This window comes from Manacus candei, unplaced genomic scaffold (assembly GCF_025592945.1).
Source record: "Manacus candei isolate 608988 ecotype Guabito, Panama unplaced genomic scaffold, ASM2559294v1 h1tg000060l, whole genome shotgun sequence".
Taxonomy (NCBI): Eukaryota; Metazoa; Chordata; class Aves; order Passeriformes; family Pipridae; genus Manacus; species Manacus candei.
In genome coordinates, this window is record NW_026138108.1 from 3750750 (window position 1) to 4209370 (window position 458621).

At 40.3% G+C, this 458621-nt stretch overlaps 4 protein-coding genes and 1 long non-coding RNA gene across 21 annotated transcripts; 4 read left to right on the plus strand and 1 right to left on the minus strand.

The window, feature by feature from the left end:
- Nucleotides 1-8765: 8765 nt before the first annotated feature.
- LOC127478535 (mucin-5AC-like) lies at nucleotides 8766-15469 on the plus strand. The gene is made up of 5 exons (XM_051804402.1): nucleotides 8766-8769; nucleotides 13016-13081; nucleotides 13490-13751; nucleotides 14144-14258; nucleotides 14882-15469. Exons 1-5 carry the CDS (start codon nucleotides 8766-8768, stop codon nucleotides 15119-15121), a joined length of 687 nt encoding a protein of 228 aa, XP_051660362.1. The 3' UTR covers nucleotides 15122-15469.
- Nucleotides 15470-15867: 398 nt separating this feature from the next.
- LOC127478536 (mucin-2-like) lies at nucleotides 15868-52773 on the plus strand. The gene is made up of 27 exons (XM_051804403.1): nucleotides 15868-15936; nucleotides 16149-16365; nucleotides 17302-17427; nucleotides 17907-18024; nucleotides 18853-18991; nucleotides 21321-21390; nucleotides 22069-22206; nucleotides 22289-22453; nucleotides 22885-22979; nucleotides 23781-23907; nucleotides 24646-24896; nucleotides 25513-25605; nucleotides 27726-27877; nucleotides 28307-28445; nucleotides 29148-29327; nucleotides 30261-30500; nucleotides 31156-31312; nucleotides 31498-31626; nucleotides 31998-32124; nucleotides 32825-32868; nucleotides 32960-33154; nucleotides 34445-44704; nucleotides 47504-47547; nucleotides 48398-48520; nucleotides 48627-48725; nucleotides 49106-49228; nucleotides 52732-52773. Exons 1-27 carry the CDS (start codon nucleotides 15868-15870, stop codon nucleotides 52771-52773), a joined length of 13662 nt encoding a protein of 4553 aa, XP_051660363.1.
- A 6310-nt stretch (nucleotides 52774-59083) lies between these two features.
- Nucleotides 59084-86365, minus strand: TOLLIP (toll interacting protein). 2 transcript variants are annotated; one of them, XM_051804323.1, is made up of 7 exons: nucleotides 86199-86365; nucleotides 78414-78563; nucleotides 74339-74521; nucleotides 73109-73261; nucleotides 71715-71805; nucleotides 68268-68288; nucleotides 59084-62548 (listed from the first exon to the last, which is right to left on the minus strand). In XM_051804323.1, the coding sequence occupies exons 1-7, from the start codon at nucleotides 86229-86231 to the stop codon at nucleotides 62334-62336; spliced, it is 846 nt and encodes a 281-aa protein (XP_051660283.1). In that variant the 5' UTR covers nucleotides 86232-86365; the 3' UTR covers nucleotides 59084-62333. The 2 variants fall into 2 exon arrangements, with proteins under 2 accessions (XP_051660283.1, XP_051660285.1); XM_051804325.1 differs by lacking the exon at nucleotides 68268-68288.
- A 13168-nt stretch (nucleotides 86366-99533) lies between these two features.
- On the plus strand, nucleotides 99534-101740 carry LOC127478403 (uncharacterized). Its single transcript, XR_007907218.1, has 3 exons — nucleotides 99534-99627; nucleotides 100575-100743; nucleotides 101464-101740. It is a non-coding gene; the product is annotated as an uncharacterized LOC127478403 (long non-coding RNA).
- Nucleotides 101741-130262: 28522 nt separating this feature from the next.
- On the plus strand, nucleotides 130263-446577 carry BRSK2 (BR serine/threonine kinase 2). Of its 16 annotated transcripts, none has more exons than XM_051804054.1 (23): nucleotides 130263-130749; nucleotides 286270-286364; nucleotides 338521-338606; nucleotides 351754-351894; nucleotides 362055-362171; nucleotides 373508-373541; nucleotides 374426-374494; nucleotides 377417-377563; nucleotides 384920-384951; nucleotides 390338-390502; nucleotides 391236-391333; nucleotides 396387-396537; nucleotides 400366-400431; nucleotides 404357-404380; nucleotides 410083-410143; nucleotides 414453-414660; nucleotides 415725-415773; nucleotides 420460-420583; nucleotides 422922-423102; nucleotides 423744-423833; nucleotides 432188-432235; nucleotides 443251-443315; nucleotides 443995-446577. In XM_051804054.1, the coding sequence occupies exons 1-23, from the start codon at nucleotides 130656-130658 to the stop codon at nucleotides 444445-444447; spliced, it is 2598 nt and encodes an 865-aa protein (XP_051660014.1). In that variant the 5' UTR covers nucleotides 130263-130655; the 3' UTR covers nucleotides 444448-446577. The 16 variants fall into 16 exon arrangements, with proteins under 16 accessions (XP_051660014.1, XP_051660019.1, XP_051660022.1 ...); XM_051804059.1 differs by having other exon boundaries at nucleotides 443299-443315; XM_051804062.1 differs by having other exon boundaries at nucleotides 443251-446577.
- The last annotated feature ends 12044 nt before the right edge of the window (nucleotides 446578-458621 follow it).

Here is a 458621-nt window from a genome sequence, read left to right on the forward strand (position 1 = left end):
TGTTTATGTAAGTAAAAACAGCTTGGAGTTGCAGAGAACGCTGTTTACTGTCTGTGGGTAACTGAGTTTGAAGATTTAGGCACAGGACCGGGGGCTGCTGTAGAGTATGATGCATGGAAATGCATCAGTGAGGAAAAAGTAGAGCAGTTGGAGAAAATTCACAGCAGTGTGTAGACCTTCACACCCTTGTCTGCTATTTCCTGACAGAGAACTAACAAACTCAGCAATGATATGGTAGCAAGATTTTTATTCCCAGCTATTGGTTTTCACGTTAAAGTCTACTCTATCCTATATAGGATCTAAACAGTTTATACATTAATCCAAAAATGTGAGGAGATCCTTTTTATGCTGACATGAGTTTCATAAAGAACCTATGACAGGCAGGTATTTAGATGATGACCTTCAGGATCTCAGACCACCTCTTCAGCATTGTATAACTTCCTGTTTTCGCTGAGTCACTTTAATACCATACAATCTGCATTTAATCTGATTCCCAAGCTTCTTATCTGTAAGCAGAATACCTCAGTACTTTTGGCCATGACATGCAAGAATCTAAATGAGATCAGAATCCTGCTCATTATGTTCAGAAAGCTGCAAAAATAGTTTTTACTGTTCTTTGCAAATTTTCTACAAATTCAGTAATTTCATCCTTTATTGAATGTGTTCATATAGTACAGTTGTGTTTGGGTGAAATAAAATTGTTAAACTCCCTTCATTGCAGATGTATGTCACAAAAATGAGAAGAAAAGAAGCCTGATTCATTTAAAATTCTCTTTGGAATTTGAAATTAGAAGTGAAGAAACTAACCCCATTACAGCTATCGGGATCATCTCCTTTGACAGTTCCAATATATTCATTATGGTAAACTAGCAGAGCAGCATGCATATGTCTGCATACACCAAAAGTTATGATCGGCAAATAATAAACAAAATGGGTGACTTGTAGCCTCTCCCAGAGAAAAGCCTGAGTGCCTGAGATCCATCAACATTCTGCTTTGACTGGCTCTTAAATACCATACGCAGAATGACAATTAATTTAAACCAAGTGTGAGTTGCTTTGCTTGTTCTTTCTATTTGTAAAGAACATTACTTAAAACTCACCTCAGCAGTAAAATAATAACAGCAATCAATACAGATCTATTACTCTGAAACCTTTTGCTGCAACTAGAATTAGTCAAGCAGTGCAGTCAAGAAACACAAAGATTCTTACTGTGAATTATGTCCTATCCATGTTTATACTCAAACGTAGCCAGAAACAATCAGCTTTTGTTTCTTAAGTACTTTAAATAAATTGCAGGTGGTTTGAAACTCAGTTTGACTGCTTTATCTGCCCCAGCAGTGGCAGGCGGCACTTTGCTGAACAGTAATTCTTGCTTGGTCTGAAAATACAGGATGATGCTGTGATCTGTGGGAAGCAGAAGCTTGATTACCCCTATTCCTGCCTAGCTTCTTTGTCTCATTAGACTGGGGCAAGAGAAATAGCACCAAATTCACATCCATTCTTTGGTGGCTGAAGAACGTACTCAGAGAGCAGGTGGTGTACCCATCACCAGGCTGGACTGTGTTTTCAACATCTAGAAGTTACCAGTGTTTTGACAGATAACATAAGGCGAGCAATGTAACAGAGAAATGTAGTCACAGCTACAAGGCTCTCAGCCCTTCTCCCTCACAGATATGGCAGCTCTTGTGATGTCTTATGTACAGGACAATGCCTAGGGATTTGGAAAATCCTACTTTTAAGAAGCATTTGATGAAAGCTGACTATATATAAGAAAAGGAATTAAACTAGAACACTGTTTCCCTGTCCCTGAACAGACAGAAGCACATTTAAGAATTTTATGGTGATTTTTAACTATTAAAGAAGAGCTCTGAAATTGAAATAGGATGAGTAAGGAAAAGAAAGATGGAAACAGAATCAGTAGGAAGGAGAAATGGCTTACAGGTGGTCCTACAGTATTCAGATGTCTTACAAGAAGACGAGGAGGGTTTGTATGAAGACCTAGAAGCTCCCTCCAAAAAATTTCAAGCCACAAATATGTTATCCCTAAAAAGTATGTTTTCAGTTCATGTACCCAAGAATTTGGAGAAACAACAAACCATAAGCCACCAAAAAATTATTGATTCCTATATTTTTTAAAATTATGGAAAATAATTAAACTCATAATGGATAATCTTGCACAAAAGGGTGATGAAATTTTGGAGCCGGGACATTAACTGACCTGGTTCACTGTGGGGTTATAAGACTGCCAAGGTTGGAGAAAGGGAGGGAATGGACATGTGTAGTCAGTGCAGGGAAAAAGGAGACAGCAACAACTCTGCTTTAGGTGGGCTTTAAATTCTTGGGAACCACATCTTAACTAATGGGGTAGAACAGAATATCACAGAGGAGAGCAGCAGGAGGAACCACAGTGGTCATTCTCACTGACAGCATTAGCTGTCCCAAAACACTTGGACTCTGCTTCACACTTGGTAGCCCACAACAAAATTGTCTGTGTTGAGCTTTTATTTGCAAATTGGGCTGTTCCAGAGTTAACTTGTCTTGAGACTTCTCAACTTGTAGATGTATCTCATATTCTGTACTGATGATAGAGAGAGGAAGGAGAAGCAGAAGAGCCATGAACTGGAAACTGAATTGTTCAGTTGTTGTTTGTCTGCTCAGGGTGGTAACTTCCATTGATCTGAGGAACAAGGAGACAAGGAGATACGGAATAATAAGCTTGATTCCTTAGGCAGAAGTTTAGCTGAGCCTCTTAACTCAGTCAGCACTGTAGACAGGAATTAAACTTAGAGCCTGGATCCCTCATACAATATTCAAACTGAACTAAAAGTCACCTACTAATATGGACATAAACTTAGTGTGTCAAGCTTTGGGGATATGTGCAGCACTAATGAGCATACTCAAATCTGAACAGTTTTTCAAGGAACATATGCAGAAATTCATTGAGAAAGCCTCACAAGGAAAAATACACCAAAATGTGTTCAACAGCAGATTCTGAGGTAGGCAAAGAAATGCAAATAAAAATTCGAGAGTGATTTGGGGGAAAAAAAATAATTAAAAAGAAGGGCTATGTGCAATTATTTGGACAGAAGAAATAGTTATGTCAAGCTTGTGGAGCAGAAAAACAAAAGAAAAAATTAACTATATCTAAATCTCCCATCAAGGGTTCAAAAGGTCAGATTTGGCTAATGTTTGTTATTAGTATCTCACAGAATAAGCAATTTATGAAATAAAGAAAAGATACACAGACAAGGGAAATGCACAATAGTGTCAAACAGATAATAAAGTGCCAAACAGATAACAAAGCATTGGCCCAGAAAGATATACTCCACACTATGCAGTAGAAGAAAACAGAACTAAAATCCAGGCAGACAAAACAAATGAGAGCTATAAACACCATCCTAACGCTGTGAGAGCCAAGCAAGTACTGCAGGTGAAAAATCTACCAGGTGAGTTTTCAGACAGCATATGCAATGGAAAAGTTATGCTATCAGCTGAATTAAGTGCATGATTATGCTGGATTGATTGTGGGTGAATGCCAGGTCCCCATTTCTCCCCCAAAGCAGGCTCCTCTCTACATGGTTCCACAGGTCCTCCTAGGACCCAGCACAGGCTTCTTGTGGGGTCACAACCTCTTTCAGGCACCCACCTGCTCCAGCATGGGGTCCTCTGTGGGGTGCAGGTGGATCTCTGCTCCACATGGACCTCCATGGGCTGCAGGGGCACAGCTGCCTCACCATTGTCTGCATCACAGGCTGCAGGGGAACCTCAGCTCCAGCGTCTGGAGCACTTCTACCCCTGCTTCTTCACTAACCTTGGTGCCTTCAGAATTGTTTCACATACTCTCACTCCTCTAGCTGCAATTGCTTCTGTGCAGTAACTTCTTTCTCCTTTTTAAATACGTTATCCCAGAAGCACTACCAACCATCACTGATGGGCTTAGCCTTGGCCAGTGGTGGGTCTGTCTTGGAGCCAGCTGGCTCTGGGTCTGGATCTATCAGACATGAGGAAAGCTTCTGTCAGCTTCTCACAGAAGTCACCCTCCTATAAAAACCTTGCAACACAAACCCAATACAACAACGAACTTAAGTACATTAAGCAAGGTAAAAATGATTCAGTACATACATATATGAATTTTCCCAACCTAAAAAATGGCATCCAAACATACTGAGATAAGACAATGTATGGCAACTTTTCTAGTAGCCTGTTGCAGTGACCATGAAATGGTGGAACTCAAGATCCTTAGGGCAGTGAGGAGGGTGCACAGCAAGCTTGGATTTCAAGAGAGCGGATTTTGGCTGATTCAGGAACCTGCTTGGTAGAGTGCCGTGGGATAAAGCCCCAGAGTGCCCAAGAACGCTGGTTGATATTCAAGGATTACCTCATCCAAGCTCAGGGGCCATGTATCCCAACAAAGAGGAAGTCAGGCAAAAGCAGTTGGAGGTCTGCATAGATGAACAAGCAGCTCCTGGATTAACTCAAACACAAAAAGGAAGTCTACAGAGGGTCGAAGCAAGGACAGGTAGCCTGGGAAGAATGCAAAGAGATTGTCAGAGCAATCAGGTATCAGGTTAGGAAAGCTAAAGCCCTGATAGAATTAAACCTGGCCAGGGATTTCAACAGCATTTCAATTGAGGCTATCAGAGAAAGGTGACAAGAGCTTGAGCAGGACAAGCCAAGAACAGCAACTAAACCTCTACAGAGCTAGGTGGAGAGGGTGTGCCGGATGCCCTGCTTAAGTTAATACCAACTTAGTTTACGTTAATTGTACGCTGTCATTACTTTATGTCACTTTCCACACGACAATAGTCTCTTCTCTGACCAATCCAACTATTTCATTTTGCCAGCTGACATGGCAAGCAAGCAATTCACAGATCTGAGGCACAATGCACAGGCACAAACCCAACTCGGGCGCAAAACGCAGGTCCCAGCAATCTCTGGTTTTTCACACTTGTGAAGAGGCAGAAGTTCTTAACACTAGTGGAGTTGTAGTTTGAACAGAGAAGGTCAATGAATTTGGCTTTCATTAAGAGCCTTAATACTACCACTACCTAAATTTTGAATGCTTACCTTTGCTACTCTCATATTATATGAACTGCTTTCAGATTGTAATTGTAGTATTTATAGTATATATAATATTTACATTTTATCTGGCATTTGAAATTTTACATTAAACTAGTATAATCAATGTCTCAAGTTTTGTTCCTACTTTTATGCAAGAAAACAGGAAAAGGTAAAATTGGAGATATTATATCCATGCTCAGAATTATTTAATTTACTGTTGCAAGAGGTACTTTTAGTGATCAATCTGTTAGTATATATTTTTGATACAAGATCAAAATAAAAGTAGAATGTTTGTCAGCTGGATCCTTGGTTGTTGCAATTAAATTCCAATAACTTCCAATAACTTTCCAGTAATTGATGTCTGTCAACTCTACAGATCTATCCTGAATTAATTTCCATGTCAGTTGGTGCTGAGATGTCAAGATAAGCTTCTGGGTTTCACACATATTAAAACTGAGAAAACCAGCAAAAAATGGAGAAAAGAATCAATAATCTTTTCAACATCTCCCTGAACGTTCCCTCTTGGAACAAAAGTCCTTTGTGTTAGTGCTAGGCGATGTCAAAAACAGTGGTCCCTTAGTGTATTCCTGGTGTACATTAACAAGAAAAACAGCCAGTTAAGTTTCTGTTTTTAAAGTACTTCAAAACTTGCTTATGAGATTTCTTTCCCCTCATACAACTGAAGAGGAGAGCTTTATCCTCTCTACCTATTTAGTAGGTAGGAAGCATAACTCTCTGGGAAACACAAAAGTACTTGAATTACTTTCTTTTAATCTACAATAACCTTTTGGAGCAACCATCCATGTGACCAATGAACATGTTTACTTAAACCTTTCTGGGTTTTGTGATATTGTTATCTACAGATGTGATTCCCCCAGCAATCAGTACAATGCCATAACCTGATTGTTTTCAAAATTTCATGAGCCAACTAACTTTAGCGACCTGAATTTCTTCTGTACCTGTTACATTATTAACAATTTCACCCTCTCCTTGTGGTGGAGAGGGAAGGAGAGAGAGAGGTTGTATGGTTGGATAAGCTTAATATTAGAACATCATTTGACTGTCACTGTTCCCTGGAGATCAAAAATTTCAGTCTAAGCGGTAGCAATCATAACAACTCGAGAACACGTAAAGGTTTGAGAGAACTATCTGGACAACATCTTTTGAAGAACACCTTTGAATACAACTGGGACAGCCTTCACAACAACCACTGTGCACTGATAAATACTTTGTGAAATAGCATATTCAAGTCTGACATGCATTGCTTTAGACACAAAGAGTTATAATGAGTGAAAACAAAAAATTGTTTTAGAAGAAAAAGAGCATTTGATATAAACACTCTGCTTAGCAACAACTCCAGTAGAAGAAACAGGACAAAGGAAAAAGCAGCCTTGACCCCAGTGACACACCTAGTCATCCTAGGTATAGATACCTTCCTCACCTTTACCAGATGAGTAGAAAAAGCACTAACTGCCCCCTCAGAAAGTTTATCAGTATTCCCTTTCCCTAATATACCCAATGGAAAATCAAGAAACTCTCTCTGTTTCAAAGTAACACAAGAAGATCCTGACTCTCTGTTATGCCTTTCATGCAGAGGTGGGTGTACCTGAGATGGGAAGCAAGCTCTGCTACTTCTAACCATCACAAGTAGCCTATTGCTAAAGGTATATGCACATTAGTTGTTCAAAGCCTAGTTTGTTGGGTGGTTTATTTAATTGTTTAAGTGAGACTAGAGTATATTTATTTAATTCTGATAACTGGTAACGTCAACAAGAAATCATTTGCCTTCTCTATGTACAGATGAATTTATATTCATTAGGAGTACTGGCACAGAATAAAACAATGTTCTATGGGCAGGAAATGCAGTATTTTCTTTTCTCCTCGTTTGTTGAAGCATAAAGATACAGATCTAGGGTGTGTAAACAGCTTACTACTCATTATGAAGATGTAACTTCATTAAACATCCTGGACATTTTAACAGAGAACATGTTTCATGCTATAGAAGGCCAAAATGTTCACTTAAGTACCTCAACATTGCCATAGCAAGCTACCACTGATTTCAGTCCAGAAATCAAATCCAATCAGACTTCATAAAGAAACTATTTTTTTTATTTTATAATAATATATTTAGAGCTAAACAAAAATGGAAATAGGGGCTGAACTGAAATAAATTGGAAGAAAATTACACCATTCTCTTCAGTAACACCTGAAAGGAATATTGTATTATAACCTCCTATTCTTTTACGGAAATATTTTAAAATGTGTAATTGTGGGAGGGGATTTTGATAAGAAGCCAAGGGAGTTAGGCCTTTGGCTGGGATCACATTTTATAATTGGAACACCTTCCAGACTTAGTCTCCTTCCCCTGCAGAAACAATAAACATCAGCAGAGACTGCTGAACTGAATCTTACCAGACATGTAGAAGGTAAAACTGTCCTATTTTACCCAACGAAAGTCTTTTCTACACATCTCAGTATACTTTTTTTTTGGCTCCTTACTCGTGTGGCTCCCCCATCCCAATTATATCTCCCAGGTCCCTCTTTGCAAATTTCTCACTGAGCAGCAGTTTTTCTTCCATTTCTTATGATGAAGATTTTTTAATCCATCAGCTACCTTCATCCCCACAAACTGGAAGGAGGTCTAAGCTGAAGATGAACTGAGGGAAAATGTTTTGTGTATATCAAGTGCTGGACTGTGCATTGTTTTTGCCAAACCTAGCAGTTCTAAAAGAATGGTTTCATTAACTTTGAATACCTTTGTCCATCTTTTACTATACTAAAGGAAGGTCTATTGACCTTGGAAAGAGATAGAAATCTGCCCAGAGCAACTCATCCTACCTGTCTCCAATGCCAAGCTAAAAAGCATAAAGTGACATGAAGTAGCAATACTGTCCGTGTTAATCGTAGTATGCACTCGTTCCTGCCTTTGAAATGATAATCCAGTCAAACTGCAAAAAGTCAATATTCAGCAAAAAAAAGTCTGTTAAACCTTTACTGGCAAGCCTTATAGGCTTGATTCATTGCCTATTTCTCTAATTTGTAATTCTCCTAACTCTATGGATGTGAGTGGAATTAAACAGGAATGATACTGAAACAATGCGATCATAATCACAGGCCATAATCAATCTTTTTAGACCCATGAAGCTGGTATAAGGCTGGCTGGCTGGCTGAAATTACTCCTGATATTTTCTGTGAGAAGGCGACATCAGATGACACAGAGAATTGAGACACAGATTCCAAGGTTAAGCCCATCTCTAACAAATGTAGGATACAGCGCAGGTGAAGCTGGCTCAGCCTTACTCAGATGGATGTCCAGTGCCTGTCAGTGCCACTCAAAGGGGTTTCCATGGCATACACTGAGTGACCATGTGAGAGTGCAGGACCCTTCAAGGTTATTATTCTGTTCTTTTTACAAGATTAGTTGCCCCAATAAGCACAGAGTGACTTCTTAATGCTGCGTCCCCACATATGAAATACTACACACCTCCTCAGACTTCAGAAACTGGTGGGGGTTTTTGCCAACGATCCCTGGCATCCCTTATAGTGCTGAAAAACTTAGAACAGTTACTTGCATGCCATCTGCGTAACTGTAGAGCAACACCAAATTAAATTTGTTCCAGGACCTGCTATGTGTGGAGGAGGAGGAGTTGTGTTTTATTTGCGATCATGTTATGTTTCTTTATTAGAACGAACCTTAACAAAGTATGCGTACGTAAATGTATTTACTCCTCCCAAAATGCAAATACCATTGGTCAGTTTCTGAGGAAGGAAGAGCATCCTCTGTTTACCTGTTCATTTGCTAAAATCCCCCAAACCCCACCTTTCTACACTCTCTGAATCAATCTGGGACCGAAGCCAAAGTCACCTACTATATAAGAATGACAAAGCACAGGTGAACTACTGGTCCTGATCAACTTTAGACCCAACATCCTTGTGCCAAACTCCACTCAAGATGGGGTTTGGCAGGGGGATGTCGTTACCAGAATGGGCTTTCCTATTAGCACTGTGCTTTGTCCATCAGATAGGTAAGAAGTTGTCTTTTTTACTGGGAAAAGAAAAAATACTCTGTTTAGATCTAGTAATATATTTTAAACAACTATACGCATTGATTCATTTAACAGATGGTGGCATTTAAACAAGATTTCTTTATATGTTTTCATTGAACATTTAATGTCTGTCTATTAACTGGACTGAGTTAATTTATTATTGCCTCAAACTTCTGTATTTAACTACGTTTTGAAAGTAGCCTCGAAGATCAAATCCAAAAGAACCATTATTCATGTCTTAAAATATCGGGTTTTCAGTATCGCTTATGCCTTACAAAAGCATTTTATTCCTGTTGCATTTTTTATTAGGATTCATTATGAATGTTATGGGGTTTTTTAAATCTAAAACACTGCATTTTTCAGTTGCTAGATCAGACCACTGGTCAGTCTTTTCCAGTATTTTATCACCTACCAGGGGGTAATATCAGATTCCTCAAGGTTTCTTGTAACTTCTTTTGCAAAAGAGACTAGGAATAAATATTCATATGGCAAGGATTTTTAGTAACTAATCGTGCCTTCATATTTATATATAAATTACAGATATTGAGTATGAGCAGGACGGGGAGATTTATCTGACACATACAGTCCATCATTTTGTATGGTTTTGTTTTCTCCTGTCAATATTATATCCATCAGGGCTGGTCTTGGCAGTTTTTACTAACATGGGTAATCCTGTTAAGTCAATGGAATCATTCAAATTGAAACTACTTGCATGAGTACAAGCTTGACAAGTCAGTCCCATTCATGTACAGTAATTTCTGCCCTGTCAGCTAACATTTTTAAATCTGCGGAGTGCCTGTGTAAATTTATCTTGCATATAATTTTCAAAACATTGAGAAGTGCAAGTATAATTTTAGGTTGCTTTATAGTTTGTGCAATAAATGCTAAAATAGTGGCAAGTTGATTTGTATTGTACTTGAAAATACAAGTCATGTAGAGTATAAACTTATATTTAGAGTTATGCAATGTCAGTCAAAAGCATCTTCAGCCATTCATTGAACAAGAAAGTTATTTCTCCTGTGCAGTGCTAATCTGCTAAGCTGCTTTGAAAAATGAGTGATGGTTAGACAGTGTCCAGCAAACACCTCTTTATTTGAATCACACCCATTGAAAATATTGTCCAGTGTCCTGACTAAAGAACAAAAGAACACTGGTCCTATCCCATGCCATCTCCTCAAACATTTTGTGCCTGCCTTTATATTAACTTCTATAAATTGATCATAACAATAATTGCACATGTGGATTGGCAGCTGAATATAGGCTTAGCAAGATGCATCCAAATATTCTTAATAATTACATTAGTTTCTAAATTATCAAATAGTAAATTATCTTAACTATTCTTACAACTGAGAGACACTTATTTTTATAATAGTCAACAACGTGACATTGTGTAATTGCTGAATAAACCAATGCAGCTAGAATTTCCTTGGGAATTACGTATTTGCTAAGTAAACAAAAGCCTTTCCTTGAGAAAAATTAACAGACCAAAATACATATATATATTGTTTTGTTCTGTTACAAAGGTTCCCACGCTAGAATAAACAAACCCTCTATGATTCTATACCTGCTGAGATTCTTAGAGATGTGTTGTGTGAGAGCAAACTTTGTCCTATTATTGAGACTTAAAAAGGTATTTCTCTCACCTGATAAGTATCAATTATAATGCTATGAATGCCTTTACTTACTGTTATTATCTATGATACACAAAACTGAGCAAGAAATGGCAAATGGTTAAGCTCTGTTCTGCATTACTTCTCTGTACATCACAAGCGGTCACACATAAAGTTAAACAGAAAAGAATTAAAAGCCTAGAGCTGAAAGAAACTGCAGACACTGCAGCAACTTCAGCTATGGTGGGGCTGCCCAGAACCCTCTCTTCCAAAGCCAGAAGTCTCTTGGAGTCCTCTTTTGGAGTGGGGGCTTGAATTCCTTCAAGCAGGCATTCTTCCCCAGCTCTGGGATCAAACACTAAATCTGCTTACATTGTTGATGAAGTTATATTAGAAAAACAATTTTTTTAAAAAAGGTGCTCCTGATCCAGTTCTTTTAAAGGCAAAGATAATTGTTCAGCTTTCATAGAGGTACATGGGCTGAGGTTCTTCAGTGGAGAAAATGCTCAGAAAGGAACGTAAGCACCAAAGGCAACTGAGGTTTATGGCACTTCCCCCTCTTCCACAGATTTGACTTCCAGTTCAGTGATATGGTTCTTATGGATCCAGTTCTAAGTCAGGCAACTCTTCTCGCCCATTGTATAAGGAGAAAAAAGGCTTAATTTAGGGCTAAATTACACAAGCAGTCCTGCTTTGACTGAGAAATTCTCTATAGACACCTACAGTGCTCATTCACATAATTCAGATAAGGATTCAGATATTAGTCATTTCATCGCTTAAATCCTGTGAGGATTTAGAGTTGGCAGGTTGTAGGTACATGTTAGTCAGTATGTTCCAAGCACAGTTATCGCATGCTGACTGTATTCAATCCTTCACAAAATGAAGTTGTAGCCCTTCAACTTTTACAGAAAATGCCTGCCATATTTACTCATAAAATACAAGAGCTTAGAGCACCAATCCAGGAGGTCAGAGTCAGTCTTTTTCTAGACTTCAAGGCATTCAGGTCAGAGTTTGTCATCTCTCAAAAGTCTTTGCCTCAGGTGGGGTAGCAAGAACCCTTGGTCAAATAGACTTACAGCATGATGCTGTAAGGTTTTCTGCAGAGAAAAGTGAGTTTGAACCATCTTCTTTGAGCCTGTTTCATTTTTTCTGATGTGATAATTGACTCTCCCCTTCATTTTACAGAGATGTATTTGGGTCTAAATGATTTGCTTTAGAAGTTCAGATACAGGACAGATACAGGACATTACTCTTAATATGCTTTTTACAATTTTTTCACAGGAGGTCAGATTGGAATCCAAATAGGAGGCAAATTCTCTGGGGGTCTTCTACAAAACCAAAATGGTACATTTATTTATACTGTATATTTGTACTTATTTACTACATCTATACTAAATACTAAAAATACCTAAAAAAAACTTCTTAGCATATTGTCAGTAGTGTCAAATAAAGAGAAATATGTATTAACAAGCCCCTCTCTCTCTCTCTCTCTCTAAGAATAGTAGTAGATTTATTATACACCAACTACTACACACACATGGAGTATGGTTATATTTGTATAATCACAGTTAACTAAGAAAACAGATGTGTGTTTGTAGAGGCTGTATGCCTATGTGCATGAACATGTATATATAAAAATCAAAGTGGAATATATATGCAGGATGTTTGGTTCCTTATAAACAAGGAAATGAGACCACTTTAGTCTGCTAAAATCAGTGGTTGATGTTGGGAAATCAAAAAGTCTATCATCATTGATTTTCACCATGTAATGATTTGTGACCATCCTGTACAACCAATTTCTGGTCATTTCAAAAGGTTTTCAGCCCCCTAACAGAAAAATATAAAACAAAGAGCAAATGTGATAATTAAGGTTTTTATTCCCTCCTTAGAAAGAGGAGGTGTAATAAGAAGGCAACTACACTTTTTGTACCAATAAGATGCTAATTTTGTACAGCTTAGCCCTTTGTATTGTTCAGTGTGTCTGAAGCACTCCAATATGCAGAGCTGTGAATTTCTGCCTTCCTAATGCAACAGAGATTTTTGTAAAAGAGTCAAAATTAAAATGTAGAAAATGCAGATCATCACAGCTGAAAGCAATATCTTATGATTTAACTATTCTGAGTTTGAATTTTAGTATGTACTTTTAACCTGACCCATAGCCTGTGGAACATAAACCAGGCATAACATTGTTTCATTGGATCTGGCATATTAACTGTCTAGTCCTTTCTAGGTCTATCCTAGTTGCAAATTTTGGTATTATTGTACTAGTTTTTGTTTTCTTTCTTTTTTTTTTCCTAGCTTCTCTCACAGTTTCAGCCAAGTTGAACATCATCCCATCAATGCTGACAAATCTAATAGTAACACGTAAGTAAAGAAAAGGAATGTATTCAGCTAATGTTCAGTTTTAGGGGATATAGACAGAGAATCTAATACAAAGGGGGAAAGACACTGGTAAAGCAAGTCATTGATAGTTAAGAGAAACAGGATGATTAAGAAATATAATACTAAACTGTCATCTTAGTTGAAATGTGGGTAACTAATTAAGATCTAACTGAACATAACAATAACCATTTATGGGGCATAGGAGTAACAGATATAAGGTGATGGATGAAGGAATACAAAGTATTATAATGGATAGGTAGAAAATTACAAATGGAGGTAAGCAGGCAAAAACTGTTCAATATACAAATGAAGCCTCGGAGAAGCTGATATTTCACTATGCTAATGCTGGGAATTTTAAGCCATTCTTTAACATCTAGTTTTAATTCACAGCCTCAAATCCTGCTCACAATGGCCGTGTATGCAGCACTTGGGGCAACTTCCACTTCAAGACCTTTGATGGAGACATATTCTACTTCCCTGGGCTCTGTAATTATGTTTTTGCCTCCCATTGCAACGCTGCCTATGAGGACTTCAACATCCAGATTAGGCGTGAAGTGGTGGCAAATGCTCCAACAATCAACCAGATCACCATGAAGCTTGAAGGTGTAGTTGCTGAACTAACGAAGGGTGCTGTCATGATCAACAGCAATAGGTAAGTTTATTCTTAACACTTGTTTGGTAACCACAGACTTTTTTTCAAACTTACCAAGTACTTTGGTGTATCTGGGAAGAAACAATTATGTGTTCTTCAATAAATCTGACAATTTTACCAACATAAATAACAAATAAAATGCTATAAATTCCTACCACAGAAAATGAATTTTTCCTTGAAATATTACCTCAAAAATAAAATTTGGATGAAAAATCCTGAGAAGTTGATCCAAATTTAGATCTATATTTGATAGTGTTGGACCATCTTATTTTTCAATTGCTTTTTTTAAAAAAAAAAAGACATTATTTTAGAATCCTACAGATGCTGGATACCACAAGCTTATTAAACATCTGGATCAGAAATTAACTAGCATTTTTTCTGCCTTTTCCCAGAGTTCAGCTGCCATATAGTCAATCTGGCATTACGATAGAGAAAAGCAGCATTTACGTGAAAGTTGGCAGCAAAATCGGTGTTGTGTTATTATGGAATGAAGATGACAGCATCCTGGTAAGAACTATTCCTGAACCTCTCTACACCTTCAGAGATTAGAGCTAATCTTTGATTAGGCCAGTCCTTATCTCTTTAGGGGGTTACTACTGCCTTCTTCTCTCATACTGTTGAGCAATTATTTCCTAGTAAAGATAGGCTTGCATCCAAGTAGTCCTAAAGAAAATTACATGGATTTATACCTAGTGGATAGCAGATGTCTGAGTAAAATAGGATGAAAAATCACTTTCTATATAGTTAGCTATTGGTGTTGTTATAGGGCCTAATTACCCCTTCAAATATATATATTTCTAGCAGAATTTCACTCTTCTAGGACTTCATTTTTGCTGAGGATTTGATTTTCTTCCTGAAGAATCAATAGAAAGAGGCTGAGAGCAGTATAGATACTACAGTGAAAACTGAAGTCTGTGTCAATAGCATCAATAGCTTAGACTCCACCTCGAAGGTCAAATCCAGGCCAGCTCTTTATTCTATCCTCCAGGTTTGAATTAAGTTGCTAAATAAAATACCACAGATCTGACAAAAAATACTTAGAGGCAGCAGGTGCAAGTCTTTTCTGCGGTCTTGAATATATTTTAGAATGTTTATACTAACTTCTATGAACTTACTATCCGTCATTTTAGCTGGAATTGAATGAGAAATATGCCAATCAGACTTGTGGACTTTGCGGGGACTTCAATGGCCTTCCAATTTACAATGAGTTCTTTTCAAACAGTAAGTTTTTTAAACAAAAAAAATTGGCTTGCAGGGTCTCCAACATGCTTTTTTTGTTTTGTATTATTTTATCTCTGACATCATCAGCATTCCTCTTTCCTATCCTGTTAAATTGTTTACTCAGAACATATGATTCAATCTCTGTTTAAAGATATGTAGTACAGAGATCAGATCATGTGATTTAATACTTTAAGTGTAAATATAGTACTGGTGCTAACAACTGATTGCATATTTCTTGCATGCCATTGTTGTACACCATTTTGGTATATCTAATTAGCTAACTCCATAAAAATGATCGAGATTTTCACCAATAAGATAAATAATACAGAAATATATTCAATAAAACAAAAGGCAATTGAATTTTGTAAACAGTACATTTCTTGTTTCAGTTCTGTCTTAAAATTGGTATATCCACATTTCCCTGCTGAAATGCATAATCTTTGTAAGATCTTATCTTTATCTTTTTAAACAATCCCCAGTTTGAGCGTTTTCCTAAACCTTGTCTTACACCAGTCTCTGTTTTTCAAATCCCTATTTAGATTTTTTTTTTCTCTTCCCTACATGGACTCAATATAATCTGGAAAGAGTTTGTTATTTTTCTAGTAAAAATCTTGGTGTGCATCTAGACATAGTAGGCTGAGAATTGTTTTCTAATGTTTACTTTTTCCAGGGTGCTGTGCAAGGTAAATTGAGTCAGTGCTTCCTTTGGAAGAGGTGATGATCACATTAAAAGACTTAAGGGAACTAACTGCCTTGTCCAGTCTTGAGCTGAATTCCTTAGAGAAGAAAAAAATAACAGGCAGTTGCACTGAACAAAACCCCCCAACCTCCATTATTAAACTTCTTTTCTACAGATATTAGGATGTCTGCCTTGCAATTTGGAAATATGCACAAAATGGATGGGCCAACAGAACACTGTGAAGACCCCACTTCTGCCCTGCCATCTAATTGCTCTGATAATCTTGTAAGGATCTTTTTACTATTCTTGTATTTTTCTTTCAAATTTATCTATTCCCTTCTACAGCTTCAGACAGGTCAACAGGAAAAGCCCTCAGGCGACCGTAATTTAAAGAGGGCTATAAGATTCTATTAAATAATAATTACATAAAGTAAAAATACAAAAAAAAAAAGCTTCTTGGCATTTACTGGATGTTCTTTACTTTTTTTTCTCCAAAGGATGACATATGCCAGAAAACATTGACCAGCTCTGCATTTGCAGAATGTAATGACCTTGTTGATGTTAGAGAGTACATTACAGCTTGCCAAGATGACTTGTGCCGCTCTGAAGAATCTAAAAACGCCTCATGTATTTGTGACACCTTTGCTGAATACTCCCGGCAGTGTGCTCATGCTGGTGGGCAGCCCCTGAACTGGAGAACCTCAAAACTGTGCTGTAAGTATCACTGGAGACAGCCTTATTTTATACTCAAACCACTGCAGTAACTAACAAACAACAAGCTCTCAAATGATGCTGAGGATGCCTGAAAAGTTACAGGCCATTCAAGATTGTATTCTTCAGAGGATTCTGATGTACAGGTTCCAGCATGAAGACTTAAAAAAGCTAAGGATTTTAATGCATACTGGATTAAACACTATAAACACTTACATGGATACCAATAGAAGTTGAAGTGTAATTAAATTAAATGGGACAGTAAATGAAACAAATAAAGGAGAAACAAGAATCAAAAATGGGACAAGCTTGCTTGCTTGCTTGTATTCATGTTTCTCTCCTTTTCTCATGGTGGCTACAGCATTTCTTGTTCTCAGTTATTAACTGATTGGGTCTTCACAGGTGTTTAGCTGGTTAAGCACTTATTTATCTCCTCTTGCTTGGTAGTGAGGAGTTTGCACTGATTTAAAGGCATACTTGATTATTGCAGGGTAGCTGTTTATACTGTCACCTGCATTTGCTCCAAAACAAAAGCCCATAAGGTACTACTTGCCCAGAGGATGGTATCAGAAAATGAAAATATGCTAAAGTTTTAGGAATTAAATCTTACATTTTGCTAGCAATACAGGTGTTTTTGGGAAGGGAGCCTTCAGTAGAAAGACAGACCTTGCTGACTTTCTGGGGTCATTACCTTGCTGTCCCTAGAAATCCAGTCACTGAGCCAGTTCTGCACTACTCATGGAATGCACATCTCAACAGTAAAATATGGATCTAGGTGATTAAACTTGCAAATTTTGAGAGCTGGTAGTCAATCTGCAGTTTGGTGCACTTTTTTATCTAGCTGGAAACCTTAAATGGATATATATATTTACATATATAGTGAACTAGAAATACTTTTGACTGAAAAAACATCAATCTTTCTTCCTTTTTAAATTTCAGCCAAGAAGTGTCCTTACAACATGCAGTACGAGGAGTGCAACTCCCCCTGTGCTGATACATGCACGAATCCTGAACGATCTCAGTTTTGTGAAGAACACTGTATTGATGGTTGTTTCTGCCCCCCAGGCAAGTTCTAAAATACATCTCTGATCTCAAAGAACAATAGCTTACCTGTAGGATTTGGGCAGGTTCCATGTGGGCTTTAAATCTCATGTATTTGCATTTTTCACAGCTGCAAGTGAAAAGCATTTGTCATGTCTCAGCTGAGAAAAGATACCTGAATTAATTGCCAATACATGTGCAATATTTAGAAAGCAGGAAAAAAGAACAGCAAACAGATCAAGACAAGTCTTTCAACCAGCCACCTGTGCTACAATAAGTCCCCCTTTCAGAGCAGATGGAATTTAAGAATACAAAAGCCAAATCCTTCACTGAGCAAACTGACATAGTCATGCTGTCCTCAGCATTGGTATATCCATTCACAACAGCTGCAGATCTGCCTCTAAGATGATATTAAGGATTTGTAATAAACAAACTGGTGTATAGGAAATGCCTCTTTAATTCATCAAGGTTTTGTCTTTTCTTTTTTTTTTTTTTTAATCTAGGGACTGTATTTGATGACATCAACAATTCTGGCTGCATTCCCCAGCAGCAGTGCTCCTGTGTTTACAATGGCAACACCTACGCTACAGGAGCTTCTTTTTCAGAGCCGTGCCAGACCTGGTAACCTTTGTTGCTTTTCTAACTCACTATTTCCTCTCATAAATTTAATGAGTTTAATAGTTTATTATATGCCATTGCCTCATTGGTAATTGACATATGTATTTAACTGACCACTACAGTTCCAAAATACCCCTAAAGAACATTGTTTTATTTAGCAACAGCCATAACTTGCTTTGCACTCTAACTCATGGTGATTGAAGCAAGGATTTACAATGTTTAGATTTCTCATCAGTCAATTAAAATGCTTCCTCTTTGTTTATTTTGTTCAAACATTTGGATTTCTCTAAGAGGAATGAAGTTGCAGTCATTAATGTATTTGCAAATATTTATTTTCTCTGGAGAAAGCAAGGGATGACATAATATAACCGCCATTTCACAATTATTAATCTTGTACCTGTGCACTATCACATCACCTTAGAAGACAGACACAACCTGCATCAGGAGTAAATGTGAAATTACATTTCCTTATTTATCAGTTTATGATACAATTATATAAAAAAAAAAGAAAAGAAAACAAAAAACCCCACAAAAGATATTTCAATTTGTCATTGTGCTTTATGTTAGCTGAAAAAACCCAAACAATTATTTATCCAATACCTGTTTTGGAGAGTTCACCTGTCCAAAGATAGAAAACAATTAAATAAGCAAGGTGAATGGTTACCAGAGTTATTCCATTACAAGTTCACAATGTTTTGGAAAGTCTTAAGTCTAGATTCACTATGTGTCAAACTACAGCCTGAAGGGAAAAGCAATAGCAAACCAGCTGAACCTAACACCACTGTTACTCTGGGCCACTGTTACTGATTTCAGCTAACTTTATTCTTCCAGTACCTGCAATGGAGGCCAGTGGAGCTGCCAAGACATGTCATGCCCAGGAACATGTTCAGTAGAGGGAGGTTCACACATTTCCACATATGATAAAAAACGTTATGATCACCACGGAGACTGCACCTACGTCCTTTCTAAGGTGGGACTCAGACATTAGTAGGTCATAAAGCCTCATACATTTATAGAAAGAAAACCTGATCTCAACACTTCTGCATCTTAGCACTTTTGACATGCAGACATTAAATTACCTGCCACTTAGCCAGATGTTTACTATGCTGCCATTCAAATGACAATCATCATTTAACTAGTAGGATGTCATGCAACTATATACAGTGTTCACTGGAAAATTTCCAGTTCTGTGATAGAGTAATTGAACAACATTGTCTTTTTAAAGAATTTGCTTAGTATACATTCTTCAGTATGATTAATCCAGCTTTCTTACTGAGTTGCATAATTTTTGTCATGTTACTCTATTATATGGCATTTGGCCAGATGGTATCACTCTGAAAAATTACACCAACGGTTCTTAAAAAAATTAAATTTAAGATTTTAAACCAAAATTTGTTTCATTTCTGTGAAGTTCAACTAGAGAAAATCAGTTCAAGTTACCTGATACATTTAATTTTGGTTTTGAACATTTTTAAAGGAAGTAGAAAAATTAGAAGTTAATGATAATTAGAATATTTAATTACTGGCATGTGTAAGTGAAATATTTTGATCTTTTAGGGGCTTTTTCCATTTTTTTTGCTTTCCTTTTTCCTCACCTGCACAATTCAGTAAAATGAAAAAAAATGTTGTATGTTACTGTTCACCTGAGACATGTTTTATCTGAAATTTTTGTCTAGTATAGATAGCGGCCACAGAAAGATGAGAGTTACAGTAGAATTGAATCAAACATCAGAAGTTGGCATGAATAAAAACACCAAATATGAATACAGATAACCATCTTGATATCCATATGGGTATAATCAATAAAATACAGATTCTAGTTTTCTTGGTTTTAGTCATTACAACAGGGCAAAATTGAATCTTCAGCCAAAGAGGGTCAGGGATTTGTGAGAGTGTGTATCTTCTTCAGAAACAGAAATATTTTCTCAGAGCTGAGAGAAGTTTTTACAGGGAAAGCTACTGTAATTCGACTTTCGTGAAATAACTGCTGGCATTTTTTTTCAGGACTGCAAAGATGAAACATTCACCATCCTGGTAGACCTACGCAAATGTGGCCTAACAGACACTGAGACATGCTTAAAGACTGTGACCCTCAACATGAACAAAGGACAAACTGTAAGAGTGAAAAATAAGCATATTAAAAATATGGAGAGAAAAGTAACTAGGTCTTAATCAGTCAGGGAGCTGCATTTCTTTGTCAAATGTTCAACATATACAATGACTACATATTAATTTTAATCAAGTGAAAAGAAACTGATTTTGTTATGAAAATCAGATCAGCCATAAATTTGGCTTTGCAGAATTTCATTAAGAAACACATTGTACTCACAAAGCAGAAAAAAGCTATTTTCTCTCCTAATTAGATAGAAAAAACCCACAAGTTTTAAGGTTAGTAACTACAATTACAACAGTAAGGGATGTAATTCATAACTAAGATGTGTTCAAAGAAAACAAGATGATGCAATCCCCTAAAAAACTGAGAAAGTCACTTTAAAAGTTATTCTTTTGCAGCAGGGAAAATTAGTAAAGGGTACAAGGTAGAAACAGGGAGGAGGTTAAATCACAAAGTCCTACCCTTTTTATTGAATATCTGTTTAATTAATATCACCATTATTACTCTTTGGATTATAGTTATTCTTCACAGATGGTTGGCAGCCCAGAAAGCCAGCCTGGGCTGCATTAAAAGCAGTGTGGCCACTAGGTCAAGGAAGGTGATCTGCCCCTTGACTCCACTATGATGAGACCCCATCTGGGGTGGTACATCCAGCTCTGGGGCTCCCAGCCTAAGGAGAACATGGACGTGTTGTAACGGGCCCAGAGGAGGGCCACAAAGACAATCAGAGGGCTGGAGACCATCTCCTATGAGGACAAGCTGAGAGAGCTGGAGTTGTTCAGCCTGGGGAGGAGAAGGCTCTGGGGAGATCTTAGAGCACCTTCCAGTCCCTAAAGGGGGCCTACAAGAAAGCTGGAGAGGGACTTCTTACTAGGGCACATAGAACAATCACTTTGTGATTTTTTGGGAGTGGCTTCAAACTGAAAGAGGGCAGGTTTAATTAGATATAAGGAAGAAATTCCTCACGGGGATGGTGAAAAACTGGAACAGGTTTCCCAGAGAAGTTGTGGATGTCCCATCCATGGAAGTATTCAAGACCAGGTTGGATGGGGCTTTGAGCAACCTGGTCTAATGGAAGGTGTCCCTGCCCATAGCAGGGAGGTTAGAACTAGAAGATCTTTAAAGGTCCTTCCCAACCCAGACCAGTCTGATTCACACAGTTGTCTTTTTTCCCCTTCCTTAATAGGTCATTGAGGTCAGACCTGATCGTAGTGTGTTTGTGAACTCAATCTACACCCAGCTGCCCATGTCAGCAGGTATTTTTTTTCTCTACAACAATGAATGATACAAGTGCTTTTGAAATAAAGTGAAATGTTTGGTGTCATAAAGAAATGAGAGACAGTACAAGCATAGGCAAGAGTTTAAATAGTAGTAAACAGCATTTACAATCTCCTGATTTGATCACTCTCAGGTTTACTTCTTTCTTACTGCCCAAAATTGAATGCAGAAGACATCTTTTTACCTCTCTTACCTCTTTTTTTTAACTACTACCCCTGTGCTCACACTTGCTTAGAAAGAAATCTGAATTTTGCTTCGTTTCAGTAACTAATGCTTCCATGCGATATCTCTGACCCCCAGATCTCCTTATTGTCCTGCTCCAGCAGAGTAAGGGCTCCAATGTATTCTGTACAAGCTTAGAAACAGAAATATTCTTTTTAACTCTCAGTGCCATACAGTTTTTCCTACTTATTCTCTTTGAAGTAGTAATCTCTAATGGCTTATGTTCTGGAAGGAAATAAAGCTAATAACTTGGTAGCTGCAAGTAGATTTTGAACAATAAATTTTGATTTATATTTCTGATTAATTTTCACAAAGATTGGCTTTATTTCACCTCAGAATTTGCAACAATTGTGATAGACATTCAAGAAGAACAGTGTCAGGTTTTCAGCATTTGACCTCATCCTGAGAGTGATCATTTTGTTTTTCATGTGTAGCTAATGTCACCATGTTCAGACCTTCATCATTCTTCATGATCATGCAGACAAACTTTGGGGTCCACCTTGAAATCCAGTTCATACCTATAATGCAAGTGTTTGTGCGACTGGATCCTATTTTCAAAGACCAGACTTGTGGTAAGTGAATGAAATAAGAACATCTTGATTAATGCCTTTTGTGTAATATGAGCAGTATAAACTTCTCACTGCTTTTCAACAGGTCTCTGTGGAAACTTCAATAATATCCAAACTGATGACTTCAAGGTCATAAGTGGAATAATTGAAGGAACAGCAACAGCATTTGCTAATACATGGAAAACTCAGGCTTCATGCCCCAATATCCAGCAGAGTTTTGAGAACCCTTGTGCACTCAGCATTGATAATGGTGCGTGCTTCTTAGAATTTTTTCTAGTTTGCTTTTTTCTTCTGTTTGCTCATCCCTAAGGAAAACACATCAGTTGGAAAGCAAAGATAAAAAATAAAGATTTACATATTTGGTAAAAACATGCATCTGAAATCAGAAACAAATATTCAGAAATGAAAGCACTGAAGATAAGTAACAAAATAAAAGAAGATCCAGAGAAACACAGCTGAAGAAAACTGTAAGGTCAAACCTTTTATTCATCCCCTTCAGCAAGTCCTCTTCTTTGGTTATAGGAACCTTAGACCACAAGCTGAGTGAAAAAAAAAAAAAAGACAGAGAAGAAGAAATTTAACAAAGTGTCAGAACTGGCTTCATAGACCAGGGCAGCGTGGCTTTGTGACTAATGAAATACAAAGAGTAATGTGCATTTGTATTGTTTCTTCTTTTCACAGAAAAATACGCTCAGTATTGGTGTGGACTGCTAACTAACAGCACAGGACCTTTTGCTGATTGCCACTATGCAGTGAATCCCGCTGTTTACCACACGGTACTTTGTTAGATTGTTTTTCCCTTTAGAAACAATAGAAATGGAATCATTACAACTAGCTACCAGAAAAGGACTGTTCCAGACATGTCTTATGCAATGCCAATATCTTAATTTCTGTACTGCAGCACTTCCTTCTTTCAACATGTGTTTCTGTTTGTGTTGTAACATTACCTTATTTCAATTGTCAGTCTTGGCTTCAAGATCCTGACTTGTTTGCAAATGAAAAGGCAGGTATTTACTCCTGGAAGGTTTTAGACTTATAGCAGAAAGCCTATGTAAACGCATGTCAAATGCTTGTTTGTGTATCAGTGAATTTTCATCTCATCAGCCTGGTATCTCATTAATAGCCACTTGGCACAGAATGCCCATTACCTAATAATCATAATTCTGTTATCAATATGTTGCAAATATTTCTTCTCATTAGGAGTCATCCAGGTACAGACACCAGTGAAAGGATGTGTCTGAACTGCATGCTGTGAATAGAGCTTTGTATGCTATTGTGCAGCATATCCATTAATGTGTTTCAGAGGACCATGAAGCTGTTAAATGTATAACAGACTTGAAGATCACTATTTCCTAGTAATAACTGCAGACACGAACTGAACTTCCATTACCTGCATTCTCTCCTGCCAGGAAACTTAGACAAAGACTAGACAGTGATAAAAGCTATGTTACTGGGGTCTATGAGTAAGCGTATCTGAAGAAGAATTAGGGAGTAAGACCAGAAAGATAATGTTCATTGTTTTTTTTAGATTGATCATATTAGCAGTGCTGAGACTTTAGTTTTCTCTCCATTCTTAGAACTGCATGTTTGACACGTGTAACTGTGAAAATAGTGAGGACTGTCTGTGTGCAGCCCTGTCTTCCTATGTGAGAGCTTGTGCTGCAAAAGGAATCCAGCTGCAGGGATGGAGGACTGATGTCTGCAGTAAGTACTCTTAACTACCCCATTTCCTAAGAACACACATCAATAAAAACTGCTGATCAGAGATTATTTTCTACTCATTTCTAGACAAATTAGTAACTGTTGAGGAAGGAATTTTGTCAAGTGCACTCCCGGAAGCGATTCTCTGCTGTCCCCTTAGAATCAATCCCTGTCTAGCAAGAGTGAATAAGAACAGATGGGAGACATAGCTTGACTGGGAAAGGGATTGCTATTATGAAAGTGCCTCCACCTGTTTCTGAACTTTGAGTTGAACTACAGCTTTGTCAAAAGTTATTGTAGAGAAAATGTGACATATTAGAATAACAGTACTTATAATACCACTTGCAAATGAGAGGTCTTTGAAGCTGCATGCAAGGTTCTGCTCATCCAGCATGTCTGTTTTCAGCACACCAGAAGACATTCAGGGAGACATCTTGTCTCATACTTCAAGGAGTTTAGGAGTCTGGCAATGAATGGCAACACCAAATGGAGATTTCTGAACTTTCTGAACCTTCATTTGAAAAAGTATTTTCTTCTTTGCAGGCATCAGTTACTCCACATGTACAGTAGCTTTTCAGATCTAACTCTGGAAGTGTTCAGAAATACATTTACATGAAAGATGCAACATAAGCACACATGCACAGTATTGTTTACATGTTATTTCTACTGCCTATGCTGGTTTTTTTCTCGTGAGAATTTACCATCTAGAATTAACAAGCTATTTTATTTTCCTCTCTCAAGCAAAATACACCACCTCATGTCCCAAATCCCTAAGCTACAGCTATACCATCTCTTCCTGTCCACCCACTTGTCGGTCTCTGAGTGAGCCTGATGTCACATGCAACATTAAGTTTGTCCCAGTTGATGGCTGCACCTGCATAAATGGAACCTACATGGATGAGAGTGGCAAATGTGTGCCTGCTACTGAATGCCCCTGCTACTACAGAGGATCTCCCATACCATTTGGAGAAGTTGTCCATGAAAATGGGCAAGTATGGTAAGTGAATCTTTTGAAAAACGTTCAAGCAATGGTAGCATACCTAGTTTCTCATTAGAATCTGTTACATTTAAGATGGTCTCATCCTGTCTCCTGAATTTCAATACAGCGCTCTTCTCTTGAATTTCTTCAGCTTTAAGTTCTTTCATTTTCAACTTTTACGAATGGTACATATTCCCCTGAGCTGCAAGACAGGGACAGAAGCAGAATGAAGCCAGTACAATGAAAAGTAAAATCATTAGTAACTTTTTACATCACTTAAAAACACACAAACCTATGCTTGTGGGGTCCACCCAAGGGTACTGAGGGAGCTGGTGGAAGTGTTCGCTGAGCCACTTGCAATCATTTGTCAGCAGTCCTGGCTAACCAGTGAGGTCCCAGTTCACTGGAGGTTGGCAAATGTGCTGCCCACCTACAACAAAGGCCAGAAGGAGGATCTGGTGAACTGCAGGCCTGTCAGCCTGACCTTGGTGCTAAGGAAGATTATGGAACAGATCCCCTTGAATGCCATCATGTGACACATACGGGACAACCTGGGGATCAGGCCCAGCTAGCATAGGTTTAGGGAAGGCATGTGCTGTTTGCCCAACCTGATCTCCCTCTATGACCAGGTGACCCACTTAGTGGATGAGGGAAAGGTTGTGGATGTTGACTACCTGTACTTTGACACTAAGGCAGTGATCGTCCATCTGTACTGGGCATTGGTGAGAGTGCACCTCAAATCCTGTGTTCAGTTTTGGACCCCTCACTGCAAGAAAGACATTAAGGTGGTGGAGTAAGTCCAGAGAGGGCAACAAACCTGGTGAAGGGTCTGGAGCACAAGTCTTATGAGGCATGGCTGGGGGAGCTGGGAAGTTTAGCCTGGAGACAAGGAGACTCGGGGCACCTTATCGCTCTGCACAACTATCTGAAAGGAGGATGTAACAAGGTGGGGGTCTGCCTCTTCTCCCAAGTAACAAGTGATAGGGGACATGAGGAAATGGCCTCAAGGTACATGGGGGAGCTTGAGATTGGATGTTAAAAATTTCTGCACTGAAAGACCTGTAAAGCATTGCAACAGGCTGCCCAGGGAAGTGGTTGAGTCACCGTCCCTGGAGGTATTTAAAGACATGCAGATGTGGCACTTAGGGACATGGTTTAGTGGTGGACTTGGCAGTGCTGGTTGGACTCCATCTTAAGGGTCTTTTCCAATCCATATGTTTCTATGATATTTCTAGATGGATAGAGCAACTATATTTATGGGCATTTTTTATTTAATTCCATAATTTTTCAAGTATAAATTTATGACAATACCAGCAAGGAGAGATCTTATGAGAATGTAAATAACAAGCAGAGATGTATACTCATCACAACCTATGAATTTTCCTGTTAAGCAATAATGGATATCATATGGAAGCAGCGCATGTAGTGTTATTAAGGGAAATTTTTTTCCTGAGACTGCGAAACAGCATTTTGGAATATGTTTTTTCCTCTCTCACAGCTCTTGTGTCCAGGGAAGACTGAATTGCATTGGAGCACCGAATCCAACTCCAGGTGAAAATAATCTTCCACTTATTTTTTCTCTTTGTCAGATTTTGCAGAGGATAGTTCATAGAATTGATTCTTCTTAATGGATTTTTAATAGAAGTATTTCTCATTTAGTTATAGTGCAATAGTTATCATAAAAGGCAGGAATGTGCCTACATTAATCATAAGACCTCTTTTTACATAAAGACTTTTTTTTCTGAAATAATGTGGAGTTATTTTCCTGAGAATTCAGTGCTCTGAAGTGTATCTAATCAACAGATTGAATAGGGACAACAATCTACTAATTGAAATAAGGAATTTCCGAAGAATTTTTAGATGGTTTTAATGGCTACAACTGTGGAATAAACTCTATGCCATTTCTTTACTACTCTCACTTTCCTTCCTCTAGTCTGTAAATCTCCCATGGTCTACTTTGACTGTAGAAACATCACTGCAGGAAAAACTGGAGCAGAATGTCAAAAAAGTTGCCAGACTCTGGATATGCAGTGTGTAAGTATGTCATGGCTGAATGGTGCTTCCATGCTTTGTCTGTGCTCTTACTGCTAAAGTAATTGATCCACTGGATCTACTCAACATCTACAACACGGATACTTTATTCTCATAGCAAAAGCCTAAAACAATGTTATGAAGCATCAGCACTGGGACCCTTAGATAAAAATATAATAAAGTAACATCCAAATTAGATCTTGAGGTTAGTGTTTACCTTACTTCAGCTACTGCAGGTAACTGGAACCAGTAGTGAAAAATCTAGGGCTCTATCACACATTTGACTTCTGTAGGAGAAAATTAGTGGCTACAAACTGTCTAGGAGAAATTATTCTTTCTCATATCCTGCTGCATTTGTGAACTTCTTGCACATCTAATAATATTACTCCACCTAGGTTCTTGGTGGCCACATGGCATTTCATAAATAAGTATCATATCAGATAAACAATTTCAGTGTAGCTCAACCAAACCAGAAAAAGATTTTACTTACTTTTCTTTTTAAAAGTCCATTCAATCACAAATCACCCACTACAAAGTGCAAGACCCAATGTATTCTAAATTTCACAGATTCCACAAGAACAATGAGGATTGGCATACATAAAACATGTATCTTTAACAGATTTATATTCTATTAATTCAATGGCTAATAACTTCCTTTTTGTTCTGTTGTCCTAGAAGTACTTTATAGTTCTCTCCCATTTAACCTGGGCAGCAAAAAGAACATATAAAGACATTTTATGATAATTTAATCTTCCTCTTCTTAATGTGATTATTTCATTCTGAAATTATGTCTTTCTCTTGTCTTTTCCAGTATAGCTCACAATGTACATCTGGCTGCATGTGCCCAAATGGGCTTGTGTTAGATGGAAATGGTGGTTGTATTCCTGAAGATGAATGTCCTTGCATTCACAATGAAGCCATGTATCAGCCTGGGGAAAAGATCAACTCTGACTGTAACACCTGGTAAATACATCTGTAGAAGTAACATTCCTGGTTCCCTCATTTGTCTTTCCAAAGATCTTAAAATAGTACAGCAGTGATGAAAGATTTGGATTGCACATTTAATCAGTTGATGGATCTTCTTGTTTTGGATTACACAGCATGACCAGGTTGCCTTCTGATCTGTATCAGATGGCCAAAGCACAGAATGGGAAGAAACATTTAGGGCTACAGGCTTCATTAAGTATCTTGTTTTGCAGTTAATGTATTCAGAGTAGCAGAACAGAACTTTGTTTTAATTCTTTACATGAAAAATGTAAAAGACTACTTTAACTCCATAATCAATATAACATATACCAGGGGTGAGTTGCCAAACAAACACTGATTGCTGGGGTATGTCTACTCAAAACAGTGAGTTGTTCTATTATTAATATATTTTATTCTCTTTTCTAGTGTATGCAAGAATAGGAAGTGGGAATGTACCAAAAATCAGTGTCTGGGCACTTGTGCTGTTTATGGAGATGGTCATTATAATACCTTTGATGACAAAACGTTCAGCTTCAATGGAAATTGTGAATACACACTAGTGCAGGTACTGATAGTTAACAGTAACAAGTGTGAGGTAATCTTGATGGTGTCTGTAAAAATAATATATTTTTAAATGTTATTCTCTACCCAGGACCATTGTGGCTCAGCCAACGGGACCTTCAGGGTTGTCACTGAAAATATTCCTTGTGGCAACACTGGGACAACTTGCTCAAAATCCATCAAAGTCTTCTTAGAGGTAATAAGGTTTTGCATATAGACCAGTTTTGTTCTGTATCTATTAAGGCTTAGGAGAAGCCTAGGTATCCATTGATTCAAGGAAGTTGGAAAATATTTTAAAAAGCAATTCAACTATTAAGTTAGGTTTACATTAGATGCAAGTGAAATATTTGGTAGAGCTTCCTAGCTTTCTATATTTTCCATTTCCCACACTATCTTATACCACTCTTGGTAAAACTACGGAAAAATAGCTTTTAACAGAAAGTTAGCCTATTGTGTCAGAATATTCTTTTATTCTATGCAATGTAGTTCCTCCATGGCGGTCAAAAGACCCTTTTTAGGCCTATGCCATTTAAATTATCTTTTACCACATTTCCAGGAACCTGAGATCTGAGCAATATAATTTTGAGCTATATAATTTTGCTGATTTGTTTTCATTATATAAATTATTCGTAGTACTCTTAAAAGCAGAAAAACGTGTTTGAGAGCTACTGAGCTCATTTCTAATCACCTTTTCCTCCTGTTTCAGAGCTATGAACTGATACTTGGTGAAGAACATGTCAGTGTAGTACAGAGAGGACAAAATGATGAGGTGCCATACACAATCCGCTATATGGGTATGTACTTGGTAATTGAGACCACAAGCGGACTGATCCTCATGTGGGACAAGAAAACCAGCATCTTCATCAAGCTCAGCCCTGATTTTAAGGTGTGGAACTAGCACATTATTTCCTATTCTCATTGACACAAAAGTCAAATTGTTATATTTCAGGAACAAGGAAGTGTATTATGAGTGAATATTTTGAGTGAAAGCCTCTTGTATGCTACCACATATTTTTCAAGCTTGTAACTACACAGGTGATAAGGAAAATGCATTCTCATTGTCATACTCATTTGCCTAGCTTATGATACATAAGTACTAAAAACTGTAGTAAATAAGGAGTTTGCTATCTTATTGTATACCACAGTGACATTTAAATCAGGTATATAAATAAAACGTAATTTAGATCTAGATATACCAACTTGCTTCAGTACCATGGGTTCTTTTGCTGCCTCACCCACTAGCATTTTATAAAAATAGTAGTAATATGGAAAGTATGCACCTTAGATTCATAGAGAAAGCATAGCATCTATTGCAGCCTACCACAGTTGTACAGATCCATATATTCAGAATGAGGGATATTTCTGGATGTGCAAGGAAAATGTTATTTCTTTTTATACCTGTTAGCAGTCTGAGTAGTAAAGACACAATGAGTAGATTATGTGGCTGAACTGGTAATACTTATGACAGCTTTATAAGGCTGTTTTTTTATATGTACATCTCTTGTATAAAACAAGGCTCAAGTGTAAATCTTAATCAGCTGAGTCCTCATTTTCTTGTCAAAGCAGAAGGTTACAATGACAAAGATGGTTTTTTTGTTCAGATTTCAAAGAAGAAAAGTCAAGAGTGGTATCCTTTTAGCCTTAGTGGTCATGATCTGTTGCTGAGGAAACAGAGCATGAAGATGTTCAGGACTGATAGAAAGGAATGGCACCATTAATGGCACCATTCCAAGAGCTGGATTTCAAGTACTATTTCAGTCTCAGATGTTGTTTCAAGTTTTCTCACACCCATTATTATTTTATTTACTTCCTTTTGCAGGGCCAGATCTGTGGCCTCTGTGGAAATTATGATGGCAACAGCATCAATGACTTTACTACAAGGAGTCAGTCTGTAGTAGAGAATGTCCTAGAGTTTGGAAACAGCTGGAAAGTATCCTCTACATGTCCTGATGCTAACGACATCAAGGACCCATGTTCTACCAACCCTTACCGAAAGTCCTGGTCAGAGAAGCAGTGTAGCATCATCAACAGCAACGTCTTTGCTGCCTGTCACTCTCAGGTATTACCAGGGCAGAAGTTTATTGTGTGAAAACTAAGTCTGTGTGTCACTGAAGGTGCTATCCTCATATGTTTTAACATGCATGTCTCACTTATTAGCATGTTTCACTTCAGATAGTGTCAGAAAAACTTCAATCTGAATCCCACTGAGTGGGACAGGTTTATAGTCCCTACCTGTAAGAAATAAAAAGACTTAATAAGAATTATTCACATATTACAAAAGAATAATAATTTCATAATTACTATGTATTTCCTTATAGCCTGACTTGAATAAAAATTTCTCATATACCAGGTACAGAACACAAGCTCAACATAGTAATAACATAGTAATGAAGTATCAGCATAGCCTTTATCTGACACTAAGTACCTACCGAACACTGCCAGATAACTCTGTGCAATTGCCTAATATTTCTCAGGAAAATTAATCTAATCTTCCCCCAGGACACATCTGGGTGTCTAAAAATCTGCCAATATATGATTTGAATGTATCATTTGGCATCAGCTCTAGCATTCAACAGTGTCTTACAAAAGAAAGAGAAATTACTGGTGTAGGCCTTCCTTCTGAGATGCTACAATTTTAAGAAAATTACTCTAGCAAAGCTAAGAAAGAATTTAGAAGGCAAGATGTATGGTATCACACTTCTGTTTACTAACAGGTTGAACCAGCAAAATATTACCAAGCATGTGTGACAGATGCTTGTGCCTGTGACAGTGGAGGAGATTGTGATTGCTTCTGTACAGCAGTAGCTGCCTATGCCCAAGCGTGCAGTGAAGTTGGTGTATGCGTAGCCTGGAGAAGCCCATCAATTTGTCGTGAGTTTTATGTCATAAACATTTCTTCTAAAAGTGTAGTTAAATGTACAGTATCTTGCTGATGTCCTTGAAACATGCTGTATCTTACATATGTGGGTTAGAATCTCACTGTGTAGATTTTTCATGCTTAAGATATTTGCGCCTTTTTTTTTTCTGAACATGTCCAACTTTCTGTTTCTCCTTAGCACTGTTCTGTGATTACTACAATCAACAAGGAGAATGTGAATGGCACTATAAGCCTTGTGGAGCCTCCTGTATGAAGACTTGTAGGAATCCAAGTGGAAAATGCCTCAATGACTTGCCAGGTTTAGAAGGTAAAAAGAGCTGCAAGTACCTTTTAGAGGGTACATATTATTATATTTTTAATTGTTTTTAATGGAGTGTATTTCCCCCATTATCTGCATTTGCACAATTCAACTCTCTTCAATATCATTATATCCACATGAATGGAGGCAGAGTATGGAAACTGGAGTGAAAAAGATCTCTAAGACTACGTCCTTGTGGATGGGCTCTGCTGATGCTAGTACTCTGCATTACTTACTAGAGTTACTGGAAAAAAATAAATGAAAATGTTATGACAATTAAAAACAAGACCTGAAAATGCATTCTACACAAATAAAACTTCTGCTGACAGTATTTCATTCTTACCTTTTCTACCTGGTACATGCCCCCTTCCTTCCTCCAGGCTGCTACCCTAACTGCCCACCAGACAAGCCATATTTCCATGAGGATCAGATGAAGTGTGTTAGTCTCTGTGACTGTTACGATGATGAAGATGGAAAGATATATAAACGAGATGAATGTAATATATGGTAAGACTTAACATACCAGCCTCATCACATACAAGGAAAAACGATCAAAAGAAAGTGGGAAATTGCATGTTCCGTTTACATGACAGGATTAGGCTATGCTGCCTGCGTAAAAATAATGCCTTACTATCTAATGGTGGTTTTCTTACTACATTAGTAAGTAGGTTTTATATGATTTTATGTTCTATTGATTTTGTTCCTGATTATATTGCAAATTCTCAGTATAAAGGTACATTAAGAACAAGAAGTCCTTTATGACCAGGCTTTCTCTATTTCACTTTCCTGTGGCAGGAAAAACATTGTGCCAGGACTAAAGATATCTAATAGTGACCAACTTCCAAGTATTTTATTACATACTTATATCACTTGAGTATTTAGAGTCTCCCTTTTTAGCCTGCTATTTAGTACAAAAACATTGTAAGTGCAAGGAAAGTGATATGAAGGAAATAAGGAAAGTTTTCCTTAAGATTTCTACCTGTAGCTTTGTGTAAAATTTAACTTCACTTCTATTTATAAGTTTGGGTTTAATATAAAGAAAGATTTGGGAAAATGATGGCCAAAAAGAAGACAAAACCAACTGGACACTAAAGGAATAAGCACATATAAAGTGCCTTGCCTTTTGATGCCAGTATTTATCAGAAAGATGACTAAACAAAGTACATCACAATCAAAAAAATATGGGTTTTTATGCTTTCTATTTCAGTGAGTGCACATCAGAAGGTTTACAGTGCAAGTTTGATGATAAAGGTAAGACAGCTAAGAAAAATTATTAAGAAAATGAAATAATGGATATTACCTTTTCATAGATTCCTGACAATAAACTTCTTCTGAATTGCAGCCTGCCACTGCATTTATGAAGGAAATAGCTATAAATATGGTGAACTCATCTATAACACCACGGATGGAACTGGATGGTGTTTCAGTGCAACATGCGATGTCAATGGAACAATAAGCAGGAACATCTTTAAATGTGGCATTTTTACAACAACCCCATTTACATTTTCTACAAGTCAGCCTACAACTACTACTTCAGGTATGCATGAATAATCTTTAAAATAAGTGAAAAATTTCTGTGAGTGACTGAAAATTAGCTGAAAGGGAGGATTTTCTCATCAGTTAATGGCATATGATTTTACTTGAAAACGCTGACTTCTGCTGGAGCCACCAATTCACTTGGCAGCTTCAGTTGCCAAAGAAGACCATAATAAGGATGTAGAAATGAGTACAGCATTTCTTACAAACCCAATCTCCACTGTTTCACCATGGTTTATCCAGGGGAAAAAAATAATAGAGCTTACTAATAATTGCATCCTGGAGAATCTTCTAATTTCCTTGCTAACAAAAACCAGCAGTTCTAGACCAACTTCTGAAAACATGAAAGACAATTGCTGCCATTTCTTAAACTACAGAGCACATTACTACCAATTGAAGATAAGAAATTTAGTTTGAGGAAATCCTCAAACTATTTATAACCATTGTTTAGAACCTTTCCTAATTGTACTTAATAACCAAATCAACAGTTTCCTTCTACTCCCACAGTACACTTCTACTTTATTCCTGCAGTTAATTCATTACAGTGACCAAATTCTCAGTAATTTTGAGAAATATTCGCAAAAAATTATACTACAGGAAGAACTAAATATTCAAATTTAAGTCTTCTGTTAAGCAACATTCATGTGAAGCAAGTGGTATCTATTCCACGTGGTCATCTTCATAATGCTAAGAATATGAAAAAAATCTTATTAAAATAACTAGAAAATACTTATTAGATTATGTATTTCATATATACTATATGTGTATTCTCTATTATAATGCACTATATGCAAAATACATATATGTTAAATATATGTATTATATTTCAGGTTTATAAATGTGTTACATGTTATAATATTAAAATAAGTAGAAAAGTCATTATTCTGTAAAAATATTTTAAAGTCTGCATGGTTATGCAGTTAAGAGTAAGTAAATACAGAGATAATAGCAAGGAGAATAAAACCTCCTCTACTTATACCATAGAAATCATGAGATTATATTATCTAAGTACTAACGTACCATGCAAAGGATATCAGATTAGCTTTATTTAGCTACAATTTTTTAATAGATGTCACAGAAAGTACCACTATAATGATAATAATATAGACGAAAGGTCAAAAACTACTTTAGAAATTAAATTCAAGACTGCCTAAGCAAGTTCACTAAAATTAAAATAGTACATTATATAAAAAATTATATACAAAAAAAATATATGGAAGATGAATAATTTTTCCTGGCACTTTCTTTAATAAGAGCAGACAAGACTTATGGTTCCTCCTTTTAATTACAGAAATGACAACTGCAACACCAGTGACAACTGTATGTGTGAAAAATGTGTGTACCTGGTCAGAATGGTATGATTCTACTCAGCCTGAAAACAAAGAGGACAGTGGAGATTATGAAACATTTGAAAGTCTCAAGGAAAAAGGATACAGTGTGTGTACAAACCCTAATGGTGTTCAATGCAGAGCCAAAGAACACCCGGATACAGAAATTAACCACCTTAACCAAACAATACAGTGTAGTCAAAGCAGAGGATTAATATGCAATAACCAGGACCAAGAATCTAAGCAGTGCTATAATTATGAAATCAGAATATCATGCTGCAGATACATACCATGTTCTGAAATACAATCTACAACACCAATAACCACAAGAGAATTCACAACAACTACTGCTGTAAAATCAACACAATTCACAGTACAGACAAAGATAAAACCGACAACACAAAAACAAGAAACTGAAGGGCAAAAGAGTGAAGTAACTACAACATCACCAAATGACAGAGAAAAAACAACTACTGTGACTGAAACTTCACTTACAGCAAGAACATCTCAAATCTCAACAACAGGTTACCAAACCACATCTCCTATAGCAGAAACCTCCACTGTGACAACCCAGGCTCCAACACCACCCAATACCATCTCCACTGTCCCTGAATCAAAAACAAAAATCACTGCTGGCACCACAGCTGTCTCCAGTACTACTGCCCTGCCAACACAAGGCACAACTGTCCCAACATTCACACCAACAGTGCCCAACCCAGCCACTAGCACTGCCAGCAGATCTACAACCACCACTGGCAGCACGAAAACCCCTACAGCAGCAACCCTTCCGAATGTCGTATCCACTATTGCTATTAAAACAACAATATCACCCACTACTGCTTCCACAACTCCTGAAGCACTTCCCCAAAAAGAAAAGACAACCACTAGAAGCACAACAGGTGCGCTGAGGACAAGTGCCCAGACAAATAAAGGCACCAGCACCATCATCACACCCACACCAACAGTGCCCACACCAGCCACCAGCACAGCCAGCACCTCCAGGACCACAGTGGGAAGCACCACAACACCCTCAGCCAAAACTGCTCCAGGAGAAACCTCCACGGTGGCAACCCAGGCTCCAACTTCTGCCACAACCGCTTCCAGAATTCCTGAGGAAAAAATAAGCAGCACTGCTGGCACCACGGCTGTCCCCACCACCACACGGCCAACGAATGAAGGCACAACCGTCATCGCAACCACCACCAGGACCTCTCCCCCTCAGACTGAAGGCACAACCACCATCATCGTCACACCCACACCAACAGTTACCACGTCAGCAACCACCATTATTGCCAGCACCTCCAAGACCACAGACAACTGTGAGGAGCGCTGTGCCTGGACACAGTGGTTTGATGTGGACTCCCCTACACCTGGTAACCAAAATGGAGACTTTGAGACATTTGAAAATATCCGAGCTGCTGGTTATTCACTGTGTGACAAGCCACAAAACATCTCATGCCGTGCTAAAGATTACCCTGACAGAATTGTGCAAATAATGGAACAAAAGTTTCAGTGCAGCCTTGACACTGGGCTTGTATGCAGAAATAAGGATCAGACTGTCAAGTACCCGATGTGCTTTGACTATGAGGTCTCAGTGTACTGCTGTGACCGAAAACACTGCCAGACAACAGCAGCGATCCCGGAGACCACAGTAAAGACCTCCACCACATACTACCCTCCAGAAACCACCACAGCAGCAACCCAAACTGCACCATTAACAACTACTCGCTCAGCACTTCCCCAACGACAAACCACAACTACTGGAAGCACAACAGCTGCGCTGAGGACCAGTGCCCAGACAAATGAAGGCACCACCACTATCATCACACCCACACCAACAGTGCCCACACCAGCCACCAGCACAGCCAGCACCTCCAGGACCACAGTGGGAAGCACCACAACACCCTCAGCCAAAACTGCTCCAGGAGAAACCTCCACGGTGGTAACCCAGGCTCCAGCTTCTGCCACAACTGCTTCCAGAACTCCTGAAGAAAAAATAAGAAGCACTGCTGGCACCACGGCTGTCCCCACCACCACACGGCCAACGAATGAAGGCACGACCGTCATCGCAACCACCACCAGGACCTCTCCCCCTCAGACTGAAGGCACAACCACCATCATCGTCACACCCACACCAACAGTGCCCACACCAGCCACCAGCACAGCCAGCACCTCCGGGACCACAGTGGGAAGCACCACAACACCCTCAGCCAAAACTGCTCCAGGAGAAACCTCCACGGTGGCAACCCAGGCTCCAACTTCTGCCACAACCGCTTCCAGAACTCCTGAGGAAAAAATAAGAAGCACTGCTGGCACCACGGCTGTCCCCACCACCACACGGCCAACGAATGAAGGCACGACCGTCATCGCAACCACCACCAGGACCTCTCCCCCTCAGACTGAAGGCACAACCACCATCATCGTCACACCCACACCAACAGTGCCCACACCAGCCACCAGCACAGCCAGCACCTCCAGGACCACAGTGGGAAGCACCACAACACCCTCAGCCAAAACTGCTCCAGGAGAAACCTCCACGGTGGCAACCCAGGCTCCAACGTCTTCCACAACTGCTTCCACAACTCCTGAAGAAAAAATAAGAAGCACTGCTGGAACCACGGCTGTCCCCACCACCACACGGCCAACGAATGAAGGCACGACCGTCATCGCAACCACCACCAGGACCTCTCCCCCTCAGACTGAAGGCACAACCACCATCATCGTCACACCCACGCCAACAGTGCCCACACCAGCCACCAGCACAGCCAGCACCTCCAGGACCACAGTGGGAAGCACCACAACACCCTCAGCCAAAACTGCTCCAGGAGAAACCTCCACGGTGGCAACCCAGGCTCCAACTTCTGCCACAACCGCTTCCAGAACTCCTGAAGAAAAAATAAGAAGCACTGCTGGCACCACGGCTGTCCCCACCACCACACGGCCAACGAATGAAGGCACGACCGTCATCGCAACCACCACCAGGACCTCTCCCCCTCAGACTGAAGGCACAACCACCATCATCGTCACACCCACACCAACAGTGCCCACACCAGCCACCAGCACAGCCAGCACCTCCAGGACCACAGTGGGAAGCACCACAACACCCTCAGCCAAAACTGCTCCAGGAGAAACCTCCACGGTGGCAACCCAGGCTCCAACTTCTGCCACAACCGCTTCCACAACTCCTGAAGAAAAAATAAGAAGCACTGCTGGCACCACGGCTGTCCCCACCACCACACGGCCAACGAATGAAGGCACGACCGTCATCGCAACCACCACCAGGACCTCTCCCCCTCAGACTGAAGGCACAACCACCATCATCGTCACACCCACACCAACAGTGCCCACACCAGCCACCAGCACAGCCAGCACTTCCAGGACCACAGTGGGAAGCACCACAACACCCTCAGCCAAAACTGCTCCAGGGGAAACCTCCACGGTGGCAACCCAGGCTCCAACTTCTGCCACAACCGCTTCCAGAACTCCTGAAGAAAAAATAAGAAGCACTGCTGGCACCACGGCTGTCCCCACCACCACACGGCCAACGAATGAAGGCACGACCGTCATTGCAACCACCACCAGGACCTCTCCCCCTCAGACTGAAGGCACAACCACCATCATCGTCACACCCACACCAACAGTGCCCACACCAGCCACCAGCACAGCCAGCACCTCCAGGACCACAGTGGGAAGCACCACAACACCCTCAGCCAAAACTGCTCCAGGAGAAACCTCCACGGTGGCAACCCAGGCTCCAACGTCTTCCACAACCGCTTCCACAACTCCTGAAGAAAAAATAAGAAGCACTGCTGGCACCACGGCTGTCCCCACCACCACACGGCCAACGAATGAAGGCACGACCGTCATCGCAACCACCACCAGGACCTCTCCCCCTCAGACTGAAGGCACAACCACCATCATCGTCACACCCACACCAACAGTGCCCACACCAGACACCAGCACAGCCAGCACCTCCAGGACCACAGTGGGAAGCACCACAACACCCTCAGCCAAAACTGCTCCAGGAGAAACCTCCACGGTGGCAACCCAGGCTCCAACGTCTTCCACAACCGCTTCCACAACTCCTGAAGAAAAAATAAGAAGCACTGCTGGCACCACGGCTGTCCCCACCACCACACGGCCAACGAATGAAGGCACGACCGTCATCGCAACCACCACCAGGACCTCTCCCCCTCAGACTGAAGGCACAACCACCATCATCGTCACACCCACACCAACAGTGCCCACACCAGCCACCAGCACAGCCAGCACCTCCAGGACCACAGTGGGAAGCACCACAACACCCTCAGCCAAAACTGCTCCAGGAGAAACCTCCACGGTGGCAACCCAGGCTCCAACTTCTGCCACAACCGCTTCCAGAACTCCTGAAGAAAAAATAAGAAGCACTGCTGGCACCACGGCTGTCCCCACCACCACACGGCCAACGAATGAAGGCACGACCGTCATCGCAACCACCACCAGGACCTCTCCCCCTCAGACTGAAGGCACAACCACCATCATCGTCACACCCACACCAACAGTGCCCACACCAGCCACCAGCACAGCCAGCACCTCCAGGACCACAGTGGGAAGCACCACAACACCCTCAGCCAAAACTGCTCCAGGAGAAACCTCCACGGTGGCAACCCAGGCTCCAACGTCTTCCACAACCGCTTCCACAACTCCTGAAGAAAAAATAAGAAGCACTGCTGGCACCACGGCTGTCCCCACCACCACACGGCCAACGAATGAAGGCACGACCGTCATCGCAACCACCACCAGGACCTCTCCCCCTCAGACTGAAGGCACAACCACCATCATCGTCACACCCACACCAACAGTGCCCACACCAGCCACCAGCACAGCCAGCACCTCCAGGACCACAGTGGGAAGCACCACAACACCCTCAGCCAAAACTGCTCCAGGAGAAACCTCCACGGTGGCAACCCAGGCTCCAACTTCTGCCACAACCGCTTCCAGAACTCCTGAGGAAAAAATAAGAAGCACTGCTGGCACCACGGCTGTCCCCACCACCACACGGCCAACGAATGAAGGCACGACCGTCATCGCAACCACCACCAGGACCTCTCCCCCTCAGACTGAAGGCACAACCACCATCATCGTCACACCCACACCAACAGTGCCCACACCAGCCACCAGCACAGCCAGCACCTCCAGGACCACAGTGGGAAGCACCACAACACCCTCAGCCAAAACTGCTCCAGGAGAAACCTCCACGGTGGCAACCCAGGCTCCAACTTCTGCCACAACCGCTTCCAGAACTCCTGAAGAAAAAATAAGAAGCACTGCTGGCACCACGGCTGTCCCCACCACCACACGGCCAACGAATGAAGGCACGACCGTCATCGCAACCACCACCAGGACCTCTCCCCCTCAGACTGAAGGCACAACCACCATCATCGTCACACCCACACCAACAGTGCCCACACCAGCCACCAGCACAGCCAGCACCTCCAGGACCACAGTGGGAAGCACCACAACACCCTCAGCCAAAACTGCTCCAGGAGAAACCTCCACGGTGGCAACCCAGGCTCCAACTTCTGCCACAACCGCTTCCAGAACTCCTGAAGAAAAAATAAGAAGCACTGCTGGCACCACGGCTGTCCCCACCACCACACGGCCAACGAATGAAGGCACGACCGTCATCGCAACCACCACCAGGACCTCTCCCCCTCAGACTGAAGGCACAACCACCATCATCGTCACACCCACACCAACAGTGCCCACACCAGCCACCAGCACAGCCAGCACCTCCAGGACCACAGTGGGAAGCACCACAACACCCTCAGCCAAAACTGCTCCAGGAGAAACCTCCACGGTGGCAACCCAGGCTCCAACTTCTGCCACAACCGCTTCCACAACTCCTGAAGAAAAAATAAGAAGCACTGCTGGCACCACGGCTGTCCCCACCACCACACGGCCAACGAATGAAGGCACGACCGTCATCGCAACCACCACCAGGACCTCTCCCCCTCAGACTGAAGGCACAACCACCATCATCGTCACACCCACACCAACAGTGCCCACACCAGCCACCAGCACAGCCAGCACCTCCGGGACCACAGTGGGAAGCACCACAACACCCTCAGCCAAAACTGCTCCAGGAGAAACCTCCACGGTGGCAACCCAGGCTCCAACTTCTGCCACAACCGCTTCCAGAACTCCTGAAGAAAAAATAAGAAGCACTGCTGGCACCACGGCTGTCCCCACCACCACACGGCCAACGAATGAAGGCACGACCGTCATCGCAACCACCACCAGGACCTCTCCCCCTCAGACTGAAGGCACAACCACCATCATCGTCACACCCACACCAACAGTGCCCACACCAGCCACCAGCACAGCCAGCACCTCCGGGACCACAGTGGGAAGCACCACAACACCCTCAGCCAAAACTGCTCCAGGAGAAACCTCCACGGTGGCAACCCAGGCTCCAACGTCTGCCACAACCGCTTCCAGAACTCCTGAAGAAAAAATAAGAAGCACTGCTGGCACCACGGCTGTCCCCACCACCACACGGCCAACGAATGAAGGCACGACCGTCATCGCAACCACCACCAGGACCTCTCCCCCTCAGACTGAAGGCACAACCACCATCATCGTCACACCCACACCAACAGTGCCCACACCAGCCACCAGCACAGCCAGCACCTCCAGGACCACAGTGGGAAGCACCACAACACCCTCAGCCAAAACTGCTCCAGGAGAAACCTCCACGGTGGCAACCCAGGCTCCAACGTCTTCCACAACCGCTTCCACAACTCCTGAAGAAAAAATAAGAAGCACTGCTGGCACCACGGCTGTCCCCACCACCACACGGCCAACGAATGAAGGCACGACCGTCATCGCAACCACCACCAGGACCTCTCCCCCTCAGACTGAAGGCACAACCACCATCATCGTCACACCCACACCAACAGTGCCCACACCAGCCACCAGCACAGCCAGCACCTCCAGGACCACAGTGGGAAGCACCACAACACCCTCAGCCAAAACTGCTCCAGGAGAAACCTCCACGGTGGCAACCCAGGCTCCAACTTCTGCCACAACCGCTTCCAGAACTCCTGAAGAAAAAATAAGAAGCACTGCTGGCACCACGGCTGTCCCCACCACCACACGGCCAACGAATGAAGGCACGACCGTCATCGCAACCACCACCAGGACCTCTCCCCCTCAGACTGAAGGCACAACCACCATCATCGTCACACCCACACCAACAGTGCCCACACCAGCCACCAGCACAGCCAGCACCTCCAGGACCACAGTGGGAAGCACCACAACACCCTCAGCCAAAACTGCTCCAGGAGAAACCTCCACGGTGGCAACCCAGGCTCCAACTTCTGCCACAACCGCTTCCAGAACTCCTGAAGAAAAAATAAGAAGCACTGCTGGCACCACGGCTGTCCCCACCACCACACGGCCAACGAATGAAGGCACGACCGTCATCGCAACCACCACCAGGACCTCTCCCCCTCAGACTGAAGGCACAACCACCATCATCGTCACACCCACACCAACAGTGCCCACACCAGCCACCAGCACAGCCAGCACCTCCAGGACCACAGTGGGAAGCACCACAACACCCTCAGCCAAAACTGCTCCAGGAGAAACCTCCACGGTGGCAACCCAGGCTCCAACGTCTTCCACAACCGCTTCCACAACTCCTGAAGAAAAAATAAGAAGCACTGCTGGCACCACGGCTGTCCCCACCACCACACGGCCAACGAATGAAGGCACGACCGTCATCGCAACCACCACCAGGACCTCTCCCCCTCAGACTGAAGGCACAACCACCATCATCGTCACACCCACACCAACAGTGCCCACACCAGCCACCAGCACAGCCAGCACCTCCAGGACCACAGTGGGAAGCACCGCAACACCCTCAGCCAAAACTGCTCCAGGAGAAACCTCCACGGTGGCAACCCAGGCTCCAACTTCTGCCACAACCGCTTCCACAACTCCTGAAGAAAAAATAAGAAGCACTGCTGGCACCACGGCTGTCCCCACCACCACACGGCCAACGAATGAAGGCACGACCGTCATCGCAACCACCACCAGGACCTCTCCCCCTCAGACTGAAGGCACAACCACCATCATCGTCACACCCACACCAACAGTGCCCACACCAGCCACCAGCACAGCCAGCACCTCCAGGACCACAGTGGGAAGCACCACAACACCCTCAGCCAAAACTGCTCCAGGAGAAACCTCCACGGTGGCAACCCAGGCTCCAACGTCTTCCACAACCGCTTCCAGAACTCCTGAAGAAAAAATAAGAAGCACTGCTGGCACCACGGCTGTCCCCACCACCACACGGCCAACGAATGAAGGCACGACCGTCATCGCAACCACCACCAGGACCTCTCCCCCTCAGACTGAAGGCACAACCACCATCATCGTCACACCCACACCAACAGTGCCCACACCAGCCACCAGCACAGCCAGCACCTCCAGGACCACAGTGGGAAGCACCACAACACCCTCAGCCAAAACTGCTCCAGGAGAAACCTCCACGGTGGCAACCCAGGCTCCAACTTCTGCCACAACCGCTTCCAGAACTCCTGAAGAAAAAATAAGAAGCACTGCTGGCACCACGGCTGTCCCCACCACCACACGGCCAACGAATGAAGGCACGACTGTCATCGCAACCACCACCAGGACCTCTCCCCCTCAGACTGAAGGCACAACCACCATCATCGTCACACCCACACCAACAGTGCCCACACCAGCCACCAGCACAGCCAGCACCTCCAGGACCACAGACAACTGTGAGGAGCGCTGTGCCTGGACACAGTGGTTTGATGTGGACTCCCCTACACCTGGTAACCAAAATGGAGACTTTGAGACATTTGAAAATATCCGAGCTGCTGGTTATTCACTGTGTGACAAACCACAAAACATCTCATGCCGTGCTAAAGATTACCCTGACAGAATTGTGCAAATAATGGAACAAAAGTTTCAGTGCAGCCTTGACACTGGGCTTGTATGCAGAAATAAGGATCAGACTGTCAAGTACCCGATGTGCTTTGACTATGAGGTCTCAGTGTACTGCTGTGACCGTAAACACTGCCAGACAACATCAGCGATCCCAGAGACCACAGTAAAGACCTCCACCACATACTACCCTCCAGAAACCACCACAGCAGCAACCCAAACTGCACCATTAACAACTACTCGCTCAGCACTTCCCCAACGACAAACCACAACCACTGGAAGCACAACAGCTGCGCTGAGGACCAGTGCCCAGACAAATGAAGGCACCACCACTATCATCACACCCACACCAACAGTGCCCACACCAGCCACCAGCACAGCCAGCACCTCCAGGACCACAGTGGGAAGCACCACAACACCCTCAGCCAAAACGGCTCCAGGAGAAACCTCCACAGTGGCAACCCAGGCTCCAACGTCTTCCACAACCGCTTCCACAACTCCTGAAGAAAAAATAAGAAGCACTGCTGGCACCACGGCTGTCCCCACCACCACACGGCCAACGAATGAAGGCACGACCGTCATCGCAACCACCACCAGGACCTCTCCCCCTCAGACTGAAGGCACAACCACCATCATCGTCACACCCACACCAACAGTGCCCACACCAGCCACCAGCACAGCCAGCACCTCCAGGACCACAGTGGGAAGCACCACAACACCCTCAGCCAAAACTGCTCCAGGAGAAACCTCCACGGTGGCAACCCAGGCTCCAACTTCTGCCACAACCACTTCCACTACTCCAGAAGCAAAAGTAAGAAGCACTGCTGGCACCACGGCTGTCCCCACCACCACACGCCTGATAAAAGAAAGCACGACTGTCATCGCAACCACCACTAGGACCTCTCCCCCTCACACTGAAGGCACCACCGTCATCATCACACCCACACTCACTGTCCCCACACCAGCCACCAGCACAGCCAGCACCTCCAGGACCACAGTGGGAAGCACCACAACACCCTCAGCCAAAACTGCTCCAGGAGAAACCTCCAGTGCAGCAACCCAGGCTCCAACTTCTGCCACAACCGCTTCCAGAACTCCTGAAGAAAAAATAAGAAGCACTGCTGGCACCACAGCTGTCCCCAGTACCACTGTTCCTCAGTCTGGAACCAGAAGCACCATAGGTGTTATTGAAATTGTTTCTTCTACTGTAGAAAGTGTGTCTACCACTGTTTTTCCCAGAACTTTTAGTCCCACAGTCAGTCCAGGTATGTCATTGTCTACCTCTTTAAGGTTTATTTCCCAGTTTTTCTTTAGAACAACATTCGTGTCACTTTGGTCTTTGACTTCTGCCCCTAAGTGAATCTGTGATTCTGTGGTTCTGTCACCATATCTATTTCTTGAAACACATAAACGAATTTTTAATCAATCTGGCCCTCTGCCTCTAGTATCTGTTAGACAACTCAGCTTCGTAGTATTAATCCTTAATTCAGGGCAGAAAGTGGTGATATTGAAACTTTTGAAAACTTTAGAGCTAAATGTCCTAAGAGTTGCCAAATGCCACACAATGTTCAATGTATAACTAAAAAATTTCCACTTATGAATAGGTCAAGTATTTGAATGCAACAAAATGTTCACTCGTTTTGCTAGAATGCTGAAAAGACCTCTTGAATGTATTAAAATTCTTATATAAAAATCCTGTGCTGCAAATTAAATTATTATTTGTATTTAACAGTTGCTACAACTGGTACATCACAATCAAGTCATATTACAACAAGCACTTCTGCAATATTCAGTTCTTCCACCAGCACATCTGTGACAACAGAAGCCAGTACCCATGCTGCGTCCAGCAGAGTAACTCCATGCTTTTGTCATGTATTTGATACTTTATTTTCTCCTGGTAAGTGTCTTATTTTTTGATTATAAAAATTTTTATAAGCAATATAAACCCTTAAGACACTATTCAAGTAATGATAACCACTCAAAATAATCTAAACATAGAACTTTTTATAGATGAACACACTTTATATTTTCACAGTATTTTCCTGGTTTTTCTCCCTAAGTATTTTCATTTGTCTTGTAATTTCTCCTCCAATTTTCCTCTACAGGCGAAGTGGTATACAACAGAACAGACAGAGCTGGCTGTAATTTTTATGCACTTTGCAGCAAGGAATGCGAAATTGAGCCATTCCAGGGGCCGTGTCCTTTGACAACTCCTGTCCCTTCAGTCGCTTCAACAACTACAACACAAGGCACCTCATCCACAGATCACATATTGTCTTCTGCCTCACCAACCACAGCAACATCCCTCACAACTTCAGCAGAAAGAAACTGTACTGATGTCAATCCTCCACGAAAGGTGGTTCCCCTCCTTACTTTCTAATATATCACTGTTGCAAAACCAGCACAATTTCTGTCCTCTAAGAGCCAATTCAAATCAACCTCTAAGTATTTCAATAAGGAAGTTGGTTGTGTAACAAATGACCTGATAACACACAATTCTTTAACTTGGTATTACCAGGTTATTTTAAGTAATCTGTAGGTGGAAAAGCTCACTAAGACCATGGCAGATCATTTGTTTTTAATAAAAGACATTTAAATGTCATAGAAATAAGCAGACTATGTATGAAAAGTATATTTCTTTTTATGCAGAAGAAAATTGTTCTCAGCATTCCTGCTCTTAATAGTATGCTAAGAAAACTCTAATCTGAACTTCCCACCAATTTTGAGTCTATCTTAAGATGAAACAAAACATCTAGGGCTAGAAAGAGCATTTGAGAATAAATCATTTACATATTTTCAGCCTGGAGAGAGCTGGATAAGTGAATGCCAGAAGTGTGTCTGTGACTCCCTCACTGCTACTGTGCAATGCCAGCCGCTCCCATGCCAAACAACAAAGGAAACAACTTGTGACCTAGGATTTGTCTCCATGGTTGTACTACCACAAAAAGACCCATGTTGTCCTGAATTTAAATGCCGTAAGTATTAAAAATACATATATAAACACCACACTACACATTCCAATAAATTACATTTGCACTTCTGTTGACACCTAAGGAAGTTCTTCATGTATCACAATAACAGCAAAACCTTAAGTTGTTCTGTCTCAGTGAACACACATCAATTTTTGGCTAAATGTGCATTAGATCTTTATTTAAAAACAAAACGTTATTTTCAATTAACTTTGATGAAAGAATGGGTGGGATAGCAGGATAATACTTTGAACCTTCATGAAGTCTATATAGCTCAACTATCTCTGCATCTGTAATTATAAATGTTGTCCATGCATTTTTTTAAATGTTATTAATGTAATGTTGGAGCACATTAACATTAGTCCAGCTGCAGCTAAACTAAGATGCATAAACATAAGAATAGCACAGCAAAAAGCTTAACAATTAACTACAAGAGCAAGTAACAGGAAGCAATAATACAAAGTGAAGCGTTATCAGTAATTGAATTGCCAAGGTATGAAAAAAAATAATTATACTTACAAAGTCGTTGAATGCTCATGAAAATTTAAAAATCCTACAGCTATGCAAGTTTATTTATATACATAAATTTGTGTGCAAAAGAATAAAAAGAAAAAAGTACCCATAAATTAAGCTTGAAACAGGAAAGTCAAAACAAAGGAACAGGCAAGTTTGAAGTGGTTCTGTGAAAGACACTCTTTTTTGACTCAGAGTCAGTATTCCATCCAACCACATTCTGAGAGGTCATAAAGAATCAGTAACTAAAGCATCTTTGAATATTATTGGACTGGACTTCTAAGGTTCAAAGAGGAAACAACTAATTTAATTTGAAGTGAATCAGATATTGAAAGGGCAAAAAAGGGATTTTTCATGAATAGCTTGAGTTTGAAGCCATTCCTCAACTAACTCTTCTAGCTAATCTCAATGACGAAACTTTATTTAAACATCCACTCCCTATGAGGTCTAAGCATGTAGGAGGATTGAATTCAAGTTTTCCATACTCTCCGTGTTACTAACAAAACTTGATAACATCTTGACTTCTCAGGAAGTCTCACAGTTTGAGTTTACTCTGAAATAATTTTTTGTTTTGTTTTTCAGAACCAGTACCTAATGTCTGTGTGATTAACGGTACATTGTACACGGTGAGAATGTTATAGCATTGCATAGTATATTGCTGGAAGTGGAAAGTACATCCTTTCTACCAAAAGAAGTCTTTGAGAAAGTTCTTTTCCCAGCACATGTGGTTTTTTTATCTCTCACCCTTAACTGGGAGTTTTTCAGTTTTTTTAATGTCAAAAACAAATTGATCCCAGAAATGTTCCACAACGTGTAGCAGAAAAGAAGAGTGTACTATTTTTAGTGCTGTACTTTCTTTTTTAAGCTCCCTCCTGCTTCTGGAACTAATGAATTTCCCAAACAATCTGATGAATAGTGCAAACTCAGTGAAGTAAGCACAGAGAACCTTAAAAAACAAAGCTAGCATTTTTGCTTTAATTGATACCCTAAACCTTTTTGCTAAAATTGGTACTTAGGTCATTAACTCAAAACTGAAGCATTAGCATTGGAGCCTTTGGGGATCCATTTCAAAAGACTAAAATCCATGTGTAAAGTTATACCTCTACTTATGTATATGCTTATTTTAATCTCCATTTTCAAATTACAACCACTGAACACGACTTATAGAGAAAAAATATTCTTAAATGGAGCATTGAAAATCTGGGAAAATAATGAGACAGTATAAACTAGTCTTACCTTCATTTTATTAATTTACTCTTCTTTTTTACATTGCTTCATTTAGTTTCCTCTTACTTTCCTCTTGCTTTCCTGCAAGGCTTGAAGCCAAACAACTCTGTGTTCAAAGAGAGTTGAAGAACTCAGGAGCACTTGGATTTCAGCAATCTTAATGGTTCTCAGCAATGTGTTCAACTCTGCCTATACATTATATGGAAACTGTTGCCATTTGAATGTTGGGGGTTTTTTTCTGTCTTCCAGGTTGGAAAGTCAGTAGTAATCAATTCATGTAAGAAATGTACCTGCAGTTCCGAGAAAGATCCAGTGACTAATGCTAACACTGTGCATTGTGAAACGGTTCAGTGTGAAACATCTTGCCCACTGGTGAGTTCAGATTCTCTAGGCTGCCCAGTCAGCCCTCAGTTACAGCAAGATTAGAATTCTCCATCACCAATTCAACATACTTTCTTTTTCATCTCCTTATGAGTAGGGTTATCAATATATGACTGAGGAAGGAGAGTGCTGTGGGAAGTGCATCGAAGTAGCTTGCAAAGTCAAACTAAGTAACAACACTGTTCATGTGCTCAATGTAAGTACTCCTTTCAATTTCAGATCTCTCTGTTAGCTGATATAACAGCTAAGAGTCAATTTATGTCCCTTACTAGTAAAAATATAATACTGAAATTACTCTGAAAACAACACACCAGCTTTCTGAACTGAACACTTACTTGGAACGACAAATTCTTGATATGTGTGGTTAATGGGGCAATGATTTCTAATTTGGGGTCTGAGTGTTCAGATCCAGGATTTAAACTTTCAAGTTAAATTCTGCAGTTTGCAGAATTTCATTTTTGCCACTTGAAAGAACTTCAGAAGCATCTAAGAACCTCTGAGGTATAAGAACTTAATTAGCTCTGACATACTTGATGACAATGAAAAAAAACTTTTGCTTTTCTTATAAAATCTTAGGTTAATGAGATCCTGCCACTCGACCAATGCAGTCATTACAAATGTGAAAAAATTGAAGATCAGTTTGTTGCAGTCCAAAGTAAGAGAGTATGCCCTGACTACGAGCCCGGAGAGTGCGATCCTGTAAGTTTTAATCAATTCTTCACTGATTGAATGCAGTTCAAAAGAGCAAGGAGGGACAACGAAGAATACAACAAATTAGTTTCACTGAAGTTGCAGGAATGTCTTAAGAATGAAATTAGTCTTGCTGTAACATTAGTAATAAGAAAGGCTTAGTATTTTTTTATGAGGCTACAAGGATTCAAGATTTCTATGATGAGGACAGCAAGTCATTCATTGTTTCATTTAGGGTTCATCACAGAGGAGCTTTCTGCCCAGTATCAATACTGCTAACTCATATTCTTACTCATGATTGTCATCCATGCACTAATACAAATCCTCCTTTACTTTTACAAAGGATGAAACAGAGACTACGTCCGATGGCTGCTGCAAAATATGTAAACGTAAGTAATGCTGTGTTTATGTGTTCTACTTAAAGAGGATTGTGTTCAACTTCTAACTATCTTTGAGTGGATGGAAGGATTCTTCACTCCCCCTGTTTTTACATATTCTATATGTGAAGACCCTGTGTTTCACTATTTATTCAAAAGAAAAACACAGATTTGTTTTCCTGATACTTAATATCACAAATCAAACCAGCAATGCTCAGGCCTCTGCATTATTTTCCAAAGACACTTTTAGAGCTGAAATCAAAGAATAATCTGAAAACTCCAGATACCTTACACAGCACCCACTCCCCACCCTATCACATACTGTCGATTCTCAATAATCAAACATCGTGCACTTTGAAACTGCGTTAGCATTCCTTTAGTTCTGAACTAGAGATTTGAAATATACCTTCCCCTCTTCTTTTCATGAAGCTGCAAAATGTAAGCCTTACAGCAAGAAAACTGTGATCCGCCATGCTGGCTGTGAGTCTTCTGAACCTGTTGAGCTGTCATATTGTGAAGGAAATTGTCCTGGCTCCTCAGTGTAAGTTCTAAAGATTAATTTAACATCTCTATGGCTTCATTTATGCTTTATTGGTCTCTCACAAGGAGGCTCATGGGAGACCTTACTGCTCTCCACAACTACCTGGAAGGAGGTTGTAGTGAGATGAGGAGTTGCACCAGGGGAGCTTTAGATTGGATGTTAAGAAAAAATTCTGCATTGAAAGGGTTGTCAAGCATCAGAACAGGCTGCCCAAGGAAGTGATATTTAAAAGACATGCAGATGTGGCACTTCAGGACATGGTTTAGTGGTAGACTTGGCAGTACTGGGTTAATGGTTGGACTCAATCTGAAAGGTCTGTTCCAACCTACATGATTCTATGATCACAGAATAGCAACAAAGTTAATGTGTTTATATGATTCCATTGAATTGAATCAGATTCAATGGAAGCAAGAACAGTTTCACTATTGAAGAGACAAGTAATTAAAATCACATTCATAAGTGTGTCTGAGAGGGAGGAAAAGAGGATGTATAAAAAACCAAAAACCAAACCAAATACCCCCAAAAGAAAAGTCACTGAGCAGGTTCTGTGTGTCAGTTTTTACTGAGATGGTTTTTTTTCCTGGTGGAACACAGGTATTCTCTTGAAGCAAACCAGATGCAACATGAGTGTGGCTGCTGCCAAGAGCTCAGCACCCAAACGAGAGAGGTGACCCTGACTTGCCAAAATGGAACAAGCATAAATTACAACTATGTATATGTGGAAAAATGCCAGTGTACGAATGGTTGCTCTTCACAAACCTCTGCATCACAAGACTCCCAAACACAACAATCTGAAGAATACAGCTCCCAATTGCAACAGGCTTCAGCATTTGGTTCCCAATGGCAAATCAGCACAAGTAATAAGATGTATCGTTGAAAAAAGAAAGCAGAGAACCCTAGGGAAGCTGAAATCATGTCTTCCCTAGAGTAACTTGCGCTCCTTCTTTAACAGATCTTATGTCAACTTCTGTTATCACCTTTTCTCATTTCTTACTTGTAAAAAAAAATTAAAAAAAAAAGCAAATAATTACATTGTAGTGTTTGGATTTTTTTTTCAGTGATACAGTATTAAAGGGTAAAAACAAATGAGCGTAGAAAATACCTTGTGAAAATTAAATATGCAAACACATTTCTACTTGATCACAAAACTGTTATTTTCTGAAAAAAGAAAAGGATTAAGGGGTCTCTAAAAAATAAAACCAGAAAATGTTGCAGCTACATTGTATTTCCTGTCCCTAGTGAAAGCTTTGTTGCATAACATTTTTATAGATTTAATGGTCCTAACACATCACAGTGACAGGGACAAAGCTGTTTTCTTTTATTTGATTAATAAAACTTTCAGCATTTTTCAATTTCGGTGACTATCTGATACCCATCTTCATTATCTAAATGAGAGTCCAACGGCATTAGAAAGTTTTCTAAGTCAGATGAGTATGTTCTCTAGCAACCTTTGGGAATGAAGACACTCTCAAAGCCCTTTTCCTGGATGACGTAAAATTCACTCACTCAGGTCTAAATTGCTCTTTCCACTGGCATAAAAGGTACAAAGATGAAAAACAACCCCTCTCATGTGCTGTGTTCTAGTTGCCAAGAGGGTGGGATAGCAGGTAGGTGTAGTAATAAATGAAGAGTTCCAGAAAACAAGTATAAAGAAAGAGGAAGGGAAAACAGTATTCATCACTACATGCTTAGATCAAAAGGTATTTGACTGTAGAAATCAGCACTTGCTCCTTCAGCTGAAGAAACGAATCTATATACATACTAAAGTCAATGAACTTAGTAAAATCAGAAAATTCTTCTGCCTATAATTTTAACAATATTCAAAACCAAGTTTTTTTGAATGGGTTTATGCTAAGGAGGAAACTGGCTGTCTGTTCCCCACAGTAGTTCACCATGTTTACCTGAGCTGTTTGGAGCATTTACCTTATCAGTAGCTGTTACAATACAAAGCCTGAAATCTGCCCTGAAGGCTTGGCTGAAAAATAGAGGAGGAGCTCTTTGATCAAATAGTTGCATATTTTTCACATGCTTACTTAGAGGCAAAATTCAATCCCTGAATGAAATCAGTAGAGCCCTATCTATTGGCCTTCACGGGCATGATCTGATACCATATTAGGATTAACCAGTGGGGAGAAGTAGATAGGGTTGTAAGCTTTGCATTAAGTCTTGCAGAGCATGATCAGCCATCAGAGATCAATTAATTATATTAGCACATAAAAGTATTTTTTAATTTTAAATTTCCAAATTAGAGGATGTAGGGGCTATTTCTCAAAGCTGAACACCACATTATTTCCAGGTAGCTGATTGGTTACCTATGAGTGTAATTTGAAGATGCCATTGCAACACTCAGTGATCACTGCATTCATTAAAAATAAATAAATAAATAAAATTCAGCACCATAACTCACCATTTAGAAGAAATAATCTTGATTAGTGGAATTTGGGGGGGTTGGGTTGTTTGTTTTGGTTGGGTTCTTTTTGCTTTGAAAACCAGCCCACTGCAAAATGCTAGAAACCACTGAATTGTCTCTGCTCTAAAATACAGCTTCTAATTTTTTTTAAGAAAATCTATTTTTGTACTTTTTTTTCTCTCAGGCCTACACAGAAGAAAACACAAGGGATTTGCACTTCGAGTAAATAGGATTAGGAGAAAACAATAATTTCAATTTCTATTTTGAGCAAATGCTATACTGCAATTACAGTTTCAAGGAATCTCTGGTAATTACATGAAAGCAAAGAAATTAGCTAAAAAGGAAAACATGAAGACATACATTTGCTTGATATCAAGAAGATACCATTTATATTAAAATATGTCTACTTATTGTGTACTATATCAAGCTATTTTAACTTGAAATTATAAAATACCTGTATGTCTTAATTGTATAGGAAAATTTCCAAATACGTTAAATATACAATCATAGCATCAGAAAAATTCGTTACAGAACTACAGATTAATAGTATTTAAAACAAAAACCAATATATAACATGAATCCTGAATGCTTTATAATCAGTAAGTGCTATCTTTTTATCCTACATTTACCATAATCAAATATACTGATGCTTCACTAAAAATTACCACAGAAAAGTATTTACCTTTATCAGGAAACAGAACACTCCTTTTTCTATTCCACTAAGTAGACGATTGCAGGGACTACTGCATTAGGGAATGTTACGTAGCAATATGCATATGTATGGTGGAACTACCCACATAGTGATTTATTGATGTGTTGACATAATGTCTCTTAAACAAATCTGTTGACCGTACTAAGAATCTTATTAAATTGTTCATTATTGCTCATTGAATAAAATGTCCCATTGCAAATAAAATGATTTACAGGTTTTATCATCTGATAATCTTAAACTAGACAAATATGAAGGTTATGCTACTGCTCTGTAAAAGTCAGTGCCATTTGTGGAACTGTGGTGCTTAACCACATGAGAGATATTTGTTAAGTTTTAAACTAATATCAATAATATATAAACCCAGACTTCATTAGTTCATCAGCTGGAGGACAGAATTTAGTATCCCTGAACAAAATAAATGGGGTAACATACCTGTACAACATTCATAAGCAGGGCCCTTTACCTTCCAATCCAAATCATGACCTGTGTTTCCTCTAGCCTTTCCAAACAAAATACCAACAACACTCAATCAGGTACTGGACTGGAAATATGCTAAATAGACTAAAATTAATTTGAAAGACTAAATGAAATCAATTACTCTGTAAACTGGGCAATAATAGCTCCAAATTATTTTGGTTAAAAAGAACAGTGGGGCCCTATTTATCAGATCTTTCCCTAAGTCTTAAGCATATGAAAAATTTGCATGATATAGAAATGCTAAACAAGATAAATACTTCTCCCTTTACATTGTTTATTTTTCTTTTTCATCTTTCAGTGCAACTTCTGTTTCCTCTTCTTTTGTAACAGCACCACCAGGCAGTGATTTAAGGAGATATTTCGTTGATTTTGGCTTTTGACTTTTATTCACCTCTCTTCCTTCCCCTTTCCTCTAATGGTATTTGATAGCACTTCCCATAACTTTATGTCTAAGGAGTTTGATGTGTTCATTCATGTCACCTACTTGTCTCCCAACAAACATATGGAGTTACTGCATTGTTAATTTTACCACTACACACAGTGCAATTCCATCTCTTGAGAGCGGAGATTCTATTCTCTAATGTGCAATGCTTCCGGGCAATGAGTTATACCAGAAAGTTCTTAAGGATACTTTTAGACCTCCTGTTTTCACACTTTCATTTCCTAAGCCCCAAGATTATGTTGCCAACATGACAATAAATCATTGATTTGGTCTATTAGGCTCATCTATTAGTTACTGGTGCAGTATTTGAAGTATATAAAGTTCGCTTACCGTAATCCTGAAAACGAGGTATGTGCAAAAGGGCTTGCCTGATGGATGAGCAATAGAACTTTATCATGAGCTGTCCACAAATTAAAGAATACTTCCTTTCTACAAGATGTCAAAAGGAACCATTGAAAGCTGGTGTGCTGACCTTCTTTAAAAGACCAATCATACTCCATTTGCTTTTGTTACAAAAATCATGGATGCACCAGTTCAGGATCTGAAAATTAAGATATTGCAGACCTTCAATCTGCTTTTACTTATCCTTCTTTCTAAAGCCTCCGCCTTTTGCTTTCTAGAGAAGTAAAAGATTCTTAACTGGATGTTGCTTTCAGTAGAAAAGGACTAAGAATTTCTTTTGTATAAGCTTCATTCACCCCATCAAACCCAATTCACATAATAACACAAAAAAATCATTTTTATTTAAAACAAAGAAGTGACAATCAAAGAAAAAAAAAAGGTGTGTTCTAACATGTAATATCGCAGTAACTTTTGTGGTTGCCTTTACAGAGATAGTCACAACACAGTCCTTATGGTCATGTTTCTGACAGCTGACTATACACAACACTAATGAAGCATCTCTGCTTCTCCCAGCTGTTTTCACTGTTTTGTTCCCCTCACTGAGGGGACCACCTTCAATATAAAAATATTCAGGCTCTCTAGCCTCTCGTACCCCAGTTTGTATGTATAACCAGGATTACTCCATCCTAGATGGGCAATCCTGAAGTTGCTCATGTAAAAATTTCATACCCTTGGTGATCGCCGAGCTCTCTAGTCTATCCAGACCTCTGTAAGGCCTCTCTACCCTCAAGGGAGTCCACAGTACCTCCTAGTTTAGTATCATCAGCAAACCTACTTAATGTACTTTTTACTCCTGCATCCAGACCATTTATAAAAGCTTAAAACTGAGGCCTGAGGAGCCCCAACGGTGAATTGGTCATCAGCCTGATGTAGGCCCATTTGCAGTAACTCTTTGAGCTTGACCATCAGCCAACTGATAATCAATTGTATTGTGGATTTGTCAAGCTGTATGCCAGACTTTTTGTCCTGAAGGACGCTCTAGCACAGCTTTTGATACTGTATCAAAGTACAAAAGTACTACATCTACTGTTTTCCGTTGGCCAACTAGATGGGAGACCTTGTCATGATAGGAAAATGAGTCAGTTAAGCAGGACTTTCCCCTCATAAACTCATGTTGGCTGGGACAAAATGACTTCATGGTTTCTCAAGTGTTTTTTAATAACTCGCTGAATAACCTTCTCCATAATTTTAATCAGCACTAAAGTGAGTCTGACAGGTCTGTAATTACCAGGGTCTTCTTTCTTTCCCTTCTTGAAATCTGGGACATTTGCCAGCTTCCAGTAGACTGGGACCTCTTCCAGATTCCCAAGACCACTGAAAAATAATGCAGAGAGGTTCCATGATAACAGGAGACATTCCACTACCCTGGGATGAATCCCATCAGGTCCCATAGACTGATGCACATCTAGCTGGAGCAGCAAGTTTCGAACAAGTTCAGCTGGCTGGGAGTTTATCATGGCCCCCAGGAACAGTATTCCAGTGCAGGAATCCAGGGATGACAGAAACAGAGATGACATTAAATGTCTCCACTTTGTCAAGTGTGCTTGTGTATCTTGCCCTGTTCAAGACCAGGCGGGCATCACAACTGGTCCAGTCCAGTGCCCCCCCAGACTGAACACCAGTTAACATCTGGGAAGCTAAAACCAGCCATAAGGACAACAGCAGTTGATCTAGAGATACCCCTTAGTTCCTTGTAGAACAATTCATTAGTGTCATCATCCTGACTGGGTGGTCAACAGTAGATTCCACAACATTTGCTCTATTTGCTTTCCCTTCATGCTTACCTAGAGGCTCTCAACCCCTTGTCATTGCCAAGAGTAAGCGTTATACAACCCAACCTCCTCTACATACAGCACACTCCCCACTTCGCCTGCCTTGCGTGTCCCTCTTGAGGAGCCTGTAACTATCCATCATGGCACAGCACAGGACACATCCCACTGGATTTTGCTTAAGCCAATGATGTCATAGCTCTGGGAGTGGCCCAACACTTCTAGCTCCTTCTGTTTGTTCCCTATGCTATGTGCATTAGCATATAATTCAAATGTGCTCCAGTGCACTCACACATCATGGCACGGTGTGAAGGACCTTGCTATCACTCCATCCCTCAAACACTGGAGTATAGTCACCAGGCTTACCTCTAGCAAGCCTGGATTTATTCCTTTCTCCCTTCAATCTAGTTTAAAACTGTTTCAACAAGCTCAGCACCTCTGTGCAAAGATCCTTTTCTCCCTTTGAGACAGTTGTACCCCATCTGTTGCCAGCAGGCCTTGCATCATGTAAACCAACCTGTGATCAAAAAAACCCAAATTTTATGGTGATACCAGTCATGGAGCCAGATGATGGTTCTTGTTTCTTCCCTCATCATTCCCTGCAGTTGGAAGGATAAAGCAGAACGCTGCTCACACTCCAGATCCCATAGTAACCGGTTGTCCCAAGGCCCTGAAGTCTCTTTTGACAACTCTTGGCCTTCATACTGCAACTTCATTGCTGCCTACATAAAAAGCAATAATGCATAATAATCCAAAGGCTGTACTAGGGTTGAAAGTTTCCTCACCACATCTCTAACCCAGGCCCCAGGAAAGCTCTAAGAAGTGGGCCTGCTCCCCTCAGAAGAGGATCTCCTATGAAAATAACTCATCTTTTTTTCTTTCTGGAAGCAGTTTTGATACAGTGCATAGGGCAACTTAACCTTGTCGACTTCTCCAACATAGATGAACCATCGACCTCATCACTGTTCACTTGCAGAGCCTTGTACCTATCACACAAGGGCACCCAAGAAGGTGTGGCAGTCACAGAGTGTGCCAGCCAGGAACCTGTCACTTTTATAACTACTTTGTGAATAATTTTAAAAATAGCATTAAGCATTTCAAATCAACCTGAATACTCCACATTAAGATGATTACTATTACAGAGATTATGAATTTAAGACAGAAAAACATTGTCCTGTGACAGTGTCAAGCTCCTGAATCTAATACATAAAGAAACATGGACAGCACAGACATGGAAGATAAGGTTTTTCACTCACTATTTTGTAACTGGAGATAATTTTAAAATAAACTGAATCATCTTTCATTCTCTTTCAGTGATAAATGCATTAAACTTATAAAAGTTGTCCATTTGTATCTCGTCCACCTCACATACTAGAGTAATACACTTGGTGTTTTAAAACCATTTTCTAAGTGAACTCTTTGAATACGCCAAACAGCAGTGCTTTCATAGTTCTCCCACACATGGAAACACAGACGTAGCTAAAATCAATTTCAATCTACTTGCTTCCCATAAATTCACTTCTCCCAATTACATGCAAATTTTCCTTCAGAAGTTATGGTATAATATAAGTATAGTCTATTTGTTGTTACAAAATTAATTATGCTTTTTGGCAAAATAGTAAATACTTCTAAAATACACTGCTGTATGAAAATAGTTCAACGTGCATTTCTAACTAAGCTTCCTGAAGATGCAGAAGAGAAAGCTCAAGTCTCCAGTAGGCTACAACTTAAAACTGCAGAGAAGATTGCTAAAATGGGGTTTTATTTTTCCTGTTTATTCTAAGACAATACACATTTGCATTTCTTCCTAGGGACTATGTGCTCACTGATGTTCTGAAATGTTTTAATAATTCAAAATACTCTCATTTATCTTTACACTCACACACATCATCAGTCGTTGATTATCACTGAAATGAAAAAGCTAATAAAAATATAAAATTCTAAATAGATCCTTCAGCAGCCACAAAAACATCAACATCTGTTTAAAGTAAACTAATTCTCACTCTTCCTATCTCTCACAGTAAAATGGAGAAAAGTGAAAGCAAACTGTAAGCTTTACAAGATAAATTGGGACAGAAACTGACACTCCAGGACTAGAAGAAAGCACAATTTGAACACAATTGATAATACACTCATAGGTCACAATCACAGTTGATTAATAATCACTAAGCACAGCAATGCTGTTGAGAGTGACTCAGTTATCTTTGCAACCACAGAATTAGAAAGAGATGCTATAAAAACCAAATCTTCTAAATTCACTTATTATATATTAGCAGATAAAGACAGCTAATTTTGTAGCTGAAATAGCAAACAAGGTCTATTTCATAACTCTTCACTTGGACACCACTCTCATCCAGAGTCCTCAGTCCTTCACACTGCAGCATTTCCTCCACACTCAAACGCTGTTCTTCCCTCCTCCCTTTCCCTCCAATGTTGCCCTTCAAACAATGCAACCTCACAACTGCCTTGTTCTGTCCTCTAGACCTGAAATGGTATAATAGTTTCTTGAGAAAGTAACACCTAGAAGAGTCAGAGAGGTATCCACCTGGAGAGGAACTCTTAAAATACTTTTGAGTATTTACTGTTAGTATTCCCACCAGATGGTCACATTAAGAACCAGTGTAATTTGTCAACTAATGTGCAACACTGAATAAAAGACAGTAACCGATACTGAATTCTAGATCAGTCTATGGACAAAGACTCAAAACTGTGGTGCTTTCCAACAGAGACATAATACACTTTCATTTAGATGATACATTTATTAAATTAGAATGAAAAAGTTAATGTACTTTAGAGTGCAAGAAACATAACTGGACACTGGACCTCAATACAGAGAAACAATGTCTTCAGAATAATTACAGCATAAAACATCCTCTGTACGGTATTACATATCAACCAAACAGGCAATAATGTTTATAAGGGGGGGAGGAAACATTCAGTACCATCAGCAGATGCAAAGAGCAGTAGAGAAGTTGCAAGGATCTAGCTAGACAAAAAATGTTCCTACCTTTAGCAAGTTGAGGCTCTTGGCAGGACTCAAAACTAGTACTAAGAGCACTAACTTTTAGCAGATGCCTGTCTTACATCTTGGCTTTGGCTCCAAGCTGCTTGAAGCTGTTGAGCAGAGGAGCAGCATCAAACACAGTATTACCCCATTAGCATTTTGTCAAAGGCTACAATCATGAGTGACAATTTATTCATTTAAATAAGCAGACTTTCAATTCAAATACCTTAATTTCACAGACCTTAAAATAACTAAACACTCCCTGCATTTTTACATCTCTCTCAAATTCAAACCTGCCAACAAACAGCTTGACTGGAGGGATATGTATGCTGAATAGTTGAGTAGGTTTATGATTTTTGTTCTTTTTAACAAGAGAAAGTAGCATGCCTTGACATAAGAGTTTCAGCTCTAATGTTTAATTAAATAAAATAAAACACCTCACAGAACAATATTTAAGTATAGTGTAACATACTGAACTCCATTTACTGGCCATACTGCTCCTACATATCCCAACTTTTAACTCATACATGTACCCTGTTTTGCACAACATTTGCCTAGGAAAAAAACACAAACCAAAAGTAAATCTAAGAACAGGAGTCTCTCTCAGAGGCTCAGAGTCCAGTCTATGAATAAACCTGGCTGGCCTACCACTCACACTTACCCATCCTGGCAGTTAGGACTGAAAGGTGTTTATTCTGTGCTTGAAATGGAGCTGTAATAGGATGCAGTACAATTTACCAGCCATTAAATTGAACCATGACCACTTGCTTTTATGAAAAGCTGTATTATGAATCCCACCATTTTAATATAAAAATTTAAATATATACATTTTCCCTGAATTGTTCCATCCCTAGCAATTCATGCTATCTGTGTAAAAGTTAGAGCAAGGGACTCTTCACAGAGGTATCTAAGCATTAAATCCTTACCAACATTTACCCTTTTGGGTCAAGATGTCATAAAACACTGTGCTATGAAGACCAAATGCCTCTACACCTACTCAATCACAAAATTTACCATGATTGTAGAGAAGGGGCAAGACTAGTTTCTTGAAGAACACCCATTTTACTTTAGAAAACAAAAGTGTGGTGATTCTACAGCTACAGCACACCGAAACTATAGCTTTGAATATCAAAAGCCAATTGGAGGATGTTTAAAGACACAGGTTTTCAATGGAAAATTTAAGATGTTAAGGGATTCATAACAAAATTTAAAACCATACATTATGAAAAGACAGTTTTAAAAGGTCAGAAACTGGGATGATTTTTGGTGCTGTATTTTAAAAGTTTCAGTATTTTAATGATAAAAAAATAAATATTCATGCTCTACTGACAGTGCTACCTAAAGGCTACTTGAATGTAGGTTCGGGGAAAAAAAATAAAATCAGCTTTCCAACAGATAATAAAGAAAATACTTTAAGCATGGGACATGAAATAATGTATGGGGAAGAAAAGAATATGGGTCATTATTCCTTATTCCAAACCTGGCTTTAATGTTCTCACAAATCACTCAAGACCCTAGATTTCAACTGTACATTCATTTCAACTCTTGAAAATATAAAGGTCTATGGCTATTGTAGAAAGTATTTCAAATCAATTCTTAAAGAGATAAAACAGCAACATTGCACATCACTGGAAAAATTAATTGGTGCTTACTATATAAAGTGCATTACTTTACAGAAACAGACACCGCAGAAATTTATCCAACAGGTGTAACTGGTGCATACTGTAAGATTCTGCAGCTCCTAAATCAACTCTTATTTGAAAAAAATTACACTAACAATAAATACAAACAACCTCCTCTGAGGATCAGACTGTAACTCAGATATGTTAAATTGTCTCTCACAAAGAATTTTATTTCCATCTGCATAATAGTAAATTGACTACAGCAAATGTAGTCTAACAAGTCACTGAGCAATTTATAATGCCATTCTAAGATCCTGAAGCTACTTTTCATGCTTATTTTAATATTACAGGAAAAAAAATACAATAGTTTTCCCACTAATGTAAAGCAGTAACTTCGCTGAAATATAGGTGTAAAGAAAGAAGCCTTATAATCAGATTGTAGACTTCTTCGTTTTTTAATGTAAGACAATATCTTTAATAATTCTTTACGGCTTCAGTCACTTTCCAGATATAAAAATCCTTCCTTCTGCACTTATCCTTTGAAACAGCCATGGGAATGCAGAAGTAGTAGTTAGAGTGCAATTAACTGTGGGAGTACATTAGGGCTTAGTCCTGTTCTCTGCTACAGCAATACATACTGTACGAGTTAAAAGTCACCTATTATGATTTTACAGATACATAACAATAAATACTATGTGGGAGGACAAAGCCCCAAATGCACACCAGAAAATACATTGCTTTGGTGCCCAATGACTAGATTGAATAAAAGATGTTCATTGCAAATACCAACAGCACAACCTAAAATATTGAGCTTATTAAACTAAAAATCTTTAATCAGAAAGGGGTGAGTGTATCACAGTAATAACTAAACACCACCAGACAAAAAGGGTCTTTTTTAAAACTTCTGTCAAAAGTAGGCTGCTTGCTGAAACCTAAATACTTTTAACAAATCAGTTGTGTTTAAAGAGCAAACCTTCCATGGAAAGATTTTTTCCTCCATCTAATGTACACTAGTCAACCTTGTACTGCATAGCGTTACTTTGTAAGAGTAAATTTATGAAAAGGAGGAGAGAAAGAAACAAAGCAGCATTACTCCCCACCCCATCAGATTACAGCCACACAGGGCACAGCTGACAGCAAAGATGCTTCACTGCTCTATTGCATGACATAAGCTAAACTAAGTATGTACAGACTGAGAAAGAAAAAGATCCAAATGTCCAAGGAGAAAAGGGGTATAATCTTTCACACCAGATGCGCTAACAGAAAGCTGTTGGGAAATTCTTCCTCTAGCTAAATCCCTGGCTTGGCAAGTAAAAATAAGTGGCATCAAGGACGGGGACTATGCAGGAAGTGGGCATCTATGATTCTTCAGTCATCTGAAGTAAGGAGTTGATAGCTGCATCCTTGTTCCCCCTCTGAGCTTCTAGCACTGAGCGGATTACTTCCCTGTCCATGTTGGGAAACATGTCCTGGATAGATTTCAGGTCCTCTTCATTACACAGGTGCTGAGGGTTGACCGCAGGTGGTGGTATTGCCATTGGTACCATGCCTGGATTACAGACTGCAGGCATCCCTGCAGGTTAAAAAGAGAAGAAAAACCACAAAACACATGAGTGGGGGGAAAAAAATAAAAATCAGTGATTTTGAAGAAGAGAGCAGTTCATGGCTCCTCCCAACCCACCAACTTCAGCATTTATCTATTTCAACATGCACTCCAGAAGAGGGGGAAAACAAAAAGATTGCAGAGATTATACCTATACTGTTCTAACTGGAAAATATCTTTCTGGAACAGGTTGTCCCTCCAAAGGTGCATTCCAGAAGTTGTAAACTACAGTGTGGCAACAAGTACTGGTAAAAATTAGGTACATCTTGCATTAAGCAGGTTTACACATGGATCACTAACCAAATACTGAGCTCATCACAGAAAGGCGTGGTTTGTGTCCCCTTCATCATATTTTAGTTCCAGTGTATTTATGATGTGATGAAAAAATTGGTTTTACATCAGCAATACACATAGCCGATATTCAGAAAGTCAATGAATGCAATCTGCAGTGCATTCAAAGGAAAGCAAAGTACTTTGGTCCACTAGGAGACTGGACCACACAAATAAGCAATTAAAATTTTAGCAAATGTTTTTCTCTGGTTAAAGTTCCATCCAGCCTGAAAAGTCACTAAGTGGCAAAAGAGCAATGCCTACAGGGGTATACACACTGCTTTTCCCTGTCTCTCTGCTAGAGGACAAACTTCATCTGACCTGACATTTTTTGTTAATTGCTTGCATGTCTACATGAAATGAAAGCGCAGGTAGTTTTTTATAAAGAGTTTTACAAAAATGAGTTTTAGAAAATGAGTTTTCCAATTCCTCTTAAAAGGAATCACCAGACAGAATTCCCTTTTCATCACTTCTGAAAATGGTGTATTTCATATCTTTGCTGTGTAGTTTCAGATCCCTTATTATCTTAGTCCTACTCCTTTGTGTGTGTTAGCTTCTGTAGTTCTCCCACAGTGTCTCCAAGGTAGGGCAAGGAGAATTACCTGCATCTAGGCACAAACATGGCACTGCCTCATACTGAGAACAAACACTAAAACTTTATCATGCTGCTATTTGCTTTCAAGCATTTTATGCACTGTTTCAAAGACTATTTATCTGGTATTTTTATGGAGTAGTCTACAGTAATTCAAAGACCTTCACGTGCAGTAATAACCAATCAAGAAATCATCACCAAACGTGTTAGCAAAGATTTTTCTTTACACATACTTTAACACTAGCCTTAAGGTACAATTTTATTTCCTATTTACTATAAGAAGATCCTTCTGCAACCTGCTGCAGTCAGAGAGACTTAGAAAACTGCTAAGTGTTTTTGTTTTGACAAATTGTCTATTAGTCCCCTTCCTTCAATTAGTTTTTTAAGAAATATGACCCCATCAAAGGTCTCTTTCCATTAGGCTATGAATAATCACTTATTTTTATCTGCTCATTGGCTTTTCAAAATAGCTATTAAACCACAAGATGACCTTTATTATATCAGAATATCGTATGCTAGAAAGAATACTTAGCAAATAACACTTTCCAAATGCAGCTCACAAGATGATACCCGTGTACTACACCATTCTTTTTCACATACTCATACGTCTATAAATTTTAAGGTATAAGCTTTCCCTACTCAACCACATCACTTCTTCCTTAAGTTTACCTAGTTACATGCTTGGTTTAAAACAGTTTGTTATAGTCTTCATAGCTTTTAATCATTTTATGCAATAGAGAAAACAGTTACTTGAGAACTGTTTTTAGAAGAAATTTCACTTTGCTATCCTCCAGTCCTCTGAAAGCAAGACTAATTAAGCAATAGATTACATACTGCATTTGGTAAAAAAAAACAAACAAACCTGACATGCAAGACAGGGAATGTTATCTTACCTGCATTTTCTTATTGCTAACCTTAACAGTTCGTGTTAAATTCTGAAATTATAATCTAAGGCTCCTTCTTCATAAAAAAAGCATTCCTTCCTAAGAAGGGCAAAACCAAACACTTTCTTCCTCCCCCTGTTATTATCTCACCTTCCAACTGGTTTTTTTATTACCTTACATATGTATATCTTTTTGTAATTACATAAATGATTCTAGGTTCTCTGCTTCTTTAAAATAAAGAGCTCTCAACTTTTTACACATTTGATCTTCAAAACCTTACAACCAGTTTAGATTTAATATTTAATTAATACCCACATCCCCATATTTGGGCAGGCCTGCCAATTTTTGACAGAAACCTACTTCACTGTTTTACTTCATATTTTTATGATTCACAGCAATAACTAAACACAGGAATAGAATGTTGTTGATTTTGTGGTTTTGGTTGGGTTTTCTCAGAGCAGCTAACAACCTCCTTTACATCATTTTTAGTTCACTTGTTTAGCTTTCTATATATGACCTTTATTACTTCCCTGTAAGTTAAACAAAGCATGAACTATTTGCATCACTGCTATTATAAACCTCCAAAATATGACTCTTTTTGAACCAGGTTTCATGTATTACTCAGAAGTAGATCAGAAGCTGCTTCTCTTCTATTGAATTCTAACTGCTCAAAAATCATAACAAAGTATATGTACAACTGATAAAATTTCCAAGAGTGCCTCTGCAGCCTCATCTCTTTCAGTATAATGACTAAAGTACTTATGTGATTATTGCAACTATATTATACTACTTCTATTCAGACTTAACATCTAAAAAAAAAGAGCAAGGAGCAGTTTCAATACTTACCTTGTCTCTTCAAGATTTTCTTTAATCTAACTATGTAATTAGAAACATCTATACTCACATTAACTTGTACAAATGTTTTAGCATCTCTCTGACTCTTTTTCTATCAGCATTGAAAATGCTACATTATAAATCAGATTCAAGGTTGGATGAGCTAAGCATCAACTCTGGCTGACAAGGTACTGTAATTTTATATACTTTGACTATGTGTATTTCCACCACAATTTTACCTAATGTACTCTTTCTATTTCTTTCCTAAACTCAGACTTTTGTCCTATCTGAAGGGATACATTACTGATTTGTAAGCACCCCCATATTTATCAATGTTCCTCAATTTTGATTTTAAAACTCCCCTTTTAATCATCTCAAGTTTTATTAGAAGCAAAAAAGGAACCTAGAAGCTTTAAGTCAAATGTACAGGCTGCATCTATTCAAAAAGATTCATACTGACAACTCAGTCATGATTCATAAATTTATTACCTGCACACTGGAACCATGTCCCTGCCCCATCACCTGAGTCACAACTCTACAAAGGACAACTGCTGCCTTTTCCGCAACACCCTAAACTTTAGCTCTATTACTTTTTTATGCCATTTGGACCATGGGCCCTGTAATCTTGTCTGGCACTATGCATCTGAACACATGGCAAATCAGACCATGTGTGCACCCTAGAGGCAAACCACTGTGCGGCCCTTAGCAATACTGCAAATACACTTTCCCCAATAACTATATCCAGCAACATTTCAGACTGCCCCTTCCATAACTTCAACAAACATCAACTCATTCCTCACACCTCCTACAAACAATCTTTGTATTTAAAAGGGTTGAACAAAGATGTGTGGCCTCAAAAAAATAAAGGTGCAAAGTACCTGAAAGAACAGAGCAACAGAAGTTATGTTTTATTTTTAACACAAACTTTCCAATATTTTTAGTACGTCATCGACACCCTAAGATTATCCAACAATCAGCCTAAACTGTGTAGGAACTGCCCATAAGGAGGTCAGTTTAAAATATTAATCCAAATTAAACATGAGGCTCACTTCCCGAACACCATAGCATCCTACAGCCTACCAATAATGTTTCAGTGTCTTATCAGCCTCCAAAAACAAAAATCAAGACTAGAACACAGTTTTCCTTACTGCTTTCATAAAAAAAAAATAAAAATTATGAAGGCAGACATCTGCACAGACTTCAAAAGTATTTTCAATATAAATAATCAATTCTATACACAAGAAATTTCTTAACTGCATTGTTTCTCACTAATGATTTTTCAAAATCCCTTTTCTCAGCTCTTACAGTTTTAGAATTAGTTTATACTTTCTACAACTACACTGTATACAAATGGCAGTTAGTATCACAGTGATTTTTAATAAATACCTCCATGATAAATGCTTACTTTTCATGAAACTTAACATTCAAGCTATACAAATACCAATTTAAGAGTACTTTGGGGTGGGGTTTTTTTTTTGTTCCACACTCAGGCTAAAAGCATCCATAATTTCTGATTTACAAAATAGTAAGACTTAAGCATAGACTTGAAGAACTACACACTAGAATTTAGAAAATATCCATCTATACACAGTCATTAGAGAAAGTTATCAATGCCCAGTAAAGATCTGCTTCACATATTAAAAACCTCGTATCACTAGCAGGTGACTGGAACTGAACGACATAAGAGTCCACTATCAATGGAATTGCAGACTCCTGTGTTGCCCTCAGGTATCAGGTGTTATAAATCAGAAGAATGAAGCACTGTTTTCCAATTCAGTGAAATGGCAATGGCAAACATGCTGGCATAAGCAGTGACATTCCAATACATGAAACAATAGCAAGTCAATTGCTAGAAGCATCAATGGAAGCATCAAAGCAGAATTAACAGGGGAAACATTTTCTAACTGCATACAAGGCATTACACACTTGTAATTTTATTTTCTTTTTCAGTTAATATCTTAACTCATTATTATTCTGTCCCAAGTATAGACTCAGAGTAAACTCAGGAACCTTCTCAGCACGAAGTTTTTCATTTAAATGAAGAAATCAGTATCACCTTTTCTAAAAGACACAATAGGTCTTAATGATATTTGCTTCAGAAAAAAACTCAGTGCTAAATATGCATGACATCTCAATTTTTTTAAATGGTGCTTCTTTGCAAGCTACTAGAAAAATTAAGCGTATGGACCCACAAAAAAATGCCACTGCTCTGAATAAACCAAATATGTTGCAATAACCACAATATTTTTATTAACAGCATCTTTCTGAAATTCAGAGCATCAAGAAATTACATTATCTCTCATAAGGAGTAATTGTAGAGTTTTCTGAACATTTTTGATTGAAGACCAATGTTTTATCAAAATTAATGATGTCATAATATCGTCGCACAATTCCAAATCAAAGGTGTCACAGTAAAGTAAGTCTAAATTGAAGTAAAATTGATTTCCTGTAATATAATCTGCCTTTAAGAGTTCTAGTCTGGTGCTTAAACTTGACATGGATCTAAAACAGATGTGCATCAAAAATACACACTGATGAAAAAAAGTGTTATCTTTTAGAAAAAAAAAAAGCTTATTTGAAGATTAACAGAAGGCAACTGGCAGGTTGTCTTCTCAGTGTCATTGCAGAACTGAGTTCTTTGCTCTCAAGCTCACAAAAAGTCATGACATTACCTGGTTCTTCCCAAAACTTGCAGTAGCAGAGCAGCTGCAAGCATAATGTTTCTCTTCCACGAAACTATGACCTAGAAGAGCTCACTGACATACAACAGCTTCAGAAGAATATTATAACATCACGTTATATCCATCAACACCATTATCACCAATTAGTTTAAGCGTTATAGCATGAAGCTGAGTCTTTGAAGATTTTGCAACAGGTTAGAGAGGCTTTAGCAATTTCCAGGAGATGGATCAAATTGTACTATTGTGACAACCAAGTGGCAGTACCTTGTGATACAGTCTGCTGTAACAAATAAAGCTGTTTAGGTGAGTTCATGCAAAGACTCTTGAGTCAATGAGGATGGCAGTGAGAAAAGAGCTTGGAAACTTACCCAGTGCAAAGTACTCAAGCCCTAAAGACAGGTGAAAATGAAGGGGCAAGGGGAAAGGAATAAGACATGGGAAAGAAATATTAATCTATTTTTAAAAGGAAATTGATCATTTAGCTTCCAACACTGAAAGCTGGATAAACTGAGGCAGTTGGGTAAAACCTAAACTACCTAATACTAAAAAAACCTAAATGCTGCTAGGATTCAGTCTCTCAACTAATTTGCTTCAGCACTCTGATCAAATTTCCTAAATGTGCTGTTTATACAGAAGTCACAATTAGAGGAAATGTTTCCAAAATAAGTAAACCACCAGGTGTTTGCAGCAAGGATTATATTTTATAGCCCACAAAGGACAACACACATTCATGGTTTTCTGAACAAATACCAATAGTGTCACGAGCTAACCCAAGAAACTCAATACGGACACCAAAAGAAGTAATGTACATATACACACAAACTTGTCTCAATGAAGTGATATTCTCCACTCTGACAGGACCCTGGAACACATGGGTTTTTGAGGTACTTTTCACACAGGTGTCAATAAATTAAGTACAAATAAGTTTCCTATTTATTTAGCTGATAAGAAATATCGTTTGCTTATTGAACTAACATTTTTTAGCTTACTGTCTGACACACTACTACCAAGATACTATCAGCACCAGTATATCACAATATTCTACAGCCTAATTAAGTAATCTTTAGAAAAAGAAAAGGGAAGACATGGTAGACAAATTCAACTTCTAGAAGAGCAACAGGATTGATAAGTTTAAATTTTGGTATATTAATCTACAAATATATCATCTAGATCAACTATAGTTTGTAGCAACTAGTGTTATTGTCAAAAGTTTCCAATTTCAAAAACTTTTGAAATTAATTACCATGGTACAAGAATATTCTATGGCCATTTCTGTTCTCATCACAGCTCTGTAACATCTACTGCCAAATGTGAGGAAATGAGCAGCCTTCACCTGCTTACCACAGTGACTCACTTCTTGCTCCTACTGTTTATCCCAGAGCAATTAGCTGCTCTGAGTCTAATTAGAAAGTTAGTTACATACACCAAGGTTGGAACAGAAGGTTTCTGTTACAGAAAACCAGCTTGGCCTTTGTGACACACCTGAATTTAACTTAACATCATCTCTCTTTAAAGCGCTGCTAGTTTGGACAGTTAACAAGTAACTGTTCAACTCTCTGGATAAGCATTTTAGTCTACCCGCTGTATTTCCATCACAGATAAGACTTAGATTCTAAGAGTCCTGCCCAACAGCAGAGTCCTCTCCACTTCAGATATAATAAACTATTCAGTGATGCTCTTCCACTCTTCTGAAGGAAAACAAATAGAACTTGCTTACTTACAACACTCATTTAGCTGGGCAGGTAAAAAAACTGAACTAAAAAGATGCCAAGAAGATAAACATATTCCTCTAGAACATACTGATGTCCTACCATCATCCTTCTTGAAGCAGTTTCAAAAAAAAGAGAAAAAATGCTGAACAGTGTTACAAAGTGTGCCAACAGAGTGGGCCCAGAAGATACAAACAATTCAGTTAGTCAGGGAAGGCCAATAGTTTTCATACACCTTTCTGAAAGTGTTTACAGAATCCAGGAGGAGCATCTAGTTCAGTATACAGAAAACATTTTAAAAAAATCCATGTCTTCCAAGAGGCACTACTGGTTTCATTCGTAATTTGAAACTACTATTATTAAGCTATTAAATGTGTGACACAATTAAAGTTACTTTACAATTCCAAATCCAAATATCTGTCTAATTATTACTAGTGGGTCATTGACTAGTGAATAAGTCAAAGCTTTAAAACTCACAGTACTTTGGGAAAATTTGATGATGTCCACAGAAATTCTAGAACAGCAAATACAAAGCACAGTAATATTTAAAAAAATTTCAAAAATATTAAATATAGGGCAAAGGTGGCTTGTAAAAAGTCTGGTATTTTTAAAACCAAGGAAGTACATTCAAACTTTCCCAGAACAAAATAAAAGTTCAAATCCAAGGGTGGAACTATCACTTGAAAAATATTATTTATTTCTTCACTTGTGCAAGTAGAAAGTACTCTCAAGATAAATACAAAATAAACAACATCAATATCTAAACAGAAGATATACCATAGTACTTGAAAAACAATTTTGAGGGTCTTGTATCAGTTTTATCTGCTGAGTTCTATGTCCACTTTCAATTATACCTGAAAGTAGTCTCTGCTTTATTTCTTCTGTTAATATTCTCTCTGCACAGAAATTTTGTAATATTATATGAATAGTCTCATTTTGATCTATTCTGTAGCACCTCCTACTGTATCTTTTAACCACACACAAGATGACTATGTTTGAAGCTCACTACAGAAGGTCTGGTTTATCACAACAGGAACACCCTTCAGAACGCACATCCAAGTTAAAAGCAATTCACTGGCAAAGCAAGCAAGACTTAAAATCTTAAAAGCATTTTAGATGAAGCAAACTGGATGTTTTTATCAGGGAATAAAGTATGCCGCCAAACTTTTCCATGTTTTGCTCTAACTTCACTCCATAAAAATGAAACAGGAGGTAGGATTTCTAAGTTACATACCCAATCTTCCGTTGATGAGATTTGCTTTTACAGAGAATGGCATTTTAAATTCAATCATGCTCTAGTCTTACAAAAGAAAAATAAAATGTATATACATCACTGTTGTGTCAGCCCTTTGCACTGCAATTATGTCCCACACACTCTATCACTCATTCATACACTTGCATGCAAAGAAATGAAAAATAAGTAAATTTATGTCTTATTTTGCCTAAAAATTACACATATTACTGAATAAATATCCATACAACAAACCAGAGATTTTAAGAGCCTAAAAGTGAAACACAAACTCAAATGAACTTTACTTATCAGTTACCTAAGTAGGGCAAATTCAGGTTTATTTACATACTTTAAACTTTTCATCTTTGACAGAAAAATCACAAAACCTACGTTAATACACCTTTTCTCTAAAAGTCCAAAACTCACTTTGAACCAACCAAGAGCACTGACAATACCTGCTGCAGCTCATTCTGATGTATTTATGTAACTACCTCAGAGCTCCCTAGCATTCTTTATTCACTCAGCTACACACTTCACATGCAGTGCAGCAAGTTTCCAACACAGCATCTTCAGTGACCTGACCTAGGTCTAAAATACTCAGAAAGAGAGGCCTTCAAGGTACTTGTTCCAACTTGAAAGACATTTTAATCCATTTAATCAAACTCATGCAGCATCCTTAAACAGTATACAAGACTGAAAGCAGACCTACACCTAATTTGCTTCCTCTTCTCACAAAAATGTGTCATGGGCAAAGTGGTCAAGGACAAAATCATTTATAGCTCCCTGCATGTTCTGAAAATGGGATAAATTTGGTATTTATTTCTGAGAAACCCTTCATCTGAAAGTTTCAGAGTCTTCAAGGAGAGAAAACATACCTGCTATAGGCACATATCCAACTCCTTGCTGATATACAGTGGGCATCAGCACCACTGGCTGGGGCTGCATCATCATGGCAGCTGGCAAAGACTTGACACAAAAAGCACAGATTAGAACAACTCAAGAAACAGCAAAACCCCCAAAATTGTCAATTAAAACTGTTTGCAAACAAGTCATCACATTGCAAATCCATGTCCAATATTACAATATCATTATGCTAAGTGCTAATCTAGATCAAACAATCCCTAGCAAATTAACTGAACTACCAACTTTTAAGTGACAATTTGCCTGTAAATCAATAAAAACACATCATGTCAAAGTACCTTTTGCAAGAGTGTGATAAAATTTGTCACTAAAATCTCATTACTGAAGTGAATTATTTTAAAATACAGGTTCAATCAGCTTTCATGCCTTATTCTAGTGAAATGAATATACAACATATCATAAATGAAATATTAGAGAAAATCTGAATTTTATTCTTATTTTTTATTTTTAAAAGCAGTATATTGCTCCTAGAAGCAAAATTGAGTTTGAATCAATTATTTCTGAGGTAAACCAGTTCTTTAAAGAAAATGTCAATTTAACCCCATTACCTTTTACTACCACAATTCAGTTCAGTTTTATCCTTGAAAATATTAAAAGGTCCAATTCTATGTACAGTAGATTCATGGGGAGACAGTTTTCAAGGTTCATTACAAACTTATTTTTCTTAGGGGTAACAGAACAACTGTTCAGATCTGGGGCAGAATGTGAATTTCAAACAGCAGCAAACATCTGTTCCCAGCTGTGCATTCAACAGCAGCCTGGAACTTCTGACAATGTACAAGTGCAGTAGGAAGTGCTCAGGGCTGCACATGCTACATGTTATCCAGCAGCTACTTAATACAAAGGTGACAGATAAGAACACTCCATGAGCTGCTTAACAGACCTGTGTAAGTCAGCAGTTCATAACCAGTAGCATCAAATGAATAAGAATGGAAGTAAAAAACAATGTCATCTGAAAGATCATTCAAATTATCCAAGAAAGATGTAAGACAGAGAAGAGTTTCCATTATCTTTCTTTTAAACTGACATGAATTTCTTAAGATTGGTGGCGGGGGCAGGGGGAGGTATCGGCACTGAGTGTATTCCTAAACAACAGGAATAAGCTGAATTTTCATAATTGCAGAACAAGATAAATACTCATCTACCACCTCACTAAAAAGTATTTATTGCCTTAACTAATATGTTTGACTGCTATTCCCCGACTTAGGTATAATTATTTTAAATGCTAATAGACACAAACACCCAGTATGGTAAAACAGAACTACTTCTACTTCAGTGCAAAATACCTCCCTCCACCTACTTAAGAAGCTTCTCTCCCTTCCTCCGCCCAGCCTCAAACTTGGCTTACCGTGTATGACATAACCAGATTAATCATTCCTTCCTTATCATCACCTTGCCTTCCACTCAGGCTATACCACTCATCTTCCACATTTCCTTGTTTCAGAGACTCAGGAATTGTAATGTGTGTCCAAGCGATGCGGTCATCCATTGAAAAGGCTCGCTGGAATATAATTTAAAAAATATTATCAAGTTAATTGTCCTACAAAAACCCCCAAAACAACTTAAAATTACTCTTGACTAACACTTCAGTTTTATGCTATTTAATTTTGTTAATTTTTATTCCTTTTGAAACTACTGAAGTGCCAGTAAATATTTTGGCCATCTCCTTTCCAACAAGGATGAATGATCCTTTTAATTAATGGGATTATAGGTTGATTGCAGATATTTAATAGCAAGAAATTGAAAGCCTGAAGCAGAACACTTCTAGAAATACAACACACTAACATCAGCATAGTCTGTGTGAATCGTATGACCACATCAGAGGCCATTACATGAATGCAAACAGCTTCTCTTTACTACTATAGGCTGTGAACTCCAGTAATTCAGGAGCAGATACAAGCACTGATCTCCATCCCTGCTGCAGCAATGAAACAGGCACTTGAACCTTACCAATGAAGCCCACAAAAGAGCATCCAAAAGCCTCACTTGTGTAATGAGCACACAGTTGCTGCAGTGACATGCTTTACATGAGAGGTAGCAAAAAATAGGCCAACTGTAAGACTTTAGTCTCAGTTGTAGCCCCCTAGTTTCTTCTAGTAAGTCCTAGTGACTGCACATAGTCTATATTTGACAGTTTTATCCTCAGCATGTCCAAGCTTAGGAAAGCTTCCAAGCTCATCCTAGGTTAGAATAACACTGAAGAATTTTTGAGTAAAACAGCATTGTACAAACAGGTGATTTTTAACAGGGACAGTGTAGAATATAAGGCTGCAGGGCATTCTGATAGGCAAGAGGAGCTTAAATACCACTCAGACATCTTTTGCTTCTCTTCCTTTCCAGGCAACTCTGCTGCTGGTGCCTCTTATCAGCTACCAAAGAAAAATAATAGTTCTGACATTCTTGGGGAAGAGTAAGGCCTTATGCATTGCTGATTTTGGCATTCTGAAAAATTTTCATCATCTCCCAGAGAACACAGAAATCATCTTTGGTAACTCAATGCTTTTTTGCAAGGTTTCACCCAAACCTCAGTCCAAATAGCAGATGGAGAGAGGTAGAAAAAACATATAGCAGTTCTGACCTCATCAAATATCTCTAGATAAAAAGAGTCCACACCCGGGGGAACAGTGCACTGAATAACTTTGTTCCAGCGGGGGTTCTTGGCTCCATTATGTGCTGTAGGAGTTTCATACACAGCATAGCCCAGCCGTATTCGACAATACGGATCCATGCGCGTCATTCCATAGTTCTTTGCCAGTTTTGCCTGAAAAGAAACACAGTAAGAATATAATATTGACATAAACTTGAAAATTTAATTACTGTTAGTTCACAATAAGAATCAAATATTGAATAAAGGACTATATTCAATTATGTTGTAGACAGTAAGGAGGGGAAAAAAAAGTCCAGAAAAACAGCATTCAGATTAAAACATAAACTAATGACATCATTAAATGTCTGGGACACCTTGAAAAGGGATCATCTTTTTAACTTGTCTGTTGTAGATAATACACATTTTCACCATAGCTAAAATAAGTTACTTCACAATAAAGCAAAAGATACATGATTACAAGGAAACAGTAAAAAGTCCAGTTTTTCCCTAGATACGTGCTCTCCAACATACAGTCAAAAGCATAATGAGATAGGTATCCTGTTCTCTTTCACTGAAGTTCTTTTAAAGGACGAAATGCAAAAATCCAGTAGCTTCAAGAACATCACACAATACAAAAGCACAAACTGCAAAAGCAGTTCAATTGAGGTAAACTTCAGGAGATCATACCTTCAGCATGTGCATTGGATAATATTTAATTCAGCGGACAATTTAAATCCTAACATTACTATAAAAACAGATGGTATGCAGAATCAGAAAAGATCCAACATACTTTTGCTGTAACATCAGAAGACCAGAACAGAACAAGTTGAAGACAATCCTGAACACAACACCGAGTACCGCTGCCCAGCTGTGCCCAAGCAGAAGCTGGGCTCTTTGGACATGCTGTTTCTCTGACCTGTACTAAGCAGTCCTTTTCATAGTAAGACAAGTGACAAACCATGGTGCCTAAAGGTGCCTCCCACTTACAGGACAGTTTACAGAATTCAGCAGTTAAGAGGTGCATAACATTTATCACAAGTGCTGCGCCTCAGGCTTGGAAAGCCCTTTTCTCCTTCAGGACACATGCTGGTTCAGCAATTGGTACATTACAGCTTGTGAGAAAGGTCTCAAACTGTTTCTTGCAAATGTGAACTTAACAATTAAAGTAGGAAAGTTGGCACCTAAATTACCCACTCTCTAGACCCTGAAGTCATGAGATCAAGTAGTTTATCATAAAACTCTTTCAAAAAGAAAGGCAACAATCAACAATGCTTAGACAAACTCACCACCATTCCTAAGTATCTGCACGAAAAAAAGTGCAGTAAATTACCTTCCCAGAAACTTTTTCAGATCTTCCACCAGTTTATTAGTAACAGAACTAACGCATGCTGCTCGATATAATTTATCAACACATATTTAAATACAAAATACTTCAATCAGCTTTTCACCTTCTGTAGGTTAACTACACTGTGGCAAGTCTTCTATCCAGAATGCCATGTCTCAATATGCAGCCAAGATTCCATAGCATTCCTGCATAAACTCCCAGAGAGGGACAGAAGAATATCTCTTGGGATACCACAGGGTTGTACTGCCATTCAGAAGGACCTTGACAGGCTGGAGAAGTGTGCAGACAGGAATCTCAAAGTTCAATAAATGAAAATGCAACATTCTGCCCCTGAGGAGGAACACTCACATGTACAATGGTAGACTGTGGGCCACCTGGCTGGAAAGCAGCTTTGAGGAGAAGGACATTGAGGGTCTTGGTGGACACCAAGTCAGAAATAAGCCAGCAATGCTCCCTTGGAACAAAGATAAGCAGTATCCTGGGCTGCATTAGGAAAGCACAAATAGGAGATCAAGTAAGATCCCTTCTACTCAGCACTGGGGAGACCATGTCTGCACTACTGTTCTCTTTAGTTCTGGGCTGCCCAGTAGAAGGTATGGTCATGTCTGAATGAGTCCAGCAAAGGGCCACTAATGCAACTAAGGGTTTCACAGAATCACAGAACATCTGAGGTCAGACAGGACCCCTAGAGATTGCTTAGACCAAGCTCCCTACTAAAAGCAGGGTCAAATGCTCAGGGAAAGTTCTGAGTGTCTCCATTGATGGAAGTTGTACAAGCTTTTTGGAACTTATTCTCATGTTTGACATATTTCCCTATAAAAAGGTTTTTCATATATTCAAATAAGAGTTTGCTGTAATGTAATTGGTGCTCACTGCACCTCTTGTCCTTCCTCTAGATAGCACTGAAAAGAGCCTGTCTTCTTCATAAATATCCAATGGCAGGGACTACTTGTTGGTAAGATTCCCCTTAAGACTGTTCTATGAGTCTCTTGGCCTTTCCTTGTATTTAAAATCCTCCTTAATCCTTGATTAAGGCAGCGGCCGGGGGGGAGGCGGGGCATAAGGATGGGATGAGGTTTGGACTAAATATACTCCAGAGGTCCCCTCTAACCTCAGCTATCCCATGATTCTGTAACAAGTGGTTACTTACAGACATGGCATTAAGAACAGCCATTAAGTTTTAATTCTTAAGAAAGATAAAGATTTCTTTCTTGTCTGCACAAGCAATTAAAAATAAATAAGAATTGAACCCGATAAAAAACAGTATCAACTCCATCAGTTTACCCATGCAAACAGGAATCTGGATGTTTCTGTACATAACCACTCAAAGCAAGATTCAAAACTTCTTGAACACCATACTGTCTGCTCCCTTTATCTGCTTCAGGGATTTCCACTATCTATATCTATACTGATTGGATCAATACTCCATGACAAAAAGCACTTCAAGATGACCAAGCACATACTCAAAGATGAACAACCTACAGAGAAGCACATAACTTGCCAAAAGCTGCTAGGGAGTTAAGAGACATATGGTATGTTGTTTGATAAATGTTTTGTTTCCTTATATGCCTGAGGTTTAACCTGAATCATCTACTCCTAGCTGTGGAAAAAAATTATACCAAATATACTATACTATGCTCTAAAGTGGTAACATTTTTCTGCTGTTCAAAGTTGCAGGCTTCCAGTCTTACACTTCTCTGAACACACACTGGGAAATCCATCAGAACTAGAAAGAGGGCTGTAATGGAATGCAATGAATGAGTTCCAAGTGTCTAGGCTTCAGAATTAATAAACTTCAAAAAAGCATTGCCCCCAGTTTTCAAAGGAAAGATATCAGCTGGAAAGGAGCACTGAAAAACATAGAAAGAATCGACCAATACCTCTCTTGCTGAGAGACCTTATACAGGTTTACTCCCCGGTAAGGACCTCACCATGGAGCTGTAGCCATACGTGTACTATTCCAGCCTTGGTGCTAAATTTGAGGGTAAATCTCTCTTTGGTATGTTTTTAGAGAATAATTGAAAGACAGCACTTGTAAAGAGGTGTAGTAAGTTAGTAAGAAGGACATCAGGTATGCTAATGTAGATAATTAGAACTGTGTTATGGCAGACAAGTTTTAAAACCTGAAATCTTACACACAATGAATGCAGTAATACAGTACTGCCAAGACATGAAAGAATGTGTAAAAAGGGAAAAGAGGAAGTAGAAAATAAAGAGCTAGGACTATAAAGTTGTGATCAATTAAAAAAGCCTGGAGAAAGCACTGAGAAAAACAGCAAATGCATTAGAAGAAATGGGGATGGAACAGAGCAGACAGTTAAGGAAAAACATATAAGGCATCCACAGTTTCCTACAATATTCTCAAAATTGTTAATGTCTTCCAATAGTAAGTGTTTCTACAGGAAGCATTCTTAACAGAAGTTTTCAGAGAAATCTGTTCACCACAAAAAACCCCCATGAGTTTATTTGATTATGTGCTATAATAGCAAGGTTTACAGGAAATTGCTGCATCAGGCACCTATGAAACATGAAACTGGACAAGATGCTGATGTACAGAAAACATGAAGCTACAAAAACCTTAGGAATTACTCATTCCCTTTTACAAGTAACTTAGTAACTTGAATTCCAATACAAAGTCTTTTCATGGCCACTGATCAAAAAAGATTAATACAATTAATTACTTAAAATTACTTAATTTTCCAAAGATGGCACAATTTATACCTGTACTACAGTAATGCTGAGTCTTCCTACTGTACCCATGGGTCCTCCATACTGTAACTGCTGAGCTGCCTGGGCATCCAGCTGGATTTGCTGTTGCTGCTGGGTTGGGGTAATGCGAAGAAAATCTTGAGGAAGTTCACCAACATATACCTTAAAAAAGAAAGAGGAAGAAGGGAAAAAATAATTCAGAGGTGAGTTTTCCACATTTAGAATGAGAAAGAATATAAATCAAAGTGTACCAAATTCAGTTGGATTTAGTCTAGTTTTGACAGCATGAACTGTTGCTGGTGTATTTTGGTTCTGAAAAAATCTCCGGAGCAGTTAATTAGGGGTGAGATAAGAAAGGGTTTATTTGCCAAGGCAATAGGTGATATAGACGCGCGCACCCCCCTGCCCAAGAGGTTACATTTTATAACATTATCCATCCAATCCCAGATGTGTCCACCCTTTGGCCCTTCCTCTGGTCCGCCCCGGGCCCTCCCCCTGAAAATTGGGTCTGGGGTCTTTTTGGGACCACCTACTTCATCATCTTCAGCTTCATCAGAGTACAAAGGGTACATTGTTACCTAGTTTTTGACCGTACTCTGTGGTTTAGGCCCTGATACGCTGTTCTCCAAACAGTCTAGGCCTTTGCCTTGACAAAAGACTAAACACTGCTACTGGATTCAGGGGTAGGTTGATATAGAAGGCATAGAATGGGGTAAAAGGGTTAGGGAATGTGTAAACAAGGGAAAGGAACGAGGGACAAAGGGGTTTCTGCTTTTTAAAACCTACAATTCTTACCAGTCTTACAAATATTAGAAAAATAAAAAAACCATTAGGGGCTTAAGGCATCAAACAAAGAACCAATAAAATGACAAAACTGCCAACTCATGTAGAGAATGTTCTCATACTCACCTTCAAAAACACTAAATTCCAACATAAGCCTCCGAAAAAATATAGGACACACAGAGCCAAAGCTGCTCTGCAACTAAACATTTAAGTAGTCCATACAAATGTCAGAGCTACGAAGTTTTGCATCATATTCACAGATGACATCTGATGGTACCCAGTTCTTTAACTCACATTGAACCCAAGTATTCCTGTGTCAAGACACAGCACACTGTTTTCATTTGAAAAGGTCACTTTCACAGTCACCTTCAAGATAGATTGTAGAAATAGTATTTCCTATGAATCCAGAATAAAGATGTCCTAATGATTTTCCAATGTTAAACACAGCCAGCTTGCAACTAATCTTGGCGACACTTCCACCACACTCAAAACAATCATGGAGAAATTAAAACTCTGGTCTATCAAGAAGATAATTCATGACAAAAAGTACACTAGAGGACCTCCACCACATGAGCCAATATGAATCAGCACTCACCATGTATTTTCTGTTAGCTTTACAGTAAAAGAAGGGAAAGTTTCTACCTATTACTTGTCAGTTCAACAACTCAGATTGTTTCTAGGTTTTAAATGCTTGGTGAACGTTATCAGCAACACACTTAGAGAGAGTATCGTTTTAAACTAACACACATACTAATAAATTTTAAAAGACAAATAAAGCGTAAAGTGGCATAGAAAATTTATAATTAAGCTGTACTTATTTCTGTTGTCTATAGAGTTGTTTACATATTTAATAGAGAACTGTCTACCTCATGAAGACAAAGGACAATGCAATTTCTCATGTTGCATCCCTAAGCAATATTACTCAATTGTCTGTCTGGCAGATGCATGCCTACAGAACATAATTTAAGATGTTAACAGGCCTCGAGGACATAGCTTTTCAAGATTAGACAGCATTGGCATGTCAAGATTGCATCTTGGAGACAGAAATTGAAGCTCTTGCCAAATCACATGTTGCATGACTATTTTGTATGACTATCTGAGAGCCTCAGAATCCTGGCAACAGTGGGTGTCACATGCCAGAAAGGAAGTTTATCAAAAAAGCTCAGGAAGAAGCACTGAATGCCTGCTACCAGGCTGTTGGGAGGGAGAGAGGGCAATCAGTTTTGCTTACAAGCATCTTAAAATTTTACCATTAAAATCCTAAGCAGTTTTAGTTTTAAAAAGTGAAAAGAAAAAAACCAGGGGCAAACAGGGAGAAAACTAAGCTAAAAGTGAATAATAAAAGAAAGTTTATTTAAATTTGGCTGGAAATTACATGTGAGCTGGTAACAGCCTTCTCATTACAATACATATCATTAAAAAGGAGTTGGTTTTAAAATAAAACATAATCCATTTAGGCAAGATTTGAAATGACACCAGAATTTATCAAAGAAATTGCATTTACAACACAGCAGGTCCCCCTCCAGCCCTAGTCCTAAAGGATGTTTCAAATCTGTTATTATTAGCATCTCTAGGAACAAACATCATAAACACTTCCTGTAGTCAGAAGTTGTGGCTGCAGCCCAGAAATCTCATTTCCATATATGCAAGCTCCCTCTGTCAACTTCTCAGAAAACAGGACAGCCTCTTTTATCTCTACCACGCTAATGTGGACACTGGAAAGCTTAAGTCATTCACAACATAAGTCTAATAGTATCTTTCTCTTTTTTGGATTTTATTTTACATAAGTCAGCCAAATACTGCCCCAAAATAATATAAATAGTCTCTCTACTGAGGTTCAAAAGGGACAAAAAAGCCTGTAAGGGAGACCAAAGTTTTCTTACAGCATCTAAGCTAATTTTAGGTCATTCAGTTACCTCATACAAAGCTACATGCTTATCCTAGAATTGCAGAGCAGACTCACATAGAAACTAAAACCAGTTAGTGTTAACTAAGTTCTCAAAAGATCTGAGTGGTAAACCCTTCCAAAAGGAAGAGTGGGGAACAGGAGATGCATACACTCTCCTTTTAAATATTCAGTTCTGACTGAGATCTAGAAGACAAGTCCTGGTGATACAGTCTGTAAAATACCTAGGAGAGATGCTTATTGAGGAAAATACACTACTTTGTATGTCCTTATGCTAATTATCAGTTGATTCCATATTGATGGCAACAAATACTGCAACCTTTTTATCTGTAAGGAGATAGGCTAATTTACATCTTCCTCAAAGCATTTAAAAGCAGGCACATAAGTGCCACCTCCATCAAAAATACAAAGTTACATAACCAGCATTCAACCAGTTTTTGTTTTTAACACAAGGAGAACACATCAGACAAGCTTGGATCACTGATCCTACTCCACAACCACTTTAAAACAAATGCATTTCCCTCTACCATAATGGCATTTAAGAAAGAATGTGAAATTCAAACATGTTCTGTCACTAAATGCAAAACGAAAAATTAATTTCATTTAGCAATAGAACATGGATAGGACTACAATTCAGAAGATAAACGTTTAACAGGCATTCATAAAAAATAAGCCTGCTTATAATTACTTCCTAATAAACTTTACTGACAGCATTGCACATCAAAAATATGCATTATCTAGAAACAGAATAATATTGCTTTTCCTATGTGCTACAACCACCTGAGAGGTAGTTTTGAGGATCTTCCAAGTGAAAAGCTGCAGGTATAAAAACTGCATCTCAGCTTCTTCAAACTGAAGGCAGTGTGATGTTCTACAGCTATTTGAAGTAACTGGGGACGGGGGCGTCTCAGTTTCACCTCCCTGTTTCTTGTACAACACTAAATGGGGCAAATAGTTGCAAAGTATGTTAGTGCAGAGGGGTGATCAGAAGGAAGTGAAACAAGGTTCGGAAGTAAAGGGAATTGGAGGGAAGTCATCAGAACCCTGAACTCAGTAACTGATCACACAAGTGGTACCTAAAAACAGGAGGGAAAGGGAAGGTAGTGCCAGGGACAACCACAAATGCCCTAACTTACGGAACCATTTGCCCAGACACAATCCATTCAGGGAAACATAACTAAGGTTTCCACACCAGGAACTACCAAGGAAATCTAACATGAAAATTCTTTGAAACATCACAGAGCTTTAAACACCTAACTGCTCAAAAAAGTTCTAACCATTCTCCTTTAAATGGTTTTCTGTGTTTAAGAAAGAAAAAGTGAATGAGACAGAATTTTGAACTACTATTCTATGCTTTGCACACTAAATTGGTACCAGATAAGATGCATCCAGAGGTCCTGAAAGAGCTGATATTTGTTCAAGGCTGCTCTCTAACATCTTTGAAAGGTCACAGAGATAAGAGGAAGGGCCCTATAGCTGCAGAAAGACAAATCTCATACCCAGCTTTCAAAAGGGTAAAAAGGATGACCTGAGGAACCACAGGCAGGTCAGCTTCACTTCAGTCACTAAAAATTTTATAGAGCAAGTCCTTCTGGAAGACATTTCTTGACACACAAAGAAAAAAAAAACCACCAGGGACTAGGAATAGCCAGCCTTTAATAATGCTTTAAAACAAAAAAAGCCTAATGAGCCATCTGCCTTCTACAATAAAATTACTGAAATATGTGAATAAGGAGAGAGCAGAAAAGTATCAAAGCTGGGTCATTACAATCCAAATGGGTTGCATTGATGAAAAACTGGCTGAGGCACTGAGATCAAAGTTGAAGTTCAGTGGTGAATGACATTGGAGGTTGGTTAAAGGTGAAATTTTTCAAAGGTCTGTACTGACTCTAACTTACTTGTCTTACCAGTTTTGAGGAGGACACCAAATTTGGGGAAAAATATTTGAGAACAGGACCAACCAGAGAGAGAGGAATTCACTGGCAGGAATCCTATGAAATTCAACATGGGCAAAGTCCTGTACTTTGGACAGAAAAATCCCTGGCACCAATACAGACTGGGAAACAACTGGCAGGGCTATACCTCTACAGAGGTGAAGAGCAAGCTAAACATGGATGAGCAGAGCACTCTCGCAGCATGAAGCCTAACAGCAGACTCCACTGCATCAACAAGAGCCCAGCCAGTGGGCTGAGGAAAGCAATGGTTTCCCTTTATTTAGCACTCATTAGACCACATCTGGAATACTGCAACCAGCAGTATTGAGCTTGAGGAAGCCCAGCAAAGACCCACCACGCACCAAGACGGTCTATGAAAAGGGCTGGAGCACAAAACTTGTGAGGTCAGGCTGAAGATTTGTACAGAGCAGGAGAAACTTAAAATGCACCTTGTAGCAGCTTTCCAGTATCTACAAGGAGGTCACTGAGAAAACAGAGCCAGGCTCTCTTCTGAGATGCAACACAAGAAGAAAGGAGATCTCAGCTGTCAAACTGAAATGGAGGAGATTTTACGTGAAATAAACAGAGGTAACTATGGTATACAAACATGAGTTAAAAATTAAAGATAGAATGAGTGTCCATATGACACCTACACCTATTCCTGGAGAAGAGAAGGCTCCAGGAGGACCGCAGAGCACCTTCCAGTCCCTAAAGGGGCCTACAAGAAAGCTGGAGAGGGACTTTTGACCAGGGCCTGTAGAAAAAGATATCAAAGTTTTGAAGAGTCTCAAGACAAAACTCATCAGAGTAGTGATTATTAAGGAAATTAGGAGAAGAAATCTATGTAGTCCTAGCTTGGTATTTGATCTAATTTGGAAGGACCTGACATATTTGCCAGCACAGCGAATACTGAGTAATTCTGGATATGACAGCTAACCAAGGAATCAGAAATACAAGGTTTTTGGTGGCTCAGTCTTAACCTCAAGCCTGATCAAACTGTTTATTAATACTCCCATTTGTAAAAGGTATCACTTAGCAGCCCTTACATATTCAGCTATAGTGTGTGAAAGACAGAACTGTTCTCTCCAGCACTAAACAAAAAAATGTTTCCCAATCCTTTAGCACCATTTAGTGGCCATTCATTTGTAATGCAGTCACATATATAGACACAAGTAGAAATCTATCTTCCTCTCTAGAGAAAATTAAGAAAGGTTGGCATGTATCATATCAATATTGTTAGCTGTGAATGGCTGCTTAATATTGCATAATTTATTAATTCATTTGAAAACACTGAAACCTCTAAAGTGGGCAAAGAAGAAAAGCATGCACAACAAACGTTAGGAACACACTAAAAAAAACTCCCAAAGCCCAAAATCCAGAAAGCCAAAGCTGCACACAATAAATTATCACACACCTTTCCACTTGCCAGGCTTCAATCAAGTTTAGGAAACAAAAGATTGCAAAGAGATTACACAGGAGTACCTGGGAAACTGTAAAACAAGATATCTAGAAGAATAACATTCTATGTCTGAGATGCAGCTCCCTTAAAAAATTTAAGAAAGACTAGGTGGTTATGATATTCAAACGTGATGTTTGAGAAGTTGTGGCACTTAGTGCCATGGTCTAGTAACCACGGTGGTAGTGGATCAAGGGTTGGACTTGATGATCTCAGAGGTCCTTTCCAACCTGGCTGATTCTATGTTCAAGAAGGTTCTCACTAAGCCCAGGAAGTTTCACCAAGCCAAACCAAGCAGACATCAAAAGTACTCCACTCAATGCCAACAAGGTGTTTAGCACCACAGGCAGGCAAAACTTCTCCCACAAAGAAATGCCACTCCAATTCAGGGATAGAAATATCGGCACAATTTCACATCTCTGCAAATCAGGACTACTGTTCACCTTCAGTCAAACCATTCTGTTTGTAACCAAATCCCTCAATATCCCCAACTCCCTCTAAACATAAAACTAAAGGATAACTAAAAGTGAAGTTCCTATTAAACAGACTCTGACTATTTTTCAGGAATTTATATTATTTGGAGCTTTCTTGAGTGAAATCTGTTACATATTGACTGAATTCTATTTGGGTGGAATCACACACACGTCAAACCTTTGGGCATAGCAACTGCCTAAGTCACCACAGATTCAACAAGAACAGCAGTTGTTTTTTAATGATACTACGATGAGCAACAAAAAAAATGAATTTACTTTTTTAAGGAATTAAAACCGATGGTCATATAATATTACTGTCACAAGATAACAACAGACAGCAACGCAGTTCTTCAAGATTAGCAATTTCATAATTCACCTCGCTGGTCTTTCTACGAGGCTCTGTAGATGTACCAAAAGAGTAGCTGTTTCTACAAAATAAAACATAGCCGTTTAAACTGATTGTCTAAAAATGTCTCAGTTCATCTTCAAAGCAACATCATGCTGTCAATTACTAACAGATCCTTCTGGACAGGAAGAACAGACAGGAGCAGCACATCACTCGAGAGCTGATGTTGTACCCCACACGGCGGAACATCACGGTATGATGCATGAATATCCCTGGGCAAAACCAGACAACAACATATTCCCAATAAACTGTGAGCACCATCTCCCAGGAGGCTGTAAATTGTTTTTACGACTGCTCAGCGCCTCCCGTCCAACACGCACGCCTACATCCCACACTAGATGCGTCGTTCCAGCCCTCAGGCGGCGGTTCCAGGGACAGAGGCCCGACTGTGCTCCGCGAGCACAGGGAGCTGCGCTCCGCTTCCAGGGGAAAGAGCTTTAGGTCCGGTTTAGTTTAAGCTGATCCCTGCTCGGGAAGGCCTCTGGACAAAGAACGGGCAGAACAGCCGCCTCAAGCCCCATGCGCAGATAGGAAGGACTCTCCCCTCTCCCGAAGCCTCTTCGCCCGGCAGGGAGCCGGGAAGAGAGGCAGACTTCCCTCCCCTCGCCCCCCGGCAGAGAAGAAGAGAGGACTTTTCCTGTCTCCCCTCCGCCCCGGCCGGAGCGGGGGCAAGGCGGGACACACAGAGTCTCGCTGGCAGAGCGGCGCAGCAGAGGTCGGGCCGGGAGGGCCGGACGGCGCAGCCCATCGGGGTCGCTCCGAGCCGGGCCTCGCCTGCCCCGCGCGGGGAGCGGTACCGGGACACGGCCCCGGGCGGGCCCCGCGCCCGCAGCACTCACCGGGCCCCGCTGGGTGCTGACGGTGGTCGCCATGGCGCCTCGTCGGGGCCGAGACCCTTCCTCCTCTTCCTCCTCCCGCCCCGCCAGGCCGCCGCTCCCGATCCCGGTGCCGATCCCGATCCCGGCGCCACCCGTCAGTCAGCGCGAGCCGCGCGTCACCTGACCAGCCCGCCCCGCCCCCGGGGGCAGCGCAGCGGCGCCCTCCTGCGCACGCGCCTGTCCGCGCGCCGGGAGGGGCGGGGAGTCCTCCTGCGCATGCGCCGTTGCGCGCTGCGGCCGCCGCAGCGGAGCGCGGCGCTGCGGGGGCGTCGCGGCCGGTAGGGGGCGCTGCGGCGCCGGCGCAGCAGGTGAGACGCCTCAGGCCGCCATCTTGTGCCGGGGGCGTCGCTCCCGCCGCCCAGGGCGCCCCGCGGGCAGGGCGGCTGTGCGGCCGGGGGTGTGTGGGGCCCGTGGGGCGCTCTGTGCCCGCTCTCTGCCGGCCGTGGCAGCCATATGTGAAAGGGAACGACCCACTGCCTGGCCTGGCCTCAGTGGTTTCCCAAAGCTTGCCGAGCAAGCGCAGCCCTCTCCGGGAGAACAAAAGCAGCTTTAATATTCATTGGAGTGCCGCTTCGGGAGATAAAGTCTGATTATTCCAAAGCCTGTTTAAATAACAGAACTGTTTCCCGTTGTTAGGGCTGTTTCCTGTTGTCAGGATCTGCGGCATAATTTTAGCCCTTAATTAAAATTCTAGCACGGATTTTGGCAGCTAGAAATAGAACAGTGCAATTAGGAATGCTCCAAATATAGCACCAGCTTTTTTTTTCTTTTTTTTTTCCCCCACACTATACTTTCAGTGGGAACAGCTTCATCTTTTTACTTCATAGAATCACAGAATGTTAAGGGGTTGGAATGGACCTTACAGATCATCCAGTTCCAACCCCCCTGCCACGGGCAGGGACAGCTCCCACCACACCAGGTTGCTGAGGGCCCCATCCAGCCTGGCTTTGAACATTTCCAGGGTTGGGGCATCTGCAACCTCCTTAGGCAACCTGTTCCAGTCTTGTCACCCTCACAGTAAATAATTTCTTCATAATATCTTAGCTGATTTTCCCCCTTTTCAATTTATATCCATTATTCTGTGTCCTATCACTACAGTTCCTGATGAATAGTCTCTCCCTGGCTTCCCTGTAGGCCCTGGAAAGGTCTTCACACAACCCTCTCTTCTCCAGGCTGAACAGCCCCAACTTCCTCAGTCTGTGTCATGATACTCAGAGAAATGAGTAAGATAGGGTGTACTGGATTGGGAGCCATTGAAGGGACACAGGTGATGCCAGCTGAAAGTCACCAGCTGACGGGAACAGCTCTAAGGTTCCTCTTACTCCTGTCAGCACTTCCTCTGCTGGAAGCGGAATTCATGTCAACCTGCAAAACCATTAAAGAAGCAAATTGTCCTTCCGTTGTTCTTACCAATAAAAAAGAACCAAACCTGAAAAGGCATCAGCTTTTTTTATTTACAAAGCACTGTAAATTCCCCCCCCTTCTTTTTTTTTAGCTTGTCTCTTGACAAAGTTTGGTTTTTTTCAGGGATAAGGAGTTAAGATTCATAGAAGAAGCTAACAGGACTAAATTTTTTTCATTGGCTCTTGTATAGGTTTCTTAGCAGAGACAGCGCACGATATGAAGTGGCAATGCAAAGTAATTTTAAACAAAGTGATTAAGAACATTCAGCACTTAAAATATCCGATATGTGCCCTGTCTGTACAAAGCTTGAGTGCTGCTACAGTTTTGGTAGTTTATAACAAATGCTATCCCGATGAAGCATCTTTTGGGAAACTCAATTTCTTTATATTCTATATATGTGCAGCAGAGTTTCAATAATTAAAGGATAGAAGTTTCTTGAGCTAACATGGTTAAAGCAGTCAGTAAGCCCCATAGAGGTAATGGAAGAAAGTCAATGCTTATCTCCATTATTACACAGAATCATAGATTCATAGAACTCTGAGGGTAGGAAGGGACCTTAAAGATCATCTAGTCCCAACCCCCGGCCATGGGCTGCGACACCTCACACTAGATGAGGTTGCTCAAGGACTTATCCAGCTTGGCCTTTAACACCACTAGGGATGGGGCATCCACTACTTCTCAGGGCAACTTTTTCCAGTGCCTCACCATCCTCACAGTAAACAATGTTTTGTAATACCTAAGCTAAATTCTCTCTCTTTCAATTTGTACCCATTACTCCTTGTCCTATCATTACAGTTCCTGATGAAGAGTTCCTCTCCAGCTTTCCTGTAGGCCCCCTTCAAATACTGGAAAGTTGCTATGAGGTCTCCATGCAACCTTCTCCAGGCTGAACAACCCCAGCTTTCTCAGCCTGTCTTTGTAGGGGAGCTGCTCTAGTGCCCTTATCAACTTTGTGACTCTCATCTGGACTTGCTCCAACAGTTCCATGTCCTTCTTATGTTGGAGATACCAGAACTGTAGGCAGTACTCCAGGTGGGGTCTCACAAGAGCAGAGTAGAGGGAGAGAATCCCTTGACCTGCTGGCCACACTGCTTTTGATGCACTCCAGAACACGGTTGGCTTTCTGGGCTGTGAGTGGTCATTGCTGGCTCACGTTGACTTTTTCATCAACCATCACCTCCAGGTCCTTCTCTGAAGGAAGAAAGTCTTAACATTACTATATCATTACAGCCTTGACATTTTGAGGGCAGGTTGGAGGGGGAAGACTGTTAACAAGCTTCTGTGATATTCTTGCATCTATAACCACACGAGCAAGCATATTAGTTTTGGGTAAGTCATGAGCAGTTACAGTTTTATTCACCATAGATTTAATTCCAAGACCTCATCTAGTCACAATAATTTCAAAGAGATCAGACAGGAGAAAATGTTGTTGTCCCTATGAAATTTATATCAACAGAAAAAGAAAGTAATATTAATTCATAGATTCTTGACATTCATTGTCCTCATACAGAGATACACAGCGACTAAAGTGAGCATTGCCCCTTCCTGACAGCGCTACCACTTCCTCACTACATATTTTATTTTCTTGTTTTATTATTGTTCTCAGGAAATCCACATAGAATCCAATAACATACTTCTACTCACCATTTTAAGTCATTTGAAGCATTTTTTCAAGTTTTTGTTGTTAAACAAGGCCCCCTGCCCCCTGAAAGCCTGGAAACGGCACAGCAGTGCCGGCATCGCCACCTGGCGAACATCACGGGAACGGGAAGTGGATCCCCAGAGATTAGCACAGACGGAGTACTGGGACAAGAGCATTAGGCGAGGCATCTGATGTCAGCGTGTTAATTAAAGTGGGAATGTAAGCCATGGGAAAGGTGAGAGAACAGAAGTCATAAAACCTTCTTATTTGCAACATATGGGCATCATTAAGAAAAGGTTGAAAGGTAATCAGAGAAGCTATAATGACAATAAATTGTGTTTATCTTGTAATAAACATTTAGATGTCAATTTCTCCTGTATCATTCTTTCATTCGGATTTCCAGTCTCTTCTCTATTGTTCCCAGTTCTTCATCTATCCTTCAGATTTGTCACAAGCCCTGTATTGCCTGAAATTTCACCTGGAGCTTTCTGTTCACATTTTTTATAACCTCATCTCCTTGCTCCCAGCTATTGGCCGTGTAAGAGATAATCCATGTTTCTCAGCTCTCCATGCTGGTTCCCCAATACTGGCCCAAATGCCCTTTGCCAAAACCTTTGCCTGGTGGGGACACTTAATAGAGTTTATTTTCTGTAACCACTTGACTCTTTTTATGAAATTTCGAAGAGCTTAATATCTCCAAAGACTTTAAGTAAAAATTGATTATGACTGGACGGGTGGTTGGATGTGTGTAGAGACAAACAGATATGTGTCCACATGGTGTGGTTGCTTGAAAATTATCAAATAGGCACTGCTCCCTAGGCTGGCTCCAGAATATGAAAGTGTAGATGGCACCTAAGCTTTTCTTCATAAAATCAGAAAATAATGTCTCAGCATGGCAGAGGAAGAGAGTAATGCACATGATGTTGTCCTCACTGAAGAACAGTTACAGCAGAATTCCTGCCAAATTAATTTTGTGCTTGTACCGAAAGCCAGAAGGGACACTTGAAAGGTGGAGGAGAGTCTAATGCTATGGAAGGAGTGAGCAAACACAAAGCTCAGATGGATAACATCTAACTTCTGGTAGGTATTTATGTAGCACTCAGCACTGGGGTCTGACTCTAAAACTGAAACCTGTCAGACCAGCAAGATGTAAATGGCAGTGTGGTCAGAGGACTACACTTGTACCTCTATGAAAATAGTGCACTCCTAGGAAGGTCAAGCCTCCCAGTTTATTTAGATAAGATACATAATAGAATCCTTCAGTTAGGAAGTAAACTTTAAACTCTTTGTTAGCTCATCTGTTCCCCAGGGAAAGCTCACAAGTAGGTTGGGTGGTTACATTTTATGCCATTTTGAGTATCTCTCATGGTACTGGGCGAGTTCCTACAGTTATTTAACCCCATTTGCTTATTGTGACTTACAAAGACAGTGAAGACACAAGAATGTGTTTTAAAATGTACTCTTAGCTGATCTAAAGCCAGTCCATAAAAGCAGAGTAACAAATCATAGTTGTGGTTTTTGTAGTTCAGAGATACTCACTGGCCTTGCAGAGGATCTCACAGTGAACTAGCAAAACAGGTTTGGGGTTAAATTTTGTAGGTATTGCAAACATACAAGAATATTGTGGGATGGCTATGCATCACTTACATTACTGGCTTGGATCTCAGCCCTTTTTGTCATGTCCACGTGGGATTTTAGATACCACAAAAAAGTTACAATTCTATTGCATGGGAAAAAGCATCTTTTGCAAAATGCAGAGCCCAATTCCACCATCCTTCCTTACACAGTCTCACAAAGCTGACTTGCAGGCAAGGGTGACAGTGGAGAAGGCCAAAGGGATCTACTGCTTTGTGGATCCAACACATACCAGAGTGGAAGTGCAGAAAAAAGAGAAGGATGTTGTAGGCTTCCAGCTACAGAAAAGCCTTTGGAGCCCTAGTGTGCTAAGCGTAGCTTCTCGGGATGTATGCAGATTTACACAAGGGCTGGACACAGCACCAAACACAGAACAAGAATGCTAATCTTTTGTTCATGGTAACAGATCGAGCTTGGTAATGTACAACTGAGCTGAAATAGGAACATGGAAATCCCAGATGGCATTCAGACTGGCTGTAATAAACAATAATTTCCACTTCAATGGCATACAAGGTATTCACTGTGCATTGCAAACTTTAATTAATCCTCACAGTCCAGTTGGGATGCAGAAGAATTACATCCCCCATCATGAAGGAAATATAGCTCCAGCATAAAACGTGGCAGCTCCGTAAAAGCACACAGCAACATTACCCGGGAATTTCAGTCAGGATGGATACTGCACTAAGACTACAAGAGAATTCAGTTGAATAGATTGAAGAGAGAAAGAATTAAATACAAACTGAAGATCAAAATCAGCGATGCCTCCCTCCTGACACCAGACCATGAAACAGAGGTGTTAAACAGCAGGCAACTTACCACCGTCACAAACAGTGCAGAATTTCGTACTCCAGTGTTATAGCTGCTGATTGAGCTAGATCAGTACTGGCAAAAGTGTTGTTCGAGCAATTGTGGGGGATTCTAGCAGCAAAGCCAAGAGCACTGCCGAGCAGCTATTAAGTGGCTATTCTTCAGTCACGCTGCACTCAAAATAGCTTTCCAACAGAGGAAAAGCAAATTCTATTGCCTTCAACACCTGGTTGAGCAACTTAATAAGGACAAAATTGAAAGCTAGAGCTGAATCATTATTTATTTTATAACTACATCTTCATCAGACAGTCCACTCCAAAATGTGAGTTATTTCGTTTCAAATCAACTTGTGCAAGGTTTTTCTGTAGGTTCGTTCAGCACAGAGGTGAGGGGAAGGTTCTTTGAAAACAATTTCAGGCAGAAGCTGCTTCAGAGGAGGAGAGTCATCTACAGTCATGGGAGGATTTTTTCTGTTTTCTCCAGTTCTGCCATGCTTTTCCCAAACTGTATTTCTTAAGTGTATTTTTAATGCACCAGGAAAATTGTAGCAGTGAAAAGACTGTATTTAGTGTTATTTGGGTAACATGTCCATTTCCAGACAGCATTTCAACAGAGATGAGCAAAGTCAGGAGAGCAAAATACCTCTGTCCTGTGCACAGCAGACACAGAAAACATCTTGTTCCTCTTATTGAAATTACCTTTTGTGTACTTGAAAGTTGTTACTATTTTACCTCTTAGTTTTCTTTTCTCTGAAGTTCAGCTGTTCAGAGGAATGTCAGATTAAATTTATCCTAATTCCTTCAGCTTTTCCTTACAAGTATACTTTTAGCAAGCCTGATAATTATTGTTATCTTCCTCTGTTTTTTTCCCCAGTAGGAAAATACCTTCCTTGAAGTATCCAAAATTGGACACAGCTGGGGCAGACATCTTCAAGGAGAGCTGAAGAATTGCTAAATATTTTTTAGGTGATAACATAGGCTATAAGTTGCAATAAGGGTTTCCCTTTTTTACAGCAGCATAACATTTCTCACTTCTATTCTTCTTATGATCTATTTAACATCCAAATCTGTTTCTGACATGCAATTATTTAGCTTGTTCTTCCTCACCTTATTTTTCTGCAGTTCATTATTCTTGCCTAAGTGTGTGACCTGTTTGTTTTTACTGAGTTGCATCCTCTCAACGCCTCTTGATGTTGTTCTACAATATATACCTGTTATGTTTGATTGGTAAAAATACCTACCCACAGTAACTGTGAATAAATCAACATGTTTGTTTATTCAAAAAGAAGTTGCTCTCTTATCTAGAGAAATCTAACAAATACAATTTTCACATCTTTCCTATTGAATCAGATTATCCTTTTTTATCTAGATTATTTTTCGAAGAGGAGAATACCCTGCTGCCTCATTTAAAAAAAATAGAGAATTTAGAAGTCATTATTTGAAAATAAAGATTAAAGCAATGTAGATTTTGGCATTGTAGTCTCACAGAAGGAGGATGTGAAGCATTCTCAGTTATGATATACATATTTGTACCTAGTACCATGCCAGGCTATGAATAGATATTATAGGAATCCTGTTCATGTGCTCTGTGAATTTCCATGTATTTGTTTCATTTTTTATTTGTTGTCTTTTCAGAATATAAAATAAATATGTAGGAAAATTAGAGAATTGTTTTTGTCTGCTCACCAAATTTCTCCTCACCCAAATATAAATTAAGACATAGAAGGGAAGAAACAATGAAAAATAAGAGTGAAATGACACAGGAAGAAGCAACAAATTCCTTCAAAAAGTTAAGGGTATCATTTTAGAGTAATTTTAATGAGCCCAATTTTTTTTTTCAGATTTCTTCCAAATACTTTTTAATCAATTTAGTCATACATTTCCATTTGATCTCATATTTTGTATAGGCACAAGTAGTGCAAATGTGAATTTCTGGGCAGAAATTCTTTCTTTCCCACTCCATCCCCAGGCAAGCAACCACTGCTCTTCTTCTTACTCAGGTTCATTATGGAAAACTTTATTCATATGCAGCAAAACATAGTTTTTCTCCTTTGTAATTTAGTTAATTTGTTGATCCCCCTCAATAACAAGACATACATACAAGTCAATATCCTCTCTCCTCTCTCCAACTGCTGTTTTTTACAGAATAGGCACCATTTTTTTGTGTGTAAAAAGATTTCTGCACACTAAATAGCATACTTTCTCCCACTGGGTACTTCAGTTTTACAGATATGAATTTTTCTAATTAACAGTGAATAGTATGAGGACTCTACAATAACAGTGGCTTTCAATAGTGATATTTAGTAGGTTCTTTCTCTGGTAGGCTCTTCCTCTAAGTCTTTTTATTTGGTGCCTCAGTGCCTGCAAGGAAATCATTATTTTCTGTTAGATGTTTAATCACAAACCTTGCAAGGAAATTTGCTGTTTTCCAAACAGTGCAGAACTAACTTCATTACCACATTGACATGCTAGATACACTTGTCAGCTCTAAAGTCCCATCTTCTTAAAAGTCTGTAGCCTATATTCCCTTTGGAAAAGATTATTTTCAAATAATTCAGCAGCCTAATTTACTATTTCCATCTTTCCTCCAGAACCTTTCTTGCTGAATGTGACAGGTTATGGGAGACAGGGCAAGTTGCACAGAAATACACTTGGTGCCTGCAGTGAAATGATTTTATATGTACTGGCTCTGGTTTCTTGATGGTCAGATCCTCAGCCTCCTTTGAAGTCAGCACTGTTATACAAAGATTGTCTGGAGCTCTGCCCAGAGAGGAACAACAGTTTTGCTTCTCTGCAGAGCTGCCTCAGGGAAGTCAATAGAAGCTGCAGGAGTGCAGTACCTCTGAAAATACAGCACATTCTGCAACTTTTTAGCATGTTTTTTCCAACACCCTCAGAGTTGTTGGGATACTAGAGGCAATGTTAAGGTAAAGAAATCAGATACTGAGTCAGCTGTACGTTCAGCGTTCTCAAACATCAGGAGTGGACGAGTCTACATCTCTAGCTAAATATTACAAGCATTCTTTGACTCCTACTTCTGTTCACTGATTATTAGGTGTCACCTTATATGGTGACACCTCAGTGTTCAGTCACATAAGTATGTGAATGAAGAAACTTATTTTCTCCCTGCAAGGGAGACTTCTAATGAGGTATTGGTCTTGTGTTTAAAGCTAATTGCTTTAAACAGAAGAGCAATAGGCATCTAATTAGACTTGCTGAAGATCTAGGTTTAGTTTCTATAGGCTCTATGATCTCAATAAGTGATTTGATCTCACCACGCTGCCTCTCCACTCCCAAACAAGGTGCCATTAATGCACCTATTGAGTGCTACAATTCAAGGGAAGGATCATCTGAGAACATGGGGCGAGTGTTTAGTACAAAAGGTCCTTTTGATCAAGGTCTTCAGCACTTACTGCAATATGCAATATATATACTGTAATTTACAGGAAGAAATTAAACCCCCAATATTCAGAGAGTGTGCATCATTCCTTTCTGTCTTCTGAAAGACTGGAGAAAGAAAAAATGGAAGTGTGTTTTAAGATACAGGGCATGCAGGTGGTAATCACTGGTGCCACATGGGAGCTGCCAGCAGGCTCCTTCATGACCATGATCAGGCTGGGTTCCCCCTGCAGCCAGGGGATGTGTGCAGCGCACCAGAGGCCGCGTACCAAGCTGAATGTAGAGCACAGCACAAGCCTGCACTGTCTCAGGTTAGCTGTGCTATTGGTCACTAACTTATTAAGACACAGTGGTCTTCTGGTTAGGATAACTGCAGCAGTATGTGTGCATATGAACCCTCATGAGGCTGCATGTATGCCTCAAGCTGTCTGTAAGAATGCACTTGGAAAGAATGAATGCTAGAAAAAGTAATGAAATAAGGCAGGTAAGAAAAACTAGCTTTCATCATCTTTGCATGTAAAGTTTTCAGATTAAGAAAATTGCTGTTTAAAAGCAATGAATTGCTGCTCTTAGTGTGGTTTTAACCAAAATTCTAATAAACTGTAAAGAAAGCAAAAGTTTGTATAATGCACATATATAACAGATCCATATAACACATATGCTCGGGTACCTGTTTCAAGTCACTTCTTGCTTGGCTTCCCTTCTGCTGCTTATAATGTCATGTAGCACTTTCTGGCACATATTGGTGTCTTCAACACGAAGGTGGTGTCACCTGACTGTAATTATACAGATTTCCCCTGCAGGAATTCAGCAATACAGCTATATTCAGAACATGAAAAATGTGTGAATTAAAAATAAAACTTTGCTTTCCTTTTTTTCTTTTTTTTTTTTTTTGTGATAACCAAGCACATAATTTTCTTTCCACTTTACCCCTAAAATAAAGATGAGAAAGACAGAAACATCATAGGATTCTTTGAGCCTTTATGCATCATTCATAAAGACTGCAAATTGTAGAAAGGACAGTGCTGCATATGTGATTTCTCTTCATTTTGGTTCTTTATCCCTGGTTTAGCATAAAAAAAACCCAACTTAGTTTTGTATCACCTGTAAATATCACTATTGAAATAGTTTATCAAAACAGCAGCTGAAGCTAGTTGAGAAGATCTGTTGAAAAATGAGGGCAACAAACTATCGACCCCATTGCAGAGTTATCTTCTGTGACTCGTCTCAGGACATATTTCTGGAACCCTTTTTAACTTTGATCCCACCAAACATTTGTTTTTCTCATAGCTTTCCCTGTGGCACTGGATAACAAGAATGAGGTGACATCAGTCTGGCTTTGCACAGGTGCAGTTGCCGATGAATTTCAGGTAATACAATTCAGACTCCATTGACACAAATACCTCCTTAAAGGCAGTTCACATCTCATTATTAGTATTATCCAATAAAAATAGTACTTAAAGGTCTGTATTTAGTTTGGGTTCTAATTGTACCAGGCATTTTCTCTGATTAAAGCATTTTTAGGTGTGTATATACTGTTCTGACTGATGTCATTGATACAGAGTAAGAGATTTCTACCCTCAGCCTTTGCCACAACTCCTTTTTTACCCCCTCACATTTGCTCTTTCAACCATTTGTCTTACAATTCCCTCCCTCAGTTCTGTAAAAGTATTCTAGTTTAAAACACACAAACAAACAAACCAATGCTTTCAAGTATGAAAAGAAACATACTATTTAATATTACTGCTTCATTATTCAGCTGGGGAACAAAGATATGGAGAGATTGACTTGCCAGAGGAAAAGGAGGAAAGACGCAGGAAGAAAATTTAGTTCCTCTGAGTCACAGTTCAGCATCTTAAGTAGAATTCTTTGTTCTGACTTCATCTTACCTCCGAGCATTGCCCAATCTCTTTATGCTCAAACTTTCCTCTTCTGGATTGTATCTCTTCTGATTTCAAAGGGTGACTTGTCACACAGGAGAGGCACAGAAGAGATTAAGGGGTTGTTCTAGGCTTTTCATCTCTGGAATTTTTCTTCATTACCGCTGCTACAAGCTACAGTGAAAATGATTTCCTGGAATCACAGCTTTCCCTTCACCATCTCAGAATTTTTTTCCCTATATCATATTTGTTCAGTGCACATTTTCTTGCCAGCTTCTGCCTGGCAAGCTTCATCTACCTGCTTTGTTCATAAATGTCAGGGATAATTCTGAAGGCTCAGCATGATTACCAGTTGGCCAGCTGCCAAGTTGGACTTTAGGATTTAACTTTTCATCCACAAAAATGACATGTATTTATTTATTTGTATTTAAGAAGTTTCAGTGCCTATTGTGTCTAGGTGCACAAACAAAAGCTTTCAGCCAAATGTAAATATGCACTGTCTGAATTAACGTCCACTGATGAAAGCCCTTCCTAAACAACCTAAACTAATATACCCTCTGACATCTTTAGGTTCCTTCATGCTCTTTCTCAAAGTCTGTAGAAAACATATACTCTGCAATCTGCAATGTGACCTGTAGATGAAAAAACTTAGAAGCTGACAGTCTAGTAGGGAAGTGGATTCCAGGATCCTGGATGAAGTACTGTACATTGCCCACTTTCAGTCAGATTACCGCAAACTGCATTTTTTTTGTCTCCTTTGCCTGAGGCAGTGAGTTCTCTGTTGGGTTTTTTACTACACGCAGCTATCTACTATAAAATATATTCACAGTTAACAATCTAATTTAAAAAAAACTATGCTCAGAACCTAAAGTTTACTTGCTTTCTAAAAAAACCCCACATCAGCTCATGTATTAATGCACAGAAGGTTTCACCCTGGTAGGCAGTTGAGCAACACAGCTCAGCTTGTTCACTTTCCCTCAAGGAGGACTAGGGGTAGAATCAGAGGGGTAAAAATGGGAAAACTTTTGCATTGAGATAAAGGGAATTTAATATTTTTTTAAGAAGAGGGTGGGGGAAAGTACAAAAAAACCCCCACGATAAACAAAATCAAGTAAAAAAAGTGATGCAAAAGAAAACACTTGCTCACCACCAACCAACCAATACCCAGCCAGTGCCTGAGGAATGGCAGCTCTTGCCATTCCTCCACCACTAAGTTTTATTGCTGAGCATGGCATCATATGGTATGAAACATCCCGTAGGTCAGTTGGGGTCAGCTGTCCCAGCTGTGTCCCCTCCAAATTTCTTGCATATCCCCAGCCTCTCACTGGTGAGGCAGTGTGAGAAGCAGAAAAGGCCTTGACACTGTGTAAGCAAAGCTCAGTGAGAACGAAAACATCCCCGTTTTAATCAGAAATCTAAAACCTGTTTTAATCACAAATCTAAAATGTAACACCATGCAAGGTATTGTGAAGAAATTTAACCCTATCACAGTCAGAAACAGTCCAAGGGGAAATCACTAAATTGATGCGGACAGCTCTGCAGAGCCTTTTTAGCTATTCTTAAAATGATAAGAGTCCGTTTTTAAAACTGAAGTATGGATAAGGATTTGCACCAGCATATCAAATGTACTGCCACTGAACATAGTGGAATGTTGTTACTGATATATAGTAACTGAAAAAGTCCAAAGTGAACTGTTACTAATGGCAAGACCTTTAAGATATTCCAAATGTAACAGAAGAAATTTTGTGGTTTAAGCAAAGAAAGGCAGTTTTCCAGAAGCTTGGCTTCAGCATACTTATACAATAAGGGGGAGCATGCCAGTATTTGTTTTCATTACTACTGCCAAAAGTGCATCTTTCTCAGCTAATTCTTCTAGTTGTCCTTTCACTTGCAGAATCCAATTCCTCTGAAGTTCCCTGAGCTTGTAAAGTTCTTCTAATACATTCCTTAACTGGCAGGCTCTGAGTTTTTCTTGTTCATACAGTTTCTCCTTCAACCCCTGTGTGATTTGCAAGCATTCCAAATGTCTCATTTTCATATTTCTTACTTCTAATATATCCATTTTATGATACATTTTATCTTAGTATAGAGAAATCTGTCAGGACATTGCCATGATCTCTGCCTCCAGTTGTTCATTGATTTAATACAAATTTTTACTCTTCAGTTCTAATTGTTTGGTTTTGTTGTCTTTGTCTTCCAGTGTGTCCCTGGCATCATCTACTTCTCTGTATAGGTTTTCTACTGATGTCCTCAAACAGCTTGCACTGGCCTGCAGTCACCTGAAGGCATCCTTCAAATCTTCACTTTCTTTCAGTAAATTCTGATTTCCAATATCTAGCTCTGCTACTGTTTCTCTGAGGTGCCATCTTTGCTTTTGCAAGTTTTAATTTCTGAAAGAAAATTTATTAACCAGAGAGGTTTTCCTGTTAAACAGACAAAGCACAGTCAAGGTGGCAGAACACTGCTGTGCTCTGAGATCTTCCAGCCTGCCCAAGTGTGACATAGTGTGGATGTCACTACTCCATTGTCCCTAACTGCCTGCTCCTATCGGGCAGCCGTTGCTTGCAAGATATTGTGAAAAAAAAGTATTAGAAGGTGTTATTAAGAAAATTAAGAGCTTTAGGGTAATGTTACTTTGTTAGAAATTAGTTGAGAGTTAAACAGTGCACAGAAATATATCAATTTTCAAAACAACTAAGTATTTAACAGAGTGGCGAAAGGCACCATGGTAGGAGTGATGCTTTTTATATATTTACTGAATGAATGTTCAAAAAACTGTTATGAACAGTGAAGTGACCCTGTTTTTAGATGACATAGCATTCTGCATGTTAGAGCAATTCCAGCTGAATTGTACATGAGATTCTTAGATAACAGTAACCATTTAGGAGACAAATGTGGAAATCATGGTGCATAGATCGATAAAACAGCAATCCCCATAACACTAGCAGCAGCAAGGAGAATTCATACTGGCTTAAAAAAAATGTAGGGTGAAACTAGTGGGGTGTTCTTGCAGCAGAGCTCCTCTAGCCCTCTCTCCTTGGCTCTCCCACCCGTCTCCTGCTCCTATCCATGGCAATTCTCAGCCTTGTTTTTTCTCCACCCTGAACTTTGTATACAAAGGTTTGTATACCTTTGGTTGGCAGCATATTTTATCTATGCCTCTACTGTGGGTATTTTCAAGGTAAGGAGTAGCCTAGAATAGCTGTATACAGCACTGAGTGTCATTGCTATTCTCACACTAGTCCCATCCTCAAGTACTCCAATACCAGGACAAGCAAAGTATCCTGCATAGGGCTGTCCACCCCATTCTCCAGTGGAGATCTGTGGCACCTTTAGAGCATCCATGTGTTAGAATAACTAATGAGGTTTCCAAGCCCAGCTCATCAATCTTCAAAGTTTCTTCAGTGTGTCTGCCAGCAGTTCCTTTGCTTTGCTAACAAGTGTCCTTCCTGGGGCAGAGTCCACAGGTTTCATTATCTCGGCACACTTTCACACCAAATCCATAATGTGGTGTGTCATGGCTCTCCCAGAACTCAACTATCCTGCTTCTGTTTGTCATGACTTGTAACAGGCTGAGCACATCCCTACAGCAAATGTCTCACTCTTCATTCTCAATGGCTGAAGTACACCAATGACACCTTTCCCACAGAAGGAAAAGCAGGCATTCATGAGATGGAGCTTGGACAACTCAGGAAGATTTTATTCAGTTGCATGCCTTTTTGTGAAGTGAGTTAATTTAGGTGAGCTGTATTAACTATTAATTTCCCCCTCTCTTTTCTTCTGCTAGTTGGCAGTGGGTCTCCCCGTTGTTTGAAATCAATTAGCAGGTGTACAGCACTGCAGAACCAGCAGCTTTGCAAAGGATTTTCCCTGTCTATGCTGATTCTCCTTCACTACTGTTACGTAATCCTCTCCTTCTGGATGAGTTATTCTTCCATTTTATGCTGTTCTAGCATGAAATTACAAAGCCCCATACTGCAAATTAGATTTCAGTAGGGATATCAGGTGTATCAATAAAGGCAATTCCAAGTGGTCTCAAAAAATGCCCTCTTTAAATGTCTCTTGAATGGAAGCATCCACTAATGTTGTAGGGAAAACAAGGAGAAAAGGCAATGAGAGCAAGAAAAATTGTGATATATTTGGCATTGTAAAGCTTGAACCTGTTGGCATCATTTTCAGTGTGCAAAGTCTTTACTGTTTTAATAAGACTGGGATATGCAGCAGTTCTGCATGTGCAACAATTGACTTGTAATGAAATATCTTTGAACCATGTCCCTTTAAAACACACTTCCCTAAGAAGCAGAAAGGGTGGGGGAAGATGGAAGGATATTCAGAAATATGCCGTGAACTTCTATAGAAGGGAAACCTTGTTAGGAGACATGAGGTTATGTCCCAACTTATTTTAATCCATATGGGGTTCATTCATCATAGCTAACCTTCAGTATAACACATTCCACCAGCTACAGGAAACCCAAGGAAGACTAAGGAGAGTGATAATCACTGAAAAACCCTGCTGATGACTCCTCACATGGCTTCAGGCTGCCTCTTGAAGACTCCATGTGGTTGTTTCAGAAGTGCAGCCTCCCTGCCTGTGTTGTATATTGATGCAGGAGAGCAAGACAAACTCCTGTAGACAATAGTGAGGGAATATTACAATTTGAGGAGGATAAAGTTCAGCCTTTGAAACTAAAAGAAGCTACTCCTTGGACCGCCATGGTTTGTCATAAAACTGGAAAAGAAGCATCTACATTCAACATAATTTCATCTACTGATATTACTAGAAAATAAGTCCAAAATTGTAATTTGAAAGGAAGTTGGAAAGCCAGAGAGTTACACCAGACCTGCTGTATTTAAGGGAGTATTCAGGAGGTTTAGAGGTAGGGATAAATAAAAGGCAGCAAAGAAAAATGCCTTGTTGAATAACATGGAAATACTCTGTAACAGCAGAAATCAGAAAGTTATCATCTATTTTAAACTCATTCATGATTGAACAAAATGACTGTTTGTGTCAAAAGGAAGTTGTCGAAGGAAGGAAATGAAGATTTGGCCCTAACTTAATTTCATGCTCCCCTTGCTTTGGACTGATAAGCACCAAATTAACTTTGTGCTAATCAAGAGGTTAGGAAACATTATAGAGATGGATGATTTCTGCTGATTACGGTAAAAAAATATATTTTGTCTTCACATTTAGACAATACAGCAGTGCATTTCTCATAAAATAATTAGTTTTACAATATTTAAAACTTTTAATGCACAAAAGTAGAAAGCCTTAAGAAGCCTTTTCTTTCTCTTCTCTCTTCAGACCCCTATCTCCCTTGCCTACCCCCATCCTCAGTGCTTCACCACTTCCATTCACAGAGCAGCAGGAGGGAGAATCAAATAGAAAATCCTGTTGTTCTGCTTTCTCTTTTATTATATTCAATACTTGAGCCAAGAAATCAGGAAGAAGTTAAAAGCTTCTGTTTCAACTTCCCACCCTGTTCAAATTCTTGCTCTCATTTTGTTTGTCTGAAAGTTTGCTCTCTTAGAAGCTTACCAGTGTGTTTGAATGTGTGCATGTGTACTTACAGACATATTTATGCCCTTGTTTTTTCAGTCAAGTGATATTACAAAATGTCTTTTCATTTCTAACAGGCTTCAGTCATCTCTATAATAAACATGTCCTTTAACAAAATTCTCAACCTTAATGCTTTTGAAATGTCTCTAATTTACTGACATTTTCTCTGAGCCCCTCATCAATTTAACTATTCAAATTGCTAACACTGTTAATAATTCCTCTGTGTCCAGCAGATCCACTGCAGACCTTGAAATCTCTCTGATGCCTCTGCAGACAAGAACACATCTGGTTGTGCATCCATACCATGCTGGATCAGAGTACTTATTAGCCTGACAGTGGAGTCTCATCACTATGCAGTGTGATGATTAACAGCTTCATTTTCAGCATTGCCATCCAGAAGGGCCTCTCATGGGGTCATTTCCTCCCCTCACTTCTATCTTGCACTGTTGTAATTCCACTTATTTCAGCACTTGGAGAACAGCATGAGCACGAGGGTCTGTATTTCTAAGGGTTTGTGGGGAAGATTTTGAGAAACATTTGGAGCTGCATGCCTAATTGCCTTCCATGCCTTTGAAAAAGTCCAGATGTCTGTACTTTGGGAAAGATTTGAAGGGGAAGCAGATGCAGGCTGACCTGTCTTCAGACAAGATCCCAAATTTTCATAATGGTCCATAATAGAGTATATACTCTACTGGGACATTTGGACTGAAGATACTGAAATAAGCTACATATGACCCTGCTGCACACCAGCTGAACTGTGTGCTCTTACCCTGTACTATATAAAAAACATTTGCAAATGACTCACCTGTAGGAGGCAGTTCAGGCCTTGGAGTGTTTTGAATTCCACCTTTCTAGACAAAGCTCCCATGCAGAGGCAGCTTGTTAAGTGGCTCACCTGAAAACTTCCTGGGCAGAAGTGCTTCTATCAGTGGTGGTACATACCACTTGCTAGTCATATGTGACAGTTCCCTAAAAAAGACCCTCCTGCATGTACAAGCAGAATAAGGAGATGAACTGCTTCTGCTGACACTGCTGCAGTCAACAAAAATAACCAAACAAATTCAAACAGGAACTGGATGGTCTGCAGTAGAGAGCCAGGAGAGCAGTTGTAAACTAGCAGTGCTTCAGGGGGGAATCCTTTCAGAAGTGCAGCCCAGTAACTACAGCATGAGGAACTTGGTAAAGATTTCTAGAACCGATGTCTTAAGCACAGATTTCCTGGTAACCAAGCTACTTAAACCTTCTGGGTCTTGGTTTCCTTGTTTGTGAATTTGCAGTTGAGATAACCATCCTGGCTTATGTTTACAAAATGCCTTGTAATACTGCAAGGGATGTTACTGGCTACATGCAGGGAGTATTTTTTCTATAGGACAGCATATGTGTGCTTTTCAGTTTGCCTTGATAGCTGCCTGTTCTCTAAAACTGGGGTATTAAAAATTACTAAGCAGCTGAGTGATGGTCTCAATGCCTTTGGAATTGTGGATAACTGTGAAAAGTTGTCCACTGAAAACAGAAGCCTGCCTCTCTGAACAGTATTTGCTTCTTGAAAAACAGTTTTGCTTCCATGAAAAACAAGGTTAGAAACAAATCTAGGAAAATAATGTCAGAATAAAATGTCATTTCTCCACTCAAGTAGCATTTTGAGGAAAATAAAACATATAATTTTGTAGCTCTGATGAATTCCTATATGGATTACAAAGTTCATAGAATCATAGAATATGCTGAGTTGGAAGGAACCCATCAGGATCATTGAGTCCATGTCCTGGCCCTGCTTCGGACACCTCAAGAATCACACCACGTGCCTGAGAGCATGAACCAAACGCTCCTTGAACTCAGACAGGCTTGGTGCTATAACCACTTCCCTGGGGAGCCTGTTTCAGTGCTCAACCACTCTCTGGGTGAAAACCCTTCTCCTGATATCTAGCCAAAACTAAAGTCCCTAAATGGAACTAAATTAAATCATTCCCATGCAAGACTTCTGAATCATATTATGTAGGAGCAACTGGAGCAGAATTTGGTCCTCAATCAGATGTTTTATGAAAATATACAGACACAAATTATGAACTTCAGACCCGGATCAAAATCTAGTAAAGTCACCAAGGGAAAAAAAAGGAAGCAAAAGCAGCCACATCTTCAGCATCTGATAAGCAGGACTGTGAGCTGTGAAGGAACTGTTAGTTGTGGGATAAAGAATGTCACTGAGTATCCTGCTGTATTTAACTTCTTTTCAAGGCCAGCTCTATCAATGGGGCTAGCAAGTGCAGCAAAACATTTCGAACAGCTAATTGTCCAGTAAAGATGTGTGGGAGATTTGCTGCTTTGCCTGGCTCAGCAGAGCCCAGAAGAGCTGCCAGCCCTGCTTCCCTTCATCTTTCAGTCTCAGATGCTGCTGACGTGCTATTGCTGACAGGATCTGTTTCCCCATATGTATTCATTTGTAATATTAAAAGTAGCTCCTGTGTGCATAAAGGCTGAGTGAATAGGGAGGCATTCTTCTCTTTTGTTCCATCATCTCTGGAGAGTCTCCACAGCCATTTTCAAACAAGCTCAGAACAATGTTTGAACATTAGTTAGAAACTTATATAGAAACAATATAAGGAAGCAGTCAACATAGGAGATGAACGGGCATTAGAAAACATAAGATCAGGGTTTAAAGCTCTTGATGTTGCCATTGCATTAGCATAAAATCTTTATTTGTATCCCTTAGTCAGTCAATAGAAAGGAGAAAAGAAAAAGGCACATTCCCTGTAGCTTCATCTTGGCCACACTCAGATTATTTCTCTAAAGACATGAAGGAATAGAATCATAGAATCATTTAGGTTGGAAAAGACATTCAAGATCATCAAGTTCAAATGTAATCCTAACACTGCCAAGTCCAGCACTAAACGATGCCTCTATGCCCCACATCTACACATCTTTTAAATACCCCCAGGGATAGTGACTCCATCACTTTGCTGGTCAGCCTGTTCCAATGCCTGATCACCCTTCTTCCTTGAAGAAATTTTTCCTGATGTCCAGTCTGAACCTCCCCTGGCGCAACCTGAGGCCATTTCCTCTTGTCCTATCACTTACTACTTGTTTGTTCCTATCACTTGGGACCCACCTCACTACAGCCTCCCTTCAGGTAGTTGTAAAGAGCAATAAGATCCTCTTTGTGCCCCCCTTTCTCCAGGCTAAACAGGCCCAGCTCCCTCAGCTGGGAGTCAGTCCTCACAGGACTTGTGTTCCAGCATTGTTGTCCTTCTCTGGACTTGCTTGAGCATCTCAATGTCCTTCTTGTAGTGAGGGGCCAGAAGTAGACACAGCACTTGAGGTGTGGCCTCACCAGTGCCCTGTACAGGAGGACGATCACTGCTCTGGTCCTACTGGCCTCTTACACGCCAGGATGCCACTGGCCTTGACCACCTGGGCACACAGCTGGCTCATGTTTAGCTGGCTGTTGACCAACACCTCCAGGTCCTTTTCCACCAGACAGTTTTCCAGCCACTCTTCCCCAAGCCTGTGGCACAGCATGGGGTAGTTGTAACCCAAGTGCAGGACCAGTCACTTTGCCTTTTTGAACCTCCTGAATGGATTTAACTCCATTCACCACCACCCTTTGAGCCCAGCCATCCAACCAATTTTTTACCCAGCCATGGGAAGCCAATTTCTCCAGGAGAATGCTGTGGGAAATAGTGTCAAAGGCTTTACTAGGCTACAGGTAGACAACAGCCACAGCCTTTCCCTTGTCCACTAGGTGAGTCATCTGGTCATAGAAGGAGATCAGGTTGGTCAAACAGCACTTGTCTTTCCTAAACCCATGCTGTCTGGGCCTGATCCCCTGGTTGTCCTGTATGTGACATGTGATGGCACTCAAGGTGACCTGCTCCATGATCTTCCCTGGCACCAAGGTGAGGTTGACAGTCCTGTAGTTCACCATATCCTCATTCTGGCCTTTATTGTCGATGGGCATCACATTTGCTAACCACCAGTCAACTGGGTCGTCCCTGGTTAGCCAGGACTGCTGGTAAATGATTGAAAGTGGATTGGCAAGCACTTCTAACAGCTCCTACAGTACTATAGATTTCTGTGTCTAAGTGGTGTAACAGATCGCTAACCATTTCCACTTGAATTGTAGGGTCTTCATTCAGTTCCCTGTCTTCCAGGTCAGGGGGCTAGATACACCAAGAACAACTGGTCTTACTATTAAAAACTGAGGAAGTATTTAAGCCTTTTCCTTATCCTTTGTCACTGTGTTTCCCCCTGCATCCAATAAAGGATGGAGATTCTTCTTAGCCTGTCTTTTGTTGTTAATGTATTTACAGAAACATTTTTATAATCTTTTACTGCAGTTGCTAGATTAAGTTCTAGCTGGGCTTTGGCCCTTCTATTTTTTTCCTTATATAGCCTCATGATATCCTCGTAGTCTTCCTGAGTTGCCTACCCCTTCTTAGAAAGGACATATGCTCTCTTTTTTTCTCTGTGTTGCAGCCAAGGCTCTCTGTTCAGCCAGGCTGTTCTTCTTGACAGCCACCTCATCTTTCAGCACATGTGGACAGCCTGCTCCTATGTCTTTAGGATTTTATTCTGGAAGAATGTCAGGTCTTCCTGACTCCGTTGGCCTTCAGCCTACCAAGGGACTCTCTCAAGCAGGTTCCAGCAGAGAGATACTCAGTTGGTCAAAGGTCTGGAATATCTCTTATGAGGAAAGGCTGAGGGACTTGGACCTGTTCAGCTTTGAGAAGAGTGACCAAGAAGGGACCTCATCAATATATATAAGTATTTGGAGGGAGGGTGTCAAGAGGATGGAGCCAGGCTCTTCTTGGTGTTGCTAACCAATAGAACAAGAGGCAATGGGCAGAAACTGATGCACAGGAAGTTCCACTTGAACATGAGGAAGAACTTCTTTACTGTGTGAGTGACCAAGCACTGGAACAGGTTAGCCGGGGGGGTTACAGAGTCCCCTTCCCTGGAGATATTCAAGAACCATCTAACACAATCCTGGGCAATGTGCTATAGGATGACCCTGCTTTATCAGGGAGGTTGGACGACGTGACTTACTGGTCCCTTCCAACCTAACCTATGCTGTGATTCTGTGAACCACTGACCTCATCGTTGTTCAGTTCCACCTGCAGAGCCTCATACCTATTATGCCAGGGCACCTGAGAACGTGGGGTAGTCACAGAGGAGTCCCAACTGCTGCACTGGGAAGGAACTTGCCACTACTACCCCCTATCCCTTAAGCCCTACCACGTGAATATACAGGGAGCATATATTTCTTCCTATCAAGATCAAAAAGGCGGGGAATGGAAGGATCTGTCAAAGAAGGTTTAGCCTCCAGTGGGTAAACCACTCCACAATAGGGGCAAAGCAGCTTACTTCTCTAAGAAACAAGGAGGACATTGTGTGGTGATTCAGAAATCAGACCATGATGCATAAATGCATTCAGGTGATTGAGTTGAGTGGGTTGCCCAAATGCCTTTGTGGATCTTAGCATGTATATGTACATAAAAGTTATTAGGAAAGGCTGAAGGAAGGGCAGTTTTTAGTCTTATGAAGAGAAGGCAGAGAGGAGATCTTATGGCTATCTGCAACAACTTAATGGGAAAATGTGAAGAAGAAATGCCACCCATTCTCAAAGTTATTCCCATTCTCAGGAGACAACCACCCTGTCGTGGAGTAGTAAAAGGAGATGGGGGCATTAGGTTACTGACTCCCAGCCACTTGAGGTATCTCTGAAAGACTGGACCTTTGTCTTCCTTTTTCTGACAGCTATTCCTTGCAGATTCGGGGAAAGTACTCATTAATCTTCCTCCATTTGATTTCTGTATTTCTGAAGAATTTTAAATAGACAAATGGGGCCAGTTCACTTTCCTTAGCAGGGTATTTTCTCAATTGCTTTTTACCTTTGAGACCTTGTGCACTCAAGCTATTTGCAATGTCTGCTTTAGAGTACATTCAGCTCAGCTTATTCGGCATTTGAGGCTTCACAGCTCCTTGCTCATATCCTGACACACGAGCCCAGACCTTAAAACACAGTCCTCCGTATTATGAATGTGAGCAGGAATTACCTGTGACTTTTTAATTCTGTCTCTGGTCTATCTGTGGACTAACTTAGTTTCTTGTTCTCGGTCTCTTCATAACCCTTAAAATAACCTTGTTTTTTCTGCCTGTAAAAAAGTACTAATAAGAATGACTTTAAAAAGTGGACTCTGCCTTGACATTAACAATTAAAAGGGTCCTTGTCATGATTAGGCATCCTGAGCTATAAACATGCTGCTACCTGCACATGACAGAAAAATAACTAACAAATACAGCATAAGATTCTGTAGAATCTCTCTCCCTTAGAGATCACTTTGATGGTGTGAAACATTCTTGTGTAATTTTCTATGGAAAGGGAAAGAGAGCATCAGTTCCGTTGCATATGACAGAAAGGACAATGGGGACTTGCAGTTTAACAAGCTCAGTCTACACAAGAAATTGAAGTAATGCTAAATTAACATAACTAATTAGCAGCCTTAGATAACATAATTGCTATGCAGAACTTCCCAGTTTTAGTTAGCATTCTGTATTAACTACTATGTAATTATTAAGGCACCATACTCAGCACCAGCAACTTAATTACGATTAGTATTGCTCCAGTCTCAAGCTTGAATGCGGATGATTAATAAAACACAATTATTTACATTGTAATTGTGGCATTTTAATTAAACTGAAAATGGACTTGGTTTTCTTTTTGTCAGAGTGTTAATTTTTTAAATTAAGGTCAAATCTTTTTGTCAAGCTTTTTTTTTAATCCCTAATTGCAAGTTAGATAGACTGATCTCTTTTCATCTTAAGAAAAAATTGTGACTGTTTGTGCCAAATTAGTTGGGGTAGCAAAACAGTCTTGTTGCCCTGGAGTTATGTAATCCCAGTGCTAATAAACAATACCTTGATATGTGTTTCCCATGATCTTAAGTAACTTCAGTGTATATAAATCCTACTTAATTTTCTTTTAGAATTAGTCTTCACAAGGGTCAATTTGTTATTACTTATATTATGGCAATAGTTTGAAGGTCCTGTTGAGACCAAAGAATTGACAGACCAAGACCAAAAGTGAAAGGGGAAGTGTTGGCTTACAAAAGTAAAATGATCTGCTCATTGTTACTTAATATGTTACTGTCAGAGCCAGGAATAGAGTCAAAGCTTCCCAGCTCTTATTTCTGTGCTCTGATGCTAGATCACATTGCTTCAAGAATTCACATTGCTTCTCGTTTGAAAGTTTAGAAATGTCAAATGTGTGGCGAGGCAGAGGCTTAGTCCCTATTTTCACAACAGGTCTCCTGGCCTTAGTAATAATTAAAGATTTTTTTAAATGCATTTTTGTAACTCCTTTGATTTCAGAGGATTTCTTTCTGATTTACACTAGCATAAGATGGATGAGGCCTGGGATTAATAGCTTTCTTTGGAATGTCTAAACGCAGTAAGGTTTGCTTATATAGAGGAAGAGTGATTTCCCTGCCATTACCTGGAGAAATTTACTATGTATTTGCAGCAAGTTCTGCCCCAGCTTTTGCCCACTGAGAGACTCTCGGTGATTGCCATTAGAAACTTTATAGGTAAGATTCAGTTTCTTTTTATATAGCCAGGATTTAACTTAACTCAAAATGTCAATGTGTTTGCCTTGGGGGAGAATAGGAAGGAGAATTACCCAGTCTATTTCAGAGATTAGTCTTACTTGTGCTTGCTTTATTGCTGTATCTTCCAAGTTATAGGACTGGAAGCCCAGAGGTGAAATGGCTGAACATTGGATCAAGAGCCAGGTTTTTGGGAGCAGAGTGAGAGAGGACTTGTCAGGCAGACTGACTGAAAGCCATGATAGACAGAAAATGAAGACTGGAAAAGACCCAGAGGGGAAAAAATATATATCTGTTTGGAAAAGAAACAGGTTATGGAAAGGAGGATGCTTTGAGCTGAGCTGCTTAAAACAGAAGCAAGGAATTAGCAGACTTTGGAAGCTGAAGACCATGTAGGAAGCAAACCTGGAAGTTGAGAAAGGGAAGAGAAGAAAATGTTATAATTGCAGTGCCACTCAAATGTGATCTAATCTCTGGCCTGGGCAAATCCAAGACCTATGTGTCTGCTCAGTCCAGCACAACAGTGAAATGACTGACTGCCAAGAAAGGGGAAATCAATTGTCTCTTTATATAGTGCAGATATCTCTGGAGCTGTACATTAAACACTTGATGAAACTTAAACAGGTGAAGACACTTTCAGTCTATAAGGAAGAAAAGTCTATGTCCACTATGCAGATTTATAAATATGTCCAAAATTTCTAGTTTTTAGAGAGGCCTAGTAGAAAGGCTTCCCCAAAATATTTTTCCCATATGGGATGGGAATAGGTCACTAAGGCAAAAAAATAGAAAAACCACACAAAAACTGATGCAAAAGCAGATCAACGGGTAAAACAAAGGAGCCTTTTGTGAGAAAACTCATGCAAGACTTCTCATCCACTTCAAATTTCCCTTTTACATTGGAAAATCCTTATTTTTAAAGATGTAATTAGCAATAATTGTAGGGTTGTGTGCTCTTCTCTTTTGATTCTTCTGCTGCTGTATCTTCTGTGAATCTGCTATGTTCCTATGTATGCAAAAGAAGACACAAAGCCCCCTACTCCAGGGATCACTTGTCTATTGTTTTTGTTGCAGATCTCTTAATCTCTGGAGATTATTTTTCAGTTACTTAAGAAAATCTGGCTGAATTTCAAGACATTATAATAATGAACCAGGTGAGGACAGGGGATTTCTAGGCATTAAGAGGGGTACTTTCATTTTATCCTGAAGCAGACACATAAAGTTAGGGATGGCAGCTTAATTCCTGAAGCCACTGGAGGCTTTGGGAATTTTCACCAATTTAGTGAGAAGATAACAGAGTTGATTTACTCCAGCTAAAGAGTGAGCTACATTCTTGAGTGCTGTACAGTCATCACTGAAGTGGCCTATATGATGGCCTCATTAGCCTGGAACGATCTCAGCTGAGTTCTACTGCTTAGATAAAACAGAAGGATTCTAAAGCTTTTCTCAGTCAGATTTATTATCAACATTCTCATCTGTATCTGGTGAGAAGAGTGTGACTTTGTCTTCCAGAGGTAATCCCTGCCAGAGTAATCCCTACTTCTAACACTTCAAGATTACTTAGCTGCATTACGCTTTATCTTAACGCCCCTGGGAAACTCAAACTGAGGAACAATTCCATGACCAATTTTCAAAGCAGCATCATGACAAAATTATTATTACACCAATATTTCTGGGTCTGTAGCAGCTGGTACTAGGTTTCTAAATGGAGTTTAAAATACTAGAGTCAACCTGTAAATCCCTAAATTTATTGGATACAGTTACCAGAGGGACTGCCTCTTGATTCCTTTGCAGCTGTCCTGGCTGAGATTTCTAGGGGCACTTCAGTGGGAATTCTCTGACTATAAATCAAAGAGTTCACAGTCAGACTGCTTTTCACAGGGACGGGGGAAGGGCTGGAGACACTTGGGATGAAATTTGTATTTTATAAAAGTGAAAGGAATTCGTTAGTGCGATTTTACTACAAATTTCATATATCTGCATTTCATAGGGTAGGAATGAAGAGCAGAGCATGAGTCTCCTCTGCACAGGGGCTTTTATGAACTTACATCCATTTAATTACTGCTCTGTACTTAGTGCTTTTGGGGCAAGAGGCAGAGTAATGATCTGCTGGTGCAAAGCACTGTCCCCTGAAAAATTCCTATTTAGTTTCAGTGGCTCTAGATTAGACCTATTAAAGGAATAGCCATAGCAAAAGCCCTTACAAGAAAATCAAGCTAGTTAAATATTGACAGCTTCTGTTTAGAATAATAATATTTTCATAAAGCAGAGTTACAAAGGTATGATCTCTATACAATGAATTAGATAAATCTTGAATGCTTTGCATGATTTTTTTGATATTTTTCTATCACTTTCATTTAAGGAGCTTTTTGTTATGACTACTTGCACCTCCAAATGTAATGTCTTTCATGTTATGTTTGGGATGTAATATACTTCTGATTTTTAAAAACTAAAAAAATTAATTAAAACAAAAAAAAATTGTCCCATTACATGGTTAAGCATATTCACCTTTCACTTCCAAGAGTTTAATCAGAAGATGGAGCACTGCAAAAATCTCAAGATCTATATTTCATTAAACAAGTAAATACAAAGGCAGTCATACTAAAATTGTGTGAAATAGAAAGACACATCTTGCTTAAGTACAAACAATATTAGATTTTGATGTAAACCATGATCATTCAGAAAAGTATAGAGAGTCACATGGTTTTTATGCCCAATTTTTTTGCCATAGTTCCTTTCTTCTTCAATTTTTTTTTTGATAATTCACAGGAAAATAGAAAACAAGCACTGCCCACCCCTCCACCATTACAGTGGTTTGCTTGTGTTTTTTAAATTATGTTAAATTTATGTTTATTTTAGTTAGATCTTTCCTAGGTATGTCTAGATAGATTTTATTTTGGATAGTATATGAGGTAATTGGGGAGTTATGGAGTCTGTCTGATTTTAGAACTTAAATAAGTAATCCCTCTGGGCCCTTTACAGCTAAGTACTAATTTTCCATTCTCTTTATATATGCCAGTTTGAATTTCATCTCTGCTTCTTGGTTCCATGTGATATTCCCCCATTCTTTGCCAACACTAATAGGTAAGTAGCAAATGGAGCTGGGGATGTTTAGAGAAGGACAGGATGAGCTCATGCTAAAGGTAATCACGGGTACCCTGGGAAACTGTATTCTTTCCTTGGCACTGTGCTAATCTTCAGATAATATGCTGCAAGATAAAAAGTCACATATTTTATGTACATTCATTAATTTCTTCCTACCCATTAAGTATCTGATCAGATGAGCTAAGAATTTGCAGCTAAAATTATTGTCAGTGAGAACTATTTAATTCATAATGCCCAACACAAAGTGAAGAAACAATTTGCACTCAATCACTCTGTCTCAATTTCCATCTGGAAAATGTGAACAAAAATAATTAAATTAACAAGAATGTTGTGGGGAAAAAAGTGTGAAGTATTGGCATATTTACAGTGATGACTGCCATGGGAAAACCCATAGGGAAATTAACAATCGTCTCTTTATAAGGATTTGATCCACATTCCGTAAATAAGTAAGATCTGCTGACTAAACATTTAGCAATGATAAAGAAATTAATTTTTTTGTTAGCTAAAATTAAAACCTCTTTCCCTGGAAGAGGTATGGTCACTTAAAAAAAAAAAATCCTGACATGAGATTGTATTGCACTTCCATCAGCTTAAACTCAGGAGCTTCCCAACTTTAAAGCTGTCTGGCTAGTGTTATTCATACGAAAAATGGCAAAACCATAGCTGAATACAATTAAATTTTTTTTTAATTTTTTTTTAAATAAGGACACAGCCTCTATGCAGTATGTCAAGGCTTCATGGATCACCCCTAAACTTACAGCATATAAGCTGTGAGTGAATTTTCTGATAACTTACAACTAAATCCATTAAGTAGATCAAGTTAAATTAATTAAAAACAGTGTCCTACCAGAGATCTGTCATCTGTAGCACTTTTGATTTGGACATCAATGACCTTCCTGACAAATAACACACATATATCCAACTTTTCAGAATGCAAAAAAACTACAAAATCCCCTCTTTGAAGACATTAAATGGAGGTTAGCAATTGTTATGATTATTTAGGTTAGCGACAAGCTTGAGTCAAGTTAGCATGTGTCAGCATTTATGGAGATCAAGCACAGAATAATGAAATAGGGGTCTGAATGTCTTAGTCTGATCAGGGAAAAGCAACTCTAAAACTGTTAGCTGGCATGAAGACTCATGAGAGTAATGAACTGGCAGTTAAAATGATGATTAAGCTGAATAGTGTGCGCCGGGAGGACACAAACAGCTCTGTCACCAGGGAAGAAAACCAAAACCACAGCCTAGGAGACTGACAGCTCCTCATATCAATATCCTCATATTCTCTTTTCTATATTGCCAGAAGACTTGGGGGCAATGCAGGCTTCCTTAGGGCACGGCGAAGCAGGAATAACCTAAGTTGAACACTATGCCTGAATTGAATGTCCCAAGAGTGATGTCTAAATAGTGTCCATGTCTGAAAATTGCTCTCAGTAAGTGCTCCAACCTCTTAATTCTAAGCTTGCATTTACATGTGTGACTGAATTGTGCATGTGACTCCCTGGATCCTGAGCACTTTCTCATCCTGAAAAATTTTTTCCAACTTTGCCCTTCTCAGGTGGTTGCTCCTTAAGGTGCCTTTAGGCAAAAATACAGTGAACATGACATTCTTTCTGGAAAGACCAAGGAGCTCTAGTTTACTTTATCAAGGAGCTCTTTACTTACTGCTTTCTCTTCACTCTTTCCAGAGTGCATCTTCCAGCTGTAAATCTACGTAAAGACTCCACTTACTCTGTCTCATGCCCTTGTGGCGAAGTTGGTGTGTTGAGCAGAGAGATGGACAAGGCCTCAGTGTCCGCTGCAGGGAGACACTAGCACATTGCCAAATATCAGATGCTGTGGTAAAAGTAGTTTGTTCACAAGCTGGGGGTCCCAAATTTTGTTGTTTACAGAGGCTTTTTGCATAACGTGAACTCACGTATGGTTTCTTTTTGACATCTTGCCATGATTTAACCCCAGCCAGCAACAAAGCCCCATGCAGCCACTCGCTCACTCCCTCACCAGCAGGATTGGGCAGAAAACTGAGAGGGTAAAAACCAGAAAACTTGTGAGTTGAGATAATGACAGTTTAATAGCTATAGCAAAAGCACTGCACACAAGCAAAGCAAAACAAGGAATTCTTGGAGGCAGGTAGGTGCTCAGCCATCGCCAGGAGAGCAGAACCCCATCACGTGTAACTGTTACTTGGGAAAACAAACACCTTAACTTCCAAGTGTCCTCCCTCTTCTTCCTTCTTGCCCCCACTTTATATGCCGAGCATGCTGTCATGTGGTATGGAAAACCCCTTTGGTCAGTTGGGGTCAGTTGTCCTGGCTGTACCTCCTCCCAAACTTCCCATGCACTCCCAGCCCCCTTGCCAATGTGCCAGTATGAGAAGCAGAAAAGGCCTTGGCTCTGTGTGAGCCCAGCTCAGCAGTTACAAAACCAGCTCTTTATTATCCACACTGTTTTCAGCCCCATACTGGCCACGGTGAAGGAAAAATCAGCCCAAACCAGTACACAGCTGCAGGGAAGAAGGGCTTTCTTCCAGTTCATTGCTGACTTGTTCGTCACGGGTCTGTCCACAAGGGATGGTGGAGTATGAGAGCTTTACTGACAGGCACCTGGCACCAGCTACATTGCTGACTGACATTATTCCTGTATGTCTTGAGTTTGAACTCTCCATTGGTTCATAGAGATGTAAAGTTTAATTCCTCAATTTGTATACAAACACTAAATCAATCGGATTCCTGTGTATGCAAAACTCACTCAAGTTGATTATCTCTACTGGGTGATAGATTAGACTCTGCCTGCAAGACAAATTGCACACACGTTGACTAAAACCAAAACCAAGGCTACTGTGAAATGTACTTTGAAATCTAATGCACCACATAATCGAAGAATGAGTTTACATCAAAAAGGCAAAATGACAAAAAAAATTGTCAGTAAGCACTATATTGATAAAGATACCTCTCCCATTTGTCTGGCACCTGTCCACTTATGCTGGCATTGCTATTCTACCTATGTTCCTAAATCATGGTGAAATGTAAGATTTCCATGTTTATTCATATTTCTAAAATATGTTGTTTGAGCAACTGAGGATGAAAGAAAGATAACTACTGTCAGGCAGCTGAAGGCAACTGATTTATTAGCTACCCCAATTTGCCTCTACTTATATCCCTTTAAGTAGACCATCCTCACTGAACTTAAACTCCCATAAGGCAACACCACCACCTACAGCTCAAACATCAGACTCTTCACCACATCCTAATTGCACCTCTCTCTGTCCTGAACTAAAGCTTTACCAGATCCAATAGTAACAGATTACTTATTTTGAAAATATGCAGTATCACTTTAATTCTTGTTATCCAAAATTAGAGGTTGGTTTGGAAATAAAAAAAAAGGAAACAAAAGCAATGAAACACCTCAATGCAACTTGTTTAAACAAAAGATTCTTCCCTATGTCTTCATCCAGCAATTTGACTTCTGCAGTACAGGACTCACCATGTAATGCCTTTATGCTTTGTAAGCAGAACATTTTAGTTCCAGAGCAATCCAAGCTCCTCAGAAATTTGTGCTTCAGTATTTCTATGGAAAAAATACCTTCGTCAACAATGGTAACTCATGAGATGTATGTTACAGAGAGAGACTCCTTTTTCTACTACTGCAAATGGATACCACAGGATAAAAATCGTTTTACTCAAATCATATTTCAGTAATTATTTCTTACTTTGGTTCTTTGTCCCATGCTGCTAAACATGGCTTCAGCAGGCTGAAAGGGATACTTCCCCCTTGGTTTCGCAAAGGTGGGTGCAAGGTTGCCTTGCACAGTTGAGAGAACCATGGTCTCAATGGTGACAGTGATAGAGAAAGCTAAAATCTTTTTACTTACAGATAATAAGAGTTGAAGGGACGTGAGAGTGCCCACAGATGATATTCTGTCCCGTGGCCTTTACCTGCTCCTCCTTAAAGAAGTAAAGCCTATTTGTGAGCAGCTTTTGACTCCTTGTTTGCCCTAGAAGGTTGTTTTGGTGCTTTTTTGTACAAGCATAGTCTGGCTCTTAGAGGGAACCACAAAAGCTTCAACACAGAAAAGGCCACTGATTACCTGAATTTATTGTCTGTAACCCTGGCTGTGCCTGTTTATGCACCATGTTTTCTATTGTCACCAGATGTACAGTTATGCAGAATAATGCATACAAATTGTTCTTAAGATGCAATCCTAAGCCACTCACGTAGCTGTTTATAGCTTTCAGCACCAAGATATTGGTTTATAGCTTTGGCATTACTCCAGTCAAAAAAGCTCTGTTCAAGTCTTTTGTAGTGTGTTTTCACATGATTAACCAATTGATGTTCAAAGTAGGCTTAAATGTGCTGTTTGAGTATTTCAGGGAACTGGAGGTAGCAATCATGAAAATTTAAAAAAATGAAGAAACAAGTGTGTGTCGATTTACTGGCAGCTTTGCTCAAATAGAAAGCTAAAAGTTCATTGGACAGGGGAGTTTCTTTTAGGGAAAAGGCATAGGAAACTTAATAAAATTTTATTTCAATGATCCATGAGGTCAGTGGTACTGATACCAATTTACATTAGCTGAAGATCTGAGCTTGTCTGTTTCTGCTTCCAGACCCCTACAGTATTCATGACATGCTATATATTACATTAATACTTACAGGAGTTAGAACAGATAATAGGAAAGGACTACTGCCAATGCTGAAAAGTGATTGACAGTGATTTATGATTAGATGCAGCCATGGAGATCTGTTGTGCAAACACCTAAGCAGTCAACAGAAAAGACCCAGAAGAATTTTGAAGATGTCATTCACAGGTGCTCCATTCTCTGAGGAGCCACAGATGTAAACAAAGAGAACTCTGGAGCCTGTTTTAGCATTAGAGCTGTGACTCCATTGCACCAAATTTACCCCTGCAGGTTAGGAGAACCCATGTGTGTGTACTGGATCTGTTCACACGCTTACAGGCTTCAATTCTGTCAGGAAAATGCATTTTTTTATCCTGGATCTCAATAGCATTAGCTGCAAAACCTGTCTGCAATCTGACATCAGGACCCCCAACCCGAGGGGGGTGGACTTTTAACTTTGCGCCGTTAACTTTACACCAGAGGGCAGTAGCGCACATTTGCACTGGGTGCCTTCGGGATGGGAGTATGGAATAGGTGTGCAACATAAAAGGGGATCCGCTGTACAGGAAGGAGGGGCCAGACCCCACCAACTGCAGACTGTCGTGCCCTGCACACATCTGCCACCGTATAGAATATGTGAATCAGTGAGACTAAGAATTACTGGCCAGCTAGAACGATCTATGAAGTTCCATGTTTGAAGTTAATCATGTTTGTGTTAGTCATGCATACTTGTTTTGCCTTAGACAATAGAGAGCACAAAAGTAACATGCTACATCATTTGCCACAGTTGTATGGGTTGCTGGGAATAGCTTAAATGCATTGTACTGTCACTAATGCCGGCAGAGCTACCAGCACGATTTCTGCATGAGAGGACAAGAAGTTTTTGACTTGTAATTATCCAAATCTTTACAGGTGAGGTGGAAATTTTTTTTAAGTCATCTTGGTACTCAGACATCTGACTTAGGTTCACACAGAGCTGACTTGCTGTCAAAAAGCTAGCCAGAAGTCTGCCATTTATAAACAGGTACATTTTGCAGAAGGACCTCTCAAACAATTTGTAAATTCAGTACAGTTTGTCCACAGACCTAAATCTTCTCCTGTCTTTACATATCTTATTTTCATCTGTCTTACTCTGTGTGTGCCTGTTCCTGTCATGCCACTTGGAGCTCTATCCAGATCACCCAGGGGTAATCAACTGTTGTTACTGATAGAACAATTTTTGCTATAGTGGGAAGCATCTTGACCCTCTTGGTTTTCAACTCTTCATGATTCTATTTTACAAGTAAAACTGTTTCTACTTTCTACTACCTTTGAGATAGCTTCATTTCACATAATCGATAATCAGATGGTTCTTGTGACACATGCTAAGTAGTTAAGCTTTAGCAGAAAGCAATTTTGGTTGTGTTTTTTTCTTCGCTTTTGAGTGTCCAAAGATTTCATGGTTTTTGGAAAGAAATAGAAAAAAAAAGCTGCATTGTAGCTGCTGAATTTGGGTTCCAAATTCTGTTTCTGTTAATTGATTTTAACCCTGTTGCAGTGTACACCTCTCAAATGATGCCGAATAATGTATTTTATCTCTCTGAACCACATGTCTGTGAACAGAGGAGAGTCATCACTGAGAGAAGGATTGTCACATTCTTTTATTTGGCCAGTACTTCTTAAAGTATGGCTGTTACTCAGGTTTGGACCTCTACATCAAATTGTAAAATGAAAACTAATAATCTGTAAATGCTGATATGAACAACATATGTGCAGCATATTCCCCTTTTTTAAAAATGTGTTCTTTTTTGTAAAAATGTCTACCAGAATGTGTTAAAGCCAGGTCTTGATTTTACCACCACTGATGTTTGTTTACTAGGTACACTTTTTAAAAGTCTATTTGTACTTGCTCAGGACCTGGTCTTTGGACTTTTGAGAGACGTATGACACTATTCCAATTTAAGTTCATTGCAGGTATTTTGCCTACTTCTACAATTCTGGGTCAGGCCTGGCTCACAAGTATTTCTTCCCATGTAAGTTGTGTATTCTTAATTTTAGGTATATTTTCTTTTTCTTAATCGCAAGTGGGATTAATGGCAAACCCAATGCAATACCACTTCTATGGCCTCTCTCATCCTGTACCTGGCAAGTTCTGGGACTGCCAACGTCAGTTTCTGTGATTTATCTGCCGGGGTGAAGTTGTTGTGACCTGCAATAACAAAGTACATCATTGTTGGCTTGCATGTTATAAAAATGATGCACAATACTCACATCTAAAAGTCAGAATAAACCTTTTACGCAGCTTTGTCAGTTCTACAAATGGTTGTAGTTAATCGATGCTATAAAACTTTCCTTCAGGCACTGGTATTCAGTGTTCACGCTGGGAAATGCAGTTTGAGTCTGACATTTTAAATTCTGGTGGTATTATCTAATGAAATAACTCAAAGTTTGAAAATTCCCATCAGTAAAAAAGCACAAAACTACTGCTGAGTATTTAAAATTATCTTTTGGAGCATCGGGGGGAAAAGATACATTGTACAGATGTTATCGTTTTGAAACTCTTCTCCTGCAGACACTTTGAACTTGATCAGAAGTTTACTGTCCCATCAGTGCAACCTTGTAATTTTCATCGGCATTAATGGGATCTATGTGTATAAGCTGATAAGGGCATACATTGAATTCAAAATTCTTTTTTCCTTTATTAGCACATGTCATGTAAGTCCTGTCATGAAGAAGCCCTTGAGGCTTTTTTCTACCCTGTCATAACAAACACTGTAGATTTAGCAAGCAAGATTTCAGGATTTCTCCACTACATAATTTTTCATTTTGTATTTTACTGATTTGCCATTTCTAGCAAAGAGAGGAAAGTCATTCAGGTGATGACTAACTGGAAATTCCATAGGCTTTTATCTGACATTTTAATAATGAATCAATGGATAGACATTTTCTTAAATTTAGGTGTAAAAAGAGTAAAGATGGCATTTGAAATTTTGCTCTTATGAAGCCCTCAAAGAGACAACATTATGTTTATCAAGGCCATTTTCTTAGCATTTCTTTAAATTTGGACACTCAAAAAAGGATGACATAGAGAAAAGATGTAAAAAGATTGTGGTGGAAAAGGCAGAGAAATAAGAAACCTTCTGGGACTCTCCTCCTATAGTACATGCTGTGCTGTATTCCAGGCAAGCTCGTGCCTAGAGGCCACAATCTATCCTTAAGTGTATGTGACCTACTAACCACAGTGGAAAAAAAAAGAGCAGGTGATCTGATTTACTGCTTTTCTGAGGGAATAACTTCTGCCTTGGCAGAAGAAATTTGTAGAGGGCACTAATGTTACTCCCGTGGGGTTCACAGACCATTCCTCAGAGTAGTGGTGTCCCAGCATAACTATTGAAAAGGCCAGTGCAAACCGACCACATTAAAAAAAGATGATCCTTCAGTCATTTCATTGGAGTGTTTGTTGTTCTCATTTCTAGGCAGGTGAAAAAGAACCAATAAGCAAAGAATACATTTCCAATGCAATTTTTCAAGAATCTCAGATATTTCAAGAATACTCAAGGATCACCATAAAGAGCAGATGAGGTGAAAATATTTTCTGAAAAGGACTGAAACAAAGAAAAGGAAGCTAAGGGCAATAATGGGATTTTAGACATCTCAATTTTGGGCTGCCTACTTTTAGCTAATTTTAATAGGAACTATGTTTAGGAAGGTGGGCATCTGCCCTTTTTGGTAACTGGGCCTCTGCTGGTGAAGTGGCAAATATCTGTGACACATAAACTCACTAGCTGTTTTGGTCACTCTTGGTCGGAGTGACTTGACCAAGTTCATGCAGTAAATCAAAAGCAAAACCCATACAGCAGGACAGCGTCCTATTTTCCAAAGTTTGTTTATTCTACCAGTTTATAACACTTTCTTCCTGTTCAAGCTGAATCATTTAATCATTACAATGCTATAGTTTGTTTCAGCTTTTTATATTGCCAGTAGGTGAGGATTTTAAAAGCACTTTGCTGTTCACCTTTTAGTCATCCTCATAACTTTCATCTGCATATTGTTTTATTTTGCTAGAGGCTTTCCTAATAGACTGTCATTTTCTCTGAAAAGCTGCATCACCTATGGAGCTGGGAACTGTGACTTTCTAGTGCTTGAATGGTTTTAGGGAAACTTCAGAACATCCTTTACTTTTCCTTTAAAAAGAAGAGCCACTAAAACATAGGTTTTAGAGAGTCTGAAATCCCCTCCTACAAGTCTTTGCTCTTTGGGGAGGCAGGGAAAGTGCTTCAGCCTCCAGTATTCCGGACTGCCGTCTTCAATACCTCATGGATTTTGGAACTGTTTTTTCATTGTTTGATGAATAGTAATTGCACTTTCATCTTAGCAGCATTAGCTCAGCTCAGCTGTATGATTATTGTTCTAGTATCTAGTAACATGATTCTAATATCTAATAAATATTGCATATAGTATCCATTGCTCCCACTCAATGTGTTTTGGCCTCTGCTACTGAGCAGAAAAGCTCTGAAGAAAATCAGGAAGGTGTTACTACAGTGTATGGCTTTTGCTAGTTTTGTTGGGCTTTTTTGAACCAACAAATGATTGGTGCAGTTAAGAAATACATTTTAAGGGAAATTATATTGGATTTCCTTTGTGATATAAAATCATTATTTTGCTCATTATAAGCAACCACTTTCACCAGTGCATAGATCTCAGTATGCAAATCTTCAAACAGCCTCTCCCTTCTTGCCTGTGCAACTGGTGGTAGGAAATCCTGTAACAGCTTTTCTTTAGATGAACAATATTGTGTTGACCCCTTAAATTGTTCTTCAGTTCTTCACTTTCTTTCATCAGATGAAACTCTTCCTATTGCTTTATCCTTGATTCTGCTCTCAGGAATGTTAGCTGTTGCTAACCTACACCTACCTTGCAGCCTTCATTCCAACTCCTGTCCTATATCAGGAACTACCTCATGTGATCTGTCTTCCTTAAAAGCTTATCTTTTGCACTTGCCACTGCTATATGTAGCAATTTGATGAATAGATACAGTTCTGTTCACTGGTGCATAGTGGCCTCAGGTTCTTGGCTCCTTTGTTCTATTTGCCTACTGCTTATCTTGGCACTCTTTTTGATTGTTTTCAAGTAATGCCTTTTGTTTTCTGTGAGACTGATGTGGATGCAAAGAACAAAGTCCTACCTTTTTCACCTCATAAATCTCTTTGTTCATCTTTTACCATTTACCTGAGATAGTGTATTTTTATGGAGCAGGGGATCCTTTATCATTTTGCCATTGCCATCATTGCTGGCCTGTCTTTAACTTTTCCTTCCAGCATTTTGTGAAAACCTAGGGTTGGATCTCCTCAAATTCCCAGTGGTGCTAAATAACTATAAATCTGTGAATTTTGTTATTTCCCCCTATGCGTCAAATGCCAGATACGCCTTATCTTCCAAGAAATATGGCACACCTCTAGATGACCATTCCTGTCTGAGGGTCATTTCTATCATTCTCCCTGCGGTAGGAACGGTGGGCTATTGTAACCAAGAAATCAAGTGCTTCTTGCAGTTAGGAGACAAATTATCTAACAGCATAATATATAAAATGTTGTGTCACAAAATCCTATGAAGGAGCTCAGGGAGACACTAACAGGAGTGAGCTGCCCACTCCCAGGCCCATCACAGGGGCCATCAGCACAAGCCTCAATGAGCACAGGGGCACAGGTGCTGGCAAGAACCCAAATCAAGAACTCTCCAGACAGCTTTTGGACTAAGGGGCTCAGTGCCTAGGAGTGGGACACATTATGGGATGTAAGGGAAAAGCAGTTCCAGATTGTACAGGACTAATTATGGGATGTTTAGGGGAGGAATCCAAGGTGGAGAAAGGGAGAGGTTTTTGTGATTGGGGAGGGACAGGAGTGAGAAAATAGAGGAGTAAGCAAATAAAAAGGGTGAGTTATCATAACTGGCTAGACAGAATGCCTGTCTGGATATGCCCTATGCCTGATCAATGCAGTCTGACCTGTGTTCTTATTAAAATATTTTCTAATTCTTTCCTGGGTGAGGGGTGTCTATTCTGTGCATATATATGTATGAGGGTGCTCCCAGCACCTGTCTGTGGTGCAGTGACTGATGAAGTGTGGGTGTGTGAGTGGGTGTGATCACTAGCAAATATCAAGTCAAACCAGCTGGGGAGTAGGTGAAGTGATCTGGGAGCAAGTGGGTGAGGTGGTCTTGAAGGACCAGCTCCAGGTGTGAGAGCACAGACAAGATCATAGTGGAGGCAGCAGGGAGTGGGGGTGTTGGCCTCACTGGCTTGTAGGAGCAGGTGCCAGCAACTGTGAGTTCTGTGATCTAGGTGCCAGCTACCAGGCAAACTCACCCTGTGGTGTAGACAGTTAATATTTTTACTTGTTCATCCAGGTCAATACTTTTCAGCCTACTTGAAATCACTGCAGAGAAATGCAGGAATATTCTAGGATGTTAATTGAATGTTCCACTGAACCATCTGTGATAAAATCTAGAAAATTTGCTTTATTCAGTGTGTTTGACATCATACAACTTCACTGCATATTGTTAAAGTGCCCATAAAACATCCATGGTAGCTGCTAATACATGCCTAGCAGACACTTCTTTAGGATGTCATCATTAAGATCATCAGCCAATGATCAGGGTGCATACGCATTTTGTGGCAGAAACTGAATGGATGGAATTGCTCTAAAACCAGAAAAGCACAGCCAGAAATTGTGTTTGTTTTCGCATACCTGTTTTCTACATCTTAAACACCAAATGCTCTGAACTCTCAGCTCTACTGTTTCTAGGCTTCCTGAAAGCCTAGAAACTTTACAGCTGGAACGGTTCCATTCAGCTTCAGGATTTCAAGAATGGTGCCTCATACATAATTTTCTTTCTTTACTTTTGGGGGTTCTTGAGCATTGATCAATGGATGTTACTTGTCTCAAGGATTCACTGTCTTCTGAGAAGTATGCACATAATCTGAAGAGATGTCTGACCATCTGTCATGGTGTCAAGTTTTTAAGGGAAGACAAAAACAAGCTCACGGAAAAAGAAATCTGTTGAAGACTACAGCATGCACAGAAACAACATCTGGCTCAGAAAGTCCCTGAACTGCAAACAATTGGATCCTGAGAGAGTACTGTAGGGAAGAATCATACACACTTGTATTGGACTTATTCTTCCTTAAGTTTGTATTTACAAACACTTGAACTGACAACTGAAAACAGACATTCTTTCTCTCTCTTGTACCTCAAAGACAGGTCAGTTACCACAGATCCATCCTCATGCTGAAAGTGTCTGATTGCTTTCAAGTTTGATTTCTGTCAGGACCCAGTCAAAAGCTTCACTCATTGAACATATGAATGTGCCTGCATATTTTTATGAAATACAAAGCTCAGCATATGAAAAAAGCTTCATACAGAGATTTTCACATGATTGTATTAAGCTGGAAAGTGCATTTTGCTCCTTAATAGTTTAACAGTTCTGTGAGGCACAGGTAATGACAGCAGCAGGCTTGAGAAAATGACAGCAATATTTCCAAAGGAATAAAGAGAGACCGCAGTCCAGAGAAAATGATACTGTGAAAGCAGTTATCTATTTTGTTATTAAATATTTTACAAGCCTTTACCTCAATCCAGCTTTAAACAAAGATGATATGTAGATAACAAGCTAACAGTTCATTTTTCTAGGTGAACCTTAAAATTAGTTACAAGAATATGTAGAATACCAGGAATCCTAATAATAATAGCTAAATTATTATTAACAATAATAATAGCAACAACAACAGTAAAATCTCCAAAGCATCTGTCTAACTGCTACCACAGTATACCTCTGCTGAGCAATGTGGACCTTTTTAGGAGCTGCTGAAGTGGGAGTCTTTATGGAAGCACTGTCTTCCAGATAGCAAGGTTAACTAGCAGAAGTTCCTCAACCCTTGCTATAGTAGAAAAAGTATCTGAACTCTGAGGGTGTTCTAAGAATTTGAAACACCACCCACTTACTAAAATCCAGTACTTTCTTTTCTTATGGTCTACCTCAGCTTTTTATGAAAAAGGTAGCTATCTAATACAAAGGGGGAAAATTCTCAGTTTTAGACTGTTAGCATCTGTTTGGAGATATTGAAGATTGATACAATTATCCTCAATAAAAGTATTATCAGTTTGTCAACAGTATTGGTGACTAAATGTCTCTCAAATATCTGGCTCACTTTATTATGGAGGTTAATTCCCAAAATGTCTTAATCCCAATAGCACTTATCAAAGGGGTGTCATGTATCCATAGGTATGTGGATGGAACATGTAATTCAGGATGTGATTATGGATCCTGACATTGAAAATGCTGAATATTTTTCTCCTGTTTATCTTTAATATGTGCTTGTCATTGGCATTAGCTATCAAGTTATTCTAATTTGAGACAAAGTCCTAACTTATGTGAATTCTTCTTACCACAAAAAGTCAACTCATTTATTCTATGCTAATTATAAAAGCTTATCAGTGCCTTTTCTTGGAAGCCTTATATTTCCTTTGTTAATTTTTCATTATTAATTCCACAGAGAATTCAACTGAACAAGTGAAAAATATTGAAAAAAACTTTCTCATGGATCTGTTTTTTTCCTCTAGCTTCTTACACCATTTCATGATCCATCGTGACTCTTAATATTTTCATGGGAATAAGAGGAAAGGCAATGGCAAGCATCTAAGAAAACAAATGAACATGAGGACTTCCATCAGATACAAGCTAGTGAAAATGGGAATGGGTGAAAAATGCAAATAATTTGCTCTGCTTTTTTTCCAGAAGTGTGATAAAACTAAGCAAAATTCTAGATCATTACTTTTTTATTCACTCCATACTCAAGCAAAATTTTTGCTGGCGTCTGTGTTGAGTCCTTCCTGAGTGAAATTTAGTTGTTAAATGAGAATAATGAAAGAAAAATAATTAATGGATAAACAAGTAAAAGTACTGAAGATTATGTCAATATGCTAACTATACACTTAAGTTCACACTGCTTGTTCATTTAAACACAAGATAATACAGAATAAGGTCAGGGGAAACCATCCTGTATGCATCCCCAAAGATATCTGATACATCCAATGACAGCAGAGTCCTGTTTATTCAAAATACTCTTGGAACATCAAAACATTTGGATAAACAGGGCTTCACATAATTGAGGGAGTTATTGTATAAGTAATTCACACCAGGGGGACATAACCTAGATTCAAAGGACTGAGTTTCAGATCAAAGGGGTACAGATAAATGGGATTTGGCTCTATATGAACAAATAAAATAAACAACATTTGATTACTCAGGAATCAAGAAGTGTCCAAACACTTTCTCAAAAACAGTTTAGGACAAAAGGTCAAAATTATTGCAATAGGCCATACAGAAGAATATTCCTATGGAATCAAAATAACGTAACTAAATGAGACCAAAAAGATATGGGAGTTTGGAGGGGTGGGGGAGGGGAAGAGGAGAGAGGTAGTGTTTCTGTGCATGCATGTGTATGTTTCTTTGTTTTGCTTTGTTTTCTAATCTCACTGATCTTCTAGTCAGGATCATATGAACTTCACCAAGTTTTCTAACCTTATTCCAGCCGTGACATTCACACATATTTTGTGACAGAAGGTGGGGATTTGTAACATCTCTGTCTCTGTAACTCATTTTCTCAAATGCCCAACAGAAACAAACTTCACAGTTTGTACACAAATTTGGTCTTGGATGGACAATATTGTCTGATTGTTCATCTTTCTATTAATATCATGACCCAGATATGATTCAGCTACATACAGACATCATAATCTCCTTTTAAATGCCTTTTAAAATACAAATCTTGGAATTAAAAAAGATGGTGATCTATGCTGATATTCACTCTCTGCGTTATTAATATGGTGGTGTGGATACTTTGCTAATTTATACAAATCAACAGTATTTTCCTTTTTCCAAAACCTATGCTCACATTCCTGTACTTAAGTGTTGTCCCTTGCTGTGTGTGTAGGGACCTTTTAACAGTGAGAGTGGTCAAACACTTATGGGGAGTGAAGGATCTGAAACCATGACACATTTTGATTCCCCTCAGCCCTTGATTTCTGTAGCCAACAGCCCAGCAGGGAGAGCGCTTCTCCCACCACGGTGCCTCAGCTTGAGCAGCCCAATCCTGGCTCAGAAGCCATAGGGAAAGGAAGGCTTCTGAGTCATGGGTGCCTCAAGTTTCAGAGGCATTTTTTTCAACCATGTCACAAGACATATCAGACTGTCCTGCTGAATCCATCCCGACATGTCTGGGCCTTGTGGTTGGGCTTTTGAGCCCACGGGTCTGTCAGTGCTGCAGGGGCCGAGTCCTGCACCACACCTGGGGCAGGTTTGTTTTGTACTAAGGGCACGTGGTGCCTTATCCCTTGGCCATGGGACAGGTCTCATAGGCCTGTCAGCTGCCTGTTCAGCTACTGGTACTACTACCGTACCCTACACCTCTCCACAGGGATACTCACACAGCTTTCCTCCTGCCCTCTGGCCCCTGATTTGCCACTTTGGGTGGCAAAAGCTGCCACATCACTGTGGCTGCCAGCAGGGCCAGCCACATCCTCTCTGGTCCCCTCCTCTGGTCCTGAGGCTCTCCCAGAGGCTGCAGGACAGAGGGGAGTGGAGCATGGCATGGGGACGTGCCATCCCGGTTGCTGGCATTGTTTTCCCCAACTTCCTTCCTTCCATGGTGAGGGGCTGCAGGATCATGTGCATGAGGTGACACACCAGGGCTCTGAGGGGAGAATGTGTGGGGCAGCAAGGATGGGCTTGTGGTGAGGTGGGGGAAGAATAACGCTTAATGAAAGATACAGGGAAGGGAGCTTGGAGAAGTGGCAATTTGGAGTTGAGTTTAGTAGCAAGGGGGAAGTAAACACCTGTAGGGGCTGTAGGGGACAGAGGGTGCCATTGGAAAGTCACAGAGGCAGTCCTCAGCATGGAAGGAGTCTTGGTGCTTGGTCACACAGGGTGAAGGGAGGGAGAAGCTGAGGAATGGAGATGGTTTGGGGTGTTCTGGAGTTTGCTGGCAGGTTGCTACAGTGACACAGTCTGGAAGTGAGTAAAGGTAAACCATAAAGAGCAAAGCAGGGCTTTTCCTTTCAAAGCAAATGTTGGTGTTTTCTTTCCTGAGCAGACAGAAGGATACCTTGGAATTGGTTTAAGGTTTCAGTCTACTAGCCTGGTTTCTTCCTGCCTCCTCATCTTACTAACTCCTCTGCAACTTGGTAAGTAGAGTTGTGTTGTCTGTGGCACAGGTAAAGAGCCAATTTCTAGTTTTATTCCAAATTACAAGAGCACCTGCTGTCTGTAGATATAAGTATTAAAACAAAGTAAATTTCCATCTTCAAAAAAATAAATAAATAAACCTGAAATAGTCTTCTCTCAGTGAGCAACAGATAAGGCTTGTTCAAGTTTTGCCCTCTCTTTACTCCCCCTTTTATAGGCTTGTTAAGACTTCCTTCTCTGACTTAAGAATGCTTGCTCTCTCTGTGGCTCAGCTGGAATTTGAATAGGAATATCTTGATGAGTTTTCAGTCTGGAGTGGAACAGGGAAAAGAAGGTAAAAATGGCACTTGGTAATGGTTTCAGCTTGATAGCCCTGGAGTCTGACTGAAACTGTACTGAATCCAGAAAATACACAGGCTTGTGCTGAACTGGAAGCAAATCTGCAGAATCTTTTCTTTCATCCAGCTCCTTAAGCTCTGAAGGTTAAAGACAGGCATAAATACTTGGACAAGATCAGTAAAAGTTTTCTTACACTGCTAATATGAAGCCTGGGGATCTAGCAATCAGTCTTATTATCATCGAATCCCTGGATTTTTGGTTGCGTTTCCAATTAAGAGAGTGGCTGTGCCACTTTTAATCTGTTCATCTAAGGACCTGAAGTTTATTTGCTCCCATAAAATTCAAAAGCAGGTCTGTCACTGAGTTCACTGGTTACAGGATTGCCCCTATTATTTTTATCTTTTTTTTTCTCTTCACCCCCCTCCTTCCCCCAAGGTTCTCTATAAAGGATAAAACCCCCAAGAGATATAGGTCTTTCAGAATCAAACAGAATCAATGAATTTCCCAAGCTTATTTTCAGAAGTAGTTTTTTTCCCCCTTTCCTATTTCCTGCCACAGTCTTGCCTTTTCTTTAACAATCTGCAACTACAGCTGCATAGTGGAAAAGAATTCAGAAGTTAAAAAAAAAAAAAAGTGGATGTTTGGGTCTTAAAATAATATACACATTAAACTATATTTAATTGTGCCTTATCAATAGGCAGATGAACTTAGGTGTTTGCTGTTGCCATTGGTCCTGATGCTCTGTAGCAGGCAGAGGCAGCAACTGCTGCTGATGGAAAAGAAAAGGTAGTGGAAGGAGGAGGGGAGAAGAAGGTGGGAGACGAGGGATTGGCTGCTTTTAATGTCAGTCTCAGCTGCGGCCCCGGCTCTTCCGCTGCTCTAGCTCTGGCTCTCCCTTGAACAGCTCCCAGAGAGAACAAGGCGTGCGGAGCTCCGATCACCAGCATCATGCTCCTTGGGCTTGGATCGTAGATCCCCCTCTTTGAACATTAAAATAACTCTTTCGTCTTTCAGCGTCCCAAGCAGACCCAGAGAGAGAACACGCACGTGAGAGAGGAAAGAAAGAGGAGGAAGACGAAAATCTGCAACCAAGGGGACTAAAGCAGAGAAAAAGAGTGCTTTGCTTGCACAGCTGCAAAGTGGGAATTTAAAGAGCTGCAGAGAGAGAAATTCCAGCTCATCAGCACATACACATTGCAGAATTACAGATCCAGGTAGAAATGACATCAACAGGGAAAGAAGGCAGCGGAGCTCAACATGCACAATATGTTGGACCCTATCGTTTGGAGAAAACCCTAGGAAAAGGACAAACAGGTTGGTTCTTTTGCAGCAGCACCGGTGCTAGAGGGAAGGTGCTGTGGCAGCCAGTGAGGTGTCGGGGATGGGATATTTGAGGGTTCAGGTTTTCCCATTTGCTGTTTTAGTGCAGATAATATTCGTAAGGGATTTTTGTCTTTATTTATTTTTAGTTTTCATTTTAATTCTTTCTTTTTTCTTTTTTTTAAAAAAGAAAAGAAAAAGCCCAGGATGCTTTATGTTCATTACTCCTGCTAATGGGTGTTGTTCTAATGACAGGCAGAGTGCATGCAGAGGAAAAAATAGATGATCTGCTGGTGGTGAATTTTCACATCCATTTCTTCACTGCCCTACTTAGGAGCATTTTCTTTTTAATCAAATTATATTGAAATTAAAGGTTCGCAGCCTGTAGTACCGAGGAGGGGGTGGTGGTGGTAGTGGGGGAGTCACCAGCAGTATTTCATGACATCATGATTGAAAAGGGTGTAGTCCTTAAGGTGCAGTTGAGGGGGGGAGGTGGAAATACGTATGGTATGTCTCTGGCACTGACTGCTGTGGGTATTTAGCAAATATGGATGGATGGGCTAGTGGTTTTTGTGGGAAGAGTCTGAAATAAAGGAAAAATAGAGGATTGGTAGCAGAATTCATTCTGGTTATGCTGTGTTTTTGTAGGAGGGATTGGGAGGGGGGGAAGGGAGGTTATTTAATTATTTTTCTTAAAGCTTGTTTATGAAACTCGCCCCCAGCAGATTTTCCTGAATGGAACAATGGTAAGAAATATTAAAAAGAGGAAACGGAGTGGAGGGAATTAGCAGAGAGCAGGTGCCTCTGCTCTACATGACATAATTAGATCCCCTGAATGCGTTCAAGATCTGGACTTACTGTTGCTTGCATGGATAGCATATTCACTTCAAGGGCAGGGGAGCATTAATTGGAAGAAAAACGTGCTTAAAATGAAGCCCAAATGTCTTCCTTTTTTTATTATTTTATTTTTTTTTTTTTTTAGTAACAGGTGCAATAAGCAATGGCATCTGGCAAATTCATTGGGCTGGGAGCCCCCCAAAAGTGGATTGAGACTCGAGATTATTATTTAGGGAAGGGGTGAGATCAGCTCTAGGGGGGCTTCTTTGGGCATGTGGGTGTTAAGTGTTGTTCATTATGGTGGGACAATAAAACATGATGCATTGTGGTGTATTTTTTTTTTTTTTATAACCCAGCCGAGCTTTGCCCATCTGTTGTCTAAAGGATTTAATAGGCGTTTCCAGCCCCAGCTGCTGCCTCTACTCTGCCTGCTTCCTCACTGCCCTGCGTGGCAGCAGCTCTGCAGTCCGCAATTTTCTTAGGGACACAGTCAAAATCCAGATCTTTCTCTGTAAGAAGCAATGCTCTTCTGAGATGATTGATTATAACCTCCCCCCCATCCTTCCCCTCCTCTTCACAACCCCATAGCAACCGTTCAGAGACATGGATGAAGATGACATTGTCTTCTAGTGGAAGTGACTTTTATTTATATTTTATTTTTTTTTCAAATCTCTTCAGTGTATCAGCTGCTAAAGGTAGTTCTCTGTCACTGTTTTAGGTACCACCTTTATTCTTGGCATAGCTCAGTAAGTCTTCTGCAGCTGTATTCTTACTAAAATCTGTTCTGATGATGATAACGAAAATACAAGAAAAATTGTGGTGTATTGTTAATAAAACTGCCCTATTTCTGCTGATATCCTTTCCTGGATACTCCAGGTGATCAAAGAGCTAGCTGTAGATGACAAATTCATTTTTGCCTTCATCACCATTTCCTTTTTTCTCTCCCTGTCTCACATTCTCAGCACCCCTCCCTCCCCTTTAAATACAATTGTGCTTGGGGTTCCTGAAAATACGGCTGCATTAACCTTTTGCTCCATGTTCTTATAGCCTGACGTTGTGGTCCTAAAGGGTTATCTGCAGCTTTGGTTATTTTTTTTCCTCTCTGCTAATCTTCCTATCTTCCTCCTAAGAGATTAGAGACGTGGGGGTGGAGGAAGAAGAACAGGATGTATTTAGAGGCTTGCTGCTGTTGGCCTCTACAGTTATTCAACCAGCTGGACAAGGGTGAAAGTTTCCTTTTGCAGTTTTACCGTATAACTGATCTTTATAGATAAGTCTCTGCTCTTTGCACACATGAATGCACATGAAATGCACAATGCATGGTGTCATAGAAGCTGGAGGTGGGGGGAAGAGGAAGAGAAATTTTAAAAGTAGCTGATGTCAGTCTATGTCTCTCTTGTTATACCCGCCCTTGATTAATGGAATAATGCACTGAGGTGAAATCTAACTCAGTATTAAACATACATGGCTAAATATGGAAATATGCCTCCTGGTCTTCTCGCATTTTCTGTGCTAATCCCATTTTGGAGCCTGCAGAACAGCATGAACGGTGTGTGGCATGTAGCTCATCTTCATCCTGCTTGTTTTGGAGGGTAAGCAGGCAACCTGCAGCATTTTAGGAAGAGGACAAGCAGTGCAGTATGAGGGCCTGATTTGCCATAGTATGTTGTCATTTTTGCATTTGGGTTGCAGTGGCATACAGATGAAGAAAGTAGTGGTTGTAATCATTCCTTTGGAGCTTGACTTTGAAGCTTGAAAGATTAGGAGACAATGGCTTGGAATATTTTTTTATCCCAAGGAGATGAGAAGAGTGAGAGAGAAAATGTGGCAAAATGTAATGATGAATAGAAAGAAAGTATAAGTTGTTTTGCAAAGTACTGTCCATTTTGCAGTGATCTTCATATCCATCATTTTTATTTGGAATAAAAAATTATTGACTCTATACAGTTATTTCAGATAGGCAGATGTTTGCTCCCAGATACATTAGTATTATACAAATGTGTTAATCACTCTTACCTGCTTTTACTGAGATCAAAAGATCTCAGAGGCTTTTGGGAAGGAGTGTGGGTTCATTCATAGTTCAGAGTAGACCTAGAAAGGGTGCCATGGAGGGAGAACTTAATGGTAAGTAGAGCTTTCACTGGCTTGCTTTCTGTGAAGTTCTCTGTGATTGCCACTTTAAAATCTGAAAAAAAGTGTTTACCAACAGCAGCCTGCTGGTCCCTGCAAAGACATTGCGGTATCTGGGACTTCAGTGGAACCTGGTGACACTTGGCTATGGGTGGGCAGAACTGACAGGGAAAAGCCTTCTGTTCAAATTGGTGGGTAACAACCGAAATTGTTGGTTGATCAGATATGCAAAATTTGTCCTGAGCAGCCTTCTTGGCTGGTGCGTCACGCTTGCTGAGGGTGAGTGATGCCACAAAGAAGGGATTAGGGCCTCTTAGGCAGAGAAGTGGGAAGAGGGTTACATTGCTGCTAGTGGGAATGAAAATTATTTTTAATAATGCAGCACATAAATTTAATGTCTACTTTGAATACCATAGCGAGATGGTTTGCTTTTGTAATAGGTTGAATTCAGAGCACCTCTTGTTGGTGGCAACTGAAGGAATAGCTCATGGAATCTTTATTTGAATGATTTCACAAGAACACAAGAAGCATCATAATCTTGATTATTCTACTCAAAAATTATTTTACAGAACTGTCAGTGTAAAAAAATCACTGCTATATAAATATGGGTGTGTGGGGAAAGGTCAGTTTATCTCAGTTTCATTGATACATTCTTTTACAGTTCATTATAGGAGGTTTTCACTGTAATTAACAGTAATGAGCAAAGGATGTGTGTCACATTATGATAACACATGTGGAAATAGTGTACCTTGAGAAGCCCCAGTCACACCTGATTGTGAAGCAGTGTTTTAGTTTTAGGCAAAGTAGAGGCTTTTCTCCATTTGCCACTAATTTTATGTGAAATCAGCTTCTTGCATACTCCTTGCTTTATTTTTTGAGAATTGTACAGTCATCTCTGTTCATGTGTTTCTTTTAGCCTCATTAACCCCTATTTCACCCCTGAAACTCTCAACAGTAATTCAAATTGACTATAGTGAATACTTATTAATGAGCGCAAAGATGAGGAACTTGTGTTTCTTGTTAAGGTCTTCAGCATTTTGGAGGGCTTTCTTGTGTTTTTATTTGACAGTCACTGTATAGGCTTCAGCATCATTGTTTCCTGTAGCACCTGTTCAATGTGTAGTTGAAATTTCCAAAATGCTGCTTTGTCTACAAGCAATAAGACATTAACTCTAAGTGGGAGTTACCTTACTGACTTTGAGATAAACTTCATGAAAAATTTAATGTTGCTTATCCATTTTGTCTTGTTCCTTTCATTCTGTTTTAAGCCTGGTACAAAGAGTCCTGCCTGAAACTCACGGGGCTTTGACCTTCTCAAAAAGTGTAGGGGTTCCCTTTTCTGCATTGTATCCTGTATAGTTTGCAGCTGTTTAGGTGTATAACATGTTAATTATATGTGAGCCATAAGTGAGGTGTTCAGCAGTGTACTGTTGGGTTATGTAAGAACAGAAGTCATTAAATTTGGGGTTTAGTGAATTTAATAGCCTTTTATTTAGTGGGAGCTTAAAGAGGATGTTTCTTTACAGCCTTAACCATCTGTTTCCATGACACTGATAGAGACTGAAATTTATTAATTTTTTTATTTTTCTCTGTCAAATTTGGTTGAAAGTGAAAGCTTCAGCTCTATTCAAGGGGTGTTGGGGTGGTCAGTGTGATCTCAGAAGCCTGGTTTCCTTAGGTAAGTAGGCTAAACAAAGTATATCCTTTTCATTCATACTGCTGTAATTGTTTTTCTGACCCACTGTATTGGATCAAGAGACAATCTGAAGAGTACAGCTTTCTTCCATTTAGCTGTCTGGATGAATATATCATTGTAAGAGGTGTAAATCATTGTAGTTTTTCTCATGGCTTTTTTAAACACACAAACAAACAACAAATCAGTAGGTATACTAATAATGTTTTCATACATATACTTTACTTTCCATATGAAAGTTTCTTTCAAAACAGTGAATCCATACCCTTTATCTTGATAGTCTGTGAAGACTTAAATGTTTATTTAGTAATCATAGAAATAAATTCTACAGGCAATACTGTGGGTACTAGAGGTCTTAAGAATGAAATTTTGCCTAGAAAAGTTATATCATAGTGACTTTGACTTAATGGATTATACAGTAATGATTGTGAGTTTTGAGAGATTTGGTCTTTCTTAACTTTATGTACGTTTGATCTGATTGTTCAAAAGTACTGTTTGCCTGCCTTAGTGACTGAAGTAAACTAGTATTACTATGCTACATGTCTGAACTGCAGAGTTCTGATAATCCCTGTTAAGACTTTCACTCTTCTTTGGTTTTTTTGTTTGATTTTTTTAATCAAATTCCTATTTGCTAACTGCAGAGAAAATTATTTTTAGTTTTCATTCTTCTGCAAACTTTGTAGAGGCGTGCCATTAGTCTTTTACCCCCCATATCACTAGCACAGTTATTATGAAATTGTTGAAACAGCAGCAGGCTCTGAATTATTGTTTTTCTTTGTAAAGCACAGTAAGGTTTCTCACCCAAGAGTTGTTAAAATTCAGCTACTGTCAAATGAGTAGGACTCTACGACTATATACTTACATTTCAGACTTTAGCAGTAACTACGAAAGCAGTGATTTCACAAATAGACTTTTTGCACTGCTCGAACACTTTTCTGCTTTTCATGTCATTTTGTGCCCCTGTGGTGGGAAGGACTGCATTAGAGTGAGGAGAGAGGTCGAAAAAATGAAAAAAGCTTCTCGTAAGCATTTACTTCTAGAGAGGAATTCTTTCTCATCTCTAGAAAACCTGTGACTCTGTGAAAAGGCCAAATGTAGTGTTTTAGATAGGTTCTTAAAATTTCTTTTGTAAACTGAGTGGAGCAGCCATTGTATGTTTTGAATTTTTCAGCATTGCAATGTTTTTCCGTATACCATAAATTTACTCCATACATTGAATTTTGGAAAGTCTTTAATGTTGAATGCTTTAGAGAGCTAAACAGTAGTTGCAATGACAATAATAAATGTTGATACACACCTAAAAACTAGTAAGTAGGTAATACAGAACATATGTCGATTGTGGACAAATTCCAGCTTCCAGAAGAAATTTGAAAGGAAGTGAGTTTGGAAGTAATGTCCTCTGAAGTAGGAGACATTGCATGAGGACTGTATTGTGCACATAGGAGAACATTCATAATAAGAAGAAGTGGAAGCCTGGATGTAGATTTCCATGTAGATAGAGTAAAGGCAGAGACATAAATGAATGCTCGAGTGGTCCTCTTCAAATGCTGAGATACTGTAAATTGCCATTGTGAAGTCAGTCTATGTGTGAAGTTGAACTGACTTCAGCAGAAAGATCATCAAGTCCATGATAAATGAGTAAGGTGAAATCTTTCTGTTTGTTGTGGATTGTTCTATTAAGAAATATCCCAAAGAAATTTTCTGGTTTTGTTTTAAACAAGTCCAGGATGTTTAGCAATCCTAGTCAATAATGCTGTTCATTCTGCTTATGGAATATGAGAAGATTGTTCCATTTCCAGTTCATGCATAAACATTATGTTTTTCTACAAAACATCCATAATGATCTGTAGAATAACATGAATAATTTGTTGTAAATAGTGTTCTTAATGAACATGAACCGTCTTCATCTGCAGTCTCTGTAAACGCAGGGTGGTTTCCTTTAAATCCTTATTTGTTTCAGATTTTCTGGCAAACAACTATTTTTGTCTCCTTTTCCCAACTGTCTTAACTCACATATGGATTTGTTGCACTTAAGTAGTATTCAAAGATTTGAATTGTACTCCTGAATGTAGTCTGATGGATATAGTGCATGACAGAATTGCATTCTACTTGTATCATTGTGCAAGCATGTCCAACACAGATGTTTGCAAGTGCAAACTGAAAATTTAGTTTTCCTGGACAATTTGGACATGAGTCCTATGAGCATCCATGCCTGTAAAATGTGTTTTCCAGAAAGGCTTTTTAAAAGGCTCACAGATGTGACCAAATCAAACTTAATTAATTTTAAATTCCTACTTTTAGAGCCTATTAATATTGTTCATCCAGTTCCATTTGACTTATTTTACATTTAATTTTGAATAGAGATACAAAATTTTTATTAATTAATTCTAGTTACAGACTAGAAACATTACTGATAAAATCGTGTTAAAAACCACACAAAAAAAATCCACCCTGAAGATTTTTTTCATTGCTTCATAGCTTTTGCAAGTTGGATTTAAATGGAGGTTAGGTGGAACACTGGAAATTGTTTTGGTTCCTTTTATGAAAGTGTATTACTGGCTATCAATGTAGCTGCAAGCATTTTTTTTTGGATGTGTCATTTGTGGCAGAGATGCCTATGAGAATGCAGTTGTCCTGTGGACTGTGTAAACAGGAATATACTGTTTCTTTTGCAATGACCTTGAGATAGAGTTTTTAAAGGCTAATAAATAGAAGTGTGTTGTGAGACTGAGGATAAAAAGCAGTATGGACAAAGAAGGTAAATGACGGTGTGTGTTTAAGCAAATCGAGGTACGTTCTCTGGTGAATGGTCTGTTGCCTTCGTAGAAGGGCAGAGTCACCTTCAGGCTGGTGCAGGTGGCTGATGCACAGTTAGTGATGGAGTGGGTAGAGAAGGACACTTACCTTGAGTTAGTGCTCTTGGTTTTATTTTGTGAAAAATTATTATTTTCTGAAGGCCACAGAGACAATTGTCAACTGACATAAAGTAGCCCTAAAGCTGCCCTAAATAACTCTTTCACAGAGTGAAAGTGGCTGAGCTTACTGTTTTGCACCCCATGGATGTGCTAGGCAGTTTCTGCCTTTTAGACTTTTGTTGCACCTACTTTGGCTTTCTTGATAAAGGTTATTGCCTGCTTAAGAGGACAAGAAATATTTTTTTAATTTCTTCTTCACTTAAACATTTTTAATTTGGGATGGTGGAAGGGGTAAGGTTAGACTGGAAGGGGCCGTTCTTTGTATAGCTTACTGCCGAGAACAGGCTGCGTTTCAGTTTCTTATCTAAGATCCACCCACTAACAATCAGTGATTTGATAATTAAGGAGTTTGGAAGAAAGTAAATAACCTACCAGTTACTGAGAAAAGGAGATTATTGCTGGTAAAAACTTTGCACCAAGATTTGCAACATCAACTGACAGTAAATGGGTTAATGCAGGGTGTAAGGGGGAATTGAGGGGAGAAACCATCAAGTGGCTTAGGGTGGTGTGCAAGTACTATCTTTTTTTCTTTTTTGTTTTAGTGTTCCAACACCATATGGAAATTATAGGCATGGTAATATTTCCAGTGAAGTCCGTACCTTTAATTTTTTTTTTTTGATTTTTGCAAAAAAAGATGAAAAACTGTTTTCAGGCATCCATTTAGTAAGTGCTTTTCTGGCTGCCTGCTTCTACTTACAAAACAACATGCTGTCTTTATATGCTCTTTTTCTTAATTATTATATGTGTGGGTAGCAATGTAGACACTAGATTTCTACACAGATACTCTTACTGGGAAAGTGATTGTTTTGTTGCTTTGGTCCAGGATGAGGCACAGCAAAGCCTGGGTTCATAGTGTTGGTTCATCCACCTTATGGTAATATCATTTATGAGGAAGAGGGATCTGCTATAACATATTTGCAGCTAAATATGAGCTGGAGATGTACGATTTCCTTTTTAAAAATTTTATTTAAAAAAAAAAATCCTGCTCTGATAAAGTCTGAGCTCATCCAGCAAAGGACTTTGCTAAGACTACTATCTTGTTGCATTTGAATTAAAGCACAAGTTTAAGTAGGAAAATAAGGCTTCGTATCCCAAATCTTTGTGGTGTAAAATGCACTGTGTGGGATGTTAAAAATTTTCTAGTGTCTTTTGCTGACTGTTTGCCAGCTGAGGGTTAAGTTATTCATCATGCCAGCCATTTGCCCTGGGTGAGTTTCATTCAGTGATTGTGTGAATTCCTTTTAATAACTATGAGCTGTCCCTAAGATTAAGGGTTGGATTTGACTCTTAAGATTTTTACCATACTGGAATCTCCTGATCTCTCACAGTATTCTGTTACAAAGCTCTCATCATATTTTCAGGTTCTAAATGATGGGTAGCTTGGCTGTCATATTTGGACAACCTGCTGTCAGGAGGTACTGGTTTGGTCTATGGTTTTCTTTAGGAAGGTATTCTCAGAAAACTTTGGGGATGTTACAGTTCTAAGGCTGAGAGCCTAATTGTTTCAGCCCTATTTAAATAGGTTGATGGTTACTGCTAGAAGAGCTGGTAGAAATACTCAAGAACATTGCCTGTATCTAAATAAGCGTATATTATTGTTAGAGGTTTGGGGTTTTTTAACTGTATGGTCATGGTAGACTGAAAAATAAGGTACTTCTATGGTTTCCCCCTATTTCTTATATGATACGTTGTCTTTGGGAAATTAATACTTATGTACTGTGTGTCCATGGAGGATTATTTTCTCTTTTAGATGTATTTTTTTCTTCCACATTTCATGTGTCTTGCCTAGCTTGAGAACTGAGAGGAAAGATAATTTGTCTTACATTGTCTGCATGTAATCTCTTTCATGCTAAGGCACTAATCCTAGTAAGGCCTTTGTGTGTGTATAGGAGGTTTCATTTAAATATAGGAAGAAGCTTCTCCACTGTGAGAGTGGGTTGAACCTGGCACTGGTTGCCTAGTGATGCTGGGAAGTCTCGATCCTTGCATATATTCAAAAAGAGACTAGATACAGCCTTGAGCAGCTGCTCTAGTTGACTGTGCTTTGACCAAGGGTGTTGAACTCGCTGATCTTCGGAGATCACTTCCAACCTCAACTCTTCTGCTATTTGTTATCCTATGCAACTAAACCATAACTTGCTCAATGAACTGTGGATCTAAGGAACTTTATTTCTTCCAGTTTTGTACCCTTTTTGCTCCTGCTCTCTCTGTGTCCCTTGTCTCATGGACTAGGTGAAGACAGTGTTTGTGGCCCATTTGGAGCTATCTCTGCTGCTTGGCCATCTTTTTTATTTCTCTTGTAATACGTTAAGGATTAAATCACAATTACTCTTTCCGTTGTAGGAGTGGTAGTTTGAATCTCTTATATTTTTTCACAGACATTCAGCACTTTCCATTAAATTTATAGAATCTTAGAGACTCCCCTTGCTCTTTCAAACTTGGTTGAAACTTAATAATCAGTTTTGATTTTATAGAGGAACTGGAGCCAGCCACCCTGAACATGTAAATTTGATTTCCTTAAAAAAAAAATCAGGCTGAAGGAAAGTTGTCCTAAAGAGCACAGCTTCTCTAATCTTTGTTTGGTTTTGAAGAACATGAGATGCTGCAGTGGCAGATCAAGATGGCTGGAATATATAATCTTCAGATATAGCCATCACCTTGGTTACTCCAAAGTTAGAAGGAAAAAGTGATGCTAAAACCACATTAAGATACCCTAATGCTGGGGGAATCCCCAGACAGCTTGATAGGCTGGATTCCTGCCTACTCTCTGCTGCTGGAGCAGTGCAAAGCAAGGACGATGGAGACTTGAACTTGGTCATTTCTGTTTGCAAGCTGAGCTCAGCGTTCGGGAGTGTGGGAAGAAGGGAGCCCTCTCTGTATTTCCTCCGTGTATCCATTTTGGTACAGTGGCAGTATTTGAAGTAGTCCTTTCCTGCAGAAAGCTGAGAGGAAGACTGAGAGCTGTTTGTGTGTTTGCAATGCCTGTCTGTACAAAATCGTCACCAAAGACAAAGCCAAGTATTATATTAGAACTTGGCAATGACACAGGCACTATCGCCCTACTAAACGCGAGCATTTGTTTTTTCGTAAAGACATAGCTATGAGTGGCACAGCTTTTAAGATTCCTTACACTTTATGATCACCAGCCTTAAATAATTTTTGTTAGCTTTTGAATCTAGTTAAATCTACACTTTTTTTCCCAAACTTCATACTCCTATAAATCAGCAATGCTTGATTAAAATCAGAAATCATTGACAACAAAGAATGATCTGTCCTAGTGTTTCTGGGATTTGTCCCATGCTGCTTTTCTTCTGGGTCTGTGGTTTATTTCATTGCTCATATTTATGAAATCACATCTCTTTTACTTCTGGTTGTTTCCTGATTGTGATGAAGACATTGCTTAGGCAAATTCCTCACTCAGTTAAATCTGTGCATTCTTAGTGACTTCAAGGCCTTGCTGAAGTTTATCTGAGAGGGGAGTTTGACTCATGAGCAAGCTTCTCATTGATGGCAGCAGAGGCAGACCTCTGGCAGTGTTCTAGTTAAGAGCAGCCTAGGAATACATCTCTGCAGTGAATATTCAGTCAAATTAGAGCACTAAGTGGAACGATACTGTAAGCGAATTCAATTCAAACTGAAAATACAGGCCCAGCATTTTATAAATTGCTATGTTTCATCCTTAAAGCAGAAGTCTGTGCTCAGCTAACAGACAGATCAAGGCAAGCAAATGTTTTAATAGTTTTAGCAGTAATTCTTCTCTAGTATTCCACACATACTTGTACTGAAATTACCCAACCAGTTTGCATTAAGTTTCAGGATGCAGAAATTGTCCTTACCTTTATCATTACTGCATCTTTGCTACGGAAAGGAACAGCCAGACTACTAGTATGATTGGGACAGTTCCATCTTATTACCAGGTGGCTCATCCTGCTCAGAAAAAATGCTGCAAAAATAGGCATGGCTCCTGGATCTGTGTCATTAGTGCTGTCATCGCCATTACTCTTATCACCAGTGAATCAGATGAGTTACAGCTGAGAAACCTCTTTAGCTGCACCAATTCTTTTTTGTTCTCAGTGTTTTGGTGCCTGTGGCTCTGGAGAACCAGGTGGTCTGGTAAGAATTCGTAAGAATTCATAAAAACCTTGATTAGAATAGCAAAATTAACATCGTATTTACTGTTCAACTGTCTACTGTGAGTTTCTGAAGAGCCCACGAGAAGGGAGAAACTCTTGTGTTTTAAGTCCTTCTCAACTTCATTGAAATGGTGGAGATTGAAAACATGGCAAGGCCAAGGATCCTGGTCAAAGGGTGTGTGTAAGCTGCAATCAGAGGTGGAACTCCAGCACTGGTACGTAATGTTATTCTCTCCTGCCACAGTCAACAGTGACAACAGGGCAGTGAAGGTTGGAGAAGTGAAACAGAGAGGAACCTTACTCTGTGTAGAAGTCCTGTCTTCCCCATATTTACCTTATTATTTACTTGTAGGAGTTGTGCCTTTATTTTGCTCTGTTGATAAACCCTGCATCAGCTACAAGTTGATATAGTGTGTCAGATGTGGATATGCTGAGCATTTTTATGCATAATGCATTGTACACTTGGTATATGTGTGACTTCATTTCAAGGTTGGGTTTTTTTGTGTATGTGTCAACCTTCTGCTTGATCCTGTAGAGTTCTAATTCTCATCTGCAAGACTATTGTGTACTCTCAAGGCCCCTTGAATTAAAGGTACTACTGAACTTTTTGGAGGATTGGGTCACTACTCTTGTGGTCTTTAAAATGCTGGCCGAGCCATTTCTTGGCTTCAAGAGTGGTAGAGATGGGTACAATACAGGCTCTGTTCATGTCACTGTGCAGTTGTAAGGCAGATTATTCAGAAACAATAACTATGTAGTCTTCACTGTCCTTAACAGCCTCAGCCACTGACTTGGGGTAAAGCCTTTGGCAAGTTAATTTTTTTATTTTTTTTTTAAATGATGATCTGCTGTAAAACTAAGATAATGCTTGACTTTCCTTTTGGGACTGACAGGGTTAGCCAACTAGTATTGATAACTTTTTCAGAAATAAAAAGCATCATGAAAAGGCCTGGAATAACCCTACTATTTAGGCATAGTGATTTTTTTGTTTGTTTTAAATCTCCTGATTATGGAGTGGACCCTACAGCCTGATCTGTCCAGGTGATGATATCTTTTTATGCTATATTTGTCTTCCGTAGCTTCTCCTTTTGATTATTGTAATATTGATACATAAATGCTGAAATCTCTGTGGCTGCATTTAAAACTAAAGTTGTTCTAAGTATCTAATAAAATAGAAAAATTGCTTTGATGTTCCCATTTTGACAATCTGTGGCTATGCTGACTTTTGTCGCTTCTTTCCTTAGGGGCATTTGTCCCTGATCTCTCAAACAAAATGTCACTGAGTAAAACTATGTATGATGCTGTGTGTTCTACTTACAAAAGATTTATAACTTGGTCAGTTTTATTTATGCCTCTGTGGAGCTGGTAGAATTCTACTGCAGTGTTAAAATGCAGCAGTTTCATTTTCCTGCAGGCAGCAGCCCTCTGGTGGTGTGGGGTTTTTTTTCCTTTTTTTCTTTTTTTTTTTTTTCCTTTTAAGTCATCTTTGGAGATTCCAATAGACTGCTAGAGAAGCCTTTAAGAGTGTCTCAAATTAAGCTGTATAGTCCCATATCATCTCTTTTCCTTTCGCCACCCCAGTCTAAATTTGAAGTAAGAGACAAAGCAAGGTTAATAGATGCACCCAGTTGATAATACCGACAGTCTTATTTGGCAAAATTATATTTACCAAATACTGTTTCAGTCAGTTTCAGCTTCCAGAACTATTGCCTGGAAAGGGTATAGGTCAGTGTGAAGTGGGTGGAGAGGCTAATGGGTGGGGAGGCTAGACTGCTAGGAATGCAGGCATTTATGAGGAAGCTGCTGATGAACTTGAAAATTGAAATATCAAAGGATTTTTTTAAGGAATGACCTTACAAGTCTGTTACATGGGCGTTAAAGATAGTCATATTGTAAGCTGCTGTCTGGAAAAAATATTTTGGCCAATAGGGAGGGAGAATCTTTTTATCAGCACCCTAGGAGTGAAATTTACCCTTTTGCTAATATGAGATTTAGCTATAACTTGAATTCCACTTAAGACCTATTTTGAAGTATTAAGTTATGTTCTGGGAGGTAAAAATGGGAGTTCAGAAAATAGATAAAATTAAAATATTACTCCTTCCTATTTTTGAGATGGTAAACCAGAGTTTTGTGCAAATGATTTTTTTGAAATTATTAAAGCTGTGCCAATGTTGCATTTGGCTTGTTTCCTTTCCAGGACTCCAGTAAATGTCAAAATCATGCTGTATCTGCCACTGTGCTACTGCATAGATACTTTGTAGGAAGACATGCAGTTTTGTTAATGATATTTTTTTCTAATGAAAATCTCAAACTATGTTTGTTTCCAGCATAAAAATGAATTCAAGTAGTTTATGGCCACTGCTGGAGGTAGAGTATGGAACTTGGTAAGGCTTTTGTGTTGATCCCTGTGTAGCTGTACATGTATCGTAGGAGAAATGAAATCACCAAGAATTTATTCCCTAACCTTAACAGAAAAACAGCTGTGATTATAGTGTCAGTAGCCTGGGTGAAATGCACAATTTCTTTGATTTGCTGTTGTCTCTCAACCTGCAGAAATGCTGAAATTTGAAAGGAAAGTGTTCAAAACTCAATTTACTTTCTTATTGGTTCTGGTTTTGTTACTGAACGCGCTTGGTAATGTGACCTTTGCAATGCAATTTTTGCCATCCTCATATTTGTCCTGCTGTGAAGTTGGATAGATGTGCTATTTCTTTACATTTTGGAAGTTGTGCAAGGTGAACCAGTTCATACACAAAACAGTATCTACATGTCAGTTTTAAAACAACACTGTCCTGTAGTTTTTGGTTTCCTCTGCTTATAACAGGCTGTTATAGACTCTGTCTTTACATGAGAGTCTAAACTTGTCCCTGGTCATTACATTTGTACCATTTGTATTTTGTTCAGAGATTGTGTTTTACAAGAAAATTCTCACATAATGATGGGTCAGATTTTTGTTCCTGCTACACCCTTTTTTTTTTCCTTCTTGGTGCAACTCTGGTTTTTCATTGACATTTCTGTGGATTTACAGCCATTTGACACAGCAGAGCAGCATAATATCCTACTATGGACATTACTGTCTACCATATGTCCTTATAAGAGTCACTGTACCGAAGACAGCAAATGGGTACTACCAGGAAGTTGTTTCAAGTGAGAATATTTTGTAGTTGCTGCTCCTGAATTACATGTAAACAACTTCAGCAAAGACTAAACCATAAGCATTAAAAGTTATAGATAGAAATGTTAGTCAAATACTATTTGATTACAAGCTATAGCAAAAAAACCCCCCAAAACCCCATGATGCATTCTCTTGTCAACTGTGATGCTTATTTAAAATGACATATCCTGCTGAAGAGAAACATTTAGTAATTGAAATGTAAGTGGGTGACAAAGAAACAATACATATGCAGCAAGGTTTTTTTCCCTCCAGTTTTGTGTTTCCAAAAACCCCATCTCTGACTGTCATAGCAACTATTGACAGTATTGGAAGTAACTTTTTTGGTTTTCTTATTTCTCTGGTGCTATATTAAACCTTTATTCTTTGGCATTCAGCAAGTCAGTGGTATAGGATCATCTTAGTGCTCGCTCTTTGATTTTTCACTCTTTCCCTGTGGCAACTTTCCCTGCTGGATGCATGTGGATTTAGCTTGATTCCCAGCCTTGCCAGCAGCATTGTAAAATCGAACTGTAGCATTTGAAAATACTGCTCTATTGAAAAACAAGCTGGAGCAATCCAGACTTGGATTTCAAAGGGAAAGGAAAGATCTTGATCCATGCTGCTTTGCAAGCTCAGCATCATGGAGTGTGATTGACTGTAAGCTCACTCATATTATGAAACACTAAAGGGTATTTAATGTAATGAGAGGCTGGAAAAGTGGGATATGTGAGATCATGAAGAAGCCCAGAGTCTGCCTCTCTCCACGGGCAAATAGGTGTTTTGCTTATGCTGTTGTAAAAGTGGCATGATGGCACTGAGGCTATCGAGTCTTACTTTAGATTTACAGTGCTTCACAGAAGACACAATTTAACTGTGGATTACAACAGAAACAGCCTGAGTTACTATCTGTATAACTTTAGTTGGAGTTGATTTATTTTCTACAGTGTAACTGAAATAAAGGTCAGGTTCTGTGACTATGGGCTAGGTCCTCAAGTGGTGCTATCTGGTTAAGAGTCTTGGACTTAATGCTGCATAACTAGTTATGGATTTGACCTTCTATACAAGGGCAGAGGCTAAAATTTTTAAATTTGGCAAAGGGTCTAGATGTTGAATTTTCTTGTTTCAAACATTGCTACTTGAGAAAAATACAAAATCACACGCATTATGAAAGGGTTTTGGGTCTGAAGTTTTAGATACTACACCGTTTCTGAGAAGAGGTACATATTTGTTTCTGTCTTTGAAAAGGCCTTTCTGTATTCTTTACCTTTTTTTTTTTTTTACTTTCTTTATGTAAGTAAGTGGTCTCTGAATTTATAGCAGCTGTATTTCTGTGTTGATATAATAGCCACAACTTAGATACTGCCTCTGTTCTAAGCTATCCACAAATTCTTTCAGACAATTGACCTTTGGACCTAGAAGTCTCATGCTTGACCTCTGGTCCAGAAATTCCTTCTTTTTGTCTCAAGAGATCTTGATAAAAATTTGTATGACTAGGTTTATTTTATCTGACTGTTGACAGCAGAAAATGGTAAGGAAGGGGAAGTCGGTAGTTCAATTCCTTGCTGGAATTAAATCCGTGAGAGAATAAGGATGGTCCATCATTTGAGGTTTACTCTGTTGGTACCTTCCCAGTACTTAGCTTGCTCCATGTCAGACTTCATAATTTATGTAATTCTTTTCCTTTCCATTAGAAGGCCTAGAAGTTACTAACTTTGCATTAATGCCCAATGATGAAGAGTCACATGCTGAAATATACACAGTTAAACACCGGTACTTTTGGTTACAGGTAAGATTTTAAATCTGAGACCTAAACAGCTCTGAATTTCAGGAGAATGCATATAGGAAAAGTGGTTTTTGTTCCAGATCAGTACATACATAACCACATACATACTTTTCCTCTGAGTGAGATGTAAAACTGTAAAAGAGCCTGTCTTTTAGATCAGTCTTGGACATTGTCCAAAATCTCATGCCATTTCACACTGTTGAGCCCGAACATCAACATAGTTCAACTTCGTGTATGTCCACGCTGCAGTTACTAACCAGGCAAAAAGGAGGCTTCAGACTGCTGTGGCAAGTCAGGCTGATACCTGCATTTACTAATTTGAAGGTGTCTTGGTTATCTCTACTCTGCACTGCTATCAGTTTTAGACAGCCTAGTTCTTGATGGGCACAACAGCAATGCTATAATAAAACAGCAGGTTTTGTATCAGACTGGTGTTCTCTCTTGTTACAGTATAGTGTAGTAGGTGTTGTTCAGTGGACAGGTTTAGGAATGTTGCAGCAGCTGACTTCAGAATCACCAACAGTGGGATTACTTTTTTTTTACCTCCAGTATCTTGGTTAGTAGTTCCCTTCTATCTAGGTGTGTCAGAGCTTGTCAGTTGGTTTTTATTCTAATATAGGGATATGAATCTATTCCCAATATCCATCTGTATTTCAGATGTATGTGATTGTATATTGCCCCAAATGAATGAAAAGTAGCCTCAAAGTCCTTTTCTCCTTTTAATTCCTTCTCCATTTAAAACTATTCCATTTTACTTTGTCAAGATAATATGCATCCTGGTATTAAGAAAACGGAGCATTCTTACTATATCGTCTCTATATCTGTTATCATCCTATGTTTGTCTAATGTTATCTAGTATGTCTCTTTTTAGTCTGGTCTTCAAAACTAGAATGTCTGTATATTTTAATTCTGTCCTGGTATCCTCGTGCACTCACCGTTTTTGCTGCTGGTCTCATAATGTTACCTATTTCTACTATATATTTTTTAAGTCAGTGATTTATACATTGGCATTATCTCATTCTCAAGCATAATTTTCTTTTTGATTGTTCAACATTTTGTTGTCAGTTTTGATTACCTCTGCACATTGAGGTGATATTTTTATTATGCTGTCCAAAGTAATGATAAGTTCTTTTTTGAATTACTTCAGTTAACTTGGGAGTCAGAAATGTATATTAATAATTCACATTAGTCTCTCTGTTATGCATTTATTGACACTGAATTTCATCTACAGTCATGCTGACATGCTGACTTTCCACCAAGCTTTGATGTTTCATGTTTTAAGTGCTTAAGTAGGACTTAAGTATTGGTCTTGTGCTAGCCTACTATGCAAGGGTAAATTTCACCCTTTATGAACTGATGCATCCTGTCACATTAATCAGAGATGTACTGTGTGTTTCCTAGGGCAATATAAAGGATCAAATTTCCCAATTAACCCCTTCAGAACTGAATTAAGTGTTGATGCCATGTCTAGAATGTGTACCACAAACTTGATGTATCATGAGCTGTAGTTCTGGTGGTCTGTCTTAGTGTGACCATAGGAGAAATTCAGAAGTAGCAATCTGCTGGATACTTGAGATATCCTGAGACTGAAAAGGTCACAACTAGCGTATCCAGGTGTTGAGAGTTGTGGCATTCTTTTTCTATTTATAAAATAGCTTTTTTTTCAAAGCAAGTCCATAAAGAGTCCTCCAATGCCTAAAGCATCAAGTGAAATTTTGAAGAAGTGACTCATTTGCACCCATCTATCCTTTTGCTTTTATTAAAAGGAAACTCCATTTCTTCTTTGTATTTTCATGGAAGACTTTCTAAGTAGGTGAGAAAATGGGTGGACTCGAGCCAAGCAGGTTTGATTTCTTTAGTTATCTCTTTATTTTGAGACTTGTTTATTGACAGTTCTGTTTTTTCACCTGTAATGTTGGTACTGTGCCTTACACAAACTGTTTTGAAAGTTGAAGACTTGGTATTGTGTAGGAGCTAGGGCATGTTTTTGAAGTATAGTGTTCATAATATATAACAGGATCTGCTGATGTCTGATTTGCTTTTCTGTGGGTCACCAAAAATATCAACAAACAGACAGACCAAATAAAACTATTCTCTTCCATATCCCCCAAATGAGGGAGGAAAAGCTATGAAGATGATTCTTTTTTCTACTTCCCCAAAATATCCAAACAAAATAAAGCTGCAATGTAAAGGGTGTAGAAATGTGAATAGATGGAAGAATTTTTTATCCCTTCAAGCTTATTATTTTGATGCTTCTGGTTTGGGAAGAGAACTTGATCATTGATTGCTGTAAAATTGGCAAACTGTGCCCAGCTGTTCAGTGGATGCTTGTCTGACCATGGAAATCCTGCTGATGAAGTAGAGCAGGGAGAAAAAGAGAGGAGCACGCTCGTATCTTAGTGGATTTAGTTTTACACAGTAGCATCTGCTAAACACGCAGTGACTCTTTTACTTAGCATTTAGACTAAACCCCATAATTATTTAATGAGCAGCCTCCCTCTTTGTCTCCCATTTGTTTTGATCCCTAACCCCCAAAAGTGCTGGCTTCAGGGTCTGTGTAAGGCATGGATTAGTCTGTTTACCTGCTGACCACCCTGGGTATTGTGTACGTTGTTTTGATTTATTTATTAGTCTTTATTTTTTAATCTGAAATTTTTGTAGGAAGGGAAGAAAAAAGCAGGACCTTTAAATGACAACCCACAACTCCTATTAACTAGTGACAGATGCCTTCTGGCGTGACATTTTAGGGACTTTGAAACTCTTGATAATAATATTTGTGATTCGGGAATGACCTTGGATATCAGAAGGTCTTTGCCTATCCTGCATGTCATAATGACTTAAACACTGTAGTGAAACAGCACAAAACCAGTAAGTGCTGTGTCTGAGGTTCCTGCAGCCTCTCTATACCCTTGTTATCTTTAGGAAGAAAATAAAAATTGATGCATATTTCTAGAGAAAAAAGGAAAAAAATGTTGCTGAAAGGAAATAGCTGTTTGTATATGCTGCTTAGAACAGTCTATTGGCTATGCTGGAACTTGACTCAGTGATGGGCAGTATATTGAAGCAGAACTGCAAGAAGTCTGATAGGAGTCCAGCTCAGAACCTTGCAAACAAACTTCTGGATACCGTAAAATCACTTATATCTTAAGCTATTCTAATTAAACTAAATTTGTCTTACTTAGAGGTATCTTTTTATGTTAACTTCTGTTTATGGTGCTAGATGAGAAACCAAGTTAAAGTTGCATTTCAGTTTCCAAAATCAACTTTTCCAGCTTACTTAGAACAAGTCATGCTCATTTGTGCAACATTGCAATCAATTGCTGAAAGGGAATGGGTTGTGTCATCAGAATTGAGAATTATGATTTCAGTTCAGCAGGGGAGAAGAGCAACATCTGGATTACGTGCAAATGCTCAGAAATACTACTTTGTATCTAGAGATTTAAGGTCGGAAAAGCGAGATCTAAAGGGCCTGGTATTTCGAACGATGCATTTGCTTATAATGAGATTCTGATACAACTTACTATAGTTATTTTCCAGTGCTGCATTGTGAAGCTTTGTCCTGATCATGCTTCAGCTTTGAAATGAGCTCTCAGCAATGCAAACTCCCTGTCAGGGACTTGAAGCCAATCACTTGTGGTCTCTACATTGACTGAAATACAGTTCCATGGAAACACAAGGCCAGTGTAAGGGTTTCATATAGCAAATGAGCTCAGGAAAACAAGTAGTAAGAGGTTAATTTATTTATTTATTTTTCTGCAGACTTGCATTTTACCTGAAGCATAGCCATTATTAATGAAACCTTTCCTGTGTGTCATGTTGAATCCATAGGTTCTGCCCCTAGGGCTTGCCGAAGCCATGAATCAGGGAGACAAACAGGGTTTTGCCACTTCTTTTTCTTCCTTTTTGGAGGATAAGTGAAGGGTCTAAAGCATCATTCTCTGCTGGGTTTGTTGTGAAGTAGTCCAATTTCAGTTCTTTTTGATCAACAGGAAAATTCCCTGTGGTAGTGAGAAGCCTCTGTTTCCAGTGGTAGTGTCCACTTTCCTGGAGGTGGCTCTGGAGCAGGCCTTGCTATTCTCATTGGCCCAGTACTATATGGTGTAGAATCAAAAAATATGCCGAAGCTCTACCGTGCCTGTTGTTCACTAATACAAGGTCTCACACGTTCAGTGACGTACGTGAGAACAATGTCTTCTCTTGAACAGACTATCACAGGAAGTTGACTTCTGTGTATGGCTTATTCTCCTCTCTAAGTGGGGCTAATCCCCAACAGAGAAGTTGACCTTCAAGACAGACATTTCTGTAGTTTCGATGATGATGATCTGTTTTTCCAAGCAAAGCTGTGCTGTCTTCGTGTCTGTCTTTTTGTCTAGTACAGAAAGTTGGCTGAATCATAAATTTAATTCAAGGACTGTTTTCTCTTGAAACCAATTTGTTTATGATGATACTAAATGGGAAATATTTTTTTTCTAGAACCTTCCCTTCTCTTCTGTACTCAGTCAGGTGTTAGGAAATTATTTCCCCCCCACTTCTCACTGAAGTTGGAAGGTGGGTGAGGATTTAGTTGCACAGAAAGGTCTAACTGCTAGGAAAACCACAAACCATATATTTATCTGATGAAAATTTGGTGTAGCTCTATTGAAGTCAGGATTGATTTAAACTGACTGGTTCTCTGATCAGCTGTAACACAGTTCTTTCTTACCGTCCTGCAATGTACGTCACTATTTTGTTTAGTGTTGCAATCCGGAGAAGGATGTGACTAATATTTTACAGTGATGAAAAATACATGGAGTGTAGTTAAAAAATACTAGGTATTGCCATTTAAATATCTAACTCTTGATCTGAGAAATGCTGTCAGATTGAGAAATTATGGTTTTAGCCTCTTTGTAGATCCTATCTTAGAACTAGACCAGTGCCCATACAGAATAGAAGTCCTGTTACTTGGGTTCTTTGTGTTTGGATTTGACAATAACATAAGAGAGAGGATAAGTTTCAAAGTAAATCAAAAATTGCTGTTCATGAATGCTGACACATGAGAATCTTCTTGACTGCTTTAAACTAACCTGATTTCACTTCTGTCAGTACAGGATTCACTAACAATGCTGGAGTGGAGGCTTCTTTAACAGAGGAGAGTTACTACAGAAAGAACTCTCTTGGAAGGATAGTTCTGCTCTTTAATTTCCTTACCCCAATCTTTGAAGTCTTATAGCTGCTAAATAACTTCAGAGACTTAGGTGAAATCTCTTTTTTTTTTTGATGTTTTGTAACACAATGGAACTTTATTTACTCTTTCTAGTTAATTCTCTTTTTATTGCATAAGTACTACTCAGATTCCTGTAGTTTCCTTCTTATGTTATGGCATTGTGAGTCTTATGGAGCCATCACAATGCCCTTTCCAATCTGACACTTAAATCTCAATGAGGTTGTTGGTATGCCTTCTTTCTTTAGAAATATTGTAGGACAAAACATGTTGACTGCATTGTCTGAAGTCCATGGGAGCAACTGCAAAACTTGTACTTACATCTGCTCCTTGATTTAGACCCTTATCACTTCCTGCAGTGCCAGCATTTATTTATTATCATGGCTTGACTATTGTGGTTGACATTTACTTCAGTTTAAGTGATGGAGGAAGTCTATGAAGATTTCTAAAAATTAAGTCATACTCCCATCCAGTTTTGGATAGTCAGGGGAGAGCTGCTGCTTTTCTCTATATGTCATGGATCAGGAGTAATAGCTGCCTTGAAAACAAAGCAAATAGGTGAAGAAAAATTATGTGAGGCTGAGAAGTCCTGATTCCCATGGTAGGTGTGGACTTACTGATATTTTTGCCATTCTGGGCAACTTTAATTTTGTGCCTCTGTAGACAGGAGGAAGTCATGTTGAAATGGTAATGCTGAAGTGTATTACAGCCCTGGGGCCAGTTCTGTTTGCTGAATGCATATAAGCCTTTCTGAAGTAGGAGTTATTTGGTATTCTGGGAATATCAAAAACAGAACAATTGGACACCTGCTTTTAGCATGCCTAGAGTACAGCTCTGTAAGGTGATTATAATAAAATTCCTATCAACTTTATGCGACCTATAGAAAGGTCATAGCAAATCATATTGTAACATGGATACTTGGTTATCGTTGTAAAGGATGGTCTCTGGCACAGGCTGATAGTGTAAGTCACTGCTGCTTCATTTATCACATCATTCTTGAACACTTTCTGTTTTCTCAGCTATTCAAGCAGCAGAGATCTAGAATAAATTCATTAAGCTGAGATAAAAATGTGGTGATTATTGCTACTGTTTTCATATTACATAAACACCTTGGGAGCCATCCTCTTAGGGAGCTTCGTGCTGGCTGAGCAGTTGCTACCCAGAGAAATGTGCATTCTGAATATTAAACTTCATGGATATTAAGTATTGCCAGAAGCAAAAGAAAAAAAAAAAAGTAATTTAACAAGAAATGTATCTTTTATTCTTGCAAAATGTATATATATTAAAAAACTAACACCCTTGCATATTGATGCCCTCCTCTGCTGAATATTTTCATAATACAAATAACCGACAGGTTTAAACTAACTTTCTTCGCTGTCTCCCCTCACATAGTTTGAAACAGGAGTGTCAGTACTCTGAAAAATGCATTAAAGTTGCATGTGTATGCTAAATCCTTTTTTGTGCCTTTGTCAATCTACAGATATCATCATAAGACTTTCATTTGTAAAACACTGTTCAGTAGTAATTGTTTCTGAATAGGAACAGCTATTCTGAGTGCCCAGCAGAATACAAAAGTTGTTCACCATTTGTCACAGGTGATGTATCCTTCTGTTTGTTCGTCCATGTTGAATACATAGAGCTCACGAATCCCGGTTGTATACTTACGTTTGTTTAAATGTTGATCTAAATGTACACCATACAATTGTATGTATGGATGACAACATACATACAATTTATGGATTCTTAACACAGTGATAGGTGGCACTGCATCTGTTTCCACTCCTAGTTCTCCAGTGATGTTCTTGATCCTGAGGAATTTACCCATCTATGTAATTTTTTGCTGCAAGAAACCTGTTTGACAGTGGTTAATCATTGTTGCTGGCAAACAGAAGGAACTGTCCAGCATTTTCCAAGCTGAATGTATTAAAACATTCATAAACTTGAAGTGACTTTTAACATTGTCTTTCCATGCTTTAAAAGCCTTTCATCTATTAAATATTTTTTTATGTACATGAGATATGAGTATTTATACATCTGTATATCTGTCCCTCTTGATAGAGACTGTGGATAATCATGAAGACAAATACTGTTTGTAGCCTGATTCTAGCACTTGGCTTTCAAAAGTGGTGCAAGCTTTAATTCTAACTTTCTTTATGAAACCTCCACAAACTTCTAGATTGTGAAAGGATACAAATTGAAGAAAACTGGTTTTAACAGCAAGGGTGAACTAGGATGCATTTAGGTATTCAGACTAAATGATAAAGAACTGTGTCTAAATTATGGCACAGCTGAGTATCAGTAAGGATGAAAGGAAAGGAGAAATAGGGCATAATACTCAGATTATTGATTTGCTTGGCATTAAAAACATCTTAAAAATTTCAAAATTAATGAGACATAAAATCATCTCCCTCCTTTGCAGCTGATTCTCGTCAGCCAGTTATAAAAGAGCTATCATAGGAGAAGAGAGCATACCATTAGCTGTTAGCTTGGAATGACTCTGCAAAATAGTCCTTAAAGGTCTACTGACTTCTTTCTGACAATCTCCTAAAGGTCTCAAGGCTGCTAGTTGCTGCAGTATATCAGGCTGTAACCCAGCTTGGATCTGAGTTGTATAACAGAAATGTCCTTACTCTGCAATTTGCTTTAAAGCAACACTCTCTGAATAATGTAACTCAGGAAGATATGCTTTCACAGGGGGTCATCTGAGCTCTGTGTTGACCTGTGTATCAGTGAGGGGGATAAGTTTATCTCTAACACAGTCATGTTTTCTGCCAACAGGCTTTATGATTTGATCTCTACATTTAATGTCATTTTGTTTGTTAAAAGTGGATACAGATGTCCCTGCTGTGGAAAATATCTTTCAACAGTATCTAACTTTTAGTGTCCCAAACTACCCAACTGTCTTCCATTATGCAGACATTAATGCTTATGATATCTAAATTTTTATTGTTGTCATTTTTTTAAATAGCTGCTGTAGAGACTAAGGGATGAAAGAAAAGGGATTAAAAAAACCAGGAGCTGTGTTGCAGTGAAGTTAGTTATGGAACTGTTGTGTGTTACGTGCAAATGTTCACTTGTGATAAGTTACAGCTGGGTGAGAAAAAGGTCTTTTGAGTGCTCAAAAGCAGGTGATGAGTTGTCGTCTTGAATGGTTTAAAGCAGTTTTGGAAACTGGAATCTCTCTCCCTTCCCACTTACCTTATCTGAGCCAGGTGTCATGCAGCCAGCTGGAAAAGCAGTTTCCATTAGTGCTTTGCCAAATGCACCACATCCTCTGAAGCAAGATGAACCCATTTTTTGCTTCTCATATTTTTAGGACTGACAGGTAGCTTGGTTTACACATTTGGATTCTTGGTGTATTTTGAGAATAGCTTTCCAGTCATTCTGAATTGCACTGATGCTTAGATAATAAATTTTCATTATACGAGTTCCATTGGAAAGAAATGTGTTTTCTACCCTCTGCAGTAAATCATGGAACCATAGAATGGTTTGGCTAGGAGGGATCTTAAAGGTCATCTAGTTCCAACCCCCTGCCGTGGGCAGGGACACCTTCCACTTGACCAGGTTGTTCAAAGCCCCATCCAACTTGGCCTTAAGCACTTCCAAGGACGAGACATCCACGAGTTCTCTGGATGTGCTGTTCCAGTGCCTTTATGACCTCACAGTACAGAATTCCTTCCTGATATGTAATCTAAACCCACCCTCTTTCAGTTTAAAGCCGTTCTCTCCTGTCCTATCACATGACATCCCCTTGTCAAAAGTCTCTCCACAGCTTTCTTGTAGGGCCCCTTTAGGTATAGGAAGGCTTCAGCAGGTCCACCCGTGTCCTCCTTTATGTTGGGGACTGTAGAGCTGGATGCAGTATAGCAGGTGGCATCTCATGAGAGTGGAGTCACCTCCTTTGACCTGCTGGCCACACTTTTCTTGGTGCAGTCCAGGATATGGTTGGCTTTCTGGGCTGCAAGGGCATGTTGATGGGTGCTCTCAATCTATTCTCTGCCCATCCTTTATTTGTTCTTGGGATTGCCCTGACCCTTGTGCAGGACCTTGCACTTGGCCTTGTTGAACTTCGTGAGGTTCTTATGGGCCCATCTCTCCAGCCTTCCAAAGTCCGTATGGATTGCATCCCCCCCCTCCAGTATGTTGACTGCACCACACAGCTTGGTGTCAAAACCAAACTTTTGTGAGGGTGCACACAGTCCCACTCTCCATGTCACCGACAAAGTTGTTAAACAGCACCAGGCCCAATACTGACCCCCAATGAATGCCACGCATCACTGTTCCTCACTTAGACATCAGCCTTTTGGCTGCTACTTTTTGAGTGCGACCATCCAGCCAATTCTTTATTCACCAAGTGGACTCTGTCTTTCCAATTTAAAGACAAGGGTGTCATGCAGGGCAGTGTCAAATACTTTGCACAAGTCCAGATAGATGGTGTCAGTCACTCTTCCAGTATCCATCAACTCTGTAATCCTGACATAGACGGCCACCAGATTTGTCAGGCACGATTTGCCCTTAGTTGAACCATATTAGCTGTCTCCAGTCACCTACTTATTTTCCATGTGGCTTAGCATATTTTCCAGGAAGATCTGCTCCATGATTTTTTTGGGCACAGAGGTGAGACTGACTGGTCTGTGGTTCCCCAAGTCTTCCTTTTTTTTTTTTTTCTTTTCAAAAACAGGGTTTTATACCAAAAAATGGCTATTTATACAAAGCATTCTGAGAGGCACGGTACTCATTTGAGGACGTCTGAATGAACAGCTGCAAACGTAAATATCATGATTAGTATGATAGATTCTGTGAAGATAGCCAGCTACACTGCATTACTGTTGCCACCCACGAATTAGTCCAGTAGCCAGAATGACTGAGGGTTCTTTACTATGCGTTGCTGTTTGGTACAGGTGAGAAAGTAGGAAATCGCTGGAAGTGGAGGACAGTGCTAACCACATAAATAATTTTGGGTCACAACACCTTTTGGTAGTTCTCAGGGAATGTTCCCCTAGTAAATGACAAGGGGCGGGGGAAGGGAGAGAGAAAAAGGTGACTGGAGTAATGGTGACATTTGAAAGGGGAAGAGCCTTGTCAGAGGCTTGACTTTTTGTACAGATAAGAAATATATTTTCTGATTGTGTGGAAGGTTGGGAGAAACTGCTGCACTGGGCAGATAAGAAGTGGGGTTACATGCTGGTTATCTGTAAAGACACGGAGTGTTCCTCTCAGACTTGTGGTGTATTTAATTTATATCAAAAAATCCTAGGGGATTTACAGCTAATCATAAACCAGCATAGATGAAGAAAAACCCTCTGAAAAATATTAGAGAGATATAATACGTTGTATATAAATGGATGTAAGCAAATACACATAAATATATATTTTATGTGAATTAAAGGTCACTCTGCTGTACTAGTGAAGGACATTGTTTGTTGTAGGAAATGAAATGTAGGTGTGTTAGGGAATCTTGCTGAATATGGAGCAAGGCATGCCCTGTGGCTGTAGAGCTGGCCCCTGCATGGGCAACATGCTCGATGGCATGACTTCTTTCAGTGTCAGGCTGGTCTGCAGTAGGCACTTGCCAGAACTCTGGGCTGCTGCAAATTACACCAGACCTCGGTCAGCCCTGGGCAGTATTTGGAATTCAGAAGATAAATATTTTTGCTCTGCATGTTGTTTGTTGCGCTTAGTGAAGGAAATTATAATAGTTGATATGGTTTTTAAGTTTTCATGTTTTAACTCGTAGTGGTTGTGACAGTTCTTCAGTAAATTCACCCACATTCTAAATCAGGTACCATATGGGCAGTCACAGTATAATTGCTTTGTCTGCTGCCCTTCTGATATATTGGAGCAATCTGAAAAACCCCGAAACCAGCTGCCCCAAAAAACCCAACCAAAAAACCCCCCCAACAATTTTTACGCTTGTTTCCCTACCTGTTGGCTCCATGACCTTTTCCTTCCTGCAAATTTTAGTGCTTTTTCTGCAACGTACAGTACATCTGTCGTGCCATAGGAGCTGCGACTGGAATCTGTAGGCATCCTTAAACTGTTTTTCATCTGACTGGATCAACAACCTATGGAGTGGAGCAATGTCATGACAGGCCCGGGCTGAATAAACTTGCCCAGAATTGTAAGTACTTGGATCAGAAAACACCCAACCAGTGCTGAGACCTCTGCTGCTCTTGTAATTGTGCTCAGATAGACAGATACCTGCCACAGTATTGATGCAAAACGCAAGTCTTACGATGTCATTTGTTAAAAGTTGAACTTTGATCACATTTTGAATCCTGAAAGCTGACAAAGAACTGCTTGTGATAATACCTTTGGTTGTGTAGTTGAAGATGTGCAAGACAAAGGGCCCAAATGGTGCTGCATCTTTGGAGGGAGGCCTATTGTACCATCCAGCTGCTGTTCTGGCAAAGCTTCATGCTGTTTTTGTCTTGTGTGCTACATGAGGGAAAATAGAGTGGTTTACGTGAATATAATTTCAAATTATCTTTTTTATTGATTTCTCTATTTCCATGGGTTTTTTGATATTATAATTTTTAAAATACACATTTAGTTGTATAACTGTTAATAGACTAATGAACCTGCATGTGTTGAACCATTGGAGCGCAAGACACACTCCTACTTGAATAAAACGTGACAAGGTGAATAATTTTAGTGATATCATAGGAGAACAGCAACTTTGTTTACATAAAACCTGAATTTTTAAAAGTATGTGATTCAGAAACAGACTTTAGAAAGCTTTCATAGAACTGATCCAAAGGAGTTAATAGCAAAACAAAGCAGTCTTTCAAACTTACTACTAGGACACCAATGTGAGTTTTTAAAAGTGTATTTCTGAGCTATGCCTTCTTCCCAGTCCCAGCATAAAGATACATTTCATGCTTCCTTGTTGCAGTCCTCAGGTGCTGGGTTCTGAACCCACTGAAGAACTATCATGGAAGGATTTGAATGCCTGTTGAGAGTTTCACTGACTCCATTTTGGCAAGACAGGGTGTGCGAGCTCGTTGTTTTGCTGAGACCTTGGTGCAGTCATGCTCCATAATGCTGCCCAATGGTTCAGAGTCAGCTGCTTCCAGTATGTTTCAAGCACACAGTGTGATGAACCAACTTTGGTTCTTAAAAAAAGGCAGCATTTTAATTTTATCATCAGCATACTTCATAGACTTCTAATGCCGTTCTAGCCTAGAAATAATATTAACCACTTCCCTTTTGTAGAAATTTCTGTACTCTACAAGGTGTCACCACATTTCTTCTTTTTTTTGTTTTCATTTTTTATCTCCTTCTCACCTGTTCTACTAATTAGTACAAATTTTGAGTTACCTTTTAGAATATTGTATCTTTGTAAGATAATCCAGAAGAATTTAAGGGTTTAGATATTTACCTTTGGCTTTAGTGGGAGCTTGATTTTTATTTTTTGTTTTTAGAAGGTTGAGGAGTAAGCAGGACAGGAGGTTTGTATGCTGGTGATGAGGGCAGAAAATGTGTCTTGTAAGTTCAGTCATTGAATGTATTAATTTGCTGAGTTGCAGAATAGCCTGGCGTGGCTGGCAGGATCCCCATGAGCAAAGGTGGGGGGATTGTGCCTACTACTGAATTTTGCAAACCCTCTTTCGCTTCCTAATTACGTGGGTTGCTCTTCGGTTTTAAGAAGAGAGAAAAGGGCATCCTGATTCCCTGCAATCTGCACTGTTGCTTGTTCCTTGGGACCCCACTAGTCAAAACAACGGGATTCATATGTTGACGACAGCTGAGAGACCAGAGTATGACCAGATGGCAAGGGGGAGCTGAGCTGTCTGTTTCTGCAAGTGATAGGCACATTATGGTTATTCTCTTCTGGGGACAAGGGGGTGGAAAGGAGGGGGAAGGGGAGAGAGAAAGAGGGAGATATTAGATAAACAGACTGTAGCCTGAATACATATGACATGTGGGAGGAAAGCTTTGTTAAGCAAGAACTGAAAGCCTCTCGCAGAGCATTAAGCAGCACCGCTTGTGCACTGGACTGAGCCAAACCAGAGGAAACACGAGTACAAACCTGTAACACTGCTGTAAGGTCAGCAAGGTTCACCAGGCTCCTGCAAAGGTGCTTGAAACAGTGAGGTACTGAAAGGTTTAGCTGTTTCCTTAGATGAGCTTACTTTCTGTTAGTAGGAAGGAAGGGTCATTTAGCAGCAGGCATGCCAAAGGTGTGTTTTCCTTATCTTTATCGTGTCTAAGCTATGTTTAATGAGTCAAAGTTGATTCATAACTTTGTTCTGCTAGACTTTTTCACCAACTTCATGTTTAAGAGATGGCTTTATAGGATTCTGGTTATCTGCTGTTTGCACCACAGTCATGGGCAGTTCAGTCTAGCCAGTGATTTGCAGGTGGTGCTCAGCATGCTCTCTAGATATGGAATACATCCTTGATCTACATCACCCTGAGGCTTATCTGGAGCCAGCTGAATTCTGTAAAAATTTTCCCACTTAACTGTATTAGGGTGTGGATTATGTTTTATCAATGAAACTGAAGTATACTTTTATCAGGAATTGATAATAGAGCTACCAAATCTTTCCTTACTGCCCTCTCTGGCTCAGCAGCATGAGTTGTAATGTTTGTCCCATTTTCTTCTTACATTTTTCTTACTCGTGTCCTTGGAAAACCTAAGCAAATGAGTAACCAGAGCAATTGATAGTTGCATTACACAAAAAGGAAGGGGAAATTTTCATTATTTTGCTCATGTGAGTTTTTTAGGCAGTGACTGTCTAAAAAACTGGTGAGAGACTTGGAGTGCATCTATTTGAGAAGGGTTTGATATTCTTTCCCACATGACAGTAACTTTATTTTCTTTTTTCTCCTCTTTATTTTGTTTTGACTTTTCCCTATGTGATTTGCTGACCTTTGAGTAGTTCTTTCTGAAGTAAGGTGATAAGAAAGCAGCCTCATACTGTTGTTTTCTTGATGAACCACTCTGAAGCAGTCTGATGTACCTGGGGGGGGGGAAACATAACAGATTTTTTGGACTGTGGCACCTAACACCACAGCTCAATAACCTATTGGAGTGTTTGAACACGGTCACCAGCTTGGCTTCCCTGCTGCTCCCTAGATAGTTGCTTGTGACATTGATCTGTGGGGGATGGAGGCAGAAATCTGATTTATAGATGTAGCCTACTGCCTGGAGGAGTGGGTTAGCTAAGATTACATTCCGCCTGGTTTTGGTCACAATAACACAAAGACTTCAGGGGGTCTTTGCTACGCAGGAAGTGCAGATAGAAAATTTAAAATGTCGATACATACATAATGTAAACTTAATTAAAAAATAAAAGCCACACAATCCAAAACTCTCCACAAAAACAAACAGCGAAACACACCTCCCTTAAAAAAAAATTTAAAAACCAAACCACAAGAAACCCCACCAAGCAAACAAAATAAAACTAAACAACAACCAAAACAAAGAAACCTACCAAAAACGTTTAAACTCTTTTTGGAAAGATGCTGAGCATGGTATGCCAGTTTTCTATTCACTTCTTGGAAAACCTTTTGCAGTTCCATATGGGACACCATCCTTTAGAACACTGTTATATTAATTAGTGAACCAAAAAAAGCATTCTGCTAATTACTATTGCTTCTCTAGATATGCAGAAGCCCTTTCCACTGTTTGATAGTAGTACAACACATATAACTGGAATATATTAAAGATTGACTTTTTTTATTTTTATGCTAATTATAGTGGCTGAACTAGAGATGCCAGTAAGTTTTGTGGTCAGCCTCGCTGATCAGATAATTTATGACACTTTTTTTCTACGAAACTTCTACCCCATTGTCAGGGCTTATAAAAAACTAGGGAAAACTCCATTTTGATTAGATGAAAATTTTCAATACATGACCTTAAAAAGTTACTTCCAAATAAAGGGAAAAAATGAAATATTAAACTGTTCCAAATTTACTTTTAAAATTACTGCAGTTACATTGGGAATTTTTTTTTTAATTGTAACTATGAAAGCCTGTTAAAAACTACTATTTAATTTCTAATTTAAATAATGCAGTTATTATATATAAAAGTGAGATGTGCAATTCAGTAGTAGCTATATAATAAATGCCATTAGTATCGACATGTGCCATGTTTACATAATATAAAGGGATACAGATACTAGGGAGAAGGATGGAGATTTCCTTGTATATGTAATAATAGTAGCTAGCTCTTACACTGTGTGTAGAATCTTGGGCCCTCAAATCCATATTTAGCCATGAAAATTGGAATAGAAACTTATGCATCAAGAAATTCTAATTGTCAGCATGAACCTGTCACTTGTGGGATCTAGCATTGCTATGTCTTTTTGCAAGTCTGATGGGTTTGCTTTTTAAAAAACAAGGGATTTGTTTCTAAGGGGTATTGTAGCATACAGTTTTGGACTTAGGAGAAAAAAAAGTTGGTTTTAAACCAGAAAAGGTTAGCCAAAAATATCTAAAACAATATGGTGAACATAAATTGTGTGTAAATTATTTGGTCATTTGCTGTTCTTCTGTAGTTAAGTGGCATCTTTTGTTGTTGGCTTTGTTAAGAGCACGACTGTGTCCATTCTAACTGTTCTGTTTTGGATGATCTATTACTAGCTTCCTGTCTGTTTAGCCATTCCAGTGTTCACAGTCTAATTGGGACTTCAGCCTTCAAGTCAAGGAAGCAGTGAAGATAACAACTGCAATAAAGACCCAAAATGTTAAACTGTGCTCTTAAGTTATTTTAACATCCTAAAAACTTCAGGCACGGAAGTTCATATCATATCCTATTTATATTCAGTTTGATTATCTTTTCAGTACTTGTACATAAAATTAAGTAAATTAAAACAATAGACCTTAAAAATTGTACCTGATGTGTCTCAGCATCAATTTTCCATATGTATGAGAAAGTTGTACTCATCTATCTTACCCATATGTTGGATTACTAAAGTGGGAATTGAAAAATGCTCTGCAGTCATCAGAACAGAGGTGCCCAGTACTCATAAAAATGACAGAATACACTTTGAATCTTGTCTCTGTTTTTCCTCTATGCTTCTCTTGCTGCCAAATACATTTGAATGTCACTGTATCCATGCTGTTATAATCTGAAGCTTTTCATCCTGTGAATAAACTGGCAGCTATTAGTGGCAATGGAGATGTTTTTAATTTCAGCTCTTCAGTACAGCACTAGGAGTTCTGAGCATTGATGACTGCATTCTGTGTGCTGAAATGAAAGGAGTAACCCTGTATGACAGTGATCAATTTTCTGTATAGAAATGTCAACCATAGGTGGAACTTAAAACAGTTCTTAGTGTTGACTACTTTGATTAAAAAAACGATAGAGTGAGATGTAGTAGGTGTCTGGCAAGGTTTTTTATGAACAAAAGGCAGGTTAGTAGAGCTTTAATGTTCTGAATGTATCCTAAGTACAGTAGTTTACTGGGCTTAGTTTACTGCTATGGGCTCACACTTTAATGTACTACCATTGGATCACATATATCTGACCTGAAGTGTATATGAGATTAATGTCTTTCTATATTGTTCCTGAGTTCAGGTAAGGATTTCCTGCTCTGTGCATGACTACTTAGTCATTACATTTTCAGTTTCTTAATCACAATTAATAATACACTAGGTATGTTCCTACAGCAAGGATCTCAAAGCACTTTAGAAATATTAGTCTTAGTTTCATAATACTCAGATAAAGTGTGTATAATTATTCATATTTTGCAAGTGGGAAAACCGACTTGGACAGATTGAGTTACTGAAGTTGAGCAGAAATTGTTGATGGTATTAGGAGCATTATTTGGAGATTTGATGTAAAGCTTATTGAAAATGTTTGGATTGTGTCAGAGATTACTAGTTCTTTTGCAGTGTTGTAGCCACAAAACAGAACATCCTTCAGTGACCAGGACACCTTGAATAAATATTCAGTTCTTCCATAATGTCTCTGTTTTACCCAATCTTTAGACTACATTACAAGTTTTTTGAAACAGTCACATTTCATGGTGTTACACCTTTTTACGTTTCAAAAATCATCTGATGTTGGAGAATATCCATATGGGAAGGGGAAGAGGACGTGTAATCATCTGAACATTTCATGCATTTGTTCCAGCTGTGCAGACAAAACCAAGACCATTCTCAAGGCATCCTCTCAGTAAGCAGATAAATGCTTAAAGCTGGTGCCCTTTGTGCAATATCATCGATTGATATCTCAGTTACGGTTGTACAGGAAGTGGTAGGAAATGGAGGAAACTTGTTGGGTTTTTTTCTTCCCCTAATGCACTTATCTCTCTCTGTCATTTCATTTGAATTTTTTTTTGCAATTTAAGCTATCTTGAACATTGCACTTAAGAAAATTATAGTTGTGAACTGCAGTCACTCAGCTTTGCAGAAGCAGAGATAGATTGGGACAGGAAAAAAAGTCTCTGTTTTCAATTCCCATTCACAAAGAACTGAATTCTCCATTTTTGAACTGATATGGATTTAGTTTTGTTCTTTTTACTTGTTCCTTTGTTCCCAAGAGCTGCCCAACAAACTAAAAGTAACCATACAAAACAAAAGACTCTTTAACTTTTTAATTGAAAACAATATCTACAGCAACCAGAGAAATAATATCTAGTGCACAAGTGATATCTGTGGACTATTTGATAGAAGTGTTTCTTGCTTTTTCAAAGTTCTTTCTACTGCCCACTGCAAAATGAGGTGGGAAATGCAGCCTTTCTTTTGATTCTCTGAGATCTACAGTCAGGTTTCTCTCTCTTCCACCAGCTGTGTTTGCCTGGGCTTGTCTGTCATTCTGTGTGTCTTAGCTTCCAGTCTGTAAAATGAAAGTAAATGAAGCTTCCTTTCTCTTGCTTTTTTGTTTTTTTAGTGACTATAGGAAAGAAAACTTAATCTTGACTGAAGCTTTTATAGTATCATGACACAAATAATAATGAAATGGATGGAGGAAAATGAATCTAAGAAAAAAATTAATCCTTTCTGGCATAAGGTTTGCACCTTGCACTAGTCGTGATGCTGGAGACTTGGAAGTCACACTTTTCACTGAGCAGGCAGGGCACTGCTGCCTTTGTCTGCCGGAAGAAGGCAGGTTTTCTTCAATTTTGTATCTTTCAGAAGATTTATCTACCTGTAAAAAGCTTCTTTCCAATGTTATTGAAGATGTAAGATTATGGAGAGCCGGAGAAATGGAGGGCAGAATGCTGCAATTCTTTTTTTTATGGCAGTTAGTCTAGATGCTAGTCCAGAGTTCCCAGAACAGCTTTGAGATGTAGAGCACAACCATAGGAGTTTTTATTTCAGCTCCTGGTGGAGTGCATGGAGATCCAGTAAAAAACCCCAGCAAAACAAAACACCCAACCCAGACTCCCATCTGTTTTTACGCCTATAGGTATCTCTGGAAACAGAAGCCAATAGGAAGATACTTGAATATTTGGCAGGATGTGGAGAACCTGTGTTGGCCTTTAGTAGCTGCTAGCCAGTGGATGCTAGCTATTGGGTGCCAGATGGGGCCATCCTGTGTTTTACAGAGCCATTGCTTTTGTAAATATTTTAAAAAGTCAGGACTGCTAGCCAACTTCATGTTTTTATACAGCAGGAGGATTACTTTGCAGTGTCATTAACAAATGGAATAAATCAGTATTGGAAAGGAACAGTTCAGGCATACTTTTAGAGTTAGTGCACTCGCCCACTGCTTAATTACACACCCTATTCGGTACCACTCTGTTGATAGCTCAGCGTTCAATTTATGTTGTTTACTCTATGCACTGGTATTTGAGAGACACTATTTGTCAATGTAACATTTTGGCATGTCAGTGCTGAAGATTTGCACCTCAGTGTGAGGGCATGGATGTTACTTGCCATTGAATAGAATAGCTGCATTTTATTGTTGTCACCTTAGCATGAGCTGTGTTACAGTGTTGGATCAAATTAATCTCTTGGGCTGCTGAAACAAGGTGATCGTGCCTGTAATAAAAATTTATTTGTTGTCTCTGAGTGGTGTGTAAGCAAAAACTTGTAATGATAGTGACACTTGGGAAATGTGTATTGCTACCTAGTATAAATTGCACTTCAGCTGCTTTTTTCTAGTATATTTTCTGTGGAGTTCTAAATTTCCCTTCCTGTCATCTTGTTCCTGTCATTTGTAATCTATATGTCGGTTCGTGTAGTTGTAGTTCTTGGTCCAGGATCAATAGTTGGTCCAGAATATCTGTGACATCTCTGAAATACTTTCTCGTGATTCAGTATAAGAAATACAACTTTCTGTGTGCCTCTAAGTTATAAACATGTTGGCTATTTGCACAGAGGGCAGAGAGATAGTAGTGCCACAAATACTGAATTTCTAAAAAGCTTGTTGAAAACAGACTCTTGGTTAGAGGAGAGAAACCAGGTCAGTGCTCCATTTTCCATATCTGAGGAAAATACTATAGTGGAAGCTCAGCTTTTTCTAGGTGCCAGAGAATCTGTATATGAGAGAAATACTTCACATGACTGGACTACAGAAAAGTCCAATGTTGAGCTTGCCCCTTTTAGAATCCAAAGAATCAGGTGTGAACTGAATACCTGTGGGAGAACAGGCCTATTTAACCATGCTGCTCATATGACTACTTTTTACCCAACATCAGGTAGACACTGGCAGTTTGATATGATCCAGTATAACACCTGATCCATCTCTGCAGACATTCAGGCAGAGTTTTGCCAAGGTGGTAACAGAATAGTGTATCTGATAGCATCATGTTGGATATAAGAAGAATGAGACCCTTAAAAAAGATGTTGGGATTATTTAGGCATGCCCACTATCTGTAACACAGTAAGAAGTAGCGTATGCAAGCTTCATTCTGTTTACTGGAGGTTGGGAGTTATGCCTGTTGGACAGCATCCAAATGTAATTCATGATTTTTGATGAAGAAGATCAGCAGTTGTTCTTGGTTGTGACACTTATTGTATTCAAACGTGTAGTTATCCGCTCCCAAGGAACTACAGGGATAGCTTCCCTGTTTGAGATGACCATGGAGAGTTTGCAAAAATTATCTCCCCACTGAAGTGTTTCTGACTTATCCTTTGGGGCTCAGTGATTGCAGTTTCTGTTCTTGGCGGGTTACAGAAAGAAATTATTTTTAAAAACCCACACTACAATTCCCTATGTTAATTAGGAAAAAGAAATTCTCCATTAAGATCTTCCAGATATCAATTTCGCTATTGTAACTGGGGGTTCGTAGGAGTTTCCCACTCATGCAGGGTTTTGGTGGGCAGGTTTGCCACTGTCTTCAAGAACTGCCACAAAAAACCTGGCTTCCTGTTGAGCTTTCATATGGCAATCAAACTTTCAAGGGCCAAAGAAAACAGCTCCAAGTCAGCTGTGGAAAGCATAGCATACAAATATACTTTGGCAGAAAATATATAGAATATGAAATCTGTTTCCTGGCATCTTCACTGCAAATGCTCCCTGTGGTAGTTGGGCTTATTCGTCTTAAAAAAAAAATCTGAAGCAAAACAAAAAAAGCCAAACAAAATGAAAAAAGTCATACCAAAACAGTTACCACTTCCCTTAGTACAGAACAGTGACAACATAAGGCAGGATGGCTAAGGGATGTTTGTGATTACAAGGATGAAAGTTATCACTGGAATCAGGCAAAGCAGTCAACTTCTGTAACATTTGGGATGGTGGGGTGGAGAATTGCCTTCAGGCTGAAAGCTTGCTTTTGGCCCAAGAAATGCCCTCATTTGTTAGAGCCTTCTTGTCTTTCAGTCTGAGTTTCTGCTGTGTTTGAGGAACATGAATGTGTACTTAAATTCTTGCTGATGAAAAGCACTGTTATCTCTCCCCACCACACAGGCTACACACGTGTGTTCCAGTGTTCACTGCGTTTACAAACGTTCTGACAGTCAGTGACAGTCAGATAGGACAGATCTCTGTTGCTGTCTTGTGGGGTAAGTTTTACACAGCAGCCTGTATCTATTCTCTGGCAAATTGCAGCTGCCAAACCCCAGACTAAAATACTAAAGAAAATTTTTCAGCTGTGTATGTGGTGTGTACAGGTGTGTAAATGGCTGTGGACAGATTCAAAGAGAAGATTATACAAATCCAGGGTAACTGTTCTTAGGAAGTTTTGTGAGAACTTTCTACTTTGATAAAACTACCACCGTAGTGTTGACAGTATCACCACAGGACCCTCTGTCCTGTGTAATGAAATATGCATATGCCACTTTCATCTGTTGCATCCTTGGAGTCTGCAAGAGATTTATGTTGCTAGCACATGCAGAAGAGAGGGAACATGTTCAGATGCTGAAGTAATGCATGACAGGACAAAGCCAAATACAGGAGGATCGAGAACAGCGTTGTGGATATGTTCACTGTCTTTAGTTTGCTGAAAGCCCACAATTATAAGATCAGCTTCTGGAACCATAGCTTTGTCTGGAATGGAGATTTCATTTGGGAGTGATTTGTTTTGATCAGTGTATATGCACAGGATGCAAAAGCTTTTTCATACTGAAGGTTTTCTCTGAAGTAGAAGCCAACTGACCTCTTGATGTAATTCTTGTACGTAAATAGCCTGAATGCTTACATGTTGATTTTTAAACATGCGTACATCTTACTACAAATATTCACATTTGTTCCTACTTACCACTTAACCATGACTAGAAGATAGAATAATATTAAACATAACCATGCTTGTATGACCACAGGACAGATTAGCACCTTTTCTTCAGCAATTTTAAAATACTCAGGCATAAAAAAGGTATTACTTAACATTAGTTTGCAACTACTAATGGGGTCTTAGAGGATCTGAACAAGTGGCTGATCCTGCAGAGCTGCAAACCATTTATGTACCGGTGACAGTTCTTTTTGGACACTGATGTAACTACAGGGAAATAAAATGTCTTAATTGTCTGCATAGTGCACACATCGGGGGCTTGACATTAACTACTTCAGTCCACTGCTCTATTTCTGTTGTACTAATTTACTAATTGCAAATGTAAGTCTAGCCTAATCTGACCCACATCACACAGAGTAACTGTAGATGTGGGAATACAGCCTCCATGCCTGAATCCGTGTCCCATTCTGATGTGTGCATTCCTTCCATGAAACGTGAATACTGGAGCCCTGGCTGTGTCTTGCTATTCATATGCTAAGAAAGATTCCTGTCAGTTGAACACACTTCAGTGACTAAACTGAAAACTGATGCATTTATCCAGTACAACTGGTTTCATGTGAGTTTCTGGTAATGGCATTTCACACAAATAAAGCTAAGTTCTCTGTGACCAAGTACTCCTCTGTAGAATTTGGCTCTGTTTTGCTATTATGTCCAGGTTTTTATTCTTCTTTAGTCAAGCCTTGCCATCAAGACTAAATGTGCAGGAATTAGATATTGTCTGTAACATACCTTTGTTAGTAAAATAAACTGAAGGGTGTGGTTGGGAAACCTGATATAATCTGCACTGTCATGTTTAGGAGATTGCAGGAGGATTATTTTGACATTCTATTTCTGTAGAGGCTTTTTTATTATTATTAAATGAAAATGGAGGAAAACCTTTCATTTACTGTAGAGAAGGATTTGGAAGTTGCAGCCCTAGGTGTAAAAGCTTGCTTTCAGCAGTTATAGGTGACGGTGGAAAGCCACTGAGACTCTGTCTGTGATGTACGCAGTAGGGATGGTGATTTTGATGTCTAGAAATGAGATTTACCAGTATTTTTTAAATGATTCCCAGTATATACTGAGTTCTTTGAAAGCAAGCCTTGAAACAATGCTTGTGAATAACCACAGAAGTTGTATTTCGCTATCTTTAAAATATCCCTATTTTTAAATTCTGACTACTCAAAACAAATACAGGCTATTAAAAAACGTTGTTTTGAAAAGTGTCCCTAGAGCTGTTTATCTGATAGCAGGGAAGTATTTATGGTATTTAGGCAAGAATAATCTGCTGTATTATTTCAGATAACCCTTGCTGTATGTAATTTTGGGAATATTTTAATCCTCCTAAAAATTCTTTATCCCTTTGTGGTATATGTCATCACTATAACTATAGTCTATTAAAGATGCATTATCTAATCTGTCTGTTAGATATCTGTTAGTATCTAACAGATACATGAAGTATCCATTTATTTAAAATGTGGTTATTTGCCTTTTTCCTTAAGAAAGGAATATTACTGCAGTGTCACTGGCAAGCAGGTCAGCTGTTGTAATGTGCTGCTTTTCTCTAAAATGAGTTAAGGTAGCATATCAGATTTGAATATTTTCAGAGGTAGTAGGTTGATTCTGGCTGGATGCCAGGTGCCCACCAAAGCTGCTGTATCTCTCCCTTTCCTTGGCTGGTCAGTGGAGAGAAGATATAATGAAAGACTTAAGGGTTGAGATAAGGACAGGGAGAGATTACTTACCAGTTACTGTGATGGGCAAAATAGACTTTACTTGGGGAAAATTAATTTAATTTATTGTCAATCAAATCAGAGTAGGGTAATGGGAAAATAAAAACAAATCTTAAAAAAACACCTTTCCCTCACCCCTCCCTTCTTCCTGGACTTAACTTCTGAATTCTCTACCTCCTCCCCTCCAGGGAATAGGGGTTGTGGTCAGTTTATCACAGGTTATTTCTGCCGCTCCTTCCTCCTCAGTGGGAACACTCCTCACACTCATGCCCTGCTCCAGCATGGGGTTTCTCCCACAGCAGATAGTCCTCTATGAACTTCTCCAACATGAGTCCTTCCCATGGGCTGCAGTACTTCATGAACTGCTCCAGTGTGTCCCTTCCACAGGGTGCAGTCCTTCAGGAACAGACGCCTTCAGTGTGGCTCCCCTGTGGAGACACAAGTCCTTTCAGCAAACCTGCTCTGGCACGGGCTCTTGTCTCTCCGTGGTACCACAGGTCCTGCCACGAGCCTGCTCCAGTTACAGCTTCCCAGGGGTCACAGCCTCCTTCAGGCACCCACCTGCTCCAGCCTGGGGTCCTCCATGGTGTACAGGTGGATTTCTGCTCTGCCATGGACCTCCACAGGCTGCAGAGGCACAGCTGCCTCACCATGGTCCACAGGACGGGCTGCAGAGGAATCTCTGCTCCGGTGCCTGAAGTACCTCCTCCCAACTCCTTCTCCACTGGCCTTGGTGCTGCAGGGCTTTTGCTCTCACCTGTTCTCACTGCAGTTGTCATTGCACCCTTTTTCCCTGCTGTTCTTAGATCAGTTATGAGAGAGGCATGACCTCTGTCACTGATGGGCTCAGCCTTGGCCAGCAGTGGGTCCATCTTGGAGCCGGCTGCCACTGGCTATGTGGGACACGGGAAGCTTTTGGCAGCTCCTCACAATTGCCACCACTGTAGTCTCCCCGCTACACAAACCCAGTACAGCTGAGTAAGAACATACCAGCCCTCTCAGAAGGAGAGGGGACAAAAGGTACGACCTTGCAAGGGGACTACAGATTTATGTGAACTGCTTAAATACACATAAGAGCAACTACAAACTAGTAATTATTCAGGAAATGCTATAAAGGTGAGATGACTGTCTCAATTGAAAATTATTTTGAATTGGATTTGTGGGTTGATGGTGGCTTATGTGGAAGCTGTAGGAAGTAAATATTATGTATTTAGGGATGATATGATAGTTTGAACTGAGGATAGTACTGCATCATGTGAGGAGGCACACACTGCAATTGTTGCAATTTTTTGGGGTTACTCTAATGGTTTTTTTGCTGCATGCCTGGTTTTTATGTATAACACCTTGGAGTAGTTGGAAGGGTTTTGTGCTTCAGCCCCTCCCCTCACCAATACCTCATCTCTCGATAAACACAGACAACTGTTATTTTTAATTCAGCTTTGTATAGTACCATTACGTTTTTCTTATTTTAATTTTTTTTACTAAATAACTAAGGTAATAAGAAGTAAGGAGACATGCCTTGAACAAGAATACATCAATTCTAATATTTTATTGCCTGGTGGTGGGTGATGGGAAAACAAAGAAATTATTTATGTAAGAAATTACAGAATATGTAAAGACATAGAGGCTTGGCAATCTGATGTTGTCTTGTTTTCTTGCTATGTCAGTGAATCAATTTAAAATTTTCACACCTTTCACAGATGGCTTAACACCGTACATTATTCAGTCCGTGAAAGGCCCGGTAAATACTTTCTTTTATGAGGAATAGACGTGTTTTAACAAAATATTTTAAATTATTAATGCTAGATTTATAGTGTTTTGGTTTGCTTTGTACTGTATTTGAGAGAGAAAGATTTCAAATATTTGAAATATTTGAAAGCAAAATTAAAGCTAACGGAACTTAAAAAGTTGGTACAGACATTGGAATGAGTGAGGCCAACTAGTGAGAAAGCGGAAATTTTGATCCTGGATTTTTTCTTCTTGGTAGCCTCTGAGGCTACGTCACGTGAGAGTGGTCTTTCTTCAGAAATAAGATCATCATTTGTAGTGCTGTTCTGCAGCACTGCATGAAGGCTGTTTGATGAGGGAGCAGTTTTCTGATAGATGCAAATCTATAGGACAAGACTTATTTTTGTTGATACCAAAGTTGGCTTGTTGACAGTTCTGGCATAGCACCAGAAATACTCAGTCTGTTTGTAGTAATTCTTTTTCCCTGTACTGTTGATCAGGTGTTTTTTCTCTTTGCTTTCCTATTATTAGTAATAATAATAATAATTGATAATTAATATTGGTAATAATTGGAGAAAGACTATAAGAACATATAGTGACAGGACAAGGGGGAATGGCTTCAAACTGAGAGTAGGTTTAGGTTAGATATTAGGAAGAAATTCTTAACTGTGAGGGTGGTGAGGCACTGGAACATATTCCCCAAAGAAGTTATGGATGCCCTGGCAGTTTTCAAGACCAGGCTGGATGGGGCTCTGAGCAACCTGGTCAGGTGGAAGGTGTTCCTGTTCATGGCAGGGGGGTTGGAACTAGGTGAACTTTAAGGTCCCTTCCAACATACACCATTCTATGATTCTATTAGGATAATTCTGTGAATTAAGTTGTTTTGCTTTGCGTTGTAGTGGAGAGAAAGGATAGAAGTATAGGGACAAGTCTTTGTGTGCAGGTATATCTCCATTCTGTTCCTACTAGTCAATGCTATGGATGATGTGTTGAATTTGCTGTTTTTTACTGAGGAGGCTACCATGGTAATTTGTGCTGGAGCTATTACAAAAAATAGAAGATCTTGTGATAACCATCATCAGGCTAAGTGACATTCCCCTTGGCTCTTTTGGGAAGCCTTCTGTTTGTAAGTTTATATATGAACAGGACATTCACATTGGTTCTCAGGGCTCACAAATTGTTCAGATTTGTTCAGTAAACTGCATTCAAGTCAGGGCAAACAATTAATTTGCCCCCCAAATGTCTTATCCTTAGATAAGAGGTAAAAACATCCATGGGTCCATGGGGTTACTCAGTTCAGTCTCTTTATTTTCTAGAGTCCTGCTTGCTTCCAAAATGTTGGAGTGATAGTGTGATTAAAACAATACTTTCTGTTGTTTTGATAATAAGTGTTGGCAGGGAGGATGCCCAATCTGCATATTTTTGCTTGTGATGTTTTTGTTTATGAAGGATTTTTTTAATGACGCAGCAGAAAGATCTAAGGCTGTTTATGCTGTTCTTCTGGCATGAACTGAGTTGAATTTTGGCTTTCAGATTCTGCTGTTGGATTGCCTGCTCCATGTTGTAAATGTTGCTTCACCTCCAGCTCGGTGCGTGGGTCAGAATGATGTTGCCTCTCAGCTCGGAAATGCAGAGTCACGTAGGGAAACCTGAAGGGCATCTGTCTGGTCATGCTAATTGATCATTCTTGTTTCCACCAGTCCCATATTTTGATCACCTTGCTCTGAGAGGAAATACAAGTAGCTTTGTACTCTGTTGGGGGTGGGGGGTAAAAGCAGAATTGTCTTCAGTTTGTAAATTGATGAAGCATGTATATGCAAGACTGTGACCTTCCTCTAGTCTTAATATTCACAGGCCATTATCTCCAAGTACACTGACTATGTAAAATAAAGCTCCAGTGCTGCTTTGAAATATACACAAATGTTGGAGTTCACACCTTTTTAGATTGGTGATCATTTTAAAACCATTTTAAAACTGGAATTTTCTGAAAGGTGAAGGTTTTGACAGGAGGCACTATGTAGAGGTTGAAATGCTTGTCCTTGAGTGATTAGGTAAGCTAACCCACTGTCCTTGGGTGATTAGGTAAGTTGGGACCCAAATTGTAGACATAAAGATCACAGTTAAGGAAAGTAGGTATCTGCACCTGGTTTTGAAAGTCTTGGTTACCGTTGCTTGTAATTCTAATTGCACCTGTTTTTGAGATTTAATTAATTTATTTTTTAAAGTGATGACAAAATGTAATCCCTTGGGGTTCTCATTGTTGGTTTGTTGCCACCAGTAGGGATGTGGCTTTTCAGTAAGGAAGTCTTGCATGCATGGTAGAAAATGTAAAAGGTCTTTATCAATTCCTGTTTGTCTCTTTTTTTTAACTACCTCTGTTAAGGATTGTCTGACCCTGAAACTAAGACACTATGGTATAGGGACACACAAAATCATGGAAAATGCAGTTCTAAGGCAATTTCTTTACTTTTGAAGTACTTCTTTTCATGAAAGACAGCATCTTCTTATTCCAAAGGATTATGTACTAATGTATGTTATTATCACTGTATTTTTCAAGGTTTTTCATTTGTTCTATGTATATCTTCTTAACTTTGGCTTATGTAGCTACCTGTTTTTTGCATTTTTCCTTCTTTCCCTGTGCTTGTGCCAATGTTTATAAATGGAGATATATGTAATTTAAAGCTGGAATCCCCTTTCGAGAGTTTCTTCTGTTTCTGCGTATTACTCATGGTTGTGAAAATGTATGTGAATTCAGTCTAGCTACCTGAGGGTCCTCAATGCTACTGCACCTCATGCCAGCAATCAAGAAAGCAATGGAAGGATTGATTTGTTTGTTTCTTTTTGTGTTGGTGGTTTTTTGGGGTTTTTTTGGTTGTTTTTTTTTTTTTTTTTTTAAATAAAGGAGCTATTTGTTCTGCATCATTTGCTCCACCATATGCTATAACCTTTGTTGTCCCTTCCAGTTCTTCGCTTAGCAGAAGATTTTAAAGTGGCAAGGGGTTTGGAGGGTTCAGTGGTTAGTGATAGATGTGTGTCTGTTGTTGACAATGTCTGTATTTTTAATTAATTTCTCTTTATTGTTGTGATGTACTTTGTTAATTCATTTCAATTGGAAACCCAAGCATGGAGAAGAGGGGAGGCACTGTTGACATAGGTAATTTTCTAAAACGTGTCTGTACTTGGCAACATTTATAAAAAGAACCATGGAGAGCAACTGCTGATTCAAGAGGCTGGTAAACTAGGGCTGTTGATATCAGTGGCAAAACTCCTCAGTGAACACAAGTTCTAAGTAGAAGATATGCCCATGTTTTGGATGCTTGATGACAAAATAAGGTCACATGCTATTTGGCATGTGAAGGTCAGAAAGCAGGTATTAAAAGTTGAGATACTGGTAGTCAGTGTTTAAGAAACTCTCTTTTCTGTAAGTTGTGAAGCCCTGTTGAGAGCAATACGCTAAATTTAGTTACCAAGCAATCTGCCACATTTTGCCATTGTTTTGAAATATTCTTATGGAGTTTTGTGACCAGGATGTTACTGAGAAAAGTGTAGTGAAAAGTGGGAACGTCCGTGTGTTGTACTGCCTGCTGTTCAGGTGGAGTTGTTCTGGTCAAGTGAAGCAGGTAAGACCTTTAGGCTTCAGTTCTTCACTTGTAGATTCCCTTCATCCCCATAAATCGTTTCAGAACTCAAAACCTCTTTGAAATTTACAGGCTGAAGAACTGGGAGTCACAGTGGAAATGACTATTTAATGGAAGAGAGACCCAGTCCAGAATCCTAATTTGCCAGGAAAACATCCCTTGAGTAATAGCTAATGCACAAAGGCAGGTTAAGTCTTTAAATTTTAGTGATTCTCGTCTTAGCTGAGCCTGTGAGATTAGGTTAAATTCCAGAAGCCTGATCCAGATATTATTAAATGCAGTGGAGGGAATGGAGATCCAAAATGGTTTGGATTAAATGTCTCCCATGATGAGTAAAGCTGAATAGTATGTATTGTTCCAGAGAGGAGGTTTCTTTATTTATTCCTTAGCAGGAGAACTTTGGTTTAGACTTGCGGACAGCTGACAATAAAGAGAACTCTTAATAGGATTGTAGATTTTGTAGGGGTAAAATATTTTTGCCTGTATGTAAATGTATTCTTTAAAAATTACACACTGCTGTTCCGAGTTCTGTCCTGCACCTTTACCATATTATGTAGTAATGGCATCAACCACATCATTCTTACTGTTAATAAAACTTCAAAAGAGAGCCCAGAGTCTCAGTGAAGGCAAGTCTTTGAAAGTTATGGGTGTGGGGAAGCGTGAGTAAGGGTTTATCACACAGGCTTACTAAAGAAAATGAATAACCTTGTTCCTCTGTGAATCCCCCTTTTTCCCCCCCTTCTCGAGATAACAATGCTTAAACTTTACATAAATAGCTAGAATACTGTGCAGGGCCTGATAAGCGGATTTCTTCATCCATGCTGAGTCTCCCTTATATCATATATCCGTACCATTATCTTGTGTGAAACGCTTATTGCAATTTCTTCCATTTAGTCCCCTATATACGTTATCTATAGTGCATAATGGAGTATGTGTTTGAATGAAGGACAATATCCCATAAAGCAAGAAAATTACTTGTAAGTTGCAAGCAGTGAAGCCTTAATGGTATGATCTCATTATTAAAAATTCCCTAATAACACCCTTTATACTACAGAGCTTGATTTATTTTTCTTTTTTCAATCTTCCACATATTTAAATGAACTACACTATAAAAGAAATAATGATGTTGAACTAGGGTATAGGGTACATACCATGAATTCTTTTTGTAAATCTACCCATTTAAAGGAACATTGTAAACTTCCAGTGTGTTTCTGATGTGGGAAGCATCAAATTAGGAACTTTGAAATAATATAACGGTAGTAATAGTACATTTTTCCTCCTCAAAAGTTGTGTTCTAAACATTGAAATATGCACTGTAAGTGTATTTGCATTTCTGAGTGCTCCAGTTTACTGTATGTAGATATTTTAAGTTCTGAGATTATTCAACAGCATTATTTTAAGAGGGATTAATCTAAGGTTTTAGCAAATACTGGCGTTCAGTTGCATTTGTTTAGTCTGCAATGTGCTTATTTTCAATCAAATTGTAATCAGCAAAAAGGTGTTAAAGAAGCTGCCTTAGGATATCCAGACAACACTATGTCATTGGAGGATTGTTAGGTTTTGTACAGAATTTGAGACATTTCATTATTTAAACATTTTATTGACCTACACTTGCTTTTAAGAATTTTGAATATTGGAACATTGTTCTTTTCCTCTGGAGACTGTTCTGTAGTTTCTGTTTCTTTTCTAGATGTTACAGTTGTCTACATTGCCACAGTCTTCATTTTTTTATCCCATAACTGTCATTCATACTTGAATTTATCACACGGTTAATAATTCCTCTGCATCATTAGTGCATATATTTTCTTACATTTTTAATTTATTTATATAATTTCTTTCTTTATTCACTATTAGGCAAACTCTGAATATCCAGGTGTTTTCCCATTAAATTTTAAATATCCGCAGAATAGTCCTTCCAAGCAGATAATATTTTCCATAATCGATAACCTTCAAGTTGTACCAACTTTTGAGAATGGAGTGACTGGAATCAGGTGAGAGACTCAAGGCAGAGTCAAACTGGCTCAGCTGGACTGTGTTTGTCAGTCTCTTTGTGGGAATTGCAGCCCCAGGACGTGGCTATGTGGGAAGCACTAGGACCAGGTTGTGCTTCCTCCCCTCACAACCTGGCTCTGGGGTCTGAGGAAACAACTTCAGGGAGCAACCAGGCAGAGACACCAGCTGGTACCAGCAGCTGCAGAGGCGGCACAGCAAGTGCTGGGGGCCTTGCAGAGCAGCCTGTGCTGCTGGCCCGGGCGTTTCTAACCTGTTCTCACTGGTGATGTGCTCAAACCTTGTCTCAGTTTGTCTTCTTCAATCCTGTACATTTTCACCCTCCTCACGTTGCATCACCTTATTGCAGGCTCCTCCCTTCCCTTAGCTTTGTGATTAGGTGTCCTCTTCGAAGTAAACGCACCACACACAGCCCCACCATGTATTCCTCAAACTGCCCAGATGATTACAAGCCCTTGCTGTGCTCATTATATGGATCTTCAACCTTTCCTCTGTCGTGCTTACTTGTCTTCTGTTAGACTTTGGAGTGATCCCAACTATGTTTCTGTACTTGCAGAGTGCCTAGCACTATAAGCACCTAGTAACCATTTTTTAGTTAGCCTTTGGGAACTCCAAGAATAAATACAGTTGTTACTATTGCTGTTAGTAACATTGGTGTCCTGTGTCTGACTTGTGTTTGGCTGTCTCCCATGGATTTAGCAATGTGGCACATAAATGTCTCCCCTAGGTGAATATCTGGATTTCAGATTATCTCCTCGGTACCTATCTGCTTTTCCTTCCTTCATTCCTTCTTCTAAATTATTTCTTATTTGACAGTTTTTGATGTATTGTTTCACCTTGAAAGCCCACTGTTTATTGGTGTCAATGGACAAAAGCCTTCCATGGATTTTTTTGCTCAAACCCCTTAGTTTTGGTTTTGTAGTTGTGACCAAATTTCTGTCAAATCTATCCTTAAACAAACAAACCAAAACACATTGTTGTATAATGTCAAATGTTATTAAATAGCTGTCAGTTTCTGCTTCATATGCAACAACATTTCTGTCATGGGTGACAATCGAAAAGCTTATTGCATATGCAGCAGTGAATTTTTAAAGAGCTTTTAGACACTTGGTGAAGTGCTAACTTTTTTATTTCTACTGGAATATAACTGTCTTCAGCTGTGCCAAGTAGCACTGAAGGGGTATTATATTTTGAATCATTGCAAGGCTCTGTTCTATAGTCTTTCTTTCTAGGGTTTCTTTACTTCTTAAAATAGCCATAGTAAGTTTAATGTTCCCAAGAAGTATGATTACCTTATTGAACCTGGAACATAAGCTTCTAGAGACATGGGAATTATAAAATCTTTTTGTAAATCACTAATGGCACTGTAGGTAAAATGCCCTTGTATAAAGGAAAGTCAAGTTTTATGGTGTGTATTTTTAGTCATCTCCTCTATACCCCGTACTTTGGTGTATGCAACTTCTCCTAAAAGTAGTCCTGAATTATGTGGTCCCATTTGGTTGTGGGAGGACCCTGTTATGTCCAGAATCCCATTCAGGTTACTGGATTTCTGTGTTCTTATAAGACCACAGCAAGAAGTGCACTGCAGGGCTTGCCTTCAGCGAAATTGTTATGCCTGTGTTGCTTTGAATGATATGTTTGCTGGCTAAAATGTTCAGAAATAATTCTAGAGATCTGCAGTAGCTGTTGATTGGGATTGCATATTTTCATCTTTCTGTATACTTTCTTTGCATACAAAAAGCAACCACAGCTCTTTCCATGCTGTGGTTGCTTCTTTTGAAACACCTGAGACCGTAACTGGGTGTGAAAAAAGGAAGTTGCTATCTTTGTGTATCCGCCTGTGCCTGATTCTGGGATCCTTAGTGTGTGTGGTTCTTAGGCATGAGTTCTTCAGGATTTCATGTGTAATGAATACTGAACAGGGATAAAATTTGTAGGACTTCATTCTAGGAGATGTTCTGGGAACTCTAAAATAGAATATAAAATTAGAGGGTCCTATAATGTTCTGCATCGGTGACTCTCCTGTTTTTCTGAGTCAATATAACTGCAATACTGTGTATGTTGACACTGCTTGACATTTTAGTGCCTGCAGAAATGTTTGAGTGACTTCGTGAGTTAAAATGAGTGTATTTGTAAGTATTGAAACAGAGAGATTCAGGGAAGTGGATGTGGCATAATTTGGAAGGAGGTTAGTAGTTTTGAGGTTAAGCCAACCAGCATCTATGAAATGGAATTAGTGCTGCATGCTTGGAGTGAGAAATATGATTCTCCTTCCTCAATTCACCTTCCTAGCCACTGTTTTTATTGCTGTTTGTGTCTCCTTGCGTTTGTGGTATCATGACACAGACCACTAGAAAGACAAGCCAACAGCACTCCATTTACTTTTCTTGACATACTCCTCTATGCATCACCCCTTCTTTTTTTGGTTCAAAAATAGAAGGAGCAGGGTGGAGAAGGGGAAGATAAAACTGTTTCTGGTAGCAAAATCCTTCATGTTAACTAGAATTTGTCTTTAGATTTGTTCATTATAAAAAGATTGTGATGTGACTGCCTGTTTTGCCGAATAGTTGCTTGGTTAAGAGAAAGGTGGAAGAAATGGATGTTCTTGTTCTTCACTGTATCTGTGTCACTTCTGACCAGGAGTGTCCTCTTCATTTTTTTTCCCCTGTCTACATGGGCTGTCAAACTCTCTCAGCTCCAGTATATTATCCTCCATTATCTGCACTTCCATTGCAGTTAGCCTATTTCAGTTTGGACTTCACTAATACAGAGAAAGAAGAAAGCCATAGCCAATGACTGGTGTCAGTATAAGCTGCCTTAAGAGGAAGAAGATATCCTTTTACTCTGCAGTAATTGATTGCCTCCCCACTTGAACTTAGAAAACAACCTTAGGCTGTTAGGGAGGCACTTGACAAACCAATGTAACTACTCTCCTCTGTGGAGACAATCACGAGTTTTCCTGTGCGTATAAACCTACTTCAAGAGACTTAATATACTGAGAGCCAGCTGAAGTGCGAAGCTTTCCAGAAGGTAATAATTACTTTTGTGTAAAACAATGCCGGAAAATAAACATCATTACAAAAACTCAGGGCAGATAAATTATAAAATGTAGCCTCTCTGGCTGCTTACAGACTGAGAAATTTTTGAAGCGGGAAGCAGAGACTGTTAGTGATACATCTCTTCTTGGAAATATGAAGGTTAGGAAGTAGTAATTGGTGAAGGTGGAACAATGTATCCTTATATTTGACTAGAACTGAGTTTTTATGCTTTGCTCTGTTTGAAGTAGAGCAAGTCTCTCTTACCCTTAAAATGGGGCATTAGTTGAAAATGGATTCAAAGATGTGTTTTAAGACAGATTTCATACAGCTCCAGATTTTTGCCTGCAAAGCTCATCCAAGTATCTGGGTTCTCCCTCACTGTTTTGGTATTGTGCTGTAATGGGATTAAAAACCACCATAATATGACTCCAACCGAACTACCAAATGAGAAGAACCAGGAAAGTCTCCTCTTGCTTTTGTTCCAGAGCAGAATCCTTTGGTCAGACTGACTTGCCATGTGCAGCACCTTTCAAAAAAATGAAGGGTAAGAGTCCCCCAGAGGTTACTGGGGATTTTGGTGTCAAAAGGCAAAATATTTTTTTTGAGTTGGGAACTGGGGAGAACATGGCTCCTTTCTGGTCACAGTTCTTTTCTGCATCTGCTCTGTTGTGCAGACATCAACTTTACACTGTTATTCATCCTAGGCATATTTTAGAAGATAGTTTTCATTGCATTTGACCCTGGTGCTGGAAATGTGTAAGAAGGAAATAAGGTCGTTACCCACATACCTCTTTCCCTATTTTTCTCTCTCATGTAGATAAAAACATAAGTATATGTATACGTATTTATTTATATATTTAAATGCACACACACACAAAATCCAGAAATGTAACTAAACACATTCATCTAACAAAAAAAGCTGAAAGATTTGAGAACTGCTTGTTTATTTATTAGTGGGGAAATAATTTGGAGCTCTTGAACCGGGAGAACTACTCAAAGTTAACTGAACTGTGAAAAATAGGAATAGACAAATGCAACACCTTGTTTTTTCTTCTTTTCTAAAGTCCTCTTCTGTTCCTAAATGTTTTTAATTAAATACTGTTTTGAGGCATGTGACTTACAAAGAGTATTCAAAATTTGAGCAAAAATCATGAGTCATTTGCTATATTTACGGACCTTCAATTTATTTTGTAAATAACATGAAAATAATAAAAATGTGCTGGTTTGTCCACATTAAATTATTAATGAGCAGCACATTTAAGAATATTAAATCTGTATAGAGAGGTCTTTCAAAGCTGTTGTGTAGTTAAAGTTCCTCTTCATGATTTTGGAGTACCTTCTTTCTTAATTGGATATAGGAACAACACTTTTGTGTTGTTAATAAGCAGGAAAGTACTACTGGCTCTTACAATTAGGTGCTGTAGGAAAGAGGTGAATGATATATTTTCTCATCCTTTGAGAGTATTATAGTAAATATGGCATAAATATGGCTTCTGTTAAGAAAAGTAGAGAATGAATAATAGCATATTCAGGAGCAAGCGTCCGCAGAATAGACCCTCAGGAAGGAGTGTGTTTTGAGAGCAAACTAAATCATCATAATTTGCACTTCTTATTGGGGAGATGAGAACTGTGAGAGTGGGACTAATAGCAACTGCTAGGTTGTTCCTTGGAGAACAGAGTTCCTGAATGATTTGTGAATATGCCCAGTACAGATCCTAGGAGGTGTTCACAGAGATGCCACGCTTTGTGAGTTTCTCTAGACTTCTTTTGTTAATGCATTATATGTCATTGCCCCTCTTTAAGTGACAGAAACAAAGTCTCTTCCTGGGTACACTAGTGAATCCTTTGGAATCTTGCCCTGAATCCAGGAAAGCAGTGGGTTTTGTTCTTTATTGTTAAATATCATTATCGAAGGTTCAAGTCCTGTTTCTATGATGTAAAACTAATTCATAAACTCGTGCTTTATGAGGAGTTATACCCAAATGTCAGGATCTTGCTGAGAAATTGGAACTATTCCATTATTGTTTTCACAGTAGAAGGAAACTATTGTGTCAAATGTGTGCTATAATACCTACAATACAAGTTTATACTCTACTCTCTGTTTTTACAGGTATATGTTATATCTACTGTCTGTGCTAGGTTTAAAGCCTGACACTGAATTACAGAAGAAATTTAATGCAATGTATTAGAAACTCATATGACTGGCTCTAGTCTCAAAAAAGGTTACTCCCTTGACATGGTGAGCTTCGGAATTGATTCAGGTGCACTGAGAATTGATTGAGAAGTCTCTCTGGCCTTATGGGATAGCAGTGTAAAGAAAACTCAATAAAAGGATGTTGTAAAAGCAATCTGGAGTAATAGGCAGTATCCAAGATCAAGGAAATTGGAATAGGTGAACATTCAAAGGGCACTCTCACTTTGAATTTGCGTTTTAACTGATTAGGAAAACAATGTGATAGTAAAGGGCAGTTTAGCGATAGAACTTATCTATTTTTTTTTTACTCTTAGAATTTTTTTCTCTTTCAAGCTAGGTCTTTTAGAAAGGTACATAAGCCATAATACCAAGGCAATTCTCAGGCCTACTATTTGTTCTTTGTTTTTTTCATTATGCCTTTTCTGCTGAAAAGTCTTCTACCTCAGTTTTATACTGGTACTATTTTTTACTAAATGATCTTCTGATGTCTAGGAAAGGATACACACTTGCAAAGAAAATGGTGCAGTTGGCTACACATAAAAAAGTTGCTAAATGTACCAAACAAATGAGCTGAAGAATGGAAGAGAGGACAGAAAAACAAATTTTAAATTCACAAACAAAATATATCTTGTCTACTTTCTCCTAGTAGATAATTCTAGAATTTACAGGAATAGGTTTTTCACTTTCCTGGGGTAATATTATTTTCAAACTAATGCAGGTTTTTTTTTTTAATATCTTACCTTGCATACTGGAGGTCAGTAGAAGCTAAATCTGGAGGAGATTTTAGATAACTAGTTGAGACAGATCCTGGGCTAGAATACTAGACTTTAACATGGAAAAGCAGTGTAAAAAATTTACCTTCAAATAACAGAGAAATCCTTTTGATTAAAAAGATTGGTAATTTTGGTAAATTGAAATTCCTGTTGTACAGGGTAATGAGCAAACTATTGCTAGTGTGGCAAATCAGAATAACTGAACACCATCGTGTCAAACTCTAGGTTTTATCCCATGTACTTGAATTGTGTAATAGAACCCAAATTATTTGCATATCCTGTGTTAATGATTGGAGACTAATATGACTTTAAAACTAGATGGAGGTTTTATGAAAAATTTTCAGCTTCAGGGAGGTGCATTTCCCAAGGCAATTCTTGAGGCAGGAACTGTGATGCACTGTGCTCCGTCTCCTTACAGAGGAGGCAATCAAGACCCAAACAGGTAGTAATTTCTGCTTAACATGGATTGTTTATGTTGGGAATCAAATGGATTAGAGGGACATAAATGGATACTGGTCACTTCTGTCCACTGATTCCAGCATAACCAAAACACTCTTTGGAGGTATGGAGTTATCTAGGACTTAAAATAATGGATAGAAACATTGGCCTGTCAAGTCCAGTATATTGATGATGTGTTCTTATAGTTATCTCCTTATCCTCTGGATACATCATTCTGTTTTGTCTCCTCCTTAGACACCTTTTTAGTTTTTTAGTTCTCTCCTGGGATTGTTTTATGAAGTGATTTTCTCCACTGAGCATGCAAGCACACTTGTTAGGATTTGATATATGTAAGCCACATATTTTATTATGGTGGATGTGTTCTTGTAGGATTCTTATTGATTTTCTTGTGTTCTAGTCGATGATGAAGTGAAGCGATAATAAAGCATGTAGGTGCAGGGTTTGTTTTCTTTACCTCTGCTGTGACTTGGACAGGCCATTGTAATTTTTTTAGATACACCGAGTGCAGCAGAGAATTAATCTTTTTTTGAAGTAAAGCATTGTAGGATTACAGCAGTAACTGCTGATAGCTGTTGCATCTGTCCTTTGTAGCTAGCTCTTTTTTTGCTGAGAATCCTCCTCACTTAGTTTTTCCTTTTACATCATACAAAGCTTGTTTTGGATCTCTGTTCATAAGGGATTTATTCCTATTTCTAGCAAAGCCAGTGCTAAAATTTATATTGGTCAAAGGGAAGGTCAGACACAACCATCTAAAATAAATGCTGTGTGAGTGTAAAATAACATCAGAACACATTAGTTTTTACACGTGTGGCAAAATGTTTACCTACTTACAGATGCTTCTGAAGGAGTCTTGTCATTATAGTATTAAGATGATCACATCTTGAAAATAATTTGTTTGACATTGGAAACTTGTATACCAAACCTGTTGATTAAAAATGTTTTTTATCCATGCTGCAGAAACTAGAATACCTGCAACTTAATTGTGCAGATATGCTGACCTGTAGCATTTTATACAGGTACATTGCATATGCCCAGTAAGGCAGAATTGCCTGTAGAAGGCAGTTACCAGCTGCTGCTTGTCAAATAATGCTGTCTTGAAAGATGTTCAGAATTTTCAGTCTAGTCATTACTCATTTTCACCTGAAGACCACTAACTTCAGATTTGTGTAGTGTATGTATATTAAACAATGCTCACATTGCTGTGCATATTTTCAACCTCCTGAACTCAAAAAAGAGAAGGTGTTACCTGGTTGTGTTTAAAGGACTGGATTAAATTCCCTTCAGTGTTTGCTTAAAACTGTGTGATCATTAATCCTTCATTTTCGGCTCTTCTGATGTCTGGGGGATTTCGTATAAGTTCCCTGTTTTCCTGGAGTATATCACTTTAAAACATTATTAAAAATAGAAAATAAAGTTGGAAATTTACATGTTCCATCAGTTAAATCTCCTGGAGGTTGGTGAAGTTTCACAATGTGAATGTGGATATAAACAAGCTGGAGGTGTAACAGCCACTGTCACCGAAGACCACAAAGAATTGGGGAGAGAAAGAGAATCATGTGATTGATTAGTATTTATTTGCACTCTCTGAGAGGATACCTTACATGGTATTAATTAGAACATTTCCATTAAATAATAATTACGTAGCTGATTACCTAAAAATATTTTCAGTCCATCAAAAAAAAAAATTGTCTAAATCTTGAAGCAGAAAAATTTAATTTGACCAATGGAAGCTCATATATTGTCAAGAAAAAACAAAACACATGAGGACAATGCAAGAAGAATGGTTGTATGTTATATCCTTCTTGGGGTTTGGGTCAGTATCCTGAAATACTGGCAATGCATCTCTGCTCCAGGTGAGTCAGAATTAGTTCCATCACGCAACAGAACTTTATAGAATATTCTCCTCCGCTTGGTCAAAGCTGGGCTTTGCATTTCCTGCCTTTCTTGAACCTATCTCTTTTTTCTCTTTTTTTTTCTTTTCTCTTTTACTTCTTTATTTTGTATCTGGAAGTTAAAAAAAAAAAAAAACCAAAAAAAACCCCACAAAAAACCCAAAAAAACCCAAGACTTTATTTCCTAGTGAATAGAGATTGCATCTCTCCTCCCAGGGCTTGCTCAGAGTCAGTAACAACTTCTGTGAGAATGATTTATTGACTTCTCTGCTCTGACCAGAATTAAAACTGTCACCAAAGGGCCTGTAGTCCCCAAATACCAGCTTGGCCTTCTCAGTCAATCTGCCAGAAAGAGGGCTTTAGTTACATAGCAATTAAAAGACTTATTTCATGGTGAGTAACTAAAGGGAAGTGGAGGGCAGAGAGAGAAAGGTTAACGAGCTGAGGCAGAAATAGTGCAACGCACTAATTCTATGCTTATGTAGAAGTTTCTCCCATCACCTCTCACTGCTGTTCATTTTCCACTTGTACTTTGCATATCTCTATTTATTGAACCAGCTTTGCAAACTTTGGAGGCTTTGTGAGAAGGGTTAAGATTACTAAACCTAAAATGCTACTTTATGGCATCTTACTAGATTAGTGAGGGATCAAGGCCTATGTGATCATGAACAATTATACTATCCTTGTTTGTCATTCATCATGTTCCCATTCCAGCTATGGATTTGTTGGCCAGTTTAATCCAAATTTGACAAGAAAGGTAACAGCCTCCACAGTGCAGGAGAGAGGGTGTCCTAAGTGCTGAGGTATAAAGGTATAACCTTTATTAGGCACTAGAGCTACAAGTGAAAAAGCTCAGTTGTGGAAACAGTAACCTAATGAAAATTCTATGTTCAAGTTTGCACCTCACTGGAAACCAGCTATCACACAAACCCACATAAAAACTAACTTCATCATTTCCTTTTCTTATGGCCCTGCTGTTTTGCGATCAGCCTCTTGCTTAACATTCCTGGAAAGGTGTCCCTGTGGAAATTAGTGCGGTGTCTATGTAAATATCAAAGACGTTTCATTAATACAACTCTTGTCATTGGAACCAAGCTCATGCATAATCAAAGCATTCTCTTTGTTTTACCTTTATGGCAGTTTTGGAGAACTAACATCTTCTCTTGTCTTCTGCACTCTGATATGCAGAGAAAACAATGCTTTTAGGATGGCTGGTTGAAATTATGTGCTTTTCTTACTGCTGTTGGTTTGTGGTTTTGTCACTTGGTGACTTGTGTATTGCATGACAGACTCCAGGCCTTTAGGTCTTACAGAACTGCCATTCTAGCAGCACTTCGTGAATTACACGAGGTACATGGAGCTGGCACTGTGGATTTTACCCTGTCAGTTGGATTGTATTGGAATTCTTCAGCAGACTTGAGTATATCCCTTTCTTACTGATAGGGCAGCCAGTTTTTAATTGGATTTGTAGAAAGATACTTGCAGGCATATGTTTTAGCCACAGCCTCCTTTGCCAACTGGCTTCCCATGGCGAAGAATTGGTGTCCGAACTCAATCCTACAGTGGCACTGTGGGGATTGAAATGTGTGATTCAAGTGCTATTTTGCCAGATTCAGTAAATGCATAATGGATATTATAAAGAAAAGAACAATAAACTTCATTGAATATGTTGATCACAAAGGATTTAAATGCCATCTCAGACTTGCTGAGACAAGCTGTGACACAGCTGCAAGTTGAACGCCAGGTTTCTGCATCCCAGGACAATTGTTTTACCAGGGAAATGTTTACCACTAAAGGTGTAAATCTGTATTCGAGGCTGGCTTTAGTATCATACATGGACTAGAAAGTAGTTTTCTTTTTTTTTACTAAATCTTCCTTATCAAATAAAATTTTGGTGGAATTTCATGCCCAGAAGTATTTTTGAGATTTACAGCAAATAATGAGCTCAGTATGAGTTTCTCCTACTTTAGTCTGCCAATGCATCTTGGTTTGTTCATTGCTGGAGCAGATGGGTCTCGTGTCAGTGTTAAAAGCTGTTCTACCTGTCTGAGAGAATTTCATATGAGGTGTGCGAAGACCCCTAGGGGCAGTTTAAGAGAATGTATTTCATTTAATGTGCATACTAATAAAACTTTGAAATAACTCTCAAGCTTTTTTTTGGCATTGTAAATTAGAAGCCTCAGATAAAAAATGTTTTAAAATTTTGATTTTAAGTTCTGTCATTGAACCCAATTAGAATTTTTAATCACAAAAAATAGTTTAAAAGAACCCTTTGCTGAAGAAGATGGCAGCCAATCTTGCAGATTTTGGACACCTTCCTGGCAAGAGATAGGGGCTTCATCCTATCATGAGGCTATCACTGTAACTTACAAAGTGTGTATAGCGAGGAGACTATGTTGTCAGACTTGAAATAACATTGTATCCAGGATGTTTTCTGTTTTATTGAAGCTGTTTAATATACATTGAAGTATTTTGGAACCTAGAAATCAACAAAGCTTTTTTTTCCCCTCCAGTATTCAGTGGAAGTGCACTTCCCTGGTCTGGATTCATTCATTGCTCTGAACCCCTGTTCAGATGTGTTACGATGCAGAAGAGGAGTTCTAGAGATGGCAGGATGTTGAGTCTTGGGAATCCTGACCCAGTGACCCCACTGAACGCTGTGTATATGTAAACATGAAAGTTCATGTTAGTTTTGACATCTTTCTGTGCCATGGAGAGTCTATCAACATAGATTTAACTCTGTATATAATTATAAAGAAAGAATCAAGATCCTGGTCTCAGCTTTTATTCTGATCCTTTCAAAGACTTTATTCATGGTGCTAAAAGGGCACTCCCCCCCAATCTAGCACAAGTTTTTCATTTTCAGGCTTGGACTAAAAACTTGGTAGCTAACCTTGCTGGAGATGAGGTAGAATGATGCCATCAAAACAGTCTGTGGGATGATGCAGACAGTGGTTCTTATTCCAACTCCCAAATAGTTGGATTTGCTGGTGCAGGAAAGTAATTGGCCCAAAATTAAGCAGATTTCATGGTTTGTTAATACTTGTTTATTCATTTTCACAAAAGGTGGGCATGGGCTTCATTTACACTCAGACTAGAAAAGGCAGGGCTGGGGATGGAGTTAAGGAGAATTCTGATCAAACCAGTCTTAAAACCAAAACCAGAAAAGCTCTGCTTTGAAGCTGTGAAAAGTACTGTTTCCGTTGTTAGCACTTTTCTAGTTTCTCTAAACATAAATCTACCCAGCTTGTGATTTCTTTGTAGCTTCTGTCATTACCCTCAGGTAAGATGCAAAGCAAAATCTCTCAAAGTGACCATCCAACTTAGTAAAACTGGTCGTACCATAAAGTTTCTTTTAAAATAAAGACCTTTCAAATTAGTCTTTGAAGTGGGTTATGATCTTCTTAAGTGATCTCTTAATGAAATATGTTTCCTATTATAATTTTATGGTTTCATCCATACTCATCAGATTTTAATTCATTGGAAATACAATTTTGACTTCTTTGCACAGTGGATATGAGCTTTAGTGACTTTTTTGCATTCATGGGAGTCATGGTTCTCTGAATTAATAGATGACAGAAGAAAGCAAGGTCTTTAATTTGTTATAAATTTTACTCTGAAATGATGGCTGTCAATGATAATCCTACAATGTAAAGGAGTGTTGGCAGCAAATGATAAGAAGTGTCAAGGAAAGGGCAGAAGTGGGGAAGCAATTTTAACATACTGGTATCATGCTTTGTCCTCTTTTTGATAGGCTGTAATGACAGTGGCTGTCAAAGCTGTCAGGGTACTGAAGGGCCCTTCTTGAGACATATCTCTCTATTATCGACAGGCAGGGAAAAGTGTCTCCATGTGCCTACACACAAGGATGTGGAGGGATAGAGTTTCATTCCTTTTGTTTTGGATCAGAAGAAAAGATTAAAAAGTGATATTCTGATTCTCATTTGTAATTATTGTATTTCCGTTAAGTCTTTGGTGCTATGTGCATAGTAATTCCTTCTGCACCTGCAGTGTAATCTTAGGGAACTCATGTAATTATAGATAAGTTAATGGATATATGTTTTGTATATATTATGCAAGTATACATCTGTTATAACCCATACCTATGATATATAGAATCATAGAGTCATTTAGGTTGGAAAATACCTCTAAGATCGTTGAGTCCAAGTGTTAACCCAGCACTGTCAAGTCCACCACTAAACCTTGTCCCTAAGTGATACATCTAGACGTCTTTTGAATGTCTCCAGGGATGGTGACTCAACCAATCCCCTGGTCATCCTGCTCCAGTGCTTGATAACCCTTTCAGTGAAGAAATTTTTCCTGCTGTCAAAACTAGACCTCCCCAGCACAAGTGAGGCCATTTCCTCTTGTCCCTCTGGGCTTGCTTGTATTAGCCCAGAGGGATTTTGGTTAACTGTAGGTCTTTCTAAAAAAGGTGTGAAAAGGACATTTTGCTTTAAATGCCTTTCCAGAACTGCTGCATGAATGCAGAATGTTTCGAATTCAGATGCTATTAGGTTTCTAATGACATCTAAGAGTGTTAGATGTTTTAGCATGGAAGCATGTGCAATACTCTGTCTTCATGTTATGTCCCAGCTTCCTGAGACACTCGCTAATTAATCGAGATATTGAAGTGCAAGCAAATGCTCACAATTGGGATGAGGCTTGTAGGCAAAATGAGATAAATGAGGGATGAAATTTTTCTTGAATTTTTTGATTGAGTGGATTTACCAGTTCCCTACTATATCCACTCCCTACCTTTTAGTGGGTCTGTGTCCTTTCTCTTTTGTTTTGAGAATAATACTAAAATGTTCTCTGTTGACATAACTCCATCAAAATGAGAGAATTTGCAGACTCACTTAGGTCCTTTATTTTTCAGTTGTGTCAGTGAAATGATCTTGCTAATCTTGAACTTAAACTTGTAGTCACTATATGTGTTTAACTTAGGGTTGTGCCAATGTGAGTTTTGCCAGAGCAAACAAAGTGAATCTGAGCAGCCTAAGCAGCACACAAGTAGAGATTTGTGGAACATGAGGTGAAAGTACCTGGCCTATGGGGAGAAATACCACTTTAATTTTAAAAATTACTACAAGGAAAGAAGCAAATGGAACACAGAGCTATTCTGTTTTCCTTTTTTGGTAACTCCAGTGGTGTACAATTGTTATTTTTTTTTTAAATGTTTCATCAGAAATATATCTGATATGATAGATTATCCACTCTTCTTACAGACTGAGAACCGTATACAGATGTAAAAGAATATGTACAGTTTGACAGCATCAGTATTCAGGTTTACTGGTACAAACCCCTATGAAGCATTCTGCTTGATGGCTGATAAATCATTTAATTTCCAGCACCTTGTATGAATAGGTTCAGCTTTTTTCAGTGACTGGTCTGGCCTTTCCATTGCATTCTAGAGCCCTAACCAGAAGACTGCTGTGAAGGAAATGTAGAAACTGAAGTGTAGCATCATCATTGCTGGTTTGGGTTGCAAATGCAGCATCTTTAGCTCTCAAATTACAAAATAGTTTTTGGAGAAGCTGGAAATTTTGACTCTAATGCTTTGGAAATATCTTCCCTAAATCAACACTATTAATTTTCTGTTGTTTGATAGATACTGAAATAGCCTTCCAGAGTGTATTTTTAATGGGAATTTTTCTGTTGTCTTCCCTCCCCTCACTCCTATTTTTTTCTGGATGCTGTAACAACAGTTTTTGAGGAAGAGCCTGTGGGACTGGATATCAAGACTTATAAGCTAGAATGCATGAGAGATTATGCTGTAGCTAAAACTTGTGTGATCAAAGACGTTTGTTGTGTTTATGATGGTGCTTTGCCATGTCCTCTGGGATGTACAATTGCTGGTTTCACACCAAAGAATTACATCAGTTCTTACAATCCAGAGGAAATACAAATGCAGAGAATCACAGCAGTGAGGCTGTTAGTGTGACTTAACAGTTGTTTAATCTACCATTTATTTATTTATTAGAAACAGAATTTCATTCTGTGATGATTTCCCTGAACATTTCTTTATCTTTCTGGACTATCATTTGTCCAGCTGCCCTCCAGAGTAGAATCACTCAGGCTGTGAATTGCTGAGTGCAATCTTTAGTTGCAGTAACCTGAAGAGCACAGGGAATGAAGAGAGTTCCTCATCTCTTTTTCTGTCAGGTAAGACTGGACTGGCAAAGCAAGGATTCCTGCTGCTTATTCTGTAGCCTAGCCAGCCATCTTCTGCCTGCTGAAACACAAACAGATGCTGTATATCCAGGGTACTCATGCTCCTGCTGCTGATTAACAATGCAGCATGCAATCCAAAAGCTTGAAGAGGCGTTTAGGGCCCCTTCCCTGTGTTTACATGACCTGCATATGCAGAGGTAAAGATCCCTACATTAAAGATGCAAAGGGTTTGGGGCCTTGGTAATCATTAGGAGTGGAAGATGTGTTTAAGGACATGGTTGATGCTTTGCTGCCTAGTTCAGTATGTTGTTACATCCCAAATCTGCAGTCCAAAGGCTTGGCTGGAGTGCATTCTACTTTTCATTTAATGCAGCTGTACATATCTGATGAAACTGAATAGTACAAATATTTCTTACCACTGCAGAGTCTGGTGGAGCTTTTGTCTGTGGGTTTTGACCATTGATGTAGGCGCTGTAAAAAAGGAATAGGTACCTTTAGTCCTGCAAGCACAGTGGTCTAGAAGGAGTTTTTAAAAACAAAACTCTAAAGCAATGCTGACACAAGTACATAATTTTAGAGGGGGTAACTAAAGTGGGTTTAGCAAGAAACAGCTGTTAAAGCTGAAAGCATCAGATTAAAAAGGTGTTTGGTGAGCTAAGGAGTGGAGATGATGAGTCAGAAGGAATCACCTCTCACTTGGAGTGCAGATTCAGAGTCCTAGAGGTGACATTTTTATTTATATGCAATTTACCATTAAGTCTTGTCTCTTTTGAGACTTCATTCAAAGATCTTTGGTTTGGTTCTAAAATATTGATTTACGTTTGAGGGGACAGTGGACACCTTATTGATTACAAATTTATTTGCAAGCATTAACATGACACAGCTTTTGAGAGGTGGTATCAAAAGTGTAAGCTTTAGAAGACCAAGTGAACAGCTTTGAACCATGAACTTTTGTGTCCCTTGCTGCCAGAAACCTTCAGTTGGTATTTCTTCTGTGGTGTGTGGCAACTGTGCTGAGACCTAGAGGCTTGATCCTTAGACCTGTGAAGTCAGTGGCCTAGCTCTCAGGGGCATGATGTAGAGTGTAGTGGCCTGAAATGGCAATTCCATGCCTTAGTGGAGATGTCATCATGTCAGTCTCTGCTACAGGGCAAAACATGGGCACCCTCAATGTAGTTCTTAGTTGCTGAATAAAAGAAGCAGGACTGTCTTTCTGTTTTGCATTTGGTTTGTGTTTATTTAAATCAGTATTGTACTCTCTCAGTTCCTTTTAACAATGGAAAACATCTATCTGAAGCCATCATTTAGATTTTATTTAACAAGCATTTCCTTCTTCCTCCACCCTTGTTTTGTTGTCACACAGGGTACCAGGCTGAGGATGAAGGAGAAATGGTGAGCTATTGACTAGTCAGCCTGGGGCAGGTTAGTGTATTAAGATGAATGTGAGGGGGAAAAAAGTTACACCAACACTTTCTACAGTATTAAAATAACAGATTTTATTAGGCTGAATATGTCTACACTGGTGTTTGTGTAAATAACTGTGCTGGAGAGAGATGAGTGGCTGCTTCTGTATTCCTGTATTTTATTCATTAACTCATTACAGCTTTGTTACAATGCCGGTTGCAGTATTTTGATGCAGCTTATGAGGGAAAATGGGCAAGCACAAATGCTCAAAGCCTCCTTAACGCTCAGCTAATGCAACCATAGCAGAATGAGAGAGTGTTTGCAGCCTCTTTGCAGTTTATGACATAATTTGTTAAAGCAACAAAATTTTCTTGCTCCCTGTCTGATGGATAGGCCAGATAAATGAGAGAGATAATAGCTCATTGTTTCCTGCTCTTTGAATGGCATTTCTCTATTGTCTTAAAGCCTCAGTGGAGTGAACTTAACACAGTGGGCTTTGTTGAAACAAAAGCACTTGTGCCCGGTGTCACCAAGTAAGCTACAGTGGAAATGCTAATTTGATAGCACTGAAAGTGTTTGAGGTGCATCCTCACCATCAACTATTTACAGTCTTTGGTTTTCTGTCCTGGGTGAGCAGCCTGTTTCACCGGAACATCAATTTTTGTGCCTTGTCATTTCACCAATTGCATCATGTAGTCAGATTTCAAATGCCTTAAGAGTAACCATAGTAACTGCAGGTCATTTAAATAAGCTGAAAGAAAAGGAATTCCCTCCCTCGTAAAACCCTTCAGTCAAAGGTAAAGCAAGATTCAGATTCTCCTCTGCTGCAAACTGGCATTGCTCCACTGGATTTTATGGTTCTGTGGATTTGCACAGGTTGATCTGGTTCTAAAAGTATCTACAGAGCAAATCAGCATAAGTGGGTGTAGCTTCCACAGGAAGACGGAGCAGTGACTGCTGGCACAAGGATAGATTTGTGTCTTTGTGTTTGTGTCTGCCTGTCTGCCTGCTCATTCCCCTCTCTGCTCTTGAGAAATGTCACATTTGTATCTCACACAGAACTGCTATTGCTCTTGTGCCCTTATTAGTAGAGTGATGTTAAAGCCTCTGGTTTTAGTTTGACAGTGCTTCTGTAGCCAGTACAGGAAGGGTTATAAATATACTCTTTAGTGTTTTGAATCAGAATTTTAATACAATTGAGTAGGCCTGATTCCAAGTGCAACATACTACACTTGGCTATATCACAGTGTCATCCATGCAAGAACACAAGGAATAAGTCAGGTTTGAGCTGTCTTTTTGTTGTGACAATAAGAAAAATCCGAATTTCCCTTTCACTTCTAACCTGAATTTATGCTTACCTATAGCTCTCACTTTTTGTCTGTTCCCTTTGTTTCCTAAACTGAAAATCAGGGTGCTGTATTGTTAGGGAGGCCCTGAATGTGTTATTGAGAAGATTTATCCATCCGTTCGCTTACTGGTTCATGGAATAATTCCCCCAGATTCATGCTTACATTGATTTCAGGGATAGATGGTGCTGGTGATTCTAAATGTCAGTGATTCTTATCTCTCAGGATCTCTGCATCTTTACGTCAAGTTTATAATGCAACAGGATAAATGCATTTAATTTAGCTTAACCTTTAATTGTTAACTCTTCTGAAAAAAAATAAGGATTAAGCTGGGTAAAATTCACGTAAGCAATTGTTCCTAACCCCTAATCTGAATGTGCTAATGAAGCAGCTATGAACTGACTGGAGATTTTGGTGTCTGAGTTGGTTGTTAAGGAAACTGTTCCATCTGCAAAAAAAACACTTCAATGGTCTTGTTTGGCATATCAGTGAGAATTAAAAACTAGGCTAAATTTTCAGTCTATTTATAGATTTAATAGCAAAGAATATCTTCCAGCATCTTTCATTGAAGGCTAGCGTTTAAAATCTTGGTGATTTTAAGTTATTAGACTTCCAAAAACCAATTTGCTATTAAGGAGTGATTAAGAAACACATTTCAGTACTGGCTATTAGAAGCTTATCATTTGGCCTTATAGCATTAGCATTCTCTGCTCTTTGAAGGCATTCAGGCAATATTTGAGGGGCTCATGCTTAAAGCTTGTTACAATAACCATACTGAAATACGGGCATTCTCATCCTTGTTTGGGCTAACCTGGAGACAAGCTGGATGTTGACTGAATTATTTATTAGTCTCTTTCCTTTGAATTTGGTCACCACGAAAACAATGTGCGTTTTTGTTTTTCTTTGTTCTTTTTCAAAATTCTCCTAAGGAAAGATTCTCAAAACCCTTTCCGTAATCACACTTTCAGATATTTTTCCTGCCTATATTCCTCTAGTTGAGGAGTCTTCAACAACTGACTCTTTTCTAGAGGGCTGTCATTGACTTTAGTACAACTGCAGAGATCAATAGGCTCTGTGGCAGCATGCTGAACAGGCATGTTTTGCAGTCATCCCAGGAAGAAGGGTGTAAAGCTCCCCGACCTTGTGTAGATGGAGAAGGAAGTGAAGGTGACATTTATACCACTTGGCAATGAAATGAGAAGAAAAAGGAAATCTAATATATATTTGGGACATCACCAGTTATAGACACTCTGAATTTGGGTCTCATTTTTCATGTGTTAAATAATATTGTCATCTTTCTAGCTGTGCAGAAGTAGTGTTTTCTCTCCCCTTGTCGCTTCAAAAGTTTGTTCAGTTTGTGATCAAGTTGTCTTTTTAGGTTTGGTGTTGTCTCATTTATTAGAATTTTTGACCGTGTTAACTGTTAGTCCATAGCCTACTGGGAAAAAAAATAATTTCTACAGTTTCAAAATTTCAATTCAGAAATATTACCAGCAGCACCTATTGAAATAAATCCTTTCGCATTCTCTGTTTTATAACAAGATAGAGATTAAATAATTCATTTTAATAGGGTACTTAAGCATAATTATAGTGCTGCTACTCCTGTGCCCTCCCCCCCTTAACATCAATATTATCTAAAATGTCTCAGATTCAATGATCTGAATTAATCTAGGGAAAAAATGAAGTAAAACACCAGATTAAGAGCTTGGGTGCAGCTTCCCTGGAATCTACAAATCCTGATCCACAGCCATTGCTCTCAACAGATAGTATCTTACTGACTTCAGTGATCTTTGGAGTGGGCAAAGATAAGCTAGGAAAGTGCAGTTTGGCAGTGGTGGGAGCCTGGAGTTAGTTATAGCCGAGACTGTTGTATAAGCAGTGGAGGTTTTAGGGGTAGAGATTTCATTGTTTCGAGAAGTACAGAGAAAGTAACATTTCCTCTGCTATATTTCAGAGGGGAATATCTGATAGAATTGTGATAGCTTGAGAGCTAAGGTGATCTGATGTATGTCGTTCAACATTTAGAGACTTTGAATCCATCTCCAGTCTCTTCCTTTCTGAAATGTGGCTTATATTTCTGACTAATGTCTGCAGGCAAGTGCTACTTCTCTGGACTACTGGAGACTGACCAGTTGTTAAGCCAAAACATTAGATGTAGAGCTTCTTTAAGAAGAAAATATTATATAAGAGGTAGCAATATAGATATACCATGCACATTTTGATAGAGAAATAAATGCACACATTTACACTTCCAGTCTCTGATTTTTTTTTTATGGCAGTGATTTACAGCCCTATTATCACTTGGCAATCCAAGGTCTGGAGAATAATATCAAGCCATCTGCTTGTGCCCCTGTAGGGCTGCTTGTAGCCGTGATGCTGCGTTGCAAATTCATCATTGCAACTCACATGCTGGAAATCTTCTTGCATATCTTGGATTCTGTTGTTTTTTTCTTTTGCCTGCAGGATAGTGGCAGATGCACTGGATACACATGTGTTTTTCGTCCGATTGGCTATGCTGTAAATAGTTGAAGTTATGATCTGTGATATTTTTTGCCTTTTTTCTTGTTATACAGTCTGAGAAAATGGGGAAGGGGCCTTCGAGGAAAGGCTGGCATGCAATAGAAACAGGATAAAATCATTTTTGAGAAAATAAATGCTATTTCCCATAAATAGTTTTTGAGCTAATTGTCTTACTAATTCTTCTCTTAATAGCATATTCTTTTCTTACTGGCATTATACTTTGATACTACACGAATTAATTGAGAACTTAACTGACTTTAATCTGAATCCTTTACTATGGATACTGTGCATACTACTCCAAAACAAATCTAAGTTCAGATATGTCCTGCCACTGAAAGTCTCTCCACTTTATTTTTTTCCTCCTCTTTTTCCTGGCAAATCTGTGAGGACTGATACTGTTCTTCAGAGAGTATCTTCAGAAAAGAAGACAGTTTGCAACCAGTGTTGGTCGCATGCAGGGTTGCTGATGAAGTTTCTGTTCTTACCACACCGCCACAAACTGTGAGATCTGTTATCTCTGGGATTAAGTTTTCCCAGGCCTGGTCTGTGCTGAGGAGCACACTGTGGTGAAAACTCTGAGAAAAAGCCTTTCCAGAGTCTGTGCAGTTATTGGGGTAGGTGCAGTTCAAAAGTGGTATCGCTGCAGTTCCTAACTGGAGAACGCTGGTGGCATTGCTGATGACTTCTGTTTTAAACTATATGTCATTGCTCCTCTGAGCTCCAAGCTGTAGAAAGTAGGTTCAAGGGGAATAACACTGAGGAGGTGACCGGGGTCAGCAGTGCTATAGGTAATAAAAGTGAGAAGTGGGTAGATAATATAAATGCCTGTTTTCTGGTCATTAATGTGATATACCATGTAATCTAGCTGCTTTTAATTATTCATAGTGTTGGAAGGGTTTACAGTAACAGATAAAAAACCAACATCTTGGAGCATAGATTGTGAAGCCATTCTGAACTGCGGAGTGTGCAGGAATTTGCTCTTCATTTTGCCTGCTTGTGTTTCTCCATGTAAGGAAGATTTGGTTCATAATGTCCCAAAAGTGTCTTGTGTTACTGTCATTATTCATTCATAACCAACTGTATAAATGAATACCTGGCAAAGAGAATATTCCTTGAAGGGCTGTGGACAAAAGCAGGAAATTTCTTTGGGAATGATTCTTGTTATGCCTTATGCATGCCTAAGATTTTTTAAAAAAATATTCTGTTGGAACCAGAGAGAGAATTGCAGTGACAGTAACTGAACTGCATCTATTCAAGGTTGACCTGTGGATGATTTTTGAAAGGGCATTTTAGTTTTAGGGGTAGTTTCCAATGCATATGTGACATATTGTTTATACTTCTAAAACTGGAATGTGTTTTTCCTATTTGTCATCATATGTACAATCTGAGACCCCAAAGTGAAATTTGTTTCCCGTATTTGTGTTGGTTTTTACTTGGCAGGAAGGTTTAAATTCAGATGGCTTCTGTTTCAGATGTAGATGCTGTGCTCATGTCGGAGATGCAGTGCGCTTAGAAGGGTTACGCTGGCAGAGTTTCACTTAGATTTCTGTGATGAAGAAACTCTGGATGTTGTTGAGGTTTACCTTGGCTTTATGCAAAATTTTGGGGCTAGATATGCCAGACCAAACTGTTCGGTTTTGGATACTGAACTCAGTGGGTCACATTCTCGGTCAGAAAACTACTCTGATCTGTTCCCTCTAGATGTCTTGTTCTGTAAATGTGTCAGTATGTTGAAAGAATAAGGAAAGAATGAATTTCATGGAATCTGTCTATTTTCAGGCATGCAGATACTGAATAGGAAAATAAGGATAGTGATGAAAAGAAACCAGGCATAGACTTGGAACAGACCCTCATGAGGCCTTGAAACAAGGACAGCCAGCCCGGCTTCCCGAACTTGCTTCTCTAGAAGACTGAATGTAGAAACCATGCAGGATTTCAGCCGCCTGTGTGGAATTGGGGCTGATGGGATGGCTAGTCCTGCAGGGAGGCACTGTCTTCCCACAGAGCTGCTCGACAGCCCTATGTGCTCTGTTATTCCAGTGGTGAGCTTGAATAGAAGTAAGCATTATGGTGCAGCTCAAGATCATACCCCACATCTGTGTGCTTGCATTGGCACACATGGCCACATGCTGACCATAATCCTGTATTAGTGGTATTGCCAACCATTCCCTACAGCAGCAGACACTGATGTCACAACTAGGAGATTATGTCCTCTTAGGAAATCTGGCAGGAGAGAAAAGGCTAGATTAATGGAGCAGGTAGATGAGGAGACGGAAAATTATTTATTTAAGTCTAATCCTCTATCTAAATTGTGTTGGCTCTTTCAAAGAAAAGTTCCAACAAACTCAGACAAGATGCTCCTATAAAATTGTTTTTTATTTACTTTTGCAAGTCTGGTCATGGAATATGTCTACTGATCTCGCTTTCTGCTCCTCCCCAAACAGGCTCATTCCTCTGGGCTTTCTTCTGTATTAGAACAGGCTTTCTTCCACGGATTCATGGGACTCCTTGTTTTGTTTATTCAGTGTATAAACCAATGCTCTACTTGAGGGCCAGGTAGTGAGGAATATGTAGTAATCACAGCAGTCCGCATTTGGGTGGGGAGGAGGAGGAAGCTACAAGATTTCTTTCACATCAACTGTATAGTCCAAGTAAACGTCAGTACAGCTGCTCTGAGGTACATTGCTATTTGCTGGGGAAATGCTGTCCATTGGGAAAGAACAGTATTGTAACTGCAAAGATTATTTTTTTTTTATATAGCTTTATATTTATTTATGTATGTACACATGTATCTACTTTCAAAATGCTCTCTTATTTCCAGTCAAGTACTTTAATGTTATCAATACTTCCTCAAATGTTGCAAGTCAGGAAAGGTATATTATACATGTTGCTCTCCAGAAGTTAAATCTGAGCTCATGGCCCCTGTGACATATCTGCAGAACCCCTCTGAATAACTCTACTTTTTTACCACTTTAACTGAGAGAAGGATTTGACTACATATGGGATCTTTAAGATCCTGAAGGAGTAAGGTATCAGGTTGTTGGTTTTTTTTGAAGGGCAGTGGCCACAGGATGCTTAGTTTTCTTAAACCCATGTAAGAAATCTTAAACCAGTGTGAATATTAACATTTGAGCAGAAAATAAGGGTGAATTTGTAATCCTCAATAAGAGAGATTTGAATCAAAACTTACCAAATGGAGAAAAAATAAGAGGTAATATTGATACAAATTGGTAATGTTTTGTGGACATGAGTGGAACTGTAGAGATTTATACTATCAATCATTTGGCATAGCAAGTTTAGTTTTAAAATTAAAGTATATCTCCCCCTGAGGCTCTTACAAAATAAAGAGAATATAAAGAAGAGGAGAAGTACAAAGGGAGAAGGAGGGGAAAAATGAAAGGTTGAAGTGGTATTTTTTGGACATTAGAATCGACTTCTGTGCTTTTGGCTGGGGAAAAATAAAAAAGAAAACACAATAAAGCTTTGAAAATTTTTTCAGTGTAGGATGTGAGGTCCGAAAGACTGATCTCCAGGAGTTTTTTTTGATTTTAGAAAAAGCAGTGGTCTGGACTTGTAGCTGAAATGCAGAAATCCAATTAGTTTACTGCACACCTATTTCTCAACCTCTTTTTTTTTTTTTTTGATGTTTTTGCATGTCACTCAGTGTGATGTGGTGCTGCTGGTTTTCTACTAACAGAATTTTTACTGCTTGGGTTTGCCTCATGATTTGCTTTCTGTTTCTGACTTCTACTTTCCCCCCTATGGATTAGCACAGTGCTAGTTTGGGATTTTCATCCACTATGTAAACAGTACACCTAGACCATTTTGTCATTGTGCTTTCAGACAGGTCAAAGCCTTCTCCTCAGTCTCAGATAGTTATCAGTCACTCCTGTGCTAACACTGCTTCCAGATCAATTGCATGGAAGTAGCCAGACAGCAATGGTTATGTAGAGTGATCATTGGGATAGATATGCTTCTTAATTATAAAAGTATTAACTTACATGGCTAAATCAGCAACATGTTAATCAGTTTAACCATGAGATTTTAATAACTCAATTTTAATTTTTTTAATTTTCTGCCTGGCATTTGTTTTAGCTTTTTGCTGACAAGTTTCAAATCACAAATGTTTTCATTAATGTTTATTAGAATTTGTTTTTGCTTTTTAATGTTACATTTTTGCATGTGCTTTACAATGCACATTAGGCTATTCAATTGTATGGGAATGGGTGTTTATAGACAAAGAAAAGGCAAATTCATGTTCTCCAGCGGCTTCTAGCAGAAATAATGTTCACAAAATATATTTCCCTGCACATGGGAAGAAAAAAATAATTCCTTCTATCTGATTCACTCATGCCTGACAAAGCAAAATAGATCACATCCTAGATTTGGAATGTCAAATCACAGGAAACAAAAGTAATGAGAAAAACACTGAATAGGCAATGAGCTTGTAAAAATGCAGGCAAGAAGTATGAACTTCGTGAAAGGCCTTAGCTGTTCCGAGTTGTTCTGTCAGGTCTGTTTGCAAGAGGCTAGTGTTGCATGCCTTATGGATTAGGGGGCTTAAGAGTCTCTCTGGAGGTCCGTTATCTCACGCAGGCAGCTCTCTGCCTGCTTTGTGTACCTGCATGAAACTCGTCTGCTCTAATGGTGTGACCGCTGTAAAAAGTGTGCCAGTGGAGCAGGAGAGAAACATTGACTGTACAGCTGAAAGGAGAAAAACGGAAAACAAACCAGAAAATGGGAATTGAGGACCAAGTTAGGGTAGAGGGGATAGGTACACCCTTCTGTTTGCAGCTTGCTTGCACAGCCCTTGAAGCCGTAGTGATCTATGCTGCTTTGCATATCTCCTTGTTACACTACATCTGCAGAGCTGTGGGGGCAGCATTGGGAAGCCCTGCATTGCTCCCGTCCTGTGAGGAAATTGTGCCTTCGAACCGTTAGCATTTTGACCTATGTTTTTGGATATTTATTTCCTTGAAACCATTAAATGACTCTGAAATAAAACCATTTTGACTTCTCCAAGCTGTGAGCACCGAACAGGTTAAAAAGGGAAACAAGCTAAAAGCTCTGTTTCCTTTGCCTGAAAATCCACTGATGCAGGCTGAAATTAAAGGCTAAAAATAGCTCCTGTCCCTTCAGCTTCATCATGCAAGCTTCGGCTCTGCACAAGGATTAGAAGAAGACAGAATGGATTTCTGTGTGGCGTCAACAAGAGTCAAGGATTATGCCCACTGTGCACATTGTATTGTTCATTTCTCGTGGGCCCTTGCAGGGAAATTAAATCCCTTCTGATGCTCAAGGTGCAGGGAGCAGAGCTGGCTTTGAGCAGGACATGTGCATTGCAAAGCAATTTTACGCAGTAGCACTTGGCTTCTATGGGTCTGTAGCATCAAGCCCTGGCTTCGTTTTTTTACAGGCAGATGACCCAGCACGGATCGTAGCAGCAGGGACTGGGGCTTTCCAGGCTTAGAGCTAGACCGAGTATCAGTGAAGTTCTTTGCTACTGAACACATTTTGAAAATAGATTGGTCGTATGTTTGTTTGTCATGTTGCCCCTCCTTTACTCTGTTGCCTTCTCTTGTGCAAATCCCATGTTCTTCGAGTACTGTGCTGTAGTGCCTCATGTTGGATGCTAAGGCTTTCACTAAGTTAACTGTAAATAGACCCTTGTGATATGTGTAAACTCTTGAAGAAGGGATACCAGTTCTTTCCTTCAAGGTTGCCATGACCTTAGCAGTGTAAAAAGTTATTGCATCTTTTCTATCCTCTCCATTTCTCTTTTCTGCCTGTACATTGTGTAATTAGAAGATGTTGTTTCAAGGAGGAGTATTATAGTAAACTTCTCTTTATTTTTTACAAAAAAAATAGAAGCATTGAGCAGCACTATTTGTCCAAAAGGTGAATAAATAAGCAAACAAACAAACAACTCCTTTTTGGAGCACTTTATGAAACTTCTGCTTTTTCATAATGCTGTCCTGTGAGATGCAGAAGCCCACTTGCTGGCAACTCCTGTATGTTTAGATGAGGTTTGATAGTGCAAAGCATCTTTCAGAGTCTGATCCTCAGCTGTATATGTATTTAGAGCTGCATAATTACAAGTACTATTAATATCACTGCTTCATATATGGTAATTGCAGTGGAGAAAGGGGCAAGAGAGGAGTAACTTTGGATTGATACTTTATTGCTTTATAGCTGATGTCTTTGCTCTGAACATTTAAATAAGAAAATAGTGGTAGTATTTGTTACTAGCTGATAAAAGGATTTTATGTACATGCTGGTTTTTTCACATCATAAAGATACCTTGGGACTGCTACAATTGCAGCTTTGTTGTGGCAACACTGTAATTCTTCCACTAAAATGTCCGTGAGTCAGCATTAAGGCAGCATGAGAACTTGCCCCAATACTCAAACCTCCCCCAAATCCTTCCTGAGAAGAAAAATAGTTGAGGATGCAGAACTTGCAGTAGTCATAGACAGTAGGCAAAACCCTTTTTTTAGATTGAATAAAGCAATTTTGTTGCTAGGTCTTATGGGTACATCTAGTATTACATTGTGCATGTTTAATTTCCTGCTTCTAACAGCAAGAAAGATTGGTACTTTTTTCTGACCTTGTAGTGCTGTCGACCCCATCTGCTGATTGATGGATACCATATTTCAGTCTCCTCCTGTAGCACTGAGAAGAACATCAATCCTCTGGGAATTCAGTGGATAGAAGGAAAACTGCTATCCTTTCCTATACTTTGGAGCCTAAGCAGATGTGTACTAACCATTGGACTGTGAACCTACCACTTTTTCAGAAATGTTATTTTTTGTTGTTGTTAAAAAAAATAGCACACTGTGGTGCTGGAACTTCCTTCCGTGGGACAGTAGATGTGAGTCTGAAGAAAGGACTCACTGACTGGTACATCTCAAGGTCATGTAGTCAAATCCCAAATACTGCTTTTTTATTTTTTTAGGCACATCCGTTGTAGCTGTCCAGTTGTTAAGTGTGGTTTGCTTTTAAAACATTAAAATCAAGGACAAATAGGAAAACAACGAATGCGGAATTAAGGTTGCATATCTTAAAAGAACTGGGAAAGCTACTCATATCTGCCTTGAATTAGAAGTGATAAAAGTTAGAAGCTTTTGCTACTTTGTTCTTTGTTCATATTTAATGTCATCAGAGATCACTAAACCAAAAAAAAGCCTTGATCTGGACTCCCCACTTACTAAGAAGTTGGAAAGGCTGCTGAATGCAGTTATTCCTTACAGTAGAACTGTGTTCTCTCTCCTGTCGCTCTTGAAAAATGGAAACTTACTGGGGTCCTGCTGACCTGGTCTCCCTCATAAAGCTTCTCATGGCCATGCACAGTCTCCAAAATAGCAATTTGACTAATGGCTCCAGTGCTTTGAGCAAATGTCTGTTTACCCCATCAAGGCAAAGACACTCCAGTTGTGCAGATTTGACTCTCCTTTGGCTCTTCAAACAGCCTTTTGCCAACTAATGTAAAAAGCCTTTACTGGTGCCAACTTGCCGGCAGTTTATAATTCGGAAGTTCTAGTGATTGAACCTTTGCAAATATTTTTCTTGTAATATATTTATTGATTCCTTTTCCCTAAGGGTGAGCTAAACAACATTTTATCTCTTTGCTCCGTGGCAAAGGAAAGTTTATTTCACCTCTCCAAAAGTTACTGCAAATGTCCCAAGGGTGACATGTAATGTACTGACTGCAACAGAAAAACAAGAACTATGTTGTCACATGTAGACAGGAGGAAAGGTAGGAGTGCGAGAATGATTTATTCCATTATTTCTGAATTCTACCTGTTTCATCTTTCCAAATAATATAATGCTGTAAACCAGAAGTCCTAATGGAATAAAGCAGTAAGTGCTGTAGCCGGAGGCATGTAAGAATATCAATTAAACATACACTTGAAAACATCCACTGGGAAAGTAAGATTTAGTAGCTGTCATTGCAGCATGTTAACCTCCTTTACCCCTCCTTGCCCTCACCTCTTTTCCAGACTTCTCTTCCAAGCTCCAGCTCCTCACTCCATGAACTATATTAGAATGGCAGTTCTCCAAAAAGACCCTCAAGGACTTGCTGTTTGTGGCCTAATTCTACATCACTCTAGAAATTAGCTAGCCCATACTTCAGTTGGTGCAGTTCACTACCACCACATTGACTTCAGTGAATGGGAACAGACTCAGATCCTTTAAATTGTTTTACTACCAGCAGATGAGGCAGTGACTGTGTGACCGCTCCTCATGGGGTGGATGCCCGGTGGGGAGGACACTGTGGAGCTCAGAGCTCAGTGTGCATCATACCATTCTGCGTGTCTCTGATGTAAGGATGTGTTCCTGAACAGACAGATGGTATCACCCACCAGGGGATTATCAGGTCCTTCCCTGTCGAAGTGAAAATCTACATTCAGCACTTTCTGAGAAGAGGAAGGAGACATTACAGCCAAACTCCTGAAGGGACTAGCCAGCTGCTGCCTTGCCATTTTTGACCCTAACCTTGACGTAACTCTTCATGAAACAAATAGTGAAAAATGGCATCATTTCTCCCCAGTGAAACCTTAGAATATGTAGGATGTGGGCAAAGGAGTCAGAACCATTACTATTCCTAGACATCCATCCAGTCAGACGAGCAGATGGAAAAGCACAAACCGTTCTCAGAGAGAGTAGGAGATATGGACCAATGCCTATAGCTCAATTTCTCTGCCAAATACCAGTGTGAAATCAGCAAGAGTAGGGATCCCAGTAGACAAAACCACCAAATAATGCTCAGTATAATATCTAATAGAGGAAAAGACTTACAATATAATTATATAAAGCTTGTAATCTGAAAAATCTTCCTTGCTTCTTGAAAAACAAGAGAAAGTCTTAGTCTGATGGTTGTAGAGTTTTGACAGGTGCCCAGTTTCTAGAATCCGTAGTCAGGACACTCATGTGACCAGAAAGACTTGACAAATCCTGTAATGCACCAGACTGTACATCTTACATGTTTGTGAATTGTAAATGAGAATAAGAACAGTGCTGTTGCTTGTATGTAGTGTTATTAGCTGTGTAAAGAGGTGGCAAGTTGAATGTGAGATGACAGACTAAAGATATGAGCTGGGGTGACAGACATATTTAAGCAACCTCAGTGTTTGCAGTTACTGAAGTCAGAAGTCTTTGCTGGGCTGGTTATGTTTTGAGATGCTTATTAGGAGAACAGAAAAGGGTGAAGAACCAAGTGTGTGATAACGAGCTATACTGTTAACAAGCTGTGCTATACAAGATGTAATGAAAGAACAGAAGTAAGGAGAGGAGATAAAAGATGCAGAATAAGCAGAGGTTTGACATGAAGCCATGCATTAGCTATTGCCAGACATCAGGTATTTGACAGATAGACAGGCAGTAGTTCTTGCATGGCTTGAATAAGATATAATTGAGGAACAATAATCAATCTGGGCGACTAAAGATACAGCTAGAGGAAAAAAATATAAGGCAATTATGATCATAACTCAAGCCTCTGCTGCCTTACAAGCACTGACCACTGACTTTGCAAGGTTCTCCAATGAGTCTGAAGTGCCTGAGGAGGTTTGAAGTTCTTGTCAGATGAATCGTGCAAATACTAAAAGTTGTAATCAGGAGCTTCAGTGTGCCAACCATAAAAAGCTACATGAGCATTGCCTAAGTGCAGTCAATTAGCAGGGCAAGGAGAACATGCAGTGTGAGAAGCAAGTGGAAAGAACTCACCAAGCGTTGTGAAATAGCTTTCACCACAGCATTATTTTCTAGACATGGTATATTCCAAAACACTGTCCGCTTCCTCATACCAGATTGAAGCATCTGAGTCTGTGTCTGGCAGGTCTTCCCATGTGAATCAAACAGAAAGACAAGGCAATGTTAGAAAGGGATCATGTTAGATCATGTAATGTGGCTCTTAGTGAGACCGTTGACAGAACTGTGGAACTGTTTCCTGGAAAGTAGGGTAAAAAAACCTATCAACCATTTTTCTGAAAATTTTACGCTAACTAAAAGAAACACAAAACCTAACTTGGGTTAAAGGTGTTCCACTTTGTCTGTATAGAGCTGACATACTGATGATTCTCAATTACAAATGCTTGACCGTAGGGTTGAAAAAAATTTCAGTAAACTTGTTTACCAACGACCTAGTAAGCAAAAACAGTCAGGATATTTACATGTCAACCTGACATAAACTGATCATAACATGGCATAACTTGATCATGACATGCAGGTGTCTGAAATGAGCATTGCCAAAGCTACACCAGAAACTATATTTTGGAGTAGGGAAGGTCTGGGACATTTCCTTGAAGCAATGAGATATGCTGGCTAGCACTGAGCATCATAGCCTGGAAAACTGACCTCTAAATCAGTAGCTTTTATGTTTCAACTCTGTAATTATTTTTTAAGAATCATTTAAAAATACTTGGCAAGAGTTAAAGCTTAATAATTTCTCTTGCAGCATTCTATCAAATCAAAGCCTTTTCCAGGCTGTTTTTTAAAAAATATTAGTTTGTTTACTCAATATTTATGGTTGTTTTACAAGCTTTGAAGTGAGGAACAGGGGAAATGTTAATTAGTAGTGAGGAAGGTTACCTAGTGATTATGTTGTAGAGGATGTCCTCTGCTGTGACTCCTTAAATCAGTCATTCATAATGTATACCTGTGTTCCTGAGAGCAACAGTGCCCCACCGTGAGACTGTGTTTTCCCTCTCCGTGACAGACAGGAATACAAAGTCTCATAGCTCCCATTAGAGCTGTACTTTATTTTTCAGGCTGATGTTTGAAGGAGCTGCACCTTTTCATCTTGGAAGAAATGCTGGTCAGCACTCATAGGAGAGCAAGACCAGTGTTTTTTTCAAGTCCAGATAAGCCCAGCACACAGCTTCTTTATTCATACAAGGGATCTAGATTATTTCACAGAATTACCATTAGAGTTAAGTTCTAGACACATAGACAATGTCCAAGTGGAATAATTTATACCTCACTCTTCCTTCCTTTGTACAGATCATGTGAGGTAAAGCTACCCCGAGACCAGAGTTCATAGGATTCTTTCTTTCATTACTTGTGCTTCTGAAAAAGATTACATGCAACACAGGATTCCAGAAAGGTGTTTGAACTGACTTTTCATTTCCGTAGTGGTCATGCTTTTGCTTCTTGGATCTATGGTTATGGAGAGGGAAATACAGATTGTACTTAGTTCTCAGGCTGCACTGGATGGTAGCGAGTAGGTAAGATCTGTGCCAGCGGATGGGATGTGTGCTCCTTGGTCTCCAGCAGATCCATTTTGTGATTTCCCCCCTCCCACTTTTTCCTCTTATTCACAAAATCCGAGACCTTCAAAGACATTTAAATATCTGTCATCCATGGAAAGCAGTGAGATTCAGCTGACTAAAATACCTCATTCCTCATCTATGAAAGAGCAAGTAAATACTATTTCATGTTTGTTATGAACATAATTACACTAAAGACTGTAAGGCACTCTATTACCCTAGCAATTGCAGAGAGGAGTCCATATTTATTAGAACAGTGTAAGATCAGTATCGTACTCTCTTTTACTGTTTCAGCCAACTATTCCCTCAGTTCATAAGGTACTGGAACAAAGGACTGTCACAGGAGAGTTAATGGATCATTGACCTGCTGTGTGGTGACTTTCTACATTATTAAAAACATAATGTTTCCTGTATTTTGTGGACTTTCCTGGTTGGGTGCAGAATGCAGGTGACCTTTTGGGAAAAGCGCTTTTCTGTATATATTGAAGACATTTTTAGAAACAACCTAACAGATTCTTATGCTCTCTTTTGCTTCTTCAGACAGTGCCTATCTGCTTTATGTAGTGTCTGTCGTGGTCCTTTTGTTTCATTTTGTTGTTTTGTTTTTTCAAATAGCACATTTACCACTGAGTTTTTGCTCACCCAACTGGAGTTATTAAAGAGCCCACTGACTCATTTAATGAAAGAAAAGATTTTAGACCTAGTTTTCTGGGCAGAATTCCAGGTTGGGAAATCACTTTTTTTCTCTCTGTCTTAAGCAGTTTTGTGCTATTGCCCCATTTTAGTAAAGAGCTATCACATTTTGCTATAAAAGACACTACATTTCAATACTCACCTTTTGAAAAGTGCTTTGGGATTTGCTCAGATAGTTCCTGTATAAATATATGTTTTATCTCTTAAGTGGTTTGCTTCACTGCTTCTCCTTCCAATTAGAAAATTTGTCCTGTTTCCAGGAAGAGGTGCCAGGTATGACTTCAGGCTTACACATCCTACTGGATGTGAGATCTTTGTTCACTCACTAAGAATATATTTATGTAGGTTTAAATATTGCCGTGTCTGTGCTCTGGGATTATAGATATTTCTGTTAATGAGTTGCCAGTGGGCAGCCAAACAGTATTCAGTATGAATTTTCTCGTTGTGTTTGCATGTTAAGAATCATTGCTTTGTCTGTGGATTGTGAGCAATTTGGTGCAAGGGTTCAGTATTCAAAATCTAATCAGGTTGTGGAATTTTTTGCTTAGATTCTTAAATCACCTTATTCATTCCAGGTTTTATCTTGCCTAACTAAACATCTTAATGGAACTCCAGTTTAAGGTACTTGTGTGGCTCCCATGAATAAAGAGAAATGAGAATACACACTACCAGGAGAACTTATAGGACCCTCTAACAGTAAAGGGAAACTAACTCAGGAAAAAATGTTTTCTTTCACCCTCACATTTGTCTTATATCTTTTGGTTATAGGAGGCTGGGGTATTACTTCAAGAAATACTGGGTAAGGTATTTTTAAACAGCAGTGAGATTTTTTTATGAGATTGTGTTCCTTTAAAAAACATTTATTTCCCTTCAGTTCCCCCCTTTAGATTTCTGCAAATAAAATCATTACTATACTCTTTCAAGTGACTGAACACAAAAGGATGAGGAACATGGACAGGCAGAAATCAATTTCTTTCATTTGTGTGAATGTAAAGGCCGTAGGTCCATTTAGGTGTACAGTTGAAGACATGTTTCTTTTGCAAATAAACTCTATGCAACTTGATGTCATCCTATTTTCCCACTTTGCCTGTAATTGTTTTGAATTAAAGGGTGGTTGCACCCCTGAAGAGTGGGAGAAAGCAGCCTGCAGGTAGGGATATCCAGAGGATGGGTCTGTGTTGTATCCCATAACAGGAGTGGATGATGAGAGAATAGCATTCTGTTGTAGCAGTTTTATTTACTGGTTTCTGTGCTGCACGTCCGCAGATGTCTGAAATGCCTAAATCTTAATAGTTCAAGGCTTTCCTTTCTGCTTCCTGTCTCCCTAATCCAGTCTGATCTTTTAGCTGGGGCAAAGACAGCAACGCTCCTGTATTAAACTTATTTTAGAAGGAGCATTTAGCAGTTGCTGTCCCCTCTAAACTCATTAATTCAGGTGAATAGCAAGCAGAGGGAGAAGGTGGCTTTGCCTGTGTTGCCATACTGCAGTCTTTCTGTGCTGTGGAGCCTGAATGAGGAAACAAGGGAAAGAGGCAGCTGTGTTAGCCTGTTGTCACTGCCATCACTAATAGAACACGATGATTTCCATCTTTTCCCATCTGCCTATGGGGGAGAGGCGCTGATAAAGCCTTGGGATTGGTTACAATCTCCTGAAATCACAAAGCAGATGGATATTGAGCAGATAAGCGTTAATCTGTCCTGGGAGAGGATTAATCGGGTGAAAGATGGCAATCTATGTGTGTGTGTGCGTGCGGGTGGTGTGGGAGGGGGCGGGGGTGAGAGTGGTGGGCAGCTGGTGCTGCTGTCATCTCTTTTGGTCCTGCTTTTGTCTTGTTTGTGTGCCATGATGGCAAATAAGGTTCTGTTTCCTACACAAGCCTTATTCCTCTAATTTTCACTGAACTTTGACTTCAAAAGCTGGGAAGAATGTCTTAAGTTTTTAAACAAGCTAAGTCTTTTTTTGATTGTCCACTTTTCCTCTGTACTTTTAGCCAACCTACTGTTTCTTTGTTCTTTTCCCCAGAACACATTCAATGATTACGTGACATTTGATTTAAATTATTTTTCTGACGTCTACAGTATTTTATCTGAGACTCTCTAAACGTTTTACAGGCATTAGTTAATTAATCCTCACAACATCTCAGAGAGGTTAGGTAAGCATTAAAGGCCTGTATTTTTTTTATTTGCTTGTTTTGCCCCAGAGCATTTGAATACCTGTAGCACCTGTTGCCTGAATTTTGAGTTATGGTGCTAAGTGCTTCTGAAATTCAGGCCTTATATCCATTATTGGTGGGTATGCTGTAACACAGGGAAGTGGGATCAGAAGTAGAGAGAAAAGTGTCTCAGTGCCAAAGATGGGAATAAACATGTGAATCCAACCTTTTCCTCTTCCTCCTTTTTTCACCACACAACACAGTGCTTTTCTGACACAGAGCACTGAATGCTAGTTTCTGGTTTCTCTCTGAATACAGCTGTTTCCTTTTTTTTGCCTCCCAGTTGTGGTTCACATGGTTCCATCTTCATATCTCTCTCTGTCTCTCTCCTAATTTTCTTTCCAGTGTAGAAGAATATGCAGTGATGCCAGTGTCCTCTTACAGCTATCTTCTGATGTACCTGTTCTTTTCATTGGATTAGTTGCCTGTATCTATGAAAGATCTTGCAGCCTTATATAAAACTGGAAGATTATAAAACTACTGGGGTTATGTGGAGTGCATAAAGGCAAATTCTGTCCTGCTGTTCTGCCTTGGGGTTAGCTCTTAGTGTCTACACTTACTTTACCAGTGAGTGGTTGAACAGCATGACGTATTTTATGTATGAGAGGTGTAATTGCACGCCACAGCCAGATTTTCAGGGGGGCCCTAACTCAGTGTCTTATTTTTCTGTGCTCAGAACATTTATTTCCATATGGAAATGTGCTTGATCACAAATGCATCTAAAAAGAACCTTTTGTAGATTTAAAACTCAACTACTGTCTATTTCTATAGCAGTAGTATGATAAAAGAACACTAACTTTGGTAAATTGTGTAGGCATTTAGGTGCTTATTACATTCATCAGGTCTGCACAGTAAAAATCCCTGAGGAACCGGAACCAGGTATCTCTGTAAACAGTTTGCTTTGGGTGAACTGGAGCTGACCAAAGAGTGTGCAGTATCTTTGATCAGTCTTGGGTTTTCCTCCTTTCTCCCTTGATGACAAATATTCAAAACAGTTTTTTCAAAGTGCAGTGCATAGATTTTACTGTCATAAGCCTGGGAATGATGGCTGTTGTTACTAGCTGTGTGGTTAGGTGAGTGCTGAGGTCTCATTTAGTATTAATCACCAATATCTAGAGGAGTATGTGTGGAAGTTTTCATTTTGCCACATTTTTATAATAAACCTGTTGCTGTGGCTAGGACAGGTGTGTTAGTGATTTTTGTTCCATCTTACTGGAGAACTTGCCAAAGGCATCAGAATAGAGTCAGACAATCATGAAACAAAAATAACATGCAGTTTTTATTTGTATTTCTTTTTACAGTTACATTATCACAAATTGATAGGAGGAGTTTCCTTCTTGTAAATAAAAACTAGATATCTTCTAAATTACCTAGCGTGTAGTCTCAGAACAGTTTGCTGGCCTGTTATGCAGGAGATTGGATGAGGTAATTAGAATGGTTCCTTCTGGCCTCAAATCTCTTACCTGAATAGCAAGAGGTCAGGGGTCTACAGTTTGGAGATACTGTTTTGAATCACCTGATGGCCTTTTTTCCCCATATTGGGGTGAGGAATGCATTTTTTTCGTGTTTACTCTTCCTATAATTTGTAATTCTTGACTGAGTTTCTTAAAGTTGTTTTCTCCACCTTCTGTCGTGCTTTGAACGTCCTGACGTTGTTTTACAAGTTTCTTGTGGTCAGACAGTTTGCCTGAGTTTGACACGTGGGGTATAAAAAGAAAACCTTTTGAGACATCAAGTTATTAAAAGATAAGGGGACACACTGAGAAAATAAATTGCCAGCAGCATGAACTGAAATAGAAATACTTGTTAACTTGCTGTCAGACACAGATTTTTTCTTTCCTGAGAAAAATTACGGACGTTTTAATTTTTCTTTCATACCTGTCATTTTTTATGATGATTTTCTTCACTTTCCTTACCATTTTGTTCTTCATCCTTTCAGTCACCTTTAGGAGGAGCTTTCTCCATCTTATTGTAATAATTCCTTGGTTTGGAGTGCTTAAATTATTGTTTTGTACAAACCTATGTTTCTGACAGGTAAGAGGAGAGAAAGAGACTGGATTCTAGTAACAAGATTAGATATATAATGTTCATCAAAAATCCATCTCATAAAGAACTGGATCTAGGGCTGCACTGGTCAAAGAAGAGAATTCTGTTGATTCCTGTGGCTTAGGATGAAATGCTATTATTGTTGTACTAATATTCCTTTTAAATAATTCTCCACCCTTTTTTCATAGCCAAAGTGAGGGCTCTCTTCTTTTAGCAAGGCAAGACTTGGCACAGTCTGTTCCACACAAACTGTAATGGATTTTGCTTTTATAATTTGTCCAAAAAGTTTGACAGACAAAATTTCTGATCTAGGTGAAAATGCTTGTGTATATTCAGTGGTCTGAAATAAAATTTAAAACTTTCTTCATATAGCTTTAATGGCACTCATGCAAGAGTCAAAGCAAGAAGAAATAGAATCAAAATTTAAAATTTAGATTTGCTTGGAGCCCCCCCTTCATTTTTCCAGAGAGATTCAACTCTGAATGCTTTAGTTTAACCACTTCAGTCTGCTGCAGAGCAGCTGACTGGTGGAAATCGAGGTACCAGCCGTACTGCCTTTCGTGATGTTGCAGTTCCTTTCCCATAGTGGAATTTACTCTTAAATATCAGGCAGGTGGAAATGAGCTCTGTAGAGGAAAGTGTTATATTTGGTTATGTTGTACAGATTTAGTCTGGACTCTTGGTTCTATAATCTGCGGTGTCTTAGACAATAGGAAGAAGGCTGCTTAATTAGATGGCTTTACATGGCTTTATAAAAATAGACAGAGTTATGAATTATGTCAGTACTTCCCATTGTATTTTGAGGGGGTATATGTAGTGTACAAAAGTACATCAAGGCACCCTGCCCATCAAGACACCATGGATATGGCATTAAAACTTTCAGTGTACAAATAAATGTTCCAATTCATCTCATTTAGAGAAAATTGGAGCCTTTTTGGCAGTGCTGGGATCAGTCAAGAATCTGAAATATAGATTCTCTCCCTACTTGCATGAAATGTTTTAATTACTTAACTTAGAGAGATGATCACACTGGGAAATACTTAATGTGATGTGCCAAATCCTTAGCAAATACAAATTGACATAGCTCCATTGAATTCTCCAGCCAAGGATTAGAGTTGATTGAAAAATAGGAAATAGCAATGAAAAAATCAACCATCTGAAAATATCTACTTTAGGTTAGTTCCATTTGTTCTCAAAGTTTTTATTTTGTTTTTGTTTATGTTTCTGTTTTACTTTTGATATTTTTTCTTATGCTCTGTGTCAGACTTGTCACTTTTTCTTTTCTTCTTCAGGTTTGCTTTTCTATTTTTGGTGATATAAAAGAAAATATGAAGGAACACAGAATATCTGTGACCAAAAAGATGAGGAGAACTCAACCTGGAATTTTCTGTTCCATGAAAGTGTCAGATTCCTTTTGTTCCAGTTTTTTTTCAGTATGAATTCATTTTTTCTTGCAAACTGGCAATCAAATCGGTTGAGTGAGGATGTTGCTGCAGTATCTTAAATGAGTACCTTTATAATTTTCTCTGCTTTATGCTAATTTTTCGGGCCTTTCAGGTGGTGATATGCCAGTTCACACTTCAGTCCTGTTCTGTGTTATCAGGGTGGTGTCATGAAGAGCAGAACAGGAAGCCACTGTTTAGGAATACACCTGGTGCCAGTAGCTGGGTGTGCAGTGCAGTGAGAACTGCAGGCTGTGCCCTGGGTGGGGGGAAATGGAGGGAGCCCCAGGAAAGGAGCTGTGAGCTGGTGCTGACCCTTTGCATCACAAAGGGCACTGGACCTGTGGCACTGGCCAGGTGACTGGGCACTCAGGGACAACAGGAGCTGATGACTCGGCGGGAAGACCCCAGACTATGGTGGAGGAACAGACTGTGAGGGCATAAAAGCCCAGGGATTCTTTTGTTCAGAGTCTCTCCCTGGAGGCACCAGCTCGAACTGTTTCTGTTATTGCACCATGATTAAACTGCTTTAAGGGTCCAGACATCTGGGACTCTGCTATGGGAAATTCAGACCTAAGTGGAGTAGGGAAACCATGTCTGATTGTGTGAATGTGGGGTGTGCAGGGAGTCAAGTGGGGCACCCACTGAGTTGCTGTAGCTGCCTGATAAGAAGGGGCTTCAGTCCCAGCAGTGAAAGTCTGGGGTGGTGGGATTGTGACTGCCAGAGTGGCTTCTCGGTGGTCAGACAGGAACATTTCCTTAACATTTGAAACATGGCCACTCTTAGGCTTAGGAGTCGTCTGTTTCCCCCAGAAGAGTGCAAAATCCTAACTTAATGAGATTTTACTTGCAGCAAGATACTTCCAGCCTGCTTTCCCCCTTCATTTCTTAAAGTAATTGTTTCTGGTTTTCTGCCTTCTCACTGTTAGAAATGTCATGTTGTTCAGTTATCAGCATGCTCATTTGGAGAAGTTTATTAAAGGTGACATAGACTTTCTGACATACTAGTGGCAGAAAAGTAAAATGAATTTCATGGCTCGTTTGGTAAAATGCTCCTTTTTAAACTGGTAGATTTAATGTGACTGTTATCTGTTTAAGAAAATTTTTGCCCAAAAGAGACAGTGTTTTGCGTTTTTTGTGGTTTTTTCCCACAGTGGAGTGGGAAAGATGGTTCAACTGCATAACGTTGCGTGAAATGATTTCAAGTAAATGGAAATTTTTGTGTGTCACTAGAACCACACTGCACTTTGATTTGTATTTTGCGTAGTTGAACAGCATTCAGGGGCGTGGTCCATCTTCAGTTTCACTGTCATACCTTAAACAGTTGGAAGTGACAGACCTTTTCTACATATGTGACTTCTGCTTTGTCCCTGTTCTCCATTTCCCATGTGGAGCTGCAGTGAGAGATCCAGGTACATACTGAAATGCGTTATTTAAGGGTGCTCTCTGTCAATGCTTTCTAGGATGCTCATCTCAGTCAAGCAGGAAATCTAGTTGACTGTAGCCAGCTTTTCTTTCAAAACAGAAATTCTCATTCAGAAGTTGGTCCAAATCCATTATTGCTTTACACAAGTGAAAATTGAGCCTTAGAGCCTCAATTTATTTGCTTGAGGGCACCTACTCAAAAATATTGTTGCAAGGCAGATGAGGGAGGCTTGAATACATAATGGGAAGAAGAAAAAGAAAAAAGAATTGGAGATATCTTTTTTAAAAATGCATTCTTGTTTGAGGTCAGCCTGTTTTCCAATATTTTGCCCTAAATCCTGTTGTAGTGAATGAATTTCACACTTGTAGGTGCAGGAAGGTTTGCTGTTGCTTGGTACAATTCCACGTGACACTTCCATAATATTTCTCAAGCAGACGTTTCTAATCTTTATCAGAAACTACTTTACAAAGTAATGTTAAGCAGTGGTTGTTAAATTCCCATTAGCTCTATCCAGAGTTTTTGGAGAAAGGAAGAACTAAGCTAAATACCACAAGAGACATTTTTAAAGATAGTTTGAATTTCCCATGCTAACATTAGGCCGCCATGCTTGAGAGAAACTCAAATGAACAAAACCCAGTTAAGATTCCAGCTTTATATTTTATCAGAATCCAAGTCTGTAATCTGAATAGTGATGTCTGTTGTACAGAATGCTGCTACTCTATGCAAGCCTTAGATTTCAGGTCCCTTTGCTTGAAGTACTATCCAGGTATTTACTGTCTGTTCTTAAAAGGGAGTCGGTTTTGGTGGAAACTCAGAAAAGATGTTCTTTACAGCAGATCCTGCCCCAAGGCAGTGATTAGGGAGGAAGTAGTGATTGGCAAGGAGGTAGAGGAGAAGAATTCTGTTGCTCTTAAGCTGTAGAGAGCAGCCTGTTTTCACTGGATTGCAAAGCAGCATGGCTTTAGAGGAGTAGTGCATGAGGCTGGCGTATGTGCACGTCTGAACTCTTCAGTTGAGACTCCTTCCTCTGAAGACAGAGCACAATGAACTGTGGGGAGCAGGAATTCAGACCTCCGGGGTTGTCTGGAGCTGCCATGGCTGACTCAGTAGCTGCTGTTCTGGACTGCCCTGTTCCCAGCTGCCACACAAGCAGAGGAGTGATACTTAGTTCAGGGACAATTTGGAACGTGTTTGCACGTTTTGGGGAATAAATGGCTACTAAATAGCAAAACACTTTGATATTTTTCTGACAGTATTTTATAGTTCAGTGTGAATTTTTTCTTTTGATCTTTTATTAGATTTGATGCAGTCCCAAATGTATTGGATCACAGGCCCCTGTTATCAGGACTGGGAGAATGGTCCATGATGGTTTGAAAGGTGCCTTTCAGTCCATGAAATGACAGGTTGAAACCTCTTGGTTTTGCACTGGCAGATATTCAGGGTTTGTAAAAATACAAGTAATAATGGAGGAGGGAAAGAGCAGGTTGCAAAAACTTACTATGAGTGTTTTGGAAATTTGTTTCCTTTAAATAAATGCTAAAAGATAAATTAAAGCAAATACTTTGTTTCCACATTTTGTATTTTGAAGACAGTTACTTTTTTGTGTGTATCCAGACTTGGAAAGTGATAAATAATAATGGTTTTCTATAACTAATGGCCACAGTTTTAGACTTTTCTTTTAGGCTGAGTTGAAGGGAGACGTAGTGATAGAACAGAGAAGTACAGATGAAAACAAACAAAAAAAGTTGCGAATTTCTAATCTTCGTTGGTTTGGATGAGGAATGGTGAGAACATTATGTTTTATATACAGAGTGTGAATCATACCTTAACACTCATTCTACTGCACAAAAAAAAGGAGATTAAAAATTTAAAAGCTGTCGTAAGGAAAGTACTTTCTTATTGCTGGTTTTGGTCTTTGTGTTATGTGCTGGCAGTTAAAAGACAAAAGAAAGGCAAAAGAAAATGTGTTAAATATGTTGAGCTGAATAATAATAACTTCCTGGACCTTCCCATCTTGGGAGACCAGAGATGTTTTGAGGAACTACTGTGGGGCTTGATCTAAGTCATATGTAATAACTTGTTTTTAAGACATAATGGAGACTGTGTGTGCAAGATCCCTGTCATTGCTCTGCCCAAGCAGTGATGCATGAATGGAGGTGTTTGTATAGGCAGCCTTCTGCATTTATAATTGACTGGTTTGGTTGAAAAGTTAGTATTTCTTTTAGAAATTATCGTTTCTAATGTGCATAATTCCAAGGGAATATATGCTGCACATCAGTACTGCTTTATCAGCTCTTTCTTCCTTCAAGTCACACAACTTTTTCTTTTACTGCAACTGTTTACTGTTTTTTTAAGAAAAAGGGCCAGCAAAGCTAATTTTCTTGAGAGTGAAGTCAGCTCAAGTGGAACCAAGCTGAAGGGAAGTGCTCATCTGTGTTACAGTCAGATTGTATTATAGATGTAGAAAAAGCTGAATGTCAGGGTTTATCATGGGGTTCAAATAGTTTTTCTTTGTTTATTCCTGCCTGCAAGACAAAGTACTTTAAATATTGCTTTGCTTTTGGTGGGATGATGATCTGAGGAAAATACAGGTACAAAAGATTGGTGACTTGCTAAAGTCACCTAGATCCATAACAGCAGAATCACAAGAGGAATAAAGATCCCATGAGACCCAATCTGTGCTTCATATAATTTATTTTCATTGCTCAGAGTAGGCTCTACCTGAAATAGCAACTAGAGGAGGAAATGCACTCTCTCATTTAGTCTTAGTTTGTAGTCTGACATGTAGCATACCACAGCTAGCAATGGCTGCCATTATTTACTGTTTGATCCTTTATTGGTATATATGTGATCTTTCAAAATATTTCAGGATGGTAATAGATTTGGACTTGATCCTCATTTCATCTTCATCAAAACAAATCTGAAGAATTCCAGCTTGCATCTTGCCTTTCCCAAAAGACACTTTCTGGAATTTGGAGAGATATTTGCAGAAGAAGAAACTCTGAGGAATGCAAAGCATGCTCGTAGCAGTTGTTGGGTGTGCAGACATTGCATACCCAGTGCATTGTTTCTGGAAAAGTTATTTGGCAATTTCAGTAGTCTTTGCCATAACAAAAGTGACAATAATTAGTAGTGTCCATGGTGTCTGATTGACTCTGAATCATTGAATCATTAGATTTTACACTCACTACCCTGTGTGATGGGAAGCAGTTATCTACATTACACAAAGAAGAAGCTAAAAGGTGTAATAAATTAAGCAACTTGTTCAAAGTCACACAGAGAATCATTAACTGAAGAGGGCTTGAACTCAGGTGTCCTGAATCCTACACCCCGTATCTCATTTACTAAGCCATCCTTCATAGCCGTTCTTCGTCTCCCGTCGTGGAGGAGTTTGCCTTGGGGGCTTATGAGCGCCAGCCTTTCTGTAACAAAGCTATTCAAAAAAAAGATTATTTTGTCTTGGGTGAATCTGCACTTTTGGTAATTAACTTTTCGCTTTGGACACGTGAAATATTTTTGAATTAGAGTGATATGTATGTGCAGGAGGAGTATGAGAGGAATGCATGAACACATGTAAACCCATAGGAAATGAGTAAGTGCTCCACACCTTACTGAGAGTAATTTAAATTAACATTGCCCTCACTATAATTCATCTCATTGTTCCAATGAAGCAGAGTAGCATGGGGTCAGATTAATAATTTAAACTGTTTTACCCCTCAGCCTTCTTCCTCTTCAAAAGAAGGGTTAGAATTTAGTGGAACACCATTGTTTGAGCTTTTGAAGACTTTAATTGGTGTTTCAAAGAGTACGACCTCATTCACTCACAGAGCATTTTTCATTCTTTTTCTCTTCTCTTTGTAAGTTGCACAGAGTTTAGGTTTGGTTATTTTTCAGAATTTTTTACTCCCCCAAAATATTTGTAAATAGTTTGGTGTATAAAGGAATTAGAAAAATTCCATGCTGTCATCTCGCTCATTATCCATTAAGGTCCAAAGCCAGTTGAAATATCTTAGAGCACTCCTTTAGTTTTTTGCAGAACTTCTCAACACTTAAAGAAGCAGTGATTAGAGTCACATAATCTTATCTTTGATTCAGCCCTTTCTGGCAGCCCCATTTCACTCCTGCTTGTCACCTTTCTGTGGTTTCATAGCAATATCTGAATGGGACCTTTGTTGTTTGCCTTATTCCAAGCATCTCTTCAGCAGGAAAAAAAAAAAGTTAAGATAATTCCATACAATATTGTGATAAAAATAAAATATATTGAAATCACTTAATGTAATGGCCAAATAAAACTTGGACAAAGACCCACAAGTTTGAAAACCCAGAACCAAATTCAGTTATGTGAGTTACTTTTTATCGAATCCAGGCATGTCATCACTGGACTTACATCATTAACTGTCTTACACTTTAATGTTGAATTAATTTTATAGGGTAGAACATCCTTATAGTATCCTGGAATCTAGTATCATATGAAAATTCAGTGATGCTAGTGGATGTCTTTTTTCTGATGTTTGCAAAGTAAAGCAACACTTCACACACTCTGACCACTACAGTCCTCCTACACAACTCTAACCTTAGTCTTCAATTTGTAGGAAAAAAATTCTGATGCCTAAAAACTGGGGTTAAAAAGTGTAAAGTGTTTTACACTAGTCCTCAGCTCATTGGAAAAACTTAACAACAACATACAGGTTTTGGGGAAATTTTCATCTGTTTGCATCCTGGTATCATAACCTATTCCTAGGTTTAGTTGTCAGTATAAACTAGGTACCAAGCAGTGCTCCAGTATTCAAAACGTGATATACAAATTACGTCTTTGTACCTTCTGAATTGAAAGAATAATTCCTTTTTTTTTTATCCTACTGTACTGAACCTTAATAGTAGGTGTGAGTATAAGCTAGAAAACAGCGTAATTATTGAAAATTAATGATCAAAAGTAAAAAATATCTTTTGACACCTGTCTTAATCTTTCTTCTGAGAACCTGAGTTCTCTGAGTTTGGTAACAATCCACACTATACAGTACCCATTTCCAAACCTTAATTGTAAACTTTTGAGCATAAATTTGAATTGCTGTAGCTGACCCGAATTTGTTATTAAAATCTGCTGATGTCAGTTCTCCACTTACTATTTTACGTCATGCAAAGGCAAAAAATTACTTCAGCTTTGTAGTTCTTACTTTCCAGATTCCCAGTGCTAACCCTAAGGTTTAGTTTGACATCAGTAGTTGTCGCTACCTGAAAATTAGTAACAAGGCTTTCATAGCCAAAATACCCACTTTGAATTTCTCTGCTATCTCTTGGATAATCTAGCAGTAATGCCATGTGAGCAGCCTCAATCATCTGGAATCGTAACCCCCAGCAGCTACTGAAATCTACCTATGCTGGTACTTGGTTTTCTGCACAACACTGGAACAATGTGTCAGTTGAATCTTGGTGTTTCCCCTGCCGTCCTAAGCACTAAGAGCTTGCAGTTCTGCCAGTTTTCAGCTGACAAAACTGATTGATTTGTACCATACCTTGCTGGATTAGGAAGCAGTTTGCTGTGGTGTATATGAAATGGAATTATTTTTTTTTTTAAAGAATATTTATGCAAATTACTGGATCAGTAAGTGGTAGTCACTATAACCTAATAAATACTATTCTTGGTTTTACTCTAAAAGGAAATAATTTAAATAACAAAAACCTCATTAGTACATGTATATTACTTACACAGGTAGGGTTAGTAATGAACCCCCGGGAAGCAACCTTGAATTCCTTTCCAATACTTGGATATAAAACATGAGGAAACCTGGAGTTAATAATGCTAGCTCTGTTCTTCCTTTGCTGACCAGCTCAGTTCTTGCATGCTTTCTCTCCCTGATTCATTGATATCTCATTGTCTCACAATTCCCTCCCCCTTCAGCATTTTTTCCTTGGCTTTCATCAGATACCATGGTCATCTCTATTTTACTCACTTCTTTCTGTCCTTACTCTTATCTTTTCTCTGCTTAAACCACCCCACCAACTCCATCCCTGTCCTTCCAAAGAGCTGGATCTAGGAATACAAGATGTGATTCTGTGAACTCTTCCAGTAGATGCTTCTGGCAGAGATTCAAACTCGTGAAGAAGGGAATGCCTTTTCTTAGGGCTTAGGGAGAGAGCTACTGGGTGCAAGGACTCAGGAATGAGCAAAGGAGAGCTCCCTGCCCAGTGTGGAGAGGCTGGAGAGGTATAAGTTTAGGACAGAGGTGAGCTGAAATCAAACTTACAGTCTGTTCTGGGCACCAAGTGGGCTCTTGGCAGTGTTGATTATGTATAAGAAAAGGTATCCTACTTTCACTATCAGCTATGGTTTACTTGTGTGAACTCCTTACTTTTGAACTCCTTTGAACTGTACAGGAGTCCTCCCTTTGTTGACAGTGGTGCTTGGATGACATCTATGGCAGGATGGCTTTTGGATTCTGGTGATGTAATGTGTAAAATTTTGTGGTGCTTTTTGAGAGAGCAGGCAGCCTCAGATTTTAAAATTTGTGTATTCTGTGAGGTTGATTGAGGTCAGCAATGGCTTAGGATATCTGTCATTAAAGAAAACTCTGCTTTGGGAGTGAGGTCACTGATTCAGAAGGCAGCACTTTACACAGATTCAGTGTGACAATCCAACACAGGAGCCACAGTACTTTAAAAATGACAGGTCGAGGCGAGGCTCTGTCTGTTCATGGGCATCGAAAGGTCCTGCAACTTTGCTGTTGAGTCACTAACTTGAATATCCAAAAAGAGACTGTTATACCTTGTCAGACACCCTCCCTCAGAGTTTCCGGCATGTAGGAGCCTTTGATCTCAGTTTTTAAATGACCGTGTTGTGTTGTGGCACGGTTAAATAACTGCCGTGCTTCATCCCAGTGATGGAAATGCTTTGTTGTCTAGGGAATTGTGTGCATAGTGGCTGATAAACTAGTATGTTAATCCTGTTAAAGCTTGTGTGAATCCACTAATTTTGACAGTGTTGCATTGTGACATGGTAAACAGGATTGTATGGGTGATGCAGGTCCGTAGCTTTGAGTGAACTTTGTCATATCTTCAAAAAGTTGTTTTCTATTATTAGTTAAGGAATTGTTTTCCTAGGAATTGTAGTATAATTGTTTACCACCTTAGCTTGCAGATAGTGGGTCCCATCATATTTTCTGCAAAACCAACTAGAATTGAAAACCAAAGCACGGAGTCTTAACTGGAGTCAAGAACAGGATCAGTTTTGCTAGCAACTCAACAGGGGAGCTTACAGCATCCTCAGTAATAGCAACAACAGTAATTCTTTACACTTACATTCTCATTTTTATCTGCAGTTTTTTGGAGAGTTTTATAAAGATAATACATTCTCCCTGTCACAAATGGAAGAGTAGAAAGCTTAAACCCCAAAGGTAAGAGTGACTAAACTAGAGAGACCTTGGGGGAAAAGGTATTATTTAGAAAATTCCCTTATGTCACTTTGTGTTTTCCCCACCCCATAAAATATGCTGTTAGTTTTCTCCAGTCTAATTATGCAGTCTCTCCACACCTAGGTCTGTGTCACAGCTGGTCTAAGCTGGCGTAATTTCTCTGAAGTTGGTGATTTTGCCTCTACCACTTATCTCTTAGCTCTATTTTTCAGTTAGCTTTCCTCAAGGTAATTTCCACTTCATTTGTATGTTTATTTTGGCACCATTTTTGTGCTTCCTGTCTGCTAGTGCTGTTTGAATAGCTTGAAAGGATGAATTTTGTTTAGATTTAGGAATCCCTTCAATATTTGTTTTAGAGGAAGGGAACCTGTGGGCACACTGCCTTTGAATTGGTCTTTGCACCCATCTCACCATGCCTTGTCTCCTTTTTCTTTCCACTGCAGGCTCCTACAGAAAGGATCCTATTTCTGTTTCCCTCTCTCATGTCTGTGTGCTGTGTTCCTAGAGCAGATGCCAATGGCTAGTTAGTACTGCCAGGCTTTGCAAAGACTTCTTGGGGTTTCACATGGCTTGGAATGCCAATGGAAGGTTTGTTGTTCCACTTTTGAGTCTAGTAAGGAAACAGTTCCACCATGGATGCACTCAGAGGAGGAAGCTGCTAATTATGTCTTCTGTCCCCTCTCTCCCCACTGGTACCTGTTTCTCCTTCCTGGTTAGGAGCTGTTGACATAACAGCATCCATTTATTTTGCTTGGGGATGTATTCATACACGTTTGTTTAGGTGGTGGAGATAGAAACATAGAAACAGGAAAAAGTATTTTCTCTCTATAACATAAATAGAACATTGTCATAGAAGTGTTCTCTTCCTATACCAGGCCTCACTAGCTGTTGCCATTTTAAATAATTGCTGTAGCATACTCCAAAATTCAGAATATTATAGTAACATTCTTGGCTATTCTTACTGCTTAATCTTTTCATCAAGCTATGACAGCCAGTAATGAAGAACGAAATAGGAACCCGTCCCTTCTGTGTTTCCATGTAATCTTTGATCTGGAAAGGGTCGCGCTACAAAACCTTAATTCTTTAATTCCCAGTTCTCAGAAAGATGAAGTTTGGGGAATTTAATTTGCCTCCTATTGTCTCTCTGCTGCCTTATCTTCACATGTCTTGTAGTAAGTTGTTAGGCTGCCCAGATTTCCATACTGGCACGTTGCCAATCATATGAATAGCCTTTGTATCTTTGACGCCAAGAGGGTTCAGAGAAAAGAAGGTAAATATTTTAAGACTGTTTGATGTATGGACAAGCTATGAAGCACTGTGGCAGTAGAAACATGTACTGAGCTACTTCCAGTAGTTCATTAAAGCTGTTCCAGTGAGACAAGGGGTCTTCTAATATCCTGCTGACATTAGAAATGTGCTTGAGCACTTCACACACAGAGTTCCTAAATATAGTCAGAACAATGACTTTAATATTAATGCTTTTATGTAGCAGCTGTATGAGGTAGCTCTCAAAGCATTCAGTATGGAAAGCAAATAGTGTTTATTCCATTCTGCAGACAGAGAACTGAGTTAGGGAAGGGAGGTGAAGTGAATTGCAAATATGATGCAGCAGGCCACAGACACAAGCACAAATAAAGCTTAGGTCTCAAGTCTGGTGTTCTGTGCCTAGTGACAGAGACACATTGCTGTATGAAACCAGAAGGTTATAAAGTGTATTTTATTGTAGCTTGGATATGTATGTTCTCAGCCACTATCACAAACAGCTTGGCCAATTGTCTAACCGTTCCCGATACATTCAGTTTGGTATTGGGATGGATGAGTATCTCTCAGCATTGCTCTCGAAGCTGTTGTGTACCCACACTCTATTCCAGATTGCAGGATGCAGGCACATGACTCCACAGAGATAGCATACGGTTGGTCTGCCTAAAAAAGTGCTGAGTTTGGTCCATCCTCTTTAGGAGCAGAGCAGTGCTGCTGCTTGCTCTGTCAGCCAAAAGTATCTGTGCGGCGTGTGAAGAATGGCAGTCTTCCAGTTCTTCAGTAAGTCTGGACAATGTGCTATTAAACTGAGTGTATCAAATAGTAAGAAGAACACAGTCCTTAAAGGGCAGAGTGCAGACATTATAAAGTTATCTGTTTATACCAGAGAGCTACACCTGTAACAATACAGTGCTTCTGGAAGCTACCAGTCATGGCTGCTCTCCTATTAAAAGCATGTGACAGAGATGGATTCTGCAGTAATAATTTCCTCTAATCACTTAATAAAAATTCTATCTCATTCATCTTTCCTTTTGTACTTTTTAAAGCTTTGTGGTTGAATTTTGTTGTCTGACGGGTAATTCCAAGTGAAAAATATTTACTTGTAGGTCTTTGCAAGGTCAGACGTAGTACTGCGGGTAACTACTGTGCAAGTTTCTCTGCATGCATTTCTTTCAAATGAGTAGTGCCTCTTGGACCTGCAAAGTACCTCCCATCTGTGCCTTTCTGCTCTGTAGCACTAACAGGTACTCACACTGAAGTATATAGTGCTTCTATGGGAAAGAAATATATCTATATCTATATTTATATCTGCATTTTCAAGAGGGAATTGGAGTAGATGACCTTTAAAGGTCTCTTCCAACCAAAATCATCTATGATATGTTCCAGGCTGTAAGGTCAGCGCCTTCCAGATGCAATTGAATTGTTTTTCATGGCAAATTTGAAACCAAGGATCTATAACAGAAAATGGAAAAGAAAACATTTAGTTTTCAGATATTTTTAGGATTTCTTCTTTTGTCGCCCAGTTGTATTGATGTAGACAGTGAACAGTGTGTTTGCGGTGCTGATACGTCCGTGCCAACCTCAGCGTACCCGCTGGGGCCAGTGGGGTCATGAGCATGTGGCTGTGGGGACTGTGCTGCAGTCATACTCTCAGTAGTTTGTGTAGATGTAGCAACACTACATCTAGACAAAACAGCGAGACACTGCAGCCCACAAAAGTTTTAACTTATGGCTTGAATCCGTGTGCTTATTCTTCATCATCCTCTTCTTTAACTTCTGTGATGACCTATTCTGTTTTCTCCTTTAAGCAGCATAACCAAGAACATGTTGATAGCTCTGTAGAAGAGAATCAGATGTAATATGTTGCTCATGGCAAAGGAGTACAGAAGGCCTTAGTTCTTTCAGAAGATTACATGAGACTGTTTAATCAAGGACAGCAAAGCAGTGTTAGCCTGTACAGCTTTTCTTACTGATAGGTCCTTTCATGCAGTGATATTTTTATAATGATGTTTTTTGCAATGAAATAAGTCTGATAGTGTTGGAATAAATCTCTCTGCTTGACCATTCCTCAGAGATTATCGCTTAGTTGTCATAGTTGATAGGGAGAACAATAGTAAGTAATCATCAAACTACAAGCTCAGTCTGATGCCAGCATTTTAAATTAAATTACATACAATTTTGTTGGCATCACTGGGTCTCTCTCCAGGCTTTTATGCATAAGGTGCTGCCTGCTCAACTAAAAGTGGTAATTTCAGAAAAAAAAACCAGTTAGGTTGCTGGTGCTCAGGTGCTTACCTGGGGAGAAATATGAAGCCCTGAAAGAGCCAAAGCAAGAGGCTGCACTTCAAAAGAACGTTTCAGACTCTGCCACAACATGTGTAGTGACTGCAGAGATACCTGGTGGTGAATGAGAGAGGAGCCTAGCTCTAAGATTTTTATACAGGAGTACTGTTTAGTCCTGTTGACTCTCATAGGGAAGTTTATGTGCTGAAAACAGTAAAATAACCACCCTGTTTCTGGGAAAAGTGCAGTCGTGTCATGAACATCCCTAGATTTTGTAAAATAGTCTTTGTAAGTGCCTGTCTGGTTTGGACAGCTGAGGGCTTGATCTATCAATGGTGCATTTCGTATCAAAGAAACACCTGTGAAGTGAGATCAGTATATTCTTTCATGCATTACCTTTCTATTTGGTCTAAATTAATGGTTGCCATTAAAATGTAGTTTGAAAGCAAATTTTCCAGAATTAATGGATGAAGCATCACAGATTTGCTGCCTCTTCCTCTGAAGAATTTCAAGTGCTACATTTTTTCCCCTCATTTCCCCTTCAGATCTTTCCTGGAAACTAAATACCTTTATTAAAACAAAGAACAATGAACACTTAAAACAAAATAAACCCCAAATCTCTTTCACACTCACTTCAGCAAAAGATCTGAAGTGCCATGTTTCCCTATATGTCAGTGAGCACTTGCAGAAGTGTGAGGTATGAGGCTTTGCACATGGAAGGCCAGCCTAAGGATAAAGAGGATGAAGGTCCAGTTACACCAGAGGTGTCACCACAACCAGAAAGGTCAACACTTCGTATTACAACCACTTCCAAGAGAAAGAAAAGATGCGTTGTAGTCACAGGCAATTCCCTTCTAAGGGAAACAGAGGGCCCAATATGCCAACAGCCCAGCGGAGGTGCCTTTATACCACTGTACGCAGCATGGGCAACAAACAGGAGGGGCTGGAAGCCACTGTGCTGCTAGAAAGTTATGACCTTGTTGTCATTACTGAAAATTGATGGGATGAATCCCCGACTAGAGTGTGTCTATGCAGCCTGTGGCTACAGGCTGCTCAGAGGAGAGAGACGGGGAAGAAGGAGAGGCAGCAGGGTTGCCCTCTACATCAAGAGGTGGATTGAATGTAAAGAGCTGTCTCTGAAGAACAGCCATGAGCAGGTTGAAAACTTATGGTTAAGAACTAGAGACAGAGACAACAAAGGGGACCTTGTGGTTGGCGTTTACTACTGGCCTGTTGGTGGGGCCTTCTTGCTCCAGCCACAGGAGGCATCGCTCTGACAGGCTCCCGTCCTGCTGCGGGACTTCAACCACCTTGACATCTGCTGGGAAAGTGGCACAGTGAGCTGCAGGCAAATCAAGAGACTCCTGGAAGGCATGGAGGAAAACTTGACGAGTCCTACCAGAGGGGATGCAGTACTGGATCTGATGGTCACCAATCGTAAGCAAGCTAATCATGGACATCAGCATTGGTGGAGTTGGCAGTTCTGAGGGATGTGGGTCAGGTAAGGAGTAAAGTTAGTCCTCTGAGATGCAGGAAGGCAAAATTCCATCTCTTCAAGGAGTTAGTCAGCAGAATTCCCAGGGGGACTGCCCTCAGGGACAAGAGAGCAGGCAGAGTTAGGAAATCTTTTAAGGAAGTCTTCCATAGAGCATGAGAGCTAGCGATCTCGAAATCAGTCAAGGAAGGCAAGAGACCATCATGGCTGAGTAGGGAACTGCTGGTCATACTGAAAAGAAAGAAGCAAATGCACAGGCAGTGGAAACAAGGACAGTTAACCTTGGAAGAACACAGAAAATGAAGTTCAGTTGTGTATGCATGGGATGAGGAAGGCCAAGGCGAAGCTGAAACTGAACCTGGCAAGGGACACAAAGAATAACCAGAAGGGCTTCTACAGGTATGTTAACCAGAAAATGAAGGTCAAAGAAGGTGTACCTCCACTGATAAACAATGCTTGAAAACTGGTAACAGCAGATGAGGAGGAAGCTGAGGTACTCATGAACTTTTTTGTCTCAGTCTTCAGTGGCAACCTCTCTTCCCATACCTCTCAAGTGGATGGAGGGGGACTGGGGGAGTAAAGTCCTTCTCACTGTGAGTAACCCTCTACTCCACTCTTGTGAGATCCCACCTGGAGTGCTGCATCCAGCTCTGGGGTCCCCAGCACAGGAAGGACATCAGCATGTTGGAGCAAGTCTCCTATGAGGAAAGTTTGAGGGAATTGGGTTTGTTCAGCTTGGGGTGACCTAACTGCAGCCTTCCAGTATCTTAAGGGAGCCTACAAGAAAGATGGAGAGAAACTTTTTACAAGAGCATGTAGTGACAGGACAAGGGGTAATGTCTTCAAATTGTAAGATTTAGATTAGATATTAGAAAAAAAATTGTGTACTGTGAGGGTGGTGAGGCACTGGAATAAGTTGCCCAGGGAAGTTGTGGATGCCCCATCCCTGGAAGTGTTCAAGGCCAGGTTGGATGGGGCTCTGAGCAACCTGGTCTAGTGAAAGGGGGGGGGTGGTTGGAATTATATGATCTTCAAAGTCCTTTCCAGTCCAAACCATTCTGTGATTCTATGAACTGCCATGTATTATGGTAGGGGAGAACGGAGTTTATAAAATTCCCTTCAGGAAGGGGGAATAGGTCAGCACTAGAAAGCTCTTCTGGTGACTTAATGAGATGATGGGGCAGGGTGGGAGAGAGGCAAATGGCTTAGAATGAGAAATGCAAATCAGATTTAAAAACAAAATTAAAAAAGAAGGAATAAAAACAAGGCAAAGGCCATTGGGGGATTCTGTGCTGCATTTTGTGTATGTGTTGGAGTATTAAACATCTTCAGCCTGCACTAATGATGTTCATAACAAGCCTGATCTTTTGATGTTTCTGAAAACATCAAAGTAAAGGTCCTGGAAGGCTCCAGTTCATCAAAATCAAAATCCCAGACAAAAAGAACTTTTTTTTTGCTTTGGTTTAATAGGTATGGGTATTTTATTATGCTTAATTTTATGTTTCCAGGGGCTTTGGGAATAGGAAGGAGGAGATGGAAGAAAAATAAGCAAGAGTTTTGAAGTAGGCATGAATGGAGGTGAAATGCGATTCAGAATAACACTTCAGAGAACAGTTAAAATCCTTAAACTACTTTTTGCCTGTTCTGATTCATGTGGGGAGAAGGCAGAAACCATCTTCTGTCTCTTGTTTTAGTGAGGAGAGCTTTCTCAGTCAGGAATATCAGTAGATCCACATGGCATATAAAAAAGGAATTATTTTGCAGTTACTTTGTGGTATCTGCCACCCTTTTACATTACTAAGAACAAGGAAGACCCTTTCACTACAGTATTCAGTTTTGAGCTCTGGCTCCTATAGTCTCCAGAAGGACTACTTCCAAAGTACAGTCAGATGTCCAGCACCGACCCTGTAACCTGCTCCCATGTCAGGGCTGCAAAGAAGTTGTGTAGATTTCCAAAAACGTATAAAGGTGCTGGAAGTAGGTAGTTGGGATATCTCTTAAAATTTTGCTTAATTTTGGAAGCCAGTACTTCTAATATGAAACACAGACAAGGCATCCCTAGTACTTGTATTTCACATATTTTTAAAACACTGGGAAATTATTTTAAGCTCAGATTTAGAAGGCGTCTGCTTGAAGTGAAACTTCTGGCCTGTATAAACCAAACCTAAGGAAGAGCTTTTCAGAGAATTTCAAGGAGAATAGACTCACTCTTAGGTGCAAGAGAGACAGTAGCAGAAAAATGTTTTTAATTCTTCTGTCCTTTTTGACATTGATGGTTCTTGTGTGACATCTCTCAGTTTTGAGTCAGATGTTCATCTGTTTGATCACAAGTACTCACTGGGCTGTAGTTTGCTGGAAATAGGCATGAGAAAATAACTAAAAAATTTATGTTACTAGAATTTGCTGTGTAGTGAACCCACAATCTCTGTTAAGGATAATATGGTGGAGAAAAAAAAGATAATAACTGCTGGCACTACAGTGGGACTGACAGTTCAGTCAAATGCTTCTAGATGCTCATTTCCTTGTATTTTGAAGCTGAGAGGCACTTTTACTTTTAGTGGTATAATAAAATACGGTATTTTTTTTCACTGTTTAATTTCACAGATTTAGATGGACTTGAGATGGACTACTCTGCTGTCACAGCTCTTTCTGAAAAGTGATTTTTGCTAGTGCTTTGGAGTTCGTACATTGTAGACTGTGCACACAGGGTGCAAGTCACCAAGAGGAGATCAAGGACAATGTCTGTTGCACTTTCAGGAATCATGAGGGCAGTGGGTTTAGGGGCATGCTCTTGAACAGTGCATGTGTACATCTGTGTAACCTCTGTGTGGAGAGGATGAGACACAGTTTTGTCTTACTCTTTGACCAGAGTAGGAGGGAACTGTAGTTCTAATTCATACTCTGTCTCGAGTGACAGTCTGTGTCTGTGAAGGTCACAGCAGTACAAAGCCCCAGAATCCAGCTGTTAATCTTTAGGGTATGAACTGACACTAGATGGAAGTCTAGGATTGCTGTACAGGATAGAAAGATATATACAGAGAAATTTTACCATTGACTCTCCTTTCTGTCCTTCTTATTGCAAACTTTCTACCCATTAAATGTGTGGTTGGTGGCAGTAAGCACTAATATATGGAGGTGTAAATAATCACATTGCAAAGCTCTCATCCCTTTTTTCTTTTGTTTGTTTTTTTTTTTCATTATGAATAACTTTTTTTTTCCACACACTAACGGCTGATGCATCATTTCATGTCTACTCTTGACTTTGCTATGTTGCCACAGTTTATCCATTCTGTTCTGATGCTGTTAAAATATAATGTATACATTATATATTACAATCAGATTTCTTAAGTCCTGCCCTCTAACCGTTTTCCTTCGCCCCCTGCCATCTTTCCAAAATGCAGGTAGGCTTAACCAAGCTGTCTTTAATCCATCTAGTTTGACTACTGGGAGCAGTGAAAGTCCCACTGGCCACACTTCTGTGCTGTAGATGTGTTCTCCTATATGATAGCAATGGGGTCTGGGCTGTCTGAGTCAGGTCATCATCCCCAGTGTTCTCTGTCAGATACTGCCTAAAACTCCAGACTGTGAAAAACCTCCTGTTGTGGCTCTCCAGCTTGAAGCTGATAATTTCATGTTGGGTCTTTAATTTTCTTTATTGTAAAAGAAGTTGTAGACTTTGTCTTCCTGTGAATGTGTATGTACATATCTACGTGAGAACAGTGATAATATAAAGTTCTCATGATAGGACTAGAATAATTTTTGGCTGATGCCTGTCCAGTAATCTGCATTTGCTTTCCTTCTTGAGAAATGCAAGAAAAATATGTTCACAGGCTTGTTGCCTGGGGTTGTACAGGTGAGCTGGCTGCTTCATTGTTGGAATCGCTTTTCTGATGTGTGCTGATATTTTTTTGATATTTTGTTTAAATGCCATCCCATCAGTGGTGTTAAAGGAGACTGAACAACCACTCAGTGCAGAAGATCCACGGTCATGGTTGGATACGTAGATGATTGTGAGCATGACATTCAGAGATGAGTTTCAGAAAGAAGAAAAAGAGGGTTTTAAAAACAAATAAATAAGAGATGCTATCCAGCAGCCCCAGACACACACCAGACAAGACAGTTAAAATCACTGAGCTGTTAACAGCAAGTTTGCCTCACTTCATCAAATGCATCAAGCACAGTGCTTCTGAGAGATAAAAGATCAAAACTCACACTGATCACCCTCTTGGATTTTCGTTCTGAGTGTTTTGTTGCTTTGCTTTTGTGGGGTGGGGGCAGGAGAAGGAGTGATGTTTCTATTGAAGGAGGTTTTAATTTAATAATTGACAAATTCTCCCAAGTGAGAATTGTTTGGCCAAGTTAACAGATTAATTAGTTAAGAAGTCAGTAGGCAGTGGTTTGCATTCCAGAAACCTTAGCATAAGAGAAGTTCTTCTAGTAGGTATGAACAAGTGACTCAAAGAACTATACCACGCCCTTAGAAATACTGCATTTTTTTTTCCCACAGAATTTTACAGCATCTGCTAAGGGCTTGTACTGTGCTTTAACACAGCAAGTCTGAAACTCAAGGTTCCACTGCAGCCACAGTAAATAGTATATAGTACAGTGAATGGTTTTAAAATGAAGAAGCAGTAAATGTGCCATCAAAACAGGAGAGAAATCAGAAACAGAGAGACCTCTCTGGACACTCTCTTGTAATAATTTCTCTTGAGAGATTATTCCAGGTAACTTTTCTCTCTTATTTCTATCTGAGGTGTCCATGACACCTGCCTATTTTTGCAAAATTCAGCATTACAGTTCTTGTGATTTCTGTGCACTTACTGGGTTGGGTACTGATGGAACTGCATTCTTGGCAAATTCATATTACAGGAGAGAAACTAATGTTTGTCTGCTGGCTTTAGCTGTTATTCATATTCTGTCACGTAAAAACAAGAAGACATTTGCTGTAGTTGAAAGATCACAGGCTTGAATAAAAGGCATTTTGTTTCTCACATCATCTCTATGTACTGCTTTTTGAAACGTTACATGTAAGTTTGTTGATTGAGTTTTGCAGATTTTTGAACAAAGAAAGTAGGCAAAGAGAACGTCCCTAAAGTAGATAACTCTCTCATAGTCTGCCTACCAGCAATTTTAGCTTGAAAGTTTTGCCTTTCTTGGGGCTTCTTATGGCGGTGAGGAAATCCTGACGTAGGGAACTTCTTTAAATTGCCCAGTGTTTCTAATTTCAGAACATAATTAGGCAAATCTACCTAGCTAAACTCTGAGGAATAGCTGCTTTCAGCTCGAAGCTTAACTCCATTCATTGTTAAAATCATAGCTCTGTTTTCTTCCTCACTGCTTACGGATAGCAGAAACCTTTTCCTCAAATGTCTCTCCAAACACCTCTCTCACCCTAAATTTGATCTGTTTGTGCTAAAATTATCTTCACTGGTTATAACTCTAATCATGTCACAGTCTCTTTGATTCTTCCAGTTATTCTGCTGACCATATCAAATTCAAGCTTCTGGTTGTCAGCATCAGAGCCCATTAGCTTGTCTTCTTTTGTCTTCTCTCTCTCACTCTCTCTTCCCCCCTTCTCTCCTCCATCACTGTGTTTATCTGTGTCTTCCCTGCCTGTGGCACGATGTCCTTTATGCTCCTGACATCATCTCCCCTCCTTTAAGACATCCTTAGGACTGACTCCTGTTTAGAGTCTGGAAGCAATCAGCTTGCTAATGATGGCTAGGTCTAGCAGCAGACTAGGGATTGCTAATGGTATTTATTTATTCATGCTCCTTGTGGAAGATAAAGCATCCAGTTGATTGTGATTAGCTGATCTAGATAACCTTATCCTTATTTTCATCTTTCCTCCCACTCTCTATGCACGTTTTTGTTTTGTGATTCAGTTCTAAAGTTTTAAAGTCAGTGGTTTGTCCTTTTCAGCTGCAGCTTGCATTGTGAGTGCCTCATCCCAGTTAGGAAGCTTGAACTTAATGACATAAATGATAGCTATTGCTACTACTGTACAGTTTTAGCCTGGGATTTTCAAGAATGCTCAGGAATGTAGGTGTGCATGTGATCTTTTGGAATCCTGAATAAACTGTAGCCATATTGTTACACGTAATGGGATTTTTCTTTGGAATTTGCCTAGTTTGTCATAAGGATACTTGGGGTGTGTGAAAACAGTGCCATTTGGGGTGCTTGGTGGAGAAGAAAGTCAGTCCTTGCAGAAGAGGCGAAGCTGTAGGGCAGCACTAGCTGTGCATGCTGGGCTCCAAGAAATCACATGGTTTAGCACTTCCAATGGGTAATGGAAAACTAAGGGTTGATTCCCTGATGTGTGTGCTATGGTCATTGTTCATGAGCTACTTTGGATTCGGGTGGTTACAATTTTGCTATTCAATTTGAATCAGAATAAAATCAATGCAATTCTAAATGTCTTAAACTTGAGTGCATGTGAAAGAGGGCCTGAAAGTGCAAATTGAGGTCAAGGATATCGTATCTGGTCACTGCCCAGAACTTCCAACCCGTACCATTTTACTGCTTTCTGTCATAGACCTTGCACAAGCCAGCTGCTGGAGGATTCATGAGAGGACCTTGAGAGATACCTGTTGCATCCTTTATCCTTCACCTAGCCTGTTCTGAAAGACCTCCCAAACATGGAGATTCTGTGACCTTTCCAGTATTTAACTGATCTCATTGTTAGAAAAGGTTTCCCGGACTGAAACTTTCCTGCTGCAATTTAAAACCTTTCCAACTTCTTTTATGATTCTTTTATACTCCTTTGAATTCACTATTTAACCACGACCCTCTTGAAGTGTGGTATGGGATGGTGCTGAGTCCTTGGCAGTGTAGAATATATAGGCAAGACTGCTGCTCAGAGAGGATGGGTACCTGTGATGCTTGCATGCTGTCTGCTGGGATCTAGTGAGCGATGACTCTGCTGGACTGGACATAGCAGAGTCCTAGGCTGCCAGATCTGTTTCTGGAATGTAATTTCAGCTTTCCTGAAAGAGTGAAAATCATTCCACGTTGTGAAATATTTTTATAATACAGCTGAAGTCATTGTTTGCTATTATGGGCCCTCTAGAGGTATATATACCATGAAACAAATGTGAGCTCATTTTCCACGCCGACCTTGTGGAAATCCCATTGGAATTCAGCAAACGACTCCCAGCTGTGGCTCATAGATGCTGTATGAGCAAAACTGGCATCATAAATGAGCGCCAGTCCAACTGAAATAGTTTGTGGAAGACGAAGCGTGTAGGCATTTTATTCTTCTCTCTGTCTGTGTCTGTTTTAAATGTAACTCCAGTGGTACTCAGGCTCAGGGTGCTACTCCTCTATAGTCTCATTGTGAAATGCATGTGGAGAAGTAAAGGATGCTTTGAATTACCTGCTAAAGTATGGTTTTGTTTATGGGTATGTAGGTAACTACATACCTTTTTCCCCATATGCACTTGACTGTGAACCATCTCTTCATCCTTCAGGTATCTTTAGTGTTTGGAGTAGTACAAGTGGCAGAGAAGAAAACAGCTACAGAGTTTAGCAAGGGGAGAAAATACAGTGAGAATCAAAGATTTAGCCTTAAGGCATGAAAAACAACTTCTTGAAACATATACTTTTTTTTTTTGAATATAAAAGCACTGATGGAGACTGTATTTTGTCTTAGTCAAGACATCAAAAAATGCCACATGCTGATTTTTTTCTGCAGGAGGTTAATGGACTAGTTCTTTCCTTAAGAGTGTAGTTTCAGGAGTGAAAGAGAACGAGCTCTTCATTCTTCATGAATGCTGGAAGATTTGAGTGGTAGGTACAGAAATTGTTTGAGCACATCTCTTAATACTTTGATTTGTCTTCATTTCTAATGACTTTTAAGAAATTTGCTGCTTTTCTCTGTCCTTATCTCTACCAGAAGTGGCAATATCTAAATGCTTGTGTATTCTTATCAAAGTTCTTCTGTGGTTTGCCATTTAAGAAATTATTTTATACAATTTAACACCTTTTTTTTTTTAAAGAAAGATGATCTTTGTTATGTATCAAGAGGATCTTTTGTGATGGCAGGGTTTAAGACATGGTATCTTCTCAGCAAACTTGCCTTTATTCTTTAATATTTCTGCTTTTATTGCACAATGATCATGCACAACTGACATGTCACAGAATACCTCTAAAGCTGAATTCTCAAGAGAAAATCCAGAGGTGGGGTCCCGAAGACCCTGTTACAGGCAAGCTGTTATTTATTGTACATGCGTGCAAGTGTCCATGGACTTGTGCAGTACATTAAAAAAGACATTTTCTCCCAAGGTCATCACAGTTAAACTCTAACAAATAATGAAACAATGAAAAGACTAGTGTTAGGTCTAGGTGAAAGTATGACTGTGGAGAAGATCTGCTTAGAAGTTTTCCGTGTGAAACCAGGCCTTCAGATTGCTGAGAATCAACAAAATTTTTCAACAACAGTAAAAACAATGGGAAAGTCACCAAGGAAAACCAAAGAAGAGAGATACACATGTCCTGGAACAAATTCCCTATGCCATTTAAGTATGTTTGGTTGTATTTGGACAGGACATCTCATTCTGTAATACTGACCTTTCTGCAATGTCATTTGCACATGTAGTCCCAGGAGGGCACTGAGTTTACACACTGGAGTTAGTCTTGCAGAATCGGGCCCTCAGTAGTGGGAGAAAGATCGAGTGCAGGAAGGAGAGCTGGTAGAGCAGGGCAGGTGTTGACAATTAATTCACAAATTGGAAGGAGAGACTCATAAGGTCATTGTGTCCCCCACTGTGCTGTTCATATGCTTATAGAAAATCTTCCCCATTTCCCCCTGCTGATGCGAGGTGAAGGGAGGTGTAGAGCTGACAGGATGAATGATGAAGGCTTCCCCCAACCCATTGCCTCACTGTGATGGAGTGACATATTTAACCTCCCCTGATGCTACTGCTGCAGGTGAAATGAATTATGCGACCCTCTGAATCCCTTATCGGTGCTAGGCCATCTCAGGGGTTGGATGCAGCTGCTATAATTTTGGAGCTCTTTCCCTGCTTTAATGCCACGTACAAATCATGCACATTTCTCTGCTTGAAGACCCCAGGCTGCTTTGAATATGGAACTGATCTCCCTAGGGGATGCAGAGGGGGAGGGGAGAGCAGTGATAGAAGATAGGAAACCTGCACAGAATTGCTAATCAGACTCTGCCCTGTGTCTTCCCTGGCTGCAGATGGCTCCTTGCTGTGTTGCGAGCCTCGCAAAGCCAAACACCTTCATAGTCAGACTTGCAGAAAGTGCTTTAAGTGTCTGCTGCAAAGGGTGGGTGGAGCATGGATAGCTTCATTTTTAAAGATTGCTAGAGAAGCCTAATTAAGATGGTGATTTTCTTGTTTGAGAGGTGATCACAGGTAGCCTTGAAGGAAATGAAATGTGTCAGTCTGAAACAGTTTTAAACTCTCTGGAGCAATGGATTTTTTTGTCAAACAGCCATTGCCAGTTCTACTCTAGAGGGTCAGAACTGCAAATCTCTCTTGGCTTGATTGCCCTGTCTGTAGAGGCATTGTTTGCTCATGTCTCTTATTTCCTTTCACAAAGAAGTGTGTGCTCTCCTCTTTCCTGCATGTCTGGCTTAGAAAGATTCTTCTTTTGAAAAAACCACCAAAACCAAAACCCTGACAGCAACACAAAATGAACTTTGCCACACTGAAAAAATAAGGACTTTAGCACTGCAGGCCATTTTATGCCCCGAAGCACTGAGAACAAATACCTCAAAATACAACTTCCGTGATGCTGGATGATTGAAGCACCTGTGGGTGGGGATGTAGTGAAGGTGCTAATAGCATTCCCAGCATTTAATTATTAACAGCCTATAAATTGCAATGGTCCATTTATACTCGTACTCCTTTGGCTTGTCTTCCTGTTGAGATCAAACACTTGAGATGGTAGGAAGCTTTCCTGTACAGTGCCATGGGCTGTGAGCTCAATTTCCTCTGCTACACATACTCTGTGGGATGAAACTTAGTGGAAATTTTGGAATAAAAACAAACAAACAAAAAAATAGGAATGAGATAGAGAGCAGGGAAGCGCTCACAAATACTCTTGTGCACGAGCAGCAATTTGTTAGTATGTGTAGCATCTTTTGTCAGTATTTTCTGTTATTGCTTGGGACCTTGAGATTTGCCAGCTGCGGACTACTGCAGAAAGTGAATTGGTCACTGTGCTGTCATTTCAGTTTCTTTTGTGGGCTGTATGTTGCAAGGAATGCTTCCTGTCAGCTGGGGTTTTTTCTTGGTTAGTTATGAGAGTTGTGTGAGATGCTATAGTGATTGCTCAGTCGTTTCACTGTCTTCTGTTCTGATAATATGTAGTGCAAAATCTGTATTCCGAATACATTCCAGAATAATTTTGTACAGGAAACATTCAGTATTTTGTTTTATGATTAAAAATAGTTCACTAAAAGAAAAAAGAACTATAGATACCTGAGTTGATTTTGAAGAACCTGTATAAGTCTAGGCCTTTATTAATTTCTTTCAGGCTATTTTAATAAGGTTGCTAATTGCCTCAACACTTCTGCAAGCCCTGACATAGGCAGATTTTTTGCTGCTTTCAGTAATGGAAATTGGGTTCATTGGAGAAACAGTCAGCAATAAACAATTAATAACCACAGAAATTTTAACAAAAGGAAGTGATGTAGGAATTTATTTCCTTAAATTCTGTTAATGAGCACAACTTCTTTTCTCTTAAATGAAGAATTGCTCTTTGCTCAACAATGTCAGAAAATGCCATCAGAGATCATGCAACACTTTTGTAGTATGTTACCTTATTTTTCATGATTCAGAAAGCTTTTTTGTTCTTGTTACACTTTCAGCAAACTACTGCATCCAATTTCATGTACACTGGATTTTTACTAAATACATTTTAAAAATTTGTTTAACATATTTTAGTTGTTTGGTTTCAGTTTGTGATGGAAGTTTATTTAGCATCATATTTCGCTTGTATATATACACTGCTCATTGTTATTTTACTCAGCTGCTGGCATAGGAAGAGTTGTAAGTGTTGAAATGTTTACTTACTTTTCATGGAAAATAGATGGGGAGAAATACTACATCTTTTTGCAAGGAGAACTGTAGATTGTTACTTTCCTTCCCTTTTCTGATGTTTCATCTAATTTTGTAACATTTTTTATGGGCTGCATGTTCCATCTTGCTGTTCATGCTAAAGGATAGTTGGGGAGAAGACACAAAGGTGTCAGTTCTGGTTTCTCTTCCCAGAGAAACCAGGGCCTCATCTTTGTGTTAAATAGGAGTAAAGTACTTCACAGGATTGCTGCCAAACATATGATTTCTTTGTGGTTTAGTTTTCATGCCTGTCATCACAGAAGGCATTGTGCAAGTGTAGAGTATTCAATGGGTAAGAAAGAATAAATAGGTGCCAGTTTCAGTTTTGCAAGCTTTTGTCTCTGTTTTATGAACTGGACAAGGAGGGCATTTTTTTCATGTCACATTCAAGGAATTTGCTAGTTTTAGACTAGTCAGCATTTCCTTATCTTCTTGATGAACACTGAAGTCATTAGTTTAAGACTTTAAGACTTATTTACTCGTACAGTCTGTCTCCTTTGTATTGACTGAGTGAAACAAGCGGATCTGAATATATCATCTCTGCTTCTCCATGTTTGTTTGTAGCTTTCATTAGTCTTAGGGTTTTGAGACTACAGAGCACCTCTTATTCCAAGGCTGGCTGGAGTGTGAGCAAGCAAAAGTGAGAGAGAGCAGCAATTTTGAAGGCAAAAATATGCAAACTGCTCAAGAAGGTGCTGTCAGTATCAAATGCTGGAGCCTGAATTTTAGTTTCCAAGTATATCAGCGCTTGCAAACTGCTGATCTGTCTTGTAAGTGCTACATACATTCCTTTGGCTGCAAAGCAGACTGGTGAACCTAAGGTTTTGTTTGAAAGCTGGGGCTGTTTAGCAGAAGAGAGTAAAAGAAGATGAATGACTTAACACCAAGTGTTTAGGATCAGTAGCTCCTTGTCAGTCACCAGATGTCTGTCTCTGTACTAATAACAGTGGAGCTGGTACCTGGCAGGTGGCCCTGCTGAGCTCTGATTCCCCGTGCTCTGTGTGCTGGCAGTGTGTGGACTGGGTGAAGGGGTGCAGCTGCTGTGGTGTCTGAGCTGGGCAGCAGTCTGACACCACAGCATCTTCCCTGATGCTGAAGCCTTCTTTCATGCTCCTTCGGTCTGGTATGTTTTGTGATGCCAGTGCTGCTAATACAGCACACTCCTTAGCTGCTGGATGAACCAGCAGCAGAATTGGGAGACATCAGAGCTGAGTCATCTCTCTTTGCTGTGCCCTTCCTCCATGGCTTTTCTAGCGCCTCATCACCCATCAGGAGCTCTGCATTTTCCTTGTTTCCCAGTGCGCTGCATATCCTGAATAGCATGTGTTGAAATACCACTGCAAAGGTGTAATCCCCAAGTAAGAATACAAACAGTAGGGAATGAAGAGGTAGTGTAGCAGCATCCTTTCCTCATCTACAAATAACAAGTGGGGTGAGTGTTCAGTTTTGGGCCTCTCACTTTAAAAAGGACACTGAGGTGCTGGAGTGTGTCCAGAGAAGGGCAAGGGGCTTGTGAAGGGACTTGAGCACAAGTCCTGTGAGGAACAGCTGAGGCAGCTGGGGTTGTTTAGCCTGGAGAAAAGAAGGCTCAGGGGAGACCTCATCACTCTCTACAACTACCTGAAAGGAGGTCGTGGTAAGGTGGGGATTGGCCTCCTCTACCATGCTTGCAGAGAGAGGACTAGAGGAAGTGGCCTTAAGCTGAGAGGGGCAATTCAGATTAGATATTAGAAAATAATTTTTAATTGTTAGGATGGTTGGGCATTGGAATAAGTTGCCCAGGGAGGGAGTGGAGTCACCATCCCTGGAGGTGTTCAAGTGGTGTCTGGATCTGGCACTGGATGATGTGGTTTAGGGGTTACAGTGACAGTGCTTGGTTGATGGTTGGACTTGATGATGTTAAAGGTCTCTTCCAACCTTAATGATTCTGTGATTTTATGAGTACTTCATTTTATTTATTCGTATTTAGATTCCCTTTATGTCTCTCTCCTCCTCACTTTTAATGCTGCATTTGAAGTTGCACTGTGATCCAGGTCCTTTACAGCTTTCTATATTATTTTCATTACCAGTTTTTAATTGTCTTCCTGTTTTTTCTTCTCTCACACTGTTACAAAAAAGAGAATCTTTGATTAGGATGTATTATGCTTTCATTTCACTGTGCGTAGTGAAGGGATGTGTTGACATTATGTAGCGTAAATGGTGGACCAGAAGCAACTTTCAGCATTCTGGGGCACAGGTCAAATAAATTATCCAAATCCTTTTGAATATGTATGGATGGCCTCAAGCTTCCTATGAAAAACTTCTCCTGTGTAGTGTCTAACACTTTTTCTGTTTCATTAAGTGTTGATCCCACGCCTGTGCTTCTGCACTGAAGCATTGTGTCTTTTTCTGGCAACCAGATGGATTTGTCACTTTGAGCAGACACCAGTGTGTTTCAGGATTTATCATTGTACTGAGTCTGTGGAAACTCTCCCATTGGTGTCTCCGGACATTGTAGGATCAGATCCTTACTGACACATACTTCATGTAACTTCTTTGATTGTGTGGTTTTGAGCAGACTGTATATACAGAGCAACTTGGTGCATGTTCAGTAACGTTTTGCAGTTTTAAGCTGTGTAAAAGCAGATGTAGACTTTTGAGAGATTAGCTCTGCATTCCCAGTATTGCAATCTGGGGCTGGAGGATGGCTAAATCGTTATGACTTTGGTTCTGCTGTAGCACCTATTCCTGTGTCAGGTTTGATTCAAGTCAAACAAGAACTGTGGGGTGACAGCATTTTAGTACCTTATGTTGTTAAACAGTGTGGTAGTAGGATATATACCAAGTTAATAAGGTAAATTTGGAATAGAAACATCAGAGAGAGACACTTCTGTTTCAGAGTAGCTAATGTCATTTTTTTCTCCTAGAATTGCTCTCTGTGCGAGAACAGGACAGCAGGATTTCATGATCTATGAAAACCACCTCCTGAGGTTAAGATTGTGATCATCTGTATCAGCCAGTCATAGCCTAACTGATGGAATGAACTATGGCTACAACTACTTTTATTCACACCACTCTTGCCCCTTGAGTCTAGTATCATGATGAAATCTGCCAAACACTGCCTTTGCAGTATTAGTCGAGATGTCAACTTCTGCAGCCACTATCAGGCAATGTGTCTGGGTTTCGTGCCTATTCATGTATCTGAACAAGTTTACTTTTATTGAACTGTAAGGGAAAACAAGATAACTTTCTGTCCATGTGGTGTTGCAGCTGGAGGCAGGGGTTGTGTTGCACTGGTGTTAGAACCTCAGGGCTTCTAACAAAGAAAATAAAAACACCCCCACACACACCAAAAAACCAAACCCCTAACTTTAGAACAACAGTTCATTTGAAAGATAATAAGTACAAAAGAGCTGCATCAGGAACCTCACTGACCATAAAAGAGCAGGAGGTGTGTTTTCTACATTAATTTTATACTCTCCCATTCCACACACTTGAATGAGCACAGTTTGGTTTAATTTTATTTTAATGGAAAACAAAGAAATAATGGTCTGTACCTTTCCAGGACCTGAATTCCTTGGGTTTAATGCAATAGAGAATTCCAGGTTTATAAAGTGATGCTGGTAAGTCTGGGAAAAGAAAGAAAAGAAAAGAAAGCCTTTGAAGGAGGAAATAGTTTGTGACTATGAGAACAACTCGCTGATTGTAAACAACAGTTATTTTTACTTCTTAAGTAGAGCTTGATCGTTGTTGCAGTAGAGGTCCCTCAATACCAATATGCCTTGCAGTGGGATATAAAGGTAAGAGTTTGTAATGTTCAGACTGAAGGTTTTTGTGATACCTTGGTACCTTCATTTAAGAAGGCAAGTTCACTCATATTAACTATTTCCATGGGATTAATTACATTCCCTTAGATTTGGAAAACCGCAAGATAAAACATTTGTCTCCACCATTATTTTCTGTTTGAATTTTTCCTCTGTTTGAATTTTTCCTCTGTTTGAATTTTTCCTCTGTTTGAAGGGTATAATGGTAATATTCTGCTGAAAAACATATAAAAATTGCCATTCAAGACGATCTTTTCAGTTACTAGAAATCACTTGGCTAACTTTCGTGTTACACAACTGAAAACAAAACTTAAACAATCCAAACAAACAAACCCCATAACCTCTATTTTTGATGAGTTGTTTGGGTCCAGGAGATAAAATCAACTGCACGAAGTGAATATGAGTATTTCAGATTGGTTGTTTGGGTACCTTATTATTCAAGGGTCAGCTGTTGATACATTTAGTATCATCTCATACTCTGTTTCTCCACATAGTAGGTTTAATTAATCTGTGGAGTAAATGTACTGAAATACAGCAACATTCAGTTTGCCTCAGACAGTCTAGTTCGTTGCAAACAAGCGATGAGTCCTGTCCTCCTCATTCTTTTATAAGTACTTGTGATTTCAGCAGAGCATCTTGCAGAGTAATGTGTTTTTTGGGTTGCCCAATTGGATAAATGAGGGAGGGAGAGAAGCTGCACAGGATCAAGGCCTGAGATAATGTTCTTCTTGCTGTCCCACGTTGCTTAAAACATTTTAGTTTTTAACCTTATTTCTTCCACCACACAATGGTTCTCCTTTCCTATTACTTCTTGTCTGTCTGTGTGCAGAAAAATGGTTAGCAATGGTTTTATAGTCCTCAAAGCATCATATCTTAATAGAAGGTGAGGTGGATTTTTCACACTTCGTCTTGCTCACACCTCCGGGAATCTGGTAATGAAGACTTGAGTGTGAATCTTTTACCTCAGTCAATTATTGTGAAGTTCAAAATTAAGGTTCAGTTTTGACCTTTCACTCCCTAGTTTTAGAAACTGGATTTTACAAGTAGCCAAGAGGACTGATGGACTGGGAATTTTCTTTCTCTGTAGCTTTCAGTTCTCTTTCTTTTCCAGCTGAAAATACAAGAAAAAATGATTTTTCCATAATCAAGAAAATACATCTAAAAATAATAGTGATTTTTGTCTCAGCCCATGTTGCCTCTGGAAGAGACATGTGTGTGTCAAGCAAGTTAAATAAAATACTCATAAGGTAGTAGTGAATCCCCCCTCTTATGTGTTTCCTAGGGGTCCAGTGCCTTGAATTTTAGGACATGTTAATGACTTTGGCATCAAACAGTTGCATTTGCAAATGAGTTTATAACCAGGAGCTTTTATATGAAGTTTGTCTTCATACTGGTTTGAAGCCTGGAGGTAACTGGCAATTCATTCCTGAGCCAGCACTATGCTCTGACGTGGTGCTGACCACTGTCTTCTATCTGTGTGTGATGCTGACAGGATCAGAAATCTCTTGCCTTGTTTATCTCTCTTCACATCTTTATTTTGATATTAATTATGGATGCTCTAGAATTTTCCTTTTTCTACTGACTGTATGCCTTGTCCTTCACCCTAAAGAAGGCAGACCCAACCTGTTTTAAGCTCTAAGTAGTCTAAAAGGTAAGTAGATAATATACAAAGATGTCTCTCTTGATGACTTTCAGCAGAAATCTACGAAACGCCTGTCTTGGGAGAATGTCAGCAATTGGAGAGAATTAAACCTGAGTTCTGATTATCATAGAAATTCCTCTAGAATTTTTTGCAGTACATACCTTGCAGAGCAAGGAGAGAAACTTTGCTGTTCTTACAGGACTCCATAGTCATTACACTATCATAGCTTAAAACAAAAAATTGGAGGGACTCTTCTTCAGGCAACAATGTCAGCTAATCATTTTCCAAAAATTTCTCAGGCTTCAGCTAGACAGGCATTGTTTATTTGGTTAGTTGTCCACAGCAATGCTATTGGAAAACTATGCTAAAATCTTACTATCATCTTTCCTTACATGGTTTTGAACATTATCTATACCATTCACTCTTATTTCTTTATTGCTCATTTATAATACTAACCTGTCAAATCGATTAAAATTTGAAGATATGCTAAATCATTTTAAGGGGAACTTGTGCCTTAAGTATCCTAAAAATAGAGAGATCATCAGGTCCTTAATAAAATATTCTAAAGTATCTTCTCAGGCAATTTTTTTCTGCTACTTTGCTTGAGCTAAGATGTCTTGGTTGCTTCTTTCCATTACTGATGCAATCTAAAAGCTGTATGTTTGTTTCAGATTCTTTTCCTCTGATGTGATGGTGAGGGGGGCACTGATATGTTACCTGCAGTGGAAAAAGGAGTAGAGGACTACACAAAAGAAGAAAAACATTTTTCAGATTCAGGGAAAAGCAGGAAAGACACCATGACTCTTCTCAGCAAGAGCTGAAAAGAAAACTAGCACTGGGATATAACAGCTCAGCATCTTTGCAGGACCACTGAGTACAACTACGTCAGTGGACACCCATATGAAAACAGCATCAATTATATGTCATTGGTAACCCCCCCTTACCTAAGCTCTCTGAGTCCTCTTAGCTGGTGGCAGGGTGGCAAATGTTCTTGAAATAGTCTTATGTGACTATGAAATAATTCAAAACTTTTTGGTAAGCCCTTCTTCAGTTTGTTACAAAGCAGTTTTAAGTTCCTCAGTCAGGAAAAAAAATGTTTTAGAGTTAAATAGAGCTGTGCTGGTTGCTGCTGCTGTGGACATGAGCCTGTTCTTTGCTGAAGTGCCACAGTCCCCTGCCTTCTGTGCAATTCTCTTCTCCTCCCACCATCTCAGACAGATTGAATCCCAATTAGTCCACCTGACTTTTCTGTGCTCCCTGTGCTGTACAAGCACATTATGGTTTCAGTTGGAATTTTTTGTAAATAATCAAGAGTGTATATACAGCAAAAGGCCTGCAGTGATGAGAATTCTGAGGGTTCAGCTGCCATGCAAGTCAGGATTCTTGGCTTCAGGAGTACAGATTAGGGAAGTTGAGTGTGTTTGTTCATGTAGAATTGCAGGAGGGTTCTGACACTGCACACTTCTTTCACTTACAAAACTGTACAGATATTGTCAAGAAGTTTATTTTGGGCCCTTTTTCAAGTGAGAAAAGTCTTTCTAAAGCTCTCTGAAAGTGTCGGCTTTGACAACAGAAACCTGTGTTATTAGCAATCACTACTTCCTTTATTATATTGCTTCTTCTTTCCATTAAGTTCTCTTTGCTTCTTTCCAACTGTTATTCTTAATTTAAAACAAAACAAAACCAAACAACCCTTCCAAAGAAACCTGTAAAGCAAAAAAAAAAAAAAATTCCAAATAAAGAAAAAGAGTACTGTAAGATGCATGCCCAAAGCACTGGGAAGGGAAATTTTGGAGAAAGCAACAACTCTTTATTAGTGCACGTAGCATGTCTAATAGTGCTAATGACAGTGTCTATATCCTGCTGGGTTTTACCATATTAATATTGGCATGCTAACAGTTCTGGGATCCAAAATAGTGAGTGTTGTTAACGTGCTACATCCAGCCTGTAAAAAAATAAGTAGATCTCTATGGTTCCTGCTCTCACAGACATGCCATATGAGACCTTAATCTCATTATTTTAAAATATAATCTGGACATGGCATTAAATTCTTGTAATATTGACATTTCCCTTCTAAAATTTATTATGTGGGGACAAAATTCTTTCATGTGGGGAAACAATGCTTTTGATTGTTTTTCAAATCTCTGAATAGCAAAGGAATTACTTTTAATATAATTCATTTCTACTTGAGTCAGTCCTCTTTCACTCCTCAACCAGCAGCTGCATTATCATTTCATTGGAGTCTTGGTGTAGCAATGTATTTGAGGTATTTGAGGTTGGGATGGCATTTTCATCAAGAACTTTATACTCCTTTTCATTTAAAACTTTCCCAGAATGATACCTTGAAAGCTAAAATCTCCATATTTGCTTTCTGCCAAGAAATAGGGGTATTTCTGCATGGGTGAGAAACTTGGTTTTTTTCTTAAAAATGGCAGTGGCGCAGTGGTGTTTTTCTTTCCTGTGAAAGGGTTTGACTAACCCAGAAAATGTCAGAATTGTAATTCTGACAGGAGGGTGATTGGAGCACAAGTCCTGTGAGGAGTGGCTGAGGCAGCTGGGGTTGTTTAGCCTGCAGAGGAGGAGGCTCAGGGGAGACCTCATCACTCTCTACAACTGCCTGAAAGGAGGTTGTGTGGGCGTTGGTCTCTTCTCCCAGGCAACCAGAAGTAGGACAAGAGGACACAGTCTCAAGCTGTGCCAGAGGAGATTTGGATTGGACATTAGAAAGAAGTTCTTCACATAAAGTGTGATTGGGCGTTGGAATGGGCTGCCCAGGGAGGTGATGGAGTCACCCTCCCTGGAGGTGTTTAAGAAAAGATTGGATGTAGTGCCATGGTCTAGTTGACAAGGTGGTGTTTGGTCATAGGTTGGACTCGACGATCTCAGAGGTCTTTTCCAACGTAATTGATTCGGTGATTCTGTAATTCTGAAGGAAGATGGACATCTTTCCTTTCTGTTAATATATTTGAAAATTGTCAGAGTCAGATCTTACCTGATGCTGCGCAGCCATAAATACATAGAGAAATGAGTAAGCAGTTCTTCCGCGCTGCCTCTGGTACAGCATTTTGTATTGAGGTTTTGCATGTGCGTGGAAGTTACTTCAACTGCTGAGCTATAAGAGACTAGGGACTAAGAGTGCCTAGGAAGGCCTGTCCCCATGTGTGCTTGCACCTTTATCTTTGGGATGCAGCAATTTCTTGAACTGGGAGATATATGTGAAAGATCTGGTCTAGTTCTTTGCAGGTTATTTTCTGTAAGTTTTGAGATCTTCAGTTAGCAGGACAGCTAAGTATAGGCTTGGTCTATGGACTGTATCAAAGTGCTTTGCTGAATGAGATATTTGTACCTACTAAAGCCTGGCAAAATTTTTCCTTTTACAATAACTTTGTCATTGAATACATAGAAAGAGGCAAGGAGCTGATGGAGAAGGGTAAAATAGTTTGACCTAATTTCAGATCAAAGAACTTCATGCATCCAGATTGCATACTTACAGATCTGCCTTGTCTCACTACTTTAAAAGCACTGTGCCTGGTCTTTAGAGGCCACTCATTTGTTGTCTGCTGGATGTCGATGCTTAAGAGGTGAGGGCTGCTCCAAGTGAAAGGTAAGAGCAGAGGAGTGTGACAGAATGAGACTGTGGTTTAAGCATCTCTGGATTCTATTAGTTACAAAAGAAAAGCAATGTCTGGTCTAGACAGTACTTGGGTAAGAAGTCTCTAAGGTTTAAAAAGGAGTCTATTCGTATTTGTAGCTTTCGTTCCTACTCTCACGTTTACAGGTCTCAGGTAGATCTCTTGCCAGGAAAAAAAAGCACATTTATCTTAGTTCAGTAGGTTCCCTCATCACTTTTGGATTCATGAATCATGGTTCAATTTCTCTCTGGAATAGATTCTTTACAAACAAGAATAATCCTTCATTTGATTTTATTTTCTTGGTTACCTTTTAGAATGTTTCTCTGTCCAAATCACACTTTGGCATTTTAATCTTTTCCAGATTGAATACATCTAATTATTATAGGTTTTCATTACGGTTGTGCTTGAGTTGGCATCGTTATTCAGAATGTGTAGTTTCTCTGGCTTCAACCAGTCCAGAACAAGCCCTTTCATGTCCTGGAATTTTATTATTCTCAACAAAGAGAATAATAAAATTTTCTATTTTTATTTATTTTTAAGATGTTGGAAAAGCGTTTTCAGTGAAAGCAAAATTTCTAATTTTAGCTTGTAAATGCTAATATACCATGGGATAGCTATTTTGTTCTGCAGTGGCAATGATTTAAACAAAACACCAATCTGACTGATGTCAGAAATACAGCTTTATTCTCCCTCAATTTTAGACATCAACTTTCAAGCTTGGAAGGTACAGAAAAATAAAGTCTTGTGTTACTTAAAATCCATAGATTTGCAGTATTATTTTGGCATTGGAAGTGGGGCCATGACAGGACAGCTAGATCTGGTAATGTGAGAGAAAGGCAAGTGATATTTATATAACTTCTAAGTTGATAACTGTGTTCTTAGAATTTTATGAGAGTTTATTTTCTCAATAGATTGTAGGGAATTTAAGTTATAGATTTTATCAAGAATTGTTCATATAAGAATTTCTGGAGCACTGCTAGGCTTGTGTTAGAAAAGGTTTATACCTGTTGAGACATTTATAATACACAGATTCCAGAGACACCCAGTTAGGACATTTAATGTAAAATGAGAGGTGGTCATTGCCCCATGGAGTTTGGCGTGAATGTACTGAGAACAGGCAGGAGAGAAAAGAAACATGACCCTCCTGTGTAAATGGAAAACAGAAGCACTGCAAAATTACCTACTTGACTGTGTTGTCAAAGAAAGCAAACAGAGGTCTTCTCCTGTTTCTTAAGCACCAGACTTTCTGTAGTGCAGTTAAATGCAAGACTGGATTGGCCTTACATAGTAAATATTTAAATAAATCTGCAGTAACCTTGGACATATTTTTTCATTCTTGTAGAAACAGGTTCTGGTTACTCAGAATTGGAAGATTTTTTAAGATTTTAGCCTAAGGATTTCTCTGCAAAGCTGAGAATACAGCATAACGCTTTAAATTTAATGTGATACAAACATGAATGTAGCTGCCTATTTTCATTGTCTAAATTGAGGGGGAAAATGATAAATAATCAACCAGCAGCAAGTAAATGGTAAAGTGTAGTTTAATCATGATAGTTTTTCCATTTTCATAATGTAATGTGACGGTTGTAGCAGAAAGCAATTTTAAAAATACAGGGTTCATATCATGACAGTTTTATAGTTAAACTGTTTTTTGATTTGGAAATGTGTAATAAAAATATTGCATTACATACAAAACCCTAATGTCTAAGTGAGTTCCAGCCCATCAGGCATCACAGCAGTAAAAGAGTTTGGTATCTTGCCCTCATCTGCAGTACACATTTAGAGCAGGTACCAACCTCCAACAGAGACTCGTAGCATCAGAGAGCAGCTTAGCTACCAATCAAAGAAGTAATTCTGAATACATATAGTTATTCAGAGTTTATGCCAGTGATTAAAAGAAAATTATACACTTTTGACCAAATGACCACAGATTTAAAAAAAAAAAAAGAAAGAAAGAAAGAAAATGAGTAGCTAAAGCTTCTATTTCAAAGGAGGACATTAAACCAGTACAAAATGTTGATATTAGGCTTTGTTTGGTTTTTTTTTCTTAATTATGGAATACTTAGAAACTGAAATCCCCATTGCTAAAAGTTTACCATGTACAGGTTCTGAAAGTAGGGTGCAGTTAGTATTTTTATGCCAAGACAAGGGTACTAAATCTTTTACTTTGTGACTGAGACATCTCCAAATTCTTATCCCTACTCAAATTTGCCATTTTGCCAGCATGGAAAAAAACCCCATTTTTATTGCATGTCCTGTTGCTTCATCTCTCTTTCCTCATGCAAAACTTACCAGTGAGTTTTGCCTGGTAGCGATGTTGAATTTTCTTTTAGGAGTGTTGTTCCACTTGATTACAGACTGTGGCTGCTCAACTCGTGTTGCTTTTAAATCGGGAACGGGGTTTCGGGTAGACAAACTGTTGTGGATGCCAACTGCTGAGTGACCTGCTGTACAATTAACTGCAAGAATCGAGAGGGACCAAATTATAGAGCAAGCTATGACTTGAAAGCATCCCTTGACGTTTCATGGGCCACGCGCTGCTGCATTGTCACCTGGAGCTTTGTGAAATGCTTGTGACGGCATGAAGTTCAACGTGGCAGTGAAGTAGCAGTTTCTTTTGCCTTTCTCCAAGCCGAGAAGGTGATTCAGAGGACTAGGGAGGGGTGTGCTTAAAGAGCAGTACGAGAGAGAGGGTGTTTGATTCCTGCAGTGCCAGCTGTGCGTAGTGTAACCTGACTACAGATGCTTCTGATAATGTGATGTATGGCTGTCCCTGCGGGCATCTCCGGAAGCTGGCTGCAGGCCTGCCTTTCTCCCTTCATCAGCAGTTAGGAAAACACACCTCTGGCCACGTCTTAATGCTATTCCTGTGCTATCGTTACAGCAAGAAGTTACTTAAAGTTCATTACTGTGCTGAGTGAAGCTGTAGATACTTCCCTAAACCGGCTCATGCCATAGGATATATATTGCAACATTAAAACATCCAACAGTTTGGTGCTCTGTGAGCTATTCGCTGGAGTAAAAGGCTTTTAAAAAAAAAAAAAAAAAAAAGAAGGAAGGAAAAAAGGAAAAATAGCAAGTTTTAATACTGTGTAGCAGTTCTCTTGCTCTGTACTTTAGTACCCAGTGGGTGCAAAGTGGTGTCTCTGCAGTAGTGGGCACTCTTCAGTAGTGAGCAGAGATCTTCTCAAGTCTATGTTTCAGTTTTCTCTGCTTACCCTACCAGACAAGTAAAGAGAAGCTGTAGGGATGCAAGTCAGCTAGATTAAGGGGTTTGTTGTACAGGCAATGCTTTGTGATACACAAGTCATGCAAAATTTGGTAGCCCAGGTTTCATTTTCCCTTGAACTGTAGAAAGTGGTCGTGTGGAATGACAGGCTTACATGAACTGCTTGGAAACAGATCTTGAATTACCACTTACCTGTCCCTGCTGCTGCTTCAAAGCATTTTGGTAGCTATAAGGCATGGCTGTTAACAAGAGAAAATAATCTAGTGTGTTACAGTGGTGGGAGGGAAAACTTCAGTATAAGTTGATTTGTTCTGCTGATGTCCTGTGTATTTCAGCTGTAGCATCTCCTCTCCCCCTTTTCTGGTGATGATACCTCATAAATCAAGACTGTTTCTGCACAATTTTATCAGCTATCAAGTTAACTTAATTCCTGTTGTACATATTGATGACTTTTTGTGAAAAGTACAGTTAGAGAATCTCAAAGATAATCTTGTTGACTTTTAGACTGATTCACTTAAGATAGGAAAAGGGAGTAAGAGAAAAAGAAAGAAAGAAGGAAATTTCGTGAGAAAGGAGGATCATGAAGGTAAGAGCTGGGACTCTGGGGGTCCAGATTCTATTCTTACCTCAAGCATCAACTTACCTGGACAAGTTGTTTTGGTATTCCTCTCCGTCTTCATTTCTTGGCTTCTGTAATGGTGAAATCCCTTCTGACAGGAAAAATATGAGGATTTATTGATTGTGAGTACTGTAAGGAACTGAAATACCATGCTCCTGAGTGTAATAAAAACATAGATAGAAATAAATTAGATATGCTCCTAACTACACATGAATCTTTGTTGTTAGCTTTAGAATATGGGCTTGGGCAAGACATTTAATCTTTCTGAGCCTGAGTTTTCTCACGTGTGAAATGAGGGTGAAAGTTCATATGGTTATTCTGGAATTAGTTAAAATCTGTTGACAAATTTAAATAAATAATTTTTCATTCACGGTAAAATATTATTTTGCTCTGACAGACTATAAAATGTATTCTTCATTTTAGAGTTTTTTTTTCTTATTCAATTAAATCCTTGGAGTTTGAAAAAATAATATTTTTAGCAGACACCTTCCTTCAATGAATTGGAAAACAGAAATGGCATCTACAGCAAATAAATGGTATATCATTTAATAATAATAATAACTTGAATAATAAAATAATAATAAATGCATATAATTTACTAATATATATGTGTGCATTACATATATATACACAGTAAGTTTTTCATTCTGTAAGCTGCTTATACAGAAGAGCCCCAGTTCAGGAGAGCACAACAGGAAGTTTGGCTCTGGCATAGAAGTTGAAAACAAGCTTAAGATGAATATATGAATAAACATCTGCAATTTCAGTAAATTTGGATCAGATTCTTAAATCCATTCAGGGCCTGGGCAGTTTCCCAGGTGGACTCCTAAAAAGCAGGAAAAGCAAAATAAAAATACAGGATCTTGTTGGGATTCTGTTAGTTCACCAGTGGTTGGACTGTAACAGTCTGGCTTTCCATTTGGCTGAGGTGGGATATAATGTATTCTCAAAAGGATTTTAGCCTTCAGGTTGTGAGTAACTCTAAGAGGATAGAAATGAAAGCTGTTCTAGGTCACTTTCCTTTCACAGGTAATTCCTTATGTTATATGCTCCAGTGCCATCATCTGTCCTGTTTCAAAAGGAAGTGAGAAGAATGCCACCTTTTCTGCAGGGAGGTTGTTTTTTCAGTCTGATAGATCTTGCTGTTAGGAAATGATTCCTGGTACTTAACCTACATTTTCTTTTGGCAATTCTATCACATTGAACTGAGTTATTACTTCAGGCCATACTAAATAATTATATTTCTTTGCCCCCACTTTGAGCTGTTATATTTGAATTTGATTTACAGATTATTTTGAATACAAATTACTGTAAAATGATAAAGTTATTAAACAACTTGGCATCCAGTAGGAGAGAATAATGAAAGCAGAAACATTTCTAAAGCCATCTGTGTTATTAGGTGCAATGACACAGGGAGAATGTAATGGGAAACCAAGCTGGAGCTTTCTAATACACCTCAACAGTTTAAAATAAAGATCTTTGAAGCAGAAGGGGGTTAATGTAACTGGAAATTGTTAGCCTTCATCACTCTTCTTTCTTCCCTTGAGTAATATCTATCATACATCTTTGTCCCTTGTGAATTTTTCTACTTCTCACACCTGTTGAAAAGCTAAGCTGTTGGGCTAGGAAGAATTTACTACTGAGTGTAAAATATTTTCTTGTCTGCCCTAATATTTTATGCATTTGGGTTTTTTCCTCTCATCTCTATAATATAAATAATAAGACTACTGCTACCAGTGATGTTTTGTGGGCAGCATTTTTTCTGTATTAACAGGATATTGGACAGTTCATCTGTACTAAGAGGTATTGGGCCATTAGTCAAGGCAGGCTTTCACTGCACCCACTGCTGTTGGCTCCCTCATGTCCCACTAGGAGAACTGTAGATGGAAACCTCTGATGCTACGAAGACTTTTCCTTGTTGCGTTTGGTAAAGACTGTATTTTAAGTCTGGTTTTGCTATGCTTTGGATGTTTATAATAAGCTCAGAATGGAAAAACCCCACCAATTCAAACTTCATTACAGTTACTTCTTCTGTGAACATTTCAGTTTCCCATTAGTAAAAACTAGAAAGTAAATAAAACATAAATATAATAATGAGAAATACTATTTCCTTCGGAAATTTTTCTCTCTGTCTCTGACTTCCTTGTATATCTGTCTCATGGCTGAGGGTGTTGACATCTTTGCTATGAGCAGCATGTTACCATTTCAAGTGGAAAGCCATAGGATCAGGGTTTTTTTCCCATTTTGAATGAAATGGAGTTAAGTGACCGTCACTAATAGACATAGGGAGGGAGTCTGCCTGATTTGTGGCTGTGACAGGTTATCTGCCCTCTATCATAGAGTGAAATGGTGACAGTGGCTTTGAGCCTCACCTCTAAAGATCAGAGACTTCAAAGCATCCCATTGAGTCTCCATGCTGGCCTTCCAAAAGTGGCATATGCTTCCGCTGCTTGAAACACAGTGTGTAAAGTGTGTAAGGCTGTGGGAAGTATAGGTGTTATTTCCATGTCTAGACACTATGGCCAGGATGTGGAGAAGTGCAGAGGATTCAGGGTATGAATCTTTTGCCACTCTCACACAAAGGGAAATTTAGTGGAAATTGCAGAGGCTGCGACACGGCCTCTACTCTCTGTACGCGATTTTAATCACTGTAACTCTTGTTTCTGTTTCAGTTTTTTATCCATAATGGTGTTCTGCCCTATGAGGAAGTGTCACCTGAATGACCTATTTCATTCTCCATCCAACAGCTATGTGATTTCAGCATTGGCTGGAATAGCAATGAAACACAAGGTCCTCTGGCAAATGCTTATTAATCAGGATTTTATTTAAACTGTACATGACTACTTATAGGATAACAACTGGTGTAGCTGTTGCAGGATTCTTATACCTGTTTCTATCAGAATGCTATAATAACTTTTTATAGTATGACGATGTTTAAATGTTGACAAGAGGAAAGCAAGGCTGTGTCATGTTAGGTGCTGTATGTATATTTGATGTCCCCCATCCTACCTACACTGAAGTTCTGCAGCGCTTTGCCTGCACTTATGTTCAACCAGGGTAGGATTCACATACAGAAAGGTAGGTTAAAGCTGTGCTGGACTGATGATGACTCCATGGATCTTAGTGTGAGCTTTGGGATTCATGCTTCAGTGGCTGTCTAGATTTGCTTGTAAATGTTTTGCTTCTCTAAACTGTTAGTTTCTATTTGGCTCAAGTGTTAGGATTTTCGTGTGAATTCTGTTTGTTTTAAAGCATGATTGAAATGAGCTTAGTTTAACTCTGGGTATAAAAGTTGTCACAATGTGTCAGCCCCTGAGACACTGACAGAGGAGAGCAGCACAGAGATACTTGCTCAATGACTGGCGCATAATATTTGCATGGCTAACCTGTCAAAACTAGTTTCTGCTACCCTCAGCCCTGAAGCACCAACCTGGCTTATGAGAACTGGGCTTCTGTCTTTCTGCCTCATACTTCATGGCCAAATAGCCAAAGGACAAGCAAAAAATAATTTGGGATTGCAAATCATGATTTCCGATCAGGATATAGGAACCCAAGATTTCAAATACCTGTTTGGGAGAGCCGTTGTTGTGTCCTACAGGAGTTGCAAGAACTCTACAGAGAGCTTGATATGACAATCCATTCCATCCTTCCCCTTTTGCATTTGTTTCTGCTTCTGTTGTCTGCCCTTACAACTAATGTGGGAGAATTTAAGATACTGGCCTGAGTATGAGAAGGTCTTCATTCAGGTCTAGTGCAATCCAAATATGGTTGATCCAGCAATGCTTTTTAGAAAGTTCCTTGCTCAGAAGTAACGCTCACCTTTTTGGATAACAGGAGGCACAGTAGAAGAAGAGTTCTACCATCAGAAGAGTTTTGTCTTCATGGTAGGGTTTTTTGCATAGTGTGGAAAACACTTTGTAGCAGAAATAGTGTAGACTAAGCTGTTACTACTTTTCTCTCTTCCCCTTCCCCCTACTCTAGGAAATCTAGTCCATTTGCTTCTCTTAGCTTTATCTGCACCTTCTTTTCCTTTGAAAATCCCTCTGAGTTTTAAAAAGCAAGCACTGATGACCAGTAGGAAATTCCTTTCATTTAAACTGAAGCCATCACTCTGTCCAGAGTACATGTACAAATGCCATGCCTTTGTCTCTCCAGCACAAGAAATTCAAGACAGTTCATGAAATCAAACTGAAGTTGTATCTTGTACTCATTGCCCAAAATTATCCCAGTTAATGTTGTGCATTCTGTTGTGCATTCTGTTGACTTCAGAAGGATTGAGGGATCAAAGGCAATCACTCACTTGAATTGTTTCATAGCCATGGACTTGCACATGCTCCTGCATAAACACACATCTAGAAGATGTGCTGGATCAGGGCCTGAATGCTTTCTGCCTTTGCTGGCTCCAGGGTCACAGATTTTCAAGTGCCTGTCATTCATGAACTTCTAAATTTGCATTAGTGATGCTTGGCATTGTTTCTAGAAATGACTCCCCATCTCTTTTTATCCCCATGACCAGGATTGTATACAGGCATAATTTATTTGAACTCCTTTGCCACCCAGTTTCAGTGACTTACATAAAAGTTCCACCTTGGTCTCAAGAGCTTTTGTCTCTGAACTAAATTATTTACAATGAAAGTTAAAATGAGAACTTCTGCGTAATTATTCATCCCCTCCCCACTTTTTTGCTGCCACTTTAGTTTATTTGTATGTGGCTTGTGTGAGGAAAAGGTCTATATGTGTCACAGTCAAATCACATGAGGGGCTGAGCTCTGCTTTCAGCTACCTGTGCTGCTGACAGGCTGTGGTGGTGCTCAGAATTGCCAGGGCCCCTGGAGAGCTTCAGTTCTCTCCTCACTTGCTTCAGTGGATCTAAGGTGCTGGGCTGTGAGATCTACCACATCAGACTGATGCAAGATTCATGCTGCTGAGGGCTGCAGGGGGAAAACTGCGTCTTGGTCAGATCGTGTTACAAGAGTTATGCATAAGGAGTGGGCAGAAGAAGTCCCTACCGCATACTTCAAAGAGTTGCTCCTCAGATTTGTGAATATCTTTTTGAAGAGGAAAAAAGAACAACACTGCTACCACAAACATAAATTCTCACAGTGATAATAGAGGTCCTTAAACCTCCAGTGTATTAATTACTCTAAAGAAAAAGTAAAATGTGCATTTATTTTATTTTTAATTAAATTTAGGAAAGCATACAAAAATTGCATTTTGAGGAGTTCCTTTCAATGTTATGGACTGTCCTATGTTCATTACTTTATCTTGTATTTTTAAATCTTTTTGGGTTTAAATCCAGGAAACCTGAATCTGTCCTGCGATGTGCAAGTGAAGACAAATAGAGCAATTATATATATGTTTGTTTATTTTATATATATATATATATATATATATGCAGTTTATTCATGTGTAAGAAAGCAAGGAATAGAGATGTGAAACATAGTCTGTGAGCTTCTTTTCAATAGAAACTACATGTTCAATTTTGCACCTAGCAGATTGTCATTCCTTTAAGTGCCTACAGGTCTTAGGCACTATCCATACAGAGAAGGAGACTGTGGTCTGTGACCCACCCAGGGCCCTACAGGGAAACAGTCACTGTACTTGATGTGAATTTCTAGTTTTTCTTTTCAGACCAAGGAGAATTGGGAAAACAGTAGTTAACTCTCCTAATCCTTGGCTTGTTCCCAAAGTATTCCAACTAATGCTGTCCTTTACCCAAAGGGTTCTTGGCTGTACAGTCCAGTCTCAAAGATGCTAGAGCCTGCAGGGTCCCGTTGTCCCCAGCATCATCCCTCTTTAGGAGCAGTGTTTCTGACTAGGACTGCAAGTTCTGCAAGAGGGTTGTCTTCTCACTGGTTAACTCAGGCACTTTCTCTTCATCCTTATGCCCCTGCTGCTCTGTACCGCCTTTGTGGACAGAAGATGCTGGCCAGGTTGGATTTGACACGCATATTGCTCCTAAGGGAATTGATGGGACATACTGGGGAATTTATTAGCCTTGCTAGTTGAAGCAAAATTCAAAAGCAGATGGGAATGCATCCTGTGATATCTCAGACTTACTGCAGCAACGGATGAACGCCTAATGTTGGCAATGTAGGATTCCCTGTGCTCCTTAAGCATATGGCAGAGAACTGGAGTTTGTTTTGGGTAACAAAATATAAGTTGGATGGAATAAACATCAGTACTCAAGGTTTCAGGAATTTTCTAGAGGAAATATGAGAAATTCCTGTATATACTAAGGAAATACATCTGTTTATCTTCAATCAAATTATTTCTCAGCCTTTAAATTAGTATGGACAAATTTAGGAGCTTTGGTTTTCACTTGTTTTTCTTTCTTTTTTGTGATCGTGAATGAAATGTGCGTAGGACTGCAGAGCGTTGACTTAACGTGCTTCATGTGTTTGTTCAGAATTATTTACTGAGTGATATGCTTGCTGTGGGACAGGAAATATTGAGATGATCAACTTTTCCAAACCTGGCACTGGTAATTAATTGTGCTAGACAGCAGTATGAGCAAGAGTGCTGTGTATGCCCAATTAATTACTTTGTGTCTCTGACTGTAGTGATGACAGAAAATTACAAACCAGTAAATTCAGTAATCCACATGACAGAGCTGTACATGACATAGTGGTTAGATTGAAGCTCCCTGGGAGCCGTGACACAGAGGGAATTTAATGGACATATCAGTGATATAAAAATACCCTTGCAATTGCAACTGCCCGGGTATGCAAAGTGATTTCAACTAGAAATTTCAAGAGGAAAACCTGATCTGTATTCTTTTCTGGTTGGCAACATCTTATAGCTTGGTGTTTTTTACAGTTCTTGTCTGTAAGGCACAGGCAAGGCACAGGTGACTAAGAGAGAAGAAAATTGAAAGTACTCTTAAATCCCTAATGTGGCATTGTTTCATACTTCACAATGTTGTAGCGTTCTGTGAGAGGTCCAAAGGCGCAGACTTTTCCTTTAGACCTTCTAATTTTGAAAGCTGTGCTTAGCTGATTGAACTAAGAGAGTTATTCTTTTATGGGAAATCAATTGATGGGGATCTGACACTTAGGATAAATACAACTAACCAGTGTCTGTGTTTTGTGTATCCAGTACTTGTTGCAAATTATTTTTATTATTTTTGGAGTGATTAAATCTCTCAGAAAAAATCCAGAGCTGATGCTGATGTCTCCAGCACTGCTTACTTACCATCATGCCTCGAGATGTCACCAGGAAACCTCTGGGGCTCTCAGTGAAGTGAAACATTATTTCATTGTAAGACTGGCAGCTTGGTTTTTTTAGGAGTAACTTTGAGTAATAAATAAATTGCAGGGAACCACAATCTCCTCTGAAATGCTGTGCAACATTCTGTAATGTGGTAGAGAGGCTAAATTTCTTGAGTTATTTATGTAGATGAATGACTCTAACCCAGTGACTAGATGGTGATACCTTTGGTTTCTGGGTCAAGTAGTCATATATATGCAGAGTGAGCAGGCAGAATCTGTCTGCTTATTTTTTTCTTGCGTATGTATATGTTTGTTTATAATGTGTCTCTCTAATGAATTTATATCCTAGGAAGAACTGCATCCAAATTGGATGAGACAGGATTATGTGACCTAGATGTTTTCCACTACTATACTGTGAGGTGGTCAAGAGTTGGAGAGCTTGTTTTTGAGTCAAATTAGAGTCAGATGGCCCCGTGACCTAGAAGAAAAGAACATCTTTCTAGGGAGACTGTTAATCCTATTGCATATTGTAGGGTGAAAAAAAAAGCCCTCTATCTGAATTGGTTTTATTTTATCAGACACTGTACTAGCAACATAGATTATTTTTTTTCCCTGCACATCTGTTATTCTTTAGGCTTGCCAAGCAGAGGAAAAAGCAAAAATAATGGAAAAGTAGTAAAATTAGACACTTTAAAACATTCTTGTGAAAAGTCAGTGGTACTGATGAGCATGTTCTGGGCAAAAAGAAATGTAAAAAGAGATTTCAGAAAGAACATGTTTTTCAATTTATTGTTTTAAATAGTGTTCTGAACTGTTTGGCAGAAAGATGCAAATTTGAAAATATCTTATTGTTACCAAATCACACTGGACTGTGAAAAATAATCTCAACTGAAATGTGTTGTCCATCATTAGCTATAGAGCTCCTTCTTTGTTCTGATTTTAGAAAAGCAAAGCTATTAATTTACAGGACTGCTTATCTCCAAGTACCATTGATTGCAATTTGTTTAAGTATATCACTGAGTTAAGCTCACGTTTATTCATTGGTGGATAGGAGTCCCCCAGCCATTCTTCTTAACATCAGGTCAGAAGAGGGAATAGATTGAGAATGCTGATCTACCGTTATCCACCACCTCTACTTCATACTAAGGTTTCCAGGCACCAAGTCCAGAAACAGAATTTTTAATCTAATGTGTGATTCAAGTATGTGATGGAGTGATTTGACCCCATAGTTCCCCGATCTTGCATCTCCACCTGTAAAACTCAGGTCCTTGTAGGCACTTTCTAATGCTGCATTTCCCATTCATCTTTCTTTGTCAGCATATCTGGGAGGAGGCTTGGAGGCAATAGAAAAGAACATCCTCTTTTTAGACAAAAATAACTTTTATTCATAAGAGATTTTAAGCTATCTCTTTGAACAGCTACTGCTGAGTTAATTTTTTTTCCTTTTTCTTTTTTTTCCTTTTTTTTTTTCCTCTCCAGCCCTTGGAACTGTTTTTTTAGTTTGGAAAGTAAAATCCTGAAAAGTGGCTCAGTTGGCCATTCATCTCCCTGGAAAACTGAACTAGATAGTTTTTTTCTACTTCTAACTCTGCTTATTAGTTGGGTTTCATTTATGTGCAGTGAGATTCATAGATAGATGTATTAGGACAGTTAAATGTCAGGCAGTGGAACAGGTATTTGCCTCTGGTAAGCAGACAGGGTCCTTGTTTCTGCCTGGACTTATAGAAATATGAATCTGAGGTAATGTATTCTGCTTCCCTTTTTTGTCAGGGTATGTAGCACTGCTTCTATTTATTGGTCTGATTTAGAATTTTATTATTTCACTTTTCTTTCAGGGGGACATTTAAGCAGCTCTGAAAGCATCCAAAATATAATGGGGGCAAAGGCACTAGTGTCGGAGTGTAGTGGGGAAGACTGGAACTGTTAAAGGTTTGTATTGGTAGAGGTTGGAAGCAAGGTGTTTAGAGCTGGGAGACAGAAATATCCAGTCTCTACAAAGGAAGCACAGATGTGCAGCTTCCAGTTAAAACAAGGAAAAGGGGAGTTTGTGGTCTCCTGCACCATTTTTCATGCTTTACACTGTTGAAACTGTTTTTATAGCTGCTTCTACTGTCTATTCACTGACTTTTATTATTTAGGCACTTTTGTACAGAAATCATTGAGCTTGGTAGAGTGGCCAAAAGATGTTGAGTGCTACTGAAGTCTTTTAGCTGCATTTGCCTGAAGGGAAGATTTCCCGCCAGTGTGATTTCCTTGAACTGGACATAGATTTAGCAATACTTCTATGGTATGGTATGATATGCAGATCAAATGGAGCTCTCCTAAGTTATTTTAATATCTGGCAGTCGTTCCTGGTGCTTGACAAGTAGGAGGACATTGCCAGAGATTTAGGTATTTTTTTTTCTTTCAGTTTTTGTTTTTGTTTTTTTTTTTAATGTAAACATTATGTTAAAAAAGGCTGAAATTAGAGAACTGATGGAGAATTAGACAGTATCCAGAATACTGAAATGTTTCAGGCATGACTGGTTTTGATGGTAACCTCCATCAGCAGATTTGCTTAGAAGTGGAAAGTTAAGCTCATGGCTTTTTTTTTTTAAGGTGCTCTCATATAATACTTCCTTTAAAATGCTGTTCATCAAGCAAGATTGTTTTTTTTTTCAGCAAATTCATATGGGTCTGGACTGAATTCTGCTTTCTGAAATCCAGACAGAGTACCTCAATGAGAAAATGCTACATCTCTTCTGTAGCAATTTAGATTCTTAAAGCCCAGCGATTTAATAAGTAGCATATCTTACCTTATGGGCCTTAGGTTCATCTAGCTTGTACTCAAGGTGTTGTTTCTGCTGTATCCTAATAAAATTCTCAGGAGTCCTGTCCAATTTTGACAGATTTGAGATAGATTCACTAGGGCTGAAACACTGCACAGCAGGGGCCTGATTCCTTCCACGAGGACAGCTGCTGTTGAAGTCAGTGGAGAAGGCTCCTCCTAATTCATAAAGGACTTTGAATATGACAGCCCATATTAAAGAAGTGACTTAATGAAGGGAAACTTGCATAAAACTGGCCCAAAACTATGAGTTCAATCATTTGCTATGGGGCCCATTAAGAAGCCACTTTAGGAACAGCTGCAGCTACTTTCATTAGGAGCATGTCATTAAAACTTCATGGTACCTTGAACGTGAGACAGGTGGCATGGACAGTTAAGATTTTTTCACTATTTTAGTCAATGAGCAACCAGTTTGTTTACTTTTAAGAAACCTAAGGTTGGAGGGGCAGATGACTTGAACGCTCAAAAGCCAGGAAATCTTCCCTGAACCTTTCACCCAAATGAAGACCATTGATAATGATACAAAGAGATCACATGCACACTAGTGTTATAAATTTGCTAAGAAAATCACATTGTGAGGAAATAGGAAAAGCCATGGCACTGTAGACAATGTTCAGATAGGTTCAGTGGTGCTCTTCTGCAAGCTTGCATAAACCTGACTGGAGTGATTGGAGTTATTCTTGCTTTACACTGGTGTAATTAATAGCATATCATGGCCCTTATTGCCTCATGTTTGTTTGCAGCTCTGTTGAAAATCGTGCTGGGGTAAATGGTCTTTAGAGCTGTGTTTGCAAGTTGTTTGAGATGAGATGTGTGTGTAGCAATAGGACCTCCTACAACAGCTCAAAAATGATGAAATCTTGTTTCTTAATTTGGTGAGAGTTGAGTTTAGCATGATGTGTGACTGTCATAAAGACTAACGTGAACTGTGTGTAGCAGAGTAATTTTTGTTTGCATAAGCTGATGGTTTCTTGATTTGCATAATCTTTTGAGTGTGTGCATGTACTCCAATATCCCTCACAGAAAGCCTAGAGCTTGACTGTCTCCAGTAAAGGGATCCCAGTTATTAATTGGTGATGCTTTTCTGCTCTGTAGACTGAGATGTATTTCCTTGGGATTTTTTAAAATTCAAAATAAGCTTAAAGTTAATCTGTAGACTGAGAAATAGGAAGCATAGGTCTAAAAGTGGATTTCCCATTCAGTAAGTTGAATGGAATATATGCACCTTTTAGGCCTTTGGAAGAATCCTTGGCATAGTTTCCCTCCACTCAGGAGATGAGTTATCAACTTGTCAAGTAGTGTGATGGTACTGTCTGTGTTCTCAATTGCTTACAAAGGGTGATTGTAGTCCTCCCTTGTTAGTACTGATTTAACCCATAAGTAGTTCCACTAATCTCAATTAATCTTCTCGTTGTTCACATGCTTTTACCTGAGATCAGATTGTTTATTTTTTCAGTTACATGTGTTTTGTTTATCGACTTGAACTCATTTGTTTTCCTGCTGTCAGTGTCCCAAAATAAACACATAGGTTGCAAAGGCTGATATATCCTTCAATACATACCTATAAATTCTGGTGTGGTGTTTGGAAAAGAATTGTTTGCTGATTTCCTAATAGGATGGAGAAGGACTTCTGATATAGACAATAGGAATACATGGTAAAGGACAAATGACAAGAACATTTGCTGTCATAATATGTTGCACAGCATGGTTTATATAACTAGGGATCTCAGAGCTCTGTCTGAAGGACAAAGGAAGTCGTTTCTGTCTCATGCTAACATGTGCTCACAGATGCTAGCCAGCACAAACTAACCGTCTTATTATGAAATACACATTTACTTTTAAGAAGCAACTTTGAAATAAAATCTCTAAAGCGAACAATCCATCAATGTAAGCAATTAAAAATGGCATGTGTATGATTAGACCTGACTTAGCAATGTGCAGTCTACCTTTACCTCTCTGAGTTAGAGAGGAGAGTAACTTGCTTAAGTGAAGGTATAAATTTTGCAAAAAGGGACACATATTCTTTCTCCATTTGCTAACCTACTCTAGTATTAACGGACGTGATATATTGTGAGGGATGTGTTATGTGAAGACTAAATTATGAACTTGGGGTGGACATGTTGCAAGTGCAGAGCCATCAGTAAGAACTGATAGGTCGTCTACATCTGCTGCTGTAGAATAGTTTGAAATAATAAGATCAACAAATTGTCTTTCCTGCTCAGTTTTAAGGAGAAAGAAAAGGAGCCTTTACAAAAACACCTTAGAAGTACTCTTGACATTTTACCACCCTCAGTACATTAGCCTTAGTATTTCTGCATGACAGATTAATATTACCTGTGGGAAAATCAAAGACATAGGAAGATTGCGGCCCAGATTCAAAAAGTCTTTGAGGTAGTTAGGTCTGTGTTGACTGATGCACTTAAATGACTTGTTCATGCAGGACAGTTTCCATAAGGTTGAGAATATAGGTCTTTTGAATTCACATCTTTTGCTTTAATAGGGTAAGTATTCCCTTTTGTTGTCAGCCGTAGTCCAGAAGAAGTGCCTTCTGTTATTTGACACCAGAAAAAAACATGCAGGACCCAGCTCATTTCAGCCTATTCCGAAAGAATTAGTAGAATATTCTTTAAGTTACTGTGGCCATAAGTTATGAAGAGGTGTAGCTGTCAACTCTCCTTCTTTTACTGTTGTATCTTAATTGCAGTACAGCAATGCTACACTTTTTTAATTAGAATTGGAGATGTGCTCTACCTGTTGCTGTACAGATTGTACCAACCCATTGCCTTGATGCTAAAGCCCCTACACTCTGAGTAGGTGGAAAGAACAAAGAAAATAACACTGTCCCATATCACTAATGGGGAATTGAGGCTTGGGAAAAAGTGACTGATCAGTGAGTGATCTAAATAGAATTTGTAAGAGAAAGGAAATTATTTTTGGACATGCTGTAGCTATACTTGTATCATTGTGTATGTACATAGCGTGGCTAAGCTGGTGTTGCTGTTAGTGGTAGTGATCTCTCTTCTGCTGCAGGTTGTGTGGTCTTCTGTGTGCTGGATGTTAGTTTTTTCTTCCTGTGTTGTCTTTCACCTGCATCAGTTCCCTGAGCTGGATTCCTACCTGGACAAGGAAATGCATGCTGGTGACATGAGAAGATTGAACTGCTACTTTAGCATTATTCTTAGCTTCTGTGAGTTTAAAGTGTGCGTGAAATTGCAACACGTGACCCTGTCCAGAGTTTGGAGTTGCTAAATAGCTTTTTCTCTGCTTTATTACATGTCTTATGTATGGAATTACCCATCCTCCATGTAAACAGGCACTTGATGTCAGTAAGATTCACTGGCATTTTCATTGGTGCTGAGGATCACCCAGGTAATCCTGCTGTAAGACAGGGATGCATGGAAAAATTTTAGTTTTCTGCCTGTGTGGTACCCATCAGCATTTTACATATTCTGAAGGTACATGCTACCTCCTTCTAGTCCCTAAGTAATCATTTACAGAGAACTCAGTGGTGGAAAAATCTCTTTAAATTTGAAGAAGTAACAGTTTTGAAATGACTCCCTGAAGCTTCATAGCTTCACTTCACAAACAAACAAATTAACCTCTTATAAATACCTACAGGAAAAACACCCAAGCCCCTTAATTACAAAAGATGCCTTTGTGCATTAAAAATCTGTTCTTTGTTTTCCTGTCAGGCCTCATTTACACCAAGGGATCTCTTTTCTAAGGCCAGCAGGACTACTGTGATGTAGGAGATAAATATATATATGACAAAGGATGTGAAGGGGCAGAGCCCTGCTTTGACATTGTCACAGATAATTGAGTTATTGAGGAGTTAGTGTACAAGTTGACTGTTTCTTGGGAGAGATGTCATATGGCATTCTTGTTGTGGGAACAATAAGTATCCCCTGGCAACATTTATATTGGCCATTTTTACCCTTTCAATTAATACTTTTAATTCCTTTTGGCACTGTTTTTGGCAACTCCAGAATAGATGTTTAAGAAAAGAAATTCTACCTACGTTGCAGGTGCCACCTGTTCACCTTGGTAGAGATCATTGGCAGGTGGGGTCCTTCAGTTCATTGCTATTTATAATAAGAAACTCAGTCCTGTTCCCATATGCTTGTGCAGGGTTGCCAGAATTTTACCTTTTCTCTAGACTCTGTTAGGGGTGCTCAGACACTTTAGCTAAGCAGTTGAAGTGGAAATCTGATATTCCTATGTGCAGTGAGAAAAAAACAACTTTTCTTTGCCATGAAACTTGCATGCTTTGCATCTAATATGCACAGAAGTGCAGATATAAATGTTTGATGTTCTGAGTAGTGGCATTAGTTAAGGCATGGAGTTGTACACTAGTAATTACAGATGTTAATTATAGAGAAGAACTGGATTATGACTTTGGGTGCCCTCATTAGGAGGGGACAGTGTGTAAGTAGTCCTGGGAGGCCTTGTTAATTGGAGAAAACTTGTTTCATAGCATCTTCCTCGCCTTTTTCACCAGGAGGTAGTAATTTACTACTGCTTATGCAACTACCAAATGAAACACTGCTTCTGTAGTTCAGCACTGCAGTTCAGTAAGAGGAGAAGTGAATGTGACTCAACTTTGTTGGCTGTTTTCATCCTTTCCCCACCTTTGCCTTATTCGTCTGTGTTTCACTTCTGCTTTCCTGGATTTGATTTTGGTAGTCCGTGTGGAGGTGTGTGCATGCCTTTGTGTGGGTGTGCATCCTGTGATGCTTCATCAAAGACTCCCTTGCAAGACCTAATACTCACAGAGGGCTGCTTCTGAAGTATCGAGTACACCATCTGGCAGCTATTGACCGCTTTCCGTGTTTCATTAGGAACACAACCCTAGACGCATGTACAGGCACCTGCGATTCTGCACTGATACATCAGGTGCAGTTATCTTGCAACCAGGAGGCCTTTGAGCTTCAGGAAACTCAGAATAGAGAATAACTCTTCTATATCTTTAAGGAAAGTAACTACAGGCCCTCTGGAACTCTCTAAGTTGCCTGTGCATGCAGCTAATTATTTTGAGATGGAAGCAGCACCTTTGAAGCATGTCCATGAAATACATAATTAAAGTATCTTGTGTTCGATCATTCCGTTGGACAGCTAATTGAAAATCACATTGTGTCTCCATAATGAGTCAAATAATATATGCATTTGTGCACTGATGAACTGACTAGTCCCATAGTCTTTTCCCCTTTAATTGCTATCATGGCAACTGGCAGAAGAGGACCACGTGCTGGGCTGTCCTTGATCAGCAAATCTAACAGACAGAGAGTTACTGTTAGGGACTCCCGTGAGTTCAAATGAAAGAGATTCTGAGGGATGGGACTGCTGCTTCCAAAAATTTATGTACAGATGTTTAAGTCAGGTGGAATATGTTGGGTTTCCTGCTGTCTAGGAAGTCTATGGTTAGCACAACATCTGCCTGGGCTTAAGAAACGAACAGAGCATATGTATTTATGGTGAGGAATGGCTTAAATGGTTTTGGCCTGCGTCTACCCATAGGATTGTGCCATTCAAGACCCTCTGTGATGCCCAATTGGCTCTGTTACTGCAGAGGGTCCCTACAGAGCAACTGGTATTTCAGCAAGTGAAAGTCTGGGGCTTGCCAAACTCCAAATAACATTTGAAGTCTTGCAAGCAGTGAACTGCCCTCAGTTCATCTCCTGGGGTTCTGGTGTCTCAAGAAGTATTAATGGCAAGGAGTACATCCCTCTTAGCCATATCCTTTGTGTGTTTCTTATTCTTTCAGTCTATATCTTGCTCCCTGTGGTAGGGGATGTGCTGTGCTGTGTTTTATCACCATGCCATGATCATGTTTCTTGGAATGTAAGAACACAGGAAGGATTCCTTTGCCCTCCTCTCCACCGTATGTTGTAGATTTGCAAAAGACAGTAAAATAATTGGTTTGCTTATCTTTCTTGCTGCAGTTTATAGATACAGGGAGAGACAAGATTTAGTGTATTATACTGTAGAGTTATTGGTGGGATCTAAGGTTGCTAGAGAAGGAAATTAGTTTGATAAATATAAATGAGGAGAACTGCAGGCTGGTCAGTCCCTGTGAAATGCACTAATGGCAGTAGCCATAGAAGGGAGGACTCTGGGATATCATTTCTTCCTCAGAAGATTCAGAGCTGGATTGGGGCTCAACTACAGTGGTTCTTACAGTCTTATTTTTACAATGATGACTTGCATGATTTCCCTCTCGTCACAGCAAGAACAGCTTTCCAGCTTACAGGGTCATTCATTTGGCAGTAGAACTGCCTGGAAAGAGCTAGTTATTTCAGATTAACATTCACACATATGTATGTTCATGAATATGCTCTTTCTGTGAAATAAATTAAGTCATTTCTCTCAGCCTACAGTCATGTAACCAATCATAGCTTTCCTCTGTAGCTCTTGTACTTTCTGACATCTAAAAAAATGTCATGGTGCATTAGTTCTAGGGAGACAAAGACAAGTAAGGAAGTCTGCTGATGCTGCTTTTTACATTTAAAATCATGCAACATATCCAGGGCTTTAGGATGCATTTCCTCAGGAGGTTCCTCTGACCCGAGTTCCCTGCTGTTTATATTTTGCAGTCACAGTCTTCTAATTACGTTACCACAGTTTTGGGAAAGGTTATAGTCTCTTTGACTGGCTTCAAACCTTACATTGCAAAATTATATTCTGCTGCTGCTAGTGCCTGACAAAGATCTGACTTCCAAACAAAGGCAAGAGGAAAGAATGAGGCAGCAGACCCTGCAAGAGATAGAATATTGTCTGTGTGATTAAAGCTCTTTTATTAGGCTGTGGTCTGTAATGGGAAAGAAAAAGCATGATCTCCACTGATCTGCATTTTAAACAATGTTGAGGATTAGCAGAGTGGCAGCAGATGCACCTATTGAGCTGTAAAGGAAGGGATTCAAAGCTGTATCATGCAGATGGAGATTATTGTACTGTACCTCCCTGCATGTACCAGTCGGTGCTCCTGCTGCTCTGCAGAGCGGCACTTACCATCTCCGTGAGCCCTCCTTGTCCCAGCGCACCCAGCACAATAAACCTGCCCCAGCCCCGCTGCTGAGCCGAGCGGACACTCCACCACTCTGAGAAACAGAAACGGAGCTGTGGCAGCCATTCTGCTGCTGCTGGTAGGACCATGATACCAGCACCAGTGTTTGTAACATCCCTCCCTAAGGGAGTCTTTCGACCAGTGTAACCCCTTCTATTTTGTGCAGCTTCATCTGTCAGTCCTGCCTCTCATTTTGCTACAGACCCATCCTTTTCCCACAGCAGAGCGAGTAAAATAATGGGTGAGAGGAGGGAGATTTTCCTTCGTGTTTTTTTTTCTGTTCTTCTGCCGTTACTTCCAGAAATCAGCATCCTCCTATCTAAAATACAGTGTTGCAATATTGTTATTGCTGTTTTCATTGAATGGATCATAAATTTGAACATTCTCTCACCCAGTTTATACATTCATGTGTAACACAGAAAGCACCCCATTTTTGCTCTCAGATTTCTGCTGTAAGTCAGGAGCAGATCTAGTGGCATAAATGGAATTATTATCCTTTTATACTGCTGTAGCAGGGTGTAGGTGTGAGGTTTATCTGGAATTTAATAACAGTGACAGTCTACTGGACAATTATTTATACTCTAGCATCTAGTTTGTATTTTAAAATACATTCTTAATGGTTTTGTAGCTTTTACCTACTCCCAACAACTTAAAATGTGACTGTGACGTGCTTGGTTTCCAGCTCTGCCATGGGGCTTCCATGTGCCTTCAGCAAGTTGCCCAGTTTCTTAATGCCTGAAGTCTTTATCTTCAAACAGAAAAATAGCATATAATTAGGCATAGTCTTTGCCTTCCTTATCTATTTGGATCAGGTTATGATGGATCATAACCATCTACCCCAAGGCAGGGCCTGGCACCTATTATGTGTATCACAGTAGAGTCCTAGTCTTGAGTTGAGTCTTTCAACAGAAACCACAATAACAGTTCCATGGGGCTCTTTGTTCACATAATTAATTCTGTGTTCTGTTATTTATTTTCTCTTTAAAAATAATTTTCTTCGTAGTCCTGAAATATATTCATGAAGCTTGAAAATTACTGGAGAAAACAATTATTTTCTGCAGCATCCTGTCCTCATTTGTGTCATAAAACTGGGCTTTTCCAAAAGCAGCCTGGATATTATCTCATGCTTTGTCTTGTTTTTATGTGGGCAAGAGAGAGAGTGCAAATTTATATATATATACGTAAATATGACTATCTCTTTGCTTCCTGGTTAGCATGGATTCTACCTTGGTCGCTTCAGTAGCTCCATCACTTTGTACAGTTCTCAGACTTTGTCTTAAAGATGAAGGTTTGCTTAAAGCTGGAGCCCACCTCAAGTACTGACATAGTTCCTTATGTTTCCCCATCTCGAAGAGTCCTCCCACATTTAACAGCAGATTAGGGAATGCAAATCTTGAACCACAGAACAAGGCTCTGGATGCCAGTAAGTGCAGGAGTGCTGAGGACAGTGCTGAGGAGGCAGGGTCTGGCTGCAGCAGTATGCTCTTGTTTGTACTTTTGTTAAGTTCTGACATGGGGCTTATCTCATAGCTCTGAAGAGAATTATTATCTGAAAAACAGATTGGATGAATTTATATAATTTATGTTTAAATCAAGGCAGTTTAAACTGTGGCTTTTTATTATGGTTTGAATCACCCAGGGCAAAATCTTGATTTAATTTATCGATTCTATCCTTATTTGCCATTTGTACATTTTAACTATTTTCCTAAAGAAAGGTTGATTTTCAAGTTGGTGGCCATTCATTTATGATGATTTGAGAAAAAAAATTAGTATTTCTTTTGTGTGGTTAGGAAGACATTCTTTTCCTCCCTATTCATTGAAGTCATAGTGTAGTTATGTGCATTTACTTGCATCATTTCTTGAAAATGTTATGCTACATTATAGATTGATGACTGACGTTTTCTATTTATTGTAGCTGGACATATTCTTTATAGACAATTTGCATCAACCTCTGGCTTGGAAATTGAAGTGAAATTAGATATATAAAAAAAATTAAAAATCATTATGTATTATCCAGGTGTACTGATGGCATTTAAACATAAACATAAGGGTGTTAGTTTGTTTTGAACAGCTATGACAGCATGTGAGGTGCCTCTAGGCAGACACTATACAGGGCTCTTTCTGCTTCCAGTGCACCTGACATTTCTGGGCTCTGGAGAACAGACTGTGTTGCACTGGGATCCCCACTTGGAATTCGAACGGGACCAACCAAACCTTAAAGCCAGATCTCTGGAGGAGCAAGTCTCACCTTCAGTTATGTGTATGGTTACTCTTCTTCTGCAGTGACTCTTTCCTGCAGGGTGGGAAGAATTAGAGAGCAATTTGTATGGCTATGTTTCTTTTGAGGTTCTTCTTATTGAAAGAACCAATAAGAAAGTTGGAGCGGGAAGGAGAAGTATTGTTTCACACATCCAGCTAATAAAAACATGGATTTACCACAGCAGTGGCCCATTCACAGCATTTCCTGCAGTCAGAGAAGCATGTGAAGCTCTCCTTAAGCCAGTAAGGTCTCTGCTTATAGGAGGACTCCTGAAAATGGACTGTGACATGGCTGCAAAAAAACAACCAACTCATTCACATCTGTCTTTGTTTTTCTCACTCCCTATTTGTTCTACAGCTTCTGGTTTAGTTTTCTTTGAGTTGCCTTCTACTAACCAGAAAACATTAGAGGAAAGTTTCTCTTTTAGGATAAAACATGTAGAAAACATGAAGAATTACTTAAAGTAATTTAGATAACATTCTTAAAACTACTGCAAAGAAGCACTGTTGTTCCATTAAACATCCTTAAAACACTCTGAAAGTTTTCTTTGCTCATTAACACCTGAGAGACTGAATAGAGGAAAACCACTGAATGAACTGAATTCAGTACACTGTATTTTTGAGGCCAAAACCCCTCCTAATGGCTCATACAGCAGATGGTTGTGCTTGGACAGGCTGGAGAGCTGAGCAAGCAGGCATGCCACAGAGTTCAGTAAGGGGAAATGTAAAGTCCTGCACCTGGGCAGGAATAACCAAGGGACCAGTACACATAGGGGACCAGCCAGCTGGAAGGCACAGAAGGACCTCAGGGTCCTGGTGGACAACAAGCTGACCATAAGCCAGCCATGCACCCTTGTAGCAAAGGAGGCCAACAGTATCCTGGGCTGCAGGATCAACCAGATTGAGAGAAGTGATCTTTTCCTCTGCTCAGCACTGAGATCACAACTGGAGAACTGCATCCAGTTCTGGGCCTCCACAGGTTAAAGAAACATGGATTACTGGAGTCAATCCAGGGTAGGGCCATAGAGATTAAGAGACTGAGGATTCTTTTGTAAGATTAGACATGTGATGATTTGGCCTGTTGAAAAAGCTTGAGGGGATCTCATCAGTGTGTATAAATACCTGAGGGGAGGGAATAAAGAGAGAGCTGACTCTTCTTAGTAGTGGCCACTGACAGGACAAGAGGCAATGGGCACAAATTAAAACAGAATTTAATCTAAACACAATAGACAGTTTCTTTGCTGTGAGGGTGGTCAAAAAAACAGAACAGGTTATGGAGTCTCCATCTGTGGAGATAGTCGAAACCCAACTGGACATGGTCTTGGGCTACATGCTCTAGCTGTCCCTGCTTGAGCAGGGGCTTTGACTAGATCATCTCTAGAGATGCCTCGCAGCTTGCATGATTCTGTGACACTCTAACCAACAGCAGATTCTAGTTGATTTCTTTTCCTCCTCAGCAGTGAATTCTGGACTGCTAACACAAATCAGACATCATGCTTAGAGAAGGCATCACGTATTTCTTTAACTGTGTTGCTAAATACCTGGCCATCTGCTGCCCTCATTTTCTTTATGCTGTTTCCAGTGCACTGCCACCAAGTGTAGCCTTGGAAGTTCCACTCACCTGGTTGCCTCTGTGGTTTCAGAAGACACCTTCTCTTCCCAGTTCAGCATTAGGTACTGCTCACAGCAACATTCAATACAGCTGAAGAGGTGGATTTTCAGTAGAGTACACTGCAGAGAAGAGAGAGAAAGGTTTTCAAAATAACTTTTATTTTAGGCTTCTTCATGCAGTTATTAGTCAGATTTACAGTTGATGATGTGGGCTGAGGGATTCTCTGTTGTATTTAACAACTTGTAATCACACAAATGCCACAGAGTTGCCTTAATTCTCTTTAATATGACCAGAGGGGAGCACCTCTGCTCTTTCTCAGAAGAGAAGTTAGCTTCTCCCTCTGAGAAGCAAGCTTTTCTTTCTGTGTTTCTCTATCTCCTGGAACTTGCTAGGGTTTGTATCCCTGTGAAATGGAAGGGAAGAGTTAAAGTCTTGTATGTGCAAGTGAAAATGGGACTGTATCTGCTACACATTCTGCTGTTGGTAAGGCTTATAGTACATACATACCTTTGTGCTCTCCTGTTTTTAATGTATGGAGCCAGTCTGCTTGTGGAGGAGGCCTCACTGACCTGGGCTGGATCTCAGGAAGCAGATCCTGTGCATGTGGCAGTGCCGTTCTAACATTTTGTGACATTATATGAACCACAGTGTTTCCAAACTGGTTTTGTTTGTCCGTCTGACTGAACTATGCTTGTTAGTCTGTGGACTGAGTTACCAGAATTAGACTTTCCAACTCTGAAGACCGAGGCTTTCCTATATTTGACCTTTGTTAGAGTTCCTGATTCTCTTCTAAAAGTCTTTTTCCATTCTGGCTAAGAGTTTTTTGAATTATTCCCCTAATAAGACTTGGACTGCAACCTCTAACCCTTGTGTCTTAAGCCTAGAGGGTCACATGCAAATAATGTTTCTGTGGATGCCTGTCCTGCCAGATAGATATGTTATTCAGCTGCTGCTGATCTCTGTGTTCAGGGAGAGACCCCTCATACACCACTGTGTGCAACTTGGCCATAGCCTTAATGTGCGGGTGGCCTGACCCTGCAGCACGAGGAAAGAATATCAGCAGTTTCTAGTTGCTTAGGAACTCATAATACAAAGCCAAAGAACTAAAGTGTGTGTAATGTTCATAAGGACAAAAGATTATTTTCTGTGCTCTTTACAGGCAGTATCCCTTAAGGCCAGTGGCTTTGCAGGAAGCGATACGTGATTTGTCTAATGCCATTATTGCTGGGTAGTACTGTATTATTTTAGCATGTTTATCCCCTGTGTATGTCAGGACACTGAACAGACACAGCAATCTCAATTATTTCTGAGCTACCTTCTCTTCTGAGCGTTAGCGAATCTGAGTCAACACTGAGCTCCTCTGTGGCCACTGTTTGTAGCCTGTGCTGTGTTGTGTCACCTCCTTGGAGGGACTGGAAGGGCTGTGGCTGTTCCCGGTCACAGGGAATTGAGAGCAATTCCAAGGAAGCCAATGGGATCACAGTAGTGTACGTGTGGGGAAAACTGGGTCCTCATGTGGGAGTGTTGTTCTTGAGGGATGATATTTTAACTTCCTTTTCAGGTTTGTACCTTGTAGAGAGAAGATGTTTATTGGTTGTTTGCTTATTTCTATGTACTTGGCCAGGCTTAAAACTTGTCCTTCTTCTTAATGTGAATCTTTTGATTGAACATCCCCAAGTCATCTGATGCTTCTTGTTAACTATGTGGGGCCAAGAAATACAATCATTAATAGAATAAAAAGCAATCAGAGAAAAAGCCCAGGGGATGAGATTCTCTGTTGACATCTAGAAGACTCATCTACTCTTTTCTTTATTATGGCTCTGGCCTTGGACTAGTGTTTGTGAGGAGCCTAATTTAAGGATTTTATGCTGATACCAGGAAATTAGCAATCTAAGTAAAGGCAGAACCCTTTCCTGTGTGGGGAAGTGGTGCAGTAAAAGGTGCTGAAGATTCAAGAATAACTGTGCCTGGAGATTTGTTTTATCTTAATGATAGTTAATGCATAGAGGGAGTTGTTTTCTCTGGTAACTGAGAACAGCTGGTTCTGGAATAAAGTCTGCTACAGCCAGATCTTCAGCACTCCAGTGTCATTCTCTAGAGCAACACCTGTTAGAAGCGGCAAGGTTTGGATACCTGTAGGCTGCTGCTGAAGAAACTGCAAATTCCTGAAATAGATGAACCTTTGCATTAACTTCAGAGGGCTTTAAATCAGACCCATGGAGTTGTTATTCATCCTGTCCAGTGAATCCTTCCAGAAGAGAAAAATTCACTGTGATATCTTCCAGCAACCCAGGCTGGAGTTGTTGCATAGAAATCCTGGAGCAGAAGCGTGACACAAAGATGTGTTTTGACAGCACAGGTGTCATGCCACTGTCCTTTTATAATCACCAGTTCCTGCCCGAGTTTGAAATTGAACTCTATTTCAGGATGTACTTAACCTTAGCCACTGTGGTATGAATTTCCAAGTGATGAAACTGAGTATCAGAAGGTGGGTTGTAATGTTCGGATTCATCTAACCACCTTTCTTTGGAGAAGAAATTAAGGTCACTTTATTTTCCTTCTTTTTATTGTGGAGGCACAGCTGACCATGCTCTCTAGGTATTGCATTGTTTCTCTTACCTAAAATTAATGAGATGTTTGGGCCTTTTTATGTTTTTAATATGATGCCCTGCTTTCCTCTCTCTGTAAGGAACACAGTGAACCGACTGTAGTGAAGTTTGTACAACATGAGCAAGCAGGTCCTGTTCTTCTTGGTGCAGAAGTTGATAAATCCTTTCATCTCTATACTGTGACCTGAGCCATTATTCTCACATTAAAGGAAATGCTTTTTAAAGTTTTTTTTCTTAATATGACTGTTTCCATTCATTAAAATTATAATAGTCTAATTTTTCTGACCTTTTATTCTTTTATTCTTTTGCTGTGACTTTCCTTTTTGTAAACCAGAAATCAGTTTCCAGATGGTCTTTCTTCCTACTGTCCTAAACCAGAGGCTTGGAGTTTCTCATATCCAGTATAATTAAGAAAATGTGGTATTTTCTACACTTTTTACAGCAGAACATATTGCAAAATGGGAAAAGCAGTGTGTTACAACTGTGTCACGAGATCTCTGGCCTCATAGTTTTATAATGCACAAAACCCACTATGGAGGACAGGAAATTCTTAAAACATTTGCTCAAATTGAGACCTACCCAGACCCATTTGTAGGACTGTAGGGGTTATGACATTGGAGGGGAGTAGAAGTAGGATGTCCATAGATGTGGTGAGTACCTCTTGGGACTGGAGGAGGATCTGTAGTTTTGTGGTGGATAATGAAGTTAAATTTATGGTGTAGATATGCGAGCAATCAACCTTTACTAGTTCTACTGGATACAGAGCGATTTGCCCTTGAAAGAATATCTGTAGCTGTAGAACAATGTATGTAGTGGCTATCCAATGCATTTCCCCTCTGGCTGTGTAGGGGCCATACCCCACTGCTATCAAGAAGTCCTTCTGGAATTCATGGGAGTTGAGATGTGCTGCTTGTGCTTGTGACTTGCTGTTTGGCACCTTGTTCAAAGCAGGGGTGCAAGTTAGTTAATCCAATCACTTCTTGAGCCCTTACTGAAGGGCAGCATATCCGTACTCAGTGAAAATCCTGTTAGGAATCTGTCAGCGGGTGATTAAGAGATGTCAGAGGGCAAAGTAAGCTGTATCAGCACTGAGCTGGGTAGATGAAGTGTTCTGTGGTGAGCCTAATCTCGTGAAGAGCATGACCTCTGTCTGCTGTATAAAGGTTTTCCATGGTAACCCTGCTTTTAATTAAGTTCTTAATATACATATAACCTAGCTGAAACAATCTTGGTGATTGTTGGAGGGTCAAAAGGGTGTGAGGACTTCCTGATGGAGGGTGGAAAGGTGTGGTGAAGAAGGGGAGATGTAAGAAATTAGCATAGAAAATGGGATTAACATCAGCTAAAAGTACATGTGAAGAGCAGTTTATCTGCTGTTTCCCCTCCTCCTTCCTCACCCTCTCTCTGCTGCGCAGTGTCCCCTCCTTATTAGTGCATCAACCCTTCTCAATAGATGACTGGACCAAGGGGGAATGTTGTTCCTCATTACCCAGATGTTACCTAATTGCAACAACGTGTTTCCAAAAGATATCATAGGCAGGATAGACAGACTTCTGCTGGCTTCCTGCTATACCTGAAAATGGCTGTCTTTGGTCATCTCCTGACAGAGGACTAATGAAGTCTGAAGGGGAACATGGATCTTCTAATTCCTCAAGAAGAGTTTTACAAGGAAATGTACAGCTCTTGGAAAGCGGAAAAAAGAGTTGCCGACTACTAAAGTCGTGAGTGAAAGCAGTGTTCCCAATACGCAGGGAGAGATGTAAAAAAGAGATTCTTTTTTCTGGTGCATCAGTGGAAAGATCTGTTGTATTTTAATTTACCTTTTTAATTTGAAAACAATGAAACCACTCTTCTCTTTCCCTGTGTATGGTGGGGGTGCTGCCCAAATGCTTTCAAGTATACATGTTGGAAGCTGAAGCCTGCACTTCTGTGGCAGCAAAGCTTAGTCTCCCAGGTGTTTTTATGTGGGAACAAAATTTATTCTGAAATAGGAACTCAGCCCACTAGACATCACAAGCTGCTGATAGATCCCAGAGGACTTCAAGAGTTTTGCTGATGAAATAATGATATTTTGCAAAAGCAGCATCCAGTGTGCCAATTCAAGGTTTGTGTCCTGGTTCCCTGAGGGGGCTTTAGATATGTAGGTGTGTCTGGTAAGATGGGAAAGATTCCATGTCGAAAGAACTCAACAGTCATGTTCTTTGCTATATTCAGGGGGCACAGAGGGTTTCTGAGAAGTATTGATTTATGAAATATTGTAAGAAAGAGCCCAAGATAGAAATCAATAGAGGTGATGTTGGTTCTCTGTGTTTGATCTTGCTGAGCTTGGAGGATGATCCTACCATAATCTCTGAGGCATACAGTGTAAAACCTGCTCCTGGTGAGCTGTTGTGTATATGTATCTATACACGTCTGTGTCTCCTGTTCTGTAATATCAGCCATGTGGATCCAGTCACATCTGAGCTGATGCATTGTTCTCACCAATCTCTGAGTTTAGGAGTGTGTCCCTTTGGCTGGCCAAGCCAGCAAACATCTGACAGTGCTTGTAACTCAGGAGAGTAAATCTAGGCTATAGCAAATTAGTGTGCAGCTTCCCTGTGCTCTGACCTGAGGTATGTGAATCTCAGCACTGATGAACCTGCTGAGCATTTGAACTCAGGCTTTGGTCCTACCGTAATTAGAGTTTATGCACTTTATAAACAGTTATTGTGTGAGCCCTCAGAACTGCCTTATAGTGCTAGAAGAGCCTTATAGTGCTGCAGAAAAGCCCATGGTCAAGTTATTTCACTACCCACCTGGGAGCTTCATCATCATCCTTTTAGATTTCTAGATTTCTCCTATACCTCCTTTTCCCATATGCAATTATAAATTGATATCATATAATTTACCTTAAGTCTCTGTTTATTTTAAATGCAATAATTAGAGATAACAATTGCTGTAGAAAAATAAACATCTATTCAGTGAGAAGACTGAGTAATTAAGGACAATTATTGGTTTCTGTAAGTAGGATGCTCAGTAACAAAGTTCTTTTGAGTGCAGCTAAGAGGAGTATAAGATGCGTATCATTGGAGACCAGGACTCCACAGTCTAAAAGAATTGGGAAATTAAATGGAAGCTAATAATAATAAATTATCTAGAGCTTTCTTTCCAGATTGTATTTAAAATTCAGTTTTTCTGGTTGTACTATGTAAAACTTGCGTAGGGTTTATATCCCTTTCGAACATTCTTTGTAAGGATTAGTCAGTTAATCCTGCTTCAACCCTTGCAAGGTAAGTAACTAAGTGTTATTATCCTTATTTTATGGCTATGGAAATCATGTTGCTGTGGGCCAGATTTTAATCCATTTTCCACTGTTGCAGATCTAAAGCAACTTTACTGCAGTCAGCAGAGTTAGACACTGTAACCGAACTGATTTAACCCTAATTGAAACTGCAGTGTTTGTGAAGATAACTGTTGAGAGTAAAGACAAAGAATATTACATTTTAAGTATTGTCCTGTGCCTCACTTGAGATGTATTAATGCTTTTGTTTGCTTTAGTGGTTGATTTTCTGAACTGGCATCCTTGAAGTTTTTCAGGTCTTGCAAATGTTAGTGCATGTAGTTTTCAGGAATAAGTATCCATAAATTCTTTTAAGATTTACAACATCAACCTCCAATTTGTGGGGATAAATTAAGTTACATTATTTGTATATAAAGATTGTATGTACAAAGTTCATATGCAGCAGTAATGTACACACATTAAACTTTTTAAAAAACAGTGCACTTGACTTTGTTTAGCCTTGGAATTTTGTGCCTCCTTTAATCAAAATAGTTTGTTGCCAGTACTAGTCTGAGCCCTGAAGTAAACCACAAATGTTAGTGTCCTGCACTGCCTAGATTAACATTTGCAGAGTATTCATTGACTTGAATTAATTGGCAATTAGCTAACTCAAGTTAAAAGAGGAGTGATATTTCTCTCTAGACATTCCTTTAATTGCTCATCCAGCCAAAATAGACACTACTGTCCAGACCAGGGCTTCCCACTTGGATTTTTTAAATTTTTCAACAATGCACTGAAGTGAAATGAAGAGCAAGCAACATGTATGTGCAGATGATCTTCTGAAATCAGTGGCTGGTTTCCCTACTACAGAAATTTATCAATGCTTATGAATAGGGCATTTGGTTGGTTTTATTTTAAAAGAAAACAAAAGACTTCCATTTGCCACTGGAAAAATTGTATGTAATAAATACAGCAAATGTACCTAATTTTTCATTCCACTTCTTAAAGTAGTTGTTGGCCTAATGGTTAAAAATCAGGATAATGAGTTACTTGTGTTTAACATTTCTGAAAGACTGGGAACGTTATTAACAATGGATATACCATAAGTGCTGTATTTAAACAACAGTGATATTTCATTATTTATTACTTTCTCTCTCACTTAAAATGATGATTTGTTTCAGATCAGTGTCTCTGGCAGACTTCAGGTTTGGATAGTACTGAAAACATTCTCTCTTGTTCCTAGAATGTTTCTTTCTCTAATGAAGAGTTTTAATAACAGGATTGTTAGTAAGATGCTACTATTTATGCAGTTGTGAAGAGCACCAGCTCTTAGTGTTTTATTCAGTCTGTGTTAGAGAAAAATTACTGCACAAAATGCAAGGCAAAAGTAAATCAACCTTTTCTGGAATCCTGTTCTTGGCTGAAAAGTTGTGGAGGTGATTGCCAGTTACAGTATAGGCCATTATGCTGTGGTCATGGATTCACAGTGGATTGTCTCATTTAGAGGGAAACTTTTGTTTCTCCATCCCCATATAACATTCTTCTTGGGGAAAAGAAGGATTTTCTCTCTGAACTGCTTCAGAGACTGTCCACCTCTCCAGCTGATCTAACTCTGTCCCTTGCTCATCATATAAGCTTCTATCCTTTTCAGAAAAGATCTGTGTATCTCTGAGCATCCACAGAGTGGGAGTTTATGAGCAGCAAAATTCATAGGTGTGGTTACTAGCAGGTCGCTGCAGCATTAGGCTGTCTCAGACCTGTATGCTTCCCTTTGCTCTTCTTCGTCAGTGGAATCTTTCTCTTGTGTCATGTAGGGTTCCTCATGCTCGTTCTTTTTCAAATAGTGCCTTTAACTTAGGATAAAAAGTCCATGTTAACTTACACATCCCCTTGCTTTTCAGTGTTTTCATGTTTCCTTCTTTACTCTCCACCTTCAGTTATAGGGCCGGTTCTGGTGCAGTTCAGTGGCTAAGATCAAAAGCAGCCCAATGCTTCTAGCCAGCTCTAGGATGCAACCACCTATTTGAAAGCCCCAGTGTGTCAGTGTCCACGAGCCCCCAGGAATGACCTGTGGGTGGGGATCTGAAGTGTGCCTGAAGGAATGTGTGTGTGTACAGCTATGTGGGTGGTTGAGAGAAACTGCAAGTGGTTGATTCCCACAGCATCTTAGATTTTCTGTCAGGACAGGCAGGACTTAACTTTAATAGTCGTGAAGGTTACATGCCTGCATTTGAGGAGTTAATTATTCATGAAGCTGACAATTTCAAACTCTATTTGTTGCCTGGCAGATTTGCTTTAGGCCAAGCCAGTGCAAAATATCCTCTTAGCAGCAGCAGCCTTGTTTATTTTCCTTTGGGGAAGACAGAGGTACACAGGTACCTATGCTGGCCTGAATGTGTAGATAAGCTTTACAAATAAGTACCTAACTTATTGACACATTTGTATTGGAGGATTTGTATAGTTTTGAGATGTTCATTTACAGCTGAATATACAGGAGAGGAAAAAGTGGAAGATGCACAGCCTCTTCCATAACCCTGCAAACACAGGACCCTTGTTTCTAAACAGGCAATTCTGCCACTTCAGTTTTTTCTGTAACAACTCAGTACTTCAGTCACACAGTTGCTTCTTATTCTCTCATAGGTCTGTTATTATGTAGATAAATAATACATCTTAAATAGTTAATGTTCTCCATGTCATTAAAAGGACTTAAGAATCAGAAGCCCACAGGAACTCAAATCCACATGTAAGCCATCTCTCAGTAGTTTACACTTAACTGAAATTACAGGACAGAAACAGAAGTCCTGAGTACAAACTCAATTAGGCTTTCATCATAGTAGCAGGAGAGTGTTATCCTATAGATGGACTTACTAAGAGGGTTTTGGGGTTTTTTTTGCTTAGTCTGGCATGGAAATAGTGAAAGGAAGTGGCTCGGGGAGGAGGGAGGAAGCAAGGCAGAGCGGCATGTTTTATTTTCATTCTAAAATTACATTCATTGAATTTAGTACAGTGAAAAGTGCTGTCTTGGGCTGTTCAGAGAGTTATCTGAAAGTTCTGTCTCCACAAAACAGTGATGACAGTGCATTTTTTTTCTTGATTTTTAAAATGCAAATCAGGAGAAGAGGAATACTGCATTAAATCTCACGTTTTCTCATTCTGTCCTTTGATACCATGGTGTAAATCAAGAATGATTTCTTGAGGGTGATGAAATTAATTAGTATAAAATCAGTGTGACTGAGTTTTATTTTTGCGAAGTCTTGGTGTCTTCTAGCAGTTTATTTACTTTTCGTTTGAGTAAACAGAATGGTTTAAACTTAATTTTTGATTTTCTAAGTTAGTAGCTAGAAAGACAGAGGACACTGTGAAGATAGCCTGTACAGCATGACAGTGTCCCAGAAGCTCATGGTTAAACCCTTCTCTGACTCAATGATGGGGTGCTTCAGGGAGGACAAAAGAAAAATACTTCACGAATAAGCCACGTTCAGTGAAACAGATGTCTTAATTTGGGAGCAACAAGATTGGAAATCAAACCCTGAAGTGTGAGATACCACAAGTCTGGTATATCACTGGTGAAGACTCAGAGAACAATTGTTTCTCACCTTCATTGACCTCTGAAAATAATTGGTCTGCACCATGTTACAATACAACACTGTGCCACAGATCCCAGGAGTCTCGATATAGAGGACTGAGCTAAAAGTTCTGCTGAGATTTGAAAGTAACTGAGAACAGTGTAAAAAGTGCTGTCATGCTGCAAGAGTGATGTAGAGCTGCAATTTGTACTAGAAGCAGGAAGGAAGCAATTGGCACAGATTGAAACAGTGTGCACAGTTTCAGCAGGGTGGTGCCAAGTAGTTGCTATCCAAACACAGAACAAAGCCAAAGGGAAGAAGTGTAAGGAAGGCTGCAGCTGCTCTGAACAGTGAACAGAGAGCCAGTAGTGCTATGGTTAATATTATAAATTGAATAGAAAAAAACCATACGGAAGAGTGAGTGTGGCTGGACATCACAGCATCTTTCCCCAGCTGTGCTTCTCATTTGCTTTGGGCTGAGGACACACTTACACATTTTCAAATGGATTTGTCAGTGCATTGCATTCTTAACTTTTGTGACTTGTTTATGTCATGGCTGAAAGTGAGGAGGTCAGCATTTAACCAAATGAGACTGAGAAATTATGTGACTAGAAATATCCAGAAGACTTGAGCATGCTGTAAAAGAGATGTGACTGGAAGCAAGTTGGGAGTTTATTTCTCCTCTTAATAACCAGTGATTAATAGTTCCAAATTTATTATTAACTGTGTAGAAAAAGCATGGACAAGTACCCACAGGAGACTGCTGGAGTCCCTGAAGAAGCTCTAGTTCGCTTCATTGGAGCCAGTTTGTAGTAAGGCAGTAGTCTATGTATTTATCCTTCAGTAAGACATGTGAAGTCCTGTGTTCGGAGTTTCATTGGACTGCAAATCTGGTGTTGAAATTCCAGATAAAGCAATTTGTTTGGCTCTGCGGTTTGCACCAAGGAATGGGTTGGCTTCTTAACTGCAGCCCAGCCTAGGAGCTGCTAGCTAAGTTAGGCTTTTTCCTACTCTGTGATGTCATTGCTCATAAATACTCTGCAAAGCACAGCAGGTCTTAGTGACACCAGGGAGGTGCAATTTCTCTTTACTTCTGTTATAACTGAATTAAACTAAATGGCAATTTGGCATATAGTGTGTGGAGTGGGATGGGATCCAGCCCATCAGGTGTTGTGCTTCATGTGCATGTTTGACAAGAGTAAAAGCTGAAACCAACATGATCTCACTTGAATAACCTACAATTCTTCCAGCTACAGATTTTCTTAATGGCAGTAGAGTTAAGAGCTCAGGGTACCATCTTAAACTCACTTGTAGGAGTTATCTTAATGCACTTTCATGCAAGTCAGCAGATTAAGATGAAAATTTTGCAGAAGGTAATGCTTCATGTATGTTACTTAGCTCTTTCTTTTTTTTAAGTCTTGGGGTTCTGTTCCATATTTTGGGGGTAGTTCAGACATCCTGATCCCGTCAGGGATATCCATATCCTTTTGCCAATATAATCACTTAACAGCACTCTGTATTATTTGAGGATAAGGATATAGTAAGTAATAACAAGTAAGAAGAACTTAGAATTGTATCAGCATATGCTGATGTTCGTCCACACCACAGTGGCATTCATTGCAGTCCTAAGTTTATCCAGGAGGGTAAATTAAAATAGTAAATGAAACCATAATTAAGTACCTTTTTATTAGGATCATAAAAGCTTTGGAAGGAGCTAGAGAACAGCAGAAGCTACGTCTACACTGCAAACATATGACCATCTAGTTTTGCTGATTTGTGAGCTTTTGTTGATGTCAGGTGTCAACAAAAGCCCTTAGTCCAGTGTGGTTCAATTGGCAGAACTTCTTATTGATAGAATGCACTTTGAGTTGTTCGAGGTGGAATACAGTGTTTCATCAGAAACACAGTTTTAGTGGCAGGAACTGCAGGAGCATCAAGGATGCTGGTGGCTTCACAGCTGAATGGTCACAATGTGGGATGTGGAGTCATGGTTACTCACATGACCTTATCTGGCTGGAGAAGATACTGGTGGGAATTTATTTGCATATAAGTTGCTAAGTGCTGGATGGTGTTCTAATAGCAAAGAACTCAACAACGACTGTCTCTAACCGATTCTTCCTTTCTGTTTTGCTCTGTTTCTCCTGCAGGGCTTGTGAAGTTGGGGGTTCACTGTGTCACGTGTCAGAAGGTCGCGATAAAAATTGTCAACAGAGAGAAGCTCAGTGAGTCGGTGCTAATGAAGGTAATTTTCTAATGGGAGATTTTAAAAAAAAATTAAATTCCTGGCTCTGTGTCTTCTGTTCCATGCAAAATTAATATCTTTAATTATGTATAACAAACATCCCTGTCAGTACTAGGATTATGCAGAGGATAATAACAATAATTTAGTTATGGGGAAGGCTAGGGCAGTTGAAATTAAATGGGAGTATGCCTGTGCTTTGTGAACAAAATAAACGGTCAGCTGTAGAGGTCTTGCTTCTCTGTTGGGGCAGGTGTGTGTTGGGCATTGGACTTCCACCACTGCAGTTGTGTGGTTGCGGTACATTGCAGACTGAGGTGTACAAATGTCAGCATGAGGAGATTTAACAGAGGCTAGTAAATCTGTTACTTGAATACTCCTACTGCTTGCTCTGATGCATGGGTTCTTTATGATCTGATGTGCCAAGGTCTGTGACTGTTTAGAGCTGTTGTAATTCTGTTTACAATCCACAGAACTGTGCCATTGGAAACCATCAAGGTGTTTGTCCCAATGGTCCCAATGACTGTTAGTGTTCAGAAGAGCTTAGTTTGTTTTTTACCTAGCCTTGTGATTCTCCTCACATGAATGTCATTGATTGATCTTGGAAACCTAAAAATAAAATAAATGTATGCATAACAGTTTATGCATGTGATTTGGTGACTAGAAAGGCTAAATTCATCTTGATGGGAAGGAACACAACTGCAGTGCAATCAACGAATTCCATCACGCTGTCACCTGCAAATTACGCTAACAGGTTTGTGTGCAGCGTGGAGCACTTTGCTGAGGTAACTTCCCTATAGAAGCACACAGAGCATATAAGTTTATACTGCTGTTTCCTATATGGACTTCTGTGTCAGCTGTTTCCAAGCACAAGTATAGCAATCTTACTCAGAGCAGAAAGAAAATGGATTTTCAGCTAATATAGAGTCAGTGAATGTTACACAAAAAAATATAAGTTTATTTTTTTTTCAGAGAAGAATTCTGAAAGTTTACATTCCATTGTAATGTGTTCAGACTTTACCTTTCTGGAATTTCATTGATATATTCCTTCTCCTGCAGTACTGTGGATTCAAACAGACTTCTAATATAGACCAAAAGTTAGAAAGTGAAATAGGTAAGAAAACTGTGTGCAAATGGTAAAATCTGAATGAGACACTAAACACTGGATATTTTCCAGAGTAAAATAATAGGAATATTTTTAACAAACATGAGCATTTTGTTCTCTGAGAGACACTGTCTGGTATTTGTATAAAACATTTTATTTACCTCATTGATTTTCAGAGTAGGAGGCAAATCACTTAGCATAGCAAAGCAATCTCTCTGCTTTAGTTGTGTTGCATTACCTCGGTTGTAGTATGAAATTGGAGTTGTGAAATGGTGTGTTAGGCCCTTGTTTACACAGCCACACGCTGAAGCGTGCCATGTTTTCTGTAGGATTGTACAGCATCTTTCTCAGGAGGAAATCACATGTTTTATTGTGGTTCTCATTTTCAGACCCTTCTTGGTAAGATTTTCTCTTTCAAGGATTCTGTTCTCTGTGCTCAGGAGGTTGGAACAACAGATGGGATTGAAGTGGTTTGCCCAGTTCTTGCATAAATTCAGTAACCAGATGTCTTTTCAGGAATGCCCTCTGTCTGCTGGTCACAGACAGGGCCTGAGACTTCTAAGTGAATTTAGAATTGACTGTACTGTTAGCCAGCTTAATCCAGTCTGTCTGGAGGGGAAAAATGCAGTTTTTGGCAATCCCAGTGTGACCATTGCGAAGCATCCAGCTGACAGCCTGCTGTGTGGAGTCAGCAACCGCAGGGAAATAGCCAACAGTGAAGCCAAGTCACAGTACTGTGGTGGTGTTCCTACCTTGTGCAGCTTCCCACTAGCTTATCAGTTCTAGTGACTTTCTTTGCCAGTGGGCTGTGCAGAACAGCCCCTGGAGCCAAATGATTCAAGACCATATCTACTCTCCCAAGCCAGGCCCAGATTGATGGATTTTGCTTTAATCCAGCCTTGGACAGAAAAACTGGATCTGACAAACATGCACACCTGCCACATGAAGCTGTAACAGTGCAGTGCTGTGGCCATTTATCCTAGAGCATAAGGAAGAAGTCTGCTCACGGTCCTTTCAACATCTGAAGTGACAGGCACAAGCATATACAGCAGGCTGCTTTCCTTGTCATCATTATTCTATTTTGACTTGCTTCTTGTAGCCTTCATTTCTCCAGTGTTTTTGCAGTATTTTATTCTGTATGTTCAGGGAACTGTCCCTTCTCTCTGCAGCTGCTCTTCATCTGAGCTGTGCAGAATTGAGAGGCATTTGGTAAAGTGCTTTCTAATCATAATGCCGTAGTATCGATATTTCTGGAGAGAAAAATTTGGAATTGAAGCAGCTGGTCTCAATTAGCAGAACTGCTGCTATGGAGATGATACACGGGCAGGCACGCTGCAGCACAAGCTGCAGTAAATGTATCATCCAAGCACTTGCTGCCCTGTCAAAGGACAGGGCTGCTTAGTGCACATGGGAGCCTTTTGCTTTGTCATGTCCTTACTCTCTAAATGCAGGCTGGGGAGCAGTGTTCCTTTCCCAGCTCCAGCTTGGGCCTGTTTGGGAGCCTGGCTTTGGGGCAAAGCTACAAATGTAATTTCACAGTTGAGAACAAAGGGTTGGTTCTGTTCTCGCTCCTGCTTTCATGCAACTGGTAAAAGCTTCATCTAGGTTTCTTCAACTGCACTGCGGTAACCCCCACAGATGTGGAGACCTGCCTCCCACCGTACCTCTAGCTTGCTCTAGCACAAATTGGCAGAAAGATTTCAGAAAGGAGTGTGTTGCAGTGAGCATTTTGAGATTGAAATACAGTTCATTGATTTCCCTGAATTACTTCTGGATCGCTGACAGGGAAATTAGGCCCAGAATACAAGAATTGAATGTGTCCTTAAAGCAGTAAGCTTTCCTGAGCAGGTGGGTTCACTACTGATGGTTTAATTTTCAGTACCAGTACAAGTGTTTGGAGTTTATAACTTCAGAATATAAAGGTTAAAGTAAATCTTTCCTCTCATGTGGCAAAAGCTTGTTTGGAAACGTTGAGGTGTCTCATGAGACATAGTCAGGAGAATCCTGTCTCCTCTTTACTGCCTCACCAGTTCTCTTCCACTCCCTCCTTCCAAAGAATAAACAACAACAAAAAAACCTACTCATTTGGTGATCCATCAGATGACATACTCTTTGGACAGACAGAGGTAGTAGAAGCAATGGGAGCATAAAGGGTGAAGAGCAGGAAGGGGACAGCTGGCCCTGGTCTAATTACTTGAACACACAGGCATCCTGAGAAAGCCACAGATGTCCCAGGCTTGATGATTGAAGCCCAGAGCTCCATATGTGTGCTTTGTGTCCATGTGCCTTTTGTTTCTTCTGAGTCCTCTAGTGCTGGCCTTGAAGCAAGGCAGATATTTCCAGGGCGGGGGATGGGAAAGAACACAGTCCTACTTTAGCGGAGCTCAATTGTGACACGAGTAGTGGGTTGGGGGAGGCTGTCAGTTGGTTTAGTGCTAATGAGCTCTGCTTCCAAAAAATTCTGCAAAGGCATAGTGTGTGTTCTTAAGCTGGGAAGGTCTTGCAATAACCACTAATGGAAATCACTGGTTGGCTGAAATAATTGAGTGGAAGGATAGGTAGGAGAATCGAGTATCAGCGTCTTGGAATTGACAGGATAACTTGGGGAAGCATACTTGTAAATGGGCACTGCTTTGCATGGTCTTTTTGTCATCTCTTGCTTCTTTGTGAGCTTCTATTTCAGTAGGTGTTTACTTCTCTGCTACCTTATCCTACTTTTGAGTCTTTCCCTTCCTTCTTTGTCCTTCAAGGAAAAAGTTTAGAAATTTGGCAAATTTAGAAAGTATCTGAGAGAATAAGTAAACAATCAGAGCTTGGGTTTTATAAGACTCAAGGGTCTCAATCCACCTAGTTTATTAAAGAGAAGGTTAAGACATAGCTTCATCATGGTCTGTAAAGAGTGATAAGGAGGATAGGCACATGATAAGAGGGTATTACAGTCTTGGGTACAAAAAGTGTATTGGAAACTAATAGTTATAAGCTGTAACTAGATTGAATGTAGAAATACTAGGCCTTTTTGATCACTGGATGAAGTTACTAATTGGAACTAGCCACCCAAAGCTCTAGTGAGTTTGTCCCCTGAAAGACTATTAAACTTCCTCTTAAACTTCTGTGTGTTTTTCTAGACCTGAGATCCTAGTTCGACTTCAGCTGCTGGACTTGAAGTAGGAAGTAGTTGATAATAGTTTCCTGATCCGTGCTATTAGCTCTGATTAGATTAATGCAGCAGCCTTTCCGGCCTTAAAATCCACGGAGCTGTGAATTTCCATCACACACTTGAAAATCTGTAAAAAGTCACATGTCTCTGTCTGGAGCATAAAAGAGAGGCACTTGTGCAAGGTGTCTGCGGAAGCAGAAATTTAGGCTCCCCTAAGCGAAGTTAAAGAAGGTAATACTTGGGAACAGCATCTTCTCTTTGGAATTTGTTTTCAGATTTTTCAAAGAAAAGACTGTGATATTGGCTGACCTAGCTGTCCTCAGCTGCTGACTGCAGGCTGGTCTACAGAAATGATTACTAGAATATCAGAACAGTATCAGGGAGAAGCTAAATCCGAGGCAGAGATAGAATTGGACTGAATAGTGTAACTTGGTTCAAGTTCAGCTTTGATCACAACAAGGGCAGTTTCCCTGACATTAACAAAGCCAAACTCACCAACACTAAACCTCGATGTCACCAAATCGATATTTTTTCTAATGTACTCAATAGTGGCCTAATTGTTTTCCAGCTCCAGTATTTAGGAGTTTTGCTATTGATTGCAGTGGAAATGGTGTTAAGCTGCTGCTGAATCCCACTGAGTACATCTACCATTGGGTACAAATGAACACAAGACCATGGGATATCACCAGTGAGATGCATTTAGATTAATCTAGGATACTGGCAGACAAGATTTTGGACGTGGTTATGTTAAAAATAGCAAACGAGAGGGAAATTATTTCCATTTATTAAACAGAAGTCCCAAAGAAAAGGTTTCAAAGCATTCATCAAACTTTCCAGGACTCCCTGATTAAGAAGCACTGTGTGAACTTGCTGGCACTCATTTATTATTCTTCTGATTGATTGGCATATTGCTGCAAGAAGAGAATAACCCAAAGGACCTTGTAGTCATGTCAAAAAAAAAAGATGAAAGAATAAAGGAAATTAAATCTCCCCAAAACATATACATGCTGGTATTTTTACTCGCTGTTGAACATGCAGGTTTCAGTGTATAGATGAATATATGCACACGTATGTGGATTGTCCTTTGCACATTCACTGCATATGCTTGTTTAAAACACACTCACGCCCTGATTGTGTTTATCTTTAACCTGGAGCATTACCACACACTTGTCGGCTTTAACACTGGAAGAGAGCAGATTAGAAGTGTGTGTGTGTATATTTGACAGTGTGTAGGTGGTGAACAAGCTGCAGGAATGATTGGCACCTGTCAAAGACCACGAGTGCGTTAACACACGCTTGTCCCTTGCCTCTGTGACCCTTGTTCGTATTCCAGTAGTAACCCAGTTTGTGCAGGACAGCTTCATGTGTGCAAGTCTTTCTTCTGAGTTCAATGAGATAAAAAAGCACATTGCAATATAAAAAATACAGGCAAAATAAAAGGGGCTTTTTTTTTTCCCCTGGCTGCCTTCTGCTATAGGGAGTTTGGGATTAGGGATCTGTTACAGAATGTATAATGCAGAGTGTTTTGTTTTAAACTGGAGCTAGTGGGGAGCATTGAATGCCTGTTCACTTGTCATCTCTTTGAGCAGTTAAAGAAGTTGGGTAATTGTATTTTCCTTCAGAGAAGAATGACTCTGCCTCCACTTTCCACCACACCCACAGGAACACAGTTTGAGGTATTCTTAAAGAAGGAAATTAAACAGGAATCACAAGCACATGATGTACCTGTCAGAGGAACAAACCTGTCAAGCGTGCGTAGTGCCTTTTGCTTTCTAAAGTTAGTATGATCAATTGAGGCATTTGGGCAACCTTTAGAAATAATTGGCCCTATTTTTTCCACCCTACTTTTAATTTGTATTATAGCAGTCAGTCTCAAACCTCTGTTGTACCCAACATGCTCTACCCACAGCCTTGTGTGTGCAAACACATAGAAGTAGACAGTCTACCATCCTCATGTGCCGCCTTGGTCATACAGCAAAAAATGTCCCTCATGAGCCCAGACTAGAGCTAGCTGAAGTCAAGGAGTGCTTTTTCCATGCATTTCACTTGATCACAACCATAATGCCTAAATGGGAAGTAACTGCTCCCAGAGATGAGATGTCTAAATGTGCCAGCAGTCCAGTCCTCATCCTCCTCTAAAGCTACTGCCAACAATTAGCCTATAAAAACCCTTTCTGTTCAGCTTTGCCTTTACCTGTTTCCACTATAATTGCGCTGTCCTTGCATTTGGGATGAGACTGACCATAGCTTGACTTCAGATAGCTTTCTCTACTGAAGCTTCTGGGAATTCTCCTCATGCATTGCCAAAGCTCAGTTTTCTCAAAAGACACTGATTCACTAAAATGTTTTCTCAGAAATAACTTTGGCTCAGTGAACTCCCAATATATCAAAGGCTAGGTTTCTTTTGAACTCTCTCTGCATTTGTAGCAGGCTGTTAGGGAGTCCTGCTTGCCTGCTACAGGGCAGAGCCCCTGTAAGTCCTGCCTCTGCAGGGACTTTCACTGCCTCTGATCCTTAGGTTATCAAGTCAAGATGTAGAAAGTCTTGAGATAGGCTCCAAGAATCTACAGCTGTGGGACAGACACAGCTAGAGAGATGTATCCCTAGGCTACATGGGGCAATGGTAGAAAGCACCAGGATCCTCAGCTGTTGTCAGGCTTGATGCTCAATTTTTGGGAAGGACAACTAGTAGGAGTTATGCTGAAAGGCAAGGGGAACCCCAGGGGAAGGTTATCTTCAAGGCTCTGTCTTGAAGAGATGTGGTGTGCAGTTTGAAAATCTTGAGACTGGCATCCAGAGCTTGTAAACCCTGGTCAAATTCTATAGTATTTCCAGAATTTCTGACTGGCTGGACACCCAATTGATCTGGGAACCTGAAGCATCAGACTCCCTCAGCCTGGGTGGTCTCTGTAGGTGAGCCACCTGCAGCTGTGGTCTCTGTTAACTCCAGATGTGAATCATGAGTCTGGTGAAAATTGTGTTTTTTCCACCTGGAGCTGCAGGTTCTTTGGTACATTCAAAACTTTAATACTTTTTTTTTCCCTGACTCACCGAAGGTTGATGAAAAATGCTAGAAAACATTGGATTTTGATCTCACATAAGCAAAACCTTTTAATTGACTTCTGCCAGCACTTCAGCCACCTCTGTTTTGTGGTTAATTAGTCAGTCTGAAGAGTTACAGGATGAAACTTATCCCCATCTGAGAGTAGAGGATGCCACAGCAGAGTGGATCCTGATTGAGCCATAGGTAGGATTGGCCACATTTACAGATAGGAAATCCATTTTAGATTATGGACAAAATCACTTACCAAATCTTTTAAGCAAAAAAGGAATTAGGGGGGCACGTTTTCTCACCTGAACTACTGAAAGATTTGTAAGTTATACAGCTGCTTATAAAAATTTTCTTTCCTCACACAATTTCTTCCTGGACTAAGAGCAAAAATGAGTGAAACTCAGATGCAGTCAGAAGTGTGAATGCAATATTGACTGAACCATTTGAAACCCATATCTATAAGCACCAGAGCAACAGTATGGGATTTTTAAAATCATTCTTCACAGCACCACATATGCTGGAATTGAATGAGTGTGCATTGTGCCAGGATGTACTCCATGGTTTTTTAGAGACTGTTGTATCCCGTTTTCATGACTCTGCCATGCTGGTGTTTGCTTACTGTCATTGCAAAAGCTTGTAAACAGTTCAGGAGGAGGAAGATTTTGGGATCTCAGCACTGCAACACAGCAACAAGGGTAACTTGGCAAGTGTAGTTAGGTTGTTGTGTATTTTCTGTCTTAAACTTTTTCTTCTGGGTTTGCAGATGAAAAGACTTCAGACGCCATTTTACGTTGGCTTGTATTTCATATTCCAGAATCTTGTCTGGAAACCTTTTAATTACTTTTTCTTTCCTTTTGGAAAGACAATCAGCTTTAGTTCAGAAGAGCTCTAGCAGTAATGGGACATCAATCCTTGAGTAGATTGACTGAGACCACAGTTCGTTCAGGTATTTGACTCTGCATCTGTCATGCAGAATAAACACCATAAATATCAATATACTGATCCATCCCAAATAAGGTATGTAGTCCATCCCTGTATAGAGCAGAAAAGCCATTTGAGCAAAGACTTTGTTCAAAGATTATCTTAAATTTTTGCTGAAACAACTGAGTGGTGCCTTTTACATCAGCATTACCTTTCTGTAAGAAGCATTTCTTAGCCCAGCGTAGTTTATGAGTTTCCCAGCTCAGACAAAATGTGTCACTTAATGGATATTTAACTGATACAACTGAGAGCCAAGGACTGGCATTGCACTGTCAGTTAGGGGAATACAGGCTCTTTTTGTTTGTTTCGCATACTTCTATCCAACAAGAAAATTTTGCTGATCATTTGTTAAGTATAAACCAGGCCTCACTCAGTCTGTTCCCTGCAGTTTATGCTATTAAGTAGTTGGCACAAATTTAGGAAAAATCTGGGAAGGCTCAATCCCAATCCAATTAACTGTTAGTTCCAGAGCTGTCAGATGGAGCTTGATGCACTCTGCCATGGGTTTGCTTTGCCGGTGTTAGAGCACGTCAATCTCTCTAATGGTAAGTTTTTAGGTATTTGGGCATTTCCTCTTTTACCAGGTGCTATCTTTGAACTTGTTGCCTTGCCTTGGCATCCTGAGATGCTGTATCCACAGTCAGCATGTATTTAATACACTGATCTGTTCATGAAGAGCGCTCCTCTAGCAATAAACCCCTGTTTGCCTTTCCCTACTGTCCTGCTGTGGATGCACACACCCCACAGAGAGGAGACTTCAGAGTTTTAGTTCAAAATGGTGTTTCGTGTCCAACTCCCTAGAATCTTCCAGGTGCACCAATACTGAGAGAGCTCAAGCCCGTGCTGTAGTGGTCCAGCTACCGTGCAGTGACAAAATTACACTCATGCCATGGTTGATATTTCTCCTGTGTGGGAACAGCAATCACTGCTTTGTCAGAACACCTGGTATTCTTGAACCTTATGGCGTAATGGAATATTGTGTGCTCTGCAGCTTTGCTCGGCAGCAAAGGCTCGATGTTGTGAGGGATAATGGAGATGTTACCTTAATTCTCTACAAACTATAGGGAAGGTGAGATTGAGTTTAATCTTGTACTACTGCATCTGTTTCAGTCTCTCAGCATGTAGCAATTGCTGGATAACATCTCTGTTATAACATCATGCATTGCACCTGGTGGGAATAGGGACTTTCGAAAGTGGCAAGAAATTCTGGGGTGCAGGCTGTTTTTTTCAAGAATGCTTGGTGAAAACTCAATCAGGCAACCAAAATCAATGTACTTTCTGGAAATTTGGGACTGATGCTCCAGATTATTCTAAAATTACCACATTCAAAGTTTGGTTTTAGAACATTTAGGTAAGGCAGCGGTGAATAGCTGTCAACACTCAAGAAGAAGGATCTGGCCTGAAAAACAGGATCACTTGTTCCTGTTTCTGACATATATATCACAGGCAGAAACATTCCTATATTGCTTGGAGCTGTCCCAAGTACGTGGTCTTCTGTACGTTCTGTAGGAAAATGGTGAGGAAATGTCACTGGTGCAAGATGTAGCTCTGTAGAGCAAGTGCAGCTCTGTAGTTTTTTTATACTTCTAGTTTTCCTCTTGGTCCAGGACACAAACATTCTTTATCAACTCTATGTTTCAGATGCAGGCAGAACTACAGGAAATAAATAATAACAACATGTATAAACCTTGTTTAATCTCAAGTCTGTTCCTAAGGAGTCCTCTAGTCTTTTCACAGAATCACACAATATGCTGAGTTGCAACAGACCCACAAGGATCATCGAGTCCAACCCTTAGCCCTGTACAGGACCATCCCCAGGAGTCACAACATGTGCCTGAGAGTATTGTCCAAACACTTCTTGAACTCTGTCAGCCTTGGTGCTGTGACCATTTCCCTGGGGAGCCTGTTCCAGTGCCCAGACACCCTTAGGGGCCCTTCACCATCTTTGTTGCACTCCTTTGGACACTCTCTAAGAGCTTAACATCTTTCTTATATTGCAGTGCCCATGACTGCACACAATATTCAACATCAGGCCTCCCCAGTGCAGAGCAGAGCGGGACAATCCCCTCCCTTAACTGGCTGGCGATGCTTTGCCTGATGCACCCCCGGACATGGTTGGCCCTCCTGGCAGCCAGGGCACGGCTGACTAATATTCAACTTGCCATCAACCAGGACCCCCAGGTCCCTTTCTGTGGCACTGCTTTCCAGCATCTCATTCCCCAGTCTATATGAACATCTGGAGTTGCCCCATCCCAGCTGTGGAATCCAGCACTTTCCCATGTTGAACTTCACATGGTTGGTGATTGCCCATCTCTCTGATTTGTTGGAGTCTCTCTGCAGGACCTCCCTGCCTTCAAGGGAGCCAACAGCTCCTCTGAGTTCTGTGTCATCTGCAGACTTGCTTGGTATCCCTTCCAGTCCTGTGTCCAAGTCACTCATGAAGTTGTTGAAGAGCACAGAGCCTAAGATGGAGCCCTGTGGAACCCCACTAGTGACAGGTCGCCAGTCTGATGTTACCCCACTCACTATTACCCTCTGTGCCCGACCCATGAGCCAATTACTCACCCACCATATGATGTGTTTATCCAGCTGTGGGCTGGACATTTTGTCCAGAAGGGTCCTGTGAGAGACAGTATCAAAAGCTCTACTGAAATCCAAAAATATTAGCTTATTCTTGTTGTATCCTTGTTGTACCCTTCTCTGCAGCTCTATAAAACTAATTAACCAAGGACAGAAAATCTAAAATGGAGAGGAGTCACCAGAATATGCAAAAACCACCATTACAAATGTACCAGGAGATAGGGATTATGTTACTAGTTTTCTTCATTGTACCTGAAGCAGATTTTCACCAATTATGATACAAACATATAGTTGTCTTATAAGAATTCTTAATAGATTACATTTTTACTGTGTCACACTTTCAGAAATCTGTTACCATAGATCCTTGTAATAGACTAGAATTTACTATTGTTTGGTGGCCAAAAATCTGGTGTGCATTTTTAGATTCATGTGTGTGGAGATGGTCCAGCAAAAAGAACTTGTTGTCAATGGAAGCAAATTTCCCCCAGCTGTAAAATGCTTTAACATAAAGTTATATTTTAGAGATCTTTCTTCTTATATTTCCTTCCTAATGCCCTGAAATAAATCTCCTCAGTCTAATGTTCTTATCTCTCTTCTTTGATGAATTTCCTCTCTTCACTTCTGCTCCCTCAGCTGTCCCTGAGTTTCCTTCCCAAATCCGTTCTGTCCTTTGCTAACCTCCCAGTTGTTCCTCACCGTCCACTGCAGCACTTTCAAAGCAGAGAGGAAAGACATGCATGGTGAAAGAGTGCATATTATGCTTTAGGTATTACGGGTTCATTTTATCCTCATTTCCACCTCTTAAATCAATCCCTGTGATTTATCAAATCCAGAAAATAAAAACATTTACTTAAGAACAACTGGGTAACATCATTGGATACAGGGCACACAGCTGTTCACACAGTCATCTGGGGTTGTGTTTTCACTTCCTTTTCATCTAGGGGTGTAAGATGTGAGTTTAGCATAGAGGAATTTGGATTAGGAAGTAATCTTGTGGGAATACCTAAGAATACCAACCCCTTCTTGGGCAGCAGTGCAGGGCAAACTAGATTTTAATTGCTCTTTAGTACCAGAATATCCCCAATATAACAGACAAAGTACCTGGGCCCTTCCTGGTAGTCTAACAGAATAAAAAGATGTATTTCACAGAGGCAGACGTGGAAGTGCAGCAACAGGTAGAAGCAGATCTAAATACTGCCTATAACAGTAAAATACCCCTCAGAGATCTGTTAACGTTAAAGCTTCAAAAATGAGTTTTTGAAGAAAAAAGGTGCCCTGCATGGCTGAGGAAGGCTGATAGTGGTGAGAACACTTTTAGGTAAAAGCACTGCTCAAGACTGCTTTGCTTAGTATTGAGGAGGGAGTAGTCCCAGTTACCAGCACCCGAGAGCATGGTAATCTGCTCAGTGCTGGGTAACAGCCACTTGCTGCTGGTGCACCAAGTGGGCATGTATTTTACTTTGCCATCCTGCTATGTGGCCTGTTTTTTTTGGCAGATAGCGATGATTCAGTGGTTCTCTGCATTTGATTGGCTGCAAATGCATCACAGTACCAACTGAACCAGGGTTTAGACTCTCAAATGTGAAGACTGAGGCTGATGACATACTGCTTGAGGAAGAGTTATTAAGAGGTATTAAGAATATTAAGAATGAAGAAATCTGAGATAGCCAGATTGTTACAGGGAACAGGAGTGAAATATTGGACAAATTTGCAGAATCCTAGAAATAAGGGCTGGAAAGGACCTCTGAGGGTTTGTGTAGTCCATCTTCCCACTCAAACAAGAACTGCTTTTGACATGGGTAAGCCGTAGCTTTGTCTAGCTTGGTTGTAAAAACCTTAAGGGACTGAGATTCATCCGGCTCTCTGGACAGCCTGTTCCCGTGCTGCATCATACTCCTAGTGGTTTAATTCATCCCTTATGTCTAACCTGAACCCCAGTGCAAATGTGAGTAGAGAAAGTGGCCAGCGATCATGGCTATTGCCTTCAGTAACAAACTTGTGTCAGTCATCAAATAGAAACTTAAACAATTTTTAAAAATCTATAGGAGTTGAAAAAAGAATTTAAGGCCTTGGAGAACTGTGGAGACAGTATTGAGTGCTGCAGCCTCACGGTAGAAACGTGATCAGTGAAATTAAGAGTCATGTCAGTATGAAAAGGGGCAGCAAAATCAAAATTGAAGAGTAAAACAGAATCAACAGACTAGCATACAAAGAATGGGGGTCTCAGCAGGTGAAAATAAACATTGCAGCAGTAGAAAGAAGAGGGTTTAGGACTCTGGTTCAAAGACTGCTCTCCTGAGGGGACTCTGAGGCTTAAGCAGCCTAAAGGAACTCATGGTAATCATCACGTTTCATTTGTGGTTTGAATACCAAGAAGAGAGCAACCACATTAGCAGGCAATGGTGGAATGCTGTCTTAGAGTCTGCCTGGAGTCCTGAGAGGAAATCTTGAATATCTCTTGGAGGTAACACTGGAAGTGGGATTGTAAATGCATTGGGCTGGAATAAAGGACATGACTACTGAATTTTTTTAATATAAGTGTTAGATATAAATCACATTTTAAATATAGATAAGTTCCGTAAGTATAATCTGAGGAACAACTAGCAGACAATAGATGAGATAATGAACATATTGACATACCTTCACTGCACTTCTAGAGAGGTCTTAGCTATTTCTGACTCTTTCATTTCTCACTCTCTCAAATTGCTGGTTCTCACAGAGGCTTGACCTCCATCGTCTATCATCTCTCCAGCTGTCCCTTTCATTACAGTTTCTGCTTATCTTCCACTTGTTTTCCAGGTGCAGATCATTAGACATACTTGGTTATTTTTACACATCTTTTGAACAGCAATACCATTTGTATAATTCTTAATTTCTTCCTTATCGCTATAACTGTCTGCTGCTACTGCAAATATAATTTTCTTCTCCTGTTTTGATTCTGAGTCCTGTACATAACTCTCTTTAGATTACCCCACAGCCATTCTTCTTTACAGGTATAGTGGTTATAACCCCTCTGGTAATTCTGTAGCCTCAGACCTTTAGCTGTGAGATACTGATGCCCATATGCCTTAAAAACTGTTTATTCACCTTTTTTTCAAAAGCTTTTGGAACTTAAGCAAAGCTAGGGTTTGTGCGCATCCTTAACCTGAAATAAGATGCCACAAATCCTGCCATCATGTCTAATGATCTGATACCAGCTCTCTGACCTTCAGTATGAGAGAATGCAGAATTTAACACAGCCTGATTTAAATAAAGTGCTGTAAATAGCCAGTCAGAATTATCAGCTCCTTTATTTACATATGCAGATAAGATTTTTTAAGTTACAATGTTTCAACCAGCGTATATCAGCAGCTCTGGCATTATTCTTATGGTCACGACTACAAATACTTAAACCTGCAGCAAACAGTAGTGGGAGATAAAACAGAGCGGAGCAGAATTGAAGAATCACAGAATATGCTGAGTTGGAAGGGTCTCACAGGGATCATCGAGTCTAACCCTTGGCCCAACACAGGACAATCTCCAAAAGTCACGCCATGTGCCCGAGAGCATCATCCAAACACTTCTTGAACTCTGAATTCAGGGCCTGGCAAAAAGGTTATGTCTTGATAAATTTAATGCCTTTATAAATGTTTAGATACCCTAATCTTAAAGCCTATACTTAATCCTTATAGAAATTAAGAATGTGTTTCAGGGTTTTATAGGCCAGGCATATTCCTGAGAGTATGTTTCAATTAATTAGTTTTGGTTATGAGATTCAGGAAGGTAGTGATGAACCTGAAAGATGAGGATTGCTCCTGCATGCATCAGCATGTATTGGTGCTGGATGGGAATTTATTGCCTCATGAGCAAGTGGCATATGAGGTAACTTCATATTCTGTTCCTGTCTTCCCTAGTGTTGGTGCACTTACTATGTGTTGACTAAACTAGTGTATTTAATGCTGAGAACACAAGTAGATGGTGGATATCACATATCATGACATTTGTGCTGTGTGTGAATATATAAAGTTGGAGACAGAGGGAAGACCTCATCACAGTCTACAACTTCCTTGTGAGGGGAAGAGGAGGGACAGACACTGATCTCTTCTCTGTGGGGTCCAGTGACAGGACCCAAGGGAATAGTCTGAAGTTGTGTCAGGGGAGGTTTAGGTTGGATATTAGGAGAACGTTCTTCACCCAGAGGGTGGGCATGGGTACAGGCTCACCAGGGCAATGGTCACAGCACCAAGGCTGACAGAGTTCAAGAAGTGTTTGGACAATACTCTCAAGTACATGTTGTGACTCTTGGGGATGGTCCTGTACAGGACAAAGGGTTGGACTTGATGATCCTTGTGGGTCTGTTGCAACTCAGCATATTGTGTGATTCTGTAATTCTGCTACTCATCATGGAAATAACTTTCATTACTTTCCAATCAAGACTTTTGTGGCTCAAAATGCATATAAAACATATGAGTCTAAGCTCAGAGTTATCATAAGAGGATTCTATTCCTTTTGGATTCAGAAGAACTGCAGCTAAATTCTGCAGGTCTGAATTTAGGCCTGGAGTTTTATTTATGCTGTGTCATCACTGAGATAAAGCTCAAAGGCTCCCTGATCCTCTTGCTATGATAAATAAATTTTACACACCCATAGGCATTTTTGATCCACCCATTTTATGCATTTTCCAAACCATAACCTCTTTCTTCTCAAACAGATGATTTTATAAGGGATTTCCTGGGGATGGGAGGAATTTCCATGCATGCAGAACAACTGTTAAACTGAATCCTCATTATAGTAATATCAAGAGGCTGGTTTAAACTGCTGACCAACCATCTGAGTCATTATGCTAAATGTTCGTTGCTTCTGGGCACCTCCCTCTCTGTGCATGCCACAGTGATGTGAGAAGAAACACAGAGGTTTCTGTGGGATCTTGACGTCTCACCCAAAGCACCAAAGGGCATGGACTGCATGGGTTTGTAAGTTAGTCTCTTCCCGTAGATTTGAATTCACCCGATGGGTCTGCTGGTACAGTATAGTCACAAAATACATAGATCAGAAAACTGGAGTAGAACGGATTAAGTTTTAATCCATTGTTTGTAAATGTGTACATATACTTTAGAAACTGTGCCTTTGAAAATACCGTATGCAGGTGACATGGACTGTAATGTGACTCCTAAAATCTACTGCAGTATAAAACATATGCAGCATATTATATCTGCTGCTGTCTATGCAGCTTCAGTTCCTGGGGAGGACATGTGGCTGCTTTGTAAAAAGCCATCTTTGGAGGCAACAAAGATCACATCATTTTATGAGAAGGGCTGTTGTCCTTTAGCCATCCACAACTTCAAAACCTAGGGTGGCGCATTTTTCCTTGGTAGAGGAATGTGCCTTTCATTCCTCTTTGCTGCTACACACGTCCTGATAAGTCTGGCACTTGCTTTGGGATGTCTACTGGCCATCTGCTATGAGGTATGTTTAAATGTGTGCGTACGATGCTTTCATCATGGCTGGGTTATTTTGATTTTTATTGAGTATAAAATCTGAAAGGACACTACACAGGTACAGACCCATCAATGCCTAAACATATTAGGCAACAGTATTAATGGATTCCCAGCAATTTCAGGGAATTAGCTCTACAGAATAGGTTAGTTGATAAGTATATTTATCCTCAAATGCTAACTAGAAAACCCAAGGGAAAACAGACTTTGTGGCAGCTGTTTTTCTTCCCTTGACTGCTCTGTTTTCACTTTGTACTGTAACTCTCTCTTGCCCTCAATTAACCAGTTCTTGATACCTGCCCAACTTTGCAAAATCAACCACTTAATCATAGACAAACGCTGAACTTTGTTCTTCCCAGAACAGTTTAGCCTCTGAACTTTATGCTCGGTGTGTCTTTCTCTTCCCCTTATTTTGCATTTCCCCAGTCCTGCAATCAAACTTGTTTTAAATATCTGCAAGTTTAATGTATTTCTGTTCTGTATTATTCCCTATGATGATGAATTAGAGTGGAAAATGAGGCCAGTTTTCTGTTTGCATGTTAGGAGTCCTAGGCTGCAACATTATCAACTATTTGTTATTTTAGAAAACTTGGACTTGCTGGTGGGGATACCATGCAGGTTTTGGCTTTGAAGCAAGAGGAGACTATTTTTTGCCTTGATTTTGGAGGTCAAGATGCCAGGAAAGTTGAAATGGCTTTGTTACACCACTTGTATCTCCATAAGAAACAGGGAAAATCTGCTCCCTGTCTTACCCTGGACTCTGGTTCTAATCTGATAACACAACCACATCTAATTTCCATGATTTTCCTTTTCACTCTCCTTACATTACAAGTTGAGCAAATGATACACTTAACTGACAGACTGTTTCATCCATTTCTGCTAGCCTTACTCTTTTTTTGTACAAATAACAGATCAGACTTTCCAAGTAGTTCTTCATGTCACAACAATGTCAGAAATACTGTGACTGACTAATTGGGCTACCAGAAGCCTTTTTTCCTGTTTGGGCTTAATGCGGCAATCCCATCTCAGCTGAGACTCCCAGTGTTGTCAGAAACTATTCTCTTGCGAGGTTTCATTACTTTTCATTTTCCTGTAGTGAATTTTCTTTAATTTGTGGCTTTCCCTCCTCATTTACTAACCCCAGATCGGTCTCTTCTTCCATCCTGTTGTATCCCAGGTCTGTTTCTGCACAGTGTTAAGCAGCTTGGGAACTCTCTGCTGTGGATGTTTTTTGTCAAAGATGGTTGACAGCTGAGTAACTGCAGGTTGCATAACTCACATTCCGGCCCAGTGTATCTTTTTGTAGGCAAACTCAACAAAGCAGATGCCAGAAAGAGGTTGTTGTTTTATTATCTGCAGAGCTTCCCACTGTCTACAGACACGCTTTATACTGTTGTAGGATAGTGCTCTCTGTTTCAGAGGAGGCTGAGCTTCAGCTGGAGAAGGAGCAGTATGCTGTGAGACATCAGCCCAGAACTCTGGAGATCTCAAAGCTCATACCTCTTAGATACCTTCTGCCTTTTCACCGGTCCTGAAATATGCTGAGGTGGGACTTCAGAAGTTCCAGCCAGAATTGTGTGGATACATGGGTAGTATCCACAGTGTTGAGAACTGTTCTCCACATGCTCTTCTATTTTTCTGGTAAACCTCTTGCAATAAGGAGCTAGCAAAAAGGTAGCTTGGTGGAAGTAACCTATAACCAGTGCTTCCTTTTCCTCTTTTTCTATACTGATGGGGTTATATATGTGCTTTCCTATCACTCCATTGCTTTGGGGTCTTGAAAGTAGAGTAAGCGTACTTTGCCAAAATGAGAAGAGTAGGCTTGGTGCTGATGTATAGCAATTCATCAACCAACTTTCCCATTCCAACTCTCCTGTTGTCTATGAATTTCAGAGATAGGGCTCAGTAAAGCTCTTATTTATGTACCATATTCATTGAGCTTGCTATTTGATTTAGGCATCTCCCAGTCATCTCATCTGGAATACAGGCTCTGCTTTGCAGAGTTTAGCACTACAGTCAGAAGGCATCTTTACTCCAAAAAGAGCTTGCATATGACCTTGAGTGTTCTTGCAGTTGTTAGATGTTTGTGCAGGTTTCCTGAGGAGCTGGAAGAGCCCATTTTGCAGTATGATTCTGCTTCTAAATTTGCCTATAAAAACCAATGGTATTCTAGGTTTTCCTGTTAGTTTGGGTTTTAGCTCCATGGCTTGTCCAAACTTGCAAGTGAGAAAAAAGGCTTTTCTAATTGCTGATTTCAGAAACTCATTTACTTGGTAGACTTACCTGGAGGTAAAGCTATTACACCTGAAAGTTAGTTGATTAGCTTTATTGATGATACAGGAACCAAAGTAGGTATTACTCCTTCTGTCATGGCTGTGCTTACTCTACAAGGATGATAGGAGTGTTAAAACCTTGTTTGTGTCATTTGGCTACGCAGAATTGTCTACGAATGCTCAACAGGGAGCAAGAGGTTTTTTTAAAGCTGTGCCAACCTCACTGTCAAAATGCTTACGCAATACCAGCTCAGCACTGCTGTTGGGAGCAGAGCCTTGCTAGTTCCTCTCACTCTGCACAAGGCAAGCTAAACCAGTGAAAATTGTGTTTTCATACTGTCACCACATCGACGGTGGGGACTTCTGTGGTCGTGGCTTTTTTTAGTCTCATGTTGTCATGCCAGTGTCTGATATAGTCATGTTGGCAGTCCCTGAAGTGCAGCCACTTTCCTGACTGTGTGGATGCTTTTAAGCTGACCTATTACAGAAGGGCACTACCTGCCCCCTCGGAGCAGGAAACAGATCTTTCCTGAATTCCCTCAGAGTAGCAGAATCATTTAATTTGAGAAAAGGACAGTCAGAATAAGATACTACATGATAATCAGAAAATTTAGTCCTGCAATGCAGCATTATGAAAGAAAGAAAAAAAAAAGGCAAGAGAGAAAGAGAAAACAGAGCAGTTTATCTCCCTGCACCATACACGGGAATTCAGAGCAAGAGAACTGTGTATTTGGGTCAACTGAGTCCTAAAGGAGAATTCTCATGCAGTATTTTCAACCCATTTTCATATATGGTTGTTGAAAATGCCAAACCTTAAAGGGGCAAATATCATTAAGAAATAATCCTATAATTGTAACTGCAACAAAGCAGCTAGTTATGTCTGCATGATGCAATATAGGGTCATGCAGAGACACCTAAGTTAGCTCTGAATGTGCCCATGTAGGGAGGGAAACATTACAGCCATGTCAGGGCAGCACTCAGCTTGGGCTCATTAGGCAGCTTGTTTGGAGCTAGCTGAGACATCTCTTCCCAGCATGGAAATTTCTTAGTTCTCCTCCAAAGGAGCTTAGGTTTTATTTAGGCCTGCCACAGCTCAGTGAATTCTGAGGAGGTCTTTGCACTGGTTTCAGTGGACTTTGGAACAGACCTGGCCGTCGTTTCAAAAAGGTGTCCCTCAGTAGGGTTGTGCTCATGTCTGGCATGCAGGGCACATCTTCTGCATGATGTTCTGCAGAGTCAGGAGATAAAAGGAACTCACAGGGGACAGTGGGAATGGTCAAATACAGAGGAGCACCACACTGAAAAACATCACGTTAGTGAGAAAAATGTTTAGTGTGAAGTGAGACCAAAGTGAAATGTTCATTCCCTCAAATGTCTTCATGCAACTTCCGTTATTCCTTCTTCACTCCAGTAACTTCTACTTTGATGCTTTTGCTCATTTTTGTCCCAGACATTTCACACTTGCCCAGGATGCCTTCCACACTACCACTGCCAGGGTCAGTTCAGCTTGGATAAGTCTTTTCTCTTCCAGATCCAGTTTTTGTAATCTAAACTAAGAGATCCAGAGAGAGCAAAGGCTTGCCCACATCTGTGCTTTGTAATGACCAATTTTCATAGCAAGCCTTAACTGAACCACCTCCCCCCCAGATCCTTCATCAAGAGTATGAGCATTTAAAGGAAACAAACATAATTTTTTACAGAAGGAGTAATCATAACTTTATTTTACTGCATGCGGGTATTGAAGAATAAATTGACAGCTGCACAACTTGCATATTGTGCATCAATTAAGTAGTCTGGCCTGTGTGTGTTTAAAGAAAGGCAACTTTGTTTTTTCCTCCTTTTAAGACTCAGGGCTAGGAAAGGATGTTTGAGATTTATCTGATGTCCCAATCATGGGGTCTTAAACCAGGCAGATTTTTTAAAGGTAAAAGGTCCTACAGTGTTTTATTGTGCCAGATACAAATTGGCCCAGAAAATTTTCATTTGTTTACGGAAAATCCATTATAGTGGTGCAGAAGAATACTTGTGCTTTTCTACTCAGAAATTGCTGTAGTCAGTTTGAGCTTTTGATACAGACTGTGGTTGTACCTCTTCCTGAAGGTCTCCCGTAGTTGCTACTGCAGATATATTTAATCACCTGGGTTTAAAACAGGCTATGCCGTGTCCTTTGCCTGGTGATTTATTCCTCATCTTGGTTACCACAGTGTCTGAGGAGCCACACTGTGCTTTGCCTGCTTTGCCAAGTAGCCTAACGTGAACATGAAGCAGCTGTGAATTAGTCCTGGACATTGTAACAGTGGAGTTAGGGGTAATGCATGTGTGTGAACTGCTTGTGATTAATATCAAGTGTGTCTTTTTTAGCAAGAAGCTGTCATCTTCAAAGTTCCCACACACTTCATCTTGCTCATTAATTTTAATTTTTTTTCCAGTCTTCCTGTTAAAAATGAATACTTAATGAGTACTTCTGCTATTTAAAATGCCTCAAATTCCCTCCATAATGATGCCTCTCCATCAAACTGAAAAACATTCTTTGTAAACAAAAAACCAAGACCTTGTGGCATGGAATTTGCATATCTTCTGTGGCATCTCTTAATTTATAGTATTGAAATTTATTTTTAATTTCTTTCTATCTGTTTCATTCTGGCAATACTGCGTGAACACATAAGGTTGATGGTTAGTTGTCATTTATTTTTTTACTTGGCCTCTGTTGAAAAACTGTTCTTATAAAAGCAGCATTTGTAGTCCCTCTGAAGTTTGAATAAAGTTAAACTTTTTAATAGCAAATGATTCTTCTTAGCACTGGTGTTGTACTATCATTTTGAGCTATGGAAAGATATTTCAGTAGTTGGTTTTGGTATTTTACCATCGACATGGGTAGGAATAAATTAATTAGCCAGTAACTTCAGATCTGATTGATATCAGAACAAATTTTGCAGTACTCATCTTTTTATGTGAGTACATACAAAGAAGAATTAGTCTCTTTATAGTAAATTTATGATGTCTTTGAATTAGCCACGATAGCGGAAGCAGAAGGTAAAGCTTGGGATGAAAATCCAGCAGTGTATTACCACCTTTCTATGCAAGTGGACTTTATAGTTGGTCAAAAGTGTGCTATCAACTCCTTAACTGTGCATGGGTTATGGCACAGGCCCATATAGTGGTGGCCAGCTCTGTGCCACAGTGCTGAGAGTAAAAAGTAATACACTGAAGGTAGGAAGTCTCTTTACAGAGCCCTGCACTCCCTCTCTTCCTATCTTCGTGTCATCTCAGATGGAACTATACCTTTCTCCACCGAGTTCAGCCTTGAAAGCCTGACATCTCTACAGAAGTTGTCTAGTGTTAACATTTCAGTCACGCAATCCAAAAACTACCTTCTTCAACAAGGTCTCAGATTGGGGTTCAAATACAGTAGTCACTTGTTAAAACACTATTCCAACACAGAATCAGTGTTGGCTCCTTAAATAGGTCATTTGTGCTCAAGTCTTTGAGGGTAACTAATCTTGGGAGACACCAACATATCTCATAACAAAGTACTTTTAAATAGGTGGCATTAAAAATTACCAGTCAGTTGAATGACTGTGCTCCAAGCTTCTGACTTATATTCTTCACAGCCTTTGCCTCCCAGCTTGCAGACTGTCAACACAAATTTTACCTGTCCTAATTCCAAGGAGTCTTAGGAATTAAACTCTGTTTATCGGAAAATCTGTGCTTCGAGCTCTTCAGCTAGACACTTTGCAGGGAAAGGAGCTAATATCCAAATCATTTTGTTTATATTTGAGCCATATCCTCTACTCCATTTTATTATTAACTGTCTTTTCTTGGCTTTATAACCAGCTGACAGGAAATACTTTGCCTCTTGACACCAAGGGTAAACCAAGACAATTAGGGGAGAGAGGAACTGTCCATATTGTAAAAGAAGCATTGTTTTTACATCAACAACACTGTGATAGAAATTGAGAGGATTCCTAATGGAAGCCATACAATTACTCATGCAGCAGAGGAGGCTGTAGTTTCCAATCTGAAGTACATTAGAGGCCTTCATCTGCCTTTTGCTGTGTACTGGCTGGCATCTCATTTCCAGGAGTTATTTTGCCTCCATCAGCACAACTGTAATCTGCACCCACTGCTGTGCTAGCCTGTAAATCACTGCAGCCAGTTACATGCTCCAAGTTATTGTTCACAGTCTGAATGCACTACCAAGGTCCCTTCCTGCCAGCACCCAGCTTCCAGGAAATGCATTTCTGCTTTCCCTTGGTAAAACTTTCCTTTCTTAATTTCAGAGATCTACAGCCTAGTATAGAGAGCTCTGTACAACTGATTTTTCTGCTTGCTTGGCAATCAGTGAGATATAAACAACATATTGCTTTGGCTATAATATATCCACTGTAGTATTTAGGTAGTGTAGATGTACCCATGCCTTTAAGTTGTGCTAGTGGTAGAAGAACTGTGAAATGGGAAATACCTTTTTAGTATTTTTTGTCTTTCTTGTTGACCTAAATGCAAAGTTCCCTGAAGTATATTCCTCAGCAAATTTAGTTATGATATTAATTTCAAAGGAATTTAGGCCTGGTTTCTGCTTCCAGGTTCATGATCAGGATACTAGTCTATGAACTTACTGAAGCTTCCATGAATCTGTTTGTCAGCATTACAGTGATGCATTTGGGATTAAGCAATTTTTCAGAAATACATTATTACCTAAACCATTCATATTAGTTGCTGATTTATATTCACTGTTTCTTTGTGTCCCATGTTACCTTGGTTATATGGGTTACCCTCTCATTAGCTGACTGTAACTTTTTTAAGCAGGAGAGAGAACAGGGAAATAATTAACAGTGTATGCCCCTCTTCCCATGTAAGTGGTGGATATGCACAGAAAATCATGCAGTCCCTTGGACAATGAGAAAATATCTTTGCCTGGTAGTTTTTAGAAAGACCAGATAGAAGGAGGCACAGACTTAGTGAACCAAGTGACCAGTAGGTTCTGCACAGGCATTGTTTGACTACTTTATTCCTACATAAAGGAATCTCACTCACTCAAAAGTATCTCGTAACAAAAAAAGCTAACAAAACAAATAAAAAGCAGAAATTAGAAGCATGCACAAGCTTGTGGAAGATGGAAAAGCGACTGTAGAGCCCATGATTATGGTGGGAATATCATATGCCTGTTGATGTCACTGAAGATTCACTTCCACTTTCAGTATAATTTACTCCAACAGAGGTTGTACCTGTGTTACATCCATGGAGCAAGGCATTTATAAAGGGGTAGTCAGAGGTGCTGTAATGCATTCAGGTAAAGGCTGTTGCCAAAGCACCAATGCACAGTCTCACTGACCTAAACCTCTAAGTCATAGCCCTGGTCTTGCTTCTTTTTAATTGTTTATTTTATTTTAAATGTTTAGTGGCCAACACTGAGTTGAAATAATAACCGAACACGCAGAAATAACCTTGTAGTGTGAAGGACAAGGGTAGCGATCAGCAGCAAGGACTGGAAGGTCTCCCTCACAGCTCATGGACTGTGCAGCTTAGAAGGAATTAAGATCTCTTGCTTTTTTGATGGTATTTGACTTTGGCATGTTGTCTTAAACTTCTGCTTCTCAGCTCTTCTTTTTTTTTTTTCATGAATCCATACTGTGCTAAACCAGTGTTTGTTTTTTGAGGATATTCTGCCTAAGACAGAGAGGCTGAGCATGAGAGAAAAGAAAAGTTCTCCAAATTTTTTACTGATAATCCAATTTACCAAACAGCAATCAGAGCCTGCTCTTCACTGCCCCACCAAGTGGGATCAGGGGCTCCTGCCTCCTGCATCACCAAGCAAACAGCTGTGGTGGTTTAAGACATTAACATCCTCTTACTGCTCATTACTGTTTCACATTGTAGAGCTGGCAGAAGAGAAGGTTTGTCAGGCACATGAGCTTACTATTAGCTGCAGTTTAAATTGATAAGCTGGACAGTGAATGGGAGTGGCTGAGATGCAGGACAGACTTCGCTTGTGTTGATTCTGCTGAAGGACTAAAAGAAGGAGTAAAGGGATATGTGGACGCAAGCACAGCTGACAGACCAGTGCAGGTAAGAGGGAGGTGTTAGCAGCCTAACCTTATTATGGTTATTATGGTGCTCAGTAGTGGCTGGTTTGGGGAAGGGTGGGGTTTTTTTGTGTTTTCTGAAGGTCAAAAAAGAAACCCATCTAGAGTCTTGGCTCTGAGGTCTGTGTTTTAATCACTGTTGTGCACAGTGGCAAACAAGAATAGTATTTCTCTTGTGGCTTGTTTGAAATTTTGTGAGGTTATCTATAAGACTTATGTAGATCAGGAAAGTATCTGGAATAGCTGTGGAAACATGAGCTTCTTGCAGCGCCTCAGAACTAGCTCCACATGTAGAACATCTCATTCTGGACCAAGAATTTGGTTATTTTGTCATAGAATTTAATACCCTTTCAAGCTTCTGCTGAACAGAGAAAGTGTTTTTAGTTCACTCCCTGTGCAGAACAATTTGAGAATATTTATTTCTTTTAAAATTTGCTTTCTTTGTAGAGAAAGAACTAGACATGTAGATGTGAGGGGAATTTTCTTTATCTGTAAATTCTAGAGGAGAAAGAAACCTGCTTTACAAAACTAAATCCAGCCCCAGTAAGAAATCATAGGCAAATTCAAAGGTACAGGAGCATAAACCCTACTGATTGCAAGTGAATGACCTTTTACAGTAGGTTTCAGAGCCTGATCTTGTCACGTTCCCAGTTCATAGTAAGTGCAACCCTGTGATTGCAGCTACATCATCATGTGCCTGGAAGCACAGAAGGCACAATGGGAGATGCTAGTCAGGTGAAGGTAAGAGTTAGGACTGCAGCTGAAATTACAACCCCTAGTAAATCTACTCCTGTTTTGGACCACAAGGTTATCCTTATCCTAAGGAGAGAATAGGCTGTTTCCTGTAATGTGTTGTGGGGTATGGAGATAGGGAATGCTGCTTGGAGCAGAGTAGGTTTGGCTTTGGTTTGTGTGCCACCCTTCTTCCTATTTCTTTGACACATTTTGCTCTGTGTATTTTAAATAAATGGAGGAATGTATTTGGCTGAACTTCTCCCAAAAGGCACAAGTCTCTGAGTACAATCTATGAAGTTTTCCAGTATCTCTGTTGCTAATAAAACCCACAGCTGCAGCAAGATGCAATTTCTACCTCTCTCTTCTCTGTGGGAGCTGCTTTTCATGTGAACTTAGGTCAGACATTTGTAGTCCCCAGCACCGTCTAAACCCGTTTTCCCATTGAGGCTCTTCTGGCGGCTGTGAAAGGCAAATATTTTGCAAGCTATGTTGGTTTGCCTGTCTGAGGCTCTGATGCATGCTTAAGTGTCATTCTTATTAAAGCTGATCAGTTATAGGCTCTGTCTGTCACCAAGAGCAGCTGTTTGTTTCCTAAATGAGAATTCCCACACCTGCGCCAGCCCTTGTTACAGCTACATCACCACCCCTCTGCCTCCTCCTCTCTTCCTTCCCTTCCTGCACCTCTTCTAGCTGGAAGTCAAAGATTCCTCTGGCCTGTAGGTGTTTTGTGCCACATATGACAACTCAGAGGGAAACCTCATGGTCCGGCGGCTGAAGCAAATGTCCGCAGGACTGGCAGCGCCTGGGACGCAGTGATGGCTAAGCAGCTGACTGTGTGGCCTTGGGCAAGTCACTTGACCTTGGCATGCCTCAGTTAACCCAGCTGGAAAATTGGGTAAAAAGCAGAAACCTTAATGCTGTGTCTGAGCTCAGTTCTCCTGGGGAAATATATAAATGGCAGGAAGGTGGGTGTTTACTGCTTTAGGCTTATGAATTATGTGAAGAATTTGGATGACTGGAAGTGCCAACTGGTGTAAGTAGCTAGTGCCCAGGTGCACATAGAGAATGGTGACAGAAAATGATGGCAGCACTCCCTGGGGAAAAACATGCTCAAATTTTTTTCTCAGGGCAGGCACATGCCATGTTTGCATGGGAGGTAGTGACCAGCTGTGACTGGAGTTTACTGAATGACTGCTGTGGTCAAGATGCATTTTTTTGTTGTATTCTTTAAAGATCTGATCTTCACTATTTGGGGCATCCCAGAATTGGCTGGACTATTGGGAGACTATGAGATGAATTGAAAATGTGTTGGGTAGAACTCAATAGACAGTTCTCTGTGATTTATCTAAAACTGCGAAGGAAAAAAGTGAAGAAGGGAGAGAAGGGGAAGGGAGTTAATATTGCAACTGTAGATGTCTAAAATCAAGTCTCAGGAAGAAAAGCAAGTAAAAAGGATGTTTCAGACCCAGTGACTGCTATTTCCTCTGAAATATTCTGGCAGATTTGGTCAACTTGTGATTTAGAAGACCTAAGCACACTTTAGTCCAGATATGCACAAATTGACTTCAAACAGCTCTTATGGCCTTGCGTCAGGCTCTGGGTCAGGAACCTCCCCGTAAATTCAGTCCTGTAGCTCCAGGCTGTTGTTTACCAGCGCACCAAGTCCTTCCCACTCCTCTAATTGAAGTCCCAGATCTCCCAACAACTCTCACTGTGCAAATTTTTCTGATAAATTAAGATATGGGCTCTTTGTATCTTTCCAAATAGCTTGGTAGATGTATCTTAACGTGTCAGGAAGAATAACAGGTAAGAAAAGATTTTTCACGTTTGAACAGTTTCTCTCTCTACCCACGTTTTCCTCCACTTTCTTTAAGCTGCATGACTGACTCGAATGTGCCATTTGGTTTTGCAGTAGGGAGGTGTGGTGTTTGGTCCAGAGAAAGAAAGTTGCACAGCATGAAATTCAGACATAATGTTCATGCATAAACAAAATTATTTAAATGGCAGTAAAAATTACTTCCACACCTCCCAGGTTCCCCCCTGCAGCCTGAGTGGCATTTTTCTCAGTTACAGTCCAGAGGGATTCATATTAAGAGCAAACCTTAATGTACTCTAAAGTAACATTAATCACTGGCCAAGGTCAGCAGGACAGAGCTTGCAGTAGTGAAGTATGTTTAGTGTGTGTTGTCCTTGCTGTCTTTTTTTGTCTGTCCAATTTGGTTCACCTGCATGTGTTCACCAGCTTGTGCCATCCCTGCTGTCCTTCCCTCATTGTGACAATTGACATTGCTGAATTTGGAGGCAGGCACTTTATCTGGGTGGCTGGCTGCCAGTTTATCTGGTCCAGGGCTGACTCATTTGTCTTGAGGCTGTGCTGTCACTTGCCCCTGAGCTGTGCACCTGTCTGAGGTGCTCTGTCCATCTCATTTGGACTCACATCTCCCCTTTGCCAAGGCTTCTTGCAGGTTGTCTGCAATGGATAAAGGAAAGGTGGGCCTTTCCTTAGAAGAGAGCTTGCATAGTGTTAGAAAGAGCTTGCATGGAGGGAAAAGAAGAAAGAAGAGCAAGGAAAGGTAATAAATTACTAACAGTCATCACTGTGTGCCATCTGCAGAAATCCCCATGACAATAGAGACACTGGGGATATTACTTGTAAGCATTGCTGTTAACACCTTCTGCAAAGGAAAAGCTTTATGATCACCCACTGATCCCAGAGAAGGCACCCACTGGAAGCCAAGTTTGCAGCAGGCATTAATAATCCCATAAAACAATATGTGCCAGTTAGAAATAGCTGAGCTTTTTATCTCCAGACCTCTCTTTGGGCAGCTGCAGAGGGGCTGGCCTTCTATATTTCTGATTGACATTTTACTATTCTAGTATTTTTTCTGTCTCTAATGCATTAACAGAATTATACAGGGTAGACAATAGTCTTTGAAATTATTATTTGTTATTTTGCATAGATTTGGCTGAAGCATGAATAAGGTTTTGTACAAACAGATAAAACCAGGAAATCCTTACTCCAAAACTTAAGCATGCAAAACATAGTCAGTGAAAGGATAGATCAAGTGAAATGTTGTACCTGTCATCACATGAAAGTTAAATAACAGAGGTAGAGAAGGTGCCAGGTCTTGCTTCTGGTATAATACTTCCCCCCCCCCCAGTGCTCTGTGTGAGCACTGCTTTTCAGTAGAGAGTTTCACAGTGCTTTGCAAGATATTGTGAATGAATCTTCACCAAAATCCCATGAAGAAGTAATGAATTAAACTATATCACAGTCCTAAAAACTAAGTATTATCATTTCCAGTTTGTAGGGAGTCACAAGTTGCTAACCCAAAGTTAAAGAGCAAACAAAACCCCAAGGTTTGTTTTCAGATCCTTTTTAGGTATTACTTAAAATATTATTAGGTGATGCCAGACATATCATTCCTATTTTTCATGTGCAAGGAATCAGTCAGCAAGATACTGCCATTATTTGCATTTAATGCATTCTTCCTTCCTGGAAAATTAACTTGTGACAAGAGAGTCCAAGGAGCCAAATGACTAGGAGATGTAGGTGTGGTGTGACCCACGTAAGTCAACTAAAACTTTATCCATCCACTGAAACCCTTTCTAAGACAGAGACTAATTTTTTCTGCCCTGGAAACCCCAAACTCTTGTGGTTTTAACCTGCACACAAGGGCACAAAAGCATTTGGGACCTTTGACTAGTGAAATGTCATAGAGTCCTTAGTTCAAGGTAGTCAGGTCAGCTTACCCTCTGTGTCAGCTGTTAATGAATGAAGGGGAACCACCAGCTGTTGCCGAAGGAATATGCAGTGATGATTCCTGCTTGGAGACAAAAGGGTGTATGTAGATCCTCTTTCAAAGAACGTTCCTCATAAATAAATAAATGGTGGCCAGGCCTTCCCAAATATTGCAGCTAGGAGGTGGAAGAGAGCAGGGTTGGTGTCTCCGTCTATGTCAGTGAATGTTTATCCAAATGGACTGACTTTCTAGGGAAAATGCATGCAATATGAAACACCTGACATCTGCTGAGTTCCGGGTGCCTGCCAAATTCTGCCCTATCCCAGGTGTGCTTATTCCCTATGAAGTTTGTTGCTGCCAGCACAGTGACAGCATGCCGCAAGTGGAAGGGAAGACAGTGATGATCAATCCCTCTGATAGCTGTTTTGGCTGAGTCAGACTGTGTTGCTGTGCACTCAGTCCCCTGCTTATCACAGGATGCAGCTGTGTGCTACTGGAACCAGCTCTAATTGTGCTTGTGGCTGTCTCCTGGAGGATTTTAATAAGCTCTGCAGAGTATGTAGGAATTAGACAGTGTCTCTTTAAGCAGTTTGTAAACCCCTGGGAGCATTGTTGCTTTTTCTTGCAGAAGCCAGGAGAACCAACCTTCGTAGTGGTTCACACAGGTGGTAAAGCTTTGCTTGTTTGTATCAGCAGAGATTGTAATTTTGAATGGAACAGTGGCCATTTGACTTCTTTATATTCCTGACATTGTATAGAGAACAAATACACCATCCCCTGGTGAGGAGTCTAGTCTGAAGAGATCTGTCTGTACAGTTCATCAGATACACTGCTGCTATTTAGCTGGTGGTCTTCCTTGATGCTGGCACTGATGGCACCTCCTGCTGCAGCCCTCTGGGGGCACAGCACAGAACTGACCTTTATCAAATGGAGCACCCCTTTAAGAACTGTTCTCAGATATTTTAATTAAAGTAAAAGAGCAAATTTTCATGTCATAAAGGGCAGTTTTATTTCTAAAAGCAAATACAATCAGCAAGTAGTAAAAATAACTAGATCTTTATTGCTGAGCATTTTAAGTAATAAATATTTATCAGCTTAATTCACTGGTATAAATATGAGCTCATCTGTGAATTTTCTTCACCAAGCCTCTTCCTCCATCGTGACGTGGCATTTATGTTATCCATCTGTTTAGTCTTTTGTAATCGGATACTGATTACAGATTCTTCTTCTCTTTACAGTGGTTACTTCTCTAGAAAAGCATTAGTGAAGAGAGCTAACACATTGTCATTTAGAAATTTCCCATTAATGAATAGGAAAGGATTTCTTTGTCCTTGCCGAGAAAAAAGAAAGACAAACATATACAGTCATTTATTGCATAGTTTCACTGAACAGAGCAGAAAACACAGTTGCTTTTACTGAGTGGGATTCTTGAAGTGAGCTAATTCCTTGGGAAAATAAAGATTAAAAATGGTTACTAGGTGGTAGCCTTCATCTCATTTCCCAAATACTTTGAAATGTGAGTCCTTGTCCTGGCTTCTGTTGACCATAGGCCTATCATGAGAACATTGGTTTTGAGAAGTGATTAGCAAGTGATCTTCCTAAATGAGTGGGAAATAATTACATGATTGTGTTAGAGGGGGTTAAAATGAACAAAAACTACATTGTGAAACTGCAAAATAATGGGAGCCTAAAGCATGTGTAGGTTCAAGAGTTAGAGAGCTGTTTGGATAGACATTCCAAGTCAAGTGGTCCTTACTGATTGCCAGAAGGAGAGAGTGGTAGATAAACTAGGGAAAGACTCACTCCTCCAAACAGAGGAACTCCTCTGTTTGTTAGTGTGTCTCCATAAGTAATAGCTGCTGGCATCTGTGGGGAAAACTCTGGACTAGCCAGACCCAGTGTCAGTAAGGCTAGACTGCTTTCCCAGTCTCAGTAAGGCTAGAACTGCCTGGTTTTGTACTTAGAGGTATCAAAAAAAGGCATCTGTTAAATGGGATCTTGGCAAACTATGAACAATGTTTTTTATAACATTATTAAACTTGGGAACAACTTCACACATCCAAATTGCACATACTACTGCTTTTTTTGGTTATAACTTGAGTCCCATTGGGGCTGTTTGGAGTTCTCAAAGGGATGGCCTGGGAAATCCCACCAAGGATACAACACAAGTGAGCAAAGTAGCTCCAGCTGTGAGGGTGGGAGAAGGTACTGTGCATCCAGATGAGTTCTCTGTGGTTTCCCTGGTTTGGTAGAAACATACAGCTCCTTACTCACTTCTAGTGGAATAAGTATTGGGTGCACATGCTCTTTGCCATTAGGAACATGCCCTTTGGAGCATTTAAAGAGCTCCTTTGTTTCATAAAATGTGTTTGGGGTTTGGTTGAGTGGAAAATGTATTCATTGCAGATTAGCTTTCATTCATAGCTTTTTTTTTTTAAGCTGTTCGTGTATGGGAGCTGGACTTTGTGTATAAGCCCCATTCTGTGTGAGAGCTCATTGAAAAAATTAAATGTGTGATTTCCCATATGTGCTGTGTGAATGCACTGAGTGATGAAAATCCTGGGGGGAATTAAGCTCCTGTCAGGCATTATGAGAGTTTGGGAGTTGTATCCCAGGCAGACAAACATCATCTTCCTCCCTTACAGCTCTGCCTGGGCATTTTGGTTTTACCTTGGTCTCACATCCCAGGATACCCACAGGGAACCACGGATTTAGTTCATGTCATCCCTCTCATCACCTCTACTGATCTTTTCCCTTTTCCCATTGCACTGTATGAACACCTCATTATTGCTTAGAATGTCGTATCCCTGGTGATGTGGCTGAATTTCCTGTGTGGCTGGATGCACTCATACAGTTAATGTTGCTTCAGACTGGGGCTGCACTGAAACCTGTACCTGCAGAAGGTAGAATACAAGCACATGAAGCTGATACATCAGCAAAGCCTTTTCTCCTGCTTTCCATGTTTTCCAGGTTTCTTCCTGTCATTTGCATTGAGCAAACCCCAGAATAAAAAGCATGGCAATCAGTTATAGAAGGAAGTATTTTGATTCACACCCCATCATGGGATGCAGTGTTTGAAGAGTAGGGAAGAAGGCCCTGCAAAGGGAAAAGGAAGGCTCTTTACAGGAGCAGGCTCAGTTCCCATCCCCTGGTGCTGAGCTGATGGATCGCTCAGCTGCACGTGTGCTCTCCTCTGATGAATTGTTACGTATTTGGCCCTGTCCAGGAGAGCAGCAGTATTTAGGATTGGGCAAGGATGCCTTTAGGATGCATGTTTATTTGCTCATAAAACAGGATGGATAGAGGGACTGAAAAGTGAGGGAATGAGAATTGGGTCAGACAGAAGCTTCCAAAAAGCTTAGCTTATTTGGAGAGGAGAAGAGGCAGCCAGAATAACAAACCATAGGACAGTGAAATTGATTCCCCGTTCCTTCTTCATCATACCCTCCTCCGGGTAAACCTGTTTCGGTTGATAGTGAATATTTCATGCAGTGCTGAGCGTTTTTCAAACTGTGGTGTCCTAGTTTTTCCACCTCCAGCCCCAAAGGAATGTTTTTACATCATGGAGCTTTATTTTTGGGAAGGGGAGGAGGAAGCGGAGGCTGCAGGCTTGCGAAGAGACGGCAACAAAGAGCGTTTCAGAGAACAGCTTGGCTCTGATGTCTCGGCTGAGAGTCTCACCTCTGCTCCTTTGCTCCCTCCAGAAAACTCAGTGGAAAGGGTCGGGTCCCACGGGACCAGAGTACAGTTCCAATCAGAATAAACTAACCCTAAAAATGGCATGCTGGGTCTTCTCTCAGCATACTGCCATTGTAGCTGCTTTGTTAGCTGACAGTGACAAGCTGTTGTCACTGTCAGCACTGCAGGTCCACAGAGCTACCAAAGAGAAGAGCCATGTCTGTTCTACCTTGTGCACCAGCACCCAGAGGACTGCCTCCCTCCTCAGTGCACGTTAACTATCTCTTCAGGAAAGGGCAGGTACCGAGTCTTGTCCCTCTTTGCTACCTCCTCACCTCCCCTCCATTTAGAGACACCAGCTAAGAGTTTGCAGAAGTGACACTATGAGTCCAAAAGGCTTATAGGTCCTGATCCAGTGCTCCCCAGTGTCAGTCTCTTTTGAGTTCATTGCATTAGGCCTTAGGTTGGACACCTTGTCCTTTAATGGAAACCCTCAAATCCTGGTGGGTACTAAAGAGGCAGAGTAGGGAGCAGTATCATTCTGTCAGAATGTTTCCCTCTTTTGAAATCAGTCTTTTAAAAGCTTCCCTGTATGTTTTTATGAAGCTGGTGGAAGGTGCCTGCTTGAAAGTGAGACCTTCCTCACTGCAGTGCCTCCAGCTACCTCTGAAAGCACCGCAGAAGAATAAGCTGCCCCATTAGTCTGCCAAACAGCTCAAAGTCTTGTGTTATCCCCCATCCCAGAAAACTCCAAAGGAGGCTGATATTCCAGATCCTGCTGTCGATTTGTGTTTCACAAGTGCATGTTCCCTATAAGATAGTCAGAACAGCTATGAAGCCTGGAAGAGTCCCAGAGCCTCAATATGCTTGCTTGTATTAGCCTCCTAAAAGCACACTTTACCTGACCAGCTGAATTAGCATCTACTGTAACTAAGATAGCAGCACAGCAATTCAGAGTCTGACTCACCCCTATTACAGACTGCAAAGCCCAGCACTTGCATTGCATGACTCCCTAGATAGCCCGTTTTCTCCTACCTAGTCACGCTTGCCCTCTATGCTCACTGCCCATTATTAAGGGGGACAAACTGGTAGAGCTTTTTCCTCAGACCACTGAGCTGCAGCTCTGGATCCTCTGCTCCCCCGAAGTTAGTCCACAACGTGAAGTGTTTGCTGCGTGGCTTGTTAGTCCACAGCAAGGTGTGTTCATGCACCCTGAAGGACATGGGACAGGAGCGAAGCATGAAGCTGTTTAGTTAATGCTTTAGATTTGCAAGATTTTAGTCGGTGCAAAAATGCCTGAAGAAGGTGATGGTACATCTTTCTTCCTTGGTTGCTCTTGTCCCCTTACAGGAAGGGAAGGGTGAAGGGAAGAGAGAGGAAAAATGGTTCTTTTGTGGTCTGGTGGAGGCAAGAGGAGAGCTGTGGAACATCTCCACAGTGTGCTCCACCTCCACTGCGTTACAAAACAGCAGTTCAGCGGGGGACACAGAAGCACTTAGGGAAACAGCAACTGAAACGAAGTGAACCTTTCAGGCTACTTACCACAGCATTTGCAGTCCCTGCTTCAAGGAGAAGCAATAATAAATAAAAAAGTATCTTGGAAAAAGAACTAGTATCCATCTAGAGGATCGAATGAAATAAAAAGTGACAAACAAACAAAATCACCAGTTCCTGTTTTAGAAACTGTTGTTAAAAATAAACCATCATTCACTGCTGCAGTCCTGCCAGTATACTGCCTATCTTTATGTTCCCTGTGCATGTTGTATAGTTTAACAGCTCTCTCTGTTGTCATGACAAAGATTCCCTGCTTTGCAGCACGAAGCTTGCTCTGTTATTTCTAGTCCACCTGTAATACTGTCTGCCCCCACTACCAGCTTACAAGGCACTGTATTTTCCTGTGTTTGGAGGGCATGCAGTGCCTGTGCTTGCTTCTGACTTATTTGAGGACAGTTGCTGACTCCAGATTCCTTGCATGGAGCCAGGGCAGCAGAGAAGGGCACCAGTACCAGCCATAATCAGGTGCTCAGCCATGGCAGCATGCTTTGAACTTGCATTTTGCTCCATATGATATATTGCAGACTTCATCCCCCACTGCTTCGTTCTGTGCAGTCTGTAAGTTGAATTAGTGGTGACATTCGAAATGTCATTTTTTGTTTGTCAGAGGGTGTGTCTTAGCACAGATCAAACACTGTCGCTGTGTTTAAAAACAGTGAGGGACCATCTCTGACCTGAAGCATTTAGATTTAAACAGGCAGTGCATGTGAAAATGTAGGAAAATGTGGGTAAAGTCAAATATCTTAGTGTCTCCATTCTGTAAAAACTGAACTATGGCACAGATAGATTAAGTAACCCATCCAGTACAAAAGCTTTTAAGAAAATCAGAAAGTGAAGCTAGAATTTCTGAATCAAGAATCATCACCTCAGCCTCACAGCCTACCCTGTCAGAGCAAGCCAGTATTGGTGATGCCTTTTGCCAGAGTCTTTCCAGAATAAGTTATGAGATCCTGAGATGGCTTTACAGCTTCCTTCGGATATCATTTTGGATAATCCTTCCAACTTTAACCCCACCCCATGAAACTTCCAGAGGTTAGGTGGTTATACTTTTGTTTGGAGATGTGCCACAGGTGGGTTTAGATGCGTACATAATTTAAATTCAAGTTAGGAACTATGTATATTTGTGCATTAGAAGGTACTGCACATTTTCTTTCATTTTAGTATTCTCTCTATTTCAGATGTGTATTTATGCCAAACAGTATAGATGTGTCCAGTATTTGGAGTGCTTTTCTTGAGGAATATGTAGAAAACATTTGCTGTAATGAGACTGACTGCTCCCACCTTCAGTGGAACCCAGCAGCAGCCTCTCAGCACCTCCAAAATTTAGGGCATAGGCAAAGACTTTCAGAAGGTCTCAGCTTTGGTCCTTAGACCAGATTTTCATTAGACCCAGTTGACTATAATGTCTGAACAACTTGGAAATCTAATTTTTTGTATTGTTCCTCATTGGAAATGGAATTCTTCCTAGTACCTTAAATGTGGGTAATTCAGCACTGAAAATCTGTCACCAGAGTGCTTCAGTGCAGAGCACCGAAAATCATTGGACCTTTTGAAACCATGGGAATTACCTGCTGCTGCCACCTGCAGGAGAGGTGCCAGAGGGGAAATATCCTTCCTTAAGAGCATCTCTGATGGGGGAAATTGTCGGTATCTGGTAAAGCTTCCACTGAGAGCAGCTGGATTCCCAGAGGGAAGCAAATACTAACTGTAAGAAGTATTACAGAAAGCTTTTTAGTGTTTCTCAATGGTGGTTTTTTAAAAAATTATACTGGTTGCATTTTGGGGGGAAAAAAGCTCATTTAAGAAGAGACCGAAAGATCCTTAATTCTAATGTAAGGAAATCCCTGTGCTCCAGTTTGAAGAATATTTTTCTTGGGAATGAAAAGGGTGTATCAGGTATCAAAGACCTGATCTAAGTTACATTAGGACGGAGGTCACTTGACTGACAGCAGTCTCCAGTGAGGAAGATGTGCCAGTGAGGTGTTCAGTGCTGATGCTTTCTAATACAGCCTGCTCACATGCCCCCCAGGGCCTGGGGCTGCTGTCTGTGTGATGGTGACACTGTTCTGAAGTGATTGCATGTTCCAGGGTCCTGAAGATAATTTGCTTGAAAAGGACGAAGGAACGAAATACAAAAAGGATGACTATCATTCTCGAATAGACCACCTTGCACCTGGCCACTCCCAGAGATGTTTTGGGCTGTTTGGGGATAGGCAGGAGGGAAGGGTGTCACTGAAGGCAAAAAAATGGATGCAGGTGAAAGTCACCATCAAAGAAACATTAAATCCTCTCTCACTGGGTTGTAATGGAGCAGTTGTACCAGCCAAGTCCTGTGTGAAGGTAGGAGTGCCCCAAGGGCATGAAAGCTGCTCTAGGAGTCTCTGGAAAGCAGTTTGTTTTCTTCGTTTCTCTCTGGATTCCTACTGTTTGTCCTGTAGGACAAAATACCCACATTGTGAGGGTCATCTGTGACAGTGAAGGGGTTGTTGTTGTTTGTTGTTTGTGCTCAGCCAGTGCTGCACAGGCAGTAGAAGTTCTGACATCACTGCCCCTGCTTTGCACCAGCACATGAGGTCATGTGCAGCTCCCTCATTTTTCTGTTGATTAGTTGAAAAATGGGATTGCACCGTACATTTTGGGAATGCTTGGCAGTCCTGTTCTAGTTGCTGACTGATCTCTGGTTTGAAAAGCTATTACTGTAAGAGGACTTTCCTTTAGGTATTACATAGTGCATTTTGCCAAGCAGTTACATCTGTCAGTAGCTTGAAGGGCACAGCCTGCTTTCTCAAGTCTCTCTGCTGCATTAAAGGAAGTAGAGATAAAGTCACCTGCCTCTAAGGGTAAGAGAGAGGAGCCTCACAAATGCTCTGACTTTTGATTTACTGTGGTTTTGTACTCCAGGGACTGAAGGAGAATGGTGGTGGTGCTTCACCTGACAGTTGGCACTTCCATGTGTCCCTGGCATACCTGGGTGGGAAACTTGCACCAGAGTCCTTAGTCCAATTGCAAGAGTTACAGTGGCCTTTTGCACAGAAGGTTACTTCCATGCATACATTTTAGTGCCCTGACTCTGCTAGAACATCAGTGTAACCAAAAGCCAGTTGCAGCCACTGAGAGGACTGCAGTACAATCCCTTTTCCTGTTTTTAAGGTCGGAACCTATATTCCTCTGTCACAGCACACACACACACACACACACACACACACAAAAGAAAGAAAAAGGATGTTTCCCTTTAACAGCAGTTGGGGAAGGGAGAACAGCATTGCGTAGCAAGGAGGAGACAACATCCTCAGTCTTTAGGTGTCTGGCAGCTGCGGCAGAAGCAGTCACATCCCGAATGATTAATGAGCAGGCAGGCTGGATGTGAGGAGCAGAACACAAGCCCTGTGTCAGAGCTGGCTGTGGGGATCCCCCAGGGAGAGGCTGGCTGCTCCGTACGGTGCAGAGAGGACTGGGGGCGGCTCACAGAGAGCTGACTGCACGGAAGGCAGCCGCTCTTAATGGTGCTGATGTCTTAATCGTTGGTGGCTTTGGCAAAGACTTATCTCACGCCCCCATACTGCTCCGGTGAACAAAGGACTTGAGAAACATAGCTTGACCCCTTGGCATTAGGTGGGTTTGGGGCTGGAGAAAGAAACTCTATTTAAAGAAGTGTCATAAGGGAAAGAGAAAATGGAGAGAAGGAAATACTCCAGCCTTGATTAAAAATAAAATACAAATCCTGTTTTGACCCCTTGCCAGATTCCTTTTGCTGGTTTGGGATCACTCCTATAAAATGTAAGTGGTATTTCAACCAAAATGAGGGTATTTCTAGAAGGGCACCCTGGTTTTCTGTAGTAGAACAGCAGTAAATATATATACCCTCCTAAGCTGCACAATAAAGTGTTTGGCAGCACTTGACGTGTAAAGTGATTGTTCAAGTATGTAGTTTATACATCTACTGCATCCCTGGTGCACTGTGGAAGGGAAAGTTTGCACAGGATTTGGAGACAACCAGAAGGCCAAGAAAAGCAGCATGCAGTGGGAGCAACAGAACCAACATTCACATAATAGAAGTCATTCTGCCAATAGGACTTCTGGTAAAATGCACACTCACCCATGAAGGCAATCCCCTCAAGTCGTCTGAAAATCCTTTTAGTTGAATAAACAGTTTGAGGGAGAAAATATTAGGCTGGGCAGGCTGCTTCTGGCCTACATTTGAGAATCAAACTCATTCATTCATGTAAACCCTCTGTAGATTCTTGCAGTCCTGTTTCACCTCTGAGGTTCTGGGTTCACTTGCAACATCAGACACTTCTTCCAGAAAAAGGAAACTTGCTGCAAACTGGATGTTCAAGTGAATCCTCAGGTCTATACGAAGCCACCATTGGAGTGATCCCACTAAAGAGCTGAATGGAGGTGCTGACTTCCATCTGGAGTCCTGGAGAATATGTACGCTTGTCAGGGAAGAGGATGAGGAATGGCCATTACAGTTCAGGTCAGGGAAAGGACAGGACTAAACACTACACATTTTCTTTCTGTCTTCAGGAGTGTTGTCTTATTTGAAAATGTTCAGAACACTTTTAAGGAAGGATGGTTTGATTTTTTTCTCTTTTTGCTTATTTCCTGTTTCAGATGTAAAGAGCTGCCTCATATTTCCTTAGTAAGAGTGTATCAGAGCTGTATGCTTCTATATATTCTCCCTAAGTGAAGCTTCTGCTTGTTTGTTTGAAGGTAGAACTGACGAACTCAGGCCTTCAGTAGGTAGGCAGCAACCTCCTCTCCTGTGAGCCTTATGTGACTGATCGTTTGCAGATCGTGAGCAGGATGAGGGATCAGAGAGACACAACAGTGCTTCAGGGATCTTGGCATGCCCGGAGAGTGCTAAATTATACCCTATGGAGACATCTCAGGTTTCTCAAACAAGTCACTGTTCCTACAGAAGAAAGAAGATGACAGTAAATGAAGACATGTCCAAAGGAATCTTATCAAAAAAGTAGCTTTGCAAAATGCGTGTTTAATGGGTCAGAAGTAAAGACTATCCCCACTTCCTGGTTGGCCACCAAAAGCGTTCACATTGGGTACCATTTCAAATGAAATGTGTTACTCTCCTATAGATTTGCCAGAAGTTACAAGATGATTTTTTTTTTCTCACTTGCTTTCATCACTTCTCTTTCTTTTACTGCTTACAGGTAGACCCTAAACTGTACAGTAGTGCTGTAGACTAAAGCATGCACTTCAAACCCTTTGCTGGAATGGAAGTAAAACATTTTCTACAAGTTCCAAGTCCCCAGCCACCCTGAAGGGAAAATAAAAAATGTTTGTAAAATTGCCAGGAAAATAATTTCTGCCTTAGTAAAAAAAGAAGAAAAGCTTAACAGTTTGGAAATGTTAGCAAGCGTAAGAATGCAAAACCAAAAGAGGAATAGTCAGAAAAAAACTCTCACAGTCTCTAGAATTTGACAGAATGTGGTTGTTCTTGTGTGACTTCTGTGATAGCATAAGGAATACACTCTAAAATAAAGAACAGGTTCCCAGTTTGGATGTGTAACATTGCCCTACTCTAAATACAGGAACATGTGGGCAGCAGGATGATACCAAATGACACGACAAAACTCTAGATAACCCTCAAGTTGTCCACTTGGGATGGAGTAAGACTGTTACCAAGGAAGGGAAAGTTGCCTCAGCTCTGTTTAATGGCTATGTAGATCTCTGCAGAGAAGAGAGATAACCTCCTAAAATACCACAACTCCATATCAACTGCTGTCACAGCCTTTCTCTCTGAATGCCGCCCAGCAATAACTTTAGGGCTCTCAGTGACAAAAGGGACTTGTCAATGTTATTTGTCTGTGTTCAGACAAAATGTGAGACAGGATTGACGCAAACTTCTGATGAGCTTTCCTAAGTACCCTGCCAGGATGCTTTGCAGAAGTCTTTAGTTCACCTCAGTTCCTTGGACCTGGCAAAACATGTCCAGCAGAGAGCAGCAAAAAGAAAGTGCTGCCCTGCTGTCCCATGGTGTCTAGCAACAAAGCATAGAAAGCAACTACCGTACATGAAGTGCTCATTTCCTTCTTGGAGGAGGAACTGTGCATATGGATTATTACCATTTTGGTGCAGGAATGAGCTTAAGAGTAGGAGGCAGGATGCAAATGAAACTTCTGACCCCACACAAATCCCTATTATACAGCAGTGGGACGCACTCTGCACACCCCACCATCATATACGTATTAATGTAATGATCAGCTATCCCTAAATATCTTGAGGTTTTACATCCAAAGTCACTGAGTTCTGTATGGGGCAAGGAGAGCACCTCTGTGCTACTTTCCTCCCAAATATGTTTGCGTCAGCCAGGATTCAACATGTGAGCCTCACAGTACAGGCACTGTTTCCTCATATCTGGGACTACTGCTGTGTTTCCTCAGCATGGCATTCATCTCAGCAAGATTTTGGTTGGGTTTTTATCTGTCCTGTATTTGTGTAGAAGGCACTATAAGCTTTTCATGGAGGAAAAGGCTTTCTCCATTGGAAAGAAGGGAGCTAATTATGTCTTCTGTAGAGAGATGTAATTGGTTTTCCTTTCTGTAGAGAGGATGACATGAACAGCATCCCTTGCCTTTTCATTCCAAAACTCTGTTGTGACCATATTGCTGAGTCTTGGAAAACTCCGTGATTCACAGGTTGTTTTTCACATGTTCCAAACATCTGGGAACAAAGTTCAGCTGAGTGATGAATGTGATCTCTGGCAGAAAATGCTGAAAAGTTGGGGTGGGGGGTGGGTAGATCTAGCCCAGCTGTCCATTTCAAATATTGCTGGTTTCAAATTTAGCCTGCCATCTTCTCAACAGATTGTTTATGAGCACTTTTAAATCTGCACATGTAAGTGTTATTATAAGTATTTGGCAAGTGCAAGGGAGTTTGAATTAGATTGTGAAAACAGAATGCTTGTATATGTGCCAAAGCATCCCAAGGTGTACAGGCCCAAGGTGGTATGATTTAAGGGAACCCAAATTTTCAAATTTTTGTCTTTTTTTTTTTTTTTTTGGAACACATGCTCTGCCACTTTCAGGAATAACTGGAGTAAGTGTGTCCAGCTAAGTCCATTGTCTTCAGAGAATTAACCTAATTTGCTTATCACTGAAACTTCCCTGTTGCTTCCTCTGTGTAATTTTTGAGTCATTACCACTTTCTTCAGCATTATTACCAAGGTGTTGCATCCTGTCTTTGCTCTTCGTCAGAAGCCAAATAGCTGTGAACTCTGTATAGATATGAGGCATAGGACAGATACAAAGGAATGGGAAGAGACTCAAACAATGACACTTAAGAGGACTATTCTAAAGATGCACGGCCCACAACAACATCTTCAGAAACAATAAAGATGCCACCTTCCTCAAATTTAAAATGCCTTAATTTCTTTGCTCTTCCTGATCTCTGTGTGATAATACTGTGCTGGTGGGTGCATCTGCACTGCAGTATGCCACTTGTCCTAAAAATATAGGTTGTTTTGCAGTGACACAGGTAATTCAAGAAGAAGATTTCTATACTGCAGAAGTGATTGCCACTGTGTGGAAAAGGTGATGTGTTTTAGGGTAGGGAATGCATTTGGCTATGGTTTCCTATGGTGAAGCTGAAGAATTCATCATTAGAACTCATAAAGGCTCGGAAATAAATAGTGCAGGATCTGAGAAGTAATGTTTGAGGCATGGATTCATAAATAGCAAGACAGGCCTTGTATTACAGGCCCCATCTCTAGAGACCTAGAACTCAAAGATGGAATTTACTGATCATTGCTGGCTATCTTTGGTTTCAATTAGTAGTAAGAGTCCCATGGACTTTGAGATAAAGAGATAGGCCAATGCCAAGTACTTCTGAAAGTCTGACCAGACTGAATAATGTATTGGAAAACATAAGGAAGATGTGGAAAATGATTGTATTTGGCTCCAGAGCATATGCTGGATATGGCCAGAGATGTCTAAGTCCTCATTTTCTAAGTAGGTTTCAACAGTGTAGAGAAGGAATGACTTCGCTTATCCCCATCACCTGTTTTGAGATGCTCAAGAACCTATCTTTACAATGCTGTGTATAAACTTTGCTTGCCAAGAGATTTCTTGATCCTGATATTGATGTCGATAGTCTGCAAGATGTCATCAGCACCTCCAGCAATAAAGGACTGGTGTGTGATGGGAAGGATATGAGAAGAGCAGAGATAAAATAACTGAGGAACAAAATGTTCCTTCGTTGCTGTCTTTGATCTCTTAACTCCCAGCTGTGAGCGATCCTGGATGCTGATGGCAGCAATCGACTAATTTTCTGCAGCTTCTGTTGCTTGTACAAAACAGAAAAAGATGTTGTCTTCGCTGAGGGGAGTACAAGTCTTGCTGTAATGTCTTCTGTTGCAGGCTGAACCTGAGGAGAGGCAGGGAATGAATACAGGCAGCCTCAAGGCTGAGGAAAAATAGGCAATTTTATTTCCCCATCTCCTCTCTCTTGCTGCCTCTTGCTTTGTACTACAATTCCTACCTTATTACCCATTCTTTTGCATATTAGACTGCAGTGGAAAGCTCCCAGACAGTGTTGCTATCTTTGCTGTATCCCTGATGCGATGGAAGAAGTGACAGGCACCACAGACAAAGCTGTTGTGTCAGCGTTAGCATGATCTTCAAAGCTTGTGCCATTTGTCCAAACTGAGGTGCAGTAGGCAAAAGGAGGGAAAGGTTTACAGTAGCTGTTTAACTGTCCACCAATAGTTTACTCCTCACTTGGGACTGAGACTAAGCCCACAAAGATAATTTTGTTGTGTGAGTCACCAGAGAGCTGAGAGAACAGGCTTGGAGCCCATCTGCTGTTGGCTACATCCAAACAGGTAGCCAAGGGATGAAGTTGTTTGAGTGGTTACTGCTGATTTCCCATTTCTCAGCCCTGTCTTGCAAGATACAAAAAGACATGCTTGTGGTTGAGATGGATCTGCATTAAAAACTTATAATCCCACATATAGATCAATGGGCAGGGATGTTTGGAATGGAAGCGCTGGTTCATGTCATTACAGAGATACACCAGATATGGTCATATTGTAGAGACACACTGTGGGCAGAAGCACCTATTTTATGGACAAAGGAGACTAATTTCAGCATCACGGATAAGAATAAGTAGTTCTTGGGATCAGTGTCCCTAAGATGGGAAGTAGAAGTGCTGATGTAGAGCTGGTGCACATCAGGCAGGAGCTGCTGTTCATGCTGCAGGGTGACAGAAAGTGTTACTGACCTGCTGTGGTAGAAGAACTGGGCTGAAGGGTTGCTTGGGCACTGGCTTTACAGATTGGCAGAAAGTCAGCTGTTGATTCCTCTGCCTGCAGCTACCAGGCCTCCCCTCAGCGCTCCTTCTTTACTGCAAAGCAAAGTGCAAACATGAACTTTGTAAATCTGTGTTGCCCTTGCCCTTTTCACAGTTCCTAGATGTGCTCCATGCTGCTGTTTGTCTGGGACCATGTACCTCTGATAGGTGCAATTGTGATTCAACAGCATATTTTGGAAACCAAGGGGTGGGCTGTGGGTTGATTCAGTCTCTGTTTCTGCCACTGCCAGCTGTGAGGGACTATTGGTCTGGAGAATCCCTTCTAGATATAAACTGTTAGTATCTCACTGAGTTTATTAACTCAACTGAAAAGAGATCCTAATTGACAAATATATACAAATATCCCTCTAAAGAGTCAAGGGACACCCAAAAGGGAATGATAGGAGAATATAGTAGAATAACAAAAATCATATTATCTGTTTTCCTCTCTTTGAAATTAATGATGTTGTTAGGCTTGTTATGGAGAAGGGCAGGGCAGAGGTGGAGCCTGGCATTTTGCCTCCAATCTCAGAATAGCTGAGCTCCAGCTACTCTGCCCTCTCCTGGAGCATTTGTTACCTGCCTTATTTCTTAGGGAACCAGAGATGGCCACTAAGGAATGATATAGAGAAAGAAATAGCAGCAATGCCATTGATTGCTTCTGGCAGAATATTAGAGAAAGTGTAAAGGACATTTGTGTAAGATAATGCCAAAGAGCTAAATAAGGCCAGTGTGACTAATGGAGAAAAAGAGGAAGAGGGAGAAAGAGGCAGGCTGAAACACATAGGAAATGGTGGAGAGTTTATCCTTTGAAGCTTTTCCAAAACTGTGCTTTTAAATTTCTCTTCCTATTGATGGTGGACTCCCTTAAGGATCCAGTCCCTGGTACTGTTAGCATCACTTCACTGTCTCAGTCTCATTCCTAGATGCTCCTGAGAGTCCCTCTGCCTTATCGTATCCTCAACCAATGTTCTCAGAAGCTCCCCACTATATTTTTGGCAGAACATTATGCTGTGCTGTGCTATACTGCCTCCTTTGTGCTTGCCCATATTCCCTTAATGGGATTCAGCATCTCCTGCATTCTTCACACACAGTTTGTCTCCAGCATTCCAGCGTTGTGTTTGGTATTGCCCATATTAAATCTATGATGTCTCAAATAATACAAGAAGCTCTGCACCTGTGTTACTTGAAGCTGAACTCTCTGTACCCCTTAATTCTGCAGCTTATTTCTCCTCTGTGCGTAGTGACTGTTTTTCTGTAGCTTAGCATAGCAGTCCACAAAACACATTAAATGTTCAGGACTATACCTTCTATCTCCAGAAGAAGTAACTTCTACTGGGGCAAAATTAATTAGGAATTGCACTCCTTTCCTGCACTCCTACACAAGGAGTTTTTTAACATATATATCCCTGAAACAAGGTCCCCAAAAGTTTGTGGGTCCTTTGGGGAGGAAAAGTTGCAGATGAGTACTGCCTACAGCTTTGCTTGGGGGGACTAGACTTAAAGTTCTAAATCTGGAGTGAGCACTGTAGGTCTCACATAGTGTGGAAGGCTAATCACATGAGGGGGACTGAGTGTGCTGCTTTGGAGCAGTAGATACCAATGTTCACAGAGGCTGCTGATTGGAGGTGGTGGGTTTCTCATAAACACCAGGTTGGGTGGATGTAAGTTACTTCTTTCCAAAATAAAAGAAGAGAAATTAAATGAAGAGAGAGAAAAGAAAAGGGAAAAGATAAGAAAAGAAAAATCTGTGCACACATTCTGCTTCGAGTCATAGAAAGCACAGCATGCATTAACATTAAAAAGCAGGATAAGGAGGAAAAAAGAAAGGCAGGTCAAAGATCACGTTATTTCTCCTGAAGAACTGTTGGTGGCTGTTGGTTTGTGTCCTGTGTCCTGCACTACTGAGTGATGGCAGCCAGGATGTGGCACTCACTGAAGGTGACAGGAGGCACAGGGAGGCTATTTGCCTTCCAGTGTAAGGGGCCAATTCTGCTGACTGCTGGCAGAGACTTGCATGTCAGTCACTCGTTAGCTGTGTACCACCGGGCAGCAGATAATCTCAAGTGCTGAATGAATAAATCCATTCCTTGTCAGCTCCCATCAGTGTCTCTTGCATGAAGCCCTGATGCTTCTTAAAGAAGCATACGCTGTGGATAAGTCAAAGTGCCATATTTACTTGGTAGCTGATGGCAGAGCCCTGAGGAGCACTGCGGGTGGTAGCTACAGACTTAAACCGTGACATTCCTGGGTAGGATTTCCCATGGTTATATAACCTGTAGAATCCAAACTCTGTCACTTCAAGACCTTGGAATCTGTATGCCAGGCCAAGCCAGGCCAAGAATCCTGTTGTGGAGGCACGTTGGCACCAACAAAAGGGATTTCCAAGGAAATTATCACAGTATTTGTCCAGCCAACTTCATACTCTCAGACTTTATGCTAAATTTTGAAATCCAGTGGAGCTTTAGAGTTGCAGTTTTGAAGGGACTATGGAAAAATGCTGAAAGGCCTATGGAAAAAGACAAGTAGAAACTGACATCTGTTGAAATAGTAGTTTGTGGAAAATAAATTTCCTTCCTAAAGCTTCATGGTATAGAAGTCTGCACATGCAAATTTTAAAATCAAATATGCATCTCACTTGCTTCTGACACATACCTATTTTCATTTTTGTTTATGGGGAAATAAACATGCAAACAAAAATTGTGGTAGAATGAGCCCATAACAGAACTCTCAGTAAAATGGGGAATTGCTCAGCTTTCCAGTAATTTTGTCTGTTTGTTGTAAGTATTTTGTACAGCATTGTCTAGCTGTCTCTGATTCTATGGAGATTTAAGTCTAGTTCCCCCCCCCCCCCCCCATTTATCCACTTTTTGTAGAATCTTCTTGTAATTACTAGTACTTAGCAGAAAACCTGTATACATGTTAAAACATTTAATTAGTCAAAATTGTGTAAAAGAAGATTTCTTCCCAATACCACTTAATGATCATTAAAAGGTCTGATTCAAAGCCCACTTAAGTTAATTGATGTCCTTTGTTGTCTTCAATACATTTTGAATTTGGCTCAGTATATTCAGAAATGTGAGGTTAATGGCTACAATAGCAGCAAGAAATACTCTCCATAGATGCAAAACTTCCATGGCTCTCCATTTGCTTCCATAATGGCCTGCTGAAGAAGTTTTAGATAAATGTAATGAAAGGTCATTTTAAGTAAAAAGTCAGCCAGATTCAGAGCTGCAGAGGAAGATACTTTTATGTTTAATAATTTAAAACCTGATGTGTTTTCCACTTCTACTCTATTTATGCTTCCATTGAAATTAAGGATGCAATTGATACAATGTGGTATTGCTTAGATTTGGTAATGGCTTAGTCTGTTTGGAAGAATGATAACCCCAATGGCCCTGCAGGACATACAGGCCGTACGGCTTCTTGTTATATAAAACCATTTCAACTTTAATGCTGTTCTCTTCTGATTTCAGAAGTAGCCTATTTATTCTGTGATTATGGGCAAGAGTAAACAGATTCCCTAGATGGTCTTCACCAAAGCCAGGCGTTTTTCACCATTTTTAACTTTCAGTCCCACATACCGTGAAAGTATAAGTACCAAATTAATAAAATCCTAGGTCTTTTGCTGTGATATTTCTGTTATGGCAGGAACACAGAACTTTCGAAGAACCTAATATTAGTTTATTCCTATGTGATACCTTTGGGTTTGCCTCTTAAATGCGGGGAAGTATCAGGGTAATTTGCTTTCTGTGTTCTCATCATGGAAATGCAAATTACTGCACAGCAGGCCAGATGTTGAAGAAAGTAGGTGCTTTGGTACAAGGTTTCCATCCTGAGTTCTAGCCTGAGGAGTTAGTTGAGCAGACAAATCTCTGCGTCCTTTGGAGTTCATAATGAGTCTAGATAATTCTGAATTCAGAAAAAGTTCATGTCCCGGATGAGTTTCTAGTAACTGAGGGACAGCCATGCATTCTGAAAAGTGATTTATTAGTTACTTCAAAACAAAGTAGGGTCAACATTAGAGAGAGCTTGATATTCATAGGAAAACCTACCACTCCCACCATCCCTCCACCATTTTGCTCTGTGAGTAGGAAAAACAGCACAACACATTTGCAGCCTGCAGGGCTTTACTGCCCCTCGACACTTTTGCAGCTCCAGACTTGCTTCTCAGTGTTTTGAGCAATATGGGAGCTACTGGAGTCAGTGGAGAACAAGAGGGCTTTCTGGTGTGCTGCTGGTGAACTTCAGAGCTTCCAAGGAGAAATGTCATCTGCTGTCCCCCAGCTTTTTGCCTGTAGGTGTTCTTTGAGAAAAAGCTAATGCTTGTTGCATAGTGCTTGCCCAGGTTTGGTAGATAAAATACAGCCTAGTAATATGAGGCAGCTGTGAGCCTCGTTTTTCAAGCAGCACGTGGGTCATGAGTGACTCAATTGTTGTTGAGCAAATGAATGCAAGAAAAAAGGAAACTTTCTTCACTGAGACAAGCTATCAGCCTCCCTTGACCTGCCCTCCTTGTCTTCTGAGTTAGCACCCTGTGTGCTTTTGAGTCGAAAGGCAAGACAGCAGAGCGTTTGTCGCCAGTGAAAACTGTGCCAACGAGATGGGCTTAAACCAGAGAGATGTGATTTCCTCTGAGTGAGAATAAGAGTGAAGTAGAGATGGAGGAAAGGGATGCAAAGTATTGCATGTATCCCTCTAAGGGTCGCATTGCCCCCGTGTTGCACTTTGTCATTAGCTGAATCACTGGAGCATCCTGTCAAATCAGCCTCCTGCCTAGATTTTTAAAACCTCTAATTGGCACCTGCATGGTACCCACACGGCTACATGTTACCAATGCAACTCCATTTGCCCTGCACAACCTTTCACAGCTGTTTCCCCCAGTTTCAAGATGCAGTCAGTAACATACCATGGCATAAGGTAACCCTGGCTTTGGTTGGGACCCTGTGATGTGACCTGGCTTTTGTGCGACAGGAAAGCTTCACTTTATTCCTTTCCCTTTTATCCATTAAGCAAATGTTTTTCTCCATGTTTCCTGTTTATCACAAACTCTAAGCCTCTCTAGACAGGCTATTCTGAGCTTGTCCTGCTTTCTGATAATTGCATGTACATTAAAGCAAACACCCCTGCAGGGTTTCTCCACTCCCCTGTCCTTGCCAGCTCGGAGCTGGACAGCGTTCCATGGCTTGCAAGCACAGGGCTGCGCAAAAAAGGCATGCCAGGGGCTGGCAAAGCTCTGGGGAAGAAGGCAAAGCTGCTATTTCTGGCGTCTCTTATTTTGCCAGTGAGTTCAGATACCTGTCCTTTCCTAATGACATGATGGCTGCTAGATCCTCCTGCACCATGCATTGGTGACATCACTATTGAGATGTACAGTCCATGTCCAGCCATATCAATTTCTGGCTTCTCTGTGGGGATATGAAAAATGAACAAGATCCAGGAGAGTCACCCATCAGTAGTGGCTGCAGTAGTAATTTTGAGAAGGTGGTTTGTTGCATATTTCTGTGAACTGTTGTTTTTCTTTCAAAGGGAAAAGAGGCAGAACACTGCTATAAGATTTTTGAGGATGATCTTTACCAAATTGCTGTTTAGAGAGCTGAGAATCTCTAGATCTTAAAGTAATTACAAGTGTTACTATCTTGTGCCTCTACCTGGGGTAAAGTCCTGGACTACAAGAAGTACAGTAATGACACTTTTCCTTCATAAATGCCCTTCCACTGAAGGATTATACAAAGTCTTACTTGAGATGAGTAGATTAGTTTTGTCCTTGGTTTACAGATAGAAGAGGTAGCAGACTGAGGAAAGCTGACTGCTGCCTGCGCCAGAGTGATGCAACACACCACTGAACTGAATACACTGCAGTGAAATGCTGCCAGGCACATCAAGATAGATACTTCCTACCTCCCTGAGGTTGAAATCAAGACCTCCAAAACTGTATTTCCTCTCAGGATTTAGTTCCCAAGAAGTAAAAAATATGCACAGAACTTTTCACACTCGCACACTTAAAACGATGAAAGTAGAGAAACTCAGGTTATTTCTTTTTTAATTGTTTTCTAGAGTGAATCTGTAGGTAGTAAGTAGATATTTCCTTTCTACTCTGATTGTCTATTATTGAACATAGGCCATGCAGTGCTGTAGCCGAATCCCTTCGTCCAAGTGGTAGTCATAAGTCACTACCTGTTCTCATGCTTTAGGACAGTAACCAAGCAAGGACCCTGACTGGATGCTGCCATCCATCACTCACTTGGTGTGAACTTATGTTAACAGTGAACCAACCAAGAAGTTTTTCAGAAGTGAGTCACCAATGCAGTTAGACAGCCCATCGAATGGAATTTTATCTTACCTAGGCAGGATATCCTCCAGGAGGGAGAACATGGTTGGATGATCCTTTTCATAGCTAATGCAATGGTCACATTCCCCATGAAATACCTCGTCTTCCCCATCCAAAGGGAATTTTGTTGGAGTTCCAGTTTCTGAGCAGCTGCAGTACATGTTGCTAATGGTAAACCTCAGTACTATTGGAAGAATATTATGGGAGTGGGTGCTCCTTCTGTTTTGTTTTTCCTCATTTTTGAAGCAAATCCAACTTTTATCAGTTATAGTGTTGAACAAGCCCTGTGCAAATAACAGTGCATTATCTTGTAAGAGAGAAGAGTAACAGGTCTTTTGGAAGAGGAGACAAAAATGGAATAAACTAGCTACCCCCTGGGTTTCTGTTGGAATAGCTGTACAGTTGAAATCTACCCGACTTTTGTTTCCTGTTTTTATAAGTGGCTTTCATCAAAGTGCTGGTCATGAGTAAGTTAACGCCTACAGAGCTGTCACTGTCAAGTACTGTGTATCACTGAATTCATAGCAGTTCTGGCAGTGCTGAACTGTGTGCCTACGTGTTTAAATGCATTCCCCACTTCTCCGAAGGAGTTATTTCCAGAGATCCCAAGTGTGGAAGTGGATCTCTCAGATGACTTTTGACTCTGCAGAGGGGGGATAAGTATCTTTGAAAGACTTAGATTGGCACATGTACAAATAGCCTTTCCTCCATCCAGATACGTGAGGAAGGCTAAGGATGATATAGTGCAAGAGTTGCTTTTGCTGGTTTTATGCGGTGCTGTAGAGGAAGAGAGATCTAGGGTTGATAACCAGCATGCTGGGAAATCCTCCTCCTCTGCACAGTGCTGAAAACTACCACTTTTCTAATTTCCTGCAGAGTATCTTACTGACATTCAGGTAAAGTCTTTGTTCAGGCTTATAGCAGAGGATGTTCTCTCAGGAAGTTAAAGGACATCGAGAACTAAAGGTGTACTGGGGCAAGTTCCTGATTACTCATCTGATCCCTGCAAGGAAGATAGTAAGGAATGGTTTTGTAGTTTGCTTGTGTTTTGTTTGTTAATATAGCAGCTCCAGGGCAATCAGTTATTTGAAGGACTGGAAAAAACCCTACCTAGTTATCTTTGTTTGCTTCTTTAGGTCTTATCCCTGCCTTTGTGGATTCCTGGAAATTTGTTGTGCCCGACTGTGTTGTTGCAGAGTTTATTTCACTTATCTGAGGTCTCTGCAGTGCTACATGAACTCCCTTCAACTCAGCCTAGGTCAAATCAGAGTGGTTACAGTGGTTTCGAGCAGCAGAGCAATTTTGCCAGGAGCTTCGGAATTGCACTGACTCCATCTCTAAAGAATACCCTTAGCAGTCACAATAGGAATTTTGGGTGAGAACAAGGCTTGTACTAATTACAGGGACTTAGTCACAACTTGTTAACTCCGTGTTGAAGACATGCTCTTAGAAGTAGCCATACTTGGACAGACTGGGAATTAAGAGTAAGTACAGTCTTACGCTTAAGGCTCTGAACACTGGCATCTCCAGTAATCTGGCTTAATTTCTTGTAGTGCCTTGTACTTCTTATGTCACTTCTTATATTTCTTTCCCTTTCTGTGTCTCAGTTCTGCAGCTATAAATTCACATTCCTGTTTGTCTTCTCCCCTGCATACATGGCAAGTTCTTCAGGATGGGTATATTAGTTGAGTATGCAATACATAGTGCAGCATGGCTGTGGAAGGTCAGGAGAGCCCTACATGACATCTTAAGAGTTTCTGTGCTTTGAAAATATGTCATTGCCTTTGGATTGTGAGGCAGGAGCAGCCTTGAATGCTCATTTAACTCCCACAGCTAATTTTCTGTTGTAGATTTGGGACTTTTCCTTCAATCTTGAAATTTTGCTGGTTTCCTGTTCTGCAGGGCAGGGAGTGCTGAGACTGAATAAATTGAATTTTTCTTAAGTTACGTGAGTGCTAAATAAGATGCATTGTTACAATTTTCCATATCCTCTGCATATAAAGAGGAGTGGAAAATGAATAAATGAGAAGAAAATGTGTGATGATATCTAATGTACTCTGAGACCAAGCTTCTAACCTTCTCTGTTTCTTTTTCTTTCTTCCAGGTGGAGCGGGAAATAGCCATCCTGAAGTTGATAGAACATCCCCACGTTTTAAAGCTGCACGATGTTTACGAAAATAAAAAATATTTGTAGGTATTACTGGCTTTTGCCAGAGAAAGGGGAAGGGAAGGAGGAAGGAAGGGAGGGAGATCAGGGGTTTGGAACTTGGTAACATTTCTGGAAGAATGGAACAGGTGTGTTTTCACCCTCTGCTGGTGTCTGTTTGATATTTGGTACTTGGATGAGGAACGAACACTCATTACTTCCCTGTTTTTTTCTCATTTTCTCTGTACTTTCATAGAATCATTAAGATTGGAAAATATATCTAACATCATCATCCAACCATTAACCTGGTGCCACCATACTCACCACTAAACCATGTCCCTGGATGCCAGGTCCACATGTTTTTTGAACATTTCCAGGGATGATGATTCCACCATTTCCCTGGACAACCTGTTTCAATGCCTGACCATTCTTTCAGTGAAGAAATTTTTCCTGATATCCAATCCAAACCTCCCTTGGTGCAACTTAAGGCCATTTCCCCTCATCCTGTCACTTGTTAACTGGGACAAGAGACCAACCTGTCTACAGCCTCCTTTCAGGTAGTTGTAGGGAGTGATAAGGTCACCCCTGAGCATCCTTCTCTCCAGGCTAAACAGCCCCAACTCCCTCAACCACTTCTCATAAGACTTGTGCTCCAGACCCTTCATCAACTCTGTTGTCCCTCTGTGGACGTGCTCCAGCACCTCAGTGTCTTCTTTGGAGTGAGCCTTTACTTATATGCTGTTTCTTTTTTTATTTAAAATGGAGGAGAGAGGACAAACCAATATTTTCTATCAAACAGCAAAAGAGGAGAAAGGTTTGTACATGTAAGATCTGGAACCATTTTGAATCAAAGCTGTAATAGTCTTACAGTGTGTAATTTGGATAACCTCCTTTGCCTAACAGTTTTCATTGAAACCCTCAACTCTCATTAAAAGTGTTTTAAATTTTCCCCATCAATAACAGTTTTTGTTTTGAAGGGCCAGTGAAATCTCCTGATGGTTCAGTAGTAACAGCTATGTAGCAAAGCTTTTTTTTTTTTTAAGATTTTTTTCTCCCCAAATCATTACCAGTGGTAGACAGGGATGTTGTCCACAGACAAGCATTTTAGCTTGATTTAGGGCACTAGATATGTTGGATCTGTTGTCAAACAAACAGGCCACATTAATCTTGGTACAACAGGAAAAAAAAATCAATGTTCTCCAAACGGAAAATGGTGACCCAGTAGGGAACTTAGTGTTATTTTCAGCTTTTTAACAGGTTATTACAAGTAGAAGAGAGTGGTTAAAGGAAGGTTAAACAGTTTTTAAAAGCCACTATCCATTGGTGACTTCTTTTTAATGTCACAACACAAGAAGGGAATGACTGTTTATCTAAAGAAAGTGTGTTGAATGGAAGTAACAGTCCCTTATGGACTATTCAGCCAGTCTTGTTACTGGAGCAATGAATTACTGTTCTGAGAAGTGAGACCTCTTTGCCTAAGGGTTAGGTTAGTAGAGCAGGCAGTAATTTCTTTTGGATTCCCCACATTCCTTTGGGGCAGAGCCTGCCATCCACAGTGAAATGCAGTTGCCAGAAAGAGCTTGTGCAGGCACTGGGTGGAAGCTGGCTCAGGTGTTCTCAGAGCTGCATGCTCAGTGCTCTGTCCTCAGTGGCATAAATGGTCATGGCTCCATGAAGCCCAGTTTACCCCAGCTGAGGACAGAGGCCCAGATCTAACACAGCCTTTTCTGTGTGCAGAATGGTAGCAGTGGAATATCAGGCTTTACAGGGAGTAAGTTTTCCTTTAATCCTGAAAAGAGAGGCACTGTTGGTGAAAGTACATTCCTCTGTATTCTGGTTTAACGGGGGCGGGGGGGGGTAGGATGAGGCCCAAGGCTTTCTTTTGATTAAGATAGAGAAAATATTCCTCTTTGTGATCTTTATTTGTTTCTATGTTGTGTAATCCTAGGTATGCACACACTTAACATAAACATAGCGTAGAGCTGATGTGTTCCAGATAGGTGTGGTATACTTTAGCAGCAGTGACAATGTATGAATACAAGCAGGAGAAGGGCCATGAGGGGATGTGTTTTAAAGCTGCTGAAGCTTTATTAATGCTCTAGATGCCTGTGCAACCAGCAGCTGAACTGACCTCTCCTTCTTTACTCCAAAAGACTTGGGGGCTGTTCTACTCCTTGTGAAAGATATCTAGTGCTCAGAACAGTGGGGATGGTGTTACACCATTATTTCCAAAAAAAATACTGCATTTCTTGGCAGGAAAATATCTTCCTGATGAAGATCACCTTGAAAAGAAAAGCATCCCATATCTTTAAGCTGTATCTGGATATCCTGGCTTCTAAAAATGTTGGGCTCCAAAGCATGCTTTCCCAGTGACCATTTAGCCTTTAACAATCACTAAGTCTGCTTTGTGCTGTAGCTCCTTTACCTGTAAGATTAAGCTGTCTGAATCCCCCTGAAAAGACACCCTCTGCTGAAAGACACTGATTCTGAAAGAACCAATGACTGTTAATTATGTTTCGTTTTTTATTAGTCACTATTTTAAAGAAAGGGCACAATGCAGAGCTCCTTGCCAAGCTTCCATGTTCAGAATTAGAAACAACTGTGGCCTTGGATAAATCTGAGACGTGGAAGAGAGTGCCTATGGAGGGGTGAGGTATTACAAGTGTGTGGGGGCCGAGAAGTGTGTGTGCATGTACTTTCCCAAGTAATAGACATGGTGACCTCTGGTTATCACCAGCATCAAAAAAGGGATTGCTCTCTGGTGGTGGCAGCACCTTTCCATCATGCATGCCATCTCAGCAGTAACAGCAGTGGCATGGTTTCAGAGGAGCTCATGAATTATGGGTGATATTTCAGAAGCCAGAGACTAATCACAATGCAGCGCTGGGGAGTATTTCCTCGATAAATTTTAATTTCACAAATCATGTTTGACTTTTAGTTTATGATTTAATTTGTGACAAGGGGCTTTGGTTGAGTAGATTCCTAATGCAACCATGAATCAAATCCTTTTTCCACAGTTTATTTAACACTGAAAATGAGTTTTAAAAAATAATAATAAAAATCTGTTAGCATATGTGTGTTAGCCAAGCAGTCTTTCTCTGTTTGTTTTAGTCGGGTTCTTTTTGCCAAGGTGGTTGGAGAGATGGAGAAAGCTATGAGATCTAAGATTTAATGCTCTAAATGCTCTTTATCCAGCATTTTGAGTTATCTTATTTAGTAAGACTGTGGACTATAGATCTAGGAGCGTGGGGGAAAACATGGTTGCACTGAGGCTCTCTGTAAGTGTACTGATATACCACCTCAGATATACATTTTGTTGGCCAAACGAGCAGTATTACTGACAGGTGAATTATTTTGTGTTTGTTGTACGATGACGCTGATGGCCTTCAAGCAAGGTTGGGAGTCCACAGTAATAGATAATTTAGAAATAACCATAGACAATCAATGCCTCCCTCTTTCCCATCATATAATGTTAATAGACAAAACATCCAGGAAGGGGGCTCGTCCTCCAATTTTAAATATCAAGAATGAGTCAAAGTGGCCTGGTACAGGACATGATCAGTGAGCTACCAAAATTTGTGTGTGTACCAGTCATTTTGAGTAATGAAGTTCAGACAGTCAGGAATTTTAGGGTAATGTAAATCATGGAATCATCACAGAACGGGTTTGTTTGGAAGGGACCTTAAATCATCTAGTTCCAACCTGCCTGCCATGGGCAGGTACACCTTTGATTAGATCAGGTTACTCAGAGCCCCATTCAACCTGACCTTGGACACTTCCAGGAATGGGGCATGTACTAATGAACTAAGGGACTGAGCAAGTCAGTAACAAAGTTTCTGTGTGTTCTGTAATGCCTATCATCAGAGGGGACACACTCCTTTGGTCACATGGTTTCTGCGTTGCATATGAACTGTGTGAACCTGGGTGATGGTCCTATTTTCTCTGTGCTGTGCATAGAAAAGGTCTTTCCTGAACTGATCCTACACAGTGTTTGTGTAGCGACTGGAGAGGAAGGTGGAGTTCGTACACTGTTAGCAGCACTACCACTGTGAATGAATGAGCAGGAGATTCTCATTAGCAGACTTGTTGAGGATTAAAGAAGAGGAAACATGCAAAGCCCAGTCCTTCATGAAAGGACTGGCTCGGATGTTTTCTAGGAAGAAATCTTATGCTTTATTCTTAAATCTCTGTTATATATATTTACTGCATTTCATTTACTGTGTTTTATGCAGTACAGTTAGCTTTTGTTTTGATCATAGAAAAGCAATTGTCCCACTGTTGGAGGAGCTGTTAGCATAGCAAACTAAGTGCTGTCATACAGTCCACAGTAGATGGAACTTGCCATTCCAAAGGGGATAAAGCTAACTGATACAGTTCTATTGCAGAACCCCCAACAGAGGTGGCATTATCTGTTTTGAACTCATTTGATTAGCTATTTAGTTTAAATTGCCAGAGGTTTGGTGGGGAGCAGAAATAAAATAGAAAAATACCATACTAGGACCACTCCATGTTTTCTTTCGGATGTTTATACTGATATTTCTCTATTGCCTTTCCATCCATGTTTATATATCTATATCTCTATCTAGCTATATATATATCTCTGTAAATTTCTGTTTCTGGGTGCATACAGATATTTGTGTGTAGATTTATACTGATTAATTTTGAAATCTTCACATCTAAGATTTCAAATTTTCAAATTTTTTGGCAGCGTTTATTTTAAATCTCTATCTTGTCCAGCTTGATCAGCATTTTAAGCAAGAATCTGTTTTGAGAGAAGGAGTGGATGCCAGGCTGTTGTTCTCTGAAGCGTACCATGCATTCATCAGCACCTTTTCCAAGTAGAAGTACCTTTCTCATCATTCAGTAGTACAATGCTATCGCTGGGCAAGGGCCCAAGCCTCACTGCAATGTACACAACACACCACCTCCTGATTACAGAGGTGAAGGTGCATCACAGTGAACCAGATAATAAAATTAAGACGTCCTCCTGCCCACACACAACTTAAGTTTCTGGCTTATACAAGATCAGCTGACAGCAGGAGTTGAAGACGTACAACTCTGGTGGAGTCTGCAGAGGCCTTTGTGCTGCCAGTCCTCTCCTGCAGGGTTTTCCTGTAATTCTGTTTATTTTTGTTGAACTAACTGTGAGGTGCCAGAGGATGCAAGAAAGAGGAAAAAAGAGGCACTATGTGTTCTTCTGTTAGTGGTAGGCAAAGACTTTGACATTCAATCAATCTGCAGGGAAACCTATCTGAAGGCAGAATGAGGGTTCAGAAAGTTGGAGTGGCTCCAAGGGTCCCGCTCTGAAAATAAATTTTGTGGTAGGTATGCTTCTTGGTGGTCAGGCTGTGGGGCGTCAGGTGCTGTGAATACAGGGAAAGAAAACAAAGCAGGATTGGAAGGCAAAATGTCATTCTATCTCAGCCTTGATTAGAACAAAGAGAAATATTAGTAACCAGCTACTTTGACTCCTTGTCTTGTGCTCTTGACATGTTTTAGTACTGTCTGGAACTACAAGCATGTCTGGTCAAAGGAAAGCCAGTCAGCAGTAGGAGTGGAGCCAGCGCACGTGAAGTTTTGAGTTCAGGGTGGGCTGGACAAGGAGCTGGATAGAAGCCAGGAAGGGGAGCGGGTGCTGCAACAAGGACAGGTGTCAGCATTTACAGGAGGGATGCCAGCCTGGCTTGCACTGGGGTGGTGATGATTAATGCTGCACCCTGTGCAATGCAGTCTTAATAAGCTCTACCCAAAAGCCTGACTTTATCTTCTGCTCACTGCCTGATGTGCTTGGATACCTTCTAGGCCATGATGGCTGGGCTTGGGAGAAAACAGGCCCATGTGACATGAGCAACAGGAGATGGAGCTTGAGAATAACAGTGTATTCAAATGCCTAACTTCTCTTTTAGAATTTGGTAGGCAGAGTTATGTGTCTCTGGGCCCTAGTTGTAACAGCAAAGGCCACTTAGCTCTGAAGAAGAAAACTCCAAAGTATACAGTCACTAGCAGAATTGCAGCAGTGACCTGATGGGTGTTGTCTCAGCTCTTCCCGACCTGTGCTGAGGATCTCTCTGGCTAGATCCATTCCATATCGTGTGCCAGATAGGATGGCTGCTGCAGTACTTTGGCGCACGTGACTACACACCATGAAGGCGCTACTCAAAACACTTTTCAACCCAAACAAATCAAAGATACAGAATGCAACTGTGTAGTCTTCTACTACCTCTTTTCCCCAAAAGCCACAACCTGTTCGTGTCCAAATGTAATGAACAATCAAATATAATCTCCATTCAAACATGGAACCTAGAGTTAAAATTGTCTTTTAGAAAAAAAGAGATATAATGCATGCACATTTTCTTGCAGGCAAGGAAAAAAAATAAAAAAACATAGAGCTTGTGGCCCAGTGCCAAATTAGGGTTTAAAAATTCATGCCTGCCATAAGAATTTATATAACTTCTGAATAATTTATAGACTGTGCCAATAACAAGGGGCTTAATATCTGATAGAGGTTATTTAATCAATAGAAAACAGTGCAGAGAAAAAGCTGTCAAAGAACTACAGAGTGTGTCAGCCTGGGCTGGGCAACTTTTAACCTCTTCTGTGTTACGCATATGTTCAGTCATATATATATGTATGGAAGGACATTTTGCAAGTAGGGTGGTAGCATGGAAGAGGAATCACCAGTTTTTTTTTCTTCTAGAGGCTTTTCTTTGTCAGTCTGCTATTTCCAATAGATCCCTTGCTGATGCACCAGAGCTTTGAAATGTAGTGAGCTTCTCAGCAGGCGTGGTCATTTTATCGTATGTCTTACCCATAGGCGTCACAAAATGCTAAACTCTTGAGTGCAGAGGAAGCAAACAGGGATTCTGCCGGTGTTTTTTATGTATTTGTGTGTGTGTCTTTCTGTATAACTGCATCTGGGTTTTACATCTTGCTGGAGTGCACACCTGAAGTTGTGCATCTTAAAAACTAGTTAGTGCCAAATGAATATTTAATCTAATTCTGGCACAGTAAGAGTTCTAGGACATCACCCAGTGGTGCTTGATGGTACCCAGTGGTACATTCAGACTCATGAAGAAGAACCTACTTGTTTAGGTTTAAGCAAGGCTGTGCATTATATGTAAATGTCACACCATTTAATAAAAAATAAATTATTAACTGGTTCCCCACTACACCCCTAATTGCAAGCACTCATAAATAAACCTTCTCTTGCCTGACCAAACCAAGAAGCTCTGTGAATTGGCTACCATTCCTAGAGCATCAGAGAATGTTTCTTGGTAGTCTGTCTTTTGTTGTATTTATAATGCTTACTTGAAATAGTTTGTGTTTCAACATGAGCTTTCATCTAGAGATCTCTCTCCATTTAACACTTTTATAATAATAAATACATTTGTATTGCCCCAGAGGACCTAATTGTTGTAGCTGTGAATGTCTTGTAAATTGTCCTGAGAAAACAAGAGCTGCTTACCCACACAGCGATGGGCTGCTTCAGGCAATCCATCTGGCAAGAATTTTAGTATTTAACACCATTTTTGCTAATGGCTAAGAGACAGCTTTTCATTCTTTACAGATCTGGTGTGTTGGTTATTTTGCCAGGAATATCTGGTAGTGCATGGTCCTGGCGTTCTCTGTGCCAGTTAGTCTTTCTTTAACAGCATTTTTCCAGGCATTGCTCAGAGCCAGCCCGTTCCTTTAGTTACAGTTCTGACTTGTAGGTAGCATGTAGCTGCCTTGCCTCAGTGAGGGCTCTGTGACTTATTCTTTAAAGCTCCCTAGGGCTTGGGCAAAGGTACCTTTTAACAAGTTGTAGCATAGTCCACCAGGTGGAAAGGAGAAATAATAACAAAAAGTGTCTTTTTTGCTGTTTTAAGTGATGTCTTCATAATAGTGTAGAGCAACAGTACTGCTCATTGAGAAGTCCTTGCTGTGCTGGCACTGGACAAGAATGGGACAAATCCAGCTTACAATCCAAAACACAAATCAGCTGTTTTGAAGGGAAAGTCCAAGCTGCTGTCAAATGTCACAGCATAGAACAGTCTTCAGGAAGGAGCTGAAGAAAAACAATGATGTAGCTCTGTCATTAACAGTGATTCTCTTCCAAGTGTCAAGGGAATGTTATGAGAGCACAGAATTGTTTGCCTGGATATTTGAGAAGTGGATGATAGAACTTGGCTTTGAAGGCTGGTCAGGGACAGAACTCAACCACAAAGGCCAAGGAAGAGATTCTAAATTGCTTACAGAAGGGGCTACAAGAAATGAAGGAAGCTAGTTCATGTTAGATGAAGAATAAAAAAAGGAGGATGATGGAGGCATGGAAGGAGTGGTCAAAGTGGCTAAGAAAATGATATTTCTGTGATGGTCTAATATCTATTTTGCATCACCAAAAGTGGAGCCAGAATGTGTTTATCAAAGATATAATGATGAATTAATTCAGATTCAAGATATCTAGCTAAAATTAGACATGAAAGTTTATCTATCTGGATGGATAGGAAAACCCTTATCTTAGAGGTATAATAAAGAAAACATATAAAAGATGCCAGTACAGCCAAGGCATAGGGACCTGAAGAAAGCCTGAGTCAAAGTTAACACCCACCCTAAAAGCCTTCTTTACTGTTTTGGTTTCTGAAAGAGTAAATGGAATGAACTAAAAAGAAACAAAAGAGCCTAGGATTATTCTAAACTTGCATATCTCTGATATGATATGTAGTGGGTCATTTGAGGTTAGGAATTCAGAATCTTTCATTGAGGAGGTGGTAATGATGGGATGCAGATGGAGAAATGACAAGGGGAATAGATAGAATGCTGCTGGATGCAATCTCTCTGTTCTTCTCCAATCAACAAAATTATTCTTGTATTTAATATTCAGCTTCTTTGTTTTTAAAGACCAAACTCATGTCTCCTTCAGGCTCTGAAACTTAATCGGAGATTTTTAGTTTCATGTCTTGGCTTGTAGCAGGGACATAAGATACTGATATAAGACGTGGACCTCGGTGTCTTTATGAAAGCAAGCTGTGGCCTGTGAAAATATTTGCGACCTCATAAAGAATATATCTAGTGAGGAAAAGTAATCGAGAATTTATTTTTAGCATGCACTTGGTTTCATATTGAGTTGCAGAACCCTGATGTTTTCTGGCTTTTCCAGTGTCGTAGCAAGCAGGGGGGAAATTGGTGGTGGGTACAGCATGGAGTAGAAGGCACAAGGGACCACAGCTGCTAATCTCAGCTCTGATACTGGGCGACTGTAACTCTGGACAAGTCACTTTGCTTCACAGTTCCCTATCAGTAAAGAACAGGAGGTTAATGCTTGTTAATACTTACTTCTCTCATGCGAAATGCAAGGATTAGAAGAGCTGGTGTGTGTCCAGAGCATCCAACATGTGAGACCTAAGTGCTTTTACAGCATCATTTGTCCTAATATAGGTCCTCCCTGTATTATCCCAGCATGTAGTGTGCATGCCGCCAGCCAGAGGCTGAGTCTTTCCTTTCCTTGAACCTCCTTGCAATGGCTCTTACAGAGTGGGTTTTCTTATGTTTTCACAATGGGAGGACTGATGCTGTCAATCTTACATAGATAGGATTAAAAAAAAAATAAATAAAAGCTTCATTCACCAATAAGTTGCTTTTCATCTCTAAAGGTAATAGGAGAGTAGTTCTGGTTACTGTTCCAGGATTTTTAGAATTTGCTTGCTTGCTTAGAATAAATGGGAAAAGTAGTACTATAGTGAAATGAGAACCTGTCATATCTGGGGAAGATAAAAGGGAAAGGAAACTCAGGAAAATGCTTCTTAGTGTTTTTCACCCCTAGATCCTCCAAGAGCTGGCATTGGCATACTTCGAATCCTATAGCACTTTGCTAAAGTAAAGGATTTTAGACACTGATGTGAGCTCAGGAGATCTGGATTCTTTTCTGTGCCATGGATTCAGGAAAGATGTAGTGTCTGTATGCCTTATTTTCCAACCTCTGGAATAATGTTCTTTCCCTTGCTTTTTCTGTGTGGCTTTTCGGAGTGTTTATTCTCTTCTTCTGTGGAGTCACTTAGGCACACTCACACATACACAGATGGATACATACGGATATACAACACTTAGTGGGGTTTGTGTAAGCTGTGCAGTGATAGTTAGAACTGGTGCAACACTTGGAAATGTTTAAACCCCTTTTGCTGTCCTGTTTGGAAATAACAAGTGTACTACTACTGTGCCATGAATTGTGCCAGCAGAACATTGGCTTGCACAGAGATGGAGGCACGTGCTGAATTATGCCCTTGTTTAATGGAAAATCTCCTAGTTGGGGGCTATCCTAAAAAACCCATGTCATACTAGCGGGGACAGGGTTGGCGGGTGACCTGCTGCAAATCTGAACTCAGGAATCCTTGCTGCGACATAGCCACGTAGTACTTGTGGAGTGATTCCTGCAGCATTTATATCTTGCACTCATCCACTGGGGAATGTGTTTGTCGTCCTTCTCACTCATGTCACGTTGGGGGCTTTGTCAGATCAGAATACATCGTCGCTGTGCTTCTCTGTGTCCCTTGAGTTGTCATAGGCACAAATCTTTTTCAAATGCTCTCCCCTGTTCATTTCCATTATTATATCTAGTACTTCTAGGTGGCAAGCAAAAAATGAATAACCTTGTAAATGCTCCCTGTCTTTCAATTTGTTTTATTTTTCATACAACGTGTCAGTGCATTTTTGTTGAGTGTTTTTAATAAGATGAAGTTGATGAAAATAAATTGCTTTGCAGTTCCTGCTGTGGGTGACAGAAATGCTGGGTCTGTAATTTTCCAAAACTGCACATTTGAAAGCAGTGTGGAGGGTGTTCTATATGCCTGTAACTGCAATCATCTTTGTAATATACGTCCCAGAAAAGGAAAGCAGCTAGCAATTTGAATTTTGGGGGCAAGATGCACTGCTGGTATCCAGCTTCTGCTGGGCACAGTGAGAGAGGGAGCTGTCAAGAGGAATCTTAGGATTGATTCTGTGCCAGGCTTGAGTCTGCCATATTGGATAGTTAGCCACATCTGTCTCTAATGTGAGACAGAGAATGAATTATATAGCAAACCCTCTTATCAGATTGTCTCCTAGCCAAGGCTTAGACAGCAAGGACTGGGACTTGACCATGTGGATACCCCAGTGCCTCTGGTTACTGCATATCAGGTTTCTTCTGAGCATTTCAATGACTTACTCAAAAAATGTAATGTGAATAAACAGTGATCTCCAAGTTACCAAGGTGTACTCAGTAGACAGTCTAGTAACTACTCATCTGTCTTTGAGAGAAGATAAACCACATATTCCAAATGTGATTTTCAAGTTAAGATTTTTCTTTTTTTACTCATTTTAATGAAAGAGGGGAAATTCAGTATTACCATATTTCTTGTAAATGTTTCTATTTTGATAAAAAATGCAGAAAATAAAAAATTCCCTAAAGTTTATAATTTCATTTTGTTGTCCACTTTTTGTACTTTTTTAGTACATATTTAACTGGAAGACAGTATTAATGTCTGTCTTACTGCAGACTTTGCTTTATTTCTGTAAGTCAGGGAAGCACTTTTTCCATATATTAGGTGAGAACTGACACATGGAAGTTGCTCAGGAGCTGATGATTAACCAGGAGCTCAGGTTCCACTTTTGCAACTTCAAGGCTAATGCCATTATCATTAAGGCAGTTTTACTTTCCTCAGAACTGCTTTTAGTCCTTCTTCTGTCCTATCTTTTTGGAAGCATTGAAAACAGTAATAATTAAGACTCCAAATTGATAACAGTCTTCTTCACTTTCCATTTCAAATTCAGAAATTTCCTTGGAGGTTATGCTGCTTGAGGTACAGAAAAGACAGTATTCTGGATTAATTATTTTTCATTGTCCACTCAAATTTGAAGAAGTGGATTAATGCTGGTAGTAAAACTATCCTACTGTAAAGCAGGATTGATGGATCATAGTGCACGTACAGTTCAGCCTGGTCTGCTGTGCTGTTGGAAGGCGGGGACTGAGCAGTGCATTCAAAACTTGGAAAAATAACTAATTCTTGTTTGCAAGTTTTCTGGTGATGTCTTGCAAACAAATTACCAAAGGTGTGAATCCACTGTTCACCTGTACGTTGATGCTTTACACTGATGTTTATACTTGTTATTTCAGATTCTGGGTAAATTATCTCACTCTGTAATTTCTTCATTCTGTATTAAAATAGCATGGACGAAGCAAAAAAAGTGAGGCGATGCTAGGCCCCAAAATCATAATGGAGATGGAAAAAGTTTATGGAGATTTCAAGCAATCCTCTTTCTTAGTCCATATTATATCTGGTTTGTTTTTAAGTGGTTCTGTTGATGGCGTTCCTGCCACTTTCCTGGAAAAACTGTTTCATTCCCACTATTCGGCAACATTTCCAGAGATTTATACTGTTTTCCTCTGCTTGGCTGCCTTTCATTTCCCCAACTTACAGCAAGATGGTCCACCTATGGCAAGTTCTTTCCTTGCAGAAGGTTTTACTTTTTGCTCTATGACTGCCAGGAGTGCAATATGAGGCCTGGAATTTCCTCTATCGCTCTTAGACCCCCTTCGTGCCGTATTTATTCACTCAGTGTCACATTTTTCACATGTGAGTTGCAAGGACAGGAAGCTACTCCAGCAAATAACTGGTGTTCAGCAGCAAAATCTGAATCTTTTATGTAGGTTACACACATGTTGGGTTTTTTTTCCATAATTTACATGGTTCACCTTTTTTTTAATTTACTCTAATTTGTTGACATCTGTCTGATTCTTTCTGAGTGAAGCTTTGCTACAACTGTTTTATGAAAAAACTGCCAGCTTGGTTAAAGGACCTGAGGCTTCCTGGTACACAGTCTTACTCCACTGTAGCTTGAAGAGCTGCTGTGGAACCTTATTCCTGATTATTCTCTTCTTCCCCTCCGGTCTTTTGAGTAACTTTTTGCTTCTTGATTCTCTCTCACTATGATATTAGACGCTGAATCCAACAGTGTCAGGTCTGAAGTTTGCAGGACCCCTGTTAAAAATACTAATCGCTCCTGATTTTAAAATTCTGATTCTCCTCCGCTGTTATTTCTGGAAGTGTTCTCCTTGACCACTATGTAGAAGCGTTGATCTCCTTGACTATAAACAGAAGTGTTTGTGTACAACTGTGTGACTGTGAAGGGGTTGATATGATCACGTACTTACAAAATCCTGGCTTTGTTATTTTCTAGGTATTTGGTGCTAGAACATGTGTCAGGTGGGGAGCTCTTCGACTATCTCGTAAAAAAGGGAAGATTGACACCAAAAGAAGCCAGGAAGTTCTTCCGACAAATCATCTCTGCTTTAGACTTCTGCCATAGTCATTCAATATGGTGAGTACAGCCATTTCCACAGGAGTTACCTGTTACATAAAAGCACATATTTAGGGGATCTTACCTTGATATTTTTACTTTCTGATAAATTACTGATGTTGTAAAGCTCTAAAAGCATTGGGTAAAATACTGATGTATTTTTTAATTCTTGACCATCTATGAGACAATGTACCAGTCACAGATGGACTTTTCATGGAGAAGATTGTCTGTCATTTTTCACTGGAGGAGAATTCATTCACAGGTGATGCTTTAAACAGAAAAACCAAAACTACCAAAGAAAAACAGTTTCATTTCCATAATTTTTGGGACACTTACTAATAATTAAGATTATATACACTATATCAAAATGAATCCCTGAAGAAACCTGGGACAATTGCAAATACAACAGTCATTTTACGGCTTCCTTCATTTTTTGAAAACCTGCTGGCTTTTGGCAACCTTCACTGAGTCCCTTCTGGGCATTTGAGTCACCATTGCCTTTAATTTCCTTTCCAGTAGGGAAGAATTTTCTTATACTTTCTAATTCCATCATATTATTTAACCATCGGGTGTGGTTTAACCTGTGATATCAGGTGATGTTTTAAATTTGACCGATTTCTCCTTCATCTCCAGCAAGTTTAGGTAATTTAAATTATACTGAAATCAAGTTGTTGTAATCAGTCTGAGCACAAGAGTTTCTGTATAGCTGCTGACCCACAACTGCCTGCTCCTTGCTCTCATAAATGCATCTCCTTGCATTTAGATTGGCTGAGGGAGAACATCTACATTATGTCTGCGTGACTGCTTCTCCATAGCCACAGCCAGCCATAGATCCCCAACTCCAGGAGGCCAAGGGCCACAGATAGATATTGCAGTAGCTGGATTTGCATAATCACTGTGTGGTTACTTCTCAGCAGCCTTACAGGGATTTTCTGTACCCCCAGTTCTGTGCTGAAAACTCACAAACCAGATGGCCCCAGCATAAAAGGCTACAGCAAAAATGGATGCTTAAATATTTAACTTGCTTTTTTAGCCCTCCCCCATCATCTCTGATTCATTTCAACAGGAAATAGTAATCAGAAAGAAAGCGTATTTCTAAATGGAAAGAAGATCCTTTCTTGAGGATATATTGAGAAAAGTGTACTGTTAGCAGAAGAGACAGTTCAAAGGTGGTAGATCTGGGTGAGACGGTCCTTAGGACAATGTCTACCTGGTACAGTCAGGGTTACAATAGTCAGAGAAATTCCCAAAAAGGCCAAGAGCAGGTTGCATGCCCTAACTAGAAGATCTAAGTTTACTCTATTGGCAGAGATGTCTGATCAGTTTTATTCTATGAACTCCACAATTTTTCCTCCCCGCTAATCAACTGCACTGAGTGATCCTGACCATTTTAGAACCAGCATACAACCTTGGTAGGTTGCAGAGCTGTTATTTTTTATGTACGCTGGGCAGTGTAACCACTGGTGGATTGCATACATACATGTTTCTGTTTCCTAGTTGGCTTAATACTTAGAAATCCAATCCAAGAAGACTCGAAAATGTTTAAGTACAACTGAAGAGAAATTATTTACTCTTCCAAATGAATATTCTGCAGAAATCTGAATCTCCATTGGGATAGTTTGTACTAAAAAAATGCATATATGCACATACATGCTAGTCCTTTGGGCTTATGATGGATACCTCTTGATCTGGGAGACTTTAACAAACTGAGTGAGGATCATGGTGAGTCTCATGTCAGACAGACAGGCAAGCATCTCTGCAGGTTTAACAATATGTGAAATCTTCAAGGCAGAGTGCCTTTCTCTCTTGAGGAATCCATTTTCCTCTGTTAAACATATTGGATTGTGGGCAGTAGTCTTGCTAATAAGTAAATCCCCTGTCTCCTTGCTAACTCCCACTTGACTAGCATCTAGTTCTGAATAAGTTAGCAGTAAATCATAAGCTCTCCCTCCAGGTCACTCTGAGACTCGTGTGGTCTGTGTTATATTAGATTCTGAGTTGTATTCTAGACAGTTATCAGAAAATCAGAGCATGCATAAATACATATGTGTGCATGCGTGTGAGTATAAAAGTTAATGTGCTTTCCTAAGCAATGAAGCCTGACCTTGTCCTGTCATGGGGCAGTGAAATGACAAATCATCTCATCAACCAGGTTATCCAGTTATGACCACGTTGAAAAATGAAGGCTTCTGCTTTGGTTAATGACTAAATGTGTGTGCTTCTGACGTACTGGCAGAATAGATTGATGGTCTGCTATCCCCAGCCCCATATCATTGTCCCATCTTCTTCCTGTACCTCCCAAAACACTCTGAAATACCTGTGGCTTACTTTCACAGGAGTATGTAACCACAGTCAGCATTCACTGCTCAAAATGCATTGATGCACCAGGATTCCCGAATCAAAGATTCAGGAAGGATTCCCCAATCCTCCCATCAGTAAAAGGCTTTTGCTGCTCCTGTGTGGAGAGATAGCCTCTGTCTGAGAGGTGTTTTCAAACAAGCAGCTGAGAAAAGGAAGTAGAATAGGCGTAGAGCTTGAGTCTGTTTGTGTGTTGTTTTAAAAATGTATGTGCTTTCTGTTCTTGTTCTATTTACTGGAGACAATGGGGGAATATTTGATGTACCTCACTCTGTGGTGCAGTTACTTATGGGGTTTTTATGATATAGGTTGTCCACGGGAGAATGCTTATAGATAACCCACTGTAGGGTCCTCTGAGGACTTCTGTGTGTACATAGCACTGTGCCAGGCTAGGGACCCACAGGCAACCGTGCAGCAAACTGAGCACCATGCAGAGGTATCTCGTGGGATCCTGTGTTACCTTGCTGCTTTGCCTGAGCTGGCAAGCCAAGCAGTTAGCTCAGTGATGCAGCATTATTGCTTCTACTTCAGCTCTCCCTCTGTGCTTGCTCTGAGGGCTCTGCGCTGCTCTGCAGTGCCTGGAGCAGACGCACTCGGCAGCAGTGCAAGAAATGGCAGAGGAACTTGAGGTTCCTCAGACATCAGTTTAAGACCATCCAAGCCTGGGAAGTTTTCTTTGGACAGAGGTGATGATGATTGGGTTTTTTCCTAAGCTGCCATTCACCTAATACTGGGTGTCCACTTTCCTGAATTCAGGGCCTTTAAGATACCTCTGCTGGGTGCCCCAAATCAATAGTCCCTTTTGAATGTCCTGCCTCCCTACTCTGGGAGAGCTCTCGGCTAATTCAGCGCCGACTGAATTTTCTGTCGGAAAGAATGTGGGAGCACGTATTGGGGTCGGTCACAAATCCTTGGTTTCCTCGGGAAGAGCCTCTTTGATGTCGGTGTTGGGGATGCTGCAGCGGCAGCCGCGGGTGGGAGCGGAGGGAGGGCTGGCGGGAGCCGCATTGGCTGGGCGTGACATCACCGGCGGCAGCGGGGATTGGCGCCGCGCATCCTCCCGGCCCTGGGCTCCGGCTTTGGTCGGGCTCATATTCGGTGTCTGCATCTCACAAGCTGACAAATAAAAATATGATTACAGAAAATGCCCCGTGGCAAACCTTATTATGGCTTCAGAGGTAACAGATAATGCCAATTACTGCGCAGGGCAGTGGTGACATTGAGAGGAAATCCCCTGCGGTAATGAGCAGTGAGATGATTATTTCATTTTATTTTTATTTTGGTTGCGTTTCATTTTGTGGTTTTTGGTTTTTTTCCCTGAGCATACACAAGAGGGGTTAAGGCAGGTTCTTTATGAATATTGATAAATGACAATTATGAGGGCCCTTTCTCCTTTCATTGCCTGGGGCTGTGCTTGTTCGAGCACACACAAGGAAGGCTCTTGCTGAAGTGTGTCTATGTGTGCATGCGTAGGCATGGGGGTGTGTGACTTAAAGGGCTGAGGCAATGAATAAGAGCTTTGTTTGACTTTGTCTTGTGTTCTTCCCCTTAGTGCAGAGGGGGAAAGGCTCCTCATAAAATAACACATTCACAGCAGTAGTGCCAAAATCTCTGGTATATTCCTGCAGGCAGAAGCTGCAGAGCACTGTCAGTAAGGAAAGCATCCTTTTAGGGACAAATCTGGGGTGTCTCTGAGAAACACAGAAAGCTGAAGAATGCCAGGTGCCATGTTCTGTCAGATAGTGCCACCCTCCTCATGACTCCTGCTCTGCCTTACTTCATAAGGAGCCTGCTGTGGTGTTCTGCAGGGAGGTTCTGTCAAATGCTGAATACTGCAGCAGTTAGACAGTTTGAAATCATGACTCAAGGCCTCCAAATGTGAAATTGGTCTAGAAATTGTGGAATTTAATAAGGTTGGTTGCTGTTCTGGATTTTTTTCTGGTCCTTGAGTCTTTAGGTTTTCAAGTTCTCTTTCAGGCTATCAGAAGTGAGAAGGGTATGTTTTCCCCCTGTTGAGAGCTGATATTCACCAATCATTACCTGAATCCAGGAGTTTCAGATCTGTGATCAAGACTCACAGTAAAACAGTGAGGAATTTTCAGATAACCCTTGTACAGGAAACCGGAGAAAACCCATCAAGTGTAGCAGCTGCAGTGCCAAAGGCAAAGTTACCAGCTCAGCTAAAGTCAGAGAACATGTATTTTTGTAAGTTTACTTCTTTATATAAGCCACTGGAGACTCAAAAATAGCATAGTCTTATTGTAAGCATAGCCAGGTAAGATTCTCTGGCAAGTACAGCAGTAGTGATCAGACCTGACCAGTTGTTCTGGCTTTGAAATGCATGACTATATGTTTTGAGGAGAGGTTGGTAGGGAGAAACAATACATTTTAATAGATTAATGAAAATAATTGTTAAAAAAGCAAGCAATGTTTTATGCATACAAATCCTTCCCCAGGATTCCTGATATGTTTATAGATGTTGTCCCTTTTCCTAGCTATAGTTATATTTACTTGCTCTGCAGAATTCTGTGAAAACTTACTAAATTTGAACATAGCAACCATGGCTGTAAACAAAGATTCTTCTGTAGGTAGATACAAGTTACGTGTTTGGATCTGATTTGCAGAAGCAGGAGAAAATAAGATTAAAGGCTTTTTCTGTTCATGAAATTTAAAATAATGCTTCTCATACTATTAACTGTTACTGATAAATTATCTGCATCACATCAGGCACTTTAAGAGGCATAGTGCAGAACAATTATTCTGTGGTCTGGCCCTACTGGGAGTTTGGGGTCAGTAAGAAAAGCATTTGCGAAGTAACCACCAATTTGATTAGTACAAATGACCTGCAACTACTCCAATTAAGAGGTTTCTTGGGTTAGAAATCTGTGACCTACAATGAGTTGTCATAGAAACCAATATGAACATTTCAGCTCAAAAATCACTTCAAAATAATGGCTTAGTTCATCATCTCATACCAGGTGACATAGCTCCTCTGAATCCAAAATCTAGAGTCTGTCCCTACACTAAAATTCTTCTGCCAGCCCTGGGTGACAGTAGACTGTTTTACTTCTGTTTTTTATGTATACTGCAGTTGCTTCAGTACAGACATTCAGTACGGGGATATTCCCAGAGCAGGAGGATGGACTAGAATGGCAACAGAGGGAACTGTGGGAGCTGTCTGAATAGCATCTCTGGCAGTAACTAGAAAGCAGGCATGACCAGTGTGTAAGTGGGAAACTGGAACATGTTAATGCATATATGTGCCTTTCATTTTCTATGCACCATCTCCAAGAATGGTGCATTTCCATGGGACAATTTTTTCAGAGCTCTCTTGTATCTATCTTATGCTGCAAGGAAATTGTAAAGCCTTTGTTGTGTCTTTTAAAAGGGGGATGTTGCAGAGAGTCTGACAGTGGGTGCTTCCCCTGTCATGGCTTGTTTAGTGGCTCCCTTTCTTTCATTCACTTTCCCTTCAGAAGCCTGCTGGATGCCTGCTCCTGAGGCCATCCTCTTGTGCTCTTTTCTTGGTTGAGAAGCTCTGGGAGTCTGTGGCCACTATAGATCAGGCTTACATTGATTTCTTTTGCAGTGCTGCATTTCTCAGTCATATTCTTTCTCAGCATATGCAAGGCTCAATTGGAGAGTTTGCTGTGTTTGTCAGTACAGAAGCTGCTTTCTTCTGGTTTTCCAGCCATGTGATAAAGCTCCTACAGCTTTAGAGCCTTTAGAACAACAAAAGGGTAACGAGTCTTCTGTTCACCTGCAGAGAGAGGAGTTGATGCGGTCATATAAGACACAGAGAGCCAGAGAGATCAGCTGGAATGGGACCAAATTAAATGCATTTACTCTGCACTGTTCCATTAATGCCAAGTAATTACCACATACAGTGGGATTTTTGTTTTGTTTTGTTTTGTTTCATTTTGGCACAAGAGAATTCTTTTCAAATGTGAATGCATTAGGCAGTCCACGCTGCTGGGCTCTTAGGTAAATTATAACAAGCCTTCCCTATTCCCATATGTTCCTCTCCCTTCCCCTTGGCATTTGGAAAGCTGGCAATACAAAGATGGGAAATGCAAATGCAGAGAGCAAGTCTCTTTCCCAGTGGCAGTGATGCTGGTTCTGCCACTCTGGTGCAAACTCTTGGCCTGACTTCTATCCCCAGGATGCTTCCTCGGCAAATTCAGAGCAGTCCGAAGATGGATATCAGAGAAATGTTCCAGCTAGAAGAAAATTTTCATTGGGGCATGCAGTTCTCTTGTGTTTGAATGTGCAAGTACTGTCTAATCCCACTGGCACCCTGATCTCTGAGAACGGTACTGCCAAAATACAAAAAACATGCTCAGGCTGCCATGAAATTCCTATGCTAACCATCCATACTGGACATTAGGGACTGTGTTGAAAGAAGGATGGAGAAGGGTCAGAGAGATACAAAACTGCTGTATATGACAGTTCTTGTATTTTGGGGCCCAGGCAGCAATAAATGTAATGATTCTCAACGGAGTCCACACTGTCCTCTCTTCTCAGTGAAGTTAATATTTCTATAGTGAAGGGCTGATAATTTTCTTGGCTTTATTTTGATGAGTGTCTGGAGGAAAAGAAAGAAAAGCACCTTAAGGTCTGTTGGTACTCCAGTTTTTTTTTCACATATACTATCTCACCACAAGTCCCCCAATCCCAACTTAAAGCTTTCAAAATGCTTGCTGGGAGGTGGGTCAGCACCTCTTCTTAAAGACCTCCATCAGCCCATGTAGCCTGGTCATTCATGGAAAAACCTTCCGCAGCACAGTGAGGTGAAGCTTACTCCATGTTTGGAATGTGGATAGTGGCACCTCCTTTTTCCTCTCTTTCTTGGAATGGCTCTCAAAAAAACCCCTACAATATGTATGCCACTCTACAGGAACGTCATTTTCCCACTTGATTCTCCCTAAAACTGTGTTGTGGATCCCAGCTGATGGGAAGACAGGATGAGATGGGAAGGAGACTCCTTTGCACTAGTGAATATTGTACTCATTTCCAAAGGCATCATCCCTTCCCTTTCACTGTCTCTCAGTGGTCTGGGAGTGAATCTGGTTCAAGATTCACATAAATTGTGTTCCAACCAGGGCCTGTGGCAGATCTGCCAAGGCTGGAAGCTTTGAATCATGGAAGGGGAGCTTTTTTGCATTTCCTTTAGCTGCACTGTTTTCCTGAAATAAGATGTTTTGTTGTGAGCATGCATCTATGGCTGGAGAAACTCTTGTGGATGTCCTGTGCTTAGGTCGTGCTCCACCTTGGTGATTCCTACATGTTTTCTCTCTTCTCTCTAAATAAGCTGCACAATTTTAGGATAAGTGAAACATTCAGTTTTTAGATACAAAAGTCACATGTCAGCAGTATGCCTGCTACAGACTGAATATATATATATATATATATGAATCATATCAGATCATGCAGTACTCAAACAGTGGAACAGGCACAGGCAGCAGCACCCTCAACTTCTATAGCCTGTATCAGTTCAGCAGTCAGACAGGAGCAGTTGCCAACACTGAAAAATAACTATAGTCACTGAAAAACTATGCATGGTAGAAGGGGACACACTGAGCTTGAGCTGTGGGGAGATTTCTTGTTTCATAGCATCAAATGAGCACAGCGTTCACTTTACAGAGAGCTGTTACTGGTCCCTGACCACTGGTCCTCAAACAGGGAAAATTCAGCACATTGCCCCAGTTGGATAAGGTCTCCCCAGTACCCCATCAGTGAAAGCAGTTGTAAGATGAGAACTGTCCAGGATGTATGCTGGAGGAAAGTTTAAATCACGCATTACTATCTCATTAGTGTCCAACTTTCCTAGCTTGCCTTAGAACTGTGGACTCTTCACTCCATTTCACTGCTGGAGCTGGAATATATTAAACTTTGGCATATGTTGATGATCTTGCCTTTGTCCAGGACTGCTGTCCTTGATGATGACGTTCAGGGGTTCTTTTCCTGACCATTAGCTGGTCATTCACTGACTCTGAAACCTTTCCTTGTCATGCATCTCCTGCATTTTTTGTCAACCAGTTATGCCTATCTTGATAGTTTAAAGCTAATACATCTTCTGTCTCCAATTACCTCAAAGCTGGGATTTCTGTGAGAAAGATAGATTTGATAAAGCACTTTTGGGATTTTCAGTTGAAAATATGCACAAATCTGAATGATGATGCTCCATTATCTACAGGATAGTTTGCCCATGGTTAACAAAACCATTTTAACATGCAGAGTTTATCATGTTTATACAAGATTGGAGACTAAATTTTAAAAAGTGAGAGGGAAGGAGTCATAGGTCTCAGTGATAAGGTAAATGACCAGTAACTGTTTTGAATGTGCACTGTTTTGTTGGAAGTCTCCTTTGGAAATAATTGTTACAGTCCCCAGGTGTCCTATTACAGTGTGCTCTGGTTTTACATAGAACTGACCTGCATTATTTACAAGTTGTCTCTAACTGATCATTCCACACGTCTCTGCGTATCAGAGGATCTAATTTCCAAGGTATTGTCATGCTGCTCATGTTTCTCTGAGAGGGTAGTGACTGTCCTTCTTTACACTGGTATAGAGGTAGAATTACACTTGCATGCATGAGGAATGCTAGAGGAATGTCTTTAGGAAATGCAGTGAAGATAAGGCTGCCTTCCATGATGGGTGTCACTTGACTATTCTGACACTGAGTTGTTTTGGATCAGAGTAACTGCTTCTACTGAATCATTGTTGCAAATGAATGTAACCTGACACTTGGACGTGTTGTTGGCTGTTCCCTTTCCCACAGGTTTGTGTTCTGACCAGCCACCAAAGCTGGCCTGTTCTGCCTGTTCAGGTGCTCCCGTTTGGACCTTTTATTAGCAAGACATCAAAGACTGATTTTGCCTTCTTGTAAGCAAAAGCAAGAAAAGAGCTTTTTCTTTGGTCTGCCCAAAATGCTTCCCTCATCTCTGTGACTTTTCAAGAGTTGCAAATAAAAAGAAACAAAAAACAAAGTCGTTACAAATTTTGTGCAAGATCTTTGGATATAAAATCAAGTGAATGTAATAGTTGTTCAAAAGCACCCGAGTACTAAAAAGCAGACATGGGAGCACAGTGGTGTTGACTGTGACTAATGGAGATTAATAAATTAGTCAATATATGATACTTGTGATTTAGAGCCATCCTGAAGACTGTGGCTGCCTGACTCTTCTCGTGTTGCCAAATAATAAGAGAATGGAGCTTTGATGGAAGGGAGGGAATCCTCTCTTTTCCTTCCCACCACTGACACCCTCAGTTATAAGCAGTGCTGTGTTGAAGGGGGTTCTCCATCAAAACTAATTACCCAAAATTATTTCAAAGCCATATGCCTATGCAAACAACTCCCAATAAGGGCTTTTTGCAGTAGCATTTACATCAATAATGTTTTTTCTCTAGATATCACACATTTTGTTTCATGTTGTTGACAGAATATATTGATAGTGTTGCCTCCTACCTTAAAGAGCTGGCATATTACAGAGTATATCAGCCCTAAATCCAAGCTGGAATTCTCCTCCCACCTATTTCCCTCGATTTCTCCCTCATACTATGTTGGTATCACTGGAAGTTGAAGATGTTCATTTCCTGTCAGGGCACTGCAGGCATTGCATTCATCAGGAGTGGGCATCTGGGATACAGTCTAGAATACTGCAAAGATTGGATCTTGAATATGTGTGTTCTCTTGGAACCAGAAATAAAATTAAATCAACTAAAATATAACAGGTTGGATGCTATTCTGGATAAAAAACAAGTTTCAGAGTGGGAAAGCTGTTGTGGATAATTTAACTCACATTCTGATCCTCTCTTTACAGCCACAGGGACTTAAAACCAGAAAACCTACTGCTGGATGAAAAGAACAATATTCGGATAGCAGACTTCGGGATGGCATCGCTGCAGGTTGGGGACAGCTTGTTAGAAACCAGTTGTGGGTGAGTGTCTCAAAGCATATTGCAAAAATGAGTGACAGATTCCAGACACAGAAGTTGTCTATAGTAAGGGTCACTAAAGACCTGCAGACCTACGCACTACATTGGTATTTCCCAGCAAGATAATAAGTTTATATATGCATGTAGTGTATCAGATAGCTAAAAGAAGGAGGCTTAAGTGCTGTACAGTGAAAAGCAGGCCACTGTAGGTGTCATATATGGATATAAAAATTAAGGCTTTCAGGTTTGGATTCATCTGCATGTGCTGATATATGTTTGCATTTACTGACCATGTAGTTTTTGATAACTTACTATTGTAAGAAGAGGCTTTGAAAATATTAGGGAGTGAAAAAATAAATTAGTCTAGAGGTTCTTAAATGGAACTTGCGTGTCCTGATTAGACTGACTGCTTGCATGCAACTCTTCCTGTTCATGCTCCACACTGCTTTGTTTCAGCTGACATGCAGGACTGAGGGGGAGGAAGCAGGGTCCTTTGCAATTACAAGCAGGGTATGAATAAACATACAAAGGAGACTGCTTGGAGGAATATTGTAGGGGCAATCTAAAGACATTTCCGTGGCAATTCAGTTGCCAGCAAGAGCTTTGTAGGACTTTCCAAGGGAGCTGGCAGTAAGCCCCGACAGCTGAGCAAAGCCCGAGTGCCTGGCTAGGGACAGGACATGCTCTTCAGGGGAAGGCCCTCTCATCACCATTGTCCCTAGGGGCACCACTGGACTGTGTCCCACCCCCTCCCAGTGCTGTGGCATGGTGTCCTGTTGTCTGTGCAGGGGCTGAAGCAATGAACTGTAGCAAGGGCAGCACCTGCATCGAGCTGCTGCAGCCTGGCACCACTATGTCAGCTTTTAGCTGTGTCTGAATTTGTTATAACAGCAAGCTCAGCAACTAGACAGTACCAGCAGATTTCCACTTCCTGCCATACAAAACTGACTATTGACAGGAAGCTGAACATGAGCCAGCAGTGTGCCCAGGTGGCCAAGAAGGCCAATGGCATCCTGGCCTGTATCAGGAACAGTGTGGCCAGCAGGACCAGGGAAGTGATTCTTCCCCTGTACTCAGTACTGGTGAGGCCACACCTTGAGTACTGTGTCCAGTTCTGGGCCCCTCAGTTCAGGAAAGATGTTGAGGTGCTGGAGCAGGTCCAGAGAAGAGCAACGAGGCTGGTGAAGGGACTCGAGCAAAGTCTTATGATGAGAGGCTGAGGGAGCTGGGGCTGTTTAGCCTGGAGAAGAGGAGGCTCAGGGAAGACCTCATCACTCTCTACAACTCTCTGAAAGGAGGTTGTAGTCAGGTAGGGGTTGGTCTCTTCTCCCAGGCAACTATCAGTAAGACAAGAGGGCATGGTCTTAAGTTCTGCCAGGGGAGGTTTAGGTTGGATATTAGGAAGAAATTCTTTACAGTGAGAGTAATCAGGCACTGGAATGGGCTGCCCAGGGAAGTGGTGGATCCTCCATCCCTGGAGGTTTTTCAGATGAGACTGGATGTGGCACTTAGTGCCATGGTCTAGTAACCATGGTGGTAGTGGATTAAGGGTTGGACTTGATGATCTCAGAGGTCCTTTCCTACCTGGCTGATTCTATGATTCTGTTACTCTTTTTGGCCCTCGGTAGTCTGAATCTGATGAGTTCAGCCCTATCCTCAGCTGATTACAGTCCATGCTTTTTCAGTCCGTGCTCTAGGCCAAGGCAGTTTGGAGTAGACATGGAACCATTGGGGTTCCCTCTACAGCTCAGCCACTGCCTCTCAGTCCTAGGCCATATGGCCCTGCTTTCCAAGTCATGAATAATGGATAGCAAAATTATATGAAGTTCATGGTATGATAGAATGCTGGTTGATGAGTATACTGGGACCCACCCATTTTCTCCTGTCCATGTTTAATCAAGATTTGAGCTCCTAGCAACACAGATGAAAAACAAGGAGCTGTGATGGCAAGGCTCACAATGTCCCACACCTGGATCAGGGAAACACCCAGTATCTTCAATACAGGCTGAGAGATGAAGGAATTCAGAGCAGTCCTGCTGAGAAGGACTTGGGGGTACTGACGGATGAAAGGCTGGACATGACCCAGCGAAGTGCACTTGCAGCCCAGAAAGCCAACCCTGCCCTGGGCTGCATCAAAAGAATCATAGCCAGCAGGTCAAGGGAGGTGATGCTACCCCTCTACTCTGCACTGGTGGGACCCCACCTGGAGCACTGGATCCAGCTTTGCAGGGTCCTCAGCACAAGAAGGATGTCAACCTGTTAGAACAGCTCCAGAGGAGGCCACAAAGATGATTGAAGGACTGTAACACTTCTCCTATGAGGACAGACTGAGAGAGTTGGGATTGTTCAGCCTGGAGAAGAGAAGGCTCCAGGGAGACCTTGTTGCCACCTTTCAGTACTGGAAGGGAGCTGTCCTATAAAAAAGATGGGGACAGGCTTTTTAGCAGGACCTATTGTGATAGGATGAAGGTTTTGAACTACAAGAGTGTCACTACAGATTAGATATAAGGAAGAAGTTTTTTTTCATTGAGGGTTGTAAAATACTGAAACAGGTTTCCCAGAGTGGTGGTGGGTGCCCTGTCCATGGAAATATTAAAGATCAGGTTAGATGGGGCTCTGGAATGAAGTCCTCCCTGCAGTTACGACAAAGCCTCTATCCTCTTTAGATAAAATTGTTCCCTTTCCCAACCCAGTCTCAGTTGCCCTGTAGGATTTTTCAAACTCCTTGGGAACCTCTCGGTAGGGTTCCTGTTCTTTTTAGCACCAAGCTCTGTCATCCAGATCTGGAGTCTCAAAGGGAGACTTCCTTCCCATAAGCTGTGCTGGAATTCAAACCTCCATGCTTCAAGCAGATCCAGCCCCCACATTGTGGCCTTAAAATAAGCTAATAAAGAAATCAATGGAACGGAAGAGATGTGCCTGTAATAAACAGAACACAGCAGCAATGCTATGATCTCCTGCCTTGCAGATGCATTTTAAGTGTGTTGCCAATCACTAGGCCTCCGTGTGAGCTATTACACCACTTCATTAATTCTCCTGGCATGGAGCCCAGCATGGCTGATACTGGTGTCTTGTGATCTCTCTGGTTTGGGGGGTGAAGGGAGGGAGGAAGGAAGGAAGGAATATATAAAAAAATGCCACACTGTTCACAGAGAAAGGTAATCCAGTTATGACTCCCTTTCCCTTGGAGCACACACAGTAACCAACCTTAGAGATTTTCAAGGCAACAGTTTTACCTACCCTTGTAGTTGGTGCTTTCAGCCAGCATGAAAAGGAACAAAATAGACTGAAACATGGCTGAGATACTGAGCTGTAATGAGCTCCATGCACCCAGAAGTTAATTTGGAGAATGGCTTTATCTGTACTGTGAACATTGATAATGAGATGAAACTGTAACGTTTCCATTGAAAGTCATGCAAGGAGTCTCCAGGTATTTCTGTCAGTCAGAGTGGGAGGCTCAGATGGGGTTGAGCCGTGTGGTACAGCTAACTTTGTCAGTTCAGCAGAGTGATTAGACAGCAGTCAAAAATTCTTTGCTGTCGTGAGTGAACTGCTAAGTTTAGTCTAAAGTTTGGGTAGTCTTCAGGTCACCACAGAGCCTTGACTGGCCTCATGAAGAGTAGCCTCATGTAGCCTGAAGTATGATGTATTGCATACCTCAGAGTCACTGTTTTCTGGGAGTTAGTCCTTAGGTCTACATGGTTTTCTGTAGCACTGATGACGACCTGGAGAAAACCATAATAGTTCAATCCAGTTGTGTTTGTATAGGAGAGAGAGGTAAGGATGGACTTGCTGTTTCATTGACATAATTTCTCACTTAATGGACAGCTCATTGGGCCTTGATTGTAATGAATCCCCATTGCTGGAAATGTATATTGAGAAAATCTTGCATATACACAGCACAAAGGAATAAGCCATCGTTTCAAATTTCGACCCTCAAGGGGAAAGGGAGATGTGTGTAGGGTCTGCAGGACTTATTCTGCTTATGGCAGAAATTGCACAGCAAGGCAGTCTTATGGAGAGATGGTTCTTGAAATGCTAAAATAACAAAGTGAGTCTCTGCATTCCTTCAGGAGCAGGGAAGGCCTGTCAGCTAACAGCAGACAATGAAGGAAGAGAAAGATGTGATAGGCTGCTGCTTCTATTATTATAGATCTCTTCAGCTCTTCTCCCTCTTTACCCATTCAGGCAGTGGCATGCAGAGACTCCCCTGCCTCTTTCACAGCAATTCTTCTGATGTGCTGCCTCGTAGTGTTTCGGAGTAGTAGAGGTTGTCCAATCCACCCTGAATTGTCACTAGGCAAGAAGAGTGAGTGCTTTATGGTTAAACCTCAGGATTGAGACCCAGGTTATTTGAGCTTGATTTCTGTTTCTGCTGAAGGCATTCACAGTCTAGGACAAGATGCATTGCCTTTCCCTGCTTCAGTTCTCCCTTTTAGCAAATCACTGAAGTGACTAAGTTGCTCTGAACATAAAATGTGGTGATTTCTGTAGGAGTCTTGGAAAAGTAGGAAGGGTTGGTGCATTCCCTAGATGATGTTCCGTTTTTTTGAACTGAGGGCTTATGGCTAAAATGAAGGATTGAAGGAGGACACTGTTGCACTACAATTCCTTGGAGTTTGTAAAGATCCTTCCTAGTTCACCATTTACAGAAGCCTAGCAAAGTAAGTTTTTGCCATCTCTTAATTCCACTCTTTACAGCTTCAAAACGCTACTGGATGGAGATGGGTGAAAGCCGCTGGGTGACAGAGAACCCGCAGCAGTGCTGGTCTCTGTACTGCCTGTGTCCCAGTCTCTCTGTCTCAACCAAGAGCTAGGACAGAGCTGGCTTGTAAAGGTAGCTCACCCCAGCACCAGACCCGACCTCTGCAGAGGCAGTCAGGCTGACACCACTGTTGGCAGCCCCCCAGTTAGCTGACTGTGTACAACAGTTCTCCCATCTATCTGATGTCTCCAAAGAAAACCTCGGCCTGATTCAGAGAGCCAAGTGCATGTGGGAAGAGCGATGCTGACTATGATTTTATTGTGAGTGAGAGGAAAGCCTTGCGGCTGCTGGTGGCATAATAGAGGAGAACAGCAACTTCCAACTGCAGCATAGTCAATTCTTCTGCTCTCAGCTCTCCCTAGCAATTCCTGGCAACACTTTGCTGACCCATAGATTGCCTGAATCTATCAAAAACAACCCCACGTATACTCATTAGGACTGATTACTGTCTCTTTTTGAGCTCATGGTATTTGTAACAACCAATGCACTGTGTGTTTGTTAGAAATGCTAGCAGAGATCATCTAGCTCCTGGTTCTCTCACATCTGTATTTGGTGTATCAGCGCACCTGTGGTGAGCAGATAATTCAGGGGAGCAGCACACCTCAGTGTCCAAGCACCATTTCTGATTTTAATGACAAGTTACCCCTTATAATAAACATGTACATATGTCTAAAACATATGAAAGTGTCCTACATCCAGTTATTGGTAGGGTTGCAAATTTAAGCTCTTGAATTTGGAATCGCCAGAATTAGTACCTTTTTACCCCATCTCATCAAGAGCTTGCATACTCAGCACTCCATTCCCATCTCTTTCTTGATTTGTACTCTAGTCTTGCTGACTTCTCCCAGTCATTTCTACTCCATATTGTGCTCTTTTTCTCTTTTTCACTAGATTCCAGCTCTAGCTTCCCTTACCTGGTTGTTCCATTCAGTTGCTGTGAGTTCTAGATCTACTTTGCTAGTTTTGCACTCAGTTTGTTTTAAAGTTCGGTACCTTGTGATAAGCCCAGCCAGAGCAGCTCACAGTATCAGTTTCAGATAAAAAAAATATTCTGTGAAGTGTTACCAGTACAGGTAGAATTTTGATCCTGATCCTCTCTGATCCTCTAGAGCATTTCTGCTAGTAAATGCCAACTTCAGTTTTCTTGAGGCAGTTTGAATAAATTTTTCTAGAGAATGCAAATAATTACTCAAATTTTCCCTTTGCAGTCAAGGATACTAGAATTTATTTTTTTTATGTGAAGAAAACGTTTAATTTAAATTTGATAGTGGAAATGCTTCAGCCCATACATAACATGCAGGTACACAGAAACATGAAACCAGTCTGAGACAGATGTAAAACAAGGAAAATTGTTGTTAAATTGATAGTAAATGGTAAGGAATTGAAAATGAGGATTACCAAGGGAAATATCAGACAACCTGATTAGTAATTATTGGTACCAGCCTCACCTATAATATATCCCAAGGTGTGTTAAAAGAGATTTAAGTCTTCAAAATCAATCCCTGAAAATTTAATATGTGCTTTTCTTCAGCTGGCAGTATAACATTAACTTTAACCAGTGCATATTAGGATATACCCATTAATTACAAGTTTGTATAGGCTTTTTCCAACAAGTCTTTGCCTCATTTGATGATTGGATGGTATGTTTTCTTGAGTAAACAGCTGTCTAATGTTTGGGTTTTCCTCATCATTCATTTATGGATCCATGTATAACTTCTGCTCACTGTATTCAAGCCTTGCTATGAATGCTAAGTAGGATTTCATCACAGTGTCTTCGGTTTGCAAATATTAATTGTACTGTTTTCATATTATGTTTGCCACATAGATCTGGTTATCTCTATTTATATGAGGGCACATGATTCTTCAAAATGAAACTCAAATCGTCAACCAGTTTTGAGTGTACAGTTGGATACTCTGCGGCCCAGTATCTCAGAATACTTGGTGCTTGATAACAGTCCTTTACTTGGAGATCAGAGCACCTACTGACTGTAGCTGCTGCTCCACGTGCTTATAAATACTGTAAATCAAACTTCAGATGTGTAGCACTGTGATTCTGAAAAGTGGGGAACCTGCAACTCATAATTACCTGTGAACATCTCAGTTTAAGGCACCTGTTCATTTTCTTTCACAGAAGGACTCTGTGGCAGGGACAGAGTTTGATTCTCCAGTATGTCAATCAGCTGCAATTCTTGCAAGCTTGTCCTTGTTCCCTCACATTTCTAGCTTTGTCCAGAAGTAAAACAGAGGCATTGGGCACAACAAAACATCCACCTGACTTACATGCAGAGTACAGTATAACCTCTTCAACCTTTATTTCAGCAGTTCTTAACTTTTGGATACTTAACTTTGTGATCTTTATGCCCTTTTAATGCAAAGGTCTGGTTGATTTTTTAAATTACAATCTCTTAAAGGTTCCAAGTCTTAATAATTTGAACTGATGCATTAATTAATGAACTGATTTGCAGATTCCCCAAAATGTAATTGCACTTGGGGAGTAAACAGCTGTAAAAAGGCTGAGGGCTAGATGCTGAGTTTTCTAATGTAAAGCTAAATGACTGAGTTGAAGCTTTAATGGGAAAATAGCACTCAGCCTTAACTACCTTAATTACAGCCTTACCTACAGCTACTGCCTTCACCGCAGCCTTAACTACCCCCTGCTACTGGAACTGTTTTGTCAGTCTCTCCATCTTTCTCTTCTGTGGAATCTATGGCTGTCGCTTTCTCTTCTTGGAATGCCAGTGTCCTACTCCTGAATTCCCTTTATCTATATTGCTACTCCTCTGGTGTTCCCCTTCATCTCAACCCTTTGCTACTCAGCATGGGGGAAGGCACAGGCAGCCTTTTGCTCTAGTGGTAAATTCTGCCTCTGAAAGCCAGCTTGGAGATGATGATTAACAGGGGGAAAGAAGGAATCCAGCATTGAGCAACAGCAAAAACAGCTAGATGGGGGAGGACTTCAGTGCAACTGTACAACCTCCTGTATCAAGGTAACTTCATGCATAAGAAAAACAGAGGAAAGGAGACTTCTTCTTGTTCCTCCCTCTGCAGAAGCTCTGCCTATATCTGTGAGGCCTAAAGAATGGCATGCAAAGCTTTTCTCCTTCCCCAAATAGTACCATCTTAAGGTGTGGGATCAAAGGACTGAAGCCTGGGTCCTTTGATGGGACATCTTTTATGGGACTTAGGAACCTATCAGGCAGTGTAACACAAGATTTGTCACGCTGTGGAGTAGGATCATGCAGCTTTTCTCTGTCCTTCTTGATCAGTCAACTGCTTCTCTGGCAAAGCAGTTACTGTGTATTCCCAGATAAACCTTAATGTGCACAGTTGATTTGTGTGGGCGCAGTAGATTTTTGTGTGCACAGTGCAGGGCTCTCTTACCTACATGAGACCTGTAAGTCACGGGCACATCACATCTGCACTGAAGATATGGCCCTGGTTGTCTCAAATCTACTGTAGCTGCACAATATCTTGATGTGCACAGATCAAGAACTACTTTTCTAGTTTCTCAGATGAAATTCAGGATAGATACATCAACGATATATACATCTGTTTCTGAATGCCTGACTTAACTGGCCAGAGCTGTCCTGGATTTCACCGTTGCACTCTGGTTTAAATCCCATGTAAATGCTTTGCTAAGGTCCCCCAAGATTCTTAAGATTACTGTGTCCTGGAGTCACAGCTGTGAATGACCATTCAGAGAGCCCTTCCTGCCCCAGGCCGACTAGCCTTGGAAAATCCACATCACCCTGGTAATAAACACTGCCAACATCGCTGCTTTTTTTTGCAGCAGTACCCGCAGGCAGCAACTGTTTCTTGATCTTGCTGAGCAATATACTTATTTGCTATCAAGGGCAGATTGTGGCTTTTGCTGCACAGAGATGTAGCAGAATGATGAGGAGGTGGCCTAGGGGAAGAGGCAGGGAATGTTGCTCTTGACACATCTATATTGAATAATTAGTAATAAGAGCCAAAGAAATATTCATGACTCTGTAGAAAGATAAATAGATTTTTGATTAAATTTGAGTTTTGTCTTTACAGCAGTTGAAGTTCTCTGTGATTGGTAGCATGGAAATTAGTTTTTTATGGATTCTGGCTGACTGGAGGAACCCTTTTAAAGCTGTTAGCCAAGATAATGCTCAGATATCTAGCTGGTGTGTGCTGGCGAGAATTCAGAACGGTGATGCCAGAAACCTGTGCTCTCTGGGCAGTTGCAGTGCAGTTGTTGAATGATCGAATCAATCCAACTTCTTCAAAGAATTTATTGTAACATTTTCTCCACCCAGTCCCCTAATTTTTGCAGAATTTTAGTGGTGTCTTTTAAGATACATGGCAGATTCCACTGCACTTAAGCAGACCTCAGGAAGGTGAGTGCTTCAAGGGCATTTTCCTAGTGGGACACATAAATACATATGTACCCATCTTTCACAACATTTACATTCTTCTTTTCAAGGGTGTTTGCCGTGGCCCGAGGGTAAAAGGGATAGGGATGCAGCACCACACAAAAGGGTTCGGACTCGGTTGAAGGTCAAGGGTGCAATGCCACTTTATTAGGGGAAAACAGGGACTTATATAGGGTATGGGTAAGGGGAGGTTCCATAACTGGGGCGGAGCATGGGATTGACAACTCAGGGCAGATTGGTATTGGGGATGTGCCTGTGATGAAGACTTTGGGGTATTGAAAAGAACAGGTATAGTGCAGCTATAAGTTTGCTATAAAGAAGCAAACTCACAGGAAACAATATATTTTGGGGGTTTGGGAAATGTACATAATATTAAGCAATTCAGAGTCTCACTCTGGCCTCACTTTCTCTCTTGCAGTGACCAACAATATGCTGCAAATCTCCCAAATCAGCCCCTGCTTAGTCAAGAAGCAACGATTTTATTATAATTACTGACTGCTTTAGCTTTATTTCATTATTGTTGCCACCACAGTCTTTGTTACTATGGAAGTTTTTGCCCCAAACAGCTAAAGCCTCACACAAATCTCAGTGAATTCATAGAAACACATGTGAGGTGTGAAAGCTGTGGTGGCATTGCTCTTGCTTTAGTCAGAAGAGTAGACTCAATGTCAGGTTCTGGTCACCTTTTTCAAACTGTGGCCAGCTGCAGCTTTTAAAAATGTTAAGTAACCTTGTCCACATGGTTGTCTGTGACAGAATTACCAAGATTACCAAGACAGCCCGGGTAGTCTGTCCTACCCACTAGATACAAGTCCATTCTTTCTGGTCTCACAGTGACTGACTCTAGCCAGCTCTCTGAGGGAAAGCTCCAGTTTTCATTGTCTATTTTGACTCTCAAACCAAGGTTTTTAAAATGTAGTCTAAACTAAGACACTACTGAGCAGACAGGCCTGGTTAGAATACCTGTGAATACCCCACCTCTTAAATGGGGACCTGGGGGCTGGGGAAAGAGGGGTGTATTAAATATAGTATTAAACTTCTGAATTCCATCTTTCCTAAAGTTTGTGAGGGATCAACTGCTTTTCTCTCTCCTCACATAAACTTTGCTGTCAAGGTAGCTGCAGTCCCAAGTGTATCCTGAGTTTATTGTCATGCTCTGCCAAAAGCTGTGATACCAAATCAGGGCATTCCATGCCCATGGGATGATATTTTGCCAAAGGTTAAGTGTAGTGTGTATGGAAATTCAATTAATGGGCTGTCTCACTGGGCATTAATACAGCATCTTAGCACAAAACTAACCTCGCTGTGCTTCTGTTTTTCTTATTACTTTGTGAGACAGGTATTGCCTAGCCATGATTGCATTTGTCACAAGAAACACATGCACAAATGAAGATGGGCTCAGGGGCTGCTGGGAGGTGTCAGTATAAACAATAGCATGATTTGCACACAGGTTTCAGACAGTTTGCATCCCTTTTACTTGTCAAGTTACTTTAATGAAGGCTATAAAATAAATAGCCATGGCTATAATCTTCAAGAATTAAAATTATTACCTGGCAAGTTGAAGTAATTAACTCTTCTCAGCCAGGAATCAAACCAGAGATATATGGCTAGAAGGATGTGAAAAGAATATATTAACTCACTGGGTAATAGTGCTACTGTCCATCCTTTTTAGTTCTCTAAAAGACAAAAAAAAATAAAAGATGTTGAAATCATGTACTGGCAGCTTTTGTGACCACTGGAGTAACTGAGAGTCATCTTAGAAGAAGAGGTACCAGACATGGTTTAGAAATGCATCTGTTTGGTCTGAAAATACTGTTCTGTCTTTTTTCCTATTAAAGACTGTGCAGCATGAGCCTTCCTTCTAATTAGATACAAGGCCAAGTTAAAGAGTGGGATTAGAGGGCTGGAATTCTATATAGTTACAGAATATGCTTGGTCTTCTCATCATTCCTCAATGAAAAGAAATTCATAGTAGGGCCACAGAATTTTAAATTATGCTAGTTCTTGACCATTTTCTGAGTTTGTTAGAAATGTGTTCTTGTTGAGGTAAGGAAAACATGCTTGTTTGCATACTTGTATTCTGTACAAGCAAGCCAAACAAAATGCTAAACAAAATGGAAATGCACATGACCATAAATACCATACTCATTTGACTGTATTTTGTATTTCAGATCACCACATTATGCTTGTCCTGAAGTCATCCGGGTAAGTTGGTTAACATTAGTGTTTATAAATATATTTTTTGAAGTGTCACTCATTGCAGGTATGCAGATAGACCCTCTATACAAGAAACCTATCCAAGGCAGATGACACTGGAAGGACACAAGGAGCGTAAGGCTCATCCCTGAATCAAGCCACATTAACTGTATGAGGGAAATAATTGTGTGTTATTCTCACAGTACCCTTTGTACTGTGTGATCAGACAGAAATGCAGGAGCCTCCTTTAATTTGATCTTTCAACCCAAGGGATGTAGTCCCCTCTGCTTTCCTGTCTCTTATGTAGCTGTCATTTCAGTAGAAGAGCCGGGGTTGACTGTCAGTGATGTTGGTTTCCACTAAACAATACAAACTGTTCTTTCCCTCTGCTCTCCCTTTGTCCTCTGAAAATAAGTATCTAAGATTTCAGTGGCCAAGATTGCCCTCCTCTTAAGCTTGTCTTTAATGTAAAGTCAAGCAGGAAGCATACAGAAGAGACTGTCCAGACAATACTATGAGTTCACAAATAATGTGGCTGGTGACAAACTCCCTGAAGAACCAGGGAAGAGAAAAACACCTTCTTGATGTCCTTAATGCACCTCTGACACTGTTAAAATGTCAGCTTTGATAATTTGTGAGTTGTCAACCATTCCTGCCCTGCTCCCTACTTCTGAGCCTTTTCCCACAGATCCCAGATATGACTGTAAACTGACGTTAACAAAAATTCAATTAGCGGGCTGTGTAATGTCCTCCTAGTTGGGAAGGCCGCCTTGGGAAGCAGGTGGCTGAATTGAAATATGGGGTTTCCCAGTCTCCCCTCTCTTGTTCTTCAAGGATAATTAATTCATTTACTAGTGATCAGTCTTTTGAACCTCTGTGTCATTGCTGCACAGGGAGAAAAATATGATGGAAGGAAAGCAGACGTCTGGAGCTGCGGAGTCATTTTATTTGCGTTGCTAGTGGTGAGTCATCTTCCTTGCACTAGCCTTTAAAAAGAAAAGAAAAATTTGAAAGTGCTGCTGTATTTAAGGGCAATTCTATTGACATCACGTACAGGTGGTTTTTTATAGTTCCCCTATTTTTGTATCTCTCAGTGGCATCCTATCCTCTTATTTCTACATCAACCCCAAAGGAAAAGCATAAGAAGTATTTCACTGCTTCTTTGAAATGCTGCTGCCCTGCACAGAAGAGCATAGACAGGCATCGAAAACTTGTCTCCATAAATGCTCTTTGCTGTGTTGTGATATTGCGGCATGTTTTTTGTCTGGAAAGGATGTACAGGGTTACAACTCCAGGATACAGAGAATGTCCAATAAGTCATCCTTCACGGCATCAAAATATGGCTGGGTTTGCATTTGTTTTTTCTGCTGTATATGTACATGTGTTTCAGGTATATGCATACATTAACTGCAGTGTTTTTCCAAGGGAAGGTTTGAGTGCCACAACTTTGTTTCATGCACGCAGTGAGATACATTTTAATTTGGTACACTTGAGAATATAAAACTGAGCCAGTAGTACAGAGTTTAAATTAGTTTCCATCTGGCTCAGTAATACTTTTAGTGTTCAAAATATGGTATCTGGTAACTTATCCTTCTTTAGAACAAAGTTTCAATTCTCAGTGCCATTTATTCTGATTTGCAGTGCTGTTATAATACTCCTAAACATACAACAACTGAATGTCCAGCTGAAGGCAGATAGGCTTGGCATTTGTTACCAATTTCCATAGTCTAATGTAAGAAAACATATTTTATGTTAATAAAAGCATATACCATGTGCAGATAGAATATGGCATGATATTCTGTATGAATATAGGGTTTATGTGCATGTTAAGCATTTTATATTTGTAATAGTTCAGCTGATCATCTGTAATTATAAAAGTAACAAGCCTGAAGTAAAATTCTGATATTCTTTTACATTTATCAGTAAACCTAATTGCTTCACTTAAATGTTTTATTTTGACAAAAGCATTTGTACAGTGTAAAATCAGAGATAGATTCTGCATATTATTTTTGTTTAAAATACTTTAAAATTTTAAAATATTTTTGTTTCAAAAAACATGCCAATTCTTTTTTAATGGCCTGAATCAAAGTACCTTGAAATAATCTCAGTATGATGCTTTAATTCCCCTTAACCAATCTTACTCTTTTTTTTTCTTTTTAGCCATTACAATTCACTGACATTTCTGAAGTTTTAAATTTTTTATCTTGATGCTGCATGGGAAGAATTTTAACTGTCACACTAGGCAGCACCCGGTCATCTCTTACTGAGCAGCTACTTTCATAACTGATAAAATAGAACTGTATAATGAGCTCTTAATATAACTTCTTGAATTTGTAAGAACAGAAGAGACAATGTGTCAAGATGGTTAGGATTTGTAGGAGTGGGCTTTTCATTTTCAGGGGGATTCTCTGTCAAGATTTCATGTCTCTGTTGCTGTATCTTCGTCTGGTCCTACATACACACATGAACCTGAAAAATGATTGAAATAAGTCTGTTAATGATGGAGAGCCCAGAGCTCTCCAGTTAATCATGTCAGGAAGAACCCTACAAAAAGTCTCAAGATATAGTAGCAGATGGTAGTAATAAAAAAGGTGTAGTTGTTACCTTCAGGAAATGCCACAAAGCATCCTTTCTGACTTCATCGTGGCTTAAATTGCGTTAGCCGAAGTACTGAACTATCAGAATTGATTTTCCTTTAAGTCTGCAATGGTTAGGAAAAGCGTAGGTAACTCAGGAGGTTGGTTACAGCAGAACAGGGAGGCTCTCCCTGCAAGGCCACCTGAAAGAACAAATGCTAGTAAATAGTGCCCAGTAGTGGTTGCCATCAGGTGACTTCCTGAGGCTGCTGTAAATGGAGCTGTTGGTCTCCCTAAACTGTAGACACAGGATTGCTTATACAGATGCACTACTCACTGTAGTAAGAGCAGTGCCAGAACTGACAACTTAAAGCTTCATTATCGCAGCAGCTGACAGCTTGCAGCTTCCCACAAACCATCCTGGAAATCAAGGAAACTCAGCACCTACTAGAATTAGGCAGTGAAAGAAGGAAGTGAGAATATCTAGGAAGGTGCAGACTTGCTATAAAAGGGTATCAGCTGCAGTCAGTGGAGTTATCCTAAAGATTTCAACTTCTCTTTTTCCTTTTTGTCCTTGCAGCAAGGATAGGTGTTTTACTGCTTTTTGTGGCAAGCTGATGATCTATTCACAATGTAGTTTCAGCTAAAAAAACCTCAAGCCATTCATGTAAGTGAGCTACAGTAGGGAAGCAATAGGAACTGATGACCTGACCACAGCATGGGAACTGGATGGAGTATATTAAACAGGTAGAATATCTGCTGCTTCCAAAGGCTGCTGTTGGTTGGGGTTTCTTTCAGCTGTGTCATTTCAATGCTCCATCAGAAAGGGCATGTTCTCTGCTGAAAGTCTCTCCAAAGCTGTTCACCTCCTTTTCAGTGTCTGCAATAAATGTGTCTTAGGAAGATTAAAAATAAGGAGACGATAAACATTGCTGCTGTGAAAGTATGCCCAGGAGGAATACCAGCAGATCAAAAGCTTGAACTGAATTTAAGTGAATCCATGCATCTTTGGTGAATTTGCCTGGAAAGGCAATTTCATATTTTGTATTTTATTTTATACTGGTAGTCATTTTCTAATTAAAGTCTAATAAAAAAAAATCTGTCCTCAGTTTTGTTCCTATGTTAGAGGAAATACAGCAGCACTAAGAAGTTACTTATTTTCAACAGATAGAAGTTTTTTTCACTTACTATAATAATTCATTATAAGCTGACTTACTCACTTCCATTCTCTCACTGTGTTTATTGTGGTTTTTCTCCTTTGGCCCTCTCCAATTCTCTGCCACTGACCACTCCGTCACATCCCCGCAGGGTGCCCTGCCTTTCGATGATGACAACTTGCGGCAACTGCTGGAGAAGGTGAAACGTGGAGTGTTCCACATGCCACATTTTATCCCGCCTGACTGTCAGAACCTTTTGCGGGGGATGATTGAAGTGGATGCCTCGAAACGTCTCACGGTAAGAAAGTATTTGGTGCTGATGGTACGAGCAAGGTTTCATTTCTCATCTTGTTGCAGTTATGGTTGAACAGCTAAGATAACTTGTTGATTTACTGCCATTCCTGTGAGTTTCCTTCTGATCAAAAGAGTGAGTAGAGTTGTTGGAGTCCTTACGAAGAAATTAGTTACCTTCTCTTTTGAGTCATGAGCACAGATTGCCTTTGTGTTTTTTCTCTAGCCTCATAATTCCCTTCCATATGTAGCACTGGGCTTTTAGAAGAAATCCCTCACAACATCATCACAGAGCTACTGACGCCTTAGCACATTTTGGAGTCCACCTGAGTTGTCTGGTTCTTCTGGCTGGTACAGCAGTTTGTTGGGAGTGTGAGAGACCTGTTTGACGGTCACAGCTGTTAGAACTGTTACTTGAAGCTTTGCTACTAAACAGTATGATTTTCTTACATTTCTGACAGAAGTATTGGCTTCTCACCTCATGCTGTGCAAGCTTCATTGTATTCTATCCTGTATTTGCTCTGCACTGTCCTCTAGCAGCCTTCAGAGCAAGTGTCTGCCTGTCTGCTCTTTCATCTTGTGCCTTGTGGTCCTGAGCACTGTTAGGCCCACAGTGTTGAGCTCCTGGTGTTCAGCACTGAGTTTGCATTTAGGATGCATCCCATCACTACAACAGAGGCCTTGAAAGGGCGAGGACTGTGTAGTGATTGTATCCTTCATTAACACTGTGTTAATGTTTCAGGGAATTTTAAAAATTAGCAATTAAAATAATTTTGGAAACTAAGATTGCCTGCTTGTCAGTGGAGGCGTCTGCCTTTATGGGTACATTGCCCTTGTAAATCCTATTGTCAGGCCGTGGTGATGATTTTATACAGATTTACTAAGCTCACAGATTCTGAGTGGGAGTATGTATAAAGAAATGTAAATTTAAAACTCCTCCTGGTTCTTCAGTCTGCTAAAATATTTATAAATAAACTCTCAGATCACAGGTTGGCCTCTGCTGAGATTGCTAACAACAGCATCAATCTGTGCCAGCTGTGATGGTGCTTTTGGGATGCAGACACCTGTCTGCTAAGAAGTGAACTGAAACTCCCTTCACAAGTCTCTTTACAGTATTGCCTGACAGCTGGGCTTTTCTTTCATTCATTACGAAACCAGGTCATGCTGTATTTGGTGACGCAGGTGAAAAGTTCTTCATGTTGTTACTAGTATCCCTACTTTTGCAAACCCAGTAGCCATCACATTTGCAGTATATTAATAGCACTGATTGAAAAAAAAATCTTAAGCATAGAAAAATTTTAAGCATAAAACAGATTTTTAAAGAAAGAAATTACTTTTTCCCAAGTACTTTCATGGAAAGAACACTGCAGAAGTTAGGGCTATACCCTGAGACATGAGACAGCTGTTCTTCATGGCCAAGAATGTCACCGTGTCCCTCTCGAGCTTAGCTTCCTTTCCATGTTGTAAACATTTCAGTTTTTCTGCTGTTTTGTCATTGTCGGTTTTTTTTCAAAGATATTAGTGCTGATGAACTAAGTCTGCTAGGAAGGAGATCATCAAATGTTCAGATTGTTCTGAGTTTTTCCATAGACCAGAGACAGACTCTAAATGTTTTAAATTGTGCAATACATCAGAGAATGTACACACATAGGAGAGAAAGCAGTTAAGGTAAACCAAGGTCCCAGAGTGACACCCGTCCCCCCTCCTTTTCTTGATGAAAATTAACCTCTTACTTCCTTGGGGAGAAAAAAATGCCAGATCTGATAGTTATTGGAAAGCTCTAACCAGTGAATTATGAATAAGAATTTGAAATAATACATATTCAAGAACCAAGACCTGGGAGGAAAAAGGTTAGCTCTTTGTTATTAGCTGCAGTCTTATTTTCATTATGTGAGGGTCTCTCAGTTTGCTGTCCCTGCTGCTGTCACACCTCTGTGCTGTTATTGAGCTACTTGCTTCGATTGCCAGGCAGAAGGGAGCTCTTTGTTTCCTGCACAGGAGCTGGGAATGTAGAGTTCATTCTGAGGAGAGATCTGAACTATATTTTAGCTGTGTCCTGTGAAAAAGGGTATTAATATGGGTTTATTTGGAAGCCTCTATTCCTGGAAAATATATTTCTTGAATCAAATTGATATTTATACAAAGATCTGAGCAAAATTGCAGCTTGGGTGCAATAAGTACAGATGTAGCTGTTACCATTACTGATCATTTGCTCAGTATCTCACTGGTGAATTCAGCAGAAAATACAGTGAAATGTAAGGTCACCAGAATTTTTGTCTTTCATTTTTCACTTCCCCTCTCTGCTTTGTTCCTTTTTTTTTATTTGTATCTCTTTTCCTTTTCATCCAACTGCATTTCCCTCCCTGCAGTAATTGCCATTTCACAGCACACCCACACCTTCCCCAGTCCATCTGTTAAAATGATCAACAAAAACAGAACCAGGATTCACGTTTAACTGTCATCATTCGCTTCAGTGTTAAAGCTTGAGAAGATTAATGGAGGGGAGGGTACTCAGAACTATTGTTGCTGGCCCTTTCCAGCCTTAAGAAATAGGCATTACCTTTCTTTGTATATGATTCATTTATGGAAAGAAGACTTTGCTATGTCTTAGTGGAATATTGTTCACACTCACCATGTATTACATAGCTTCAAATATGGTTAGTGGAACGTCCTTGACCACTCTCATTTACTGGGCCTGTTTTACTGAACATGCTTTAAAATAAGAGAATCCATGTTTTTCTTTCATTAAGCTGCAAAAGTTGATCCTAGCTGCTGGTCATATTTCTGACCACTCATATTCATGAAAGATGAAATCAAAGAGTGAATACTAAGGTGATCAGCGTTTGAGTGAGCCTGTCTGAAAAGCATGGCCTAAAAGGGCTTCAGCTAGCCTACACAGATGATGTCTAAGAAAGGTTGTGCCACTCATCTGCATATTCCTGAGAGGTAATTACTAGGCAGAGAAGGATTATTTAAACTAAAGAAGATACTGATACAAAACCAAATGTATGTCAAATGGCCTTACAGAAAAGTAGGCTAGAAACTAGAAGCAGCATTTTAGCCATATCAGCGGGGTTCTGGGACAGCTTTCTAGTAGGAATAGTGTCAGGAAGGAAAAGTGAACTAGTAATAAAGTTTGAGAAGGTTTGTGGAAGGTGTGCTCTGGGTGCCTGAAGTACTGCAGGATGAGCTTTCTTTTAGTTATGTGCACTTCAGAAAGCAAATGGTTTTTTCCTTGGAGATTTCAAATGATTCAGTGTCTCTGCAGCAGAGAGTTACAGCTCCTGTAGTGGAAACTATTTGCATTCTTAACCAGTGTTTTCTTCTACAGAAACACAAAAGCAAAGGGCAGAGAGTAAGGAGCTTTTGGTCTACTTTCCTTTTAAAGATGGATGAGCATTATCAAAACTTTGTCTCTAGAGCAAGGTGGATCAGAGCAGATACTGAAGAATTGACAAAGCTGTTATTGTTCTAGTACTGACATTTTATACTAGAGTAGAATGACTTGTCTTCCATGTTGGGTGTCCACATAGTCTGAAATACCTGTCCCTGAATATTACCCAACTTAAATTACACATATTTTCAGAATCTCCTCTCTGTTCTCTACTTTTGTTTTTTGTTGGGTCTAACATGTGTTAATGATGGACTACAACATCTAAAGAATGTTACAAAAATGAACAAGGGACAACTCACCTGATTCCTTCTTCATTTTTCTAGAAGGTCTTATGGTAAGGTGCCTATCACATCATTTAAATTATCTCACTTCACAAGCTGTAGAATGGAGGTTATTGCCTAGTTGATGTATTTAGGCTGTAAGGTTTTGGCTGACAAGGATCTATTCATGCACTGTGCAGGTAGGATAGTGATTCTTGCCCTTGTCAAGGTCCCTGGAGGCTGCTATAGTACAGCTGCTACTGCTGACACAGATAATGGTTTTGCCAGTGCTGTTTGCAGCACCAGCTTGAATCCTGTGGTCAGGAAAAACCTGTATCTTAGCATTACACAGTCAGTTTAAAATTCAAACTACAGGATCTTCTGAATGAAGAAGATTCATTTGAAGTGTGGGTTGATTTGGGGCACAGATGGGTTTGAGATTGTTCCCTTTCTGGACAGGGAATTTTGAAATTTGACATGAGTTCAAGGCCAGAAGGCCTCATTTATATCCGCAGACTTTTGAGAAAGTTTTTCTTCAGGTCAGAACTTTTAGCTTGGCAACCACTCTGCTGAGATCAGTGCCGAGGATGTAGACAGCGCGGTCTTGTTTTCCATCTGCCTGTCTGTCTCCATCTGTTGTTCCCTGCCTTAGAATTCAGACGTAAGCTCCTTGTGGGAGGAGACCTCATTTTCTGATGAGCTTGTAGAGCTCTGTATCACAGTGGGTCTTTCACCTGTGAGTGGGGCTCTTCAGTGTACAAGTTTAATGTATATTGGAAGTATTTTTATGTAAAACCATGATAAAGGAATTCTCCCTCTCCTTCCATTACAGCATTTTAGCTTGCAGCAATCTCTCCTCTGACTGTGCATGTGCAGTGGATCTAAGCGTGTTTTGTTGTTTCAGAGATGACATCATGAGACAATTGCCTGCAGTGACTAGGAGATATTAGGAAGCAGCGTTTTAACAACTTCCATAAAATGGCATTAAACTTGGCAAACTCATGGGCAAACAGCAAGAAGAACCCTCTGGGAAGGGTTATTAAATGCCTTCGTCACTTAAATGCATTTAAACATTGTGTTTAAATGAAGGCAGGAGGAGTGAGATTAGCTCCCACTGTGTATCTCCCTCCCCTGCACTGCATAGTAAAAAGCATACAGACTTCTCCTTGTCAAAACCAATTGCCCTCCCATAAACCTCCTGTCACTTTAATGCAGATGAAAAGCAACAAAGCATTAATTAATTACCTTTAAAACAGTAGTGAAAATGTTGGCAGCAGCAAGCACACTTGTAATAACATTTCAATGCAATTACGTTTTAATCAGCATAGAAAATGGATTTGTAGAATACTTTTCATATCTGGGATATCCCAGCATACTTCACAGCAATGGTTTTGATGTGGATTGAATGGCAGATATGTAGGTAAACAGCAGCCATGAGAGCTGTCATAGACCTTCCAATGTATATCAAGGTACTACAGGGCTTCTCTTTCAGAAAAATAGCTATGGGTTCGTTAGCTTGAAGGAGGTTGATCAACAGGGATGAGCAGAAGGGATTTCTGTGACATCTTCTCTGAAGGAGCCCAGAGGTTCTGTGACTGAGACATGAACTGGTGACCCTCTTTTATTCCCCCTCTCTGACTCAGAAAGTGAAGGGCTGTTGTCTGCTTTGGCATGTCATTTCCACATATCACAGGCACACAAGAACACCGTGACCCATGGAGACAGAAAATGCAGCAGGAGAAGCAAGCATGAAAGAGGCTTGGACATCATGTAGCTGTATCATCTGCATGTTGTCTGAAATCATTAATGTCTCTAACCCTCTGTGTGCTGTATAGGAAATAACAAGTAGATATGCATCTCTTAGGCTGGTTTACCAAGCACAGGAGGTACAGTACACTCCTTAGCAGATCCTCACAGAACTATAGACCTGATAAGTGACAATGCTAAAATTCTGTCCCATGGAAGCTGTACAAAATAGGCTCTTCTTATGTTCTGTGGTTGTACCTCAGCTTCCAAAGAACCATAAGAGGGCTGCGTCTCCAGGCTTTTAGGGTAACTCTCATAATGCATAGCTTTATCTTGACAGGAGATGGCAGTGTGTCAGGAATACTCCACCTTGGTCATAATAGTGCAGGGATGAAAGGACTACCTAATGCAAGGGGAATTGTGATGAAGAGAAATAATGTGACAGAGCTGAGGCCGCAGCTGGAAACTGTGCAGGTCTGCCCAGGCTCGTGGATGTGTGTGCTGGGGGAAATTGGTGCTCTCAGCACCTGGGCTGGTTAGAAGACAGCTAGATATGCAAGTGCCAACTGCACCTCTGACTGCAGTGCTGATACAGTCTGGGTTTTAAAGAAGGCTGTTTGTCTCATACTCTCCCTCCAGCCTCCTATCATGCTTTCCTAAGCTGCATTCTTCTGTTGTTTTGCTTTCAGGAAGAAGCCCTGTCTCACTTAGAAAAAATTATCTCATATAGATCCAAACTCACATCTTCCTGGTTTCTCAGACGTGGAGCTGTTGGTTCCATAGCACCAGGGCTCTGATTCCTTGCTGTCTGTGGCAGTCATCTACTTTGTATCTCTGAGATTTTGTTGTTTATCTGTTCCTCTTTTTTTTTTTCCCTCCGATTCCCATTATTCTCAAAGTGGAATGTAATAAGAGCGGGACAGCTCTCTCCATTCTTCCTGACCATTTTAATGGGTCTGTGATTTCATCTGATAGCTGTTAGCACTTGAGTTTCTCTCCTGCCTTTCACCTGCATGTTGCACAAATGCAAGCCTGTGTGCAGTGAGTGTGCATATTGTTCTACGCATACAAAGGTGCTTCATAGTGATGAATATGAAAAATATTGTCCACATAAATAATCCCTGGACATCTATGAAAAGTTCTTTTCTGCTGTGATTATGATTAAAACACAACATATTAGGAATGTTCTACTGTAAGTATGTCGTAACAACCTCCCGTTCTCTCTGCTGTTAAGGGTTTCTCTTGGAAAAAGCATGTTGCTTTCTTTTCCCCACACTCGTGGGAAAACATCGTCATCGTGTAACGTTTGCTGGGATCTGCCTTCCATAGGTGGACAAGGCCACCGTTCAGCTTTGATCAGTCCTTCATTGCATGGTAAAATACTCATATGCGAAAGAGGAAAGAGGAAAGTAAAATAAATTTGCAGACTGGTGTTCAGGTATGGGATCAGTAAATCACATGGAGCCTTAGTCTGCTTGGTCGTAAGGTTTTAATGATAAATGCAAAACCAATCAAGAGTCCTGGCAAAAGTTCTCCTCACACGTGCACAAATTATTTTGTTTATTTACATTATCTGTTTGAACCTATTTTCTTCTTTCTATCTCTCTTTTTCTCCAAAACGAAACTAGAAATGAACTTTAAGTATAAAAAAATTAGCTCTTATGCACATTCAGAATGGAGCAGTTTGTTAGCTTTGGTTAAGTAATAGAGGGAAGGAAAAAACTTAAATTGCCAAAACACTTGCCTGTGAAGCCTCATAATTAGCATTTTCCTGGGATTTGCTCCCGACTGACCCGTTATGTTTGGAATTATAGTCTCGTTTTCAGTGGGATGGGTGAGGATGAGCAGCTCTGGTATGCACAGATTCATCTCTGAAATGTTGAACTTACTTGAATAAGGATGTCTTGTGGAGTTACCTTTTCTGTTTTACAGCACTAATTCCTTGTTTTCTTTTCCTTTACAGTTAGAACATATTCAGAAACACATATGGTATATGTAAGTAACATTTTTTCCATTCATTTTTGTATGCATTCATTATTGGTTCTGATATTCAAATGATTTCTGAAGAGTGAGACTGGAGTCTGGAAGCAGGTTTCACCCGGGTGGGAAAAGGGGCAGAGGATAGAAAGACTTTTAATTTTTTTTTACCCTTTGCTACTCATATAATTTCTTCTATATATACCAACCCAGGAACTTTTTTTGTACAGTGGCTAACAACTGTTTGAAATAGCACAGCAATTTGCTGTGTTAAAGAGATACCTGCAGGTGATCAGCAAAAAAAACCCCACAACTAGCAGCCATATTTAGTTTGCTATCCAAGTGCTGCAGACAATCCCTTGTAATACCTTCTTGACAAGAAAACTTTCATTTGTTCTTTCTTGGCATCTTGGCTTTTCTCTGAAGTAGAAACAAAAATGATGATATTGAAAAGTAAGCACCTGTGAGCAAGAGCTTTTCTGTCTCATAATCCCTGCTCCTTCTTCATAGCAAGCTAAGAGGCTGCTTCTGACCTTGTAACCTGTTGATGCGAGAATAGTTCTGTGACTTGATTAAAAGCAGCAGTCCTGACAGTGAAACAGGAGGTCTGGGAGAAAAGTACACGCCTGTCTAGTGGTTTGGGTATAAGGAAGATTGATGGCTTTTAAAAGTGACCTTGCACTCTGTGTAGCTTTAATAGTATTTCAAGAAACCTAAGTAAATAACTTTTTTGTACTGATGATAACCTAATCAAACTAAAGAGACTACTTCACATATTAAACAAGGAAATGATGCTTTGATACATGTTTCTCAGGGTCAGCATTTCCCAAGTGGGTGGTAAGGGAAGTCCTACCTTCATAATCGTATCATTGCTCTTGAGAAATACTCAAGGATTATATGAACTGATGCATAAGCCTGTCACTAGTAAGAAAAAAAAACAACCACTTTTTTTTGTATTTGTTTTCTCTAATTCTATCTTATGGAAAATGTTCACCTCTGGATTTATTTTTAATAGAACCTGAGGGCCTTCAGTGGCTTGTTGAATAGCTAAGAAAACTTTTGAACTAAGAAAAAACTTAAGTTTACCTGTAATGGTGGCAGCACTCTGCCCATGGCTTTTTCGTGGTCTCTCCAATAACCAGACATGGCACCTTTTTAAACCAAAGAAGGGCACAAGTGTTGTTTGCAGCAGGTACTTTTTTTTTTAAACTCTCATGGATAAACGTAGAAGAAATGGAGGGGGAAAATCTCTAATTGTAATCTGTGAAATCTCTCCTATAATGTTTTACTAGCAATTCCAGAAGTAAATGCTGTTTACATCAGATTGGACAACTGATCCCCTCTGTTTCTTCCTGGAGTGAAATCAGCTGGCTCTCTCTGTGCTTTAATCAGAACTGGAATAGGAAATAAAATGAAAATTTATTGATCACTTATATTATTATTCTAACCCTCCTCAAGATTTTTGCCTGGAAATTTTCACCTGTTGAAAGACTGTTGTCCCAGGCTCTCATGCACAATTACACCAGTATTATTTCATGACTTTATTCTGTATTTAGAATTTGAAGATTTTTTTTTTCTTTGCAGATATAAGCATTTGAAAATTTTCATGTACTTCTCAACGAAGGTCAGACTCTGTGATGATTGACACAGTAAACTGTGTCAAGGGAAATATCATCTGAGGCTGTTTTCAGAAGTAGAAACTGAGTTTTGCAAAAGCAAGTCTCCCCTAGACTCACAGCGTAGTCAGTGGAGAAAAGCTCTTCCACATGTCTCTTCAGAAGTTTCTGCTCAAAATAGCTTTTTTAATAAGTCTCTTTCTCATTTTCTCTATACTGGGCATGGATTGACCTCAGGAGTTTAACCTCCTGTGACTAATTTTAGTCAGTGAATAACCCTGCCACCTCCAAAACTCAGCTACTATCATCTGGTAATGTTTCACAGCCTCTTTGCATTCATTTTTCCTGGAAATACTGATGCTGACAGAGAAGGGAGGGTTATAAGTGCTTTATTCTATGACTGTTTTGCTCATCTCTTAAATTTTTTCCTTTATTTCATCTACTATTCTATGTAAAATCTTCATCCTTTGTCATATATAGGTTACTGACCTGAAAGTTGTACTCAGAATATATAAGCAATTTCACTTAATTCTTCAAATAAATATTAAGGCTACTGTAAAACTGAGGAAAAGATTTAATTACAGACCAAGAGAGACGGAGAAAGAGGTCTTGAAAGTTTAAATCATGATTCACAAGCCTAAAAAAGGAAAAAGAAATCAAAGTGAAACCTTTCATCAGCAACCTCCAGTTCTTCTTGCTCTCCCACCCAAATTAATTCAGTGAGGTTTTTCAAGCCTTTATAATTGAAATAATTTATTTTTACCTCAAATGTAGGTTATCATAAGCCAGAAAATAAACAGCAGTTATTCTCACATTTTTTTAATAAAGAAAGAGGGCAAATAAAATTAGCTGTTGTGGCAAATGCATACTCCTGTAACACTGAGTTATTGCACTAATTGTGAAGGTACCACATTTACTAAAACAAGATAAAGAATAAGTGTACTGGTTCTGCTTTGCTTTTGCACTGACGCAAATGGGCATCTCGGTGAGATTCATGAGAGAATTTCATGGAGAGATTGAAAAGGTCCACCCTCCTCAGGAATCACAGCCGTTGTATGCACCGATCCTCGCAAAAAGGGGTGGGTTTTAAAGCAGCAATCGCATTCATGTGGGCCTTTAAAAAAGTATATGTGATTTGCTGTATTCATCGTGTGACATTGTTTGATGTCTGTGTGGGCTGAAATGCAACAAATTTGTCACTCTCTGCTAGACTGAGAATGGAACAGGCATTACAGTCATGCCAATCACAGCCCAGACCCAGTGATTTTTGTTTCCTGAAGCACTGAATTGCGTTGTCAAATGACGAGACGCCTCTTTGCAGATTTTACTTGTACCTGATGAGGAGATGTGAAAATTCCTGCCTATGTCTGAGGCTGACCAGGTGCAGAGCATAAGGACATGCCACTTTCCAGTGTGCAGAAGATGGCAAGCTGTGTTGTCGTCTAGAAATGGCTCCCATGCCAATTGATGCAAAAGAAGCTTGCAAATTCTATTTTGCTGTGGACTAGGGTGACTAGTAGGAAACCCAGATTTTCTGGAAATTTTCAGAGACAATAATTATTTTTAATCTCTTTAAATTACCTTAAGGACATCTGCTTGTAACATAATGATTGATTAATTAAGTCAATACTTTTCAGAAGTGAATTGTAGATCACTGAAAACCAAAAACACTGGGCTGCTTTCAAAAGTCCATCCTGCAAGAATTTATCTTAATGACAAGGTCATTGCTGTCTTTAATAGTGCAAAGTTATGATCTAATCATTGCTTATTACCTGCTGAGAGCTAGATCCTGATTCTAAGCGGTAAGAGTAGTGATCTCTTACAAGGAATAAGATGTTTCTTTAGTTGAACAAAGATTTTTGAATCTAGCTCTTAGATTCAGGACCATGGTGGTGGTTTAGAAGACACAGACACTTCTGTGAGTCTCAAAGGGGGCATCAGAAGCTGTGTTTTAGTGGTTTGGTACACAAGAACGAATCCCAGGAAGCAGATTCTTTCTGTGTCCTGTATATTCTGCTTCCAGTCCCCAAAACTGAATAAAACTGAGAATGATGTGTCTGAGTGCCCACTGTAAGAGAAGTGGAATCTGACCCATGTCGTCATGGCCCACGTAATGTACACCACAGTCTGACTCCATGACATATATCCAGGAAGGGCTAAGCACATTTTCACTGCTTCAAGAGAAGATAAAACAAAAATTTCCAAGCAATCTTTTTGCAAGTGATGTCCCACAAACAGTTAACAGAGCAGATGCCTCACAACTGCATTTCAACTTGCTTAAAAACAAAATGCAAATAGCATCCAGCAATCTCCTGTAATTGCCCCAGCATGTAACTGTCCTATCTTGGCTGCTATGACTTAGTATTGCCTTCTTAACTTGGAGGAAATAATCTACATCGGCTCTCTTTTTGGCTGAAACCTCAAGCTCATACGTATGATCCTACCGGAGTTGCTTTCTAACTTACACAAGAAAAATTAAGGACATTTAAATTGGAACTTCTTTTTCTGTGTAGATATTTGGACAGCTCAAGATGTTAAGCTGTGCGAGTAACTTCACAAGTCGTGTCCACCTTATTTCTTCCAGCATCAGAAAGAATCCCCTGTCCAAACACGGACATTTGCTCCATAAATGGCAAATGCAGTTTAAATCTTTCTGATTCTTGTTTCCCACATGGGAGCCTGGACCCAGCGTGTGCCTGGACTCACACATTTGAATCACATAAAGGAAAGGGAGGACCCACAGAGCAGGGAAACTTTGACATTGCACAAGGCATCCATTGAGAAATAGCAAAGATTCAGGGTGGACTGTTTCTCCAGTGAAAACACCACCACCACCACCAAACCCACCTCTTGAGGTGGATAGAGTTTACATAAATTGCTTGCTGCCTATTAAAATAAAATCAAAGGATATTCAGAATGTCTGCAATATATGTCGTTAGGCAGTTATAATACCCTGACACCCTGACCTGTTTCTTACAGTCAGGGCCTCTAATTGCAATGAATAATCAATATTTCCTGAGCCTAGTGAATGGGATGAGATAATTGTGCAGAAAGCTTGCATTAAGTACATTTGAAAGAGTAAAATGTTCTGCTGCTAGTGTTGTGTTCTGAGGTCTGCCACTGACCGCAGGCACCACACTTGAACCAGAATTTTCAAATCTGCATATCTGAAGAGAAGCAGAGATTGTCATATTTGGGCATGTAATTAAGCAGCCTAGTTTCCCCAAAAACCTTTTAAAGCGTGTCAAGTGGGAACCTGAACACTGAGATCTCTTAATCACATTAGAAGCATTAACTGCTGCAATGCCACTTGGAATCAGAATTGGTGAAAAATAGTGACGGTTTGTTCAGAGCTCCTTCTTTGAAAGAGAATCACTCAGCTTGCATTTTTCAACCTGATAGTTTGAGGTCTGGCCTGCTGATGAGAGAGCATCTCTAAAACCACGTAGGGTTTTGTAAATGTTCAGCATTAGGATGCTGAACAGCTGCTTCTATTATAAGGGCACTGGTAAGTGAAGTTTCTTCTGCCTCCCTGACTGAATGCAGACATTTCTCGTTAGAGACCCAAATCCATAAGCTGCTGGTCAATCTTAGCCTTCACGACAGTTTCTTCTGAAAAAAAGTATCTGTCTGGTTGGGAGCTCTGGTCTCTCAGTGGGAATTTAGCAAGCTATTTCCATCTGTTGCTGCAGGCTGTGTTTCAGAGTATGGGTTCATTTGTGACTCATGTTTCTTTTCTCTCCTTCTTTCCCTCCCCCTTTCTCCCTCTCATCTTCTTTCCTCTGCAGAGGGGGTAAGAATGAGCCAGAACCAGAGCAACCAATCCCTCGAAAGGTGCAGATTCGTTCTCTCCCTTCCTTGGAGGATATTGATCCAGACGTGTTAGATAGCATGCACTCGTTAGGCTGCTTCCGCGACCGAAATAAACTCTTACAGGACTTGTTGTCGGAAGAGTAAGCACTTGCTCAGTCTTCATATCAGTTGGGTGTCCAGGGACTGGGATGCTAATAAAGTGGGGGAGAGGTAGAGAGCACTGTAACTGGTGTCTCTCTCTGTGAGTGACTGGTAGCAACTTCTCACCCTCTGGCTGCTCATTTGCTAGTGAGGTGTTGGGAGCAAGCACTGAGCCTTTCTTGCTCCATGGGTCAGAAGCTCACAGCCTGACCAGCAATGAAGGCATGGTGCTGTCTTTTCCCTTGCTGCCAGGCCAGGTCAATTCATTAAAAGATGGGCTGTACAGTCCAGACGGGGAGGTATCGTTGCTGTTATGTGTGTTGGATATGCCTTTGTTGGCAGATTTTTATTTATTTGAAGCCTATGCCTAAGAGCTGGTGTATTTCCTGAGGTGTTAAGAGGGACACATAGTAGAAAGAGCATTTAGAGGCTCAGACCTGTCTTGCTGCCACTATTGGTTTGGACTTCCCGTGGACACATTACCTTGTCTGTCCTGTGCCTCTGTTCTGTGTGCATAACATAGGAATCGTATTTCCTTTCCTCACTAGCTGCTTGTTGGAGACAGCAAGGGTCTCAAAAGCTTTGTGGGTTGTGTATCTTGCTGGCAGGTACATGACTATTTCCAACTTATTTAGAATAACTGTAACTATTCATTTGATGAAAAGGGTTTATCTACGTGTTGATGTTTTTTTCTTTCCAAATGTAAAGATTCGTTTTCTTTTTTTTTTCCAGGGAAAACCAAGAAAAAATGATTTATTTTCTTCTGCTTGACCGGAAGGAGAGGTATCCTAGTCATGAAGATGAGGATCTTCCCCCTAGAAATGAAATAGGTACTACAGATATGACCTCAGTCACCAAGAACCCATATCAACTAGTTCTTCTTCACCTTTTTTTTTTAATTTTATTTTAATATAAACCCAAAGTCTAGCATCACTGTTACATCTCCACTGAAATGGTGTGAGAATCCTCAACCTAGGGAAGGCATGTCTGTTTCATGGTTGAAATCAAGGGCTTTTTTTCTCAGGACATGTCTGTCTCACAGTGCAGAAACATCCAAGTAGGTCTTGAATGAGACCCTAAAAAGTGTGCTGTGGACCCACCAGCTGTCTATATGGAAACAGATTCGGTTTAGGAGCAGTATAATCTAGTGGCAGAATTTTCTAGTTACTAATCTACGTGCAGTATTGCAGAAATGGAGCTCATGGACTTCAACCAATGAGACTGTGTAGCAGTGCATCTCTATGCAGTTACACATGTATACATACTCTCTTCTGTAAATGAATGCATACACTGTTGAAAATATGAATAATATCACTTAGCTATTTATAGTACAGAAATCAAACTCCCATGTTTTTAGACTTAGATTTTAAAAGCTTAACGTGCAGTAAGATTATACATCTCATAAAGCTCTTGTGATACCACTTTATTTCTATTTATTCATTGATATTTTAGGGTGCTGCAGATCACCAAGGACTTCACTAATCAACAGGAAAAATGCTTCCCAAGGAGCTAACTATATAAGTGACTCTTGCTGTGCAGAGTGACAGAAGTTTAATAAAGGATTAGTCACTTCTAACAATGATCTGAAATAGCATTTTTACATAGCAGTGTTGTGATTTTCAGGTATTGTATTTCAGCACTTTAAGACTAGAAGTAAAGTGCTGGGTTTTTTCCCTGGAAAGCCTGGAATCTTACAGGCCTACAGGGCAATGCTATATTGCACTGTAAATTTGTTAATGCTCCATTGAATTATTACCTTATCTGAGTTCCAGGCTCCAGGCCCTATAATTTTACAGGAGAATCTCTTCTGTAGGAGAAGAGATAAAAGTTCTTAGTTAACACAGCAATTTTTAAACTCCTACCTCGATGGAGCTACAGAGAACATGTTAGTGGGGATCCTGATGAAGATGAGTAGATGTGCCGGCTGCAGGTCCTGTGGTCAAAAGCCCCTTGCTCAGTGCAGTTTGTCATCTAACACTTTACTAATCAGCTTTTGACTCAAACAGATTATCCTGCCATGTAAGGACAGCATCATCTTGTTTTAGAAATGCTTTTGTCCTAAAAAAGAAGCAAGGTGACTCTAGAATCTTCATATCCAGCATGTAAGGGAATACGTAGCTATGCCTAAAATACATCATATATCTCTCTTCCACATGCCAAAGCATTTCCATGATTTGAACTACTATGCTCCACTCTTATGGTATTTTTGTAAAAGGAGTGAAAATGTTTCCTAAGAGGGAAACACTGCTCTGTATATATCATTGTGCCTCACCAGCACATTTGAGCTTTATTCTTTGAGTGTTTGTAGGTTGTATTTCTGCTTCCACAGGGGATTTCCACATCCTCTGTTCCCAGCAGTATCTCTGAGAACATGGGGCAAGGTTTAATTAGGAACAGTCATGTGTCTGATTAATATCTCATCATTAGCCATTAGCAATGGCCTTGCACAAAGAGAAGCAGAGAAAAAGTAACGGATTTAATAATAGCAGCTTGAAGAAATCATGTTCATGAGAGTTGTGCATTGTCTGAGGTCTTGCCAAAAAACAACAAAGCATTTGAGAGTATTTTGCTTTTTTCCTATTTCTTGGCATATTAGGTCTCAGAAAGAACAGATCCAGGTGAAAATATGGCCAGCTCAGGCTTGCCCTCTCTTCTGGTGTCCCTTTTGTCTGTTCCAGCTGTATAAAGTTTTTTCAAAGAGCCCAGGAAGGGTCACTTCAAATGTTTTTCAAGTGCAACTCCATTTTCTTTACTTGAAAACATAGGAATGCGAAAGTTCTCAGTAAAACGAATGAATGTCAACTAATGTCTCCTTGAGGAAAAGGCTTCTGTGCGGTGAAGTTTCTTAATAAACCAGAGGACAAGAGATTGGGCCAGAACAGATATATAGGATATAGGTGCCTTGTCCAAACTTAGAAGTTGAACCTTTATTTCCCACCTTCCATGAGATGGTGGATTTATAATTGGATCATTACCTATATGATTCTGTATTCTTCTGTAAAAATCCTTAGGAATGGCTTCACTTTTTTGATGTGAAATAAAAGGAAACTCTATCCTCAGTACTATCACAGATCTTGACTATGGTGTGATGTTTTTTCGCCACATGGAATATTTCCAGAGAGTCAAGAAGGGAAGGGCAAATAATGGAGGTTTCCCTATTTTTAGTTCCTGTGCTTCTGAAAAATCTACTGCTTTTGTATGGCACCACTTTAGTCATTCTGGCAGGATGGCTGTGTATTTAACTATTTCTTTAGTATCTTTAGACTTGACAGTGATGATCCCCTGTCATTTCTTAATCAGACCCTTCTAAAAAGTATATGCAATACTTGCTACTCTCAGCTATGTATAATGTAGGATTGTAGCCAATTTTAGAGGCATCAAATACCTTTATTAGAAGCTCAGTTTATGCAAGTTTCTGGATATATTTTTCATCCAACTTTTGTGAATTGCTGTTCCTGAATTTATAGATGCATTTCACCATCTGGTCTTTTTGCTTACTCTCTCTCTTTGATAGTTCAAAGTATAGATTGGAAATCAATATCTTCCAGCATCTTAAGCAGCAATGACTGATATAAAAGAAACATTTAGCTTGTTAGTGATATCCTTCTCCTCCTTAATTGTTCTGTTGATTCCCTCATGATCCCTCTGGCTAATGTCCTTCTCTTGAGCTTTCTCTCTCTGATGGCTATACAAAACACCATCATTAAAGTCTTTAGCTAATTCCTCTTCAGATTTCTTCTTCACTGTCTTTTAAAGTCCACCTTCTGTTTGGCCTGTCACTTTTGTAAGTGTCATTTGGCTGAATTTCTGTTTGCTAAAGTCTTCTGTTTTGAACATGCTTGGATCAAATTGCCTTTTAAAATACATGTTCATAATATGTTTTTCATGCTTTTTTCCATCTTTCTTGTTTAGCCTCTATTGTTAGCTAACATCGATGCAGTTTGAACTTATCCATCTCCATTCTTTCGACACTAGATGCTTTTTTCATCTTGCTTCTTCCTCCTTTCTTGTAAACTGCACTCTTTTACCTTCCTTTCTACTATCTGATATCCCGCTGCAAAACATATCAATTTTGTGATATATATACTCTCCACATGTGTGTTACTCAGCTCTAATCACACTTACAATACCAGCAGTGTTCTGTGGCATGAATTCTTTCTTATACTTTCTTATGCTTTCAACTTACTTAAAGAAGGAAGAGTTTGAAAGATGAACCTTGCCCCAGCTTTCTTTTGACCACTTACACATATGCAGCTGAAGTCACACATGCTTTATTTGATTTATTTCTCTTTGCTTTTCTGTCAACTTTATACCCTCTTTATTTTTCCTATCTAGAATTCATTGCCCCTACCGTTTTCTACTATCTCTTTATTACTGGGCCTAGTTTTAAATTGAGTGATATACAACTGTACTTTTTTCCTTATTATTTTTTAACAGGAACATTATTACTGCTAATACAAAGAATACTTGGTTTATACAGTTGTTATCACTAACTAATGGGGTCAGTTGTTATCACTGACCCATTTGCATTTGAGCCATCTTTGCTTATGCTCATTGTTTCAAGAAAAAGCTCTACCTTAAAGAGATCTTGTTCTAAAAAATATGACATGAGAAAAAGAAAGAAGAAACAAGCAGATGGGGGAGGTGTGAGGAGAGCAGGGTAGTAAGGACTAGGCAGTAGAGGTAGAAGTGTCAAATATGATATTTCTGGTTTTGCAAAGGAATCTTGACAGAAGAAGCAGCCTTAAGGGCTGGGCACTGTGAGCTTCTTTCTAACAGCAGGAGTGAAGGATGCCTTCTTTTACAAGTGGTCACTCTCCACTAAAATTAAAAATGTGTCTATAAGCAGAGGCAGGGAACTGAAATAGCCCAACCAAAAGAAAGAAAATCCTTCTGTATTTTTTTCTGCCTTGCTCCTTTTTACTCTTTTGATGCCATGAGAGGTGTTAGTAATAAAACATCTCAGCAGGTCTGCATTTGGTTCCCTGCTTCACCATGGAGGTGTGTATTGTTTGGCAAGTCACCTTCTGCAATGCATTTTGATGTCTAAAGGCTCTTTTCAGAACAATTTAAGTGCTCCTCAGAACCTCAGTAAATGTTTGTCAAAATCTTTAGGAATGAATCTTTCATTCTTATACTTCAGTTTTCACGGCACAGAGCTAAACTAGCACTTTGATATCTCATAGAATTGTTACACAATAAAAGGTGTAAAGCATTTTGGTTACTATAGTAGTAAAAGCTGTATGATGAGCTCTGAGAGAAATTTTAGTGGTTCTCATTGAAGATTCATTCATCTCAGGTAGACAAGCATGTTTAATTTGCAATGCTGAAGAAGGAAAAATATATATCACTGGGAAAAACCTGAAATCTAATCTTAAAGATGCAAAAAAACGATATGTTTCCAGAGCAGAATGCAATTCTGAGTTCAGAACGTACCCATGTCCTTGTGTCACATTTAATCTAGCTAGCAGGAACATTGAAGGCAAGGTCTAGCAACCTGAGTGCATACACAAGATCCTTAGATGGCTTATGCTGTGGCTAGCAGCCTGTGCTGTAGTCCATGCTGTTGTATCTTCTTGTCATTACTGTTTCAGCTTTGTAAGCTAATTTCTGCAAGCTACAGTATAGTTGTACCTTTATGTTACAGTGCTCATAGGTTCAGGGCAGGGGCAGTGCTCCTCCTCTGTGTAGATAGAGTGCAACTTATGTCTTAATGCTTGCAAGTTTGGAAGAAGGGAGAGACTGCAAATGTTCATCTCCCTCATAAAGATATCTGTCACTGTAGAGGAGGTGCAAGAGTGAAATTGTTGAGAGAAGATTTAACCAACCCGTGTGAGGTAAATCACAGCTAAATTCGGCTGACAGCGTTTTCTTTTCATAAAGATCCCCCCCGGAAGCGTGTGGACTCCCCAATGCTGAACAGGCATGGGAAGCGGCGGCCGGAAAGGAAGTCGATGGAGGTTCTCAGCGTGACAGATGGCGGCTCCCCAGTCCCTGCTCGCAGAGCTATTGAAATGGCACAACATGGACAGAGGTGGGTCTCTGCTTTACCCAGGAGTCCTGCCTGTCTGGGTTTGCTGCCCCCCTTCATGTTGTACATACAAAGAAGCTGTGGAGCTTTCCTGTTCGCACCAGCACTCGTTACAACTTCCAAGCACATTTGCAACATGGTCTGGCAGCCAGCTGCGCTTGTGCACACAGGGCCAGGAGTCCTGCCAGGGGCCCGAGGGTTCTGTTTGCTTGCTGCTCTTCCTCAGGAAACCATGTCCTCTGGGCAGGATTCATCTCACCTCTTTTTAGTTGTGGAGAACATAGGCATTCAGTCTAAGCTTGTGATACAGGCTGACTAGGCAGTGGGGGCAGATGAGGGCTTTGGAAGGTCTCAGATACGTATGTCCTGTCAAACAGGATAAATTATTCTCTGCTTGTTCTTCTCTGTCTCCATAGCCTACAACAGGAATCTAGGTAACTATCTTGGATTAGGTTCCTAGCTTTTGGACACCTGAAGTTAAATGAGATGAACCCCACCCTCCATGTCATCAGAACAGCTTGAATCTAAAAAACCTTGTCCAGACATCTGCAAATGCCTCTGAAATGTGCTGTCAGAGCCAGTGTGCATCTGACCCACATAAATTACCACATGCCTGTAAAGTGATGGAATATATATAATTTTACCTCTTTTCTATCAAAGAAAGTGTCAGTCTTACGGGGAAACAGCAGATGGAAATGGTGTCTCCTTAAAGCAAGTTCTGAGAGAGTAAGTGAACTGTAGAAATTCACTTACGTGAGCCATGGACCTTGCTTCCCCAGTCCCTATGACTAGCCTAAGGGAAGTACATGCATTTGTTTTCACATGAATCAATCAATATAAAAGAACACTTTACATATATGTATGATGATGCTGATGCTGTAACTTCTGTTTCAGCTTTGATATGCCTTTTTTTTTTCATTCATCTCTTAAGATCTGCTCAAAAAGAACCTGTTGTGCCCAGAAGCTCCCTTTGCTGACTGAGAACTGGGTGAAGAACATGAAGTAATTTCATAGATACTGCAGAGGCCCCTAGAATTGCTGAAAAGTTTTGCTGGCAAATGTTACAGTTCTATCTACAGTGACAAAAAAGTGGTGATTTCCGGAATCTGCTAGGACTTATTTCAGACTGAATATGTGGCCTTGAGATACACTGCCCTAAAGATTTTTTGTTGTAGTGTAGGTTGGAAAGCTGTCTTGAATATGTGATTTTCTTTGGAATGAGGTCTGAGGTAAGGAAGTGTTCAGGACAGGGTGTGCTCTGTGTTCCTCATAGGCCTCAAAGTAGTAAGCGTGAACACAACACTGTCTCCTTATTCAACCTGCCGTTTTTAATCTGGTACCTGGTAGATGCATGGGTTGGGAAGCTCCCAGAGCCAGACAGAGGCAAATTACTTTTCCCCACCCCAAGGCTGCCTGTGAGTTGCAGTATTCTGCATCTGTTTACAGGAGGTGTCCAACAGGATGGAACAAACAGGAGGTGTTAGATTTATCACAAAGTTTTCTGAGAGCTGAAACCTTTTCTTTCAGCTCTCAGCTTTGACTTTGGATTCAAAAGCCTGAAGAGGCAAAGCTGTGTTTTGCTGTCCAAAGTATTTCTTTTGCTTTTATATGTCTCTCTCAATTCTTCACATGAGGAAACAATTGAAGTCAAAAGGTCTGGGTTGAGTTCAGAGCAGAGATATCCAGGCTACATATCAATAAAAAAGGGCTGTGGCTTAAGGAGGAAGCAAAACCTGCCAGGCACAAAAGAGATACGGGACAATGCATGCCACAACTCAGGAATGGACATAAAGGTGTGATTAAGGGTGGAAAAAGGGATGTAATAACACCATGACGGATGATGATGGCCATGGTAGTGCTTGTTTTTGAAGGGGTTAAAGGGAAGATGTTATTTTACACCACGTGTGAGCTTCCATAATTCATACCATCCACATGCGCAGATGACAACAGCACATTTTGTGTTGCTGGCAGCACAGTCTTTTATAACATGAACTGGCTTCATTAATGAACACCACTGCATGGGGATTGTCTCGGGACGATGCATTGCTGATGGGGCACCATCTGTCAGAACAGTCAGTAATAAAATGACAAGTGCCTTCCACCAAGAAAGGGGATTTTTAATGACTAGTCTCATATTATATTCCATGAAGTGACCCACTGACAGTGGATTTTACAGCAGTAGGGTTTAGATCCCAGAGGGGGATGCTTTTTTAAGATGATTTGGTCTCAAGAGATGACTATTCAGTGCTTTTATCCTACAGTACTAGGAAGGTGGACCATGGAAACAGGTTTCTTATTAAGACACAGATGATTTTTGTAAACATCCAGAGACAAAGAACCATCGCTTCTTTCTTGAGCTGGCAAAGATACACCTCTAACCAGGGGTCAAAACACACCCAAGTGTCTTGTGATTTATTCCTACTGTCCTCTTCCACAGTAGTAAACAGATGTTTGTTTGCATAGAGAGGATTTCTGTTATAACCTCTGTTTTACATGCCTGTGTGATGAACTGTGCTTTTGGTAACCATGTGGGGGCCCTACAAGGGTCTGGTCTTGGCTTGTTTAGGGCATATCTTTCCACTGAAATTTGAAACTTGGCAGCCTTCAACTCTACAGGCTGAGAAAGCATTAAGTGAAAAACATAGTCCTTCAGTGACTTAGTTTTGAATAGCAGATGAGTGGAACTCAGCACAAAGGATACTTGTTGAGCTTATGGGCTCCCTGAAATGCTTGTGCTGACCTCTTCAAGTGTTTTCCATTGGATCTATCTATATGACAAAGTTAGTATGCACAAACTCTAGCCACCCTAAAACTGGTGACTAAGTTTTGTTAGTTCTTGGATTTCCCTGCTAGTTGTCGACTAAATGGCTTCGTAATTATATCTTAATTACTTCTGCTGTTCTGGTGTCCCCACCTCTCAGACTATCTGGTATTTCATTGAAATGTCAAAAGAAAAGAGGTGGTTTCTGAGCTTAGTTTAGCACCAGCTACTTTGTCCCTTGTGCTAAAATCACACAGACTAAGAAGAATTCCATAGGAGCTAGAATCTGTTGGGGATATGCCAGAAATTTTCAGCAGCTTTGCTGTGAGAGTCCAAAAACCATTCTAAAATGGGCTTCGTTAACTATTCATTTTCTTCTAGTTATTTAAGTGGAGAGCTTGCATGAAAGATCGGCTAACATTAGGAAGCAGTGTCCTGTGAAACAGTGAAGCATATTACCAGTGAAACATATTACAGAGAGCTGCCCTTTTGTTAAAGCATAGGGAATTTTGCTTCTAAACTGCAGGGATTCAGACCCAGTATGAAAAAGAAGGGCATTTCTCTATACACTGAGTATAGGGAAGAGAGTTGGGAGTTAAGTGGTAATGGACCCTACAAATTAGAATGCAAAATGGATTACCATTCCTCTAAGAGGCTCTATGGCCTGATTTTAACCTTTTCCCAGATTGTGCTTAGTTTTGAGGTCTCCTAGAAAAGTTTTGAGTAATGAATGCTTTACAATTTATGCCTTCAGGCATGTTCTGTTTTCCCTGGACAGTGTGACAAAGTAGATGGTACCTGGGTTTTAAACTGGATAAAGGAGAGCAAGGTTTACAAGTGTGCATTGGGGAAGTCATCTCAGACCTTGGAAGTCAGGGGAAGATAATGAACTTCAGCACTGTGTAGGTGTGAGCCGTAGCTGTAAAGTAAAAGGAAAAATTTTTCAGAGCATTGCTTAAAAGGGGGAGGATGGGTTGGGGGGCTGGGTGTCCAGCATTGCTTCAGGTGACTCTCTTTTATAAAAATGTCCACAGTAGTAACTCTGTTTTCTCGCTTTGTTCCTGCCATAGTAAAACAATGTTCAGTAAAAGCCTGGATATCTCTGAAGCCAATCCCAAATTCAACAAAGAAGAAAGGTATAAACACTGACAATATGTTCCTCTCCTCTACCTCACTGCTGAGACCTTAAAGATGCAGTACTTACCTTCTCCGTGTGGGGACAGAGCTGTTCTATTCTCTCTTTAGAGAGAAGCAAAAAGGGTGGTTTTTTACAGCCCCACACCACATATGTTTTTGTGTAGTACCATTCCTCTGAGGCTATCCCCAATGCAGCCTGGGACTGTATCAATGATTTCCCCACAAAAATTTCATCCTACTGCTATTTCTGGTTCAGTTCTGCTGTGAGTGAGGATAACCAGGGTAGAAGATGTATTTGCTAAGACGTCCTTGGGAAGGATTGGAATATAAAACACTAGGAAAGCCCAGAGTGCTCCACTCCCAGCATTAGAAACAGCAGCACAACTGAGTCAGTGACAGCAATGGTAGGAAACTGGAAATTCAGTCTGACAGAGCAAAATATAGAGTACCTATAGGTAGGAGACAAACTCCTTAAGACTACCCAGAGGACACAAGAGGAAAATATGATTGAAGAGAAGTCTTTTTGGAGGATGATTCTAATCTAACAGTTCAAGTGACAGATGGTGAAGAATAGGAAAAAGGGTTGCTCCTGACTGTGAATAGAGGCACAAAGGAAGACGGACAGGCCACCAGATTTAGGGAGTTTAAGTAGACTTATGTGGGTCCATTAACACAAAAAAAAGCTTAGACTTTTGGGAAGGTTTTTAGTGGACATATTATTTCTAAAATTTTGGTCTCGGAGGAAGAGAATTTTTCTCTGTGTTGAAAGCTGGCATTCCAATGGATAACTCCACATCAAAATGTAATCCTTATACATTTTGGACAAATACTTAGCTTACCCAAAGGTTAGGAGTGTGGCATATGATTAAAAAAGGGAGAAGCAATGGCTTCCTTAAAGGAACCTATGACCTTGGCAAACCATTCTTCTTTCTGTTTCCCTTTTTCATAAAAATCTTTCTGTTTAAAGATAAGTGTGGCCTTTAAGCCCCAGGAGACTTGCAGGATGTGTGAGGGACAGCCCCTGTTTTGGCCTTTTGCAGGCTGAGACAGTCTTTTGTAGGCAGTGTTTCAAGTCCTGAACCTGCCATAGTGTAGAACATCACGCATCTGCAGGAGAGACTGTGCCTCATGTAGTGTGTAAAGCACCCTCTTTAAGATGCCAAAATACTAACAAGCATTAGACCTGAACTATTAGCAACCTCTTAGTTCCACAGTCATGAGGAACTAGTGGTTATACAGCCTTTAGTGCCTGGGCTTTCCTGGACTGTTAGCATAGACATGGAAATTCCTGTTCCTTTCTGATTCCCCCTATATGTAAGTTCTGTTCATGAACATGTAGAACTTCTTGCCTTAAAACTTAGTCCAAATAGGAGCCTTTTCACAGTAATTGGAAGTCAGGTCCAGTAAGAGAAATGCAGAAATTTTGTCTGTTACAAGAGAGGGGTCTTTCAGCAGATGTTCCTACCACCATTCCTTGTCCCTCTGTCCATCTCTGGCAGCTGCTACAACTGTGTTAGGAGCAGAGGAAATGACCCTTCAGTAATTTCAGAGGGAATTTGTTAAATCCACACAGGCATTTCATGCTCCCTCTCAAAGGTGCTATTTTTCAGACAACAGGAGAAGGTTAGAGCACTGCACGAGGATCACCCAAGGTCCTGCTCATTCAAGGACCAGGCTGTTTTTTTGAGGATCATATTCACTGTGATCTTACCTCCCTCCCACTTCTAAGAGTTAGAATGAAGGACCTCAGCGGTGGGAAGAACCTGGATTCTAGATGTGCGCGTGAAAAGAAGGGATAGGCAGTGAAGTGAACCCCAGCAAAATGGGGTCAGATAATCAGGGTGGCCATTAAATTTTTGTCCAGTGCTTAATTATCCAATTTTATGATATCTTTTTTAAAGGAATACTGCATCTTTAAGGGTCCCTTCCCTCTAGATGCACATGGTTGTCTTAGTAGCTGAGGCCACTGTCCCTTTCTTTTTCTTTTTCTTTCTGACTTTCTTTCACCCCCTCTTTCAGTGCTTCTCTTCTTCTGTATCTGGGTTGCTGCAGCTCCGTAGTTCACTTGCTTCAATATTATAGGGAATGCACATGTCTGCGCTTCTGGGTCTATTGTGTCCTGGGATTGTTCATTTCTTTTAAACCTCATTTCCCTTTTTCTTTACCCTATTGTCAATTTGCTTTCCATTCTCTTTGTTAACTTCTTCAGTGCTTTCCCAGTTGGGAAAATGACTCAAAAGAAACATTATTGAACCTTCCTGCACCCATTCTATTTACATTTTATTATTCTGCATGTATGAATATGGGTGTATTTTCTGTATAAATATACACACAGGTTCCAGTATACAATGGGTGTCAATTTGCTCTTCTCAGTTACATCACTGTAGATAGATTTGTACAGGTACAATTGAGGACAGCATTTGTCCCTAAATATGTGCATATTTGTATATATATGAATTATATCTTACCCAAATTTGCACTCCAGACTGAAATATAAATGGAGTGTCACTCAGACACATGAAAAAGAACTTACTGTAATGCTTCTTTCCACTTCTCTATCAATGCATAGCACTACAGCTTTTTTGTCCTATTCTAACTACGTTTACATTTTAACTGTTCTCAAAACTGCCTTGGTTGCCCAGCCAAGCACTTGCAATGTTGATGTAACTGGAGGCATGGCTAGTTGCACTGAGCAGTAAACTGTGAAATCTACTGGGCATATATTAAATTTGGCATTTCTGTTGGAGACTGTCTTGTGGAGAATGGATTTTTCTCACCCAGCCAGAGGTAGCTCTGGCAGCTTGGGAGCCTGTTATTGAAAATGGAGAGAATGAGAGAGAGAAAATGACAGAGAGGAAAAAAAGCATTGCATCCAACTTGAAAATAATTTGGCTTAATAACACCAAACTGTTTTTTTATTTCTAATCTAATCTTTGTTAATGTGAAAAGGTGGTGACGCTTTCCTGAGACTGCTATCTGCACCCCTGAAAACTTAATAACCTGACTATTCTTTTCCATTTTGAATGTGTTGGTGATTAGTTAAAAATTAAGAATACTGAAGTTTTCAATTGTCACTAGCCTTCTAAGTCAACATGCCAGAGATTCAGTCTGCTTTTAGAACTGCTTTTTCAGACTCTTTTCAGCACAGCATTGATTTATTCTCCATTCACATTTGAAAGATTTCCTTTGCAACCTATAAGACCCAGAGACTGAATTTATTTTAAATGAAAAATGAGATCCTGGAGCACAAGATGGCATCCACAGAGATAAGTGCTGGGTTGCTGAGCTGGTATGTTCTAGCTGATGTGAATTCCTGACTGTAAGACCATCATGACTAATAAGGCAGTATCAAAGCAGATTCACAGCTTGAGCTACAATCTTGTACCCTGGGCTCCCAGGCTGGCTCAGAAATGCATGCTTTAATAACCAATACGTTTCACAGTTCATTCATGGCAAAAAAAGTACTTCTTACCAGGCCAGCTTGGGGGACAGAGGGACACTGCACTGAGCAAACTGGGGACAAAAAACCCCAATTTTCTTGATAACAGTGTGATGTAACTGTGCCTTTTGTAAGAGGCAGAAAAGAAATGCAGCATGAAGTATGAACCCATTGCTCTGCTGACTACTTTAATTGGGATTTGGCTGGGAATTTTTTTTTACAGCCTTAGTATGTCCCTCTCCATATTCTCCAGTGCCAAAGGTCTGCAATATTGTGAGTGGGATAAAAGTTACTTTCTGGTAAATGAAACTGTCCCCCTAGTGTTCCTGGTCTCTGAAGACATAGGCACCGGTGGCAATAATTATGACCGTTCAGTTCTCCGAACAGTATTTCACTCTGCTTTTCCTACTCTTCTCTCCACCTGCCTCCACACCCTTCTCTCTTTCTTTCTCTCTCTCCCTCTCTCTTCATTTTTCCTTTCCGAGGATGGCGAGTGCTGATCCGTTGGGGTAAGCTCTAGTTTTGGATTATTCCTGTTGCGGGACCTGTTGTATCTTGTAGAGGAACTTTTCATTTGCAATTTACAAATACAATACAGGCTCATACTCTTCGGTGAATGAGGCTTTACAGCAGGGAGAGAGAGAGAGAGAGATGTGGGAAGAAGCATTTTTGGTGCTTTTGTGTGTGTTTGTGAACTTTCATGTTGGACTCAGACTCCATATAATTTGCTTTTTAGGATTCTTTTTTGTTCTCTTATTTGTCCCTCTGTTTCAACATCTGTGGGCACAGAAAACTATCCTCAGACACTGTGCAGGTACCAGGACACCTTCTTAGAATGAAACCCCCTTCTCCATTTAGCACTTTTGTATCTGTTTGGTATCCTCCAGTTAATTTTAATCCTAATTTATCCATTTTTCTTCTCTTTTTCTTTCCTCTTTTTTTTTTTTAAATTAAACTGAATCCCATCCATGTTATTAAAAAAATGCTGGGTATTCCCTCTCTTTTTAGAATGTTTTCTTAAGAGGTGAACAGATGGCCATAGAGACAGCTATATCTTCAAAGCTCTTTATTTTCAATAAAGACAATATAGGTACAACTAAGAATGCAATCACACTTCAAATTAAAGTTCCATTTGTAAATACTTAGGAGAAGGAGAATATTATATTAATAAATGGTTTAATAAAACCATTGTAATATCATTACAGACTATAGCGAAAGCTTCTTGAGAAAGCTAATTAGCACTAGTAACATTTACTTCTCATGTTTGTAGTGTGCTTTACTATTTATTAATTCTTTCTAAACCATTTATAAATGGAACTCTAGTATAACTGGCCAATTAAGGAGGGTGGTGCTGTTCAGCATCACCCTCTGTATGCACTGAAAGGACAAAGTGTGTGTTACCAACACCTGCGCTCCTTTCTCTGTACTCTTTGTAAGGCTTCATCTTACAAGCAGTCATTACCATGAGCAGACCTTCTGACTTAAGCATAAGTATTCCAAGTAAGAGCTGTTACAGTATTATGTGCACATTTGAGATTGTAACGCAGTGAAACAACAAAGGTATTCTATTCATATTCCCTAAATCAGGGAGTAAGGAAGCACAGTTTGTATCTTTTAGACTCCCAAGAGTAATAGTGGTGAAATTTAACACACTTATTGCATATTAATTCAGGTCAATTTCAGGGGTCTCATACCCTGAAATTCAGTTTAGTTTTTTGGGGGTTTGAGTAAGCAAGGAAAGAGGAGTATCAAATTCCACCCAGTTTATGCTTGAAGCAAATAAGAGGATGGCTGGATATTTTTTGAAATGAGTTTCAAAACTACACATGGAAACTAATTCAAAATTTCTAAGGCATTTCACCCAGGGACACAATTCTGATGCATTACTGCATGCTGCATGCATGCCACTGGCTCCCCTTCTTGGAAGCATGGCTCCAGCTTGACCAGCTAAGAGGCTGTATCCAGCATCCTGGTAAAACTGTGTTATGAAAGCAAGTTCTGCTGGGACTGCAACAAGGCACCAAACTCCCCTTTGATTGCAAGAAAAAGTTCTGTGAAATGGTTATCGAAGAAGAAACAAATGCCGAATCCGACCTAAATGTGGCTGCAAAACCTTTATGCTCTGCTGGTGTGTACGAGCAGATGCACCATCTAAAGCACTTGAAAACTAATCTGAGAGAAGGGCTATGTAGAGATGCTCTGTGCATGTGCTATATGTGTAGTACGGTTACCAGGTCAGCTGCAGTTATTCTGTCTTGTGTTTTTCTCCGTCTACACCTCAGCAGTGTCAGGCTTCAGCCCTCTTACTGCTCTCAAGAAATTCTGCAGTTCTCTGAAACCAGCTGGAAACTGGATTCCAGCCCCTCAGTTTCGCCAGTAAGAGAACACTGATCTGACATGAATTGGGTCTAGCACAGCTTCCTCTTTGACAGCAGCTGGCTAAAATGAGTAAAAAAATGCTTTAAAATGAAGGACCTTTTAACTTCGATGCTTTGAAGTATCAAATAGATTGAATAAGGTATAAAATTGTCACAGCTACAAACTACAGCTCACGTATGCACATTTTGTTTCAGTCCTTTGCCTCTCTCTTTCATAGCTCAGACATCTCCAGATTATTGTCAGTCTGCGGAATGAGAGGAATAGCCTGCAATGGTCTCAGTGTCCACCTTATGTTTATAGTGCCCTCTGCATCTTCCCCCTCCTAAACCTTGGGTCTAGCTCCCTTATGGTTTTTCTTTAATTCCTCCCTCCAGGCTTGGAAAAACAACTGTGTCACTTGCTCCCAGGGAAGGGACCAAAGAGTCTCTCCTCGAGTCTCTAAATGTGGCAGTTGTGTTTGAAGGAATGCTCTTTGTCTGAGCAACTGCACTGATTCTTCTGCTTGTATTTTCAACAATGTTTTGATGACTTCCATTGAGTTAGTGTGCAGGCATACGGCAATGCAAAACACAGAGCAAAATGAGTCATACAAAATGTTCATAGTTTCTGAGATGGTTGCATTTAGTATTAAGTTATTGGAATAATTATAAATTTAATAATTCCAGTAACATTTAATGCCTCTAAAGACTCTTAGGATGTTATTCACTAACAGATACTTCCCACTGAATGAATTTAGTTCATAGCCGTGGAGATAAGGTAATGTCATATTTTTTTCCTCTTTCTACACATAAGACATAAGAGTCTGCCATACTAATGTGCTGCTGGTAGGGCCTCAAACTTTCATTTTCTTGTGAGAGGGATAAAAATTTAAATTCTCTGTTCTTTTGCTACAGCATTTCAGCATAATGCAACAGTTTCATTACTTTCTTTTGGCCCTATCCCAGTTCTGTCCACCTGACTCTGAGATACAGGAGCAGTGCATGTGGTTGTTTTTTTTACAAACTGAATTATAGCATTGTTCAGCCAAGGTAATCTTGATGAGAGGGACAAATCTGTTATTTTTGCCTGTTAGCATTTTTGTACTGGAGTATAGAACCACACAGTAGGCCAGGGTACTGAGTTCTTATAGTCAGCTTGGAAACTATGTCCCATTTATAAAGGTGCATTATGTTAAATTGAAAACGATGCAAGGAAGATCTCCTCAGTCTGGGTGTCATATCCCATAGCAACACGTTCTGGTAAGAGAGGAAAAGTTTTGAAAATGTAGAGCTCTTTTCACCTCAACATTTAAAATTAACAGAGGTTTCTTTAAAATCTTTTGACTGCTCCTATATGCAATTTCCAGTGTGGACAAACTGAAACTTGCTATAGGGCCTACTTTATTTCTTACTTATTTTGCATGTAAATCAGCAGCAGAAATAAAGCAGGCGTATGGATACTGAATGCATTTCCAAGAGGATTTCATACTAACTCTCTCTTATGTCCCCTGCCTCAGGCTCCTAGGCTGGATGAAAACACAGTACACAACAACAATTTTTCAAATATTGCTAAGAAACTGAGAATTGGGAGGTGGGGCCTGCCATATTTTGCCCTCCATGTGTGTGATCATTTTTGTAAAAAAAAAATAGGAGATAATAGGGTTGGGAAGGGAGAATTCAGGACTGTTGGAAACACCTGATTGCAAAAAGGAAATAGCAGATTGGAACTTTTAATCGAGTATCCCGGAATTCAGGTGAGTGTCAGAGAGGACTTTCCCACCATAATTAAGAGTTGGTGGGAACACCTCCTTTAACTCTTAAGTTGGTGTTTAACTGATTTCTGGGCACCTGAATGCCTTCCACATTTGTCCAAGATAACCTATAGGATCCTCTTGTAATTTATGGTTTGGAAGAAGCTTTTCCTGATGATTCATGCAAGGAAGATTTTTAACTAATTTACTCCCCATCTGCACAACACATCTGTGGTGCAGTCAGCTACTTCAGTTAGGGGAAAGGCACATAAAGTAACCTTTCAAAAGTGGAGCAGACGGTTCTTCCCCTAAAATTACTTTGCATAAACCTTTATGAGCACCCCAGATCATGATGGTGAAAATTTAGGTTTAATCAAGTACAAGAGAATGCCAAGAGTGAGCTTCTAGTTTCTTACTGTTGCACCGTGATGGGCAGAGTGCAACAGGGTACAAAGAGAAACTTAAGTGGGGAGTTCCTCCGTAGAATGAGTGCCTGAGATTTTCATGGTGCCAATGTAGATTTAATCTGGCCGAGACTGGGGTTCTGCATTTCACCTACTTACTGTGATGAACAAACTGCAATGAGGTACAAAGAAAACCATCAGTGAGTAGTTTCTGCAGATGATACAAATAGAGAAAACAGAACATGCCATTGTGTTCAGTTGTAGCTTATTCTTTCTTTGGAAATACTTCCTCTTTTGCCGTTCACAGATTTTTTTAAGAATTCTGCTCAAATATTTTTAGCAATATATGTCGGGAGACCATTTGAGAAACCGATGTTTTTGTTTTATTCTACAGCAGAGGAGAGTAAACTGACATAGTTTATGATCTAAATTTCTTTTATGTATAAGCCGACATCAGCTATCTGACCTATATAAATTTTTAATATATACATGTGTACACACACAGACACATATGTATACACATATACCCATGCACTCCATTTTCCAAGCATATACAGGAATTTCACCTTTTCATGTTTGCTACCTGAAGGCAAGTAGTTGCTTTCATGACTCTTACTATACGTGAAACATTGTTAGTTTTGCTGTATTGACATATTGTTGCATGGTGGTTGTTGAACAACTAGGTTCTTAGCCAAGTCCTTTCCTATAAGATGTTTCAGTCTTCAACTTTGTGTTTAAAAAGGATAGAAAGCAGCCGCCTCTGGGGCTCACTCATGTACAGTCACACACAGGGTGTGGGGTTTTTTTGCTGGGCAGCCCTCCTCCTAGAAACTTCCGCTGAAATGTTTGTGCAATTTGGCCTGTCTGCTCTTTCACCATGTTTAGCATAGCACATTTGCACATTTTATTGTCAGTAGCTGACATTTTTCATCGGTGGCCTTTGCTGGAGAGCATAAGAGCATTACAGTATAGGTGACCTTGTCAGCAAATAGGGCAGTTTACTGTTCCTTGACTGGCCTCTTTTTGAGGGCACTTGAGCTGTTATCTTGATATTAGTAAAGTCATCAACAAAAGCAGAACTGATTATCCATTGAGAAGGCCTGGCTTGTTTAATGCAGCAGCAAGAAATCTTGCTGGAGAGCAAAAATGTGAAAACCATCAGTGAGAAGCTGGAAAGGGTTAAGCCAATGTGATCTTTGATTTCAGTGGGAAGTCATCACATAAAAAATGATTGTTATCTGAAATAATCCCCTTCCTTTGTGTCTTGTGAACACGGTGCTTTTCCATGTTGCTCGTGACAGAGAAAGTCTCATTCTGTGATCACTGGGTCTGTGCAAAACAGAATTCTCAGCACCAATATGAATGTCTTCACCATCCTTTTGAATTCAGCAGTTCAACTTGCACAGGTCAGATGTAGTAGCTTCCATGCGCTTGATGTCCAAAATGAAATTAGCAATTGCCTTAATCAAAAGGGATTAATAGTATTCTCCCTGAGCAACAACATTTCTTTGATTTTGGGGGGGGACAACTGAAAAATGTGACAGTAGTGAAAGGAAGGAAAAGGAAAGAGTCGTGTGCTTTTCCAGTGACAGCCTCCCTCCTCCTCCTCACTTCATGCCTGTGCCTGTGGTGGCTGGTGATCAGGGTTATTACTTGTCCAAGTTTTCTGAGAGATGTTTTCCTTATTGTGTCCATTCAGGTCTCGGTCAATCAGCGGAGCATCATCTGGGCTCTCCACCAGTCCTCTCAGCAGTCCAAGGGTAAGTGGTGCTGCTTCAAGATCTGTTGGTCCAATTCACTCACACATGCTTGATGCTTTCTGCATCTGTTGCTCCAGAGCTGTGGCTCTTAGCTGGGATGTTTTGTTTTTCCTTGGCAGCTTATAAATTTTCATGGATGGTGAGGGAAATGTTATTTACAAATGCAAGCAGAGAATTCCTCATACATGTTCCCTGCACTGTTAGCAGGGATCTCACTGTGCCCTTGCCCTTTTTCAGTCTCATAAGGACACAGAATACCATTGCTATGACTAAACACTGCCATATCCAGCTGAGGTCTGCATACAGTGTGGCTTCAGACCGAGTAATCAGGAATCATTTCACAGCTGTCTTCAATTAGGTCTCAGTAGAGCACCAAACCATGCTGGTTGTCTTCTATATGCCTCAGAATAGCTTGTATTAGAAAGTCAGAGAAAATAAATTATATAAATTTGAGGGCTAGCAAATTCAAAAGGAAAGTAAGAAGTTGACTGACTAGGATGAGTAAAGAACGTTCAAACCCCTATAAATAAGGTACCTTCACATGCCCTTTTTAATCATACGGTCAACTAAATACTGGTACTTACTGATACTTAGCTAGTACAACACACGCCTCACAGCACGTGTGTTGCAAAGTTTACAGTTTCTAAGTGCAATGACAGGGGCCTCCATCTTCTTGTTAACTTCTTTAGGGATTAAAGTGAGTATCTCTAGTGCCTGACAACGTCTTTAAGACTGCAGTGCTTACAAAAGTCTAGACCTCATCAAGGAGTCTGTAGGGCTGTGGCAATCCATGTTGCCTGATTGTCTGGCCCAGAGTCTTTGGAGGGTTTCTACATACTTTTCATGACTTCATGAGAAGATGCTATCCGCAATTGGAAATGGATATATTCCATGTGTTAGAGTACAGATACACCTATGGATCTACTCTTAGTTATAGGAAGATAACATCAGTATTCCAGGTATTTGAAATTATAATTCCCCAGGAAGATTCTGTGTAATTCTTATGAATGAAGACACACTGTCAGGTGTAAGTTTATAGACTAGTAAAGCTTCCAACACCTTGCTTGATTGAACTGTTTTCTGAAAGATATTCTAGGTTCCTGTCAATTGTTATCCTGTTTTGCAACTGGCATAAATGTATTTGTGGTCTCCTCTGTACCTTTGAAGTGCTAGGAACCAGTGAAGATCCATTTCTTTCTTTCTGCACTGGGGCTCCTGGTTGTCAGTGGAAGCAAGCAGAGGTCTGAGGACTTTTATGCCACTGCAAAATGTCCTGAAAAAGAGCACAGAAACAGTTTTGTGCACAAAATAAGCATCTAGTGCAGCAAACCTAAATCCTGATGTCATCAGTTGATCTCTTGGGTTCAATTACTGACATCTCATTAGGACAACATCAAAGAATAGGGTTGACAAGATCTGTTCCATAGTTGCTGTATCTTACCATTATCACTTAATAGGCAGTTGATTAAGTAGTCTTCAAAGGGATTTAGCAACCAAATGTCATTTTCAGCAGATCATAATGATATATTAAGGCAGGTAAAATTTGAGGCTTAAAAGGAAATAATGGAATAAAAATAATATTTTTTTAAAAGTCCTTGCCTATGCATCTAATAGCACCTTAGATTATTGAAAGAGAACATACTTTAAAAAGCAAATACATATTTCATTTTATGCAGTGCTTAGGTTCAGTTCTATGAGGAATTGAATTCAACAGCAACTAAAAGTTCTCATATTTCACAAGATCTTGTTAATGGTGTTCCCCATGGCACCAGCTGAAATAGAGACGTAATCTTGTTCTTCATTTCATTATTAAGAATGTGGTAATTAAGGGTGCCTCTTCAGATTCCTAATGGCTCAAGTGGGAGTTGAATTTGACTTTTGTTTCTTTCATATTTGTTTCTCAAACCATCACACACATAAGATACAAAAATTGCAAGGAGACATTTGCAATCAACAGTCTTTGACTTTTATCCATTGGTGTCATTTGCAAATGTTTAATATTCAGGTGCTGGTAGTGACTTCCACAGATTAACCACTTTCCTCATCTTTTCCCCATCGTTTCCCATCAGCAGTCAGAATTTACCAACACAGCAGATTTTAGTTTAGCTTTACAATCCTAATAATAATACAAATGTTTTGATGTAGTGATTTTTTTTTTAATTTTGGTGGCCTAACTCTTAAGTTCTCTGAAGTAATTACAAAGCTTTAATGCAAACAATTTCAGGAATGAAGCTTTAAATAAATTTCTGCAATTTTTAAAGTATGGCAACATTTTGCTAATTCATCAAACCCAGGAAGTAAACTCCCTAGTAAGTGTGCTTACATGGGACTGAAATTTGAGGCATGGTTACATGTACATACATGTACATGTTATGTCTGGACAGTGCTTGATTGCAGCTTTTAGGTGTTAAGAATGGATAATAATAATGGTGATATATAATTTTTCATAGGTAATAATTTATAGAAATCATAATCTAAGTGTAGACCAAAGCTAAATATCTCGAATAGCGATTTCTGTTTTTACAATTTTTCCAGTACTTGTAATCTAAGGTGTTAACAGCAATGTTTTGTAAGGACATTTGTTTTATTTTAAATGTGATTTTTAGCTTGTTAATATCCCTTTAAAAGGCTTCTACCCTTCCAAGTCTGTCTATTGCTGTTTGCTGTCAAAGTATGAATGGTTTCTCAAAATGCCTCTTAATTTGTGTAAATATTCTTGTTTCGGAAAAAAAAAATCATAATCTCATTTTGATAACTCTGTGATGGATTATGAACTTTCCTTGTCTTTTTCTTTTTAAACTGTGTCTTACAAAACAATAGCTCACCTCACCCTCTTCTTAGACTTGAGACTTAATGGCAAATATTGCTGAGACTTTATGACAGAAATTCCAATTATCAGGCTGTCCTTCGATGCGATGAGGGATGTTGCAGGAGAAGCATAAAGTCTGATGGAAAATATCATCTCTTCCCAGATAAATAAATTTGCTAGGCCTCACTGACGTTTTTGCTGTAGCAGTTTACAAATCAAACACCAATCTGAGTTCATAATTTTTCTCGTGGTGTTTCATGCTCTGAAGCCTCCAAGTGAATGCTGGAGAAATTTAACCTTCCAGGTCAGGAGAGGAGAGTGGGTGCCCAGGTGGCATTACTCTCCCTTTTCCTCCTCTTTCTGCAATGGGTGGCTGCAACTCGGGTGTGCATTAGCCAGTCAGGGGTAAAGAGGAAGGAAAGAGGTTCTGACTGGTGTGTGCAGTAACTCTGTGTATCACCTGCCACTCCCTATGTATCACACACCTGTTCTGAGTTTCATCTCTCTACTGGGTTTGCACATGGGCACATGGAGCTGAAAGAGGTGGTCCCATTCTTGGCACATCTCAGTTTGTCTGTGGCTTGAGTGGTTCTTCTTCCCCTTCCTCACCTCCCTACAGCATCGTGCTTTTCACACTGCAGGGCAATCAGAACAATCCCAGAGAGATGGCATTTCTCTCTTCTTTTTTCTTAGTTACTTTCTTTTTTTATTTTTTAATTTATTTTATTTTACTGTTCCTTTGTTGTACTTTTCTTTCTGTTGTTTTCCTTTGCTGACACGTGGTTGGTTAATATGATGAAGCCTGTTATGACACTGTTGTTCTTGCTGCTGCCGCTGCTGCTGTTGTTGATTATGCTGTGTTCCCAGCTAACTGCATGTCTTTTTTTTGTTTTTTGTTTGTTTGTTTGTTTTTCGTTTCTTTGCAAAATCCCTCCCCCCACTACCCCTTCACCTCCATCTCCTGTGTCTCCTTGTGACATGGTGCATCTTTGTGACTCGGATGGATTTTATTCTGACTTTCCGTTCTCTGCTCGCCCGCTCTATGCGTATTTCACTGTTTTTGATGTGCATGGACACTCTGCGTCTGTCTCGTAGCCTATCAGAAAGTTCTTCATCCCCCCTCAGACCTCCGACCTCCCTTTCTCTCCCCGACCCCAAGTCTCCTTGGACCCTGATGCTTGTAGGAACGCCTCCAGGCCTGGACATGTACTCCAACCAAAGCCAGCACTTCAGCCCAACCCAAAGACGCAGACTTTGCCATCCAAGAGCAAATTGGCTGAAAAACCACTCCAGTCTACTAAATCCAACCCACTCCCTACCAGCAATGCCAGCGCCCCCTCTTCCCAGAACAACCCTGTGCAGAATGCTCAGGGCCGCTCGCCTGCTGCCGGCTTTAACCCACAGCTGGCTGTTCCTAAAGTACAGACCAACCCTATGTCTCCTGTTAGATTGCTCCCTTCTAGTACTGACCCAAGCACCAAATCTATCCCCATCATACAGGTCACCCCTCACCCCTCTCCAAGGGGAAGTCCCCTCCCTACCCCCAAGGGGACACCTGTTCATACGCCAAAGGAGAGCCCAGCAGGCACACCCAACCCAACACCACCATCCAGCCCCAGCATTGGAGGAATGCCATGGAGGACACGACTCAACTCCATCAAGAATAGTTTCCTGGGGTCTCCTCGCTTCCATCGTCGGAAATTACAAGGTGAGTATCCACCCAAACATACAGGTGGTTCTGATTTGGGCAGCTGTTCGTCAGGAAGTTGATACCTGTCCGGCTCTACAAATTCCATCTACCAAGGACTGAGTATTGATATGAAAGTGAGAGTGATAGCATCAGCCAAGCCCTAATCCCCATGTGAGCAGGCTCTGTCATGCCATTGCACCTGCTCCAAGAGCATCTCCTGAGCCCTCTTCATACTCCATGCATAGAGCTCGTACTATCTCTGTTGTGGCTCTTAGACCACAAGAATAATTTATCTTCACATTCTTCACTTGTTTTGTAAGTGAACTTAGAGCTCTGCCATTTCCCCTGTGGCTGTGCTCTGCTGCCTCTCCACAGCCACAGGCTGAGCCTTCTGCTGAAAAAAAGACAGCCAGTGGCAGTAGGCTAAAATTGTCCTTCTGAAGCAAAGCTTTTTTGATCTTGGTTAATGCTTCTTTTACTGCCTTTGGTAATTGATGTAAAAATCTCTCTAATACAATCAGTGTCTTCATATCTGCTGGCCTGCTTCAGTTTTCAAAGTCTCTAGAGTGTTGAGATGTGCAAAATTTCCTTCCTCAAGTTCCAGGTGGCTTTCTCTATTCAGGCAAAGAGCACCCGAAGCCACATGCATTATCCTTGGACGTCAGCAGCAGCTATCCCAACACTATGTGGTTTTGCAGGGTACTGGGATGTGATCCCATCGTAAAGGAAGCTCACAGCCATGAAATAGTTAGCTGTGATGGTCAGTGAGATTGTCTCTGAGATGGTCAGAGAACTGCAGAGAATTGCAGCAGTGTGTTTGGGTCTGAAGCCAGTGCGAGATTGCATAATGATTTAAGGAAGGGTGAAGTGAGCCTTGAAATGCAGCACTTGATTAGATGCAGTGATCTAGAGACATATGACCAGTGTTCAGATGTCAGAACCAGTCTGCAGAGGCAGTGGGCAAATGCAAGAGGGTGCAATGCCAGCATTGTTTCATTGGTATACAAGCAGAAAATGAAAGGTGTACTGAATCATCAATTTCTTTTCTCCTTCCCTCTCTTCGTCTGTATGTGCATGGGCAGTACCTACACCAGAGGAGATGTCTAATTTAACCCCAGAATCATCCCCAGAGTAAGTAATTTGCCAGTACACTACCTTTTTTTTTCTACCACGTACCAATGTCATTTCCTTGTCTCAGTGTCATAGGCTGACATATTTCTGTACTAGATCAGTATCTGTAACCTGTTCTCCTGTGGGTGGGGTAGAGATGTTAAATGATTCTTCTGATAAGGACCCTGGATAAAATCTATACTTCAGAAATGGCACTGGGAGTCAACAGGTGATGAAACAGTCTCCCAATAACCACCTCATTTTCTCACGGCTTGCTGAATTTGCTGGGTTTGTAACATGTTCCTTCTCTTTTTTTTCATCTGCTTGTCAAATAGATCACTCTTCAGGTGTGGAGAGGCTAATCTGTGGCTTATACTGGCACTAACTATGCACTAAATAGTCTTCCTTTTAGTACAGGAGAGTGCATCCTCAGGATAACATGCAGAAGCCTCTGCTAAGATAATTCAGAGGAATCTTTGGCTGTGATAAACACAGTGTTAATTCTAGGCAGCAGCACTGGGACATGGAGAAGCTATTTCGTATTCACCAGACTCATTCCTGAAAGTCAACGTACATTTCAGCCGTTTCACTGCACAAATGTGCGTCACTGCATGGCAGGTTTGGAAGTCCCTGCCAGAGTGCTGCTCCAAACACTTCCTAATATGCAACAGATGCCAAATTATTCCTTTTTATTTTCACAGCTTGTGTTTGTGCACCCAATGCCCATAGACTTACCCTGCCAACCAAGGCAATTTGGCCTCTTGTTAAGATGCTTGTATGAAATATTCATGAGTCTTGGATGAAAATTTTGGGCACAAAGTTTTGTAATTGGTGACTGTGGTATTGTCTTAACAACTTTCCCCGGACTTGGTATTTATCTGGTGTAAAATGTGCACTCTATGTGCAGTACTGCATAATGGAGAAAGATAAAGACTTAAGAAGAGGGAGAAATAGGGATTAGTAAAGGTTAGTAACAGAAATCCAGGAAGAAGAATTGAATATATTGTGTTTTCAACACTTTCGAGCATTTACTAATAGAGAGGCATGAGAGAATTTCATAAAATTAGCACATCATTATGAAAAAAATATACAATACTCTCATCTCACATGTTTTTAAGGCCATTAAAACAGAAAACCTTTTAGAATTAAATTTCTCTTCTTCATTGTATGTAAGTTGTTGGAAGTTTTCCTGTTAATTTATTGCCCTCTCTGCTTCCCACTCACTCTTTAAAAGCTGGTGTAGAGAAGTGCCTGTCATTTGAGGCAGTTTGGATGCAAGTCAAAGCCTAAGGCCCTTTTTTCATTTTCTGTGTAATTGCCAAATTAATGAGTTCAATTGGGCTGCACAAGTCATAAAAAATAATGAACTGGATTATATTTTAACAATAGATGTCTGTTGCTCACTGTCCACTTTCTCATGTCTTATTTTTTCTAGTATTTTCTTTCTTTCTGTAAGAAATAAGATACCCTTATCAAGAGCTGTATTTACCTCATGGGTTGAGTGATAAATACGTGTCCTTGCTCTGTCTGGTACAGCAATGACTGCCATTCGTTTAACAAACCTGATGATTAGGTAATACACTTTGACATGTCTGGGTAATGCTGTTCTTTCTCATGTGAAAAAGTCCTAGAAAATGTGTTTGGGATGACATTTAAAGAGACTTAGCTCCATCTGCTTTAAACCTGCAAAGCTCCATTTGCTTAAGTAGAAATACTGTTATTTATGCCAAGCAGGTAAACCTCTGGAGGTTACAGATCCATGAGCTCAGGGATAGAGAGGGAACACAGTGAGGCTCTCCAGAAGGCAGTGTAGTCAAGACACTCCAAAAGTAGGAAAAGAAACAACATTATGGCAGTGAGAAATTCAGTGTGAAGTAATAAAGCACCAGCTTCCATTCACATGCTAATTTCTTTGCTTTTTCATCAACTGGGCACCTGATTAGATTCCCTAGTGTAATCTGCATACCCGACCTCCCCCACATATCTCCTATCTCATTCCCCCTTTAAGAGGTTTGCCATGATAAGAGAAGATTCTTTATTTTAAGTACATTTTGTACTGCTTACAGCCTGATCTCGTGAGATGCTAGATCATCTCATTCAGCATGCTGAAGATCATTGATTCATACACATTTTAACCCAAGTTAGTAGCACTTAATGCTCTTTAAGAGGAGAAAAACCTTTATTGTGTCATTTTACTCCAAAGCTGTCCCTTCTTCTTCAGTGGGCCTATTCCCCAGGTGTACGAGTACAGTTAGTTCTGCCAGTTTCAGGGGTAGAAGCCAGGGCCTGTGTGCTATGTCTTGATTCTGTTCATTACAGAAACAGGAGAGGCCACTGGCATCTACTCCATCTTATGTGACACCAGCAAAATTATTTAGTGAATTCCAGTGATTTACAAGCTGGAGCATAGCCCAGGCTATCAATGAGTCATCCAGAGTTAGTATTACGGGTGATAACCTTGCCGAGGAAAAGAGCCCAGCTGGATTCTGGAGACTCCAGACCATGCTGAACTGGAAAAAACCACCCTATGTTCTGGGCCCCTTCTTACCTGGGCTTGTTAAGAGACCTATAAATGAAGGGCCGACAAAACCATTAATGACAATACAGAAATGAAAAGCCATATTTTAACATGGCAGATCTGCAATTAAATATGCACACTTTTCCAGGCCCATGCTTCCACTGGGCCCCGGAGTCTGTATCGCCAGCCCTGGTTCAGATAATGATACATCCAAGCCTAAGACAACCAGCTGTTTTAGATAGATAACCAGGTGCTAATTTACTAATGAGCATAGACCCTTTACATGCGGGGAGCTATTGCCCCAGCTCTCCAGGGGCTTGCAGAGTTGTTATGGTGTGTGTGAGACACATGAGCTAATTAGTATGTAATTTTCTTTCACACTCTAACCCTGGCTCCTTAACGACCATTTAAATGAGAGGCCCTTTCTCTTTACTGCTCCCTATGCTAATCTCTGGCTCACTGGCTTAGTTACAGCTGCGTATGAATATTTTAGGGAGTGACAGTTTTCCAGCCCACTTTAATTGAGTGGGGGGCACTGGTTTACCAAACTGCAAGTGAATCTTTCTGTACTCTTATTTTTGGATGCCGACAGTAAACGAAGCAAATAATTATTTGCCCAGCTGAGTGGTCTTCCAGTTGTGGTCTTTCTACTGCATGCATTAAATGGGCTGTGAGCTGACTTATTCATGGAGCACTCTGGAATGGGGAATGAGTGCAAATTGCTGGACAATACTGAGGTCAAGCTTTGTTCTTTATCCTGAAGGCCTAGACTTCAAATTAGTTTTTTAGTTTGCTCCTCTCTCTCCTAGTCTCTGCCCATCCTTGTTCTGCCTCAGTCTGAGCCTTTGCCACAGAAAGTGAGTCTACTAATAACTCACTCCAGCTGTTCATTGCTTTGCTGTAAAACTGATGTATAGTAATCCCTTCTGCAGATGGTTCTCCTTGTCTGGAGAGATTGTCTTCTTCCACTCAGTGGTGAATGTCCACCAAAATGAGTGAAAACTGTGCCATACTTCAAACCAGACTTGGCATTATAAAGTATGCTGTAGAGGAAAAGAAAGGCAGTCTCTTAGTGGCAGGTCTTTTAATTTCTAACACATTCATGCCAAATTCTTCCCTACTAGAATATGGCTGATGGAAGTGGAATTTTCCCTGGGTTTAGTTTGGTCTAGCAATTCTTTGGCTGTGTCTCATGGCTAACAGCATCTTCTCTCCCATCAAAACCACGCCTGTCAGAGATGCTACCTTCAAGTTCTCGGTAGTGTCTCCCATTAAAAGTTATGTCCCTGAATTCTTCCTTTAGCCTGTTTAACTTAAAAGGTAATGTCAACAAAGTGGACTGGTAAAACAATAAGCAAAATCAAACATTTACTGATACGATCAGTGTGAAAAAACAGAGCAATTTCATTTTATGGTGAAACCACTACCTGATGCTGAAAGAAACTGTGAAGTTGGACTGCTGTCAGTGGAAAGCCTGACATGGCAGAAAACCTGTTTTGCATGGTGTTGGCATCTTCTTTCTTAGTACTGAAATTTCATTCCTTTGTAGGATGACCAGAGTTCACTCATTATATAGACACCCTGAACTAGACTAATGAATGGGACAGTCTTTGTCCTGACCCTCTGTGTGGGAGTGGATTTCACTTACTGACAGATTGGAGGTCTGGTAAAATCTACAGCTTGCTTTAAAAAGCAAGATTTTGTGATTGTACCATCAGCCCAACAGGACACCTTTAGAAAAGGAACTTTTTAAGTCCTATAACAGCAAAGGAGTTGAAATTGAGTGGGAAGGAACTTAAATCTCTGTGTTGCCAGGATCTGCATATTGTCACATGAAATGAATAGTTCCCTGGAGACAAACCAGAAATGTGTCCCCTGGCTTATATGGGCTTTATATATGCAGTATTAATCGGTGTATTGGCTCAGTCAAAAGAGTTACTGTTGCTCCTGATTTTTCATTGTTGCTGCCAGACTAAGACTGTGTGGTCTGTCATTTTACCAGTTTTCACTAAGTGAAACGTTGTTCTAGATGTTCTCTGACACTATTTTCCACTTACTATTAACAATAACATCAAATCTGGAGTGTTATCAAAACTTTCTTGTGTATTTTTTAATTCTTTTTCCAGCTAGGGGTGTTTAAGAAATAGTACTCAGTAATCTAAACCATCTCTTTCTTTTCATCACATCAGGCTTGCCAAAAAATCCTGGTTCGGTAACTTCATCAACTTGGAGAAAGAAGAACAGATTTTTGTGGTCATTAAGGACAAACCACTAAGCTCCATTAAGGCTGATATAGTCCACGCTTTCCTCTCGGTAAGTCATCCCAGCTGCCTCTTGGAGGCACTGCTCTCTGGTCAGTTCCAGAACTCCTTGTGCCTTATGTTACTGGACAGGGTCTCTGCTCCTTCAAGTGCAGGCCCTGTGGGTTTAATGTACATAACCTGTCGATTCAGGCCTCCACTGGACTGTGCGTGAGTTACTAAGTGTAGATAATGCTCTCTAAGGTGAGAAGACATTTCAGCCTTCTTGGCAAGGTCTCCAGGTTGCCAGTGTTTGGAATAACACTGCAGTTAGAGCACACTGGTCTGGGCACGGTATCAAGACAGCAATTTGCTCCTTTGTCAAACTAACCTTGCAGTTACTGGTCTGGGCAGCAAATTAGGTCTTCCCTTGTTGGGTAAGCCCTCCACCACTTCAGTCAGACAAAAATCCTGTCTTACATCTGCATTTGTTACTTTAAATCTCCACTTCAGTGCTGTATGGCAGAAAGAAGGGTTGTTTCCTCTGGTGACCGGAGTATCAAATGTTGCAAATGCAGTTTATATACAAGCTAAGAAAGCAGAGTGAAATTGTAATTTTTTCCTATAGAAGATCCTTGCTATTATTGTCAAGAAGTACCAGTGAAGAAAAAGCACAGCAAAGTTAAATTAAGAGATTTTTCAGTTCAAGGTAGTCAACAACATAATTAGACTTTTTTAATAGCATTAAGAGAAGGAGATTTAATTTCTTATATAGTTTGTTGATTTTTTCCCATAAAATACTGAACTTCATTTTAATCTCTATGATCATAGAATCATAGAATCAGCTGGATTGGAAAGGACTTCTGAGATCATCAAGTCCAACCCTCTTTTTTTTTTTTTTTGAAATCCAATCTCTGGAAAAATCCAGTCCAGGTTTTCCCCCATTCCATACTCCGGCCAAAATCCAGTCTGCATTTTTCCCCATTCTGTACTCTGGCCAAAATCCAGTCCGGGTTTTCCCCCATGCTGTACTCCAGAAAAAATCCAGTTCCCATTTTCCCCCATTCTGTACTCTGGCAGAAATCCAGTCTGGGTTTTCTGCCACCCTCCCAAAACGGCCCTGGGACACCCCCCCCCCCCACACACACACAGAGGCACCACAAGGTGTGAACCCCCCCAGGGTGACACCAGAACAGTGTTTTATTTATTGTAACAAACACAGAGGATCATGATGCAATGAATTTCTTCCAAAAAACCATCCGTAACCCTTGTAACTATACAAGCGTACAAGGAGTAAATGCAGTATAGCAGCGTGCATCAGACACTGGTGTCCGTCTCAGATTGATGTGAAGCAGCCACGTTACCGTATCAGTTTCATGCATTTAGCTGTGCTTCTGGGTTTATATTGTGGGCATAGCATGCACTGCTGTCTGTAGTGGTGATTCTGTGTATATCCCACATGTCTGGGTTTAGGTGTGATGTAGTGATTTGTGTGCAAAACCAGCGAATCGTCTCTTTCAGCAACCTTCAAACTTAAATGCACTGTCACAACCTGCTAATTAAGTCCTTAAAGTCAACTTCTCAAAGAACTCATCTTTGCTTTTCCTTCTAAATTAGAGACCAGATTTCCAAATTTGATTTTTTTTTTAATCTGGTCCTTTATGAAGCAGTAAATAGAATATGAGTATGTTACATTTTGGCAGAAAGCGCGAATGGTAACTGCTTGAAAGTTAGGCAGTTATGAAATTCCACCATGAGTCTGAAGATACAGATATTGCATGATACAATGAAGTTTCTCAGAGTTCTTTTACATGTTGGTAGGAGTTATGGTTTGGGTGAGTTATTTGCAGGTATGCTTTCCCTGTGGATATCTCAGGTGCTTGTCTAAGTGTCTGCTCTGTGTCCTGATGTCTGTTTGACATCAATCACCAAGCAGTTAGAGGTTGGAAAGGTCTTCAGGAGGTCTCCTGCTCAAAACAGGATCAGCTGTGAGATCAGACCAGGCCACTTGAGTGCTTTTTATATCCCACCAATTTACTACCCACTCTCTTAATAGTAGTTTTTACTCAGGAAAAAGGCATTTCTCAAAACTGGTAGATGAGTAGGAAAAGGAAAACTGAGTGTATGAAGTTGAGCAACATGTGTACATTTATAAGCATGATGGGTATTCCGCCAATATTCAACCTTTAAATTTGGATCAGTCCTGTAAGCAGCAGTGCATTCTTCTGTGGTGCCAAGCAATCTACAGTCTTACTGATTTCACAAGAACACTGTACTTTATGAATTCAAGACCAGAAGCAGATCTAGCAAATGTTATCCACTCTGGAAATGTGTGTTGTTATAAGTAGAATTTTGCAAATTTTTCACTTTGTGCGCTAGTTCTACTACCTTCTTCTACCAACCTGTTTCAGATTCCAAGTCTCAGTCACAGTGTCATCTCACAGACAAGTTTCCGTGCAGAATATAAGTCCACGGGAGGTCCTGCTGTCTTCCAGAAGCCAGTGAAGTTCCAGGTGGACATAACGTACACAGAAGGGGGAGAGGCGCAAAAGGAGAACGGGATCTATTCTGTCACTTTCACACTCTTATCAGGTAACCATGGCAAAGCTCTAAAATGGGTGCAAGCTGGCTTTGTCCTTGCTGACAATAGAGGCCTGCAAATTGCTCTGTCAGAGGAAAGAATATAACTGTCTTAGCCTCAGGGGGAAAATTCAGACAAGGGAAAGGAGGGCATTTGGAACAAAAATAGTGTTGGTAGCGATGGAAGTGGCAGGCAGGGAAAGAGATTCCCAAAAGGTGAAGTTACCACTTCCACGATTAGTGCTAAAATGGCTGCTCTGTACATCAGATCTGGAATATCTCATGGTACTGTCTCCGTGTTTCACTCAAAAGTCTCAGTCTCAGCAGGGCATTGTGAGGCCACTAGTTTCTTCCTTCTGACGGAAACATTCACTCACCTTTTTCTTCTGGGTGGCCACATGTCCCCCCCAGGGTTTAAAACAAACAACCCCCCCCACACCTTTTATGCCTTCACAAAAGGAGCCCAGAAGCCATTCTTCCTCCTGTTGAGTTCAGTACACCACAGTCCCTTTGGCTGAAGGACAGAGATGCTGTCAGTACACTCCTGGGGACAAGACTGACGGGAAGATACTTGTGATGCTTCCCCTCCAGCCTGGGTTGTATATGAACTCCCATTCCTCTCACAGCCATTTGTGCCTCTTCTCTCCTCACAGGTCCAAGCCGTCGCTTTAAGAGGGTAGTAGAAACCATTCAGGCACAGTTGTTAAGCACACATGACCAGCCTTCAGTGCAGCAGTTATCAGGTAAGTAGTTTCTACTGTTGAGCACCTTGCTTCAGCAGGGACAGGAAGGTGAAATGCCTCTCGGTACCAGGAGGCTGAGGGAGGCCATCCCTCTGATCACAGCAATAAACGAGCTCCATTCGGACAGAGCAGTAACTCCCTGCACCCACCCTACTCCTCCCTTTCTCATTCCCACTCCAGTGCTCCCAGTGCATTCCCCAGTTGAACAGCTTCTGCCCTCCGCCCGCCCAAAGAGCCATTTGCCCACTTCTCCATCAAAAGCTGCATCATCAGTAGACCTTCCAGATTTTCTCCAGCTCCAAAATATCCCAGAATAGGGACATGCTCTAGAAGATACCTTGAGTTTCAAACCCCTCAGGCATGCTTTAGAAACCTCCAGCTTCAGAGGGTCTCAGAACAAAGTTGAGAGCTACTTTTAACTTAGCCATTAACAGATGGTCAGAAGGTGGTTAATAGTTTCCAGTAATGTGATCAAATTCTTGGCTCAATACTGTGGTAGCACAAATTATACACTAAGGTTCTGCAAAAGCTATATTTTACCTATTTGAAAAGTAAATTTCAATTCCTCATGGTGGTAGAGAAATCCTTATGTGTGTTACCCTGTGCAGTGACATCAATCTGAATGTGCAGGCAGCCTGAATTGATAATACAGAAACTGGCTTCATCCCACCATCATGTAGCAAGTGTTCACTCTAAACACTAGTGCTTGCACACACAAAAAATATCAGTGTTAATTCTTCTCTCCTTTGAAAGGACAGAACAAAGAAGAAGGTGAAAATTGAAAACTTAAAGCAGATGAGCTATTGGGAATGCTTCAAGGAAGGAAAAATAGGGAGAAGCAGAAAGAATGTGCAGATACAGGGAATAAATAGGAGCAAGGTAGAGAGCAGAAGCTGGAGGAAGGAGAGAAAGAGTCAGGAGGAGTGGGAGATGAAAAGGAAGTAAATAAATATTATACTTTAGAGCCAAATTCTGTGCTTGACCTTTGTGTGAACAAGCCAAGACAAAAGTGTGGGAGTTAGGTTGGCATTGCATCCTGCAATTAAATCCCAGATGTCCTTGGCTCATTGCACATATGGGTTACATCCTTCTGGTCTAACAGTGTGGCTTTGGCAGCTGAAGATAAAATAACTCCATCTAGAAGTGTGTATGCTTAGTACCTGACAGAGAAGTATGCTCAGTTCAGTGTCCACTTTACTTTTGGCCTCCAGCACTGCCTGACCTTCTGCATGCTGGATTGCAGTGGTGCCCAGCACATGGGTTATTCTGTTCGGAAACAGGGAAGATGAGGACACTACAACTATGGTTGATTGAGGTTTTTGCTGTCTGGACTTTAGAAATTAAATCAAACTCAAGGAAGCAGCCAGAATTTTCTGCCAGCTCTTCCTCTTGGGAAATGCTGGGGTTAAGTGGGGGTGAGGGGAATTAGATAGAAAAGCATCCTGTAAGTGTATTTCATATTACTCCTGATATGTGAACAATATTCAAGCATTCCTTATTTCTTAGAGAAGGAAGTGTACTCTTACTTTCCTGTGAGGAAAAAATTGTTTAAAAAGTAAATAACTTGAGGATCTCTCTTAACTTCTTCACCCTAATATGTCCTAGCTACTGCAGCTCTCTGGAAAGACTTGAACCCTGTTGCACACTTGCATGTGAGGCAGGATATTTCCCTAAGAAAGTCATATTATAGCAGGAATAAAAACCATTCAACTGACTAAAGTTCAGGGAGATGTTATGGGCAAACTGTGCTGTGAGAAATGTATCTGACTTATAGTTTTGCTCTGGTTCTGGAATGGAAAAATCACATGATTTCTACTGTTGAAAACAACCTGAGAATATGTTGTTCTAACGGGGAAAACCCAACCTGATCTCTAAAGCCAGAGTGAAATAGGTGACTCCACATGGAGCAAAACCAAAATTAATAGTCTCTTGAAATTTAAAAATGAGAATTCCCTTGGGTGGGAAGTTAGCCAGGCAAGACAGCTCATGAGACAGGGTGCCAAACTGTTCTGTACCGCATCACCTGACCTGGTCAGGAGTATGCAAGTCTCTTGAAAATGAGAGAAGTCAACCTGAAAATCTTAGATTGGAGCGGAGTACAAGGAAAAGAGAAAAGGAAGGGAGGGGAAATAAAAGGATTGTTACCAAAAAGAGACAACCCATGCATCAAAGTAAAGAGGCCCTATGGTTCACATCCCCAGTCAGTGAGAGTAAGGGGAAGAAAAAAGGGATAAAGGACAGCAGAGTTTGCATTCAGCACCTTGCTTAGCTGGCTGTCTGTAGTTGGAAAGATGTGTGCAAGAGCTTCCTAGAAATTGTCATGGAATTAATCAACTTTTCTCTCTAGAAACGAGGCAAAGTCTTCTCTGTTTCTCTTACCCTCCCACATGCCCAGCTCTGAACAGCTCACAGAAATTGTGGTGGTTGGGCTCCTGTTGAGGTTCATGGTTTGAGGATACTCTGTAGGCAGTCCAGCACTGCAACAGAATGAGCTCACAGTTCACTTGGACTTGCCTCCTCCGTGGCTCTGAGTGTATTGCTGTCTCTAACCAACAATACTGTCCAGCACTGGATATTTTCCCAGCTCATTGTACACAGACATCTCCTCTGTAGTTGTTTCTCCTGACTTCTAGTTCAGATGCCATTACAGGTGGGATGATGAAAACCAGCTGTGAAAGGCGCATGCATATAAAGTGAGACCTGCAAAAGGGGAAGATTCAATGAACTCAGTATAAAGCAGAATAGCAAGGCCTAATAAGCATATGTCACTGACAGTCATTCTCTCTCCTGCCCCTCTTTGATCTGCTATGCAGTATGCCAGCCCACTGAGCCGGCTTGCCTGGGTTTCAGAATGCACTTCCCTCTTTTTCATTTCCTCCAGCTCACAATAGTGTTTGTAGATGTCATGTTGCCCATGCATCTGTGTGTGTGTGTGTGTGTGAGCCTGTTATGTACCTGATCTAGGCAGATGTGTTTCTGTGTCATACTTGAGCACTTGATAATCTCCCTTCCTCCATATATCCCTTCATTCACTTCCATTTTTCCTTTCTAAGACTGGCTGTGCATATTCCTTCTGGCATACTCTGAAGCAGGAAAATAGATTCCCTCCCTTACCTGAATAAATGTGTAAATAAATGAAATCCATTCCAAAAGTTAATGTAGTACTTCTAAAAGCCACTGCTTAGTTGGTCAAATTTAGTGCAACATATCAGCTTTCTAATCTAGGGTTTAAGGACCTCTGTGCTATGATTGCTGAGACAGTACCAGGTCTATAACTCATGACTGGCATGAGTTACAAGTAAATAGGGATCAATTGTTCATTTTCTCTTCCAATGAAAGAACTAGAGACCATCATATGCAAGTAGTGGAAGTCAAGTACCAAAAAAAATATTGGAAAGCATCTCTTCACATAATCTAAGACCTGTGGAACTCTTCGCTGAAGCAGGTTCTGCATGTGAGGAGGTTGCAGATGCTCATCTTCCCCTGAGTACTTCTTACTCCTAGGGAGGCTAGACAAATCCCTGGCAGAAAAATCTTTATGGAATTGCTCAACAGACAAACAGCAGCAGGCTCAGGAAATCTCTGACCTGATAGTGGTGAGCAAGGCAGTGTTAGGAAGTATCTGCTTGGCCCGCTGTTACACTCTTGCGTGTCTTTGTGGCTGCTGATGTAGACGGAGCACTGGATGGTTTTGGCCCTTGGTCTAAACCAGAACAGCTGCCCTTGTATACTTGTTACTGGTATCAAAAGCCACTAAGCCCAGCAAGACCATGAAAGGACAGTCCCTTTTGCATCAAGAGTGAATCTCACTGTCTGTGAGAGCAGCCAACCTCATCTCTCATCCATGTATAGCTCCATCCAGGAGTCTTATACTCAGGTATAACTACTTAGGTAATCCCTGGGCAAGCTGCCCTTTGCTGGGATAAAAAGATCTCTGTCCATGGAGGAAGATATTTCAGATTTGTGCCTTTGTTTCAGCCCAGCACTCTTTCCATTAAATCATAATCTGTTTTTCTCTGATGCCTTTGCACAAAAGAGTAATAGTAACAGCTGGTGAATAGGGACATGCAAAAGCCATCTGTGATCATTCACAGTGTATCAATTTTTATTTCCCTAATACTTCCTTGTTTCTTTGAGCTTTGATTTTAAGTGTGGGGTGCTGCATATTCTTATTTTTTTTCCATTTTCCCATGTTCTGGGCAATCAGCTATGCTGAAATAACCTTTATAACTTCTTTGGGAAAGGTTTTCTCTTTCCTTATTGTATTTATTGGCTTCATATCAGATTTTAACCACTGACATCTCAAAGCTCAGAGCATCTCAGTATTACTGCTGGAAGTGCCTTTCATCAGCATAAACAAGTGTTTAGAGACCATATCTAGCTTCAAAATAGAGCAGTGCAAATTCTCGATAGAACACTGATTTGTGATTTCTGGGTATTTTATGGCTCACAAGAGCTGTAGGCTAAATTGCTACAAAAAAATTAGTGAGAAACTCAGTTTCCAAATGTGCAAAGGATTTTATCATCAAGACTTAAAAGGGAATAAGGAGCAAATGAAGTGCTTTGCAAGGTGAATTTCCAGCTACAGACTCAAAACAAGGACTCTTCAAGAGCCATTTTGAAACTGAATCACAAGTCAATTTTTCTGGGGTTCATCCAGGTCCCAAGTTTCTCTTGTTCCCTACAATCTTGTGTGACTCTTTATGTCTTACCACTCCTGTAGTGTCTGGAGTAATTACTTCATCTTGCTATCATGGTTCCCACCTACAAAAGGTACCCTCTAATGCCTAGTTGGATTGGCAGAGCCCTGTTTTTTTGCTGAACAGCCTTAGTATTATTACTGAACAGCCTTCATTAAACTTATCTGAAATACTTACTGGTAGTTCTGAAATCAAGCATGTAGAAAAAAGTCTAGACTCTCCAGGGTTTTGATAAGAGAACAGAGAATTTCAAATAAGCACACTAACACTGGGGAATTTCAATCTGAATGATAACTGCCTTGGACCAGAGGAACTGGTGGCTCCCTTGACATCATCTCCCTCCCTGTTTATTGGGGACTGTGAGCATCTGGCAGGAGCTGCTCAGTGCTTTCTGGGATCTAGCCCTGGATTTGGAGATCTCAGAGGAGCAGCTGTTTGGGTGAGATTTCCTGGGCTGGGACAAGTCTCAGAATCAGAGATATCAGAAGCATCACAAACTAGATGACTTCATTGTGAAATTTATGTGGGATAGAAATGCAGAAATTAAAGAATAAAGAAAATTGTGAAAGAAAATTCAACAGAACACTGGCAATTTTTAATGGATTCAGAACTTGTTTGACCTTTTGAAGGAAAGCCTTATTTTAACCAAAATATTTGCCATCTGTTAATGAGTTGAACTGGATGTCATATATAAAAGAGTCTTGGTCAAATCCAAAGTGTGAAGGACTGCCAGCAATTTCTATGAAATAAGGAATTCCCTTATCATCAGAAGGATTGAGATCTGACACTGCTACTATGCTTTAATTAAAAAATTAAAGAGGACACATGAAAAATGCAGTTACATGACCCATCAACGTTTCTCAGACAGTTAAAAGCCTTTGGACCCTGACTTTATTCCTTTCACATGACACCTGGATCCCACAGTCACTGGGTTGTGGATTAGTATCTATGAGCAGAAGCTGACTGCCAAGAATCCAAGACTTTCTAATTAGAATGAAATTTCTACTTGAAAATGATGGAATACTTTATCATGTAGAGTATTTACTAAAGCAGATGTTACAATATGATGGAAATGAAAGAAGTATTAAAGTAATTATTATAAAAGAGAAGCTGAAGGCACATTAACACTGTTAGTCTTTTAAGTAATGCAATATGAGCTACTGGTCCTGGTGTACCCATGCTGACTGTGCCTTAGGAATTGGGGAGAAACAGTCTGATCAGGTCTTGGAAAGACATTACAAATAAAAATTAATTCCTATGCAGTTCCTGGGACTAGCCATGGCAATACAGAGAATGCGAATTATGCATTCTGTATGAATATGTGCATTAAAGTTTTAAGAAAGACAAGTTAGGGGTTTCATTAGTGTTCCTTTGATTTTTCCATGATCTCATGTTTTAAAAAAATTTCCCTATCCATCGAAAGTAATACCATACCATGCAAATTTACGTTTTTAGGAATAAAATGGAGTACAGAGCCCAAGATGTTATGCTGCCAAAAAACCTGTTACAGTCCTTTTCTCCTGTGTAGATCTGTCAGTTTGTATTCTGATCACACAATGAATGTTTGTAGATCTGTTACACAATTAGCTTTAAATACTAAAGAGACCTATGCTGACTGCAAATGACTTAGAAAAAAAGACAGTATTAACTTAAGGAGGCATGATTATTTTTTAATTTGTTAAAATTAAGAATGAAACAGAAATACCAGTTTCAGGAGACTCTTAGTAACTAGCTGCAATGTTTACCTGCTCCGATATTATCCAAATGTGACCTTTTTTGTTTCCAGACTGCTAGTTACTGAGTGGCCAGTTAGTGTGGATACACTTAGGGGAAAATTCCAGGTGTTGGAGGGTGGAGTCAGAAACAGTCTTTTGGCCGTATTTGAGACTTTCTTTGCTCTTACATGTTCTTTCAAAGCCAAGTTCTGCTAATGATTGGGTGAATGCTCTGAGCTCTACCACTATAGATCTGCATCACACTGCATTACAGCAAAGTGTAGTTGACTATGAGGGGACTGGACAGGAACCACTGAAAGGCATGAGACAACAAACTTCTCCAAGGTATTAAAGAAAAAAAATGATCCAAACCTGTGAATGTGACTTCTGGTCACTGACCCAATCAGCCACTATAGGCACTTCTCAGATCTGCTAGGCATCTTCAGGGAGAAATGTATTTTGGGAAATTAGTCTGTCTTCACTCTGCCAGACTAGCCAAAGAATTTCAAAGGCAGGTAAACTCCAGGCCTCTCTGACACCTCTGATACGTTGTTCCAGTTCTTGAATGCTCTCTTCTCCTTCACCTCCACCCTTTTCTCCCTTTCTCTCAATCTTGTGCCTTTCTGAGAGAAATTCCATGGGTATCATCTCCCACTGACCTCTGCCAGCCCACCTTCAGCCTTGGGGATGGAGAGCATATAACTGCTGCTTAGATGCTTTGACCAGTGTGACTGGACCAAGCACTTGCCCTCTCTGCTCCATGATTTTGTAAATGATCCACACAGCACAGGCCTGGCTGCATCAGAAAAGATGCTCTTCTAGCATGGGTTCAGCTTACCCAAGCATATCCAACACCCCTTCCTGCTCTTATGAAATTACTTTTCTCAATATTTAAGGGGAGGAATGCTGAGAAATTATCTTTCCCTCTGTCCTGCAGACTTTAGAGCAAACAGGGGGTAGTTAAAGCCTCCTGGCAGTTATGGATTTTCAGCATATGCGTGCGTGTTTCTGAGAAGGATATTTCTTAAATACCCAAGTGTTCATCAGGATCCCAGGCAAGAGGAGATCTGAGACTGAGCTTAGTGCTTTAACTGGTAGCCTCTTGCTCAGCAGTGAATTGCCCATGAACGCAATGATTTAGATCCCAAGTACAAGGGAATCCTGGCTGACAGCAGCAGATCTGGCTTGCCAGCAGCTTCCACATGGAAGTGTCCAGCTGGGCTGGTCCTTTCTGTTTTAAAGCTGACATGTAGAGCTCCTTTTGCTTATTACACCCCAGTAGGAAGCACCCAGAGGCTGTGGTAATGGGAGCTATACACAAAGTGGACAGTAGTGTCTTCGGACCAGATTCTGCCACCCTTTCCAGAAGTACTTCTACTGCCTTTAAATAGTGACCTAGAAAGCAAGAGGAGTAAGAGACTACACTTGAATAAGAGAGACAGAGTTAGGTTGGAACTTTGACATTATCCTTTGGGGTCTAAAAGATGTTTTTGAGCTGTACAAGTAACCTCATTCCATGTGCAATAGCACAGTGCCGTATTTCTTCCCTCTCTCCAGGTTTTTTGTGTAGATATATCAGCCGATTGAACATTTTGTGACTGTTGCAGGCTAACTTTCAAAGCTAGCCACTGTATTCAAGGCTTTTAGTTTGCTATATGGTGGCAGAATATTTCCCACATGTCATAGACACCTGTAGCTATGATAAAGGGATGAGTGGAGGCAGCAGGATTGAAGCAGCATCCACTCTCAGTCACAGGGCCAGATTTACACTGGTATATAGTGGGTGGCAGAATTTGGCCTGGGTTGTGTAAAGACCAAGATGTGTATATGTTTCCTGCTTCAGGTAATAATGTGCTAAGTTACTACTTTATGCACAGAGGTGTGGAAACCTTTTTTTATGTTTTTCCTCCCCCCCTCCTCTTTCCGTTCTATGATCCAGACACCACTAACTGTATGGAGTTGATGACTGGCAGACTTTCCAAATGTGGTAAGAACTTCCTTCCCTTCTGCCTTTTCACCTTCCCCAGCCCCTGCTGAGCAACATAATAATGCGCCGTCCTGTCCCTTCCACCTCTTACCCTTCCCTATCCCTGCTCTCCCCCGCTCTTTTCAAGACTGCCCACACTGTAACAGCCCACTATGTCTTTCACTCACCTGGAGGACTCAAGCATATACCCCTTTTTCTGTTCCTCCCCATCCATGCACAGATGCACAGGCTCCACCACAGCTTTCCCCTTCATAGCACAAACATGAGATTCCCTCCCTCACTGTAACCCAGGCCAGTGATTTTCTTTTCTTTCCTGATTTTTTTTACTCTTTTCTTTACTTGCTGCCGTTGATTCATGATTCTTGAGTCCCTTTTCTGCTCTGAAGCTGAATGCTGCCCTGCTAGCTGCTGTCTCCCTTGGATTCCTGCTGTTTATTGAGACAGGAATGCGACATTATTTAATTCTATTTTGCATCCAACCCCTTCTTCCCCAGATATCCTTGGGGTATGACCCTTTTAAATCCTCCACAACACACACTGCATATTATCTGACAGACACTTAGCTAGTGTAAATTGTCATAATTCCACTCTGATCTCGGGGAAGAATGTTATGTCTCTCACTGGAAGAGTAGTGAACCTACTGAAGATCTGGAATTTTGCTAGGTTTAAGAAAAAAGTTTCCTGCAAAACTTGCAGCTCAACTTACTTGGGGTCATGCGAATTTTGGTTAACTTGCCCCTAGGCTTCCTTCCCCTGTGAATACGCATGTACTGGGTTCTTTCTTTCATTACCTGTGCCCCTACTCATTCCTCCAAATACAATAGTGGGAATACCCACATGCTATGAGAGAAGTTTTTGTCTTATATCTTGTGTAGATTCTGTATGAGAGAACTCTGTTCTCTCTAGATTTCCATTCTGGTACCAAGGTTGAATTCAGATATCTCTGTGAAAGGGAAGACAAAATGATGAGGAAGTAATCAGCTACTACTGCTCTCCACCTGCAACTGCCATGCCACCTCTTCGTAAACTGAAGAAAGTTGTTCTGGAGTTGTTGTGGAGTCTGTAACCATAAAGGGAAGTTGTCATGGTGGAGGTAGTATTAGGTTTATGCATGTGTAACTGAGGCAAAATTTGGCCTGTTTCCCGTATTTCAGATGGTCTCTTTCCCTTAAGTTGCAGCTTTGCTGGGAGCTTTTCCTTCGCTCTGAAAGGAGCTTGTTTGATTTCTTATTTGACTTTCCTGATCTCCTTGTGACTCATTTCAGTTGTAGGCAAACCTTCAGCTTCTTGAAGGCATCAGACAGCAAATACCTCTTCTTCCTCAACGCTTTGTTTCTTACCTGGATCTGGCATTCACATCATACAAAAATACTAAAATTCCAGTTCTGCTGATTGCTTGCAAGTTAATTGAGCTACAGAGATAACCAGCCAGTACTCTGCATCCTTTAGGCAGAGGGCATCACTGCTCGCTCACAGTTCATGCAGGCCCTCCAGCTGTCATAATGTCAGCAGCAATCCAACAAGGGACAAAGAGGACAAGGTGAAGGCCATCAGGGAGACTGTTTTGTGGCAGCTACAGCATAGACAACACAGAGAAAGGGAGAGAAGAGAAAGAATGGCTTATAGGGGTTTAACGGAGCTGCTTCCTTTAAATCACACACCTCTTGGTGTAGTCACAAACAGCATAAGCAGTGGTGACTGCATCATGCTGAACTCCAGCCTCTCATATGAGTGAAGAGCTGTTCCATGTGCAGGAACCCATGATTTAGACAGGGGAGTGAAAGGGAATGATGCAAGCACTTAGCCTATTTTTGGCAAGTTGTCCTCTGTGATTCCGAGAATCAGAAACCCCCCTTGAAGTTGACACAATGTTCATCCAGTAATAGCAAATAGTGCATGAAGAACTGTAAAACTGTGGGGTTTTTGACCTCCACGTTGTTCTGTATTCTGAGTGTGAGCACAGAATGTCATTTTAGCAAAAAGAGTTAACACTGGAGCAGGGAGAGCCAATCAGATGCTCAGCCATCTGAAAGCTCTGGTGGGAATGAGGAATGTCTTTTCACCCACTATAAACCACCGAATGTTATAATTAACAGCAAGACAAATTTGTCTAGTCCTTTAAATGTTATCTCATCTTCTGCTAGCAGTGATCATCAATCTTAGAAGTGATTTGCATACAGCCATTGGCATTGAAAAACAAGTTAATGTTTGAACAGCCAAGGTGTGTCATAGGAGCTGCCAATATCCAAACGATGTAACAGTTGCTGTACCAACCCTACCTGTGCAAACTAGAAAACTGCTGCCAACAGTTCTTCTGTTTCACAATAGAAGAAATAACTTGGCTCATAATAAAGTTGAAATGCACGTTGGGGTGGAATATTTTATGTTTCCACCCATCTTAGCAGGGGAACGGGCATTGCTATTGTCAGAAAGACTAAACTCTTATCTGTGAAGTTCATTTGTAAGATTAAATTTACCTTCTAAAAATTAAAATCTTTACATAGAAAATGCAGCTGTAACCTAAATGCCTACAGGAGTGATACCTTAGCTGATCTATTCCTTGTGTGTATTCAGAGCCAAATCAGTTTAGTGACAAGTAAGGTTTATCACTTTGTGTGCTGCCATTAAGCCTTATAAAATCAGCACAGCTTAAAAAAAACTGGATTCTGTTTCTTTTGAAGCAGGATTTAGAGAACTGTTTACCACCATCTAATCTGGTATTAATGTCTATCTTACTGAAGAATAGCTTGTATAATTAAGGTTCTAATAGGTTCTGAAGAGCCTTTACATTAAAAATAAAAATCAAGATAATACATAAACTGGAAAGCCCTCCAGCTTCAACCACAAAGCTGGGAATTAGAAAGCAAGTATCATTCATTGTAGATTGAACAAGTTGGATCTGGAGCCAGTGATATACACCACACAGAAGCCCACAGTGCCAATTTCAGTAGTCCTTGTTCAGAAAAAAGTCTGTCTTCACAAACTTTAATGACTTTAAGTTGTTTACATAGTGAGCTTAGAATTTCTTTGAGTGGTTGAATTAATAGCAAAGCTGGTGTATAGTCTTTGGGCTCCCCTTCCTAGCCATTTTTAGTTTTTTGGAGTCCTTAGTAAGTATGTTTTGCCAAGGTGCTGGATGCTGACAGAAAGCTCTGAAAAAATTTCCTTATCCTCCGCTGTACCTTCTGAGATACCCCAGGGAGCCTGTAAACTTTCCAGTCTCCACTGCAGCTATCCGAGGATGAATTTTATTTCCAAGTAAGGCAATCTTTGCTTGTTGTTTTCCATCTCTCATGACTCTCAGGAAAGTCTTGAGTTACATCAGTGGCACGTCCATGGAAAGTGGGTGATGATAGGAGGAGGAGAAGGTTAGTATGTATAACTGGTGCAGCTCCATGAGAACGCTGGCTTGCTACAGCTCCAGCCAAATCATGCTGTTATGTTGGGCACTGCAAAATGTTCCTGCAAAATCTTAGACCATAACCCTGTGCAGGCTGGGAAGAAGACCTTGCGTTTATTTTTAAATATTTATCTTGTATTGTTGCTTACAATTCCTTGCACCAGAGTTAAACAAAAAGCTTTTTGGATCCTTGTGTGTACCAGTGGCTATCACCAAAATGATCTGATCGAAGCAGAAGCACAGCAAGTCCATTTGCCTTTCATATCTCGCCAGAGTATCTCAGTCAGATCTCTTGCTTCCAGTGTTTAGGACTTGACGTTCAGGACTTCCTATTCAGAGCCATCTGATCTTGTTGCCTGTGGCCAATCATCCTCAGTGCATACAGGGCAACTGCACTGCAGTAAAGGCTTCTCTTCATAGCTCCTTGCAATCACAGTTTGATTCATACAGATGTGAGCCCATGTCGATGCCATCCCAAGCTACTTGAGAAGTTAGGAAACATTTTGCAGTTTTAAACTGGTTGCATCACATTTGGGTTGCAATTGCAGCCTGTAGCTTTGTGAGTGCTGATTTAGAGACTGCTGGTGTAAGCAGCAGCAGCAGCAAATATCTGGACTTGGTGCTCTTGGAAATGATCCTGACCCATATTGGGATTAATTAGAGTAATCCTGCTTCTCACAAAGTAGCTGTTTGATGGAAGATGAGGTTGGTTATTTGCATTCAAAAAGCTGTAACTGATGGCAGAAATACCGGTGCTGAAATCTGCAGAAAAAAACATACACTGCCCTCCCTGCTGAAAGGCTCTTCTCACCACTGTCACACTGTGAAGAGACAAAAAGAAGACCCACCTGAAAGATCACATATTCATTCATAATGGGTGGATTGCAGTAAGTTAGATGTTCTAAAGAGTTCAAGCCAGGTTTCTTAGTTACCCCTGCTCATTCTGCCGGTATCCTTTGCTGTCCAGATGAATGACTGCCTCCCCACATACTGTAGTTGTAATGTCTTCAGTCTAGTGGTGTGTTTAGGAGACATTTCTTTTCCAATTCATGCCTCATGTTTTTGCGCTGTAGAAGAAGGTAGCCACAAAAAAGGCAACTTGGCATTAGAAATGAATCCAGACTTAGTGAACTATTTGTTTCATGTCAGATCCTGTTTCAACAGCTATGGTGAGATTTTTACTGTCCAATACAAGATCTTTTCCTCTTTCTCTATAGTAATATCTAATACAGGAAACACAGATATCTCACTCTTAATTGAGATCACAGTACTTTATTCATAATAGCCAGTGTTTCAGGATACTGCATGGAAATACGTGGTGTACTAAGCTGCTGTACTAAGCTAAGTTTAAGATGACCTTCTGAGAAGATTAAATCATATTTTGAAGTGATTGACTTGGTGGAAATGAGGAAGCAACATTTCACGAGCATACACAGGTCGTCTCTCCCATAGGAACAGTCAGAGAACTTAAAACCTATAACATAATACATGAACATCTATCTGGCAGAAAAGACCAAAATCATATTATGAAGTGCCAATACATTTTTGGCATTTTTATAGACAAAAAGGATTGGAATGAAGCAGCAGAAGTCTCTTAGAGAATGGGTAGCAGCAATACTATCATTTGTTGTGGCTTTACGAGTGTGGGTCATCACCTTCCCCTCTCAGCACACACTTGTGCAGGCAGATCTTCATAAAAGGACAGGCAGATACAAAGAATTCTTGGGCTTAGTCCTTTACCATCCAATTTTCCAGAACAGCATGATTCCACAACGGAATCTGGCATCTCTTCATCCCACTGCTATCCTTGTCTGCTCTTTCAGTGCCACCAGCTGTCCAAATGAATGTATGATTCCTTCCGTCTCCATCATCATGTCTCCTTTTCTGAATGTTATGTGGTGGTGCTGGATTGGCCAGAGCTATTCATCAGTAACAGACACGTTTGGTTTCTGATTCATTGCACAGGCCTTAGTTCTGCAGAAGGTAGCAGCAAGGAAATAGGCCTCTTCTCTTTGAGGCTTTCCTGCCTGTGTTAACCATTCTCTTAACTCATTACCCAAGAGCTACCTGTCTGAGTAATATTATCTGTAAAAGGGGAGGCTGAACGGGATCTCAGTTTCTCTTTGTATTTATGAGAGAAAGAGAAAAAATGTGCAAGATAGAGGAAGAATGGCCATCTGGATGCTTCTGGCTAGTCACAAATATTGGGCCACCCTCCTGCAGAGGAGATGGGATGTTTTAGGGGAGTAAGAACAAGGACGGGTTATAGAGCATTTAAATGTCAAGTTGGTTGTTCAGATCTTCCCAGGTGTGTAGCAATTGAAAGTTCTCACCTGCTGGTAGCATGGACACCTGTGCCAATGCTGTGTGATAATCTGAGTAGTTCCTACCAGCAATCTGTTCCTGAAAACATTGTTTTCAGTTGGCATTTTTACTGGTAGAGTCTAAGGACTCTGGAAAGTAAGTCACCTTTCCCAGTTGCAATTCAGGTATCCTCCTAAGGAACTGGAGTTGTTCCATGGACTGACTGACAGTAGTTTGTGAGCTTTCTGAGGCATCTCTCTGATTTGTATTTGTACAGTGCCTAGGCTGGGAGCTCATTAGTCTGCAGGAAGACTCCTACACGATACTACAACTAAACAAAGAGGAACGGGCCACTTTATCTTTCTGTCATCCCTTTCACTGCTTATACTTTTGGAGTGGGTTCTATATTTTAAGTCATTTGTTTTTGAAGGCAGGAGGGACTCTGTCAACAGAAACCAAGCAAAAAGGAAAAAAATGTCTAGTCTTAACAAAGAGGGCTAGTACTCTGCCAGCAAAATGGGTTTGAAAGGGAATGGATTATCACCCATTAAGAGAATGTTTTAATGCTTTATGTGAAAGGAAAGGAGTAAAATTTTTTTTATGTGATTCACCACAGCTGCTATCAAAACACAGAGCAACCTAGGGATGAAAAGACAAGTGATAAAGAGTGAGGAATGAGTATAGGAAGAAAATCTTAGAAGCAGAGGCAGGCAGAAGACAGGAAGGATGTGAAAGCAACAAGGGACGGAATAAGGGAGGTCAGGTTTACAAAAGGCATCTCCATTTCCAGTGGAGACCTATGTTTTCTGATTTACTTTCTCCCAAAGCCCAAACTAAATATGCAAAACCCCAAAATTTCTCAGGCTATACAGAAAGGAAAGGCAGAGGATAATCCCACAGATGGCATATTTGTTTTGTGCAACTTTGTGTTCATCACCACAAGGATTAGTGCATTAAAAATACATAGAGTTGAGAGTGATGGTTTCACAGGAGAGGGAAGTGCCTCAGGGTTTGCTTCCGTTAAGTCAGTGGGAATGTTGCTATTTGCTTCAACGAAAACAGGACCAAGCCCTTATCTGACTGTCTTAAAATGTTACAAAACAGCAGGCTCTAATCAGTAACTGGGGCTCTAATCAGTAACTGAAGCCTCCAGGCTTGTCCTGAAGCTGCTTGTTCACCATGTCCTGTTATATTCTGTGGAGGACTGAGGATCTTTATAAGGCCAGAGCAGGGTCTTTGCAAGGTGCATCCTTTTCTGGTGTCACTTCTGGTGCCTGATGATTTGCCTCATTTTCTCTTTCCTCTCTTACCTGGGTGTTCTGCTTCTACTTGGCTTCTCAAGCCGGTGACACCATTGGGGCTAGGTCAATGTCAGACAGACTTCCTAAGAATAGCAAATGAAATACTGAGGACTGTGAAGGTTGATACAAAACACTTGCCCAGCTTCCTTTCACATTTTTGTGTCTGTCTCTAGCTCTGTTTCTTCCTTTTAGCGCTTATTGTATTCAATTGCATTCACAGTTTTGACTTCTTTCATGATACTTGGCTGTTACAGTGCTGCACACAGATGCCACAAACCAGTGCCTTCTCCATAAATATATTTCTCTAAATATATTCCCTTCAATACATGACCTTTTCATAAGCTTCAGTGCTTGTTTTCAAACCCATCCGCCTTCCCCATCTTGCAGTGTACAGCTCCGTGGTCTAACTCAAAAATGCGCATATCCATCTCCTCCTAATAGACATGAACCTAATGCTCTGAACCTCCCCTCCTGCCTCTGATCCTTCTCATGGTTTCTCACCCTTGCTACCCTTCACGCCTTCTTTGCTCTGTGTTGATGAACATTTGCTCTCAAGGGGAAAGAAGACCTTAGTTACAGATGCATGAAACACCAGGGATGTTCTAAAGAATCAGTGAGCCAAACCTCCATCCCTGTCCAGAGGAAATGGGATGTCATCTCACTTTCTGAAATGAGAAAGGCAGCCTTTTTGAGGCCCTAGATGGACTTACTGGTGTAGGGGCCTATGACACATTTTGCACTGAATCTTAGGAGTGGAAGATTGCTGAAAAAGCTATTCCAATCCATCATCACCTGCGTTTTCAAGTCTTGTTTTACTGGATGTATAACCCCAAAGGGACAGGATAGCTGTCCCCTACTTATACATCTCCAGAGAAGAATGTGAGGACTCCTTGTGTTGACTAGCCCAAGAGCAGGCTAATAACCTGTCACATAGACATCAATGCAGTGATTGTCTGTATTGCTTGGTGTAGGATCAGTTCTTTCTTGACTGCCAGAGAGAGCATTATAACCTACTATTTAATTACAAGTACAAAGGGCAAAGGAAAGAAAGGGTTAGTGAAATGGCCTATTTTATTTTTCAGTAGCTCTCTTTAAACATCCCTAAGGATTTCTTACCTCCCATTAAAGTTTTAACTGAAAATGCTGATTGTAAGGAATTCAGTAGTGATAGAGGCAGAGAAAAGCAGACTGTTAAATACTTTTGCTGCAGTAAATCTCCAGACACTTGAAAGCTGGGAAGGAGAAAGGGTGTATGAAACAGGGGCTGCATATTTTAGTAGGATGACTGAAAATCCTGTATCAGGACTCAGCAAATACAAGATATATAATTTCTAAAGTGTTTTATTGCTCCATTCTTGCTAGTTGTACTTTGTCACTGTTCCTGTCTACATGAAAACAAAAGACTTCCCCAATTCCTGCAGAGCCCTGCTTACTCTGCCCTCATCTTTCCCTCTAAGCATGTTGAATAAACTGCTCAGATGAATAACTAGATATTGCCCTACTCTTTTCTCCCAACCTAGCAGTCTTTTCCTCTCCAGCATTTTTTTCAGTGCTCTTTTTCATTCTCTCTGCTGACTCCATTTGCTTATGAGGATGAGGGGTCCAAAGCCACTTAAAGACCAGATCTGCCCACATTCCTGCATTCAAGGCTGAGTGTTTGCTTTCTTTTTTTTCTTTTAATCGAAAAATGGTATCCACCTAAAAGAAGTAGAAATTAATCTGAGGAGATAGAAGTGAGTCTGTGCAGAGCAAAAGCCCACTAACCTATAACAGTTTTAGGGAGGCTAGGGAAACCTCTGAAACAGAAGTTATAGATGTGGAACAGATATCCCCTTTCCAAAGCATTTGTATGCATGTGGACAGAAGGAGGTGAGATCATGGAGGTCTGACCCCAGAGTGACTGAGAGTTTGATAGCCCTTCTCCTCTTAGCCAGAAATTGAGTTATGTGCTGTGCCTGGCAGTTTGTTTGCGCCCATCACTAAGGCTTCACTCAGTTGGGTGAATGATGCCCTTTCAGAAACTCACAGCTTGTGACACTGGTGTAGCTGAATGACAGACAGAACCAGGGCAAGCAGAAAGTTGGACACAAAGCAGCAAGTAGAAGAAGGCAAGGGATGAATTAGATTAATAAGATTAAGATCCTTCACTGAATATGCCAGCCATTTGATTTTTCTCAATGCCTGTTAACATACAGAGGAAAGCAGCAACTACCTGGTTAGCACAGAGCAGGAAAAAAAGAGTAACCCTTTCAGTTTTGCAGAGCACAAATACTATGTATTTCCTCTTTCTTTGTCAAAGAGCAGTTGATGTCTGTCTAGCATTTTCCATTAGAGAATCAGAAAGCATTCAGCGAGGTCTTCAGACCAATTACCATGCACAGAAAGTACTTACCTGCTGTTGTTAATGGATTACTTATGTTTATAATGAGAGTGAAGGGCAATACAATATTACCAAACCACCACTGTCCACCAACTATGGATACATGGCAGTCTCTGCTATGAAGAAGCCCTTTGCTCCTGACTGAATGTTCCCATTGCAGGGGACGAAAGATTCCACTCTTCACAGCATGCCACCACCTTGGAAAGCAGATACGAGAAGCCTATTTCCCTGCAGGAGCTGGAGATGTAAATGATTTGAATTTGACTGAACAGTAGAGCCAACAGTCCCAATATTGAGAAAACCATCATGGGATTTTAAGGATCACGAAGAGACAGAACCTCCATGGTGTACATTAGGTTAAAAAACACCTTCAATATCCATGTTTGAAGAGTTTAGTGTGAGCATTCCTATGTTTGATAAGGATTAATCCCCCAACTCAAGAAAATTAAAATGGACTAGAAATTCCCTGAAAGGCTACCTTTCCAGTAGTAGGTGGTCCCTTTTCCCTCAGTAGCACCCCAAAGCTTTTCCTCAGTTGTGGCATTCCACACATCCTCTGACACAGAACTAAATTAACAGCACATAACCCTGTTGCCTGGAGGTCCAAATGGTATGAAAGGTTGTATTCATTTGCACAGTGCCCAACCCTTGTTAATACTGCAACCTGATCTAGAGGCTGGCTTAAGGAGATGCCTGTTTTACTTAGCCCACAACCCTAAACCCCTCTCTGGCTCCTAACTCCACTGGAGTGCATGTCAGTGCCATGGAGGCTGTGTTGTAGAGAGAACAGAAATTCAGGACAATGAGGTAATAGTTATTGACTCTGCTAGGTCCCAGAAATAGATGCATGCTTTCATAATGCATTCAGCATCTTCATTTCCAGGTACCTTTGTAGGGAGATCTGAAGGTGCTTAGAAGCCTGTGATTACAAACCACAGACCACTCATGCAGATGGCAACACTCATCTCAGCCATAGCTCATTTTTCAAATGCTGTTTCCCTTGGACCACTCAGGTGCTTCAGGCTTAGATGGCAGGCTGGCAAGGAGATACTCAGAAGAAAATAAAATTCAAGCAAGGAAAACCTAATGGCTGGTGTAGCCAGAGAGCTTAGCAAGGCTGCAAAGCAAAGCATCGCTTGGTGGGCACGTGCAAATACCCTGTGTTTGTAACAGCAGCAGTAAGATGGGATTTGCCTGTATCCAGCATCATATTCATGGATATTTCCATGTGAAATGGCCAAGTGACTCCAAGTAATGGACTGAACTATTTCAGTCACACGGTACTGTGTCCTCCTGCTAGGTGAGACAGCAATGCTTCCCCACTCAGGAAAAAACTAGGACCTTTCCCTTAGGTGCTTTATGCTCCCAGCCTCTTTATTTCTGTAGGTATCCCATCCTAAACACTCTTCCTCTTCCTGCTCATTGTCTTCATCCCCCACACACCCCCACGCACGTGGCTCTGGATCTCCTCATCATGTTCTTCTCGTTAAAAACCCCATTGTTCATTTGTTTGTTTGTTCTCTCTCTTTCTCTCCTCTTTTTCTCTCTCTTTCCCTCTCGTTTTTTTTTTTTTTCCTTCTTTCTTTCTTTCTTTCTTTCTTTTTTTGTCTCCTCTGTTTTGTGTACCCAGGCAGCCCATTGAGTAACTTCTTTGACGTAATTAAACAACTTTTTTCAGACGAGAAGAACGGGCAGGTGAGCCATCCCCCCGGCACGCCAACCAAGCATAGCGCAAACAGCAAGCGGAGCGATTCCGGTTCTAATGACTATGGGTCTAGAGGAGACAATAAGTACCCTGCTGGCAAAGACAAGGCAAAGATGGTCTCATCAGTCGGCCTACAAGACCAACCTTAAATAAACACATAAAAAATTAAATAACTTAGGAAAAAAAAAAAACAAAAACAAAAACAAAACAAAACAAAAAGAAAAAAGCAAGAAAGAATGAAAGAATATTCCTTAGCAAGCTAGCCTCTAAACTAGAAGGATGTATATACCTTGCCACAACAGTACAAAACTGTCTATAGACAAATTTTGTATGAAGGAATGACTGTATATATATACATATATATATTTATATATGATATATAATATATATCTCAGAAACAAACACAAAAACAAACGAATGAAAGAATGAAAAGAAAAGAAAGAAAAGAAAAGGTAGCACAGATGACAAACCCAGTTCACCAGATCTTGGGTTGTGGTTTTTTTCGATTGTTTTTTTTTCCTCCCTTTTTTTGAATGTTTTGCTTTTTTTCTCCTTCCTGATTTTTTGGGTTTTTTATTATTTTTTTCGTTTTCTTTTGTTTTGTTTCTTGTTCTGTTCATGCTCTCTCTGTGTTTCTGACGACACCACTTGTTTCCGCTCTGCTACCAGGAATTATCCCGAAAAGTTAACATGTCAGCCACGGCTTCACCTTCTGTGCTCTGCGGACACTTGTTGACGGAAGGCAACCGATGTAGACTGTCCAAGGACCAGTCCTGTTTGAGGTTCCCAGCCTCCCCTCTCCCTTCAGGAAGTGGGCTTCTCCCCCACTTCTCCCCAAACACCTCCCCAGTGCACGCCTGGTTTTTTTTTCCCCCTCTCTTTTTCTTTTTTGGTGCTCCACGAGAGAGACCTGCTCAGTTGTGGGATTGCAGAGTCTGGGCTCAAAGGAGATTGCAAATTGCTGGAGTGAAATCTTTACCCTTGGCAACTTCTGTCCGCGCAGGTGAACGCAGCCCGGAGCGGGAGGGTGTGGGGAAGGAGACGGGTGTAGCGGGAGCGCAGTGTTCCATGAATCCAGAGCACGTTCTCATCAGAAACCAGCCAGGAGCAACTCAAAACTAAGCGTTGAACCAAGACAATATTGGGGAGCTTCATCATGGGATTTTCTTACCTTTTTTTTTTTTCTCCCCACCACCTTTTCCTTTTCTTTTGCCCCCTTTTTTTATATATGCATGTATATATGTGTGTATATTTATATATACATACATACATACATATATATATACGAAATAATTGATTTTTTTATACTGTATCATTTTGGTTTTTAACCTGCTGGAAGGGGAAAGGAGTAAACTTAGGAGGGAGAGGGGGTTCAATGAATAAACAAATACAAACAAAACATTAAAACTTAGGGAAAAGGCAACTTCTGGTAGCAAAGAAGAGGGACAAGACTCTGCCAAGGACTGTCTCTCCCGTCACCAGGCACAGTTGCCGCTGCTGCTACTGCTGCTCCTCCTTCGACACCTTCCTCCCCACCTGTCAACTCCCTGCCACTGTGCCACCTTGCTGGGACCTTCTTCGACCAGCTGGATCCTCCACCACACCCTGCATTTAGAGGCAATTGTTGTGTTGCTAGTGCTGCATTGATATCAGTATTATTATTTCTTTAAGTTACCAGTTTCATTTGTTGGCTTGGGTGATTTTTTTCTTAAAAAAAAAAGGAAAAAAGAAAAAAAAAAAAAGAAAAAAAAAAGAAGATGAAGAGGAGGAAGAAAAGAGACTTATATTGGGTTTTCTTTCCTGTGTGTGTGTGTGTGCAAAATCACTGGCACTTAGTTCATCAGAGCAAGACAAGGTGGAGTCAGGGCAATGGGAGACTTAATCACGAAGCTACTGTAAACTTTAAAATTTACTGCAAGATATTTTTATAAAGTTTTTGTTTTGGTTTTGTTTTTTTTTGGAAGGGGAGGAGGGTGGGATTGGGTGGATGGGGACCTTTTTTTTGTGTTTCAGTTATTAGGTCTTGGTTATTTATATATACATATATATATATTTAAAAAAATAAGCTGTTAGATATATCTTCTGTTTAATAACTGTGTAGAGGCAACATTGATTCTTATTTATTTTGGGGAGGAGGGGGAAAAAAGACACAGAAACCCTGTAAGTGTTCATTTTGTGACTTTGAGAAAGAAGAATTGCTGCCTTTTTTCCTCCTCCTCAAGATTTATGTGACCAAGTGTAACTTATTCTGGCCCAAGCTCAAAGGTTAAACAAACAAAAAAAATGTGGTTTTACGCGTGGAAGACAAAACACAGTGAGAAGTACTTCTTGACTGAGATTTTAAGAATGTAGGCTTAGCATTAGTGTTCAGCTCTTTTATGACCTTCGATTGCTGCTCGTTGGGTTCCTATGGGTGTATGTTGTATCGCAAGATTATTTTTTTTAATGATAATGTTGGATGAGTTCTTTTTTGTTGTTGTTGTCGTTGTTGGTTTTTTTAATCATTTTTCCCCTTCTTGGACCAGTTTTACTTGTACATAGGTTTGAAGATTAAAAAGAATTTTTAAAGACACAACTGGGGCAAAGACCTTTGACTTCTGCCCCGTTTCCCCATTCCCCCAAATGGGAGGGATTTATTTTAATTTTTTTGCTTTATTTATTTATTTATTTTCCCTATTCTTAAACTTTTCTCTCTCGTATTGCTGTGTGCATGTCAGACACCAGGGGATGATGGCTGGGGAGGGGGGGAGGCAAGGGTGCAGGAGAGGGGGGCAGTTTTAATTGCATGACATTGCTGTAAATTAGTCTCTTTTGCTTTCGTTGTCTTTCCTGCCTCTGCCCTCTCTCTACTTCTCCTCCAAGCTCCCCTCCCATCACCCCCGTCCTTCTTTTCCCTCTTTTCTCTTCCCTTGTGTATAGATTTTGATGCTTCTGTTACATTGTACCTCTACAAAAGGCTGGGATTTCAATACAAGATAATAATAATAATTTAAAAATACCTATATCATCAAAACTCATGTGGTACAAGCAGGAAGGGGATTACTTACACAAGATATAAGAATAAATGAAAGCAATACCTCTTGTTATCCTTCCTATTTTGTACTTTGAAGACACACGCGCGCACACACACATATACAGACACAAACTGACATTATTTAATGGTTTAAAATGGACAAAAAAATCTGATGTATCCCTTGTTAAATAACTGTGAGCAACTTTAGTTCAAAAACCAATAAATTCATTCAGTAAAGATACAAACTGTTCAGTGTCCAGTTTATGTCCACGAAAACAAACTTCTCGCCAGTGCCAGACCCAGTAAGTACGGTGTCAAGGCTTTCTACACCAAAGGAGCTGAAGATGGCGGCTGAAGTAAGGCAGCATCATCCTCCTGGCCACGGAACTAACACTGGCTCCTCGCAGCACCAGGGTCCATAGTGCTGTGCCCAGCGTGCTCCGCCCTCACAGCGCTGACATGCCATGAGCAGGTGAAGAGCAATGACAGCTTAACCCTGTAGGCCTGGTTTTCCGCAGTAACGTGTTGAGAAAGATTAATGCAGATTTCAGAGCAATGACACCCCCTAGATCTGGTCTGGATGGAAACCACTGTACCAAAAACTGTTGCTGCTTGTGATTGTTCTCATCTCTAACCTGAGCTTCTCACGTTGCTTCCAGATTTAGCAATAGGAAGGATTTCTCCACCCTCCCTGCCTGAAACACTCTCAGTCACATACATTTGAAAAAGCTGATCAGGTACGTCCCTGGCTTCTGTGGGTCTGGGGTTTTGTTGCTGGTTGGTTCGTCAGTCCATGTGGCTGCTGGCTCATCACACGTCGCTCAGCTTTTGGGTGTTCCTTAATGCTGGATTTGTAACTGCACCTGGCAATTCGCCTCCTCGGCTCCATCCTGGCTGGTGTGTGCCTGGGAGAAGTGGGTGCTTCCCACACGGCTGGGGAGAGCTTGGCAGGTCCAGGCTCATGGCAGGTCTGCAGCACTGGCCCTGCAGACATCCTGGCCCTGCACTCACCGCATCCTGGCCACCTCTGGACGTGTCCGCTCTGGTGGTCCCCAGCAGAGCTGCTCTGGCTGAGCCAGGCTGAGTCTCCTGTCCGTGGAGAGACTGAGGGGAGGGTGCTGCCCACGAGGGAGGGAGGGAGGGCGGGCAGGAGGAGGCCTTCTGGAAAGTTCTGTGGTGCTGCCCCAGCTGTGGAGATGCTCCTGCAAGGCAGGGTGAGGGCTGTGAGTGGGGCTGGGAAGTCCCTGCCCTGAGAGGCAGACCCCGGGCAGCTGCCACCCCTCAGGGCGTGGTGTGGTGTCCCTTTGCAGCCCCTGTGACAGCAAGAGGAGTAGTTTACCCCACTTCCTCCCTATGGCTGTGGCCACCGCTAGAGGCTGTAGCTCGTCTCTACCGGGTGCAGCTGGAATTGCTCACCAGGGAGTTGTTTCCCAGGCCTCTCCCACTGGGCAGTCTTGTAATTAGCAGTGTGCAGGGAGGGTGTGTGCATGGGTAGGAGAAGGTGCATCAGGGGTGCTGGAGTGCATCACAGTAGCTGTCACCTTTCAGGGGTGTCACGAGGATGGTTGTGACCTGTGACACTTTCCACAGACATGTGCATCAGCTATGAAGCTTTTGAGGCAAGAATGGCAGAGGATGTGCCTCACAAGAACATCCCTGCTGCAGTAAAGACTCAGCAGGGTGCCAGACTCAGCTGTGGCAGACCAGTTCCTGTGAGGTTGTGGTTTTGGCAGGCAGTGTCTCTGGGACTTGATATTCGGGCTTGATATTCGTGTTAGCACCTGCTGCAGTGGTAGGGAATGAAGTCTTGCACCGCAGATGGCATCCCCTGTCCATGTAGGAGGGACACAGATGTGCTGGAGGTCCCAAAGGTGTTTGTGCTGGAGAGGCAGAGGGGAACAGGAGTGCAATCACTTGAATGTTGTGCATGTTATTCATACAAAATACACTCTTATCTCAGAAAAAGCTACAGTGTTTGTAAGGTCTTTGGGGGATTCACTGGTCTACTGAAGGGGAGTGGAGGAGCTGACAAAGATGGAAAGATGAGGAGAATCACAAGTGCTGCAGGATTTGGTCTCTGTAACACTGGAAACCCAGAAGTGGGAACAAGCTGTATCATTTGCATCTCTGAAAGCGAAAGAATGTGCTGGGCTGAGTGTAATACAGGGGAAATGAGATTTAATGGCAGTGTGGCAGCAGCTGTATGCTGCTTCTTTATTTCACTCTCTGTTCTGTTTTCAGAAATGTTCATAAACTTCTATAATCTTTTCATGTCTCCTGTAGTATCCACAGTTAGCATCCCCAGTATTGCCAATTATGGTCTTCAAAAGCTATAAGAAGAAAATGATTTTGCAATGTGAAAGACCTCATGCTTAGGGCCTGCCCACATTTATTCTGCCTTCTTGTTTGGCCATGTTACAACACAGACTCTAGCTACATGATGATGTATTACATCTGTAGTGCATAGGAGGGACTGTGCTTCTGAGTGAATTGAGTTTATATTTAAACTGTTGTACATAAAATATCCTTCTTATTATATAGTTTAAATCTGAAGGCAGGTGATAAATGTAGCAGGGGGTTTTGGTGTGCCTCTGTGACTGAGGTGGTTGGATTATCTCTGCTGCCAGGTGGGGGCTGTTGTCTTCATCCAAACCTAACACCAGGTGATGGCTGTTGAGATGCTGTGAGCTGTGACACCTGCCCTTCGTTTTGCTAAGATTCTGAACTTTGCAGCTCTCTGGTTCACTTAGAGAGCCCAGCTCCTTGGACTTGGTACTGAAAAAAATTACTAGGTAAAATTCATCTGTCTTACTTCTTATGGGTAAAACAGTGCAGCGTATGACCTACCAGGTGTAAGTTGAAGACAAGGCAAGTGTGTAATATTCTAGTTGGCATTTTCTGTTTGTGTGTGTGCAAATGGCTGTTAACTTTGCATAGATAGGTGCATACATGAGAAATGTGTTTGTGCTTAAGGTGAACAGTTACTAATTGAGCCAGGACTTGAAATGTGCTATATAAACAATAGATTGTTTATGTGCACCAAATGAGCATATAAACAGCAAAGCTGAGTCCGGAGTCATGAGGATAAGTCTCATTGCCACATGCAGGCATACAGTCTGGGAGCTGAGAAAGAAGTTAGTTTTGTTGGAGAGTGCTAATGCAAATTGTCTAAGCCTTGCAAACGATGCATGAAAATTTCCTCAGTAGTCAGGCTGGCTTTAGTGAAAGTGATCTGATACAAATGACTGAGCTTTAATAGGTCTCCCTAGGTGTAGGCAAAGACAGTGTTTGTAAAGACAGCAAAACTGTGTAAGGCTTCTAGGTAGTGCTAATCCTGTGCCTACTGTTACAAGGTATGCCTTCTTTCCTGCTGATTCAGACAGTGCATTTAACCTAACAGGCTTGGATGTTGTCCTAAATACTGCAGCAGAATGCCCACAAGGCATTATGTTCTGTATGGAAGTCTGCAGGACTGGTCCCCCACCTTTTCTTTATTTCACCTGTATACAACCAATTGTATGTGAGCTCATGATAGAAGGGCAAGAGTGTTTTGGTAAGGAAGAGATTTAGCTCTGAGTTTCTTATTATAGAAAACAACAGGGAGGGAAGAGAGACACTTGTTTAAAAACTGGAAAGTATCTTATTTCTTTGTTGTACCCTTTAATCTTCTTATTTTATTTAAAACCACTTCAACAGCTGCAGCTCCTGCTTAATTTGGAGAACAAAACCCTAGTAGTTCAACTGTCTGGGGATACTTGAGGCCACAAGTAGAAGGGAAACCCACACTGAGGGCAAGTCCTTTCTTCTTCTAAATGCACAACTTATTGTGTGTGTTATTTTTAGTGCAGTAATCTCACTGAGTGCTGCTGAGAGAAACTGTGCCAGACAGGCTTTGAAGGGCTTGAGAAATGGGATTTCCTGTTCCACCGGCTCAGAGCTGACTCTTGCCATTGTCAGGAGCTATTATCGCCTTCTCACAGCCAAAGTAGATAACACAGCTTCAAGGTCAGGAAAGACAAGCTTTCATCAACAGCATTAGCAGAAGGAAGAATTTGCTTGCAGTCAGAGTGGATGTTTCTAGCTGGTGTAGTCAGGGACCTCTGCCTGGGCAGAGAGGTCTGTGCATGGATCACAGAACCACACAGCAACTGAGGCTGGAAGGGACCTGCTCAAAACAGGCTGCTTGTTGCTCTGTCCAGTTGAGTTCTCAGTGTCTCCAAGGTGGACACTACACAACCTCTCTGTACAGCCTGTTCCAAAAACAGTTGCTGGAGAGAGAAGAAGAATTTATTTCTCTGCTCCTCAGCTTCTTGCTGACCTGCTCTTTGTTGCACCTTTTGTGCTGCTGCTGAGTGTTCTCTCTTGTGTGAACATACCTGGGTCTCAAGGCAGTACTGGTCCAGCACTGGCAATACAGTAATGTTTCTCTCCATGCTGTCGAGAATGGAAGGAAAACAGGATGGTCTAGGGAAGTAGCAAGCCTTGGTATAGGAAACACTTTTAGGTTCTAGGAAGAACTGTTGGAAAAAGCAGCTATGTTTACTGTAAGGTCTCATATACTCTTGAAAAGTGTTCACATTGAGACAGGGGCTTCAAATCGCAGAGTCTGTTCTGGATAGTTCCTCTGTGAGGCATTCTTCTTCTTAAAGTAAAATTGGGGTTTAGATTTGATCAGGTTTCCTGATCTAAACTCTTGTGCATAAATGCAGTGTAGGAAGTTATTTCTCTCTGCCCAAGAGCCTTCAGTTTTAGCAGCAAGTTGCACGACAAGAGCAGGAATGGGCGTGGAGTAGGTAGAACTTGTGTTTACAGAAGAGTTTAAAAAAAGGCCTCTGGTCCCCATCTACTGAGCTTTAGGCCAGTGTTTTGGTGGACTGTGATATCTATCTGCAGCAGGGCCTCTATGCAGACTTGGAACGAGTAGGGTGGTGGGAAGAGGGCTGTGCTGGGACTGCGGTGTCCTGGCTTTGGCTTTTACCGGCTGGGTGGCAGTGGGCAGCTCTCCTTTCTTACTGTTGCAGAGATAAAGAAACTGTGGAAGGCAGTAGCACCTCCTTTTCAAAGGACTTTGAGGATGACTGTTAAATGTGTGGTATAAGAACTAGATAATTTCCTTAGATGACTACTGGTTTACTGCAGTTGAGCAGAATCTGGGCATTGAACAGGAAACTCTTTTGTCTGAAACACAGCCAGTTTGCTGTGGATCCTTGAAGTTGCTGGCTCCTGATAGAGACTTCTTGATGTGAGCTAGTCAGATGCTGTTATACTGCATGTCAGAGTCAAGCACATTCTTTTGCTTGCATCTAGGTAGCTCAGAAATGTCCCTGGAATGACCCTGTGCGGAGGAGGCCTGGACCCAGCACAGGGGTCTGTGAATACATGGTGTGGCTTGTGAGACTTCTGGTCTTTTTTTTCCTGGAGTTTGTTCTATAGGGAACCCAGGAGTAGATTCAAATAACAACCTTAAACAATCAGTGTGAAGGTGTTTATTTACCAGATACTTGGATGACACAACAATGATGGCTTTGTCAGCACTTTATAGAGGGGACTGAAATCTTAATTAGGCTGAGTAAGGGCAGTAAAGCAGGATGCCTCTTTCTGTGCTGTAAAAGCAGGTATGTGAGAAAGCACAACTCTCTTCCCTTCATGCCCCTTGCCTTGTGTTGAATGTGTAACATAAGTGTGTGTGTATGGGAGACTAAATAGTTTGTAACTTACAGCTGTAAATAGACTCTGTGCAGCCTGCAGTCTGCCTCACATCAGAGCTGGTGGTTTTCCAGGTGCTGGCAGCCCTATTCTTGGCTGTTACCAAGCTGTGGGAAGACCCCAGAAGCCACATTTGGCAGAGACCTGTGTTGGTTGAATTATGAATTGCATTCAAAGAAGGAGGTAAAAGTCCATGTTGCTATTTTTCCTTGTTTCTAATTTAGATTTAGTTTAGCTTGCTAGGGCTTGGTGCTGCAACAATATTGAGAGTCAGTGGCGAAGGGGTCAGTGCTTATAGTGTGAGACCACACTGCGATGGTGGAGAGACCTGACCAAAATGGGATCTGTTTGCTGCTCCGTTAGGTCCTGGACATTGATACTAAATTGTCATATGACATAGGTAGGTGCCTTTTCAGCACAGGATTGTTATTCACCTCCCCAAATTTTTCCTCTGCTCTTATACTGCATTTTATCTGCTCTCCCAGATTCTTTGCTTTTCTTAATTTTCATCCATGTACAAATAATGACTCGGCAGTTGCTGACAGGGTCCTCGGCATCTTGACCAGGCATACATTGAGATCTTGTCTGGTTTGACAGCAAGAGAAGAAAGCAGGAAAGTAGAAGCAGTCCTTGTAAGTGGGAGTGCAGAAGTGAGATCTCACCCAACCTTCCTCTCACCTGGTCTTTCAGAAAGCATCAGGCTCCTTTGTCCTCTACTGAGGACAAGGGTTTGAACAGCCACGCTGCAGAACATCAGTGGGAACTTATGAGTTAGTACAAGAGGAACCAACTTCATGTTATGCCAGGGGAGGTTTAGGTTGGAAATTAGGAAAAACTTCTTCATGGAAAGGGTTGTCAGGCATTGGAACAGAGTGCCTAGGGAAGTGGTGGAGTCACCATCCCTGGAGGGATTTAAAAGATGTGTAGGTGTGGTGCTAGGGACATGGTTTAGTGGTGAACCTGGCAGTGTTAGGTTAGTGGTTGGACTCGATCTTGGAGGTCTTTTCCAACCTTTATAATTCTGTGATCCTCTCATGTAGCAGTGTGAGTGGTCGGGTGCTGGAAGCTCTAGGAATAGTATAGCAGCCTCTCTGCTGCCCTAGAAATAAGTCTGGAGGAGTATGAATCCTCTTGGACAGCAGGGTCCTCCTGTGGGATGGAGGTGGAGAGCCAGCCCCATGAGTTTCTGCCTCTCATATAGAGAGAGATTGCGCTCATTATGTTTCTGATGACAGTGCATGTATTCTGTGACACTCGACAATGTAGAGGGTGCAGCATAAGAGGTGTGAGGGAGAGCTGGTTTTTGCCTAAAACTGATAAGCTTGGTGGCTGGTCAGGCTGCTTCATGCTACCATCTTTCTCTGTATGTTGTCTCCTTCAAATGGCTTGTCTGCTGTTCTATAATGTCTTCAGAAGAAGGATTACAGCTTAGTCCAGGAGTGATGTTTGGCATTGGCCTTGATGCAGCCTTTAAATGCTGCTGTTATCCAAATAATAAATATTGCAAAATATCAGGTACCTGATGGGAGCCTATGAGGAAGATGGAAAGAGACTATTTGCAAGAGCATGCAGTGACAAGACAAGGGAGAATAGCTTCAAACTAAAAGAGGGCAGGTTTAGATTAGATACTGGAAAGAAATTCTGTACTGTGAGGGTGGTGAGGTTGCCCAGAGAAGCTGTGGATGCCCCATCCCTGGCAGTGTTCAAGGCCAGGTTGGATGAGGCTCTGAGCAGCCTGGTCTAGTGGAAAGTGTTCCTGCCCATGGCAGAACTAGATAATCTCTAAGGTCCTTTCCGACCCAGGCCATTCTGTGATTCTGTGATCTCTTATTTATTATCACTGCACTAGGCAATGGAGAGGCAAGGCAGAGTGTCTGATAGTAAACCTTCTGGTCAATCTGATACCTCCTTTTCATGCAGTAGGGACAGGCAGCTTGCTGCTTTCCCCATAGGTGCCAAAAGCAGAGAGTGCAGATGTGTCTGCTGAGAGGCTGAAAACAACACTTTGCTTAGAGATGCCTGAGCTTGCTGTAATTGAGCTGGTTTGGGTGTGGGAAGTGCTTGAGTTCTGTTAACTGGCACAGCTCCAGGCTAATGCAGCTCAACTGGATCCAGTTCCAGAGCCAGGTTGTCTGCAGATGCTTCAGGTATCCCTGCAGAACTGATTCTCTCACTCCTGCTTCAGAGTTCCCAGGAGCTGAAGTGTCTGTGTATTTGAGGCAGGATAGATGTACTCCTAGGCTTGGAGGTGCCTTTCTCCTTGACAGGGTAAATTGTAACAGCTTTTCACATTACTCAAACACTATTTAAAATAAGAATCCTAGGCCAAATGGCGGCATGGGTCAGTATGGGCCTGTATACCTACTACAAGTCTGAGCAACTAGTGGTTGTCTTGCTCCCTGTAAAGTCCTGGCATACATATAGTTTGTATCCTTGCAGCAAACGGGGGGGACATGGGTGAAGAGAGAACTAGCAAGTTCTCTGTCTGATGAAGGTTCCTCTGGTACCGTTAGGTTTGGTGGCATGAGTACAAACTGTCCTGCAGCACAGTGCTGTGTGGTGCAGCTGTGTACTTACCCTGTGTACACCCCCACCTGAGAGCTGAGTCATTGAGGATACACCAGGTCTTGTTTGGATATCAGGTGGTGTGAGAGAACTGTTGGGATTTCCAACAGCTTTGAACCTGCCTGCAGCACCTTGCCATCCATGCCTGTAGAAAGTGGTTCTAGTGGTTAGTTCAGATACCATGGCTGAGGTTTTTGTGTGCTGACTTAAATTCTTCCTGTTGTTCTGTGGGAACATAGCTAAGCAATCCTCAAATCCCCTGGAAATCCCCTGTTACTGTAGTGCTTGTAGTACCTGAGATAAGCCCTGAACTCTGACATCTCCAAGTCATTGAGGGAGAAGAGGATGATTACAAGGAGAGACTCAGGCTTGAGTATAGATCTTGCCGTGCCTCTGCAATCCCCAGCCAAGCCGTGCTGTGCTCTGGCTTGGCCTCAATCCCACTGTGCAGAAGGAACACAATACCTGTCTCTGCAGCCTCTTTTTATCATCATGCAGACAAGTTCCTCAGACTCCTTGTGTTCCGCAGGGTCCGTACAGCACATTGCACTTTGCAGCAGGGAAGTGCATCAGCTGGAGTGATGGTTTAAAGGAGGCAGAGGAAAACACAGTTTTAGGCCAGGTTAGGCCATCTTTTTAATGAGCACATGGAGACTGTGTGTGCCTTTCTGGTCCTGTCCTAGGAAGTATCAGTGCAGAATTTTCCATAGCCACTGCCCCAATAGGGGGAGCTGTGTGTGTCGATTCAGGCAATTGAGACACAAATCAACACTGAGAGAAAGAGGAATCGTGTTTATACTGCTTGGTATTTAAAAGAGGACCAATAATGTCTGTGATTTATGCATTAGAAAGGACTGAGAGGATTCAAATTAATGTGGCAATGGCAGTGAGACATAGAAAGCTGGTGCTCCACTCTCCACAAAAGAGCAGTGGAGAAACAAGATTACTTTTGTAGCATGCAAAAATCCTGTAGAGAGACAGAATATGGTGTTTACCCATTACATGCTATGTGGGCAACTGCTGATGTGAGGCAGTTATGCTACAGTGCTTTTGTACTGGGCCCTGTACAATGCCCTGGTGATAAGCTGGCATGGAGAAGAGCAATGTCTAGAACACAGGCCCTTCCTCAGAGAGAACAGAGTAGCAAAGACACTGTCTTTTCTCTTTGCTTCCTAAAGGCTTTTACAACCTGGATCATTTGCCTGCTGTCAGTGGTGCTGTGCAGAGGCAGGAAAGGAGAGAGAGGTGTGGATATGCCTCTCTCTAGCCTGTGTAGCTTTTACATAGCTTTGCAGAGAGATGACAGCATTCAGTCTTGGTGTAACAGAGTCACAGCTAAACATCAGAGTCTGTTTGCATGAGGGGAAGAACCATAAATAACCCTGTCCTTCTCAAAGGAAAAGGTCAAGTAGAGCCCACTACTACAGGAATCTGGACAGAGAAATACTGTGGTGTGTTGTAGAGACGTGTTTCAGTAGCACATGAAAGCTACAAGTCTGTTCTGTTCTTTGATAGTGTAGCAAGGATCAGCTTTCTTCATGTAGGTGTGACAAGGAGAAGGAAAAGGGGTATCTGTTGTCCACTTTGTGCAGATTCGGGAACTGAGATGAAGATCAAGTCAGTGATTCTCTCAGAGGAACTCTATGGCTTGGGCTGGAACTTGAATCCAGATCTTAACCTATCAAGAGCGCGTTCCAGTGAGCAGGTCTGCAAATCTCCTCACTGTCCTGTCCCTAAAGACAGGTTCTTTCATTTCTCAGCACATCTCTTTGGGCTAGCTCTTTGCAGATACAAAGGCTATATTTCTATCTTTGATAATTAAAGAAAAGTTGCTTTGACATTTCTTGTCTTTTTTTGTGGAAGAGCACCAAGATCCAGTGTGGTATCTGCCAACTGAGAGACTGCAGACAAAGTCTGGATCATGCAGACTATCCCAGTTGTGCAAGCAGTGGAACAAGTGCCCTCCTTTTGGAAGCTAAATTCTTACCATTTGTGATTTGTGGGTGATTCTGAGCTCTTTGTCCCTTTGTCTTTGGGGACTTCTATGAGTATGTGTTCTTGTGCAGGTTCTTTGGCATCTAGTAACATGGAAGTGCAGGACACAATTTTTTCCATACTCAGGAAACTTAAGGGTTCATTTACAGATGCTTTCTCCCCTTTCAAGTGTTGCTTGTAAAACTTCCTAATTGAATTAAAACTCCTATCTGTCTTGCAGGTTGCTTGAAATCAGGAAGCAGTTCAAAAGTTTGGAGTAGGGAAGAAAAAAAGACAGGCAGATGGAGTCTTGCTTAAACTTCCTTAATTTTGAATACATCTGGCTTTAAAAAGAGCCTGTGTTTTCACTTCTTGGGCCAGAATTCTTTCAGTGCAAAGTAAAGCATTGCTGTTATAAACTACCTGAGCTATTTATCTGAGGAGCACCTGAATCAGAAATGAATGTTAATCCAGTAATAACAGATAATTAAACAGTTATAATGGCGTTTTTAATCTCTCTTCTCCAGATGTAGTTTTGCTTTTTGCCTTCATTGGGAATATTATAATGGAGTACAGAGGGCTTCTAATCCAATCAAAATTCCTTTATGGATTGGAGTATTTGTTGTGCTTTCACATTCAAGTAGTGGTTACACCACAAGATTAGCTGCATTCACAAGGTTGCCGTCTTGTTACTAAATTCAGTGTAAGGCAGAAGAAAGGTGATTGCAGGGCAGCTTATCACCGCAATGGTCCATGAACATCCGTGTGTGGCAGGACTGTCTCTGTGGAGATGTCAAACCAGCTCCCAGCCAGGTGCCAGCAGGAGTCCACAAAATTAGCATCCAGGTCCATCCAGTCCTGACTTGGCCCCTAAGCACAAACTGACTTAGGTCAGTGAGACCATGAGTGGCAAAAAGCAGTGACAGCTGATCTCAGGCTGCGTTTTCATGAAGGTCTGGAAAATGCCCCTTCCCTCTTCAGTGGCTCTGCTTGAGGTGCCTCATCTGCATGCACAGCACAGCGCGGTTCCCTTTGCCAGGGAGCCCAGTAGTTGTTTAACAAGGAAGTTCAGGCTTGGCTCTGCTTGACTTGGAGCAGAGCAGGTACTGATTGTTCCCTGAGCATCTCCAGTTGTTTACTGCAGCATGTCTGAAGTGTGGCTTTCCATTATCGTGTGCAGTGGGGGGTTTGTGGCTGGGGTGGTACAAACATACCCCGTATCTCTGTGCTGCACATCCGTTTCAGAATCACTCACAGTTTTAAGGGACCAGGCTTTGCTTTTGATTCAGGGGACACCATGCAGTTTTCTGGTGCCTCAGAGCTGACTTTGTGTGAGCTCGAACTGATCTGCCTCAAGTCTTGTGTGCTGGTTTAAAAGTTAACCAGCAGGGGGATGAACTCAACTCAAAGGAGAGATTATAAGTCAGAATAACAATTTATTAAAATAATACAGTAAGTACAATAATACAAACAAACAATTGGTCTCAACCCACAAAACCCCAAATGTATAACCCAGTGCCCTGGGGCCTGAACAAAGTGGTGTTCCTTGGGCCCTGTTTGAGTCCAAAGTAAAGGGAGAGGGGAAGAACCTGCTGGTGGGAGAGCTGCTGCAGTCTGGCCAGAACTGGTGATCGCAGTCCAGTGGTGGTCTAAGTCTGGTTGAGAGCGATGAGATGCAGCCGTCCTCTGGATCCCACGAGTGGGTTGAAAAATGTTCCAAAACTCCAAGATTATATATCCTCCAGTTCAGGCAGGAATGTTCAGTGCTCCCCTCAGGGTGGGGAGTTCCACAAAGGGTGTGAGGACAGAAACATCCTCCTATCTCACAGGCCTCTTAACACCTAGTTTATAGCCTGAGGAGTCAGGCTCTATGGGCAGAGGGTGCGAATAGTCTATTGACAACAATAGTCTAGTTTCTGGGAAATGACATGGAAGGCTATAGAATACAGTTTTGGGTTACACCCACCATGATGAACTGATCTCAGCTGTCCTAACTAGGACATCTTGAAATCTAGTAGTGACTTTGTAGTTGAAAATC

Bases quoted from the DNA above. Each gene is read 5' to 3' on its own strand.
- TOLLIP (XM_051804323.1), bottom strand. From the start codon at position 86,231: ATGGCGACCACCGTCAGCACCCAGCGGGGCCCG. The intron at 74,522-78,413 runs GTATAAATTGTG...GTTTCTTTTCAG, and splicing joins TCAGCATTACTGTAGTACAG to GCAAAACTGGCAAAGAACTA. The intron at 71,806-73,108 runs GTAAGCCAAGTT...TTTTGTGTCAAG, and splicing joins ATCTGGTTATGTCATACACG to TCTTTGCCAGCTGCCATGAT.
- LOC127478536 (XM_051804403.1), top strand. From the start codon at position 15,868: ATGGATGGGCCAACAGAACACTGTGAAGACCCCACTTCTGCCCTGCCA. The intron at 22,454-22,884 runs GTGCGTGCTTCT...TTCTTTTCACAG, and splicing joins TGCACTCAGCATTGATAATG to AAAAATACGCTCAGTATTGG. The intron at 44,705-47,503 runs GTATGTCATTGT...TTTGTTTTTCAG, and splicing joins TAGTCCCACAGTCAGTCCAG to AACCAGTACCTAATGTCTGT.
- BRSK2 (XM_051804053.1), top strand. From the start codon at position 130,656: ATGACATCAACAGGGAAAGAAGGCAGCGGAGCTCAACATGCACAATAT. The intron at 130,750-286,269 runs GTTGGTTCTTTT...TTTCTCCTGCAG, and splicing joins CCTAGGAAAAGGACAAACAG to GGCTTGTGAAGTTGGGGGTT. The intron at 373,542-374,425 runs GTAAGTTGGTTA...ATTGCTGCACAG, and splicing joins CTTGTCCTGAAGTCATCCGG to GGAGAAAAATATGATGGAAG.
- LOC127478535 (XM_051804402.1), top strand. The intron at 13,752-14,143 runs GTAAGTTTATTC...GCCTTTTCCCAG, and splicing joins GTCATGATCAACAGCAATAG to AGTTCAGCTGCCATATAGTC. The intron at 14,259-14,881 runs GTAAGAACTATT...CCGTCATTTTAG, and splicing joins ATGAAGATGACAGCATCCTG to CTGGAATTGAATGAGAAATA.